Source organism: Tachypleus tridentatus, chromosome 10 (genome assembly GCF_004210375.1).
Source record: "Tachypleus tridentatus isolate NWPU-2018 chromosome 10, ASM421037v1, whole genome shotgun sequence".
NCBI lineage: Eukaryota > Metazoa > Arthropoda > Merostomata > Xiphosura > Limulidae > Tachypleus > Tachypleus tridentatus.
The window spans coordinates 183,769,083-184,260,471 of NC_134834.1; the positions used below are offsets into that span (position 1 = coordinate 183,769,083).

At 34.0% G+C, this 491,389-nt stretch overlaps 14 protein-coding genes and 1 long non-coding RNA gene across 35 annotated transcripts; 7 read left to right on the plus strand and 8 right to left on the minus strand.

Moving 5' to 3' along the window:
* The first annotated feature begins 27,097 nt into the window (after positions 1-27,097).
* LOC143231083 (cGMP-dependent 3',5'-cyclic phosphodiesterase-like) lies at positions 27,098-74,610 on the plus strand. The gene is given in 29 exon segments (XM_076465624.1): positions 27,098-27,238; positions 27,979-28,042; positions 28,297-28,349; positions 28,903-28,977; positions 30,052-30,093; positions 32,364-32,432; positions 35,632-35,756; positions 36,908-37,019; positions 39,966-40,005; positions 40,633-40,696; positions 42,255-42,339; positions 43,269-43,329; positions 47,508-47,589; positions 48,133-48,167; positions 48,800-48,912; positions 49,727-49,804; positions 53,563-53,685; positions 55,663-55,733; positions 58,413-58,538; positions 59,320-59,407; positions 60,875-60,922; positions 62,052-62,126; positions 62,528-62,627; positions 64,593-64,705; positions 65,968-66,051; positions 66,053-66,114; positions 68,893-69,071; positions 73,499-73,539; positions 74,355-74,610. Coding segments are annotated over 27 exon segments (2,154 nt in total). The 5' UTR covers positions 27,098-27,238; positions 27,979-28,005; the 3' UTR covers positions 73,513-73,539; positions 74,355-74,610.
* Positions 74,611-88,535: 13,925 nt separating this feature from the next.
* On the minus strand, positions 88,536-95,990 carry LOC143231086 (uncharacterized). 2 transcript variants are annotated; one of them, XM_076465628.1, is made up of 5 exons: positions 93,777-95,990; positions 93,308-93,466; positions 92,834-93,094; positions 90,856-90,917; positions 88,536-90,110 (listed from the first exon to the last, which is right to left on the minus strand). In XM_076465628.1, the coding sequence occupies exons 1-5, from the start codon at positions 95,988-95,990 to the stop codon at positions 89,882-89,884; spliced, it is 2,925 nt and encodes a 974-aa protein (XP_076321743.1). In that variant the 3' UTR covers positions 88,536-89,881. The 2 variants fall into 2 exon arrangements, with proteins under 2 accessions (XP_076321743.1, XP_076321742.1); XM_076465627.1 differs by having other exon boundaries at positions 93,308-93,469.
* Positions 95,991-96,292: 302 nt separating this feature from the next.
* On the minus strand, positions 96,293-101,225 carry LOC143231085 (uncharacterized). The gene is made up of 2 exons (XM_076465626.1): positions 98,665-101,225; positions 96,293-98,547 (listed from the first exon to the last, which is right to left on the minus strand). Exons 1-2 carry the CDS (start codon positions 99,299-99,301, stop codon positions 96,293-96,295), a joined length of 2,892 nt encoding a protein of 963 aa, XP_076321741.1. The 5' UTR covers positions 99,302-101,225.
* Positions 101,221-125,712, minus strand: LOC143231084 (uncharacterized). The gene is made up of 7 exons (XM_076465625.1): positions 125,324-125,712; positions 120,180-120,313; positions 116,771-117,070; positions 115,668-115,994; positions 114,828-115,136; positions 111,728-112,051; positions 101,221-110,373 (listed from the first exon to the last, which is right to left on the minus strand). The coding sequence occupies exons 2-7, from the start codon at positions 120,237-120,239 to the stop codon at positions 101,221-101,223; spliced, it is 10,473 nt and encodes a 3,490-aa protein (XP_076321740.1). The 5' UTR covers positions 120,240-120,313; positions 125,324-125,712.
* Positions 125,713-136,528: 10,816 nt separating this feature from the next.
* LOC143231087 (zinc transporter ZIP9-A-like) lies at positions 136,529-160,894 on the minus strand. 2 transcript variants are annotated; one of them, XM_076465630.1, is made up of 7 exons: positions 160,876-160,894; positions 146,938-147,043; positions 143,812-144,018; positions 142,656-142,730; positions 140,744-140,829; positions 139,810-139,944; positions 136,529-139,113 (listed from the first exon to the last, which is right to left on the minus strand). In XM_076465630.1, the coding sequence occupies exons 2-7, from the start codon at positions 147,029-147,031 to the stop codon at positions 138,871-138,873; spliced, it is 840 nt and encodes a 279-aa protein (XP_076321745.1). In that variant the 5' UTR covers positions 147,032-147,043; positions 160,876-160,894; the 3' UTR covers positions 136,529-138,870. The 2 variants fall into 2 exon arrangements, with proteins under 2 accessions (XP_076321745.1, XP_076321744.1); XM_076465629.1 differs by having other exon boundaries at positions 160,349-160,891.
* A 5,609-nt stretch (positions 160,895-166,503) lies between these two features.
* On the plus strand, positions 166,504-181,644 carry LOC143231089 (enhancer of rudimentary homolog). Of its 4 annotated transcripts, none has more exons than XM_076465633.1 (5): positions 166,840-167,012; positions 170,402-170,505; positions 172,917-173,001; positions 174,147-174,267; positions 175,917-181,644. In XM_076465633.1, the coding sequence occupies exons 2-5, from the start codon at positions 170,503-170,505 to the stop codon at positions 176,017-176,019; spliced, it is 312 nt and encodes a 103-aa protein (XP_076321748.1). In that variant the 5' UTR covers positions 166,840-167,012; positions 170,402-170,502; the 3' UTR covers positions 176,020-181,644. The 4 variants fall into 4 exon arrangements, with proteins under 4 accessions (XP_076321746.1, XP_076321748.1, XP_076321747.1 ...); XM_076465635.1 differs by lacking the exon at positions 166,840-167,012 and adding an exon at positions 168,401-168,500; XM_076465631.1 differs by lacking the exons at positions 166,840-167,012; positions 170,402-170,505 and adding an exon at positions 166,504-166,670.
* A 9,695-nt stretch (positions 181,645-191,339) lies between these two features.
* Positions 191,340-263,908, plus strand: LOC143231093 (forkhead box protein N3-like). 5 transcript variants are annotated; one of them, XM_076465652.1, is made up of 11 exons: positions 191,370-191,493; positions 194,173-194,299; positions 195,967-196,053; positions 210,221-210,464; positions 240,685-241,337; positions 242,272-242,414; positions 243,741-243,796; positions 250,208-250,255; positions 252,856-252,924; positions 254,160-254,232; positions 255,120-263,908. In XM_076465652.1, the coding sequence occupies exons 5-11, from the start codon at positions 240,699-240,701 to the stop codon at positions 255,571-255,573; spliced, it is 1,482 nt and encodes a 493-aa protein (XP_076321767.1). In that variant the 5' UTR covers positions 191,370-191,493; positions 194,173-194,299; positions 195,967-196,053; positions 210,221-210,464; positions 240,685-240,698; the 3' UTR covers positions 255,574-263,908. The 5 variants fall into 5 exon arrangements, with proteins under 5 accessions (XP_076321764.1, XP_076321765.1, XP_076321763.1 ...); XM_076465649.1 differs by lacking the exon at positions 194,173-194,299 and having other exon boundaries at positions 191,340-191,493; positions 210,218-210,464; XM_076465650.1 differs by lacking the exon at positions 194,173-194,299 and having other exon boundaries at positions 191,340-191,493.
* A 4,647-nt stretch (positions 263,909-268,555) lies between these two features.
* Positions 268,556-271,368, minus strand: LOC143231095 (transmembrane protein 223). The gene is made up of 2 exons (XM_076465655.1): positions 270,678-271,368; positions 268,556-269,107 (listed from the first exon to the last, which is right to left on the minus strand). The coding sequence occupies exons 1-2, from the start codon at positions 270,922-270,924 to the stop codon at positions 268,812-268,814; spliced, it is 543 nt and encodes a 180-aa protein (XP_076321770.1). The 5' UTR covers positions 270,925-271,368; the 3' UTR covers positions 268,556-268,811.
* Positions 271,369-275,311: 3,943 nt separating this feature from the next.
* On the plus strand, positions 275,312-276,567 carry LOC143231090 (protein FAM200C-like). Its single transcript, XM_076465636.1, has 2 exons — positions 275,312-275,945; positions 276,216-276,567. The coding sequence occupies exon 1, from the start codon at positions 275,583-275,585 to the stop codon at positions 275,928-275,930; it is 348 nt and encodes a 115-aa protein (XP_076321751.1). The 5' UTR covers positions 275,312-275,582; the 3' UTR covers positions 275,931-275,945; positions 276,216-276,567.
* Positions 276,568-283,464: 6,897 nt separating this feature from the next.
* On the plus strand, positions 283,465-336,984 carry LOC143231091 (uncharacterized). Of its 5 annotated transcripts, none has more exons than XM_076465638.1 (14): positions 283,465-283,552; positions 294,329-294,470; positions 295,583-295,794; positions 297,033-297,148; positions 306,207-306,448; positions 307,845-308,131; positions 311,359-311,680; positions 320,221-320,284; positions 321,239-321,406; positions 327,373-327,565; positions 329,666-329,814; positions 331,335-331,493; positions 331,967-332,093; positions 336,702-336,984. In XM_076465638.1, the coding sequence occupies exons 3-14, from the start codon at positions 295,585-295,587 to the stop codon at positions 336,795-336,797; spliced, it is 2,133 nt and encodes a 710-aa protein (XP_076321753.1). In that variant the 5' UTR covers positions 283,465-283,552; positions 294,329-294,470; positions 295,583-295,584; the 3' UTR covers positions 336,798-336,984. The 5 variants fall into 5 exon arrangements, with proteins under 5 accessions (XP_076321753.1, XP_076321755.1, XP_076321752.1 ...); XM_076465640.1 differs by having other exon boundaries at positions 307,845-308,059; XM_076465637.1 differs by lacking the exons at positions 283,465-283,552; positions 294,329-294,470 and adding an exon at positions 294,942-295,091.
* Positions 309,687-347,077, minus strand: LOC143231096 (uncharacterized). 2 transcript variants are annotated; one of them, XR_013016774.1, is made up of 3 exons: positions 346,928-347,077; positions 338,600-338,760; positions 309,687-310,112 (listed from the first exon to the last, which is right to left on the minus strand). It is a non-coding gene; the product is annotated as an uncharacterized LOC143231096 (long non-coding RNA). The 2 variants fall into 2 exon arrangements; XR_013016773.1 differs by lacking the exon at positions 338,600-338,760 and having other exon boundaries at positions 346,928-347,076.
* On the plus strand, positions 343,383-375,574 carry LOC143231092 (serine/threonine-protein kinase PAK 4-like). 6 transcript variants are annotated; one of them, XM_076465644.1, is made up of 11 exons: positions 343,383-343,502; positions 345,539-345,622; positions 354,385-354,604; positions 356,922-357,800; positions 359,080-359,166; positions 360,720-360,908; positions 362,235-362,368; positions 363,030-363,156; positions 365,125-365,250; positions 368,755-368,889; positions 369,266-375,574. In XM_076465644.1, exons 3-11 carry the CDS (start codon positions 354,395-354,397, stop codon positions 369,422-369,424), a joined length of 2,046 nt encoding a protein of 681 aa, XP_076321759.1. In that variant the 5' UTR covers positions 343,383-343,502; positions 345,539-345,622; positions 354,385-354,394; the 3' UTR covers positions 369,425-375,574. The 6 variants fall into 6 exon arrangements, 5 of the variants coding, with proteins under 5 accessions (XP_076321759.1, XP_076321760.1, XP_076321762.1 ...); XM_076465646.1 differs by having other exon boundaries at positions 343,418-343,438; XR_013016772.1 differs by lacking the exons at positions 343,383-343,502; positions 345,539-345,622 and adding an exon at positions 347,096-347,458 and having other exon boundaries at positions 369,266-374,456; positions 374,781-375,574.
* An 858-nt stretch (positions 375,575-376,432) lies between these two features.
* LOC143231094 (lysosome-associated membrane glycoprotein 5-like) lies at positions 376,433-406,358 on the minus strand. Its single transcript, XM_076465654.1, has 8 exons — positions 406,074-406,358; positions 396,643-396,746; positions 388,230-388,302; positions 384,199-384,329; positions 382,511-382,630; positions 381,629-381,728; positions 379,865-380,053; positions 376,433-379,345 (listed from the first exon to the last, which is right to left on the minus strand). Exons 1-8 carry the CDS (start codon positions 406,126-406,128, stop codon positions 379,170-379,172), a joined length of 948 nt encoding a protein of 315 aa, XP_076321769.1. The 5' UTR covers positions 406,129-406,358; the 3' UTR covers positions 376,433-379,169.
* A 12,476-nt stretch (positions 406,359-418,834) lies between these two features.
* On the plus strand, positions 418,835-431,651 carry LOC143231097 (uncharacterized). 2 transcript variants are annotated; one of them, XM_076465657.1, is made up of 3 exons: positions 418,835-419,045; positions 425,798-425,946; positions 431,127-431,651. In XM_076465657.1, exons 1-3 carry the CDS (start codon positions 418,936-418,938, stop codon positions 431,150-431,152), a joined length of 285 nt encoding a protein of 94 aa, XP_076321772.1. In that variant the 5' UTR covers positions 418,835-418,935; the 3' UTR covers positions 431,153-431,651. The 2 variants fall into 2 exon arrangements, with proteins under 2 accessions (XP_076321772.1, XP_076321771.1); XM_076465656.1 differs by having other exon boundaries at positions 418,846-419,045; positions 425,798-425,957.
* Positions 431,652-437,656: 6,005 nt separating this feature from the next.
* Positions 437,657-487,278, minus strand: LOC143228600 (delta(14)-sterol reductase TM7SF2-like). Its single transcript, XM_076459825.1, has 11 exons — positions 487,105-487,278; positions 474,528-474,866; positions 469,448-469,636; positions 461,102-461,297; positions 460,398-460,592; positions 459,990-460,093; positions 459,575-459,694; positions 445,619-445,787; positions 444,154-444,234; positions 439,021-439,143; positions 437,657-438,276 (listed from the first exon to the last, which is right to left on the minus strand). Exons 1-11 carry the CDS (start codon positions 487,276-487,278, stop codon positions 438,116-438,118), a joined length of 1,851 nt encoding a protein of 616 aa, XP_076315940.1. The 3' UTR covers positions 437,657-438,115.
* Positions 487,279-491,389: the final 4,111 nt, after the last annotated feature.

Sequence of the window (491,389 nt, forward strand, 5' to 3'; positions counted from 1 at the left end):
TCAAGAGAGTAAATCGAAATCACTTTCATGAAAGTCCTTCAGTAGTCTGCTTTGCAGTTCATTTAAGGGCCTTTAAAACGTGGAACATGATTTCTTTGCCTCGCTTATTGTGGACGAATACTTTGTTAACTAAAATATTTCGATACACAACGAGTCTTATATCTAGGCCTAAGAGCTCTGACAATTTTTTTTCACAAGCAAGGCGCCAACGACGTGTATTTCACTGCAATTTATCACTCCTGTGGTTTAAGCACTTGAGTAACGATTAGATTACTTTTTAAAATTAGAATGAACAGAATCTTTCAACACGTTTGATATATATAGACATGTTTAGAGCAACAAGTTAACGTGTTTCCCGATGGGACAGTGGTTTCACTGACTTACTATCCTAAATTCCGAGGTTAGATTCCTCGTGGTGGACACAGCAGATAGACCATTATGGATTTGCTCTATTAGAAAAAAAAACGTTCATAAACAGCTTTCAATGAACTGAGAGGAACAGTTCTTCAGTCTCGTATATTGAATGTTCTGCTCAATAGATGCATTGTGTGTTATATGCAGTTACTGTTGTAAAGCTGTGTGCTTAACTACAAACAATCTGTTCTAATTTATGATAATTGCATGACCAATATGTAAATTTAAGACAGCTGGTGCAGTGAGATCTCGTGTAGCTTGATGCGAAATTCAAAACAAACCAAACCCAGTTAGTGTTGTTGCCTTGAGGTTTTAATTTGTATACCTTGATTTTCTGAAAGTTTAAGTGAGATGATTCGCGGGATGTTGATTAGTAAATAAAACACCTGTTCCAGGATTGGTAGAAAATTCAGAAGTGGTTTGAAATTTGACTTTTTTTTTTATTGGTAGTAAGTGAAATGTGGTTTCGTTTGAATTTCGCGCAAAACTACACGAGGGCTATCTGCACTAGCCGTCCCTAATTTAGTAATGTAAGACTAGAGAAAAGGCAGCTATTCATCACCACTCACCGTCAACCCTTGGACTACTCTTTTATCAACTAACAGTAGGATTGACCGTCAATTATAACGGCCCCACGGCTGAAAGGGCGAGCATGTTTAGTATGACGAGGATTCGAACCCGCGACCCTCAGATTACGAGTCGAGTGCCTTAACCATCTGGCCATGTCGGATCTAGTGAAATGTGAAAACGATTGGTAATTTTATTAGGTGGTAAAAATGGGGTCCCACTGTTGTTTGTTTTAGAACTTTTTCCTTTGTTTTTTTTTTTTCTTATTAACAATTTGGATGACCTTTGGAGCACTGTTACTAAATTTACTAATGATACTAAAATGTTGGGAAGAGCTAATTCTCTTAAGACTACTTGTCTAATTCAAGAGGTCCTCAACAGTTATAGTTTCTGAAACATGAATTTTTAGGACTGATAAGCATAATATTACACATTTAGTTCATGAATTTCAAGGAAAGAGTTAATTTACTCAAGTAGTTGTTATTTGGTACAAAGCTACATAAACAGCTCTCTGTGCTCTCTCTAAAACAGGTATCGAAACCCGGTTTCTAGCGGTATAAATGTGCCACTGGAGAAGTTTAGCCATTTGATACAAGAGAACGATTTTTTCGCCAATAAAACACCCAGTTAAGAATTTTATTTCTTTTAATTTCAAGTGACTTCACCTCAAGTCTATCAGAAAAAAATAGTTGTTCTTTTTAAACGGGCTCGGCATGATCAAGTGATTAAGGCACTCGACTCGTAATCTGAGGGTCGCAGGTTCGAATCCCTGTTACTCCACAACATGCCTTTTCATCTAAGGGTGCGTTATAATGTGCGGTCAACCCCACTATTGGTCAGTAAAAGAGTAGCCCAAGAGTTGGCGGTGGCTGGTGATAACTATCCGCCTTCTCTCTAGTCTTGCTAGTACAGCGGTAAGTCTATGGATTTAAAACGCTAAAATCAGGGGTTCGATTCCCCTCGGTTGGCTCAGCAAAAAGCCTGATGTGGCTTTGCTATAAGAAAACACACACACACATCCTCTAGCCTTACAGTGCTAAATAGGATAGGAGACGTGTAGCGCAGATAGCCCTCTTGTAACTTTGCGCGAAATTCAAACAAAGAAATCTTTTTAAAGAACAAATGTTGGGCCCGGCATGACCAGATGGGTTAAGACGTTCGACTCGTAATCTGAGGGTCGCGGGTTCGAATCCCCATCGCACCAAACATGCTCGTCCTTTCAGCCGTGGGGACGTTATAAAGTTACAGTCAATCCCACTATTTGTTGGTAAAAGAATAGCCCAAGAGTTGGCGGTGGGTGGTGATGACTAGCTGCCTCCCCTCTAGTCTTATACTGCTAAATTAGGGACGGCTAGCGCAGATAGCCCTCGTGTAGCTTTGTGCGAAATTCAAAATCAAACAAAACAAATATTGAGTTTAGGGAAAAAAAACAGAACGTTTTGGTTAAGCTACACTAACATATAAATCATTCGTGTCACAGTATTTCTGGTAAAAATAAACATGCTTTTTTTCTTGCAAAATTTTATAAAAAGAGGCATTTAATTTTAAACTAGGTTTTTCTATGTCTTGTATTACGACAAGGTATAAAGTATTTTCTACTGGAAGTAAATACTATGAAACTGCAAAGTACGTACGTGCACGTGAACTGGTTGATGTTTTAGCTCACTCATGCTTACTTCAGATATAAAGTAAGTTACGTGTGTTTCATTTTTCTTCCAGTTACTAACCAGCATTACGGTGTCCTTAGTAAACCTTCAAACATACAAAAATAAACATTTCTTGAATGAAGAAAATAAGAGAAAACAGATATAGTATATATTTATTCACTGAAATAATTTTGGAATAATTCTAGAAACCATCAAAACTATCTATTTATGTTCTACTAGGTGGCGCTTGTATCTGAATGATTAAATGCTTGGTTTGGTCTTTCTTAAGCGCAAAATTACCCTATATATCATGTATGCTCTGCCGAACAGAAAGTATCAAAACCCGGAATTTTGGCGTCTTAAGCCTGCAGACTCGTGGCCGAGTCACTGGGGGCTATTAAATACTGGATTCATTAAATCACGTTCATACACAAAGAAACTGTTTCGCTGTTTTCGGTAGCAGACCTGAATGATAAACACAAATTTTTTCTGCTAAGTATTTGTTTACTGCACGGATTTTGTTTTCTCGTAACCCATTAGGGACTGCATTACCATCTACGTGACATTAATTTATTACATGCTTCTCGTAAGCTTATTTTAAACATACTTCTCCGAAGCGCGAACAGCAAAAATAACCATTACCCAAGCTAAGCCCTATAGAGCAACTACTTGTACGGAAAAAAGGTGTCCCAATTTTTTTTTTTTTCGTCTTCAAAGATTATTGATAGTTGCTAAAAATATGATACTTTAAAAATATTTTCCCCACGTGTTACAAAAAGAAGCTCGTGCTATATTTAGATGTCAAGCACACACACACACTAAAAAAATTATTTTTTATATGTATACATTTTGGCATATCTACATCATTGAAAAAAAAAAGAAACAGACTAACCAAACACAAGTTCCTACTCTCAAACACAGTGGGCACACGAAGAAAGGTCACGAAGGAAATGATTAGATCGATGTCTAAACTTATGTGGCGCCAAACCGGCTTTACTGAGACACCGGGCGCTTGAGTAACACTCTTGGTTGTCATGACAACGCACACGGAAAGGATAAGCAGACGTCAAAATGAATCACTGAGTTGTATCTTCCTGTTTACGTGGCATAGCCTAAAGCTTTGTACGGTGTTTTAACTTCAAATATATATGCACATGAGGAAAACGAGATAAACATTTTCTACTTTCCATATTAATCTTTGTTTTAAAATTATTATCTAAGAATATTTACGTTAGAGATATTTCCATATCTTACAATACACATTATTCTGTTATTGCAAAGTGTAGAAACGTTTCTATGTACAGATTTGTTCATATGTGGAAGGTATAAGGGATTGGTAATGAAGTACCAAGTATTTCTAAAGAAATGTTATCAAAAACACATAAGAATATTCACAGTCAACAATAAGATTTGGAGTTTGTTTTTACTTTCGTGCAAAGCTACACGAGGGCTATCTGCGCTAGACCTCCCTAATTTAGTAATGTAAGGCTGGGGGAGGGGGGGAGGCAGCTAGTCATCACCACCCTCTACCAACTCTTGAACTACTTTTCTACCAACGAATAGTGGGATTGGCCGTAACGTTATGATGCCCCCACGGCTGAAAGAGCGAGTATGATTGGTGTGATGGGGATTCGAACCCGCGACCCTCAGATTTTGAGTCGAATGCCTTAACCCACCTGGCCATGACCCTCAGTTTACGAGTCAAGCCTCCTTACTGACTGGCCATGCCGGACCACTAACTTTTAATAAACTGCTTTACGTCTGTTTGTTTTGTTGTTGTTGTCTTTTCACAAATTCTGACAAATTTAAATACCCTTATTTGATCCTTAAACGAAGAACTAAAGGTGGTCTCCAAATGTAATCGGCTATTTAAAAATATATTTTAGAGTATTTGCATACCAGCTTGCTTGAGGGTTCATGACTTTGTTGAATGCGCGTGTGTGTGCTTTCTTAAAGCAAAGTCACATTGTGCTATCAGCTGAGTCCACCGAGGAGAATCGAACCCATGATTTTAGCGTTGTAAATTTGAAGACTTATTGCTGTCCCAGCGGGAGACTTGTTTGTTGAATGTGTCACATACACGAAAAAATACATACATTTGAATTCCCTACGTATTTATGTAAAATTAATTAATTTTTCTCACTGTCGCTGTGATTAGTTTGCTGGTCTGTGAATCCGAAAGTCCCAGCTTCGCGTCTCTTTGGCACTAAGTATTACTCTGCACTTCGGTGTAGTTGGTACTTTTCTTAGTGTTTGTTTGTTATTAATTAAGCACAAAGTTGCATAATGGGCTATATATGTTCTGCCCACCACAGGTATCGTCGAAACCTGATTTCTTGTGTTGAAAGGCCGCAGACATTTCGTTGTGTTATTGCGGGGAGGTTGGGGAAGGGGGCTTTTTAAGAGTGACAGTCAAACTCCATTATTCACTCTTCACTCACATGTCCTCCCACTGGCTACTATTTCAGAATTAGAGACAGCTTTTCACTAATATTCGAAAAAAAAACTAATTTAAAGAAAACTCTTGTCTATCGATAATGTTTTTTTTTAGAAAGCCTTCGACGATGACGAATATTTATAATTCAGTCGATACACTTTAGAACTATATCAGGAAACAGTTTCAGCAAAGTTTCAAACATCGTTCGCAGTCCAAATAGTTTCCTAATAATGATTTCGGTTGCAGTTTATAGCTACAGCTATTACCAGTCTCAAATCGTCCAAGAATTTATTTTACTTTAAGTATAGAGTAGAAACATTTATAACGATTCAGTTCATGTGTTTTGTTTGTTTTTATTCTCTATCAGTTTATAGCATGATAGCTAAACTTAAATTACAGTAGCGAAGACATGGTCGGACGATAAATGGAATGGACTCTGATGACTATATTCCGTTTCATTGAGTCTAACGTTTATTAGTATATTTTAACGCGTAACCTTTTCGCAAGACTTTAGAGGAGATTAGATGCCATAAATATGTTTTGATTGCATAGTTGTTTTACTCTGTTTTGTTGTGGTTAAAGCACTCGACTCATAATCTGAAGGTTGCTTGTTCGAATCCCTGTCACACCAAACATGCTAGCTCTTTTTAGCCAAGGGAGCGTTATAATGTGACGGTCAATCCCACTATTCTTTGGTAAAAGAGTAGCCCAAGAGTTGACGATGGGCGGTGATAACTAGCTGCCTTCCCTCTAGTCTTACACTGATAAATTAGGGACAGCTAGCGCAAATAGCCCTCAAGTAGCTTTGCGTGAAATTCAGAAACAAAAACTAACTAATATAAAAAAACAATAAAAATGTAATAAAATGGCTGTAAACGTAGGGAAACGGATAAATAGGAATATATCAAATTAATCTATATTTACTTGCACGAGAACATCGATTTATAACGTAACCTGTAGGGGAATATTTTTCCTTTGGCTTGCAATAAAAAACGTTTTTATTTTGTTTCTCAAAATGCGGTAAAAATTTCAGTCAATCGATCGAGTAATTTACTGCTCGCAGTTTTGCGATGAAATTCGTACTTTTAATTCGTAAAAACAACTGTACCCAACTATCTCCACGCTTTAGGGTGTATGTCTCATTATTTAAGTTTATCAGTACAATTTTAAGAGCACGGTTTGACGATCCTTCTAAATTTTGTTTAAACGAATAATTGTTGATGCGTGTTTGATCTGTTTACATAGCTTACTTCAAAGTTTTCTGTATGTTGTGAAAAAAACAAAAATTTGTCTATCGCTTAGTAGGAGGTAAGTAAAAAGTAAAAATATTTGGTCCTAATTAATGAGAGTGATAGTGATTTCCGACTCGAAACCCCCCCAGTGGCGTCTCTGACTCACACCGCTAGAAACCGGGTTTTGATACCCGTGGTGAGCAGTAGCCCAATGTGTAGCTTTCTACTTACTTCCAAACAAATAAACCGACTTAAAATATCATAAACTTCATGTTTTGTTCAGTTTTCCTCAACTCTCCTCGAGGGCTACTTCCGCCAGCCATTCCTAACTTAGAAGTGATATACACTGCTGGCTAAAATCTTAAGGCCAATGAACATAAAGAAAAAAAAAATGCATTTTGCGTTTTTAGACTCAACCACTTATTTGAGTGGATCTTCGAAAGATGAAAATAAGAAAAGAGAAAATAAAAATAAAAAAGTTTTTAAGCATTTAATAGGGAAAATGTGAACATTATGGAATTAGCCTAAGTACAAACTGGTCAAAAGTTTAAGACAAACAAAAAGAAGTCCTAAACAGGGTAGGAAATGTCCAACAAGTGGTTTCAGTAGTGAGTTGCATGGCCGTCACTGCAAATAACTTCAAACATTCGCTTTGGCATGGTCGATATAGGTGTTTGCAGAAAGCTGGCTGGAATGTTATTCCAAGTGGTGAAGATGACTTCACGAAGATCATACACTGTTTGGAATTGACGTCCATTTCTATAGATTTCCCTTGCCACCCACCCCAAACATTTTCAATGGGGTTCAGTTCGGGCGAACATGCTGGATGTTCCAAAAGAATCACTTTATTCGCCATGAAAAAGTCCTTTGTCCTGCGGGCATTGTGGATTGCAGCGTTGTCCTGCTGAAAGATCCAGTCATTTCCACACAAGCGAGGGCCTTCAGTCAATAAGGATGCTCTCTCCAACATGCCAATGTAGCCAGCTGTTGTTTGACGCCCCTGTATAACCTGAAGCTCCATTGTTCCATGGAAGGAGAAAGCACCCAGATCATGATGGAACCTCCTCCACTGTGTCGTGTAGAAAATGTCTCCGGTGGGATATCCTTATCGTGCCAGTAACGTTGGAAGCCATATGAACCATCGAGGTTAATTTTTTCTCATCATAGAACAAAACCTTCGTTCACTTTTCTACGTCTCATGTTTGGTACTTCTCAGCAAAGTTTAACCGAGTTGTTTCATGGTGTGGAAGGAAGTGTGGCCTTTGAAATCGTTTACGGTTTTTAAAGCCTTTCTCTCGTAGATGCCGTCTTATTGTTCTTGAGCTGCATTCTGCGTCCGTAAGGGCCTTAATCTGGTTCGACGATCGGCTGGTATCTTGCCGGACAACTCGTCGAATTCTCCTGCTCAACGCCGGGGAAATTTTCTTGGACCGACCACTTGAAATTCTCGTTCCGTATCCCTCAGGGTCTTGTAAGAAATTTGTAACATCAGTTTTACAACACTTAATCTCACCAGCGATGACACGTTGAGAGAGACCTTGCTTTTGCAGCTCGACAATTCTGCCACGTTCAAACTCTATCAACCTTTACCATGTTTTTACCCAATGTAACACAGGAGATGTCAGTGGGAAATGTTCACAACACTAATGCTAGAACACAAATGACTAAATTTCGTTATGTGTTTACTGATTAACGTTTCGTTTCAGTACGGTTTTAAACTTTTGGCCAGCTAATATTTAGACTAATTTCATTGTGTTCACAATTTCCCAAGTAAATCTTAAAAATGTTTTTTATTTGTATTTTACCTTTTCTTATTTTCATCTTTCGAAGCTCTACTCAGATAAGTGGTTGAGCCTAACAACGCAAAATGCATATTTTTTGTTTATGTTCATTGGCCTTAAGATTTTTGCCAGCAGTGTATATATAGCCCACCCACTGCTAACTCTTGGGCCATTCTTTATGAACGAAATGTGGCACTGGTCCTTTACATTATAAAGTCAGTATGGCTGATAGGGAGAGCGTGTTCAATGACGGGATTTGATCCCGTGAGCTCTTCAATGGAACAGCGGTATATCTACGAACTTACAACACTAGAAACCAGGTTTCGATACCCATGATGGGTAGAACACAGATAGCCCGTAGTGTAGTTTTGTGCTTAACTTTAACCAAACAATAAATGAACCTGCGACTCGAGCATCATAATCACAAAGCGAATAAAAGGCAGCGAATTCAAGCTTAGATTTATGTTACACGTGTGTGTGTTTGTATATGTGACAAGTTTTAAAATATTATACACTTTAAGGAAAACTACCAAGTTATTTTGTTTTAATAATTAATAATAATAATAATAAAGTGTTAACTTCTATTACTGTAAATAATTTACTGTATTATTTAACTTGTAAAAACCTGTATTTTGTGTGCAGGAGCGTAGATCCTGGGGGGATGGGGGATACATCCCCTTCATTTTAAGTGGGGTATGGTGCATACAATCATCCCCCCCTATAGTTTGGTCTGTTGAATTGTTTTATTGCATCACAGGCCTACAAATTGTGTGTTTGTTCTTGTGATTCTCGTGTTCTTACCAAGCGAATTACATAATTAGGCCTAGATGTAGGCTTTTTCAGTAGCCGAAATGTACATCTTTAATATAGGCGTGCTTCTAAGCGATAGTTCGTAAGTATCAGTCAGTAGGCCTAAGTATACATGCAAGGCTTGCAAGCACTATGACAGAATCTACCTACGGCTTGTACGTAGTGTAAGATTAAGTAAAATTTTCATCACAACAGATTGAACAGAACATGAAATTCGAAAATATTACTCACAAGCGTAAACACCTGTGATCTAGATCTGGCAGGCCATTTGTAGCTTATAGCTGCATCAATTTTATGTGTATATTGTGTGGTTTTCCTTCGCCATTTGTTCTTATGCATGTCTAGCCTGTTTTATTGTCGAACGCCTTATTCTCCTTAGCTGCCGAAGTCGCTGACCATAGTGTACGTTTAGTGTACAGTTAACGACAGGTTCGGGCCGCTCGGATCCAGACGCGCCCTACATCACCCCCTCCGCTCCCTTTAGTCTGAGCCTCGATTTTACAACAGGGCTCATTAAACCTGTGTTTGTGGCCCTCATTAATCCATGAAATTTTACATTATCACCACCGTCTAAAAAATGCTTGTGCTTTATGATAAAAGAACAATATATTCTCTTATCATAGATAGTAAAAATATTGTATTTTCTTGTATAATTAGAACACAAATGGAATGATTTCAATGGCCTGAAGCCTCTACTTGAATTGTATTGCTAGTTTTTGTTTAGTTGTTTTTATTTAATAGACGTGTTTATAAACATTATATCACAACGTGTTTGTCTTTTGTTGAGCTTTAACAGGAATATAATATATTTGTGATTGTTTAAGTATTTTTCGAAAAACTTTCAATTACTTGTGTTGTAACTAGCACACATTATTGTCCAGCGATGCCCAGGCGGTCAGTCGGCTCGGTAGTCACTGTGAGGTTCGCGCGTTCGACTTAAATACGTTGTACAGTTCAGTCCTACTTCCATTCTGTTCTACCTTCGTTCGTTGTTCGTTAGAGTTTTTCAATAAAGACTGTATTTTAGCCTGTTGAGTCATCTGGGAAACAGATTCCAATTATGACAAGCAAGCGTCTGAAACTTTCCGATATTAGACAGTTCTACAAGCCAGTTACTAGTACTACAAGTGACAATGTAGATGTAGATAATCCAACAACCTGAAGCAAGGGAATAGAAACTTGCCATACAGTGGATTGTTTGTTTGTTTGTTTTTGAATTTCGCACAAAGCTACTCGAGGGCTATCTGTGCTAGCCGTCCCTAATTTAGCAGTGTAAGACTAGAGGGAAGGCAGCTAGTCATCACCACCCACCGCCAACTCTTGGGCTACTCTTTTACCAACGAATAGTGGGATTGACCGTCACATTATAACGCCCCCACGGCTGAAAGGGCGAGCATGTTTGGCGCGACCGGGATGCGAACCCGCGACCCTCAGATTACGAGTCGCACGCCTTAACACGCTTGGTCATGCCGGGCCCCACACAGAGGAAATACCATGTTCATCAGAGGACGAGTCAGAAAATGCTTGTGCAACTATTGCACATCATGAACCTCCAGATAGTTGTGAAACAAGTTTGTGCAGTAATGAAAAATCTGACTCTTTTCATATACAGTGTGGAAAGTCATATCATCCAGACGCACAACTATACCACGACAGAAAGAAAAATATCAAAATATCAACTTCAAGGGCAAGTGGTTTGATGAGTTCCCATGGCTGCACTTTGACAATCAGACTCAAAAAGTCATATGCTTTTATTGTGCCAAGGTGGAAAATAGAGGCCTTTTTACAGGGAAATTGGAGAGGCCAGTGGAGTATACCTTTATATCCACCGGTTTTTGCAACTGGAAAAAGGCAAAACAGAAATTCAACGAACGCCAATCCTCCTCTCAGCACAGATTCGCTATATCTGCAGAAGGTTCACTTGAGGTAACTCCAGTGACTGTCCAGCTACATGATGGAAAAAAGCAGCAGGAAGAATGCAAAAGAAGTCTAACAAAAACATTCAGAAGTTTACGTTTCTTACTGCGTCAAGGTTTAGCATTACGTGGACATACTGATACAGAGGGGAACTTCCTGCAGCTAATGAAGCTCCTGGAAGAGGAAGATCCTGAGTTGACGGCCTACTTGTTAAAGAAAACCACATTCACATCACCCCAGGCTCAGAATGAAATAATGAAGATGTTTAGCTATCAAATACTGAGGAACATAGCATACGAAGTGCAGCAAAGTAAAATCTTTGCATTAAAGGTTGATGGCACTCAAGATGTTACAGGTGCCGAACAGGAAGCAGTATGTGTACGATACGTAGATGAAAACCTTGACGTCCATGATACATTTCTTGGTTTATACAGTGTTTCCAATACAACTGGTGAAACAATATCCTCGACCATACTTGATGTACTGACTAGACTCAATTTACTACTGTCAGGATTAAGATTACAAACTTATGATGGAGCCGCTAACATGAGTGGTGCGTACAGTGGATGTCAGGCAAAAATAAAAGAGAAGCAACCGTCAGCTTTGTTTTTTCACTGCAGAACACACAAGGCTAATTTAATAATGCAACATGCAGTTGAAGCTTGTGAATGTGTTCGAGATTCTATCCAGTGGGTACATGAACTTGGTGTCTTGCTTCAGAGGTAAGGCAAATACAAGACAATCTTTGAAAATATTGTATCGTCAGACAGCCACAATGGTCCAGTTAAATACATCCGCCCACTGTGTCCAACACGCTGGCTGTTCCGCCTATTTGCAATTACATGTGCTAATGATCACTATAGTGACATTGTTGATTCTTTGTCTGAATTAGCAAATGAAATATCAGATGTAGCAGTGAAAGCACGAGGTCTGCTAGACAGATTTGACAAAGGAAAGACAGTTTTAGGATTGTTGATGGCTTAGCATCCATTAGCTGCATTAGAGGAACTAAACTGTGCATTCCAAGCAAAATCAGCGACAGTATCTGGCATGATTGAAACATCTGCAATGACAGTTGAGCAATTGTGGGTATTGCGAACAGAGGAAAATTACAACAAGATATTTGATGAAGCTGAGAAAAACGTAACTTCCCTATATCTGGTGCCTATTGAACTACCACGCATTCACAGACCTCCCAGAAGGATCACAGGTGGTGGCTCAGCACACCATTCTGCAACAGCTAAAGATTACTACGGAAGCCAATATTTTGAATTTGTGGACACAGTCATAGAACATCTGACCACAAGCTTCAATGCAGACAACAATGCCTTGAGGAAATATCTGGCACTTGAGAACATGATCACATCTGGCAAAATTGGCAACTCGGTTATAAACTTCTATCCAGAAATATCTGCACAACGGCTCGAGTTTCAGTTGCCCATGTTCAAAGGAACAACAAAAGCAGTATCTCTGAAAGATGCGAACGATGCTTTCTGTAAAATGCATGAAACAAGTCAGCAAATGTTTAGTGAAGTGTTTCTTCTCACGAAAATTTTGCTTGTATGTCCAGTATCCAGCTGCGAATGTGAACGCAGCTTTTCTTCATTAAGACGGTTGAAGACGTGGTTAAGGTGAACTATGTCTCAGTGCCGCCTCAACCATGTGGCAGTTTGTCACACTTACAAAGATGAGGTCGACAAGATAAATATAGAAGAGCTTATGAAAGAATTCATAAACAGATCATCACAAAGGAGGTCTAGGTTTGGGAACATGTAGACTAGAGGACTAAATGAATCTTACTTCAATGAAAAGTATGAATAATTATGTGCTGTATTGTATTAATGTGTAATTTTCAAGAGTTCACAAAGACATTTTAATTATTTTTATCAAACAACATGAACAGTTTTTCAGTAGATATAAACTTATCAAGGGTAATTACTAATTTTATTAATATTTGAAAACGTAATTCATGCAATGAAAGTTATTAGTAACCTTGTCAGGTATAATGGTCATCTTTTATACTGTGCAGTGTGTAGGAATAAATTCATGTGGCAGTTAATTTATGACACATTTGTCTTTATTCTATTAACATTTTGTAAACTGTTTACAACACCTCACTTATACAAACCTACATGGAAACCTTGGAGTATCGTGGCAACAAGATTACTCTGTGACTGCATGTTTACAGCTTTCAGGTTCACGTAATCAGAGATTACCAATTTGCAAATTGAACAGTCCACATAAGTGGTTGCAAAAATCATCCCCCCAATCGGATGTAAAAAAAATCTACGCCCCTGTCTGTGTGTTTCTAAAGTAATTGCTTCAAACACAGCCATCCGGGTCGTCAAAGCTTTGTCTATGGACTTACGATGTTGAAGTACGGGTTTTAATTTCCCCTGGTGTAACAAAGCGGAAATAGCACACTGTGTAACTTAATAATTAAGATAAGCAAAAAATTGTCTGAAGCAAAAACAAAGGAAAGACTTTAAATTATAATCGCAAGGAAACACCTAAATTATAAGCCTAAGAAAATACCTATTGACTAAGAAATTGAACAAAACATAACAAATCAATTTATTTTTCGTTATGTTATCAAACCTCGTCTTTAGTGTTAGCTTATTTATTTAGAACAATCTAGCGTCTTGAGTAGTAGAAGTTAACCCACTGTCTTTATAATCGTTCAAAATCGTAATAAATGCACTTACGACCTAATCATTTTTACACACTCTCTTAAACAAAAAATCGTCGATTAACAGCATCCTATTTTAATGAAGATTAACTTTGTGTTGATGGATCCGTTATTAGTTATGCAGCAGGTACTTAAATGAGAAACTTTTCAAGATTAAAAACAAGAGGGATTCCTCAGTAGCCGCGGCACTTTTAGGCAAGATTAGAGTAAATTAATCTATGATACCTTTGTTTCCCTTTTTATTTGTTCGTTTGTTTTTAAATCCGCGCAAAGATACACAATGACTATCCGCGCTAGCCGTCCCTAATTTTAGCAGTGTAAGAACAGAGTGAAGGCAGCTAATCATCACCACGCATCGCCAACTCTTGGCTATTCTTTTACCAACACCCTACATGGCTGAAAGGGCGAGCATATTTGGTGCGACGGGTGTTCGAACCTGCGAACCTCATATTAAGTCGAGTGCCTTAACTACCTGGCTATTTCTTGCCATCCCATTTTTAATTTAGCAATATTTTTGCTCGCCGCATGGAGCGCTCATATACCCTATTCAATCGTATTATCTACGACATAGGAGCTCATAGAATGGCTCCGAGTTTGTTTTTTTTCTCCAAATGAAAACTTTTAGCTCACATCTCCATTTCTCGGAGGATTTGAGATGTAATCACAGCCGCGACTATTGAGGGTTCCCTATTATTACTCATTAGGATTTCTACAAGCCTACTCCCCAAATTTAAATTATTTTAGGTAGGATTGGCGTAAATTAATCTATGGCGTGGTCGAATATATTAATTGAAAGGATTGGATCTCCTGAGTCGAAGCTGTTATTATATCTCAAATCAATCAAGAGATAACGGAGCTGTGAGCTAAGAGTTTGTACTTGAAGAAAAAACAACTCAGAGCTATTCTTCAAGCCGCTATGTCGCTGCTAAAACATTCATTTCTAAATATTTGGATTTTTAACCCTAAACCCACCTTATCAGATATAGAAGCTTAATAGCCAGTTCTTTTTTTCAAATCTGCTGACAAGAGGAAGCATAATCTGTCACCAGAACCTGCCGCCTGCGCAGCTTTTCTAAACTGAATAGCCATATTGACTGTCAGAGTTATAATGTCACAACTGAAAGTGTGTTACTTATTGAACGGCATATTTCGATATGAACCTTAGAGTCAGTAGCCCGAAATACTAACCTCCAAAGCTCGTTTGTTTTGTTTTGTTTTTGCATTTCGCGCAAAGCTACTCGAGGGCTATCTGCGCTAGCCGTCCCTAATTTAGCAGTGTAAGATTAGAGGGAAGGCAGCTAGTCATCACCACCCACAGACAATGAATAGTGGGATTGACCGTCACATTATAACGCCCCCACGGCTGAAAGGGCGAACATGTTTGGTGCGACGCGGATTCAAACCCGCGACCCTCAGATTACGAGGCGAACGCATTAACTCACCTGGCCATGCCAGGCTAACTCCAAAGCTCGTCTAGCCCTACTAAGAATTTTATAATCGAAAAACTGAAACGTCGATCACGCTCACGCGTTTCGTTTGGCCGTGGTCTACTATAAAAAGAGTTTTGTGCAGTCCTGAAGGTAGCATTTATTAAGGGGAGGGCAGATTTTGTAAAAGGCATGTGATGTTATTTAACTAGTATTTACTGCTTGTTTGTTTGTTTTTTGGATTTCGCGCAAAGCTACACGAGAGCTATCTGCGCTAGCCGTGCCTAATTTAGCATTGTAAGACTAGAGGGAAGGCTGCTTGTCATCACCACCCACCGCCAACTCTTAGACTACTCTTTACCAACGAATAGTGAGATTAACTGTAACATTATAACGCCCCCCACGGCTGAAAGGGCGAGCATGTTTGGTGCGACGAGGATTCGAACCCGCGACCCTCAGATTACGAGTCGAACGCCTTAACACACATGGCCATGCCGGGACATATTTACTGCTATTACACTCTACATTAATTAATAAATCATATGATAGGCCATCATTACAATGAAACATTCTCAAGAATGTGGCATCCTTTTCGTCTATGCTGATTATTATAATTGTGCTCAGTTTTAATTGCATTTTAGTTTAGTTTCTAGCAGTGGCATTGCGGATCATAGAATGACTTTGAATTTTTTAAGTACAAACTCTCAGCTCATAGCTCCGTCATCTCTTGATCGATTTGAGATCTAATTACAGTTTTGGACTCGGGAGGTCAAACCCTTTCGATTTATTATTAGACCACACCCAGAGTCTCACAGATTAATTTACTCTAATCATGCTTAAAAGAATTTTATGTGCCGCGGCTATTAAAGGATTTCGTTTGATTTATATTAATTATAGCTTTTTATATCCATTTGTTATCTGAATCTGAGAGCAACGAATTTTTTTCTGACCATAAATAACTCTTATAAGTTATTGTTTTTATATTGGAGAAGGATATCAAAAATATTGTTGTCTATGTGTGTGTATTTTGTTATAGCAAAACCACATCGGACTATCTGCTGTGTACAACAGAGCTCGGTTTAAAAATGTCAGGCTTAGTGAGAAATATGTGGGGTTGCGTATTAAATTAAAGATTTGGGTCGTTAAGTCACCCAATGTATTTGTTTGACAGAGACTGACATTTCAATCTGTCATATCCAAGTCGACTTAAATTTATTTACCACAGTAACATACGCATGACTAGTTTGGTTAATTATTGGTTTTAAATCTTTAAAATTCTGGTGAACCTATTTTGTACAAGGTAAGTCAGCTCAAAACCGAGGCTCCATTCCCCACTGTGGAATTTTGAATTTTGTTTTCGCTTCACATTAAGCTTGGTTTTGAATTTCGCGCAAATTACACGAAGACTATCTGCGCTAGCCGTCCCTAATTTAACAGTGTAAGACCAGAGGGAAGGTAGCTATACATCAACACCCACCGCCAACTCTTGGGCTACTCTTTTACCAGCTAATAGTGGGATTGACCGTCACATCATAACGCTCACACGGCTCAAAGGGCGAGCATGTTTTGTTTGTTTGTTTGTTTGTTTCGGAATTTCGCACAAAACTACTCGAAGGCTATCTGTGCTAGCCGTCCCTAATTTAGCAGTGTAAGACTAGAGGGAAGGCAGCTAGTCATCACCACCCACCGCCAACTCTTGGGCTACTCTTTTACCAACGAAAAGTGGGATTGACCGTCACATTATAAAGCCCCCACGGCTGGGAGGGCGAGCATGTTTGACGCGAACCCGCGACCCTCAGATTACGAAGCGCACGCCTTAACGCGCTAGGCCATGCCAGGCCCAGCATGTTTTGTGTGACGGGGATTCGATCGGGCCATCCTCAGATTACGAGTCGAGTGTCTTAACCACCTGGCCATGCCGGGTCCTTCACATCAAGAAAACAACGACTTTGAATGTTTGAATTTAAGAATCATATAAGAAAAAACGAAATTATCATGTCGTTAGCAAACAAGACTATAAAAATTAAAAAACCACATATGCAAAACGTGTAAGCTATTTTGACAAAAATAAATAAATGTAATTTAAAATTATATAAATAGTGCCCCCTGCTGGTACAGCGATAAGTCTACGGGTTTACAACGCTAAATTCAAGGGTTTGATTTCCCTCGGTGGGGCCAGCAAATAGCGCGATGTGGGTTTGCTATAAGGAAACACATACATATATAAATAATTGTAACGTGACAGAAAGTGGAAGGCATCATGGCACTTTGTAATAAAAACTGTGATACGTCAGTCCTTATTTGGAAGACGTTATTTAACGTCACGTAATGACAAGTTCTTTAGAAATATTAAGTACAATAAAAAATGATGGTAATTTTCAAAGAAAAATGTCCCCTTCACATTGTAGCTGAAAACAAACTGTTTGTTCTCAATAACTAACTCGTATAATCACTATCCAGTAAACTGGCCAGCATCTGAGGTAGACAGCCATCTGTCATGGCTGGCCCGCAATTTTATTGTCCCACACACGCACTTACGCCTCTGCAATTACATGTTGTACCACAGTATTTAAAATGTTATATTGCTCCTATTAAATATGACCATTTAGTTTTTACACGTCTGGTTTATATATGATGTGAGTAGACAACGTTCTGAGTACTGTACCTCAGTTCCAAATTTCTTATTATTGCAGAACTCTAATTAATAATGGTACCACTAAACATTAGTTGACGTGTTATCGCAGATTAACGTACGTTCTGTTTAATCTATTTAACTCGCAAGAATCCATTCTTATGTTTATTTCCTAATTGTGTGTTAAAGAATTCTCCAGTCGTTTTATTCTTCATAGGATAAGATTGTCAAGGAAGAGTATTCATTGACTTGGATTTAATACAAATTTCACTTTGAGCTCACTCGTTACAGTTATGATACATTACTGTTATGCTGCTTTAACTGAGTTTAAATGGTTTTGTTTGTTTTGAATTTCGCGTAAAGCTACACGAGAATTATCTGCGCTTGCTGTCCCTAATTTAGCAGTGTAAGACTAGAGGGAAGGAAGCTAGTCATCACCACCCACCTTTAACCAGTGGGATTGACCTGACATTATAACGCCCCCACGGCTGAAAAGCAAGCATGGCTGTTACGACGGGGACTCGAACCCGCGACCCTCAGATTACGAGTCGAACGTCTTAACCCGCCGGGCCGGCTTTAAATGTCATGGTAATTTAGCAGATATTTTAAGTTCAGATAGATATATTAATATATATATTTTTAATCTTCGATGTGTTTCGGTTAGACTCGTAATAGTGAAAACACGCTTGGCCATGCCGGGCCGATTTTGGAAAACAACACTGAGAAAGGGTAAAGGGTGTGCTTTGGATACGACAATCTTACGACGGAGCACTTTTTTTACAATTGAAGTTGTGCTTCAGGGCTACTGTCAAAAGACGCAGTCGTCAGATAGAGCATGACCGGAAGTGGCGACATCAACCGTAACGACGTAGTGAGGCCAAATTTGTTTTAGTGCGATGCATTCAACCATTGTATTATAGAAACACCGGTAAGAGGTTCGTGTCATATTCGTCACAATTTTTTTTTTCCAAGTGAAAACTTTAAATTTTTGTTTAACTCACGAGACCTGATATTCTATTTATATCCTTATAACAGTTTCATAGCTCAATAAAAAATTCATGAGATGCTGTTAGCGTTGCATTATACAAGCAAAAATATTTATGATGTGGTGCATAAATATTGTGTGGTATCCAGATACGCTGGTACTTAACAGATAACTGTTAAATTATCCGCAAGAACGCAGATTCTGGAAATGTAGTGCAAATAATAATTTTTAACCTTAGAAAGTAAAGGGAAAAGGCCTAAACAGAAGCGAACATATAAAATAAGATCTTTATTCACTAATAAGTTAGTCACTATGTATTTTTATCCAATGGCCAACTTGTAACTTTCTGGTATAACTTCTGTACTAACAAAGACTTTCCCAACTACAAATGGATCTAAGTAAGGTAAACTTATTTGAAATTGCATGCTTCAGCGATAAATCCTAACTTATGCCAGTTTGTACGAATGTCTGTATCACCCCCGAACATGGGATCGCATATGCCTCAAAGAAGATATACAGATACGGGATTGACGTGCTATTAGCTTCAACCATTGACTTTTACCTACCTAAAAGGATTAGCACATGTTTAGAACCTTTTGACGTAGAGTTAATAATCACCTTATAAATAAAGCAAAACACGTGAAACACTACGTGAAATACACCTGAATAAATATATATTGTTAAATGGTTAATGAAGGGTGTAATTAGTAGCTGTTACATCTATAACATTTATTTCTGTTTACTAGAAAATTACATCTGCCTTAGAGTGCGAGGACTAGGCTTAACCGCGGTAATTTCAATCGTCAGTTGTTGTTTTTTTTTTAACTTTTGATAACAAATATAGAACATTAATATTCTCCTCTACTATAGAAACATTGTTCTTTAAGTATGGTCCCCCGCTGGGACAGCGGTAAGTCTTCGGATCTCCAACGCTAGAAACAGGGGTTCGATTACCCTAGGTGGAACACAGCAGATAGCCCGATGCGGCTTTGTTATAAGAAAGCAAACAAAGAAACAAATCGTTAAAAGTATGTTCTGTATTAGTCTTGATCGCCTCTCTTTGGTTCAATGTTCAAGTCTTTGTTGTATATTTAATTATTATGGCAAATTACGACGTAACTGAGATTCGAGAGTAATAATATCTTACGAAACCAGAGGTCGTTTTGTTCTTAACATAGAACTTACAAGGTTTTATCCAGAGAACAGTAATTCAGTTCCTCGTGACCTTTTGAAGACTTCATAGTCCCTACTTTACCAACATAAAAGCACTTAACATTCAGGAAAAAACCCTTGACGAAACGATAACACATTAGCTTCTACTCCAGTCTGATAAAATAAGTTACACATTCATTACCATCTCACCTGTTTATAATATCAAATTTCTGTTCTAAAGAATATTGTCATTATTCCTGAAGAAAACAAATTGTTTGGTCGTAGTAACTTCTTTTTTTGTTTGTGATTAAGCACAAGGTTACACATTACGCTATTTGTAATATCACAGGTATCGAACTTCAGTTTCTAGCAGTATAAGGCCACACACATACCGCTGTATCATTAAGGAAGGGTTCGTAGAAACATCGCAAAAAATATATTTTCTTGGTGTTTACAAGGGCTGTCTCATGTAAATATTTCTACTGATAACATAATCAACCCAAAAATATAAACAAATGCCAAAGAACACCTGCGGAGTTTTCATATGAAAATTATAACCAGTCATACAGAAGCTTCGATATACTCTATCCCTAAGGACAATGTCATAGTTTAGGCATGGATACTACATATAAAATTATTGTTTTACTATTAACAATGTACCATCAACCATGGATACAGGATACTACATATAAAATTATTGTTTTACTATCAACAATGTATCATCAGCGATGGATACTACATATAAAATTATTGTTTTACTATCAACAATGTATCATCAGCGATGGATACTACATATAAAATTATTGATTTACTATCAACAATGTTTCATCAGCGATGGATACTACATATAAAATTATTGTTTTACTATCAACAATGTATCATCAGCGATGGATACTACATATAAAATTATTGTTTTACTATCAACAATGTTTCATCAGCCAAATCAACATTAGAAAACGTGGCAGAGATCACCTACTGTATACAAAATAAATACGTATTTAATGGGTGGATATTTTTACCGTGGTATTTCAATGAATCCAATTTCTGAGGAAACTCTAGTTACAAGACGTGGCCTGATCAGTTAGTGGCTTGTTGTGAATACTCCATAAACTGTGAGAGCTAATGCATCTGATAAGTGGAGCAAATAGCTCTGTTTCAGCCACGTTGCGATTCTTGAGTGGGGAGGGGGGCCAAAACAGTTTGCTTATTGACAGTAGTTGTCTAAAAATGAGAAAAGCGTGAACTACATGACGTAACTTTATGCCATTAGGTGGCGCTGTTGATGCGAGAATGCGGAACCTTCCTGTATTACCAGCTGTCGTTGCATTCTACCGAGTATTGAAGATACTTTTGTAAATAACTTACTTTGAATTTAATATTTCCAGACTTATATATATATATATATATATGTTTGAGTTGTGTATATATATATGTTTCAGTTGTGTATATATATATGTTTCAGTTGTATATATATATGTTTGAGTTGTGTATATATACGTTTGAGTTGTGTATATATATATGTTTGAGTTGTATATATATATGTTTGAGTTGTGTATATATACGTTTGAGTTGTGTATATATATATATGTTTAAGTTGTGTATATATATATGTTTGAGTTGTGTATATATACGTTTGAGTTGTGTATATATATATGTTTAAGTTGTGTACATATATATGTTTGAGTTGTGTTTATATATATTTGAGTTGTGTGTATATATATGTTTGAGTTGTGTGTATATATATGTTTGAGTTGTGTGTATATATATGTTTGAGTTGTGTATATATATACGTTTGAGTTGTGTATATATATACGTTTGAGTTGTGTATATATATACGTTTGAGTTGTGTATATATATACGTTTGAGTTGTGTATATATATACGTTTGAGTTGTGTATATATATACGTTTGAGTTGTGTATATATATACGTTTGAGTTGTGTATATATATATGTTTGAGTTGTGTGTATATATATGTTTGAGTTGTGTGTATATATACGTTTGAGTTGTGTGTATATATACGTTTGAGTTGTGTATATATATACGTTTGAGTTGTGTATATATATATGTTTGAGTTGTGTGTATATATATGTTTGAGTTGTGTGTATATATATGTTTGAGTTGTGTATATATATATGTTTGAGTTATGTATATATATATATATATGTTATTTTGCATTACAATGCAGTACAATCTACATCTTTTATTGTTACTAAATATAACTTTACTGATGACTGAAAACAGGTTAGCAGTTTAAAACTACGATATTTCGTAACTTTCAAAGATAATTTATTTCTGTTGAAAAAACAACTTTATTAATATTTTTATTACCCTGAATCTTTTATCTTAAGCATCTGATTTTATTTTAGCCAATTGTGTTTTTATCTTTTATTCGTGGCCAAAACGTGCTTATTATTATCGTCGTATGAGAAATATCTTTATATTACCCTATTTTTTACCAAACACCCGTCCCCAGGTGAGTCAGTAGGAAGTTTAAGCATTTATAACAATAAATCTCAAGTTCGATTCCCCGCTGTAGACAGAGTGCGCACATTCCATGCGTTGCTTTGTGCTAAAATAGTAACAAACACGCTATCCCCCCCCCATTGGCTCAGTGGTAAACCTGAAGGCTTATAACACTATAAATCATCAACCTGAAGAGAACTCACAGTGAGAATTGTGTGTTTTCTTATAGCAAAGCTACATCGGGCTATCTGCTGAGCCGACCGAGGGGGAATCGAACCCCTGATTTTGGGTTGTAAATCCGTAGACATACCGATATACTAGCAGGTGCACAAAGTGAGAAGTCAGCAAGTGTTGCTTAAAAAATCATCTCATTTATGTACTTAAGTCACGGAAAAGAAATAAATAATATATATATCTGATAACTGGAAAGTTTAAGGATAGTAATTAAATAGGTATTTTTAACAATCAGAATTTTTATTGTACTTTGGTTTACTCATTATTTTTTTACAAATAAAATGTTTTTATTCACTAATATTAATATTGTTAATTTCAAATAATTACTCCATTACAAAGTTGTGGAAGTTTAACATCCAATCGTTCTAGTCTTACACTGCTAAATTAGGGACAGCTATCGCAGATAACCCTCGAGTAGCTTCGCGCGAAATTCCAAACAAACCAAGATATTTCACTGCCTAGAGGGAGCAGTGTTGTGGGATATGGTTTTCTTTAGCATTTAGACACTTGTATTATATTTGGCTGGAGGGAGGTTTAACGTTAAATTGTGAACGTACAACGTCACAATTCGAATTTTCTTGACAATCTAGAAAACGATGTGAATCATGTAAGACTTGAGTTAGATGAAACTAGAACAGAGTGGTTGATTAGTGAATCATGTAAGACTTGAGTTAGATGAAACTAGAACAGAGTGGTTGATTAGTGAATCATGTAAGACTTGAGTTAGATGAAACTAGAACAGAGTGGTTGATTAATTTGCGAGTGTTACAGTGAATTATTTTAGCTATTAATTAAGTTAGTTCAGTGCTGTCAATTTTTAGTTTTTATTTTCATCAAAATGCTAGAAATCCGAAAATTACTGTACGTATGAGAAAGTTAACAGGTAAATGTTAAAGTGTTACCTGTTTATTCGTTGTCCCAAGTCTATCGTTATTTGTAAGTAATTTGTACAACTTGTTCTTGGAGAACCTGTAATAGAAGGAACTAAATGTTTTTGTTACCATTAGGTGAACTGGACTTTGTATTTTTTCTTTTTACTCAGCAATGTTAAAAAAAAACCTACCCAACAATGGAAACGACTGCAAAAATATATTATGTAAACAATGAACCATAATTAATTAGTCTTAACCGCAAACTACTAGTATACGGATAAAAAAAATCCTACCCAACAATGGAAACCACTGCAAAAATATATTATGTAAACAATGAACCATAATTAATTAGTCTTAGCCGCAAACTACTAGTATACGGATAAAAAAAAATCCTACCCAACAATGGAAACCACTGCAAAAATATATTATGTAAACAATGAACCATAATTAATTAGTCTTAGCCGCAAACTACTGGTATGCGGATAAAAAAAAACCTACCCAACAATGCAAACCACTGCAAAAATATATTATGTAAACAATGAACCATAATTAATTAGTCTTAGCCGCAAACTACTAGTATACGGATAAAAAAAATCCTACCCAACAATGGAAACCACTGCAAAAATATATTATGTAAACAATGAACCATAATTAATTAGTCTTAGCCGCAAACTACTAGTATACGGATAAAAAAAATCCTACCCAACAATGGAAACCACTGCAAAAATATATTATGTAAACAATGAACCATAATTAATTAGTCTTAACCGCAAACTACTGGTATGCGGATAAAAAAAATCCTACCCAACAATGCAAACCACTGCAAAAATATATTATGTAAACAATGAACCATAATTAATTAGTCTTAGCCGCAAACTACTGGTATACGGATATGCTTTCATGTCATCGAATTTCACAACAGAATTATTTTTTATTCTGCAATAATAATTTGTATCTTTATCTTCAGCAATAAACTTGAGTAATTTTGCTCTTTTTGGTATAATGAATCTACCTAGTTTATTTTTCAATTAAATAGTTCATGTTATTAATTATGAATGATATTTATAATATCTGTTCTATGAAGCCTCCCAGTCTGAAGGTGTATAATGTTAAAAATCGGGTTTCGATCCTGGTAGTGAGCACAGCACACCTAGGCCAATGCGTAACTTTGTGCTTAACAACAAACAAAGTATTTTCTGAATCCCTTCAGCATAGTAGGATAGTGAGAAAATATATTTAAAACACAATAAACATAAACTATATTTCGTGCTTTCGACGGCTTGTGGTATAAGTAGAAGCTGACCTTAATCACAATGCACAAAAAGCATCCAAATAAAATTAATTACAAAAATTAATTCGACATATTTTTGACAAATTTCAGAATCTCATAATGACTTTACACATTTAAAGTTAATTATATCTTAGTGTTATTTCAAAACATGCAGTAGTGTCACTAATTGGGGCAAATCTGTATCTGATGTTCCAAGATAATACTGTTGCTAGGTGTGATAGACTACTTTTTTTCAGCAAACTCAATGCATTTTCCCAACTTTGATCATGAATATAGAAATCTTATTGAATACCAGTATTGACTGGTAGGTGTTCCTCCGTCCATAGGACGCCCCCGCTAGTACAGCGATATGTCTCCGGATTTACAACGCCAAAATCAGGGGTTCAATTCCTATCGGTGGGCTGAGCAAATAGCCCGCTGTGGCTTTGCTATAAGAAAAAAAACACATACACACATCCGTCCATAGGAAATGGGTTTCTCCATGCTAGTACGTTTAGTATTCTAATCTTTCAGATACGAACATGTATCTACATCCAGTAGCTACATATATATCACTATGCTGTATAGTAGGGTTATATGCGCTATATTTGTACCCATGCTTTTGTATGGAGTGTTGATATGGCTCTTTGATCTTCTGAACATTTTACCATATATATCCAAGGTTTCTCAATGCCAAGCTTATTCCAAGTCTTATACTTGTGACCGTGCTTACACGTTGGCATAATTATGGCGAATGTCCTTTCCTTTTATTTAAAAAGTTTGGTTCGATAATAATTAACTATTTCTATTATATTTATACTTTGAGCAGTTAAAAATTTTATTTGAATTTCCAGAGTTTATTAAGTATTGAAATGTATCAATCTGTGACACTGAAGTCAGGTTGGGCTTTTTTTTTAGCTAATAGGTCTCCTCTTCTTCCTGATCGTTTGTTCTGTAACAGTAATGTAGACAAACCTTTGATGATACATGGGCACCACCAGATGATGCTCATGTTGGAAACAGCACTACAATCTGACCTATTTGTATGCATCTATGTGGAACACCAAAGTTCCCTGAGTCTGTGACCAAAAAAATATTGTTTCATAGTATTGTACGAAAATAGATCAAAACAAAAATGCTGCGCAAACAACTAGTTGGCTTGTCTGTTTAACTCATACTAAGAACTTAATCTTATCAACTAAATAATAAATTTAGATTCGTAATTCTGTAAGTTTGTTAACTATTTATTTATACTTCATGTCATTCTTATAGCAACGTACTAGAATTTTTTAATTTCATTTATTTTATATTTCAAGAATTAAACAAAAATAAACCATTTTGTAGTTTTTGCTATTGTTGTCAAGAGACAGCTGTCAGGTTAAGAAGAGTTTACACACCTTCCTGTGGTAACCCGAGGGTCGCGGGTTCGAATTCCACTCACACCAAACATGCTCGCCCTTTCAGTCGTGGGGGCGGTATAATGCCACGACCAATCTCACTAGTCGTTGGTAAAAGAGTAGCCCAAGAGTTGGCGGTGGGTGGTGATGACTAGCTGCCTTCCCTCTAGTCTTACACAGCTAAATTAGGGAAGGCCAGCACAAATAACTCTCGAGTAGCTTTGCGCGAAATTCAAAACAAACCAAACCTTCTTGTGAAGCTGACTTTCCAATGACTTCATTTTATTGTTAGTTGGATGGTACAATTAAATCATTAAAGTATAAATGCTTAGGCTTTTGTTTAAATTAGCAAGTACTTCTAGATCAGATTATAAAAAAGTACTGTAACTGGTGATCAAAATAATCATAAGATTGCTTGAAAATACTGTTGTATGGTTGTTCTTTTTTTGGGTTGGTTTTATTTGCTGAAAGTAAGGCCAAGTCCGTTCTACGTAACAATAACAAATTAGTTTATTCCTTTTTTAACGTTTGTAAAAGTTGCCTTCACTAATACGCTATTGTTACTTGTTTTCAGTTGTGTGTCTAAATAACTTTATAAATGACGTTCAAATAGGAATATTTCGTTAATGATTTTACTACTAACGCGATATATGCGATAACTAACGCCAAATACTCCACTAAAATTGAATACATCAATGAACTAAAATGGCTCACTCACTTCTCACCGATTATCGTGTTTTTGACGTATTCTTGTTTATAGACACATCGCAAACTCTCTTTTCACAATATTCTCGAATATTACGGACAATCTAGAAATAATTTAACATCATGTGCTCTCGAACGAAAGTCTAAATTTTAATTGAATTGCTACACCAACTACAAGTCACAACTTTTCAATGATCTTCGTAATATGGGTGAAATATTATTTTATGTCACATATTTTGTTATCAGTAAGGTAATATAAATTTTCGTGAAACTCATTATTTCAGACAAATGCTTTTACGATTTCGTATGCTAATGTTGACTTTTATGAGATTTCGCTTTACAACGTACACTCTGTTTGTAAGAACACTCAAGTTTAACTTAATTTCTGCTTGATTTCATATGTTGAATGATAACTCTTCAAAAAATAAATATATTCAATAATATCTTTTATGCCATACAGGTGGCAATAGTGGTAGCAAGCGGTGTCCTAACCACTGTGTTATAGTTGTTGCACGCGTCGTGATAAATAGCAACTTTAGTTTGAGTTGTTTACTTCGTTTACGTAATGTTGTAAAGAAATGTTATTTTGGAAACAATCTCAAAACAGGTACAGCTATTGTGTGGATCTTGCGTTATTTAACACTTTTAATCACATGCGAAGAAATTTAATTTTGAAATTGAATATAAAAAATCTTACAACAGTAGTACAACTATAAGAAGCTACATTACAATTTACAATTCTGCAGTTACCCTGTTATGGCCTTAGTCTTTACTTAAGTGTGAGTCTTGACTTTTATTCTAAAAGTAAGAATTTGTGATGATTCATTGAATGTATAACCAATGACAGTTTTGTTATGTAAACTGAATAAATAACAAAAGTTTGTCTTCCTGTGAATGATTTGTGTAACCAACGTGGAAACTGTGGTTACGATTCTCTACTCTGTGTTTTGTATAAGTTACAAAAAACATTGTGAAAAGAGAATTGTATTATCCGCATTACGCTAGTAATACTGCTTCAGATTAGCACCTTCTGTGAAATAATGTCTTAAGTAAGTTAGTAATAATCGTATATTAGTGCCAGATTTACTTTCAGGTTTGAGTTCAATCATCGTTACTGTTAAACCGCTAACCACAGGCAAAAGGTAATGAGTTTGTATTTGGTTTTGATGTTATCCCGCAAATTTATTGTGTAAAATCAGTCTCAAAATCAATTAAAGTTAAGCAACAAACATGGATAGTAAACGTAAAGAGAAAAATTTAACAATTTAATTGATTAAATATTCTGAAAGAAAGTTATATGTTTGTGTGAGTTGTTTAAAGTTAATATGGTCATGATTTCTTTTAAAGTGAGGGACCAGTTATTCAACAATCAAGATGAGATCTGACCCTTGTCTATTGCTTAAATTATGTGGTAAGTGAAACAAGCACAAAGATCTCTTGAATCCATATTCTTTTAACCAGATGAAGTTATTCCAATTTTTACTAACTTGTAAGTACAGTAGCTATATAAAACCTACAAATTATTTAAGTTTCTTCAAGTTATTATCAGAAAAATATGTATTTAAATGATGCCATTAAATTTGCATAATTTACTATTAATATTTAGTTTAATTCTTTTAGCTGTATTGTAAACAATTTAGTTAACTGTCTTATGTGATTTTCCAGAGAATTTGCACGATCAAGACACAAGTTCCATCCAAGTGAAGATAACTAAATTTGTAAGTAATCAGTTTAATAACTTGATTACAAAGATTCAACTTCACTTTTCAAACAGCAAATTTATTTGTTTGTTTTTCTATTACTAACATCTATTAATTCTGTGAACAGTTTAAAACTGCATTATTTTAGGTTGCTACCAAAATATTGAGTGCAAGCCTAAAGAGGTTATAATATCATTGTATAAGTCATTGGTTAGATGACAATGGAGTATCTTGTTTATTCTTGGATTTCTTACTCTAGGAAAGATATTGAATAGTTGGAAAGGGTTAAGAGGAGGGTTGCTGGGATGGAAAAGATGTCATATGAGGACAAGTAAAGATATTTCTAATTGTTTTCTCTTGAGAAAAGAAGAGTTAGAAGGGATATAATTGAGGTGTTTAAAATTGTTAAGGGAAGTCTTGATAGATATTTGGATAATAAAGGCTGGCTTTGAGTATATATAAAATATATATTGAAAGAAGTAATGACTTATTAAATATTAATTATTTATTAGTTATGGGAGATTCTGTAACATATAAATTTGTTTTATTTATTGTTTTTTTATAACTGTAGCTTGAAGCTCTGACTAATGCTGAACAGTGTTTCCTTATGTTTGTGTCTGATGATCAGGATGAACTTTGTTGCAAGGTGTGTTTTAAACATAATGTGTTAAGTTAAACAGTTTGTAATAGTAAAGAACATTCTAGTGGTATATAGTAAACTTTGGACAATTTTCTTTATTGTGTATAAATAATTTTATGGCAAAATCAATTACTTGATGGCATTAGTTGTGGCTTCATATCTCAAAAGGAATTTATTCACAGTAATTTGGTCATATAGGAGTTAAATGAGCTGTTTCTTTTAAGTAACACTTAGTAATTTCTTTGTTTGTGTACAATTAAGAAGTTAAATATCTTCTTATTGTACATAATATTTATCCTCTGTCATTGTTCTTTTTTTTTCTTTGATCATCCATACAAGTTATGATTTTTAAAATTTACTCGTTTATCTAGAAATCAACTGGCATTGTTTAGATGAATCACTTTTTCTTTCAAGTGAGGAAAAAAACCTTTCTGAAAAATATGGAAGGTTTTGTTTTTTGTAAAACATTACAAATGCAAACAAGCGTAAAAATCACAAAACTATTTTCCAAACATTTCTCTTTACTTTGAATTAATCTTAAACAGTGGCTTTATTGAAACAAGTTATTTTTTATTTTGTTACAACTTAAGTTATTAGTGTTGCTTTTAAACTATAAAAGTGATTGTGAGATACATAGAAATATATATACCAATCTTGAGATTCCAAATAAAACCCAGTTATTGCACCCATTATACCAAACAAATAGTGATGCCTAAACTGCTATACTATTCTTAACCATTGTATTTGTAGAATGGGAATAAATACTCAACATTAAATATCAGTAGCCTATTAAGAATATTGTTGAGCATAACATTACAGAAATGAATATATTACAGTATTTTAACACCGTGATATGATAACAGATGTTTTACTGTAATTTCCAGCTTACTTCATTTTGTCCATTTTGAAGTGAGAGAAATATTGCAGGGTAGCATCAGAAATGTTGAGTATATGAACTGATTTTAGTAGTTTATCATGTACAATAAGGAATATGCTAGATACTCTTGGTAAATATATTTTAAACTAATGCATATTAATATTCTGATGTAATACAAGTAACAGTTTTTCTAATCTCTTCAGGTAGTTGGAGACAAAGTCCTGGATGAAGAAGTTAAATTCCCTGTAAGGATGGCTGTAAAATTAACATTTTTATATGATGTTTGCTTGTTATGTTTCTTTCAATCACTTGTTGTTTTTTAATGTTTGTGTACCTTATTAAATCATATTAAAAAGTTATTTTTCCCCACATCAACTATAGATAAGAAAAATGCATGTTTTTTTATAAATGATGTTGCTTTGGAGTTAAAAAATATATAATGCCATACTGACATGTAAATCTGTTTTATGCCCAAACCATTATTTAAACTGTATAATCAGTTAACCAGACATGCTGCTTTCTGTTAACTGTTAAATCTGCTTCTTAAATGTAAGTTGATACTTTCTTTAAATTCTAATTATTAGTATGTATAACTAAAATAAGTTATAGGTTGATATGCCTGAACTGTACAAGTAACTTTAAAACCACTAACCCACCATGTTTCTTCTACTCCCTATAATCAGTTTCTGAATATTTGCATTGTTGTTGTTTCTTATGTCCCTCTTATGCAGATGTGAACAAAGAACTGTAAAATAACTCATGTTAATATGAAGTACTTGTTACAGTTATATATAAGTTTTCTCGATTTCTGCTTAATTGATACATGTATTGAAATTCATTTATTTAAATACTAGCACATTGCTTTATAAATTCTATTTTAATGGAGTAGTTGAGCTAGTGTTTTATTGCTTTTTTGGTGAGCTGTGACTTTAAAAGAAACAAAATCTTATTTAATTGTTGCTCTCAGAATATTTCGTTGATCATATGTGGTAAAATCTGTTAGCTCTAATTAGGTAGTTTTTATGTCACTTGTCTAATGAATCATATTTCTTAAACCCGCTACCAAATTTATCAACATTAAACAAGATTGTTTACCAATTGTTTTATTAAACTTTAATTTTTAATCTAAATATAACATAATGTTTGAGAACAGCAAGGGACTTATTGGTGTACCTAGGCTGTTCCATCCTCTAAACTGAAACTATTAAATGAAAAAAAACAAAAAAACGTACAAGCCTATGTCCTTACTCTCATCTACATAAGCAGTAACTTTCTTAAAGAATGCCAAAAGATACATAAGACAGTATTTTCCCTTATTGAAACTATTTTCACCTTCCAGTAATATTCTAAGTGCTGTTAAATGGCTTTGCAAAGAATATTTTAACAGACTTTCCAAAGCTAATGGGTAAATAATTACTGGGACAATTTTTATCACCTCTCTTGAAAAGAGAAGTTACATTAGATAACGTCCAATCCTTTTGTACCTGCTCATTATTCAAGAACTGACAAAAAATGTCCCAGCATGGCGAGGCGGGTTAAGGTGTTTGACCTGTAATCCGAGGGTCACGAGTTCGAATCCCGGTCACACCAAACATGTTCGCCCTTTCAGTCGTGGGAGTGTTATAAAGTGATAGTCAATCCCACTATTCGTTGGTAAAAGAGTAGCCCAAGAGTTGGCAGTGAGTGGTGATGACTAGCTGCATTCCCTCTAGTCTTACACTATTAAATTAGGGATGGCTAGTGCAGATAGCCCTCGTATAGCTTTGCGTAAAATTCAACATAACAAATAAGAAAAAAAATTGTAAGTTTCTCAAGTATCCAATACTTATCATTTTTCAAAATCCATGGGGAAATATCTGGCTCAGAAGGCTTGTTACACTTTCCAATGTTTTCTTAACCAGCTCAGAATTAATATGTCCATCTAGTTTACATCTATCACCTGTTCTATACAAGGAATATAGCTTAAATTTTCATTCATAAAATTTTAAAAATAAAACAGTTTAATAACCCCATAATCCCATAATCATTAGATATGACCCTTTCTGTAATGTCCCTCAAAGATCTTTCCCCCATCCTGACATTTTCTATATTTACTTTTAATGAATTTAAAGAAATCCTTCCTGTTTATTTTTACATTTTCATGCATCCTTTTTGATGTCCTAATTCCCTGTTTGACCAATTTTTTTGATATTCTATGATCTTTTAAAGGCATAGTTTGACTGCCTACACCTTTTCTAGACTTTACACTGGTGTGAAACTTTCTTATAAGTTGGATGACAATTACAGTGTGAACTATCAACACATGAGTGTATTCTGGTACAGCTTTTTTTTTCATACAATAAAAGGTCACGTTCTTATAATATTTACTTATTTTACGATTTTTATTGACCTTTTATGGTAAGTGACAAAAAAAGTATTCATAGGCTTATACGTACAAAATAATTTAAAAAGAGTTAAGTTCTAAAGTCAATTGTGTTTCAACAAATATTAATTTTTGTATGATTTTATATTTTAGATTCAAAGTAATAGCTTTAGTACGGCAATTGTTGAGAAGAGATCTCTTATTTTAGAAGACATTAAAAATGTGAGTAACAGTAATTTTAGAGTTTTTTTTACAGTTGCATGTTGCATTTCAGTAAAAGAAAAAACTGTAAATAAGTGTTTTCTGAAGAGGACATCTGGCCAGTTTAATAACAAAAATTAAAAAGTATATTAGAAAAAAACACATACCAAAAAATATGAGTATTTTGGCTAAGTTACACATATTGTTTGAATTTTCTTCTAAAGGGTGTTTGTGAAAAATAAGTAAAAAACTAACAAACAAAGCATAATACAAAAAAAATTAAAAATAATAAAAATGACAAAAAATAATTGCTTTCACAATTTTATTTTCTTATAATTAATTATTGTTTATTCATTATTTTTCCTTCAAATTCGTTTTTGTTCCTTTCTAACACAAATCTATGAGTCAACTAGTAGGATATTAAGTAAAACACGAACCTGATTGGGTAAGAATCAAAGAAAAATATGTAATTGGACAACTGCAAGAGAAGTATATGCCATGTGGCTCCCTCTAATAACTAAGACACAAATAAAGGTGAAGGGGAGGTCAATATTACTTACCTTCTTGTCTTGGCCCTTAGCTCTCACTGTGATGCTGTTTAATCTCTTTATGACTGTTTCTCACCCAAAGGTGACTTGCTTATGCACATGTCTCTAATATTTTACCTAAGTGTGCTCTTTAACTCTCGAAGTTCCAAAAGAGAGCCTCTCTTAAACCCTAACTTAACCTCTATAATAATACCGTCACAATAACTTGCAAATTGACTTTATTTCAAGCAATTACTCCACTTAGACTTCTTGCTGCTGCACAAAGCTTTGATGAATTTTTTTGGTTAGTCACTTTCAAAAACTTTTACAAATCTCAGAGAAATACCCTAATACTTTTTTTTTAATCAGAGATATGGCCACTTCAGTGTTTTATGTCAGATCTCCAAGTCAGCCAGAACGTGTGTAGTATTTCATCTCCAAGAGACACACATCCAATATTTCCTCAAACCTCTGCAAACCTTACAGAACACAAACCAATGTGTGGAGTTTGTGAACTCAATAACTGAAAAGAACTGGAGAAAATACAATGATTTTCTCTCTCTCTCTACTTTTGTTTGGTAGATGGATAATTTTTTTTTACTAAACATTATCTGAGATCATTGTGTTATTGTAATACAGTATCTATAGTTTTGCTCTCAAAGCTACCATACCAACATTGAAACTTCTTTGTATAAGAAGAATACAGATTGATACCCTAGAAAGCATTTGCACTGGGGAAACTCAGATGAAACAATGCATCAGCAGAAAGTTAGTGTAGAATGACAAAGCATAATTAGTTTGGCTTGATTGAAAACTGTCAATAATGAAAGAATGATTAAAAGGTATGCAGGATGAAGATGGTGAACCAGGCTGCAAGGTGTAAAAGAAGGTGGGTATTGCAGTGTAGAAAAACTTAACTGATGGTGATGATGAAGATGGGGCTGTAGAACGTAGAAGAAGAGAAAAATGAACTTTGACCTGTGATGTAGAACTGTGAAACTGGTGATGATGATGAAAAGAACTGTAGATTATCGAAGCAGAAGAAGAAGAGTGGAGGGGAGCTGCAGTGAAATGCATGTTGCAGAATGGCTTCCTAATAGAAGTGTTTACAGTGGGAACTTGTTTTGAGTCAAAGAGTTAAAAAGCTTGAGATAAGTGTTTACAGAGTTGACTTTTACTAGCCAGACAGCTATGATCAGAAGAGTAAGAATTGTTAACTTTGGATAGATAGGAATCCACTCTAACCCTTAGAGGAAACCACAGCAAAAAGACTCCTTAGACCAAGACTTGTATATTTCTGAGTTTTATTACAACTTTTTTGGATGATGTTTGGACCCTGCTTCTTTACCAAAAATTACACAGTTTTTCTAGCTAAATCACAGATTCTTCTTTCCTTTGTAACTTGAACCAAGAAATCACAGATTCATTGTTGGAATATAAATATGACAAATAGAAACCAAAAGCATAAATTGATCTAGAAATAAACTTGACTTTGTATTCACAGAAAGAATATTTCTTTTCAAAACAACCTGTTTAATTCTCTATACAGATTTAAGTTTTCATTATTATATTTATAAATAATGATAACATACCTTCTTTTTGGTAATTACAAAGCTATAAATAATGTTTTGTTGCCAATTTAGTATTAAAGTAAGATTAACACTGATCTTCATAAGTTTTGTACTCAAAATGCATTTTGATAGATTGTTGAATTTAAATTATGAATGTTTATACAATCATTTTTTTGTAATAAGATTTTCTGCACACACATCAAATTGAAAAATGTTCATAGATTATTTCAATTAGTAAAACTAAATTACTGTGTTCATAGCATTTGAAAACATTTTTAATAAGGGTCTGCATTAATGTGCTCTTGGTCTGCTTATCTTGAATCAAAAGAATGATTAAACATATTAACATTTAGTTGAATGGATGATTGCATTCTGTAAGTAGCACACATGGTAAGTATTAGAATTGTAATACATAACAATTCTTCAGGATTTGCTTATTAATGTGGCAATTACTTCATTCAAGTTGGGTAAAATATAAAGATAAATTAGTACAGGTCCACAATCCCATATCCGAAATTAGAAAAGCTCCAAAAACTGAAGTTTTTTCATGGAGTGTGGAGCATCAGTATAACAGCTTACCCAACTCCAAACCCACTTGACACACGTCACTCAGGTATGACATGGCAGAGTGGCCCTAGCGCCCAGCACTCTGACAGGCATGTCAATTGTGTCTCAGCATTCCTACTGGTCACACATGTGTCTGCTGTTCACTGATATGTTTTTCTTGCTTTTTATTTTATGACTTTGTGTTTAATTTTACTATGAAAATTATTATGGGGTGCTGTCCTATTACCTTACTGGGGTGATACATTTGGTCTAAAATCAAAAAAATTCCAAATTCCGAAATACAACTGGCCCTAAGGGTTTTGGAAAATGGATTGTGGACCTGATATTATATAGGATTATAGAATTCAAGCTCATTTAATGTAAGCAGAAATGATTTATTGTTATAATTTTGAGCTCTGATTTTCAGTGCAGTATATCATAAAAGTGAGAATTATCGTGCAATATTTATAATTTATGAGTAAAGATTTTAAATGGCTCATTTTTATTACACAGACATTGCTTATTCAAATACAGAATAGTGTGACCAAAATAAAAAAGTGGTGTTAACTTTTCTAGGATCACCAGGACTTTCTTCAGAAGTTGCTGGGATATCAACCTGACTCATTATTGTGTGTCCCCATCTTACACCCTGAAGACAGTGACAAAGTTATTATCTTAGCTAATCTTGTAAACAAAGAAAGGTGCATGTTTATATTTAAAGATTTCCTTTTTGAACTGTGATTTATGTGTAACTAACATTATAATATCATTAGCAATAATTTTGGACTTGGGCAAGAAGGCATGGGTGTAATTTAGATAGTGGCATGTCTCCCACACTTTGTCAGGGACTATTTTACAGCAGAACACAATCATGCATATCCTAAGTATGGAAACTGTCCTCCCAAATTTTGAAACCAAAACTACACCATTACAATAAGGATTAAATTGGACTATTCCTTTACTAAAACATTCTTAAGTTTATGTGCCACCACAAACCCTATATAAGTAGTTTTTTCAAACAATGGAGAAGAAACTGAGGTTAATGTAAGTAAGTTTTGTTATGATAAAGAAAAGACCTGCTATGAATTAAGTGTATATTGTTCTTTAATGTGGAGAAGTGCAGACATCAGTATTATTGTTTTATTTCATTGTAGGGAGTAATATTTTTCTAGAGATATTTTTATTAATAAAAAGTAGTTATAGAAAAGAGCATGGAGTCCTTTTAAATGTAAGATGTTCCACAAAAGTGTTTTAACCTATAGAATACTTGAAAATGTTTGATAATATGCATGTCACATTTATATAGTACAGAACTGTTAAATTAGAAAAGAAAATATTTGTCTGATAACAGATATTCTGAGAAAATGTTAAATAAAAAATGCTTTGAATGGTGTTAGATGTGTTTGCTGTCTGTAATGTGAACTCTAAAGCTTTAACAGGCTTTCCAAAAATGTGTGTAATTTTCTTTGACATTAGTTGTGTATTTGATTTAAATATAGAAATGTAAGTACACCAAGCAATTTTCTATTTTATTTTTTACACACACCTTATACCTATACAGTGTTTTGAGTTAAAACATAAATTGAGAACTTTGTGAGGTAAAATTACTTGGAGACTTGTTGTCAATCTTGTGTAATGCTGTTGAGAAAAAATATATAAGATATTACAGTTATTCTTTTGAAAACATATTTCTTTATCCTGTATGTAAAGCAAAATAATCTATGTAAATAATATCAGTTTAATAACGTGGTTGAAATTAAAATCTATTTATTGTTTTAAACTGTCAGAATAGCTTTGAATTATGTTGCTGGTAACAACAGATTTACAGTCTTAGTTATAATAAAACCTTTAGCTTTCTAGAGGAAGATGAGGAGATGGTAATAGAATGTTTCTCAGCTGTAGTACCTTTATTGCTCATGTCCCAGGCTCATGAAGAAGAGAAGCGTCTCAGAGAACAGTGCCAAGTAAGTTAGAGCATGTTTTACTCATCATTTTATGTTGTAGAGAATTATATTTACAAATTGATTCACAAGAATAGTGTAGTTGATTCTGTGGGCATCCACAGAAATTTTGGAGATGGGTGGGTTTTTTTTCATTAGTGTGAAATTTTGAAGTGAATAAGAAAAAAACTTGTATAAAAATGCTTAGTGAATGAAGAGAGAATTATGTTTTTCTTTTAGTCCTCCCTTCTGCAGATACCCATAGTTTATTTTTTATATTAATGGCTAGGGTAATTGTAAGTTTTACCTTGAGCATACAACTTATTGGTAGTTATTATAAGTGATAACTTTACTCCCTCATCTACCATTTTATGGTATTTGAAACCACATTATTGAACTGCAAACATTTCATACAATCAATATTCTTAGCACATATGAAAAATTCTCTGTAATGTTGTCATATTCATGTTGCATGAGTGAGGTCTCCAATTTCATTATTAAAGTATAATAAAAACACTTATCTTTCATCAGTGTTTTAAATTATTACTAGTTTTATAGTCACATAAACCAAGGCAGGACTTCCACATTAACACGTCCATTATTTATTTCTTAGATTGAATTTTATATTCAATTTTGTAGCATGTGTAGACTTTGGATTGTAGGTTGTTTTTTTCAACTTCTGCACCAGTTAACCCTTAAATGGTAGCCATCATCTATTGATGTTGCTACGAACAGCATTCATGCTGTTTAAGGGTTAAAGAGGTATAGTTATGGTAGTTTTTCCATGGTAACTTTTCTATGAAATCTTCTCCATAATAAATCTCATTTACACTGCTATAATTCAGGAATGGGAACTAGTTTTATAATCCAACACAGGCTCTTCGTTAATGTCTTACTATGTTGTCCAGAATGATAAAGCTTGAAATTCATGTTCAAAGATTAAAAAACCAACATGCAGCATGTAATTGAGATAGAAGGGGAGGCATTTAACTCACTTACTTATGATCATCAATTGGTGTTACATAAAATAATCATCAGTTAATTGAAATTACAATTAAATAAATGAACATTATGAAAATAACCAACAGTTAGTGTTTTCCCATTATTTCAAGTTTCCAAGTCTTGTGAGAATATTCAACTACAAAATTTCACTAATAACCCACCTGTAAATCCAGATAACAATTGATACAGGGATATTAACAAAACTTCTTGAGATGGAAAACAAAAATATATTAAGGCCATCATTGTTATTACAATAAATAAAATATAGCACACTTTAAGATGAGTTTATTTTCCCTATTAATAACAATATTTTTTCTCATTTCTGTACTGTTAATAAAGGTTAACTCGTGTATAAGATAAGAACACCAACAGTATTAGTAGTAACAGAATGAAATAAAATTTCTAGAGAATCCTGTGGCATCTGAGAAGCTCAGTAATGTGGGAGTTAATTAATACTTGTGGTGGTGAACGTTTTGCTTTAAGCTTTGCAGAAACCAACCCTTCTTAGTACAGTTTTATTACTAATTAATTTTGATAAAATGTATACTGTGAACTATAAAGAATTTGAAAGACACCAGGAAAATTGTTTATTTGTAGGCTTAGTCCATTGCATACAAAAGTACTTCTTGTATATAATAATATCCATACAAGAGTAATTCTTGTACACACCTGAAAGTTTTAATTTTTTCTGCACTTAGTAGCAATAGATAGAGAACTGCTTACCTGTACTAAGTGTATGTTATCACTGTGCAATGAGCAGTTCAGTTACATACAAAAATCATTCAAGGTGATATGGTAAGAAAAGAGTGCAGGAGTTGCAGTTTTAGCAATTTACATCACTAATTAATAAAAATATTGCTACTAATATTATTAAAAATTAAATTCAAAATCACTATTTTGATAAAGTAATCACTCGTTTTTTAATTCTGAAATAATTATATAACGTTTTGTTATTAAACCTAAATCAATGTATGCCTGATATCTCTAATAATCTTTTTGTTCTGTGAACTGTGGTTTGGTATTTAAATAGCTTCAGAGTTTGAAATGAATACTTTTATAATTACAGACTTAGAATTTTGAATGAATCTAGAATGTTTTATAATGTTTATGATTATCAAGGTATTGTTTGTTATCTTAGTGAAATTTACAAAACACATTTCTAACTGCCTTCCTGTCTTGTACATTGTAAAGGAAAATACTTTTATCCTCTAAAGCTAATTTTTAAACTTCCCAGTGCAGTCGCAGTATTGGTTCCAAACTGACATGTATTGGATGTAACCCTTCCACACATAGGATGAGGATAGTTTTATAAGTCATACAAGTTTGATTTGATGTTCAAGATCATTTGAAATATAGTAATGATGCATGTTAAATAGTTGTTTAATATAAATTAAAATACTGCAGTAGATATTTTCAGGAAAACAAGATTTTATTATATTTTGCTTGAGTTAACATTTGTTGTGTTTAAGTTTGGCAGAAATCATGTACAGTATTGATTAGAAGTCAGAGCTAAAAATAATTTTATGAGCAGATTTAATGTTTAAAACTCAAAACAAGTCCTGAAATAGTGACCTCAAATAACCTGGTGTTTTTTGTTGTTTTTTTTCCTATATGAAATGCCTGAAACAGTTTGATTTGATGTGACCTTCTTGAATTAAAATATCTATTAACCCTACTGTACATAGTTCCTTTAAAGTTTAACATGTGTTTTCAGCTCCCTTAAACCTAATTTTATATATGTGACACAAACCGTATTGTATGTATTGTATTAGGAAGTCAAGCCTTGAAAATTAATATTATCATTTGAATTTTCTACATAATATTGTTTTTATTATCAGAATTCTTCAAGTATAGATGTTTTTCCTGAAATTTTTCTGAACTCAAATTGGAATGTTTATTTGTTGAACTTTCTTTGTTTTATCTAATATTTCTTGTTCAAAAGTAACTTCAAATTCATTCTTTTTCCAGTCTCTGCTTACTGTTGCAAAGAACCTATTTACTCATTTGGGTAAGTACATACATTCATTTTTTTTATTCTTTGCTACTTTTTCAATTCTATAAATTTGAATTCTTTGTTTATGGGTATTCATATTTCTCTCTTTTTATTATTATTATGGCTAGAAAAGTAATTATTATAATACCATGATTTATCACATTCCATAGCGCTAGTACTGCCATCTCTTGCAGTCAGAAACTTGCTACGATTGTCCTTCCTTTATTTTCTTTAATAGATATGATAAAAGGTTTTTAAACATCTGTAGTGGAAATTTTCTGAAATTTGGTTGAGATGTTGTTTTATTTATGGACTTGTGTATTTAATGGATTGGGAATCTGCCATTCTGTGTTAAAATGTGTAAATAAAAAAGTGTATTTCCTCTTCAAGAAAATAATATTTGCCTCATTTTCTAATGAAACAGTAGTAAAATATTCTGTACATGAAAGTTTAAGAATCTACCTAGCATAACACTGAGTTTTATGCTGAGTTTTATATTTTTTAGATGTATTTCCTTCAAACTTGAAAAATTGGTTTTTATGCTTATTTCACAGCATCTCCCCATATTGCTAGAGTGAATCTTACTTTGAATTAAACTCTTAGTTTAATGTAACTTGTTTTATAACTTTTATTCCTTTTAAGATGATGTAAAATTACTACTCAAGGAGATAATGACAGAAGCCAGAAATCTCACAAGTGCTGAAAGGTAAAAACCTTTTGTTTGAAAGAATAACAGGAGTTACCAGAGGTAGCATGACGTAGACTAACATACATTTCTAGACTGTGACAAAATATTTAAATCTGTCACTTTGTTTAACTAAGAATTTTATTATTTAGGTTTCATTTGAGAATTTTGTATCTCAGAATGGCTAGTATGAGTATTAACACATTTATTGATAAACAGGGAACACTGCTTTGACCTTCCTAGGTCATCTTCAGGTTAACAAAGGTCAAAATGTTGTTCTCTGCTCATCAATAAATGTTGATACCCGTACCAGCTGTTCTGAGATACATTTTTATTTCAAGTGGGTTTCTCATCACCAATAATTTTGTCTTGAATTATCTTTTCAGTAAAAAGCTTCATCTAATTGTATATTTTTAACCTTGCTGATAATATAAAATCTAAACTTTAGTAACATTTAAGTAACTTTTAGCATTGTTGCTGTATTGTAGAATGATCTTATATTATTTAATAATGCAATTTACTAGTATTTTTAGGGTGCAACATTGTTCATAGTACTGGGAATTGAATTAATGTTAGATATTAATGTTAATGTGCTATCAAGACCATTAAGAAACTTATTTATCAGTAGCTCTATTCATTTTTGTTGTCCTCTGCTGACCCATAAGTTAAACAAAGTAGTTGATGCATACATATTAAAAAAAATGGGTAAATGAAAGAATGTTCTTTTATAATAAATATTCTACTATATTATGTTAACAGATATGCAAGATGTAATCACATAAAAAGGTCTATTTACTAGTTTGATGACTTTACTATCTTAATATCCAATAAGTTTACTTATTTTATCAAAAATTACTGAGTTAGTCATTGGAGTTTTAGTGATTCATAAACATGAAATTGATCTCCCCAACATGCTTTCTGATATCAGTTAATTACTGTGATCAGACTACCAAGTCCTGGCTTTAACTTTATGAGTTTAGTTGTTGATTTAGCTGGTACAAAATTGGTATTTTCATCTTTCATTGACTTAGCCACTGAGAACTAATTCATTACAAAAAAAAAAGTGGCAAATGTAAAAATAAAATGAACAAACATAAAGGTAATTCTTAAGCTATCTTAGTAAAACCTAATAATAATAAAATAAAATAATAGTTGTAAAACATGTTGAACTACATATCTATAATTCTCTGAAATAACATTCACTAAAAATAAAATTACATAAATTTGTAAGGAACTATTAATACATTAAAAAGGGTTTTGTTCAGAATATTTACTTTTTTCTTAGTTCTTAAGTTCTTTTGATTTTTGACATGAACTTTTAAAACAAAATTACATATATTTATAAGGAACTATTGATTCATTAAAAAGTTTTATTCAGAATAGTTAATTTTTTCTTAGCTCTCAAGTTATTTTGATTTTTGACATGAACTTTTGAAACAGTTTTATATGATTGGATTGAGTTTATTTCGTATGGTGGCTGTTGACCAATCATAAATCACAACATAAATTTTATTCCAGATTTTTTTTAAATTTCTTTAGAAAAGTTATTTTTGAAATTGACTGTTTATTTTTTATTCAGGTGTTCTCTCTTTCTATTGGACAAAGAACAGAACGAGCTCATTGCCAAAGTGTTTGATGGAAATTTGGCTGATGATGGATCAGAGGTAAAATCTTTGAACTCGTAACAAGGCTGTTAATTTATATACTCATTAATGAAAGGTTATGTTTAATTCTGTATTGAAATTTAAATACCACATATTCATTCCATACTGATAGGAGTGCAGTTTCCAAAATATTTAATTCAATTTTAGTTAAAAAGTCATGTCTAAAGATACTTTCATGTTCTGTAAAATTATTAAAATATTTCTTTAATTTGTATTGTCTTTAGTAAAACTTTTTTAATAGATATTAATATGAAAATATAGTTCAGCTATTACTAAAATGAATTATTTTTTAATTTAAGGTTCTTTTGTATTAGCTGGGAAGATGATCCAGTCATAGGTAGATGCAGGAAATAAGACAGTGACAAAAAACACCAATTTTATATAAGTGTTAAGAAATTGGAAGTCGTTTGGTCATTAACTATATTATACTGTTTGAATGAGTAGTTTTTATTTTTATAGTTGAAGTTCAGATTTATACATTTTCAGTAAAGAATAATGATGCCAGATTAGCTTAAGTAGATAGTGAACTATTGAAATAATACTGCTATTTATAGAAATAAATTTTTGTAGAGGTTGGAAGTAAGATGCATTAACCACTGCTGTTTTAGAGAATGTTCAAAACTTATTTATTCCTATAAAATCCATATGATTGGTTGGTTGAAAGGTATAGTATTATTTATCAATACAAATTACATTTGGATTTAAATTGTAAAACCAGTACATCAGTGTTGCAGAAGTAACAACAAACTGAAACAATAACTTGCATATTTATATTATATTCTATTGATACAGATTTTTTTTTGTAGCATTTTTATAGTCATTAATGTGTTCCTAACTGTTTGAATGGCTGGACATGGAGAATCCAAAAATCAATAAGCTTATATTACTACAGTAATTGTGTGTACTTATAATTTTCTTTCTTTGTACAGAACATGTCTGAAGTGAGAATTCCAGCAAGCCAGGGTATAGCAGGTCACGTGGCAACAACAGGTGGGATGTGAGATTAAATATTAAATTGGCATGTTCAAAGTTGTTAATTTTCCAAAAATGTTAAAAGTATTAAATCACCTGGAAAAATTTTTAAAGTATAAATACAATAAACTTTTTAATTACTACAGGTGTATTCTGAAGTCACTTGTGAAATGAAATAATTACAGTTAAGTATAGAGTTTTGATAATTGAAAACTAAGTTTAAGAAATTTTTATAATGATGTATCTGGTATTTTAATTTAATAACTCAAAGAATCATAAGTAACTTGGCAGAACTTGCTTCACAACAGCCATCAGGTTTTAGTCTTATTTTTACAATTTCAATATTAATTTACAAAACTGAACCTTTCCTGCTATTTTTGTGCACTAATATTTGAAATGATACAAAATTTGGATATGTTTATATTTCAGAATTTTTGCAAAATAGAAGATTCATAAATTTTTGTACATTTTAGTTCATGTATGCCTGCAATGTTTTCATCTTTTTACCCTTATAATGTGTTTTTTTTTATCATTTTATAATGTTAGCAAATTCAAGTTTTGGAAACTTGATCTCGCATAATATACCTACTAGGAAGCTGGTAGACTTGCTCTATGTTATTCCATTTTTTCATACGATTATTTTTTAATAAAGATTTACTTCAATTCTCAAGTATTTAGAATACATCTGAGATATCAATATTGCAAGATCGTAGTTAGCTAACACAATAAAAAGAAAGATCTGGCAGATAAGGTCATTATTATTCTGACTATTCAGTAAGTATTAGATAAGGTTGTTATTATTCTATGACTGTTCAGTAAATGTGGGATAAGGTCGTTATTGTTCTATGACTGTTCAGTAAACGTTAGATAAGGCCATTATTGTTCTATGACTGTTCAGTAAACGTTAGATAAGGCCATTATTGTTCTATGACTGTTCAGTAAACGTTAGATAAGGCCATTATTGTTCTATGACTGTTCAGTAAACATTAGATAAGGCCATTATTGTTCTATGACTGTTCAGTAAATGTGGGATAAGGTCGTTATTGTTCTATGACTGTTCAGTAAACGTTAGATAAGGCCATTATTGTTCTATGACTGTTCAGTAAATGTGGGATAAGGTCGTTATTGTTCTATGACTGTTCAGTAAACGTTAGATAAGGCCATTATTGTTCTATGACTGTTCAGTAAACGTTAGATAAGGCCATTATTGTTCTATGACTGTTCAGTAAACGTTAGATAAGGCCATTATTGTTCTATGACTGTTCAGTAAACATTAGATAAGGCCATTATTGTTCTATGACTGTTCAGTAAATGTGGGATAAGGTCGTTATTGTTCTATGACTGTTCAGTAAACGTTAGATAAGGCCATTATTGTTCTATGACTGTTCAGTAAATGTGGGATAAGGTCGTTATTGTTCTATGACTGTTCAGTAAACGTTAGATAAGGCCATTATTGTTCTATGACTGTTCAGTAAACGTTAGATAAGGCCATTATTGTTCTATGACTGTTCAGTAAATGTGGGATAAGGTCGTTATTGTTCTATGACTGTTCAGTAAACGTTAGATAAGGCCATTATTGTTCTATGACTGTTCAGTAAACGTTAGATAAGGCCATTATTGTTCTATGACTGTTCAGTAAACGTTAGATAAGGCCATTATTGTTCTATGACTGTTCAGTAAACGTTAGATAAGGCCATTATTGTTCTATGACTGTTCAGTAAACGTTAGATAAGGCCATTATTGTTCTATGACTGTTCAGTAAACGTTAGATAAGGCCATTATTGTTCTATGATTGTTCAGTAAACGTTAGATAAGGTTATTATTGTTCTATGATTGTTCAGTAAACGTTAGATGAGGCCATTATTGTTCTATGACTGTTCAGTAAACGTTAGATGAGGCCATTATTGTTCTATGATTGTTCAGTAAACGTTAGATAAGGTTATTATTGTTCTATGATTGTTCAGTAAACGTTAGATAAGGCCATTATTGTTCTATGACTGTTCAGTAAACGTTAGATAAGGCCATTATTGTTCTATGACTGTTCAGTAAACGTTAGATAAGGCCATTATTGTTCTATGACTGTTCAGTAAATGTTAGATAAGGTTATTATTCTTCTATGATTGTTCAGTAAACGTTAGATAAGGTTATTATTGTTCTATGACTGTTCAGTAAATGTTAGATAAGGCCATTATTGTTCTATGACTGTTCAGTAAACATTAGAGAAGGCCATTATTGTTCTATGACTGTTCAGTAAACATTAGAGAAGGCCATTATTGTTCTATGACTGTTCAGTAAACGTTAGATAAGGCCATTATTGTTCTATGACTGTTCAGTAAACGTTAGATAAGGCCATTATTGTTCTATGATTGTTCAGTAAACATTAGATAAGGCCATTATTGTTTTATGACTGTTCAGTAAATGTTAGGTAAGGCCATTATTGTACTATGACTGTTCAGTAAACGTTACTTTGTATATGTTTATTTTTTACTATCATTACTGCATAGTACAAAAAGGTACTTACAAACTGTACCTTATGGATCAACTACTTTGTAGTAGTTTTTTGCATGATCAGAACCTAATGTTTGTGTTTTTGTGAGTTTCTTAAAGAAATCAGGTGCATATCATTATGCTCTGGAGATTTTTGGTTGTTCATCTCATAACTGACCACTGTGTATAGGTTACCAAATTAAATATTTATTTTTAGTGGCTAAGTTGATGCAATAACTGTTAGTGTTAATGCATGAAAAATCAATGAATTTAGTTGTCTTTGTTAAGTTGCAAAAGGTGTGTGTGAATATAAATGTGTGTGTATATATACATGCATGTGTACTTTTCTCAGTTCATGTTTTCAGAATGTCAAATAAGGAAATTTTTATTTTGAGTATTTCATTTCATTCAACATTGTACATAATGATGGAAAATGAATCAAATGAGTAAAAGATACAAATATTATAAGATTGTTTTTCCCTCTGTTGTATGAAAATGAACTGCACCATAATACACCCAGTGTAAATAGTTAACATTATGGTTGTAGCTGTCTGTTAGCTGAACAGTCAGGCTGTTCTACACTAGCATAATGCCTATAAAAGTACAGGCAATTGTACTGTTCTCTCTAGGGATGGGGAAATGCACTCTTGGCTTTTTAGACAAAATTTTTACATATGTAGAACCTAACGTTTTGGCTGGTGAAGACTGCTCCATTGAAGAGATTCAAGTGAATTCAATGTTACAGTTAAAAGCTGCATGAAAGTTTGAAGAAGGTACAAGAAACAAATGTTAGTGATGACAGAAGTATTCAAATCAAAAAGTCCAGACTCTTCCAAAGTGATTAAGTAACTCTTGGTATACTTTGTATATAATACACAGCATTCCAGTAAAGATCTTTCCAATAACCTAGCTGTAAGCATGTCTGTTACCAGAATAGTAGGATGGACGTTAACACGAGCTGACCTGTAGCTACTCAAAGACTACTGCATGGGATAAATAACCAAGCCAGAAGGTTGAAATGGACACTGTACTTCAAACTTCTGGATAAGAGAAGATGGTGGAGGAGGATCTTCAGAGATAAACTCAAATTGTTTGGAAACTAGGAACATTAGTTTATATGAATGCAGAGAATGGTGTCACAGACTTTGTACACTGTATATGGTGGATCAATACAACTATGGGCTGCACTTTGGTCAGTGATGTTGGAAACCTACACAAAATTGATGACACCTGACTGCTGGTAGGTATAAACAGATTCTTATCAATTTCTTTTCATTCCCTCACACAGAAGACATGTTGTGCAGGGATTCATCTTACAGCAAGCTGGTGGTCATAAACATGCAGCAAATGTTGTGAAACGATACCTGGAAAGAAAAAGAAAAAACGAACACTAGAACACTTGCAACCAATGGGAGTATTACTGAGGCTATAGATTTATAAGGAAACTTAGTAGTTTGAGTAGCAATCAAACAATTTGGTTCAGTTATGGGAAGCAGTACAGGACATTTAAAGTAATATTTCACAATCATATACATTGATAAACATTAAGTAGCACGAAAGCAGGTTTAAAATACTGGTGACTTGTATAAAACATTGATTTTCTGTAATAATGGTACATAAACCAATTATCAGCTATTACTTATTGTTTGTTACTGTATAAATCACTGTATATATGTTTCTAGTTAAGATAATTTATCCTTTATTACTAGGAGAACTACTTAATATCCACGATGCTTATGCTCACCCTTTGTTCTATAGAAAAATTGATGAAACAACAGGTTTTAAAACAAGGTAGGATGTATGTGACATCATAATAAGTATTCTGTATGATGCTTGATAATACTGATAAATTTAAATATTTCACAGTAAGTTATACAAAGTTTTTAATAGCAGTAGTTATTGAAAGATATCCAAGTAACATAGAACAATTATCACACTGATCTTTTATGTCTTGATGAAACTTAGAAAGAATTAACTCATTTAATATTATGTTTTTTGAAACCATGGTTTGTCAGTTATGTAGATCAGTCCTTCAAAAATTTATGTTAGTATAAATTGTTTTATACTTTCAGACTTCATTTGTTGGGTCTGCATAATGTTTGATCTTACTATATGTTTAAACAAAACAATTTAAGTTTTTGTCATGTAAAGATAAATCTAGTAAGATATTAAAGAAGGATTTTCTTTATGTAATGGTGTATTTAAACAAGGGTTTAGAAAGCTATAAGTGTGTGAAGTTGACCTCCAATGTTTGTAACATCCAACTGGAATTTTGAAGAAACATAGTAAAAATATAAACCTGAGCTTAACTCTTTTAGTTTTCTTTTCTTTCAGGAGTATCTTGTGCTTTCCTATTAAGGATGAAAATGGTTAGTACAGCTAGAATAGTTCCTTCAAATTTTAGTATGTTTCCTTCCTCTTGTTAAAGTTACATCTTCCATTATCACAGCAGTATTCTGAATTTAACATCTTTTTTTTTAACATTAATCTACCACTATTTCAGCAATTGTATCTCATTTATAAAACTTATTTTAGAATGAATAAAACAATAATCTCATCCCCTGAAGTAAATATCTGCATTATTGCTCATTTCAAAGTAGAACTAGTAAGATTAATAATGCACCATCTAATTAAACATACTAGCTTCACAAAAATATATATTTATTTATAAATAATAGCATTCAAGAATTTATATATGCATTGTTATACTAACATAAAGACATAGTAACAAAAAGATATTTTTGTTTATTGTTTTGGTGAAAATTTATCATAAGATATCATTATGTGACATGGATATTTGGTTATTGTAATAACAATAAATATTGTTTCAATTGAATGGTTTAATTTAACAATATCCTTGTCCATTTTTATGTGCTGTTGTGTCTACCCACAGAAGAAAATAATGAGATTGAAAGGTATATCAGTATTTAAATATGAATTTTCTTTGAAAACAATAGGTTACCATAAATACAAGTTTGTTTCTTTTAATTACTGTATACAGGTGTAATAGGAGTGGCAGAACTCTGCAACAAAATCAATAGACGATTCTTCACATCTTTTGATGAAGAAATTGCTAAAGCTTTTTCAATTTACTGTGGAATAAGCATAATGCATGTGAGTATTTTTAAAAAAATCTCATTAGGGGGTGACAGTGTTATATGATTTTTTAACCAAGATTATCATTTGATACAAGGCAGGGAACAGTTGCTTGCAGGATATAACATAATGACAAATAAGATTGTTGAAGTTTACTTAAAAAACAAATAAATACAGTAGTGCAAAGGTTATATATTCTGACATCACTTCGCCCTTTCTCACAGAACTATTCAGCACTGACGCCCCTGGTTTTAACAGAATTGTTAACATTGTAGGAGAGACCTAAATGTGCATCTGTACCTAGAAATAACTATGTAAAACAAATTTATTAGCGATGGTTACTCTAATAATTTGGAAATACTATTAGGCTTAACAAAGCCTATATGAAAATTTTCACTTGTTTAAAACATGTGGATTAATAAGAACAGAAGTTACATGTTTAACATACAAAGTTCATGCATGAAAATGATAAAAAGTACCATTATTAATATGTGCATGGATCTATACTTTCCCCTTCCTCCCCCCTCCTCTCCCAAAACAAAGTATCTTCTAATCCTTCTAAACAAACAAACAACAACAAAAACAACAGAATATTCATGTTTAAATTCTAATGATGTTTCATTATATTTGCACTTAAGTTGACAGCAAACTAACAGCTAGTATCAAAAAGGTTAAAATGTTGTCTTAGTGTATAAAACAGAATGCTATGATTATGATAATAGTCAGTTAAGTGACAATAAATTACATGTATGTTAACATAGATTTGGAAAATTGTTACACTTCAGTTATTTATTTGTTATTAGCCATTTAAATTGTTAATACTTCTAAACAGTCCCTCATGTGGAAGAAAGTAAGGGATGGACAACACAGAAGTCAGCTTTCCAATGAATTAATGATGTATCATATGAAGGTAGGAGCTCCATTTTTACTATATTTTATCATTATTACAGTACCATGTTGGCAAGCACTTCAGTTAAAATCATGCATTTTTTGCAATAACTGGTAAAGATACAAAGATAAAAAAATTGATGTTTATAAACAGAAGTTTAATTTTTAGTCATATATATAATGGTCAGTTTAAGTTGTGTTTCCAGTATAGTACATTACCTCTTCTCACATATATAGCTATTCTCATTCAGTGCTGCCCTCTATGTGCCAAAATATTTCTACATCCCACAAGCCTTTTATCTACCTTTTATTGGAATCAACTGATTACAATGAGTCTCATATATCATTATGCAACAACTCTCCACCAACAAGAGTTGATGCATGTGGCTCCCTCTATTCAGTCGTATCACTTCTTGTTTGGCCAGTACTCATTTTCAAATGTTTACTTTGTTTGCTATCCAAGTGTTTTATGTTATATTCTACCCTAGTACAGAACTTATTACTTCATTACAAAAACTTTTTCTTGCTGGATCCTGCTTCGTGATACCTGACCAGGTATCCTTTAAATGCTCAAATCTGCACTGTAAAGCCATGTTGACTTGCATATTATAATTTCACAGCCATGCGGGATACATTGCAGAGATTTGGTGTTCTACAAGATTACTTGTAGGTTTATCTTTGTGATAGAATTGCTTCATAAATTTGCACATCGTGGACCATTCTCACCTCTAAACTACATGGGTAAAGTAGAAGAGATTAGCTGTATGTTCTTGCCATGTCTTCTGTTAAATAAATCAGTATAGTTTGCTCTCAAAAATAGGGTTTCATGGTCACCCATTGCACTGTCTTGGGTGTTGTCATTATTCTGGATTCTCCACTACATTTTCCCCTCTCCTTTTTATTCAAGTGGAATTTGAGAGTTCTCAACACTTTCTAGTTCTGAAATGCTGGGTTGGTGGACTGTGGAGGCATACTCCTGAATGGATTAATGAAGTACAAACAAAGTATAGAAGTGACTATAAAACCATTCAGTTGAGAGTAGGTTAGTGGGTTCTGCTGGTGTAGATGACATGATATCTTCCAATATGACACAGAAAAACATAAGTTTTTACATATTTATTGCAGATGTCTATATTGCTCCATCAGTATTGTGGCTCACAGTGGAGGTACCTACAGGTTATTATTACCGCTCTTCTCCTTTTGCTATTTCTTGATGTTCATTCCAAAAATGATGCTGCACTTGGAGTTGTTCTGGTCAATTCCATTTTAAGGGAAATGGCTTACATTACACAGACATATTTTCAATACTGGAAATTGGGTTCCTGGACCAATCTATAAATTTACCATATAACATGTGCCTCATTCCTGAGGTGGGGGTACTAGATTCCCTCCTGTGTCATGAACTTTCAGATAAGTCAGTATGATCCTCTTTCCTACCTTACATGGATGTTAGTTCCCTCTGGCCTAGCTTTTGGATTGTATTCAGCTTGCCAGTGGTATGATCCTCTTTTCTACCCCCATGTAGATGTCAGTGACTGGCAGTTGGGGTTTGGATTGTATTCAGCTTGCCAGTGGTATGATCCTCTTTTCTACCCCCATGTAGATGTCAGTGACTGGCAGTTGGGTTTTGGATTGTATTCAGCTTGCCAGTGGTATGATCCTCTTATCTACCCCCATGTAGATGTCAGTGACTGGCAGTTGGGTTTTGGATTGTATTCAGCTTGCCAGTGGTATGATCCTCTTATCTACCCCCATGTAGATGTCAGTGACTGGCAGTTGGGGTTTGGATTGTATTCAGCTTGCCAGTGGTATGATTCTCTTTTCTACCCCCATGTAGATGTCAGTGACTGGCAGTTGGGGTTTGGATTGTATTCAGCTTGCCAGTGGTATGATCCTCTTTTCTATCCCCATGTAGATGTCAGTGACTGGCAGTTGGGGTTTGGATTGTATTCAGCTTGCCAGTGGTATGATCCTCTTTTCTACCCCCATGTAGATGTCAGTGACTGGCAGTTGGGGTTTGGATTGTATTCAGCTTGCCAGTGATATGATCCTCTTTTCTACCCCCATGTAGATGTCAGTGACTGGCAGTTGGGGTTTGGATTGTATTCAGCTTGCCAGTGGTATGATCCTCTTTTCTACCCCCATGTAGATGTCAGTGACTGGCAGTTGGGGTTTGGATTGTATTCAGCTTGCCAGTGGTATTATCCTCTTATCTACCCCCATGTAGATGTCAGTGACTGGCAGTTGGGGTTTGGATTGTAGTTGACTCACCAATATGATTCTTATCCTACCCTTGCATGGATTTCAGTTCCCAATAGCATTAGTTTTGAATATAGTTGACTTTCTGTGTATGGTATATCAAGTCCAAACCACTCTACACCTAGAGGTATATTTTTTCATTTTATCTATCTTTATATTCTCTGTGATTGAGGTTCATAAATATTGAATGGTTCGTCTCACTGTCCAGCCACTGAGATGTGCTTCTCTCTTTTTCTGCCCATGTATGTGACCTTTTTACATGATGGATGAAGAGTGTACCCAGTTCAGAATCTGACTATCTCATATTAGTGAGTATCCTGTGGATGCTTTTGAAGGATGCTTTTTTCTTTCCATTGCACCAGTCCTTCCACCTATTCAGTGTGAGATTGTAGCTATTTATGTGAGCAGAGGTAATGTACTGTATCAGAAGTTATGATATTCTTATAATGAAAATATATTTCCAATAGGTACTTACCTTTTATCACACTTTCCACCTTTCTTCCCCACTGAAAACCAGTGCTTCCATTTTCTGCTAAAACTTGAAGTAAAACTTCAGTAGAATTAAATGGAAGGAGTTACACTCATCAAGTGAGTATGTTGCACTCTTATTGGTGGAGGGTTTGTCACATGATGATTTGCACAAGAGACCAATTAGAGTTGGTCATTTCCAACTGAGAGGAGATAAAAAGCTTGTGGCATGTGTAAAAAGGTTTTACATATATAGAGCAGCACTAAACAAGAATAGCTATTTATTTGAGTGGAGGGTAAGTGCCTATTGGAAATACATTTTAACGTAAAAAAAATTAAAATTTTAGACTTAAATTTTTGTTCAAAAATATACATGTTATTACACCTTATTAATCTACCAGGAACAACAAAATGACAGTTGATCAAATACATAATGTAGAACTTTGTTTATAAAGCTTCTTTTATCTCACCAGTTTGCTGAGTGAACAAAATGCAAGCTCATAAAAAAAGGTTTGAATTTATTTACAATAGAAAAAATAGAACATAAAGAATTACTGAATATCAAAATTGAACATAAAAGTAGACAAACTTTGTTCCTTTATTAATCTTAGTGTCTTTAATTGGCATGAACACTAAATGTGTAAAAAAATTAGTTTTAACATGTTAATAAGAACATAAAAATTGTCTAATTTTTGTACTTTAGTCATGTAAATCTGATATATGCTCTAACTTTTTAAATGGGAGCAGAACTGTTACAAAACAATAAGATATGGATTATAAACATCTCAGGACACAAATATGTTCATACTAACTTTTTTGTAGCTATTTTATTAATTATTTTGTCTCCTAATGATACAAAGTTAACTGGACTTAGGCCAGATTCATAAGATTCAGTCTTCATTTGGATAGCTCCTGTAGACCTCACCAGATGAAATGGCTTTAATCTACATTTGGTTTGACCCAATTCAAATCTGATCAGGTTTAATCATCTGAAATGTTTATTAAGGATATTAAAGTAATCTGCTAACAAACTATAATTTATTTTTTGTGTAGGTGTCACAGGAAGAAGTGAATAAACTGAACCAAACAAAGATTCCTAAGCCATCAGATTTTCATGAAGACTTTTGTAAGTTTTATTACACACCAAGACTTGTGCCAGAAGCAGAGACTCCCTTGGTGAGTTTAAGAAAATTAAGTACAAATGTGCTGATGCTAATATGGCAATATTATTTCAGGTGCAGAAGATTAGTTTGAAAGGTCACAAAATTAGTGTAATGGTCTCTGTCTGTGTGTAATAAAAATGGCTTAACTTCAGAGCAAATGCATCTGTTCAAGACATGACTCACATTGTGATATGTCAAACCAACCATGAAGACTAAGGAGGTTTCTAAAAAACTCAGGGTTAAAAGGGTTTAGAAGCACAGGTGAGGAGAAGGCTATACGAAAATATCAGAACTCTTGATTTTCCTTATGAAGACAGTGAAGTCCATCATTAAGAATTGGAATGTGCTTCATACCACCCGGTTAATACCCAGATCAGGCCACCCTTTTAAACTAAGCAGCCTGGCAAGCAGGAAACTAGTTGGGAATGTCACTGTAAACTCAACAGTGACTTTGTAAGATTTGCAAAGCTTCATGTCTGAGGTAGGAGTTAGTGTTCATATGTCAACAGTATCTCAGTCTGTACACAAAACTGGCCTGTGTGGGCAAGCAGTGAGAAGGAAGCCATTACTGAAAAAGAATGATCTTAAATCTCATATGGAGTTTGCAACAAAGCAGGTAAATGATACTGTCGACAGGTAGCAGACGGTTTTGTGGTTAGACAAGACATAAAATTAAGCTTTTTGATCTAAATTCAAAGTTTTATAACTGGTGATAAACTAACAAATCACATCACTCAGTTAACACCATCTCAGTTGTCAAGGATGATGGTGGCAGCATCATGTTATGGGGATGCTTCTCATCATCAGGAGCTGAAAGCATGTCAGGAGTAAGAGGATGATGAATGGTACAAAGTAGAGATGAATCCTACAGGAAGAAGCTCAAGCCAGACAAGAATCTAAGACCAAAGCCACAATGAAGTGGTTTCAAAAGAAGAAAGTGAAGGTCCTGGAGTGGCGAGTGAAAGTCCTGACCTGAATCCAATGGAAAAGTTATGGCAAGACCTGAAGACAGCAGTCCATCAACTATCCCCAGTGAACTTATCATAACAGGGCAATTTTCCTCAGAAGAATGGATAAACATTACACCATCTCTTTGTGTAAAGATAGCAGAGATATATCCGAAATGACTAACAGCAGTAATTGCTACCAAAGGTGCTTCCGCTAAGTACTTAGGGGTTGAATACTTATGCAATCAGCAAATTTCAATTTATATATTTTCTTTGCAGGTTTTACTGGCATTCAGCCTCCTACACACATAAATAACAGTGTTAAGTTTGATCATTAGAGTTTTGAATAAAAACAAGTTTAAAAAAAAATTTACATTATTTGTATTTCATAATAAAAATGTGACATTACTCGTGATATATAAATGCTTTTGTAAGGCATTATGTGTGCATGTGTGTGTGTGTTCTACTTAACATATGCAACAGCAGAAAGCTTTTCCAAAGTAAGGAAATAATATACAAATATTTATTTATTATATATAATAGTGCATGTATAATTACGTCTATATGGGAAAAAAATGCATGTTTTCTTTAAGAGGTAAGTAGCATAATATACATCAGTGTCAGACCTGTGGTATAATCAAAAACTTTTATCCGGAATACAGTACAGAAATTATGTTTTGTAAACTAAATCCATAATATATCTTCTAGTCGTAACAATGAACAACTGTGAATTCTGTTGCCTTCTTATTGTAAAGATGAACAAAATATTTACCAGTATGTTCGACAGAAACAGTAACTTAATTTTTAGGTGAGAATTTTGAAACTACAATCAGACTGATAAGTTTGGCCATATTGAAGCATTGTTTGGTCTTTTAGTGTTGACATAACTTTATTCTCACCTTCTAAAATTATCGTGAATTAAAAAAAATCTAAAAACATGTTCTAAACTTTGTAAGATCTCATGGGTTTGATTTCTTGTATTTTGAAACCTTTTTTTTTTTTAACTGGGTTAATTAGATATTTTGTCTATTGGTTGGAAATAGGCAATATTGTGCATGTTTGAAGACCTTGGAATGATTGCTCACTGGAGAATAAGAAGAGAAACATTGTCAAGGTAAGGAATAAATATTAAACTGTTGGTTCATCTATTAAATTATTTACAACTTATCAAAGAAAAAACATAATGGAGTTATATTTAATTGATGGAAAATAAAAGCTAGATTTATAAAGAAGAAAGATAACTCATAACTAACTGCCAACCAGAGCAAGGTAACTACTTTTTTGAAAAACATTAAACCAGTATATAGTTTTATATAGCTAATTAGTGTAGTTAATTAATGAACTGCATTCATCTTCAAGAAAGTATTGTGTTTTTTTTCTATTATTTGATGGAATGAGCTCAAATATATTTTGTTGTTTAACTTTCTTTCACACTTAGATTCGTGTGTTTTACCACTGTTAACTTAACTAACAAAAGTAATGGTTTGTATTTTATTAAACAATTATTTGTATGTGAAATGTACCATGTAATAAAAGTGTTTTACACCTCAGTACCTTTTGTTTAAAAAATTTTGTAAGCATTAAAAAAAAAGTTACTTTTATGTATATGCTGTAACAACATTATGTTTTATGATATCTTTTATAACCCTTTTGGCTTTTGAAGCTGTCATGCACATAAGGATTATTTGTGCAAAAGTAAACAAATTGTGTTTGAAATTATATTATGATAATGTTAAAGTTTATAACAAAATTTTACTTTCTTCCCCTTGACTTGACTTTTTTTTTTTTTACAGGTTGTTTGGCGCAGGTAGCCTAGTTGCTTTGCACCATAAAACGCCAAACAAACAACTTTCAAAATAATGAGCATTTATAATAGTAATGTGATCTGTAACTAGCATGTGTACAATGTTTTAGCAGTTAGGAAAGATGGAATATAATTTTTTATTTTACTTAGCGAAGAAACTTAAAAGTAAAACATTTAAAACTACAAGACCTTTCTGATGACGTCAAGGTTAACGGGTATTGTGCAGACACAAAATTTGTATCCTCAGTATCTACACTATCATGTAGACCTCAGAGAGTTATTCCTATATTTTGACTCATATCTTATTGTACAGTAATTTAAACATTCTTTGGAGCTGCCTAAAGATGTTTGTTTTGAATATAAAGATGTGTAAAAACAAAATAAATCAAACTTTTCTCCCGTTATGTGTAATTTTTTTAATAGTTCATGCTTCACATTGTTAGATAATTTCTTTCATCAAAAATTACATTTTGGAAACTTGGCAAAGATTTCTGTTTGTACTTGAGATAAATAATTCATTAGTTTTACCCATACACCACGGTTACTTCAACATCCTTTATTGTTAGTAAAGTATTTCTACTTCTGTCACACCTCATTGCTCTGACCATTAATTAAGAGTAAGGTACTAAGATAGTATCAATAAATATTTCTTCCACTCTCTCACTCTTCAGTTGTCAATATTGTATTACTTGTTCATACCTGCCTCCTCAAAAAGAATTTGGTGAGGGTCATCTTGTCAAGAGGTTCATATGGTACATACAAGGGCTGTTCAAAAATACGCGGACTGACGTCATAAAACAAAATGTACTTTATTTAGAAGTTACAGGTCTGGGACCCCTTCAAAGTACTCTCCTCCCCAACGCACACACTTATCCCAACGGTGTTTCCACTTGTTGAAACAGTCCTGGTACGCTTCTTTTGTAATGTCCTCCAGCTCCTTCGTCGCATTTGCCTTAATCTCGGGAATCGTCTCAAATCTTCTTCCTTTCAATGGTCTTTTGAGTTTGGGGAACAAGAAAAATCGCAAGGAGCAAGGTCAGGTGAGTAGGGGGGGTGGGGACAAACAGTGTTCGAGTGTTTGGCCAAAAACTCACGAGTTATGAGGCACAAATTTCGCAGCAACGCGGTGCATCTTCAATTTTTCGGTCAAAATCTCGTAACAAGATCCAACTGATATCCCACACTCTTCAGCAAGCTTCCTGACAGTCAGACGTCGATTTGCCCTCGCCACGTTGTTGATTTTGTCGACGTGTGGGTCATCAGTTGACGTGGAAGGACGTCCAGGACGCTCATCATCTTCAATGGACTGTTGACCATCCTTAAAACGTTCATGCTACTTGAAACATGCCGTACGCTTTATAGCAACATCACCGTAAGCCATGTTAAGCATAGCAAAAGTTTCAGTCGCAGAGTTTCCAAGTTTAACACAAAATTTCACAGCAAGTCGTTGCTCCTTCAGGTCATTCGTTCTGAAATCTGCCAAACGAAAAAATCGCACTTCACTTAAAACCGCGTAGCTAATACACAAATGAAGATATCTGCAATCGGGAAATGGTGTCGTAATCAGCTGATCTGTGCAAACCTAGCGACACCAAGCGGATTCCCCTGGAACCAACTGGAGCCGCGCAATTCAAACAGTTCGCATATTTTTTGAACAGACCTCGTATATGTTTAAAGAAATGAAGAATTTTAAAATGTTTCTACATTTCATAAGTTACTCTTCCAACATATAGAGGGCTGTATCACAATCACACTTTCAATAGAGTGTACTTGACTAACACAGATAACCAAGAAACCCAAAACTCCAAGCACACACTAAAAAAAAAGGACTATTCTGAGCATGTGCTTCACTTTTAAAGTAAAGTAGCACGTTAACTTTGTCAGCGAAATATGTGAAATTTGTTATCATAAAAAATTAAATACAAGTTGTGGCTATACTAATAACATCTCCTGTAAAAATAAAACTTTGTTTTACTTTTTATTTTTCAGATTTATACTAATGGTTAGTAGAGGCTATAGAAATCCCCCATACCATAATTGGATGCATGCGTTTGCTGTTTCGCACTTTTGTTTTTTGCTGCTTAATAACCTACATTTGATAGGAACTTACCTAATGTAAGTACCGTTGACACAAAACTTCACGTGATGGAACTCCCATCATGGAGTTTGTTTTTTTTTATGTTTTATAGTTATGTTATTTTACTTGAGTATAAAATATTTAAACATTCTATTTATTCTGCAATATGTTCTCTTATTTGCTAATTCTAGATTAAACGTTTTAATTTTAGTTTGTGACAGTAACTTACAATAATATTCACTGGTTGTTGTTGTAAAACTGGGTTACTTATTTAACAAAGATTAAAGTAATATTGAAGGGCCATACGTAGTAAAAGAACTTAAACTATAACCCAGATTTTCTTCTGTAACATATTCTTATGTAAACTTGTACTTGTAGGTACTATTATATGATAACCTGCTTCATATATTTGATGAATAATGTTGAGTAATTTTTTTAAACTTGTGCAAACTTGCAGAACAAAGAGAATGTTATAAAAGTCAGATATTTACTGCAATGAGTTTAATTTTCTTTAAACATTAGTAATTAATATTATTCACAGTAACTAAACATATTTTAGTGTAGAATATGCATTTGTGCTTATAAATGCTAGATTTTCCAAAATCTTAGTGTGAAGAAAAATCACCTCGAAAACAAAATTATTAAAGAAAAACTGACGTAAAAGCAATATTTTTTAATATTTACAAAGTTTAATAATTTCTTGAAGAATATGTACACAAAATCTAGACTCTAACCATAAACTTTACCTCTTATGTTGATTTTTCAGGTAAATTACAAAAAGGAAAATAATGTCAACATGTTACTGTTTAACCTTTTCAGGCATACAGAAGGCTTTGCATTATTCGTAGCTTGTATGTGTCATGATCTGGACCATCGTGGGACAAACAATTCCTTCCAACTCGCATCAGTAGGTACATATAAAACCTTTAAAACATAGATGTAAACATACAACTAAAATTAACAGAACAGTTCAAAAATTGATTAAATGAAATCTGTTAAAGACAAAAATTTACAGAAGTAACTTGTATTTTGTGATGAACATTCTTCTGTGAATGGTTCATTTGATAATGCTCAATAAGTTTCACAGACAAAAACTGTAAAGAACAAATTTAGAGAAAATTCATTGTGATGATGTATTGAAAATGAAGGAAGTGTATTTGAGTAACTAGTATTTATATTATAATATTTAGTTAGCATATCTTTCTTTAGAGTTTAATCAAAAATAATATGAGTATTATTCAAGTGAAAAGTAGAAGCTGTACAATTTATAATTGGTGTGGTATCTGCAAATTTGGGTCGGTCAGTTCAGGCCTTCCTCAAGTGGAATTTTCACGAACAAGAGATAACAGTATTTTTATGTACTAGAAAAACGTGTTTGATATTACCAACATAATATTTGTTAGAGAGGGTTATCACAAAGCAAATAATCTATTGGAACATCTTTTCTGATAAACAGTGCATTTAAAAAGTAAATGTTTGCACTGAAAATACATTTTATATGTGTGTTGAACAAGGAATGTATTTTGCAAAAGCTACTTGAATTTTGTTTTTTGCAAATGTGCACATAATTATTAACGGATGGATTCGTTTTACTTATTTTTAGATTTAGGTTTTATATTCATGTATTACAGTGTTCCATAAAAAATAATGTTTATTCGTATTACTAACAATAAAATAAACAACAATCTAATTTTACTAAAGTGTAATGATGGATCTTATAACAAGTATGAATCAGTCATATTTGTAACACTTTGTTGCTAAGTTGGAACCTGTTTTATTTATATGCACTGTTTAAATAACATAGTAGCAAATCAGTGAATGTGATATTATTTTTACAGATTTTTTATTTTAACTTAAATCTGTTTTTCTTTTGTCATATATCCTCTTAATATATTCTGCCCAATAGAACTTGTCTTCACTCAGAGCTGAACCAAAACAGAAAAAATTTAAAGCGTGTTAAAGGTATCATAAGTCGATAAATGAAGCTGTGTAATCTGTAGCAGCAGAACTTCTTTAACTAATTCATGTTTAAGTTTACAAATGTATAATTTTACACAAAATAACTCGGAAATTAAATATTTTTTGTTAATACTAAACCAGGAAATGACAATATTAACTATGATTGTTTTTGCTTATCCATTAATTTCTGACAAAACCTTTTAGTTCCTCCCTATTTTTTCTCATGTCAGTTGACCAAGGACATATTTGTGTGCAAAGTTTATAGTTATTGGTCTGATAGACCAGAAATCAGGGTACTGTTTATAATAATTTGTATTATTTATATCATAGAAATAAATCAACACTGTATAATAACAGCAGTGCAGTGACATATTCTATAACTAATATTTCTTGTTTGTTTGATTATCCTTTACAGAAATCTGTTTTGGCAGCATTGTATAGTTCAGAGGGTTCAGTCATGGAGGTAATATTTTATTCTAGTCAATAAAATGCTAAGTTTTTTTTTATGTACCTTCTGTAGCAGAAATTAAGAATGCCTTAACTGTTTTTAAAATCTACACCAAACAGTGAAGAGTTTTACTAAATGGTTGATTTTCATCTATCAAAAAGAAATTGTTGTGGTGAATCATTCTATGTGCTGTTTTAGCCATTCATTTTATTAAAGTACCTTTCATTAGTATTCGTTGTTATGTCTTTTGACAAATATAATACTATAATGAGCTGAAAAAATTGTCTTTGTTTTTTTTTTAAGTATTAGTTTTTTTCTTTCCTTTCCATTTTGTTTGCTATGCATTTATTTCTAATTTATCACCTTTAAGTAGTATTATCTATTTACATTTTGTGTCAAATATTTGGTGTAAGTCATAAATTGGCTTGGCCTAGCTAGGTGATTACAATGCTTGACTTGTAATATGAGTATCACAAGACCAAATCTCCATCATGCCAAACATGCTAGTTTTTTCAGACATGGGGGTGTTAAATACAATGGTGAGTCCCACTATTCATTGGTGAAAGAGTAGCCCAAAAGTTAGCAATGGGTGGTGATACTAGTTACCTCTAATCTTACACTGCTAAATTAGGAATGGCTAGTGCAGATAGCCCTCATGTAGCTTTATGCAAAATTCAAAAACAAAGAAACAAGTCATCAGTTGTGACTTTGGAACTATCAAACTCAGTTTTTAGGTAAGCAATAAATATAAGGTGTAAGGAAAATATTGTTCATTGTCACAATTGTTAGTTGTTGTCTAAGTTGTACTTATTGTTTGTTTTTGTTATTTTGAACAGAAAACCAGAAATCTAAAGTTATTTAATGGATTTTATTTTTCTTATATTTTACATTAAAAAATTTGTCCATACATCATCAGAAAAGTTAGTTTAATGTGAATCAGTATCTTTATTCTTTTTTCCAGTACAAATGCCCTTTAAAATCAGCCATAAATTTATTTTCAAAAGAAATTTGCATCTTATTAAGAGGTATATTAGGTATTTGTGTTAAATGTAGTCTTTTTTTTAATCTAATTGAAGAAAATTCAAATATATTTCCTAATAAATACAGAATTTGTTTTTATGCAATAATCTTTTATTTCATTTAGAGGCATCACTTTGCACAGACTATGGCTGTTATCAACACTGATGGGTGTAATGTTTTTGAAAGTTTATCTAAAAAGGTAAAAGTCTGACCTAATAGATGCCTTAACTTGATTTCTTTTTCTATTATATAAACTAGTACTTTATACAGAAGGGACTTGGATGTTTTTTAATTTATATTATAATAGATTTTGTGCAGCTGTATCATTTTGTTTAACAAGTCATAGGTTGTTAATTGTGCCTATGTAACATTATGCAACGTGTATTTCATAAAATAAATTGGTTGTAGTATTTATTGATGTGCTATTCTAATATGTGTTACTTGAATAAGAACTCTTCCAGAAGGAGCTGTTTAAGCTGCTGAACTGTACTTTTTATCAGTTCTATTCAAATCGAGAAATAGTTTTGTGTTTTTCACTAATAAATTAAATAAAAAATTCCCAATCTTTGGTTGTAGACAGTTTTAATATCTTGTATGCAGGATTATACTAAATGTTTGGATTACATGAGGGATATTATACTAGCAACAGACCTGGCTCATCACTTGCGTATCATGAAAGATATCGGTGAAATGGCAGAAGGTAAGATCACATTAATCCATTCTGGCTTTTTACTCATCTGTAAAAGAATTAGGGAAATCTACATTGATTTAAAATATATCTAGATGTAAAGTTTTAACAGAAAGCTTAGAAGAACTTAAGGAAAAATGAAATAAAAAATCACAGTCACTTAAGTTGAAAAGAACATGAGAGAAACCAATTAAATATTGCAATCACTCAAGTTCAAAAGAAGCAGGAGGGAGGTCAGATATAGTGGTCATTTGAGCACAGAGGAACCATAATAGAAGTAACTCAAATATGGTGATCACTCAATCACAGAAGAATTATTAAGGAAGTCACGTGTCACAAACACTAAAAGAAGAGCATGTGTCATTGTCATCACTGACAGTAGATCCACAAAAACTGTGAAAGAAGTTGATCAAATGTTGCAATAACTCAAGCATCAAGAACTATGAGGGAGAACAGTTAAATGTTACAGTAACTCAGTACAGAAAAACCAGGAACATAGTAAATCAAGTAATGTAATTATTCAAGACAGTGCATTTTACTTAGAATTAATATTTTACATTCACTGAAAAGTAACACACGTATTTCTTCCAAGTTTTTATCTAGCCTATGATTTGTTGGCATTAAAGAATTAGTAATAATGGCATTCTAAAGAAATTTCCATTTGTACTTTTCTAAGACTGTAAAAATTTGCAACTTTCATTCTTATGTGATATGACGTTAAGGAGTGTTGAATTTCACTAGAAGCATGTTTTGACCAAAGAATATTTCTTCTGTTGTTCTGAGATACATTAAACTTAAAACCTCTACAAACATTCTTTATCCTTGTATATAATACAGGTTTTTACAGCACACATAATGCTTATATATTACACTTGAGATCTAAAAACCTTTTTATCCATGAAAAAAACAAGAATAATTTACAGTTTAATAAAACAAAATGTTTCTCTTGAGTGTCATCTAAAACCTTGTCCTTTGAACCAGGTTAATGAATAAAATATAAACACTGAAGAGCCATAATTTATTATTCAAATCACTTACTGCAATAGGACTTTGATATCTAAATTTTTTTTTGCTAAAACAAACTTTATAGTTAGTGTAATTAATGTAGTGTGTGTGTGTGTAGGTGCAATAAATTCATTTGAAAACCTAAATGTTGCTTGTAGGCTGCCAGTTGGACCACACTGGTCTTGGATGATACACCAACACTGTTAAAGATTTTTTTTCTGATATATTACGGCAGTCTAGCTTGTTCTAATGAATTGTATTTTGACTAAACAGTTTAAATTTTTTGTTACGGAGCATGGTGTGAATCAGCCCTGTAGTTAGAGCTCTGGATTTCAGAGCTGGTTGGCTTGGTCTGAATCTTTGCAATACCACAAAATATTCACTGCATTTTTAACTGTCAGTAAGTTGTGAGGATGATATATTAATGTGGATAATGAATTGTAGGATGCTACTATGGACAGTAGTTCAAAATTAAGGATAACATTTCTAGTTTAAGTTACTAAAATTAACATGTATATATAATGAAAATTATCTAATTCATTGTATTTTATGACAGTACTCTAATATATGTTATAAATGGAATGTTTTATATCCACCCTTGTTACAATATCTAAACTTGAAGATAATTCTCTGTACTGTGAAAGATAGACTGAAATATCTATTTTGTGAAGCTTTTACTTCACCGAATAACCAAATTACAAACACAAGTGATGAAGAAAAGTTAAATACCAGTGAGTCATATAAAATATATGTACAGATCTGAAGATATTTGTCCAAATAATCAAGAGGAAAACCTTTCAAAGAAACCTTCCTGTAACACCAACCATGAAATATAATTATTGGATAGGTTTTATGTTAAAATTACTTTTTAAAAGAATCCTATTGGAGTAATCTTTATGGATGTTAGTTCACAGTAGACTGTTGTTTAGTTAATCATGTTAGGTACTAACATAGTCAGATGTTTACTTCTAGTGGGCTATAACTCTGATAATCCCCAGCATCACAAGTTGCTGCTCTCTCTGCTTGTTACAGCATGTGACCTCTCTGACCAGACCAAGGACTGGCCTAGTTCCAAGAAAATTGCTGTAAGTTCTTTCCTCTAGAAATTGGTAAGAAAGGCAAAGAGGTAAATTAATTATCAGAATAAACATCGTTAATAATTAAATAATATTTTATAATTTTATCAGATTTTTAAAAAAATGATCAGCTTCAATATTCTTAAGTTCCCCTTTAGGTTTGAGAATTTATATATAACATCAGATAACCTTGTTTAAATTCTCTTGCTACAGTCATCAAAACACATTCTTCTTTCACATGTTAAACAGTAATCATAATTTTCGTTTTAAAATAAACAGTATTTCATACAGCTACTATAACATGTTGACAGAAAGGACGAGAAGAAAAGGCAACACCTGTTAGATTATTAAGTAATGGGTTTTAATCAGTTGAGAAAATCTGAAGATAACCATGTAACGGAGAGCTTGGTTACTGACTAATGGATAGAAGTTAATGTTACATCTCTGTGGTTTTTTCATTGCATAGAAGTCAATTTTCAGTTTAACTAAAGATAAACAGGCACGTTTGTGGGGATATTTATGAATTCTGCAATTTAATATAATACAATCATAATGGGGATAGCAAGGGACTTGTTGATCTAACTTGGCTGTCTCATCCTCTAAGTGGAACTAAAAATTATTAACTAAATGAATTGAAAAACTTAAAGCCAGCCCTTATCATTCATACATCATACATCTTAGTCATAAATAAAAATGACTAAGGTGAAGATGGCTACTACTTTGCCTAAATCTGAATTTCTGTGCCCTGGTTTTATAATTCTTGCTGTTAAGTACAAAAAATGTTGATGCATCGACATTATCAGTTCCTTTACCAATGTTAAACACTTCAATAAGATCCCCTCTAACTCTTCTTTTCTCAAGAGAAAACAATTTTGAGGATCTTAGTTTCTCCTCTTATAACAACCCCTTCCCTCCTCAGTACGATTTAAAGTGATGGAAAGACATCTTTCAGTTTCAAATTACAGAAGGTTGGAAATGTATCATGTGAGACGTTTTGATTTCTAAATACAATTTTCTCTAACATTTTTGAAAAATCCATGTGTACTTTATCTATTTTTTAGTACAAACTTGGTACCTGTTTTAAACCACCTGTTACACTTCAAATTTTCCTTATGCTATTTGTGACATTTGTTTAAGTTGATTGATGAAATTAGATTTTTTTTAGTGTTTATTTCTCTTAAATATTTAATATTAAAGGATCTGTAGTATTTTTTTTTCAGTGAAAATGTTCTGTTGGTTATTATATTGATTATTGTGTAATTCCGTTCCAGAAACAAGTGTACAGTGAATTTTTTTCACAAGGAGACCTTGAAAAGGCAATGGGAAATAGCCCAAGTGAGATGATGGACAGAGAAAAAAGCTTGTGTCCCACAACTACAAATTGTCTTTCTCCAGACAATAGTTCAACCTGTTTATGAGTAAGACCGAAACTAAAACAGTTTTAGTTTTTGATGTCTAAATTCTTACCACATTTCTTAAAGTTCCTGAAAATGTTTCGACTTTGATTAGGGACAAAAAGAGCAAACATTGATTTTGTTGTGCAAATTAGCTATTATGTCATTCAGTGATGACTGCTACACCATGTTGCTGTTCAGACCTTTTTACCAAACCTTACCTTCTTCTTTTATAATTCTTCTGTTTACTTGATGGTTAATCAATGGACCATGGCATACAGCTTAGTAATATGACTATTTAACCTCTTTCCTGTTGCTATGGCTCCCTTTGAATAGCCATGGTTATTTTGACGTACTGTTTGTATTTTTACACAAGTACCACGTATATAATCTTACATACCTGTATCATCAATAGGAGTAAAGCTGTCGATATGATAATGCATGGAAGTATCAGTAACATGGTACAAGTAGTTATTAAAATAGTATGAACATGAAAGTTTTCAAATATAATATTAGAGGTTTATTTAAGCACTCAAATAACAAAGAAGTATAAATTAGTCAACAACCTTGTCTTACAGTGCTTGATCTTAAATGATTGGTTGTATTTGAATATATGCATCTAGATCATCCAATCATACAAGATTTCTGCATCACTGCCATCAGATGCCAAGTGGCTTTTGCATTTATTTACACCAACTTAACTATAGACTCATAAAGAATACCATATTTATTGGAAATGACAAATTAAACTCCAGAATAAATAAAACAGTTTTTTTTCTCATATCCTGTTACCTTTCAACAATACATTCTTGACATTTCTGTGTGGGGTCAAAGAAAGTTACAACAGGTCTGTCCCACCCATTTTAGCTTGCTATAAGTGTTATGAAGTAGAAAGCACCCAAAAATATCTTTATTTATAACTTGTGCATTCAATTTTCCAGCTGTATTTTAGTAAATTGTAAGGAGAATTTCAGTCAGTGACCTTAACTTTGTCATTTTTATACAGTCATAGCTTTTACAGAACATTAACAATTCCAGTGAAACTTTAGATCATGAAATAAGTCTTAAGTAATGAAAACGATATCAGTATAAATCTCAAATATAACAGGAGAGTGTCTGGCAGCCATATACATCATGTATGAAGAGATCACTACTTTAGCTGTTTAACAGTAACCCACCATTTAGTAAACTCAAGTTCAGTAGTTTAACCTGTAACTGCCAAGAATTTCTAATGTTTCAGTAATTTAGTTACGAATAATATTTTTTTTAATATCCTAAGCTTAATATAGAGAATTCTAGTTGGTCACTTGACTCTAGTGACTGAAACCTGGTGTGGAAGGCAACATCTGTAGCTGAATTAATTACATGATCTAAACTGGACCAAATTAGACCTTTAGATAATAAAAATGTGGCTTCACAATAGGAAGATAATCTGTTTAAAAATGTTAAAACTGCATTTACATCTCACTACATTTAAAATTTGGAGTATAAAATTATATTCTGGAAAATTACCAGCTTGATATTTATGTTTTACTATAATCTTTGTATATTTCTGACACAGTCTATGTGGTTTTTCCATCATTCATCTGAACAACAAAAGAGGTATCAGAATATTTATATGCAATATTTTATCACAAGAGATACATGTCTAATGCAGCATTTCTTGGAATAGGTTAGTGAAGTAGTGGATAACACGAAAGTCCAGTTGCTCTAGATGGATAGCATGGTTGTGTTCCCTTTTGTTCTAATATGCACAAATGCTGAAAAAAAAAGAATCATGTTACACCATTTGTGGTGACTCTGTGTCATTTTGTGCAACTGCATCTTAGGATTTTTTTATCTTTATAAGTTGACATTTCATCCATCATAAGACATGTTCTAAAGTCGTGTTACACTTAAATCTGTGGTTCCTCTCTGTGAGGGAGTTGACAAGAAACACAGTTTGTTTTAACATTGCTTGAACTAGTCAGCCATCATCATTGAAATAGTTATCAAGCCTTCCCTTAGATTAATTGCTTTCACAACATCTGAAAGCAACCCATTCCAATTGCCAACCACCCTGTTAGAAAACTAAAATCTTAGCTGAAGATAATTCCTATCCTGCCAAAATATATAATTGTACCCACCCCCAAGTCATAAACAAGAATGAAAAACGATTATGCGTCAAAATTGTTAATTAATTTAACAGTCTTAAAACCTCAATTAGATATCCTCAATATTAGAAATCTTATCTTGTCCTCATGTGACAACCTTTTCTTTACAAATGTCATCCTAGTAGTCTTTCTCTGAACCATTGCCCACAATTAAATGTTCATCCATCTTACTAAGTCATTAAAAAACTGTTACATGGATCTTAGTTGACACTCAATACTATGGTAACTTTAGTAGCAACATATAAGATGACTTGTAATGACAGAAACCCACTTGAAGTAAAAATATGTTATAAAGATGGCTGGTATGGATATTAAAACTTTATTTAAATAAAAAATATATCTGGAGATGACCTAAGAAGGTTGAAACATTGTTCTGTACTTTATTTTTAGTTAAAAGTTTTAATACCTGTACCAGCCATCTTTAGAATACATATAAGATGATATTTGAGATATTTTATACTAGAAATGACAGGCAACTACAAGAAAACATACACATATAATCTAGATGGTGTTTCTTTTTGGGGTTTAAAGCCTTGATGGTTTACTTGTTAGACCTAGTGTGAGCTTAAGATTCTGAGCTCAGTTCCTATTTAAAGTGTACCACTTTTTCTCTCAGCATATTTAATAGCTTCTTTCTTTCTGCCTGTAGCTTGCTAGCTAAACTATTCCCAGAAGCTGAAGAAACAGCCCAGGCAGTTGCTACTAACAAAATGTACTGGGAGAGAATGCAAGAGATATATAAACGACGTCACCTGACAAGCAGCTGCTCATTGGATTTGTTTGAAGACCAGAGCCTTGAGAAAGAAGTTCTAGAAGGCTTAAATAACAGTAAGTTGACTTGAGCTGTGAGATCTAAAAATTGTGACTTTTGTTACAAATCATGTTTCAGGTAGAGGTCAGGCACTAAAGAGATAAAAATGTCTACTGTTAATTTTACTTTTTACTGGTTTCTGAAGCATCATATTTGATTTGTTTCTTCTTTGCCATAAATCATTTTCACTTTAAGACATTTTATTGCACAGACTGTAATTTGATAATTTAATATTGTTTGTGAGAAGTTAATTTCTTTTTAATTCATACTTCTTACTGTAAAATAGTAGCCCAATCACTTCTATGTGATGACTTAAGTTTGTTTGTTATTTTTACTTTCTGTATTCAGGAAATTCTTCTAATCTTTCTTTACTGTGATTGTATTTATTTCCCAGAAGAATTTTGATGACCTGTAAATTGGTCATTACCTAAAAAAAACACACAAGTCTGGTCTTTAATCATAAACTACAACTTATGATGATCTAAACCATCGTGGTTTTTATCCATAAACTATAGCTTATGTGTTGCCAGGATAGAAAAGATTGTTTAGTGTAGATATTATTAATTTATTTATTTTGTGATTGAATATTTTATGATCTATTTATTTTAAAATAAACGTTAGGATAAATGTAGTTACGTAATTAGGTTACATAAATCTTGATGTCAAGATTATAGATCATTGTGTGAAATTCTATTGACATTGAGAATATGAAGCTAGCAGATAATTTACTAATAAACACATAAATAACATGAGATGAGCAAGAAAAGTAGACAGACAGAGCAGATGAGAAACAAAGTGAGGTCATGTAAAAAGATTATTTGTACAGAGAAGGAAGGCCTAATAGTTTACCTTATATAAGAGTGCAACTAATGGTGATGTAAGAAAATAAAGAGGAATAGTTTATTTTGTAAAAGGTAGTTCTAAAATAATTGAACCTACCTGTGTGAACTTTGACAAATAGGAGACTTTTTTTTGGAAGTAGACCTAAAGACAGAAAAGGAGCAGATGATTTTAGAAGTAGGATACAGCCACAGTAACTCATAAGTGAACTATGCTTGGGTAGTTTGGCAATAATAATGGAGAAAAATAGTTTGGTTTGTGAACTGAAATTCTAAAGGAACTGATTAGGCCTAAGTGGACTTTGACAAGAAGAGAACTAATAGTATTTATTTGTCTATGATAATCTATAGTGTAAAACATTTGTTGTACATATGTTTAACTAATCCCAAATATATATATTATATGTATATTATTTTGAAAACAAGTGAACTGAGTGCTGTTCTTTTTTTTTTTAATTTACCGCAAACAAGTCACAGACACCTACTGTACAAGAATCCTAAGCCCAATAAAAACAGCAAATATCAATACTGTTTAAAAGTTTAAATAAAAGTCTTTAAACTGACAGTTGATGAGCCACAGCCAAGATTATACAGTGGTGAACTGTAACAGAAGAAAATGTGAACGACACAAGAAATAAGTAGGTCTGTATATGCACAGCTGTAGTTGTAGAGCAAATACTGTAGAGATTACAATTACTCTGTGTCAGGTGATTTCAATAAACAAGTTGAAAAAGGAGAAACATCTTTCATTAAAAGACAGTAAATTACAACAGTTTGTTAAACAACAACACGAACAAAGAAGATAAAGAAGAGACTAGAAATAGAGAGAATCATAATACAAATTTAGAAAGAAGAAGAAGACAGATAGGAGAGACTAGGTATAGAGAGAACAAGAGTACAAATTGAGATTACAAAGTTCATCTAACCAAAGGAAGAAGGACTCAAGAATGACAATGGAATTAGGACCAGCTGACCCTAGTTGCCCAAATTTGATGAACATAGAGATGACATGGATGCTTTTCTGGAACGATATGAAAAATTCTCTCAAGATCATAACTGGAACAAGTCAACTGGGCAGTTTGTCTTAGCCCACTTCAAGCAGGAAAAGGCCTACAAGTATATTCAGAAATAATGTCAGAAGATGTCATGAAATTTGACAAATAAAAGTGGCTTTACTGAAAAAATAGGAACGTACTAAAGAAGGTTTTTGTTGGAAGCTCAGAGGAGTTACATTTGACACTGAAGAAACTATATTTCAGTTTCTGGCACATCTGTGGTGATATTTCATCATATGAAAATAGTTTTGAGGGACTGGCAGACCTATTAGTGTAAGAACAGTTCATGATAACATGTCTAACTGACCAGTCACTGTTCCTAAAGGAGAAATCACCAAAGGATGTAGACAAGATGAACAAGATGGCAGAACAGTATATGGAAGCCAATGGAGGTGATGTTACTGGCTAGTTCAAGAATATCCACTTAAATTCATAACCAGTAATGGCTGACCAGAAGCAAGAATGTACCAAAGATGACAAGAAGTTGATTGACAGAAGGGAGAAGAGATGCTTTGTTTGTTTAATATGAAGCATATTGCAAAAGAGTGCAAGTCTTTCACCAGCAAACAACAACAGAAGTGCCAACATAAAGTAGCTGGAGGTACTTACAAAGAAGGTGCTAGTAAGAAAGAAGAAATAGCAACTTGTACTACTGAGGCTGCTACAAAATGAAAAAGAATCAAGACAACTTGTCAGATTCAATATATGAATAAAGCACTTGTTCAATGCACATCTAATGGTTGGTTTCAGTTAGCAAATGGATCAACAGTGCCACTAAGGATAGGAGCATGTGATAAACATCAGAAGTGCCAATAAATCATCATATGCCAATATGTGAAGGATATGTTGGGGACAAGAAAGTGAAGGTTTTACGAGATACTGGGTGCATAAGAGCAGCAGTGAAAACCAGTCTATTATCCATTGATCAGGTATAACTGTGTGTGGTAATTGATGGGACAGTGAGGAAGTTTCCCATGGCAAAAATAAAGGTGGATACTCCGTATTATGTAGGAGACCTTGAAGCCATATGTATCAAAAAAACCACCATATGGCTTAGTGACAGGAAATATATCAGGTGGTAATAATTTAGAGGAACTGGACAAAAAGAAGACTGTCAAAGCAACTACAGTCATCATAAGACCTCAGAAGAAAAGGAGCAAGCAAGATGCCAAATCTCTTAAAGCGATAAGTCAGATGTGAGTTCACAGGAAGTGCAGAAGAAAGGCAGACTGCAGAAACTTTGGGAAGTCAACATATTTCAAAGAGAGAAGAGACTTACAGAATTGAGGACTGGAAATCAGTATTGAATCAGACCTACCAAAACAGTTTTAGTGGGGAAGCCAAATTCAAAGACAGTCAGAAACATTTCTATAACAAGAAGGTCAAGGGTTGACATTTCAAGGTTGGACTGAAAGTTTAAGTTCTGCTTCCTACAGACAACAACTCTCTATTTGTTAACCTGAAGATGACCTAGGAAGGTTGAAACATTGTTCTGTGCGTATCAATGAATGTGTTAATACCCATACCAGCCATTCTGAGATATATACAACAATAAACTTATCAACATTATGCACTATAAACTGAAAATTAGTGGGATTACAAAGTTCTACCATGCCAATCTTTTTAAGACTGCTTTGAGAGGGAAGAAATCATTTTGGATGTAACTACTAATGTACAAATGGACATGATGGGTGCAGGTGTCAAAAAAGCAGAATTTGAAGATAGTGACTTCATTATAGAAGTTAAGGGCCTACTGGACCTAAGAGCACTGAGTGGAACTGAGACGTACAAAGACGTCAACAGAAGTGTCAAACTGGCTGATAAGAAAGAAAAGGAAAAAATCTACCGTGTTAGTATACAGATAGATCAGGAAATACAGACCTCAGGCAACACGAGGTAAAGATGAATATAAGGGATCTCATCAAAGAAGAGCTTTACTGGAGAGGCAAAAAAACTGTAGATGTTGGTTTATATCATATCAGAAGAATTAGTATGTGAACTAAGGACAGTCTTTTTATGTGTTAAAAACAAATTGTAAATATTAATTTATTTTGTGAGTGAATATTTTATGATTCTTTACTTTGGTTCATAACAGAGTTAGAAGCAAATATTTTATGGTATATATTATGACAGGCTTAGTTGCATAACTAATAACTCATTGGTATCTAGATTATAAAATATCTTGTGAAATTTAATTTATTGGCAGGCATCTAAACCATCACTTGACAGAAGTCTGCCTACATATGTATGTATGTGTTTATTACTGCCATTCTGCTTGATGAGCTGTCGCCAAACTTGTTATGTACTCTTAAAACCCCCATAAGGTGCAAAATTTGGCAGTTGGCATTTGGAACTTATGTGTCTTCACTTGATGGATTTCTATATCTTCAAAGTTTACTTATTGCATATGTTGGTTAGTACTTCTACAGTTTAATATATGGTTTAAACTTATAGAAAAAGTTTTATCACAGCTATTGTGTATTCAAATACGAAAATAAAAAACAAACCTTTTGCTTAAGATCTCAAATTGTTTTGTTTTTATGCATTCAGTAGGAACATGTTGAGCTTCCATCTACATGATTACCAGGCTGGTAAGTTTTTAAAAATTAACCTTTCTCGTTATAATTGTTTTTGTGTGTTTGTTAATATCCATCTTATTTCCTAATTCTAATTTTCTTCTCAAATTATGAAATACTACCAAGAAAGCTTTTATATCTCCTGTTCCCTTGTATAACCCTCTTTCATTCAAAGTGTCAAACAGATTAATATGGCCATTATAATTATGTTTTCCTTTATTATCATTTAGTTCAAATATTTGTAATTAATTATTAAGTTGGCCAAAAAAGGACAAGACAATTAATACAGTTTATAAATGTTGTTAGACATTTATTTTTCTTGTGACATTTGAAAGGTGGCGCTGTAGTAAATAATAATTTATCTGTACTACAATTCAAAAGAGCAATAATGTCTGTAAATCTTAATCATACTGATGAACAATATTTGTTTGTTTCAATAACAAATTCGAACACAGATTATCATTCTCTTTTGCTACAGAAGAGAGAGAGGGCACATTAATTATTGTGTTCAAATTCTGTAAATAATTAGTGCAAGCTAGAAAAAAGTCTTAAAGTCTTTATGAAATTCAGGTTATTTTGAAAAAACACAAAATCTCGGTTACTTTTTCACTAAGTATATACAGCATACACTGAATACTCATTACTCTATACACTTTCAAACTAAGTTATATGAAAGATTTTTAAAATATTATTAGGAGAAGAACAACCATATAACTGTTGAATTTTTACTTTAGTTTTCCTATGTTCATGTGCATGCATTGGTATTCTATGTGTTGACTCCATGTTAAGAACTGATTCGAGCATTTAAAGCTCCTTTAATTTTTTTTCAGTTGTCAGCTGTCATTGAATTCTTCAACCCAAAAGAAGACATAAAAGTACAGTTTAGAATCTTTGAGCACTAAATATAGAATGAGAAAGATGTTAGAATAAGTTTAGTATTCGACCTTCTGTGCAAGAGTACATGTAGTCTAGAAAAGTAGGATCCAGAGGATGTAGCAATAACTCAACACAAAACAGGCTAGTACAATCATTACTACGGCTTCATTCTGTGCTATTATCGGTGTTTTGTTACACATTCCTATTGTGGAAACTTTGTGTGCTCTGACGGGTTTTGCTCATTTGTTACATGTTCATCTGACATGCATTATATTTAAGGGTTATAACTGATATATGTATACTTTTATTATGAAGGAGTGATAATCTTTTCAAGTAGAATCGTAAGATTGTGAAAACCATAAGTCCATTAGAACAACTAATATTATTATGCTTTTAGTAAGGTTCATGAGTTCATTACAATTCATGAATGTTGTGAGACATTTATTTACTTTGTGGTATCTAAAATATGGCTGTCATAAATGGTATTAAGAAAATATATTAATTTAGACAGTCATTCTTAATGTTAAGTGACCTAAGTAACAACATGTAAGGTAATTTAATATTTATGAAAAAATTTGGTGTTTTTTTTCTTATGAAAACAATAATCTGGAAGATTAAATTTTCAATTCTTTTTAAAATTGTTTTATGAACTTCATTCTACCATAAGCTCTAATCTAAAGTGTGCTATTTTGTTATTTTAAATTATCTATGAATGTTGTTACAAATTTATTTTCCTTCCAGTTGCCATAAGTGACATAGGAATGTACATTAAAGTAATTAGTCAGTTTAATTGTTAAATAATCTAAATAACATTGTTACATTTTTAAATCATGAGAATAATAATCAAGAAGATAAAAACTGAAAATATTTATAAAAATGAAATGTGAACTTTATTCCACTTAATCAAAAGTGTTTTATTAGGTATGAGTGCTAATGGTGCTGTTTTCAAAGTCTAGTTCAAAAATCAACTGAACAAAACATGCTTTTCAAAATATTAGGAGATGAGTGAATTTCTTCAAAAGCCATTACTACTCCACCAAGCAGTATACCTTTTGTTCTAAATTTGTATATATTAATTATAATAAAATTTGTTGAAATGTTGTTATTTGCATGCAGGAAAAGAACTCTGAAAAAGAGTGAAGAAAAATTCTTGTATTTCTTGGTTAAGAATACTGATGAAAATAATCTGGTATCTTTTCAGGGCATTAGTTCTTCTCATGTTTGTATTGTTTAAATGTGATGATGTGATGAGAAAGAAGTTTTGTCTTATTGCTCGAATATTGTGGTGAAATTCACTGTCACTAGTACTGGAACTTATTTTTTTAAGGTGGTACTAGTATCGGGACTTAGTTGAGCTACTTTTTCAGATGTTCGAATATTGTGGTGAAATTCACTGTCACTAGTACTGGAACTTATTTTTTTAAGGTGGTACTAGTATTGGGACTTAGTTGAGCTACTTTTTCAGATGTTCGAATATTGTGGTGAAATTCACTGTCACTAGTACTGGAACTTATTTTTTTAAGGTGGTACTAGTATTGGGACTTAGTTGAGCTACTTTTTCGGATGCACGTGTATTCCACAGTTATGTAAAAAAAACATTGGCACTCAGGTTGTCATTCTTTATGTTTACATATTAAAAAAACGTTTTTTTCCAAAACAGTTCCATTTCAGCAAGACGAGCACTTTTACTGTTTGTTTGTTTTTTTAGAATTTCACCCCCACTGAAATACAAAATACTGAAAAATAATTTTAACAGCTTTTCAAGACGTGTATTAGTTTGTTATTGTCATTATTTTAGTATGAATAAGATTGCTGTAAATATAATTTGAGAGTGTGTGGTTATTCATATAGTCAATAGTTCAAGATTTCTAACTTGTGATGTTGATAATCTATTCTTAGGAAATGCTGACACTGAAAAGCATGTTACAAGTTATGTTTACTCTGAGTAAAAACTAATTAAATAACAGTTTGTGAATGCTGTTTAATTTTTTAAAGTTTTTCATGTTATATATTGAATAGAATCTAAGTGGGATATGTGTGTCTATATATATATATATATATATATATGTCTATATATGTATATAATTTATTTGTTTACTAATGAATATTGTTTGTAACATTATGAAGTTTGTAAGCAACTTGTAGTTTATGATCACACGTTCAGTTTTTTTTTTTCTTACGAGGTAAAGCAGTTTATTACTCTGGCAGTAAACTTAAAAAATTACTTATTGAATTTTTGCCACCAGGAATAAAACTAAACAGTTAACAACATTCTATCTCTAATTATATTAGTGTCAGATGATTTTATATTAATTTTGGAACAGACACTCTACTTGATAATACATTTTCAGTTTAGTGAAATGTTAACTTTTCTTTTTTTTACAGATTATGTAATATAATAGTTAGTTTTCTATTAACATGTTACTTCAGTTTTCCTGTTGTTGTTGTTTTTTTAACTCCAAAGCCAGCTCAAACTCAAACAGTGTGAGATCCTTAGCAAATGTTACGAGATCATTATGATATGTCAACAACAATCATGATAATTTATGTCTTGTAAGATTTTCCTATTTCAATATTCTTCTGTCTTTCTATTATATTCTTTAAGTGTGGGAAGAAGTCACTGTTTATCCTTTATTTTTTTAATTTCTTTTCATTTTTCTCTGTCGTTTAGTTGGCTTAAAAATGTAGTTGATAATAATCCATAATTGTGTGGGAATAAGTTCTGTCTCTCATGGTGTTTATGTTTCTTTCAAATTAATTTTAAAAGGAATCACTTGGTTTCTTATAAAAAAAAATGTAATACTTATGAAAATTTAGGTGTTTTAAGAGTTTTTAGTTAGAAATAAAATACATGCTGAAAAATTGTTTAAATGTGTATGAAGAATTTCATACAGCACCCTTAAATTAAGGTGAAATGTGGATTACTTGTTATGTCTCTTTCCTTTGTTTGCATAAACAGTAAAGTGATGTGTGCTGTTACCATTTTCTTCAGAAGGACAAAAGTCTATTTATTAATGAAATCACATGTGTTTCTAATCATAAAAATAGATCATTGAATGGTAATGAAAAATGCCCATTAACGAAAAACGGGTACACTCAAAATAAAACTACAGATGTGAATTTCTTATTGTTTAGCTTTCACCTTATTCTCAACAAAGTTTCTAAGGTGTTTTAGAGTTTTACTTGTGAATACTGAGGTCAAAGACATATAATTATGAACTAATTTTTAAAAGTTTAAAAAGTACTTTATTATCTGTTAAATAGTCTTTGTTTATTGCATTGTGGGTTTTTTGTAAAAGCTATTTTTCTTCTGTATATTTTGAGTAGTTAACAGTGCATGTTTATGTGTATGCAAGTTAACACCCATTCTGTTTAAATTTTGACACATTTTTTTTCTTAAAGTGGAAATTAAATGTTGCTAACACTTGTTTGTCTTTTCTTTTAATCAAATTAAATTAATTAAAATTGATGTTTCTTTAATTCTCAGGCTTCTTGTTACATTATTAATGTGTACAAAGAAATGCAACCATGGGACCTACTGACCAATTCTAGATCATCATCTCATGATTAAAATCTCTTCATTTCTGCTTAGTTCTGTAAGTGTATAGATTACTGTGCAACAGCTGTTAAAGCATTGCCTAAATTTCTAGTGTTTGTTTATTTAACTTTATGAAATATTTAAGAAAAAAATCCACTTACAAGTGACTATAGAATGAAGAGTGTAAAAAGGTTATTAATACAAGAATGTAACGTGACACATCCAGAATTGTTATGTTTCATTTTATGTTTTGTTTAATCATACTTCCATAATTTGTCATATTTGGATGTTCTTTCATGTTAGGAATGTCGAATGAACACCCCAATACGGTTGTTTACTTATACGTATTTTATTTTTAATTCATAGGAGGAAATACTATGTATTTTAAATATATACTAGACATTCTGTTATATCTTTAACCAGTGTTAATGTACTTCAGAATTTATTTACTACATTACAGTCAAACCTGTTTATAGAGTAACCATATGTGGCACAATTGATCTTTATGTGAAACTTTGGTGTCTAAAAATGTAAAGATATGTGCAAACTTGACTATTGTATCTTTCAGTATTAACATAGCAGCTTCTCTATAAGAAAATTATGCAGAAAAGTGGCTGTCATAGGCAAGTGTTTGGTCATTTGGAACTGGAATAGCCTAGCCACAGGTTATATTATCCAGATCAGGGCTGATGCTGTAGGATTCCTTAGGTGGGCCATGCACCCCAGGTTTCACACCAGCCTACCCAAATTCATTCTCCCTAGTGGTTTAAAGAACCAAAGTAATAATTTTAAAAAAACTATATATTTTTAAAATTGCCAATAAGAATTGATTAAATCTCCTCTGCCACCAATCAAAAGAGAAGAGATGGAGTCAGGCTTCATAACAACTTTTGTATACAAAAGTAATTGGTTGGAAACTGACTGAACTGTTGACGTGTGTATTTGGGTAATTTTTGTTGCAGGTTTTTCTTTAAAATGTAAACAACCAAGTGGTTTTAAACCTGACAATAGAGTACACTATGACGTACAACTACCTATTTGTAAAATTGTAACACCACCTATCTTCAAAGTTTATTTTTGCCAGTACTGTAAAAGTGCGTTTTTCTTGTTTCTAGGTTTACAATACCTATTTTCAGTATTAATGTTTATCAGTTCTGTTAATTTTTAATTTGTTAATTGCACTGTTATTGCTTTAAAAATAACATTTATTTTAATTTTTTAAATATCTATTGTTTTACTATCACCAGTGAGCTAACTGTCCACACTCAGTTATACACGTGTTAAGATGATTTATATGTATAATGTGTTATAGGGTTAAACACTATAATATGATATATAGACCATATAAAGTATGAAAATAATACAGGTTAAAACTGGTTTGCCATAATGTATAAATGTCTATGTTTACAATTTGTTTAAAGTTTGCTGATTTTACGGAAGATACTCTTAAGGTGAAATTATGTTATATCACATTATGTTATATCACATTATGTTATATCACATTGTGTTATATCACATTGTGTTATATCGCATTGTGTTATATCGCATTGTGTTATATCGCATTGTGTTATATCACATTGTGTTATATCACATTGTGTTATATCACATTGTTTCTTTACATTCCATTGTTGAATAAATTCTCATTACCATCAAAAGAGTGTAGACTTTTTTTTCCTAATGAGATGTAACAAACCACTATGGACTGAAATAATTTATATATAATGGTGTTCACAGCAATACCTAATGTAGTTTATGTTTTAGCATAACATAAAACACTTTCAGTACTATACATCTCAAAAAATCATTCGAAATCTGTTTAGTGTTTTGGACAAATTAATTCCTTTTGGTAAACATATAACCCATGGTAAAGCTTTTTGCATTAAGTGAGACAAGTTACTGTGTAACTATTATATCTATTTTTATTAAACAGTTACAACTAGTTATATTTGCAAGTTTCACACTGCTGACCAACATTGTGATACATTCATAGAATAAACCTTTGTCTGTTAATATTTCAAGATTTCTTTTAATTGCATGAATGATGAAATTTTAACTTATAAAAATATTAATTTTATAAACTGTTGTTGAATTCCAAAACTCTACTCACACTAAAGCCTTAACTCGATGAAACTTGCTCTTCTCTATTCATCTAAGGGAACATTTGTATGAATCTTAACTCACTTGCTTCAGTCTCTTTACTCCACTGTATTGCCTATGACAAGATAAATATTATGATTCCACCTACGTCATTGTGCCCCCATTCTAGATCCGTGTATAAGGTCTCATTATTACTTCCTATTCGCCTTTCCTATGACAAAACGTTATGATTACGGTTTTACATTCAGTGTTGAGTATACCTACAATGTGTGTTAAGTTTGTTGTCTTCCTTCCTTATTTTACTTGAAGTATATTTCTAAGACGTTTTTGAATATAAATTCACATTTCTGACACGAGGTCACCTAGTGCTTCTACTTTGCCACCTCTGGGGGTTAGCATAAGCTGGATATCTAAGGTGGGCATCTAGTCTCTCATAGGCAAAGGTGGAGCCTTACGAGATCTAATGTTTTTTTCTTTTCTCAACTGGCTTAGATACTTAGCTTTTTTGGGGGATAAGGGGCAGAATGATGAGAATTTTGACTCTACTTTTCTGGCACCTTTCTTTGATCAAACAGCTAATCATGAACCTAAGATGGGCATTCCTTCTCCTGCACCATTTTGTTATTAAACATCAATTTGTATTGCCTTAAACACTTTTCCTTTAACTTACAACTCTTCTTTGTTAGGAAAAATCATCTGGCTGATTACCTGGTCTTTCCACTTTTGTCAGATATTGCTGTGCATGCTTGGGGATTTATTGATTACTTGAGAAAGAATGTTGTCATGCCTTATACTCTCCATTTATTGGACTGGCATACCTTAGCTTTCTATTTCTTGGAAAACCCATATTTGGATTATCAGAAGTTAGATCCTCTCCTGCTTGTTTAAGGTTCTCATCTTGATGCCTTTGTTTATTTCAACCAAACTAGGTTTTCCTGATTTCACCTGTCTTTTACAAAAGTTTTATATTCACTTTCTCTGCAGCTGTTAACTGAGGCCTATCACAGGTCACCTATTCAATTATCAGAGGATCTTAATCATTTATTAACTTCTACTCTGGTAAGATTATCAGCTTCTACTCTCTCTTTGATCTCTTGGTTGATTTGTCGCTAAAAGCTTTTGAAAAAAAATCCCTTGCTTGAAGAAGTTTGGCTTATAGAGATCTCTCAGACATCTGATTTACGGATGACAAGTTTGAAGTTACAGACGCCTATCTTTATATTCTGATTACAGAGAAGTCACGTCAAATCCGTTTTGTGCCCAAGAGATAAGTTATTAAGTTTTGTGCCCTACCATTCTGCCTCTTGCGTAATTTACCTAAAATATCTTCCATCTCATTCTCATCTATATGCCTCTTTGGAATTGGACAGTCTTTTAGGCTTAGTTTAGGCTCTTTGATATCATGATGCATGTACTGAAGAGTTTCAGGATTTATATCATCATTGTTTCTTCTTTGGAATGCTAAAGTGTTACATAACTTATCCCCCGTCACTTTGACAGGTTGGATTCATCAATTGGTTTGTATTGGTTACCCTGGGTTTTCATTGGAGAACTAGAGGCGTCTTAAGGTTTCATTAAGTTTGCCATATATTAATGACTATGGCGGCTTGGTTGAGTTACTTGGTGTAAGGGATTCTACAGGCTAGTATGTGAACCATACCTGATATAGTTATGTCACTATTTACATGATTTGGCAGCTGTCTTTTCAGATGGTTTTTGGCTACCCCTCCTAAATAGTTATTCTCCACGCTCCAGCTGAATTGTTAGAGGCGAGTGACGTAATTCTTTTGTGTTTATTTCTATTTTTTGTGTATATGGGGGGAACCCTCTGGTCATTTTTATTTGAATCTCACTCAGTGGCGGGTGTTGTCTAATCAAATATGCTTTCTTTTAAATTCACGCTAGACAGATAAAAGAAAAATCCTGGTAGCAACGACCTCCGAGATTTGATGTTCCATAAGAACACCTTGTGGCTTTCCAGATCTTAGACAATTATATACACTGCTAGAGCACCACTTGCTGACTATCATGAATAAAACATGATGGAACTTTGCTCACTCCTAGATTGAATAAATCTGGGTGGGTTTCCTTTTTAGAATAGGGAATACAGTTCATCTATAACACTACCTGCAGCAATGTTCTTTGGAACTCCCGAACATGAGTTACCCTCACTTTTCTCTGTGAAGCATGGTAGTTCTTACCACTCTCAGTTTATAGTTGTTAGAGTGTTGGATAGAGGTCTGTTATTCTCCCATTTTTATAGACAGCTCATTATTCTGCTCAAGGAAAAGAGGGTAAAGCTGAGTGCTCTCTTCCCCATACCCCTGGATGGTTTTCTCAGAGGTATAGTGGGAGCCTGGTTCAGATGATACTCAGTTATCTGGTTGAGTTGAGCATGGCCTTTCCTTTTGGTCATTATCATGAAAGAGGGTATTCGATTCCTATATGCTCAACATTAGTTTCTGTGCTATTGGTTGGACTTATAATTTTGGGGACAGGGGGTGTTGCCTTGCTTCTAAGGTTGAGGACTTAGAATTTATTTTCATAGTCTCAATCTGGGTAACATCTTTCTTTAGTTTAAGTGAGATGAAAGAGGTCCCATAATTCTGAACTCGGTTTGTTGCATTTTGTTTCTTCAAGTTTTGGCGCAGGTTTGTCCACTTTTGTATTGTGTTTTGCCTTCTCTTCATAATTCCCATGGCTCAACATGCAGTCTTTTGCAATATTCAGGTTGGGATTCAATAATGTATTTTGAGACCTGAAAAGCAATCAGGGAGCGCTCAGAAACACTTTCGCGAAATTCAGATTTATCTTTTTAGTGAGTGAAGTAGGTTTTAAGCTAGTGGCCTAATAGTTGAGCAGCTTGATTAAGAGCAGTTGGTTGTTAAGATTATTAACTAGCGTGGTTGACTTGACTAGAATGTGTAGCAAGTGTGCCTGATGAATGAGTTGCCTCAAGCCATGTCTCAAGTCGTGAATAGGAAGTCGCTGTATGGAAGGTTCAAAATGTCGATGAAGACCAGGGCAGTGAGTTTCAAGTCACACGTGGTCTACTAATGAATCGTGATAAAACAGGAATTAAACAGCAATATTAAAAGAGCAAATTTATAGTAAATTTAATAGTTATAGCACATTTTGTGTATGAATAACCTGAATGGATCATATTGTTAGGTATTGTCTAGAGTCTAGCAATAATTTGATTTAGAAACTTAAAGAAGAGTGCCCCGAGAAAACCCATTTTTACAGCCAGGGCGCCGAATAAAGTTTCTTTGACCGTGTCCGAGAAATCTAAAAGGGGAGAAAATAACGGGGAGCTTATATACGGATCTGGGGCAGGGACGTATTGACGTAGGTGAAGAAAATCACAACATTTAACTTGCTATGGGCAATATAGTAGGTGCAGAATAGCTGTGGCAAGCGAGTGAAGATTCATACCAATTTTTAAATGGATAAAGTCAGGATAAAACTAGTGAGGTAAGTATTATCGGGAATACATTTTCGTCACAAATAGTTATTATTTTGTGCGTCGTCATATTGCACACGTGACAGAATTTGCAAATAAAATTTTGTTAGTGAAGAAAAGGAGTTTGGTACATCTGTTGACGGGATGGCCGAAAATTATTTGTTTGTTTGTTTGTTTTTGAATTTCGCACAAAGCCGCTCGATGACTATCTGTGCTAGCCGTCCCTAATTTAGCAGTGTAATACTAGAGAGAAGGCAGCTAGTCATCACCACCCACCGCCAATTCTTGGGCTACTCTTTTACCAACGAATAGTGGGATTGACCGTAACATTATAACGCCCCCACGGCTGAAAGGGCGAGCATGTTTGGCGCGACCGGGATGCGAACTCGCGACCCTCAGATTACGAGACGCACTCCTTAACACGCTTGGCCATGCCGGGCCACCGAAAATTCAAGTCACAGAAAAAATAAAGTCGATTTTTTAAATACCCAAACAAAATGAAAAGTAATACAACAATAGAAAAACGTTTCTGAGTTGGTTATTTACTGCAACAGTATTATTATGCATGATATAAAATAATATATGAAAAGTACATTACATAGACTCATTAATAAAGCCATATATACAGCTGTTGTACAAGGATGCCTATATTTATTTATTTAAATCAGGAATAAGGCCAATCGCCTGGCTTTTCACTACCTGAAGAACACTGTTTTAGGAACGTGACTCTTAATAACCTAACCTAGGTTAGGTGGTTAAGGCACTCGACTCGTAGTTCGAGGGTTGCGGGTTTGAATACCCGTCATACCAAACATGTTCGCCCTTTCAGCCGTGGGAGCGTTATAAGTGATGATCAATCTCACTATTCATTATTAAAAGAGTAGTCCAAGAGTTGACTGTGGGTGGTGATGACTCCCCTCTAGTCTTACACTGCTAAATTAGGGACGGAAAGCGCAGATAGCCCTCGTGTAGCTTTGCACGAAATATGAAAGCCAAACCAAACTGGTCTAACCTTACATTAAATTATTCTGAATTAGGCTCCCCCTACATTTCACTCAGTATATATTATAATTATATATATATTTACTAACTCATCATCAAGTCTGAAGATGTCTTCATTAAGATTCACAATGTTATGCTTTTTGATCAAAGAACATTCTACATACAATATGTTAACTCGACAAGTGTAGTTTTCAGGCATGTATGAGGTCGATAATCAGACGAATGAGCAGATTAAATTAACTTCTACGAACTTAAAAAAATTATAAGCACAAATTTTAAAACTCTGACTTTTACCTCCTATAATCGTTGGCGATCTTTGTAACAGTTAATAAGGGGTTAAGAACTTATTTGGAAGATAACCAGGTGGAAGGCCTCTGCAAAACCCCTTCGGCCCTCTGTTACTCACAACTGGCCAATTGGGTTAAGGCGTTCGACCCATAATCTGAGAGTCGCGGGTTCGAATCCTCGTCACACCAAACATGCTCGCTCTTTCAGCCATGGAAGCTTTATAATGTAACGGTCAATCCCACTATTCATCGGACTTCATGATTGGACATGGAATGCTTTTAATTTAAAATTTATCTTTTTCGTGTTTGTTAATTTTTAATCAATACTGCTGATTATGGTTACCAGCGTTGTTGTACCAAATTCAAGACAACAGCAATGCATGACCATTCGCAACATCTCACGTATCATCCATTTCTGTTTACTTTCATATCCGTAAGTAGTGACGATAAAAAAGTATGTTAAAATGATTTTTCAGTCAGCACGAAGTGCCTATAAAACTATAGCTTCTCTGAACAAGTAAAAAAGAAACACACACTCGAAAACCAAATTCTAAGTATTTCCTGTTGGGGATTTATTACAATTTTCACGGGGATTTTGTGTTACGTAGTTTGAAGATACTGTTTTGGGTTGTATATGTAATATTTGTTCAGTAACGATTTTTTTTTTTTTTTTGCAATGTGTAATATTCGTGTGAAGTTTCGAAATTTTATGAAAGTGTATCTCTGTAAAATTTTCCTTGTTTGTTTCTTTTTTTGAAGTTTCGCGCAAAACTATACAAGGGCCATCTGCATTATTCAGTAAACTCGTTTGTGTTTTACGGCAAAGCCACATTACTGTATCCATCGCGGGGTAACGAATCCTGCATTTTTAGTGTTGTAAGTATGTAAACATGCCGTTGTCCCACCAGAAAACGTCCATCGGTGATTAAGTTTTCAAAATACATAGTGCATTTGTTATTCATCTCTTAGAGAGGAAAGCTTTGCAAGTGAATTAAACGTATATTAAGCGTTGTGTGTTGAGTTTGGCCTACTAGTGAACGTAGCATTTATCCTGTATAGAATATGACTAAAGAAACAGATTAATTTGTTATCGTTATGTGTACTGACCTTAGTATTATTGTTACCGAATAATCCAAAATAACCTGCCCAACAATATAATTATTATAATACGTTAAAACTATGCACTGAATTGTATTTGGAAGCATTATATGTGATGATGTATTTTATTTTGAAGTGTGTGTGTGTGTATTTTTTAAGTTTTGTGGTTTATTCATTACCACAAAATCTCGTATTGATTTCAACGTATCCAGCTTCGCGTTTTTAAATTTGCACAGCGCTCTTAATCCTTCCCTTCGCTTTGTGTATAAATAATTATACTGAGGTTGTTGCATGGCACAGAGATATTCGCAAATTCTTGTGGTTGTTTTATTTTTTTTTTTTTAATAATAGCTGCGAAGAGAAACGAAGAAATTTTAGTTTCGGCCTGAAAAAAAGCAGCAGATCGTTTCTGGTTTTAGAGTAGCAGAATTCGTTTTATTGTTTCTACTATCGTCTGCTGATGGCATGTTATCTCCTCCTAACCTTATATATACATTATGTTTTACATTTTTCTTCACTAACTTCATTATAATGCAATACTCTTCTTCTATAATAATCATCTTTCTGATCTTCAGTCTCTCTTCAGTTAATAAAACGTTTATTTTTACTTGAACTTAACACTAAATGTTAACTCTTTCTTTACGTTACTAAAAATCACTACACTTATCCTTCCATGGCCTAGTGTTTAAGGCGCTCGTTCACATTATCGAGATTTCTCGCCCTTGTAACCATTGGATACGATATAATGTCACGACCAATCTCGTTATTTGATAATTGTAGCCCAAGAATTCCTGGTGTTAACTAACTTAATTCCTTATAGACTATCACTTTTAAACTAGGGACAGATAACTCAAACATCTCTGTAGTAGTTCTGCGCGATATTCAATAAGCACTTGTCCTTATGCTCAGTAATTCCCTGAATATCTGTTGTTATAGAGATTAAGTAATTGTGTGCGTCGTATAACCCTAAATCAGAATTACCACAGATTTCCACACGTATCGTTCCACTCTGTCGACAATTAAGGTAATTAGCTTCTGTATGTCTTTAAACAACAAAACGGATGTTTCAAATTATCACACTGCGTCAGTTTTGTGTGTATGTGTGTTGTTTTGTTTTTTTTAATTTCGCGCAAAGCTACAAGGGCTATCTGCGTTTACCGTCCCTTATTTAGTAGTGTTTCGTAATCCATTTTGTTTGTTATGTCCCCAAGTGGCACAATGGAAAGTCTGTGTATTTACTTACGTTCCTGTGCGTGTCTTGAGTGTTTAGCTACTATGATTTCAAATCAAAAGTGTGTGTGTGTGTGTGTTTTTCTTATAGCAGAGCCACATCGGGCTATCTGCTGAGCCCACCGAGGGGAATCGAACCACTGATTTTAGCATTGTAAATCCGGAGACATACCGCTGTACTAGCGGGAGGCTCTGTGCATTTACAACGCTAGAAATTGGGTTTCGATACCCATGGTGAGCGCAACACAGCCCACTGAGCGGCTTTGTGCTTAACTATAAACAAACAAAACAAATCGTACGTTATTATCAGATTTTAATGAACTTTATATCATTGATTTCCAACCGTTGAAATAAGAATATTCTAGTCGCTACGTCCAATCTATTCCCAGTAACAACAACAAACAAAACAAAAGAACAAATTAAAGTCAAATAAATGAATAAAGATAAAGGTACTGTAATGGTAAAAGTGGTTACACTGCTTTATTTGTCATAATCTGAGATGATTTGTTTGTTCAATTACAGGTTGCTTGTATTTATTGCGAGAAATTTAGACTGTAAAATTTGGTGTATGAAAATTGAGTTAAGTGATTGGCCGGTTCATAATAAAACAATACGTTAAGAGAGACACGAAACTGATGTCAGTGATATCCATTGAAGTGGACGAGGGTCATCTTAAAGTTGACCCTCTTATTTCATGTTAAGGTCAGGAACAACATTACATGTTTATAATCAAATGTAGTATGCTAAATTCTGAACAGCTGTCTTTCACACTTCAGTATAGTATACTGTCTTCATAGTTCACATTGTGAAAGAAAATGTTTTAGTCTATTATTTAATATGTTTGTGTTACGTCGCCACCTGTTTTTCTTTAACGCGAATTAGTGACTAACAAATGAATTTTTCGGTTTCAAATATTTTACCTGTGAATAGAAGCTTTCTGTTTGATTTCATCCTAGTAATAGTAAGTTACATTTATACTTATATATTAAACTGCATTTTAGTTTCATTTTATAGAAGTACAAAGAAAGTGAAAGTTAATTTTAAGGAGAAAAGATACAACGCTTACCTTTAAAGCTACCTGATTATGTAGTGATACTATCGTATATGTGTTACAAGAAGTAACGAGAATTATGAGTTAATTATGGGTTGAAAATGGGCACAGAAAGCTCACCGAGTAGTTTTATGTTTAATTTCAAACAAAAAACGAGGTTTTCCACTTCATTCGACATTTACTGGTAAAATTATCAGATACACTTCTGTCATAAATGTACGTAAATGTCATGAAATTGACAAATCCCACTAGATGGCGCCGTTGTTTGATTAAATTATTAGTTTTTTTTATTTTGTAAACCAGGTTCAGTATTTCACGATACCATGAACATACAAGTATTTTTTTTAAACAAATACTAGCAACCAAACATTAAATACTGAGTTTTATTTTCAAACAGTAACAAGATAAATATATCAAGATATGTAAACAAAACTTAGATCTAAATATTGTCTCACCGAAAATCATTAAATCATTGTTTTCAAGAAAACAATTTAAAACGCTGCGCCTACAAATCGCGGTAGAAGTTACTGGAAAAACAAAAGATTCATCCTGCCGTTTAAGTCTACATTTGGTGTAAATATTTCTGCCACAGATAAATGGCAAATAACCTGTGAACGTATATCTTCGAGTTTCAAAGTTGTGAAAAATATATACACAAGCAAAAACTCCGAGGTATCATTTAAAAATATTATAATATTATACTAATTTTCTTACAAATTACACAAACTAAATCTATTCAAATCAAAAACTCACCATATAAAACACCTTCGTAACCTTAGAAAATAAACGTTTTAAACGAGAGAAAGATACGTGTTCAAAATAACACATCAAGATAATAGTCATATATATCTGAATACCTCTAAAGAAAACAAACATTTGCCGGAAAACATATTATCATTCTTTGGGCTAAGAATAATAATATTTTGATAGCTCAAAGAATAGGTTTTATGCAATGATGTTACGAAAGATATCTGTCTTAACTACATGCACTACGCACATTATAAGTACGGCTAATGTGTAAATCTTTCATGATCCAGCCATGACAAGTAAGAACAAAATAATCTAATAAAAAAATTGGCACATGTAGAACAAATAATTATTCTTCTATTTCAACACTTACGTATTAATCGAGTAAAAAGTAATTATAATATTTCCCAGACATTATGGTTAAATTATAATGGCTTGAACGAGATAAAAAGATATATCAAGTTTTGTGTCACGTGAACATCTATTTCTCATAAGTCACGCTAATAAAAATTTTGCTTATAAGGAAGACGCAGATTTTCACAGAATAATAATGGCTTCACCAAGAAAACCACTAAAGCCATCATATAGTACACTAAAAACACAAAATGGAAAGAAAATCTGAGACATTCCATACGAAAAATTTCCTTAGTGACTTACAAGACAGTGACCCAATGTTCACTATGCAGTCAAGGAAAAATGGCAAACACAGGAAAAAGATATGATATACCATAACACTTCATCTTTATGAAGGGTGTCTATCCAGATAAATATCCAAGCTTTCATACCAAAACAACAACACGAAATATACAATTAAAGTATGAAAGTTTGGTGAACACAAACTGAAAGTCGAAAATCAGACATTTACACCTTGTCACGAACATCAAATCACAAATACAATCAAGGCGTAAACGTCTGGCGAATCACCATTCGTTTATTTTTAGTTACAGGTTTGAATTTATTGGTTGACTTTAGACTGGAGGAGGTCCGTATGGATAATGTAGCAGAAGCTCCATTGATTGGCCGTAATTATTGATTACTGCGCAAGTCAGTTGATCTTCTGATTTGGGGAATAGACTCGCTAGTCCGAAACCTACGAGAAGGAACAGTTGCAAAGGCAGGGTTTTCCAAAACATGTCGGAGAAGCGTTGTCGGAAACTTCTGTAATGTAAATCTTGGTTTTCGTCTTCTAATAGATTACTGTAAATAAATGAAAAAATAAGGATTCTACAGAAATGAAAATTAAGATTTGTAAAACAAAGTGCATCCAGAAATATATACATGAAATTTATAAAACACAGAAAATTGCGGTTTAAAGTTCTGAATAACTGTTACGCTAAAATTAGCGTAGCCTGCAGTGGGTACGGCACAGATAGTTATGAATAATCAATATAAAAAAATATGTCCAGTATAGTTTTGCATTTTCAAATTTCCCACAAAGCTACACGAAGGCTATCTGCGCTAGCCTTCCCTAATTTAGCAGTGCAAGACTAGAGGGAAGGCAGCTAATCATAACCACACACCGCCAATTCTCGGGCTACTTTTTTTTAATCAACGAATAGTGGGATCGATTGTAACTTTACAACCTTCACATGGCTAAAAAGGTATGTTTGGTATGACAGTAATTCGAACCCTCCTCGACTCTCAGATTACGATTCGACCACCCTAACCACATGGCCATGCCGGGCCCTGTCCGTTATAAAGGGGCAAAAACGAAAGAAAAAACCTTCACAATAATAAACCAGTTTCATAAAAAAATTAAAATTAGATTAATTTTATGTCTGTATTTATATACATTTTCTATATCGTCTGCTCAGTAAAGTTTCTCTTTGCTGAGAAGCAGGATCGTTTTCTAAATAATAAGACTTAGAATTTTACTGCGTTTCAAACATTTTTAACTCATGATTTGTACACAAATAATTACTTATAAACCTAATTTACTTACCTCGTTTCGTTACTCAGATCCAAAGTACTAGCCCTTGCGTTTGATAGATCTTGATAAATTATCTGAAAAGTTATCAAAGCAATAAGGAGTTTGTAATAAAAACCAAAAGGCCGATAATGTACTATGTAGTGCACAAAGGTATAAGATACGAGGTCTGTTCAAAAATACGCGGACTGACGTCATAAAACAAAATGTACTTTATATAGAAGTTACAGGTCTGGGACTCCTTCAAAGTACTCTCCTCCCCAACGCACACACTTATCCCAATGGTGTTTCCACTTGTTGAAACAGTCCTGGTACGCTTCTTTTGTAATGTCCTCCAGCTCCTTTGTCGCATTTGCCTTAATCTCGGAAATCGTCTCAAATCTTCTTCCTTTCAAGGGTCTTTTGAGTTTGGGGAACAAGAAACAATCGCAAGGAGCAAGGTCAGGTGAGTAGGGGGGTGGGAAAGAACAGTGATCGAATGTTTGGCCAAAAACTCACGAGTTCTGAGGGCCGAATTTCGCAGCAACGCGGTGCATCTTCAATTTTTCGGTCAAAATCTCGTAACAAGATCCAACTGATATCCCACACTCTTCAGCAAGCTCCCTGACAGTCAGACGGCGATTTGCCCGCACCAGGGTGTTGATTTTGTCGACGTGTGGGTCGTCAGTTGACGTGGAGGGACGTCCAGGACGCTCATCATCTTCAATGGACTGTCGACCATCCTTAAAACGTTCATGCCACTTGAAACATGCAAAAGTTTCAGTCGCAGATTTTCCAAGTTTAACACAAAATTTCACAGCAAGTCGTTGAAATCCGCCAAACGAAAAAATCGCACTTCACTTAAAACCGCGTAGCTAATACACAAATGAAGATATCTGCAATTGGGAAATGGCGTCGTAATCAGCTGATCTGTGCGAACCTAGCGACACCAAGCGGATTCCCCTGGAACCAACTGGAGCCGCGCAATTCAAACAGTCCGCGTATTTTTTGAACAGCCCTCGTATAGTATCTACAATTTCAGTTTCTTAATCGAAGAGAAAATAATTAAAATAAATCATACAAGTGCACGAATTTGTAAAGGTATGTTTGTTGAACTTGTAGAAACGCCATCGTAGTGTTATTTGTTAGCAAGCGCGTAACTGTGAAAATGTTTATATATTTCAAAATTACTAGGTCTAGTTAAGTTAAATTTCGACCTTGAAACTAAATACATTGCATTGGTTCGTGAAACTAGAGGGAATGTAATGTAATAGGCATTGATGTCTGGAGGTTGGGGGAAGAGGGCATTTGTTCCAACCCCAAGAATTTAAGAAGAATATTTATTTGAATAATTAACTTAAAAACGTACTATAAAATAATACTATTTAGACATAAATAAAGAAATTTGGGCGTAGACAAAGAAGACATGGGTAGCCAGGGCCCTCATTCATACTTCCAAGCAATGGTCTGCGTTCTGAGACGACTTTTATTTCAGTGATCAAATAAAAACTGAAACCTTCTTACCTCGTTTCCAAATCTACTGATGAACATCGTAAATTTCCAAATTCTAATAAGATTTATAATACCATAGAATATAGTTTACAAGTATCTTATTTTAAAGTGTTTCTGGAAGAAACTGCACACACCCCTCCCACTGTTCACAGAATGTGGCTTGCCCTAACCTGGAATACATTCTGCGGGTGTCTGAAATGATAGATCATTTATAAAACAGACAGTCGTGTTCATTCACGTGTTCTAACACCGGTTGGCACATTAGTTTCTCCACTTCAGAATTTGTTTTCAAAACTAAAACGGCACAGCGTTTGATATTTATCATGAAATAGTGTTCACTATTTGGCCATTTTTGGTACTTTGTGATCACACACCCCAAAAAAAAACAAAAAAAAACGAATTCCAAAATATCATCCATGTTAAATCGAGATATTTAAATTTCCAGCTACGATGAAAGAAATAAAACAATTTTTTAAAAGATTTAGATACAATTGAAGCTTACCATTTGTGGATTAGTTTTGTCTTCGAACTTATTCTCCAATTGCCAAATGAGTCTTTTACAGGTGTCTTGTGACGCAGTAACTCGTGTTATTACATCCTCTACCTTTTGTTGTAATAAAACAGATTCCTTATTTGCGTTCCATGGTAATTCACCGTCTTGATTACTCATTTTTGAAATGTTATGTCCATCAGTCAGTAGGCTGATATTCTGTTTCACACGATTCATCAGTGACTTGTATTTTTCCAAATCCTGGTGGATATCCTACGCGACAAAGGAATGCTAAAGTCAATCAGAAGCAGGCTGAATGTGTTTACTTAAATATGACTTCCGGTTATTTAGCGTTGTAAAACAAAGGCATCTAATAACTTGGTAATGTTATCCATCTTATACTCTATGATCAAATGGAATACCATATTGAACTATTTATCTAAGGCAACTGTTAATCGAATTATGTTTATTACAGGATTAACTTACCATATATTTTCCATACATGTCTGAAATCAATTCATCATTTTCCAATTCCATAAGATTTATGTCTGCCAGCTTAGTTTCTGTCCTGTTTAATCTTTCTAACACTTCTTCCATCTCCCTACGAATCTCTTGGATATTTTCCAGTCCCATTTGATTAGAGGTCTCCTTTGAAAACATGAATACACTCTATAATAAAACCATTTCTAAATTATTCAAACTTCTTTGAAGATTTTCAGTTAAGTAAAGACAAAACAACGCAATAATTACGTTTTCTTAAAGTTTTTCCTTATTCAAATATTAAACAAAGAACAGAAGTAGTTATAACGATAGCAACACGGATCTGTATTATATTTCTTATGTAACTTATATCCTGTCTGTCAAGTCAGGCCACATTTTCAGTCTAAACAGTAACACACAAGTGGTGTACGACCAATTATAAACACAAATTCAAAGTTCTGTCAGTGTAACTTACCTTTGTTTGGCAGGCCTCTTGTTGGTTCTGGAAGGTTTCTAATTCTGGTAAAGATCTCTGCTCTGCCTCAAGAGACGGTAGCGTTTCTTCTTTCGTATCAGGTAGATTTTTTTTAGTTTTATATAATAAGTTTCTCTTTTCTTCAGACGATATACTAGATAACTCTTCTGCTGTATTTAAACCTAAAAATAATTCATTTTCTGATCTTGTGTTTTGTTCATCTGGAGAAGTTCCCGTAGATAAACATCTTGATGTTTCTAAATGCTCGCTTTCACAGCTATAGGATACATCTTCATCATCGCAAACACAAATATTCGGTGGTTCTGTAACATCTATTCTTTTTCCCACATTTCCATTAGCTTGAGCAATATGGACAGCTTGGGCCATAATATTTTCAACTACATAAGTAACAAATTCTTCAGTCGTTGTTTTTACTGTGTCTCGGAAGTTAGTAGAATCTTTCTTTGTTTCGCACGAATGTTCTGTTTCAATAATTTTGTGCTCATTAGAATTTCCGTCTTCGTCTACTAAAGCAAAGTCCAGTCCTTCACTCTTTGTTTCCTCATTATGAGAACACGTTTCTAACTCTTTTCCAAAACTTTTGTATTTACTAACTGACCATGGGTCATTCTGTTTAAACATATGTTGTCCGGAAATATCATCTACTGTGTGCCTGATGGTCCTGACAGTTTCTCCTGGAGCGTTATGATCTGAAAAGACAATATTCTTAAAATAACTGGAAGTCGTTTCTACTCCAGTTGTAACCATTGGATTTTCAGCTTCGTTCGTAAGAACACCACTGTTGTTTAGAATGTGATTTTTATCTTCTTCTGAAACATGTAATTGTCTTTCATTCTCTTCCACAAGATGATATTCATGATTTATTACATTCTCATTAACTTGAACATCATGTTCTCGTTCTAAACTTTGATCTGAAAATACAATGTCACCACAAGAAGCAGTAATATCTTCAACTCCAAAAGTAAATGGTTGCTGTTCAAACCGTTCCTCATTTACCTTATCGTCAAAAGATTTAATATTTTGATCAGACATGGAAGTACATGACTGTTCGTCAAATGCATTGGTAACAGCACTTTTGCCAAGACATATTCCATTCTCATCTGTTGGAAAGTTGTACAATGGTAAATCGATATGGTATTGTCCTTCAACAAACTTTACAGTTGACCCCTCATCAACCAGTTCTGTAAAACCTGGACTAAAACCTTCTTCAACAGAAGAGTCAGGTAATATATCATCAATATATCCTGTAAGATATTGGTTCTTGCAATTACTAAAGCTTTCGTCTGCAGAAGGTAAGTATAGTTTTTCATCAACATATTCTGTTGAATCCCGATTCTTATAAAAATTGAGATTCTTTTTCGCAAAAGACATGTGTATGTCCTCATCAATATGTTGTGTAAAATCTTGGCTCTTACAAAAATTGGAATTTACTTCTACAGAGGAGACAGGTAACTCCTCTTCACTATGTTCTGTATGATCCTGACTCTTGTATAAAGTGGAATCCTCTTCAATATCCTCTGCAGGACACTGACTCTTACATAAAGTGGAATCATCTTCAGGTTTCCTTACATAAGAGAAGGGCAGATTCTCTTCAATATGCTCTGTATGATCCTGACTCTTATATAAAGTGGAATCCTCTTCAGGTTTTCTTACAGAAGAAAAGGACAAATCCTCTTCAATATGTTCTGTAAAATCTTGGTTTTTGCAACAAATAAAATCTTTTCTCAGTTGTTTCTCAGTATGTTCTGGGAGTAACGTATCCTCATAAGAAAATACATTAGCATCAGGTGTAAAATATTTTAACGGTTCTTCGATATTTTTAGCAAGAGCTTTGTTTTCTGTCGAAATAAGACTTCGAGTAATTTCGAAGATATCGTCTAGTTGTGAAGACTCTTCTACAGTCGCATTAGAGTCGTCAAAGTTATAATTCTGATTTAATTTGTTTTCCTGCATTTTGGAAAGAATTGGAGTTTCTTCAAGTCCCTCTTTAGTTCCTTTGACGTTTTCTTTGGAAACACTATTTTCATTGGATGTTTCATTATTATCTACTGTAAAAATACCTAATGCCTTTTCGCTCAGTTCTGTTAAGTCGTTATCTTCACATGAAATTTTAGTTTCACTGATTTCAGAAACAGCTTCAGATCTCCCTTCTTTGACAATAACATTATTCTCACAACCATAAGTAACTAACATTTGTCCAAAACGCTCTCTAGGAACATCATTCTTCTCAGGAGTGACTCTCGAATCTACGACATGAGTATTTAAAGTGCTAACAACAGAATCGTTAACACAAGTGATGTTCTCGTCTGTTTGAGAAGAGCCAAACGGTTTATTAAACAGTTTTACAACCTCATGAACATTGACATTCTCGTCCTTTATGGAAGGTTCTTCACATGAGTGGTCTTGAAAATAGTTAGCATCAATTTCACAAACGGTTAATGGATTTTTATTGTCTTTTGTTAAACTACTGATATCATGTTCCTCGTTTTCTTTTGTTAATTCGTCATTTTTTCAGCAATAAAACTCTTTGCAAATAAATAAGTAGGTTCCGATTCCACGTCATTTCCATCAACGACAGCGTTCTCATAAGAAATGTCCTTATCTCTTACTTTAAAGGTATTTAAAGACTCCGTACCATAATCATCATCGTTATAACTTGCAGGGGTTTCATCTAAAAATTCTTTAACGTGTCTCACAGATGTAGTATTATCAGAATAATTCGCATTTCTATCTGCACAAAGTGAATCTAAAGGTCCTCCTTCGTAGTTTTTTAGTGCACCATATTTTGACGACGTGGCTTTGGTATTTTCTTCATTTGTAAAAGGTGCAACTGATCCTTCAATCTGTAGTGCAAGAGCCTTATCCTCATGTGAAACTTCACTAACGTCGATTTCAGAAGGTATATCAGATTCAGAAACTAAACTCATATCGACTTTAAAACTTTCATTAACGTCGATTTCAGTCACGTCTAGTTCAGAAAATACATTCATGTCAACTTCAGAAGTTATATTCGTGTCTTTTTCATCAACTATTTTCACGTCTAAATCAGGAAGTACATTCGTATCAACTTCAGAAGTTATATTCGTGTCTTTTCCATCAACTATTTTCACGTCTAATTCAGGAACTACATTGGCGTCAACTTCAGAAATTATATTCGTTTCTTTTTCATCAACTATTTTCACGTCTAATTCAGGAACTACATTCACGTCAACTTCAGAAGTTATATTCGTGTCTTTTCCATCAACTATTTTCACGTCTAATTCAGGAACTACATTGGCGTCAACTTCAGAAATTATATTCGTTTCTTTTTCATCAACTATTTTCACGTCTAATTCAGGAAATACATTCACGTCAACTTCAGAATTTATATTTGTATCTTTTTCATCAACTAGTTTCACGTCTAATTCAGAAACTACATTCATGTCAACTTCAGAAGTTATATTCGTGTCTTTTTCATCAACTATTTTCACGTCTAATTCAGGAACTACATTCACGTCAACTTCAGAAGTTATATTCGTGTCTTTTCCATCAACTATTTTCACGTCTAATTCAGGAACTACATTGGCGTCAACTTCAGAAATTATATTCGTTTCTTTTTCATCAACTATTTTCACGTCTAATTCAGGAAATACATTCACGTCAACTTCAGAATTTATATTTGTATCTTTTTCATCAACTAGTTTCACGTCTAATTCAGAAACTAGACCACTGCCAACTACATCAGTTACAGTCATGTCTGTTTCAGGTACTATATTCAGCTCGACCTCAGAAGCTACATTAATTTCAGTTTCAGGAACGATATAAACGCTGACTTCAGGAACTACCTTTACGTCTACCTCAAAAGATTTAACGTTCTCTTCATGTACTATATTCACGTCTAAATCAGGAACTGTTTTATCGCTAGGTTCAGGAACTACATTCATGTCTCCTTCACTGGTTGCATTCATGTCAACTTCAGGAACTACATACACCTCGACTTCAGAAGTTTTATCCATATTGGCTTCAGGTACTTCATTTACCTCTATTACAGAAGCTACGAACCCATCGGCTTTAAGAACTGCATTCACACCAGTGTCAGCAGCTACATTCACTTCTAATTCAGGAACTACACTCACCTCTCCTTCGGGAAGTACATTCACATGTACCTCAGAACTTATATTCACGTCAACTTCATCTAACACCTTCCTACCGATTTCAGGAGCTACAATCACATCTCTTTCAGGAATGTTATCCATATCCAGTTCAGGAACTGCATTTACACTTGCTTCTAGGACTTTATTCACGTCTACATCAGGTATTATATTGATGTCGTCTTCAGTAGCAACACTGACGTCAAATTCAGAAACTGTGTACACGTCTACTTCAGAAGTTGTATCCAGGCTGTCCTCAGGAACTTCAGTTACATCTAGATCAGAAACTATGAACCCATTAGCTTTAAGAACTACATTCACGTCACCGTCAGAAACTGCATTCACGTCTACTTCAGGTACTATATTCACTTCTTTTTCAGGTATTACATTCACGTCTACTTCAGGTACTATATTCACTTCTTTTTCAGGTACTACATTCATGTCTACTTCAGGTACTATATTCACTTCTTTTTCAGGTACTACATTCATGTCTACTTCAGGTACTATATTCACTTCTTTTTCAGGTACTACATTCATGTCTACTTCAGGTACTATATTCACTTCTTTTTCAGGTATTACATTCATGTCTACTTCAGGTACTATATTCACTTCTTTTTCAGGTACTACATTCATGTCTACTTCATGTCTACTTCAGGTACTATATTCACTTCATGTTTTCAGGTACTACATTCATGTCTACTTCAGGTACTATATTCACTATATTCACTTCTTTTCAGGTACTACATTCATGTCTACTTCAGGTACTATATTCACTTCTTTTTCAGGTACTACATTCACGTCTACTTCAGGTACTATATTCACTTCTTTTTCAGGTACTACATTCATGTCTACTTCAGGTACTATATTCACTTCTTTTTCAGGTACTACATTCACGTCTACTTCAGGTACTATATTCACTTCTTTTTCAGGTACTACATTCATGTCTACTTCAGGTACTATATTCACTTCTTTTTCAGGTACTACATTCATGTCTACTTCAGGTACTATATTCACTTCTTTTTCAGGTACTACATTCATATCTACTTCAGGTACTATATTCACTTCTTTTTCAGGTACTACATTCATGTCTACTTCAGGTACTATATTCACTTCTTTTTCAGGTATTACATTCATGTCTACTTCAGGTACTATATTCTCATTTAATTCAAGACATTGATTTATTTTTACTTCATCTACCACATTCATGCCATCTTCTGTGATTACACTAACGTCAACTTGTGGAACAACATATGAGTCGACTTCAGAAGTTACGTTTACATCTTCTTTAAGAACTGCATTCACTTCTAATTCAGGAACTACATTCATATCAACTACCTGGAATACATTTACGTCAACATCATGCACTGAATTCATGCCTACTTCAGGAGATTCATTACCGTCTGCTCCATTTAACACACTGGCATTGGCTTCAGGAGCAACGTTCACGTCTTCTGCAGGAACTATATTTGTGTCTACTAAATTCACGTCTGCTTCAAAAATTTTATTAACATCAAATTCAGGAACTACATTTAAGTCCCCTAGAGAAGGTACATTCTCGTCTTCTTTATGAATTACATCGACGTTTAATTCAGAACCTGCTGAAACGGTGGCTTCAGGAACTACATTCAAGTCGAATTCAGAAGGTACATGCTCGTCTTCTTTATGAATTACATCGTCGTATAATTCAGAACCTGCTAAAATGGTGTCTTCAGGAACTGCATTGAAGTCGGCTTCAGAAGGTGCATTCTCGTCTTCTTTATGAATTACATCGACGTTTAATTTAGCACCTGCTAAAATGGTATCTTCAGGAATTACATTCAAGTCGACTTCAGAAGGTGCATTCTCGTCTTCTCTAGAAATTACATCGAGATTCAGTTCAGCACCTGCTAAAACGGTGGCTTCAGGAACTACATTCAAGTTGACTACAGAAGAGACATTCTTGTCTTCTTTATGAATTACATCGACGTTTAATTCAGCACCTGTTAAAACGATAGCTTCAGGAACTACTTTCAAGTCGACTACAGAAGGTACATTCTCGTCTTCTTTATGAATTACATCGACGTTTAATTCAGCACCTGCTAAAACAATGGCTTCAGGAACTACATTCAAGTCGACTTCAGAAAGTACATTCTCTTCTTCTTTATGAATTACATCGACGTTTAATTTAGCACCTGCTGATACGGTGGCTTCAGGAACTACATTTAAGTCGACTTCACAAGGTACATGCTCGTCTTTGTTATGAATTACTTCATCGTATAATTCAGCACCTGCTAAAATGGTGTCTTCAGTAACTTCATTGAAGTCGACTTCAGAAGGTGCATTCTCGTCTTCTCTATGAATTACATCGAAGTTCAATTCATAACCTGCTAAGATGGTGGCTTCAGGAACTACATTCAAGTCGACTACAGAAGATACATTCTCGTCTTCTTTTTGAATTATATCGACGTTTAATTCAGCACCTGTTAAAACGGTGGCTGCGGGAGCTACATTTAAGTCGACTTCAGGAGATTTATTACTGTCTGCTCCATTTACTACACTTACATTGGCTTCAGAAGCAGCATTCACATCTTCTTTAGGAACTATATTTGTGTCTACTAAATTCACGTCTCCTTCAAAAATGTTATTAACACCAAATTCAAGAACTACATTCAAGTCACCTACAGAAAGTACATTCTCGTCTTCTTTATGAATTACATCGACGTTTAATTCAGTACCTGCTAAAACGGTGGCTTCAGGAACTAAATTTAAGTCACCTACAGAAGGTACATGCTCGTCTTCTTTATGAATTACATCGAGATTCAATTCAGCACCTGTTAAAACGGTGGCTTCAGGAACTACATTCAAGTCAAATTCAGAAGGTGCATTCTCGTCTTCTTTATGAATTACATACACGTTTAATTCAGCACCTGCTAAAATGGTGTCTTCAGTAACTTCATTGAAGTCGACTTCAGAAGGTGCATTCTCGTCTTCTTTATGAATTACATCGACGTTTAATTCAGTACCTGCTAAAACGGTGGCTTCAGGAACTACATTTAAGTCACCTACAGAAGGTACATGCTCGTCTTCTTTATGAATTACATCGAGATTCAATTCAGCACCTGTTAAAACGGTGGCTTCAGGAACTACATTCAAGTCAAATTCAGAAGGTGCATTCTCGTCTTCTTTATGAATTACATACACGTTTAATTCAGCACCTGCTAAAATGGTGTCTTCAGGAACTACATTTAAGTCGACTTCACAAGGTATATGCTCGTCTTTGTTATGAATTACTTCATCGTATAATTCAGCACCTGCTAAAATGGTGTCTTCAGTAACTTCATTGAAGTCGACTTCAGAAGGTGCATTCTCGTCTCCTTTTGAATTACATCGACGTTTAATTCAGCACCTGTTAAAACGGTGGCTTCAGGAACTACATTTAAGTCGACTTCACAAGGTACATGCTCGTCTTTGTTATGAATTACTTCATCGTATAATTCAGCACCTGCTAAAATGGTGTCTTCAGTAACTTCATTGAAGTCGACTTCAGAAGGTGCATTCTCGTCTTCTTTATGAATTACATCGACGTTTAATTCAGCACCTGCTAAAACGGTGTCTTCAGGAACTACATTCAAGTAGACTACAGAAGATACATTCTTGTCTTCTTTATGAATTACATCGACGTTTAATACAGTACCTGTTAAAACGGTGGCTGCGGGAACTACATTTAAGCCGACTTCAGGAGATTCATTACTGTCTGCTCCATTTACTACACTTACATTGGCTTCAGAAGCAGCATTCACATCTTCTTCAGGAACTATATTTGTGTCTACTAAATTCACGTCTCCTTCAAAAAATTTATTAACATCAAATTCAGGAACTACATTCAAGTCACCTACAGAAAGTACATTCTCGTCTTCTTTATGAATTACATCGACGTTTAATTCAGTACCTTCTAAAACGGTGGCTTCAGGAACTAAATTTAAGTCACCTACAGAAGGTACATGCTCGTCTTCTTTATGAATTACATCGAGATTCAATTCAGCACCTGTTAAAACGGTGGCTTCAGGAACTACATTCAAGTAGACTACAGAAGATAGATTCTTGTCTTCTTTATGAATTACATCGACGTTTAATTCAGTACCTGCTAAAACGGTGGCTGTGGGAACTACATTTAAGTCGACTTCAGGAGGTTCATTACTGTCTGCTCCATTTACTACACTGACATTGGCTTCAGGAGCAACATTCACGTCTTCTTCAGGAACTGTATTTGTGTCTACTAAATTCACATCTCCTTCAAAAATGTTATTAACACCAAATTCAGGAACTACATTCAAGTCGACTTCAGAAGGTACATGCTCGTCTTCTTTATGAATTACATCAACGTTTAATTCAGCACCTGCTAAAACAGTGGCTTCAGGAACTACATTCAAGTCGACTTCAGAAAGTACATTCTCTTCTTCTTTATGAATTACATCGAGATTCAATTCAGCACCTGTTAAAACGATGGCTTCAGGAACTACATTCAAGTCGACTACAGAAGGTGCATTCTCGTCTTCTTTTTGAATTACATCGACGTTCAATTCAGCACTTGCTAAAACGGTGTCTTCAGAAACTGCATTCAAGTCGACTACAGAAGGTGCATTCTCGTCTTCTTTATGAATTACTTCACTGTATAATTCCGCACCTGCTAAAATGGTCTCTTCAGGAACTACATTCAAGTCAACTTCAGAAGGTGCATTCTCGTCTTCTTTTTGAATTACATCGACGTTTAATTCAGCACCTGTTAAAACGGTAACTGCGGGAACTACATTTATGTCGACTTCAGGAGATTCATTACTCTCTGTTCCATTTACTACACTGACATTGGCTTCAGGAGCAACATTCACGTCTTCCTCAAGAACTGTATTTGTGTCTACTAAATTCACATCTCCTTCAAAAATGTTATGAGCACCAAATACAGGAACTACATTCAAGTCGACTTCAGAAAGTACTTGCTCGTCTTCTTTATGAATTACATCGACGTTTAATTCAGCACCTGTTAAAACGATAGCTTCAGGAACTACATTCAAGTCGACTTCAGAAGGTGCATTCTCGTCTTCTTTATGAATTACATCGACGTTTAATTCAGCACCTGTTAAAACGATAGCTTCAGGAACTACATTCAAGTCGACTACAGAAGGTGCATTCTCGTCTTCTTTATGAATTACATCGACGTTTAATTCAGCACCTGTTAAAACGATAGCTTCAGGAACTACTTTCAAGTCGACTACAGAAGGTACATTCTCGTCTTCTTTATGAATTACATCGACGTTTAATTCAGCACCTGCTAAAACAATGGCTTCAGGAACTACATTCAAGTCGACTTCAGAAAGTACATTCTCGTCTTCTTTATGAATTACATCGACGTTTAATTTAGCACCTGCTGATACGGTGGCTTCAGGAACTACATTTAAGTCGACTTCACAAGGTACATGCTCGTCTTTGTTATGAATTACTTCATCGTATAATTCAGCACCTGCTAAAACAGTGGCTTCAGGAACTACATTCAAGTCACCTACAGAAGGTACATGCTCGTCTTCTTTATGAATTACATCGACGTTTAATTCAGCCACTGCTAAATTGGTGTCTTCAGGAACTACATTCAAGTCGACTTCAGACATGCTACTGTTGTCAGTGTCAGGTGTACTTAACGGTTCTTTGCTGTGTATCATGGCAACATTGTCCTCAGAAGATTTAATCTTTTTGTCAGTCGTAGAAATATGTTCTTCACTATGTTCACCGGGGACATTGTTCTCAGAGGACCCAAGAACACCCAATATTTCTTCACTGTGGCCAGCAGACGTAATATTTTTGGCTATTGCAAATGTTACCAAATGTTCTCTTCTGTGATATTTGGGGTCATTATCAAAAACAACATTCACGTCTTCTTCAGGGGTTATATTCAACATGACTTCTGTTCCTGCATTTTCATCAACTGCAAAAATGTTTATTATTTCTTCACTGTATTCAGTAACGCCATTATTCTCAGAATACACTACATATTCGTCAGTTCTTGGAGTGCTTGTTAATTTTTGGCTATATCCGGTGAGGTCATTATCTTCAGAAGACGTGATATTTTTAACAACTGTAGGAGTACCTAATAGACTTTCACTATGTTCGGTGAGGTCATTATCCTCAGAAGTCGTGATATTTTCTTCAGTTACAGAAGAACTTAATAGTCTTTCACTGTGTTCGGTGAGGTCACTATCCTCAGAAGACAGGATATTTTCATCATTTGCAGGAGTACCTAATAATTCTTTGCTGTATCCAGTGAGGTCATTATCCTCAAAAGATGGGATATTTTCATCAGTTGCAGAAGTGCCTAATAGTTCTTTGCTGTGTCCGGTGAGGTCATTATCCTCAGAAGACGGGATATTTTCATCAGTTGCAGAAGTGCCTAATAGTTCTTTGCTGTGTCCGGTGAGGTCATTATCCTCAGAAGACGGGATATTTTCATCAGTTACAGGAGTACCTAATTGTCCTTCACTGTATCCAGTGAGGTCATTATCCTCAAAAGATGGGATATTTTCATCAGTTGCAGAAGTGCCTAATAGTTCTTTGCTGTGTCCGGTGAGGTCATTATCCTCAGAAGACGGGATATTTTCATCAGTTGCAGAAGTGCCTAATAGTTCTTTGCTGTGTCCGGTGAGGTCATTATCCTCAGAAGACGGGATATTTTCATCAGTTACAGGAGTACCTAATTGTCCTTCACTGTATCCAGTGAGGTCATTATCCTCAGAAGACGGGATATTTTCATCAGTTACAGAAGAACTTAATAGTCCTTCACTGTGTTCAGTGATGGTATTATCATCAGAAGACGGGATATTTTCAACAGTTGCAGGTGTACCTAATAGTTCTTTGCTGTGTTCGATACCAGCACAGTCCTCAGAAGTTGTGATAATTGTCTCAGTCGTAGAAGCATCTAATAGTTCCTCACTCTGTTTTGTGATCACAATACCCTCATGAGGCGTGATATTGTCGTCAACTGGAGAACTATCTAAAAGTGCTTTACTTCGTTTGTTGGGCAATACATCCTCAGGTGTGTTATGTTTGGCAGCTGCTGGAATATTAAGTAACTCTTTACTGTGTTCGGATAGGGCATTATTCTCAGAAATAGTGATATCTATGTCAGCTGTTGAAGTATCTAATTGTTCTTTATTAGGTTTGGTGAACAGATAAACCCCAGATGATGTGCTGTTCTTATCGGTTTCCGACACATCTAATACTTCAGTGGAGGCATTATCTTCACAAGACGTAATTACTTTATCAGCTATAAAAGTATTTATAAAGCCTATGTTATTTTCTGTTAGTGTAATATCTTCGCAAGTTTTAGCGTTTGCATCAACTGTATAAAGGTATAATGATTCTCCATTATGTTTAGCGACAGCCTCATCCTTGTAAAACCTAATGTTCACATCAGCTCTCGAAACATCTAATAATTCTTCAGTGTGTTCAGATAGAACGCTTTCTCCAGAAGAAGTAATTTTCTTGCCAGTTGAAGAACTGTTATGTACAGAGATATCTGGTTGGTGATCAGAAATTTCTTTAATTATTCCCTTTTCGTTTGCTGTGTCATCTGAAGTGAGACAGCTCACAGAAGAATTAAAAAAAGAACATTCCGTTGGATTTTTGTTCATATGATAAGAAATGAAGCCTTCTTTGGGTATATTGTCTACAAAAGTAACATTGTCTTCGGAATTACAATTTTCGCCCTGTTTCTTAACACTTTGGGGTTTAATGAAGTTTCTGTCATTTCTGGAAATAATGTTGTCTGGTTGAAAGGTATCAGTGTCTGTTTGAGTAGTTTTTTTGGTCTCAATGAAAGACACATTGTCGCCAGTATCTTTATTCGACGTAGTGCTATAAACTTCTTGTTTTTCTGAAGAAAAGATTTTATCAGCGAACTGGGGACATAAAATAACCGTTTCTACAGAACTACTTAGGAATTCATCATCCTCGTCCTCAGACGAGCCCAAATCGAAATCGTTGTTAGGGGAAATGGTCTCGAAAACTGCTGACACGTTAACTTTACCTAAACTATCTTTTTCCGACATGCTGTCATCCTTTTCGTAATAGCCATTGTTATATTTTTCAGATTTTTCTTCTATCGATTCAAACGGAGATATATAAACAATCTCAGCAAACTGTTCTAAAGGTTCCATATAAGAAGTAACTGTCGTTTCTTCCTGATCCTCCGACTCCTCGTTAAGGAGGACACTTTGTTCTTCTTTCTTAGATATTTTCCAGTTTTGATTTTCTTCAACACCAGTTGCCCCCGGAATATCATATTCTGTGCACATCTCTGTAAGTTTCAACTCTCCCGTGAACCACTCAGTGCCTGGTAGTTCTTCTAAGGAATCTTCGTCTATCTGCACACTTTCACAAGTATTAAACGTTCGTGAAATAAGTGTTGTTCCTTCATTCTCTGCCTCTTCAGAAATACAAAGTTTGTTTATGTTTCTATCATTTATTACTGAGTATTCAGGTACTGAAACATCCTTGACAAGCGTCTGATTGAAAGTGTCTTTATCAATAGTGTCAGAATTAAAACTGTTTAAAGACTCATCCAATGGCATATCAACATTTCCATCTAGACTGTCATCATAAATCTCTTTCTCCATGGATTCTTCTTCTGTTGTATACACTGACGTATTTTCACTTCCATTCAAAACGGTAACTTCGTTCGAGTTCATATCAGCAATTTCCTCGACACTCTGTAAAGAAGAAGACTTTATCTCATCCCAAGTAGAATTACCAACAGGCATTACATATTGTGGGTATGTATAAAATCCTGTGGTCCTAACTGGTGATATTTCTAGAAGCTCAACTGTACTGTATTCTGTCTGTGGCCTATTTTGTATTTGTACCCACGACAGAAAACCAGGTTGAACAGAATTGGTTACATATCCTTCTTCTCCTATAATAAGTGGACAATCATCCTCAAGAACGCTTTCTTGTGTACTACAATTTTCCACTGCTTGATTGAGAGGCATTTCAACTTTTCCTGCTTCTACAAATTCAAATTTACAAACAGATAGATGACGATGAAATGAAACGGATTCATGTCGGCATTCTTGTGTTACATCTCTTTCGCATACTGATGCTTTATCGCCTCCCATGGAACCTTCAGCCCTAGACTCTTTAACCAGACATTCGATTATACGATCTACATCAGATTCGTAAAGCGTCTTATTCCCTTTATCAGAAGCCCTTTGAATAGAGTCTTGCTTTGTTTCAGAATTCACTGTTCCTACCAATGTAGAATTTTGTATTTTACCTTCTACATCTTCATGTTTTATTTTTAGAGAAAGAATTTTCCTTGGTTCAGATCTTTTCTCAGTCGTTGTTGACAAAGAAGAATATCCCTCTGATTCAAGAGTCTTGCTCTGCTGTTTCACTTCCTTAGGATTATCTTTTTCAGAAATTTTATGGTACTCATTTTCTGAATTTATATGATCTTGTGAACACGATACAGAGGTATTTTCAATGTCTATCTTGGGTTGGTGTACTGGTGTATTAGTTGAGACTGGTTCAGTTTCAGCTTGGTCTTCTGATGCTCGATATTCATCTGGAGTGATTAGAACTTCTGATGGACAGTTTTCATACGACGTCAATGAATTTTCTTTTTCTTTATATATACTCACTAACTTTTCGTTCTTAGATATATCTTCTATGTCACCAATTTTTTCGTCTTTAGATGGATCATTTTCTATGCCACCAGTCTTTTCATCTTTAGATTGATCTTGTTCTATGCCACCAGTCTTTTCGTCTTTAAATCTATCTCCTATGTCACTATTCCTTTCGTCTTTAAATCTATTTTCTATGCCATCAGTCTTTTCATCTTTAGATCTGTCTTCTATGTCACCAGCTTTTTTATCTTTAGATTGATCTTCTTCTATGCCACCAGTCTTTTCATCTTTAGGTCTATCATCTATATCACCAGTCTTTTCATCTTTAGATTGATCTTCTTCTATGCCACCAGCCTTTTCGTCTTTAGATCTATTTTCTATGCCACCAGTCTTTTCATCTTTAGATCTATCTTCTATGCCACCAGTCTTTTCATTTTTAGATTTATCTTTTTCTATGCCACCAGATGTTTTGTCTTTAGATCTACCTTGCTCTATGCCACCAGAACTTTCGTCTTTAGGTCTATCTAGTTTTATACCACCAGTCTTTTCCTCTTTATATATATCTTGTTCCATGCCACCATATTTTCCGTCTTTGGAACTAGATACTGAAACAGCAGACTGAGAACCCTTTTTGCTTTTCTTCTTTTTTTTCTGTCTGTTTGACGGTTTTACAATGTCCTGAGAACAGGATATTTCCCACACCGTTGGTTGGCACACTGCTGACATTTTTACTTCAGTTTCATCAATTTTTACTTGACCTTTTACATTTAAAACTAATTCGTCATTTTGGGACATATTCGCTTCTGATTGTTTTTTATTTTGACTTTTCTTCTTTCTTTTCGATGTAGCATCTTTTGGGGTACAGTTTTCTGGAAATGAATGAGTGTCTACAAGCCCTACGTCTTTTGTATCACTGTAGACAGACAAATCATTTTTGTCTCGTTGAAGCTGGTCTTTTCTAACTGCATTTTTAGCTACCCTCACTTCTTTTTTAACCACAACTTCTTTTGATGAATCAGAAGATGAAGATTTTTTTACAGAATTGTCCATATTCTTCTCACCTTGTTTGTCTTTATTTTCACACTTGCTCGCTTTTATTTCAGTTTTGGAGTTTTGTTCTTCATTATTGTTAATATCATGAAGAGGATCAACTGTTTTTAAGTTCATGTTACCTTTATTTTTAATGAGAGAATCGGTATATCCTTCCAATTCAACTGATTTTTTAATTACTTGCTCTTTCAGTTTTTTCTTTCTTTTCTTCTTGGTTTTACAGTTCAAAGACTGGATATCTTGTACATACGTTCCCTGTAATCCATTATTCTTTAACTGGGGAGAATGGTTTAAATCCTTACATTCGTCTACCGTTGACGCTGTAGACAAAGCATTTTCAGAAATAACTTGTGTGTAATTACTTTTACATTCCTCAATAGCATATTCAGACTCGGGGATGGATTCTGAGCGCTTAGCTCCTATAATATCCTTATCGTTTATATCACAGGGATCGATATTCAATACATATTTTCTCGAGTCTAACTGGTGATATTTGTTTTCGTTATTTGCTATATTTTCAACTGGGTCATTTCCTGATTTTTCTTCAATAAAGTCATTAGATGATACTTCAAGTACCTTAATCTGTTGATTAAAGCTTCCAGTAGGTCGAGTTGAAGGGGAAGGAACTCGATTTCGAAAGCATGGTGAAGGACTTCTTAATGAACATGGCTGAGGACTTCCTCTCCTAGCGACCTCTGCATACGTTAAGTTTCCATTTTTAGAGGATAAAACTGACTCATTTTCATTTGTTTTCAATGGCAGTGTCTCTCTGTAAAATATATCGCTACAATCTTGTACACGCTCATGCTGAGAGTGTGGTAAAGTGAAAGGTTCTTTCGCATCTTCTGAAACAGTACTTACCCTGATGACAGTTGGATCTTTTACTTTTGACTGTAGGTCCTTATCAGTGTTACCTAAAGCAGAAATAGAACTGCAGTAGTCAGAAACGTCATTAACGTTTGGTATCATTACAGTATTTTTATTCTCTGAAGATACACTGTCTTGGTACCCTTCCTTGTAAAGGAAATCTTCAACTGGATACCAATTAGGATACTTATTATCTTCGTTACTTTGAGGGATTGTTTGCTCAGAAAAAGAATTTTTGGCTTGTTGAAATTGCTCCTGTAAGTTCGAAAGAGGAGAACTTGTCTGATGAGGTGAGAAACTTATTCCTTTCCCGAGAATATCAGCATAACTAAGTCTTTGAGGTGATGATTTTGCACCTTGTGGCGAAAGGTTCCCAGAACCAACTCCAATTACATCATCCATAACTTGGCCAGACACTTTGGAAGAGAGATTTGATAAGACGTCTGGATTTTCTTTTTCTCTTCGCTTCTTTTTTCTTGAACGAGGTTGCTTTTCCAGCCAAAAAAGATTATCATTTACCTCATTAAAGCTCTGCAACTTTTCTTTCGGTAATATTTCTTTTATAGAATGTAAATTCTTCGAGTCGATTTTATCCACGAATTCATTAACATTATTGGTCTCTTTGTCGTTTACGATACTGCTTTCATTATTATCTGTAGAGTTCGTAACTCTTTGAAAATAACCACAATCATCTCCAGAAACGCCATCTAATGGTTTCCCTTCTAAAATATCCTTCGTTTGATGTGAAAGTATGTTGCTTTCCTTTTGGCTTGTTATCAATTTTGAAGGTAACGTGGTAAGGTTTTGCTTGTTTATAATCTCTATTCGATTTTCTAATTCTGCAACTTGCTGACGGTATTTCTTTATGTGCTCCTTGATCTCCTTTTGAAGATAGTAAATCACGTTGCATTAAAATTAATTAACTTTTGCCAATTACAGCTAATACTGTATTTAACTTAGCTTTTATATCGAACTGAATGTATACCGGTTTGTTCACAGATTCAGTTTTAATAGTACATATCTACACCTATTATTTATTTTCTAAATTCGATTTAGATCAAGAAATTTCAATAAAGTAAAGCAAATATGTGTAACAATAACGGATCAATTCCAATTATTAACTTCAGATAAACAGTTTAACTCACATGTTTTTACTTGTAGACTGGTTTTGTTGGTAAATCACACTCTTCAATCATTTTTTTTTATTTAAACCAAGAATCGAATATTCTCGATTTAGCCATATAAGACTAGAGAGAAGGAAGCTAGTCATCACTACCCACCGCCAACTCTAGAGCTATTTTTTACCAACGAATAGTGGGATTGACCGTCACATTATAATGCCCCCATGGGTAAAAGGGCCAAGCATGTTTGATGTGACGCGGATTCGAACCCGCGACCCTCAAATTACGAGTGGAGTGCCTTAACCATCTGGCCATATATGAGTTATATCAAAGGTTTGAAGAGTATATGAAGGAACTGAGGACGAATTTAAAGCTTCGGAAAGGAGAAGGGCGTTAGATAAAAATGTACTCACAATAACATTAGTGAGTAAATGGCGTTAATGTGACACTTTGATAAAGCTGATGTATAATAGATTACAACTACAATTAATTAATTTCACATTAATAGAATTTCCTTATAAACATTATTTTTATGAAACCTCCGTCCCCTTCTGTACCCGTCAGTCTGAAAGAATGAAGTATGGAATTGCACAGAGAAACATTTGTCCCAATGGGATATTGTTTGTTTTGTGAATTTAGCGCAAAGATACACGAAGGATATCTGGGTCCCTAATTTAGCAGTTTGAGACTAGACGGAAAGCAGCTTGTCATCATCGCCCACTATCAGCACTTGGGCTACATTTTTACCAATAAATAGTGGGATTAACTGTCATATTATTGCGTCCTTACGGCTGAAAGGGCGAACATGTTTGGTGTGACGGGGATGCGAACTCGTGACCCTCAAATTACTAGTAAAGCGCACTAACCACCTGGGTAACTTAATGCGATACTAAAATAACAATGATGTTATAACACAGTGGTTCCCAACCAGGGGTGCGAGATAACATTTGTTTTGGCCACCTTCACCGTTATTCTTAAATAAATAATTACTGTGAGGGATGCGAGAACATTTAAAAAAAAATTAGGGGTGCGGAGCATAAAAAAGGTTGGGAACCACTGTTACAACACAATACATTTAAGCAAAACTGTGTTTTTATACATGAAAGGGCACTTACAGCTTGGTGGGCGTTGTTTTCCTCACATTCTACTGGAGAAAAGGCAAGATTCTGTGTTAATTTTAAATGATGTTCCTTCTGTAACAGAAGATGGCGCAGCTCTGCTAACTCTTGTTGGTACTGTTCTTCCAGATGAACACTCTCAAGTAGATGTTGGCATTCCTTCTTAGTCTCTTCTTGAAAGTTGTCTAACTTCTTTGCTAGTTCTTGAGCTGTAGAAATCATATACTCCGGAGATGAAGACCTTGCGTGAAAATGTATTTCAAGTTTTTCGACGGCCAGAACAACTTTAGCCCTTTGAATGGCGATGTCCGCTACCAATCTCTGTATTTTTAAAAAAAACGGGATATGAAAACATTAAATCTATATACTTACAAGTTCTATATGAGAGCGTGTACTCGAAACTATTGTCAGCAGACAGTGTACCTTCTTGATTATTCAATACATATTAAATCCATCATAGGTTTAATTATTATTTATTTGTTGTGAAGCTATACAATGGAATATCTTTGTTGTGCCCACCAGAGGTATTGAAACCTGGTTTTTAACGTTATAAGCCTTCAGAGCCACCGAAGAATTTTTCTTTGTTCATGATCTATAACATTATACGTTCATCTTATATTCAATTGAATTCGTTATTTCTGGCCTGCATAGGCAGCTTGATATACACTGACGTCTGTTTGTTTGTTTTTTAAACGCTTCACAGTGGATTATGTGTGTGAGTCTCATCGCAGGAATAGAACACTAATAAATCACTTATGGAGATTCAGACAGTTCTTATAAAAAGAGTAACTTTAATTATCTTTGTTTGTTTTTGCTGTTTTTTATTTCGCGCAAAGCTACACGAGGGCTGTCTGCGCTAGTCATCTCTGATTTAGCAGGGTAAAATTAGAGGGAAGGCAGCTAGTCATCACCACCCACCGCCAACTCTTGTGCTACTCCTTTACTAATGACTAGTGAGATTTATCGTAACGTTATAACGCCCCCATGGTTGAAAGGGCGAGCATGTTTGGTGTGACGAAGATCCGAACCTGAGACCCTCAGAGTAGCGCCCTAACCACCTGGCCATACCGAGCCTACTTTGATTATGATAAATTATATGTGATTAAAAATATTGGTTTATAGTAATTTCCTTCCTTTCACAAATATTTCATAAGATATATCGGATAACCGTTTATTGAGTTCTAATTCACTTCTTATTGAAAATTACCAAAGAAAAGTTAAAGATATAGCCTAAAATAGTAATGCACTGCTGGCCAAAATCTTAAGGCCAATGAACATAAAGAAAAATATGCATTTTGCGTTGTTAGACTCAACCACTTATTTAAGTAGAGCTTCGTAAGATGAAAATAAGAAAAGGGAAAATAAAAAAACTTTTTTAGCATTTAATAGGGAAAATATGAACACCATGAAATTAGCCTAAATACTAGCTGATCAAAAGTTTAAGACCATAACATAAAGAAGTCATAAAACAGGGTAGGGAATGCCCAACAAGAGGTCTCAGTAGTGAGTTGCACGGCCGTCATTGCGAATAACTGCAAACATTCGCTTTGGCATGGTCGATATAAGCGTTTGCAGAAGGCTGGCTGGAATGTTATTCCAAGTGGTGAAGATGACTTCACGAAGATCATGCACTGTTTGGAATTGACGTCCATTTCTATAGACTTTCCCTACCATTCACCCCCAAACATTTTCAATGGGGTTCAGTTCGGGCAAACACACTGGATGGTCCAAAAGAATCACGTTATTTGCCATAAAAAAGTCCTTTGTCCTGCGGTAATTGTTGATTCAGTGTTGTCCTGCTTAAAGATCCAGTCATTTCCACACAAGCGAGGGCCTTCAATCAATAAGGATGCTCTTACCAACATGCCAATGTAGCCAGCTGCTGTTTGACGCCCCTGTATTACCTGAAGCTCCATTGTTCCATGGAAGGAGAAAGCACCCCAGATCATGATGGAACCTCCTCCACTGTGTCGTGTAGAAAATGTCTCCGGTTGGATATTCTTATCGTGCCAGTAACGTTGGAAGCCATATGAACCATCCAGGTTAAATTTTTTCCTCATCATAGAACAAAACCTTCGTCCACTTTTCTATGTCCCATGTTTGGTGCTTCTCAGCAAAGTTTAACCGAGCTGTTTCACGGTGTGGAAGGAGGAGTGGCCTTTGAAGAAGTTTACTGTTTTTAAAACCTTTCTCTCGTAGATGCCGTCTTATTGTTCTTGACCTGCATTCTGCGTCCATTAGGGCTTTAATCTTGTTCGACGATCGGCTGGTGTCTTGCCGGACAACCCGTCGAATCCTCCTGCTCAATGCCGGGGAAATTTTCTTGGGCCGACCACCTGAAATTCTCGTTCCGTATCCCTCAGGGCCTTGTAAGAAATTTGCAACAGCAGTTTTAAAACGCCCAATCTTACCAACGATGACACGTTGAGAGAGACTTTGCTTTTGGACCTCGACAATTCTGCCACGTTCAAACTCTGTCAACTTTTTAACCTTTACCATGTTTTTACCCAATGTAACACAGGAGATGTCAGTGGGAGATATTGACAACGCTAATGCTTGAACACAAATGACTAAATTTCTTTACGTGTTTACCGATTAACGCTTCGTTTCAGTATGGTCTTAAACTTTCGACTAGCTAGTACTTTGGCTACTTTCATAATGTTTACATTTTCACTATTAAATGCTAAAAATGTTTTTTATTTTTATTTTCCCTTTTCTTATTTTCATCTTTCGAAGCTCTACTCAAATAAGTGGTTGAGTCTAACAATGCAAAGTCCATATTTTTTCTTTATGTTCATTGGTCTTAAGATTTTGACCAGCAGTGCATATACATGCTACAAATGGGCGGTAAGAGGTAAACTCTTCAATTTACATACATTTAAAATAATGTTACATGATTTTACACAAATACTATTAATCTGTTTGATTAAACTAAACCTTTATTGTTCAAAACTATATATATATAAATATCTGTGTGTGTGTGTCGCTAAAACGTAGTTAAGCAATAATTTGCCTCAGAATCAGGTAGTTACCATACGAGGCTTACAAAAACACCTCATTACAATATTATCAACAAACAATCACATTTCCTTCTCACCTCTGTAAACGTTAAGCGTTCACGTAATTTTTTTCCTTCGATTTGATAAGCGAGAAGATCTCGACAGGCTTTGTGAACCCAGTCAACTGCTTGTTTTATCTTATATTCACACTGCTCCCATTCTTCCACCATCTCTTGGAAGAGAGCCACTTCTTGTTCAAGTTTGTTTTCAGTTCTAGTTTGTCTGTCTTCAATAACATCCAATTGACATCCCAATTGTCCTACACTACAAGACGATCCAATTTCTCCAAATACTTTCACGAGTTTTGCTAAATACTCTCGACCTTGGTAATTTTCTGTGACGGCAAGCTTAAACAGTAAATGTAATCTGTTAGGCTACATGCTATTCGAAACTACACCCACCTATGTTCTTAGAGTTATATTATAAAAAAAAAGTGAAAAAATAACAATTTTTTTATTGAAACACCAGACAAAATTATTAAAGTTAAAACTGTTCAACTTAAACAAAATAGCTAAGACCTGCCTTACATTTCTCCATCGGCTAAAATTTAAAAAAGGGTTAACTGAAACCTATTTTAAAAAGTTGATCATTAAAAAAAATGTATTTAGTCTACAGTTTCTATTATTTATAAATACAGATAATATTATTTGGAAAGACCCATTTTTTTCTTCCCCAGTAGAATATTTTATTGTCATAAAATAAATACTGTGGAATAATAAAGTAGAATTGGTACATAAATATGTTGATAAAACGTCAATGTTTTCTAAATTAATTTTTTATAGTCTAAATTAAATATCTTTATTTCATACGTGAATCGAATAAAAAAAAAGCCATAGAAGTATTCTAATTATTCCCTTCCCAATAAAATTTAGACTTACTTTAAGATTTTTTAAATGTTTCTTTGTCTCCACGAGAGAATGTATAGGAATTTCTTGGAGTAAAATATTTTCTACTTTTTTTAAGCATTCATCAAGACAGTTGTATGTGGTTTGAAATTGGTTCGACAACAACATTGTGTCATTTATCTCTTGCAGCCGTTCCTCTATCCAGGACTGAACTTCTAAGAGCTGTTCGCCTAGGGATTTAATGGTTTCTTCTACTATCAGTTTCGTTTCCTTCAAGGTGCTGTTAGTGATGACTTTTACTCCAGTTTGTTCTAACTTTTCGATGTCCTTTTCCAAATCTAAAATCTCTGTTGCAAGGGTCTGGAATACAGGAAATAAAAATAAAACTAGTGTTGATATTGATTCCAAGCAAATCGTATTGATTCTGTCTAAGGTGGGCTACCACGGGTATCGAAGCTAGGTTATATGCGTTATAAGCCTTCACACTTTCTACTATTCCAAAGGGGGAAATTTATAAATGAAAACGTGCTTTAAAATAATAATGCGTCTTCTTAAACTTAAAATGCCAAATATATATATACGAGTATATAAATAAATAGCTTAAAAACTATTGAATGAATTAATTGTTAATAGGTGATTAAATTAGAAATATAAAACAATAACGAATTAAGTATCTCATTATCGTTATCTGTCCAGGCTGTCAACTTATTGTCGTAACGGATAATGTTTGTGGTAGTAGTACCCATATGTGTTGGGGATACCCTGTCTATCAAACAAAATCCGAACCCGGTATCAATCTAATCAGCTGTCATGGAAAATCATAAAAAAAAAGTGGAACAGTGGTACGAAGCTAATTGCTTAAATCCACAATGTTTCAGCATCGACTGTCTACACTGAAACAAGCGGTATTATAAATTTAACAGTGTGTCACACCATTCATAATTAGCAACCTAGCGAAAAAACTACGAAAGTATTGTATACAGCTTTAAGGTCACACAACTTAATTATTGCTACTAAAAGTATGGTTCTGTTTTTTTGTTTTTTTTAACAAATAGAAACATTCTCGAAATGCTTTACCTTTTTCCAAAATATTTATATTTTTTAATTTATTAACCTTTTCAATAACAAAAACTAACCTTCACATTCTCTAGTGCACTAGGGGGCTCTGCAGTATTGTCTAAGATAATGTCTTGAGCTTTTCGTAGCCATTTTGTGATACTTTCCACGTAGTGTGCATATTCTTGTTCAGCTGTCCTCGCACACTTGAACTCTTGCCCTTCGTCCTCCGTGGTGGCAGAGGGCGCCTTGATCAGAATCTCTAATGATGACAGAGCCTTATTGATGATGTCTGGCATACTGTGTTGACGTTGAAGATAACGTGATTTTTTAAGTGGCAAACCACCTAAACTTGCTTCACAGGCAATACTGTTTGTCCTCTAAAATTATAAAAGCACGTTTATTTAAAATAATTCATGCATTTGTCTTTTGTATAGTACAGCTAGTTTCTGTGTATACGTTAATACACTTAAAAGCAAGTAAATACCTAAAAACAGTGTACAATACAGATAAAAATAAAAGTAACATGGAACTAATAATTTTAGTTACGATAAGGTCACTATTATTATTATATAAAACTATTATTTAGTTACGATAAGGTCACTATTATTATTATATAAAACTATTATTTAGTTACGATAAGGTAACTATTATAAAAGTCTCCCGCTGATACAGCGGTAAGTCAATGGATTTACAACGCTAAAATCAGGGATTCGATTCACCTCAGTGGACTTAGCAGATAGCCCCATGTGGGTTTGTTATTAAAAAAAAAAAACCTCACACAAACAGTATTATAACATAATGTTAACCACACGTATTCTCAGTCCATAGTTACGATGTTTAATAACACTTCATGTGACCTGAATTGCCTACGACTGGTTTGTACCTTCTCTCTTCAGTTTCACATTTGGCAAATGTTCTTTTCCATCTTTTACATTTCGTAACATTTTGCTTCAGTAGAGGTTATGGTCACCATTAAACAACCTATCACCAATCTTGTATGCTTAAATTCAAACCATTTGTAAGATTATTGGTTATCTCTCCTAAACAGTTGTATCCACTGGATCTTTGGTATCATTTTACAATACTTGACAAGTTCTTCAAGAACATTCTATACGTTGCAGAAGTACAGTGAACGTTTATATATATAAATATATAGAGAAACTAGTCTATTCATTAAATTCCTTCTTTTTAGAGGAATGTGTCAACCATTCTAACAGTGGTGTGGTATTAATGTCAGGATTTCACTAGTTATGAAGGATAATTTCTATTTCTACATAGCCATGCGTCATTCTCCTATAAGAAAACAGGGTTGAATCTGTTTCCAGACGTCTCTCCAAATGAGTATGTATCTGTTAAATTGGTGCAGGGTGAAACGTGGCTCAACTGTGCAAAGAATATTGTTCCAGCTTTTGTTACTCCATCTGGGATTACTGTTACACATTGAGTTACTTCACCTCAGATCACTGTTCCACATGTCATTACTTCACCTCAGATCACTGTTCTACATGTCATTACTTCACCTCAGATCACTGTTCCACATGTCATTACTTCACCTCAGATCACTGCTCCACATGTCACTACTTCACCTTAGATCACTGTTCCACATGTCACTACTTCACCTCAGATCACTGTTCCACATGTCATTACTTTACCTAAGATCACTGCTCCACATGTCACTACTTCACCTTAGATCATTGTTCTACATGTCATTACTTCACCTCAGATCACTGCTCCTCATGTCACTACTTCACCTTAGATCATTGTTCTACATGTCATTACTTCACCTTAAATCACTGCTCCACATGTCATTACTTCACCTCAGATCACTGTTCCACATGTCACTACTTCACCTCAGATCACTGTTCCACATGTCATTACTTCACCTCAGATCACTGTTCCATTCTTTATCACTCTACTTCAGATCACAATACTAATACTTAAATTTCTGATGAACTGTCGCAAATACAATACTTTAGTTTCATTTTCACTGTATTTTAACGGTCGTTAGTTACTAAGCGTTAAGTTTGTCATTTCAAACTTCTCATGAAATCTTTATCCAATGGATGTCACTGTTTAATATACATACGTTATGAAAAGTTAATCATAAATATAAATACAAGAGAATGTCTAAATATTACGTAAAGAACTCTACGCTTGTATTAAATTTAGATAATTATTGCTTAGGGCATATTTTATCAGAGTGAAGCTAAATACTAAATACTCAAACACGACAATTAATCTGTGCAAGCAAAACTAAATTATTTCCATTATCAGTTGTCAATATGAACAGTTATTTATCTTAACTATCGTATAGATTAATCAAACGATACACACACACATATATATAAGATTACTTGTTTTAACTTGAAACTAACCAACAAAAAACACATGAAAAGTCTCGGTAACGTAAGTTATTAAATTTAGTGCAAAGTTCTCAATAAAACAAAAAAAACAACTATTTTTAGTACGTAGTCAAAACACATTTCGTCAACTTTATAATAACTTTATATATATATACTTGTGTCATTATTAAAATAAAAAGCTCAAGGCATCCAATCATCAAAAGAATCCAGTTATCTTGAGTTGTCATTACGCGCAAAGCTACAAAAAGGACTATCTCTGCTCTGCCCACAGCGGGTATTGGAACCCGTTTTCTAGCAGTATAAGTCCGCAGAAATGTCATAGTTACAAACTATTTATCCAATATTGTCAAAAGTATCAAACTACCAGTACGTCAAATCTACATTTTAGAATAAATAATAACAACTAGAAAAAATGAAGTAGCTATATAGAAAATACAATAACTATCAAGCAGCAATCGTACGACATATTTACGTTTTTATTTGTTGCATATATGTATATATCACTAAGTACGGTAGTAGTTAATAGTAGGGGTCACAATAAAACAAAATGGCTGCCATAAAAATCGCCCGGTTAGAAAACACCTTTAAAATGTCTAAATGTTAACAACGATTATTTCACAGTATTGACTGAGTAAGAATAAAACTTGTTGTACTTATAAAGCCGCCTAAATCGCTTCATACATGTTTATAGAATGAATCAAAATTTTACTATTTAAAAGAATCTTCACCTAATTGTATTCCTACTTTGGCTCAGACTAACATAGTTGCAGTGAATTTCTAAAGTAGAGTTTTTGTTTGTTTTTTACTTTTAATTAAGTAACTTAGTCTTTGTAGACTTTCTAGTTTCAATATTTTTGTAGCACATTTTGTAGACTTTCTAGTTTCAATATTTTTTGTAGCACATTTTGTAGACTTTCTAGTTTCAATATTTTTTGTAGCACATTAAAATTTTTTATATTACTATAGCTAGCTAAGTTACGTATATATCTTGTCTTTATCAAATTTAAAAAAATTGTTTTCGTACTTGTGTATATGTACGTATATAATTTGTCCCAAAACTTAAATACACACTGATATAAATTTGAACCGTACAGGAAAGATCGTAATAGTTTTCCACACCCACCATCTTATTTTGAGCATCTCTTGTTCGAACTTGTCTAACGTGTTCTGGAATTCTGTCCATAGTTAGAGATTTGTTAATCACACGTGATTCCTGTCAAACCTCTTCCTCTTCGGTCTTCTGAAGCAGCCAAGAAACTGAGTGGAAAAAAAAAATAAAATAAACATTATGGAATCTCAACTTCGTCCTGTACCAACTTGGCACATTCCCATTTCTCGTTTAAGTTAATTACAAAAATAGCATATTTCGTCAATCTGTACAAGAGACATCTGTAATAACTTAAATGACGTAATTACTTACCTTCCTTACAGCTTTCTTTTTACCCACGATTTTAAATGTGCAGGAATGCCAAACTGCATTGTAAGTTAGTCTACCAGTTAGTGGTTTTGTAACAATACGTCGCTCATTTTCTGTTGTTTTCATTCTGTTATAGAAAGCACTAAAACGGTGTTGTACTTATGTGATAGATGGATAGAGTTCCATGACTTTCACACTCCTTTAAATGAATTACTCAATCTACGTGTTATAAACAAAACCCTACAGTTTTTTGTAAATACTGTAAGGTGTCAACTCATGAAGCTTTAAACTAGTTTGTTCTGAGCACTGTGTTAACTCATAAGGTTCTAACCTGGTTTATCTAAACTCTATAAAGTGTCACCTCACGAAATTCAAACCTAGTTTGTTCTAAACACTGTAAAGTGTCAACTCATGAAGTTGCGACCTAGTTTGTTTTTTTTCCTTTTTTTAATATTATAAAAAATCAATTCATGATATTCTAACACAATTTGTTCTTAACACAAGGTGTCAGTCCATGTCGTTCTAGAAACCCAATTTATTCTAATCACTGCAATGTGTCAATTTATGAAGTTTCAACCTAGTTAGTTCCTAACACTGTAAGATGTCAACTCATAAAGTTCCGAGTTAGTTCTAAACACTTTAAGGCGTCAACTCAGAAAGTTTCGACTCATTTTGTTCTAAATATTGTAAGGTGTCAACTCCTAACGTTTTTACTCAGTTTGTTCTAAATATTGTAAGGTGTCAAGTCATAAAGTTCCGACTCAGTTTGTTCTACATATTGTTAGGTGTCAAGTCATAACGTTCCGACTCAGTTTGTTCTAAATATTGTAAGGTGTCAACTCCTAACGTTTTTACTCAGTTTGTTCTAAATATTGCAAGGTGTCAAGTCATAAAGTTCAGACTTAGTTTCTTCTAAATATTGTAAGGTGTCAAGTCATAAATTTCCGACTCAGTTTGTTCTAAATATTGTAAGGTGTCAAGTCATAAAGTTCCGACTCAGTTTGTTCTAAATATTGTAAGGTGTCAAGTCATAAATTTCCGACTCAGTTTGTTCTAAATATTGTAAGGTGTCAAGTCATAAAGTTCCGACTCAGTTTGTTCTAAATATTGTAAGGTGTCAAGTCATAAAGTTCCGACTCAGTTTGTTCTAAATATTGTAAGGTGTCAAGTCATAAATTTCCGACTCAGTTTTTTCTAAATATTGTAAGGTGTAAAGTCATAAATTTCCGACTCAGTTTGTTCTAAATATTGTAAGGTGTCAAGTCATAAAGTTCCGACTCAGTTTCTTCTAAATATTGTAAGGTGTCAAGTCATAAAGTTCCGACTCAGTTTCTTCTAAATATTGTAAGGTGTCAAGTCATAAAGTTCCGACTCAGTTTCTTCTAAATATTGTAAGGTGTCAAGTCATAAAGTTCCGACTCAGTTTCTTCTAAATATTGTAAGGTGTCAAGTCATAAAGTTTCAACTCAGTTTCTTCTAAATATTGTAAGGTGTCAAGTCATAAAGTTTCGACTCATTTTGTTCTAAATATTGTAAGATGTCAACTCCTAACGTTTTTACTCAGTTTGTTCTACATATTGTTAGGTGTCAAGTCATAACGTTCCGACTCAGTTTGTTCTAAATATTGTAAGGTGTCAAGTCATAAAGTTCCGACTCAGTTTGTTCTAAATATTGTAAGGTGTCAAGTCATAAAGTTCCGACTCAGTTTGTTCTAAATATTGTAAGGTGTAAAGTCATAAATTTCCGACTCAGTTTGTTCTAAATATTGTAAGGTGTCAAGTCATAAAGTTCCGACTCAGTTTCTTCTAAATATTGTAAGGTGTCAAGTCATAAAGTTCCGACTCAGTTTCTTCTAAATATTGTAAGGTGTCAAGTCATAAAGTTCCGACTCAGTTTCTTCTAAATATTGTAAGGTGTCAAGTCATAAAGTTCCGACTCAGTTTCTTCTAAATATTGTAAGGTGTCAAGTCATAAAGTTTCAACTCAGTTTCTTCTAAATATTGTAAGGTGTCAAGTCATAAAGTTTCGACTCATTTTGTTCTAAATATTGTAAGATGTCAACTCCTAACGTTTTTACTCAGTTTGTTCTACATATTGTTAGGTGTCAAGTCATAACGTTCCGACTCAGTTTGTTCTAAATATTGTAAGGTGTCAACTCCTAACGTTTTTACTCAGTTTGTTCTAAATATTGCAAGGTGTCAAGTCATAAAGTTCAGACTTAGTTTCTTCTAAATATTGTAAGGTGTCAAGTCATAAATTTCCGACTCAGTTTTTTTCTAAATATTGTAAGGTGTCAAGTCATAAAGTTCCGACTCAGTTTTTTCTAAATATTGTAAGGTGTCAAGTCATAAAGTTCCGACTCAGTTTCTTCTAAATATTGTAAGGTGTCAAGTCATAAAGTTTCAACTCAGTTTCTTCTAAATATTGTAAGGTGTCAAGTCATAAAGTTTCGACTCAGTTTGTTCTAAACATTGTAAGGTGTCAACTCATAAAGTTCTGAATTAATTTGTTTTTCAACTCATGAAGTTTTAACCTGGTTGGTTCTAAACACTGTAAGACGTGAACTCATGAAGTTTTAACCTGGTTGGTTCTAAACACTGTAAGATGTCAACTCATGAAGTTTTAACCTGGTTGGTTCTAAACACTGTAAGACGTGAACTCATGAAGTTTTAACCTGGTTGGTTCTAAACACTGTAAGATGTCAACTCATGAAGTTTTAACCTGATTGGTTCTAAACACTGTAAGACGTCAACTCATGAAGTTTTAACCTGGTTGGTTCTAAACACTGTAAGATGTCAACTCATGAAGTTTTAACCTGGTTGGTTCTAAACACTGTAAGACGTCAACTCATGAAGTTTTAACCTGGTTGGTTCTAAACACTGTAAGACGTCAACTCATGAAGTTTTAACCTGGTTGGTTCTAAACACTGTAAGACGTCAACTCATGAAGTTTTAACCTGGTTGGTTCTAAACACTGTAAGACGTCAACTCATGAAGTTTTAACCTGGTTGGTTCTAAACACTGTAAGATGTCAGTCAACTCAAGAACTTTTGATCTTGTTTGTTTTCAACACTATGAAGTGACAATTCGTGTCTATGTGTTTTCTTATAGCAAAGCCACATCGAGCTATCTGCTGAATCCACCGAGAGGAATCGAACACCTGATTTTAGCGTTGTAATTCCGAAGACTTGCCGCTGTAGCAGCGGGGACGTCAATTCGTAAAATTCTGATCTAATGTAATGTAAAAAGTTATATAGTTCTGAAGAAGGCTGCTATAAACACTTTGTCAACTCATCGAATTCTAATGTAGTTTGTTTCCAAAATACTAAGGTTTTTAGACCATACCTGACCCTTAAAATAAGAGTCTGGGGAAAATGTTTATTCATAGTCGTGTTCTACTAGTCTCTGTCAATGGAAGAACGAGATACCATATGCTGAATTATCGTTTCCGGTTGAACGTAGAAATGTTCTACTCGATTAATACCTGAGCTTTGGGTGAGCCATTCAAATATCTTAATTTTATTGCTTTGAAACTGATAAGTTGTAACAGCTTATACTCTCCCTCTTTCCAGATTCATACAACGTGTGCTATTTGTTTGTTATTGAATTTCGCGCAAAGCTATCCAAGGGCTATTTGCGCTAGCCGTCCCTAATTTTGCAGTATAAGACTAGAGAGAAGACAGCTAGTCATCACCACTCACCGCCAACTCTTGGGCTACTCTTTTACCGACGAATAATGGGATTGACCGTCACATTATAACGCCCCCAATGGCCGAAAGGGCGAGCATGTTTGTCGCGACGGGGATGCGAACCCGCGACCCTCAGATTACGAGTCGCACGCCTTAACCCATCTGGTCATGCCGGGCCCAACGTGTGCTGTTTGGGCATCTTGCATATACTCTGTTGCTCCAAATCTACATGTATGACGTGTCTATGTAATCATTTACTGGGCTATTTGGCTATGTTTGGAAGATGAATCATTAACACATGTTCAAATAATTTTGTATATGCTTGTCAGCGTGGTATACATATATATAAACATATACACAAAAACACTTATATATAACAGAAAATCATAACCTTAAGTTATGAAAGTGTTGAGCTATTTTAAATCGGACAGCGAACTCAAAGATACGATATTAATAAATCAGTTTGGCTGTTGTTTTGTTTTCAAAAAACAAGACTCGTCGTTCAGATGAGAACTCAAAAGGAGATTCGAAAAAAAATGATTTGTTTGCGGTTTACAACTCTGTTATTTCGACTGTGGTTTCCTTTTTTTTTTTCGTGTCAACAAGACAACACGAACAAACCTTTATCTCACACACACTAAAATAACCGACGATAAAAACTTAGAGTTTTCTTATAAAATGATATTCGCTTTTTGAAAGTAACATCGTGACATATTAAAATAAATACTGCCAGGTGGAAGGCCAGCCTTTTTTTCCTTCCAGGTGGAGTTAAGAGTAATCATTGTTCTCTGGGATGCAAGGGTTACAGGAGAGACAAAGACTAGTGCAAGACTAGAAGGAAGGCAGCTAGCCATCACCATCCACTGCCAACTTTTGGCTATTGTTTTGCCAATAAATAATGGTATTGACTGTCACATTATAACGCCCCACGGCTGAAAGAGCGAACATATTTGGTACGACGGGGATTCGAACCTGCGACCCTCAGATTACGTATCGAGCATTCTAACTACCTTGCCACGCCTTGCCAAAAATGTAATGGTAACAAATAAATAAATAAATTATTTCCATTTACTCAAAGGATTTAATTTACTTAAATGCTATCACTTAAGATAAGTTTCAGTTATGGACGTTTTTACAGTGCAGGAAGTAAAAATTGACCTACTTGTCACTTATCCTGGTGAGAAATAATCTGAATTCTCCGCTCACCACTTATGGACAGAGGGGTTCAAGACAGCGAGGATCGCAGCCAACAAAACTTCGCTACTTCTGAGCAAAAACGACCGGCTCAAGAGTCTTAACATCCTGCGTTTCTTAATAAGAAAAAAAAAAGTAGCACGAACCAAAATAATTGCGACAAACGTGCTAAATTTAGGCCTGAGTCAGACCAGTTTTGAGGATGCTATTTTCTTAAGAGTCCCAATGCCCATATGGACAAATCAATTACAGATGTGTGACATATTTTTATAAGGCAACTATTTTCCTTTCTTCGTATCTCTACTTCCATTTTTCTTATCGTTTGTAGCACATCAGTTCCATTAGTGACTTCCGCTTCAAATCTTTTTTTTATTTTATTTTATTCTATTTATGGAGACGGAAGTGATTAGAATTAGGTTTAATTTCAGAGTATTCCAAACCATAAATCATATATCGATGTGTTTACAGTGTTTTTTATATTCATTCTGTTTTACTCGAATGACAAAGAGCAAACTTATAACCATGAATGTTATCACTAATCAAACATTTTACGTGTAAAATTAACTGAAAATATCGATTTTTAATAATCAAACATTTTACGTGTAAAATTAACTGAAAATATCAATTTTTAACGGCACTTAGCTCACGCTTTGCAGTGGGAATTGTAATTTCAGCTGTTACTTAGGGCATTTTTTTAAAGTATTCTTTACGTTTCTAATGAGATTACTGAAGCTCCCTTGTGTGATTTATTATAATAACACGGTTTTAGTGTAGATTTTTGACTTTCAGTTACTTTGCGTGTCGGTATGCCTATTTAAGACAACAACTTGTCATGCATTTGTACTTGTTGGGACACGATTCGGCTATTTTTATATTATGACCTGTGAGTAGTTGAGATAATGCCAAAACTTACTTGGAAGGAGGGGAAGAAAGGGGAGAAGACTTTTAGTAATTGGGTGACTGGTGTTTATTACTTCCTTTTATATTTTGAATAATACAGAGAGGAAGGTGAACAAAAATAAGCCTAGTTTCGGTAACAAGATCCTGTTTCCAATCACTTGGTGTACTTTCATTTAGGTGGAAATATATTGTATTTTATTAAATTAATTTTAAATAGAAATAATATAAAAACGCTACCAAGCGGTGAAAAATATAATAATTTAACTTTTTTTATGGTTCATTCAAAATGTTAAAGTATATTAAACATAAAGAACAGCGTTATTTCTTCTTCTCGCCACGAGGTGAGGCATTTATTTCTCTTCCACACTTCCAGCGGCAGCTTTATACTGTTATAAATCAGGTTTTGATAGACGTAGTAAGCAGAGCACAGATAGCCCTTCGTGTAGCTTTGTGCTTAAAGGTGAATTTTCAACAAATTTAATAATTGCCTTAGAAACTGTACTTTGGTTAGGTATAATTCCTGTGTGGTTGCCATACTTTTAAACACTTTAGTTTTTGAGTAAAAAATAAAACAAAATATGCGGGTCCTCGAATTCAAGTTCCTCTCGGTCGTTCGGCTGTTTCCGTGACGTTTCACAACTATGACGTAATAGTTGCCAAACACGCTTCGTTGCGCGCAGACCATTTTGTTCCTGTGCTGGTGTTTTATGTAAATCTATCGGTGCTTTTTTTCGGATTACATACTTTGTGAGACTATTTTTTGTCTTGATATTGCTACTCTATGTTTGTTTTATGATAACAAGGTTTACTGAGCTTATGGTTGTAAAAACGGTTCGGCATCGGGCAAAAGCTTCTTATCGTTTCCGTGCAAGGAGAAGGAACCGGTGAGGTGGCGACAGTGGGTGCAGATGGTCAATAGGAAGAACTGGACTCCTTCACACCATGCAAAGCTTTGTCAAGATCACTTTGAATGCTCATGTTTTGTGTCGGATCCCACTGTTTTGGATTCCGTGGGTTTCAAGACAGGCAGGTTGAGACTGAAAAAACCATCGGCAGTAGACAGGATCGTCCCTACCATCTTGTTACGAGTCATAAATATCCGGTACAATGATTGTGGAAGGACCGAGTATTAGTTACCATAGTCGGCAAAGTATAAACAAATAAAACCCAGTCTGTAATACCAGTAATTTATAAACACCAGACAGGTTTCGAGATGCTTAAAATTGCACGTGAAATAATACAGACCATATTTGTTGTCATGACTTAGGCTTACCATTCTTTTACTGGAGGTATGACCGACTCGCAATCGGCCTGGGCGCTGTCAGTATCACTCACAGTTCTGTTACTCTCGCTCGTGGAACTGTCCTCATCACTAGAACTTGTCAGATCTGTGTCAAAAGTAAATGTTCTAGGTTCGTTCAGAGTAGGTTCGAATTGATATGGTGCTACTCAACACTGTTCAGAACACAAAGTCAAAACAGACTCCGCCTCTGTTTCTCTGTACGCACTGGCCATGTTTATTTACATTCAACGCGCTGACGTTGGCGGTTTGTTGGCAACTATTACGTCACAGTACTTTTTCTAGCGGCAAACGTAAAAACTAAAACGTTCGGATTGCCGCTTGGAAAGGGCTCTTTCTACATTAAGTTCTATGTTTCATTTATTAGCACATATTTTTGTACCAAATGTGAACCTGCAAAATTAATCAGTATGAGTAGTTCTTTTGACTGCAAAGAACTATTTTTCTTTTCTCTGTAAAATTCACCTTTGATAACAAACAATGAGAATCCCAAGAGGATGGCGAGACGGCGTGCATGTGCTTCATTTGCTGGTAGAAACAAGGGGAAAAATTAGAATGGCTTTAAAAACTATAAAAAAGAAGAAAACGAATAAAGAAAGAGATTTTGAAATCCCTCTGAGATTTATTCACGGTCCCCTGCAAATTTCATGGTAACTAAAGATCTGAAGTTTGAAAACACTTTAATGCTTTTGTTTATTTTATCTTGATACCGATATAACAATATAATACCTTAAAATGCACTTTCCTTTAAAAGAAAACTTGTTTTTGGTAATTTTAAACTGTTTGTTTTGAATTTCACACAAAGCTACACAAGGGCTATCTGCGCTATCCGTCCCTAATTTCGCAGTGTAAGACTAGAGAAAAGGCAGCTAGTCATTACCACTCACCGCCAACTCTTGAGATACTCTTTTACCAACGAATAGTGTGATTGACCGTCACATTATAACGCCCTCACGGCTGAAAGGGCGAGCATGTTTGGTGCGACCGGGATTCGAACCCATGACCCTCGGATTACGAGTCGAACGCCTTAACACACTTGGCCATGGCGGGCCTATTTTTTTAAACTAATATGATACTTAAATTTTTCTCGTTGCACAAATATAAAGAAAAATAAAGCATTTTACTTCATTTATATGTCAGATTAATGATATGTTAATATATCTACGGCTTGCTTTCTCTTCTTAGACAAATATGCTCGCCCTTTCAGCCGTGGGGACGTTATAATGTGACGGTCAATCCTACTATTCGTTGGTAAAAGAGTAGCCCAAGAGTTGGCGGTGGGTGGTGATGACTAGCTAGCTGCCTTTCCTCTAGTCTTACACTGCGAAATTAGGGACGGCTAGCGTAGATAGCCCTTGTGTAGGTTTGTGTGAAATTTAATTACAGTGTCTGTAAAACCAGGTTTTTTGTATTTGAGCTGAGTTATGGTACTAAGAAGTTATGCAAGTTATTGTTACTTTACAATGTATACCTATCACTGTCACTTCCTTCAGAATTATCATGAATATATGTTAATTAAATTTATAATCAATAAATAAAAGAATCCGTGATGACGAAAAAACCCTCTTGTAGAGAAACATATATATGTGAAAACAGCTGGTATGGATAGAGAAAGCGCTATGTAGAGGAGCGAACAACGTCAGGTTAGCAAAGAAAGAAAGAGGTAACTGACCGATAGCTGACCACATGTTTGAAGGCAGTTGTGTAATTGAGTATAGGAATATAGAGGGCGTACTTAGGTGTTTAATTATATTTGTTAATATAGGTATAAAGGTGTTCCTTTGTATTGGTTTATTTTGAGCTTGAATTGTTGTATAAGTAAGGCTTCTTTTATTTTGCGTTTGTTTATGTTTGTTTCTTTATTTAGTATTTAGGTGTTTTTTATGGTTATGTTGTGTTTATTTGATTTGCAGTGTTCGAAAACGTGTGAAGGTGACTTTTGTTGTTCTTTGAATCTGGTTTCCGTTTTTCTACTTGTTTCTCCAATATAGAAGTCGTGACACTTATCACATTGTATTTTATAAATAATGTTGTTGTGGTGTTTGTCAGTGTAGTTTTTACATAGTATAGACATAAGTTTTGTGCATGGTTTTTGAATAAATTTGACATTAATTGGAATGCCATGTTTTATTACTAGTTTTTGCCAAATGTTGGTTATTTTTCTGCTGATGTCAGAATATATGGTATACAGCAGTATATGGTTTCCTGGTTTTTTAATTCGTGGGGTATATTTACTTTTGTTAGTTGATTTTGGTTTTTGTCTAGGTCTGTGCGTATAATGTTTTCTACGGTTTGTGGAGGAAACTTATTGATGTTGATGAAGTATTGTTTTATTTTGTCTAATTCATCGTTAATTTTATCTGGTGAACATAGTTTTGTGACTGTGTTTATTTGGTTTCTTAGTATGTTGAGTTTTTGTTTTGTTTCATATGCTTAGTCCCAAGGAATGTATAGTCCAGAATGGGTGATTTTTGGTGAATTTTTGTTTAAAATTGTGTATCGGTTCTTGTTATTTTGAGGTTAAGAAATGATAAGTCATTAAAACTCTCTTCAAAGACAAAATGATGATGCACTTTCTGTGTTAAATGTTCGGATAGTACTTATGAGATGACCTGATATTATCCTTATTTTCGTATTTGATTGTTTTCTTCCTGTTCACATGTGACGTTAATGTTGGGATGTATAGCGTTAATGTGATTGAAAAAATTAAGTGTGTGTTCTGTAGATATGAATCCGCAATCGTGTCGTCTACATATCTGTACCAGTATAGTGGTGGATGTAATGCTGAGTTAACTGCTTGTGTTTCAACTTGTGTCATAAAAATATTGGCTAGAACTGGTAATACCTATATTAACAAATATAATCAAACATCTAAGCACGCCATCTACATTCCTACACTCAATTACACAACCGCCTTCAAACTTGTGGTCAACTATCGGTCGTTACCTCTTTGTTTCTTTGTGAACCTGACGATGACCGAAGAAGGTCGAAACGTTGTTCGCTCCTCTACATAGAATTTTCTCTATCCATACCAGCCGTTAATGCATATATAATAAATAAAAGAAGCATTGCGTCTGCCCTTTTCATCTCTATCAGGTTAGAGCGGGCAATGAAATTATTTTAGACAGTCGTTGAGCTAAGTTATTTACCAAATGTATGTTCTAAATATACACTATTCTAAAAACAATATAGTTCGTGACAAGAAAATTGTTATGAATAAGCGTTATAATACATCAGTAATAAACATACAAAATAAAAACCTGACATCACTAGATGTAAATGGATGGCAATTGTTAGCAGCTACTCAACAATGAAGTGCAAATATCCAACTTTAAAATATCATCGAAATACACGCATTGGCAAAACGTACGAAAATAAATGTCAGAAAACATACAAGGTTATAATTAGTTCGTACAAACATTTGTAAGGGATTAAGGTGGCTCTTCCTTTGAATTATACACCAACACAGACACGGATCTGTTGTGCCTGACTGTTTATCCCATTCTAGTGTTCGTTTTCAGTTACTTCTTTCAGTTCGAAGTCATTTTAAGACTTATAATTATATTCCTTAAGTTGATTTCTTTTAATCTCGGATGTAAATAAATTATGATAGAAAAGGTCAGCTCCTAGTTGACGGAAGGATGCTTCGTCTGTCCTTACTTACTGAAGTTCTACTTAAATTATAGTGTTTTATTTCAGGTTTCTTACTGTGTTTAATTTTATGGACACTTTTCCTTTTTTGCCTTTCTTTTTACTTCGTATTGAAGAGAAGTATGGCCGTTGATAATTTACGATCCTTTTTAATTATTCTGTTTGATTTAATTTTCGTACCTTTTAAATTATTTATCTTCAAAACATTTTAAACTTACATTACACAAACCACGTCGTTACACTTAAGTTAATATGAAGCGCCATCTTCCGGAAAACGCCGTTTTTTAATATATATGCCAGTGTATCTTGATGTCCTGCACTTGACACGTTTTCAGCTAGCAATTATGATACGCCAATAAACAGTAGGCTTTATGTTAACATAGCACAATACGCTTCTCATTCATAGGTGCTGTAAAAGGCAAAACTACATGTAAACTTTACATTATTACTCATTTTCATTTCCTTAAAGTCTTATATGGACTATGTTCTATTGGTTTTCCTCTACGGGTCAGTGTGAGCGTTTTTTGTTTTTCCTTTACATTTTCGGATAACTCATATTTCACATTTTCGTGTTGGAAAGCTTTTTTGTTTGTTTATTTTCAATTTCGCGCAAAGCTACTCGAGGACTATCTGCGCTAGACGTCCCTAATTTAACACTGTACGACTAGAGGGAAGACAGTCTAGTCATCACCACCTACCGCCACCTCTTTTACCAACAAATAGTGGGATTGACCGTCACATTATAATGCCCCCACGACTGAAAGGGCGAGCATGTTTGGTGGGACCGGAATTCGAACCCGCGACCATCAGATGACGAGTCGAACGCCTTAACCCACCTAGCTATACCGGGCCTGTGTTGTAATGCGATAAATGTTTCAAAACAACTTCACATGCTTCACGTGACAGCTCGCTTATTTTTAAACGTGTTCAAAAATAAGATCTAATTAGAAACTAGACTATTATTCACGCAGATAAATTTGAACGATACATACAATAAGAACGTGGTTAATTCTGGGTGTTTGTTGTTCAGTACAAAATGCACTACGGACTATCTTTTGCTATTTCTACCAAGGGATCGAACCGAGAATTTTAGCATTATAATCCTTCAAGCTTAACGCTGAGCCATTTCAAAGGTAGAAACAAAAAAAGTTAAAAGTGTAGCACGAACATTAACTACATTATTTTATAAGACAGAAAGTGATAACGTTTTAACAACTATATTAACATTTATGACTATAGGTAAAGCTCAGCTCAGGTAATGGTAAAAATAAAATAAAATTCTAAGAGCATTACGTAATGCATAACACTATACGTGTCTTTTCCATTATTGCACACAATATGCATTTTCCCTTTTGCATCACTGTTCTAGGAATCCGATTTTGCAACTTTGTAACTGCATAGCTGTGTTTTATACAGAAAAATATATATAATACAACTGCTCACGGATTTGATAATTCGTATTCAGGAAAAATATTTCCTTCGTATATCACGTCCATTGTTAACAAAGAACTCAAACTTTAAATCTTAACGAATTTCTTTGACTTTATGAAGCTCTCTCTACGACAATTCATAATATTGTTGAATACTTAAAAACTTCATTATGCAATTATTAAAACACTAGGATTCAATGTTTTAAATCTCGTGGGGGCGTTATAATGTGACAGTCAAACCCACTAATCTTTGGTAAAATAGTAGTTCAAGAGCTGGCGATGGATACTGATGGCTAGCTGTCTTCCCTTTAATCTTACACTGCTATATTAGGGACGGTTAGCGCAGATATCCCTCGTATAGCTTTGCGCGAAATTCAAAAACAAACAAGAAACAAAACTTGCTGATACGGAAGCCGAAAATTCGCAATAAATATAATTTTTTTAAACTTGCTGAGGATTATTCAAACTTCCAACCTTACGACATAACACCTGAGGTAATAGATGGTGGTTTTGCTAACCCTACGAAATATCACCCGAGGTAACAGATGGTGGTTTTCCTATCCCTACAAAACATCACCTGAGGTAATAGATGCTAGTTCTCAGACAAATCATAAACTAATATAGACTTTATAACCTAGCGACTGTAGTGTTTTGATATAAAAGTATTGCCGCTAGAGGGAGTTTTATACTGTAGGGTAACAGAATAGATTTCATTGCTATTAACAACACGTTTAATTGTTTGTTTGTTTTTGAATTTCGCACAAAGCTACTCGAGGGCTATCTGTGCTAGCCGTCCCTAATTTAGCAGTGTAAGACTAGAGGGAAGGCAGCTAGTCATCACCACCCACCGCCAACTCTTGGGCTACTCTTTTAGCAACGAATAGTAGGATTGACCGTCACATTATAACGCCCCTACGGCTGAAAGGGCGAGCATGTTTGGCGTGACGGGGGTGCGAACCCGCGACCCTCAGATTACGAGTCGCACGTCTTAACACGCTTGGTCATGCCGACCCCCATTAGGTTAAGAACAGCGCGTCTGGAACTGACTGTTTTCACTCACTGTAATCACCAGTTGTGGTTGAAATATGGTTATGCCTCAACCTGGTGGTCTATAACATCGTCTTTAGCCAATATATATCAGACAAATATGAGGCAACTTATAATGCTAACAATATCTCTGAAGGTCAACATGTGCTGTAACCCAATAAAGATACATCTGCTAGGTAGGACATTCACAAATGTTCAACTCTTTCGTTCCAACACATCATCGGCACAGACAAGCCATTGCAAAACTCTTTGCTTTAAAACGTCTTTATTTTTCACACCAACGAACTGTTACGTGCACCGTAATGTGATTAAACTGAATAGAGTGGTAAATAGCACGAGGGTAATAGGAATAGTGAAACAAAGATTTTTATTGTCTATGCACTAATTCTTATGAATTACCATGTAGCATTTGAAAATAACAATAGTCAAAGGGAGGAAGAGGTCTAGATTTGGCCAGACCCTCCAGATCGTCCGTTAAAATCTACATACCGATCCACACGAGTTCGAACGGCAAAAACACCTGATTAGCAATTTATGAGGATATCATGCAATAAAAGTGACTTAACTCGAGTGTTCATGCAATAGAAGTGATTTAACTCGAGTGTTCATGCAATAGGAATGATTTAACTCGAGTGTTCATGCAATAGGAGTGATTTAACTCGAGTGTTCATGCAATAGAAGTGATGTAACTCGAATGTTCATGCAATAAGTGAATTAACTCGAGTGTTCATGGAATAGAAGTGATTTAACTCAAGTGTTCATGCAATAGAAGTGATTTAACTCGAGTCTTCATGCAATAGGAGTGATTTAACTCGAGTGTTCATGCAATAGAAGTGATTTAACTCGAGTCTTCATGCAATAGGAGTGATTTAACTCGAGTGTTCATGCAATAGAAGTGATTTAACTCGAGTGTTCATGCAATAGAAGTGATTTAACTCGAGTATTCATGCAATAGAAGTAATTTAACTCGAGTGTTCATGCAATAGAAGTGATTTAACTCGAGTGTTCATGCAATAGAAGTGATTTAACTCGAGTGTTCATGCAATAGAAGTGATTTAACTCGAGTGTTCATGCAATAAGTGATTTAACTCGAGTGTTCATGCAATAGAAGTGATTTAACTCGAGTGTTCATGCAATAGAAGTGATTTAACTCGAGTGTTCATAGAAGTGATTTAACTCGAGTGTTCATGCAATAAGTGATTTAACTCGAGTGTTCATGCAATAGAAGTGATTTAACTCGAGTGTTCATGCAATAGAAGTGATTTAACTCGAGTGTTCAGCATGTGTTTAAAGAACAACTAGTGTATCATCATGTTGTTTGGTCACTCTCCGACGTATTTGTGGAGGTATTTTGAGGTCAAAGTTCATTATTTTAATAAAGTTTTATTGGTTCTGATGAGAATACAATAATGACAGTTTAATAGTATTGATATCATGGATCAAATTTAATAGTTTAATAGCTTTTTATTGGTTAGAGTAACGTCCCTCGCTAGAATAGTGATAAGTCTTCCATTTACAATGTTAAAATCGGAAGTTCGATTTTCGTTGGTGGACACAGCAGAGAGTCCAGTATGACTTGCTTTGAGAAAACAAAACAGTTCTAATAATAAAACAAGAATAATAATCGCAACAGTTTCGTTTTAATGGAGGTCGATATTATTGGTCAAAATCCATAGTTTGATAACTTTTAATTGGTCCTCGTAATGACAGAAGAATAATGATCAAGATAAAAATTTATATGTAAAAACGGGTGATTTGGGTAGAGAAAATTTTTATGTAGAGGACCAAACAATGCTGACGATGACCGAAGAAGGTCGAAACGTTGTTCGCTCCTCTACATAAAAATTTTCTCCACCCAAATCATCCGTTTTTACATATAAATTTTTCTCTACAAGTGAGTTTTCTCGTCATCATTTAATGGTCCAGACAGTTTCATGTTAATGGAGGTCGATACCATTGGTCAAATGCCATAGTTTGATAACTTTTAATTGGTTCTGGTAATGAAACAAATTAATGATCGCGACAGTTTCATGTTAATGCTTTGATTTGAAAGGGAAGAGCACTCTACATCTGATTTTACTTTTTATCTTATTTTATTAAGACATGTATATAAGAATTCTCATAATACTATCGACAATTGTTTCCCCCTCTCGGTGGACTCAGCAGATAGACCAATGTGGCTTTGTTATAAAAAAACACACACAACTCAGTTTCACAATGTTGAAAATTTCTTATAAAATCAGAATTTTGTGTAGTTGTACTTTGGATATTTATTTGTTTCTGATATCCCAGTGTAGATATACTGTGTGTTATTAACGCTAGTCGTCTTTAAATGTTAAATAATATCGTTTTATTATTAAGTACACAATATATTACCTATGCTTTTCCAACTGCAGGTATCGAAACCCGATTTGGCTTGAACTGATATTATCGATAAAGTTAAGAAAGTTAGTTAACAGAACCCACCGGTAACTCTTGAACTGATCTAACCCAATAGTGGGATTTGACGGTCACTCTTGTAATGCGCCTATGGCTCCAAAGTATGAAGCTCAGTGTTGTTTGTTTTGGTTTCTTTGGTGGCGAAGGGAAAGAACCATGGACAGGTTCACAGTCCAGCGTGTTAACTCTTAGATTACGTCTAGCTCTTTTAGATACTAAAAAGTGCCCTGCTGAGAATAACTAGTAGGCTAACAATTCGGTTCAATCAGTTTTAGGGAGAAACGTTTTTGGTGGTTACATTCACTGGATTATTAAAAACGGCTATTCCATAGTTTCAAATATGATTATAATAACTTCGACAAATATTAAAAGCAAATTTGGTACCAAAAAAAATTAATACAAAAGATTTGTTTTCCTTCCCTTTTATTCTTTATAAATAGTACCAAATCAGAACTTGAGTAGCCAACAATGTTCAGTATCTGTTGTATGGACAAAATGGGTTACAGAAAATTAGCAAAATCCACAAACCAAAGTTTAGTGAATACCTTAAAATACTCTCAAAACAATGATATTAAAACACACGTATAAACCATAAAAAAAAACCGTTAAGTTCTTGGATATCAATTATGTAACTTGTTTTTTTTTCAAAAAGCAGACCAAATTGAATGTATTCTCAATCCGAACATAGAATTAATATTACACATAATAGCTGCAAAGGTTTACACGACATTATTTGAAATACATACAATGCATTATATACCCATGGTTACTAATTATTTTGTGACACATTACAGTGATATATCAATTCAATTGTATGTGGATAAAATATCAATAGGATACATACTCCGTGCAGTAGAATGAAGTAAGGCATACTGCAAATAATCCAAATCAGTTACCAACAAAACAACTACATAATTCAAATAAAATACAAGCATTTTAAACATAAACACCTTTAATGTATAACTAACAGAAGTAAAACCTTAACAAAACACGCATTCATAAGAAAGAAAGCTCTTAATTGAAATATAAATTATATTTCAATAAAACTCGATGTCAACTAAAATATGTTACAAATAATGATAAAAGGGTTGGAAAAAAAACGACCTTTATATTTTAGATATACATAAAACAATTTTTAAATCAAAGTTTCGCCCTTGCGGCTTCATCAGGGTTAAAACACACAAATGTTTGATATTAGATTAAATTATAAAACTGCTTGTATTGTTCTATTTCTCGAGTTTGCCGTAAGGTGCGTGTATTGTTTGTTTGTTGTTTGTTTTTGAATTTCGCACAAAGATACTCGAGGGCTATCTGTGCTAGCCGTCCCTAACTTAGCAGTGTAAGACTAGAGAGAAGGCAGCTAGTCATCACCACCCACCGCCAACTCTTGGGCTACTCTTTTACAAACGAATAGTGGGATTAGCCGTCTTAATATAACGCCCCCACGGCTGAAAGGGTGAGCATGTTTGGTGCGACGGGGATTGGAACCCGCGATCCTCGGATTACGAGTCGAACGCCCTAACCCACCTGGCCCTACCGGGCCAAGGTGGGTGTAAAAATGTATAGATTTTCCTACTGTTCTAATATTATAATATAGTTATAATACTAGCTATACAGACATACGGCGTATAACTGTTGTATGAGATATAAAAACAGAGAGTTTGTTTTTGAGTTTCGCGCAAAGCTACTCAAGGGCTATCTGCGCTGGCCGTCCCTAATTTAGCAGTGTAAGACTAAAGAAAAGGCATCTAGTCATCATCACCCACCGCCAACTCTTGGGCTACTCTTTTACAAACGAATAGTGGGATTGACCGTAACATTATAACGCCCCCACGGCTGAAAGGGCGAGCATGTTTGGTACGACGGGGATTCGAACCCGCGACCCTCGGATTACGAGTCGAGCGCCTTAACCCACCTGAACAAGCCGGGATAAAAACAGAGAGAACGACTCTATGATTAGATCAAAAAACAGAGACTGAAAATAGAAGCTGCTACATAGAAAATAGAAACAACAAACGTAAAGAATATAAACTTTACTTACAATGTTGCAAACAATTTACAAGATTATGTGGCCCCCTAGTGGCACAGCGGTATCTCCTCGGACATAGGATGCTACTATAAACCGAGTTTCGATACCCGCGGTGAGCAGAGCACACCCTGCCCGTCGCTTAGCTTTGTAGATGAAGCCGCAAAGACAAAACGTTGGTTAAAATATAAAAAAAATATATTTTGCATACATCTGGAGTATAGAGATCGTTTGTTTCGTAACTCTTTATCAAAATCTGCAAGTTCCTCCAGTATATGGCATAAATTTTGAAAGACAACCTGCGAATAATGGGTTTGAATAAATAAATATTAGGACAAGCATTATAAGCGAGTATAAAAAAGCCATATTAATTACCAGAGGTACATTTACTTAATCCACGAATAATGTTTATGAAATGCTAATAAAACAATAAATATTCATAAAGAAAAGTGTGTTTCAATCCATATAAATGATCCACAGACCAACCTTATGCACGTGCTCACTCAAGAAGTCTGAATAAGACAAGAACATTATATATATTGCAAATGTTTTTTGTGTGATGTCTGTTTTCTTTGTACCCTGATGCCCAAAAGACAATAGTATTAGAAGAATCGATCCACAGACCAACCTCATGCACGTGCTCCCTCAAGAAGTCTGAATAAGACAAGAACATTATATATATTGCAAATGTTTTTTGTGTGATGTCTGTTTTCTTTGTACCCCTAATGGTGATGCCCAAAAGACAATAGCATGGGAAGAATCGCACCCAGAATCAAAGCTAATAACTCCATTATTTTAAAACCCTTTTGTTTTGACTGCGCAGACTCTGTGCCAGCAGAGTGGGTGTGAGAATGCTTCGCCACCTCTGGCAACACGTGGACTGTGGCAACATAGAGGAATGTCCCTGCACTGAACAGCATGGCAATTCCAGTAACATTGTATGTTGACATAGCCGTTTTAGCCGTCTGAAAGAAAAGAAATAACACGTAAGAATCACATGTTTTCTTGGGGCGGAGTCTACTTGTCTTACATCATATGGTTTATCTATGTGTATACAAAATTCAATATCTACCTCCCTATTATTTTATTTTCTCACGTTGCTGTTGTCACAAGTCGTTTTTTTTTTTGTTTCCCTCGAAACGTCTTTAGTTGATGTTACTAAACATCCTGTTGATGTGTAACTACGATCATGTAATAACAAAATATATGAAATCTGACTGAAACAAGGAAGGCAAAATTCAAACCCAAGCATAACTAAGCGATCAACATATAATGGTGCACCAAGTCAATGTTGAAAGTACACTTTCAAAATTAAAGTATTAGACGCTACTTAATTAATACATTAAGCCAAGTCACTGCTTGAAATACACTGTAGTACATAATACATTAGACCTGATTTAATATACTATATAGCATGCATAATGCACGTGTAACTTTGGGTAGAAAGATAATCTGAATGTATTGATTACTTGTGACTTCTTGACTTGAACCGTTCACTGGTTCATATTCCTTACACCCGTAACCAAAATTGCTCCCGAATTCCACAGATTTGTATTGAAGTTACAAAGACACATTACTCAGGTTTACATAACACTACACTCTGGCAACTTTACTTAGTTGCTAAGCTTATACCTATAAAGAGACTACATCATCTCACCTACCTGATTTATACTGAAGTAAGATATAACTGTCAATACAGGTGCAGCGAGAGCAAATAACAACAGATGTCTTCTTATCACTTTCTTGTCCAAGCCTTCGTGTAAAAGAAAGGTCACCAAGCCAAAAGCAGCTGGTGCCTATATGAGAATTGACACATCAGAATAAAAACAGATAAAAATTTATAATTTCTGCGAGGTTTTATTGAGGTTTATTTAAGGCAATTTACGAAACATTTTTATTTCATGTGTTTATTACCAAAATAAATAACTAGTGTTATTTTAATATATGTTTATCATAAACACAACAAAGAACAAAGCTACGCTTTTAAATAAGACACCCAACTTTTTTCATATACTTCAATATGATAGTAAACCTTTTAAACAGGGTAATTCAATATATATGTATATTATCTCTTCATGAAATGAAAATCTTCGCAGTACTACATAGCGATTATAAAATACGTTTTTGAGTGAAGTTACCTATTGAGTAATCATATAATAAATATACATATCAACTGACCTAAAAAATAAAAATAAATTCCAATGGTAAGAAGTCCAGAGACTTGTCAGTTACTGGACTTCATTGACTTAGTTACACTTATTCTTTTTTTAAGAAGGAACTTTCAATCGAAATAAATCAAATTCTACAAAATAAAAATAAAAAGATCGGCTAATTTAATTTAAATCTGTCAGTTAAAAATGATTTTATTTATATATAAACGCACGTGACTGTGCAAACTTTTGACTTGTACCTTACATATCACCTTCACACACAGTAAATTTAAATATAATGAACACCCTCAGCAAGTAAGAAATATTTCTAGTTAAAACAAATGTTCTTTTACATTTAACCTCCAAGTATGATTATTGAAAATATTGAGTTTGGCAGGAACTGCTTCCTTCGCACTAAGCCTAAATCGGGTGAAATGTAACTTACCTTGTGTAGCATAATTGCTATGAAGACTATCATTTCTATATCTGTTTGCGATGTGTTAAGCGCCGCTCCTAGGGCAATACCATCAACTAGTTAAACAAAAACAAAAAAAAATTAGTAAATAAATACAACCTAGAAAACAATGAGTACGAAAATGTACCAAACGGCCAGCGAAATCATAATTTTTAGTGCTCAAAAGTACACTATTTCAACTGTTCTAATCTCAATTTTATTTTTAAAACACATGTTGACGATTTTATTTATCAACACAACCCTTTACCACAAATGTTACGTCTTCTGGTTTGGTTTGTTTCGAATTTCGTGCAAAGCTACACCAGGGCTATCTGTGTCAGCCGTCCCTAATTTAGCAGTGTAGGACTAGAGGAAAGGCAGCTAGTCATCACCACCCATCTACAACTCTTGGGTTACTCTTTTACCAACGAATAGTGGGATTGACTGTAACATTATAACGCCCCCACGGGTGAAAGGGCAAGCACGCTTGGTGTGACAGGGATTCAAACCCGCAACTCTCAGAGTGCCTTAACCACCTGGACACACCGGGCCTTATGTCCTCACCATCATGACTTAACATGTACATAAAGTTCACCTGGTTATGACTGTGAACCCAGTTTTAACCAAATAATGAAGCGAAATTTACGCTCTAAAAGAGCACTTAAATGTTTAAAAATTGATGTAGTATAATTTATTATTATATATAATTTTAAAACCACTTGGGCAAACCTACATTATCCAGTACTTGACAATTACTTATGTAACGGACCTCTCGAAACGTTTAAAACTGCAGGGATTCATTTCAAAACACATCCCATAATTCTTCAGTGGAACAATATTTATCTCAATCTTGCACCTGTGGCTCAACTATTACGTCTGATTTCAATCTATGTATCTTATTAACTTACTAATTATTGCGTCTGGTTTCAATCTATGTATCTTATTAGCTTACTAATTCTTCATAAGTTAAGTTCACTCCCTTAACCTGTTCAGTGCCCGAGACAAGATAATCCAAGCCGATCGGTAACACAGTGCCACGGACGAGTTAATTCGTTCTCAATAATACCTAACTTCAACGCTAGATGTCAGCACCATTTGACCTACTTACAAATTGTTTCACTTTCGATCCAAAATGGGTCACGAAAATATTACAAAATGAAGAAGCATTAGAGTTGTATTGTAGCAGCTGAAATACTTGGCAGTCAACAGGTTAAAGGAATGTCAGTATTCGTACTTGTACAAGGATCAGATGTTAGATGGTAATTTGTTTTTTCTTGTTATAGAAGACTCGGATTTTGAAAAATGTGAAAAAACAAAAGGTTGTCTGTATTGTTTCACTCATGTGGGATAAAAACATAGGCACATTTTACATAGATAATGAACAATATACTACTATGCTTTTAATTTATGTACAGAAAACAGTACATTAGAAAGAACAGCAAAGGGAAGACCACACGAGTTCGGGAATGAATGGAGATCAGTTGTGAGGAACAGAAAAAGGAAAATAAAACTTACATGAGTTGCTGCTGAAAGAAAAATAAAACTCAGCTTAAGTATTTTTTCTTCATTCAAGTTTGCATAAAAAATGGTGAATTACAGAAAAAAATAAAATAAGGTTCTTTTTACGAGATGACAAATCTTTAAAATTATAATTTTTAGTTCCAAAAACTAACACCAAAACGGTTTGAAAAAGTAGGCTAATGTCGTATTTGGAAACGTTTTTGATTAGCATTTTACACAGTAAAATTCGAATAAAAATACAAATACCTGTGATGTACGGTAGCATTCAAATTAACCAGCCATGAAAAATAAAATATATTTTTTTAAAACAAAGACATCTTTACAGAAGTGGTTTTGTTTAAATATCCTAATGACCAAATTAATCACCTACTAATTAACTTACCTGCTGAGTGGACGACTAGCCCAATAGTTGTTGTTATATTGTAGCCATTTTGCTTTGTCTCTCCTTCTTTTGCGTCTGTTGAAAAAATTAAATTACGAAGTTTCAATTTAAATTAAATGTATCCTGTATATTACCAATTTTAAATACTCTTGTTAAGTTAATTTGTTCAGTTTTATTTAATATTTAAATATAAGCATGAACTTATTTAGTCGCTCTTGTTTTAATTTAATCACCTTTATGACAAACAAATATTTTGTGTGTGAATGTTCTAAGCCTATCTAGTCCACCAATTTCAAAGTTAGACATGTACTAAAAATATCTTAGATACCTGTGTTTGAAAATCTCTCATGTTTCTGATCTACCTGATCCACCAACGTATTTTGGTTTTAAGTCTTACATTTAGTGAACATTTCTGATCCACCATCGTATTTTGGTTTGAAAGTCTTACATTTAATTAACATTTCTGATCCACCAATCTACGTAAGTTTCAAAGCTATCTGTATGCTGAAGATAGCTGAGATACCCGAGTTTCGAAACATTTATTTGATTTATCTGATACACCAGGCCTAATAAATTCTGATTGTTAGGGCAACTGGTTCACAATCTACGATCTCGAAATCAAAACCTGTGACTGAACACGCTCGCCTTCTCAGCCCTTGTAGGGTGTTATGATGTTCGGTCAATCCCACTATTCGTTGGTAAAAATTAGTCAAAAAGATGGCGCTGGGTGATGTTGATTAGCTACTTTCCTTCTAGTCTATCACTTAAAAGTTATGAACAACTATCGCAGCTACTTATCGAGTAGCTTTGTGCGAAACTCAACAAATAAGTAAACTAATCCAACATCTTATTTTCGTTTGAAAGTCTCATATGAGTTGAACTAATCAGATCGATTATTTAATCCACCTTTATTTGAAAGTCTTACACGGGCTGACCCTATATAATCTACCAATTTACCTTAGTATGAAAGTTTTTTGGATGCACTGAACCTATCTGATCCATTATACAATCTACCAGAATTTTAAAGCCGTATATAATCTACAAACGTACCAGTATTTGAAAGTCTTACAAATGGTGAACACATGTAATCCATTATGCAATCTGTCTACACTTAAAAGTCTTTCATAGGCTGGACCTATATAATCTACCTACTTACCAGTATTTGAAAGTTTTAAATGGGCTGAACTTATTTGATCTATCAAAAGCATGAAGATAAAACCCAAAATCAATGTAACTCCAATTAAAATGTGGGCATCCCCGATGAATGACAGATGGTAGTGATGATGACCTGTGTGTTCCACCTCTTGAATACTTGTCTCGTTAGTTGTAATTTCGTGTTCCTTTTCAATGTGGTTTTGAATCACTGTTAAACAAATAACATGAAAAGTTTCATATAACCAGTAATTGCTATTTCGCTTAACATTTTAACAAGCAATACAATCTAGAAAACCTGTTCCCGTGAATAAAAAAAATTCCACCAAAATATAAGGTATAAATAACAAATACTGTTTCAGTGTTAGTCATATGAATTAACGTGCAACTTGATAATTAGTGTTAATACACAGTACACACTCGTTAGTTGGATAGTAAGTTAATCAAAACCTCAAAGACTATTTATATCCTTCTACTAATAATACTTGGGAAGATCTATTTATGATTTTCTACATAAAATAATAATCTAATAACATTACAGAAAGCTATGATGAGCTAATGCTTTACAAGCTAAGCCTTTATTAATAAAGTTAAAAACTCTAAGGATACAAAATTTAATTGCAGAGTATAGGATACCAAAATTATCGTACGAAACAACAATAATCAAGAATAGTATTAATGTATGTCAGAAGATTCGTGAAGTAACCTTATTCTCAAAATTTTCCAAGTCTAGTCTTTTGGTTGACTAACTGTAACATTACTGAAAACGTACAAACATAAAGTACAAGGTGAACAATAGGTATATAAATATTTCACGTCAGATTTGATGTTTTGGACTCAAGATTGCGTTTTTACCGTCTTGTCTTAATACAGAAATTTGCGAGATGTATCAATTATGACAGTTACATATCAGTTATGTGCAGTTATGTGTCAGTTATGTGCAGTTTTCACATAACTTGTGTCAAACAAATTGATGATTTGCTTTCGATACAGCTACCTTTCTTCTTTGTCATGCTCTTGATATAAAACAGGATCTGTCCATAAGAAATGCGAATGAAAACCTGTATTTTGTGTATGAAAATGAATTGCAATGCCCTCTAATAGTAGATCTGTTCTACCTGAAGATTACAGTTTTCATGTGTTTGAATGGGGATGATCAGTAACGTGCTAGCGCTAATCGATTTGAGCGAGCCTGGAGTTACCATTGTAAATAGGAAAAACAGTTTAATTAGTCTGGAGTTACCATTGTAAATAGGAAACACAGTTTAGTTAGTCTGGAGTTACCATTGTAAATAGGAAAAACAGTTTAGTTAGTCTGGAGTTATCATTGTAAATAGGAAACACAGTTTAGTTAGTCTGGAGTTATCATTGTAAATAGGAAACGAAGTTTAGTTAGTCTGGAGTTACCATTGTAAATAGGAAACAAAGTTTAGTTAGTGTGGAGTTACCATTGTAAATAGGAAACACAGTTTAGTTAGTCTGGAGTTATCATTGTAAATAGGAAACGAAGTTTAGTTAGTCTGGAGTTACCATTGTAAATAGGAAAAACAGTTTAGTTAGTGTGGAGTTACCATTGTAAATAGGAAACACAGTTTAGTTAGTCTGGAGTTACCATTGTAAATAGGAAACACAGTTTAGTTAGTCTGGAGTTACCATTGTATATAGGAAACACAGTTTAGTTAGTCTGGAGTTATCATTGTAAATAGGAAACGAAGTTTAGTTAGTGTGGAGTTACCATTGTAAATAAGAAACACAGTTTAGTTAGTCTGGAGTTACCATTGTAAATAGGAAACACAGTTTAGTTAGTCTGGAGTTACCATTTTAAATAAGAAACACAGTTTAGTTAGTCTGGAGTTACCATTTTAAATAAGAAAGACAGTTAAGTTAGTCTGGAACAAACCCTGAGAAAATGAAAACAATCTGAGCTATAGCTCTCTAGTTAAAGTAACTGTTCATCTTCCAAAAGTGTGTGTAGAATACACATTGTTATTTGTTGTTTTCTGCAACTATTCAGTCTCTCTATTTCCTTCTCATGGACTTAGTCACTCAGATAACTCAAAATTACTTTTTAACATTATCAGTTAGCGTAGACTTCTTATTGTGTGCTATAAGAGAAATCTGTTCAACTTGAAAATACTGCAGCTCCACTGGTACAGAGAGTTGATACTGTGAGATATCACCTAAAGTCTGAGGACATGCTTTCCTTTTCAGAATGTTACATTATTTATAACAATAATAATATATTACCTAAAGTCTGAAGACATGCTTTCCTTTCAAGAATGTTTCATTATTTATAACAACAATAATATATCACCTAAAGTATTAAGACATGCTTTCCTTTCAAGCATGTTACATTACTCATAACAACAATAATATATTACGTAAAGTCTAAAGACATGTTTTCCTTTCAAGGATGTTATATTATTTATAGCAACAATAATATATTACCTAAAATCTGAAGACATGCTTTCCTTTCAAGGATGTTACATTATTTATAACAACAATAATATATTACCTAAAGTCTGAAGACGTGCTTTCCTTTCAAGGATGTTACATTATTTATAACAACAATAATATATTACCTAAACTATGAAGACATGCTTTCCTTTCAAGAATGTTACATTATTTATAACAACAATAATATATTACGTAAAGTCTAAAGACGTGTTTTCCTTTCAAGGATGTTACATTATTTATAACAATAATAAGATATTACTCAAAGTCCATAGACATGCTTTCCTTTCAAGGATGTTACATTATTTTTAACAATCTAAGCACGCCCTCTACATTCCTACACTCAGTTACACAACCTCCTTCAAACATGTGGTCAGCTATCTGTCAGTTACCCCTTTCTTTCTTTTTGAACCTGATGATGACCGAAGAAGGTCGAAACGTTGTTCGCTCTTCTATGTAAAAATTTTCTCAACCCAAACGAGCCGTTTTTACATATAATATGATATATTACCTAAAATCTGAAGACGCGTTTTCCTTTCAAGGATGTTACATTGTTTATTACAATAACAATATCTTACTCAAAGTTTTAAGACATGTTTTCCTTTCAAGGATATTACATTATTTATAACAATAACACTGACTCAATTGATCAACAGATCCATCAATATAAACCTACCTAAATTTGATGAATACAGTGTGTTGACACCTTCGGGAATTATTACTGATAATGCAGTTCCAACTAATAGGCCAGCACCAAGCACCGACACCATCTGTAGTTTCCTCTATATTTCAATAGAAAATAGTGTTTCTTTAATAATCGCGTATCTTAACCTAATTATAAACATATAAGTATGCAGTCGAAAAAAAACAACTTTCTACAACTGGTCAACATTAAACAATAAAAATTGTGTAATTGCTGGTTTGGTTTGTTTGGAATTTCGCACAAAGCTACACGAGGGCTATATTCGCTAATTTAGCAGTGTAAGACTAAAGAGAAGGCAGCTAGTCATCACCACTCACCGTCAACTCTTGGACTACTATTTTACCAAAGAATAGTGGGATTAACTGCGACATAATAACGCCCCCACAGCTAAAGAGAATGTTTGGTGTGACGGGGATGCGAACCAACGACCATAAGATTATGTGTCGAGTGTCTTTACCACCTGGTCATGCCGTGCTTGTAATTGGAGGTACTTTGAATATTAAAAATTATTGATATGTTCCGGAAAAACGTATTTCCTGTATAAACCAGTGCTAGATGCACAAACTTAACGCTACCGTCTTTCGGCGTTTCCTGGTGGACCAGGTATAAGTCTCCGAACTTACATCGTCAAAATTTTAGGTTCAATTCCTTCCGGTGGATAGAGTGCAGATAGCCCATTGTGTAGCTTTGCACTAGCAAAAAAAACTACAACGTCTTAGTAAGCTATTGCTTGTTTTTTGTCTTGTAAAATAGAAATTCTATAGTATATATTTTTGGAAATTCAAGTAGGAATGTTTTTATTTCCACTCGTTTGTTCTGTGGAACAATTAAAATGCTACTATAATATATGATGATATTCTGAGTAACATCTAACTGCTCTACACGTTTCAAAACAAATATTATATTTTGTAACGCGTACATTACAATAGACTGGAGGTTGTTTTGTTCGGCTTGAATTTCGCGCAAAGTTATTCGAGGGCTATCTGCGTTATCCGTCCCTAATTTGAAAGTGGTGAATTAGAGGCAGCTAGTCAACATCACCCACAGTAGAACTGCTCTTTTGCAAACGAATAGTAGGATTGACTGAAACATTATAACACAGACATGTTTGAAAGGGTAAACATGTTCACTGACAGAATTCGAACTCGTATTTTAGCGAATGCAAGTCCATAAACGTATTGCTGTTCCATCAGGGATTCGAAAGTTTGATTCTTATCAAGCAATAACATGTATTCACACGTGGAAAAACAAAAAGGTAATGAACTATATCGTATTAAATTATATTAGCTAAATGTATTCAGTTTGTACAATTATGTATTTAATTATTAATAGTAGTTCCAATAACTTACGAGTGAAAGCAAAATAGAATATATTATAACACGTCAACCACAACACATCTGTCACGTCTAATGCCAACGCGACCTTTTGCATAATACGACAATATGGTTACAGCATAAGCGCTATTCGTATAACCAGTTTTCATGAACAACAACCGTTACGGTATGAATTAGAATTAATTTAATTGCAATAATGTTGTCACTACTTCTCAATAGTAGAACATTATTAGGTTCGATTACTGTGAAACAATTTACCTATGTCAGTTTATTCTACAATCTAAAAACAGATGTTTTAGACGTATGTACCATTAAATTCTTTCTAAGCTTAAAACTCTGAAGTGAAACTCTTGAGAGTAAAAGACTTAGTTTAGCATTAGCCGTTGAGCATTAGGTGGCAACAGAGAGGTTGCGTCCACAGACACCGACTCTTCATATGTTGGTCGGCTACCTCAGAGAAGTCAGAAAAAGTTCCTTGATTGATGTTACCAGAGTCCTTGTGTCTGTGTACTATTCTATTAGTTACCCATCTTTTGTTTCTCTTAGTTACACCACACGATACTTTGTTTTTAAGCAATCTCATTTTTTCTGGATGTCGATGAATAACTTTCATGGTTCTCACTTTCTTTCATCTCACTAGAGCAAAGGAAGTCCACATCTTGTCAGTAGTTTTGTGTAAAGTTTGATAAAGATACTTTTTTTTTTTTTGTTAACTTGTCAGCGGATTTATTTAGCTTTGTCCGTACAAGGTTTAGCACATCCATACAAGCGATGGTTTGACCATACAGTTGCTTTGCCTTCTGCTATCCATCTGGGAACAAACTCTTCTGAATTTTATACAATATTGCCTGGGAATTACTCGCAAATATTATGCTGATTCCAGTTCATTGCTTTAAGCAGTCCATAAGAGAGCTTACGTTATGATTTCCAGTTCCATACTTGTGCTGTTTATTGGAAGATTGAACTCTGCATTAGAATGTTGTTGTTCCAGTGAATTTCGAACCAAATCTTTGGCTGTCAATGCTGTGAGAACCATAATAGCTGAGATGGCGGGTAATTGTTCTCAGTGGTCTTTTAAAAGAATGCTGATTTTTCTGCTTCAACCACTTCCCAACCTTTACATTTTTGGTATAGGCCGATTTCCAGAGATCTCCTAATATTTATTTCACATAGATGCGAGATCTGATCATGATGATTCAGCTCAGTCTTCTTCTACATGCTTTGTTGATGGTCATTAGGAAGCCGAACTGTCCTAATTGAAAATGATGAAATATATGGCATTTATACTTCGTGATCCTTGTGAAGAATATTGTTTGTAAGCACTGTTGGTGATCAGCAATGTTACTGAAGTTTATGAGATGTAATATGGCTTTAATTGGGATGGCTAAATTACATCCCATGACGGGTATTAAACAATATTTTTTATTTTATCATTCTTATCTAGCAACATAACACTCATAATGATCATCAATAGAACATAATTCAGGATGAAGTTGATAAGACTTTGATAGCGCATAAGCAAATGATGTAGTAAAAATATACTTTCTTCCGCAACTTTTAATACACTGGTGCCTTTGGTAGCTTTCGTTAACATGGTGTTATGTGGCCAACTAATTTGCGTTGACTGTCAAAGGTTACGCATAGATATTCAGTGTTTCTTCCAGAAGGATAATAGTGCCCATGAAGGTTGGTGATAGAATATCTTCATAAACATATCTGTTGTTGAGAGAGAAGAACATGGCTGACAAGATTGGTTACTATGCCTGTGTCGTTGCACCATTTGCTCACCTGTTATACGGTAGCTACATTTCATCCTCAATTTAAGTGGCAGATCAGAATGCTATTAGTTAAGATTAGCATACTGTGTCTGAATGAACTGTAAAGTGGAGTTAGAACGAAGAAGTAGACGTTTAAGATGACTAGCATAAACGACGATGCCAATTCTGACTATTTAGTCAGCAAGCAAAGGCAGATGGATTCTACTTTAGGCCTCTGTCAGGCTTAAACCTGCTGCCAATACACTCTCATTGGCTTCAAACCCTTCCCGCCCATCAACTGTGAAATCAACAGCATTGATCCAGATTTTGTACCACTGTGATAACCACCAATGATTCAATCTGATAGGCAAGTCTCATAGCTACAATATTTTCCGATGTTTTGTTGGACAATATCTCAATAACCTTTGAGATGAGAGAGATACTTCATGGGTTTAGACAAGAATTTGCTAAAGGCATAACTTCATATTTCAGGGATGCTACCTGTTACCTAGCTATGTTGATACTAAAATACTGGCTATAATATGTTGGCTTCTGTAAGCTGTTAAAATTCTTACATCATCCAGACGTGGAACTTCATCTTAAGCTGTATTTGTGAATCTGCATAACTTGTCTATCAGTGTAACTTACAGCGGCTTATAGTTTGAGCCTCTACTATATATATATAATAATGATCGTGTTGGTTAACGTATCTGCTCACGAAACCCTTATCTTGGTCTTCATGTTAAAAATGGCGGGAAACCAAAGTTTACCAAATTTGAATCATCCAATATGCATTTGCAACTTTGCCACCTGTAAACAGAGACGAGAAAAAAATGCGAGGTCTTCGAGAAACCTAAGCCTACCACGAGCAATATCTAATTTACCTAAAAACTCTATCTTCTCGGTAGCGATCATTTTCCTAGCACTAACTAATAACAGCTATTTTCTTACCTCATCAATTGTATTATTGCAATAGTTTTCTTAAAACTACATTTATTGTAAACATTTGAACATTGTTCGGAAACTTCTCTTCGTAACAAACAGTAAATTATTTCCATTCGGTGCTAAATAAATGTTGGTTTCGAAACTCCTTCCTTGGCATTCTTATATACAGCAGAAAAAATCCGAAACTTAAGAACTCTTTAGGTTTAGGTCTAGATTAAAGATTAAATTCGACTAAAATGGGAGTAGGCAATCGAAAGAGCAAGTATTATAAGAGAAAGAGTGGAATTGGACTGATGTAACTCAAGAAATTCAAAGAATGAGGTTGACTGAATGACTGATCGACCGACTTTTAGCTTTCATGATTGTAATGACTGACATTATTATTTTTTTGGTTCCTACGACAGCCATAAGCCACAACACAATACCTGTAAAGCTGGTGTCGCTCAGTAGTTTATTCTATTTCATGTTTCATACTTTGAATCTTGAAAGATAAAAAGCACATGCTCTATTCCGGGCTGGATCATGCTTTATATGCCTTAACTTAGACTAGACTTTATCACTGTTACACAAGTACGAACGTGTGTAAAAGACGTTGTTTTGAGTTCACTTGATGGTAAAGAGATGCTTAAGGGCATGGGAACTGCCAGAAAGTTTGACATCCTTATTGGGCCTTTATATTGTTTCATCCCACTTTGCCTTGAAATACATGCCTCATATAAAAGGTGACCACTGCAAACATTAAGTCCATTATGTCTAAAAGCCATGCACATTAAGGAATCTCTGTTGCCTTAGCAATCAGCATTTCTTATTGGTTCATCCAAATTTGCAGCATAAGATTCATAGCTTTAGTGTGGAAAAGCAGACTGTGAAATTTTGACATTAGCGTTTTCATTATTTTTAATTGGTGGGATGTCATTCACCCCACATTACTGAGCATCTTCTTACCTGATGTTATACTCAAATAGCCTCCAAGTGGTTTAACAATGAAAATGATCTTACCAATAGATAGTTCGCTGTCTCAGACTTGATGCCTTTATCGTGTACTAAAACTAAACTAAATTCAGTGTACCAATAATGATAATTATGTAATCGTACTTAAGACTTCGATACACAGTAATGCTATTGTAATTAAGACTAAACCCTTAAGCAATAACCAGAAAATAGTGACACTTTACCCTTCCTACAAGTAAGAACATGTTAAGACTGTACGTATTACAACAACACATAAACTATCTGTGTTTTGGAAATAAACACGATAACTGTACCAAATCTTCGTAGTTGGTAACTCTGCAATATACGTAAACAAAATCGATAGTAATTTTTTACTTATACCTTTTATAACTTAGTAACTGTGCAATTCTATACATAACGATGTTGTAAATAATCACTTCTTAATACAGCTAAAAAACAAACCCTTACAACAACTTTTATATCAGTATGAAATTATAAAAACTTAGAGTTTAATTCGGCTGATCGCCTGCTGGAAGAGAGTAGTACTGGCACAAGTTCACTTACTCTTCCACCCCTCCAGTATCCTTTACATATATCTTAACTAACCAATGAAAAGGGAGTTAACATAATCAGCGTTGGTAAAAAAAAAAATGTTAGAAACATTGAACTTGAAAAAAATATCAAAACACTAGTTGAAAGGAAATGGCAGACTGAAAGCAAGAGATACTTTGGTTTTTCAAAGTTAACCCTGCACACCGACAGTTTAGAGAAGATAAAATTCAAATCCACAACTTAGTTTCAGGATTCCCTTCTTAAGCATCTGTAAAATGCTGTCCTCCAATCCTGCCAACTGCAACTCATTCCATAAGCCAATCACCTCAATCACCTTGTTCGAAAAATAAAACTATTTTAAATGTCTTCTTTAAAATCTTACATTTCTGTCATCTGGCATTATTATCTACAAAATATAGTGCAAATAAATCAGATATCTTTATTCTATCGATAACCTAGAATACGATCACCTATAACCCTAATTTTTCAACAAAAAATAAGTTAAAAGAGTTTAACATATCCACTATAACATGACTCTTCTGTTATCTGAAGCCTTCAACTGAACCCTTTTCTATCAATAAATCAATTTTCTTCCTTAGATAAGAAGACCAAAGCTGTACACAGCATTCCAAGTGAGGCCTAACTAGTGATTTGGTGTGACAGGTATTTAGGTTAAAATTTTTGTGTTTCTTCACCCCACTACGTGATTAAGTATTGAAAGGTCCTTGGAGTTGTTTTAATTTGCCATGATTGAATGGTGATGTTATTTTTGCTACTAAAGAAATCTCCTCACAGCTTCTCCTGGATCGGAAGAAGAACTTGGTTGGATGGTGTCTTGGTCACAAAGGAAAGGTGAGACTTGTTCCTTCTCGACCTTCTCAGTTCATTTTCAGGTTAACAAAGAGAGAGCTTTGTAACTGACTGTTACTGTTGTTCTCTGCTTTATTAGTAAAAGTGTTAATACCCATACCAGCTGTTCTGAAATATATTCAGATTTGTTCATTAGTTTGTACCCGTGATTTGAGAGTATTCTTAGTTACAAATGGCATGGTCTGTCGTAGAGAAGAGCTAGATATTTCTGTTTAAAATATTTTGACTAATTTTGTAGTTATGTTGGTATTGAGCAAAGATTCTGGATTTTAACAATTACTGGTTTCAAGCATACATTAAACATAAGTGTGTGTGTGTGTGTGTGTGTGTGTTTATACCAAAACCACATCGGGCTATCTGCTGTGTCCACAGAGGGGAATCCAACCTCTAATTTTAGCGTTGTAAATCACTAGACTTACTGTTGTCCCAGGGGGGAATAAGCATTAAGACTGGACTTTTTAGGGCTGGGATTAATGGTTCCTAAGTTGAATAGAAATTGTAACCCCTGGTACAGCGGTAAGTCTTCGAATTTACAACGTTAAAATCAGGGGTTCGATTCCCATCGGTGGACTCATAAGATAGTCCGATGTAGCTTTGCTATAAGAACACACACGCGCTGAATAGAAATTTTGCTGTGGGGTAAAACGTGAGTACCCCAAAAAAACTCACTTTCACGGCTGGGGCTCCCGCCGAATGAAACTTCCTTTGATTTGTATCCAGTATGTCTATAAATGAATCCTAAAGGTCGAAATTATATTAGATATAATACTAACAACAGAGCACTTCCTCGCTGGCTTGAATGACTTATTCTTCAATAGGCCAATAATCTTCTCTACGATCAACGTGTAGAATGAGTTCCCATCTATATTAAATGTGTGACCAAAATTACGATAATCCAGGTATAGTAACTGTTATAAAAATCAAGAGTCCAAGTATCGAATCTCAAAGCATTGCACTATTAATAAGGGTCCAGTGGGGGTCTATTAATGATAAAGTTTTTGCTTTTCCTCACCCATCCATCCTACAATTTAATTTTCCTGCCTTTCCACAGTTTCCACCGTGTTATTTTGTATTAGCTATTTCTTTTTTGTGGCACCTTATCAATAGGATTTTGAAGTTAAATTGCACAAGCCTACATATTTTCACGTAACACGGGACATCCTTTAAAAATGGTTAACAGATTCGTAACGAAAAATCTTCTTTAGGGAATCCATGTTGATATTTTTTATGTTATCATATCTAACAGGACTAATTTGGAAAGCTTCTTTTATCAGACTCTCTAGAATTTCTCTCATTATAAAAGTAATAAGAATTTTTTTCTTTCACAAATGGTGTTTTAACGTGTGTTTTGTTTTTGTTTTTTTTCAGTTACGTAATTTTAAATTCAACCTATTGCTAAGGAAAAACCCTCAGTGGACTCAGCAGATGACCCGATGTGGCTTTGCTATAAGAAAACACACACACGAAGGAAAAATGAATACATTCAATTATTAAAACACACTGTACATGGTGCAAAAGTATGAGACTATGGACGGCTGTAAGCAGATACTCTTGTGATGCTTAATGAGGAATTTTGAAACAAACACTGAGCACAAAAGACAATTCTGAGAACTGAAACAACATGTCTGTTGTGTAACTGTATTATGGTGAATCTAACTCAAATTATTTTCAAAGTGTAACTTCGTGTATGATATTAAATGATAATTAATAAAACAACTGTGCAAAACACAGAAAGTTAAACAAAGCTGAAAATCAGGATTAAGAAAAGTTAAATTTACTTAATAGATTTTAGTTGGTTAAGACAGCATCATCAGGTCGCTACCCACAGAATTGGTACAACCCTTACATATAATAATTTTGTTTCACAATTTGGTTCAGTAAAACGTTGAATAAAAGGGTTATTTTCTACCTTTAAAATGTTATGATTACGAAATGTGAATATTATTATTAATATCGGTGTTTAGGAAAAGCGCATATATTGATTTTTATATTCCTTCATCCTCCGCCAACAACGATCAACCAAAAATTTAGTATTTTTAAAACTTTATCACAATGTAAAGTCCCTCTATTAAATAAATTAAAAAAACATTATTTTACAAACTCTGTTTATTGTTGTTTTTTGCAAATATTTTCCAGTTTTGTTGAAGAGTTTAAAAAGAATGTAAAACCGTCTTATGAAAGAATATCAAGCTGAAGTAAATATTGAATTTGTTTCTTATTGTTATAAGCAAAGTTTAATACGATCACAAACTTAACAATAATACACGAGTTTATTTTTTGCGCAAAGCTGCACGAGAGCTATCTGCGCTAGGCGTTCGTAATTTAGCAGTGTAAAACTAGAGGGAAGGCAGCTAGTCTTCATCACCCACCGCCAACTCTTGGGCTACTCTTTTACCAACGAATAGTGGGATTGAGCGTATCATTATAATGCCCCTACGGCTTAAAAGAGCAAGCATGTTTGGTATGACGGGGTTTCGAACCCATAATCTTCGGATTACGAGTCGAGTGCCTTATTCACATAAGTCTATCAGTTGCATGAATACGTGGTCTCCTTGATACTTGATGCGACGGGGATTCGAAACCGCGACCCTCAGATTACGATTCGAACGCCTTAACCCACCTGGCCATGCTGGACCATTATATCGGAGTGAAATACAAACATTGCAATGATGAGCGTTCGCAATATGGAGCGAGGGTTGTTTTTTTTCTGGAATTTCAGGGGAAGATTTATTAAAACAAAATGAATTAGATAATAAAAAAATGTAATATAAATGATGACATTAGGTGTACATAAATAACATATAATGAACAAAAGCATCGCATTCAAACTTCAAGCCACCCATCAAGAATAAATTATATTAATGTTTGTTACTGCGATTTTGTTTATACAGAAGAAACGCCAGGAACACATGCCCAACGCACTTAACCATTCTGAACATATCTGTAAATGCAAGTATCTAACATAACCAACAATATGAGTTTGTTCTGAACGCTGAAAAAGAGTTCAAATAAACACTTTTATTTTGTTAAGAATGGGACAGTAGTCTAGTTGTATGTAACTTGCTCATTAGCCCTTTGATAGCTGAATTATTACCACTAGTTGTTTTGCAATTATCGTTTAGAAATTTTATTACGGCCTGATGTTATAGCAGAAAGTTAAAGTAATAAATAATCTAAGTTTTATCGTAATAAAAATGAAATAAACGGGCGACTAGTAGTGAACAGTTGAAAATGCTATCTAATAGTCGCCCGTTTTTCACTGTGTACATGATCTCTGAAACGTATCTTGTTCTTAACCCTAGATGTTATATATGCTTAACTTTTCATTAGAATGATAACCACGTATTCAAATATCACGTGTAGTCTTTCAACATCCTGAAAGCCGGTACCGTGCAAAAGCAAAATTCGTGGAAACGTACCAAATCCACGAGTTTCAACTCTCAACAACGTCATTAAATTACGTGTCACATTTAAACCGTCCCCGCTGGAACAGCGGTAAGTCTACGGATTTGAAACGCGAAAATCAGGGGCTCGATTCTCCTCAGTGAACTCAACAGATAGCCCGATGTAGCTTTGTTATAAGAAAACCCACGTTTAAACACAGTACAAAATTTCGTCGTTAGTAATATATATTAGCTAGTAATTTTTCATTTCCCTATTGCAGGGTTCATGCCTCAATATAGTAAACAAAATTCAATGTTTTAGTATTTACAACAGTCGTAAATATTTACCATTATGTTGTATTATTAATTCTTACCCCCAAGGCCCAGCATGGCCAGTTGGTTAAGGCACTCGACTCGTAATCTGAGGTTCGCGGGTTTGAATCCCTGTCCCACCTAATATGATTGCCCTTTCAGCTGTGGGGGCGTTATAATGTGACGATCAATCCCACTATTCGCTGGTAAAAGAGTAGCTCAAGAGTTGGCGGTGGGTGGTGATGACTAGCTTCCTTTTCTCTAGTCTTACACTGCTAAACTACGGACGGCTATCGGATATAGCCCTTGAGTAGCTTTGCGCGAAATTCAAAACGAACCAAACAAACTTACCCACAAAAACAACATTTGTAAATCACTTAAATTTGTTTGGTTTTTTTTTTTAATTTCGCGCAAAACTACACGAGGGCTATCTACGCTAGCCGTCCCTAATTTAGCAGTGTAAGACCAGAGGGAAGGCAGCTAGTCACCACCACCCACCGTCAACTCTTGGGCTACTCTTTTACCAACGAATAGTAGGATTGACCGTCACATTATAACGCCCACACGGCTTGAAGAGTGAGCATGTTTGATGTGATGGGGATTCGAACCTGCGACCCTCGGCTTATAAGTCGCGTGCCTTAACCATCTGGCCATGTCAACAGACACATTATAAAATTTTATTTTTCTCATATGTTCTTAGGATTATATATCGATATATCACACTCAGCTATAAATTATCTATTACCTAGTCGATTTTAACTGTTTTCCATTCAATGATGTATGGTGTAATTACTTTAATCTGTGATGAAATGTAACCTCCTTCTTATGGCTCTGACAGCTTATTACGATAAAAGAAAATTGGATTTCGATACTTGCAGTGGGCAAAACATGGTTAGTCAGTCTAGCTTTGTGCAAAACAACAAACACGTTTAACGAAATGAACGGATATTTTTGCACGTTACTTCCTTCGTTTAGTAGAGTTGTATAGTCAAACAAATTCCAGGGTGTGTTAATAATACAGCGGTTCGTCTTCACAGTGTCTAACCTGTTATCCTGTTTTGAATAACAGAATATATTACTTATAAAATTTCCAGTGGGGAAAAAACGTTTATTGCACTCGACTATTTGAACATGTTGTCATGTCATCGACGTCATTGATAGGAGGAAGAAAAGTGAAAGAGTTGCACTGCACGACCCCAAATAATTTCAATATTTGTAATGTAGAAAAATTCGTTGTTCATGAACAGTTTCATGGACTTTGATTTTTGTTTTCGATTGATCTTCCTTTGTTTAGTTCTTATGAAACTGAGCTAAGGTTCGTGGCTCATTACAAGTTTCTGCACCAGTCCGAAGAAAAACTGGCATTTTGTGAAGTTACAAAACTGTTTCTCTGTTCCAATACTTTCAAGAAACACAAGAAAGACTGTAGCCAATGGTGCTGTTCAGCAAGGGAAAACCTGAATTACTACCAGTCTGATGACCTTGAGGTTCGGACAACCACGAGTTAACATCTACCAAGGTCAGCAATTTGAAATTTAAGCGTAACTCAGTGTTAACAAAAGAACGCAATCATATCAACTGATATATTCTCTGAAGTTCTGAACAGCCCCAAAATAAAAGCTATTTGAGGTGGAAACACTATTCGTAACACGTTTCGTTTTGTTGCATTTCACTCAAAGCTGCACGAAACATATCTGCACTAGTCTATCCTCTTTATCAAGGTTGTTAGACAATATCATTCACGGCCAAACTAATGCTGAGATTTGACTGCCATTCTGATAACTCACCCACGGATCCAAATTGCGAGGCGTTTGTTGTTGTTTTTACTTTTTGGTGGTAATGGGACGTGAACCATAGACCCGTACTCGACCCTCGTATAACGTAAACAGAAGTTTCCTAGCGTATTACTTATAAATTGATATATTTTGAGTGTCTAAACTGGGCCCAGCATAGCCAAGCGTGTTAAGGCGTGCGACATCGTCATCTTATGGGCGCGGATTTGCATCCCCGTCGCGCCAAACATGCTCGCCCTTTCAGCCGTGGGGGTGCTATAATGTGACGGTCAAACCCACTATTCGTTGGTAAAAGAGTAGCCCAAGAGTTGACGGTGGGTCGTAATGGCAAGTTGCCTTCCCTCTAGTCTTACAAAACTAAAGTAGGGACGGCTACCACAGATAGCCCTCGAGTAGCTTTGTGCGGAATTCAAAAAACAAACAAGCGTCTAAACTTAATTCTAGAAAACACAAATCTTGGGGCATATTAATTGAAATAATATCTACTTAATTTAACCTTCAATTTTATGCAAAATTACAGTAATACCAACTCTCTCTTATACAACTAATACAACGAAACTGCAACTAACTAGACGTAATGAACATCGAATGTCAAAAATAACACCTATATGTCTTTGGTTTAAATATATTTACATAAACAAATAAAGTTACAGTGGAAAAAAATTAACTATCAAGTAGAACGCCCTCTAGTTAGTCTCACACGTTAAAAACTGAGTTTTGATGCTCGTAGTGAGCACAGCACAGATTGACCGTTACGTAGCTTTGTGCTTAAAAATAAACTTAAACTTATTCAAATAAAAACTGTTAAAACGCTTGCACATATACACAGGGGGAAAAGTTACGAGCAGCGCGACTTGTTTAAACAATTATATGCAAGTATTGATTCGTAATTGTCTTCTGTATTTTCAGTCCCCAGCGCTAAGTCTTTAGATTTACAACGCTAAAATCAAAGGTTCGATTCTCCTCGGTGGACACAACAGATAGCCCGACGTGGCTTTGCTACAAGAAAATACACACAATAGTCAATATTTTCATCCTTGTTAAAAGTAAACGGACAAGGAACTTACAATGCAAAAATATGGGGTTCGAATGCCCGCGTTGGACAGATCATACAACATAATGTGTTTGTTCTAAAAAAAAAAACTTCCAAGAAACTAATTGAATATCTTATGGAATTAATACTGTAACGAAGATATTAAATCACTTTCGACCTATACCTTTTCTCTTTTAAAGCGTTCCTAATAGTAAGAAGGACTAGTAGCTTCAGACTTCACATCAAAATGACTGAAAAATATTAAAGTTGTGTAGCACCGATGATGGAAAACAAAATATTTTAAACGAACTTAAACAAAAGATGGGAGACGTAATCATGCCAGTGAAATTGCACACTTGGTAATACAAGTAACGGGGCATGATGAACTGTAAGTTTTGCCCTAAACCTAAATTATATTGTAGTTCTAACAAAAGAAAATAAAACGAAAACCTACCCCTGATAAAGTCACAACCAGAGGGATAACTCCTGCCACACAGCAACCAGTAAACATTGTTATGACCGAAAGGAGTAAAATAACAATGGGATTCATGACGTTGAATTTTGTTTTTTAGCTTACAAAAGTTAAAGGCTTACCATGTGCAATTGAAATCAAATCAAGTTAACGAAAAAAATTATGTCTCCCTCTATGTGTAAGCTTACTTTTTAATCTTTAAAACTGACGCTTACAGTTGCTTAGTTAATTTTATCACACTTGCTAAGCACGAAAATATCTGTTGTTCGGAAAAGAGCATATAGTTTAAAACCCCCAAACATGAATATCGTAAACAGTGTCGCTCTCAGTTATTCTAAATCCATTATATACTATTCTGTTTTCAGGGCCTCGCAGCAAATTTATACCAATAAATAGACGCGATTATCACGACTTCAGCACCAGCTTTGTACTTTGTAGATGAAAAAGCTAACAACAATTTCTGAAAAGCCTGATGACGACAACAACATTTGGTTATCCAATTGACTAACCTCAGTTTCTCAACCTGATAAACCCGCCCCGTCTCATCTTGCAACAAAACCTTATCCTTATTGCACACATACTGAAATTCTCATGAAGCCATTTTGCTTTCCTGTTCCGGAGGTAAACAGGCACATGCGCATCCGCCCAAAATAATTCTTGTTAGATGTGATGGAAAAGAAAATTATTTTACCATTTATATATTTAGCCAATAAAATAAACTTGGAGAAGAAGTATAAAAAAAAACGTTTAACCAACATAAAAATTACGGAAACAATATTTTGTTACACACATAAAAATTGAAGATTGGATGCACATAAAAGGTAAAGGTACGCTACTACCCGTGACCGCCAACCAGTTTCAACGAGACGTTTTAGCATTGTGAAATATGCTGAGGAATTATTTACATTTTCAAATTTAAAGTTTGTTAAGTACTTACAAAGAGTACTATTACTGACGTTGCGTTATTAATTTATGCGTTTTAACAATTTTTGTTCTAAATTAATTAGAAAATTTCATGAGTCCCTGTAGCATAGTGTTAAAACAAAATAAAATACTACAAATTTGAACAACCCTTGTCGAGAAAGGAACAGCATAAATTCAACCGGATCTCGATCAGCGGCAGTGACGTTAGAGTTCATGCTCTTGTAACAGAAATGTCGCGAATGAAACTGTATATTGGGGAAAATGCTGATAACTGTGTACTGTTACAAGAAATATATATGGATACTTCATAGGTTCGTAGTTTGGTTCGTCTCTCACAGATATATATATATATAGAGAGAGAGAGATTGACAATTAAACAATGTCCACAATGAAAGGAAAATATGTAACCATTCAACGTTTGCAATATTTAGTAGCGTTTAGTTTTTGTAAAGAAGTGTTATAATATTGGTGTCACTGTCAGTAGCCTATACTATCATCTTACTATGATAGCCATTTTATTTATTATTTTCCTCCTTGCCCTTCCGGTAGGTCAGAAGCCAGCTTCCTTATTTACAATTTTAAAACCAAGGTTCGATTCCAACTACCACCCAGGGCATATATAGCCTATAGTGTAACTTCGCACTAAAATCAAACGCAATATACTCTTAACTAGGTATTAAACCGCCATAACAACGTAAAGTTTACGCAGTCTTTAGAATTAGCAAGATTTGAAATATCGAAGACAAAGAGAAGAACGAAAAAAAAACACTACAATAGACTTTCCTCAGCAGTGAACACTTAATAAAGAAGAAAAAAACAACTCTAAACTGCTACTGTTTTCGACTTATTTCTAGAAGCTCTCTACAGAGATATTATTATCATCCAAGTAAACTTTAAGGCTTACTGTGAGTAACTGAAATAAAATCAAATTAACGAAAATAACTACAGCTTCCTCTGTGTGCAAGCTTAGTTTTCAATCTATGAAGTTGAGGCTTAAAATTACGAGATTACTTTTATAACATCTGAGCGCTAATCTCTAGTCTGTGCTGAAATTTTACTTTTCTAAGCCTCTTCTCTCGTTCGCCTTTCTTAAATAAAACCTTACGTATTGTTTTGGGGAAATGATTTGTATTCTTTCCCCTGCTTTACAAATTTTTAGCTTCTAAGGTACTTTTGGTCCTATAGCAACAGTATTTGAAAGGTCAGTGGGGACTTATATATGTACAGAATTTCTATCCTCTAATTCCCACAATCTCCAATTCACGTACATGAAACACTTAAGAACGGAACAAGATTTATCTTCTAGAGAAGCTCGTTGGGATTTTAATTATCCTACGATGAAGTATTGTTTTGTTTGTTTGTTTGTTTTTAATTTCGCGCAAAGCTACGCGAGGGCTATCTGCGCTAGCCGTCCCTAATTTAGCAGTGTAAGGCTAGAGGGGAGGCAACTAGTCATCACCACCCACCGCCAACTCTTGGGCTACTCTTTTGCCAACGAATAGTGGGATTGACCGTCACCGGCTGAAAGGGCGAGCATGTTTGGTGTGACAGGAGTTCGAACTCGTGACCCTCGGATTACGATTCGAACGATGAAGTAACAAGACGTTCTTATTTTATCACTTCTGATATATTACCTTTGATACAGGATCTATTGGAGTATTTCATTAATAACGTTTCAGTTGCTACTAAGACTATACATTTGGCCCTGTAGCATCAGTATTTGAGAAATCAGTGGAGACCTGTATATTTACAGCATCCCTATCTCTTAATTCAGTGCTAACCTTTCGTATATCTTTTATTGTGGTTTTGGTGCTCCTCTGTGCACTGTTCCTCTAGTGCGTACTAACATTTTAATTTTTTTAACCTGTTCTTCTCTCGCTCGCATCCCCCAAAAAACCTCGAGTTTTATGAATTTTTTTATGTCCTTGAACAAATTATTGTTGACCTCAGTCTTACAGAACTTTCTAGTAATGGAGTTATTTTGCAGAACTGTCTTGTTTATATTTCAGAGTTTCAAAGCTACTTAATTTAAGCGAACTATCCATTTGATTCTTCTGCTGGGCATACGGCTTTTATTATTTATGTTTAGAATTTCAGCTTAATTTCTTTTATTGACTCACGAATTAGTTTAGTAATTTTATTGCTAAGCTTGTAAATATTTTATTAACATTATTTTGATTAATTAATACTCCTACTTGTTTTTCTCGTGTTGAAATAATTTCAGTATCTTTAATAGGCTTTTTACATTAAATTTTTAAGAGTGATATCTCATTCTAGTTACCCTCCGTTAGTACAGCGGTATGTCTACGAATTTACAATGCTAAAATCAGGGCTTCGATTCCCCTCAGTGGGCTCAGTAGAGAGCCTCTGTGGCTTTGCTATAAGAAAACACACACAAACACACTCACTCTAGTTTGCCACATGAATATTAAGTTGTTTTTATCCATTCTGATTAAAGAATTAATTGTGTTTGGTTACCTTACCGTGTTATTGGAAATGAACGAGTTGACCAAGCTACAAAATTGGCACGGTCTTTCGATGAACCCTCGAAACTCTTTTAGTTAAGTAGTTCCTACAGTTAAAATATTCTCTATAAAACACTCATTAGTCAAATGCTCAGGTGGAACGACATACTTGTAATTTGGTTCTTATACAATTAATTAAAACATGCAATGTATTAAAAAAATAAACATCTATATGAACTTATTTGTAGTTTAAGTTATATTCTACATAAAATCTGTCAAGTAACTTCGATATATTGTTCTTTCTGCAAAACTTCTTTGAGGTATATTCAAATTGTGTTCGTTTCGTGTCCTACTTACACTACAGATCACTAATATTTCAAAGGCTCTATAACAGTGGCGGCGCCAGGGGGGGCTCTGGGGGCTTGAGCCCCCAAAAAAAATGAGCCAAGCTCCAGCTCCTCTCCAAATATTGTTACCTACATATATGTCTGAAGCTTCTCAAGACATACTTGCACAACAGCAGTGGTAACAACCACACCAGCAACCTTGCTGTCATATCAGTAAACTCCAGGAGGGCAAAACAACTCGATATTGATCATGTTATAGACACATTTGCTGCCAATCACCAGAACAGGCACATTGTTTTGAAGTAATATTGACTATAAACACAACATGATGAAAGATAGTTAGCCTGATATTCACCTTACTTTTCCTCAGAGTGTATTAACTTCACGTGGGATAATTCATTTCTGCTGTGTAAACTATGTCTTTATGTTATATTTCTTTTGATTTGTAGCTTTACTCTTAATGGTATATTAAATGTTCCATCTTAGCTAATCTTGATTTTCTTTATTATTATGTATTACCTTGGGTGGAATTTAGGTGAGCTTCCTCTTTTACATATACGCATATTTTCATGAACAGATTATTTCAAATTTGTAATAATGAATTATTAATCAAAGTATGAGTTTCCAATGAAAACTGCATTAAAAACGCAGTTCAAAATAGCACACCTTTCTGAAATGTACCTTGGTATTTACATTATTATAATTTACCATCTATACTTCATATTGATAGCATTTTGGGAAGCCCCTCCACAGTTTACCTCAGCCCCCCTCAGCCTCCCTTCCCCCAATGAAAATATCCTGGCGCCACCACTGATCTGTAACTACAGTTCATTTACCTTAACTAACATGTTAGGAAAATTTCACATATTTAAACTTTCATCCTATTTAAATAATGCTATTTTATTATTTCCTAAATCTTTTGCTTTCTTCAGTCGAATTTTTTCTTCCTATATAAATTAGTTACCCACTTGGATAATTGTTGAATACATAAATCAGACAGAAAAGTTTTAAGGGTTTTGAAGTTATATTTGTTAAAACCATAAGAAATAAAAGTTTTCTTTCAACAAAGGCAGAAATCATTTTATGGGTGTGTTTGTGGCAAGCGTTTTGGAATCAAGCTTGTAGCATTCATTAAAAATTAATTCAATACTTAATGTCTTACCACGATGGCCGGACATGGCCAGGTGAGTTGAGGCGTTCGACTCGTAATCTGAATGTCGCGGGTTCGAATCCCAGTCACAACATGCTAGCCCTTTCAGCCGTGAGGCGTTAGAATGTAACGGTCAATCCCAGTGTTCGTTGTAAAAGAGTAGCCCAAGAGCTGGGGGTGGATGGTGATAACTAGCTATTTCCATCTAGTCTTACACTGCTAAATTAGAGACGGCTAGCGCAGATAGCCCTCGAATAGCTTTGCGCGAAATTCAAAAAACAAACAAACTCACAATGATATATATTCTTTTGTTCTTCTTTGCAGTCAGTTATGTAATAGTCATGAATGTGTGCAACGATGGTGTCTATTTTTGATTAAACAAAATGTTTTAAAATTTGCAAGTGACAATTGTTGCCTTAAAATTTTTATTTTAGTAAAATATTTGATGGTTTAAAATTTGTTAGAAGGTGTCATGAGTGATCATTATTTGCTGAAGGGAGTGCTGCGGCAAAAAAAAAGTTGAGAAACACTGCACTAGGATTTGAAAACATTAAAAAACACGAATAAAAAGATGAACGATTCTTCCTCATCGTTTAACCTGACTGAAGAGGTTTGGTATTGAACGAAAAACCTCTTAGTCAATTACTAATAGGAGACGAAAAAAGATCTGCATGTTATGTCACATATCTCTGGTTTGGAATCTTAAATTGACAAATTAAGAGAGATATGAAAGAGATCATCAGCTTAAATGTTTTTCTCACAAATGCTAGGCCTTTTGGGGTTTTTTTTTATATATGTCCTTCTGTTTCAACCTAACTGTTATAGCAACACCTACAATATTCTTTAAAATTATTTCAAAATCGCTAGTTTGGGTTGGTGATATTATGAAATTATATGTACATTTAGATTGCATAAAATTTCTCACGTTTGAGATGATTTTTTTCAAAAAATTGCAATTCTTCATGACTTTTTTCCCCCTTTGTTTTTAATTATTTAATAAAAAATGAAATAAGACATCGTCATCTGGGGCCCAGCAATCGCATCGGAAGTTTGTTTGTTTTGAAATTTCGCACAAAGCTACTCGAGGGCTATCTGTGCTAGCCGTTCCTAATTTAGCAGTGTAAGACTAGAGGGAAGGCAGCTAGTCATCACCACCTACCGCCAACTCTTGGGCTACTCTTTTACCAACGAATAGTGGGATTGACCGTCACATTATAACGCCCCGACGGCTGGGAGGGCGAGCATGTTTGGCGCGACGCGGGCGCGAACACGCGACCCTCGGATTACGAGTCTCACGCCTTACGCGCTTGGCCATGCCAGGCCCCGCATCAGAAGTAGTCTTATTGTTCTGAGACCAGTAAAATATATATATTATTTTATCTTGTTACATGTATTTATGCTTTTGCATCTCCATGAAGGTAGGTGTATTCTCTGGCTATTATAAAAGAAAGAGGCTCAGTATATATTATTTTCAGCTAAATTCTAGTTTTCCTCATATATATAACAATAAATTTAGAGAACGCAAATAATTATTAGTTTTTGTTTCTTTGTTTTGTCAGTTATACACGCGTGATATTTGAATTCACTAGCGACATCTTTCATATTGTATATAACGTTCAGAATCAGCCTTATAAAATAGCAGAAAAAGTAGTAAAAGGAAATTATAGATGTATATTTATGGTTCCAAGTACCCATAGTTTTACTTTAAATTGTAAGGTTTACGTTATATTGATATTTGTATTCGTATATTGATTAGAATGGTAAGTTTTATGAGTTTGAATGATTCATCGTAAATTTCAGTATCGTTGTGTCAAGTATGACTGGTAGTTAATGTTACTATCTAAGTTAATTATTGTGGTACTGTTAGTTTTATTAAAGGCTGTTATTAATAGTTACTGGTGTTGATATGATTTTCGTAAGCCTAGTATTATTAATTATAGTTATAAATTACTATAGTAAATATATTTTTAGTAATAGCGTAGATATTATTAAGGTTGTATTAAAGATACGTATGTAAAGCTGCTGAAGTAATAACAGATTCGACAGTTCTTACAGTACGATACTTGATGTTTAACTATAAAATGAAATTAATACCCAGCAATGTCCAGAAAAGCTTCAAACTGATAAGGAATATCTTGTGTTGTTTTGGAAGAACAATAGTTTTTTGGCCTAATGACTTTTGCATTGCTGTTACTAATTGCAGTAATGTTAGAACTACTTACATTTTCAGGTTGTGGACCAGGCCCAAAATTTAGACTCTGGACATGTTTTTATTGGTTTATTTTTACTTGCTTAATTTAAAGCTTGCACTCTTAGAACTGGTGTACTTTAATAGTTGTACTAGTGGTTAAAGTACTCAACTTACAATGTTGAAAATATTCATGCTTTTAACTGTGGGAGTGATTATAATATGATGGTCACTTGTATACTTTTCAGTGATAAAACTGACCAGTTGCATTCTTTCTGGTCATCAGCTTAAAATTAGAGATGGTAGTAGATAAGAGTAGAGCAAATGTTAAAAATTAAATTTATTAGAGGGAAAGCCAAAGTGACAAAGACAGTTAGCTCATTGATCTAAACCTTTCATTTTAAGCCTACTCATTCACTTCTGTTGTGTTTTGTTTTTTTAAACTTAAATATAGCTCTTTACAGCTGTAAGAGAAAGCTATAAATTTGTTAATTGTAACAAAAAGAAATGTATTTTAAGCTCATAAAACTTAATATCCCTAATATTTGTTTTTTATTCTTAGCCTTTCCATTTTACTGTTCATATGCAAGCTATCTAATCCCCTAACAAGTTTAAAAGTTTAAATTCAACAACCACAATGTGCTTTAAGCAAAGCAATTTAGCAACTTTTTCCTCTCATGCATGTTGTAGGCTTAAGGTAAATGACTAGTTGGGGATCATTATATGCCCGTATGGTGATATTTTTCTTGTAGTGAGGGTTACAAAAGCAAAATCCATATACTGTTCTAAATGAAACCTTTGGGTACACATGTTATAAAACTGTACTAAGACATGGAAAAAGGTATTGTAAGTTTTAGCTAATATTTTCAGGCTTAGAATTATAACTTAAACAATGATATTGGTATAATAGAACTGTTTTCTTAACTCGAACTTTCTGATGCCATTTTGGTTGAAGTGCTTGATAACATGGTATGGTACACTTAAGGGTCAAATTTTGATTGGATAACTGCCATATATTGATCAAGAGCAGACAAGAAATTTGCTTAACCTTGGCTGACCTGTAAGTTCAATGTTAATTTTTAGGCTTAGAATTTTATAATTCAAGAATTTCTTTTTCAGGAATTAAACCTTAGTTTTGTTGCTTATAAACTTATTCATCATTAAAAAAAGAAAAAGCACGTAAAGATAACTTCTGTAACAACTAGTGGCAGTTGTATGTAAATAGTTGAATTAAGTTAGGCCAAAAATACATAAATCTTAGTCAAACAAAAGTATCATTCTTATGCATTCCTGTGCATGTGCAACATATCAAACAACCACATTACAATAAAGATAAGAGTACAAATTACAAACTTGTTGACTGAAATGGAACTCTTTTAAAGATTTCAAATATTAATAATTGGTAAACTTCTGGTTAGCTGGATCTTAAGTGTTTGCTAAAATAAGTTTTTTTCAGGGAAAAAATTGGTGACTAATATATACCAAAATATGTATTATATTATCATAAGAATAGTAATAAATTAGGAAAGAAAATCTAACTTGTAAGATTACATGAAAGAACTCTATTAAAAAACTTCTCAAACATAATGCTAAGATCAGTAATAATCAGTTTTATAAATACTATAAACTACCTCTTTGAGTAATTAACAAATGCACATTTCTTGGTCTAACTGATCTCTGTAGTCTGGGTCAACTTTGTATTAGAGACTTTATTTCTTGCCAGACTACTTGGTTACCTAAAACTTAAGTTATCTTGCATAATTATATGTGAATTTAGTATCTGTAAGTCGCTGCTAAGGTAACCTCGTGTTTGATTTATTAATATCAAAATGGCTTGCATAATATTTGATGTGCATCGAAAGGCAGGTGATCTATGATTATTAGGACAACTAAAAATATGCTTTAACTAAATGATAAAAGGAAAAATAAAACAGACTGAAAATACACAATATGCTACATCTTGCATGTAACTAAATTTTGATTACATGATAATGCAGAAAATGAGGGACAATTTGGGTTTCAAAGGCTGTCCCTGTACATGCACTTCAGTAAATATCAAAGTGCCCTTTATTTTTTGAAAGATTACATGAACCCATTGTAAGGTTCTGGTCTCCACTATCACTGATTACAGTTCATTCCAAAAGCTAACCACCTAGTTAGAAAAATAAAACTGTTTTAGCTACAGCCTTCATAATATGGCAGAAAGAAATTGGATGCTTATCTGTCAACTCTCCAGATAATCTTATTAGTTTCCCCATAAAATCACCTCCTGTCCTTTTAGCAAGAAAAAATTATTATTCTAAAGACATCTTTTCCAAAGACCACCCAAGCATCCTACCTTCAATAAATCAGTAGGTATCATTTCTTAAAAACGGAAACCAACCTAACAATTACTATTGGGCTTTAACAAGTGATTCATATAAAGAAATAATTACATATTTTTAATGTCCAAAGAAATTTTAAATCTTTCATTTCTATTAACTTTACTATAATAACAGAGCTGGGTAATATAATCAGTTACCCATGAGTCGCAATCATATGCTAGTTTTGTATAAGTACTCATTTAACTCTTCATTTCAGGTCATGGGTCAAAGGTTATGTCATGTTTGTTGATTTGCATTCAATATTTTATTGAACTGCTAATTTGTAATTTATGTCAATACATTTGGAATCAAATAGTAGATTATAATTCAAACTTCAATTTGTTTCAAGAATTCATTACACCTTAAATCTAGTTACTATATTCATTTATGTACAGTTTTGTTTGCTGTGAAAGTTTTTATTCTATGACTTCTATTTAAGTAACATATTAAATGTACCTCTAAAGTAGTTAACTAGAAATGCAAAGGCTTGATCTTTCCTGGTTGTGACACTTTGAATTGAAGATTGCCTAACCAGTTTTAATTATGACAGATCAAAACCTATTTGTGTTCATTTTTAACTTGTCTAATTGTTGTAAAGGCAATGGGTCATGGATCAAAGGCCATGTCATCTCATTTGTTGACTTACATTCAGAAGTGAACAACTATTTTATGAATTTATGTCAATAAGGTTGGAATCAAATGGTAATTATATAATTTGAATTTTAGAATTATATATTAGATAATTTCTTAATTTAAAAGTAAATATTAAAAAACTGGTCTGTATATGTAAATTGTAGCAAATCACGTGGTATTTTGAATGCAGCACTGTTTAAAATCGGATGTTTGTGATGTCAAGATGTTAAGTCTGTTTTTTACAAATTAGAAATTCATTACTGATATTATGGAGGTAGAATATAAAATAATCTTGTTTATTTTGCTGATATATGGCGTACATATTGAATCAAACACAGTTATCATCTCTTTTCATTTTTGAAATGGTCCCTTATACACACTTCAATATATGATGTGAATAACCAATTAAAAGCTTAGAATCTCCCCAGAATGGTTTTCTTGGCCATTTTAATATGTGTAAAGACTACTTGTAGTTACTTATTTTTTGGTTATTCAACTGTATGTATAAAAACCTAAAAATTGTTTATCCTCCACAAGTAAAATTTTAAAAGGCTTGGGAACCTATATCCAGTAATTTTATATATATGATTGAAATGTGACTATATATTACAAAATACTAGTCCATTAAAACACAGCCAATACAGAGAACACTAATGAACAGTTTTATATTATCAGATATGTTAGCTGGAAGGTCAATATAATAAAAAATTAATGAATATACATGTAAATATATAGCATTATAAAACTTAAGCTACTTGGACTAAAAATGTCTTTTTTTTTTTATGTTATAATATGTAGTCATTTTAGCATGAAAAAAGCAAATTTATTATTTTTTCTTTTAGCATAATGATTATCAAGTTGGTCAAGTAAGAGACCCAGATTTGTTAAGAGTATAGAAAATAACAAAATATAAAGTCTTACTGCAAACAAATGTTTGAAATGTATTTTGGAGGTTTTAGGGATTCATACCTGATATTTTTGGGAAAAAGAATACTGTTTTTTTTAGTCATAATGTGAAATCATTTTGCATTCAGACTAGTAGTGAAACAGACTATTTTCACAAACAAATTTTAGTAAAAATACTTCATTTAAAGAATCTGATATTTTGTGTACAAAATACTTGTAATATTTACAAATAGTCTACCAAATTTTGTGAAGGTATACATGCATCATTGAAAGATATAGTGTGCAAATGTGTAGATGTGCTTGTGTATATTATACTGAGCCCGTAGAGAAAGGATTAATCAAAGTTAGGGTTTAGAATGTCACTTTTTTTAAACTATACCACCTATCCAAATTAATTGAGATATTTCTGTTGTGTTCACTGGCTTGTTTTATGTAATAAAATGTTGATAATATTGGGTTATCTGTACTCAGACTATTCTTAATCTTAATTTTAAGTTTCTTCAGCTTTTGTAATTTGAACAGAGGGACTCATTATTATAAGGTTTCAGGTTCACTTTCTGTTGTTACCAGATTTTCTCACCTTGTCTTTGTTATGACAAAGGTACTAAGATTTTCTGCTATTCTTGCTAATTTTGAGTTGCTAACTATACTGTCTGGCAGTATGTGATACCAAAAAAAATTTTGTTGTTGTGTACGTGTTACGGTTTGAGAAACTGTTTATCACTACTCCAATATTAATTTGAAATCCCCAATTTAAGAGTCTACTCTATTATAGCTAATCCTACTACCTTTTGGTTAACCAGCCTACAAATAATTTGTTAGTAGTGAGTATAAACTCATATTTAGCAGACAGATTCATTATGAAAATATTTTAATGTAAATATAGAGCTACACAATGGGCTATCTGTGCTCTGCCTACCATGGTTATCAGTTTGTTGCATTGTAAGTACACAAATAAGCTACTGTGCCAGTTGAGGGCCATTATGAAACTAGAGTGCTCGGAAATTGTATTTGAACTTGTGTGAAGACTTAATGTTAACTGGTGAACAAGTTTCACTACTTTTGTTTTAATATTGTTTCTATTTATAAAAGTTGTTTATAAATAGCACCATTTGGCAGCATTTGCTGTGATAGCAGTCTTCACACAGTGAACACCACCCCAGGACATAGAGTTCTGTGTGTTGGTCATTAATTTATCTTGAAAGAGTAAAGTGAACAGAATTCTATGTAGCATAAACATATTTTGTGGTAATAAACTGTAACAAAACCTTTTGCTTGTGCTTCTACTGGAAATAAAAGTGTAGCTTGTTAAAGCAGTAGTAGCTTTGAGCTGGAAGAATTGCATTGAGTAAAAAGTTGCTGTTAATTGTTTTAGTATGGTAAAGATGCTGTAAAAATATAGCTTGTGTTGGTAGTTTTGCTACTATTATGAAGTTATTCCACATTGTGTGTGTGTGTGGGTGTGAAGTTAATGTGTAAAACAGTCTTTTATTTACAGACATCACTTTGTAAGTATTTGGGTCTAATACTGGATGTATACTTCAGGTTTTCCTAACTGATTTTTATATTTTTAGTCACATACAATCTTGTTGGTTCAACCAGGGAAACCAGAAACTAGAACATTTTCTGACTATGAATCAGTTAATGAATGCATGGAAGGTAAGGAAAATTATTATAAACCATTAGTTGACTTTGCCATATTATTAAAATTAACCTCTTATGTTATACAGACTTGTATCTACATTTCCAGATAAAGCTTTCTCTTATCTAATTAGTTCTAAATTTTAGGAATTCTTAATTCGAGCTGTAATGCAAGGGTCCCCCAACTTGTTTTTGCACTGTAAGCCACATTCAAAACTATATGCATAGTTAACCGATTTCTCTGTGTGGGGTAAACTACAACAAGTTCTTGTGGTACATGCTTGCTCGAACACATGGTAAAGCATCTTGTGTGTAACATCATAGTTGTACATATGCTGTGAAATACAATTTCGTTTAATATTTAAACACCTCTTTGTTTTTGGTTTTTTTTAATTTTTTTGTGTATAAAGAATGTATTTATAAGAATCATTTATTTATCTGGTTGTTTCCGTATTCTGTTACAAATTGTTTGAATAATATCTTTTATTTGTTGTAGTTAATCTCTTGGGATGTGTTTGTCTTGTTTTGAATTTCGTGCAAAGCTATTCAAGGGCTAGCTGCACTAACCATCCCTAATTTAGCAGTGTAAGGCTAGAGGGAAGGTAACTAGTCAGTTTTATTTTGTCAGCGTAGTGAGATATTGTGTTTGTTTGACTGTTATCGTAAATCGTCAGAATGTTTGTAATACATCAGTACCATTTCCAACACTTCTTAGTTTCATTCTGAGAAACATTGCATGCACACACAGTTAAACAAATCAAACAGTAAACTGGTGTCTCATTTAAATGAGCTGGTTTGGAACATGCAATTTCACAACCACAGTTAGCATACAGTAGTGTTCAGTCCTCTAAATGTTTAACTTCCAGATTTGATACCTTAAAATTCTTGAGCTTCTTATTTTTGCATATTAATGGATAGCTCTCTAATATTATTTCAATTAGCTCTTACCAGCTCTTAAATAACTATTTAATGTTTACTATTTTGAAATTCTCAGTTGTTGAAACATTAGTCATTTAGATAACATATTATAAATACCTGCTTCTGTATTTCAAAGTGGCTTACATCTGTAAATATAATGATGTTTTTTTCCTCCCAAAATTAGAATAGTATAAAATACACAAAAATGTATGTCTACCCAGGGAATGTTTTTTTATTACTTTAAGGTGTCTGCCACATGTATGAGGAACACCTGAAGCGACAAAACCCAAACACTCCATCTATAACTTATGACATCAGTCAGTTGTTTGATTTTATTGATCAGTTACAAGATCTCAGTTGCCTGGTGTAAGTATGATTTGTGTAGATTACGTAAAAGTTGGAAAACATTACATAGTGTTTCTTAAAGATTTAGCAGTCTGACACTCTGGAAACTAGTGTGTAACGATCTGATTCTGTATAACATGTTAAAAGCAAAAATGAAGTTTGTAAGAACAGAACTTTAACACCTCTAATGGTAAACATTCTCTACAATATTATATTGATATGTGTGTATACACATTTGAAACTGAACTAGTTAGTTATAATGCTGAGTTTTTTTAAGCATAACGTGAGTCTTGTTTCCTGTCCCAGAATACTTTCTGTACAACAACAGAAAGCTATATTTAAATTAGCAATATCTTTATTTATAGTTGTAATCTATGCTTTGATCATAATTTTATTTGTAATGTAAAGTATGCTCAGCATATTGTGTTCTTTAATGTAATTTTCTTTCCAGAGCTGTAAAATTCAAAACTGCATTCAACTATTATAAAATTGAAATTAATTATTAAATTTTAACTTTTTGAATATTTTTCAAGGTACATTGTTTATGACACAATAACGTTATGTACCAAAATTTTCCCTTTTTCTTGTTCCTGGGCAGAAAATGTTATTTCCCAATTGCTTATGCCTGAAGTGAATGGGAAGAGACCAATTTCTCTCTTCAAACTTTACTTTTGTGACCTGGGAGCATACAACAAAAACATGATGGGAGACTACATTTGGGGGCTGATATGTGTATGTGATTTACATTACAGTCGCAAATCTCGAAAAACTACTTGTTTCTAAACATTTTTGTTTATTTTGTATAACTTTAGTACAAATACATGTAAATCTTGATTCATATATTGTTTTATTCAGACCTTATGTAAAGGGAAATGTGAAAACTTGCCTGTTTTTACACAGAAAATAGGTTAGTTTCTAAATTTCATTATCCAGGTAACAAAAGCAACATTTGGAGGAATAATGGCCATTTTCTGTACTTTTACAACTTAAGCAATTAAGAAATAACACATGCTATCCAGGAACAAAATTTGTGTTATATAGTGTAACTTAATACTAGTTGCAGAAAATTACAAAGCATTTAAGAAGAAGAATTTATTTTAAAAGATCTTACCTATAACAATACTTACATCTACATCAGGTTAAGAAAGGTATTGTGAAACTATTGTCAAATGTAAGTATGTGGAGTTTTTTGTTTGTTTGTTTTTTTCCAGAAATGGAAAAGTAATGCACTTTTAACAACAATTTTGTTAAAATGGAAATATTTAATATATTTAGGTTTGTATCATTAACAACAAAAATGAGAAGGAAATAACTGTTAGTTTTCAAAATTAGGTAAAATTTAGTTTAATATTTACTTCTGACCACCAGAAATGTAATATTAAAGACATTGAGCTCTTCCTTTACATAGCTTGTAAAACATTTTTCACTGTTTAAGGTTAATAAATAACCATTCATTTATTTCTTACATATTTTTTCACAAGTTATTTTGGAAACAAGTTGTCAGTTAGAATAGTATTATCACAGAGTTAAAATAACTAATCCATTTATTTGAAGTAATGTTTTGACTGTTGATGCACATAATACAAACTTGATCATGTGTTAGACTGATATTAATCAATCAGATAACTAATACAATAAGATATTATACATTTTGTTTGTTTATTTTTTAGGTATCAGAAGTCTACAAATACATATGCTCCTTATAACAAAGATTGGATCAAAGAGAAAATATACATCCTCTTGCGAAGGCAGGCTTCTAAAAACCAGTCTTAAGCCTAGTTTGTATCGTATATATTTTATTGTCAGTGAGTGTATAACACCAAGAAAAGTGTGCTGTTATAGGTAGCTTTTTCCAGGCCTCATGTGTAACTGTTTTTAGTTTTTTTTTCTTTTTCATTTTGTGTGTGTCTATCTGTTTCATTAACATAGTTACTTAATTTCATTTATTAAAAAACAAATCAATCATACTCTGTCATTGTATTTGCTTGAGAAAAGTTATCTCAGTGGAGAAGAAAGTTTTGTTTTGAAATTCGTTCCTTTAATACTTCATCATTCAATTGTATAGAATCAAAGATGTTTTTGTGAACATGTTTGTGTCATACAAACGAGTCAAATTTTCAGGGTTTTGAAAAAAGCAATAAAGTTTCCCCAACTTAAACATTTGATTTGATCAATCCAGACATTCTATTTTTATTTTTTGACCAGGTTAATTTGGTATAACTGTTTGTTTTGTTTTTTGGTTTTATAATTGTTGATTATTCCAAGTTATTGTTTTACCATTTTGATCTAAGTACGTTTTTAGATTATAAATCTATTATCTGTCTTTGATTTGTTTATAATGATTGGCCTTTGTTTTTGGTAGGGAAACAAACACTTCAAAATAATAGCTTTATTCTGTTAACAGTGATCATTAAAATCTTCCATCTGTAAATCTACAGAATGTTAAGTCATAACTCTTAACAAACAAGTGTGTATGCAATCAATTTAGAAGTAAATGTGTCGCAACTTAACATCTAAGTTGAGTAATTGTAGTAGTTTGTACAACAAAAGGACAATAGTGAAACCATGTGGGCTGGGGGTGCTCTGAAGTAGTTACTACAACCAAGTTGAAGAAACATTTTCACTGTGATTGGTCATTTAATCAAATAAAACTGATCACATTGTGTTTCAAAATGTATACTACAGTATAATACTTTTAGTCATCATACTAAGTCTCTTCTTGAAATTTTCTGATTCATTATTCATAAGAGAGTAAAAAAATCTATTTTAACATTTGAGTACTTATGAGCACATGAAATGACTACCCCTAGCTATATTATAGTTTTAGAATTATAAGTATGACTGAACTTATGTTTTGATAAATGTTATCATAACATGGTATAATTCAAAGCCTTTAGAATAATATTGATGGCAGCTTTTATCTCTGAAGTTGTTCTACTCAGCAAGTATGATGTCATTTATGATAAAGTACTCTGCATCTGTTCATAAGATTAACTTTCTCATTTTGTGCTGTCCTATTTGCAAACCATTTTTGAACACATGCCACTGTCACCTCTTCCCCAACAGGAAAGCATAACTATTACATGATGCATACGAGTCCCTCTACATAACACCACTGAACTAGTGCTTCTTGTTTGGCAATGTTCTCATGCCGATCTTTCTTTAGAGCACTTAACCTTTGAAGTGGTTTAACTTTCTTTAACTTCATTACGATTAACTTAGTTCAACTTCATTTACTTTTATTTCAACTTTCCTTAAAAGCATTTGATATATGTATATTTGCCATACATTTCTGCTGATTTCATATCAAGCATAAATTCTAAAGTCACTGCTACCACTTTGGGTACATATCGGTCATCTTTTACAACACGTTTAGCCACAAATGTAGGTGACCCTTCAGGAAATTTTTCAGCCTTTTCTCATGGGTGATGAAACACTATATGGAATGCACACAGTCTTCTGTATGTGCTCTTATTTTTCCTTTCATGTTAAAACATTTTACAGGTGTTTTTATGATGTTTTGAGTGTGATAGTTACTGCATTCTTGTTGTCATTGGTAGCTTCTGTACAACAGGTCTCTTTCTTTGTGAGAGACCAGTTGTTCTCTGTCAGAGCTGGTGTTGCTTAGAGTTCTGTGTATTCTTACCTGAGAGAGAGAGAGAGAGAGAGACACACACACACACACACACACACACACACACACACACACACACACACACACACACACACACACACACACATTTATATATATATATATATATATATACATACATTGAATTCTTTTGGTGATATATTATGTCAGTCTTTCCTGTCTGGATTTCATTTATCCAACGATGTGGTCTCTGCATCCTGCCATTTTCCAGTGGCTGTCTTCATCTTGGTGCACCTCTTATTGTTGTGTTTACCACCACCCTCTCTCCAAATTAATGCTGTTTTGGTCCTTGATTCCCCTTTCTCAAGCCTTAGCAGTTGATGCCTTCATCCTGGATTGACCTCATCTATTCCTTTTTCAGCTGATCTCATTCATACATTCTGGTTGCTCCTTCCTGGCCTGCTGAACCTTGATTCCCTCAGTTCCTCAAACTGTAAGTGGCCCTTCCTCTTCCCTTCCATCTTGACCTGCTTCTTCCCATGCCCATCTGTCTTCACACCCAGATTTTGTCTGCTCCTTTGAGATTTTCCAGTTTCTTTCTCTTGGACATTGACTTCAGGTTTTCAGTCTTCTCACCCCACAGTTGCTCATATCTCCAAATACTTCACATGACACTTTTGGGGTGTTATCATGATCCTTCTTGCTCTCACCTTACCTCCATTTGAACCTCTGTCTGTTGGTTCCTTATTTCACCTCTTGCCTCTCTTTGATAGTGATTTTCTTCCTCCTTCCATCTGTGGTCATCAGTGGTTGGATAATTTTGCACTTGATGTTACAAAATCCTTGTTCCACTCCTTTCATATTCTTTATCCAGATCATGCCTTCTTTATTACAGCTTGTGCAACTTGTGACATTCATGTCTCCTATCTCCTTGCCCTCAATTCTCTTTCTGTCCTTCTGATCCAGATGAGCTCCTTGTTCCATTCTGTTTTTCCCTTTGCAACCTTCATATTCCTGGGATTTTTCCTTAGTTACCCTAACCAGTTGGATTCCACTTTAGATTCAAATGGCTTCTTCTTCATTGTATCCTTCTTGGTGGGATCTCTTTCACATTTGCTTACATCAACTGTATCATTTTTCCCTTCTCTCATCTTCATTGGCCATTGGAGGATATTCTACTATTGGATATGTGGAAGGCTTTGCATATGTTCATCTTCCCCTACCTATACCATTTTACTGTTTTTGCTTCCTTGGGGTGTTGCATACTGCTTGTGGCTATTCTCTTGACTTTAGCATGGCTGTGACACAAGGTGACTCTTTACTAATGTTTTATTTTCTTTCAGAGACCACTCCTTCACTTTGGCTCTTACTCTGTGGCAAGTGATGCCTGACCAGGTGCTCCATCCATAGTTTGAATGGGTTCCATACAGATGGTTATAACTAATTCAGTTCAGATTAGTGTGATGGTATTCTGCCAGTGAAGGTGTTGGAAGATCCTCAGGATGGGGTATTTTACCCATAGTTGACACCCAAATACAGTTCACCCCAGTGATTGGGTTCCCTTCTACTCTCATGTGGATGTTGGTACCCAGTGAATGAGGTTTTGAAAATGGTGAACCAATCACACAAGTTCTTGCATAGTCTTTTGGGTAGTCTGTCTTCCCTTCTTGATTGCTCTCCTGTCTATTGGATCACAAACTCTTTATGCTTTGTTTCTGTTTCTATCTTAGATGTTTCCTTGTTATGAGGCTGTTAATGACCCAAGTCATTTTTGAGTTGTTTACAGTCACAGGGGTTAAGTGCATGTGATGGAGTTCCTTTGGATCCTGGATTACTCATTCCCAGGCCTTTGACATCAGGCCACCCTGTGAGTTTGTGGAATCTTCTGATAAGTTTCCTCTGGACTCTAGGACTTGAGGTGAAGACAACATAGGTCTTCGTCCTACCCTCGCAAAGACTTCAATACCCAGGAATTGAGGTTTTAAATGTAGTTGGCTTGCCATGTCTATCATTTCCTATACACCTTATAGCTAGTGACACATCATCTCTTACCCATCTTCTGGCATGGGATTGAGTGATTTTATTTCTTTTATGTCTCTTTGCAGCAGCAGCATCCTCTCCCAAGCAGATATGCTTTCTTCTTGTTTTGCCATGTCTGGTTCTTCTTGCCTATTCACCTTTCATGATGAAGAGATGCCAGGTTTGGACATCATGCAGTGCTCTTCAGATCTTCTGATATGTTCCTTTTCTTGTAAGGTGTGTTCTTCAAATGCTTCTGAGAGATACACCTGTGCTTCCCTCAAATTCCCTCTTCCATTTCAATGCAGAATTCAAACTAATCTTGTGAATGAGGGGTGAATACAGTATTAGAAGTTGTAATTTTCCTAAATGAGAATGTACTTCTCCCCACTATCATCTGGTGCTTGTGTCTTGTAATGTAGAAAGAATGCAATTTTCTGAAATGTAATAAGCTGTGTAGGTGGTATTCATCAACTTTGTAAAACCATAAATTTTTCCAAACCCTAAGTATATGGGAGAAAACCTGAAGACCAAACAAGAGAGAAACACGAAGTTACCAGCAAGAGCTTGTCATTCTGTAATCTACACAAGGTTAAATCTGTATTACATTTGGAAATAAGTATTAGTACTGCATTCAAATATCCTGTTTATTATGACTTGCTGATGTGATTAGGGAGATCCAAGGTACTTTTGAGGAATCTGGGAAACTTAAACTAACCACCAAGTACCCCATGGATAACAACTTGACTATAACAAATTTCTTTGTTTCATATATGTCAGAAAGGTACATCAGTGAGAGTAAGATGACTAGTGTATTCTGTTTGGCCAGATATTTGTAGAGCAACCACAAATAGTTATTGAATGCTGGCTACACATATTCTCTTGTGCCTTGTCTTCCATTCCACTGAAAAAATTGTTTGTTTACTTAAAAAATTTAGGTTCATTGTAAATTGCTAGAAATGGTCATGGTGATTTTCACATTTTTCACAAAATTTAGAGAGAAAAAATACATTTTGCATGCTTCATCCATTCTATTAAGAAGCAAATCTGTTGTCTCCAACCTTCTTTGCAAGTTCTTCAGATAAAAATAAGGATTATCAGGTTTTCTAGTCTGAAAAATGAATCTGATTTTTGTGGACTCTATTTTGTTATAAATATTTGAAAAATATGCTTTGAATAAGTGTATTTAAAAAGGGACTTCCAGGCATGGAATATGACAATTCAAGAAATTAACAAAAATCTTATACTTAGCTAACAGTAAATTTTCACATCTCTTGTACTGTAAAGGGAATAAATTTAGACATAACCATTTATACTATCTGATTTGTGTGCGTGAGTGCGTGCACACATTCTAACTGACAACTCTATGAATGTTTTGCAGAATGTTTCAGTACTTTTCAATGTAAATCGTAAACTTATAGAATATCATAAATAATAACAGATTTACAGTGATAGTATTAATAACACTAATTAGTAATACATTCGTGAAGTTTGCCAAACAAGAAAAATTATCTTATGTCAACAAATTCTTACACCCAAACAAGGAACAGATGCACTACAGTGTTATGTTAACATGGTTTTAGTTATTCATGTTTTTGTGCTCAAAGTGTATATAGAAAATTTACAATTTTTACATACAAGTGATTTTCATATTTGATAGGTTTAGGTTTCATAATATCCTTTATTAACGCCACACCTAAATTTCATTTTTTGGTGAAAATTCTTAAAGTAATGATTTCCAAACACTGTATAATTAACATAAGAGATTAAATCTGTTTTCTAGTCTAGTTTGTGGTATCATCTCTCATACAATACAAAGAATGATGTATTTTAATAATGGTAAAACTGTTTATTGATTCAAAACTAACCTCTGCTCCCCTCCTCCCAAAAAAAAAACTTTAGTGGAACAGAATTAAGGAAGTTGTTGGATTCTTTGATCCCCTGTGTATTGCATCTGAAACTATTTAGCATTAACGTGGATTTTATTACTCTCCTGTAAATTAGAGAAGAAAAAGAAACTGAAGGGTGGAAGTGAATGGTCACCTACTCAGCTACATTTTAAATATTTCACTGTAGTTAAACATCTGTATTTGAACATATAAAAGAAAGAAATTAGTGAAAATCATGAAATTACACTTATAAAAAGTGTTAAATATGATCAGTGTTGTCACTTATTAAAGCTAGCACAGTATCACTGCTTTAATGTCTTCAAGTTCACCTGAGAAAGAGTATTAATGTACAATAACCTAGAAATATTTGAAGGTAATACCTGATCAATTCTATTGGTAAACTATTGATCCACTAAGCTGGAGGTTTAACCCCATACCATTAACACCTAACCTTAATCTTGCACTCGGGGGCTGAGGAAAAACTGATCACCCTTGATTGTCTTGCTAGATAAAGTGAACTGAATTCTGGCATGTTTTAAACATTTGCATACAAAGATTTGCAGGTCATATGTGTACTTAAGAATCTACAGTAATAGAATGTGGTATATTTCAAATCTGAAAACATTTAATTTTTCAATTCATAATAGCTGTTGCTTAAAAGTGGAAACATTTGCTTACTATGTAATGAGAAATACTCTTATTATTGAACATGATTCATAGTAATACATAGATTTTTATCCACATTTTTTTTCAGTACAGATGGACGAACCATTACTTGAGACTATAGACCATCAGTGTTTGGGTTATTACAGTAGCATATAGTCATGTTATTCAATCTTGTGCTATTTTGGTCATTATAAACATAAGTTAACTACAGTTGTTTTTCTTGGGTTTTTTCAACACAATTCTTTCTTTTGTTTTTATTGTGGTTTAAAAATTGGGTCTTCTTGATAAAGAGCATTTATGATCTATATTTTGCATCCCACAAGTTGCTACCCAGTAAGATTTTCATTCAGTTCCAGAACTTGTCATTAAGCTTGATGGTGTGAGACAAAAGGGTTTTATGAAATGTTTTGTATATATTTAGTGACTTGTGGGAGATAAAAGATGGATCTGAAATGCTATTTATTATGCACCTCTAATTTCAAACTCCAGTTAATAAACTAAGAGCAATGTGGTTTAAAACAAAAAATCTGCCATATTATTTTAACAAAAGAACCGCCATATTGTAATTTATAACAAAATAACATAAAAACTAAGATTTGTATCTTCGTAAAGTTTGATCATGTGATTTAAATATATAAATTTTCAAGTAATTATCCATTTAAAATCTTTAATAAAGTTCGTAAATATAAAAGCTGTAGTATGATGAAGTTCTGGTTCTAAAGTTTCCCAAATAAAATTGTATATTGGCCCCTTTGTAACACATCTGGAATTCTCAAGCTCAATTTTTCAAGTAATCGGTAGGATCTCTAGGATAGCATTAACTGTATCAAAATATGTTCCATGGCAGTAAATGGGGATCCTGTAATAAACTTTCTATTCACTATTATGAAACAACAAATTCATATGGATAAAAATTTTGATGCTTGCCTTCTTCAATCTGTCTTTTTGTCAAAAAAGTGAGCATTAGAACTTCTATCCATGTAAATTTGTTATGTAATAGTAAATCTAAACTATTTTACGTTCCATGATGTTACACATTCATCTACTACTAATTATGAGCTATCTTTATTTTGACTACGTTCAAATAAAACATGAGACTGAACTCAATGTAAAATAGAGTGAAACCATCTTTATTCAATATTTAAAATAAGAGTCAAAACGATGAAGGGTATCATCTCTAATGGGGGTTTCCAGAGTGAGAAAACTTAGTGTGCTATACAAATATATTCTTTCCAGGACCTACTTACACCACTGTTAGCTATTTTAATCCAGAACTATGGAGGTAGTATTCTTAAGGTATCATTTGATCCTTCAATAAATAAATAAAAATAATACTGTTTACCTTTGCATCGTGTGTTAATCATTCCAGAAGCCTTTCCCACAAGAAACTGCACGTGATACCGTAGATGAATGCCCCAGAATAATAGGTAAAAGAAATTTAACCACTTCTTTCACTAATATTTTGTTAAAACTTCACACACTTGCAGGTATGAAAGTCGTAAAATTCAGGTTTACTTAAGAGTTAAGTAAAAGGATTAGAAGATATTACAGCATGTACAAAGGAAATTATAATCAATGTTATTGAACGATAAATTACTTTCCTCACTTGTTACTTTTATGCCAGTTTCTTTTTAACTCGTAAGTTTTTAATCAACTTTTATTTAAATTTCTAAAGTATAATTCATATTATTCCCACTTCCATCACAAAAACAGTGATAAGAATTAATGATAATCAAATGGTATTCCTGTTTGAAAATGTAATTTATCCAAAGTTCAAAAATAAACTTTTGGAACAGTACTTCTAATTTCAAGATAAATGCATTGAGTATAAGATACAAGAATTTTTAATGAAATGTCAACACTCGTTAAAAGTTCCAAATAACCATTTACATATCAATACATTTCAGTTCAGTTTGTAATTTTAACAATAAGTTCACAAAATTTAAGACTCAGTACTGTGACCAAAAGGTGAATGAAACTAACTACAACAAAATTATAGTAGGTCATTCATTACTTCAGAAAAAAGAACGCTTGTTTGGCAGTGGATGAAACATGCTGGAAATATACATGCACTTGTAAGCACTCACGTCACGTGTATGTGCAACACTGATGGAAGTTATAAAAAATCATAACTAGAAGAGAACACAGTTAATATGACTATTTATATAAAAGTTGTCTTGGCATTTTTCACAAATATTAATTCATATTCCTGAAAGTTATATTTTGATGTATGTGTTAGCTAGAGAGCACGTGTAGAAGCTTGTAAATTGGACTAAGATATGTATTGGCATAAGTGTCAATAAGCTTTTAACCGAGTGCCAGTAAATCATTGAAATATTCCCTCGAGTTGTGAATAACAGTTTCGAGAAGTATATATGTAGCGCTTGTAGCATACTTTGGAATATCACTTGGGGAATAAGTCCTGTTGAGTACGATACTGTTTTGTGAATTTAGACCTACTTAATCTGTAGCAAATCTTTAAAAAAAAATTCCATTTATTATTACGACCTGGATTTTGTATTATTTTCAACACGTAACTTTAAAGAACTTGACTAATGGAAAATCACAACAGAGTAATGCGTTGAAAACAGTTTCAGTATCAGTAACTATACCAACACCGTCAATGTGGTATGTAACTTCCAAATCTTCCGAGAATTTTATTGGGTCAAACTATGATTTCACATTTTGTTATTAGTAAGTAATCCCAAACATGCTGCCAATGGAGTAATATGAGATGTTGAGTGCGTTATATTAAAGAGACACGCCCAGTTTTAATCCATCTGACGATCATGCGTCATGACACTAGTACTACAGTGCAGTTTCCATTGTAAAAGGCTCGATTTACTTCATGTATGCACGATAAAACACTGCACAAGTTGGACATGTCATGGTTAATGCCTCATATTTAAGGTCAAAGGATCATAGTTACATATACGTCACTGCCGATTCAAGTGGTAACACATTGTAAAGGTAGCAATGAATCCTGTTGTTCAGTTTAAAGAACCAAACAAAGTTGTACATCTTATTGGCTACTTTTCCTCTGGCAGCTATATATGACTCCTATGGTCTCTCACCATGCATTAACGTAAAATGACATACATGCTGAAATGTTTTCATTCCAAAACGTTGAAAAGATGCAGTGTGTATTTTCAACAAGAGGCTTTTAGTACTTTTAAAGAGATTTAGGCCAATAAATCAATTCTATAGTGCTTGTACAAGGAGTCTTGTCTTAAATTAAAAAGTTAAAAACAAATATATTTTATTGTCATGGTAAACTATTGTTAGTTTAAAGAAGTATTGCCAAAAATGCATCAAAAAACTTCTTCAAAGATTTTCATAGCGTAACTTTAATGAGAAATTGTACCAAAATATGCTGTCAGGGACTTGTGTCATTCACTAAAACTTAAATGAAAGGCACTTTGATGTGAACGATTTACTTTAAAACTTTGATATGCAGACATAAAGCGCATTTCATACTTTCTTATTTTAATGTATAACATGTGGTTCAGAAAGTCAATATGCTTTGTTATTCTCTAGAGATAATACCTGTTTTACATATGGAATTTAATACTACATGTTACACAAAAAATTTAAATAACAGCAATGTTCTTCTTTGGCAAGTTAGACGATATCTTTAGGTTACACCCGTATATTTAATGAGAATGGTCATTCACGGTGGTAGCGCTAGTTGCTATATCTAAATCCAATGCTTCCTCTTAAGTAAAAAAGGCAGTACTACACAGGATTTCAAGTGAGTTGGTTGAGGGAAAGGCAACTGTCCAATGCATGTAGATACACTGTGTTTTGTGTGTAATAAGCAAAGACTGTTCTCATTTTGTGTTGTACAGTGTGTCCAGTCTTTTTATTTCTTAGTCACATTAGTTCAGTTCAATATTGCTTCATGAATTCTTCCATTATAATGAGTACCTATTTAATACTATTCATGAAAATCTCTTTAACAAAGTAATTTGGAAGGATAACTTTTGGTGATTGACGACAGTTTGAAAGTTTGTTTTGAATTTTGAGCAAAGCTACACAAGGACTGTTTGCAAGACTAGAGGAAAGGCAGCTAGTCATCACCACCCACCGCCAACTCTTTTACCAACGAATAGTGAGATTAACCGTAACATTATAACGCCCCCAATGGCTGAAAGAGTGAGCATGTTTGATGTGACGGGGATTCGAACTCGCGACCTTTAGATTGCGAGTCGAGTGTCTTAACCACCTGACCGTGCCGGGTCCAACATGATCACAGAGTTTTATTTTCTATTTTGTGTGTATTCTCCTCACTTGATCCATTGAGTTAAACGAATTTAAAAGAACGCTTCACACCAAAAGAGGGAGATTTTGTCTCTGAAGTAAAATAGTTGTACAAGAAAGATGTGAAGTCTAGAATAAATCATTTCCTGGAGAACTCCATCGTAGTCACGTGGTTAGAATGCTCGACTTGCAATCTGAGTGTCGCGGGTTCAAATCTCTGTCACATCAAACATGGTCGACCTTTACGCCATGGAAGTGTTATCATATGATGGTTAATACCACTATTTATTAATAAAAGAGTAGCCCAGGTATTAGCGGTGATGACCACTGCTAAATTATGGAAGGCTAATGCAGATAGCCCCCGTGTAACTTTACGCAAAATTCAAAAACAAACAACCAATTTCCTGGATATCAAACTTTTCCCAATGTTGGAAAAGTCACTGTCATTGTTTGCTCTGCAACCACAAACTCAGGAGTATTTGCTTTGTCTGTTGTACCCAGAAGAGTCAATTGGGAATTTCTCCTAAGAACTGATATGAGTGCAAGGAAAAGAGATAACTGAGGATAATCGAGTTGAATGGCACGTAGCGGGTCTGAGATCACGTGGGGGTGATCTCAACAGAACTCCAAAATTATTGTCAACCAAAGTAATACAAGCTCAACTTTTGTGAAGACTACTTTAAAAGAATTAGACATGCTCCTGGTTTATGCACTCAGCCAGTCAGAGCTATTTATCCAATATGCACCAACAGGAAAAATGTGTATTATGAAGCAGTTGCAAACCTCCCTGAGGTGGGAGGTATCTTGCTAGGGTGACCATGCATTGCAATAAAACATAGGACTGTAGAGAACTTCAGGATGAATTGCTAAGAAAACTTTTCTCTTTACCATCCAGGATCAGACACTAACTACTCATCAGAATCAGACTCCTTGAGTTCATTGACTAACCTACAGCCACGATATATAAGCCATGCATTGACCAAGAAACAATGAAGAAGAGGATTTGATCGACACCATAAATACACGCGGAAAAAGCCAAGCAGATCTTTCTCCAATGTTGAAAGGTGCGGTAAAGAAAAGTCTAGGCCATTTTCTGGAGTATTTCAGGTAAGTTAGTGCTTGGAATAACTGTACTCAGGAGCACGAAATCTAATGCCCGACATTGAGCTCAGACATTTAGACGTGGTGCATCCAGAAGACTGGGACACAATTGTACCCAAGTAGTTCCAATTATTCAACCCAATCTTAAAGCTCAGAAGAGGAGCACCACTAAGTGTTTGCTTTGTGTGTGGCTTTCTGCTACATCTGCATGGTAAAATTTACCCTACAATGGCTTCAGCAGATTGAAAAAACAAACTGATGAATAAGTTCACTGGGAGGCTTCCAGACAAGATGACGAGTTAACAATTAGATGTGAGGGATGTCCTTCATCTACTTTAGGTAGTTTTTATCATGATCAGGTGCACAGTCATAAATTTAAGCCAGTAATTAAAGAGGAAAAAGATTTCAATGAAAGATGTTGTGGTTGCACTTCAAATGGGTCATTTTACTCGGGTACCTCCAACTCATCCAGCTCAAACTACATATCCTGGAATTGAGATGCAACCACAATGGTTTCCAATAAAAGGGGCAAATTGTTTGTTTTGCCAATGGAATGCTGGGTGACCTTAAAAGTCAACTGATGGTTTAGTTGGGCCTGGGCACTGTCTTTGGGGAGTACAGCAACCACTTTTTACCGAAAGGGTTATCTGTCAGCCTAGCTTTGGTTGAATGAACTTGAGTATGTATCTATATTGATAAGAGAACGAGATATTCGAGTTCTTGTTTTCTACAGAAATGGTCAGAACACTGGTTGATCTTTGGGTTTATAAGACCCTCCACGCAAAGCTGACTTTATATTAGGCTAAATATGAGTAAATAAGGATGTTTCTAGCTATGTCTAGAACAGGAATCTCCAGTCCCAGTTTTGCCACTGATAGGAATTATCAGTCAGTTTTACCTGCAAAGCAGATGAGTTGGTGTTCAGTGGGAGAGTTACTCAATATCAACCATACTTGGTCCAGGAACAGGTAGATACACAAGTGTATGTGTCAAAGAGAATTACAGTAATTCCATGTACACAAGAGATGTGTCATGCTTTTTATAGAGTAGACAACAGTGCATCAGTAACATATTATACATTCATATAGTTCATGCATCAAAAGCACTATTTCCTATCGAGGGAACATCATTACCTTGGGCAGTTATCTTTACAATAAGAGATAATGTTTCTGTGTGATTCTGTAATTATGGGTAATTAGTTATCCAGTTTCCTAAAGGAATGGTCGTTAGTAGAGTAAGTAAAGTGAAAATACATGAAACTAGCAGTAATGCCAGGGTTTCATCCATCATACCATGTTCAAGAAGGAGTACAAGTTTCCAACATATCTGGGATTATTGTGCAAACAATCTCGACCCAATACAGAAATATTAATTTAGTGATTTGATACGCTCATGTATTTAATGGACAAAATAACTGATTGAGTTCAACAGTAGTAATTCGCCACCACAGAAGACATATGTTTTATCAGGAAGTTTGTTTGTTTGTTTTGGAATTTCGCACAAAGCAACTCGAGGGCTATCTGTGCTAGCCGTCCCTAATTTAGCAGTGTAAAACTAGAGGGAAGGCAGCTAGTCATCACCACCCACCGCCAACTTTTGGGCTACTCTTTTACCAACGAATAGTGGGATTGACCGTCACCCCATACACCCCCACGGCTGGGAGGGCGAGCATATTTGACGCGACTCGGGCGCGAACCCGCGACCCTCAGATTACGAAGCGCACGCCTTAACGCGCTAGGCCATGCCAGGCCCTATCAGGAAGTTACTGTACCAACTTCCCTGTAATATTGGGGATATAGCCAATACTAAGATACAGCAGACGTGAAAGGTTTGATTATCTTTAACAATGATTATGAAGAAGGAGGAAGGTTCTGTGTTGATTTCAGATGGGAGAAGAGAGTAACTTGTATTCATACCTTCTCCTTGGTAAGAACGGGTGAATGACTGGATGCATCGGAAAATTCCTATGTGGATTAGGACAGGTTGATGTGAGAGAAGGCTTAGGACTGTTTTAGCATGAAAAATTGCTGGTATGAATTTCATGTCATTACATTCAGCATGTGTAACATGTCTATCACTTTTAAAAGGCTAACAGAGTTTGTTTACACAGAAGAGGCTACAATGGAAGAAATTCCTAATTTACATTGATAATGTATTGGTGCTCATTCACGTGTTTGGTTCTGCAGCTAAGAATAATATACAGTAGGTAAAAAATACAAACTTAAAACTAAAACCAGGAAGATATGTTATTTACGCATGGAAGTGAAATTTTTGGATATACTGTAGATAAAGTTAGGGTCTCAATGTACCTTGTTAAAACAATATTGGTGTGAGACTATACTAAGCTTGTAACCAACCAATAAGTTTGTTTTGTTTTTGAATTCCGCGCAAAGAGACACAAGGGCTATCTGCCCTAGCCGTCCCTAATTTAGCAGTGTAAGATTAGAGGAAGGCAGCTAGCCATCGCCACCTACCGCCAACTCTTGGGATACTCTTTTACCAACGAATAGTGGGCTTGACCGTCACATTATAACGCCCCCACGGCTGAAAAGGCGAGCATATTTGGTGCGACCAGGATTTGAATCTGCGACCCTCAGATTGCGAGTCGAGTGCCTTAACCGCCTGGCCATGCTGGGTCTTTGTCGTTACGAATATGTTTTCGCTGTTATGTTTACATTTGTATCTAGTCTCTTTCTTTACACAAAATCAATTACTTTCGGGCATATTCAAAAGCACTTTGCAATACTTTCAGTTCGAATTATTCTCTGAATAGTGGAATCTCCTTTTCTTATTTGTATTTCCTAATAGCAAAGCCGCATCAGGCAATCTACTGAGTTCATTGAAGGGAATCGAACCCCTGATTTTAGCATTGTAAATCCGTTGACTTACTGCTGTACCACCTGAGAACCCGTTTTTTATTTATTCTTGCGAGATGATCACTTTAATATGTGTTTCTCCTAACATTAACATTACACATACTTTTTAATACGATAAATTCGTATTTTAAATTAATATTTTCAAATAAAGATTAAGTCGTTAATATAATTATAAGATACAATTAGCTATTGATATGACACATGCATATATATCTGTATGAAGTAAACTTTTATAACACAACAATTATACTTGAAATTTGGAGCTAACATCATTCATGCACGAAGTGCAAAAACAACACAAAAAAGGAACAATTCGCGATCACTTCCTACGCTTCAGAGTGTTCACTCAAACACACTAAAGGACTGAAATACCTGTACACGCGAATGTCTTATCTATTTGTTTCGCCTGTGTACCAAAAACCACTTCTTGCTGACCTCAATGGAATACTGTTGCTTAGCTCATGTTTCCGGACGTGACGTTTTAACAGGAAATACGTTGTCTGTATTCATTGGCTATTACAGTTATTGTCTGAAATATTTCTATTTTATTTTCATGCAGTAGCCTCAGTTACGAGGAGTAATGTAATATTTATATGTCAAAACATAAAACGTAAACTAAAAATACATGTAAAGTACATATCATAAAATTACATTTTGCAGTTGGTAACTTCGTTTAAATTTGATAGTAAATAGGGAGATAAAAAACAAAACTAAACCGCCAGCGTTGTCGACGTACACAGGGCGCTTAGCATCCATGACCACGCGCTTTAGCATGGCGTGAACTTTTTTGGTAGCAAATTGCGAGAAAAAGAAATAATTTACCTAAGAAACTAAAGTGCACTATGTAAGTATTTGAATAAAAATGTTTCAGTATTCATATTTGTATGTTAAAACTATAAGTTTTGTTATAGATATCAGTTGTTATGAACAAAATTATTGTTTTTTTCTTCTGAACATTTTTCTAAGCCTAAGTGAAACAGTGACATTATTTTGTTATTACTTAAGAAATTTTATATTATTAATTGCTCTAATCATAATTTATCTCGAAAATGAGGAAGTGAATAATTTACATTGTACATTTATTAGCATAATAACGTAGTTTTATATAAAACTAGAATACTTCAATTAAGTGTAACGGGCTTTCAATCAACAGTTGGTACGTTTAGGTCTTATTAATATTACAAGCAATACATTAATGGAGTGATATTGTTAAATGTATTTTAACCTTTAATATTAGTTAGGTTTGTATGTTAGGAGTTTCGGTGAAGAGATGCATGCTGGCTTTACATATTTCCTTACAATTAAATAGCAAGGTCTCGTTTTCAAGGTTTGACTTGGGTTACGTTTCAATCTACTATATGATGTAGCTTATTAAAAAGGGCTGAGTCTAATACTAATACATGAAAAAACACATTAGGAAAACGTTGGGAACAGTTTTTTTGAATTTTGTGCAGCATGCATATTGGATGTTAGCATCATTGTCATTATGTACTGACAAAAAACTTGTATTATTGAAAGTATTGCATTATCAGCAAATGTTTGTGGAAGATGTGATGAGTAAAATAAGAAAAAGACTTTCTGTAGTTTATAGGAGAAAGTATAATTTGTGAGCAGTATTATTTATGAAATGAGAAAAAAATTACCAGTTGAAAGCTGACTAATGTTTGTGAAAAATGAGCAGCAGTTTTTTGACAAACATTGGAGAAATGTAAATTAGAAGAGGCTGAATAATTTGTTTTCTTTTTTATGTGTTTTAGTATCTGTCATATTCTGAAAAATTGACTGAAAACTTAATGTTAGAGAGGATTTTATGATTATGTACAACATATCTTCTATTGGCATTTTTTTAAAACTCTTTTATGCCATCTGATATTAAATGCTGATCTCCAGAGCGTGTTAAAGTAGCACAGTGGCTGTTTTCTTATTCAGTTCTTTGCAATACTATAATTTATTATGTGTGTTTTTAAACATTAGATGTTTCTTTAAACCTCCACACTTTTAGGTGTTAGTACTGACATACTGTGAACCAGTCTTTCATGTGTATTCTAAGTTTCTTGCATCTTTCAATACCTATAAAGGTGTAGCTTTAGATATACATGTGGTTTATCAATGGGTTGATTGTAGGTAGGTCATTAACCTTGATGTTTGTACAAGTTCATCAGCTTCCTAAGATTCAGGAGGCATTTTTTACTGAGATCTTGGTCTACCTTCTTTCCAGCTAACAAGACCAATTTGATTCTTTCAACTAGTGACCTTGAGAAGGTTTGCTGTTTACTAAGACTTATCCCAGCTTTCGCAATTTATTTGAAAGTGCTTGTTAATTGGTCATCATTACTAAAGAGAATAGCGGAAGAGGTGATTTGTTCTCTGATACACATTCCAGTAGTCTTTTAGTTGTTTGGAATGGCTTCTGAATTTTCTTTGAGAATGAAAGATGATTTTGTTTTTCTTCTCTCTCACTTGTGCTAGAAGGTATTTTAACTTTTTCTCACTTTCAGATATTTCTGGCTTTCTTACCACCAGAAGGGCTGAAAGATTAGTAGAATTTTATAATTTATTATTTTCACTTGAGATTTGAACAGCTGGAATTATTAAAAATAGTAATAATTGGAAACGCTAAGTTCCATTAGTCGATTATTTTCATGAATTACATAATCGATAAAGTCTAACAATCTTGAATTAACCAAAAATAACAAATATATTGGCAAGATTTTGATTAGTTGGACAGTCGGAGAAATGAAAAACGAATAATTGGAAATACCAATTTCAATTAATATAGTTGATCATTTTTGTGACATTCAATCATAATTTTTATTAATTGTTTATTTAGTCTGAAATTAATTAATGTAACCTATGTTAGTGGGTTAGGAATTATACTGATTAATCAAGTTATTAGCTGTTGACTGGAAAGTGTCTTCAGAGCTCAGTTTTAGTGCTGGTTCTAATTTGTAGTTTCTACTTTTAACTTGAATTGGCTTATTAAGTCATAAACATATTCATTACATTAAGACCTACTGTCTGTGATATTAAGTTTATTTTTTCATTTTCCCTCTGTTTCCAGAATGTCATTATTTTTGTATTAGTGTTAAAGTGCTATCATTAATTTGTTAATATATGGCTCATGTATTTTTAAAATTATTTATCAATTTTGTTAATTATTACTGTGGTAATGTGAAAATAATGAGTTTGTGATTGTTTAAAACTGAATCAACTCCATTAAACTGTAAGGTTTATCTTTGTGTTTTATATACATTACCATTTGTAGTTAATGTTAAAACATTTATGTACATTTATTTCCTATTAGGAAATGTTGAAAATAATCTAAGGTATAATGTAAATCTGGTTCTTAATTAATATATTGTATTATTTTCTTGTACAGGAGATGGTAATGTTTCATGTTAGGCCAAACATAACAGTGCCAGTTAGGTAGCCCAGTTTCTTATGCAATGGCTGGCTGTTCTCTTTTCAAGGTTCCTGCTTTTAAATCTGTGCCTGCCATTGGTTTTACGCATTCTTTTTTCAGGTCATCCAAGATTTCATACCATCTGGTGGTTTTTGCATTTCTTCTTGCTTCTGTAACTCCATCCAAAACCATGTGGCTTACAAGTTATTCTGCTGCATTTCTCAAGATGACAGGATGACAAAGATGGGTATTGGTCTGTTTATTCCTTGTTTTAATCATATCTTTGGTTCTTCTACTTTGACCAGTCCTATTTCTGTGCCTTTTTGCTTCTTTACTATGGCCTTGAAGGCTTTTTTTTTTACATAGCTTAATTATCTAGGTTTATAGCTTACATTTATGAAATGGATGAGTTATGGTTTATTACTATTTCTTTTATTTTTGTTATGGTATTTCTCTCACTCAAAGTTTTTTGGTGACTGAGTTGTTTAGGCTTGACTGGTCTTGTTTTGATCAACATAATTTTGGTTATTTAACAAACTAATGTTTTTCACAAACTTTTTTTTGGAGATCCTCATTTCATTCCTTGGATATTTTTCCTGTTTTTTCAGTAACTTCTTTTTTTCTTGTTTGCTTTCCATGTTCTTTTGCAATTTGCTTATCTTTGACATATTAAGCAGCATTTAGTTTCCCAAGTGAGACCTGTAACCTCGAAATCCTAAAACAAATATAGTTTATTTGTGTTCAAGATGTAGTAAGTCTAAAATTTGAGGAAGTTAATGTTCTAACTTCTAAGATTTAACTTGGTAATTTAAATTCACACTTTTTTGCTTGGAAAATGACTGATATATGTACCATCATGGCAAATAGTCATTATTACAAGTCCTTGTGAAAATATATAGTGCTTTTATAAAAATTTAATTTTGTAGTCAAAGAAATAAATTAACCGCATCGTAAAAACAGGCAACTCGCACACAAATGATACCATATCTAACTTAAATAATGAATTAGGAACTTCTTTAATATGAATGAATATAAATTAACCGCATCGTAAAAACAGGCAATTCGCACACAAATGATACCATATCTAACTTAAATAATGAATTAGGAACTTCTTTAATATGAATGCACACATAAAGGAGAATATACTGAACTGCAATTTTTATATCTATTATTCAGTCTTACAGATACATTGAAACATAATAGTTTATGACTTCTAAATGTAAGATAAAGTGAATGGTAATCAATCCAGTCCAGATCATTGTGTGTAGCCTCTTGTAAGCCACAGGCTTCAGAGAATGGCTGATAAACAAATTTATCAATCATACCTTAAGTGTAGATTATTTTTATAAATGTGGAAAACATTTAGTTAAACACAATTTAAATCTAGGAGATAATGTTGGTACAAATAATTCTCTGAAAATGAAAAGGAGTTTTAATTAGTGATGAAATGTTTTAAACATAGTTTGGCAAAATCTTTATTCCCATTAGTGAAAATGCTGTGGTTGTGGTTTTACTTCTAATAAAAACTGGATTTCAATACCATTGTTGGACACAAGTAAAAGTTTGATATCCATGGATATTTCTTTTACTTTAACCAGTAAAATAAAGTTACCTGATTTACTAAGCATTTGGTTTACAAAATGCAACATTAGTAGCAAAGGCTATTATAGTAATGATTGTTGTATTTAATATTTATTTTTAAAGCAATTTATTTTTTGATTTAACGAATAAATATATAACATTTTACTAGTATATATAAGCTATGATAACAAAATTGAAATTTAGAATGTAATCATAGGTAATGCCTAAGAATTTATGCAGTGAATTTTTAAATACAATATTCATTACAGAGGAAAAACTAAATCTATAATATTGTTTCATTTACACATACTCCTGTTTGACTTTAATTTTCAGTTTGTTTCAAGATAATTTTGTCAGAGAAACTTTTGAGTCGTCTGATGGGCTTCCAGTTCTTTGCAAGATGCCTTTGCTTATGATAAGGTAGGTATATTTGCTTACAAGAGTAAACAAATATTCTGTAATATATTGGAAAAATGATACTCAAGGTTTTATAATATACACATGATCTGTTTGTCTCCTTCACAAACCCATTTCTAGAAAAACATTTGTAGCATCATACATATATTTTCATATGTATTTAGATCATTTTGAAATTTGTTTTATAAAAATGAATGTTTCAAGTCTTAGTGGAATATTGAGCCAAAATAGAAAAAAACAACACAAGTAATTATAACTTTCCAGTGAGTTTCTTACAGGTCTTACTGTTTTGTTTTTATTTTTACAAATATTATTCACAGTTTGTAAATCTTTTCACTATTTTGTATTAACCATTAAACATTGGGTGTTTAATATCTTTAAGTGATTTATTTCCATATGATAAATATTTGGAGATTGAAAGTTTAAAATTAATTTAAAAAAATTAGAAATGAGAGAATTTTGAGCATGAGTTGTAGTGTAAAAAGCATTTATGTTCATTAAATTGAATTTTTAGAAAAATACATACTTTAATAAAGTGTGGATCTATTATTATACTGGTTTGAAAATACAAGTCATTAAGGAAGGCATATTTGAAACATTAGGACGGGGTGAGGGATGAAGTAACCGTGGTTTTGTCATTATAATTATTTTGTAACATTTATAACGGTACAAAGTTGCTTAGTTAATAGTATGTGTGCATTTTACTTCAAAAATGTTGTTCCTCTCTTCCAACCACATGAAATATAAATCTAATTAGCTGTTATAATTATATAACAAGCTTCCAATCTCCAGCAGTGCTCTCTTCCACAGTAAGAGAATCTGTCACAAGTGATACTGAAAGAATTGGTTATTTTGTCAGTTATTATTTTTGACATTAGACATGCACAATAGCTGAAAACATTTTGAAAACAGCAGATCAGAAATGTTTAGTTACTCTGGATAACAACTAAACTAGCATCTAGTTAAAGATAGCAAATGTTATTTTGTTAATAAAAGCAAATTAATTCTATAAAACCCACACTAATGGTGTGTGTATTGTACTAATTATTGAACATCTTATTAAGTTTGTTTTGTAAGGTTGAATTAATGTATTTTTAAAGTAACTTTTTAAAGCACCACATTTTTTGTTTTTTTAAATTACTTCACAAGCTTTCGGGTCAGTTACCTAAGCCTTTTACCTGCACCTGTAGAAGGCTTAGATAATTGAGCCAAAAGCTTGTGCATCAATTTAGAAAATGTGGTTGTAGTCCAAATAAATTACTTAAATAGAAATATATTTTCTATTTGCAAAAATTGTCAATTACTTGAATTTTTATTAAGGACCACTTAAAGCTCAGTGGTTCCAAGACAAATAGTAAGGTAGAGATTGTTGTAGTTTAAAAAATTCAATTCTTAAATAAAAAAATTCTAAAATATGTGTTGGATTTTAACACTTGAATACTTGCTGTAATAATTGACAATTGTTTCCTAGATGTACAACAAGACTAAGTAATCAGTAACCAGAAGTTTATTCTAGTTTTCACAGAGTGAATGATTATCATTCACCAGTTATATAGAAATATTTTTCTGTAGTTAATTCATTATTTTATTAGTTTGTATCAGATTTCTGAAAATGTTGATAGCTGTTAAGTTTTCAATAATTTTATTTAATAAAACATTGCAGAATGTAGGCTTAACAAAAACAGAAGAACAGAACCAAATCATTGTCCATTATTAACCACTGTCAATACAACAGGAACACAACATTTACTAATTGAAAAAAAAAATTTTTTTTCATTAATTAAAATCAATACATATAACTATTTATAGTTGATTATGAGGCATTCATTGTGACGTCAGGACCTGGTGGTTAGGGCGCTCTACTCTTAATCTGAGGGTAGTGGGTTCGAATCCCCGTCACACTGAATGTGCTTGCCCTTTCAGCTGTGAGGGCATTATAATGTGTGGTCAGTCCTTCAGTTCGTTGGTAAAAGAGTAGGTCAAGATTTGGCGGTGGGTGATGTTGACTAGCTGCCTTCTTTAGTCTATTACTGCTAAAGTAGGGACGGCTAGCGCTGATAGCCTTCGTGTAATCTTGCGCAAAATTTGAAACAAACAATGACGTTATCGATATATACGGGAAAAAAGAACAGAAGTGCAAAAGTAAGTGTGTGTTTGAAACTTTATATGGTTTTCTATCGTTTCATATGTGTACAAACTTTTACGACATATATCTTGCAAACAACTAAAGTCCAAATTAAATCCACAAACAAACTGAATACGAGGAGACACGTTAAAACCCAAGGATTGGAGAGCGAGTCTTCCATTTGTTTTTAAGAATTTCAGGCTTGTCGGTGACTACTAAATATAGGACTAGCTACTTTTAGATGTACCACTCATGTAGTCGTTCAGTGAGAAAACAATAGCCTGAAGATGAATTGACAAACATCTGCTGGTTATCTTGTTTTTAAATGTGAAAGAAACGTATTCAATGAATTTTTGTATTTACGACAAAGTTTCTGTGGTACCCTCTGTTGCAATTTACTACTCGTGATATAATTGTATATGTAGTGTATATTTCTTGCTGTCGAGAGTGACGTGTACCTTTACACTTTTTAATTGGAGAGAATATTTTTGAAGGAAGTGATTTTAAAACCTCATGAAAGAATTTCTCAAAAACGTTCATGTCTGTATTTACGCCACGTTTTATTGCATTAATTTTCTAATAATATTAGAAATATGTTTTGTGTGTTATTTGTGAAAATAGGAAGGCTTTTTAAGAAGTTTGGTGGTTTTAACATACTTGTCGTTCGCGAGCTCGGCACGGCCAGGTAGGTTAAAGCGTTAGACTCGTAATCTGAGGGTCGCGGATTCGAATCCCGCCCGCACCATATATGCTCGCCCTTTTAGCCGTGGAGGCGTTATAATAATAGGTCAATCCCACTATTCGTTGGTAAGGGAGTAGCCCAAGAATGGGCGGTGGGTGGTGATGACTACCCTTTCCCTCTAGTCTTACACTGCTAAATTAGGGACGGCTAGCGCAGATAGCCTTCGAGTAGCTTTGGCCGAAATTATAAAAACAAACAAACAAATTCGTCGTTCGCCAAATATAATCGCACTCTGTAAAAGTGTCCACTGTAAAGTGGTGTTTTGCAGTGCCAAATGTTTCAAGCTTACAAGTTCTAACGTCACCTCCCCCCAAAAAAAAATTAGGGTTTTGTTTATATGAAGTAAACGTTGTCACCACGGTTAATGAATGCCTTGCTATATTAACATTGTTTCTAATGTAATCTTAGACCGAGGTGTTTGTTTGTTGCGCACAAAGCAACATGATGGGCTATCTGTGCTATGTTCAATGCAGGTACGAAAACACGATTTATGTAATAAGCCCTCAGATCTTCCGCTGTGCTCTGAAGGGGGGTTGGGGTAGGCGTCAGTACATTTTGTGAACATGACTGTGTATCTTAAAACGTTTTAAAAGCACGATACGGTTAGGCATTGATGTGTTTTTACATCAGTGATTATTTCTTGATCTTGACGCCTCATATATATGTGTGCGTGTGTGTGTATTAATCAGGTTTTGTATTGATTAGTCAAATTCAAACTAAAAACAAATAACCTTTAATTTTTATAAATATTTTTCAAGCCTGTCTTGTTCATTCCGTATTACGTACGTTCGCGCGAAAATTGTCGTGTTAGTTTGTGTCGTATTACTAAAGTTGTCGTGACGTTATGTTTCCATAAGAAACTGAGAATAACATTCCATTACCAAGACTTTAACAATTTTCGCACGCATTCAAGGAAAGATCTGTTCAACCGCTCAGTGACAAAATACTAAGCGAGCTTTACAATTTTGTATGTAGATCATCTTCGAAGGTCAACATGTTTCGTATGGATTACGTAATTTTGTGAGTGTGAAAACTGATGGCGATATACGTAACAACAATATAAATCAATATACGGAAATAACGCCTTGTTTATTTTCCATAATTACCATTACAGAAGCCCGGCATGGCCAGGTGGTTAATCTGAGGTTCGAATCCCCGTCACACCAAACATGCTTGCGCTTTGAGTCGTGGGGGCGGTATAATGTGACGGACAATCCCACTATTCGTTGGTAAAAGAGTTGGCTGTGGGTGGTGCTGACTAGCTGCCTTCCCTTTAGTCTTACTCTGCTAAATTAGGAACGGCTAGCACAGATAGCCTTCGTATAGCTTTGCGCGAAATCCAAAAACAAACTAAACCAATCATTACAGAAAACGTTGAATACTATGTGGAATAAAACTACAAGATAATACGAAGAACTACATTATTTAGATTGTTTTAGCGTTTGTCTTTTGTTATTTTTTCTTAATTTTGAAGTGCTACATCATACCGCTAAAATATACGTTTTCATTTTAATGGAAATATTAGTGTGAAAACCAAATCGGATTTTGTGTTTTTTGAGCCTTGTGTGTTCTGGGCCCTGACTTCAATTTCACGTCTAGACCCCCACCCAACCCTATTTGTTTTCGCGCCCGTGGCTAAATGGCCATATCAAAGACCCCAAGGGTTCGACGCAGGCCTGATCTAAAGCGGTCAAGCATATAAACGCAGGTTCTGTCTTTATATTTTGTGGATATGATAATATTTTGTTCGTAATGTTTTAAGTTTGGTATACGTATATGCGTAAGATTTTTAAACAGAAGATTGGTTTACCGATTTTTCTTTTTTATCCAATTCAAAAATGCACACAATGTAATTGTCTTAATAGATACACGCAAGTATTTTTAATTTCTCCGAGGGTTCAGACTACAATTTAAATCGCGTAATATAAATGGGAGTGTGTTCTTTTGGACCTATGACCGTGTGGTCACATAATCTCGTTATGTTAAGGTTCAAAATACCCAAAGTATAATCAGTCTCTTAAGAACAGTGAAATCTTTTAAGCTCACAACATCGTGAACTTGCAAGAATTCAATGCCATTATACCTGGATGTCTCTAAGTGATAGGTATCTGTTTGTGAAATATATCATCGTAGTTAACATGACCTTATACCTCCTTCTCTCCCTGTGTTTCACTGATAAGCAGAGTGCTTTGTGGATGGCCGATATATTTTCTCCTCTACATCTGCTATATCTTGATAGCTAGTTTTAGCTGTACTGGAAACTAGTTGTGAAACTTATCAAAGTCGTACTGGGAGGGGCGAAACGTTTGATTGTCACAATGTACGTGAAAGTATGACTTGACTGCCTGAGTGAGGAAATTCGTAAACGCAATTAAGAATTGCGTAAAAGACGTTTCCGATATAATCTGTTAAGCCTTCACGAGTCTATCGAAACCTTGTCCCACTACCAAGGGGTTCCAGACAGATTGTCCAGTCAATTTTTTCACCAAGTATTAATTTGTAAACGTATTGCAAGTGTATTTCCACTTGACTCTGTAAACCCTTTGAGATACATCACTAAATTTATAATTGGAGTCCGACGTCATCAACTTTTTTAAATACATTTCTTTTTATGCATCGATTTGCTTGTGGGCCCAAAAGTTTATTACAAGACCCCTAGTAATGTGATATGTTGTAAACAAAAGTACCACAAATATCGCAACTAATTTCTTGAGTCAACTCTTTTTATCTAACTTTTGTTGTAGCAGGTACGATATATTAGACTATACTGGTATAAGAACAAGCCATTAATTTGAGAGTTGAAGGGGGTTCGAATCCCCGTCACACCAAACATGCTCACCCTTTCAGCCGTGGGAGCGTTATAAAGTTATGGTCAATCCCATTATTCGTTGGTAAAAGAATAGCCCAAAAGTTGGCGGTGGGTGGTGATGACGAGCTGCCTCACGACTAGTCTTACACTGCTAAATTAGGGACGGTTAGCACAGATAGCCCTCGTGTAGCTTTGCACGAAATTCAAAACAAACAAAGGATAAACTTGTATTGAGAGTTGAAAAGAACCTGTAACTGACCTCTTTATTAACTCGATACAATATGAACAAAGATTACCTAGTAGCAAGGAACTGTTATTTTATATAATTTTCTGATATTTTTCCTTTTATTTAAATGATTAGAGGGCGCTAGCAACGTGTTGGATGGAGTTATCGTTTAGTAAAAATTCCGAATTTGTGATTTTTTATAGAGAAGAGAGATGATAACTTCACTTGCTTCGTCCGTTATAAAAGATTGTGTATTTTAATTTTGTTTCGGCTTGTGTTTGGCTACAACGAACTAACATTAGTCAGAGGTTTGGATTTGTTGTTTTCAAAGCAGTCCGTCCTTTTGATTCGATTGTACTTAAAACTTCAGTTTTAATATTCTTTTATCCTCTCAACTGATGCGGTGTTTTTATTTTTGTTTCGGCTTGTTTTTGGATATAACAATATATATGTGTGTGTGTGTTTGATTATTCAAAATAAAACCAAAGGAAAACTTTACAAAAGCTATTGGCTTCCTCTTAGGCGCGAGATAAACGTGAATAAAATGTTTTAACCAACCAATGACGTCCGTATAAACTTCAAATCGAAACAAGTGTAGTACCCGTTGTTTTGGAAGAATGGGATAACCATTATTTTTATTTTTTTTGTATCATGGAGCCGGACCTACCCTCCCAAAGAAAATAATTCTTCAAATTTTGATGATTCCAAAGAGTACTGTTGTATGAATATAGCAAAAACAAGTTTTGATTTTTTGCTAGTTATTCAACGAGTTGTTATAATGTCGGATGTGAAGTAGCCTCAATTATTCAACTTGTACATGTAGTGATTTATTTGGAGTAAACAACTTGACTTGTGTTTATATTCAACTTGCAAGGGAAAGAGATGAAAATCAACCGAGACAACTGGAGTACTGTGCTGATAGGGTGCATTATTAGTCCGTTTCTTAATCATTTTTAAATTTGTGTCTGCGCCATTTTTGTTGATTAATTATTACACTATATGTGTAAAAACGGCTGGTATGGGTTGAGAACATTTTCTATGTGGAGGAGCGAACAATGTTTCTACTTTCTTCGGTCATCACCAAGTTCACAAAGAAAGAGGTAATTGACCGACAGCTGACCACATGTTTGAAGGGGATTATGTAATTGAGTGTAGGAATGTAGCTGGAGTGCTTATATGTTTGATTATATTTATTAATTTAGGTATAAAAGTGCTCCTTTGTACTGGTTTATTTTGGGAGCTTGAATTGTTGTATAAGTAAGGCTTCTTTAATTTTGAGCTTGTTTATATTTGTTTCTTTATTTAGTATTTAGGTGTTTTTATGGTAATGGTGTGTTTATTTGATTTGCAGTGTTCGAAAACGTGTGAAGGTGACTTTCGTGTTGTTTGAATCTGGTTTCCATTTTTCTACTTGTTTCTCCAATATAGAAGTCGTGGCAGTTATCACATTGTATTTTATAAATAATGTTGGTGTGGTGTTTGTTAGTGTAATTTTTACATAGTATAGACATAAGTTTTGTGCCTGGTTTTTGAATAAATTTAGTATTAACTGGAATGTCATATTTTGTTACTAGTTTTTGTCAAATGTTGGGTATTTTTCTGCTTATGAACCTGACGATGACCAAAGAAGGTCGAAGCGTTGTTCGCTCCTCTACATAGTGTTTTCTCTACTCATACCAGCCGTTTTTACATATATAATTTTTCTCTATAAGTGGCTTTTCTCGTCATCACGGATAATTATTACACTATTTGAAGTATCTTAATGCAGAACTTTGTGCATCAACACCTAAACTGTGATACCTGCATTTTAAGATCTATTTTACGAAGTCAGTGTCTATTATACGGCGAGATGTTTTGTAAAATATTCATATATATTGCATAAAATATGTATTTATCTTATGGTGAAGAAGAGATCGGGTGTGACTCAGTGTTTATTATTCCCGAACAAGGAAACCAAGGGTTTGTTATTGACATCTGTTAGCTACAAGAACTTTGAAACCTTGGCTGCATCGTAAGATTGATGGTAAAATCCCGATATGTGATAAATAATGAGTAGCCTAAGAGTTGGCGGTGAGTGCTATTGACTTGCTGGTTCGTATGTAGTCTATCAGTTCAGAATTATGGGCGGTTGTATGCAGACAGCTGTTGCAGCTTTGCCAGAAATTCTGAAACAAACGGACCGATGAATAAAAGTTTCACACGTATTCGAATCAGTGTACTTATCAACTGATGAAGTGAACGGTGTGGCTAGACTCGTTAACTTGGTGTACAGAAATGTGAAGTTAAACAGTCTCTGATATCATGATTTTCGTGCACTTTTCATAGTGAAGTCATAGCCTGAAAAATCCTGAAATCTACCGTTGCCAGACCGTCATTTCGTGTATCTATCATGATATATCTATCAGCGCATACAACGATAGTGACATTGACAGTATTAAGTGGTAAAGTTTATGGTTTATGTCGGGTCTATTAATAGATTATCGAAACATTCTTGTGCTCGCTCATTCTTCTGTGTATTTGACTCGTATAACAACTGTAGGTTATGTTATTTCATAATCTGCCTGTCTGGCCAAGCACTCTGCTATTCATTCCTACACCACTAGCACGTTCATAGTATTTGTCATTCGTCACTATTATGATAAAAGTGAAGGTTCTGAACTAGGTGATACGACATTATGCATTACGGCGTAACGGTTTCAATAACCGATTTAATGTGGCTGCTAACGATGGATTGAAAGATATTCCTATAACAAGGTGGTTATTATGGTTCATTTGTCATTGCATACATTAAATCTAGTTGTTTGGCTAAGTGTTTAGGTACTATAGGAGAGTGCTTGTATCAGACGATTTTATGAACATGTAATAAAAGTGTAATGCAATCGTGATAATTCCTACCTGGAATTAAGTTGAGTTAATTTCAAATATCTGTCAAAAGATGGCGGGCTACGTATAGTTATGTAAAATCCAATGTAATTGATTGCATTAACTTTCAAAATTTATGAAATATTTAAAACTATTCGTTATAAAACAAGTATTAATAATTAATTTGTTTTTCTTTTCGGTAAATGTAGCCAAAATCATAATTTCATTGTTTTACGAGTTATATGAAGATTAATTTTACTTTGTTTTGAAACTTGAAATGAAGTTGTGACATGAACGCAAAGTTAATTTAATCGTAAGCTATGTTACATCAGTACATTTTTTGTATAAAAAAACGTGATATTATAGATTTAACGAATTTGTTTGGTGTGTGTGTGTGTGTGTGTGTATTTCGCGTTATAAGTTTATAGTTGAATTATTTTTCGTTAACAGTTAATCTTGGGTTTCCCGCGTGTTTGGGCGAACTGAATATTACTATTCGTAATAATGCTAACAAAACGTTATTCAATTACACTGAATTCAATTTGCGCTCTAGCGTTAGCTCTCCCTCTCTCAGGTAAGCTTCGTGTGACATTTTAATGTTTTCGATCGTTATATGTGTATGTTGTGATGAACCACATCGACGGATCCAAGTTTGCGTTTAGCATTGACGGTACCCATCTGGAGGTTGTGCGAAATCAATATTAAGTATTCGCCATGGAAACAAGCCCTTACGAACAAGATCACGAGCGAAACCCTCGTGCTAATCGTTTCAACCGGACTCTGCCGATAAACCTCCGCACCAGTATTTTTACAGATTTTTGAATTAAATAAGTAAGGAGATTACGAAACTTTACTTTTTTTAACGTTTGTTTCTCAAGCCAGTCTTTGTGCGATAGGCGGAAAATGAATTTAAAAAAAATTGTAACTGTCTTTGCGTACTATTCTAAACTCATTTTACCCGATTAATTGTAATTAAGCACAAAGTTACACAATGGTATACATGTGCTTGGGGTAATTTCGACTTAAATTTTCTGTGAATCATATAGTTTGTGTGGGAATGGTACAAGTTCTTCGGAAACCATTAGAGGTAGAAGGAAGGTGTATATATATATATATATATATATATATATATATATATATAAAACATGGAGTTATAATTAAACAGAAGTGCAAATATTGAATTATTAAAAAATAAATGACTAGTTTTTAGTCTTGAAAGAAGAAAACGGGTATCTGTACTCTTCGAAAATTAAAACAACAAAAATCTGGAATAATTAGTGTATGAATGTTTGTAGATGTCCAAATGGTCGAGAACTTGCGTGAACCGTAGTCATCGCGTGTCACTGGATTTAAGCAGTGTTTAACACGATAACTATTTATCGTGCTCGTAGAACCACAATTGGTTTTTAAGTTTCGCGCAAAGTTACACGAGGGCTATCTGCGCTAGCCGTCCCGAACTTAGCAGTGTGAGACTAGATGAAAGGCATCACCACCCACCGCCAACATTTGGATTACTTTTTTACCAACGAATAGTGGGATTGATCGTATCGTTGTAACGTCCCCATGGCTGAAAGGGCGAGAATGTTTGGTGTGACAGGGATTTGAACCTACGACCCTCAGACTACAAGTCGAGTGCCCTGACCACCCGGCCATGTCGGGCAAACAAAACCATTAAAAAACAGGTAATGTTTCAGCTTGTCTCCATAGTATACCTATGTAAGCAGATAACTGAATAGCAGTTTTTATATTGTTCTTGTGTTAAGGGAAGCGATTTTCTTACTGACTTAAACCGTCTAAGTATTGATTACAGAGGTTTACAGATCAGTAAGAAAAAAGTATAGATGGCGAAAAACACGCACACACAAAGTCCCCCCCCCCCTTTCATGGGACGTTAACAGCAAATAACAAACTTGTTTGAATTAGGTTTTATCGCACACAGACGTCTCTACTCCTCCAATTTTGGAATATTGTCATGCAGTTGTTTCTCCCCGTCACACCTGCTCATCCTTTCAGCCGTGGGGGCGTTATATAATGCGACTGTCAATCCTACTATTCGTTGGTAAAAGAGTAGCCCAAGAGTTGGCGGTGGGTGGTGATGACTAGTTGCCTTTCCTCTAGTCTTACACTGCTGAATTAGGGACGGCTAGCACAGATAACCCTGGTGTAGTTTTGTGCGAAATTCAAAAAAAAACAATGTGGTTGTTTCACCCAAAATACAAGTAATGTTTGGGATTTTTTTTTTCTATCCCGGAGCATAATATTCCAAATTGTAAGCCCAAGGTCACGAGCTTATCTAATAGACGAGTTGTAAGAAAATGGTAGAAGCAGGACTAGTCTGCGGGTTAATTGACAAATAAGTTTCGAATCAAAAGCATGGATGTGAAAAGAAACCTAAATTTGAAATATTTAGTTTTTAAAACTATAAAAATAATAATTATACTTGTTTTTTTAATTATTGAAATGTTTGAACGTTGAATCTTTTAAATTACTTTGTTTTGAGTAGAATAAATTACATATTTCAGTCTTCATGCAACGCAAACAGTAATGGAAGAACACGGGTGCCTGTCGAAACCCATTGTGACGTTGAAGTGATAACTTAAGAATTGTTCTCCCGCCTCGTGGGCCTCGTGTGGTTGGTTGTTAGGACGCTCGACTTGAATCTGGGGGTCGCGGGCTTAAAACCCTATCACCGATATATTTTTACCATTTCAGTCGTGGAAGACGATATAATGTGGCAGTCAATCCCACTATTCAGTGAAAGTAGCCAAAGACTTTGTGATAGATAATATATGCCTGCTTTCTCTCTCGTCTAAATTAGGGACAATCAGTGACAAATTGCCCTCGCGTAGCTTTGCTAGAAATTTTTAAACAATTAAACCAAAGTCGTAACATTTTCCAAAGCATATAATAAAATAGCCGACGTTTGTAGACCACCAAGGGATACAGTAATAAAAATAAATGTTAAGTGTGTTATTAATTCTACAGCTGCGTCTCTTACAGATTGGAATGAGGAATTTTCTGATGCGTTATTTCTAAATCTTACTTTTTCTATCGTCCCTTTTAATCAGGAAAGAAACAGTTGAGTCGTATTAAAAAAAAAAAAAAGGATTATAATTTTCGTAATCTCAATATTCATTATCTTTGTAATATTTTATTCAGCTACCTGTCACTAGACGGCGCTAGAAAACCAGAACAGTAATTATTATATTTCGAAGAACTAAAAAACTCAGTGAAATGTGAAATAGCAAAATTTGACGTTCGAGCGTTTTAATTCTCTGCTGCACTGTACCTTCACCCCACCTACCCGGAGGAATAGCGGGAAGTTTCCTGACTTATACTGCTAAAATCCGGAGTTCGATTCCCTGTGATTGACACAGCAGCAGATATTCTAATGTGGTTTTGCTGTACTAGAAACAATAATAAAAACAATAATTTAATAAGTAAGCGATCCACAGTAGTTCAGCATGCTTATTTCTGTAAGAGCATATTTTAAAAAAAGGATTTGACTTTTAGAATATTTGAAAGTACGAACTTAGATTCACTTAAACAGCTTGAAATGAGAGTTAAACTATTTAATATTCGTAGGCCCGGCATGGCCAGGTGGTTAAGGCACTCGACTCGTAATCTGAAGGTCGCGGTTCGAATCCTTGTCACACCAAGCGTGCTCGCCTTTTCAGCCATGGGGGCGGTATAATGTCACAGTCAATCCCACTATTCGTCGGTAAAAGAGTAGCCCCAGAGCTGGCGATGGGTGGTGATGACTAGCTGCCTTCCCTCTAGTCTTACACTGCTAAATTAGGGACGGCTAGCACAGATAGCCCTCGAGTAGCTTTGTGCGAAATTCCAAAACAAACAAACTCAACTCATGGCTTGCGCATGTTCATATGGTTTAGATGTCGGTCTGGAGAACTTAATATGGTTCAAGACATGTTCCAACCGAACACGTCCCGCATTTCAGTGGCGGATGTGTTATGAGTAAGAAACTATCCCATTATTCGGTTAAGGGTATCCACTTCAGGCGGTGGGTGTGCTCAGTACTAGCTGATTAACTTCATCTGTTCAGTAGTTCACTATTAGCAACACCTATACTGTGTTGCCTCAACCACGGTTTTCTTTGACTTGGCTGTTTAAGCTTATTTCAGGCGACCAAAAAAAACCATTGCTTTCAATAAAATTAGTTAATAAAAACTTGATGAAAACTATTTATTCATTTATTTTTCGGGCTATTGAATCTCGAAGATATGCTTTCATTAAGCGAATTAAAACTTTAGTGGGAATTGACGAAAGACAGATTTATCGACTCATCCACCGACCGGCGTCTTTAAATGGTATGCCACTAAACGTCGGTGAACGTGAAAAAAACGTTTTGCAGGATGTACGTATTCTGCCCTTGTAAACACTATATTTACAGCCCACGAAGAGCGAACTAGATCGTTGGCCATGGGTGTATGTTGTGTGCTAACCGTGTTTAATGTTGTTCGGTAGAAACTATTGTGTTGTGAGATTTCGGGCTGACTTGTGGTATTTTTAGCGTTAACGTACTTGGCAGGTATTGGATCATCATAACATAAAAATTGTTTCATATTACTCTGTGTATGTTCCAGTGTGGTTGAATATAGATCTGTGTGACAAAAAAACGAATGATAACAAGGTAAGACATAGGAAACCTGTGGACAATTTCAAGCTCACTTCAAGTAAAGAGAAACTATTGAACCTTTTAACGTAATTTCCATCTTCATTTGTTGAGTAATATTCGTGTGTGATTTCTCCAATTGTGTAAACTTCGATCAAAAGTTATAAAAGTGACGCAATCAAAGGCGTCACCTGGGCACGAGATTACCTACCTTCGACAGAAAAGTTTCTAACTTGTTCGAAGTATTATTGGTTAAACATTGGTTATAATTGTGGTTCAACGGTTGTATTATAAAGTCTACACACTTTCTAATATGTATTTTTAGCTTGTGTTGTTTTTTTATCCTTCACGCTGCAGTTCGTTTTTTTTTTTTTAAGGTGTAAGTGCTTTTAGCGGTTTTGTGTACGGACGTCTTTAACATTTGTTCCAGTGTATAAAACAGAACTTAACGTTTTATGGATATATATATATATATATATGAATAAATACTTAGTTGTGAGATACGATAACAAAACAGTCTGTTTTTTTATCGAAACGACGCATGATGATAAACGAATTTCAACTGGCTTTTACAAGTAGAGCAACAACAACAAAAAAAAATACGTGAAACCGCACACGATCAGCACGTGCTGTTAACGGTTTGCCATACGGTATCTCAAATATAGTTATAGTTGATTCACACTGACACTTGTGGACTTCCATGTTGCTTATGTATACGAGGTAGGAAGTAATGGTTTCACTCTCCCTTCTTCTTTGTTTGGTTGCTACAGCAGCGCCTCCGTTGCCATGGAGACGTGACGCATCTTCGCTCCATGCTCTTGTATGTGTGTGCTTGCTGCATTCTGTACTTGTACCGGCCTGTCATCAGAAAAAAACATGGAAGTGTCAGACTAGGACACGGAATTTTATGACTCGTAGTCGTGAAAAGACAACTAGAGTGGACGGAGGTTTCTGAAGTCTTTAGGCCGTAATCAGCGTGAACATTTATCGAAACTCGGATAAGTCCAAAAGTTGTAGGTAAGTTAAGTCTGTTTTAGGGCTACTAGTCTTCGATAAGCGAATTATGAAAGTGTAAAGTGTATAGAATTTGTAGTTAGTTGTATTTAAGACTTGTTTGTGCTATTGTTTATGTTTATACAAGTTAAAATGTTTATAAAGCAAAAGCTTTTCATACAAAAAATCCATGTTAAAATTATTGGACTGCAGGAATCAGGTGATTCATGATAACTTGTAAAGCACCTACCGATGAAATTGTGTTCCATATTATTGTACCTTTAACGTACCTATTTGTTTCAATTCTTTAGCCTAATGTTGAGCATAGGAAAATATATACCATAATGAAAATTTAACATGTTTTTATTTTAATTGTTTATCTCATGTGAGTAATTATTATATGACTGGACGTGGGCACACGCCCTATATTTGTTGTTGGACAGTTGTTTTAATATTTTAATTTGTTAACATTAGTGTAAGCATCGTATCTGATGCCAGTTTGAAATTAACGCCAGTTTGTTTAACATTAACATGAATATGACACATTATGACATTAAATGCTTATTTCGAATACAGATGATAATAATGGCGCAAGTTGGTTTGAGTATATTTACTTGTACGCTTAGAGTCGGGAAATTTGGTTAAAAATAACCTTGAAAATAGGCAGTTTTCTTTTATATCCTTTTTATTCCGATTACAACATCATACCTGTTTATGTATAATGCAAGCTTCCAAAATTATGTCTGTGTTCGCAAGTTTTCAAACTTAAAAAGAAATTCTCTAGTATTTATTACTCGTGGTTACTGCTGACGTCATCAGTTAGAGTTGTAAAATAAGCCAGTGCAAGTGGTTTCTTTGTGCAGGAAATCGGACCTCACGTGCTATCTGGCGGGAGGGTGAGGCTTAACAACGAGTGCACGGAATTTCAAACAGTAGATAGGCAAGCAGACACCAGTTTGTCACAGCGTTAGCACGAGCCTCTATTACAGGCATAGATGTTAAACAGGATAGAGGTCATTAATTAAGTGTCGTGACTGAATGGTCAATAATCAGGCATATCGCGCTGCTTCTAATTTTTGTCGTATGTCGACTGTGCTATTGGACCAGTCGCATAAAGTCGAGACAACTGCAGAAGATCGCAAGGGTTGCTTGACCTTATAACCAAAACCTCCGGAAGTGGTTAAATAAATTTACACCAATATATGTCAAAGAGGCATAACCCCCCCCCAACTTGAAAACTGAATCACAACAGAGAAAATAAACTATTAAACAGGCTCGGCATGGCTAGGTGGGTTAAGGCGTTCGTAATCTGAGGGTCGCGGGTTCGAATCCCGTTGCACTATACATACTCGCCCTTTCAGCCGTGGAGGCGTGATAATATTACGGTCAATCCCACTCTTCGTTGATAAAAGAGCAGCCAAACAGTTGGCGGTGGGTGGTGATGACTAGCTGCCTTCCCTCTACTCTTACACTACTATAACTGTAGAAACAACAAATATTGAACAACATTTAATGCAATTTTTAGGATGGTTAAAAGGGGAAAGTTCGTTACTAGTATTCGTGCTAGCCCTTCCTAGTTATAGAACCCCTTGGTTTATGCGTCTTCCTGTGTTTTAACAATGATTTTTAAAAGTCATTGCGGGTGCACGTGTGTGATTAGTACAGCAGCTTAAGAGTGCATCTATTTGCTATAAATTTCACAACGTGGTAAGAGAGATATTAGTGCTAGCTTCGCTCCTTTAGGGGTGAGGGTTTCCTTTCGTGAGCCCAGTTCAGTTATTAAATAATACAACGATAGTTGTTTTTCTCAATTTTAAAACTGTAATAAATAGTTAAGGTAACCTCACCCAAATTAATATTTTCGTTTTTCTAATTCGTCTTATTTTTTTACGGGAGACAATCTTCCATGAGGTACTAAACTTCAAGTTTTCTTAACCAACACGAGTTTCAACATCCCTGTCAGTTTACCTTAAACTGATAGCAACAGTTCCAGGTTAACGAACTCATTTTGACCTGACTATCCTACCATGGATGTTACTGACAGCGAGATTCATAGTGTAATTATATCCATATATACAGATTGTTTTTTCTTTTAAAAGTCAGTATTGGAGAAAAACAATTTTTATTTGATTTAAAAGAATACCGCGTATTAAACCAGGCGTTTATATGATAGGTTTAATGAAATAAAACTTTTCGTGCTATATTATGCAATTCACTTAAATTGTAGACATTAGATTCGTATAAACCTGAGTTAGTAAAGAAAACATTCGTTTGTTCCTGCTGTTTGTGTGCGCTGTTTGTGCGCGTCGTAATGTTTACCACGACGCTTTTTTCGTTATGTGTCATTTTACTGTAAAACCTTATTTCCGAAAATCCGTTCAAATGCACGAGTCTAATTTAAAGATTCCCGTAATTGATCGATGACATTTTAATAGTTTTGATAACAGCGTGTGATAAAGCTCAATTTTTTTTTGTGTGATTTGCTCTCTTCTGTCGTTAAAATGAAGAAAATTACTGGCATTTTGTTTATTGTTTTCGAATGTCACTTTGGTATCTGAAGGCGTTTAACTCTTTACGTTCAATATGCACATGCGCAGAGTAGTGAATAATTTTAGAACTGTAAATACGACAAGAGAACAAATATTGCAAGGTTGATAAGTAGCGACTTTCTAATCGCAGAGTATCCAGTGAAAGGCCTAATTTGTTAAATTCTCAATCAAAAAGGGGGAAAAAAAAGCAAATGCGAGATACACAAGAAACTATCTTCAAGTTATTTTCGTATAAACAAAATTAGCAAAGGTTTGGTAGTTCATCAAAGAAAACATTTTGACTAACTAATTCAGATATTCTTATGCATCCGTTGGTGAGATCTTAACGAAATCAGGTTAAAATAAATAACATTTGTTGCTCATTTTCGTTTGTAATCCTGTATATAGTTTCAATAGATTAATTAAGGAGAATGTAATAACTCAAGCATTTGTTGTTTTTAACACTTTTTTGTGCTATTAGAGATCAAGAAATAAACAATTTATAATTACAGTGAGGTTACTAAAGTATGCTACCTGAGCTAAGCCTTCTACAGGCTTTAGTCCTATGATAGCCTTAGGTTACAAAAAAGGCCAACATCGGTTCGTCTGCTTGGCACCTTCACTCATGCGCAGTATATTCTTTTGTATTGGCAGTGATAAATTTTTATGATCCTCCAAAGTTAAAGAATGGCATGTTAGATAAGATCATGGTGTATGACAACGCCCTCTGATGAATTTTTAACTATCAACAGTAGTTCGGACACAACTTATTTCGACAAGACGGTTAAGATATTTCCATTTTAGAAGTTTCGCGCATATCCATCTGCGATTTTAAACTGATAGCCAACAGTACCTATTGCAATCTCTTACGCTTTTCTTGTGTGACCAAATAGTCGGATTTAACCATTGCTCGTATGACGCGACCACGGTCACAAAGTGCGGAGCGCATTCTTGAGGCAACGCGGGAAATTCGCAGTTCATGCACGAGAAACACTGAGCCTCTCCCGAAACAAACAAATTATATAGACATTACTGTTTTGGATCATCCTCTTAGACAAACAGCAGCGCACTCTTAAAAAAAAAAAAAGAAAAATCACGTGACTTCTGTGAAAATACTATACCCCATGTTACCCCTTTCTCAAGAAAATATACATAATATCAAACGGATATCCTAAGTTGTCCCATTTCGTTTCTTTGGCATTCCTTGAATAGGGTGGGTATTTTTGTTGTTACATATTTTGTGTTCCAAACATCTGCTCTGCAGAGGTAAATTTCGTCACATGCAGGAAAGAAACTCGTTGTCGTTGAAAATCAGTATTTTTTTTTACTGGGGGGGGGGGGTATTTTACAGGTCAATACCTTCATTACTGAATAATACAAAATACTTGATGTCGCCTATGGTCTTAATTTAAACAGTACAGTAGTGTGATGACGTTGGTTGTTTCATGTTTACGTTCATAATTTGAAAACTAGTAAAAGAGAGCTATATTATTTGGTAGGTAAGTTGAGGAGAAAGGCGTAAAATAATTCTCACCAGAGGGCACAAACTGCAAAACTCGCAAAGACAAGGCCCGGCATGGCCAGGTGGTTAAGGCACTAGACTCGTAATCTGAAGGTCGCGGTTTCAAATCCCCGTCACACCAAACATGCTCGCCCTTTCAGCCATGGGGGCGTTATTATGTGACGGTCAATCCCACTATTCGTTGGTAAAAGAGTAACCCAAGAGTTGTGGGTGGGTGGTGATGACTGTCTGCCTTCCCTCTAGTTTTACACTGATAAATTAGGGCCGGCGATTCTTGTGTTACGAATCGAGTGCTTTAATCTCCTGAAAAGACCAGGACCCCATCGTTAAAACTTGTCATTGATTTTGTAATCTGTCTCTTATATTACATCCTATTGTTAAGCTTAGACATTAACTTTTGAGCTTTTATTATATAACGAAGTGAAAGCGAGAGTCGCAAATGTCTCTTTTAATAAGTAGTTGACCAAACTTAATTTGAAATATCTATGAATAATCGGCCAAATTGCTTAGTGTTTGACTGTCACGCACAAAAGCTTAAACTGTTAATTGTTATAGTTGTATGCGTATCATTTACTAGCTGGGTAAGTAGATTGTTTTATAAAAGCATATGATATTCCAGTGGCAATGACAAATGTCTGGTTTGTATTACCGTTAAAATACATGCAGAGAAACGTGTTCCACACTTTAGGGCCTTCGATACGATACAAGAGTGATTGGTAAATCTCACTATTTGATAAGAGTTGCTTAATAGTTGGTATGGGTATTGTTGAGTATTTGTCTTCTCTCTAGTCTGCGAGTTTAAAATTGGGGACGATAAACGCAGATAATCCATATTGCGCTTTCTGTAAATATCCGAAACAAAACAAAAACCTAAATTTAGTACATTCAGTATATATTTCCCTCCTGAATTGCTATCAGCGTATATGTTGACTTATTAACAAACTGTAATATTCATGGAAATAATAATCAGTGATGTCGAGAAAACGCTCTTCTATGTAAAATATGTTCTCAACCCAAACGAGCCGTTTTTGCATATATATTCATGCAAATCATGACGGCTTTGTAGAGTTAGTGGTTAAAAGAGTTATTTGGGTAGCAAATCATAGAAATCCAAATAAAAATTGTATTTTGATGTAACGTGCACGATAGGGGGTTGGAGGAGTCACCTGTTTTAACCACTCACGCCACTTACAGTAGTGTGTTATCTGTAAAGTCAGTCAGTTGACACAAAAATGACGTCACGTAAGAGACTTAACATTGCAATTTGTACTATCGTGACGTCAGTAAAACGTTCGCATGCCACGAATCACGGAAAGAAATATGCACTTTGCAGGCCATGGCATATGAACTTTAACAGCAAGTAATAGAAATATTTGTTATTCTTAATTTTGGTTTTATTTGCTCCTGAAACAGGATACTTTTGGGGAACCTGCATAAGTCCGTCTTGTTCGTAGGTGTAGATCGTAAAATACGAATTCCACGAGTTTCCATAACGTGCCACAGTATAGAATACGATTATATGGTGTGTTATTATCTCCTGCTCATATCGGAAGTTTTATGTTTATATGTAACGTATAGAAACAGTATAACATGCCGAATAAAAACAACAACAACCATACTTCCGATATAAAGTGCGTCCGGCGAATAGTAACTTGTCGGTCAATATCCGTCCAATGTTACATGTTCTCATGTAACAAGGACCCTTGTTCTATGTATAACAATCGTATTTGAACATTTTGGAAATCACGCTATGACTTTTTAACTTTTATTCCTCTTAAGGAAGGTCTGCTTGGATAATAATTTAACAGCTGTGCACTATTATATTCGTAATACACAACTGTCTTACTGAACTGGTTTGGTGCAGTTCACGAAAATGTAGAAGAAATGAACTGTAAGTCGAACCCGGCGTGGTTGCTGTTATTTAAAATATCATTAATGTATGTCATTCATTGGCTGTAATTTTGTATAGTGGGCTAACAGTGACTAAAACATTATCTCAAGGAATCCAAAAAACTGAAACCACATTGTAAAACGTATCATTATATTTATAAACAAATTCATGGGAAAAATTTCTACCAATGTTTTTTGTACAATAATTCACAATTTTAGACTTCATTTTACGAAACCACCGCCAGGGTAATTTAATTAAGACTTTTCATTTGGAAATTATATTGTAAAACAAATTTTTAATCTGTTTACTGCTAAAGAAAGTAGCAACGGTGTTAATTAATAAGTCAGTATTTAAGTGTTTGTCTGGGTACATTTCAAATCTGTTACACTAACTCTTTCGGGAAAATTGAAATTTCGTAGATGTGATCATAGTTTTATGGCATGGCGAGGTGGGTTAAGGCGTTCGATTCGTAATCTGAGGGTCGCGCGTTCGAATCTCCGTCACATCAAACATGCCAGCCATTTTAGCCGGGGGGGGGGCGTTAAAATGTGACGGTCAGTCCCACTATTCGTTGGTAAAAGAGTAGCCCAAGAGTTGGCGGTGGGTGGTGATGACTAGCTGGCTTCCCTCTAGTCTTACACTGCTAAATTAGGGACAGCTGGCGCAGATGGCCCTCGAGTAGCTTTGCGCGAAATTTAAAAACAAACAAACAAACATAGTTTTGTTCTTCTCTTGAACATGTTCAAGAAATTCACACAAGGGTGATAACATGAACTTCATATTTGAAATTAAAAGTCTTTGAATGAGCTGGCTGATGTTACATATTTGGAAAATGCCCATGCTATGTATTTACCAAGATTGTAATTAAACGATTCATATGTGGACATTATTGATCGTAGTGGACAATCTGGTTTATGAGGTTTGGGGATGCCGTATATTTATGGTGTACGTGAGTCGGTCTTGCATAGGTAGAAATAAAGTGTTTGTGAAGTTGTGTTGGCTTTTTTCATTTGTAGTAGCAGTAGCCCCAAAGCTCATAAACCAGTTTGTCCACTACGACCAATAATGTCCACATATGAATCGTTTAATTACAATCTTGGTAAATACATAGCATGAGCATTTTCCAAATATGTAACATCAGCCAGCTCATTCATCAAAGACTTTTAACTTCAAATCTAACCTTAATCAACTTAATCATAAACTTCATATTGTTCTCTGTAGTGATTTTTCTGGTAATTAACGTTTCGACATATCACTGTCACATCACTACTGGAAATAAATCACGAGATAGTGATCATTGACCTTCGAAAAAGTATATCATGTACAGTCAGCCACAACGTGCGTGGGTCAGCAAATAATCGTTGAGAAAAATTACTTTTTATAAAAAAACAACCTAGTTTTTGAGTTTGTCTTCAGTGGTTTTTACGAGCTGGCAAACACCTCTCAGAAATGGAATATTTGTTGTTGGGTTGCATTGTGTTTTTTTTTCTCTCTTTCTTTTGACATCCTGAATGCACAAATTATATATTTGAATACGTAATAACCAAGGCTAACTTCTGACATAATTCGATGATAAAAATTTTCATTTGATATAATAAAACTCGTGCGAACCTACTACGTAGGCTTCGTGAGATTGTATGTACCAGCTCTTGACTTTTATCAAATTAACACTGAATATCACTTGTGCTTTAGAACTTGTTATACACACGTAAGCGTCGTAAATGCCTACTGTTCGTCTCTACTACGATCCTGACACTTGACCCGTAATCACACAATAGGAGTTATAAACCCTCTCTCTTTATTATTATTCTTATCTCCAGGCTAGGTTTAGTTGACTTGGATTTAAATACAGTTAATCTTACTGGCGCAAAGATTTTATATACATATATATTTAATTCTAAGCAATGGGACGCCAGTATTTTCTTTTCTCATAAGGTGGGCCTGACAAAAAATTAAGGAAGCTCTATCCTTTAATCTTACTCTGCATATAACGAGTACAGGTACTATGGTACATAGGAAGTGAACCATACAGCTTTAATGGTGAGCACTTTTCATTGGGTGTTGACTTCAGGGGTAGTCACTGCTTACAGCCCTCCCACTCCCGGTGCTAGGTCAGATTTCGTCTTTTTAATTTTGTGTTTGTTTTTCATGAGAAGTCTCGACTAGTAATCCGAGGGTCGCGGGTTCGAATCTCGGTTTATCTTATCTTATCCATTGTATTTTTATTTCGTTTTTGATAAACCCTCACGTGGCGTAGAAAGCACGTTCGTTCGGATTTCTTTGTTTCTTTATTAGTTATTTTCTTTTCTTTAAACACGAGTGTAATAAAAGTTGTTCTTGTTTCGAATGTGCCGTTTTCCGACGGTATGTGTCATTGTTTTTTTAAAAATACATTGTACGCCCAAATGTTGGACAGCGACATGCCTATAAACTCTGCATAAAGTATATGCGTAATTATATCTTCAAGTGTATTAAGATCGTGTTCCCACGTGGCTATGAAGCACCGGATATGTGTTTATATATTGCTAGCCGACGTTCAGTCAGACAGAAACAGCGGTTATTGTTTTTTGTTTCTTTTTGTACTTTACAAGTACTTTTTATTGTTATTTCAAATCTTTATAGTAAGTAGTAAAGTGCTGTTACCATATTGAGAGCAGCAGGTCAAACAAGTGTTTTGTTTTTAAATGCCGAAAAACGTGCCAGTAATGATTCGAAAGCGTATATATTCTATCGAGTGCAACATTCTCTGAATTATCTGATTTTTCCCATTATGCACTGACCTTTTTGTTTTTGAAGTTTTTTATTATTAGGAAGACCGGTGAAGCCTTTTGTTATTGGTTTTAAAACATTAAATAAGTTCATAACCGTGTACCTGATATTTATTTCTAGGAATTATCTGAGCAAAGTAGAATTTAAATTTAAAGCCATTCTGCTAGGACTAACAGAAAACTAGTACGTTTTATACTATTTATTAATTTAGTTATGAATATGGCACGTTTCTACTTCGAATGGATACAGAAAATAGCGTTGTTTTTTCGTCCATTTTCTTTTCCATTTTGCTTAAGTTAATTATTTCCATATGTATTTTCTAAGGGTAGGATTTATATTATCAACAGAGTATTTTCCAAATTTAGCGCTTGTGAAACAGCTGCCACTTTCTAAATACGATTCTGGCCACTAATTGATCTTAAAGATTCAAATTACTGGCGTGCCATATTTTGATACATTTAACAATATGGCCCCTCTGAATGACGTCAGCACACGTAAAGAACGTTGCTATAGATATTTGTATACGACGTCAATAATATGGATTTCAATGAAGTATAATAGTTGGCCACTTATTTGACAGAATAAAGCCTTTTATTTTTCCGGACGCCTTTCTTGTTTACTATAATCAAGATAAATCACACTTGTTATGTATTCATAGAGATAAACAAGCTAAAGAAACAAAAAAATTTCTACAAATCGGTTTCCCACATAAATGGGTGTTTTCTAAAGTTATTAGTTACTGTCGTGTAATTTACCAATATTCTTTAAAACTAAGTCTCGTTGAAAACCTGTTTCTTTTTGGGGATTTTTACATTTGTAAAAGCGCTTGCATGTGGTTGTTGGTAACTAATATTTTGTCCAGGTTTCGAATCTCTGTTCATGTGAATGTATGTTTTGGCCCGGCATGACCAGGTGGTTTAGGCACTCGACTTGTAATCCGTGGGTCGCGGGTTCGAACCCCCGTCGCACCAAACATGATCGCCCTTTCAGTCGTGGGGCGTTATAATGTGACGGTCAATCCCACTATTCGTTGGTAAAAGAGTAGCCCAAGAGTTGGCGGTGGGTGGTGATGACTAGCTGCCTTCCCTCTTGTCTTACACTGCTAAATTAGGGACGGCTAACACAGCTAGCCCTGGTGTAGCTTTGTGCGAAATTCAAAACAAACCAAACAAGAACTAATATTTTGTTTGCATATTACCTATTGAAAAACATGTAGCACCCTATAATTCCCCCTGCACGTTGATGAAAACTGTGTAACTTTTGACTCCCGGTTAATCATCAAACAAAAAACAGCGAAAATTCTATTATATATATAAATATCGTTAGACTCGTATTAAGCCTAATGTGGAGAGCAGTTGGATCGAAATTGTTCGATAACACTTGGTATAATTGTTTGATTTATGCCCTTGGAATTGAAGTAGGGCGTAAGGTATAAATTGTGCAACTATAACTTATTTTACATCATACATGATAGAACATGTACATTATTTGTAATTAATTGTAGAGTATCATAATAAAGCCTCCCAGTGATACAACGATATCTCTCTAGAAACCGGGGTTTTATACCTGTGTAGCTTTGTGTTTAATTACAAGCAAAACCAGCTTATAATAAATACTAAAAATACAGCGTAAGAACATTTCTGAAGTCTGTTACTCTGTGTGTTGATATGTAGCTTAGTTTTTTTACCAGTTTATTTTCTATTGGATCAAGACGAAGTTATTTTTAACCAATGTTGAAAATAGATAAACTTGAAAACGTTTTGTTTTTTTTTTTCAGTCTTTCTCAATATGAATGCGAAATAACGATTAAACGCATCACAAGAAAAAGTGAAATATTTAATTGTTGTTAAAAGGAAAAATATAAGGCTTTCTTATATGACAATATATCCACCCATTTGTCAGTTGGGACTACAACGCATATAGTTTTAAATGCCATTTAAGCAACGTTTGTAAACGTTATGTTTTGATAGACTGTATGCGTCAGACGTATAAGAAAGTAAGGAAAAAAGGAAAAGTACTGTTTAATTTCCTTTGATGTCGTATATTGTTATAAGTCTTTGTTTTCCGTATGTGACGTTAATTGGCATATGTCTGTATACCTAGTTAGTCCTAATTTCATGAATTAAATACACGTGTTGTTCGTGACGACTTTTCAGTTAGAACGAAATAATGCTATAATATCCAGTTAAGTCTGTAAATGTTACTAAAGACTGTTCCCCGTGCATGTTTCCATAGAAACAGAAATGCTATTATGTGTGATTGTGGCTGCGAGCTGTAGAAAAAAAAAACCACGTTACCTTTGTAATTCTATCTGTATCAATTACTTTATTTATTGGTATTTTTGCCTAACATTCATTCGGTTTTGTAAACTAGAAGTTAACAACGATGGACGTACAGTTTTATATTTGTCTAAAGAACTATGATATATATGGTAGTGTCGTGCTTAATGTGCATCTTTACTGCGTCCGTTGGTTGTCATAGCAACAGCATGTGGGCAAACCGCTTCTTGAAGAACCACTGCTCAGAACATCGAAGATCGAAGCGAGCCAGTCTGAAAGCAAATGTGTTGGCTATACAGCAAAGCACGTGCGATACATAAGACGAGTTTTGATCTGATCTTGTCAGCAGTATTTAGAAACGTCTGTAGTTCTGTTTTATTTTACGGTAACTAGCAGTTGCTGAGTGTTTGTTTATTTTTTGTTCACCATACGCGACGAGGTAGTAGCAAGAAATTTGTATGGAAACCCTGATTTAAGATTTCAGTTCTAAGTTTAGTTAAAATCAGTAACTGTAGAGTATACTTACACTGTTGTACCAGATATTTTGTTTTCGTTGTAATTTTGTTTTGTTTTTTTAATGTCACGAGAAATTAAAAATGCAACTGTATAAAATGAGAAATACGTGTTACTTAACGAATTTTTAACGTACAAAAACTGTGCTACCTATAATATAACGTAGGCTAGGTAAGTGAATAAATAATACGTGGTGTCTCTGCGTCGCAATAAGCAAATTATTTGTTGTACTATTTAACGTGACACGCGATTTACCTTAAGCTTAAAGTTATTTTTATAGCGTTTACTATCGGTGAAAACCCATATGTTGAGTCACTTTTGGGCAATATTTTTGCCTCCTACAACGTCCAGTGTTAAGATTTAAGTATTAAAAATTGGATGGAATCACTCGCTTTATATATAAGCTATGCAGGGGATCCCAGCAGTGATAATGTTGATTCATTACAACAGTTATGGTTTTGTTTACACGTGTGTGTGACTTGTGTTATTAGGGTATCTTTCAACCAACCAACAATACGGTGAACACACGTGTCATTTGGAACACAAATATTTTAATAAAAACGTGAAACTTAATGAGCCTTTTGAAGGTTTGAATTACTTATTTTATTATTTAATATATGTTTTTACTTTTGATGAAAATATCGTTCAGAAGCAATTACCCGAAATATCAGCTAAACGTAATTTTTATTGCACTGTTACGCTAGTTTAGAGTGTAAGATTTTACAAACGAGACCAGAATATATTTAGTGTACAAGATGCGGCAGAATAAATAAAAAGGAAGAATATCCTACGTTTCAAGCGTCGTTTAATTCTGTTCAGCTTAACTTCTTAAAAGAACTCGCTGCTGTATCGTTTACCAAAATACAATGGCTCTTAGACCTTGTTTTTTTTATCCTGTTAGAAAGAGTTCAAACAGTTGATTAAATGTATGTATATATTTTAGTACTTGTCTAGTAAGAAAAGGCGACACAAAAAATTCTCACATATTAATCTGTTGTTGTTGGATGTGCACTTGTCTTTGAAGCTAGCAGATTGTGTTTTCATGCATTTTAAAAAATAACATACTCCATTTTCCCTAAACCTAGTTACGTGAATGTCATTTGTAAATAAAGTTTAAAATACCTTTTGAATATTATTAGTAATATATTGTATCGTTGTCTTAGTTTATGGATTAGGTATAGACCTAAATCTCCTAAGCAGTACAACACTTACGGGAAATTGTTGGGAATATGGCCAAAAACGTTGTTAATAGCGAGGATACCCAGTTGATTCAATGCATTCTAATCATTATAGGTTTTCAGTTTCCTCGTGAATTGATTTATGACATAATGTTCCTACTACCATTAATTATGCAGAATTAGCTTAATTAATATGTAAAGTGCTTTTCAGTTCTTCATCTAATCAGAAGTCATTAATATATCGTATCCCATAACACTGAAAGTTGAAGACAATGAAATCTACATATTAATTCCATTCTGTGTTTTTGTAGTTCACCCTGGAACCAACACATTAGTTCTAGTGTATGTTTCTCAAAGTTTATCCTGAAACCTACACATTAGTTGTAGTGTATGTTTCTCAAAGTTTACCCTGAAACCAACACATTACTTCTGGTGTGGTTCTTGTAGTTTACCCTGGAACCAACACATTAGTTCTAGTTAGTGTTTCTTGTAGTTCATCCTGGAACCAACACATTAGTTCTAGTTAGTGTTTCTTGTAGTTCATCCTGGAACCAACACATTAGTTCTAGTTAGTGTTTCTTGTAGTTCATCCTGGAACCAACACATTAGTTCTAGTTAGTGTTTCTTGTAGTTCATCCTGGAACCAACACATTAGTTCTAGTTAGTGTTTCTTGTAGTTCATCCTGGAACCAACACACATTAGTTCTAGTTAGTGTTTCTTGTAGTTCATCCTGGAACCAACACATTAGTTCTAGTTAGTGTTTCTTGTAGTTCATCCTGGAACCAACACATTAGTTCTAGTTAGTGTTTCTTGTAGTTCATCCTGGAACCAACACATTAGTTCTAGTTACTGTTTCTTGTAGTTCATCCTGGAACCAACATATTAGTTCTAGTTAGTGTTTCTTGTAGTTCATCCTGGAACCAACACATTAGTTCTAGTTAGTGTTTCTTGTAGTTCACCCTGAAACCAACACATCAGTTCTAGTGGTTCTCGTAGTTTACCCTGAAACCAACATGCTAGTTCTAGTGTGTGTTTCTTGTAGTTCACCCTGAAACAAACATATTAGTTCCAATGTTTGTTTTTTTTTTGTAATACGTCCTGAAACCAACATATTAGTTCCAGTATTTTTGTCTCGTGTAGTTCATCCTGAAACCAACAGATTAGTTGTAATGCATTTGTATCATGTAGTTCACAAATATGGAAAACCCCAAAATTATTGTTCTTGGACTAAATTTACTGAGTCTTAGCGAAAGTGTTTAAACCACTTGATTTACAGTAATGATCAGGGCTCAGTAAATAAGGTAAAACCCATGTGTGTAAGTGTATTGATCCACTCCGTATGGTTTTATGATTAAAGATAACTCCTTTTATACTTGTTGTTTCACTGGTTATGGAGTTCGACTTGTAATCTGAGGGTTGCAGGTTCGAATCCTCATCGCACCAATCGTACTCGCTCTTTCAGCCGAAGAGCGTTATAATGTGATAGTCATTCCCATTATTCGTTGGTAGAAAAGTAGTCGAAGAGTTGGCGGTGTGGTGGTGAGGACTAGCTTGCATTTCTTCAGTTGTCTTACACTGCTAAATTAGAGACGGCTAGCGCAGATAGTCCTTGGGTAGCTTTATACGAAAGTCAAAAACAAGCAAACTCGCCCCGGGATTGTACGATCAGTTCTATTGATCCAAGATTTAATGTTAACAGTTAACTGCAAATTTGTTACAGTTAACATAAATAGGGAAGAAAGTGTAACATAACACCTTTATTCTCTTCAACAACGTAAATTTCAGTCAAACGTTGACATAGGGGGACAGTCAAATAAAACTTGGGCAAAACAAAAAACTACGAAATGTACGCAATACGTATAATATTAAGAAATATTTCTGTGGAAGTAGGGCAAATCGTTCAAAAGGTTTAACTTCTGCCTCATCTACTCGCATCTGTAATGATTAACGAATAAAAATATCATTTCAGAATTAGATGTAATATGGATGCTACAGCCACCAACAAACCGCATCAAACTGTCATTTTAACTCCTAGTGGTTCAGCGGATACTCTGAAGGCTTATAACGCTAAAATCTAGGTTTCGATACCCCTAGTGAGCGTAACATACGAGTAGATAGCCAATTCTGTAGTAGTTTTGCACTTAACAAATATAAATTGCCACCTGCTGTAGAACGAGAAGGCTGTGGCAATCACATATCAATAATTATGGTTATTAGCCTGTTTATTAATTGATTGTAATTGCTAATTAGTTTCTACTTTTTGTTACTGTTTATTCACTGTTTAGTTTTTATTTTACGTTTTGGTTGCTGAGTTTCTGCCGTCTTCAGGTAACTTTAATCCCTGTTTAGTTTTTATCTTACGTTTTGGTTACTGAGCTTCTGCAGTCTTCAGGGAAATCCTGAGAAGTGATGTGCCTATGCAAGTGGTTGCAACGAGAGCCCCAGGATTCATTTGTGGGTCTTGTTAGGAAAGAAGTGTCATGTCTCACTTATTAGCAGTTACACTTTGTGTGATGGTATAGATTCCTTATCCTGACAACGGTAGGGATTTCCATCAGTTGTTGAAATGCTTAGTTGCGCATAAATAAAGATAAATAATACCGAAGTACCGATGATGTTTATATGCACCATTGTCGTCCTCTGATGAAGACTGTTTTCTAAATTACATATACATACTAAATCACTTGTTAGTGCTTGACTGTGTTAGTTACAAGGCCTTTAATAAGTGCCACTTAAACAAACAAAATCAATTGTTTTTAAGGGGGCATCTGTGTATTTTAGATAGAAAAATTGTCGTTCCACTGCTTTATTTTTAAGTTCCTTTATTGTATTGTGTAACGAGCAAAAACACAAATTATTCAGTATGTGGACCATACCGGTAGAGAACTGTATAAATACTAATTTACAGGTTGAAGTTTGATTTATTAAAGAAAGACCGTTGGAGTTAATAGTGTAAAATCTTACAAAAATTATTGGCATACTCAAAGGAACTGTTAATGTACTTAATTGTTTGCAAAATATTGTCATTTGTCACCTGTTATACCGAACGTGCTCGACCTTTCAGCCGTGAGAGCGTTATAATGTGAGGATCAATTCCACTATTTGCTGGTAAAAGAGTAGCCCAAGCGTTGGCGGTGGGTGGTGATGACTAACTGCCTTCCCTCTAGTCTTACACTGCTAAATTAGGGACGGCTAGCACAGATAGCCCTCGTATTTCTTTGCGCGAATTTCAAAAACAAACAAAAACACTTGCTGGTATTGTTGGTATTTTTCGAATGCGTGCATATATTTACATTTGTTTCTCAGTAGGGTGTTATACATCAGTTGGTCTCATCTGAGTTGGAACATAACGCGATCGTAACAACAGATAATAAAATGGAAGTATCGGTCTTGATTTAACGTAATCAATAGGTAGCACAACTTGAAAAATCATATGGTTGGATATTTTTATCTGCCAGATTGTTCTTTTATCTTATATTGATTTGTACAAAAACCAAAACTTGGTATAGACATACATAAGGAAAACAAACACGGCAATTACATTTATGCCTTAAACAAAAAGTCTCCCAACTCTTTCCAACACCTAGTATGTCGAGACATTTTTCCCTATAGAAACGTGTTGAAATTTTAGGTTTAACACCTAATAACAGATAATGTTAGGGTGTAGCGCTTCTTGAAGCACTGTACGGGTGAGTGGATTGTCTAAAAGCCGGTATAACGATTTTTAATGTTGGTATATTAATGATTAGATGTTGTTGTACGTCCGGCCTCACTTTCAGCACGTGTCTTCACTAATTATTGCAATAAAAAACACCGTTTTCTCAGGTTAAGTTTAATTGAAATTTCAAGAATCTATTGATAAGGCATCTCTGGAACCAGTAGTTTTAGTGAGGAAGATGACCCCGAGGGACAATTTTTGTGTGAAACCCTGTTTCTAGTTTATGATAAATGTTAAATCTTAGACTAAAAACTGTTAGACTCAAGTGACTTGGTTTTGTATCTTTTCATAGAAGGCTTAGGAAATATTTTTCCAACAAGTGGTCTAGTGTGGGTTTTTAGCTAAAAAAGTGAATGAGAATTATTTGTGTTACATTGTCTGTTGTAGGATGCTGCTGTCGAGGCTTTTCGTTCAATCCTAGAAGTCTTGGTTCCAGAAAGAGCATCTAAGTCACAAAGTTTCGTAATTCACTAATAACACCATAATATGCTGCGTAAATCCAAAATTGTTGTTGTTAAATATATGGCGATAAAAAGCAGATGTTGTTTTATTATTGACTCCATGTTACCATTGTGCTAATGAATAGTCACTTCTAATATGAACGAAAATTCGTTATTTATTAAATATGTTGTAGGTGGTCCCATCAAGTCATGTGACTGGCTATTTGATGCACGTGCTAAACGAACTGTACCAGACTGTTTTCAACGGTAAAAAACATAATTTAGAATACTATATGTAAGTATTTCGCTATTTTATTTATTTCACCATTATGTCCGTTGCTTTATGGCTGATTGTAACACATTAGGGTTGAAGTAAGGTTTAATCAGACGGATCCAACCCTGGGTGATTGGTATCCCGGGAACTTGTGAAGATTGAAAGTGGGATATAATCAGACGGATCCAACCCTGGGGGATATGCGTCCCGGGTACCTGGGAAGACTGGAAGTGGAGTGTAATTAGAGAGATACACTTTGGGGAGGAAGGAGTAAGAACCCCGAGAACCTAAGACGATTGTATCCTCATTAGAAATGTGTCCTACGTAACGTAATAAATGTACAGTATAGCGTTCTTAGAATATTTCCTAATAGAAAAAAACAAACAACCAATCAAACGTGAGACATCACAAGACTTAAAATGTTCCTTCTTCCAACTTATGTTATACTTACTGTAGCCATGCGTGTCTGTTTCTTCGTCTAGGATAGGCTTTTGAACGTTTACAGTCCTTCCTGTGACTTGTTGCATCTTCGGAAGTACCACATAATCGGTTCTTTATATTTATATCTATAAAATATTAAGATGTGCGTGTGTGTGTCCGTTTGAGTTAATAATGATATGCTAGTGTTTTAACATCCTCGTTTGTGTTTAGTGTATTGTTTTTTACCGTATTAGGACATTTCAAAAAGCTCCTCTTACTGTAAAATCATTGATGTGGTGTTTCGTTTATATAAAATCCAAAATAATTTTACCAGCTCAAGAATTACAGGTATTTTCTATTCAGCTACCCTCTCTGGTAGAAAGTAACGTGGCTTATACTGCCATCTATAATTTTAACAGCATAGACATCTATGTATTATGTATGTAGACATACACTTAGCCTTCATAAGGTAGTTTTGTGAACTAATTGAGTATGTGCATGTTTTCTACAGTGTAATAGTTACGTTTTAAGTTTCCAGTGATTACTTCGTTTCCAACGACTTATGCAAGTGGTGTCAACCAACTGTTTGTAAAATTTATTGACACGTTGCTTAGCAACTTCCCAGCAACATTCTGTTTGTGGAAGGCTGGCGTGTGGCTTCTAAACGTCGCTAGGTGTCCAAATATAACAAATGATATGTTTGACACGTCTTCTGATAATACTCATTATTTTGAAGACAAAGATATTTAAATTGTTTTAATATTAATATTGTATTTTTACTTGAGGCTTTATTTAATATACATACTTAAATTTGTTTGTTTCAGAATTTCGCGCGAACCAGCATAAGGCCTTTCTAGCTGCGCTAACCCTTTCTGATTTGGAACTGATAGATCATAAGAACAGCAGTTTAGTTAATAGCATCCGCCGTCTACTCTTGGTTTACTCTTAATCAAAAGGAGTTGTGGGATGTGACCGTCACTCTTATAACACACCCTATGACAGTGAGAGTCGGTCCCTTAATGTGGGTGATAGGGTACTGTTGACTGACTACCTTTCCCTCAGAATTAGGGGTGCAGTGGAAGATAACTATAGTAGTTTTGCCATAGACACGAATATAAATATTACACACCCATTACTCCAAAGTGCGGAACGCGGTTTTTCGGTGACGGGACACGAACACTGGACAATCGAATTCATATTCAAGTACGCTAATACTAGGCCACTCCTGATCTACATACTTTTGTACCCGAGCGTTTATAAGATCTAGTTTGTGAGTTGACGGAGAGTTTATCATTATATCATTAGAAGTAAGATAAGTTAGAACATGTAGGTAAAACACTGGGTGTATAACAGTGACACACAATGGTTTTTACACTGCTTTAAAACTGTTTTTAATAGGAAACGTTCAGTGGTATTTTTGAATGTTTTCTAATGTTAATACAATAGGCTTGTATGTAATACATGGCATTCGAAATAAGGGAACGTAAGCAAATTACTGACCTGGGGGCTTTACAGTTACTGAAGGTTTTTCAAATAATAATAAATTAGAAATTTCATTATAGTTGTACCAATTATAATACGATATATCTGCAGGACGCCGAGAAGGGTATAACTCCTAATTAGGGTTAAGCTTCTTAGGATCGAATGCTTAACGTTAAAAACAGTTTTAATGTCGTGTAAACCAATTTCATTTGTCACAGAAAGAAAGATATTGTAATTTATTGGCGTTTGAAAAAAATATCGTATAGGAAACCATTAATGTATGTGTGATGTTTTAATGTATGTCAGAATTACTTTCACCGGCGATTATTTAAAATTTTATTTCTGACTGGTTGATTGTACTTTTTATGAAAAGTTTCGCTGTGAATGCGATTCTTGTTAAGACGGCAACACGTATACGGCTTTCGATTTTAGTTCAAGACGACAGTGCAATGTTACCAGGTGCAAACACATGACTGGTGGATTATGTCACGGCCTTTTCCGAGGAGGGATCTTCTTTGCATTATAGCAAAAACATGTGCATGTCAGTTTCCAAGATAACTGCCTGTCATGCAGTGAACAGTAATCACTTATGTAAAGATGTTTCACACCATCTAAATAGTTTCCAACCACAGGCGTAAGATTGTCACTACATTGTCGTCAATGTTCGCAGATTGTTTGTCCACGAATGTGATTTTTAACAAGTTGAGTGTATCTAAAATCGACTGTGCATAAGATAATTTTTAAAAAGTTCTGTTTTAAAGAAATGTAACCAAAAAGAGTAAAACAAAGTACATCAGTAAGATAAAAATGAAGTTATAAAAAGTGTAAAAAAATTCATTTTACGTGAGAAGTTAAAAGTTTGTAGCAGTACTTAGCCAGGCATGGGATTATTTGAATACATTTGAAAAGAAGCGAGCGAGTTTCTTCTCACATTAAATTATACGAGATGAAAATCGTTTGCAGTGTGACGTGGAGAAGACATCGCCAGCCTATCCTAGAAACCATTTATTTGAACTACGGCAAATTAAACCGATATTCATGCTAACTCCTTCTCTGGCATGTCTGTTAAGTTACTTGACTTTCCCACCCACATACTGATAAATTTCATTTAGTTTGTGTACACGTGGTCTTGGAAGTCGATGGCCACATCCTTAAACCTGTCACAGTGGAAACTACGTGTCGACAAAAGTGCGCATCACAGCCAGATCAGTTTGTTTGTTTGAAGCTACACGAGGGCTGTCTGCGCTACCCGTTCCTAATTTAGCAGTGAAGAACTACAGGGAAGACGGCTAGTCGTCACCACCCACCGCCAACATTTGGGCTATTCTTTTTACCAACGAATAGTGAGATTGACCGTCACATTGTAACGCCCCACGACTGAAAGGGCGAGCATGGTTGGTGTAACGGGGATTCGAACCCGCGGCCCTCGGATTGTGTGTCAGGCGCCCCAACCACCTGTCTCAGATGGATCATACTCAAGGAATGAGGGAAAATATTCTAAGGGCGACACTCGTCCTAAAACACCTTTTTTAAAAACTGCAATTAACAATCCGTGCACGCAGTTTGTGTTGTTTTTTTTCACTGTAGTAGTCAAATGTGAATTAAAAAAAAAAAGGCTCAACTGAAAATAAGGCTGATAGGATACTCGTTTTAAAAGGTGCATCTTTGATCTTTAAAACTTTATTTTGGATGAAGACGGTTTTTGAATTTTTTAACTATAAACATGGCTGATCACAAACATTTGTTAGTTCAGTATTTTCCACCGGATTTGTTTTTCGTGAAGGTTTTGCTTAATTGGTGAAAATAACTGTTAAAATTTAGAGACGGACGAAAATGATGTAAAAACTTTATCTCAGAAACAGTAAAACCAAGTGTTAATATATATATTATCTCGTTAAAATCGCCTGTTTATTCGCGCTGTAGACGCATTCGTGAGAGAGATTCAGACATGTCTCAGAGCGGCTGGTATGGGTATTAACACTATTATTGATGAGCAGAGAACAACGTTTCGACATTCCTAGGTCATCTTCTGACGAGCCGTTCTGAGATACATTTTTATTTCCAGTGAGTTTCTCGTCATCAAGAGGTTCAAAGAGTCTCCTCTTTCAGCAGTGACCCAAAAGTTTTGGAATGTAATCATCTATAAGTTGTAAGAATCGTAATGGATACATCAGTCTACTCGCAAGTGATATGATACTTTGTAAGCATTCGATCCGATCAGAAGATGTAGATTGATGCTGGACCGGACGTGATTTGGTGGTTAGCCTGCCGAGCAGCTCGTGAAAGTTCGAAATTTACATATGCTTCTTAACGCGCTTTCTAGTTTTCATTCACGGGGGCGTTATAACCGACGAACAATCCCTCTGTTTGGCTTAAAGTAACAACGTAGGTGGTAGGTATTACTGACAAGTTGCCTACCCTCTGATCAGCAATACCAAAGTGTGAGTGGCTATCGATGAACCATAAGGTCTCGAAAGAGTTTCAACCCTGTTCTGTTCAGGTCAGGCCCGGCATGGCTAGTTGGTTGAGGCACTCGACTCGTAATCCGAGGATCGCGGGTTCGAATCCTCATCACACCAAACATGCTCGCCCTTTTAGCCGTAGGGGCGTTATAATGTGACGGTCATTCCCACTATTCTTTGGTAAAACAGTAGCCGAAGAGTTGGCGGTGGGTGGTGATGACTAGCTGCCTTCCCTCTAGTCTTACACTGCTAAATTAGGGATGGCTAGCGCAGATAGCCCGCGTGTAGCTTTGCGCGAAATTCAAAACAAACCAACATGTTCGGCTGAAAATACCAGAATATACTGGACATTAAGAAGTTTCCGGAAGTGACGGATACTTTGAATATAATAGGAAAACATACTGGCCAGTTTGAGGATTAAAATTGTAATAGTTTAAAATGTCAGTTTTATATATTTGGTAGGCGCGAATAAAGAAAGTAAAACCATGCCAAGGATGTATATTTTCAGAGAGATAAATATAGCTGTATAATAACCAAGTAGGGTACAACGTTCCTTTAAATTATCTCATCAAGAAACACAGTTCAAGATATTTAGGCAAGTAGAAGTTTGGATATTTAAATTCCGTAAGAAGACTGTGTACTTGTGACGAGTGTATATTTGTTACTTACTTTACGGCCCTTTTGATTTTATGACTGTTAAAAGACGAAGAGTTACTGAGGGAACGTGTGTGTTATTGGTGTATAAAACCGATCGAAAATGTCGGTAAGTTTTAAAACATGTTTTGAACTTAATGAACTGTAATGTAAATTCATCCAGAAATTAAGTTATATTGTTTAGAAGTTTGTTTTTTATAAGTAATGGCTTGTAAAGAAAAAACAGCTATAGAACAACCAAAACAAAGGGAAGAACTATACGCTGAACCACGTTAAATTTAGCTGCTCAAAGGCAATATGGGGATTTCTGTATGAACATTCAACTTCCTTGAGCATCAATTTCAATGCAACTGAACACGAGAAGATTGCCTGTGTTGTCGTTGCTTGGCAACGAAAGTTGTTTCTTCTACTACTGCAGCTGTGGGGTAGCATAGAGGTTAGTATTTTGTATAAACCGCAAACATCGTGTAAAAAACATCCATTCTACGTGGTTGAATTATGTAATCAGCTTATTGCTCTCGTCCATTCGATTATTCTCGTCCGTTATTCACGGGGGCTAGCGGGAGACTGCTTTTTGATTAATAATTTGTTTTATTTTTCTGTTAGGTTTGTTTTTAAGGACGAATTTATTTTGAATCCAATTTTACCCTAGTTTAAATCGGTTTTATAAGACACAGTTATTTACCACCAATAAATCAGCGTAGAATATCTCGTCTTTACCAAAACGGGACACTTCGCAGTAGTGGATGTTCAGTTGTAAGAAAAGTTTAAGACATTGTGTTAAAATACGTTTTTATAAGTATTGGATACTTAAGAATCAAGAAGCAAACTTGATTATATTTGGAGAATTTTAGCCAAGGACAACAGTTTAAGACTCTGCAGATGTTCATTTTACTTATTTTCATAGTGAAAAAAACAACAACAAGGAGCCGGTCATCCTTTGGTTCTTCGCCATGATTTATGCATTTTCACACTACCTAACCGAAGAATTGCCATTTGGATTCATATGGGCCCCATTAGCTTCTAATCACATTTTTATAAACTGTTTATCCATCATATTGATTGTTGATCCATGTCGCTATTGATTATAGAATCCTTAATAACATGAGAGTCGCACCAAGAAAATGTGTTGATAGAAGTATCGATTTAGGGCCCGGTATGGCCACGTGGTTAAGGCGCTCGACTTGTAATCCGAAGATCGCGAGTTCGAATCACCGTCACACCAAACAGGCTCGCCCTTTCAGCCGTGGGGGCATTATAATGTCACGGTCAATCCCACTATTCTTAGGTAAAATGAGCAGCCCAGTAGTTGGCGGTGGGTGGTGGTGTTTCGCAATGAATGTTGTTTGGGCAAGTACGTGATATTACTCAATGTAATACGCTGTGGACCCTACCGTTAATGATTAGTACAAAAGCTAAGCGTTAATTTGAGGTTTAAGCACTGGTTTTCAGTGAAAAGACAACCTGTAATACACAGACACAGCTTTACGTGTGTTACGTAGACAGTGACACTGACTTACTGTTTACTAGAATATTAAGATCACGTTGTCTGTTAGATACATAGCATTATTGATATTAACTTAACGATTGTTTTCGGTATCACGCTAGGAAACTATTTTATCCTGTTAACATTAACTCAGAGTGAATGCTCGTGCGGCTTTTACTAAGTACAGTAAAGCAGGTTGATTCGGATGTTACTTAATGTAATTTCGAAGCTTTGGTTGTACGTACGTGCAGTACGTTTTATAAAATGGTTTCCTTAGTAGTGCGGAGGAATAAAGATTCAGATTGTTTTCGGTAAGTATAATAGTGTCACGTAATTATTTCGGGTTCTTATTGTGGAGGTAGTAAAGTCATGTAATTATAGTGGGTTATTGTTAAGGAGGTCAGATTTATTTTGAAAATATTAAGCTTGGTTTATCGTTATGTAAAAATTGAATAAATACAGTATGAATTGTAGACTGGGCGTGGATAAGAGGTTAGCGTCCCGAACTGTGGATCCAGTGTTCCCGTCCCGTTACCTTAAATATTAATAACAATATCATACTCCTCCTGACTGTGGATGAACGTTCGTTCAGGCTAAGATAGCCCAATAATTAGCAGTGGGTGCTGTTGGTCAGTAGTCTGTAGTTTATTACTTCACAATCAGGTGAGGCTAAGCAAAAATTGTTTGCGAATAGCGTTGCACGAATATTCTTGAAGCAACAAACCGAGTTCGATCGTCTGTTGGGTGGTTTTGTTGAGCAAGGGAAATAATTTGTTTAAGAAATTGTTAGTTATATTTTAATTATAAATGCTTAAGGCACAAAAATGTAATAATTACAATCTGTACAACTAAGGTATATATTTTTGATTCAAAGAAAGAAACAACCAACCGTTTCTTAAAGGTGCAACTAAATTAGCATTCTAATAATTTCCATCTTTGGTCTGTTTGAAATTTTGGTACTTCGTATGCCACAGTCATTTATTTTAGCCCTAAAATAAGCCAGTTTTTATTATGTTTATATACTAGTTGTTCGTGAATGTGATGGAAATATCTTAATTATATGTGCTCGTGTAAATACGTTTCGAACGTAATTTTAATATATTTCGATCTGTAAGATAAGTGATGATAACAACGCTGATGAACATTATAATTCTAATTACTTTGTAATATTGAGTTACATGATTTGAAGATAAGAAACTATTTATTTATATACCTATCTTCGTTTTATATTATTGGTTATAATATTTGAAGCTTGTTTTTGTTGTTTTCATTAAGAAATGTTTATATTTATGAAGATTATTTTACTGTGCTTACTAATCTGAAATTAGGACTAACGTAAAATATCCTAAGGTGACAGAAATTCGTGAGATGTTTTATGATTAAAGCAGAAAATACCTCAAACAGTTGGAATACAGTTGGGTTAAGTTATGTGGTGAACAGATTCACAACATGAAATATTTTTTTAGTTCGTTGGCTACAAACATTGCTAATAAACATACTGTTAATTTACGCTTTAAGAAACAGTTCCACAATGACAGTCTAGTTTTATGACAGAAATATTCTGTTTACACGTACACATGTTAACAGTAGTGTCTCATTTTTAATGTTCACATAAACCTAATATTTTACTAATTTTACGCTTGATGTGCATTGTTTGTTTTAGCTGTCGTTTATCCTCTGGCCCAAGAATAAAGCATACCCACACGTTCCTTGTAGACTCGTCTCCTTTCCTGCCTAGCAACATCTCGGAATCCAAATGGATACACAACGGTTTTGTTAATTGGGGTTGATTTTAATAAAATAGCTTGCATAGTGATTACAAAAAAAGAAAGAGAAAAACACGGCACACTGGGTAAAATAAATCAAGCACCCCCCCCCCAGACTTCGAAATTTAAAAAAATGCAAATAGTTAACGCGCGTGCTTGATTTATTTTACCCAGCGTGCCATTATTATATGTGTATAACGCATAGAAAGTGACGTCCAGTTTAAAAGATTAACTGTTATCACTACGTGGATGAGTTAATTATTGTCTCACACGTTGGGCTCATGGTTTTCAGCCCCCAGTGGCTCAGCGGTATGTATGCGGACTTACAACGTTAAAAACCGGGTTTGAATACCCGTGGTGGGCAGAACACAGATAGCCCATTGTGTAGCTTTGTGCTTAATTCAAAACAACAACAAAAAACAACACGGTTTTCAACCTGTGATTGACAAACCTCTCGGGTGTCTGTTAGATTCCGAACATGGATCTGCGTACATATCGCATTGTATTACTAAATAAAAAAACAAAACAAACTCATGTTTCACACTTTGGAATCTTAGTTGTGTTCTAAAGATGACAGTCAAGCTCCATTATTCGGCCAGAAAATAATATCCTAAGATTTGATGATGACTACCTGTTCAAACTTACCGATGGTTAGCCACTCAGTAGTTTGCGCGAAAATCCAAAAAAATAAACTTTTAATATTTTGATGACTAGCAATTTATACAAATCTGTGGAAGTGTGATTATTGACAAAGGTTTTTAAAAATCACAGTATGCACGTTGGATTACCACCACCACCATCATACATTTTATGATGATAACATTTTGGTGGGTAGCGAACCAGAAGTGGCTCATTAGATCTGATATAAGTTCCAGATATTAAATATCACTTATTGAGTAACAGTGTCTTAAGCACTTTGTAGAATAAAGCCATTGTTATAAAAAATTACAGTATTGTTGGAAGTGAGGAGATAGTGAAAGAGGTTCTCTATACCTATCACCAATCCGTTTGTGAGTTCTCGTGTATTGCGAAATTAAGAATATTAACTCTTTACGTGAAAATGCCAAATTTATTTGCGTAATATGATTGGATTTTTGAAAAACTATTGTTTAACAGATAAAAGAAAAATAATAACTTAGTTTCATAAAATAAACGTTGTTAGCAATTCAAAACTTTAAATTACTCACTACGTTTTAGTAATAATATGATTTTACTCACCAGGATAAACTTGGCTCGACATGGCCAGACGGGTTAAAGCGTTCAACTCGTAATCTGAGGTTTGCGGGTTCGAATTCCGGTCGCCCCAAGCGTGCTCGCCCTTTCAGCCATGGGGGCGTTATAATGTGAGGGTCAATCCAAGTTTTTGTTGGTAAAAGAGTAGCCCAAGAGTTGTGGGTGGGTGATGATGACTAGCCTTCTCTCTGGTCTTACACTGCTAAATTAGGGACGGCTAACGCAGATCGTCTTCGTGTAGCTTTGCGCGAAATTCAAAACAAACAAAGGATGAACTTGTATGGTTTGAAGTTCGTGTTAATAGTACCGCCATAATTTGATTACTTTGAATTTGAAAAAAAAAAAAATGTTTTTAAATATCCATTTAGGTAACTAAGCATTTTACTATATGCATTTTAAGTCACAAGTTACTATAGATACATTACTTAACCTTATGCCACAATTAAAAGTTAAAGAAATGAGAGAAAGGTCCATTTCGTTCTCTTCCAGTTAAACTTTTGGTTACAACATCGGTCAAAACAGATAAAAAATGTTTTAACGAGCGTGACTCTTACAAACAAGATAATGGCCGGAATGATAAACACTATTACTTTATAGTATAGTACAATATTATCAAAGCCTAACAGGGAATAAAGGCCTTTCATTTGGACATATCTACGAGTGAAAATGTAAAAAAAAAACATGAACATATAAGTAATGTTCTGGAATCCAAAGAGATGACGCTTTGTACGTTCTTTAGAAAATGCTTCACAGAAAATAAATATTAGTCTCGCAACAATTTAAAGCTGTTAGGGGGGGGGGGGTGGAGGACTAGCCCGGGAAAAGTACGATAAAAGGAAATACGCCAGGATATGTGTGTTATGAATAACAAAGTGAATTCATCTGGATAAAGACATACCATTATCTTCAGTCAGAAACTAGAGAAGTAATGTAGGGGTACGCGATTTCCAATGAAACAAAAACATGTTGACAATAATAAAAATGAGAACAGAACAAATGTGAGATTACAATAACAACCAATATCAACAGTTCACAGAGTAGTGAAATAAAGTTTGATTAGTGAGAAGATTTAATATTACCAGTACCGAAGGAGCGTTAGTGTGGTAACACCAAAACACGAGCTGGTATTCTAATACTTTGCCAAAATAACTATACCAGTAATTATATATAAAATTGTAATCTGTCATATGCAGCAGACTTGGATAGTTATATATCTATTATAACATAATTTTACAATTTTTTTTAGTCGAATTAGTATATTGCCCCAGTGGCGCAGGGGCATGTCTGCGGAATCGTATCACTAGAAACAGGGTTTCCACATCTGCAGTGGGCAGAGCACATCATAGCCCATTGATTCCAAATAATCAGTCAATCAAGAATTAGTATATTATTAAAATACTGTCCAGCGTCAGCCTACAGAAGACTACCGTGGAGTAGATTAAATATAAATCATATAGAAAAACTATCTATACCAGTTAGAATACTCTGAAACTTCCACTAAAGTTATCAGATACGTGTGTCGTACACCTCGTAACAGACTTTTAATATGTATATATTGTTGGAAGGTTTATTTTTATTATCTTAATTTATGCTTGTTTTTTCACTACATGGAACTTCACATAAGTAATGACGGTTAATTTGATTTAGTTTGTTTTGAATTTCGCGCAAATCCACAAAAGAGCTATCTGCGCTAGATGTCCCTAGTTTAGTTGTGTAAGACAAAAGGGATGGCAGGTAGTCAATACCACCCTCCGCCAACTCTTGGGCTACTCTTTTACCAACAAATAGTGGGATTGACTGTCACATTATAACGTCCCCACAGCTGAAAGAGCAAGCATGTTTGGTGTGACAGGGATTCAAACCCACGATCTTGGATTATGAGTTGAGTGCCTTAACCACCCAGACATACCAGGCCATGATGAGACATCCACATATTCTTTTACCTCTGCTACTGGAGTTATTTTTATTTGACTTTTTCATCATGTTACTACAGTAATAATAATAATAGTAATTTTAATATAATTTTTGTGTAGTAAGTTCCATTTTTAAATAATGAATATTTAAGCAACTATTATTCTTATTACTTTACTGTCATATTAAAAGAATATATTTGTATGGTGTAGGAATGTTACAATAATAAAAAGTAGAGTATACATTTTGTGTAGTAAGTAGTTTACCATTAATCTCTAATTTACTGTTTGAATGTTGTTTGTGAAATTAAGTCTACAAGTGAGCACAGCCTTTAGCAAATTTTATCAAAGAAACTGGCTTATAAATATACTGGCTGACCTTAAACTATAACAGACAAAAAAAGAGGGGGGATCTTTCAATATTTTTTTCTTATTGCAATGAAATGAAAATATTCAGGAAAAATACACTCAGGCTTTTGTTTTTCTGTAATATTGAAACTTCGTGTTACTTTTTTTTATTAATGAATATTTTAGCAGTTATTAACCTAATTGCATTTCAAGCACATTTTCTGAAATTTTAAAGTTTTGTATAGGTAGGCAACCTAAAAAAATCTTAAGTTGAATTAAGGAAAAAAATCATTGTAATAAAAACTGATGATACTTATCCAGCTGATATTTATTTCAGAATGTCTTTTCACTACTGTCATATTATAATAATAACTACTGGTTGACATATGTTTAGAATAAAAAAATTTGCTTCAGTGTTGCTTTGTTATCATTTCTGCTGAAACTGTTTATCTTAAACTGGAAATGTATTTAAGATCAGTATATATATGGTTATTCATTCAGTTGTAACTGTGTTTTTAATGTGTGTTGTTACGTACGTGTGTATCAAAGAAAAAACAAGGTAATATTTTATAATCAGTTCTGGCAAAGGAAGTGATGTGACAATAAGTGGTTTCTATCACATTTCACAACCTTAAGGAAGTGATGTGACAATAAGTGGTTGTTTCTATCACATTTCACAACCTTAAGGAAGTGATGTGACAATAAGTGGTTGTTTCTATCACATTTCACAACCTTAAGGAAGTGATGTGACAATAAGTGGTTGTTTCTATCACATTTCACAACCTTAAGGAAGTGATGTAACAATAAGTGGTTGTTTCTATCACATTTCACAACCTTAAGGAAGTGATGTGACAATAAGTGGTTGTTTCTATCACATTTCACAACCTTAAGGAAGTGATGTGACAATAAGTGGTTGTTTCCTATCATATTTCACAGCCTTAATTTTAAAGACCTTTTCTGTTTTACATTTGTAAGTTAATAAACAATAACATTTTTCATAAATAAATTTTATAACATGGTTAATCTCTTCAGTACATATTGCTAAATAGAACTAATCTTCTTAGGTTTATTAATTCAAAAATTAGCTTGAGTTTAATTACAACAAACCTAAACAGTGTTCCAGATATGTTAACAAATAAGTGTTCTGTTGAATGTATCAGTTACTCAAGGTCTGTGGTTGTTTCTGATAGTGTTCTCATTGGTAAACTATCTACTTTATTGGTGAAGATAAGGTTGGTAAATGTTTTGGCAAAGATAGATTAGAAATTTTTACTTCTTATCATAAGTGTACAAAATTGATTCTTGTTCATTTTTTATATTTTAAATACATTTAGATTTGTGAAAGATTTTTTCTTCTCATTTATTATCAGTTCTGCACTTGTGTATGGCCATCACTGAGTCTTTGATGAAGGAAAGGAAGATATTTGTGACCATGGCTACTAAACAGTCATTTCAGATCTACAGTCAGAATGGTGTGTCCTCACCACTGAGGTTTAATATTGCTAATGGAACTGCAAGTATTATTGAGATGTCTAATGGACATAGTAAAGTCAATGGTAATAGCAGTCCCAGTGAAAAGGGGGATTTTGAGGATGATGACTTAACTAATCTCACGTGGTTGCAGGACACAAATTTATTAAGAAATATTCAAATGGGTACCTGTGGTGAAGCGGAAGTCTTGCACGACAGTCGAGCCAGCGACCTATTTGAAGATGCTGCAGAGGAAGGAAGTGATAAAGTAGATGTCTCAACAGGAAATCCATTGTCTAATAAGTCTACCTTCAGTGAACCCTACAATCCTCAGGTTCATATAAATGCCAAGCCTCCCTACTCCTTCAGTTGCCTTATTTTCATGGCCATTGAGGATTCTCCTGTCAAAGCACTTGCAGTCAAAGATATTTACTCTTGGATTCTCTCTCATTTTCCATACTTCCAACAAGCCCCAACAGGGTGGAAGAACTCGGTCCGTCATAACTTGTCTCTAAACAAGTGTTTCTGTAAAGTTGAAAAAATCAAAGGCCAGGTGGGTTAATTAGCATATGTGCTTACATGAATTTGAATTTAAGTACAATATTAATTATAGCTTTTAGTTTCAGAATAAGGGGCATCTCAAATCCAGTAGGGGTAGCTCACTCATTTTGATGTTTCATATAAAACGAGTCCATGGCATTATTTTAAAATTTCGACAGATGTTCAGTCAGTTAGCTACATAAGAAATAAATTTCAAGTAACATTTTATTGAGATTCAGTCACCTATAAAGATAAATGTCTGCAGCATTACTAATTGGTTGCTGGCTGAGCCTTTATTTCACAATAATGTTCTTTTTACTTAAGTTTTGTATTCAACTTGTCTTATTGGTCATTCTTATTAATTAATTTTATATTTATATATATATATAGTTTATCTGCATACAGTACCATTTCTCATGAAATAATGTGCAGGCAATAGGACACCGATATAAATATTAATAGAAACAGATTATAATAAATTTGTTGCATTAAAATATTTGAATTGTAAAGATTGTATTAAAAGCTGTAAGCAGTCTGTAATAAGAATGTAAACATATCTGTGTTGCAATGACCAATTCTCTTTGGCACAAGTCTTTCTTTGGAGTTTTAATATATAATAGTTGTATTTCCTTATTTTTTTCATTATTTCCTTCAATTTAAATAATATGCTTTATTTTTTACAGCTATTAGCACATGTACTAGTAATTATTATTCATTGTGTGTCTTTATATTAAAGTGTTCAGTTTTATACAGAAGCTGTTTGTCAGTTATTTTCTTTCCAGCACTTGTAAAACACAATTTCTGTAGTTGTCTCTATTAATATACAGTTCACAATAATCTAAAAATGGTCAAATAGGAGTAATTTAATTAAATATTATTAAGTATGATCTACAATCAGTATTATTAACAGTTACACATATTTCCTTACCATTATGGTTAAATATTAGAATATAGGGAAAGGCTCCCTCTGGTGTATTGATCCCCAGTTCCGGCCTAACCTGCTTCAGGCCTTGAGGAAGTCCCCATCTTCTTCATTTTCACATATGCCTAGTTTGGACTACATTATGCGGTCAGATGAAGATAATAACCGGTAAGTCTCAATACTTTCATGTAGTCATCATGATCATGGACTTGTACCAAAAAGAACATTTTTAAATTTTCAGTTTTCATGATGATAAAACTTCACATTAAAAATTATTAAATATTTTATAAAGTGAAAGAAAATAACTTTCTTACCTCCACCAAACACCAAAATAATTTTATACTAAAGGAAAGTTTTGTGAAAAATGTTTTCTAAAAACCAATTCAAAATATGCAGTTGAAACAGAAGTGGGCTTAAGAAAAACAAATAAGGGTTAACATATGTTAAAGACTTCTTTTTTTTTCATATTGATATTTATGTTTGTTTGATTGGTTTACTTGTATATTTTGTGATATTTAATTAAATAAAATTAATACACCAGTGAAAACAAAATTATTTATTAATATAAAAACAAGGATATTGTTGTAACATTTTTCTTTCTCTCGGTGGGTTTTTTTAAAAAAGATATTTAGTGAAGATAGCTCGAAGTTCAATCCATGTAGTTATAATAAGGTAATGTTTTTTTTTATCAGTAATGTTACTACAACCTGTAATCCTAAGTTTAAAAATGATGTTCAAATGGTAACACTTTGTTAAATGGTAGTATTACTAACCTAAAAATAAATTTGTACGATTTCACTGCTAATCAAATTAAGCAAGTAGACGTGTATGATAGATAATACTGACCCTTATGCTTCATGGAATTAACTGACTCATTGCTAGCTGTACTATCTGGAAGTAAAGCACACTGATTTAATTATTTTAAAAAAATCTGATTCTTGTATTTATAACCTAGTTTTGTCTCTTTTTACTTCTCCAGTTAACAAAATTTTCACAACATAAATTTTAGGACTTCTTAGGCCTGCTTCCACAAATTTACTTGATCTTAATATCATGTACTCTCCAGTTCACATCAGAATTAAAGCATTGAAAATGTTGCTTATAACAGTATTTTACTAATAGTTTCATTCACATGTGTTTGTCAATAAATAAATAAATACAGTTTAAATGCTAGTCTGTGTTTTACTAATCCTTGAAATGATGACAGATAAAAATAGTGATATGAGCTCAAGTTGAAGATTTCTGTATCTTGAAGTTCAGCAGAAAAGTATAGAACTAATGTACAATGGAACAATCTGTATGCCACAAGTAATTGTCTGTAAACAGCTAGTTAAATGTGTCACAGACAACTTGTTTCTCTATGTGTAGGTCTTAAAGTTGTGTTTCTCTAAATTAACCTTGTGAAGTTATAGCAAATTAACTTTAGTTTATGAAGTTTCGTTATCATGATATCGAATCCTTGATTTTTTTTTTTTTATGTTGTTTTGTTCACAGTGACAAGCCACTACCTTTAGCTCCAACTCAATCAAATATCAATCTGCCTTCCCCTGGTAAGCTTAGAATCCTACTTGTATACATGTTATTTTTGATGTAAACCAAGCATCTCAAATAAAATAACAAAAGTGTTATTGTAAACTGAATGTCCCAGCTAAAACAACAGAAGTGTTAATGTAAACTGAGAGTCTCAGATAAAATAATTTTACCTGTGCCATCTGAAATTTGTATCAGTGTTCAGATTGCATCCTCAGTACGAACAAAACTGTTTCATATAATATTTCTAGAAAACTGGCTTGTTTGTTGGCTGATGTGACCTTCACAGTTACAGAACCAAGTGTCAACTTGAAGCTTAAACTCAGTCCTAAACTTTCAGCACATTGAATTATTAACATAACTGTCTTATTTCAAATACCCATGACTTTAGACCCTTACCAATCAATAAGCATTTCTCTGATCTGGTTCTTCCCCAAACTCGCAAGATTAATTATTCTCTGATCTGGTTCTTCCCCAAACTCACAAGATTAATTATTCTCTGATCTGGTACTTCCCTCCACTCACAAGATTAATTATTCTCTGATCTGGTACTTTCCTCCACTCACAAGATTAATTATTCTCTGATCTGGTTCTTCTCTAAACTCACAAGATTAAATATTCTCTGATCTGGTACTTCCCTCCACTCACAAGATTAAATATTCTCTGATCCGGTACTTCCCTCCACTTACAAGATTAATTATTCTCTGATCCGGTACTTCCCTCCACTCACAAGATTAATTATTCTCATTCCTCAACATCCAAACTTTTTTCTTTGTGCAAACCACAAACCTTCTGTTCTGCCTTGTTGGAATTGAGTGGTTCCAATACGTCTCTTATCTAAATCATCATGCATCACTTCTCCACCAGTTGTAGCGTGACGTATATGACACTTGTAACTCTTTTGATATGCGTCTACCAAAATATCACTTCTCGTTTGTCAGCATTTGTGCTCAGATATGTTCCTTGTTTGTTTCCAGTTTCACATTCAGCTTTAATATACTTGCAAGGTGGTTTTCATTTAAGTCACTTCTAACTTTATTCAGACTGTTTCTTTGCTTTAATTTAATTCCAATTTATTACAGTTGCATTATTATTTATAATTTTGATTTTGGTTGATTCTTTTTGATTATGACTTCCATAGCTCATGTTATTACTTCGGAGGATGAACCTGCAACTAGCACTATGTCACAGGCCTCTGGTGCAGACAACACAACAGGAGATTTAGTCAGTGTGTATTCTCAGGGAATTTGAACATTGCATGAGTCAACCTCTATCTCCAGACCTTGCCTGACTTCTTTCTCAACATACTGAGCTTTTTCAGGATGATAAGGACTTAGATCATCTACTTCCACCTCCTGATTTTGCTGTGCTTTTCCTTGCCCCTCCTGAGCAGTTAGGTAGGCCTACTATGATCTTACCCGATTTTATTTGTGTGATATTTTTCTCATGCCCTTATTTCCTTTGAACTGCATCATTCCTTATTACTTGATCAATCTTTACACCCTAATTTGGTTTTTCTCCTCCCCAGATATTTGGGTGCATGCTAGCCAATTTGTATTATAATCATTTGATTGGAGTAGATATTCCAGTATGGCTTTTCTATAAGAAAATTTGATAACCTTTGTTACCAGCTATACATCCTGCTGTTCACATTCCTTCTATTTCATGCCTGGCCTTTATCTGGTTCTCGACAATAGGTCAGGTTTTCCCCGTAAACTAGCTTTCCTTTTGGCTTGTTTCATATTAGTGCAATGGAGGTGTATCAGCACAAATGAAAGGTGTTCCATACTAGGTCCACTACTTAGGGATTCCCCTTACTGACCTATTGTGGCTCGTGCACTTGAGTTTTTCACATGGCTTTTTGACCATGGATCTTTAATTTTAGATTATCAGACTGCTTTCCTTCTTTATCCCCTACCTTTTATCCAGTACTATTGAGTTTTTTGCCATATTAATGCTTTCCTTCTGGATTTGTTGTCTTCCAAGACATCCTAGCCTTCTGATCTCGGATATTAATGTGGTTCTTCGTTACATCCCTTTACATCTGTTTGAACCTATTTCCTCATACTCCATTTTCACCCTTTCCTTCTGTTGACATTGAGGTTCTGATTTGTTTGCCATTGCTATTTCATGTACACCTACCTCCTCCTTTATGTAGATTAATTATCAGTGGCTAGGGCAGGTAACTTTATTTTCACCCTTTTCCCTTCCTTCTGTTTCTTTTCTCTACTCTTGTCCCAGTCCATACTCCTCGTTGCTATATTGCTCTGATAGCTTCCTTCTATGGTAGCCATTCCGACTCTTTATCCCTTAGGAGTCTTCATGATATATTCCCTCATACTTCCATTAATTGATTATTGTCGTATCTTATTATTCCATCAGGTGGTCTCTCTTATCCATACCACTCTATATCAAGTACTTATCACTTCCTGTTGGTCAGCTTAACTGGTTTCCACAATTACACAAACTTCAGCTTTTCCCTCCAGTATCCCTTATTCCTTGAGGGGACAGTGGCAAGTATTTGGATTTATAATGGGTTATTCCTTCTTGTTTTCTTCCCACCAAAATTTATTCAGGGTGTCTTCTCCTTGGATTCAACACCTCACTTTTTCCTTCTTAGCTCATCTTTGTCAGCTGTTTGAGGAGATTCTACAGTAGGGCATATGAACTACACCTAATACAGTCATCTCTCATTATTTATACCATATTATGGTTTGTTCTTTGTTGGGTTTTCTTCTTCCACCTGTGGCCATTCTTAAAGCTTCAGTGTGACTGGGTTAGCTTGTATTCATACATTATTTTTATTTCAGGGGTCCTTGCCTCATTTTTTTTTATATGGATCTTGCTATGTGGCAAAAGGTATTCTGACCAGGTATTCTTGAATTAGAAATCTGCACTATACAGCCATGTTGACCTCACACTTTAACTTCCATAGGTTTGCAATGTTCACCATTGAAATAGGGTGTTTCACAAGACTACTTGTAGGTGAATAGCATCATGATGTAATTGCTTCCTAAACTAAATCACACAACCCATGGACTACATGGGTAAAGCAAAAGGAGATAGCTGTCTATCCTTGCCATGCCTTGTATTGAATAAATGGATATGGTTTGCTTTTCAAAATAGGGTTTCATGGTCACCCATTGCACTTTTTCAGGTGATGACATTCTTCCAGAGTTTCTTCCATGTTTTCAACTTCCTTGCCATTTTCAGCTCCAAGTCGATGAGGTGGTTGACCATGGAGACACCCTTCTGCATGGATTCCTCACAAAGATAGCTGTAACCATTAAGTGCAGAGAAGGGATGTGGTGTTCTTCAGGTGTAGATGGTGTGATATCTTCCACTACATGTTCTATCATCACTAAGGAGTGAGACATCAAATTTCAATTCACACTTTTGATTGGAAGCCCTGTGGCTGGATTTTAAATTTAGAGTGCAACCAATCATTATAAGTTTTCACACGTATTTATGGTTGTCTATATTCCTTCTTTGACTATACTTCTGTGTTGTGGGTCATAGCAGAGTTAAGGGTAATTGTTGCAGTTCTGTCCTTTTTGCTATCCCTCTTGTTTGCTATTCGAAGGATGTTTTTGCCTTTTGGATGATTTTCATCAGTTTCAATTGATTTATATTTAATAGACATCTTTTCAATACTGTATGTCAGATTTCAGGATCAGTATATCAATGCTAACTTGTGTCATGCTCTGGAACCAGAGTGGTTCTAGAATCCCTCCAGTCTCTCAAACTTGAGGTGAATATGGTATGATCCTTATTCTATCCCCTTGTGGATGTCAAACCTTAGTAGCATGGGTTTTGGATATAGTTGACATAACAAGTATGATCTGTTAAGCCATAGCTACTGTACACCTAGGGGCACATCCATTGATTTACCCACTTTCATTCTTTGTTGGATTAAGTTACTGATGATTAGGATCAGTATCTTGCCTCATCTGGATGTTTTCCTCTCTTTCTGACCTTATCTACTACACATTTCATTGAAGTGCAAAGAATATACCTGGTCAGAAGTGCTGCAGTTCCTGTCATCAGATCTTTGGATCTGACTTTCTAATTTCCAGGAGTATCCTTCAGTTGCTTTCAGGAAATACTTCTGTCATTCCCTTGCCCTGGACTCTCCTCCTAATCAATTTGGGATTCTAACTAGTCTTGTGAGTGAAGTACACCATATTGAAAGTTATAATTTTCCAGTACTGAAAATGTATTTGTGATGTACTTCACTCATACTTTCCACTCTTTCTCTTCACCTTCCTCTGGTGTTTTCTTTTGCCAAACTTCGAAGTTGTAATTCTTTTGCAATGTATAGAGGGAGTTACATATGTCACTTCTTTTGGTAGAGAAGTGGCACATGATGATTTGCATGAGAGACATAACAGAATCATTTGTTTCCAATAGAGAGAAGCAGAAGACCTGTGGTATGCTTAAAAAAAGTTTGCATATGGAGGGCAGCACTGGACGATAATAACTAATTGTGAACAGAAGGAAGTACTTATTTGATGTAATATGAAATTTATGAAAAAATACAATAATCCTGTTAGTGGATATAATACTGTAATTTTGCTAAGGAAAACCAAATTCATTTTTGTTAATCAGTTTAAAGATTTGTTGAATGTGATATATAATACTGAAAATAGCAAAACTAAAGATAAGATAATGTTAAGCAATAAAGGTGGGCAAAAAGGCCACTGTAGGATAATTACATGATATCTTGATATTATCTTAAAGGAATTTTTGTTCAAAGTTGAAGGGAGGTCTAGCTTGGCCAGGTGGATAAGGCACTCAGCTTGTAATCCGAGGGTCACAGGTTCGAATCCCTGTCGCACCAAAACATGCTCGCCCTTTAAGCCATGGAGGCATTATAATGTGACTGTCAATCCCACTATTCATTGGTAAAAGAGTAGCCCAAGAGTTGGTGGTGGATGGTGATGAAAGCTGCCTTTCCTCTAGTCTTACATTACTAAATTTGGGACGACTAGCACAGGTAGCCCTTGTGTAGCATTGTGTGAAATTCAAAACAAAACAAACCAAAGTTGAAGGGTAACCAAGAAGCTGCAAATCATTTCAAGAATGATAGTAAAAGTTGTGAAAGACTACACAACATTACTGAAGTATTTCCATATATCAGTTGTATTTGTTTCCTTCATATGTTTTTCTTCCAGAGTAGTTTTACATTAAAAGAAGTGAAGTTTCTAAATATAGAAATGAAAACAACAATACTTTTTTTTAAATTGGAAGATGAGCTGGTGAGAAAATTACTGTTGACACTGCTGTACTTCAAAATGTAGCACATGTTCAAAAAGGTCCTTATGTAGGCTGAAAATAATGTCCAATTCAGAAACAAAACTTTAAAATAAACATGCTTATGAAACATTTTTGTCTTTTACAAGTATCTTCAAAAACTTCTTTTTCCACAATATATTACGTATGTGTGTTTCAAATTCTTTAGAAGACATTTTATTGCATAGTAACAGTTAATTATATTAAGTGGTAGCATAATTAAAAACTGTCACAAAGTTAAAACTGAATAAAGTGTCATAAGCTGTGAAACATTGAACTCATTTTTGTCTTTCAATCTTGATTAGCTGACTGTTTTCTTCTTCATCAGCTAGATTTGTTAGATACCTATGTTATTAAACTCTCTTATTTAAGTAAAGGTTAAATTTGATTGGTCAAAATAAAGTTGTAACTTCATTTTGACCAATGAAAACCTTCATAGTTTTGTGGTGTTACAGAATTGACTTTTTCAACTGCATGCCAGATGTAAATATTTTTATTAAAACAATATAATTATTACTGGAAAGTAACAGATGATTTTATTGCATAATAAGTGCAAATGTAAAAAATATTTTGGTGTGCTTTTTTTTTGTTATAAGCAAATATATCTTGTACCATAAGTGGTGGCCCTAACTGATAAATTATAAATTATTAAAGTGAATGACATACATTGATTTATTCTGAAACCATTGTGAATGGAACTTTGGAAGGGCAGGAAATATTTTGTGTGAAAAGAATGCAGAAAAGTGAAAAAAATTAATTTATTGGAGATCAATAGAAGTAAGAATTATGTATTCAGAGAGATTTAAGTTTATTATTGTTACTCATATTTCATTTTTAACTGGTACCTAACATACATTGTTTGCTTCAGGATGAGAATGAAAGACAAAAATTACAAACAATATTCAACATAATGTATAAAGTGTTACAGTCAATCATGTTAGTTGTGTGAAAATTGTTTTATCCACTCAGATCTTCACTGTATGTGATTTTCAAATCTTATGTTTCTTATCAAAGAGCTCTTCCCATATTTGTCCAATGTATAAAGTGTTACAGTCAATTATGTTAGTTGTGTGAAAATTGTTTTATCCACTCAGATCTTCACTGTATGTGATTTTCAAATCTTATGTTTCTTATCACAGAGCTCTTCCCATATTTGTCCAAAAGACTAAGTGCTTCCACTGTGAAAGGTAGGATAGTCAGTATATATTTGTTTTTAAATATTATGTTGATTCTAAAATCTGTCTTATTGTCATAAGTAGCAAACTTCAATAGAAATGAAGTGGTTTGTACTTCATGTTTTGTTTCCAAAAGATGTAAGAGAAATACATTAGTACCATGAGCTAATTAGTACCATGAGTGATTTTTATTATTGTTATTATTTTTTTACTTATACTTTTCTATTTCTTGATGCATTCCTGTTTGTACATAAAAAGGTCCCACCTAAAACTGAGCATGGCCATCATCTGACAAAGATAATCACTCTAAGTACAAGTGCATTAAAGAACATGGTTCATTAAAGCTCATATATAAAATAACATATGGTTGAAATGCCTTTTTCTATCTTCATAAAACTAATCATTCTTAAAGTTTAATGAATCTTATTACCAGTTGTATCTGAAAGTGATGCACATTTGATGCAAACACAAAAAATTCCTAACTTTCACATTTTATAGGCACTTGAAATAAATAACAAAATTTTGAAAATATTAGAAAATCTAAGAAATATTTATTATGCACAACGAAGCTTTAACAAATCACTAGAAATTGTAGACTAACATCTCTAGAGGGATCCAGATTTAACTTTCAAGCTTATCCATTGTTTTTTAAATACTCCAAATTTGTGGTTAAAATGAAGCTTTGTCCTAATATGGTAGACCCGCCATGGCCAGGTAGTTAAGGCACTTGACTCGTAATCTGAAGGTTACAGGTTCAACTCCCCAGCACACCAAACATGCTTGCCCTTTCAGCTGTGGGAGTATTATAATGTGATGGTCAGTCCTACTATTTGTGGGTAAAAGAGTAGTCCAAAAGTTGGCAGTGGGTGATGATGACCAGCTGCTTTCCCACTAGTCTTACGCTGGTAACACAGGTAGCCTTTGGGTGATGATGACCAGCTGCTTTCCCACTGGTCTTACACTGGTAACACAGGTAGCCTTTGGGTGATGATGACCAGCTGCTTTCCCTCTGGTCTTACACTGGTAACACAGGTAGCATAGCGCGAAATGCAAAACAAACCGAAACCAAACCTAATATGGTCACAAATCAAGAATTTGTGAGCAGTCGAAAATTTATCATTTTTAACTTTTCTAGGATACTAATTATTTTGATTACACTTAAGAAAATAATTTTTATTTCCTCAGATTAATTGAGATAATAATCTTGCATGTTTTTTATATTAAATAATAATGTTTGTTACAAGAGAGATGTTAAAACAGATGGTTGAATCAGTGGTAATTTATAAAATTTAGATAGAATAATGGTGAATGATATCAATATTATTTGTGTGGAAAATATAGTATTAAATATTTTAAGAAGCACGAAATTCATCCATATATATAATATAATCATAAACAAAATACACTGCATATTTCATAAAGATCCTGGGATACTAGCTACAACGTGGGATTATATTATAATCATAAAATTTTTAACCCATAAACAAAACACATTAAAATTAAACAAAATACACTGCATATTTTGTAAAGATCCTAGGATACAAGCTACAATGTGGGATTATATTATAATCAAACTTTTTAACTTTAAACAAAATGCATTAAAATTAAACAAAATATTCTGCATATTTTGTTCTATTTTAATGTGTTTTGTTTATGGTTTAAAAATTTATAGTTATAATTAATCAGAGGCTGGGATTTGATGTTTTTGACACAGTCCTTCCTCATGATTTTGTTTACTTATTTGGCCTCATTTTGATGTAATTATTTAATTTTATATATATATATTGTGTGTTAAATTATGTATGTTAATTTTAAAGAATAATAAATTTAAATATAAAAGAAAATTATTTTTGGTTCTTTGAAATTATAAGGAAGTGCATATTGTATAGTAGGTGATATTAAGATTAAAAATTAGTAATGTAACATCTGAGAGTTAATGATAAATTTTTAATTTGAAGTTCACACAAACACACATTTTGATTCCAAATCCTACCCATATTACTGTTATCAGTTTAAAAGCCTTTTAAAATTGAGATAACTGTGTAAAAATGACAAAAATGTTGCACAAGCAAAACAGCAAAAGGAAAACTTTCATTAAGACAATAATTCATAATAAAGTGTGTACAATAAATTAAATATTATGTATTTTCTTATCACTCAAATGCTAATAATAATTTTTGGATTATTGTATTCAGAATACCTGTTGTATTTGTTTTCAGTTTTTCAATTAATTGAAGTAATTTATCCATTTCAGATAACCATATTTTTATTAACCCTTAAGCAGCAGGAATGCTGTAGGTAGCAGCATCGGTTGATGATGGCTGCCATTTAAGGGTTAAAATAATATGGTTTTTATTAGAAATGTTATAATAAAATGGAATAGTTTACGTGTGTGTGTGTGTTTGTTAGGTGCTTAGGTAAATTTGAACATTTGTTGTTCATATAAAAGGTGAAAATAATAAGTTGGCTTATTAATTTTTGTCCATTTCTAAGAAAACAAATTAAATATGAGTTAATGATTTTAATAGTATTTACACACATATTTTGAAAATGCACTGTGTACATTTACTTGCTAGGTTAAAAACAGTAGTATTGCTTGTATTATTTGTTAGATCCAGAGGTAGATGCTGCAGCCACAATGTTGGCATTGAAAAATGGTCCTTCTCTACGGAGTATGCATAGTAAGTATGTGTATTTGTTTGTACAGTCCATAGTTCAAGTGGTATGAGAGTTAATAAATGAGAACTTTCAAAAACATTCTTCCATTTGAATAATATTACCTGTGATGAGTTGTATTTGATACTTATTAAACTGAATTAACATTAGCATTTTAAAATATTCCTTGACTTGCAATTTAACAAACTCCATTTTATTTTTATTTATCTCTGTTAATAGTTAAAGTAAAGATGCACACAGGTGTATACAAGCTGCTGTGATTTAACGTGTTATGAATCTTGGAATCAGTTTTTAAGTGTTTGCTGGAAAGAACTTCTTGATGGAAGAAAAAAAAAAGCACGAATTATTTAATTTTTATAATAATTTAATGATTGAAATAAAATAGTATTTTTTACTTGTTTTACATGAGTTCAAACATTTGCCTGACAGTCCAGTGTCCAGAATTTCAGTTGGGAGTAACAAATCCATCAAATGCAACCAAATAATTTCTGCAGAGCAGTTTTGAAACCCACTGCTGATTTTGTTTGTTTTCTTTAGTAATTAATACCTCTTGGAAGATGTAATTAAAATAATCCGTTTTGAGAAGATTGTAAAATATATTTGTGTAAACTAACAGGGTGATTTTTTGCTTTAAAGTGTCTAAAAATCCAGTGAAACTTCATTATTGAACCTGCAACCCAAACATTTACTACAGCATATGAGGCTCTAAGGATTCACAAGATGTGTTTTATTTAATCTTAGTTTTTGTACCAAGTAAAAAAAATATGATAATTATAAAACTGATTGAATTTGTTTTAAAATTCAAGAATTCTTTAAATATGTAATACACACACACACACACGGTATTGTATGTTGTAAATATCCAGACACAATACATCGTAATGACATAAACCTTGCATCTTCTATTTTCTTGTTGTGTGTCTTGAACAGGTCCTCATTCCTAATATATTTAATCATTACAGTGTGATATAGAACCTTCATACTAGTGGCTACATTCTGTGTACTAGTTTAATATTTGGTTACTTGATCATTTTGACTTTCTTTATAAAGTCTCCAAACAACATTCAGACAGTGTAGCATTTCTGGTTCTAAAGTAACAGTACTTTGCTTCACCTGTTTCTTTCCACAATGATTTTCTTTGAATTGTTATGTTAAAGAAGGTTAATGTATCAATGAAGATTTTAAAACTGAAAATGTTTTTTTTATTGTTCTCAGTGCATGCTTTACTTTGTTTATTCAGATTACTGTGAGGAATCAGAAAATACAATCTCTCCGAGTGGACGGAAACAAAGGAGGCAACGCTTGAGGATTAGGTTAGCTCAAACCTTATTAATTTTTTTATTGATAAAATAGCTATGTAAATAAATCATTTGCTTACAACCCTCTGCTGCTGAATTATTTGGTTAAATTGTGTGTCCACGTAATAATTCTTTGAAACAGAATTTGAGAAAATTAAGCAAATTCTTAGAAACAGTTGTTTGCTGCTGTTATTAAAGAGATCAACAAACACCCGTAATGAAAAATTCAATATCCCATCTGTTGTTTTGTTAGATGTTTCAAAGAAAACTGTTAGTCATGTCATACTTTCACATTGTTGTATATGTAACTAAGAATGAAATTATCAAACAACTTTTTCCATACATTCAGCTAAAATGTTTCTTTGAAACAGACTCCAGGTTACAAAAGTTTGGAAAGGCTTGAATGGGTAATAAAGAAAATGTTATTATAAACGTATAATGTTTCAACAATATTATGATGTCATATATTAAAAGGATTTTACAAATCTAAACAGCATTCACTAAATGCCGTGCTACTGGTATACAAATATTTTTGTCGGACAATATGTTATTATGACATATTCAAGTATGAAAATAATTTTAAAAAAAATAATTAGAATATGAACTTAAATTGTTGTTTTTTGTTAGCAGAGGAATTAGTGTTATTTTATCAGTTAGGTTTATTTGTAAAGTTTGTGATAATATTTTGTTTCCTGTGTATTGTAGTCTTCAATGTAATGATTTGTTAATATTAATAAGGATTGAGCATTACTTCTACATAAAAGATTAACACACAATTTAAATAAAAAGTGCTTAAGTTACATCCACATTTATTGAATGTGAATGTTTTAACATTGATTTCAATGGAAATTAGCAAGTTTGTTTTCTTACTTACTGATTTATCACAATTTTTAAATATGCAGGAAAGTAATCAGTGGTATCCAGTCGAAGTACCATCACAGTGAGACACCAGTGGTTACTAATAGTCCCAGTGAAGACCACAATTACAGTGCCTCTCTCACATCTTATGGTGAGAACCGACCATCTAGTGTGTCACCAGCCTCTCTCAGAATTGATATCTCAGACGCCAGTGATGTGGAGGACGAGAGTACTGACAGTAGCAGCGAAAGTAGCCAAGAACCCACTAGAGGGACTTTGAAACGGAAGGCAAGGATCCGTAGTGACTGTGCATCAAAAAGACCTCTAAATGGTTTGTCTAGGAAACAGATGAAAATTAAATCAACTGACACAGAAGACGAACAGACGCTTGCTGAAGGAGCTCGTGCTTTGTTGAATTTTGTGAAAATCGCTACAAGTAAAAGATACATCTTCCAACCTAGCAACGATGTAGCAGGGAACACGTTATCTGACAGATAGGTCCCAAAAGCTGCTAGTTTCCCTAATCTTGTGAATAACTCATATGATGCAATTCACTGATGCAAAGTGAATAGATAAAAAGCTGATAGAATATTTTTGTGTCATATTTGTTTTATTTGGTATGGAGTGTTTGTGATGTAAGGAAACTACAACGCAGTACAACTAATATTATTTTTGAATGTTAAATCCTGCTTTTCTACTACCTTTGTCTGGTAATTGTCAAGGATGTCACAGAAGCATAATATTGTTTGATGTTAGGGCTGCGGTGCTATCTACCAGAGGAGCAGAGCAACTTTTTATCATTGATATACAAGATGCTATGTTTTGTTGATGGAGATCATGTTTTTGAGTTGTGGGAAAAAACAATCATATGTATTTAGTTATTGTGTATTGCATTTCTATTACTCTGGATTCCTTGTGCAAGATAGGGGGGGATGTGCATAGTATGAATAGAATAGGAAAGCAATAATTTTATGTACATGTTATGGGTACTGTTAAGTAATGTTAGATATAAATAGGAATCCACTCCCAAGCCCAGAACTAGATATTACATGTACATATTGTATACTTAAAGTTAACTGCCTTTATCATGTTCATATTAAATTGAAGATTGTGTTGTTGTTTTTGTTATATGTAAATATACAGTAGAGATCTGAACATGCAAAATACAGGATGAAATCATGTTGCTCAGAACACACATTCTATTCTGTGTGTTTGTAATCTTTTCATGATACTCACGGTAATCATAATTTTGTTTTTCAAAGTTCTGATAAGTTTGCATTTTTCTTGTGTTTTCTGAAATGTCTTATATTCTGGTATACAGTTTAGGAGGCAACTGGAATCCTAAACTATGAAAACTAATTTGTTTTTTTTTTTGCCTCTAAAAGGAAGCTCATTCTAAAAAGTTTAGAATACGTCAGGAATCCTATGATGATGTGTGTGTGTTTCAAAAAACAACACTCATAATGCAAACAAATTAATCAGCATATATGAAATGTAATCTCATAAAATGTACACGTTCCACACCTTTCAACCAGAAAAAAAAATTGGAGTCAGACTTTTTTTACAGTTGTTAATATCAAGTCCTTGATTTACAAATTCATATAAACCCCTTAGCATACTTCAATTCTTTGAATTCTTGAAATGCAAATTATTTGAGAATTACAGAGAAAGTGTTATTTTTTGTATGCACATAAATGTCATTTAAATATAGCTGTCATTTGTGCTGAAACATTATTTAACATCAGATGAGTTATCTTGATTAGTAACTGTTATTTGTACACAGGTTTTTTATGAATGATTTAGTTAAATATCATTAGCTATGACAGACAGATATAGATAAAAACAGGTAAGTTACATTTGAAACAAAATCGATGAGTTTTTTTAGAAGATCTAATTTTCAAAAAAGGCTTAGGTTATTGGTAAACTTATGACATCATAAATTGGGTATTTTAACTTTATTTTTGGAAAAAATTTAATACGTTTTTTTCACATTAAGCTGAAAAAGTGTTATTTTCTAGCAAGCACAACAAAACAATAATTTTAGTCAGGTCCTGTCTCCCCAATGCCAACTTAGTGAGAACAACTTTAAATTGTTAATTTTACACTTAATAACTTTTTTTAATGAGTTTCTCGTTGTCTGCAACAGGAGTTGAAACATGTAAATATGTTTTTGTAGCTCATAACAAGTGCCTTGAAACACCATTTATTAAATATTAGTAATAATGTGCATATAAACTTAATGGTTCATACCTGTATTGTGATGATAACAAATATGTACATTATAAAAACAAACTTCATTCTAAGCTTTATTTTGACAGAAGATACCATTATTATTTGATATTTTTTACTAGTCATGACATTTCAAGTCTTTGTCTGTAAACAGTTCATGTTGGTAACAAACTTTAACGAGTTATTGTAAGATATCCTAGAACATTTTAAGAATACTGTTTTATGCTTAGCTTTAGGTCCTTCCCACATTAAAGTAAAATAAAAATGTTCTTACAGGAAGTTAAAATAAAAAGTTTTCTGTAAAGTGTATCTGATTTGGTCTGCAGTGGACAACAATGTCGTAGGTGTGACATACAAGCTTGATTTACAAATGATTTACTACTATAGCATATCGTGGTTCTCATTTTCCCTTCATGTCTTATTAAAACTAAGATGTCTGAGATGATTTTAAAAAAATACACACATAATTATTATTTCCTTTCTTTTTTTCAGTTTCACTTTTTCTCTAAATATATCCATGACTTCATTACTGGTATATGTAAAAAACATATTTTTGTTTTCAATTGTTTACTAATTTGGAATGCATCTAATCATTGAAACTCAGTGAAAAATGACCAATAAGTAAATGGGATTTGTGACAGAAACTTGGTGAAAAATAAGAGCTAACGTATTTGGTTAACTATATTTATTGCACTACATATATAATTAGGTGATGTCAGATTCTGGAGGTTTTGTAAAAGTGTTCTGCACTTTATGCCATGTGACTGAGTGTGGTGGGGACACAACTGTGTTTCTAATTGCAATTTGTAGTAGAGGCAAGGAATTGAGTGTAGCAGCTACATTTTAAAGTTTAAATTTAAATCTGGTTTATGAATCTGTAAAATTAAACTCCTCTGCATAAAACAAGAATGCAAGTAACACCAGGGGTACAGTTTGTGTGCTCAGAGATGTCTCAAAAACATGCCCCTGATGAATTTATGTTGTATCAGAATTGAAAAGGGAACATTACCATCACTGTGTGAAGAATAAATTGTCTGTAGTATACATTCTATGTCATATATATTGATGAATCTAATTTATGAAGTATAGGGTGAAGCAAAAAAAAGGTATGAGATGAATAATTTCCGTTACTGGTGGTCACGTAAAGTTGTGTGAATACCTGTAAAAAAAAAAAAAGGGATAATTAACCTTTTTGAAGATTTTGCCTCACCTAAGTCATTATATCAATAGAAACTCTTTTATCTGAATCTTTCTTCTCACTTGTAGGTTTAACTTTAGACAAAGTTTTATACAATAGCTTTTTAAAACAGTATTTTTAATTGTGAACAATGAATAATATTCTAAAAGCTTAGTGAGATAGAAAGACTGCTGTTGTATAATAGTGTTGGTCCTGTCTTTTAAGAGTTTACGTACCTCAGATGTGAAACTTGATGTGTCTTCCTTTGAAGTCTCACTATCTTAATACTTAGTACTTCTATCAGTTTCAACTTGTCTTCCTTTGAAAAATGCTATCAAAAATGAATGTACATATTGAAAAACAAAAAATCATAAATTAGATTCAATATCTATATTTTGTACATTTTTTTCTGAAATTCTGTTCATTGCATTCAAATACTTACGTTAAAGTTTGTGTCCTTTTACTTTTCAGAATACTAGTATTGCCTTGTAATCTGTTGTAAATTTATTCACATAAAATATAATTTTTGTTATACACCATCTTTTACATGTGATATGGAAACATTTAATGCAAGTATACTCGTACATGTACTGTAAATTTATAATTAGAAATTGTAAATTAACATTTGAGAGAGAAGACTATTTAGAACTCTGGAATGCGTGATTAGGTTTTCTTATTAAACTTGAGATTTGGTCATTTGTTGTTTTTTGAGTTTACTTAATTTACTTAGTTTGTGGCTAAATAGTTTTATAAAGTTTGATGGATTGGAATTTTGTTTATCAGGTACTGTTGGCATAGTTTTAGTTGAGCAAGTTTTTACTTGATGTGTTTGATTCAGCTGGTTGAAGGATGTTTAATACTGTGCTTCCTTTTATGTGTTGTTATATAATGAATATGGTGCTGTTTTCTAGGCTTATTCATCAAATTTAGTTTTCAGAAATTCTTTTTTATTTTACTAATTCATAAATTTTTAATTTAAAGAAAATTACAAGAAGTTTAGCTAGGTTTGTAGAAATCCAATTTGCTCTTTTAGGCTTTGCTCTGAAATTTAGTTGTGTTTAGTTGCCTAAAATTAGGCCTAACAATAGATAATTGTAATAGCTTCTGTTAATATTTAATAGCACCAACTTATGGGAATTTTGTTTTAACTCGGTGGTGTTATAATTTATTTGTTTAGTAGAAGTTATAAATCAACTTGTTTATAGTGCAAAAGTTAGAAAAAATAAAATTATATAGCCTACTAGTACATATGTTAATGTGTGAATCACAAAATAGGTTTCATAATGCTTTAGTTTACTTCTGATAGTATTCAGTTGGAGATTTTAATAAAAATAGAGAATTTTTATTGTGTGAATTATTTTTAATAGCACCATAAAATTGTAGTTTAATGTGTTAGACACCTGTGTTCCAGAAGTGAAAGATAGAAATCATATTTAATTACAATATATCAATAGTTATAGAATGTATTGTAAATTAGCCACATTGAGGTTAAGCCTTTTTTTGCAAGTTAAAAAAACTTCAGAAATCAAGAATAAACTTAACTGAAATATCCGTTGGTAAACAACAACTTTTATAATGAATGTCTGAAATGTCAGAAGAAATATTTATGTACTTAAATATAAATGCGAGATATATTATAATTAGAACTGAGTATTCATTTAATTTCACACCATTCATGCTTGATAAAAGGATGTAGAAAATTTCAAGGTCTGTATTGTTATAATCTTTTCCTGTTTTGCTCAGAACAATCAAATTCAATGCTGATTCCTAGAAGTTAAATCAACAAAACTTTAAGGCTGGTATTGTTTTTTTACAGATACATGTGGAAAAAAGAAAATTTACCATTTTGTACAAATATATTCTTAACATATAAAATAAAATTACTAGCATCGTTAACAGTGATTAATAAATTAATCGTATAGAATTGTCAGAATAAATCTATGCACTATATTAGAGATTCTGGCATTAAATGTTAACTGCTATTTCAGTGTTATTTTCTAGTTTCAATGAAAGTTAAATGTGTCAGATCCATAAAATAATTGAACAGTATGTACTTGAATGTTACCGTCTTGAATAGGATTTCTCTTTGATTACATGTTTATGCACATTGTTTTTTGTTAAAAGATGTCTTCCAGAAAGCCACCAGTAGATATATTGTCAAAATTGCAGTAGTTTGTTTGACACACTACTTCGTATTATTTGATAATCAATAAATTAAAAATATTACATTTTTCTAACAAATTAAAATTTTTGTTATCCACATTTCAAAACATTTACATGGAGGTTTTTAATATTCTTATTTATTACTGTAATGATTTGATGTTTTTTTTTGTAGTGGTGTGGGGATTTAAAAGTAACTGCACAAAATCATTTATTACTCCAGAATCCTGGAATTTTAAATAACAGAATAAACATATAAATCATTCTTATTTTCCTGTTTACACTTTTATCTTGCACACATTTTTAGTCATACATAACTTCTATACAGACAGACATAATGATGGCTCCCAAACTCTTAAGTCCATATGCAAGTAGATTTTTTTTTCCATATTTGCAATGGACTGAACTAACTAGTATGGTATTCATGCAGACCTCATGCAAGTATTGATGGAATAAAATCAAAACTTTGGGAAAGTAAAAAATGCTTAAAGAAAAGCATTTTTGTCTTTATCCATTATGAATATGTCGATCCCAATTACTTTTCAATAAATGTTACACTGAAACTGAAGTTTAAAGAAAATAAAATACATTTAATATAGATTATTCCAATATTGCATACTAGTTTTAAATGTTATAAAAAAAAAAAACTATATAAGCTATTCGGAATATTTTTGTAAGCTGGCTTCCAAATGTATGAATGGTCAATGATTAATTTGTTTTAATATTTTGTGGTAGGTTTGAGTTTCCCTATTCAAAAGACACTTTAAGAATTTATGAGCAAAGTTCTATTACACTCTACAGCAGTAGGGTCAGGTCTTAGGAATTGTTATTTCTTGATTATAGGTTACAGGATACATCCGAGTGAAGATACCATTATAATAGACTATTCATTGATGTATTGATGAATAGCAGTATAAAACATGCAATTGAGCACATGGTGTTAATAAATCAGAGTAAGGTTTGAAAGCTTTGTAATAAACATTAAATAGAATCTCTCCCTCATAAACTTGTATGTTGGTGATTTTTGTAATTCACACCGTTTGTTTATTTCGTGTGAAAAATTGTTTTGAAATCTGTTATTATTTCAGGTGTGTCTTTTTATAAGTGTGAATTATTATCATACAGTTCATAACTGTTCACATTTTCAGAAAATATGGATAAGGCAGAAAACTTAGGAAAGCTGAAGTTAATGTGAGGTAATAGTTGCTAAGTTGTTGAGTTCTGTACAGAGGTTTTAATTAAAAGAATATAAAGATGCCATTGTCTTTCCTTAACAGTTCTGTCTTATAAATACTGATAATGTGGAAAGTAATTTGTTATATCTGTGTGCTGAGTATTTTATTATATTATATTACATGTATAGAAGAAATTGTTTATCCAAAAAAGTCATTAAATGTGTAAGCTTTGAAATCATCCCTCTATATATTTGTTTACAAGCTTTAACTATTGCAGACAATATAAAAAACATAACACTGGCTTTAAATGCAAGTTTCAGTGTTTTGCTTGTTTTATCTGTTGCTACAGGTTATATATATGTCCTAAGAATATTTTATGATATGCTCTCATTTGATTTGATTTAAGAAGGTTTGTTAAGTATGTTTTCAAGTATTCCAGTCCAGAGTAACAATACATCTTGTAACCTTTCACATAGTGTTACAGTTTAATAGAGAATTTGTTTATAATTGTGCAGCAGAAATACAATTTATAAATTAAACATACAAAAGGTTTAAAATATTGTACCTTTTTTTTTGGTAAAAATAGTTTTATTATATTGTTGTATAGTTGATGTTCAGCTTCAGAAGATAACATTAAGATATTTTTCTGCCTGTATTTTCAGTTAGTTTCGTTTTCTTGATTGTTATCTGTGAGTTATCTCCAGTTTTCATTAAGTAATATAGACGACTTGGAAATGCCACTTTTTGTTTTCTGTTGTGTATTTTGAACATGCAGATCCTGTCAATTCATAAAACTTGCCTATTGTAAAAGTAATGGATTTAGGTTTAACTTTAAAGTATAAAGTACTATGAAGAATACTTAAGTATTATTCTGCTTACACGTTTAAAGAGAATCGTCTGATGTGTTCAAAACTCCGTGTAGTGAAATACTGACTATATAATAACTAGTTCTTATTTCTTACAATTTATGGTGAATAATTAAAGTAGTTTTGGTACAGGCACTTGACAAAATTCTATGTTAAATTAGTTTCTGTTTCAAATGTAACAAAATTCTATGTTAAATTAGTTTCTGTTTCAAATGTAACAAAATTCTATGTTAAATTAGTTTCTGTTTCAAATGTAATTTTTTTAAAAGATTTGTGTTACATTTTTTTAGCAAAAGCAACTTAGCTGAGGTTTATTTGTAAACTTATATCAATTACTTTTTGCTTTTTACCACTGAGATGCTCCTTATGTATTTAAAAACTGTATCAACATAAAACTTAAAGTTCTTAAATTTGAACTTTTAGTGTTATAGCTTTTATAGACATACATACAAATCTGTAATTTAAGAGTCATTACTTTTCCCCATAAGGATGCTGTCCACCCAGTCACTACAGAACAGTAAAACAAAAAAATTATGGATATCACTGATATCACCTGAATGTGTGTATGCTTTTTATTTTCTTCTTATTAATAAATAAACACATAATACCTTTTCTAAGAAAAACTGCAATCTTATTCTTTGAGGATGTTGTTCTTAAACATACAGAATTTAAACCAGGCAGATAAAAACCTCATGTGCCTACAGTTTCCTTGTGGTGTGTTTAAACTAAACAAACTTTCTCTGTGTTTGTGTATGCTGTAGCAAGAGATAATGATAGACACTATTTATTGTATGTTCATATTAAGGGAATAGTGGTTTTAAAATGTTATACATTTACGAATGTTACATGTACTTCCATCACCAAGGCCAATGCTTGCTACAGGGTCAGAAAAAATGCTCAGAATTAATGTTTTAACACAGGTAAAGGGTATTTGTCTTCCAAAGTAATTAGAAGTGTGCCAAAATAACACATTTTACTTAAATACTTTCCAGTAACTCTTTAAAATATTCAAACCATTTCTGTAATATGTAAAATAAATCAATAAACAAAAAGGTAGATTGGGTTTTCTAATATAAATTACGTAGCATAAAGTTTAATGAGAAGTTAACTGTATTAAGCATTGGACTTGGTAAAACAACTTAGTACATTTTTTTCAGAATATTTTTTACATAAAACAACTGTAACTTCCCAGTTGTTTAAACCCAATAAAAGGATCTTTCCAGATACTTGTTGTGTGAATGAATCAATGTGAATATATACACATAGAAAATTATCTTTAAGTGGGTTATCATTGTTTAACATCTATTCTATAGAGTAACTTAATAGCTTTACCTCCCCTTTAGTTTTTTACTAAACTTTCTCTTCAGTGTTGTTAAATTTCATAGCAGTAGTTTTCATGTTACAAAGTTTAATTATTGGTGATTTATACCATAATTAAGACAGATTTTTAATCATAATTATAATTATAAAAAGTACATATAATAACACAAACTTATATTGTTCAGTAAGTGATATAATAGTTCAATAAAATCTGGACCATATGAAATGAAATCAAACAATTTTACTTATATTAGATATATCTCCAGTACCTGAACCTGATAGTTCTGAAAGATGAATATACAATAGTTATGAACAGTAAGTATTAGGTGCACTATTGATTTTGAGCTGAGAGATTACATGCAACTTATCACAACTTCTTACATAAAAGCCTAACAATTGGAATAACTGGAAACATTAATTTTGATTGGTCTTGATGCTCGTCAACTTAGCTGAACACCTCGTATTAATTAAAAATAATAATGACAATACTTCAGTTACTTGGATAGTTGGAATAATTGGACCAATTTTGATTAATTGATTAAACGTAATTTCAATTAATGGATTATTTCATGCCACACTAATTTGTGCTCCTGGGGGGTTGAGTCAATTGTCCAGCTCTACTGTACTTTTACGTATTTCTTGACCAAGAAAATGGTGTTACAAGAAGCAGATGCTATATCTAGGTTTCTTTATTATTCTTGTTTAAATTTAAAATAATTCTTTGTTGGTTCATTTTCTTTGAATCACACAATGACTGGAAGAATTTGCATGAAAATGTAATTCTAAAACCAACTGATTAAAAACTTAACTAAAGTAAAACATATAAGATTCAGTTTTGTTACCTGTGTCCAGTTTGCATAAGAATACAACTTTTTTTGCTTTTGTAAAAGATGTTGCCAATTGGGTGTAAATCAGACACTAAAGTAATGGTGTGCTGTGACCCCAAATCCTAAATATTGTTGTTAGGAATTCTGTATGCAAATTCCACAAATAAAAATGTTCATGTGGAATACACTGCATATTATATGGACACAATACTTTCTTTAAAGTGTTGTTTAAACACAGTTAAATCTGACTCTTCTTTACCAATTATAACTTCAGCTTTAATTAAGGAGTAATTTTTTAATTAGTTTACTCACAATGTTTGATTAAAAGTTAATTTTTCTCATTAACACTTTTCAATAAAATAACAGAAAATATACCTAAGTTGTGCATATTTTTATACAAGTTTAACGAAAAAAAGGGTTGAAGTGTTCACTATTAAGCTTGACTTATGTTACAATAAAAAACATAATAAAAACCATGATAAATATATTTATTCTGTATGTCAAGTACCAATGAAAACAAGTATTCCATCAAATATTTTCTTTCAATTTCTACTTCTTGTGCTACATTATAAGCACATTCATTCTAGTTACCCAATTAGTATTCACAGTTGTAATGTCTCTCTTATTCTTTCTTTCTTTCCATTGGCTGCATGGTCACAGTGTACTTTTTCTTCTCACAGATTATGCAGTGTTCAGGTAATCCACGCTTATTTTCCATCGATCTATAGTCTACATAAGAACCAATCAATATTTTATGTGGTAACCAAAATCAGCTTCTGATTCATTGTTCAATTCTTCATACTTTTCTGCTGTTTGCCATTCAGATACTTTTATCTCTTAACAGTATCAATAAGTTATATCCAACTTCAAACAGTCGTATAATGAGGATATTTTTATCATAGAATCACATGTACAAAACATTTCATGTGAGCTTTTATCTGGAATACGTGGAGCAACATGATTAGCTGTTGATGTAGTTTTGTAAGTAAAACTGCTGTCATTTCAAGGGGAGCAAACTAGTCCTAATGTTTCATATATACCACTAATTAATGTGCAAGTTAATAGTTGGAATTACTGGTGGTTTGGAGAGACAATACCTTTAATTGTTTAGAAAGAAATTAAGTACCTGCATCAAATTCATTCAAAATATGAATAATTCTAGTATATATTTACCAAATGATGTGTGCTATTAGGATGGTAGAAGTGTTATATCTTTGAAGTGCTAAAACATTTGTAATTGTCTGTGCATCATAGTTTAGACTCTGAAAAGTTCAAGCTTACAAAACACATCGGCAATTAACATATTTTGATTACAGCTGGGTCCTAGTTAACTTGAACTCCAGCATCCTGTACACAATAATTTGTCACGACAAATTAGATTTATCAACTTCAGGTACCATAAACACACTTCAAAATGTCCTGTACACAATGCAAGCATAAATACACTGCTTGAAGTTTGTACCATTAAAACTAAATAGCATACAGTTTTCAAACAGCTGTCTTCTATGACAATAAATTGTATTAAAATAGAGCTATGTAGAACTACCACATGATTAACTCTGTTACCTTCGATAGGTGAAGGTGCTAATCCCATGACCTTTCACAGAGTTGCATATTTGATTAAGCTACTTTATGTATGTGAATAATGGCATTATGCTAATGTAAGTGATAACCTCAACATCAAAATGTAGATAGTAAATGAAAGATTAGTATTATTTATGTTTTAAGTTCTTAATTTTATAAAGAAATGTAAAAACAAATTTCAGTATCTCTGTGTATGAGACTTGCAGTATTTGTTATCTCTTCTTGCTATTCTTACCACCCCTTCTAGAGGTATGAAATTTTAATGTAAATTACTTATTAGAATGTTTTTATCATTCAAGTAAAGTGTGATTTATATAGCCTTGAATCTTATTTAGTTACAGGACAAAAAATAAACTAGGTACCTCTTGCCATGACCACCTATCACATTCTCTTTTTTCAGAACTAGCCAATAGTTCTCTTTGATGTTTAATATTATTAATAACCAATAGAAAACCAAAGTTTATCTCTATCAAATGATATATTGTTATCTGTACACAGGGTTGTCTTTCCTTACAGTTCAAACGTTATTCTGTGGGAAATCCATCTAATATCTTTAATAAATTTTTCATGGATTTTTTGCACAATTAGAAAGTCAGAAAAACTGTGATAGTTAATGACATTGTATCCTTTTATCCTAACTCTATTAATACTTCAGGACAATACCAGGAAAAATACTACTCTGTTTGGAATCTAGTAAAAAGCATCACTGGGCCAGATAATGCAGTGCCTAGCACCGTAACTGCATAGTGTTGTGAGATAATTTGTCAATGGAAGTGCCATCACATTATCAAATTCATCACAAAAGTAATATCTAATTGAATCAGATTGCATCAAACACTGCAGTATTGGGTCATATTAGATATTTGTTCCATTCCTAGTACTTAGTATCTTTTACATAAATTAGTAAGCTATCTTAAACTGTATGCAACAATAACATATAGACTCTTCAGTATTGTTTCAAATGTGCTACAAGGAAAGACAACAGTACTTCAAGACTTACTACGTAGTCCTGCTTGTTCTTGAAAACTTAAATTATTTTCACACAGCATGTATAATTTCAGTTTATATGCACATACATATTAATACCCTAATAACATTAATGTAACAAGAAAATTATTTGTTCAGAAATTTGCTTTAAAACGGTAGTAAACATGTCTCTTGTAACACACACACTTTAGATGAAGGAAAAGTCTCAGAAACTGTGGTAAAAATTACTGACATTTGACAGTTGAACCATCTGTACAAAACTGTTCATTTGAGGTTTTCTTTACAACATAAGTAAACTTTTAAGGACTACTTCTATTCATTCTTCAATTTGTGATGATGAGAAACCAACTTGAAGTAAGAATATATTTTCAAAACAGCTGGTATGGTATTAAAACTTTAAAACTAAAATAAAGTAGAGAACAATGATTCGACCTTCTCAAGTCATCTTCAAGTTAACAGAGTTTGCAACTGCTTGCAAACTCTCTTTGTTAGCCTGAAGATGACCTAAAAAGGTTGAAACGTTATTCTGTATTTTAATTAGAGTTCTAATACCCATACCAATTGTCTTGAGAACACATTCTTCTGTAGTTGTCAGGCAATAAATAAGGTGTAGCCTAATAGTGTACTAAACATAATAATAATTAAACTTCAAAGAATCACTGTTAAGTGATTTGTATAACTAAATAAATAAGAAACAGCCATTGATATTTTATTGTTATTATACCAGTGTTTAAAAATTACTGACATTTGACAGTTGAACCATCTCTATCTTACCTATTCATGTAAAACATTAGGAAAAAATCTAAGTCTATGAAACAATGACATATAACTGATAAATAACTCTCAAATAGTTCTCTAAATGCATGCACATTCCAAAATTATTAAGTACAAGTGAAGAGGATTTACATATGCAAACATTAGTTGTTGTTTTTGTATTATTATAGAGAAAACTAATTTTATTTCTAAATGTTCACTCATTGTAGAAGGGTACTTTGTTATCCATTATTACCCATCCCTCTCTCACTAAATTTTGCACATACATGTATTTCAAATCTGAGGTCTTGAAAATGCAAACAATTTTTTAAACAGAAAATAATTTTATTCTATGATAGATGTATGTTTCAGTAAAATGGAGGGTGCCATTCATATGGAAGGTTCTTAGAGGTTCCTTTTTTATTACAGACAAAAATTACAAAATGTTTTCTAAGCATTATTTGTTATAAAGCAACACAAATATAGAAACGAATGACTATAACTTAGTTATGTGTGACCAAAGATCTCTCATAAGAATATAACAAAACATAATATTGTTCCTTAAAAATTCCCTTATTTATATTATTTTTTGCAATAAAATTTACCTCCTAACATCAGTTTCAAAAATCATTAGAACTGAAAAAATAAACTAGTTAAATCATTTCAGTGTTCTGTATAATCCAACGGTACTATCAAAGAGTTTTGGATTAAGGAAAGTCCCTCTTTTATCAACTAAAAAGAACATCCAACGATTACGAACTTTCAGTGAAAGAAATGAGGTAGCTTGGTCACGTGCTTGCTGGCAAGACAAGTCTCGTAGAGAGACATCAATGATTCGATTTCCTCCAAAAGGTGTATAAGTAACCAAGCGTGCAACTTCTCCTCCTCTGAGAAGAATCAAGTACCTAACCGAGCGAAGCGTGTACAGGCCAGTGCAAACTGCTATCAGATAACCTGTAGAGATGAAGAGAAACACATATCAGAAAATGATTTGATTCATAAAATAAAAGTCCTGTAACTTGGGAAAAAAAAGTTACTTAATTTACAATATATTACATTTTGAAATTTGTGGTGGAAAGAAATGCATTGGCTCAAGCATGTACCTGAAAGGTATGACAGAAAATGTGAAAATTCTAGTTTTAATTTATTTGTACAAGTAGAAAGATGTTTGAGATACCACTGGATTTATAATCAACATTAACATTAAAGGCACCCAACCGATGAGAAAATGCATTATAAGTAACAACTTTCAACACCTTCTCTGTTTACCACTAGATGTGTTGCATTATTAAGTACTGATACTAGTTTAGAATACCACAAAATTAAAAAAACAAACATGAAATGTTTTGAATTTTGGGCAGGAATGACATTAAATCACTAAATGATACACTTATTTATTAATGATAAGGTGCTACAAAGCCACCTCAGTAAAGGCTCAGGAAACTGATTGATTGATGGCTGGATGAGAGAAATTAGAAATTTTTTACTAATGCTGTCCAATCAAACTGGACTCTTGTTACTTATGGAATACCTCAAGGGTCAGTACTTAGGCTTTGTGTTTTATTTATGTTAGTGATGCTGACAATGAAATAACTAGTACATTATTGAAGTCTGCTGATAACACTGAACTTTTGGGTATTTCTTGATTCTAGGATATTGAGCTATTATAAAATGACTTGGATCACTTGGTAAATTACACAAGTATGAGGCAGATGACCTTTAATAACAAGTGCAAGTAATTTAGGTCACAAATTTTATATATATGAAAACCAACTCTTTAGCATGGCTAATGAAACAGATCTTATTATAATGGTGGATACGTTAAAGTTTTGGGGAGATTTATACACACTGTAATCAGAACTCAGAAGTGGTAATAATCTCTCTGTACAAATAACTATATTAATTAGAATCTGATAATCTGTGTACTTTAGGTCTTCTTATTTAAAAGAAAATGTTGTCTTACTGGGAAAGGGCTTCTACAACGACTCCATGAATGGAATTATCTTTTACAAATACATTAAAATCTCTTCAGTTCATTCCCTCTTGAGAAAATGATAAAGATTGATCTTATGGAAGTTTACAAGGTTACCAGGGTGATCAACAGAACACAGGTTCTGACTTCTTTGTGCTGTATTTTGAAGACAATCATTTGAAATAACATAAATTTAAAGATTTGGAAAAATAAGCTAAGTTCCAGCTAATAAAATTTTATTGTTCTAACGGGAATTTTTTACTACTAGAATAAGTTGCCATTCACAACAATGAAGGTTGGCACTTTAATACATCTAAGAAATGAATCTACAGTCTCCTGTAAAATGAAAGGTAGGTTTACATGTTTACTTTTTTGCAAGGGTAGGTCTGAGAGGAAAGCTTTAAAAAGCTTAATGGATTTTGTCTGTATGTTATATTATAGAACTGACTTTATGATCTTTAAGAGAAAATTACAGGACTGTCAAATACCACAGAAATATTTTAAGGAAATTCTGAAACTTTAAATAATATACAACAATACTTATTTTCTCACCTACACTACAACAGAGAAGTGTAATACCATAACGATATTTATTTTCTCCTAAGTTTATTTTCTTCCAAAATGACAATCCATGAAGTTCATTTTTCTGTTTTCCAATTTGCGTTTCCACATCACTTTGACTAATGTCACGTAAATTTTTGAATGAAAAATGCCCTAAGTACATACAAAATGCTAACTGAATCATGCCAAAAAAACTTAAGAGTTTGAAAAACCTCGATTTTTCGTTTTTGAAGAGCATTACATCTCTCGATACGTTTGTTTCAACCTCGAAAGGTAGAAGTCTGTTTGGAGCAAACTTTACATTCGTTTTAGTACAACTTATACTACGCCTAAATCTTTCTGTAACTGTGAATACTTTTTCATCGGTATATGACCACACAAACCAATTTTTTGACTATTATTTATATATTTTGCATTAAAAATTGAATAACTGTTTTTTACTATCGTCCCTATACAAGTATTTTTCAGAGTACAAATAATTTTTAGGTTTCTAAAGACCATATTTGTGTTTCGTGAAAATAACACACTAAATCTATATGGTAATGGTAAGTAAATAATCGTTTGACAAAATGAAAACATTTTATGAATTACTCTATATTAACAAACACACTTTTCGATTATCTTAATTGATCGTTAAATACTACGAAAAGCTTAAACCACATAGTTAAAGCCGGTTGCGCCCTCTTTGACCTTAAGAGAACAATATACATATTACAACATAAAAATATATATTTTACAATAAATTTTATAAATCTTTTTTTTTTTTTTTTTTTCTGTTTGAAATTCTCAGTTCTGGCGTTCGTTAATTAGTAAACTGCATGATATTATGATAAATGTAAGAGTTACAAATTCCACCTTTCCACAACTAGTGTACGATAAAGCTACATTCTGTACCAGTTACAGAAGTTTAAAATTCAGATATAACCTCATATCGGTCTGGCATGGCTCGGTAGTTAAGGCACTCGACTCGTAATCCGAGGGTTGCGGGTTCGATTCCCCATCACACCAAACATGCTCACTCTTTCAGCCGTGGGACGTTATAATATTACGGTCAATCCCACTATTCGTTGGTAAAAGAGTAGTTCAAGAGTTGGCGGTAGGTGGTGATGACTAGCTATCTTCCCTCTAGTTTTACACTGTTAAATTAGGGACGGCTAGCGCAGATGGCTCTCGTGTAGCTTTGCGCGAAATTCAAACCAATAACCTGATTTTTGTTTTTCTAAGTTTCTATACAATTCTTGCTTGTAGTTGATTGCATTTTTAAACGGGTGTATGTTCATGATATAAAATCGTTAACATGTATTCATTCTTTTCGATATGTAATGTTGCGTATGAAAACATTTAGAATTTCGTATAACTATGGTCCTGTGTCAAAGTTCCCTAGGGAAAGGCAATCCCATCTCAAGAGGTGTTTCAGAAACTTGTACAGGTTAATATAATTTAGAATTGTCATTCCGATACATGTTGTTTGGAATAGTTGATCACGAGTGCAACGTCAGATTTTGATACTCCATTTGTCTTAATTTCAGCGATAACCTAAAATATGCTCTGTCCTAGTCCTGTGTAAATATTTTTAAGGATTCCTGTTTCAACACCAGCAGCCAGTGGAAGAACAAGTTATTAGAGGTCTTCAAAAAATTTGTGGAAAATAAAGGACATAGTCTTAAATTTGGAATCATTTATGCATGAAATATGGCTTAAACAATGGCGTGGTTCTTCACATAAAGTCCACTAATATCCAAAAAAAGCGCAGATAGTTCTCGAGTAGCTTTGCGCGAAACTCAAAACAAAAATATAAAACAAACATCCAATGAAAAGTCAACAACTCGTCATTTTGTTGTAACACATGTGGAGCTGGGTTTTAATTGGCATAACTATATATGTTTTATTACAGTAAATTGCTTCATTCTCTACAGTCAGAGTAATTATTGATTGTTAAATTATATTACTAATCTAAACAACTTTGTACAACCATATTATATTAGTTATTCCAATCATGCACTAAAGAAATAATATGTTAGTATGATCCATTCTTCTTGGGAGTGTTTTTCGGTTTGCGTACACCTCAAGTAATTATTCAACCGGCAGAGAGCAGATACCGAACGTTTACATAAATATGAACTTAATGGCAATGGGACAAAGAGTTCCAGTAATATAAAGATATCTGGTAAACTGAAACACGCTTTTAAGCAGTCAGCCAGTATGTGTGGCCTGTCCTGGAGAGGTATAAAAAGCCATCTTATCTTCCAGCGATGAAGTTCTTCGTAAAAAATATCATGGTTTGGTAAATCTTATCTGTAAAAATCTATAGCCTATCAGATGTCAGAGTTAGAAAACTTCTGTGTGAGTTTTGAAGGTATAAGTTCTAATGCTGCTTTCTTCAGATGTGCATCTACTCTGGAGAAAAGATTACTGTTGATGTGGTCAAAGAAAGGACTGGTTACTGTTTTTTTTTAAGTAATCCTCCACGGAACAATGTTCTGTATTTGAACATTGGGTTTGTCATTGAATAATTTGTGGCATGCTAACATTAATATTAGATTTGTTTACAGTATTACTCATCTATTTAGAGGTACGATGTAAATAATCATCTACGTTCGCTGTTAGTGAAATAAGTTTTTTACAGCATTGTTCAATTGAAGAAACACCAAAAACAAATATGGGGGATTTGCCGAACACGTAGATCTCCCTTGCGTACGTCTGTCAGAAAGTGAAATATACTTAAAGGAACATTACTGTGAATAAAGATTTGAAAATTTGGTTTATTTGTTCACTTGTGTTTCTTTCCATTACTGTTCAAGTTTGATTTATTCATTGTTTAAAAATCCCGAACCTGCAGTATTACGAATATTTTGACCTTACCTGATTGACCTCAGTAAACCTGAACAAAAAGGCTTTTTAAAAAAGAGTAATTATTGCCCAGTAATCTGGGAAATGTTTATTGTGGGGTCTATTTTGAACGTGTTTTTATATTTGCTTGTTTATTTTGTATAGTGAGTTTTCTATTCACGGTCATGAAATGATCCTCTTTGAAATCATGTGCAACGTATGACAGAGAGGAGAGAAGCTGCTGAATAGTGAGGACAAGGTCAGAGAACGGAAGAACAACTAGTAGAGTCAGTTTCCTTATCTAAAAATTATCATAAGCAATGACGGACAGGTATGTCAATATTTTTTATCTGTTCTCGAAATGTGGGGTTGATGAATTTCCTAGATGTTCTATATAAAACCTTTGATAGTTACTTCTCGCCCAATGGAACATAGAGCAGGTAAGAGAGAAAAATGTCACACTAGTGTTAAGTAACTGAAGGTTCCAAGACTCACTAGGGAAACTAAGTGTTTATTAACAAACCTAAGAATAGCAAAACACTGAATTGCAGCAACAGTGGTTGAGAAGAGTAAGGATGTGTACAAACAAACTGGATTAAAATCAGCTTTTCACTGCAATGCTTACAGATGGCGCAGTTGGTAAAAGTAGGAACCCTTTGGGATTCTTCCAAACTGACGAAACAAAGTGACTGTCTTCTAAAACCACAAAGTGTGATATGACACATCATGTCACCACAATTGTAAGCATAGCATGATAACATGCCTGGTTATCAAAGAGACGCACACGATTTCAGACTTTCAGAAGAATACAATGCTCTCAACTCTTGCTCAGTGTTTAGGGACTCAAGAGGATACAATGACGATGTTTAATTTGTCACCATAATGCCATGATTTACAGCACAGTGAGTCATCTCGCTAAGAACTTAGCACAAGAACGTCACATTCATGATGATGCGTGCATCTCTGGGCTCTTAGGAAAAGATAGCCTTTCTCAAATATGCACAGATTCTAAATCACATGGAAGTAGGAAATTGTGTAACAATTTCATGTTGGCACTATTATATAATTATGGAAATGAGATAAAACAAGTAGGCCTACTAGTGTTTAAGGCAGTGGTTCCCAAACTGGGGGTAATTTAACAATTTATCGGGGGTATTGGAGGGGTGACAGAAAAAAAGTTAAAATTCTGAAAATCAAGAAAACATTGAGGTAGCTGGTATTAGGATTAATACCTAAAAGTTAACTTTTTAATGTTAACTTAGTCTTAGTATGTAAAGTTGTAAATTAAACCTATTTTAAGTATGTAATAAAGTTAAACCAAATAACAATAAACATCAAAAACTAATATACAGTAGTAGAAAAGAAAAAATATGTATCTAAGTGTGTGGTAACCTAAAAGTATTTTGACAAGTATGCTTCAGAACACAAGTCACTCAGTAACCCTGATGACTCATCGACGTGTCCAGTACGCGTCACTCACTGCCTGAGGTTGCCTCTATTTCACACTGTCAGTTTCTATGTGAGCATCAGCCGAGGTAGACAAAACCTGGTATGTATGTGTACTGCCCTGTGCAGTACAGTTAGTATTTACCTACTATTACATCATTCCTATGCTGAATAAGCTCTTTTAATGCTATCTAGAAAAAATAAATAATAAGTTCACATTGTTCACACTTTTTTATGCAGTTTTTATTTTTATTTTTCTACAGATTAAACAATAAAATGTCTAAAAAGCGCACCTACTCTGACGCCTTTCTTCGCTATGGCTTTGTGAATTTACCTTATGGTGGAGAGGATCGGCCACAATGTGTAGTATGTCACAAAGTGTTGACAAATGAAAGCCTCAAGCCATCAAAACTCTCAGCTCACCTCCAGAAGTGCCATCCAAATCTTCAAAATGAGGATCAGGCTTATTTTCAGCGCCGGGCTGTAGCACTGAAGAATATCCAGTTCGGTTCATCTGGAATTCAAGCCCAAAAGCTTCAAGCTGCGGTCGAAGCATCTTACTTTGTTGCATATAAAGTTGCCGAACAACAAAAATGCCACACCATTGCAGAGAATCTGATTATGCCTTGTGCATACGAGATGGTAAGCAAGGTATGTGGGGAGGATCAAGCGAGTGTCATATCTCTATCAAACAACACAATCCGCCGACGAGTCGATGACATGGCATCAGATATTCTGTCCCAAGTTACAACAGAGATCAAGGAAAGCTCATATAGCAAATTCTCCTTGCAATTTGATGAATCGTGTGACGTAGCCAGTTGTGCTGTTCTCCTTGGGTTCGTTCGTTACGTCCACCAGGACAAGATCAAAGAAGAGTTCCTATTATGCGAAGATCTGCTGACAACCACGAAGGGAGAAGATATCTTCAATATCATCAACAGTTTCTTTACCACGAATGGATTGGATTGAAACAGCGTTCAACAGGTAGGGAGAGATGTTTATATAAAGTCTAGATTAGTATAAATACAATGAATTACATGGCATATAGTCATATAGTTTTATTTATTGTACAAGTAGCTGTAGTGTAGCTAATATTTTATACATAATTCACAAAAAAGTATCGTGCCTGTCGTACTGAAATACTAAAGTACCAATATAAGTTAAATTAAATTAAAACCATATAATTATAACGCAAAAGATAAGTAAGAATGACTAACTGACGCAATCTATAGTAGTTTTTCTTTTTTAATCTAGGTCTCCGTCGATGGAGCACCGTCGATGATGGGTCGTAATCGTGGATTACGGGGCCTCATACAAGCTGTGAATCCAGAAATTTCTGTAGATCATTGCATCATTCATCGGTACTCTCTTGGATCAAAAAACCTGCCTGGTAGTCTGAAATTAGTGTTTGAAGATGTGTTGAAAATCGTCAATTTCATCAAGTCCAGGGATGTGAATTCGCGCATATTCAGGGAGCTGTGCAAGGAAATGGGAGAGCAGTATCAAGTTCTGCTCTACCACACCGATGTTCGCTGGTTGTCACGAGGCAAGGTTGTACGTCGAGTCATTGAGCTCCGAACGGCTCTTCAGGAATTTCTGAAACAAGAAGAATCTCCCTTTGCTATCAAGTTCACTGATAAGGAGTGGCTTGCTCGACTTTGTTACTTGGCTGACATATTTGCGGAGCTGAACAGTGATAATCTGCAACTCCAGGGCCAAAACACGACTGTTATTGATGCCCATCACACTGTGACTGCATTTCTGGGAAAACTGAGACTCTGGATTCGACGCTTGGAGAAAGGAGTGATCGCTCAGTTTCCCACCCTAGACCAGTTTGTTGAGGAGAATAGTTATGATACTGGATCACTTTTACAGACCATCAACAAAGAGATGAGCGACCATTTGAAGGGGCTTGAAACAAGCATGCAGCACTACTTCCCAGAGAGTGACCTAAAAACAGCCAGTCTTCAGTGGATCATTCATCCCTTTTCTCTACCTGATGAGGCCATTCATGATGATGATTTCTCTGCAAAGGAGGAGTGGATCACAATGCGAGCAAATGAAGCCTTGAAAGTCAAATTCCAAAACCAAAATGCAGTTTCCTTTTGGATTTCACAACTAGCTGACTCGCCAACTCTGTCCAAGAGAACCTTGAAGTTGTTGGTATCATTCTCAACAACGTATCTGTGCGAGAAGGGGTTCTTAACCGTGCTGGGGATGAAAACAAAAAAGAGGACTCGCTTGAATGTTACAAACGATGCCAGGCTGGCACTTTCAACCACAAAGCCAAGAATTCCTAAACTAGCTTCAAGTATGCAACTCCATCCATCCCACTGATGTTCTTGACATCTTTGGCAATATTCATTAGAAATGCACAATGATCAAATACAATAATTAAAAGTGTAATTCAGTGTAAATAAATTATATAAATAAATTGTAAATAAATAAAGTGTAATAAATAAAGTGCAATATATCTCTAGTTTAATTTAGCCATATATATCAATGTTGAAAACATTTTGTGAAAGGGGTAACATGCTTATTGTGGCATGTTAAATTGGGTAACAAGCTGAAAAAGTTTGGGAACCACTGGTTTAAGGAGATGGAAATGCCAATCAAGTGTATATTATTAAATCATTAAAAAGAACTGAAAACAGAGACCTCTGCCTTCAATTCCATTTCTTCAAGAAAGGAAAAATAAAGTTGGAAAGAACTTTCCTTCACTGAACTAGGGCTGTAACACTAGTTGTAATTGTTTGTTTGAAGTTCGCGCAAAGCTATTCGAGAGCTATCTGCGTTAGCCATCCCTAATTTAGCAGTGTAAAACTAGAGGGAAGGCAGATAATCGTCACGACCCACCCTCAACTCTTGGGCTACTCTTTTACCAATGAATAGTGGGATTGACCGTCATATTATAACGCCCCCACGGCTAAAAGAGCGAGCATATTTGGCGCGAGGGGGATGCGAAGAAACAGTTGAAACATGTAGCGTTAACCCAATGTGAACAAACCAACACCCAACTTCAAATTCCAGATTGTTTAAGTAGTTTTACTGCACTTCGTGCAACAAAAATGATAATATAGGTATTCAACCCGAGAGCAGTTTCACGCAAGCCTTCTTCCTGGGGGAACAGACCCCCACGGTTCCTAGTACTCAGCGTTTAAGCTAAAACAAACAAAACAAAGACGTTTTCCAGATTTAACATATAATTATCTTTTTGAAATAAATGGGAAGCAAAGTTCGAGAAAGATAGCAATTTTAACAAAGTAATTATATTTATATTGAAATGTTATTTTTATTTAATCAAGACATTTATAATTTAAAATTTCTTGATATTTTTTTTCGCACGGACTAACTTTTACAAGTAGGCAGGCCCCGTATAGGAAACCTAGGCAACTAGCTCCCAAGGGCACCAATTACTTGCCCTCCAGCGGCACAGCGGCATGTCTGTAGGCTTATAAAGCTAGAAGCTGGGTTTATGTATCTGTTGCGGGCACAGCCATGATAGCCCATTGTGTAGCTTTGTGCAAAATTCCAAACCAAACAAAAGACATGTGCTAAGTGAATCCTATGTGTATACCTATTAATTACATGAGATTTACGTAACTTAATATTTGGAGAAATTATAACCTCTGTACATTGGTCAAAAATGTCACCACCAGTAACATTTTACCAAAACGCTTGCATGGTTATACCACACATCGTAAAAGTTTGTATTCTGCCTTTATAGAATTTCTTATAACTTGTATGGATGTAAAAACAACAACAAGCGACCATCTAAGTTGTTTGAAAGGTACAAACAATAACAAGAAAAACATTACTGTTCATAATCTTTACCTACAAACAACCTGAAAGGTCGCGTTTCTTATGTTTATGTCTCAATGAGGTACAGTAGATAGATTCGTGGTAATAGATAAATGTTTCTTTTGTGACAATAACTCTTAAACTTTTTATCATTTGCTTAAGGTTAAATGCAACTTACTAAATGGTGTTTTAAAGATGCCTTTAACAGGATAAGTTTTGTAAAAGAATTAATCGAACACGACCGCTGAAACGAAGAAAACAAACAACATCATATCCTTTATGAAACCCACAACAAAGACTAAGAAATTTATTCTTCACACAGTCTTATGTGTTAACTTGTTCAGTGTACTTTTTTTCTATAACCTAAAATAATCAGATCGAAGACAGCAGATGTTGATTCTTGGACAACTTATGTTAAGCGAATTCAGCAACTCAGTTTGACCATCCGAATTTCCTGAATGTAGATGTCGTGAATCATTCTTAACAATAACGCGAGGGAATTTAGTCCTACCTTCGTTGTGCTGTTTCTTTTGTCCATGATAATTTTCTGTTACAGTTAAGATCGATGAAATCATTTTGACAAAGTATTCGAGCGTCCTTAAAAAAGTTGCTTAGGTGTGTATTAACTAAGACATTTTCTCGCTCTAGTTATGAAAGAGTAATGTAGGGACATAGTGATTTCTAACATGTTTCTCTACCTGTAGTTCTTGCATAGACAGATTTTCAAATTTTAAATTAATAATTGTCCATGACATTTGAACTGTAACACCTAAAAATGTTCAGTTTCTACTTAATTTAAATACTTTTTGTACCACCAGTGAAGTCATTTACTTACTTCGTATTTAGTAGAATATGACGGTTATCCATTTCTTATTCAACCTTTCATGTATCATCGTAACTCTTTGCGTTGGCATGGCTTAGTGATTTAGGCATTCGACTCGTAACATGAGGGTCGTGGATTCGAATCCTTTTTCCACTAAATATTTTCCCCATTTCAGCTGTGGGGGCGTTATAATGTGACAGTCAATCTCACTATTCGTTGATAAAACAGTATCCCAAAAGTTGGCGGTGGGTGGTGATGACTGGCTGCTTTCCCTCTAGTATTACGGTGTTATATTAGGAACGGCTCTTTAGTTATCACTACAACACATATTTTCCTCAGATTGTGTCTATAATTAGTGACTCGTTTGTCGGCCTCAAACATTTCATAATCCTTTCAGAATAGGTTACTTACTAAAAACTATGGAGTCACTATGCTATTAATGCAAAAGTTCGATTTAATTTCCTTCTACTTGGAGGCATATACGGCACATGTGGATGTTAAAGCTAAAATTATCTGTTTTTATTATCGGCATATAATATGATAAGGCAGCTTGCGTTATAGACAGCTTTTCATACAAATGTGTTGCTAAAGTTTCGATAACATTTTAATATTAGGGATGGATGATTTTCAAAATAATACTATTGTTTAATTTATCATTTGAAAGCATAGATACTTCTGTTAAATCAATGCACGTTCAGCGACATAAAGTATTACACCACCAGTTTTAACTCTATCTGTGCACGAGATGTCGCTGTAGAAGATTTAGTTTGAATTTTGCGCAATGCTACACGAGGGCTATCTGCGCTAGCCGTCCCTAATTTAGTAGTGTAAGACTAGAGGGAAGGCAGCTAGTCATCGCCACCCACTGCCAACTATTGGGCTACTCTTTTACCAAAGAAAAGTGGGATTGATCGTTACATTATAATGCCCCCACTGCTGAAAGGGCGAGCACGTTCGGTGTGAGGGGAATTCGAACCCGAAACCCTCGGATTATGAGTGGAGTGCCCTACTAACTGGCCATGCCGGGCCACCGTAGAAGGCATAAACACGAAAGTTATTAAATTTTCTATACCTTGACTTTATATATGTATATTATGACTTTCATTCTTTAAATATGTATCTTTTTTTTTGTTGAAGCAAAACAAAATGACATTGACTTGTGAAATAACAGGTAAAGACGCATATTTAGGCATCAAAATGCAAATTAAATATAATAGGCTTATCTGTTGCTGTTATCTAACCGGTGATTTATCGTTCCAGCTTGTTTAACATATCGCTCAACAAACTGGCATTCCATTGAACATTATCTATTCCAAGAATCCATAAAACACTTCACGAGTAATAAAGATTAAGTAGGGTCTCTAAACCAATCATACGTGTCGATATAATGTTTGAATAATTCGTGTATATATATATATATAAATGCGAATGTCTGTCTCTCTTTGAGTCTATTTCTTATACACATCGTTTTGAGACCGCAAATTGAGGTCAAATTATATAATATATTTTAGCAAACAGGACGACCAATTGGTCTCAAATTGAAAATACCGGATTTTGGTAACGAGTGGTCAAGAAAACTATTATTTATCTTTCTTCTCTGCGTGAGGACGTCTCTGAACAATCCTATCCATGATCAATTATGTGTTAAAACGACTTGAAAACTCCGTGGAGCTTTCATTCATGCCCTTTTCCTCCCTCCGTCACTTTTTCATCTATGCATACGAGCCTACTTTCTACCTCCCTTTAACTTAAAAAGACTGATCCTTTCTCTCGAACATGTGCACACACATTCCCTCAACTCAACAGGCTTGCTTTAGCCATATATTTTTTGATTTTCTTTCGTGTACTCGTAAGAATCACCTATGTGATGACTTTACAAAACCGTTTGGTATCGACATATGTTCATTCACGTTGTGTTACAACGATAATTAATAAACTCTTCGGCCCGGCATGGCCAAACGTGTTAAGAAGGCGTGCAACTCGTAATCTGAGGGTCGCGGGTTCGCATCCCCGTCGCGCCAAACATGCTCGCCCTTTCAGCCCTGTGGGCGTTATAAAGTGACGGTCAATTTCACTATTCGTTGGTAAAAGAGTAGCTCAAAAGTTGGCGGTGGGTGGTGATGACTAACTGCCTTCCCTCTAGTCTTACACTGCTAAATTAGGGACGGCTAGCACAGATAGCTCTCGAGTAGCTTTGTGCCAAATTCACAAACAAACAAACAATAAACTCTTCGTAGTCCATATTACTTCTCCCACAAAACTGTATCAGTAACCCGAGTCTGTAGCTTTAAAAATGTAGACGCACATTAGAAATGGAATGATAATAAAGTCAGAATATGCCGCAAATGATATTTAACCAAATAGCAGAAATCTGAACACCAAAAGGCCGAGAATTTTCTTTTGTAAACTTGGAATGTCATGAAAAGCTCATGCGTTGATTAAAATATCTTTAGCAAATTTATATTTTCTTTTCGTATTGTTATTCTTATTTATTTTATTCAAAATACTTAGTAAGGTAAATAAATCATTTAGTGTTCTGTTTTTGTTTTGTCTTTTGTGCAAAAAATCACGATTGATGTAGTTGATTTAATAGAAAATAATTCAGGATATTTAAAGCAACATTTATGCGAGCAACGCCTGCTACTCTCCTAGTAGGCCGGGCATGGCCAGATGGTTAAGGCACTCGACTCGTAATTTGAGGGTTGCGGGTTCAAATCCACTTCATGCCAAATATGCTCGCCCTTTCGGCCGTGGGGGTATTATGATCTGACGGCCAATCCTGGTATTCGTTGGTAAAATAGTAGCCCAAGAGTCGGTGGTGGGCGGTGATGACTAGCTACCTTCCCTCTAGGCTTATATTGCTAAATTATGGACGGCTAGCCCTCGTGTAGCTTTGCGCAAAATTAAAAACAAACAAAGTTTACTAGTAATTCGTACATATCAGAAATCCGCGCTGTTTTAGCTTACATATATTTTAAAAAGCACGTAGTTGTAGTACATTTATTGTATCCAACAGCAATAATGACTTTAAATGTTTTGTCTCATATTACCACCAAATGTACCAATTTGTACTGTATATATATACATGACACAAAATCACAAAAACCTATAACTGGGAATCAGTTTGCCTTGAAGGAAAAATGTCCACTTATCGAAAGCGTTCGGGTAATAAGGTTTGTTTGTTTTTTTTAAATTCGCACAAAGCTACACGAGGGCTATCTGCGATAGCCATCACTAATTTAGCAATGTAAGACTAAAGGGAAGGCAGTTGGTCATCACCACCCACCGCCAACTCTTGGACTACTCTTTTACCAACGAATAGGGGATTGATCGTAACATTATAACACCCGTAAGGCTGAAAGGGCGAGCATGTTTTGTGTGATGGGGATTCGAACCTGCGACCCTCAGATGACGAGTCGAGTACCTTAACCACCTGCTCATAGGATAATAAAGCTTTTATGATTTTTGCATCAGGACTTCTTCAACTTGCATGTTTTCTAGATTTATGAGTATGTAAACACACGTATTCTTTATGAGAGTGTGTGTATATATATATATATATATATAAATATCTCTCATATAATCTCGATTTTTGTTTCATTTTTCACATTCAATACATCATGTATTATTTATTTTGTCTTCGGTAAATGAAGGTTATACCCTGGTGTAGAAAACACCTGATTAAATGACTACATTTAACGAAATCAGATAATCACTTGTGGAAAAGAAACGAAGTCCAGGGGGTTGGATTAATTGCACATGTTATCCAGCTTTTCTGATAAATCTAAGACAGAAAACAAATAAACGAGAATACGTTGTAGTACCTTGATACTGGACAAATTCCGTTGAAAACATAGTGTACTAAAAATAGAATATGAAAGAAAACGTCATCGCAGTTGACAGAAATCACGTTGCAGGACTTCGTCACAACTCGCAATATGATCCACGTATAATTAAAAACAAGCAGGTAAGTTGGTTAAACGCTTACATATTTTTAACATTTTAGTAGCTTTCGGTTTTCTCTTCTTTTTAATTTCACTTTAATGACGTTTCAAAATTATATTGAGTATGGATGTTTTATTTATACCTTTAACATATGTATGAAAAGTATATTTTGATATGTGAATAAACAAATAACACACAAAAAATGGTAAGTCCAGCTATTATCATTTTCCAACTTTCAAAACATGCCTGAATAATTTTAATTAGAACTAAACGTGCCCATAAATTGTTGTTTAGCGAAATAAGTACTAAAACACAGAATTACCCGTGAATGTATTCCACATATGAACGAAACTATATATTATTATATATATATATTATATATTATTTTTATTCCTAGAGAAGGCAATAATTTGATTATCACACCTGGCGATGAAAAAATTAAACTCAAGGGTCATGATTACACACATAAACAAAAATATGCTTGTATAGGAATAATCTAGAAGTATATCGTAGATCTATGAATCAATTCTGGGCTTCCGAAACGAAGATGACGGTATCTTTTGTTAATCACGTCATTATTCATTTTATTTCCTTAGTTTTAATGTATTCTAAACAAAAATGACATTTTATTATCTAGTATTTCAAAACTTTATGCTAAGCCTACCAGTAATTTCGTCTTTTTATTTTATTTTAATAATTGCTTTAAGTATAAAGTTTTCTATAATACGCTGTGGATAAAATGGGGTAGTTTTGATTTGTAAAAAAAATATAAATTTTACTATCTTGTCATAAGCTATAAGTATTTCTACGTTTCTATTTCAAATAGGTTTACTGATTTAATATAACACGTTATTTTAGTTATACAGACAATTAGCTGTGACTCTTTATGAAGATTTTATAAATGCTTGCATAGCGACGGTGTCTGCGTGACCGTTATATCTTACGCATAAATTATTTGATTTATAGAAAAAATCTCATCCTTTCTATAGCTAAACGATTTTTAAACTTTGCGAAAATATGAAATTTTATTATTTCCATAACTGAACCTCAATTCTTAATCCACTCTTAAAGCCTATTCAGAAGCTACGCCGTCTTCCTTTCTTATCGGCACAGCATGGCCAGGTGACAAGTTCGCTCGACTCGTAACCTTAAGGTCACGGATTCGAGTAGCCGTCCTTTCAGCTGAGGGGTTTGTGTAATGTTTCAGTCAATATCACTATTCGTTGGTTAAAGAATAACCCAAAAGTTGGTGGTGGGTAGTGATGTCTAGCTGCCTTCCGTCTAGTAGTATTACACTGTTAAATTAGGGATGGCTTGCACAGATAACCCTAGTGTAGCTTTGCGCAAAATTAAAAAAAAAAACAACAACAAAAAAAACTTAGTTACACAGTAATGGACATTTGATGATTGATAGCTGAAGATCAGTTGTTGAATTAAATAAAAAACCTTCAGTTTACTACTTGAGTTTACAAGCTTGACATGGCCAGGTGGTTAAGGGTCGCGGGTTTGAATCCCCGTCACACTAAGCATGCTCGCCCTTTCAGCCGTGGGGACGTTATAATTTGAAGTCCAATCTCACTATTTGTTGGTAAAAAAGTAGCCCTAGAGTTGGCGGTGGGTAGTGATGACTAGCTGTCTTCCCTCTAGTCTTATACTGCTAAATTAGGGACGGCTGGCACAGAAAACACTCGTGTAGCTTTGCGCGAGATTCTAAACAAACCAAACCTAAGTTTACAACCAAACTGAATTCCTTATTATAACAACACTTAGGAGTGTGTGTTTTCTTATAGCAAAGCCACATTGGGCTATCTGCTGAGCTCACCGAAGGGAATCGAACCCCTGATTTTAGCGTTGTAAATCCGTAGACATACCGCTGTACTAACGGGGGAAGCCAACTTTTAGGAAAAGGGTACCCAACATTAATCTCCTTCTAGTGAACCAAGTAGGTTTTCAGAGATCATGATAAAATTTCTGATTATACGCCACTTAAAATAACATATATTAAAGGTACCTTTCACGATCTATAGATACGTTTAGATTTCTTTACACTGAATGTATGTATTTCACTGACTTACACAGTATTTGTTTTTGAATTTCGCGCAAAGCTACACGAGGGCTATCCGCGCTAGCCGTCCCTTATTTAGCAGTGCAAGACTAGAGGGAAGACAGCTAGTCATCACCACCCCTGCAAACTCTTGGGCTACTCTTTTACCAACGAATAGTTGGATTGACCATCACATTATAACGCCCCAACGGCTGAAAGGACGAGCATGTTTGGTGTGATGGGGATTCGAACCCGCGACCCTCAGCGTACGAGTGAAACGCCTTAACCCACCTGGCCATCACACAAATTTAACAGCATGTGTGGTTTATGGATCCCGAAAATAAAAGTGTGTTTTCTGAATTCATTCAATTTGTGGAACGAATTTCACGAATCGGCGATATCAAGTGTTTGTTTTATTAAATACATGAGTATAATGTGTGTTTCATGGACCTCCAACTTAAATGTGTTATAAATAGGGTGATATTTGTCTTGTTAAATACATGAGTACAATGTGTATGTTTTATGGACCTCTAAATTAAATGTGTGTTATGAATAGGGTGATGTTTGTTCTGTTAAATACGAGGGTACAATGTGTATGTTTCATGGACCTCCAACTTAAATGTGTGTTAAATGTGTTGTGTTATGAATAGGGTGGTGTTTGTTCTGTTAAATACGAGGGTACAATGTGTATGTTTCATGGACCTCCAACTTAAATGTGTGTTAAATGTGTTGTGTTATGAATAGGGTGATGTTTGTTCTGTTAAATACATGAGAACAATGTGTATGTTTCATGGACCTCCAACATAAATGTGTGTTAAATGTGTTGTGTTATGAATAGGGTGGTGTTTGTTCTGTTGAATATTTTAGTATATCGTTTGTGTTTCACATATGTTAAATAAAATAGTGTATGAGTGGTGGTTAGGAACAGCAACAAGATAAACAGTGGCTTAACTTGATATGACATGAATTATTTTCTATTTATCAATCCAATAATAATGTCGACATGTGATCTTATAAATATCATTCATTATACGATTAAATAAACAGGTACGAGAGAAACCAAAGTCCATCGATTGTTAGCAGGTCCATACGACAGTGATAATAGTAAAGTCACAGGTTCCATACTATTGTTAGTAAGATATAGACCCATTGTTCCGAATATTACCGTTTTATCATATCTAGAGATGATAATTACGCAAACCCAATGAGAGTGACTTCTATGAAATATGAATTATGATAAAAGAACCCCGCGAAATATATGAGGAGTTTGTTTGTTTGTTTTTTAAAACAGAAACTCGACTGCTATCTAGTAGTTCAATATTTTTATTCAAAAGAATAAAAGGAAACAAGTCAACTATTCAAAAACATTCATCTTTTGGGTCGTTAAAAATACATTATGTAAAACACGCTGAAATTACGCAGCTTTAAAGACGAAACATACCAAAACAAATTAATTTATTTACTAAAAATACGACTCAACTTTGATTTATATATTTATCTTTCTGAGTGTTTAGTTCTTGTTATTTTCTTACTTATTTTATCGTGTCTATCTTTTCTGCTCCTTTATTTGTTTTGCCCTTTGACATAGATATGTAACTTCAACATAAACACTGTTTAGATAGTTAGTATTTACTTGTGTATATTTGTTTAGAATTATACTTGTTTTATCACTTCAGCACGCTCCCCAGTGGCACAGCGATAACTCTAAAAATTTATAACGGTTCACTGGTTAACATTTCTTACTAAGGATCCGTTGTTTGTGTCCCGTTACTGATTACTATGCATATTAATTGCACTGTGTACTTTGGGGTTGTGAGTGCATTTTAAAAGTGATGCTCAAATACAGCTAATCGGTTTGAAAAGACAGGATTTGGTGGTAAATCTTGTTGGCAAGCTACTTTACATCTATTCCATTATGTCAACATCAGGAATGGTTAGTACAGACATATAGCCCTCGTCGTATCTTTGAGCGGCGTCCAATTAAACAAAGAAATATGACAATAGTTTTAGATTTATTTTATTTTTAAATGCTATCTTCTTTATTCCATCCTTTATAATTTTTTTCCGAGAAGAAGAGTCTGTGATGGTATTTCGACCATACTACCTTCACCATATCTACTGCCAACGTCGCGTATTAAGAATAAAGACTGTAGTGTTTAAAAGTACTGTAAACCCAAGGCTGTTTTCTTATAACTAATATAATGACTATAATCGTGCTTCGTACCACAGTAAATGTTAAAACCAACAAACGATATTTTAGTCGAGCCCCAGCTTCTTTCTCTTAATTTTCCATTGAAGGCTTGTTTGTTTGTTTGGCTTTTGAATTTCTCGCAAAGCTACACGAAGACTATCTACGCTAGCCATCTTTAATTTAGCAGTGTAAGACTAGAGGGAAGGCAGCTAGTCATCATCACCCACCGCCAACTTTTGGGCTAATCTTTTACCGACAAATAATGGGATTGGCCGTTACATTATAATATCCCAACAACTGAAAGGACGAGTATGTTTGATGTGACGGATATTCGAACCCGCAACTTTCAGATTATGAGTCGAACGCCTTAACCCACCTGGCCATGCCTCGGCCCATTGAAGGCTTCTGATTTTAAAATACGTGATTCTGTTCCTGCACATACAGCCAATTGTGAGTTTTGTACTTATAATCAAACATATGAGCTCACTATTTTACTCAGGTTTTATTTGAATATTTCATATTATTTCTTACTATCCTTCTCATTCCATTTATATCTTACTATTATTTCCAATTTTATCATTAGAAGCTGATTATCGTTTTCATCTAAATATCAGTTTTTATTTGAATTTCAATAACTATTCTTTACATCATACTACATTCTTTTTATTATAATAGTTGTTATTTTTTCCTTAGCGTAATTATTGATTTTTATTGTGATTATTTATTGTCTTCCTTGTCATTAATCCCAGGTTTTTATTGGAATCTCTATCAATATTTGTCATCATAACTCCCATTGTTGTGTTTGGATCTTTGACATTTCTTTTTATCATTAACACACTTTTATTGCTCTTTAAGTTGAATGTGTGCTTTCAGAATCCGGGGTTTGATTTCCTTCGGTAAACATATTAAAAACAGACCATTTTCTGGAATTGCACTAAAAATATTTGTCTGTTTTGTTTGTTGAATTTCGCACAATGTTTTTCGAAAGTTTCTGTGCTATTCATCCCTCATTTTAAAATGATCGATTAGATATATAGAGAGAGCAGCTAGTCAACCACCCACCATCAACTCTTTGGTTAAGGTGGGATAGTGTAATTGACCGTCACTTTATAACTCCTCAGTGCTGAAAAGAGGAAGGTATAAGGTAACTGGATTGGAACTTGTGACTCATAGATTGCATAGTGCTAATCACCAGGCCAACAACAATGTGTACTTTCAGTTATCTATGGGCTTGGTAACTTAGCGATAAGCCTGAAATTTATAACATTAAAATTGGGGTTTCGATACTCATGAGGGGCACAGTCAGATAGTATATTGTGTAACTTTTTGCTTGAGAAGAAACAAATGAAAGATATCCGTGGCTTTCATTTCACTTCATTTTCTTCCTTTTTTGTTTTACTTTGGTCCTACGATGGAACAGCGGTAAGTCTATAAAATTCCAATGTCTGTGAACACAACAGATAGCCCAATGTGGTTATTACTCTAAAACAAACAAACAAAAAACTTTATTACTTAAACAGTTTCTTTTTCTGTGTTCGTTTTTTTGTTTGTTTGATTATGACGATTAGTTTTTTTAATTATTTTATGACTTTCACGCAGTTAGTCAAAGCACCCACTACCATCCATTGGACCATCCTGATCTGACTTGATTTGACCTATGCTCCTATAATGCACCCCCGGCTCAAAATTGCAGAGCGCGTTTTGGTGGTAACGAGCTGCAGTGTAATCCATAAACATTTATTGTAACGTACTTTGTGAGTGGAATATTAGTTTAATACAATACAATAAAAGATCTGTCAGAGTCTACTGAAAATTCCATCTTCAAAACATACCTGTGTAATTTCGAGAACCAACTTAATTATTTTTTCTATAACGTGAATCTTCTAGGCATGACGTTTACGTCCATGAGAAAGCAATCCCTTCAAGGAATGAACGATTAACCTAACGAAAAAGAACCAGAAACCACTTTCGAAACTTAGTACAGTACTTTGGTCGGTTTGTTTCTTTGTAATTAAACACAAAGCTACACAGTGGGTTATCTGTGTTCTGCCCACGATGAGTAACAAAATACCTGGTTTCTAGAGTTGCAAGTCTTCAGACAAACCGCTGTACCGCTGGGGTCATTTGATCGGAAAAGATATCAATTCCTGTTGTTTTATGTGTTGAAAAGTATAAATTCCTATTTTAAAACATTTAATGTGCTCATCTGGAAAGATATAGAACATTAATTATAAAACATTGTTTCATGAAGGTAGAGGAAACGAGTTGACATTAAACAATAGATGAGAATCCCATGGGTTACACTTCCAGGTGCTGCCCCCTCATGTGTAGCACAGCTACCTCGTAAAAGGTAGAACAGAATTCTTTCCGCTATTGGCTCTATACTATGTTATTGATTTCCCAAACAGTCTCAATCCCTATGAATGTCATTCCTCTATTGCTCCTTTTACTTTACTGGTGCAAAGGAGATCGACATCCTGCCAATAGAGTTGTGTCAGACTACCCTCTAAGGTTATCATGTTCCTGGTTTAGCTTTATCCTCACACGGCTGTCACAAAGATTCAGATGATGAACTTATCATGCAGTTCGTTTGGTTTCTGCCATACATTGAACTAACCATCCTGAATCTTATTCAGTGCTACTAGGGAGTCAGTCGCAAATATTATTTTTGAGGGACTGTAAATTTGTGGTTCGTTGTTTTAATTAATCCAGAGGATATCTTGTTTTATGGCTTCAAGTGCAATCGTCGTGTTGCTTGTTTGATGTTTCAGTGTTCCAAGAACTTTTCAGGGTGTTTTATTTCCATGACACAATGAAAATAATCATCAACCAGTTCTCTCATTACCTTTGTTGTATGAGCTATCTGCGGTTACGACGACAGGTGATCATCAACCTTGGGCTTTAAATAAGTTTTTCGTGATTCATCTTCTCTCCAACCGCTATATTTTCTGTCTAAGTTGGATTCTACGAATCCCATAGCATCAGATGTCTACTCTAGAGTACTGTACAAATGTTAGGATAAGAAAATATGTTGTCATTGTTTCCATTTTATGAGGCTAATTCTTTCATTTCACTAAATAATGTAATTTTCAACACTGTTGTAATATCTCACTACTCGATGACGACAATTGAATGGTGAGAATACTTATCATATTTTAGAAATTCCACATACTTGTACCAAGGGCATGTAACAAGGGGTCTGTTTGAACTAACATACTGATCAAATTTAGGGTCTGAAGTAATTGTCGTGGTACCCCATGCAGTGTCTTAACTATACAGAAAGAAGCTAGCAAGGAGTTAGCATATGATACCGATATATGCTAGAATAAATCAATTTAATGGGTTTTTCACAAATAAACCTTCATAAAAAAACAGTGTTGAACACTACGTATATATCAAATTTTGCTGACACTTCACGGCCTAAAAAATATAAAGATTTGATAGTAGAGCAAATAGTTTGTATAAAAGCTTCATGTGATGCTGGTTGGACTCTTCTACAAAATACTGCAGCCTTGAAACACTTCCCAAACACTGTCAAGTTCACCAGAAACCGTAAGACCAAGACAGGTAAATTTGAAAATAGGAAAGAAAGAGGCAGAAATCCTAAACACAATGATACTGATGTTAAGTTTTCGTTTATGCAACCTTCGGAACAGAAGGAAGGCTGTCACTGATCTCAAGCATGATATAAATGAACATGTACTAAGTGACAGAAAAGTGTCCAGATCTACAGTATCAAAAAATCTCAATGAAAATGTAAGATTTAGTCGTGTAACAGATTAAAAACCTATACTTCGATCTCCAAGTATTGAAAGTTGCTAAAAAGTACAAAGACTGGAAAATGATGTGATGAATGGATGAGTCCAAGTTTAAAATATTTGTTTTGGGGATATTTTTCTCCTGAGGAGACAGGAGTTATTTACAAAATAGAGGACCGGCATAAGTGCCATCAGCGGTCAGTGGTTTGTGTATTAATAGTAAAGGATTCTAATACCAAGAAGGTAGTGACCCCAAACATTTATTCAATCTATGCAGAAATTACTTAGCTAAGAGAAACACTGATGGAGTCAATCAATGGATGCAATGGCCCCACGGAGCTTCAATCTCAGCCTTACTGAACAGATCTGGGATTTTATAGATCAAAAACTTGAGAAATCAAAAGTTAGTTCTAAAGAAACTTTATGTAGGTGTACTAGAAACATTGGGAATAATGTACCGAAAGATATTTTGATTAAACATGTTACAACAATGTCTGAAAGACTGTCTGTAGTTATCAAAACAAAAGGAGACACATAAAGTATTAACTGAACTCAATCACTTCCTCTGAGTTTCTGTTGTATTAAATACGAAGATTAATAACATTTTAATGTTCCACCTGTGGTTTACTTTTCATTACTCATCGAAAGTAGCCTGACATCGAATTTTTTTTCTTTGTCCTAACACTTTTGCACAGTAGTGTAATGGGGAAATATAAAATCTAGTGACGACATATTATTTCCATGATAGTTATGTAGCATCTGTTTATTCATAACTACCTCTTATAAGCAATCCACTGTTTGGTTGGCATGGGCACATTTATCGTGAAACTAAACTGTCCCAGTTGAAAAAGCCACTAACTACCCCCCGCTAATACAGCGGTATGTCTTCGGATTTACAACGCTAAAATCAGGGGTTCGATTCCCCTCGGTGGGCTGAGCAGATGTCCCTATGTGGCTTCGCTGTAAGAAACACACACACACACGCCAGTAACTTTATGATAAAATGTATGATCTTTAGACAGCAAGGCTCCAGTGAATAATTATTTTCGTAAGCACTGTTGATATTCTGCAGTGGATCTGAAGCTTTGAATTGGTTGTTTGAAATATATCTCAGTGATAGGAGCGTAGATCCTGGGGGGGGGGATGGGTAAGATACATCTCCCCCTTCATTTTAGGTGGGGGGTATGGTGTATACAATCATCCCCCCTAGAGTTTGGTCTGTTGAATTGTTTTATTGGATCACAGACCTACAAATTGTGTGTTTGTTCTTGTGATTCTCGTGTTCTTACCAATCGTATCTTATAATTAGGCCTAGAAGTAGGCTTTTTCAGTAGCCGAAATGTACATTTTTAATATTGGAGTGCTTCGAAGTGGTCCCCCGCTAGTACAGCGGTATGTCTCCGGATTTACAACACTAAAATCAGGGGTTCGATTCCCCTCGGTGGGCTCAGCAGATAGCCCGGTGTGGCTTTGCTCTAAGAAAACACACACGCTTCTAAGTATGAATAATTATGTGCTACATTGTATTGATGTGTAATTTTCAAGAGTTTACAAAGACATTTTAATTATTTTTATCAAACAACATGAACAGTTTTTCAGTAGATATAAACTTATCAAGGGTAATTACTAATTTTATTAATATTTGAAAACGTAATTCATGCAATGAAAGTTATTAGTAACCTTGTCAAGTATAATAGCCATCTTTAATACTGTGCATTGTGCAGGAATAAATTCATGTGGCAGTTAATATGTGACACATTTGTCTTTATTCTATTAACATTTTGAAAACTGTTCACAACACTTCACTTATACAAATCTACATAGAAACCTTGAAGTATCGTGGCAACAAGATTACTCTGTGACTGCATGTTTACAGCTTTCAGGTTCACGTAATCAAAGATTACCAATTTGCAAATTGAACAGTCCACATAAGTGGTTGTAAAAATCATCCCCCTATCGGGTGTAAAAAATCTACGCCCCTGTATCCCGCGACTAGTCTTAAACAGGAGATTTGTAACTTTTCAATCCTATCTAGCTGTAAAGTACTCATACAAGTTATATTTGGTGTATAATACAAAACGGAGTAGATAAGACCTCAGTACAACATAAACAAGTAATGTTCTTAAGCTCTATTCCCACCTGCAACTTTCAATGCATTGGTGTTTTTGGTAGATTTGGTTAACATATTGTTAAGTAAGTTAGTGACCTTGAATTATCTGTCAAAGATTCATCTCAGGTATTCAATTTTTATCCCAGAAGGACAGCGATGCCCACAAAGGACGGTGATGACTTTTTCTCATAAATCTGTTTGTTGCTGATAGCGCAGAACATGGCTGTAGCTTTGGTAGGACTGGTGGTCATTCTTGAGTAAATGCAACATTTAATAATTTTGGTTACATCTTGTTTTCAATTTTGTCTTTGCTACATTCTCTGGTATACACAGGAATGTCATCAGTAAAACTAACGGCATTCCATCTAGCTAGAACATGTTATTGAAAATTGTATAATTCGACACTTCATCTGAAAAACGACAATATTTCCAGTTTTAACGTTAGCGCCATCTGTTATGAGCTTTAGCAGTTTTGAAAAGTTACATAAATGTCGAAGTTGTGAAACAATTTGGGGATAAAAGAAAAAACACAAAAATCACATTAAGGATTCGATCGTCGCAAAATAACAAAGAATACTTTATTATACAAACCAAATACTTTATCTAAGATATATTTTGATATCAAATTTAAGTTAATTCGATTTATGAAACTCATTTAGTCGTAAATATTTATCTTATTATGATGATAATTCCAGGTACACTGTTGCAACTTTAACTGCTCCAGACTGGACCGTCACAAAAGTTCGAAAGAACAAACTCTGCTGGTGACGGTCTCACGCGGATTGAAAGAAGCAAGAAAATTTTCCCCGTCTTTGCAGACAAAATGAAACAAAATAGGTGAGGCAGACGAAGTAGCGTTAACATATACGATAAAATGTGTTACGCTCGTAACACACATTAAGCGCGTAAGAGCAAATAAATAAATGCTAGTTTCTACAAAAGCTCTTTCTACACCTTTAATACGGATTCACCATAACGTACGGATTCTTACTTCCGATATTAGTACGCGCGTAAGTGAAAAAAATAATTACGTCTATAAAACAGAAAGTTAGGAGATGCTGAGTGAAAACAACAAATTTGTAACAGTTTACTGACCGTGTCGTTCTTTAATACTCAACACAACATCTTTGTTTACAGAAACTTCTAGAAAAAGCTGGTAAAAAATTATACAGGATATCTTACATAAGTCCTTTTTTAGATTTTAAAATTGAGATTGTATTTTTACACTATTTGGATGTCCGCTGGTTGCTAACACGCCTACTTGGAATCTACGCGTGACACACGTGCACAGCGTATAAAAATAAACTTCCAATTCCCTTTTCGTACCTAAGTGATGATGTAATAATCACACCGTGGCGCTCGAAACAGTGTTATGATAGTGACAGGAACACATGAGAAAACACGAAGATACAGGAAAATTGTGTTGTAACAATAAAGGAAGTCTAGAACGCTGGAAAGGTAAGTTTAAAATGGAAATGTTTAGTAAGTTTTGTTTGCTGAACTGTAGAGCATGTTAGACGCTTTGAAAGAGAGCCAAAACAAGGACAAGCAGACTGGCTGACGAAACGTTTAGCCTACTTAAACATTTTGAAATGCACAAGCAACGTTTTTATCCAGTAATCACATAGTAAAACATACAGTTATACCTGAACGATATGTGTAGATAACTTATGCACAGACTTCTTGATGAACAAATAATAGTTGAAATTGACAACAACCGTCTAGTTCAGGGTAACACGTGTAGAAAAGGCTTTGAGGACTAGCTTACAAAGTGTAAAGTTCCTTTTTCTGCTTTTGTGGATCAGTTCTCAAATATTTTCTCCACAGCTATTACCCCTAAATAGGCAGTCACTGTCCAATTCATCTGTGTTTGTTTGTACATTATTTGATACCTTACGGTATCATTCAGACGTGCGCTCATGTGACACGGTTTTGTTTGCTGCCTCTAGACATGACTGTGGGAGAAAGTTCACCAATACCATTAAAGCCGACTCTGGCTAGAGCACTGTCAGCTAGAAGTCGTCACCAACGGCCACCAACACGTCAGAATGACCAAGTCTTGGGCGCTCTGTGGAAGATGGTGGAGCCTCAATACAGCGTACGGAGTCGTAGAACGAGCGAAAACGATCCGGAAGCGGAGGAACTGGACACTCGTTTAACGGTGAGATAAAATAACTGAAACTTATATCAGAGATGAAAACGTACAAGAACAATGGATTAAGTTTTATGAGACAGTTAATAAAATAGAGAATATACAAACGGACAAATATATATATATGTCGATAGATGGTGAGACAAACAAATATAAATACATACAGGTAAACATGCAGTCAGATATTTATACATGTAGCTTTTCATACTTATATTTGAATTTGCCAAGCTCTCTTAGATTTTGTGATGTTGTTGGGTATGGTTCATCTGCTTTTGTGATGTTGTTAGGTATGGTTCATCTGCTTTTGTGATGTTGTTAGGTGTGATTTATCTGTTCTTGTGATGTTGCTAGCTATGGTTCATCTGTTCTTGTGATGTTTCTAGCTGTGGGTCATCTGGTTTTGTAATGTTCTTAGCTATAGTTCATCTGTACTTGTGATATTGCTAGCTGTGGGTTATCTGCTTTTGTGATGTTGCTAGCTGTGGGTCATCTGCTTTTGTAATGTTCTTAGCTATGGTTCATCTGTTCTTGTGATGTTGCTAGCTATGGTTTATCTACTCTTGTGATGTTGCTAGCTGTGGTTTATCTGCTTTTGTGATGTTGCTAGCTGTGGGTCATCTGCTTTTGTAATGTTCTTAGCTATGGTTCATTTACTCTTGTGATGTTGCTAGATGTGGGTCATCTGCTTTTGTAATGTTCTTAGCTATGGTTCATTTGCTCTTGTGATGTTGCTAGCTGTGATTCATCTGCTATTGTAACGCTGCGAGTGAGATGGAGATTTAGTTATATTTTTGTGCCTCTTACAACGTATATAAAGCTTTTATTAATTCATCTTACGTTTGTTGTACGCTATTATCTACATTTTTAATAAACAATCTTGGAGTATACGTTGGAGTATACGTTTCCAATTTCGTGGATTTTGTCCTCCCCCAGAAAAGTTCAAAACTGGTAATCTGATAAAAATAGTTTCAATTTGACCCTGTAATTGTATGTGTACACTGAAAGGTTTACTACTGAGGTTTTTGTATTGTGTGTGTATATATGTATTACAATGAAAGCCATCTAAGCATGCCTGTCATGTAATCAATATTATAACATTGATTTTTTGTTACTCATGATATGGTCAAAACACGTGACCACAATAAACTTCATCATCACGAAGTCTTATCTTTTTTTGTACCTTTAATAAAGTGACATGTTGTTTTATTGTAATTTAACGGTTTCTACGTTTCTTCTACTCGAAACAGCCTTATGACAAAACACAAAGTGAACAAAATAGAGGTTCTACAAGTCTAAATGGTTCTAACAGACTACCAAGTGTTTCTTCAATGAGAGATGAAAACATTACTTCCGACCGTAAACGGTTAGTATCATTTTGATAAAATTTAAATTAACTTTCTATGGGTCTTTTTATTTTATTATATTTTAAATACATAGTAGCTATTTTAAAGTTTATAGAACATTAAATTTGTCGTTTAGTTACTTTTAAAACAACGTGTTTTATATTATTCCTTTTAATGTGTTCTCTCATAAATTTCTAAACATTTGAATGGCACTAGATGGCAGTAACGTTTGGGTTTAGGTTTTTCTTTTTCCAAAGCCGCTGAGGAGAACCAAATCCGAAGACTTACAGCTGTCTCAGATGGGGACCAAGTAACAACGCATAAAATTTAGAGAAGTTATGATGTTTATGGGAAGTTATTCAAATCATTGTACATCCCACACATATCTTTTAAATATTATATTTTAGTTTTTTCAGAACTTTGGTTTCGGATAGCCATCTTTAACTACAACTTTTCAAATGCTCAAAACAATGATCAGCAACTAATGTATGAATACATTATAATTTGTGTTTATTTCGAAATTTTCTTAGAATTTGATCTCTTTAGACATATAGGACTATTTGTGTTAATGCGAAAGTTATGATTTAAATAGTTTACATGGCGCGAGGAGGGGATCATAAGCAGTGTAGTTCAATAGTTATGAAATAATGGCTGTTATATTATTGCGTCAAACTACTAGAACCTTCTGAGTTTTCTCGCTGTTATGATTGTGTATTACATCATAATATCTAGTTGTGTGTGGAACGTTGTAAAGCTAATTCGAAAATTAGATCTAGTTTGTTTGTTTGTTTTTGAATTTCGCACAAAGCTACTCGAGGGCTATCTGTGTTAGCCGTCCCTACTTTAGCAGTGTAAGACTAGAGGGAAGGCAGCTAGTCATCACTACCCACCGCAAATTCTTGGGCTACTCTTTTACCAACGAATAGTGGGACTGACCGTCACATTATAACGCCCCCACGGCTGAAAGGGCGAGCATGTTTGGCGCGACGGGGATGCGAACCCGCTACAATCAGATTACGAGTCGCACGCCTTAACACGCTTGGCCATGCCGGGCCAATTAGATCTAGACTTTGTGATTGCGAGCTTAGCCATAAACAGCGTATGATACCGATATTTTAAAAGTGAATTTATCACAGATTGTACTGTAATAAAAAAGTAGAAAAGAATAATTAATCTTTTCAATTGTGTTCCGCAGTAAGTCAATCAGTCTGTATGGACTTTGACGAAAAAGACACAATTATTTGAAACTTTGGATACACAAAGCTACACAATAGACTATCCACCACGAGTATTGAAACACAGTTTCTAGTAGTGTGAGTCTGCAGACATGTCGCTGTGTCACTGATGGAGGGGGCCTTCCAAATACAACTAGGGTAACTAACAGTTATAGTACTGTATTGTAATAACAGTGTGTTTTCTTAGAGCAAAGCCACATCAGTTTATCTGCTGAGCCCCCCCGAGGGGAATCGATCCCATGATTTTGGCGTTGTAAATCCGGAGACATACCGCTGTACTAGCGGGGGGCATGCAATGACAGAGGAGGAAGAATAATTTCTTCAATGATAATGTGTTCTACAGTAAATGAACCAGCCTGTGTGGACTTAATGACAGAAAAGGGACAATTATATTAAGCTCTGAATAAAACTGTGATAACGAACAGTACAACAGACATTGGTATATACGTTTGAATTGTTTTAATATATTATTTTAAAGCAGTTGTGCTGTGTGCTGTTTGTTTATTGTTGAAATTTATCGCCAACAAGTCACAGGCACCTACTGTAAGTAATCTGATCCATACATGAAACGTGACAACTTCTTCGTTAAAAACTCATCTGTGTGCTAGCCTAAATGATATTTTCAAGTAGAACGACATCATCATGAAGACTAAAGTTCATAAAAATCGTTTTCCACATGTTTGATTAAAATCGAATATTACAATTAAATAAACTAATCAAAATTTGTATTCCAAACAGTTTATAAGTTCTCCCAACTTACTTTAATACTTCTGATATCAACAATGCGGGAAAGAAGTTCTGGTTGGTTTCACAAATTCAAACACGCTGTATATGATAGACATTTTATTAACCACAACTAAGTCGACGCAGGTTGAACGTTTGGCTCTATGGTTTTAACTTTGTAGTTGTCATAACATCGAAGTAACGTTGCCAGTTTCTTGTACATACTCTACGAAACATTGGAAGAATTTATTAGTAACTTTCATTAAACATTTCTCTTCCGAAACCAAAGTTTATACCTGTAATTTTAACTGCAGTCCGTCCAGGTGCACACATTTTAAAACCTTTTTACTAGATATGCCTAAAATGTTTTTGTTTTTTTTCTCTTCTTCCCGTCTCGTTTAACGATACAAAATTAGTGATTTAGGTAAACTGCGTGCCAGTGTGTATAACATTATACAAATCATTAATCACTTTCCAAAACAGACAAATACTCTCACTAGGTTTATTTAGTAACAGACTTGATATGCCAATGATTGATGGAAAGCATACTGAACGCTTTCTCTTAGAGAACTGTCTCCAAACTTCTGACAATGAAACCTTTGGTTCTCAATGTGCCTTTGGTAAAAATTCAGTTTCTCTGAGGCAAGTAGTTTTAAGTAATAATAATTTTTAATAACCTCCCCTGGTATATCACCCACTGGTTACCTAGGGTTATCAAAATGCATTTACAGTCAACTGTTATATGCACTAACATTCTTTTAGTTAGCACACTAACGTTAAAGTTACTGATTTAGGCTTTATTTGCAGAGTTTATTTCTTTCAGCCTATCATATCTGTCAAGATTTGGACTGGAACTTGAAACAGGTTGATTTTGAGATGTGTATAGATAAAAGAAGATGACTTAGGCACGATAAACACTCTGTAAACAACAGTGATTAGCTGTGATTAATTATTAGTAACGAGTATGATACATTAATGCTGAAAGTTAGCATTGGTCGATAACTGAAAATTAGGGTTGGCGGCATTTAACCTCAGTAGCTTTGCCACAAACACAATTACAGATACAAACGCCCTCCAGTGGCACAGAGGTGCTTGCGGACTTCTATCAGTTTCGATATTTGTGGTGTGAAGAACACTGGTAGCCCTTTCTGTACCGTTGGGCTTAATAAAAAACAAAACAAGTACAAATATTATGGATAGATAAACATTGACCTTTCGGGAAATAGTTAAAATAAATTTGATTATTTGGAGATTACAGTAATGGGCAAAAATGTGATAGATTTTAAATTTTTACTGCATTACAAGTTTAAGTGTGTATTAGTTAATGTTTAGTTTGGTGTGTGAGTTTAGGCAAGTTTTAGATAACATTTTATTAATAATTTCAACGAAGCTTTAGACAGTGTTAAGTTATTATTGCATTCCGATGTCAGACGGAATGTCACTGATCGTGTGTTTGTTACAGCAGGAGTTCCGGAAGTGTATTCTTGTTATTACACTGTAGGTTCCGGAAGTGAGCACTTATAGATTTGGGCTTTTGCCTGTTTTAAGTATTTCAGTGGAATTTAATAATAATATAATTTATGCCAATAATTAACGCTAAGTGCACGAGAGCCAAATATGATCGTTGTTAAATGACCAAAATATTAATATATATATTTACGAGTCATTTATCCTAAAACTACAACACTTACCTTCCCTAAACAGCTCATGGCTACTAACTTTTTATTTACGCTTTTAAACGTCTAGACGATAATACTTAGTTTTGGGGGCATGAGTTGTACTTATAACACATTGTACTCATAGCACATTGTACTTATAACACATTGTACTTACAACACATTGTACTTATAGCACATTGTACTTACAACACATTGTACTTATAGCACATTGTACTTACAACACATTGTACTTATAACACATTGTACTTACAACACGTGTGGTAAAGTTGAATTGATGATTCAAATGAACTCGTTTTGTTGTGCCTGACTAGCTATTCTGATATATATCATAACATAAGCTATAAGGAATATTAAGCTATTTACTATTTCAATAAATATATCGTGTCGTTTGTAATTTCAGTCTATTTTTCTAAACGTTTATAGTAACAAATGTAAGTGATTTCCAATAAGTTAATTAATAATTAGCTCTTAACCATGAGCAGATGAAAAGTATAACTAATAAAAGCAACACGTTTTACCATGTACAAACAAATGTGTGACTGATACCAACAGTATGTTTTACCATGTACAAACAAATGTGTGACTGATACCAACAATATGTTTTACCATGTACAAACAAATGTGTGACTGATACCAACAATATGTTTTACCATGTACAAACAAATGTGTGACTGATACCAACAGTATGTTTTACCATGTACAAACGCATGCGTGACTGATACCAACAATATGTTTTACCATGTACAAACAAATGTGTGACTGATACCAACAGTATGTTTTACCATGTACAAACAAATGTGTGACTGATACCAACAGTATGTTTTACCATGTACAAACAAATGTGTGACTGATACCAACAGTATGTTTTACCATGTACAAACAAATGTGTGACTGATACCAACAGTATGTTTTACCATGTACAAACAAATGTGTGACTGATACCAACAGTATGTTTTACCATGTACAAACAAATGTGTGACTGATACCAACAGTATGTTTTACCATGTACAAACAAATGTGTGACTGATACCAACAGCATGTTTTACCATGTACAAACGCATGCGTGACTGATACCAACAATATGTTTTACCATGTACAAACAAATGTGTGACTGATACCAACAGTATGTTTTACCATGTACAAACAAATGTGTGACTGATACCAACAGTATGTTTTACCATGTACAAACAAATGTGTGACTGATACCAACAGTATGTTTTACCATGTACAAACAAATGTGTGACTGATACCAACAGTATGTTTTACCATGTACAAACGCATGCGTGACTGATACCAACAATATGTTTTACCATGTACAAATAAAAGTGTGACTGATACCAACAGTATGTTTTACCATGTACAAACGCATGCGTGACTGATACCAACAATGTGTTTTGCCATGTACAAACAAATGTGTGACTGATACCAACAGTATGTTTTACCATGTACAAACGCATGCGTGACTGATACCAACAATATGTTTTACCGTGTACAAACGCATGCGTGACTGATACCAACAATATGTTTTACCATGTACAAACGCATGCGTGACTGATACCAACAGTATGTTTTACCATGTACAAACAAATGTGTGACTGATACCAACAGTATGTTTTACCATGTACAAACGCATGCGTGACTGATACCAACAATATGTTTTACCATGTACAAACGCATGCGTGACTGATACCAACAATGTGTTTTGCCATGTACAAACAAATGTGTGGCTGATACCAACAGTATGTTTTACCATGTACAAATAAATGTGTGACTGATACCAACAGTATGTTTTACCATGTACAAACGCATGCGTGACTGATACCAACAATATGTTTTACCATGTACAAACAAATGTGTGACTGATACCAACAGTATGTTTTACCGTGTACAAACGCATGCGTGACTGATACCAACAATATGTTTTACCATGTACAAACGCATGCGTGACTGATACCAACAATGTGTTTTGCCATGTACAAACAAATGTGTGGCTGATACCAACAGTATGTTTTACCATGTACAAACAAATGTGTGACTGATACCAACAGTATGTTTTACTATGTACAAACGCATGCGTGACTGATACCAACAATATGTTTTACCATGTACAAACGCATGCGTGACTGATACCAACAATGTGTTTTGCCATGTACAAACAAATGTGTGGCTGATACCAACAGTATGTTTTACCATGTACAAACAAATGTGTGACTGATACCAACAATATGTTTTACCATGTACAAACAAATGTGTGACTGATACCGACAGCATGTTTTACCATGTACAAACGCATGCGTGACTGATACCAACAATATGTTTTGCAACAGAAAACCTAACAAGTTAATAAAAAGTAATTATTATCTTACATTAGCGAGACTTATACATGTAATAGAAATACTACAATACAATAAGAAGACTTGTACATGTAAAAATATCATGTTATTATGATAGCTAGACTCACATATGTGAAAACATTACTTCCTTAAAATAAGAATGTTTATACATATATAACGAATACATTACTACAGTAACAAACGTACATACGTAAGAATATTGCCTTTGTAAAATAACAAGACTTATACATGTAAAAATGTAACTTCCTTACAGTAACAAGATGTATTCGTGTGAATAAAAAGCAAAACTCTTGGAAAAAAACATTATGTTTTTCACTATGACGTAAATTGTATTTACCTAACACAGAACTGTGTGAACAAGAACACTTTTGTTGAAGCTATAGTAGTGAAATAGTCTTTTCTAACAACATAAACGAAGTGTGGTCTCCAATTCAGAACTGTATTTGCTTCAATGCATATTAATATTATGCCATCATTGCATTGCGTGATTATTTTATTGTGTGTCTAAACGTCAACACAAAGACTGCACATAAATCAATAAATTTGTGTTCCGTTTTGTTAAACTACGATGTTTGTGTTATTTACATCTTGAATCTATGTTGTAACCATTCAAACTCCAGACTCTGTGTTATTTTTAACACAGCTTTGTTGTTTTTTAATGATGTAACTAAGTCTTTTCGGTTCAATTGTATTTTTAATTTATTTGTCTCAAATTAGAAACATAAACATACAATCTACAGGAAACTCGCTGCACTTTAACGGCGTTACGTAACTCAGGCTGTGTTGATATTTAAGTCAAAACGTGTATTTATCCTGCATAAAAACAGGATATTTAAACCAATCAATCAAAGTCTCTTCAATTGACGTATTATTTATTGATTCCTCGTAAGTTCAACAATCGATAAATCAGATCCGACCTATGAAGATGATAAACATACCCCTGCGAAAATGTTTTCCTTACATTACAAACTAGCTTAACAACGCAGGCTTATTATGAAACATTCGTAATCGGATAAAACTTAGTTTTTTGTTTGAGTTGTCACATAACATTTGGCACGGCGAGCCTAAAATATTTTTGATAATGTTTTTCGTATGCTGTGTGTAAGTTATAATTATAACCTATCGGTTTGTTCAGGATCGTGTTTTGTTTGTGTTATTCTGTAATGATATTTATACTAAATACTATTAATGCTGATTTTTTTAAAAGGACTACAAACAAGTAGTATAATACAGAGACCATAATGTCATATAGTCGAATGACACATAATTTAATGAAAAACATAAGAAATGTATTTAAAATATAGTGATAACTAATGGAATATAAAAAGTACGAGCCAGTTAGTGATGAGTAAAAAAATTATTAGTAAAAACTAGTAACACATAATAAAACATAAGAGACAAGAACACTAGTGACTCATGGTGTTTTTATGTCAATTCAGTTCGACCTGAATGTAATTTTTCACCCCACCCTCCTCAACCCAAGATTCAGAATTATACATCATACGTTTAGTAACTTCCTTACGGGTGCCAGCATCAGTTATAGAGGAAGATTAAATTTGTATATATCACGGCGCAACCTCACAGAATACTGGTTGGTGCTGTCGATTTATTATTGTCTTTTTTAGCACTACAATTCGCTCGCTTGTCAAGTACGTATGGGAAGAAAGAAACCATAACTTCGATGAAGTTGTCCCAAAATTCTATAATGAAAGACTAGTGTTGAACGTTTTACAGGTAGGATATGCCCGAGATATAAAAACTAATGTTTTACTTGTGTCAGAATAATTACGAAGTCGCTTCCAAGTGGCTCTGCTGTAAATCTCCATTTTTAAGACGCTAGAATTGGGTTTTCGATACCCGTGGTGAGCATAACACAGATAGCTCAGTGACGCTTTTTACGCAACTTCCAAATTGACTTTTCTTTTTTTCAAAGTTAATGATCTACAGAGTTTTAGTTTGGTTTAACAAACTAGTTATTTCATATTTAGGTTTTGTTAATTGTTTAATATTTAAGTTTCATAACTGTTTCATATTTAAGCTTCATAATTGTTTTATTCAACTTACATTATAATACCCCAGCGCCAAAGCGGTATGTCTGCGGACTAAAGAACGCCTGAAATTAGGCTTCAATACACCTAGTGAGAAGACTACAGATAACCCATTTTGAAGCTTTATGTTTAATTACAATCAAATTTACGTTATAAGTTGTTTTTTTTATCGAATTATTCGCATTTAAATTATTGCTGTAGAAAGGGAAGCGAGAAGGAATACTTAAATATGTAATGCCTTCTAAGTTTTACAGTAATTTAACCCAGACGTTGGTCTGTTAACAAGCAACATTACTTGTTGGTTGGCAATACTAATCCACTGACCAGATATAATGGATATAGAATTAAGTTACATGATTTTACATGGTTATATGTATTGGTTAGATTTACTTTAGACAACTGTTCAATAATATTAATTAAGTTATTGTTGAACAACTAGTATTGATGTTAGTTTTGTTTTTGTTTATTTTTAATTTCGTGCAAAGCTACACGAGGGCTATCTGCGCTAGCCGTCCCCAATTTAGCTGTCTAAGACTAGAGGGAAGGCAGCTAGTCATCACCACCCACCACCAACTCTTGGGCTACTCTTTTACCAACGAATAGTGGGATTGACCGTCACAATACAACGCCTCCACGGCTGAAAGGGCGAGCATGTTATGGTGCGACTGGAATTCGAACTCGCGAACCTCAGATTACGAGTCGATCGCCTTAACCCACCTGGCCATGCCGGGCCCTATATTAATGTTAAATGCGTAACTAAATTCGTGACGGATAAAAATTCAGGGTCGTACTGCATATTCGTTTTTAAACATACAATACGTAATTGAAGCACAAACAATGTTTAGAATAGTAACACAACAGGTTACGTTTTATTGATTGTTGTACCTCGTAAGTGGACAGAGGCTCACAGTATCAGAAACGCCAATTTTAATGAATACTTACTAATATAGGATATATCAATTTACAGTAAACATTTTTTTGTTTGAATATATGAATATTTACCATACTTATGCATACTTTGATTTTTTTCCAAAAAAAGTTTATCTTCAGTCACTGACGCCATATTTAGCGGTAAACCTGTCTTAATCCGGCGGTCCCCATCGCACAGACGGTTAAAACAAGGTAATAATAGAGCTCGAACCGAAAACAGGGCCAACGGGGAGCTGCCTTCCAAAGAAACGAAAGGAATCATGGGTAATTCGGAACCTACTTCAAAGCCAGCATATGATGACGACTCATTTGCCTCTCATAATGGCCCCAAAATAAAAGTTGTTGGGACAGGTAAAATATTTACTTTTATTTTTAGATAACACTGAAAACAACGTCACTGTTTTGATTTAGGTCAAGTTCTCTGTCTGTCAAAAATAAGCAGTCAGTCCTGTTACGTTTGTGAATAATATTTACATTGAGTAAACGAAGTTTACGTCCCAGAATATTTATATTAATACCTACGTATGTGTGTATCTAACAGTTTAAAGTGATAAATCTGAACAAGTTCGTACCCAAATATTGCATTGTATAAATAACTCATTGTACTTGTATTTTTTATTTAACTTTTACTGTGTTGAAAAGACTTGACCTATAGAAAGACCACACGTATAAGTGACGTCAATAAACTTAATTGAAGTTTAAGTTATAAGGCTAAAAACACCGCTTTCAAGGCACTGTTGGCGCTGTATTTATGAATAGTGAAGAACAGAGCTAAACCTGAAAGATACTCCAGGACTCAAACTTGAGGTGAAATGTTGGATTTCTCAAACTAAACAACATTTTATCCCTTAACCTCGTTTGTTAAAAAGTGACAGTTTTCAAAGACAGAACTGCGTCATCCACGTGGAAATCAAGTGTCTCCTTAGCACAACTTGATTCTTTATACAAGTACGAGGACAGATTAAACCAAAGACATGACATCAGGAGTAAGTTACCCAGTTACCCTTGTTTCTTGCTATCTTGTGACACAATCCTTGCAATGAAAATTTATTTATTGTTTTAGTATACCAATAGCCGGAACCAATAAGAGGCTCTCATCAAACCTTACTGACCGACTCACAAATAAAAAAATACCAGAGGGTTGGTTTGTTTTGAATTTCGCGCTCGACTCGTAATCCGAGGGTCGTGGGTTCGAACCCCCGTCATACCAAACATTCTTGCCCTTTCAGCCATGGGGGCGTTATAGGGTGACGGTTAACCCACTATTCGTTGGTAAAAGAGTAGCCTCAGAGTTGGCGGTGGGTGGTAATGACTAACTGCCTTCTTTCTAGTTTTACACTGTAAAATTAGAGACGGCTAGCGCAAATAGTCCTCGTGTAGCTTTGCACGAAATTTAAAACAAACCAAAGCAAACTCAGTTATGTGTAAAAACTTGTTTCTAATAACATCGGATCATACAAACATCAATGTGTATGTCTTGTTTAATACTGTTGTTATCTTTATTATGTTTGCACGCTTTGACATTTCTACATATTAGACAATAATATTTTCCAATCCACTGAAGAATTTTTAGCTCTTTATTTGAAATGAATATAGCCTGTTCCCTCACTTTTTACTCGAATCTTGAATTGTGTCAGTTACGCGCATTACACAGTAGTGAGTTATTTTTAATTTAAGAACTTTGCTATTGATTACAACATAACTAAAAAATCAAAGATAGATAGATTACTTGCGAGTCATCTTACAGGAATAGTGCCTTCCACAAAATCACTGGTCACCAAGCCCTCTCCACTACGAAGAAGAGTGAACGCTTGGAACATCGCTCCCTCTCTGATCCCTGACCTGAAAAACGTCTACATTCAACACAAAGACAAAGAACTCGAGCCCGCAGATAAATCTACAGATGCCAAAACATCCCCTATTTATGATTATGAAGATGACTTCGAACTCATGACATCCGAGGTTTGGTTTGGTTATAGTTGTTTCAGCTCAAAGCTACATAATGCGCCATCTGTGACGTGTCCTCCACCGCTGGTAATCGGCTCCTGATTTCTAGTGGTTTAAGCCCACTAGCTTGTTGCTTTAGCCACTTGGACATATACACAAATCACATGTAATGAAAACAGACGTCCTACAAGTAGCGATAAAACATGAAATGAAACGCAAATTAAGGGGCAGTTCATTAGATTGTAAGCATCATGATGTGTAAATTGAACTCAAATTAAGGGGCAGTTCATTAAATTGTAAACATTTTGATGTGTAAATTGAACTCAAATTAAGGGGCAGTTCATTAAATTGTAAACATTTTGATGTGTAAATTGAACTCAAATTAAAGGGCAGTTCATTAAATTGTAAGCATCATGATGTGTAAATTGAACTCAAATTAAGGGGCAGTTCATTAAATTGTAAACATTTTGATGTGTAAATTGAACTCAAATTAAAGGGCAGTTCATTAAATTGTAAACATCATGATGTGTAAATTGAACTCAAATTAAGGGGCAGTTCATTAAATTGTAAACATTTTGATGTGTAAATTGAACTCAAATTAAAGGGCAGTTCATTAAATTGTAAACATCATGATGTGTAAATTGAACTCAAATTAAGGGGCAGTTCATTAAATTGTAAACATTTTGATGTGTAAATTGAACTCAAATTAAAGGGCAGTTCATTAAATTGTAAGCATCATGATGTGTAAATTGAACTCAAATTAAGGGGCAGTTCATTAAATTGTAAACATTTTGATGTGTAAATTGAACTCAAATTAAAGGGCAGTTCATTAAATTGTAAACATCATGATGTGTAAATTGAACTCAAATTAAGGAGCATTTCATTTACTTGTAAACATCATGATGTTTAGAAACTAACGAAATATCCTTTAATTTGAATTCGATTTATGCTCAAATTGATAAATTTATAAATCGAACTCAAATTAAAGGTCATTTCATTAAATTGTAAACATCATGATGTTAATATCATCCTGTTGTTTTAAGGTAACTTTCAAACACATTTTAAAGTCTAAAGTTTTTATATGCAGATAGAAAGGTCATTTAAAAGTATTTATTCAAGTCCTTATTGGAGTATGGAGTGGCCCAGTGGCCAGCATGCTCGAACCATGAATTTGAGAATTATGATTGGTCGCCTGATGACCTATAATCGCCATGAGAGCATAAAGAGTGACAATTAAACCCATCTACTCGGTCAGATAAAGTACCCCAAGTGTTGGAGGTGGGTACTTTTGACTAGTTGCCTTCTTTTCAAAAGTAAGGACGGATATGCGAAGATAGCTCTCTGTGTAGTTTTGCGAAAAAAAACAAACAAACAAACAAAGCTTCTTTAACAATAATACACCATTAGTCTGAGGATTGACGTACAAAAAATAATGTACTTTGGAGGTCTCTTGTTTGTTATCCGAGGTGTATATTTGTTTCAATAACATTAAGAATAGCATCACCAGTTGTGCATATATATATGTGTGTCGTGTGTGTGTGTTAAAAACTAAAAAAAAAATTAATTTGTAAAATATAAATTTAAAACTCTGTCGAATATTTTTCAGCACTGTGCTGGAAATAACGAAAACTTAGATTTGAAATTTAAATAAAGTCAAAAAGTTGTAGTATTTAATTATTTAGATACAACTAATATGTCTTAAAATGAATAGACAAAACTAAGCTCTAATGAAAAGTCTTAGAATTGAAATTTTGAAATATCCTTTGAATTAAGAAACAAATAGTTAAAAACAACAACACTTTACTGATTCTGTCTCTTATCCTCTTAAGCCAAGTGCTTGGAGTGCTCGATTTGTAATCCTCATCCTACCAAAGATGCTCGCCTTTTCAGCCATGAGGGTGGAGCATTATAATGTGACGGTCAATCCCACTATTCCTTGGTAAAAGAGTAGTCCAAATGCTGGAGGTGGGCGGTAATGACTAGCTGACTTCCCTCTAGTCCGGTCCTTTAATTCTTTTGACTGATTTTTATCACTTCAAAGGTCACACCTCAAATAATCTTTGTGAAACTAAAAATAAATAATTTGACTATAAATACATATTTTCAAAATGCACACGCTTAAAAGTAAACATTTAATAATATTTTTATATTGATTAAAATATATTAAGGTGCAAGTTAATTTAATCTTAAAAACACACACTTTTATCTCTTTTTCTATTCCATCATTTTCATTTAGATTTAAACTTTATTTTAACTACAATTTCTCCTAATATTATAGTTTGTTTTTGAATTTCGCGCAAAGCTACACGAGAGGTATCTGCGCTGGCCGTCCCTAATTTAGCAATGTAAGACTAGAGGGAAGGCAGCTAGTCATCACCACCCACCGCCAACTCTTGGGCTACTCTTTTACCAAGGAATAGTGGGATTGACCATAACATTATAAAGCTCCCACGATTCAAAGGAGCATATTTAGTGTGATGGGCATTCGAACCCGCGACCCTCGGATTGCGAGTCAAACGCCTTAATATTATAAACAACGAGTTTATTTACGTAGCTTTCCATATTCAATTAAAATATTTTTTTACTCGTTTTCGTCTGTTTCTGTTATTCCTAGTAATCTGTCATTGTTCAACTGTTGTAACTATGGTTTTCTCATTTCTACCTATTCAAAATGGCGCCAAAACAGTTACGACAATGTTTTCCAAAAATGAATATGAAAGAACGATGAGTAATGACAATTTAATTCGACATGTTAATGTATATTATTAACAACTAAAAGTTATTCAACATTATTGTATTTAAAACGCGTCCGTTTAGAGCTGTAACTGCATGTTTTCTGGACTTAAAAGAAACTTTGAAAATGGCTATAAATATATTTTCAAATTATTAAACATACAATAGTTGTAACTATGCACGATAGATGGCAGCAAATTGAGATCACAACAACACAATTTATACTGTGGGGCGCTTTCAACATCGAATATTAACATTATAAGCCCCTCATTCCTACGGTTGAGCAGCCAGGGACCAGAAGTAAATGGCAAAATAAAAGCTTTGAGAATGAATTCAATATATCTTTTAATCACCTGCTTCAAGTATAGAGAACTACGTAATCACTAGAGTGGTATATTTGAAACGCCTGCGAAACAATTATACAGTTTCGGTTCAGTTTCGCAACTGTTACTCGTACATGTTTTTATTCCCACGAGTTAAATACGAAGACTTATTTATATTCATTAATGTGTATGCAGTTACTATTATTTAAATGTACCCTAACATAAATTAATTTATTGTCCTCTGCATGCTTCGAATAGAGTGAAAACGACGATCACCTAATTAAACCTACATCAAGTGTCACACGAAACAAACAGTTTGAACAACAACAGCAAGTTTATAAAGAGTCAGAAGAGAAACATCAAGGGAAAGAAAGTGATAGACAGATACGACACTTGAAGATAAAACAAGAAGATGAGAAGGGTAAATGTCGTCAAGAAAAAGAGCTTTCAGAGAGGAGAGAACAAGATGGTGATGGTTCTGTTCTCAGAAGGACTCAGAGCGAAAATAGAAAATCAGATGATGAAAACAAAAATAGAACGAATGATTATTCAAATTCAGATAATTTCTTATCATTTGAAGGTAAGTTCAATTTTTGTTTCCAGGGGGAAGTATTCGATGCATTGAAATTCCCTTCCAAGATTTCTTTTACGTTTCTTGAAACTTACAAATTTTTTTACGTGTTTCACATACTTCGTTATTAAAATACAACACGCCTTTCTTTTTAAAACATACTAACAACTTTTAGAGTTTAAGTAAGTTTAGCATTCTGTTGTATATATGTACTATTTATATATGCTTGGTTATTATAAAGAAAATATCTCACAACCTGTATGACATAGGTATACATTATAAAAGTGAATCCCACAAACCTGCCTTTAAGAACAAGTTGCATAAAAACAACTACAAGTCAATAACTAGTTTGTATGATTGAGACTTAGTGGTTTATATGGAATATTGGTACTTATAGTACTAAGACAACAGGATAGAATCACTAGACTTTACTCTTCATGGTGTTACCAGAAGAAATGCGATTTTTTTATGTGTAGGATATTTATTTAGATGTATCCAAGTGCATTACGTAATCTCATGTGAGAGGCATTCATGTACAAGGGTAGATATGTTGTTGTATTCTTAGTGCAAAGCTACACAATGGACTATATGCATTCTGTTCATTGCTGGGAATCGAACCCCGGATTTTAATGTTGTAAGTTTGTAAAGTTAGCTTTGTTCCACTAGGGAACGCACCACATTAGTTCGTTTTTGAATTTTGCCCAAAACTACACGACGGCTCTCTGCTCTCGCCGTCCCTAATTTAGTAGTGTGAGACTAGAAGAAAGGCAGCTAGTCATCACCAACCATCGCCTACTCTTTTACCAACGAATAGTGGGATTGATCGTCACGTTATAACGCCCCACAGCTGAAAAGGCGAGCACATTTGGCGTGACGGGGATTCTAACCGGAGCCCCTCGGATTACGAGCCAAGCGCTTCAACCACCTGGCCATGCCAGACCCATAATATTAGAGAGCACTTGTTAAGATGTTCCAACTTATATATCAAGTCATCCCATAAGTAATGTCCGAAAATTCAATACAGAAAGTGCATCATCATTTCTGTCTTTGTAGAAGGTTATAATGACTAAAATATGTAGTTGGACGTGTATAAAAATGTTCAGACAAATAAATGAAACTAATTCAACTCCACTTTTTTAGATCATTAATCAAATAAACCATTATGAAGATGGATGTGTCTGAGGAGCACATTAGGCATAGAATGCTTTATGAGATTAAAAAAGGCAATAGTGCAGCAGAAACTACACGAAACATTCAAGGTGTTTATGGTGCGAAGTCTCTCAATGAAAGAAAATGTCGAAGATGGTTTTAGAAGCTCAGATCAGGTGGCTACAGCTTAAGTGATGCGTCATGTTCAGGTCGTCCTATTGAGTTTAATGATGACTTGCTGCTGGCTGCACTTGATGAAGATTGTGCTGTAATAGTTGAAGAACTAGCACAGAAGCTTCATTCAATCTATTCAACACTTACCATCATCTGCAACAGTTTGGAAATGTGTCAAAACTTGGAAAATGGGTCCCTATGATTTGACAGAAGCCAACCTTAGAGCAAGAGTGGACATTTGCACTTTTTGTACTCTCGTAAACGTAATTCACCTTTTTTGGACAGGTTAGTGACTGGAGATGAAAAATGAATATTTTATAAAAATTTTACGAGCCGCAGAAATGGCTCAGTACAGTTAAACTGACTAAAGCACATCCAAAATGGACCTCCATCGTAGGAAAGTCTTGTTAAGCATTTGGTGGGATATTGTTGGTGGGATCCATTTTAAGTTGCTACCACTCAATGTAACGATTACATCAGGCTTCTATTGTCAACAGTTAGAGCGCTTGAATGTTGCATTGAAAGAAAAGAGGTCTGCTTTGATCAATCATAAAGGTGTTGTGTTACACCAGAATAATGCATGGCCCCATACAGCAATGATTATATCTGCAAAGATTGAGGAGCTAGACTGAGAAAACTACTACATCCTCCTTATTCTCCATACTTTGCCCCATCTGATTATCATCTATTCCGAAGTTTGCTGAACTATCTTGATGGAAAAGAGCTTGGAACACATGAAGACGTCAAAACTACCCTCTCTACCCTCTTTTATGTCCTGTACTACGAAAGAAAATTGGTCATTGTTCTGGTTTTTCAACCATTGTTGAAATTCCATGTATATCCTATTCCTCATCCTCTTGGGAGGCAGTCCAATATCATCTCTTGTTAGCAGTTCAGCAACGGTAGCTCCTTCTTGCTGTATAGTATTGATGCACTTCCATATGAATGGATGCTGATGTTCTATTAAGTAAAAGAATCTGCATTTTCACCAAACACATTGGTTGTTGGTCATTAAGTGGGCCTCGTGAACATTCCACAATTCTGGGAGGAACATGGAAAACTGGCTGATTACTGGGTTACCCAGTTCAGGTTACGTCTACATCATGGAAAATATGTGCCATTGGCATAGGTGTTGTTTAAGCAACCCAAATTGTCTCAAGGCATCAGGTGGGCAAGTATCCCGTATGTAACGTAAACTGTCAAAAGTATCATCTGCAGATGATAGGACAATTTCATCCATAAAAATGCTGGTGTTGTCATCTCGGTAGGTGTTGGTAAGTCCAAGATCTTGGACATTTTTCCAATTCTTCTGGTTCAGGTGGTGGAACCATCCTCGTTTGTGAGTCTCTGGTTCACATACAGTGCTGATGGCCTGAATGACAGCTTGTTTAAAGTCGACTGTGACAGTAGTTGGGTAATAACTAAAAATGTGAATTATAATCTACAATTTAATACCAAACTTATTGACATTCACTTATAAAGTAGTAGTTCAATAAAATTTCGAATGTAAGTTTACAAACGTAACATTCCCTTTGACCCATGACCATAAAAAGACACATTAGACCTGTCTTGATAGGGTCAATTACTTCTCACGATGACTGACCTGAAATCGTACCCCAGGTTGGATGGAACGGAAAATTCTTAAGATATTTGTTTTCGAAGTTCGCGCAAAACTACATGAGGGCTGTCTATGCTAGCTGTCCCTAATTTAGTAGTGAAATACTAGCGGGAAGGCAGCTAGTCATTACCACCCACCGCCAACTCTTGGGCTACTCTGTTACGAATGAAGAGTGGGATTGGCCATGACATTTAACACCTCCCACGACTGAGAGGATGAGTTTGATGGGACGGGGATTCGAACTCGCGACCATCAAATTGCGAGTCGAGTGTCCAAACCAGCTGATTAGTGAGCAATACAAAATTTCAAGTGAAAATGTGATAAAGGGTACTTCTTTATGAGGAAGGTCAACAGCAGAAGAGAGGAGATGCAAAATGAAACTACAAAGAGAAGGTTGCTAGCAAGATCTCAGTGGGTGTTTGCAGGGGCGGAAAGGGATAACTGTCCCCTCTGAGAAATGAGAAACACATTTCTTTCTTTATTCATCCGGCATATGCACATAAATTTAAAAGTTTTTTCTTTCACTTCACAGTTTCACAATACTTGTGATCTTAATTTTCAGTTACAATGAAAGTCACCAGGTTTGCCAGCAGCATTACCTAAAATCTCTAGACACTTACTCTGTAACTGAATATTGTAAAACGTCGCTGCCATTGCTTGGATATTGGACGTGATAATTCTTCCTTGGATAATCAAAGAGGCTGACGTAGGCATCCAATTACACAGTGTAGTTGAGGTCAACCTGCTGACATTTGCTGATAATACTAACGGCACGTTATTAAAGAGACTAGCGCAATCCTGTAAACATCCTATGAGACAGCATGGTCGGGGCAACCTGCTTTATACACAGACAAGTATCAATGTCATTAGCGTTGACACGACAGCGTTGTGTCATTGATGCCATAAGCTGAATATTCAGATTGTCTTTTTTGAGGATGGTGGCTCTCTGACATTCAATGTTGATACCATGGTGTGAGTATTCTGATTGTCTTTTTGGGTGGTGGTTCTCTGTCATTCAACGTTGATCCATAGGCTGAGTATTTAGATTGTCTTTTTGGGTGGTGGTTCTCTGTCATTCAACGTTGGTCATTAGGCTGAGTATTCAGATTGTCTTTTGGTGGTGGTTCTCTGTCATTCAACGTTGATCCATAGGCTGAGTATTTAGATTGTCTTTTTTGGTGGTGGTTCTCTGTCATTCAACGTTGATCCATAGGCTGAATATTTAGATTGTCTTTTTTTGGGGAATAGTGTTTCTCTGACATTCAGTACTTTTTAATTCTTGTTAAATGTGTGACTTCGATAAATAGTTTGAAAATAAGTATTGTGATATTTTATTATCCTTTTGGGATATTTTATTATCTTTCAACAAAAGGTGACTTTCTGCCCAATTCTAGATGCAATTATTCGTCTTATTCTCAACTGGTCTACCAGTAATAAGTAGACCAGTCACCTGACCTTTAAATAAGCAGCTGTAAGGCACTTCTTTCATGCTGAAGTATTAATGAAGATTGAACTTACAGTGATTAAATTCCGTATTTAGACTCACACACCAGACGTAAACAGTTTTATAATATTGTCCACCTAACTTACTTTAACTCCAAAACTTTGTGATGAGTTTCAGTCATCTCAGTGAACCAAACGGGCTTAGTTTTCACAGGAAAACTTCACTTTTCCATATAGTTTATAAAGTTTATTTAGTGTAAACAAAAACTACAGTGGCAACTGTAAAATGATCAGGACCTCGAACTGGTCATACTAAGGTCATACTCAATTCGGTGATGAAACTTAATGAAATGCACGTTCACGCTTTCTACATTTTCGTAATCCGACTATCTAAATGGGAGTTTATAACACTTGCAACATACAAGATAAATAAATTAAGACTTGATTTGGTTTCTGTAAAATACAAGTCGTTTGTTTATTTATAGACTAGAAAGTTGTACGATCAGTACATTTCAAGTCGTAAAAACAACACACATTCATCTCTCGAAATGGTGTGATGTAACATGTTTTCAATTGGTGTGATGTAATATGTTTTCTATTGGCGTGATGTAATATGTTTTCAATTGGCGTGATGTAATATGTTTTCTATTGGCGTGATGTAATATGTTTTCTATTGGCGTAATGTAATATGTTTTCTATTGGTGTGATGTAAGATGTTTTCTATTGGTGTGATGTAATATGTTTTCAATTGGCGTGATGTAATATGTTTTCTATTGGCGTGATGTAACATGTTTTCTATTGGCGTGATGTAATATGTTTTCTATTGGTGTGATGTAACATGTTTTCTATTGGTGTGATGTAATATGTTTTCTATTGGTGTGATGTAATATGTTTTCTATTGGTGTGATGTAATATGTTTTCAATTGGCGTGATGTAACATGTTTTCTATTGGCGTGATGTAATATGTTTTCTATTGGTGTGATGTAAGATGTTTTCAATTGGCGTGATGTAATATGTTTTCTATTGGCGTGATGTAACATGTTTTCTATTGGCGTGATGTAATATGTTTTCTATTGGTGTGATGTAAGATGTTTTCTATTGGCGTGATGTAATATGTTTTCTATTGGCGTGATGTAAGATGTTTTCTATTGGCGTGATGTAATATGTTTTCTATTGGTGTGATGTAATATGTTTTCTATTGGCGTGATGTAAGATGTTTTCTGTTGGCCTAATGTAATATGTTTTCAATTGGCGTGATGTAACATGTTTTCTATTGGTGTGATGTAATATGTTTTCTATTGGCGTGATGTAACATGTTTTCTATTGGCGTGATGTAAGATGTTTTCTATTGGTGTGATATAACATGTTTTCTATTGGTGTGATGTAATATGTTTTCTATTGGCGTGATGTAATATGTTTTCAATTGGCGTGATGTAACATGTTTTCTATTGGTCTGATGTAATATGTTTTCAATTGGCGTGATGTAACATGTTTTCTATTGGTGTGATGTAATATGTTTTCAATTGGCGTGATGTAACATGTTTTCTATTGGTGTGATGTAATATGTTTTCAATTGGCGTGATGTAATATGTTTTCAATTGGCGTGATGTAATATGTTTTCTATTGGCGTGATGTAATATGTTTTCAATTGGTGTGATGTAACATGTTTTCTATTGGCGTGATGTAATATGTTTTCAATTGGCGTGATGTAATATGTTTTCAATTGGCGTGATGTAATATGTTTTCTATTGGCGTGATGTAATATGTTTTCTATTGGCGTGATGTAACATGTTTTCTATTGGCGTGATGTAAGATGTTTTCTATTGGTGTGATGTAATATGTTTTCTATTGGCGTGATGTAACATGTTTTCTATTGGCGTGATGTAACATGTTTTCTATTGGCGTGATGTAACATGTTTTCTATTGGCGTGATGTAATATGTTTTCAATTGGCGTGATGTAACATGTTTTCTATTGGTGTGATGTAACATGTTTTCAATTGGCGTGATGTAATATGTTTTCAATTGGCGTGATGTAATATGTTTTCAATTGGCGTGATGTAATATGTTTTCAATTGGCGTGATGTAATATGTTTTCTATTGGCGTGATGTAATATGTTTTCTATTGGCGTGATGTAACATGTTTTCTATTGGCGTGATGTAAGATGTTTTCTATTGGTGTGATGTAATATGTTTTCTATTGGTGTGATGTAATATGTTTTCTATTGGCGTGATGTAACATGTTTTCTATTGGCGTGATGTAACATGTTTTCTATTGGCGTGATGTAAGATGTTTTCTATTGGTGTGATGTAAGATGTTTTCTATTGGCGTGATGTAATGTTTTCTGTTGGCGTGATGTAACATGTTTTCTATTGGTGTGATGTAATGTTTTCTATTGGTGTGATGTAATATGTTTTCTATTGGTGTGATGTAATGTTTTCTATTGGCGTGATGTAATATGTTTTCAATTGGCGTGATGTAACATGTTTTCTATTGGTGTGATGTAATATGTTTTCAATTGGCGTGATGTAACATGTTTTCTATTGGTGTGATGTAAGATGTTTTCTATTGGTGTGATGTAATATGTTTTCTATTGGCGTGATGTAACATGTTTTCTATTGGCGTGATGTAACATGTTTTCTATTGGCGTGATGTAAGATGTTTTCTATTGGTGTGATGTAAGATGTTTTCTATTGGCGTGATGTAATGTTTTCTATTGGCGTGATGTAATGTTTTCTATTGGCGTGATGTAATATGTTTTCAATTGGCGTGATGTAACATGTTTTCTATTGGCGTGATGTAATATGTTTTCAATTGGCGTGATGTAACATGTTTTCTATTGGTGTGATGTAAGATGTTTTCTATTGGTGTGATATAATGTTTTCTGTTGGCCTAATGTAATATGTTTTCTATTGGTGTGATATAATGTTTTCTATTGGTGTGATGTAATGTTTTCTGTTGGCGTGATGTAATATGTTTTCAATTGGCGTGATGTAACATGTTTTCTATTGGTGTGATGTAACATGTTTTCTATTGGCGTGATGTAACATGTTTTCTATTGGCGTGATGTAAGATGTTTTCTATTGGTGTGATGTAATATGTTTTCTATTGGTGTGATGTAACATGTTTTCTATTGGCGTGATGTAACATGTTTTCTATTGGTGTGATGTAAGATGTTTTCTATTGGTGTGATGTAATATGTTTTCTATTGGCGTGATGTAACATGTTTTCTATTGGCGTGATGTAACATGTTTTCTATTGGCGTGATGTAAGATGTTTTCTATTGGTGTGATGTAAGATGTTTTCTGTTGGCGTGATGTAATGTTTTCTATTGGCGTGATGTAATGTTTTCTATTGGCGTGATGTAATATGTTTTCAATTGGCGTGATGTAACATGTTTTCTATTGGTGTGATGTAATATGTTTTCAATTGGCGTGATGTAACATGTTTTCTATTGGTGTGATGTAAGATGTTTTCTATTGGTGTGATATAATGTTTTCTGTTGGCCTAATGTAATATGTTTTCTATTGGTGTGATATAATGTTTTCTATTGGTGTGATGTAATGTTTTCTATTGGCGTGATGTAATATGTTTTCAATTGGCGTGATGTAACATGTTTTCTATTGGTGTGATGTAACATGTTTTCTATTGGCGTGATGTAACATGTTTTCTATTGGCGTGATGTAAGATGTTTTCTATTGGTGTGATGTAATATGTTTTCTATTGGTGTGATGTAACATGTTTTCTATTGGTGTGATGTAACATGTTTTCTATTGGTGTGATGTAACATGTTTTCTATTGGTGTGATGTAATATGTTTTCTATTGGTGTGATGTAACATGTTTTCTATTGGTGTGATGTAACATGTTTTCTATTGGCGTGATGTAAGATGTTTTCTATTGGTGTGATATAACGTTTTCTATTGGTGTGATGTAATGTTTTCTATTGGCCTAATGTAATATGTTTTCAATTGTCGTGATGTAACATGTTTTCTATTCTTATTAAGTTTCACCATGTTATTGCTGGTCAGTTTTCATTTCTACTGCATTTCGAATAGTTCCTTTTCTAGTCACAATCCTGAAAACAGGATTTGCTTATTACAGCCAGTATTATCTCTACCTGAAATTTTTAACATGTTTGCTTCTGTTTAAACCTAATTATTTTCAGCATCTTCTGACATTACCTTGTCACCGAGTTCAACGTCGACAACTCGACGACGAAAGAAACATCCGTAAGTGTATTCTAAGTATGAGTAATACTTCTCTAGACCATATTGTCTTTCACGTTGATAGCTCATTTGACAGATTGAGCCAATATCTGTAAATTATAAACCAAGAAAAGTAACGAGTGGGTTTAACACGTGTAATTTTATAATAAAATGTGAGGATTCATAAGATTGTATTAATCAACACATGTTTAATTGATGTAAAATAATTACCAAATATGCAAAAGTAGAACACGTGTCTGAGGAATTAATTACTAATTTTAAAGTTATATCTCTTTATTTAAGAAGATGTTTTGTCTATTGAAAAGGATTTTCGAGTGGGGTTATTAAGTATTCCATGGATGGAAGAATCATCTTAGAGGGACAGGTTAAGGTCTCTTAACTTCTTTTTATTGAGAAATTAACTCATAAGAAGTGATTTTATTGAAATTTACTACATTGATAAAATGAAGACCCGTGATATCTTTGTTGTATATCCTAAAGATAATGGGGCGAGAAATCACAATTTGAAGAAGACAGGATAGACTCCATTTAAGATAAATTAATTTTTCTTACAGGTTGATTAACTTCTAGGATAAGTTTCTATTAGTAATGGTGAAGACCAGCACTTTACAGGTGTTATAGAGAATAATTAATGGTTTCCTAAAACGTAATGGTTGGGTTTTAATTTTACAAAAGGTGTGTGTGTAAGGAGAGCCTTGAAGGACCAAATGTTTCCTCATTGTTTATTCGTTTTGTTATTACTGTAGATACTACGTCATATTTAATGAGCATACATGTGTAAAACAAGTTCCTAATGTTACCTGTTCCAGAATAAAATAGTAATAATATGGATGTAACACTGACCTTTACTATAGGACTTAACACTGACCTTGAAAAATAAAATAATTTACGTATATCTGTAGTATAATTGAAACAGAAGATATGATGATTTTAAATTCATCTCTTTACCCATGACAGTCCAGAAAGAGTATCATCTTCTCAGAGTTTGCCAAGCAAGACAAAGAAAGCGAGTTCCCTTCCTTCTGCCAGCATTAGTGAAAGAGGAAATACTGGAAATTCTGGGGTTTCCTCCAATTCATCTGATTCCCTTGCGAATGCATTGAAGAGAATTACCAGCGAGGACTGGTAAGGCAAATGAATAAAAGATGTTATGCGTGATTAATCATCCAATAAAAATTAACCAAATGACAAGAAGATGGAGGCTGCGACAATTTATTGTCCACTTAAACTATTATATATAATTATAACAATAATAACAGAGAAATTTTTAGCTAAAATTTGATCATTTGAATGACATAGTTTTGTAACAGATATAAATCACTTGCCTAGCTTGTGTTAAGCAATTTACCACGAGTCTTCCGGACGATATGTGCTAGCTTGTATGTTAAATTAAGGAACGAGTCCTAACTTCCACAAGAACCTCTTGTTATAATCCATACATTCAGTCATCACTTCATTAACATAATCATACAGTTGTAAATGAGCATTAATGTTGTAGTTGTTGTTTTTTTTTTAAGGTCAACGCTACAAAAGGGCGCTGTACGAGCAATACCTCATAATGTTGTAAACTAGCTGACTTACTGGGGAGGGAACACGACTGACTGTATAACATTTCACAATGAAACAGTGACAGTCATTGGTGTAAATATTATATTAGATTGCCCATTAGAGGACAGCATATATTTTATATTTTCTTAGCTGGGTTTTAATTATATCCTTTTCAGATATTGTTACATGCAATAAACGTAATGTCACTTGAAATTCTATAAATGACACATTTCTTAAAACAACAAAAACATGTGGTATAATCTGGAGTTTTTTTCATATTTAATCCATTTCATAATTGTACATTATAAGTAAGAAAAGAAGGCGTATATACTTTGCTATCCATACTACTGAACTGTTTGTTCACCTGAACGACACCCTACACACACAATGGGCTAAATAACAAGCTAAAATATCCTGTTATTTAGGCTTAGCGGTAACTAATTTTGAGCTGTGTACCAAGTTGATAATCCTAACCAAATACCAGATTACCTGTAACTCTTATAAGGAAGTCACAAGTGGTGTCGAATCCACAACCTGATATGCTATATAATAGATCACTCATGGGCCCCACTTAACTGACAGAATTATCTGTATATATATACATATATGTAATGGCCAAATGGGTGTCTGAGACTCTCAGTGTTTTCTGAACGAAGAAAATATAAATCAAAGTTTTAAGAATATATTACAGGAAAATCATTCTTTTTATTCCTAAAATTTCATACCGATATCAACATAAATCCGCCAGTCTTCGTATGTGCTTAACAGTTGATTTGAGAAGAAGGAAAAAGGTAACAAATGTTTATTTTCATGAGTAAATGGGACTTCTTTCGTCGAGTCACTGAAGTTACAAAGTGTTTCAACGATAGTTTGGTTAGTTGTTTGGCTTTTTTTTTTGGCGCAAAGTAACTAAACCATATACACCAAACAACCGGTAAAAACGTTAAAGTAAATTTGAATAAAATGTAAAAATAAATTGAGATAAAAACTAAACAATGTCCGTCCAAAAGCCAGATAAAACACTCAAATACAAGTAAAAAAATCCAACGACTCGTAAAAAGTTTAAAACACAGCTGAGTTGGATAATTTCACCATCCCAATGACAATGTCCAACGTCAGGGGTAAACCCACAGAAAAGACATGTCTAAACTAGTGCCCTCTCTCAGGGTCGTAACGACAGCACGACAGTTATACGTAGGTTGTTTGCCTTGAGTGTCACAAATGCCACACATTGGTGCATTAGTCCCAGATAAAAGAAAACAATTAGTTAAACTTTTTTGACCAATGTGTACCCTAGCCTGGACAACTAACTCCTTACTCCTTCTGATATCCTTAATCAGATTTTTTTAATTTCTAAATAGCAACAGAAGGTTGGATCTGGAAAAGCTAGTTATTACGTTGCTCGCTCCAAGTCAATTGTCAACTGGCACGAAGCCGAGCCTGGAATATAGGACAGTTGTCCATATATGGAATAGACACGTCTGTGAAAGCGCCAGAACAAAGAGACTTAATAGCAGCATCAGCAAGCTTGTTCCAACGAATTCCATCTGGACCATTTTATTTATTTTCTTGTCTATCTCTACAGTTTATGTGTTCAATGCTGAGTTATATGACATTTCTCTTGACCTGAATCCCGTAGAAGCTATGCAGTGCACCAAATGTACTATTTACACCGACTCTTAGCTCTCTATTGGCCCTAGAATTACTTCACGTTCTCGTTGATGTTGAAAAGAAATGGCATACAGCTCAGCATTGAACACATAAACTGAACAACCACCAAGCCATAATAAATTATGGCAGATCCCGTAGAGTCACCTGATTTCGTACTGTCCGTATAAACAGGAACTGAAGAATGGTTTGAAAGATGTTAAGCAAAGAGGAGACAGTACTTCCAATTGGGGTATTCACCTTCCTCAAATGGTTCAAAGAAAGGTTGCAGATGGGGATTGTAATAAGTCATGGGGAATAGTCTAATCAGTGGAGACAGTACTTCCAATTGGGGTATTCACCTTCCTCAAATGGTTCAAAGAAAGGTTGCAGATGGGGATTGTAATAAGTCATGGGGAATAGTCTAATCAGTGGAGACAGTACTTCCAATTGGGGTATTCACCTTCCTCAAATGGTTCAAAGAAAGGTTGCAGATGGGGATTGTAATAAGTCATGGGGAATAGTCTAATCAGTGGAGACAGTACTTCCAATTGGGGTATTTACCTTCCTCAAATGGTTCAAAGAAAGGTTGCAGATGGGGATTGTAATAAGTCATGGGGAATAGTCTAATCAGTGGAGACAGTACTTCCAATTGGGGTATTCACCTTCCTCAAATGGTTCAAAGAAAGGTTGCAGATGGGGATTGTATTAAGTCATGGGGGATAGTCTAATCAGTGGAGACAGTACTTCCAATTGGGGTATTTACCTTCCTCAAATGGTTCAAAGAAAGGTTGCAGATGGGGATTGTAATAAGTCATGGGGAATAGTCTAATCAGTGGAGACAGCAACGTTATTCAATGGCATTCAGCTGTGTCTGAATACGAAGACCACAAGAAAGAATGGCAGACAACATATTCCAAAAGAGCATAACACTGAGTAAGGAAGACATAACCTCAAGTGGGATATTGTAGTAAGGATCAAAGCTTAGAAGCAAAGAAAGTGGAACTTAGTGTACAAAAGTGCACACAAATGGTTTTGAAGAAAGGAAAGGTAAGATCATTTGTTGTGAGCCAATTTAACAAGTGATTGAGGACAGTCTGAAGTTGCCTATCAATAAATCGTATGTTTGACGATCGACACCAGATGTGGATGTACATCTGACTGATGTACTTCCAGACTGAGGAAGAATGAGCTGGAGTCCCACCAGTTATAGTCGTAGAGACGATCAACCTGAAAGGAAAGAGGTGATTGCTCTGCTCAAGACTTGATGGTCACGAAAGCAGCAGGAAAGGCAGAAGTGTTGGAGAGATAAGCAAAGTTCTCACTGAAAGTATCGGCAATGATTTGTACATTAGCAGCTTCCTAACCATTGTAGAGAAAGATGAAGAGGGGATAGGAAACATACCACCCATTAATCTTCCAATTCTTATCCTATACTACTTTGAAACTAATGGTATAAGAAATGCTAGTTCTAAACTTAATCCAGTATTCCTTTTGGCTGTGAAGTCTGACCTGCCAAGCATGGTAACAGGCCTACTAGAAATAAGTGAAGTTAGAAAGAGTGAAACGCCTGTTAAAGATATGCCATGCCCATTTCTGAGCCTTCCGTGCCTGCTGCCAAGCTGGAAACCACATGGATGAGGATGCCTATGAAAATGTGTCAAAGTTTCAGGTATAGAATGAGCGACTGGTTGAAGGATGCAATCAATTAATGGTTCCACACACTCGTTAATAGATGGTAGATTAACGACAGCAAGATCGATTTCCGAGAGAGAGGTGAAAAAGAGGCGGTTGGCCTGGCCCACCTTCCATCATAGCACTCAGGTCGAGCGACATCGACCATATCTCCCTCATAACTACAGCAAAATAGAAAAATGAATGGTAACAGACAGACAGGTCAATATTTGTAAAAGATTGACTAGGTTCATGAACTAATATAAACGAACCTGTACTGAAGAGACACAGGTCGCGATCTGTGAGTATATGCTGCACAGAATGACCCGTTCCATCTATATCAGCACTACCCCAGAGGGAATAATGTCCATTAAAGTCTGCCAAGATGAAAAAGGGGGATAAGAACGGTTGTAAGAGAGTATGAAGGTTTTACTGATCATAAGTTTCCCTAAGAAACAGGTAAATAGAACAATAAGTAGTGGTATGACCCAAGAAGATACAGATGGCTACAGCCTTCAAGTGTGTATCGAAGGGCACAGAAGGTGGACACGTGCGAGTCGACCTACGGTGTCATCCCATCGTAAACGCATCCATCACACAACTTGTACAAGGAAAGCTACTAAAAGATGACAGTATCAGCAGGTTTCAGGAACGTTTCCTATATGGAGAGGCACGTGAGATGATAGGAATCAACCAATGAGATTCAATCAAAGTAATGATGTCATCTAAATTAGAACGAAACCAACTTTCGACAGTTCCACTGTATAGCAAAGTTGCCATCTTTACTAAGGTGGAAAAGAAATGGACAGAGATTTTTTTCTTTATAAGCACGCCGTTTTCTTTACCAGAAGTTCTGCCGACCTCCATGTATTATGCCCTGAATTGAGTGAGTAGATCTCTGTTAGCTTAAGTATATTCTAGTAACTGTGGGTGTGAACGAATAAATGTTCTACACCTCGTGGCCAAATAAAATTGGCCCGAGCAGTCACCAAAAATATGGTCTAAAGGAGATGGATCTGGGCCGTCACTGGAAGCAACAGTATAGACAGAAATAGACGATGACTTGTCAATTACTTTATTCAAAGAACACAAAACGTAATTCACGTGGTGTGAGAAGCTGTGATGGGGTTATAGAAAGGTACGTCTGTATACCCGCTATAGCAGTGGAGCATAGTGCAGCAACATATGGTAGAGGTGCAACAAGGGACAGCTAACTACTGATTCTCAGGGTACGAAATGTTGTTAACAGTTTTCAAGCACTATAACTCTTTCTCCTCCACCAACTTAGGACAAGAACAAAAGTTAGAGGAAAGGGAACCATTACAGTTAACACAATGAGGGTGCAACTGACACTTGTGGGCGTCATTCTCTTTACTACCACAACAAGCACACATTAAAGAACCACGACAAGATACCTTCAAATGATCATACAGCTGACACTGAAACATCAGAGAGGATTAGAAATGTATGGTCATACAATGAAGATAACCTGCCTTGACAGAGACAGGTGGACATGGAGTTGTGAACATTGGTAGGTGACATAATTCCAGCTTTACGAGTAGAGAAACGTCACAATGGAGAAACATGTTAGAAGAAAAACCCAGCGAGGATCTCTGACTCAGTGATGTTTTACAAATCCCTTTCAACAATAACTCCTCGTGAGGAATTCGAAGTAGCATCAGACACAATGTTCACGACATCTGCTGAGAACAATAATAATTTTGTACTGATATTACTCTATTAACAAATATAACAGAAGGAAGGTATTAATGACTTTGTATTACTACTCTATTAACAAATATAACAAAAGAAAGGTATTAATGATTTTGTACTAATATTACTTTATTAACAAATATAACAGAAGGTATTAATGATTTTGTATTACTACTCTATTAACAAATATAACAAAAGAAAGGTATTAATGATTTTGTATTACTACTCTATTAACAAATATAACAAAAGAAAGGTATTAATGACTTTGTATTACTACTACTCTATTAACAAATATAACAGAAGGAAGGTATTAATGACTTTGTATTACTACTCTATTAACAAATATAACAAAAGAAAGGTATTAATGATTTTGTACTAATATTACTTTATTAACAAATATAACAGAAGGTATTAATGATTTTGTATTACTACTTTATTAACAAATATAACAGAAGGTATTAATGATTTTGAACTACTACTCTATTAACATGTTACAATTTTATTAACAGGTTACAGAAGATAGATGCAATGAATGAATTCAACAGATTAGCTGTTTATCAGCCCAAACTGTTGCAACCAGAACTACATTCTGTCGTGTTGGTTCTACTACCGGAAATACGTAACCTGCGGTCCAGTGTTTCCCGTGCAGCAATCAACACGTTTGGAATACTTTTTCAGAAATTTCCACGTCGTATGGAGGCAGTAAGTTTCTTTTATTCATCATCTTATGTTTTCCACTCGTGATAACTTGGTGAGTTTTCTAATGATCTAGAAATATCCGTGTTTTAAGAACACCGAGAGACTCCACGTTTAAAAATGCAAACTACAACGTCTGGTGTTTTATGATAGAAAAACAAAAACATCTCTCCCGAATGTTTTATTACGTCTTCTTGAATTACTGAACGACTAAACGTTATTTTTGTATGTTAAGTTTTCTAGGTCAAATTTTGAGATTCAGAGAACAGTATTCTCTAATTGTGAGAAGCTGCATCTTCAGTGGGAGATGTGCCGGTCATACAAAGCCCGATAATAAAACTAATAATTATATGGAAGAAGCTTACAGCAAATTAAACGTAGTTGTAACGCTTTTAGTACCCTTGTTTCCAGAAACCAGTTTTTATTTGTTTGCACACAAAGCAACACAATGGGCTATCTGTGCTTTACCCACCACGGGTATCGAAAACCGGTTTCTAGCGTTTTAAGTCTGCAGATGTACCGCTGTGCCACAAGGGGAAGGCTGAGATGTTAGTATTCACGTAAAACCACACTAGGGCTACCTGCGCTAACCGTCTGTGATTCTAAAGTGATGTACCAGAGGGAAGTGATTTAGTCAACATCACTCATTTCAAACTCTTGAGCTACTGTTGTAAGAACGGAAAATGGGATTTGATTGTCGCTTTTATAACGCACCTACGACTCAAAATATGGAGCGCGATATTTTCTGACGTAACGGGATGCGAACCATGGATCCCCAGCTCTGAAGTCCGACACGCTCACCCTTATAATACACCATCCTGTAAGTGTGTTTATGCTTCGCGTGCTTTGGCACTAACTATTACAACACAATTTAACAATGACAGCGTCTTTTTAAACAAGATAACTGGTTTCTTTGTTAGTTTAGAATTAAGCACAAAGCTACATAACGGGTATCGAAACCTGACTTCTAGCGGTGTGAGTGGGTGAGCAGGCACACCGCTTTGCTACTGGAGAGTGACAATGTTACTGTAAGGAAGTATTATGAATATCTGAACTATAAATATATCAGCACTGTTTATAATAATCATTAAAAGAGTTTCGTGAGTTTGTTCCAACAGGTTGTTCTTGTTTTGAATTAAGCTATATGTGCCCTACCCACCACGGGCATCGAAACCCGGTTTCTAGCGTCGTAAGTCTGCAAACATAGCGCTGTGCCATTGGTGGTCTGTTCCAACAGGAATAAGTATGTCCGGAAAGTTTATGTATGAATAAACACATTGGATAAGAAGACTTTGGAAACTCTCCTTAAAAAGCAAACAAACTATAAAACACTAAGCACTCTTAACAGGTAGGCCTTTCCCCTTCACGTGTACAAACAACAGTGATTATATATATATATTTATCCACCATTATATATTACAAGTCAGTTTTTCTATAAATCTAATTCCTTTAATTTGAACTGAACATATATTTGATATTCGTTTATTGGTTGACAGGTATAAAACAACACAATGAGTCGTCAATGCTCTGCTTACCGCGATTATCGAAACTAGATTTTTAGTGTTATGATGTGATATGGTAATGAATTAAAAATATGTTTATATGAGTACATTTTCCACCGGTTCTTCCTAATTTCCCTCTTTGTTATACATTTGAAGTGAGCAAAAAGGAAATTGTATAGTTACTTCACGTTCTTTGTATTTCAAACAAAATTGCTAATAATTATTGTTATTTTTTTCGCTGGAAGTGTTTTTTAATAAAGTATAATAAATCTGCTTTTTCAACACTTTTAATTGTCACGTTCGTAAGATCGGCTGGTAACGTCATAAGCAAATATATGTGATTGTTCTTGTATGGACACCCTCTGGCGGCACGTTCACGTAACAATTAAATTATAAATATTATCAGAATAACAAACGTTCAATTGTTGTTTTGTTTCAGACAACAGCTGTGATAAAATATTCGATAGAACCGAAAAACATAATAACCTTATTCACTATTACGATTCTGTGGAGAAAATGCTGATTAAAACTTAGGCTTAAATTTAAATAAATTTATAATCCAATTTGCAGCGACCTCATCCATTTTTTTTTTTGTTCATGCTAGGACTTAGATCTTATTACTAAAACGCTTCTCCACAAATCAGGAGAAAGTGTTGGTTTTATTCGAGAAGACGTGTGGAAAACGTTGAAGCATCTGGTGGATGGAGTGTTACCACAGAAAGCAGCTCTGGCCATTGTGGATGGTGGAGCCAGGTTGGTCTATGTCTTTGTTGAGCATTTTACTTTGTTTGTTTAGAATTAAGCTCAAAGGTGTAGAACAGACTATCTGTACTCTACCCGCCACAGGTATCGAACCCCGGATTCTAGCGGTGTGAGTCATCAGACATGCCGCTGTGCTATTGGGGAGCATTTTATATTGAAACAATTTATCGGACTTATATATTGATACGAAATTAAATTTAATAAAAAACTTTCAACTGATTGTTTGTTTTGAATTTCACGCAAAGTTACTCGAGAACTATCTGCGCTAGCCGTCCCTGATTTAGCAGTGTAAGATTAGAGGGAAGGCAGCTAGTCTTTACCACTCACCGCCAACTTTTGGGCTACTCTTTTACCAAGAAATAGTGGGATTGACCGTCACGTTATAACGCCCCCACAGCTGAAATGGCGAGCATGTTTGATGCGACGGGGATTTGAACCCGCAACCCTCAGATTACGAGTCGAACGCCTTAATCCACCTGGCCATGCCGGGGCCTGTGCAATATTAAATCCTCCTTCCAATATCGACTGATGTTCAGTCATAATCATTTTCTCACACACCCCATCTAGTGGCACAACGGTATGTGTACAAACTTATAATGCTAGAAGCTGGGTTTTGATACCCGTGGTGTAGTTTTGTGCTTAATTCCAAACAAACATTTTCTTTCTGGAAAGAGAAAATATAATCAATAACGAAAATTTTAAACATTTTTGTTTTTTACTTACAAGTGTTTATGTGTGTGTTTTTTATAGCAAAGCCACATCAGGTTACCTGCTGTTTACTTAAGAGTGTGTGTGTGTTTTCTTATAGCAAAGTCACATCAGGTTATCTGCTGTTTACCTAAGAGTGTGTGTGTGGTTTCTTATAGCAAAGCCACATCAGGTTATCTGCTGTATACCGAAGAGTGAGTGTGTGTGTGTTTTCTTATAGCAAAGCCACATCAGGTTATCTGCTGAGTCCACCGAAGGGAATCAAATCCCTGATTTTAGCGTTGTAACTCCGTAGACTTACCACTGTACCAGCGAAGCACTTACTTAAGAATAACAATGAAACATTGTAATGGAAGACACTATACTTTTGTTTTTCCTTCCTCTGTGAAGTATTTTGTTCCTCTTTTTTGTGATGTAATTACTCCTTAAGTGTTTTTTATTTTATTTTTAGATTTGAAACGATTTTAGTGCAGTGATAAATCTGTGAACTTACAGTGCCAAGAACCTAGTTTCGATACCCTTTATATTCATAGCATTGACAGCTCACTATGAGGCTTTGTAGCTACAAACAAATTCGTTTTATCTTGGTATTCATAACTAAGGTGGCAAAAGTTGTGTGTATTTTTTTTGTATTAACCAAACATATATTTATGATATTAAAACTTTCCAAGATATTTCTTCTCTGTATATGAAAGTTAGTAGCAGGTAAATCACCATTGTTTCTATGTTAAAAAAGTGACTATTGCTTATTTTCAGCGACTTAAAACAGCAAAGATAAAATTAATTTCACTTCGTTTATTTAGCCACAGAAATGCCACCGTTCGGGGAGCAACTGCAGAATTCCTGTCAATGACAGTGGAGAAACTGGGACCATCGAGATGTCTGAGAGGTTGTAAAGACGTGGCTGAAAAGGTCATACCGGCCACTGCCCAGTTTGTAATAGATAGGTCACCACTAGCTAGGTATATCAAAACACGTTTCTCTTCCCTTTCAGTTTCTTTGATGTTATGCTGTCTTTTGTTATAAATGTAGAAATATACATACACATAAAACCTGGAAATCATAATTATAAACTAACGTACATTTTACTATAAAATGTGGCTCCTGGTTGTTTTTAGCGCATGACTGAATACAACTATTCAAAAATAGTTACATCGTGACTAGCCTTTATTGGAATCTTTCAAAACTTACAATTTTTTAACCCCCTGTTTGCCAATAGCATCTTGTTAACTAACCTTCAAACATGAATCAATTAATTCGGGTGTGTCTGACTGGTTGACGTGTAAATCCGAAGGTTAGAAGATTAAGTTACAAATCATTCACGATAAGCTATCGTTTATGTTGTTGAGCAAAATGCAGATAAAAGTATTTTACTTTCTCTTTGAACCACGACCAATCATTTTGCTTCTTTTCGTTCTTTTTTTTTTTTTTTAAGGTTTTACGGAAGAACAATCTTCGGTATGCTGATGGAACATTCTGACTTTGAAAGAATTTTACAGAAGAATCTGAGTACAACCACCATCCTTCACATCAGAAATGTACTGGATTCCATAAAAAAGAAGGTATATGTAAACATAATCTGGTATATTCAAAGATTTGGCATGGCTGGCCATGTGATTACGGTGCTCGAATTGCAATCTGCAGGTCGCGAGTTAAGACTTTTCGACCCACCAAACATCTTTGCCCTTTCAGGCGAGGGAGCATTATAATGTTACAGTTAATCCTATTGTTTGTTGGTAAAAGAGTAGCCCAAGAGTTGGGCGTGATGACTAGCATCCTTCCCTCTACTTCTTCGCTGCTAAAATAAGTATGGATGGCGTAGATGGCGCTTGAGTAAATCCAAAAACAAAAGAAAAGTAAAAAGAATTACCGAAATAAAGTGGAACAACTGTATCTTATAACAGTCAAATAAACAACTGTATCTTATAACAGTCAAATATCCAGAATAAACAACTGTATCTTATAACAGTCAAATATCCAGAATAAACAACTGTATCTTATAACAGTCAAATATCCAGAATAAACAACTGTATCTTATAACAGTCAAATATCCAGAATAAACAACTGTATCTTATAACAGTCAAATATCCAGAGTAAACAACTGTATCTTATAACAGTCAAATATCCAGAATAAACAACTGTATCTTATAACAGTCAAATATCCAAAATAAACAACTGTATCTTATAACAGTCAAATATCCAGAATAAACAACTGTATCTTATAACAGTCAAATATCCAGAATAAACAACTGTATCTTATAACAGTCAAATATCCAGAATAAACAACTGTATCTTATAACAGTCAAATATCCAAAATAAACAACTGTATCTTATAACAGTCAAATATCCAGAATAAACTGGTTGAAGAACGTGAAGCAGCTATAAATATTTCTGGGTCCAGTTACCAAATAAATTTATTTTTCAATTTGAGGTTGAACACGTTTGACCACAGCATGTAAAAGCATCTTAAAATGCAGATACCTTTGGGAAAGACAGTTTTTGTGATCGGGGCTCGACTCGCATTCTGTGGGTTCTGGATTCAAATCCTAACACTGAACATGTTTTCGCCCTTTCAGTTGTGGAGGCGTTATAAAGTGATGGTCAATCCACCTTTACGTTGGTAAAGAGTAGTTTAAGCGCTGTTAACAAGCTGCCTTTCCTCTAGTCTTTCATTTCTAAATTTGTGACGACTAGCGTAGATAGCCCTCTTGCAGCTTTGAGAAAGCAATTTCGTGTGCTGAAAATGTGCTTGTAGCATCGCACGTGTCCAGAGTAACTGTCATTATGCTAACAGGCATTCCTTTCAATTATAATCCCTTAGCCCTCACATCTAAACTTATTATAATTAATTTCTCACAACATTTAGGCCACATTTAGGTTTCAAATCAAAGCAACAGCTTTTTCCATAGCAAATGAATAAATGTTTCGTTAATTTCTCACATTTTATTAACGTGCTACATAATTACTTCAAATGCTTTCACTTTGTTAATGTTTTGTTAGCATTTCTATTTCAAAGAATCTAGCGTACAGACCAGAAAATTTTAATACTTCAAATAAAGTCCAGCCGTAGCCTAGAATTTAGAGATATCAGTAAGACAAAATATTGTTTGCTTGTTTTTGAATTTCACACAGAGCTACACGAGGGCTATCTACGCTAGCCGTCCCTAATTTAGTAGTGTAAGACTAGAGGAAAGGCAGCTAGTCATTATCACCCACCGCCAACTCTTGAACTACTCTTTTACCAAAGAATAGTAGGATTGACTGCCACATTATAACGCCCCCAATGGCTGAAAGACTGAGCATGTTTGGTGTGACGGAGATTCAAACCTGCGACCCTCGGATTACGAGTCTAGTGCTTTAACCACTTGGCCATACCGGGCCAAGACAAAAGAAACTGGTAAATTGACGGCAGGCATATTCAATATTGGATTTTCCTTTAATAAGGGTTTACATTGAAGCAGAACTGTCTGGAATGGTGTTCCGCCTCTTGAGAATAAACGAATTTAAGTTTCTGCTTTTCTGGTTAAAATGTGAAAGTGGACTTTAAAAAATATTTCACTTTCAAATATCAGTTTAACCATTTTCTTCAAGTTATCTGGAGCAGCATAAGTCAGTGACTTCCGACTTATAGTCAAACAGTAGCAAGTTCGAAGGTTAACTCCCATATTATTGTATATAAACCTTGATAACGTAAGTAAAAATGAAAGGTTTTGAAGATGACAAAATCTTGTCGAAACTCCGTACATTTATAATAAAATTCCTCATTACCCCATATTATGAGGTTATTGTCCTTGAACGAAAGAGACCCATTACCTCCTTTCGTGATGACGAGAAACCCACTTAAAGTAAAAATGTATTCTCAATACGGTTGGATATAAGTATTTTAATTAAAATAAAGTACAGAACAACGTTTTGACCTTTTTAGGTCATCTTCAGGTTAGGAGATGAGAAAAGAGATGACAATACATCTTTACCTCCCTTGTTCTCGGCCCGGCACGGCCACGTGGGTTAAGGTATTCGACTCGTAATCTGAGGGTCACGGGTTCGAATCCATGTCGCACCAAACATGCTCCCCTTTCAGCTGTGGGGGCGTTATAATGTTCCGGTCAATCCCACTATTCGTTGGTAAAATGGTAGCCCAAGAGTTGGCGGTGGGCGGTGATGACTAGCTGCATTCCTTCTAGTCTTACACTGCTAAATTAGGGACGGCTAGCGCAGATAACCCTAGAGTAGCTTTGCGCGAAATTCAAAAAAACAAACAAACAAACCCTTTTTCTCGTGTACCCAGTTGTATCAAGCGCTTACCTGAGGTTAAACCCATTTTGGGAGAACCAATGGTCATTATCAACCACTTGTACCATTGGAACGGAAATTCGAACACATGTGCTTTGTAAATATATATATGTGTCTATCTGGTCAGAATTTTACTGAAATTTCAAATCTTGCTTTGGTACGTTCATGTTGATGAGAACAAACACCTCTTTTCTATAGTTCCAGTGGCAGAATAATAGGGGTACCGGGCCTCTCCCCACATTTTACTCTGTCTAGTAAAAATTATCAAGATTAGGAAAATAATTCGCAGAAGAATGCGTTAGATTTAATCCAGGGCTCGCCTCAGAGCCCTGGACCCCAGCCGTAACGAGTGCACCTGTGGCGAACATTCCCTCGCTTTGCTTGGTCAAATAAACTTGGTTCCACCTCTACTTTAACTTGCCTCTTTCACCTCTAAGTAGCTTATTATCTCATTTCTCTGAAATTTGTGGAATTCATTATATTTAGGTGCCTTCCAACTTTACTAACCATCCCTGCTGGGTGGGCCATACCATATTTTGAAAGGGTATTTCGATACACTTTGGAGGACAGAGTATATTACAAACTCTGATGTTGTTTTTAGCGTGAAATCTGTGTGTTATTACATTTAAAATATTAGAAACATTACCGAAAGTACTGTAAACGTGGGAAAAGACATTTTTATGTGCAGAAATGATAAAATTATATGAAAACACATTAAAACCATTATGTTTAATTGTGTGAAATACACATTTGATAAGATTATATTTGGACATACATCAAAAGATATCCATCATCATGTTCTGAGATATTTCTGAAACGTATTAAGCTATATCTACATTAACTTTATATTTTGTCAAACGTGAAGCACTTGAGGTCGAAATGAAGTTGAAATTCCTGTGAATTTTTTCAAGTACTAAAAAGTCAAGTTTTCTTACATAATTATTTGTTTTCGTTTGTTCGTCGGTAAGCACAAATCCACACAATTGACTATTTGTGTTGTGCTCATCACGAGTATAGAAACACTGATTTTAGTGATGTAAGCCCCTCAAACTTACCCCTGAGCAAAGGGGTTAGTATACAAAAATGAAAGTTTGTTTTGTTTTTTTGAAATTTCGCACAAAGCTACTCAAGGGCTATCTGTGCTAGCCGTCCCTAATTTAGTAGTGTAAGACTAGAGGGAAGGCAGCTAGTCATCACCACCCACCACCAACTCTTAGGCTACTCTTGTACCAACGAATAGTGGGATTGACTGTAACATTATAACGCCCCCACGGCTGGGAGGGCGAGCATGTTTGGCACGACTCGGGCGCGAACCCACGACCCTAAGATTACGAAGCGTACGCCTTAACGCGGTAGGCCATGCCAGGCCTATGAAAATGAAAGAAAAAAACACATTAAAATTCACTTTCAATTAATACTAAGAAGTTATTAGAGACTTTTTTTTACTAAAGCACGTTTTCGTAATATCCTTTTTATGAACAAATGAGACTGGGTAAGGCATAGGTGTTAGCATTCAAAGATAAAGATTATGAGAGCCAAGGTTCGAGCTGCATTATGCTGGTGAACCCTCGATTTTTTTCAGCTGTAAAGGCATACAATGAGTTATTTTTCTTCTATCTTTAAATACAGACCAGCGAGTTACATATTTTCATTAATTAATTATAAGTTATATCTACTTAATTAATTTCAAAATGAATAAATATAACAAATCATATAGAAAGATTAAGAAACTTTGAAAGCAACTCACATAAAAATAAAACTTTGTTTCATGAAACGTGGGTTATGAACTGACGGAATTATAGCATTGTAAGTTTGCATATAAATATATATATATATATACATACACAGGTAACAAACAACTATTTTCTCATTTTCAGGGTGTTGGTGAAAGGCCTGAAGAAGGTATCTCGTTCAAATCAACTAAATCAGATCCTTCAACAATTCGTTCAGTCAGAACTAAAAAGCTAACATAAACCAAGACAAAACATTCTGTTTCTAACAGATTTAACAATAATAGGTTTCTTGTTATTTCATGTCTCGCGATCTTTATACGAGAATTTAGTCTATGAAACTGTAAGTTTACACACGTGACTGTTGCGACATCTGTTTTGGAGAGATTATAGATTTAATAAAGCTATCTTGAAACAATATTACAAAAAACGTTCTGTTATTAAATTTTTATATTCACGATACTTGATATATTAAACTAGAATTTTGGTAATCGTTATCGCATTTTTTGTTCTCAAAATATCGCCAGAGGAAAACGAACGATCCTTTTGAACAATGTTCACTTTTACAAGTACACCTACAGGTTCTTGATGTCGAGAGACCCACTTGAAATAAAAATGTATTACAGAACAGCTGGTTTTTAACCTGAAGGTGACGTTGTTCTCTCCTTATTAATAAAAGTGTTAATACCCATACCAGCCGTTCTGAGATACATACCTACAGCTTACTAGGTGGATATATGATCATTTCGAACAAAGTCTAACTTAACTAGAATACCTACATGTTGTCGCTTCATTCTACGAATGTTGTTCAGTTAAACAAACAATTAGGGACAGCTAGTGCAAATAGCCCTCGCGTAGCTTTGCACGAACTTCAAAACAAACCAAGCTTTATTATAAACCTGTCTTTTTGTCACACATGAAACCAACAAGTTTGAAGTTTATTCTCAAATCCTGTTTATTGGTATTGACTTTAAGATTTTTTTGATAAAAAATAAAATAAAAAAGGGAAACTTAACTTATCTGTTTCTTGAACTGATAAATGGATCCAATAACGAACTGAATAAGCACAAGTCGTTTACAAACTTAACGAACTTGTTATAACAAAAAAAAAATGAATTTTTACGCCTTTTAAATCATTCATTTCGTCTTCAAAACGTGTGTCATTAAACAACAAATAAAATAATTTGTAAAATTTACGTACGTATTTATCATTTTTCAATTCATTCGAAAATAAATGTAAATATTATATTTTTGTATGTTTTTCTTATAGCAAAGCCACATCGGGCTAGCTGCTGAGTCCACCGAAGGGAATCGAACCGCTGATTTTAGTTATGTAAATCCGAAATTATATTTGTATTGAACTACGCGTGTTAATCCTGTTTATATTTCTCAGTGGTACATTCGATAAATCGTCTTCCTTGTTACTGCTGAGAAACAACAAAATAATCACATAAATAAACGCTTCTTTTCACACAAAAAAGCGAACATTCCTTGCGCATAAGATTTGTTAAACTTTCAACACGAATTTAGTAATTGGCTTGTAATGAATAAATTTGAACTATATTATATTTATCGTAAGATTTTAACATGTTTAATTAAGTTTCGGAGTTAAAGCGAAACACGTAAGTACTTTCATACACCTTTATATGTCTCCCGCTGGTACAGCGGCAAGTTTACGGATTTACAACGCTAACATCAGCGGCTCGATTCCCCACGGTGGACTCAGTAGATAGCCTGATGTGGATTTGCTGTAAGAAAACACACACATGTACGTACATACACCTATAAACAGAAATTCCATTCCTTCACGAACAGTGATTATAATATACAATTTACGTCTTTAATATCAAACCAGAAAGGACTCCTGATTGGTTAAATTCTGTGGGATTATGATGGCTGAGATTGCAAGTATTATAAATTAAAACCTACAGCCATCTTTTTTCTTTCGTTTATTCTTCAGGCACAGTATAGCCAGGTGGTTAAGGCTTTCGAATCGTAATCTGAGAGTCGCGAGTTCGAATCCCCATCACACAGAACATGCTTACCCTTTCAACTGTGGGGGCGTTATAATGTTCGGTCAATCCCAGTATTCGTTGATAGAAGAGTAGCCCAAGAGTTGGCGGTGGTCGATGATGACTCGCTGCCTTCCCTCTCTAGTCTTACACTGCTAAATTAGATACGGCTAGCACAGATAGGCCTCGTGTAGCTTTGCGCGAAATTCAAAAACAAATAAACACTATTTACACAAAGTTTTATGTAACATAAAATCTCTATAAAGAAAGTGCATCTCACCATTTGATGGTTGTACGTAAATTCTAAATATAATAGGAAGGTTTAAACCTTAGAATGTTAGTATTATTTTCCACTTTCGAGTCATGTTGCAATAGGAAAGTGATTCCAGATGCTAGATCATTGGAGTTGTATAATTGGCTTTTCGTTAAATTAAAAGTATTATGAAATAGTGAACTTGAGATTTCGGTAAAAAAAAAAATACTATTGAGTATGTGACTTTTCATTTTCTACACTTTATGAAAGTTTGAAATATGAAATTAAACGTTAAAATATCATAATAGGTTGGTGTAAAGTTATTCTTCCACAACTATTCGAAATTAAAATTACTTCAATATCGAAACGTCATTCAATTCTTTATTTCCTGCTAAAATATTTATAAAAAAATTCACAAAAATGCGATTCCTAAAAACAAGCAGTTTGAAAATAAATGGATTTTAAACAAATACATTTTTAGATCATATCTGATTATATATAATATAATCACGAATTGTCACCATTAAAACGTATGAGTGACTTGCAATATTAACTGGCTATTTGTGGCTCAGGGCAGACGTACTACACTAAAAATCGAGTTTCAATGCTCGTGGTAGACAAGCTTTGTCCGTTATGTAACTACGTGTTTAACGATAACCAACCGACAGCAATATCCATTTTTTAAGGCCCGGCATGGCCAAGCGTGTTAAGGTGTGCGATTCGTAATCCGAGGGTCGCGGGTTCGCATCCCCGTCGTGCCAAACATGTTTGCCCTTTCAGCCGTGTGTGCGTTATAATGTGAGGATCAATCCCACTATTCGTTGGTGAAAGAGTAGCCCAAGAGTTGGCGGTGGGTGGTGATGACTAGCTGCTTTCCCTCTAGTCTTACACTGCTAAATTAGGGGCGGCTAGCACAGATAGCCCTCGAGTAGCTTTGTGCGAAATTCAAAAAACAAACAAAATCCATTTTTTAGTATGTAAATACACAAGAAATTATTTTGTCGACAAATGTTCATGAAATCAGTTTAATGAAGCAAAGATAAAAAAATGAGTGTTCCTTCTAATTTAAAATACATTAAAATTGATAGAGACACGTTTTCCTTTAAAAACACTTATCAAAATTATACACCTATACTTATACACCTCAACACTTTAAAATATTTATTCAGAAATGATAAAGAAATAGAAAATGACATAGCTTTCAAAATGGACGACTTTTTTATTTGGATATGATAAAATAATCATAGCCATAGTAACAAAACAAACATTTAATTTGAAAAAAATAGTAAAAATAAAATATTTTTATATATATTTGTTTTCTTTAAGTGTGATAATACAGGATGTAAGGTGAGATTTCTCTTACTGTGCTTTTGTTTTCCCACAAAATATAATGTTTCTCTAACGTGAAAAAAGCCCCATTGTGCATTTGTTGAGCTGTATTTTATTGAAGTAGATATCAAGTTAAACAAATACGCTATTGACTAGTCATTATACAAAATCCATTGTTAACTGGTTTTTGTCTTCAGTTTCCTTATTTATAAATTTAAAGATTCACTACAGATCGTGTACATAGGAACTAAAGCTATCAGGGGCTTAGTAGTTTGAGATGTCCTAATATTGAGATCAAATTGATTTGTTTGTTTGTTTTTGAATTTTGTGCAAAGCTACACGAGAGGTATCTGCGCTGGCCGTCCCTAATTTAGCAGTGTAAGACTAGAGGGAAGGTAGCTAGTCATAAACACCCATCTCCAACTCCTGGGCTTCTCTTTTGCCAATGAAAAGTGGGATTGACCGTCACATAGCGCCCCCACGGCTGAAAGGGCGAGCATTCTTGGTGTGACGAGGATTTGAACCCGCAACCCTCACATTACGAGCCGATCGCCCTAACCAGCTGGCCATGCTTAGCCATCCGAAAGGGAAGAGCTAGTTCTTGTTCATTTTGAAGATAAAACTTTGTCTCAAATCCTAGCACGTGTTGAAAATTATTAATAATTACTTTCTATTGTGTCACAACTAGTCCGCTTGTATTCAAAATAGTAATAAATCAGTAATTTATATTTATCCATCATCTATTATGTTCAAATAAAAAATTCTTTTTAAGAAAATCGCAAAAAATTTATTGTGTGATATATATACATACTAATTGTAACTGTATGACATGCAGGTAAAATTTTGACATTAAATGTTTCAATCCAAGAAATGCTCACCACTCATAGCTTACCACTTGGAGATTTCATCCAAACTTATGTAAGTAGTTAATCAATCTTTTGGAGCATTAACAATCTATATAACTTCACTATATATATAACATTATGTTAAGCCAATATAATTCAGTCAGGAAAAAAAAACCCAAATACGAAAATCAAACACACCTGTATATATATGCACAGGGGAGGAAAAAGCTGCTGCACAAAGGTACCTACGGTTGGTATTTTTGGGACTGTAGTTGGTATTATAAAACTAATTCAAATAAACTGGAAACATGATATGAGAGTCAAATGGATCTTCTGCTTTCCCAAACAGATAAGTCAATAATACCAAAAATAACCAAAAAAACATAACCTGTTGGTATAGTTGGAAGTTTCTATGATTTTTTTTACATTATGATCTGCATACATTCAGAGTACTCCTGCCACCTATTGTACGTAAGTAATTTTTAAGTTAATTAGTTTAGTGTTGGTCTCCCGTAGTGCACCAAGTTAAAGCCCTAGGCTAGCTTATTGCTTATAATTATTTAACTCACCACGTCACATTTTATTTATTGTAATTGGATGGGTGATGATGACTAGCTGCCTTCCCTCTAGTCTTACACTACTACATTTGGGACGACTAGCGCAGATAGCTCTCGTGCAGCTTTGCGTAAAATTCAAAAATAAACAAATAAATAATGGAGGAATTAGTTGAGTTGAAATCTAATTACAATTCTGGACTAAAGAGAACAAACCCTTTAGAAACCATTTATTTCCGTGAAAATACACGAGGCTGCTTTATTTTGAGAAATAAAAAGTTTGTATCACACGTTATCATCTTTTTCCAGGGAAATTATATATTGTATAAGGACATATAAAATATAAAATTCCACCGACAAATTTCTCATTTTTTCAAGGTTTTAATTGATATTTTGTCCATCTTTAATTTGCTTTCCTATTGAAGAGAAGAAATGTACTGTTAGGAATTTTCAATATCTTGTTTACCACGTTTATGAAAGAGTAAAGGTCTATATTTATTTCTCGGACTGTTATCTTGTTTTATTTTTAAAGGAAAAAATCAACTGATTTAGTGTTAAAAATTTAATTAAACTTTGAGTCTATAAATTCTGCTGTGTTTTACAAATTAACAGAACATCTTAACCCATATATTACTGCTATATTAAAATACAGTTATCTCCATGTTTATAAATATATATAGAAAAATACCCAAATATGTAGCTTTTATTTTTGGAAGAAGCTTTAACGTCATATATTTTGACGATCTCCTATTCTAAGAAAGCTTTTCAAAGCTTTTTTTTTTCTTCCAAAATCATCAGTGTTCATTGTTTATGTACAAAATACTCGCTAAAGACTACATTTAAGAAATAATTTGTTGTCGTGAAAATATCCAAGGCCATTTTATTTCGGGAAAAATGTTGGTATCATAAGTTATTGTCTTCTTCAATGGAAAGTATGTTTTGTATAGGTTGTTATTGCTGTTGTTTTGAATTGACCACAAAGCTACACAATGGGCTATCTGTGCTCTGCCCACCACGAGTATTAAAACACGGTTTTTAGCGTTATAAGTCCGCAAACATACCGCTGAGCCACTGGGGGGCGTTTTGTATAGGAACTATTCAAATATAAAGTTTTATTCACATAATTCTCATTTTTAAGCTTTAAAGTTTTTACGAAAGTTGTATCCATTTTGATATTTTTTTACGAAGTGTGTGAAATGTTAAAGTTGGGGTTTATTTCGTAAAGTTTTATTTTGTTTTCCTTATCTCAGGCCAGGTGATTACAGCACCCCAATCGTAATCTAAGGGTCACAGGTTCGAATTCCTATAGAGACAATCATACTCTCTCTTTCAGCCGTGGGGGCGTTATAAAGTCACGGTCAATCCTACTGTTCGTTGATAAAAGAATAGCCCAATTAGTGATGACTAGTTGCTTTCCATCTAGTCTTACACTGCTAAATTAGTGACGGCTAGCGCAGATAGCTCTCATGTAGCTTTGCGCGAAATTCAAAATAAACCACATCAATCATTTTTTCGTTGTGAATATTTTTTAATCGTCCCTAAGTTGAAATTTTATAATTGCACTATAATTACAAGCATAAAGAAAAATTATTGTCCAATAATAAAAATAATTACTGATTTGCAAAATGCAAATGTTTAGTTATTTCTAGAAATTGTTAAAAAATTAAATTGACAGTTAAACACATGATTGTCAAAACATTTTAAAACATTTTCAACGTGCATGTTACTTAAAGAAAATATTTATAAATCTTATAAATGATATATTTTAAATTTAGAGATTTAATTTTTTTTCACAGAGAAATTTTGTTACTAACACTAGAGTGCGCTTTGACGTTATCATAATATCATTGCTATTAAAGTTTCGTAAGGTGGCGTCGTAATATTCTTTAGGGTTAGTGTTTTCGTTTAACTATTAAGTCTACTGTTTACAACAAAAATCTTCTATTGTATAAAAGGTATATTTTATTCTATCCTTTTCAATTAGGATTATATTATAGATATAGTCATTGTTTAAGTTCAAATATCGTAGTTAGTTGCTTCGTTACATGTTTCCAAGTTTTCGTTGTAACGTTGTAGGCTTAGGCTTAAGGAACAGTAACGTCTTAGTGCTAAACTAGATTATTGGATCAAGAATTATATTATAGTCTAAATGTAACTAGTATTATTCACTAGTAGGATTAGAACAAGCGATAACAGAAAATTAATCGCTTTGTCAAACTCGTAAATCCCACAAACTGACAAAATTTTTAAAAATAAATGTAGACTTTATTTCTAAATTATAAATACTCTTAACATGCATTTACTTCAGACTTTTAAAATAATATGATACGAAGAGTACTAACAAGTGTTTTGGAACCTATTGGTCTATCTCGAATGTTAAACACTTTGAACTAAATATACTTTAAAAGACCTCGAAGCCAGCTCTTATCATTCATATACTTATCAAACTTTATCTTACACGTATTTAAATTTACTGCCTTTACAATATCTGAAGGCAACCCGTTCCAACGGAGTATCCACCCTCTTGGAAAAATAAGACTGTCTTTTTAGCTGAATACGACTCTTACCCTGTCAAAATGTATATTTATATCCCCTTGTCTTACTGTTCTCGCTGTTAAATATGAAAAATGATGTATCAACACAATTTATTCCCTTTACAATGTTAAACATATGAATAAGATTCCCCCCTGACTTTTCTGAGGTTTGAGAGATTTTAGCTTCTCATATGACAACCCCTCCACCCCAAACGCTATTTTAGCAACCTTTCGTTGAACTATTTTTACACAATTCGATGTCTTTCCTAAGGTAAGAAGCCCAAGACTGGACACATTTTTCCAAATGTGGGCTAACTAATGACATATACAATGAATTTGTAATCTCTTTAGACTTGTTTTCAATATTTCTGTGAATACAACCTAAAATCCTATTTGCCCTACTAGTAGCAACAGCACACTGCTTGGTTGGCTTTAGAGACTGCTCGGATATTACACTAAGAACTGTTTTTGTCGTGTTTTTTTACTATAAAGTTTATTCCCATCCAGATTATACTTGTGATTCAAGTTATGATAACCCTCGAAAATATAATTAACAAATGATGAAACATTATATTCTGATTAGAACAGTAAATTTAATTAGCTATACTGATTGCCGGGTTGAGTTTTCTGTTTGATCTAGGTATGTTGTTTTCTCTGACCAGAAATTATTATTGAAATTTGAATATTCTGTTGTGTTTTTATTCTAAATCTTTCACGTTAAAACATGTTAACTTCACACAATTTTTATACTCTCAGTACTAAAGCTGATAATATATACTGTATAATATAGGTATGTTGTTTTCTCTGATCAGAAGTTATTATTGAAATTTAAACACTGTTGTTTTTATTCTAAGTCTTAGCTTCACGTAATTTTTATACACTCATTTCAGTACTAACCCTGATAATATATACTATATAATTCCAAATGTATTTTAAATTAATAAATCTAAACGTTTTATATTTTTAACTTCCATGTAGTTATTTTAGAAAAACTATTTACATCTACGAAAAAGTAAAACATTCAAGCACAATGAATCATAATTGATTGAGATAACTTTTTGGATATTTGAATGGAGTTCTGAACCTCTCACTATACGGTCAGTTGTTGTTTTGAATTAAGCACAAAGCTACACAATGGGCTATCTGTGCTCTGCCCACCACGGGTATCGAAACCCGGATTTTAGCGTGTAAGTCCGCAGACATACCGCTGAGCCACTGGGGGGCTATACGGTCAGTGAAAAACAACAGAGCATACACGCATACTCAAAGTATTCAAGGCTATACGAAAAAGTATTTTCAGTTAGGTTGAACCGTAAAGGAATTACATTGTTACATAAGCTGTTTTCTTTAGTAATAGTTGTATTTTGAAAAAAAAAAGTTATTTTTACTTTAAATGTAATATTACAAACGTACGTATCAAAGTTAACAGTAACTTTCCATATCGCTTTTCTACATAGAGCGATCAACCAAACAGGAAGCCCTTTGTTCCATCGAGGTTAGCCATTCAGCTGTCCGACAATTAACCAACATAGTAATAAAAGGTAATTTTTTTAAATATTTTAAGCTGGTTTTCATATATCAGAAAACCAGTTTTAAACAAAGACGCGTTTAACCTGTCATCATGAAAGCGAGTGACGTTTTCGAAAAATTAACTTTTACTTTGTCTTATTGAACTTACAATTGGATTTAGTCCATATTTCAATTTACTTATTATACATTGTTATAAAATTTGTAACTGTTATCAAGCTTACATTTGTAGCTACCGTTAACAGTGAGGGTACCCAACTCATGAAGAACAAATTGTTATTAGTAAGATGCTAGTAAAGTATATTTAATTCGGTATACTGAACTATATTGATTTTAATTTCGTTCTGTATAGATAACTTTCTCTAACCAGAAGGTAATAAAATCGGGCTGTGAAACCGTGTTTGTTTGAAGTTTTCAATCTTCTACTTTTCCTACGTTTTAGGTTTGTCACCCAAGTTATGTTTTATTTTCGTCCGACCTGTATAAAGTTCAGGTTCTGCCGTTTTGATTACGACTGAAAAAGTCTTAGCTTTCTAGTGATAGAAGTGTATCTATCCACTTATTGTTCGAGGGAACAAAGTTTTTAACATTTGTTTTTGTCATCGTGATTTATTATTCATATATCGTTGTTTTGTAGTAAACCCCTTTAAAAGATCAGAAAACGAGAAGTCATAGACAAATAAGTCACCTAGATACATTTTAATACTTCCAACGAAGCCTAGATCTTCGTTTCAGAAATGAATTCTTACGAAAGCATGTTAGTGATCGTGCCAGTTAACCCTTAAATCATCGTATTTTATAACTCTTGCTCAAGCATTATAAGTATAACGAGCCAAATTTGGTACATTGGACTTGTACTGAGCTGACAGGAAACAGTTTTTCCAGCATAGTCTCTTAAGTATGTAACGTTTTGAGACGAGATGGAACCTATTGATTTATCCCTGCTGTTCCATCCTCTAACCTAAAACTGGTAATAAATAAATTTTAATAAATCTTAAAGCTAGCTCTTATCATTCATGTATTTATCAAGCTTTCTCTTAAACTCACTTAAATTTACTGTCTGTACAACATCCAGAGACAACCCATTCCAAAGGTCTACCTCCCTGTTAGAAAAATAAAACTACCTTAGCTGAAGATGACTTCTATCTTGCCAAAATTTACACTTCTGTTTCATAGTTTCTACTCTTCTCACTGTTAAATATGAAAAAAAATGATACATCATCACTGTCAATTCCCCTGACAGTCTTAAACACCTTAATCAGATCCCCCCCTAACTCTTGAAGTAAGGAAAACTGGAAAAATGAAAAAAATGTTCTTACCCCCTTCTTTTTACAAAATAGAGCAGACGGCACTTCGCAACAACGAGATATCAGACTCGGGCCTGTTTGTGTACACATGTAGTGGATAGAAAGCTATTTCTATTACGTTAAACTGTATAACCCTCTCTTCTCCGGCAAGGCTCGCTATTTACTCTGGGAAGTCACTCGTAGTGCCTGTGTCCGGTGTACGCTTCGGAATTCCGAGGGAGGAGTTGGTGTGTCTGTTGTATGTTTGCTTGACATATCTGCTGACAGAAAGCATTTTGTGGTCAAGTTCCACGTACTGCGTAGTTGGTACCGAAGGAAGTCTTCGTAATGATAGGAGAAAATAGCGTTGTATTTTTTTAATATTTGAAAAATATCCTGTGCACTCAGCGTTATAACTATGATGTGAAATATCCGTACAGTCATTAACAGTCACTGGTTTAAAACTTTATAAAGCTCAAACTGAAGGAAATATAAGTGTGGTTGAAAACGGTCTCGTATTAAATTGAGAAGAATGCTAGGCTGTTGTGAAAGCACTTGTGCAAAGTAAGTTCGAACTTTGTCAATTTTTTTAAAGCAAGACTTGAACAGTTGCATCTTAATACACTTGTGAACTAATACTGAATCTCGGAAGACCCTTATTATATTGTTAATATTATAGACAGGTTTCGACTAACTTCTATATAATAATTTTAAATACAATCTTATGTTTTGACACGCACAAAGGGTAAACTTTAATGGTGAAACGTTACTTGAGTATACACGGTTTTCTATGGTAAAGTCGTATGTCAAACGTTTTATCAGTTACCATTGAATACCGAAATCGTCTATTTGTTGTTTTTGTGTATGTGTGTAGTGACACCTACCTGATGACATGTTGTGTTATATTTTTTAATAGTGAATACTATATTTGCTTGATGATTTCAGTCTAAACAAAAACACCTTTTCGCTATGCATATAATTGCGTCTAATAAGTGTAGCTACTTTAAGAATAAATTTAAAGTATTAAATGTAATCACGCCTTTCAAATAACCGTTACGTATTGTATACTCGGAGTGGCTTAATGTCCACAGTGTTGATAAAAAGTTATGTGCCTGACCTAAGTTAAATAAAAAGGTAATGTTCTTTATATATCGCTATTTTTATATGTCAGAACTTTAGTAGAGAGATTGAAAATCCAGCGATGAATGGGTTTATCAGTAGTATTTTATTGTTTAATAAATCTAAGACCAGAAACGTAAGGAAGGACATTAAAATGTTGGTAACTTTTGAAAGATTTTTGTGTCGTGAAAATAATTAATCTGGACCATGGCAAGATGACGTAGTTTCATAGCTATATTTCCCTTCTAGTTTTGAATTTATTATTCGGTGAACTGTAGTGATCGTGTAGACTACTAAACATGACAGCGAAGTGTGTATTTTACTCAGTTTTAACGTGAGTAGGGGGGCCAACATATACAGAGAAATTATTAAAATTCAGAATTAATTCAGTTTTCTTTTATTGTAAAGAAAGACTATTGGACATTTGCCGTAAATCCTGATCACAAGATTGATTTATGATAGGATTAGATACAAAATAAGTAAAATGTTTAAAACAAGTCCTAAATATTACAAAGAGTGAAAATTCTACACTGCTTTACCATTTTAAACTATAGGTAATGTAAACGAAGTCATGCAAGGGGACATTGACTTTGTTTTTCATGGGAAGCAGAAACGTGAGTTCGTCAGTTAGTTTACTAATGTCAACTTATGATACAATGTACAAGTCAAAGAAAATAAATTTATTTGGCATATTGTAGAATAAAAGTTTAATTTCTTCTATTAAATGCGCAATGTGTAACGTATTTATTTCAGGGTTTACAGAATTAAAAAAAATTACAAATAACGTTAAGCAGAAAAAAGTGTTCAACGTGTGTTTTGAAATCTGTTCTTAAGAATGTTCGAGAAAAGTTACACAGAGGATATATATAAACATATCTATCTTTAATATTGAACTGATATATATATAAACATATCTATCTTTAATATTGAACTGATATATATATAAACATATCTATCTTTAATATTGAACTGATATATATATAAACATATCTATCTTTAATATTGAACTGATATATATATATATAAACATTATCTTTAATATTGAACTGATATATATATATATAAAAATATCTATCTTTAATATTGAACTGATATATATATATATATATATCTTTAATATTGAACTGATATATATATATATATATTATATCTTTAATATTGAACTTATAGACTAGAGGGAAGGCATTTAGTTGAGAACATTCGCAGTCAACATTTAAGCTTATTTTAACTTGCTAATTAATGGGATTTGATTGTTACCCACAACCATGGTTCCAAAGTATGGAGGGGGTTTCTGTGGCAACAAGACGTGAACTGTGAACCCTATGTTTTACAGCCCGAGGACGCTCAGCGTTAAATCATGTTACATATTTGCAACAGTCAGAGGTTTGGTATTCGCAGATCTGTGAGTCGTGTTGCATGGGTGTAGCTAGATATGAGACTTACTGGTGTTCACACTTTCAGCTTTTTAAGTACTCGTGTACCTGTTAAAAAAGATTTCCTTCACAGATCTCCTGCTTCTAATTTTTAAGAATTAGCGAACTTCCGTAGTTTATAATTACATGTATGTAACATGTTTTTATCTCCTCTCCATCAGTTATCATTTCTAGAGCAATGTTTCTCAAACTGGAGTTCACGAGGGCACCCCGTGAATCATGTCTGAACTAATTAAAATGTTTTAAAAAATACGATTCATGAAGTAAAAAATATTTTTCATGAAAGTAAATGTATATAAATTACGAAATTTAATTTTCGAACACGGCATTTTTGTACAATTTTTTTTTTCTAAAGAAACAAAAAACGACAGGTTTGGAGGTTCCGGGAAGAAAAATTAAAAGGGAAGATCGAGGTTACTAAATGTTGTGGGAGCCACTGTTCTAGAGTATCGAGGTTACTAAATGTTGTGGGAGCCACTGTTCTAGAGTATCGAGGTTACTAAATGTTGTGGGAGCCACTGTTCTAGAGTATCGAGGTTACTAAATGTTGTGGGAGCCACTGTTCTTAGAGTATCGAGGTTACTAAATGTTGTGGGAGCCACTGTTCTTAGAGTATCGATGTTACTAAATGTTGTGGGAGCCACTGTTCTTAGAGTATCGATGTTACTAAATGTTGTGGGAGCCACTGTTCTTAGAGTATCGAGGTTACTAAATGTTGTGGGAGCCACTGTTTTATAGTATCGAGGTTACTAAATGTTGTGGGAGCCACTGTTTTATAGTATCGAGGTTACTAAATGTTGTGGGAGCCACTGTTCTAGAGTATCGAGGTTACTAAATGTTGTGGGAGCCACTGTTCTAGAGTATCGAGGTTACTAAATGTTGTGGGAGCCACTGTTCTTAGAGTATCGAGGTTACTAAATGTTGTGGGAGCCACTGTTCTTAGAGTATCGAGGTTACTAAATGTTGTGGGAGCCACTGTTCTAGAGTATCGAGGCTATTAAGTGTTGTGGGAGCCACTGTTCTAGAGTAGTAGGGGAATTTAAGTTTTCTGTAATAAAATGTTTTTGTTTTATTGAAATTGAAATATTTTTATCGTGTTCTGTAGAATGTCAGAACATGGTAGAAGAAAAGCTTGATCAATATTGAAATCCAGCATTTGACTGTGCAACTAACATTAGAAAGCGTTTCTGATTAGATATTTGAAAGTAGATTAATTTAGTGTTCAGTAAATGTTTATATGTTTTTAAAGTATTCACTTTATTTAAAGATTCGTCATGGTCAGGTGTTTAAGACACTTGATTCGTAATCTGAGGGTTGCGAGTTTGAATCCCCGTCACACCAAACATGCTTGCCCTTTCAGCCGTGGGAACGTTATAATGTGACAGTCAATCCCACTTTTCATCGGCAAAAGAGAAGCCCAAGAGTTGGCAGTGGGTGGTGATGACTAGCTGCCTTCCCTTTAGTCTTACACTGCTAAATTAGGGACGGCTAGCGCAAATATCCCTCGAATATCCTTGCGCGAAATTCAAAATAAACCCGGTCGCACCAAACATGCTCGCCCTCCCAGCCGTGGGGGCATTATAATGTTAATGCCAATCCCACTATTCGTTGGTAAAAGAGTAGCCCAACAGTTGGCGGTGTGTGGTGATGACTAGCTGCCTTCCCTTTAGTCTTGCACTGCTAAATTAGTGACGGCTAGCGCAGATAGCCCTCGAGTATATTTACGCGAAATTTTAAAAGAAACAAACAAAAACAAATCAAAATAAACCGTATCACTTTTGTTAAACTTGTTGCATCTTGTGATAAATTATATAGGACAGATCTGTCATCGAGATATCGCGCGTTTTTTATGTTGAAACTAGCACGTGTCGAATATGCCCGAGCGGGGTGAAAAGGTTTTTTCTTTTCTTTGATGATGACCTCTCACTATATAATTGTTTTTGTAATACTTTGCATACGTGCGGAAATAGCAGTTTCATACTCATCAGAATAAATTTACTAGAAATGTTTATTTGTATTGTTAATAAAGGAACCGTTATATATTCCGGGAAAAGTTGTTTGTTTTTCTGTTTCGTCTTTGTGCACTAAAGTTACACGTGAAACAAGTTCCATTTTCGACCAGAAAGTACATTACACACAAATACATTCAGACCTGGCTACGGGCTTCGTCTGATTGGATAAACTTTATCTTATTAGAATTGAGATGCAATAAAGTATGTTCTGTGTAGGATATTTAATTTGTATGAACATTTTTAACGTGGTTCATACTGAAACTAAAAACGAGATCTTGCGTAGGCGTAATGAAATGGGAGGACCTTGTATCTGTGAGCCTTCTTAAGTTTCCGTGTAACCTATGGTACGTGTAGAATTAAGAACGAAATCTAGATGTGAAATACCACGTGGTATCTGAGTCTTAAAATATATTCCTGGAGACCGTCTTTGTATTAAAAATTCTATCACAAACAAGCAGACGTAAATATGAATCTGCAGCTTAGTAGCTAGAACTATCGTGTATTTCAGATTTTCGAAATCAGTGCTGATTGATGTAGTGCAGTGTCAGAGTTCAGTTTCTAACGGATACTTTGCCGCGTGCTGTAATACAAGTTTAGGCACTTCAGTATGTTTATTCGTATTTAACGGTGATTTTGCGTTCAGGTGGCGACCAGAATGCGCACAGTTACGAAGACATTAACTGTAAATTAGATATAAATATACAAACACTTCGTTGGAATATTGCACTTCATTATATAATTTATGCCTGCAGGTTTCTTATTGTAAGTGTAATAAAAAAAAAAACACATTCAAGTGACGAGTACCAGTTTGAAGGAGGAGAAAGAAAGTTGACACGTGAAATAAGCACGAGAGTGACGTGTGTTTTAGGGTGTTGAAAGAACAATCTCTGTTGAAACTGAAAATAGTAATATTACTAACTCGTTTGACCACTGGTTAATATCAACGTATTATAAACGAACCTGCAGTACACTGTGCTTAAAATTTAATATTGAGTATGTAATATATGACATGATTACACATCGTAAACTTTTGTTTTGTCAGATTTAATTTAACGTTCTCTTAAGTACGACCCCGGCCGTGATTTAGGGGCGTATGCGAGCTTGAAACAAGGTTCTACTGAATGTCTGTGCATAGAACCTTGTTTACGTAATAACCCACGTTCCGAAAAGAGCTAATACTACTCCCCCCTATACATTGCATAGTCTCTTCTGGACATATTTTAAAGAGTGGAGTGACTGTGACAAAGGGTAACAAATCTCACTGATAACACGAAGTTTGCCCTCGTGTAACTTTACGCGAAATTCAAACAACAAAAAAAGTACTTAACTGTCATTGGCAGGAGCAACTTGTAAAATCAAAATAATTTATCATGAGTTTCTTCATAGTCTTACCTTCTACCTGTCTAAATGCTTATTAAGTAGTAAAACAATACGTGTATGTAAACAGGTATAAAGCTTACTCAAAATTTACCGAAGAGGTTAAGCAAGCATTGAAAAACATTTCTTGTGAATTCGGCTTGTGTATACTTTCTTGAGACTGAGTGTACACAGATAATATGATCGTAGTGTGTAGTGTTCTTATGCTCCAGAAGACAGCTCTAAGATAGTGAATATCTGTTGTGATGGGTAATATCACGTGTTAGTGTAGCTTAAGCTTGTCTTATTTAACTGTTACAACTTTTTATTATAGCTGACAAAAATTATAGGAGTTTACTCTTTTGGATTTGTGTGTGTGGGTGTATCATAATGCTGTTTCCTGATTAACATTTTAAAAGTATTGTGTTACAGTGAGGTTTTGTAACTATATTTGTTTCAGTTGGAAATTAGAGAAAAGTTGGTATGAGTAGATAACTCGTTTTAAAAGGTGGTGTGGTTATTTGTGGTAATGGTATGTAAAAAGTAATGGAGAGATGTTTAAACCAAACGGACCTGAGAGTAGTGAGTGATGGGTGTCTTTGTTTATGTGTATTTGATCTTGTGGTTAAGATTAAATGAAAAATACAGATGCACAAAGCACATTAGTATTCTGTGCATGTAACTGAGCTCAGTGAAGTTGTCTTTATGAATTTTTTCATAATGAATGAATGAAAGTTGTATTGTTTCACTTGGACACTGGCTTCAGTCTGTCTTTATTGGTTGAAATGTTGAACTAACTCTCTATGATTGGCTTCTTGTAAACTAGTTTTGGTTTGACATTTCCTCAAGTTAATTTCAAAATGCCTTTATAATTACAACCTAGTATGTCACCCTGGAAGAGAGTCTAAAACACTGTTTGTGTTAACAATTCTTTTGGGAAATAAATTGTGTATTTATTTTAAATTAATCCAACATACCATGTTTGTAAATTAGGCCTTTACACATCAACACATTTATTCCATATTTGATTTGAAACTAATTGCACATTATTTGATTGGTCTAAACATTTTATGAATTTATATCAAAAATATAATTTTTGTGAAAAATAAATTAAACTTGTGGCCTGAGGTATTGCTCTAAAATGTTTTTCTCATACTTACCAAACTAAAATTTGGGAAAATAATTCTAAAAAGAGATTGTTATAAGATAAATGTTGACTAAAATATCTAATTTTTAATGTAATTTCTTATCCTCCTTGTTTTTTTAATTTTATTATTGTAATCGTGTTTATACCTGACTGTGTTATAAAATCGCACATTTTAAATATTTGTTTGACTTGTATTTTCTTTACCATTATACACTTTTTGTTTGTTACTGAACAGTATGAAACACATTGTATCTTAGGCTCACTTTTAGAGAGTAATGTTTGAAGATGGAATAAACTTTTACAATTTTTGTGAGAGTATAAACTTTTCAAAAAATATGTAGTAGTGTCGTTTTACTATAAATAAGAATATTATATATTAAATTGTTTTGTGTAATGTTCTTTTAAATTCTTTTTGGCTAACAGGGATACAGGAATGTTTGGTAAGAAGAAAAAGAAACCTATAATTTCAAGTCCAACCAATTTTCAGCACAGAGTACATACAGGGTTTGACAGAAATGAAGGAAAGTTTGTTGGGCTTCCTCCCCAGTGGAATAGTCTGATACAACCTCAGAAGGATAGACCAAAGCCTATCATAGATTCCTCCACTATCACTCCTACAGAAATGACACATCTGAAGTCAAATGTAAGTAGTAGAACATGTGTTAACTGGAAGTATGTTGGTCATTCCATGCCAACTCACCTAGGACTTCCCAGTTCGTGTCGTAGATTTCATGGAAAAATTTCAGACAAAAACTTTATTTTTATTTATTCAGCCATGTAGTACGGCTTTAGGATTTTTCATGGCTGAATAAATCAAAATGAAGGTTTTTCTGAATTTTTTCAAGAAAATCTAAGACATTAACTGGGAAGAGTTCATTTTTTCTGTGTGAGTTGGCTTTGAATGGCCTATTTACATTATCCGTTCAGCTCTGAAACAAGAGAGTAACTATGGGTAACTAATTTGGAACTGTAGAAGTGTTTGTTAATTAGAAAGAAACTCTGTGTCATGTTGCCCATAGATCATGAAAACCTATAAATATCTGTGCTGAAATTATTTGAACAACTTTTAAAGACTTTTTTATCTTGTTTGAGAAGCTTTTTTGTGGCTTTATTATTTTTGTACTATCACAAATATAATTAGTTTTTGTAGTCTTAACTTGAATTTTTAAAAAGAAATCTTTCTTGCATGTTAAATCCATGTACAGCTTTCTTGGACCAAATGAATTTTAAATAAGAAAACTGTCTTTCTGTAAAAATTCTTTTATGGCTACTAAACTGTATGAAATACACCACAACATAACTATTTTTGATGTGTAACTTTGTGACTGCAAACTACCATGTACAAGACCAGTTTGTGAATGTATAAAGAGTACTTGAAACCTACTGCTGTAAAAAGTATTATGTACTTTTTTTTCAAAGGTGTAATATTCAAGTAGTAAATGTTAATACATGTCTAACCTAAAACTCACTAATGTATAGTAGTAAATCATATCTGTACAACCCTAATACAACACTGTATTATATTTGGACAGGTTGGTTGTCAGATGAGAATTGTGAGGATAGCTTAAAACAGAGTAGTGAATTATGTTAACCAGGAGATTAACATGTCAATTAAAAATGTTATTGTGTGTAATTATTAGTGTGATTCTATATTCTGACTTGAATATAAACATAGTAACACTAAAAATCTATTATCATTCAAGTATGCATGTATCTTTTCTGAGTTTTTATATTATTATGGTGTAATATTACTGTTGTGTTCAGATTCTGTAGACTGAGTAAACATTACTTTAAATAATGGTTATGTGGTTAATGTTGTTATTCTTGTCATTGTTATTATAGATTTTCTAAAGAATATGATGTTTATTACTTTGTTTTCAAACTTAATGAATATTAATTTTAATAACATTGAGTGATAGAAGATAATGTTTTTTTCCAACAGAAAAAGATGCAATATTAATTGAAACACCTTGGTAGTAAAATATTTAAGATTTCATATTAGACTTTTAAATTATTTGTTCTGAAATTATTTTCTTGATGACCACTAAAGGATGAGAGCTTGTCATAACAAATGATCTTCGTGGGTGGTTACTCGTATATGTAGTGTAGCAAATTACATATTTATGAACAACTTTCAATATGTTTTTTTCTTTTGTAATACTTTGGGTGAAAACAGTATTATATTTTAGCTTTTAGGACTAATAATTCAGTAAATACAAGCTTCTGTATTAGATCCTTTTGGGAGATAAAATTAATTAATAGTTATATTAAAACAGTTTTGATTATGCAAATTAGTGAGTCAAAACCAATATCAAATCACATTGGAATGACATGTACCTAAACAACATTTTGATAATGTTTGCTTATCTCAAGCAACTGGAGAATGAAATAAGTGTTTGTGCTATTTCTTGTATAAATAAACCAGTCCGGTCACTTGGTATAGTGACTATGGATTTCTACACAGTTGGACTGGAGAAATGGTGGTGTGGTTTAGGTTTAATAGTCTTACAATAGAGCTTTTTGCACTTGAAATATGCTACAGGGCTGTTGGCAAGATGCACTTTCCTGATGCATTATGTAACCAGACTGTAACAGTGTTTGAGGCTCAAAGGTTGTTTTAATATACTTTCTTTTTAGGACATTTGCCAGCAGTTCAGTAAATTGGATACATTAATAAAGATTAAACACATTTTTGTGAATTGCACTTGAGCAGAAGTTGGAAAGTATCCCAGAGATAAAATATTCTAGTGCTTTATTGAAAATTGATTGTCATCTGCTGCAGATAATACCCCACAGAAGAGTGTATGAAGTGTTTCACCTACACTTTACTTTCTCCATCTTTAGAACATAATTTCAGTATATTTACTTAATCAAAATAGGTTAATTTATCTTTAAATGCCATACATCATAGTATTTGTTATATTTTAGGAAGTATTGTGACTTTCTTTTCTTTCTTTCAGACAATTGTTCGTGGGGAAAATTCTTCCAAACTTCAGAATTGGCCATTATCCGTAACTCGGTCAAACTCACTGAGAAAGAGAAGTCCTCCAGTTCAACACAGACATCATCACCCAAATATGGTGGGTTCTGCTCCCATTCAGGAGTTTGAAGAATCACAACAAATATACATACCATCTACTGAAGGGCATCTTCCACCTCATGCTCACTACCCAAGTCATCATCATGTTCATTCTTCTGGCCATCGTCCACTATCTGAGCATCACCTACCTCGTGAACAGAGGATCTCTCAACCAGTCAGTGGGTACAGAAATATTACTAATCATCACCATCCTCATTCATACAGCAACCACAAGGACAATGGACAAAACTGGTATACAAACAAGCATCTTAATAATCCACAAATCCCAGATTCATATGAACAGAAACAGACAAGAGGTACTTATGAGGTGGATCATCACATAAATCGAAATATGGAAGATTTGGAGAGAAAGAGGAATTGGCAGGCAAACCAACAAATTAAAGATCAGGAACGACATCGTGATTATGGGATGGAACTTCACTCCACTTTGGACAGACACCTGCAACATTCTTCTGTAGAAAATACCCACAATAAGGAAGATATTCAGAGAAGCACTAGTTACTTACCAAATCATATTCAGCAAGCTCCACCTGGAATTTCTACAAGTCAAGCATCATTATTGCATAAGAAAACTGGAAGACCCAGATATGAAGATCATAGTATTAGTACTGTAAACCCAGCATGTAATGTACTACCTACTAGTAATGGAGTTAAAAAACAGTCAATGCAACATGAATCTTCCATACCCCACCATAACAGGATCATTTCTCCACAGTCAGATGAAAGCAGGAATGCAAAAGTAAGTTTAACAATTCACAAAGTAATTTTTAGTGTAATATCGTCTTATATGTTTTGTTTAGCATCATAAAAATTAAAACTATACTGGATTTTTGTTTTATGAAAAGAAACCCATTTTGAAATCAAAATGCATCTCGGAATGGCTGGTGTGGGTGTTTTAATACTCATACCAGCTGTTCTGAGATCCATTTATACTGGATTGTCTTTTTAAAACATATTAATAATTGTATTAGGATTATAGAGCATTGCAAATATTTTACAATATATTTTACAGATTTGTCTTTTCAGAGCCAATAGTTCTTTTTCAGTTTAATTTGTATAATAATTTTGGTAATGGTAAGTAAAGAGAATCACACTGCTTGTCCTGAGAATTGTTGATGTTTGAAATACATTCTTGGCCTTTTACATTTCCAGGCCCATATATGTAGCTGATGGCCCGTTAGTTTAGGGAAGACACAGCTGTCTTGGCCAACTACACCACATAAATGTGCATCTCACTGGTGGAAAATTTGTTATTTACACTGTTGTATTCTGTTGTTTAGAGTTCATTTCATAATTAACCTTTTTGCAACTGCAGTGGTGTTTATTCTGTGTGCCAAAATTTTTTGTTCTTCAATTTGATTTTAGTGCTAAATGTTTTTACTTTGTTTCAGTGCTGCTAAAACAGATTGTTTGTGGTGTTCCAGTAGACTCTGTTGTTTTTAACATCATATTTATTTATTTTTAGTATCACTTAGATACAGTAATTAACACGAGTCATATTTAATGAGTAAGTATGAAGGTTTAGTATTTGAAAAGTAAATTAATGTACTGAGATATCTGTTCTTGTTTTCATTTTATATGTCTAGTTTAAATTGAGATAAACCTTGTAGATAGAAAAGTAGGAGTCAAACTTCTTTAACCCATTCACTATGGCTAAGATGTTTGTCCCAGTCACAGTGAAAGGGTTAAACAAAACATGTTAGTCATTAATATTATCTTTTAATCAGAGCTAGCTGTGTATTTAGAGTGAAACTAAAACTCAACCTGGTAATTAGTATATTTAATTATGTATCCCTTTTTATATTTTCCTAATTGTAAACATCACACTGGATTTTATCAGCTGTTAGTACTATTTTTGGCAAATATTAATCTTGGCTTAAGTACCAAAACTAGTAAGTCAAGATTGAATAGCCAAAGTTTGAAAAATGTTTCATTTGTTACTTAACGTTATTTAAATAATATAGACATTTATTATAGCTATATAATCATTCCTGCTTCTCTACTTTACTTATGAAAAGGTACCTCCCAAGGCTAAACTAGAGACAAACCAGGAAACTGTAGAACAAACAGAGTTTAACCACCAGCACAGAGTGTCCCATGAACAGGTACTGTATGATCTTTTCTAAAATGCACAAAATTTAACATCTCTTATTCTCTTTTTTGACCTGCTAAACAAACTGTAGATCAATGTAGAAAAGGGTTTATCCTATTGTCCAGTGAGGTTAACATTACCTCTAATATGATAATTTGTAATATTTTTAATTAGACGCAGATTGGAATGTTCTTCATAACATTAGTTGCCTGGTAATTATTTCAGTGTAAAATATCTTTGTTAGCAAGCCTTTTGGTTGTTATAACATTAAAATATTTTATATACCTGTTTTATCATTACATGTTAGTAGAAATCAAGCCTTATTCTATTTTTGGGCAGCAGTAACCAAGTCACACATCTTTACTGACAACATGTTAACTCACTATAGTAAATTTGAGAATTTATTATTAGCTATAAACTAAAATGTTTCAAATAGCATAGGCCTTGTAATAATGGCATAGTACCCAACAACTTTTATTGCTGTTGGTTGTACAGTACTAGATAGATATCATGTCATCTGTCTTCTGATTCATCAGTCTTTAATTTTTATATATATATCCAGTGGTAAGGATCCAGCTAAATTAATAAGCTTAACAGAACACAATATTAATGAGTGTCCAATGAAAAAAAACATGTTAGAAGATGTAATTGGTCACAGTAAGGATAACTATGGATTTATGGTCATTATTTTAAAAACAACACATTTTTGTGGAAGATATTTCACTTTTAACAAAATAACACCTTTTGTACTATTTCTAAAGAACAGTACTTATAAATCAGAACAAAAATTGAAATTCAGCTAAGAAACAAAGCATACTGTAACTACATATACATTTCGGACTGCTTGACACTGAGTTGTTAGCTTGAAAATTACAACACTAAAATATCTTCTTCTTATGGAATGCTTATTTGTGGATTTTTTATTATTAAATACTTTTATGTTGCTATGTATCAAACCTTTGCAGTCAATTTTTAATAATCTTTAAGCATGTCTTCCATTCAATGATTTATTATAACATAAACAGAGTTATGATCCATCATTTGCGTGTGTCACCCTCTTCTAAGATAAATTCTTTTCTGCAAATTCTCAAGGTGTGTAGTTTTCTCTCGTATCACTACATGTACTGTGAAAGCTGTATATTTATTTCATTGTCATTTGTACTTGTTTAACATCATTATTTGTATATATATTGTGTATTTAGGGATAGTAAATTATGAAAGTGCAACAAACTAAGCAGTGAAACTTGGATTTTTTATAATCTTAATCATCTAAATGTTTGTCCAGCATATAATAACAAACACCAAACTCTTATACTACAAATTAAATGAACACTTAAGCCTCAGGATACCTGTAAAGTTTCATACATAATCCAGAAGCAGTTATTGTTGCACTGTGTCTATTATTCAGGTTTGTCTTGGTTTATTCATTTATACTTTATACGTGTTATGAAAAAACAAAAACAGTTCTTAATGATTATTGTGGACTTCAGTTAGCAGTTATCATGCGTGTGTTCGTATACAGGCGTTGATTTTGAGATCGTGAAAATATTTGATTTTGTTTTATAGTTTCGAGTTGCATTACAAATGGTGGTAAATCGTGGAGATCCTAGAGACTTGTACATCAACTTTGTGAAAGTTGGAGAAGGCTCAACTGGTATAGTTTATTCAGCTATAGAGAAAAACACGGGTCGGAAAGTGGCCGTGAAACTAATGGATTTAACGAAGCAGCAGAGAAGAGAGTTGTTATTCAATGAGGTTTGACACATTTCAGTACTTCAGCTCTGTGATACAAATTTATCAAGCATATTGTTTTCATGCAAACATATTTATGTTGTTAACTGGACAAAAACTTATTGCAAATAGAAATATTGGTATCAATTGTTTTTCATTTTCAGAAGGATTTACCATTTCCAATTGTTGATTTTGTTGTTAAATTTTAAATAGGTTCTAAAGAACAAAAAAAAAATGCAAGCACAAAAACCATGAGATCAGTATTATTAATCTACAGTCAAATAACGAAACTCATATTGATATTTCATGATCATATTAAGTTACTGACTGAATTTAATAAGGAGTTCATTATGCAAATGTTTACCTGTCTGTAATAGATTGTTTGTTCTACATGTAATTATAGTAATTATGACAAAGTTAATAACTTTTAGCTTACAGAAACAAAATATGAACTATTGGTTATGTTATGGGCTTCCCTGAAAATTAAATAGCACATTTCTTGTAGATTTGTTTTAACTCTTTTGAAAACATCAAGTTGGTTATTATCAAATCATATTCAGCAGTTTAAATTTACATCACTACACTGGAGACAGATTGAAACTTTTGGATTAGTTTCGTGGAGATAAATTGGACATAACACATTTTACACATATTTAACTAATTTTAAAATGTTGAATATCTTACATTAAATATTTTCTATAAAAAAACAAGAATGCTAATAATGAGAACAAATAATACTGGTAAGTTTTTTTATTTATTGAAAAATTGTGGTTTCTTTAAACAATTATATTTTATAAATTTAGTGTCTGAGAAAAGAATATATCGGTTTATTTTTAAAAGGCTTGCTTGTTTTAAAAAATTGTGTTTCTAGATGATATTTGACCACTGAGTACATTAAAAAGTTAAGATAGCTATTTTTAGTTTTTTTATAAATATAATTTATAATCGTAATAAGGACAATTTTCTAAACTCTTTCAATACCTTTTAAATGAATAAATAGCATAATTACTAAACTCTGGCTGTCTTTTTTCACCTTACATTTGTATGTAGTATTATTTTAAAAATTTAATTGCATAAAAGTTTTTCACATTTACTGTCTCTAATTAAAACATGTTTGTGCTATGTATTAAAATGTTTGTACAAACATAAATAATAAAACTTCTTGCAATTGTGATTTATAATCTGTAGCTATGACTACCACATAATTTTGTGGCACTTTGCTAGCTTTATAAATTTAAATAAGCATCTTAGATGGTCTTTAAATTATAATATAGTATTTTGTAATATAGTTTGTCTTGTATGACTGTAACATTGTTGCAAGACCAGGTGCATTTTTTTTTAATCATTTAGGTTGTAACGATGAGGGACTACCACAACTCTAACATTGTTGAGATGTTTAGTAGTTACCTGGTCGGAGATGAAGTGTGGTTGGTGATGGAGTTCCTGGAAGGTGGATCTTTAACTGATATTGTAACATATTCCAGGTACATTAGTATTATCAGCTGATTATCTTATAACAGAAGTGTTCCCTGCATATAATGTATTTCATAAATTATTTTCCTGATCCCTGTGGCACATTGTTTCATGAGTACACTAATTATGCACGAGAGATTCTTCAAATAATTTTCATTTGTTGCAGTGAAGGTTCTTAGTTAGTAGAACTGAAAAAAATAACCTACTGTCATAAAGGTTAAATAGTTTAACTTTGCAGTTGCCAGAAATTGAACTTACAGAGCACAAAGTGTGCATTTACAGCCCTCGAAATATTTCTGAGATAAGTGTCTTTAAAAACTCTACAAAAATATTATAGCTAGAATGTATGCATAACATATCATTATATGGAATTTTATTTTCAAGAATTTTTCTAATGATATTCACATTTTGTTCTATAATAACCAGTAATCACTTATTTGAAAACCTACCTTGTTTTGTTTTTCTTAACTGGTAACTAACATTCTTTAACATCAGGTGATTATAATATTAGTTATTTATACCTGAAATGTGTAACACCAGAAAGAATGTTGTTGAAACAGTTATATCTATAATTGTTTTGAAGTTTTTGATTATTGTATATAAAGCCAGGTTGTAGTTCTAGGTTCGTGTACTCCAGTAACATCTTTTTCTACCCTTATTTCACTTGGTTAGAATGAATGAAGATCAGATTGCTACTGTCTGTTACCAGTGTCTCAGTGCCCTTGCCTTCCTTCATGCCCAAGGAATAATTCATAGAGATGTAAAAAGTGATTCTATCCTTCTTGCTAAGGACGGAACAGTGAGTGTTTTTGGTCTGTTAAATCATGTTTCTTCTCTATTAATATACTTTGGTCATTCAGACAAACATTTAAAAGAATAAATGGGATTTGTTTTCTTGACCTGTCAAACATTGTGAAACAATGCAGATGTTTTATGTATCATTTGTTTTACTTTATTATTAATTTCAAACCAGTGAAATTTCAGGTTTATCTGCTAAACAAGAAATCATTTAGGAATGTATGTTTGATTACAGGCTTCATCCATTGGGCCAGTCCTGAATCAAATACTATTTGTACGCAGTTTAATAGCTAGCTGATAAGATTGTTGTTGTTGTTTTCAGCTTAAAATATTAATAAACGTGTGGGTCTAATGAATATACTGAAATATCACATACTACTTCTTTACCTCTTTTGTTATTATTTGCACTCTTATAAAAATTGTATAAAAATTGAAATTGAGAAAAACATTGGAAAAAACTTCACCACTCAAAAGTAATCTTTCAATTACTGTTGTAGGGCTAACAAGGATTGTGCTTTATATTGTAATATTAGTTCATTTATTTATTTTCCTGTATAACTCATGGTTTCTTGGGTCACATAAATAAACAATCCATGTAGTAATGAACAAGTAATAACTTCTACAAAAACAGTTGGTGTTTCTAAAGTAAAATTTTCAAATGAATTATGATAATGTTTCTAATGGTAATGAGATGTGAAGGTTACTTCAAACCAAATTTTGCATTTTGTTGAATGAAAATATTTCTTAATATAGATAACAAAAATCACTATAGACAAAGTTTATTTGTTAAAGGTGATAGGTGTTGATTTTAAAGTCACTTCAGTGTTTCCTAAGAACTGTGTAAAAGTTTGTTTACATTTTTGTAATATTATCTTATAGAGCTGCTATTGTCTGAAGACTAATTCCATTAAGGTTTTTGGCTCATGTCAAATATAAACATTAGGGCATTTCAGTGCAGACTGAAAAGTTTTGTATTTTCATGTTTCTAGAATTTTTCTTTTTCTCATTTTTTACAGTAACAAAGTAATATAGGGCAATATGTGAAATACTATGCTTTTGTTATTAGTATCTGCATAATTTTATAAGTATTGTAATTAAGAAGACATACTGGTTAGCACATCAGTTTGATTCTTTTGTGAATACCATTTTCAGTTGTCATAATTTTATAACTATTGTAATTAAGAAGACATACTGGTTATCACATCAGTTTGATTCTTTTGTGAATACCATTTTCAGTTGTCATAATTTTATAACTATTGTAATTAACAAGACATACTGGTTAACACATCAGTTTGATTCTTTTGTGAATACCATTTTCAGTTGTCATAATTTTATAACTATTGTAATTAACAAGACATACTGGTTAACACATCAGTTTGATTCTTTTGTGAATACCATTTTCAGTTGTCATAATTTTATAACTATTGTAATTAAGAAGACATACTGGTTATCACATCAGTTTGATTCTTTTGTGAATACCATTTTCAGTTGTCATAATTTTATAACTATTTTAATTAAGAAGACATACTGGTTAACACATCAGTTTGATTCTTTTGTGAATACCATTTTCAGTTGTCATAATTTTATAACTATTGTAATTAACAAGACATACTGGTTAACACATCAGTTTGATTCTTTTGTGAATACCATTTTCAGTTGTCATAATTTTATAAGTATTGTAATTAAGAAGACATATTGGTTAACACATCAGTTTGATTCTTTTGTGAATACCATTTTCAGTTGTCATAATTTTAGTAATATACAAAGTATTGATTTAATGTGTTTTTTTGTTTTTTTTCAACGTAAATCATCTTTGGTATAACTGTAATATTTCTTAATATTTCTACATTATTTGTAATATTGTTTAATGTGCATACCCCTCTGACTATAATTATTTAACTACATTAAATAGAGATACATATAGAATAAAAACACAGCATTTATGAAACATCTTTTTCTTTTTATCTAGGTTAAACTCTCAGATTTTGGATTCTGTGCTCAAGTTTCAGCTGATATTCCTAAAAGAAAGTCTTTAGTAGGGACACCATACTGGATGGCTCCTGAAGTAATTTCTAGGCTTCCATATGGCCCAGAGGTACCACAGATTATATGTATTGATTCCACTAAAATAGAAAGCATAGCTTGCAATCAGCATTATTACAACAATTAATTAGTTGTTTTCCCATGTGATACTTTTGAAAACTATTGTTTAAGCAGGTATGCATAGGCGATGGTGTTTGTGGAAGAAGTGATAAAAGGAAAATAAAACCCTGATGAAGTTATGCTAATGCATTTGTTAATTAAAAGCAGTATTGTTTTTGGTAGTTTTACCACATCTTTCTCCTGTATATTTTTGCTGTTATCAAATATACAGTTTTACCCTTTGAACTCTCTTGTGCCCTGCTTGCCCCAGAACTTAAAGTGCACATTTGGAACACTTTTCAAATTTATTTATTAAATAACATTTTACCACTTATGTCAATGAGATTGGCATTAAAACATAATTTATAATTTAAGTTTAAAATTGTATGTTTCAATTTTTTTTAATTTAAAAGAAAAGTAAAAAAATGTTAAGTATCAGTTTTTGTGTGTCACATTACACACCCAATTGTCTTGTTGTTCAGTTTCTATAAGTATCAGTTTTTGTGTCACATTACACACCCAGTTGTCTTCTTGTTCAGTTTCTATAAGTATCAGTTTTTGTGTCACATTACACACCCAGTTGTCTTGTTGTTCAGTTTCTATAAGTATCAGTTTTTGTGTCACATTACACACCCAGTTGTCTTGTTGTTCAGTTTCTATAAGTATCAGTTTTTGTGTCACATTACACACCCAGTTGTCTTGTTGTTCAGTTTCTATAAGTATCAGTTTTTGTGTCACATTACACACCCAGTTGTCTTGTTGTTCAGTTTCTATAAGTATCAGTTTTTGTGTGTCACATTACACACCCAGTTGCTTGTTGTTCAGTTTCTATTTTGTTACACCCACCAAAAAACATGTATAAATATCTAACAATTAGAAACTTAAACTTGAGATATAGACAAGCTAAATATAAAATAAGAACCTCCCACCTGTATAATTTGCTGAGATATCAACATATTTAGTAAATCTACTTGAGTAGCTCCACCCTTCAAATCAGTCATTTGAAAGTTCTTAACTAGTACTGCCTACTACAAAGTATCTCAGGCTTATAACCAGTAGAAAGAGAATTTCCCTTTTGTGTAATTCTGACAGTTGTTTATAAGTGACTTGAAGGTGAAACAAAGAATTTTGCCCAAACTGTAGATCAACAAGTCTTTGCTCTGGATAGGAATGGGATTCTTTTCAACCCACTTCTACATTACTTAGAGATCCTACTAAATTACAGGGATTTTGAGGATACTAATACTGTAATTTGTTGTTTATGTATTTTGTAGCTTCAAATATTAACTTTTAAAAAAATTATCTCTACGTACCCGACGCGCAGGTCTAGACAAGGCTTAGTGATAGTACATATGCACGAGTGCAAAATTTCTTAACACAGGTATGTGCTCAAAATCGATATTTCTCAATGTATTTCTCATTTACTTTCAATTTTTTGAGAAACATAATTGAAAGTTAAACATTTGTGAGTAAATAGTAATATGTATATTTATACATATTTAATGTGCAGTAGCTGAAATAGTATACTTTTGTAGGCCAATACATAGTTAGGCCTACTGTATTTGTCTTATTCTAAATGTCTAAACTGAGGTAAATTTAAAACCACATTCATTCAAAATTTGAGAACTTCAAAACAAGAGGGTAGTAACTTTTATAGGTATGTGTCCAAAAAACATGATACGTGTATGCTACAAAATTCGACAGACATCAAATATATGAACAGTATTGCTAAAACACCTGTGATATAAATGGATTGGTGAGGCTCAGAACCTACAATGTTTATTGGACAAGCACAACTTTGAACCATATTAATGTTTTCACACATTCTAATTGCAGTTTTATTGCCCTTGGATATTTCTTTTTGTAAGTGTTTTAGGAAACATAAGCTGCTAAGTCCAATATTGCATTCTTCAAGCAAGGGCATGTATGAATAACACTTTTCTGTTTTCCACGTGCCTTCTTGCTCTCTAGAGTGTCATATTATAGTGCACTGTGCAAAGACCAGGCTCATGTGGTTAGTGATTTCAGCTTTATTTATGGTAGGTTTCACTTTAGATGTTGAATGTAAACTAAACACAGAAAATTTGTGGGATATGTTTAACAGTTGAAACTCTCAGGGTACGTACTTTGAAACCTGTTGATTAATAATGAAGAAGGACACAGCTGCTCATTTTCTTTCTGATTTTACAATTTTCCTTTCATTATATTTGAGTTGTTTACAAGCTGAAGAATTAGGTAATAAATGTAATAACAGAAAAAATATAAAGTTTTACTGAAAAAAGTTATTAATTTAAGAGGTTATATGAGTGAAATACGAGATTTCTGAGACAGTGTTTTAAATCTCAAAATGAAACCACTGCTCTCGTACTAGTTAAAAAAGATTGACAATTTCATGAACAAATGTTAATAAAAAATACTTCATTAAAAAATCTGAATTTTCATGTGCAAAAGCCTTGTTCTAAAAGTTGACCAACTTTTGTAAAGATATACTTAATATATTACAAGTAGTGTAGACTGTAACGAGTACAAATGGTTCTGAGTTAGGCAGTGCCCATATGTTTAACTAAATAAACCTACCAAAGATTCTTATTCAATTGTTATAATTTTGTTACTAACACAAAGTAATGATTTATCTTTTTTCGTTATGTTTATAACCATAATTTTTCTTAACATACCTATACGATAATGTAAATAATGTATAATGTAAATACTGCTCAGAGATTAAGATATAATGAGGTAGTAGTTTTTGTTGTTGTTGTTAAGGGGGAAACATACTCTCCAACAGCATACATCTATTGGTTATTCAGGTGCACACTATCCATACATTATAAAAATGAAAAACAAAGGAAATATAGAGGAAAATGAGAAAAGTTTGGCTTGGTGCTACTAACTTTAGGGTTAAGTTAAGGGTTAATTAAAAACCTGAAACAATACATATATTTCTTTTATTACGTATACCTTTATTTTTTTTGTTTGTGCTTTATAAAATGAAGACTTTAAACAGCCATTATTTTAGGGTTGTTAAATGAACGTTAAAAACTAGCTTCCTTACATATTGCGAAGAAATTGTATAGTTCTCTGACAACTAAAGATTCGAGGAATGCATATCGTATTTCTCATTCTTAGGCAAGAATCTATTTTTATTTACTAAGTAAGAATATTTGGTAAGGAAACATAAGTATGATCAGATTAGGGTTAGAGTTGGCTTGCAACTACATATGCTGAATGAAATATCAAGAAATTTTACGTTCTTGGTTCACTATCTATTAGAATAAGATTCTTAAGGAATAATAAAAATAATTTGTAATGTTAGTTGTTCTATATAGTTATGAACTAAATTCTTACAGAAATATAATGACAGGATGCTGCATTTTTAAACTTACTGTTTTTGTTTTTAAAAAAATGCTAATTTTTGAACAAGTGAAACTTTTATTAAAATATGTTCTGTGGTGTTTAGGTGGATATTTGGTCTCTTGGAATCATGGTGATAGAAATGGTTGATGGAGAACCTCCCTTCTTCAATGAGCCTCCTCTTACAGCAATGAAGAGGATACGAGACTTACCACCTCCACGATTGAAAAACAGTCACAAGGTAGGAGTAATTCATAGGCAAAGGTGTTTATTAGGAAGCTAAACTTCCTCTATAGCACAACATTCATAAGTTATTTCTTTATTAATAGATTCTAGTGAAGAATTCTATAAATTCTTAAGTAATATTTGTTAAAAACAGCTGTTAAAATACTAGTACTGTCAGTTGAAGAAACATTACAATATGAACTTCTGCTCTCTATTCAAACAGTAGTTGTGTGAAAGTATGGTTGAAGTACATTCTCAGCTAAAACTTTGCTTGCTTTAATAAGAACACTTGCCAGTATTAGGTATGTTACAAAATACAAGATTTTTGAGAACAGATTTTGCCTTAATTAATTAGTTATACAGTTATTTAGGTTCATTTCTCTTGTGCACAGGTATCTCCACGTTTACAAGGATTTATAGACAAGATGCTCGTCAGAGACCCTAGCCAACGTGCCACAGCATTTGAACTCCTGCACCATCCATTTCTTCGTCAGGCTGGCCCTACCAGCCAACTTGTCCCTTTAATGCCTCAAGTTCATTCACATCCATAGCCAAAAGTCAGTTCTCCTGATGACCTGTTATTTTTCTAAATGCAATTCGTTTTCAGCTGTAAGAAGTCTGAAAACCCAGAACATATTTTGTGAAAGGTAACTTGTGCAATACTTTCTGTACTTGGATCTGTACAAAGAGTGCATCCCATAAAGAAAACTGTGTATGAAAAGTATTGTATTTCTATGGAGATATTTCTTTACCTTAATGCTTTGAATATTTTCAAATGTGAACTTTTTTTTTTAGTTTAACCTGATCATGGTTTACAAAAGTTATGATTTGATACTGTATATAATTCAGTGCCCAATGAACAAACGTTTGTACTGTAACATAATATTGAACATAAATGGGCATTATTTTGTGTTTACTGTTTCTTGATAGTAATAGTTTAAATTCTCTGAATCATATTTCATGTTAACCAAATGCAAAATAATACTGGTAACATGAAAAAATGAAATGATTTAGTGGATATTGTAAACTGAATATTTTTTGTCAAGCTATGCATGGAAAAGTGTAATTATAGCTCATAAACTGGCTAGCGAAATTATTGTAGATCTTAAAACTGTGTTCACAGATCATGCATAATATGATAAAGGAAAGTTGACCTCATTAATATTTTTCTAACTTTGTTATAAGGATATTTTACTTTATATAACCTCCAGTTTTATAGCAAGATGTAAAGAAATACTTTTATACCTTCAGTAAACATATCTGTTAGAGTTCTTGCTGACTTTTACAGGGCTGTTATTAATTAATTTTTCACATAATTATAATTCTCTGACCACACAAGTGTCGGTGAATGTGTTACTCTTCTGTCATGGTTGTGTGACTTGATTTGATTTTTACACAGTGTCATAGATATCTTCATCATTTATATGATTTAAAAAAAACATCCAGAAATTTGTTCACTCTTATATATCATTCCATTGTATAGGACTGTCTCTGTTGAAAGATTAGTGTAAAATATATAAAGATTTTATCATATTGATTACATATATTCTTATGATATAATTATACTGTGAAAGATTTGTAATGGATGAATTCAGTTTTATTCATTACTGGTTATTTTGGACTAATATGTACGTTTAAATAGTAGATATTGTTTTCTTTGATAAAGATAAATATCTCTAAAATTGATTAATAACTATGAAGTATGTAAAAAAATTTATATAGAAACCTATATTATGTTTGTTCTGAACATACACTATAATTTTCCATAAATAATGTTATAAAAACAATAAAATTTCATGATAGAGACAGAAGTGTAGTTCGACATATAATTTACTGTCAGTACAAAGTAAAGATTGAGCAGTCAGCATTGGCTGTTGATTAAAAATTATTTTAGTCATGTAGATGAACCAAAGACTTTGTTTTAGTTATGTTTTGTAGCAAGAGCTTGATTCACAAGAAAGCATGCTAACTTTTGTAAAAGCATACAGCTGTAATCGGGAAGTATTAATAAGGAAAGCAGTTTCTTGTGGTTATAGTATCACTACCTATTCAGCTACCTAAGTGATTATAGGACCTGACAGTCTGTACACATAATTGTGATTCAAACATGCTGTTATACTAATGTTGAGTTTAGCACTGTTAAGTTTCGTGAAGCTTAGTATTTTGTTCTACGTCGTTTCAAACATTCCATTTTTATGTTCATTTTTTTTTGTCTTTCAAAACATAACTGTTAATAACTGTCAAAATATTTTGTGTGTATTGAAGTTTTGTGGCTAAATTTCTATTTAACAGTAAGCTTTCTGAAGCTTGTATTTTGTATGTTAGGGATTAAACACTGCCGACTAACGGTAATAGAAGGCTTAGGTTTCACGAAACAAGAATAACTTGATGCCTTATGAGTGCTTGTGTTTGTACTATATTACTCCTTGTTTGTATATTTCAGGGACACTTAGTGTAGATTAACGTGTGGAATGAATTTTGCACGTAGGTGATATCACTGTATCCGTTACGTTTCTGTACAAACATTAGATTTTTCATGGTAATACAGGAGTGTGATGTTTTATATGAACATATGGAATAACTTAATTGGAAGATATTAAGTAACTACAAGGTTAGGTTTATAATACTTGTGTAGGGTTTACTTGACCAAAGTTATCATAGGGGAAAAATAATGTCACTCTAGAGCAAAAGTGGGAACAACTAATTTATCAGATCCATAATTATTATAAAATGCATTTTCTATTTTATTATTATACCAACTAATTTGTGGTACCATATGGAAAACCGGTATAGGTTTTGTTTTAGATTTTCTCTATAATGTTACGGGCTGCAGTTCATTTTTACTAATTCTGTTGTCAACAGCTCATATGCTCTCAGATAAATGCCTTAAACTTGAAATAATAAAAGTCAGAATAAAAACTACCTTGATGTCTAAAATGTAAAACTTTGTACATGTTATGTCCCAGCCCCCAAATCTCTTATATTTACTTTAAGATAGCTGGATCAAGTCTAGGTTCATTCTTTTGGAACCTTCAGCCATATTGTTTAACCCTTTCACTGCACAATATGCTGGTTGTTTCAGGGACACAGGGATGTTCCTGCTTATCACAGTTCTCTCTCTTTTTTTTTTTAAGCATATAGATCCTGGTGTCAACACACGAGACTGTTGCAGTAGAGGGAAACATTTTTGGGTAGCCATGGGATAAATATAGATTTCACAGTCACAAGGTGTAAATGTTTGTATTGAAAAGTTACAGCAAAAAGGTAAAGACAGTCTCACAAAATGAGAGGATCACGTCTCATCCAGGCTGAAGTCAGTTGAATCCAACAGTTTTGGATTCATCAGTGATGTGTATCATTTAGCTGTCTTGATAGGCTCTGATAAGCCTACCAGTGTTATATATTTTAAGATAATACTGATATACCAAGAGGCATTTGTTGAAAATAGTCTGAATGTATGCATAAATACAAGTTTCACATTAATCGTTTAAAAAAATTAGCAAAAAAATCCCTTTTTACCTGTTCTGAAAACAAAGGTAACACACAATAGTACATCTATTAGCTAATAGTTATATAGACATTAACCTCTCATTCTTTCTTTTCTTCTGTCTTTCTCTACCCATTTTCAGTGCAGTGTAAATCATTTTGAGAATTCTCATTTTATAAAATTCACATTGCTACTTTAACATAATTCTGCCACAGTAGTGTTTGTGTGTAGTAAAATGCTAAAAAAATATATAGTCAATATTAAAAATGATGAATTTATATACATTTAGTATCAGAATTTTGTAATTTTCTTATAGTAGCATGTTTTCTGTATTAGGAACTTTCATTACTTGGTGATGATTGAATATGTGTCCCAATATGTTTTTAATACAATTTCTGGGTCTCCGTGAACATGTAAGACATCCTGAAAACTCAACTGTAGTAATATATTAGATCATCACTTGGAATGATCAGTGACATTTTAAAGTTTGGTAATGAATACCATGGTAATGTTTGACTTTTGATCATTTACCACTTGCATTACATTCCATTTTATAAAAATGTTAAAGATTTGAATAGTTTAGAGTTGAAGCTTTTATATAATTCATTAATGTAAATCTTCTGTATATATTTGATGTTAAATTAGATAGTGGAGTTGCAGATATGATGTATATATGTCTTACTGGACATGTGCAATTTGTGCATCATGAAAGGGAGTGACTTTTCACGTCAACTTGAGATAACTGTGACTAGAAGTGCGTGGGAGCATTAACCAGTAGATGTAGTTGTGCAATTTGATGTATTCTTAAAGCTTAATAGAGGTAATTTTAAAATACTTTCCCACTAAATGTTCAAATACATTTTCCAAGATATAACTACTGGCTGACAAGTACTAGCAAAAGGCAAGTTAATTGTAACATAGGTGGACGACGTAGTAACAGTTTGTACAGATTAACAAATCAAAGTTGAATAGTAATTTTGTGCACACTTATTCTTCTGTACTGTTTTATTACCAAAGTGTATAAAAAGAGGTAAGTTTTGTTGATTGTAGTAACATTTCTAATTATTTAAACTTATAAATTATCTTGTAGCCAAGACTGAACATTCCCTGGCTTTGAAAGTGTATTATAAATAGTTATTCTTGGATAAAAAAGAACTTTGTATCCCAACAGTAAAGATGTTTAAAATTGATGTGTGTACATAATTTTTTTCAAGCAGCTAACCCTTGTTTTTACAATTATTTTACAATTATATATTGTTATGCAATCAGTGGAAGTTATTATTGCTTCTTAACATAAAACTGATTTCATTAATTGAACCCTTAATTTTATATATATATATTTATGTGGTATTGTAACATTGGTGTAACTTAATTACACTATGAATTTTAATCACTCAGTGCATATTTAGAATTACAAATTAAGGTGCTTCTTTAGTAATTGTAGTTGTCACTGTGAGAGAAATCATGTAGGTCACAGTTTGTGTTGAGTATAGTTATCAAAAAAACATTTCCCACGTACTTGTATCTTAATATATTGTAATACTAGAGGAAAATATTAAATTTAGTAACAGACCTTCTGTTTAATGCATTAAAAGCTATAAACAATAGTCTGGGAAAAAGTTATCAGCAAAAATATATATATTATTTTTATTTTATTTTACTTTTAAAAATGTGGTATGTTTCCAGTAAATGTGTAATGTGTAATGTGTTAAGCAGCTCCTCATGTTTGTTAGGCTCATCTCATTAATGTGCCCTGACTTTCTTGTACTGGTGAATATATTATACTAAAGATTTGTCAGTATAGTATCTAACATTAAGTAGTTGAACAAATAATTCATTGTTATTTACTTGTATCAAAGATTGTTATTGTGCCACTGGTTTTAAACGTCGTATCGTTTTTACTTCATAGTTTCTCAAAACGTACCTTACAGTATCATTGGTGTAGGTTTAGTGAAACTCTAACTTATTTCACTAGTATGTAAATGAAATTATTACAGCATTAATCTGTGGGAAAAAAATCTGTTAGTGAAATACATAACTGTCACTGTTTATGAACATTAGGTATTTAAAATAGCTAGTTCTAATTAATATCTTAGGTGTTTTGTTATGAACATTAGGTATTAAATAGCTAGTTCTAATTAATATCTTAGGTGTTTTGTTATGAACATTAGGTATTAAATAGCTAGTTCTAATTAATATCTTAGGTGTTTTGTTATGAACATTAGGTATTAAATAGCTAGTTCTAATTAATATCTTAGGTGTTTTGTTATGAACATTAGGTATTAAATAGCTAGTTCTAATTAATATCTTAGGTGTTTTGTTATGAACATTAGGTATTAAATAGCTAGTTCTAATTAATATCTTAGGTGTTTTGTTATGAACATTAGGTATTAAATAGCTAGTTCTAATTAATATCTTAGGTGTTTTGCATTTCTATACTAACAAGAAAATGCTCTCACTTGTACCTTTAGCATTAACCTGTTTATGTACTTATTCTTGTTAGAATTATAGCAACTAGCTATTATTACAGCAGCTAGTTAGAAAACTATTTCTAAACACTTCAGTTTAGAAACATGTACGTAACGTTTTAACAACCTCATAGTAGTACTGTATATCTACTATTTTTTGTTGACCTGTACATGTGTGTTATGCATAATAAAGAATTTGATTTTGACATGTGTGATTAGGTTACAAAAACAAACATAATGCAAGTTCTAGACCTTTTTACAATGTGTTTTATCTAAATTACTAAAACGTCATATTCAAAATAAGCTATAAATATAAATAAATCAAAATATTTAGAATATTAAGCTTTTTCATTTATCATCACTTTTACCAATGTTAATGTGCCATCAAATAGCAGAGTTTTCTACCTTCTAAAGATGCTATGTCCTATATCAAAGGATAAAGAAATACTAAAACTAATTGGTTATAGACATTCATATAAATTATAATTTTTAGTAAGTTACTTAATAGTTTTTTATATGGTTATGAACTGTATAATATATAAAACGTATATTTAGACACGTAAAGATTTGTTTCAAAGTGACAATTTTGTATGTTATTGGTTATTAGCAGTTGATTTCTAGTATAGAATTTTGCGAGTAGCACTAAGTAGCTTAACATTCATTACATCTCTGTCCTTGAAATCATTATATTGTACTTGTTTGTTTCTAATTACGTCGAGTATAAATAAAATATATTTTAACAGTTATATATTGCATTTGTGTTACTTTTCAATTTGCTGCTTTGGGAAATATTTTGATAAACCTTTCCTAGCAAGTACAAAATCATCATACAATGAGAACACAAACAGAAATGTAAAGTAATTTTGTTAAGTCATCATTTCTGTTTAAATATTGTAGTAAGATACCTGGATGTGTAAAAATGATGAACATTCAATCAAATGTTCCATATAAATGCTTTTATGTCATCATCTAGGACTAAGTTCATCAAAGTTATATGTAAATTAATGATACATAGGAAACATCTTGTTTGATTTAACAGTAGTGATAATGTCAAAGCCTACTTTACTTATGGTGCACTGGACTAATACAAGCCTGAAGAGGTTATAATATTGTATTAGTTAGGCCACATATGGAGCATTGTGTTCAGTTTTGGATGCCTTAGCTAAGAAATATTGGAAAGTATTCAGATAGAAGTTACTGAGGATGATACCTGTGATAAAAGAGTTGTACAGAACAGGTTAAGGTCTTTGAACTTGTTTTCTCTTGAAGAAATAGGGTTAAAGAGGACTTTGAGGTGTTTAAGATTGTTAAGGGAACAAAGTGTTGAAGCATCATATTTTTGTACATAATGGTAAGACTAAGTGTTGCAAAAATACACATTTTGACAGGACCGGAATCATCTTCAGGTTAGACAGCTTTATTTTTCTAACACGTTGGTTGCTTTTAGATGTGGTAGATGCAGCTAATTTAAGGGAGCTTAAGAGAAGACTTAAATATCTGAATGGTAAAGGGTGGTTTTGAGTGTTTTAAAGCTTAGAAGTAGGATGGCCTAAACAAGACCACAAAGCCCCTATTGTGTGTTCCCATAACTATTAAAATAATCGTTTTGACAGAAAAAAAAGCCATTTATTAACACTTTTTGTACTGTTTAAAGCTTTGTGAAAGCAATTATACATCATAGAAATTTGGGCACTCTAACTATGACTAGGTGATACCAACTAACATTTATCAACATACTTTAGGAAAGCATATACACTTCATCATATTTGTCACGTTAACCTTATCAAATAAAATTTGTACAGAGAAAAATCACCCAAACACTTGTTTTCCAAATATTCCTCAACTGTACGATATTGTTTGTAATGCTTCCTATATGTAACAAGACAATATACTCAATATTATATTTTAAAGTCCATCAAGCATTGAAATATTAAAATGTTTATTAAAAGAAGTCTTTAGAATATTTGATGTTAAGCACAAAGTTGCACAATAGGGTATCTGTGCTACGCCCACCATGGGTATTGAAACGTGGTTTTTAATGCCATAAGCCTACAGATGGAGCTACTGGCTGTTGTTAGGTTATTAGGTTTTGGAGATGGAAAATAATTATCTTTATCAAACTTTGTTGTAATCCATCAATACGACGTTTCCAAATTGTGCAACGTGATAATTAAGTATATATAAAGTAACACACGTATCAAAATTGTACCAATACTTATGATACAAGAACCATGCATTTACGTAACGGTTCATAACCGACGTAAAATAATCGATAGATCACTCAATAACAAGGAGAAAACGCAAAGAAATACCAATGAAAATATACTTACGTTTTTCAAGAGCGCCATGTAAAAATTCAGGATTACAACAGTGGATGGGTCACTTTTATTGGAGGTACATGAATATATTTTTAAAATCTTCCACAGGATCATTGGTTTTCAAAAGTTAAAAATGTAAAAAATATGTTGTGGTAATTTATTCTGATTATTTCCTGTATTATTTAATAACTATTTAAACCTCTCAAATTATACACCATTGTATTAAGACCTTTTACTCTACCTAAACGGTACCCCTAATATTCTCGCCATACCATACCAATGTACCGGATTTGTAGACAAATTTTATTACCAACAATGTCACAAAGGAAGAAAAACATAAACCTTGTTAATGACTAGGATTTAAACTTACATTTCCAATATAGGTTTCTTATAATTTTTCTGTAACTTCTGAATTTTATTTTTTTGGTAAAATGATAAGTTGAATACTATTAAATGCTTTTCTGAAAACATTTAAATTTTCTTTTGTTCTGCGATTAATGTAGTATGTAAATAAAGGGATAAAAACTTTGGGTATTACACTCTAGGTTTCAAGGAAAAACTAAATATGTCTTGCAGTTTAAAATACTGCATCAATCAGATCCTCGTAGTTCCTTAAAATCTAGTCGCACAAAGCATTGCATGTTTGTTTTTGAATTTCACACAAAGCTACATGAGGGCTATCTGCGCTAGCTGTCCCTAATTTAGCAGTGTAAGACTAGAGGGAAGGTAGCTAGTCATCACCACCCATCGCCAACTCTTGGGCTACTCTTTTACCAACGAATAGTGAGATTAACTGTACATTATAATGCCCCCACGGCTGAAAGGGCGAGCATGTTTGGTGCGCCGGGGATTCGAACCCGCAACCCTCGGATTACAACTCGAACGCCTTAACCCACCTGGCCATGCCGGACCGGTATTGCATGTATATCTTTGTTTTACACGAACATTTATATCAGTTATTAACATCGCAAACAGACTAATGACTACATTTGTGTCAAAAATATCCCAGCCTAAATCGAATGTGGTAGTTATAGTGACGTAATGGTAATAGTATATCTACATTTGCTTAAAGACAGTAAAATCAATACACATTCAACAAGAAATGAAGCTGCTTTTACGAGGCTGATAAACGTGACAAAAATAAACCACATATCTGTTATGTATTATCTATGTGCGACATCTAGCGCCACTGTAAGTCCCAACTTACAGTATCTTTGTGCTTCTAAAGGGACAGATAAGAAGTAATTAAATAAGTTTATGGTGAAATAAATAATGCGAGTCGTTTTATTGGCCAGCAAAATGTTCACTTTGTTTTGATGTAATATTAAACACAAGTAATTTTGATTACTTTAAGTGACGGGTTCCTCCATTTTATCTTGTTAAAAGCAAAAGCCAAGACCACAGTAATTTAATACTGTTCAACTGCAACTGACTTATGTGTCAAAATCACAGGACCACAGTGGAAATAAGTACGTATAGAATGAACGTAGGAGTAAAAACAAGGAATACAACTGAAAACACTATCAAGTTGAGTGACATCGTAACCTTAATAAAGGTTAAATCTTTCTCTGAAAACGAAAAAGTTACAATATTTAATATCAATTTTTTTTTATCTCCTGATGTTTCAACCGGAAAAATTCATAAACATGTAATTTTACATAGTGTTATCTAAACAGTATAACAAAACAAGTGAAGCTGTAGTAACCTTTCATGTCATTACATACTGTTGGTTCAAAGGGTATAATAAAACAAGTAAAGCTGTAGTAACCTTTCATGTCAATACATACTGTATAGTAAAGGAAATAAAGCTTTTGTAACCTTGCATTGTTGGTCCAGACAGCACAATAAAACAGATATGTAGTACTCTTGTTACCTTATTACTGAGTCTCTGAGTTTGAAAAGTATTGTAATACAATTATTTGTTTTGTTCAAGTGATAAAACAGTCATTCTTCTTATTTTTAACTAATTTCATCCGTATTCTCGACAACTTCCCATCGTGTTGTCATTCCACTGTAACCTGTGTTACTCCATTGTGTTGTAGTCCACCCTCTTAGATGTTATCCATCTGTATGCAGCAAAGCCTGTCACAAGGCTTAACACCATAACTGCCAACGTCCCACCAACAGCTATGGGAACAGTCTCGTCTTCAGGTAAGGGTTCCATCATGCCATCGAATGTCACGAAACTACAGTGATGTGCTGAAAATACAAGAGTGAAAAAATTATTGTTTAATGATACACATTTCTATATCTAGAGAACATGTATTTTAATTTCAAATTAAGATGAAAATTCCTTGTTTTAAACAAGCCCCCTGGTGGCTCAGTGATAAGTGTGAGGTGTTTACAGTGCTAAAAATTGGGTTTCGATACCTGCAGTACACAGAGTACAAATAACCCATAACGTAGCTTAACAATGAACAAAACTGATTAAATAGCAACTCAATATTTATTTTTTTCTAGTATGAACTACCTCCTCCATTTATTGTTTCTACTGCTATATGTAGAAATTAAATAACATTTATTTTTATCTGAGGAATCTTTTTGTCAACACAATGGTTACAATTTGTAGAAAAACTTGGACATCCAGTTTGTAATAGTTTTTCATTGAATTTTGTGAGATTGCGAAAGAATAATCATAAATCTTATTCCACGCTTTATTAAGAATAAAAACAGATCATGAAACACAATTCATCCCTCTTAAAGCTGTCTAAGGTTTACCTGCTGAAAATTTTTCATTCTCCACTTCGAACGGCTGCAACTTTAGATTGCTCAGCGTAACACTGGCCACTTTGTCTTTCTTGGAATCAAAAAGAGGGATTAGTTCTGGAGAGGAACAAGAGTACGAGCTTCCAATCGGAGTTTCGAATAATTTAATGTCCTCTGTGTTTCGCACTGTCTTCTTTCCTCCTGCCAAAGAAAAGAAAGACATACCACTGGAAAAATTACCTTATTTATAAAGAATTTTCATCTCAGTTTTCAGAAGTTAAAAAAATATACTCATGGATAATACTCTGTTTCTAAGTAAAATGCCAGATCTTTCCACTTACTAAACTGTACAAAATACCAGGTCTTTAGACTTAATAAACTGTACAAAATATCAGTTCTTTAGGCTTAATAAACTACACAAAATATAAGGTATTTACAGTTACTAAAATATACAAAATACTAGGTCTTTAGACTTGATAAACTATACAAAATGCCAGGTCCTTACACTTATTAAACTATACAAAATATCAGGTCATTAAACTTAATAAACTATACAAAATAACAGGTCTTTAGACTTACTAAAATATACAAAATACCAGGTCTTTAGACTTGCTAAACTACACAAAATACCAGATTTATAGACTTACTAAACTACACAAAATACCAGATTTATAGACTTACTAAACTATACAAAATATCAGGTCATTAAACTCAATAAACTATACAAAATAACAGGTCTTTAGACTTACTAAAATATACAAAATACCAGGTATTTAGTCTTACTAAACTGAGCACAACTTCATTGTACTTCCACATTTATACACTGAATTCAGATATTAAAGATAAATATGAAGGTCCTTCTAATTATCACTTATCAATAAATTATACCAGTTTCATGTAATCCTGCTTCCCTTTACCGGTAGCTCTCGGCAATAGCAAATCTTTAAAATATACATATATGTTTGTGAACATATGTATTGGAAATCCACATCGAGCTATCTATTCTGTCGGCAAAGGGGAATCAAACCCCTGATTTTAGTATTGTAAATCTGAAGCCTTATCGCTGTCCCACCGGGGACTCTTAAAAATAATAATAAATCGAGCTACTTGTAGTGACAAACTGTGTACATGTTTGAAGTTCTGTTATTTTTTACTCACCACTGATCCTACATTTGTTTGATTTTGAATTTCGCGCAAAGCTACACGAGGACTATTTGCGCTAGCCGTCCCTAATTTAGCAGTGTAAGACTAGAGGGAAGGCAGCTAGTCATCACCACCCACCACTAACCAAGTGGGTTACTCTTTTACCAACGAATAGTGGGATTGATCGTCACACTATAACGCCCCCACGGCTGAAAGAGCGAGCATGTTTGGTGTGACGAGGATTCGAACCCGCGACCCTCGGATTACGAGTCGAGCGCTTTAACTACCTGGCCATGTTGGGCCGATCCTATATTTAAAGAATACTTTATTCATTCGTTGTAGAGAATTATTCAACGGACAAGTTATTTACGATAGTAAAAATAAATGTGAAGCCCAATCTATCATCACCTATCAGTGCGTTATAAGAGTTTCAGAGGATTTTATCACTTTTGTTACCCTAGGCAATGGAAAATCGAAACATATCGAATAGATTCCAAATATGTTCTCCCCCCATTCACAAAAAACAAATTAGTTTAAATTAATTAACCGTCACACGTTCGGCTGTACGTAGCTCGATACTTTATCACGATACTTTATCAATCAGAAACTATACAATAATTTTGTTCACTTAACCATTCGTTGCTTCTTCGAACGGAGAACCTGACGTATTGAACAGAAGTTCCACTGATGTCACTGCCCAAGTTGAAACAGCGCCTTCATTTTCCGGAGTAAACTGTGTGGTGAACCACGAGATAGTTAGTAAAAAAACATTAACTTAAATGTATACATACATTGCAAGATTGTGAAATGTTAATACAGACTGAAATACAGGGAGAAAGTGTAAGTAACTGTGTTTATTCTATCACACAGGCCTGCGATATTTGGTTTAGTTTGTTTTGAATTTCGCGCAAAACTACACGAAGGCTATATGCGCAAGCCGTCCCTAATTTAGCAGTGTAAGACTAGAGGAAAGGCAGCTAGTCATCACCACCCACCGCCAACTCTTGTGCTACTGTTTTACCAACGAATAATGGGATTGGCCGTCACATTATTACGCCCTCACGGCTGAAAGGGGGAGCATGTTTGGTGTGACAAGTATTTGAACCCGCAATCCTCGAATTACGAGTCAAGTGTCTTAACCACCTGGCCATGCCGAGCCTTTATGAAGTTTTAATTCGCAGACTTGTGTGATTACAAAACTATTCTATAAGCCACAAAATGGAGTAGTAGTTGTTTAATAAACTGTGATCTATAGTCTGGCAGTCATTATTCATAAACAGATGTTTCTTTGTAAGCTGTTGACTTGCGGGAAAGTAGGTAAAATTTCATAAAAGTTTTTCTTTAAAAAACACACTGTGTTATAGCAAATATATTTATTCAATAAAATATATTAAATAAATACGTCGAACTATTTAAATCTGTGCCTTTCAATAACTGTAGTAGTGTCGTTACTCAAAGTCTTTTGATGGTCAGTTTTTTACACGCAACAAAAAAGTGACGTAAGAAAGGTTTTACCATGGTGAAAAACAAGATGAAGCGAAATCCCGGCCAAGACAGTTGTAGGACGGCATCTTGTTGGGTTGTTCCGCACCTTCCTTTCACCGTAACTTTTTTCGGCATGCTTACAGAAACAGTCTACAAAAAAGTAATACTTAAAAAAGTGAAATAAGTGTTTACGTGTGAATGGTTCCATCTACTATATTTTCAAAGCGTGTTATTTATATTGCTAAAATTTTGATCATACCCCATACAGCTTGTTGAACTCAGCTACCATTAATGAATTATATTTCAGACTTGTTGAGTGAATTTGATAGAATCTTATTTTCAATTACTTATCACTATGTTGAGAATACGTATAAAAATTTAAATCTCAGAAAATGAAAGAAATTTATCAAGGGAACTGCGAGATATTTATCTACACAGACGCTGTTAGTGTTGTACATATAGAATTGAGTGTTCGATGAAATGAACAAATCATACGATTTTCAAAGAGTCGTGTATGATAAAGTTTATCTAATCTAAACGAAGCTCCGTGTGTCGCGTCATGTCACGCATGATTTCTTGAAATTGGAGAAATTATAAAAAAACCAAAATGCATTTATCAAGACAGAATAGTTCAATTACTTTCTGCTCATTACGATTTTAGTAACGAGGTGCAAGCGGGAACGTGAAAGGAGGGGTACGTTAAAGCCTTATAAGTGCAGTAAGTGTTAGTATAATAAACCTAAAGACGCAGTGTAGGATCACCTAGCCTAGAATCAAGTGAATAAAATGTATTATGAAAGTAAAAATATCGATTCAACTTAAAACTCAAATCGTTTTTTAATTAAGCTATTTTCTGTTATATTACCAAAGTTTTTACTAAAAACAAAGCTATTTAATCATCAGAGACCCTAAATTTAATTACAATTAACGACAAATTAGGTTATACTTTTGTTGCTATACAAGATGATGTAAAAACCATCGTTAGAACGTAGTGTTACCAAAATTCACTCACTGGATTTTCGATATATTAGTTCTAATATATATTAACCCTGAAGATGCCGCAAAGACGAAACGTTGGTTCAAAATTTTTTTTAAATATTTATCAGGCGTATAAAGGTAGTTATTCTCTTAACTTTTATCCACTGTTAGCCTAACTGATTTTTACCAATAATTATTCTGTGAATACGCCACGAATTCATTTCATGAATGATCTTACTTTTGATTGGCTTACAAAGGAACTTATCGACACTTGACTCCCTCGACTGCACTTTTCTGCCTCTTTATTGGTCAAGTTTGATTTAGAAAAAATTACTTATTTCAGTCGGCTGTGAAAAGTGAGGTGGCAGTATTTATCCCGTTATTTTTAACGGGTTAAACGCGAGTGTAATGTTCTGAAACATTAAGAATGAAATATTCGTCGTTTAAAATATAAAAACTTAGTTGGATATTATCTTCAACTCGTTTGTGTAATTAAAGGGTACCTTAATAATACGATATTTCATACGTAAAACATTTAAGTTACAACAAGCTAGCTGAATAATTCGTGCTACAGTTTATTGTCAGTGTTTTAAAAAAAATGAAATAAATAACAACTGCTTTCTCAAGTATTATGAAGCTTAATGTAGTGACATTTCATTCATTTTTACCTTTCGATACAACAATGTCGTATATTTTTACGTGATGCTCTCGATCCGTTACGTCATAAAGATTTTGCTTACCTGTTTTCCTCCTCTGCTGGCGTATGAAATCATGAAAGAAGCCTGAAACGAAGCCATAAGACACACTTTGTGGTCTTTGTTCCATACATCAAAGACATAAGATTTATCCGTTGTGGTGTTGGACGTATAATCTGTGTATATAGAATGGTATAACATGACTAGAAAACCGCGACAGTGTTCGATAGTTTTCACATGTAACATAAAAATAGTGTATCAACCCTTAGGTTTAAGAGTAACGGGCTTATTATAAAGGGTTTGTTTGTTTTTGAATTTCACGAAAAGCTACACGAGGGCTATCTGTGCTAGCCGTCTCTAATTTAGCAGTGTAAGACTAGAGGGAAGGCAGCTAGTCATCACCACCCATCGCCAACTCTTGGGCTACTCTTTTATCAACGAATATTGAGATTAACTGTCACATTATAATGCCCCCCACGGCTGAAAGGGCGAGCATGTTTGTTGCGACGGGGATTCGAACCCGCGTATTATAAGGGAAACTGTATGAATATTTGTTCATACAACGATTTTGAAAAAGTACAATATTCAACTGCTTCTCTCAGTTTTGCAATCCAGAATGTCAACTTTGCTGAATTTAAGGCCAGAAACAATTTTTGAAAAGTGTGATTTTTCGTTAAATTATTTTATAGAACCAGCACCCATTCTACGGATTGAATGTTAACCTTGAAGCAGCTACATAACTCAGTCTCGTTTTGCCAAACAGGATTATTGATAATACGATGGTTTTATTTTGTATAAAACAATATAAAACTACTTTATTTTCCTAGTTCATGCTTAGTTTTAATTTGTATAATTTTTATTTGTTAGTTTTAACGCAAAACTGTACAATGAGCTATATACCTCTGTTCACCGAGGTGAAACGAATCCCAGATTTTATCGTAAACTTAATGTTGACCTTTATTGTTTTTGTATTTAAGCAAAGAGCTACACAAAGTGCTACCTGTGGTCTGTCCATGACAAGTATCGAAACCCGGTTTCTAGCTGTATAAGTCCGCAAACAATCCGCTGTGCTACTGGTGGGAGGGTAACATTGGCCTACTGGAGAACATTACAGATAACGATAAAATTTATGTGAATATTTAGACAGAAATAGTTCGATTTTAACAAATACTTCCCTTTTGGTGCCCCAAACTTTGGGTCTGAGGGCGCTCTAGAAAGTGACGTTCACGGTCAGACAAGGATAGCCCAACAGCACCCAATGAGTGTTGTATAACGGCTTGTCTTCCTTTTAGTTGGTCCGTTCAAAATAGACCGTATGTAGATTTGTGCAAATATCAAAAAAAAATTCTAACTACTGTATTATAGGAAAGTCACAAGGTTCGAAAATCACCCGGAAAGTTACCCTGCTTGCAACCCCTGCAAACATTCTATGTTAATTCGGATTTGGGAGTTTCTTGTCCATGAACATATCTGTCCACAAGAATGTGGACGATAAACAAGAAGTTTGTCTTTCAATTAAACTTACTTTCAGTCGTCCATTTTGCAGACTTGCATAAAACTCAAAAATACAGATGTGATATGAAGAAAAGTATCCATTCCGGAAGGGGATATTATTTATATATGTATGGAGAACTGGAGGAACACTGGAGTGTTAACCCTATTCGGATGGGTGAGCACCTTTCAAGTGCCGAGTGCACACCTGCACACCAAATTGCACACTTTAAGCTAAAAATAAGAATTATAATTTTATTGCAATGAGTTTTTACTCAAAAATAATTTTAAAATATTTCATCACTTAGTGTAACACAAAACAAAAAAAGACAAATAAACTTTCAATTCTACATAGCTCCAAGAAGTCCCGCCTGTAAACAACACACTTATCAATTTCGTTTTAAAATTTTCCAGTCCGTCCCAAAGTATAAAGTATAAATTTATATTTGCAGTATCTCTTGAGAATATAGCAGATTTATATTTGCATAGACAGTACCTCTTGAGAATAAAGCTCTTAAGGTTTTATTTCTAAAGTGAATGTTTTTCCTTCTTAAACCAAGCTTTCTTTATAGTCTCCGTAATGTAAATAATGGCTCTTTCAAATTAACTGCCTTTCATTTATGGACGACCCAGCATGGCCATGTGGTTAAGGCACTTACTCGTAGTCCGAGAGTCGCGGACTCGAATCCCCGTCGCACCAAACATGCTCCCTTTTCAGCTGTGGGGGCGTTATAATATTACAGTCAATCCCACTATTCGTTGGTAAAAGAGTAGCCCAAGAGTTGGCGATGGATGGTGATGACTAGCTGCCTTCCCTCTAGTCTTACATTGCTAAATTAGAGATGGCTATTGCAGATAGCCCTCGTGTAGCTTCGCGCGATATTCAAAACAAACAAACCTTTTATGGTAAACTTAAATCCCATATTGTCTGAGTGAATGTTTCTCAAACGGTTGGTCGCGAACAAATTTCCAGGTAGGTAATCAACTGAGTCAGTTTGTTCTGGAGTCATCTGAGTGTCTGATAGGTGCAGATATCACCTTTGTTATGAAATATGACGAAATGCGCCAAGAAACACCAATATTTAAATTTTTACACCCTTGGGGACATCGCGAAGACCAAAACCGCTACATGGGTGAGAAATCTGGCAGAGGAACACTGGTCTGAACAATAGGTTAGTTTTGTTTGTCTGTTTCACTAATCAGCTACTTTTGACAATGTCAAAGGAGGCCAATGAAAGAAATTATTCACTTAAAAGTAAAGTTTAAGAAAGACAAATGGTTTATTTGTCCAGAATACCCGTTTAACTTTATTAAGCGTATAAAGTTACTTCTACCACAGCTAACTTTGAAGACATTTTAAACAATTATAACATGTCCTTTAAATCATCAAGTCTTCCCAGCTTACTTTTCAATAATTTTTAAAATTGTCTTTTTATTTTCGTCGCAATTTTAAGAATTTGCTTTCATTTTATGCATAAAAATGGTAGACAAACGTATTAAATGAAACGAGACGTTTGTGTACACTTGCTAAATGTAAATAATAGTACTGGTTTGTTTTGTTTTGAATTTCGCGCAAAACTACACACGGGCTACCTGGGCTACCCGTCCCTAATTTAGCAGTGTAAGACTAGAGGGAAGGCAGCTAGTCATCACTACCCACCGCCAACTGTTGGGCTACTCTTTTACCAACGAATAGTGGGATTGACTGTAACATTACAACGCCCCAACGGCTGAAAGGGCGAGCATGGTTGGTGTGACCGGGATTCAAAACGGCGACCCTTGGATTAGGAGTCGAGCGCCTTAACCACGTGACTATGCCGGGCCTATTAATAGTAGAAATAAAACTGTTTCAGTTTCGGTTCATTCCCATCATCTTCCTTGGCATTCTGAAGCTACCATTTATTATCGTATTTAAACTTCCATTTTAACAACGATATATATTCGTTTGAAAAACTCGGACACACAAACTTTATCTTGTGTCACTTAATATCTACCTCAATTCAGGGGCGTAGATTTTTTACACCCGATAGGGGGGATGATTTTTACAACCACTTATGTGGACTGTTCAATTTACAAATTGGTAATCTCTGATTACGTGAACCTGAAAGCTGTAAACATGCAGTCACAGAGTAATCTTGTTGCCACGATACTTTCATGTATACTTAGGCCTACTGACTGATACTTACGAACTATCGCTTAGGTCGAAAAGCTTAGAAGCTCGCCTATATTAAAGATGTACATTTCGGCTACTGAAAAAGCCTACATCTAGGCCTAATTGTGTAATTCGATTGGTAAGAACACGAAAATCACAAGAACGAACACACAATTTGTAGGCCTGTGATGCAATAAAACAGTTCAACAGACCAAACTGTAGGGGGGATGATTGTATGCACCATACCCCCCACCTAAAATGAATGGGGGATGTATACCCTCCATCCCCCCAGGATCCACGCCCCTGTACCTCATGCTTTCAATCTCCATAAACACGACGCCTTCAATGAAAATTCCTTCCATCGCTGACCCTGATGCTTGTCTTCACCCGGTTACTGAAGGCCCTCGAGCTACAAGACTGAAAAGTTACTCACCAGAAAGATTTTGTGAAAGTACGGTGACTGGACGATCGACGTTGAAGTCTCGAGCTCCGGTGTCAATTTCACTCTGTGGCGATTTGTTCAAAGAATAACTATTTTAGTCATTAGTCAACCTAACACAATAACAGAGATTAGGCGAGAGAAAAAAATACAGTAAAAATAAATACAAAACTATTTTTTTACCAAATATAAAAAATAGTGCACATTATCTAGTTTCATTAATAGTAACACGAAAATTCAAATACATTTAAGAAGCATTCTTGCAAGCAAAAGGACAAATCACACGCTTTAACAGTTTTGATTATTTAATAAAAACACACATATAAGCTTTTCAAGATTTGCGAAAAACGTAAGTGCGTACACTATAAACATATTTATTGTTTTAACACAAAATGAAATGATATTTCGATCAATAATTTTAAACTTGTGTAGCTAGAAGTGTGTAAATACACATACGCATAGAATATATGTTTTTCAAGAAATACAAATACGCTGTACACTGCAGTGTTGAAAAGAGGACAGCTTTCCAGTAATATAATAACAACTACAAACAATAAATAACGTGTTTTTTGTTGTTTTTTGTTGTTGTTTTTTAATAGCAAATCCCTCTTTACTAAACTAATCAAACGATAGTTTCAATTTTTCGGCTTGGTTCGGTTAGTTTTGAGTTTTTTGAGTTTTCGCACGAGGGTTATCTGTGCTAGTCGTCCCTAATTTAGCAGTGTAAAACCAGAGAAAAGGCAGCTAGTCATCACCATCCACCGCGAACTCTTGGGCTACTCTTTTACTGACGAATAGTGGGATTAACCATCACATTATAACGCACCAGCGACCCTCAGATTACGAGTTGAACGCCTTAACCACCTGCCCATGCCAGGCCGACTTACAATGAGGCTTAGTGGAAGTAGTTTACCACACAAAGATTGCTTCATCCGGATAACTACCTTCTCATTCGAACTATTTTATATTACATTAAGTGTTGGTTTTCTACTGGCCTTCCATATCACCTACTTCTTTGCTGTGGTTTAAAAATAATTCTCGTGTAAACCTTTGGATAATAGTTTCTTATATTTTTCCCTCTTATTTTTTTAATCTACTAGCGTTTGTGTCTTAACACAGTAGAAGGAAAATCAGTGTTACATTATATGCACACATACCTAAAAGACAAACAGTGCAATATTTATTCAACAAGTTTGGACTAAATACTCATGTTTATATGATACGACTTGTAACAGAACAATGTAATTAAATTTCCTATTTAATGAAGGCCCCCCGGAGGAAACCAATAATCCTCGATTATGAAGAGTTGAAAACAATGGGTAAAGGTTGTTAAGCAGAGTGGGTAACCTCCTCTGACGGATATATACGACTTCCAGCGTCTTTGCTTATTGCGTACGAGATAATTTAAGAAACCAGAAGACAGACGAGTCCATTAACTTATCACGGCAGATTTCATATCTTAGAATGGGTTGAATGGAAGCAACACGTCTTCATGGAGCATGTCTCAGTACAGTTTTACAACTACTGGTTGAAAACGTGTCCTGTGTTTACGAGCACTAAGTTACTTAAAATGACGTATCCCTTAAGGTACCTACATCGGGATCCAGACTCTCATTCTCCTGCCTTCAAACAGCCCCAGTAACACCCTGAAATATATGGAGGCCTTTATGTTTATCAATGGAAATTCCTGCCCAGGTAATCAAACGTCCACCAGAACAGAAACCTTTTCCATGATGTACATGGGCTGGCTGAATGTTCCATGTCCCCTCATGATGAATGTACGCCATGGATCACATTGTATGCTGAATCTGAACCCATCATTGGTATGATGTCAAAAGACGTATTCACGACACCACTTCAAACATTCCTGTTTGGGTTTGTGGGTTTATGGCTTCCATTTGGGCTGATACCAATCTCCCTGTAATTGTGCACAAATCCAAAGACTGCTAGATTGGTTTAGGGAGTCATCTTCGTCGGGTCACAAGTGACGTTAAATAGTCAACTGCTGGGGTTGTGACCCATACCCTACCTCGTTCTGGTCTTCAAGCAATATCTCCATGCAGTTAGAATTGTATTTATAGTTGTGAAACGAGACTTCTACTTACATTTAGCCATTCCGTCACCCAGGTGTCTGGTTGCTCGATTTTAAGAATGTTAATCTATTATGCAAGCATATTATAATCTTTCTATCTTTTTTTATTAATAATTATTAATGATTAATAAATTTTATATATTTTTTCCACCTACTTAACTTTAATGCAGTTTTCGCACAAACACGTGGTTCAGAAACCGTTGACCAGTTTCGTAGCTCCTGTAGCAACAGGTCAACAACAGCAGTGTTCTTTACTGGCCTGGTTACCGCTCTTGTTATGTTGTAAAAGAAAGATCATCACGTGGAAACGCGCGTCATTCCGAGTAAATCCGACGTTTTCTTTTTGTAAATGTATTGGATTCACGTCAGTTCTTCTGGATTCACGTCAGTTCTACTTGGTCTATACCGTGAATAATTCAACAAAACGATTTCTCGAGAAACGAAAGCAGTTTCACCGATCTTGTCGACGCCTTTGGAAATACACACACGGTTGTTTCACGTTGTATTTAATTAAGATTGTGTTTAGGTTATTTTCTTAGCTTAAACGCAGTCGTGTAGATAAACTCAAATCGATCCTCTAGTTATAAACTGGATAAATCACATACAACTTCACCCGAGAATATCAAACGACTACATTTCCACCTTGGGGAATTTTGCAGACGATGACGGCTACATATGATGTTTACATGGTTATTACTACGTAACACAAGTTTTGTTCCTGGATAGTATGTGTTATTTCTTAATTGCTTACGTTGTAAAAGTACAGAAAATGGCCATTATTCCCTTCAAACTTTGCTTTTGTGATCTGGATAATGAAATTTACAAATTAACCTATTTTCTATATATGTAAAAACAGCTCGTTTTGGTTGAGAACATTTTTTATGTAGAGGAGCGAACAACGTTTTGACCTTCTTCGGTCATCGTCGCTTCTGCACATAAAAAATTTTCTCAACACAAACGAGCCGTTTTCACACATACATTTTTCTCTACAAGTGGGTTTTCTCGTCATCACTGATAACCTATTTTCTATATAAAAACGGGCAAATTTGCACATTTTCACTTACATAAGGTCTGAATAAAACAACATATGAATCAAGATTTACATGTATTTATACTAAGGTTATACAAAAATGTTTAGAAGTGAGTAGTTTTTCGAGATTTGCGACTGTGACGTAAATCACTTTCACGTATCAGACCACAAATATAGTCTCCTATCATGTTTTCGTATACACTCCTTGGTAGCAGAGTTCAAAGTCCAGTATATCTTCGTGGAAGCGCTCGCCCTGTTCCTCTAAGTATGTTCTCATGTTCTCCTTGAATTTATCAAGATGAGCGTCAAGGATATGGACTTTCAGGGACATACTGCAGTCCATTCTGTCGTAGTTCTTCACCAGAGCCTCAACCTGTTCCACATAATTTTCGGCCTTGTAATTGCCCTAGAAGCCCCAAACCACTGCGACAAAGTTGCCCCAAGCTTTTTTCCTTCCTACTGAACTTCTTGGGGGAATTTCGTGCACTCCGAGATCTTCTTTATTTGTGGTCCAACGAAGACACTAGCTTTGGCCTTTGCCTCAGACAGCTTAGGGAAGAAGTCTTGAAGGTACTTGAAGGCTGCAGACTCCTTATCAAGAGCTGTGACAAATTGTTTCATAAGACCCAATTTTATGTGCAATGGTAGGAACAACACCTTATGAAAGCCCACTAGTGGCTCACACTTGACATTGTGTCTCCTTATAGAGAGCTCGGTCCGTTGTGGCCAGTGCTTCTTGTTGTAGTGCACAGCGATGTCTCTGCTGTTCCAAAGACAAAGATAACATGGAAACTTGGTAAAGCCTCCTTGGATAGGTCAATATGTTCACTTAGGCAGCTAGGACTAAACTGAAGTAGTGAGTGGTGAGCCCCTGTATATATATATATATATATTACTATGGAAAGTTCTTGAAAATTCTCGTAAGTTCTATAACATTCTAGAAATTTCTTGAAAATTCTCTATCAGCTACTCAGCACTGAATCTACCTGGAATGTTCTGGAAAATGGGTAAATTTGAAAATTTCATTACCCAGATCACAAAAGCAAAGTTTGAAGAGAAAAATAGGTCTTTTCTATTTACTCTAGGCATAAGCAATTGAGAAATAACACTTTCTGTCCAGGAACAAGAAAAAGTAAAAATTTTGTTACACAGTGTAATTTGTTTGTTTGGGAATTTCGCACAAAGCTACTCGAGGGCTATCTGTGCTAGCCGTCCCTAATTTAGCACTGTAAGACTAGAGGGAAGGCAGCTAGTCATCACCACCCACCGCCAACTCTTGGGCTACTCTTTTACCAACGAATAGTGGGATTGACCGTCACATTATACACCCCCACGGCTGGGAGGGCGAGCATGTTTAGCGCGACGCGGGCGCGAACCCGCGACCCTCGGATTACGAGTCGCACGCCATACGCGCTAGGCCATGCCGGGCCCACAGTGTAATATGAACAAGTCAATATCCACATGTCTTCATATAGTTTTGATGGGACTTATTTTAAATAGATTTTGTTATACGTTTTATAATGTATAAATGTACTTGTGGTCCAAATTTGGTGAGTGAATCTTGCATTATTTTGGACTTACGCTTATTTAACATGCAAGTAACGCCATGGGTGTAATGACAAGAGATCAATGACAGCATATATTATTAAAATAAATGTTCATGCAAGCTTAAAAATAAACTGTATATTATCTCCTCATTACTTCATTGAAATTTATATTATGTAAAAATTATGTGCAAGTTTCTTTTTAATAACTGCTTTGTTCTTTATTACAGATGTACTCTGTGTTGTGTTTTGGGGTGTTTTTCTTATACCAAAGCCACACTGGGCCACCTGCTTAGTCCACCGAGGGGAATTGAACCCCTAATTTTAGCGTTATACAGATGTACTGTATTTTGAATCTTAAGTATAGTATCGAACTGACTAGGATAGTATGGATATGAACAGATACTCATAACTTCCTAAAGCATATTTGATTTCCTCAACGTAATTGAAACTATTGAGAATTTATGCGGACTTGGCTTCACATTAAAGTTTGTTTGCTGTTTTTTTGTTGAGCACAAAGCTACACAATGGAGTATCAAAACTCGATATACTCTATATATGTAGGAATGGTCGAGATACTCAATAGGTATAATACAAATATGTAAGCTGAAAAAACAATGAAAGAGAGTTTTATTTTAAAGAACGATTGCCGCTACCGTTCGTTTGTCTCTCTAATTAACAAACTAAAACAAGGCAAGAAACCAGAAAGCGACAAACCCACCAAATAGTTCATATTTCTACTTATTTCAGTCAAAAAGGCCCGGCATGGCCAGGTAGATAAGGCACTTGACTCGTAATCCAAGGGTCGCGAGTTCGAATCCCGGTCGCACCAAACATGCTCGCCATCCCAGCCTTGGGTGCGTTATAATGTGACGGTCAATTCCACTATTCGTTGGTAAAAAGTAGCCCAAGAGTTAACGGTGGGTGGTGATGACTAGCTGCTTTTCCTCTAGTCTTACACTGCTAAATTAGGGACGGCTAGCGCAGATAGCGCTCGTGTAGCTTTGCGCGAAATTCAAAACAAACCAAACAAGTCAAGAAACTTCTACAAATACTTTATCACTATCGTCAGTTTAAACCTAAATCTATTTATTGTATTTTTGGTCAGTGTATGATGGCACTGCTTAGTCGTAGTAAGCAATAGTAATTGGGAAAAATCATAATTCTTGTGTAAACGATGTTATCATTACCCCTTGAAGTTGGCTTTCTGACAGACATTCCTTGTTCTTTTAAAAGGCTTATCTACAAGGTAAAACAGAAATTATCAGCCAATAATGGATGAACAATAGATGGGTATGAGATATAAAACACTCTATATTATGACTCAACTCATATATTATGTATGAAGTGGAGTAATAAAAAATCAGTCTACACAAATATTATTACACATATTCACAGAATATACTATCTTTCAGTAATGAGAAAATGTCACAAAAAGAAGTAATAAAACATTTTGTAAATGTAAATTCATGTAGAGATGGCAGTGCCTAAAATAATGCAAACAAAAAACAGACATGATAGAGCTATGAATAGATAATTAGATCATCCCTTCATCACCTTTAATATTAAAGTTTAATGTTACTCTGTAAAATGCACAAGTGCAAAATGACCGACCTCGTAGCGGGTATCTGTAATAACCTATACTAACCAAAACTTATTTTGACTCAATTTGTTTGTTCTTAAACGTACGTCCCAGGCTCCAGCCTCTTAGTTACACTACACTAATGTCTACCCTAACACGTCTGTGATATTATGATAAACAAACTGCATACTAACAGCTAAGAATATATAATTTCCAACTGAAATAAGTCTAAAGTCATGTGTGCATTTTACAGTGTAATATTACCTTTTAATACTCGAAGTCATGTAGGAAGAACCTACGTATAGTTTGTTTGTTTGAAGTTAAGCACAAAGTTACACAATAGGCTATTTATGTTTTGCCCACGCGGTTTCTAGGGTTGTAAGTCAGCAGACGCACCACTGTACCAATCGGGGGCTCTATGTATAGTTATGTCATCCCTACACTCTTGTTTATATTATTTGGCACTGCAATTCCTACATAATCTTATGTTTACAAAATCCTTTTTATAACTTTATATGCTCTGCTGACCACGAGTGTCGAAACCCGACTTTGTTAGCATTAGAATTCCTCGGACATACCGCTGAGCCATCGGAAAGGGAGGAACATAGTATGGCATATACTAGATCGATACAAAATAAAACAGTATTGTAGCTGTTCATTCACGCTATAATGAGAAACGGGAACGTTTTACGCGTTTAAATATGTTACGGTTGTGTTAACGATTCATTTTTAAACCATTTTCGCGGTTCACAATAAACTGATCAAGTCCAATAACTTATGTAGTGGTAAAATTCTGGAACACAACTATCTGCCAAACTTGTGATTACTTAGTTATTTCTTACAATTAGCTAAATCAAAATTAAAATATTATGATAGAATTGCCAGTTAGTGTTATTAAATACATTACATATTGCATGGTCAGGATTACGAGGCAGCAAACTCGTAAACTGAGGGTCGCGGGTTCGAATCCCCGTCGCACCAAACATGCTCGCCCTTTCAACCGTAGGGGCGTTATAAAGTGACTATCTATCCCACTATACGTTGGTAAAAGAGTAGCCCAAGAGTTAGCGGTGGGTGGTGATGACTAGCTGCCTTCCGTCTAGTCTTACACTGCTAAATTAGGGACGGCTAGCGCAGATAACCCTTGAGTAGCTTTGCGCGAAATTCAAAACAAACTAAACCTTTTTTTTATCATACTACTTTTTCGTGCTAGGAAGAATGCGCTTTGTATAAGTATTCTATTCTTTGTGCCTCCTTTCTATATACTAGGTTGTTGTAGTTAAAAATTTATCATTTATTCAAAACATACTGTACTGCGGAATTAAATAAGTTGGTTTGTTTTTCTAATTTCGCGTAAAACTACACGAGGGCTATCTGCGCTAGCCGTCCCTAATTTAGCAGTGTAAGACTAGAGGGAAGGCAGCTAGTCATCACCACCCACCGCCAACTCTTGGGCTGCTCTTTTACCAACGAATAGTGGGATTGACCGTAACATTATAACGCCCCCACGGCTGAAAGATCGAATATATTTGATGTTACGAGGATTCGAATCTGCAACCCTCGGATTACGAGTCGAGTACCTTAACCAGCTTGCCATGCTGAGCCGTCAACTTTCAGGTATTTTAAACCTGAATAGAAGCCTGACGTTACTGGAGAACACATTATTTGCACAAGTCTTTACTGTTACGTAATTCTTAAAAACAGAAAGTTAAAACCATTTGAATAGCATCCAGTGAGAAAACTAGAGAACATGTCTTTCATGAAGTCTTCCTTATGTTAAAAAGAGAGAGAAAGTACCTGAAATGACAATGCATCAGTAGTTGCTGTTAATTTTTAAATTAATTAACTTGTTCAGTGCCGTAGACGAGATTACTCGTCTTAGCCGATCTGTAACATAGTGCCACGGACGAGTTAATTCGTTCTCAATAATACCTAACTACAACGCTAAATGTCAGCACCATACATGCATTTGACCTACTTACAAATTGTTCCACTTTCGATCCAAAATGGCGTCACGAAAAAAGCTACATGATGAAAAAGCATTATAGTTGTATTGTAGCAGATGAAATACTTGGCAGTCAACAGGTTAATCCACATATGTATTAAGATCGAACTTGTATTATGACAGCATTAATTCTCCACAAATAATCTCTTCTTACCGTTTCATCCTTCGACTTTTCGTTTTTCAGGGACTGAGAACGGACGCTGTAAAAGTGGGAGTGTCGTAATCCTGGACGGACAGCTGCCTGGGCCGTAGTGAGGACTGTGTGGAAAATAAAAAGACAGAAGGAAATAATTGTAATTGTAAATAACTGTTAAATGGCACATTGAAAAATTGTATATGTTTTTAAGATGGTAACTGTTGAGAATAGATACAAGAACTGAAGGCCACTGAAGCAACTGTGGATTAGTACTAACTATTTCAGTTTCATTAGAACTATTAGAATGTAATAATTTCAAGTACGTTTCAATCTTCGAAAAACAAAACAGAAAATAGAGAACTGTTTCTAATTGTTTCGAAAGAACATACACAAGACAGTGGGTGACGTAGATAAACAAACATGTTACTTAGAGTCCTTCTCTGTACTGAATCACAGTCCAACGACTGAAATATCAGCGTCGATAATTACGTAAATGTTCGATACAGCATTCAAAGTTATTATATCTGATATAATGATGTTCAGCTTTATGAACCAAGAATGAAACAAATTCCAGTATGTTCTGAAATGATCTGTACAATTACGCTGATATATATACTGAATATGACCACTAGTATGTTTCTAAAGCAACATTTCGTAGTTAATATAATTTGGGGATCCATAAAACACTGACAATATTTTAACGAGTCTTTTTGTTTCTTTGTCTGATAAGTGACTCAAGTTGGAATAGATGCTTCCTTGTACATATTTCATTTACTTATTTAAGATATATTAAACATTGTTTCTAAAACTTTCATTGCTTTAGGCATAGTTTTACAACAAACAATTCTTCCCAAACTCTTATGGACACCGCACGTGTAATCTTATATCATCATAATATTTTTATATGCTTTACAGTATTAAATAATTATTTGATCTACAATATAATTCTTAGAGGTTCATGAGTACACAACCAAGATTTCTTGCAATGAAGCACAAATCTGCCCACCGTGGGTATCGAAAGCCGGTTTCTAGCGTCATAACTCCGCAGACATACCGCTCAACCACTGGTAGCCTACCCAAGCAACACGCATTGGTTATGTTCAATATAAGTTTCTCCCAAGTAAAATAAGGTAAATTTTAGAACTTAATTTATGTGTTTTTCTTACAGCAAAGCCACATCGGGCTATCTGCTGAGCCCACCGAGGGGAATCGAACCCCTGATTTTAGCGTTGTAAACCCGTAGACGTACCGCTGTAATAGCAGAGGGCAACTTAATTTGTATAAGAAAGAGTATTAAAATAACTAATAATAAACTGACATTAATGCTGCTGGCATTTCTCAACCCAAATATACTTCAATGGCATTTCAAATACAAGATTCTGGCTGGGGAAAAAATTTCCTAACGCAAAACAGTTGTGAAAGAAAGTCTATTTGTTGTAACTCGAATAATATGACACATTCCAACCCATCCCACACAACAAACAAACATAACTTTGTTTTATCCTCATGTAAGAGTACAGGGATTAAAAACTGCTGTTATTGTGTGTGTTTACAAATTATGAAATAATCAAGATGCTTGATTGGGCGTGGACTAATAGTTTACGTGCCGGGCTGGAGTTAGAAAGATCCGAAGTTCGCGCTCTTATGCCACAGAAACGGTGTGGATGCGTTATACAAGTGACAATCAATCCATTGTTTCGGTTCAAAGAGTGTGCTAAGTCATACGTGGCGGCGGTTGGTTTTCTTACCTGGTTGTCCTCTCTCTCTGGACAGTAGGTCAAAATTAGAGAATTTATACCTGGGTCCTAATAGTTTCTGTTCAGGTTAAAATTTTCAACTCTGAATTAGGATAGCGATAGTCGTGAATCTTCAGTGGACATAATTTTTAATAAAGATGTGAACGAAAAAAAACAAACGAAGTAGCCTATTAAACAATATAGCTAATTTAATACATCGTTTAAACTAAAACAAGTTGGGTTCCTCTCAGCTCTCTCTCCTCTTAGTTGAAATGACCAGTGGAACAAATATGAAGGTTCATGTGATAGATATATTCGTACTTGAATCACTTCAAAAACCAAACAAACAGAAATTAATACTGTATAAAAAAGATATAAGAGTGTTTAAACTTCAAGTTCGGAATTCTTTACGCAAAGCCCCCTCGCTAGTACAGCGGTAAGTCTACGGGTTTACAACGCTAAAATCAGGGGTTCGATTCCCCTCGATGGGCTCAACAGATACCCCGATGTGGCTTTGCTAAAAAGAAAACACACACTCTTCACGCATATACTTTTTATTTATGGTCTTCAGGCCCTAAATGCGCATATGTATATTGAAACGATGTTTGTTTTTAAAATTTGCGCAAAGCTATACGAGGGCTATCTACGCTATCCGTCCCTAATTTAGCAGTGTATGACTAGAGGAAAGGCCGCTAGTTATCACCACCCACCGCCAGCTCTTGGGCTACTCTTTTACCAACGAATAGTGGGATTGACCATAACATTTTAACGCCCCTAAGGCTGAAAGGGCGAGCATGTTTGGTGTGACGGGGATTCGAACCAGCGGCTCTCGGCTTACGAGTTGAATGCCTTAACCACAGAACCATGCCACGCCGATATCGAATCGATCTGACTAAGTAATTTTCAAGGTAAATATAACAAGCGAAAACTGGGAAAAGTTGGACATTTTCCAAGTGGTACTTTACTGATTTTCCTTAATTAGCATCCACTATAAACGACTTGTAGAACACTACATATAATATCTGTATACTTCATCAATACGTTAATTTAATATCGAATTACTCTTGTAGTTATAACAAACGATATAAAAAATAACCCGTACATTCCCTAACAAATATTTACTGTAAAATGCAAGTTACAACTTCAAGTAAGATCTATCCCCAACGTTCCCATTGATTTATTTAAATTTCATACGCAAGAACTGTGAGGAACGAGCTCAGTAAATATCTAGTTATGCGTTTTGTTGTATCGTATACGTGTTTGTCTCTTTTTTTTTTTTTCGACTCAGCAAATTGCCCAATGTGGCTCTGCTATAATACACACTCTTTTGTTAACCATGAAAACGAATTCTAATATGTTTCGAGAAAATCCAGGCAACTGTACAAACCATAGAAAAATATGTTTGCTGAATAATTCTTAAATTTTATAACATGTGGTGTGTATATACATATATATATACACACACATGATTGCACATTTCGTCAAAACTGAAATATTTGTAAGTTAATGAAGTAAAGAAATTTCATTTTAGATAAAAATTTTCTCCATTAAAATTTAGAAAGAGGAAAAAGGAAAAGAAAGTTTAACTATGCATAATTCAGTATTTCAGATAAAAAATAACATTTTTTAGCTATCTGTCGACTGGTGGAAAAAAAATTAATTATGTAATCAATCCATTTTCCCCCATCGAAGCAAAGAGCAAATAGTTTTGACCTTGGAAAAACAACAGTTCATGCGATTGATCGATTTCCTTGTCTCTAAAGAACCATAAATTAAACCAATAAAAATACGAATGTATCAGTTTTTCGATCGAATTGTCTGTTTGCTTGGAAAGAGAAAAAAATAAATCGCCCTCTATCTGCAGTACAGCAACACTTCGTATCGTATTATGCTTTTATTACAATAAGAAAAAAATCCACTAGCGTCACTGTTACTTTTAACCAAATTAAAATGTACTAATTCTATTGGAAAAATGTATTTCACTTCAATGATGTAAGAATCAGCGACTGTTTCATTTGTTCTTTTTCATTTGCAATTTTGTTTCTTCGTCTTGTTCGAAAACGTAAAAAATTGCTCTACTGTTTACGACAAACAGTTATGAAATATTTCGAATGTAATTTTGGGAGTTTAGAATTTCACGTTATTTTCATTTAAAACTTGTAATATATTTCGAATAATATACATGTAAAAATAAAACGGAAATCCTATACACAAAGCGTTTTCGAGAGGTAGACCTTTCTTCATCAGTTTGCTTCAGATGAAGATAACCTTTCGAAAACAGTCGGGTTACAAGATTTTTGTTTTGTTTTTTGTCTGAAATTGAGTTTTTGAACCTAAATATTTTTATAGCATCGTGAATATATGTGTGTGTGTACATATAATATTAAGCGACCGATTCAGTTATTATAACTAACTGGAATTGGTGGAACTATGGGTATTATTGTTCAAATCACAATACTGCAATGAACAAACAATCTTCTTTCAATTTCTATTTTTGTTGAGTTTTAAAGCAATAAAAAAATTACATAATTCCCAAAGAGAGTATTACTTTGATTCGTAGAAAGAACGGAAGGTGGCGCAACAAATTCCCAGATCTTTCCACGTGAAATTCGAAAGAAGCCTCTACCTGTAAATGTGTTTTCCTTGTATTGATAACCACTTTAACCGAAAAGAAAGCTCTAAGCTGTTGCTAAGGGAGAGGAAAAACACAAATAGGTCCTGAGACATTTATTTTTAAAAGCATACTTGTGTAACACCATAAAGAAATAATACAGTAGAATTTAACTTAAAAAAATATAGAGACGCAACACTGTGGCCTGGCTAACGAATCAGCAACGTTTCCTGAGGCCTCTTTCTACGAACTACTTTTCTTAAGTCACATTTAGGCCCGCTTAATGAATCAACAACACTTTTCAAGTCTCTTACTTTCTATAGGAATAATTTTCTAAATGCTTAACATCCGGTGTAAAGGCAACATCATATGTTTACTGTTAACCCATTAGTCACTATTAAGAAGAATAAGAAAAGCATCTGCCCTGACCAGTTGTTATTGTTTTACTTTATTGTAACAGTGAAAACAAATTAGAAGTGAGTTAGCATTTCTAAAGGGTTTTAAAAAGTTTCACTTTAGTTTTCACGTTTAAGACAACGTGTTTGAAACCAGTTTTAAGTTGAACGTTACATAACTTTGAATTGTTTCACTTTGCTATGTTAAATGTTTTTCCCATTTTTTTTTTTTCGATAAACACAAGATACAGTATTTTTCCTTATTTCTTTATTTATCTACCCGGCCCGGCATGGCCTAGCGCGTAAGGCGTGCGACTCGTAATCCGAGGGTCGCGGGTTCGCGCCCGCGTCGCGCTAAACATGCTCGCCCTCCCAGCCGTGGGGGTGTATAATGTGACGGTCAATCCCACTAGTCGTTGGTAAAAGAGTAGCCCAAGAGTTGGCGGTGGGTGGTGATGACTAGCTGCCTTCCCTCTAGTCTTACACTGCTAAATTAGGGACGGCTAGCACAGATAGCCCTCGAGTAGCTTTGTGCGAAATTCCCAAACAAACAAACAAACAAATTTATCTACCTAATGTTAGGCTTACTTTCAAGCACACTCTGTACCCTGTTTGCTTGGGCCCGGCATGGCCAAGCGTGTTAAGACGTGCGACTCGTAATCTGAGGGTCGCGGGTTCGCATCCCCGTAGCGCCAAACATGCTCGCCCTTTCAGCCGTGGGGGCGTTATAATGTTACGGTCAATCCCACTATTCGCTGGTAAAAGAGTAGCCCAAGAGTTGGCGGTGAGTGGTGATGACTAGCTGCCTTCCCTCTAGTCTTACACTGCTAAATTAGGGACGGCTAGCACAGATAGCCCTCGAGTAGCTTTGTGCGAAATTCCAAAACAAACAAACAAACTGTTTGCTTGTTTTTGTGAAATCCAACGGTTCGGAAAGGTCTCCCACTAGTACAGTGATAAAGCTTCGGATTTACAATGCTAAACTCAGGGTTTGATTCCCTTCGGTGGACTCAACAGATAGCCCAAGGTGGCTTTGTTATAAGAAACACACGCGCTCCCACAAGGTTCAGAAGGGCAGTTGTGACGAAGCGTGGCTGATCCCAGACTATACTTCCTTTCCTTTATTTCTGACAGTTGTTTTGATGTGAAATTAATTGGTTCCATAGAACCAATTAATCACTACGGGCGCTCGAAGATTAAACAATCCTACTTCGCCTAGTTCGTAGCGAGAAGACAATGTGCGCATGTTAGTTGTAATATGGGGCTAGACTGTGGATAAATATTAGTGTTGGAAACTTCATATAGTTAATGAGCGGATCAGGGAAGGGAATATTTATTTAAACAAATAAAGAGACTCCAGTTAAGAAACACTGATAAATGGGTCTTGTTACCTGGATTGTCACTACGGTCATCAAGATTTCAAGATGTTTGGATTTTGATACTGTACACTTCTTTTCTTTTCAGCAAAACAAAAATTAAAAATATCATATGTGACGAAAAGTTTTGATATATTCGATTCCCCACACTCTGCGCTGTAGACTGTAGGTTTGCCTATTCAAACCTGTCAGCAGTCTAAAGAAATACGATAACGCCTCGAATAATATAATATAATAAAGATGGTGTATTTTAAGTTCCTTTAACTAAAAAATATATATGAGGTCTCCAAGTCATAGATTATATTTCCAATTGTACCTTTGGTGAAAACAAACCTGTAATATTATCATCAGACATTTGGTCCACAGTATAATTCGGCACAATGCCATAACACTACTTGCACACCTAAGTTAATTTCGGTTACTAAACAGCAACTTACTTACTATTCCTATCAGAATCGTTGTAGCCTTTTAAGTTTCACAACCGCCTTTTGTTTGTTCTTGTACTTTCCTGTCATACTTTCACACTCATATGTGTGTGTGTGTATGGGCTATATATATATATAGCCCAGTCTTTAAAACAGTCGAATAATCCCTAAAGACAATCGATCGCAAGAAGGAAAAGAGATAATCATTCTATAACTAATGAAGAGACATACGTAACAGCCTAACACTTAGCTCCATCTAGTGGTTCTACTCTTACAAATAAGAAATGTTCAAATTTCTCACAATTCGATGAGTCTTGCACTGTTTAGTCCTAGCAAGATTATTGTCGTTATTTTAGCTAAACCCACAGTTTTCCAGTATTGTGTTTCAAATACGTTCAGTTATTTGTGATTTCAACGGTGACACAAATTCATTCAAAAGTAAAGTAAACGGTATTAATAGAGACTATGGTTTAACAGCATGTCAAAATAATCTATAATATTAAAATAACTTCATGTATATACTTAAGAATCCGCACAAATATCAAAATTACATCTACATGCCACATAATTTCAGAATACCGTGTCAACTAAATCATATAAACTATTTGTGGTTCAATTTACCACTATGATTCCAATAACAACATCCTTTACAATAATGCAACTTACGTATATATTGCCTCTTCAATGTCTAATTCAAGCTTTTTATCAGTTGTAGAAAATAATTTTGTTTTAAACAGATTTAAAACGAAACAGATGTCGCTGATACGATCGTATCTGCTTGTTTATTTGTGCGAGAGGACTATACTTTTATACAAGGTAATATAAATAAATATATTGTGTATTATTAACTAGTAGAAGCAAAAATGGAAACACGGGAAGAAAACCTTTAAATGTCGTGATTTTTAATGGAAAATAAATAGTGGAATCCATTAATTGCTTTAATTTCTAAACGATGTTGTTACACAATTAACAAAATAGTGAGTTAATGTAGTTAACTTATATGTAATTAGTTCATTTATATTAATGAAATGTTAGCAAATCCTGTTTAACTAAGATAACGATTTTGGATAAGTGGTACAGGAACTTTCTGAAAGAAACTGTAAGTTGATGTACTATATTTTTTCTAATCTTTCACTTAAAATTAAAAGTAAGGTTAATTCTGTAGTTATTAAAATGTTGAAATATTATTTAAGCATGTCTTAGAATTTTTGCTTTCATTATATTTAAAATATCTTCAAGTTAAGTTTATAAAATAAGAAAAACGTGAACTATAAACAAATATTGCTGACTAAATTTACTAAACGCTTATAAAGAATGTTTTGGTGTTTAACCAAGTAGAAGAAAAATATAATTTAAATCATTCAACTTTAGAAATTGTGAAACAGAAATAAAAGAAGTTTACGAACGAAGAAAAAAATACTTGAAAAGTAAAAACAATTTAAACAAAATAAAGTATGCTTGTTTAAAATTAAGCACAGAGCTACACAGTGGACTATCTGTACTCTGTTTACGGGTATCCCAACTCAGTTTCTAACACTATAGCAGATATACCACTGTGCTACTGGGGAGCAACACACAGACCCCCACACAAAAAAAAAAAAGAGTTATATGGATAGAAACAATAAGCCCTTTTCTTCTTGTTCTGTTCTCACAAATATTATGGGTTTACATAAGATAAACAAACGCTTAATTTTAAAACAAAATATTTATTGTTTATTGGCATGCGACATTAAAATATATATACAGAGAGAGAGACACACATGAACGAACTGTAGATAACTAACAGTAATTTACTCACAAATTACGTAAAAGGATCACGAATATACAGAAGTTTTAAACCATTGAAAACATTTTAATTTTATTTATATTATTCATGATTATACACGAACATATAAAACTCGAAAATTTGAGAATATTAGTTATTTTACTTAATTTAGACATCTATACTTCAAAAGTTACTAATGATTTCATTACTAATGAAAATCTAAATCAGCAAGAAAAATTTACATTGGAAAAAATATATTTTTTAAATATATGTGATTGGGTTACGTTTAAAAATTATCAACCACATAAAGAGAGTGAGTAGAAAAATACCTATATGTCTAACTGTTAATATCAAAGTCTATTCGTACAGTATATATGTCTATGTACTATGTCAAAATGAGTCAATTAAAAATATAACTTATTTGGCACTTTCATGTAGAAAAAGAGTCAATGATTAATAATAAATATATAATTTTAAACTAAGTAGATAGATTAGCTTACCTCCCCTCAGCAGTAAAATAAAAGATTGCTGATAGAATCATAATACACTTAACACACAAGTTGTGTGTTAAGTTTAACTAAGTTAATATTCAATATTATCTTAATATACAAGTTAATATTAAGTTAAACTTAATTTGCAAGTTGTATTAAGTTTAACTAAATAGCTGCTTGTTTCTCTGCTTTTACAAGTATTCCTTACGGGCTTCAAATTTTTGATACAGATAACTAAAGTTAACGCAACTTTACGATCTTATAAGTTCGTTTGCTTGTTTTTAATTGATTCAAAAAGTTACTGTCATAGTGGATAAGTAACTATAAAAATGGAAGAAATACAAAGAAGAAAACAGTAACCATACACAATAATTATCCATATAAACATAGGGCAGCTAGAATATACAAAATTAAGCTTTTTTTTTATAGCTTGATATTGCTCTACCGTTTTATATCGCCTTGTTTTAGCCCTAATTTTACGTAAATGTCATATCGTAGGTGATAATATTTGTCTTCAGTTTACCAGTACTTGGGTAGTTAATATTAGAGTTCAGCCATGCAAGTGATATAAAACCACAATAAATAAATAAGTATATGAATCTCCTTAATACAGATATCCAGAGACAGATTCTGTTAAATTAAGAACTTACCGGTTAATATGAGAGATAACGTGAAAATCAGCATGACTCCACACATAGTTAACATCAGAACCAAACCACGATTGCTTTGCTTTTAACCTTTTCGTGAGATATATCATTGGTGAGGCGCCACAGTTACCTCGTCAGACCTTGTTCGCCGCCAGAGCAAATGTCTAGCCTCGAAACAGAGTTCCTTCGTACAATAATCTGTAACGGAAAACAACATTTTATCGATCAGCGACATCAATTATTCATCTCTGTTGTATCAACATCATGCGTTCTCCACTTACTTTATCCATCTCTGTGGAATTCGTAGGCAAACACGAAACTACAGCAAATAAATAGATTTACTCTTAAACTAACAACGTAATTTTTCTTAAGTAGAAATAACACGTTATCCATTGTCTGAGGAGTGTTTTGTTTACGTTCCTATTAATTTTACTTTACTAGCGCAAAAAAAGTGACGTCTAGGTATCACACATGTATACAAATGATCTATTAATATTCTTGGAAGTATAATGTAATGTGAACTTTCACACGTACTCTCAATTTCTTACACACTATAGAATAAAAGTTGTTTATTCCAAGTAACTAATAATATATTGTGTAGAAAGCTAAATCCAGTCTTTATTCGTTACACACAATACAATTAATATAAAGCAAAGCCGTCTGTTCAGACGCGATAGTGGAAATGGCCACGTTTACTCAGTTAAAACATAAGTAACATGGTCATACAATAAGCTAAATATTGTACAAGATATTAACTGTAATCCACCCAAAATTGAATTCCTTTTTTTTTGTATTAGAATCAGAGTCTTCGTTATTACAAAAAAAAAAGAAAGAATTAATACATGCAGTTCGATAACTGCATTAAAACAATGTTCGAGGCTGTTTGTAAAAGGACAAAAAAACACGTGTTTAAGACAGTAATCTGATAATATAATATCGCATGATGTTTTTCTCTAAAATTTCATATAAATGTTTGTTTGTTTTTGAATTTCGCACAAAGCTGCTCGAGGGCTATCTGTGCTAGCCGTCCCTGATTTGGCAGTGTAAGACTAGAGGGAAGGCAGCTAGTCATCACCACCCACCGCCAACTCTTGGGCTTCTCTTTTACCAACGAATAGTAGAATTGATCGTGACATTATAACGCCCCCACGCTGAAAGGGCGAGTATGTTTGGCGCGACGGGGATGCGAACCCGCGACCCTCAGATTACGAGTTGCACGCCTTAACACGCTTGGCCATGCCGGGCCCCATATAAATGCATAACCAGGAAGAGTGTTATCGAATGTAATTCCTTTGTGAATTACGTTTATTTTACTTATGAAACTTTCAGCTTTCGTTTGTTTGTTTTTGAATTTCACATAAAGCTATACGAGGGCTATCTGCGCCGCCCTTTATTTAGTAGTCTAAGACAAGAGGGAAGGCAGCTAGCCATCACCACCCACCGCTAAATCGTGGGCTACTCTTTTACCAACAAATAATGGTATTGACCCCCACTTTATAACGCTCCCACGACTGAAAGGGTGAGTATGTTTAGTGTGACCGGAATTCGAACCCGCGATCCTCAGATTACGAGTCGAGTGCTTTAACCACCTGGCCACGCCGGGTCATTAAGCTTTTGCTAATGAGACATAATGCGATATATTTCTTGTAAGATAGATGTCGAAATCTGTGTTGAGAAGCAATCATGAGTTATAACGACTGATTTATAAATAACAATCAACCACTATGTCGCTACCCATAACTGGTGTCTATGATGCGCCAAACTTAAATTTTAAATGCGAGCAAAAGATAATGCTCCCTAGAGACTCAGCGATATGTCTGCGGACTTACAACGCTAAAAACCAGGTTTCCATACCCGTGGTGGGAAGAGCACTGATAGTCCAGTGTGTAGCTTTGTGCCTAATTCAAAATAACAACAACAGCAAAAGGTAAGCTAAAATGTATGTATAATTTATTGTGTAATTTGTTGCCCCCCTATCTCTGGTACCCATTAAAATATAAATCCAATTGTCAGTTTATAAACGTCATTACCAGTTGTGAGTTGACATGGTGGTTGAAAATCATACTTGTTAATTTACTCAGTGTATAGGACAGTTTATAATCTCACATTTATTTTATTAAATCTCCTGTTTATCCGTTAATCTATAATTTCCTTGTTCTAACACGTTTTATGAAAGAATTTGTGTACAAAAAAAATATTGAATATTTTCTTAAAGTTGCTTGTAAAAGTTTGATTTTGTTGTTCGACAATACTGGCCCAGTTTCATACGTCTTTTCGTTTTTAATTGGCTGTTTCACCCTGTAGATCATTAAGCCTTTAGAAGAGAATGCGAATAAATGCCCTGCTCTGTCCAGATATGAAGAGTTATGCTGGTCTGTGGGCCCGGGATGAGCAGGTGGTTAAAGCACTCGACTCCTAATCTGAGGGTCGCGGGTTCGAATCCCCGTCATACCAAACATGCTCGCCATTTCAGCCGTGGGAACGTTATAAAGTGACGGTCAATACCACTATTCGTTGGTAAAAGAGTTGTCCAAAAGTAGGTAGTGGATGGTGCTGCCTTCCCTCTAGTCCTTCACTGTTAAATTAAGGTTGGCAAGCGTAGGTAGTTCTCCTGTAGCTTTGCGCGAAATTCATAACAAACCAAGCCAACAAATAGTGAGATTTGCCGTAACATTATAATGTTACAGAAAAGTTGTTGTTGGCCTTAACTAAAATAACGTACTTTAATAATTACACAAGAGGCTTAAATAATCTTCAAAACTGAATAATTGTTTTATATTATTATAACAGTGAGATTAACCAAACTTCAAATGCCTTTAACTGTGTGAAAATTTTCCATTGAAACTCTACAAAAATATACATTCGGACAGGTAGCAATAATGATGCAAATAGAGATTGGGAGGGGCGTCCTTGCACCTCCCTTCACAGATCACGCCCCTGGACTAGCCCAAAATTTGCAGCCAATGTGAACTGATATTTTGTATCATTTATTAGACATGATTGTAACATTCAACAAACGGTAAGAAGTGTTAAGCCTGACACATTCGCTTATATATTTTGTTTCTCTTTCTGCCAGTGCTCTTATCACGATTAGTTGTACAAATTACATCAATAAGATTTGGTATAAAATAAATCGACATCGCTAATCTTGTTCCCAGAGAAAAAGAAAGGGGTGATAGAGAGTGAGCCAAACATCAGGCACGTGTTTATCTGCTGTTGTTTGTTTTGGTTTTGGTTTTTGCTTTATTGTCAACTTAATCACTAGAAATACTTAAAACATAAACACTGCTTTCATTACTTAACGGAAATATAGTTACATAGCATGCACTTAACTGAAGTTCCTTGGTTCAAGGTTTCGACTTCTAACTAAAACATTGCTTTCTTTGTAAAATGAAGTTTAGCACTTGACCATCAGGGACTAAAGTATAATTTCACCATCGCTAAAGAGTATAGAAGATTGCAAGATCATTCAAATAATTTGAGTCCCTTTTAAACTTATAGGTACTGAGTGGTATTAAAATACATTGCGTCTGTAAAACAACAACCATATTAGACAAGTTTGTGTTGTACGTGTTAGAATCAGAACATACTATAGAGTCAGTCGCACATGAAAAAACAAAAAGGAGTTTCGTAAACAGTCTTGTGTCATCCTAAGAAGTTGAAGTGGTTTGGTTTGAATTTCACGCAAAGCTACTCGAGGACTATCTCCGCTAGCCATCCCTAATTTAGCAGTGTAAGACTAGAGGGTTTGTTTGTTTTTGAATTTCGCGCAAAGCTACACGAGGGCTATCTGCGCTAGCCGTCCCTAATTTAGCAGTGTAAGACCAGAGGGAAAGCAGCTAGTCATCATCACCCACCGCCAACTCTTGGGCTACTCTTTTACCAGCGAATAGTGGGATTGACCATCACATTATAAGACCCCCACGGTTGAAAAGGGGAGCATGTTTGGTGTGACGGGGATTCGAACCCACGATCCTCAGATTACGAGTCGAACGCCTTAACCCACCTGGTCATGTCGGGCCAAGTTGAAGTGAGCTTTTGTAAAATGTACTTATTGAATACTGTTTTTTATTTTTGTCCAGCTGTAATCATCATAGTGACAAACCAAGAATTTTAGCCCTCACAATTCATCACCGTACATCCCACAATCAGTCACTGAAAACTGTGTAGCCATGTTTACTTTTCGTGTCAGAAGCCAAATTGGTCTCCAAGAAATAATGAAAAATGTGTTTATTTGCTTTAGAATTTTCACGCAAAGGTAACTAGTGAAGAAAACCAGTTAGGAGCATTCACCGCCAACTTTGGGCTATTATTGTCTAGCTGAAGAGTGGACTTTCAATGTCACTCTTACAGCGCACTCACGTAGTTCGGAAAGTATTTTTTTTTAAACAATGGAACGCGATCTACGAACTTCCACATTCATAATCCAAATACTATAACTATTAGGCTAAGCATGACCCACAAAACGTTTAAATGAGACTCACTTAAATATTTATATATAGTAAGATACTGAGTATTAATTTAACTTATGTGTGTGTGTGTGTTTTTTATAGCAAAGCCACATCGGGCTATCTGCTGAGCCCACCGAGTAGAATCGTACCCCTGATTTTAGCGTTGTAAATCCGTAGACTTACCGCTGTACTAGCTGGGGGCATATAACTTAATAAGAACGATGTTCCAGGTGCCCCTTCCGATAATTTGTGTTTAATCCGATAGCCATGGTTAAGCGTTTACTGTCAGGTTCCCCAGTTTTTGTTATATTAAGATTATATAAAAGTCGGACGGGTCAATGTTAAAAACACATAGGTTAAAAAGTATTCCACAGATTTTGAACTAGACCAAAGACTAAAAACATGCTATTGGAAGATGATCGACACATTTCACAGATGCCTGTTCGAGTAGGATTGCTGTGGTTCCAGTTCCTTTGGCCAACTTTTTCTTGAAAACTGACAGTGATTTCTAGGTGTGACGTGTTCGACTCGTAATCTGAGGGTCTCGGGTTCGAATCCCGGTCGCATCAAACATGCGCGCCCTTTCAGCCATGGAGGCGTTATAATGTTACTGTCAATCCCACTATTCGATGGTAAAAGAGTAATCCAAGAGTTGGAGGTGAGTGGTGATGACTAGCTGCCTTCCCTCTAGTCTTACATTGCTAAGTTAGGGACAGTAGCGCAGATAGCCCTCGTGTAGCTTTGCGCGAAATACAAAAACAAACTAGGTGTGGCAGAAAACTTATAAAATTTTTGCGTGACAAACTTCAACAACTTGAAATCTTTGTTCTTGTTTTTTTTATTTTATCAGCACTTCATTGAAATTTTAGATCGGATCAAAGTATTCAATTTTTCGGAAACGTAATATTCGGCTTTGCAAGTTAGTGCATGGTTTGGGTTGGATTGTGGTATAATTTTGGAAACTGGTTTAGTTTAAATTTCGTACAAAGGCTACACGTTAGTCAACATCACCCACCGCCAAATCAATGAATACTCTTTTACAAAAGAATAAGTTTTGGCATGGCCAGGTGGTTAGGGCGCTCGGCTCGTAATCTGAAGGTGACATGTTTGAATTCCCGTCCACCCAAATATGATCACTCTTTCAGCCGTGGGGACGTTTTAATGTGATGGTCAATCCCACTATTTGTTGGTGAAAGAGTTGTCTGAAAGTAGGTAGTGGATGGTGCTGCCTTCCCTCTAGTCCTTCACTGTTAAATTAAGGTTGGCAAGCGTAGGTAGTTCTCCTGTAGCTTTGCGCGAAATTCATAACAAACCAAACCAGCAAACAGTTGGATTTGCTGTAACATTATAATGCCTACACGGCCCAAAGTGCAAGCATGTTTGATCACGTGTATACTAGCCTACTACCTTCAGGTTGCGAGTCTAGCGCATTAACCATCAGGCCATGCCGACCCTTTCGGAAACTGATAGTGTCCTAAATAGGTGTACTTTGTCTATGGTGTGTAACAATCTTGTTGGCATAATGCCAATCGTCGAAAAAGGGTACGATACACATATTCAACAGCCACAAATTTTTTACTGGCATACTGTACTGTTAATTGATCGGGAGTTTGCTAACAACTAAATTTGTAGACGCTGAACGTGTCATCCGTTCGCTCTCTCTCTCTCACAGGTGTTTAGGTATTAGTGTTTATATACCCGGGAGGGTCAGGTTTCGTTAACCTTTTTCTCCTTCCTTTGTATTTGTTTTAGCAACGGTCAAGTGTATTTATGTATTGTACACGGAGACCAGAGTAACCCGCACTTACTCAGGCCCCTTTCAGGGCAATGTCCATGTACTACCAGCATATACACTTGGTGAAAACAAATAATTTCTCTTTATAGTTCCATAATAACTTGCGCTATCATTAGATAGGTATCAACTATAAAACATTCACATAAAAAAACCCTCTCAATGTTTATTAGTTAACCCCTAGACCAATGTGGAGTCTAGTTTATAGGTGGCCTTTTTTGTTTTGAAAATATGTATTTACTGTTGAAAGGTGTTTAGGACTATTCTCATCACTTATGTCGAGTTCGCTCACTACTTCTTTTTTTTCTCCACATTTTGTTAAAATAATTTATTGTACTGTGTGCGTATTTATGCATGATTTCTGATGATGTAGTTCTGGGTACTTTATAAGTTGTTGTGAGTAGTGTCTTGTTTTGTTTGTAGTATTTTTCCTTGTATTTATCCATGCAGGGGCTGCATAGTCAATGACGGGTCTAATGTTTGTTTTATATATTTTTTTATGATGTTACCTGCCGTTGCTCCGCTGTTCTTACCAATTAGACTCCTAGTATAATTTGTTCTTTGCCAAATTTTTGTTTTAACATTATTTATGTGGTTTACCCAAGTTTGTTTTGAACCAAATGTTAGTCTTAAAAAGTTTGCAGATGTAGCAGTCTGAAGGAGTGCTCCATTCATATGGATCATCCGTGAAACTGTTTGTTTTTGAATTTGCGCAAAACTATACGAGAATTATCTGCGCTAGCTGTCCCTAATTTAGCAGTGTAAGACTAGAGGAAGGCAGCTAGTCATCACCACCCATCGCCAACTCTTGGGCTACTCTTTTACCAACGAATAGTGGGATTGACCGTGACATTATAATGCCCCCATGGCTGAAAGGGCGAGTATGTTTGGTGTAACGGGGATTCGAACCCGCGACCCTCAGATTAGGAGTCGAGTGCCTTAACCGCCTGGCCATACCGGGCCTCGGTGTACTGATGCTTTCATCTGTGACAACTGTAATAACATATTTATATCATTATTATAATGTCGATTAGCTAATGAAATATTAAAAAAAATGTAATTTTATCAAAATATACTACTGAAACGAAGGTTATTGAAGTATTACTAACTGATATACAAAAAGTAATTTAAAGTTTCTAAATATTCGTGTTTTTTTTTCTATTATGTCCGAAATCTACAATGATGTACAATACTTTTGTTCTTTAACGTATAACACCTTACGACAAACACACTTTGAAAATACTTCCAGTCTTTTTGTATTTTTATATCAATACAAACTGGGGGTACCCATCCTTCGTCGGGGTTATGAAAATATATAGAAAATGTTGGGGTGGATGCGATGATAAATAACAAAACAAATCCAACTGTCACACAGTTTATATGTATATTTATATATATATTGACCATATTATTACATTACTCATTATTACCTCCCCAAACGTTTTGTATAAGTTTTAATAATATAATATGTAAATATTTCAAACATGGTATACACTGTTTGACGGCCAGGGTGACTTTGTAGGAAGAGGTAGCAGGCAAATTAGTGGCGGTAGGAGTGCTTCCTGTTATCCGCTTTCAATAACGAACATTTAATTTCCTTCCACAATGTTTTATGTGATTGATTAATTGATGGTCAGTGGCCGAAGCGGAGTCTTACGGGCTAATGTTAAAATGTCAAGGGTCAAAGTAGAAAGTGGGTATATCTCATAAGCGGCTCTTCATATCAGCCTGATAGTAACTGTTGGAGTACAAACTTTGGATGAGTTTATGCATCATTGCAATAGTGGTAGATTTATTATTATTATTATTATTGCATTCCTCCGCAGAGAGTGCTAGCACATTCTCTGGGCCCGGCATAGTCAGGTGGTTAAGGCACTCGATTTGTAATCTGAGGGTCACGGGTTCGAATCCCCGTAACACCAAACATGCCCGGCCTTTCAGCCGTAGGGGCGTTATAATGATACAGTTAATCCCACTATTCGTTGATAAAATAGTAGTTCAAGAGTTGACGGTGGGTGGTGATGACTAGCTGTCTTTCCTCTAGTCTTACACTGCTAAATTATGGACAACTAGCGCAGACAGTCCTCGTGTAGCTTTGCGTGAAATTCAAAACAAAAAACACACTCTCTATGATATATAAGACCTCTGTGTGCCATAAACACTTTGTATCTGTTGTATTATAAAAAATTCAACAATTTTTGTAAGGGAATGGTGCCATTAACTTATGTGAAATATAATACATGTTCAATAACAACACTATTTCAAATTATCATCCTACAAAGTTATGTTGAGATTGGCCAGGCGACCTAGGAGTAGTTACATAAGGGACAAACAGACATACACTCTTTTTTTGTATTTTTGACAAAGATATTATGAATATCTGCCACCGACCTTAATTTTGAGTTACTAACCAGAGGGAAGACAGCCAGTTAGAAGCACCTTACCACTTATCATTCAAGTTAAGGGGTTGATTGTCACTCCTATAATGTGCCCCTACTTAAAGCGTAGATTAATATTTTACGGTATTATAAGGATTCGAACCTCTCTAACCAACGCCCACAGCTTTACTATAGAGTCACATATTAATGACTTATGAAATCAGACAGTATTACTGATGATAAACAGCAAAAAAATTGATTTAGATTGAAGAATGAACGGACAACAACAGTAAGTTAACACTATCTTTATATATGTAGAAGTAAATATGACGAAATATATATTATAAATTAATGATACTTAGTGCTCGCATTTGATTTCGTTCATCATAAATCACGTAAAACTTGATTTTGTAAATATGATGCAAGATCTGTTTCAGAGCCATCTAATAAAACAACATTAAGCTGATTGTGTAAACATGGTGTAAGATCTGTTTCAGATCTTAATGTAACATCAGTAAGTTGGTTGTGTAAATATGATGTAAGATCTGTGTCGGCGCCACCTCATGTAACATTAGTAAGTTGGTTGTGTAAATATGATGTAAGATATAGTACACAAAATCAGTAAGTTTTCGATATCGAAAAATTGACAAACGTTGGTTCAACTTAAGCCTAGATAGAATCGCAGAAGCGTTAAATAAGAGTCGGCGTAGAAGATGAATCAATAGAATATGACGTTTCCATGGCAACAATAATACAAGCTTTCTGAATCGGTAAAGGTCATGAGCATTAACCTCCTTCCTATGAATGTTATGATCATACGTAAACATCAGAACCTAATAAAGTTACAAGGAACTAATCTGAATTGTTAAGTTTACAACACTACATTCATGTGGTTGTTACCTATAATACTACATTAATGTGATTCTTACCTATAATACTACATTAATGTGATTCTTACCTATAATACTACATTCATGTGGTTGTTACCTATAATATTACATTCATGTGGTTGTTACCTATAATACTACATTCATGTGGTTGTTACCTATAACACTACATTTATGTGGTTGTTACTTATAACACTACATTAATGTGATTCTTACCTATAATACTACATTCATGTGGTTGTTACCTATAATATTACATTCATGTGGTTGTTACCTATAATACTACATTCATGTGGTTGTTACCTATAATACTACATTTATGTGGTTGTTACCAATAATATTACATTCATGTGATTCTTACCTATAATATTACATTCATGTGGTTGTTACTTATAACACTACATTTATGTGGTTGTTAAATTTATAACACTACATTCATGTGGTTGTTACTTATAATACTACATTCATGTGCTTGTTACCTATAATACTAAATTCATGTGCTTGTTACTTATAATACTACATTCATGTGGTTGTTACCTATAATACTACATTAATGTGATTCTTACGTATAATACTACATTAATGTGATTCTTACCTATAATACTACATTCATGTGGTTGTTACCTATAATATTACATTCATGTGGTTGTTACCTATAATATTACAATCATGTGGTTGTTACCTATAATACTACATTCATGTGGTTGTTACTTATAACACTACATTAATGTGATTCTTACCTATAATATTACATTCATGTGGTTGTTACCTATAATACTACATTCATGTGATTCTTACCTATAATACTACATTAATGTGATTCTTACCTATAATACTACATTCATGTGGTTGTTACCTATAATATTACATTCATGTGGTTGTTACCTATAATACTACATTCATGTGGTTGTTACCTATAATACTACATTTATGTGGTTGTTACCAATAATATTACATTCATGTGCTTCTTACCTATAATATTACAATCATGTGGTTGTTACCTATAATACTACATTCATGTGGTTGTTACTTATAACACTACATTAATGTGATTCTTACCTATAATACTACATTCATGTGGTTGTTACCTATAATATTACATTCATGTGGTTGTTACCTATAATACTACATTCATGTGGTTGTTACCTATAATACTACATTTATGTGGTTGTTACCAATAATATTACATTCATGTGATTCTTACCTATAATATTACATTCATGTGGTTGTTACCTATAATACTACATTCATGTGGTTGTTACCTATAATACTACATTTATGTGGTTGTTACCAATAATATTACATTCATGTGATTCTTACCTATAATATTACATTCATGTGGTTGTTACTTATAACACTACATTTATGTGGTTGTTAAATTTATAACACTACATTCATGTGGTTGTTACTTATAATACTACATTCATGAGCTTGTTACCTATAATACTACATTCATGTGCTTGTTACTTATAATACTACTTTCATGTGGTTGTTACCTATACTACTACGTTCGTGTGATTATTAAGTATAATACTACGTCCGCGTGGTTATTAGCTATAATACTACGTTCATGGGATTGTTAAGTTTATGATACCACGTTCATGCCGTTATCAACTATATCACTACGTTCATGTGATTGATAAGTTCATGATAGTACGTTCATGTGGTTATTAGCTATAATACTACGTCCTTCTACCTACCTGCGGCGAGAGAAATATAAACAACATCAGTCTATTTAATACAAATTATCTTTTATCTTAAAGTGAATCTAATTATTTAAAAACTTAGCGCTTGAATACGTAGATTGTATTTACTGAGTCCCCCGCTGTGAGAGCTATAAGTTTTCGGATTTACAACGCTAAAATCAGGGGTTCGATTCCCCTCGGTGGACACAGAAGATAGCCCGATGTGGCTTTTCTACAATAAATCCCCATATTTATCAAACATCTGTTAAATTGTTTGTTTGTTTTGAATTTCGCACAAAGCTACTCCAGGGCTATCTGTGTTAGCCGTCCATAATTTAGCAGTGTAAGACTAGAGGGAAGGCAGCTAGGCATCACCACCCACCGCCAACTCTTGGGCTACATTTTTTACCAACGAATAGTGGGATTGACCGTTACATTATAACGCTCCCACGGCAGAAAGGGCGAGCAAGTTTGGCGCGACGGGAATGTGAACCCGCGCGATCCTCAGATTACGAGTCGCACGCTTTAACACGTTTGGCCATGCCGGGCCTATCTGTTAAATGAAACCTAATTTGTATTACATACAATCTGTCTTTGCAGACGACAGACATAATTTACCACATTTTTTTGTATACTTGAAAAAAAAACGTTAAAGTGGGCAAAGAACAACGTCTTGTGTAACCTAAAAATCATAAGTAAGGTTTACCACGTCTTAACTACATACACACGGAAACATGTCCCACTCTGCGAGAGATGTTAATTAGCATAACTTTGATCTTAAACATTTCTGGGTAGCTTAATAACTGGTCTCATGAACGACTAGCAACTTGTGATTGCTACAAGTTTTGAAACACGCAAGTTGTACTTCCTGGGCCCGGCATGGCCAGGTGGTTAAGGCACTGGACTCGCAATCTGATCGGTCGCGGGTTCGAATCCCTGTCACACCAAACGTGCTTGGCCTTTCAGCCGTGGGAGCGTTATTATGTGACGGTCAGTCCCACTATTCATTGGTAAAAGAGCAGCCCAAGAGTTGGCGGTGGGTGGTGACGACTAGCTGCCTTACCTCTAGTCTTACACTGCTAAATTAGGGACAGTTAGCGTAGATAGCCCTTGTGTAGCTTTGCGCGAAATTCAAAAACAAACAAATACTTTCGTGTTCTGTGTAAAAGACGAAATAACCCGCTTCCTTATTTTAAAAAAAAATCGACACCCGTTTGTTTGTACTTTTATACTAAAGGTTCTCACGGTTTTTATTTAAAAAAAAAACAGTTTATTTTCACAGTGTTTACATTACAATTTATGTAGGTGTTCGCAACGATATTCATGCAATATACACTTCGTTTAAAGATTAACTTTCATACGTAAACACAAATAGTAGTCAATGTCATTACCTCTTACATAAAGCTAATAATAATAATACAAAAAAAACATAAGATATATTAGATATCATTAAACAGAAAATGATTATTTTCAAACACACAAATTACTCTCTACGTGAAAGCTGTGATGATCTAACCGTTTGTAACTCGGGTCAAGAGGTTCAATGTTAGCTCAAGTTAAAAGTAAAAACAAATTTAACACCGGAATTTCAGTGATAAAACATCCAGCGCTTGAAGAAAGAGATAGCATTTAGTGAGAAACGTAGTTGGTGGCGTAGGACAGCCAACACGAAATGTTAAACGCAGTGCCTAACGTAAGATGTAGAAGGGAGAATCGGTCTTTAAGAATTGGAAAGGAAACGTTTTTGATGTATCTCTCGATTTTTCTGCTTTGCATTTCATGGTAAATATACGACTACAAATACTTATAATATTGTAAACCTCCAAATTAAAGACTACCATACTCTTTTATACTAATATGGATTATATTACGCTAGTCTTATTGTAGTAGATTAGAGATCGTTAGACTTTGGTCGACAGAATAATTCCACATTTTTTTATCTTTGCCTTGAATCCGCAGCCCTCTATGGGTCAGAATAGTTAAATTTTGAGTTTCCATATTTTACATTTAAAAAAACGACACTATGTTTGATTAAATGAAAACACTGTTTTATTTGGAGATTGCATTAACTTGTCAATGTAGATTTTATTTTTTTTAAGCTACAGAATTGTCACAGGTTTGCCCGATTGTTTTCATCTTCTATATTATTAAAAACTGCATCAGTGTTTTTATTACAATATTAATTGTTTGGTTCGTATCTTCGGCACCTATACTTGTTGCGAATTACGGAAGGCTATGTCTGTAGAACGTTTTTCATCTTAGATAATTTGTAGAATCTACGTCATTGCTTTAATCACTATACTAATTACACAGGTATGCGAATTTAAACTTCATGATCCAGCTTCGCAGATTTCGAAAATAATATTTTTCTCTAACGCGTCAGGATTTTTTACAAATCGAGGATAAATAAAAACTTATACCAAATTATCACTTCCTTTACCACAGTGAACATTTTTATTATGTTTAGGTTTTACAACGACCGATAAAATTCTCACGTCGCGATTGGTCGAAAAGAAATCTAAATATAACAAAATGTGACCCGAATTCAATGAAACTGATTCACTGATGTGAAAGTACGTATGACGATTTGTGAACAATCTGTACGTGATACAGAAAAATGGATAGCGTCTTCGAATTCAGCGTACAGGAATTACTGCACGGCACTTAAAAATTTTCAAGACAATAAAACCATGGAGGGGCTTGTTTTATTTGTCTCGAAGTGCTCGTTCGTGTAGTATATTACAGAATGTTAGACTGGGTCTGCAGAATGTTCTAACATTCAGTAAAATTGAAACACACACTAAGTGTTTAGTTTATATCTCTACTAAGAGGATTCGTTAGTGTTAAATCAGCAAATACAGTAAATCACTTCATAACGATTACTTCACTTTTCCAGTATCTGTCCAATAGCCTCTGATGTCCAAACTGTGGGCGTTTTATGACAGAACCTGTACCTAAAAAAAAGTTGTTTTACCTTACTTTCCTTTAATAATAGTTGATGCATAGACATGACTGAAAGCTTTATATAAAATGTGATTTTGTTCATTCCACATCATTACCTAGAGAATTGTTTCCGAGAAAAAAAAATGTTTCGAACTGTCCAGTAGCTGTGATCGTACTTGGTTCAGTTCTCATCATGCAAAATTTATTATTGTTACTTAAAAGACATGTATAACCTTGAAAGTGAAATTGCTTAAGTAAGTCACATAAACAAATATATATTATCTGGAAAGTGAAAGTACTTCAATAAGTGGTACATACATACATATATATAACCTTGAAAGTACTTCGGTAAGTCATACGCACACACATATATATAACTTAACAGTGAACGTGCTACAGTAGCTCACACACACACACACACACACATATATACAACCTTGACAGTGGACGTGTTACGGTAACTGACACACACATACACACACACATATAACCTTGACAATGAACGTGCTACAGTAGCTCACACACATATAACCTTGACAGTGAACGCATACATAGATAATCTTGAGAGTTTCATTAAAGGTCGTATTACGCCTGTATCTTATCATTGTTCAGTATCACGTCAGCCTTAGTTTTTAATAACTCGTGAGCACTTCTATGATATCAAAATAACTACTAAATATAAATTATTACACATTCTTCATAAGAGAGAGGGGAGAGATGATTACCTCCGAACTAAATATTTTTCTTGTATTCTATTCACAAACTATTGCTGAGAAACGGTTGTCTGAAGTTAAACACAAAGCTACACAATGGGCTGTCTGTGATCTGCTCTCCCTGGGTATCAAAACCCGGTTTCTAGCATTATAAATCTGCAGACATGCCGCTGTGCCACAAGGGGACTTTATCAGCGTGATTTGGGACGGTAATGTTTCGTTCTGTAGGTTTTTCGTATTGGCTAACTTAATGTATGCGTCCAGAAAGCTCTGGACAATACCCTTAAGCACGAGAGTGTACAGTGTCCACCCACATTCATTTGTCTTCAACAAAGGCGACAAACAAATATCAGCCCCGCTGGGGCACGACGTACATCATCAGAATTATAACCCTAACAAAAAACAAACAAACTTGATAGACAATAAAAAAGACAGTCCACTGTGTAGCTTTGCACTTAACAACAAACAAATAAATACTTGGGTTGGGGGATACAGGAAGAGCGACGATAGGGGGCGTCTTATTTGCAACGTCATCCATCATCCTTGAATCCAAAGTTGAAACAGCGACTTTCTCTGATAATTGTACACAAGCCTCTATTCCCCCATTCAAAGGAGCACTTGGTTACCAGGTCAAAAGTTGGGAGCACGTCCCCTCCACCAGTTCGGACGCCTATAATCCTTAACATTATTGGTTTTTAATACTGGTGTTTTCCCTCCACGTCCGATACCTCATACCGTCTTCTTATTGTTTACTGTTGTAGTCAAACTATGCTTCAAAATCAAATAAAATATAAACTTGTTTAACCCCTAAGATCCAGATATACTTTAGTCTCGTCACATGTTTAATAACGCATGCTCGATAACATTTCACTTCAGTAACGACGCTAATTACAGCCTCCCGCGGCTCAGCGGAAAGCTGGGTTACAACGCTCAAAATCGTGGTTCAATACAGCGCAAATAGCTTATTGAAGATAGCTTTGCACTTAAGTAAAAATAAACACCAATCAGTATCCTACGAACTGTGTGCGTGCGGGAAATACATCTTATGCACTTGACTGTATACATCTCACGAACTATGTGTGTGTGTGACATACATCTTATGAACCTATGAATATCCTACGAACTGTGTGTGTGTATGTGAAATATATCTTATGCACCTGGCTATATCTGTCAATATCAGTAGAATATCCTGTGTAGAATCTGACTGAATGTTGATTCTATATGTGTATTATATCAAAATGAACATTAACAAATAACTCCATAACTACTGAATATATATCACATATATCATTTTGTCCAGCTTTGATCGATATAAGATCACTCAGAAAACAGTTATCTCCCATAGCTACGTATGTTGTTTCTCATAATTTCTCATGTTTTATTCATTGATCATGTTAAGAAGTAAATCAGAGGCGTGAAAGTTTATATTGTAAGTATTCTCATCTCGAACCGTTGCGTTTATATTGTAAGTATGCTCATCTCGAACCGTTGCGTTTATATTGTAAGTATTCTCATCTCGAACCGTTGCGTTTATATTGTAAGTATTCTCATCTCGAACCGTTGCGTTTATATTGCAAGTATTCTCATCTCGAACCGTTGCGTTTATATTGTAAGTATTCTCATCTCGAACCGTTATGTTTATATTGTAAGTATTCTCATCTCGAACCGTTATGTTTATGTTGTAAGTATTCTCATCTCGAACCGTTATGTTTATATTGTAAGTATTTTCATCTCGAACCGTTATGTTTATATTGTAAGTATTCTCATCTCGAACCGTTATGTTTATATTGTAAGTATTCTCATCTCGAACCGTTATGTTTATATTGTAAGTATTCTTATCTCGAACCGTTATGTTTATGTTGTAAGTATTCTCATCTCGAACCGTTATGTTTATGTTGTAAGTATTCTCATCTCGAACCGTTATGTTTATATTGTAAGTATTCTCATCTCGAACCGTTATGTTTATATTGTAAGTATTCTCATCTCGAAACATTATGTTTATATTGTAAGTATTCTCATCTCGAACCGTTATGTTTATATTGTAAGTATTCTCATCTCGAACCGTTATGTTTATATTGTAAGTATTCTTATCTCGAACCGTTATGTTTATGTTGTAAGTATTCTCATCTCGAACCGTTATGTTTATGTTGTAAGTATTCTCATCTCGAACCGTTATGTTTATATTGTAAGTATTCTCATCTCGAACCGTTATGTTTATATTGTAAGTATTCTCATCTCGAACCGTTATATTTATATTGTAAGTATTCTTATCTCGCAACATCATGCTTATATTGTAAGTATTCTTATCTCGAACCGTTATGTTTATGTTGTAAGTATTCTTATCTAGAAACATTATGTTTATATTGTAAGTATTCTCATCTCGAACCGTTATGTTTATATTGTAAGTATTCTCATCTCGAACCGTTATGTTTATGTTGTAAGTATTCTTATCTCGAACCGTTATGTTTATATTGTAAGTATTCTCATCTCGAACCGTTATGTTTATATTGTAAGTATTCTCATCTCGAACCGTTATGTTTATATTGTAAGTATTCTCATCTCGAACCGTTATGTTTATGTTGTAAGTATTCTCATCTCGAACCGTTATGTTTATGTTGTAAGTATTCTTATCTCGAACCGTTATGTTTATGTTGTAAGTATTCTCATCTCGAACCGTTATGTTTATATTGTAAGTATTCTCATCTCGAACCGTTATGTTTATGTTGTAAGTATTCTCATCTCGAACCGTTATGTTTATGTTGTAAGTATTCTTATCTCGAACCGTTATGTTTATATTGTAAGTATTCTCATCTCGAACCGTTATGTTTATATTGTAAGTATTCTCATCTCGAACCGTTATGTTTATTTTGTAAGTATTCTCATCTCGAACCGTTATGTTTATGTTGTAAGTATTCTCATCTCGAACCGTTATGTTTATTTTTTAAGTATTCTTATCTCGAACCGTTATGTTTATGTTGTAAGTATTCTCATCTCGAACCGTTATGTTTATATTGTAAGTATTCTCATCTCGAACCGTTATGTTTATATTGTAAGTATTCTCATCTCGCAACATCATGCTTATATTGTAAGTATTCTCATCTCGAACCGTTATGTTTATATTGTAAGTATTCTTATCTCGCAACATCATGCTTATATTGTAAGTATTCTTATCTCGAACCGTTATGTTTATGTTGTAAGTATTCTTATCTCGAACCGTTATGTTTATATTGTAAGTATTTTCATCTCGAACCGTTATGTTTATATTGTAAGTATTCTCATCTCGAACCGTTATGTTTATATTGTAAGTATTCTCATCTCGAATCGTTATGTTTATATTGTAAGTATTCTCATCTCGAACCGTTATGTTTATGTTGTAAGTATTCTCATCTCGAACCGTTATGTTTATGTTGTAAGTATTCTTATCTCGAACCGTTATGTTTATATTGTAAGTATTCTCATCTCGAACCGTTATGTTTATATTGTAAGTATTCTCATCTCGAACCGTTATGTTTATATTGTAAGTATTCTCATCTCGAACCGTTATGTTTATATTGTAAGTATTCTCATCTCGAATCGTTATGTTTATATTGTAAGTATTCTCATCTCGAACCGTTATGTTTATATTGTAAGTTTTCTTATCTCGAACCGTTATGTTTATATTGTAAGTATTCTCATCTCGAACCGTTATGTTTATATTGTAAGTATTCTCATCTCGAACCGTTATGTTTATATTGAAAGTATTCTCATCTCGAATCGTTATGTTTATATTGTAAGTATTCTCATCTCGAACCGTTATGTTTATGTTGTAAGTATTCTTATCTCGAACCGTTATGTTTATATTGTAAGTATTTTCATCTCGAACCGTTATGTTTATATTGTAAGTATTCTCATCTCGAACCGTTATGTTTATATTGTAAGTATTCTCATCTCGAATCGTTATGTTTATATTGTAAGTATTCTCATCTCGAACCGTTATGTTTATGTTGTAAGTATTCTCATCTCGAACCGTTATGTTTATGTTGTAAGTATTCTTATCTCGAACCGTTATGTTTATATTGTAAGTATTCTCATCTCGAACCGTTATGTTTATATTGTAAGTATTCTCATCTCGAACCGTTATGTTTATATTGTAAGTATTCTCATCTCGAACCGTTATGTTTATATTGTAAGTATTCTCATCTCGAATCGTTATGTTTATATTGTAAGTATTCTCATCTCGAACCGTTATGTTTATGTTGTAAGTATTCTCATCTCAAACCGTTATGTTTATATTGTAAGTTTTCTTATCTCGAACCGTTATGTTTATATTGTAAGTATTCTCATCTCGAACCGTTATGTTTATATTGTAAGTATTCTCATCTCGAACCGTTATGTTTATATTGAAAGTATTCTCATCTCGAATCGTTATGTTTATATTGTAAGTATTCTCATCTCGAACCGTTATGTTTATGTTGTAAGTATTCTCATCTCGAACCGTTATGTTTATATTGTAAGTATTCTCATCTCGAACCGTTATGTTTATATTGTAAGTATTCTCATCTCGAATCGTTATGTTTATATTGTAAGTATTCTCATCTCGAACCGTTATGTTTATGTTGTAAGTATTCTCATCTCGAACCGTTATGTTTATATTGTAAGTATTCTTATCTCGCAACATCATGCTTATATTGTAAGTATTCTTATCTCGAAATATTATGTTTATATTGTAAGTATTCTTATCTAGAAACATTATGTTTATATTGTAAGTATTCTTATCTAGAAACATTATGTTTATATTGTAAGTATTCTTATCTAGAAACATTATGTTTATATTGTAAGTAGTCTTATCTCGTAACATTATGTTTATAACATTCTCGTATTGTTTTCGTCCGTTTACAGCGGTGAAACAGCGCCACAAAAGTGTTTGTGTAGCGTTTATGCAAGTGGCAAACCAGAGATGGAAAGTAGAAACTTCATACGTAGCAAAGAGTGGATCATACCGGATCTTGTCTGTGACGAGGGCGCAGGAGAAACCTGTGCCAGACTTTGTAAGTTTCGGGTAAGCATTTAGGAACAGCTCCAATACTTGTAAAGTTTGTAGCTAGCGACAGGGCCGTGTCTAGCACTCTCTTGATGTATGATGCACGGGAATGGCGGAGACATCTTTTCACCTGTAGGGTTTCTTTGTTTGCTTGTTTTTTTTTAATTCGTGCAAATCTGCACGAGAGTTATCTGCACTAGCCGTCCCTCATTTAGCAGTGCAGGACTAGAGGGAAGACAGCTAGTCATAATCGCCTGTGGCATGGTCAGATGGTTAGGGTGCTCGACTCGCAACCTGAGGGTCGCAGGTTCGCATCGCATCATACTAAATATGTTCGCCATTTCAGCCGTGGGGACGTTATAATGTTCGGTCAATACCACTATTCGTTGGTAAAAGAGTATCTCAAGTGTTTGCGGTTAGTAGTGATGAAGTAGTCTTACACTGCTAAATCAGGGATGGCTCGCGCAGATAGCCCTCGTGTAGCTTTGCGCAAAAATCCAAAACAATTAAATCTTTCTTGCTTTTGGTCAACGTTTCGTAATTATTAGTTATTCCTTTCAAGTATAGGTGTAGCACCAGCGAAGGGGTTCATTCTCAGTAGATACATTGCTTTTATTCGTATATGCCGTTGACAGTTTTAGGCTCCCTCAAACAAAGTGAGTGCCTAGTGAAATTTCTTTTAAAAACGCCTTACGTATGAGTAACACAATTTATTTTTATCGACGTTTCGGTGACAGTATATTTCATAATCATCATGAAATTTGATTTTCAAGTTTATGACGTTAACACTACTCGAATTTAGATGAAGGGAGATAGATTTTTCTTCTTCTTTTTTTATAATACCAAAATGCCGTATTTCTTTCTGATCAATACCAGTAATGGATCATTCCAACTCACCCAGGACTTCCTAGTTCATGTCACATATTTCCTTGAAATTTGATTTATTCAGCCATGCAGTACAGTTTTAGGATTTTGCATAGCTTAATAAATATAAATTAAGTTCTTTCTTGAATTTATTCAAGAAAATCTATGACTTGAACTGCGAACAGTTGTTTTGTCTGGGTGAGGTGGCATGGAATGACCCTAACGTATTTCTCGCTATGCGATATCTTAAACTGAAACTTGTTTTAAATATAGTTGTGCTTACTGAGAAAGTTAGGTTTGATAAATAAACACTTTAATTAAAGTCTGGTTTATTACAAGTAGAAAAGTGAGTCATCTTCAACTTGTTAATTTAACATTTACATTCCACCAATCATATCATCAGAAAAACGTTAGTTGGCTTGTGTAAATACCGGAAGCTTCGAAACACTGTTCGTTAATAAACACTGAGAAATATAAACACAGCCAAGCACCTCTTTACAATAAACATAACTTTAAATGTTCGAAGTTCAAAAACTATATCTTATGTTAAGAAATGTAATGCTGTTTACGCAGGTGCTATTTATTGGGTTTAACGTTTTGAGTGAACCTAGATATCTATCGAGAATTGTTTATGGCTAAAACACTAATGTGTGCTAGTTTTACAACAGTTGCCAAAAACAAATACAGTATCTTACACTTAATTTCAGAAAGCCTGATTGATAGCAATTACATTCTCAATAATTATTATTTAGTAAAGTAGTGTATATTAATAAAGTTTCTAAATAATGCAAATTACATTGTCAAAACTACACGAGAATCAAGGGGGTTAATGAAATGTTTTGCCACCACATGCTCTAGTTTAAAATAAAGCACATTCAACTATCACACCAACCCAATACTTTGTTACTAAATGTTAGACATCTGATGAAATAGAACACCACTCCTCTTACAACCTTCTAAAAATGTCCACAAGCCAAGATATTACCTGTCTCTATGCGCAATAATTCCGTTTCCTATGTCCCGATTAAGTCGTTTTCCAAAACTGTTAGCTACGAGTTTTCTTTTGAACCTCTTGTTTATCCGTGGATCTTTCTTTATAGATGACTCATTTGAAAATTGCTCAAAATAACACCACACATCAGCGTCTCATTCTTAGAGCTTTTCCAATTATATGTAGAATGCTAGAAGAAATACTTCATTGTTTTCTACTAGCTTGCACAAGCTTCTCTATGATTCATCGCATAACAACAAAGGAAGTGTGAAGGTCCTTGAAGAATCCAGCCAACTGTTACAGAGTCTCTTACTCAAAGATTCGTCTCTGTTTAATTAGATCACAGTGACATTAGTCTGTGAGTCCCTAAATCAAATATTTCCACAGTAAGCCTTGGATTAACTCACTCAACTAGAGTAATGGCTCTTAATGCTATCGATACAATAAAACACTAAATTTAAAGATTGTTAAATAATACGCAACACTTGTAACTATTTATGAACCATTTTTCTTCTTTCGACGGTCGTGTCCTAGTGGTTAGCATCCTTGGACTCTGAATTTGAATGTTCATTGTTTGTAGCCTGTTCTTGTAGAAATGCTCTCTTCACTTTTTGGGTCGTGAGTGGGTTATGAAGAGTATCGGCGGAATCCCACTATTCGGTCAGAAATGGATAACTCAATAGCTGACAGCTGTAGTTTAACAGTTCAGAATTAGAGGCTGTTATCCTTCTCAGCAGATAGCCCGATGTGGCTTTGCCATAAGAAAACACACACACGCCCTTCTCAGTGAAATACCACATTCTATGTAAACATCAGAACTAGAGACGACTATCCTTCCCGGTGTAACACTACGTTCAATGTAAACATCAGAACTAGAGACGACTATCCTTCTCAGTGTAACACCACGTTCCCTTCCCAGTGTAACACTACGTTCAATGTAAACATCAGAACTAGAGACGACTATCCTTCCCAGTGTAACATCACGTTGAATGTAAACATAAGAATTAGAGGCGACTATTCTTCCCAGTGTAACACTACGTTCAATGTAAATATCAGAACTAGAGACGGATATCCTTCCCAGTGTAACACTACGTTCAATGTACACATCAGAACTAGAGACGACTATCCTTCCCAGTGTAACACTACGTTTAATGAAAACATATTAACAGAGTCAACAAGTCATTACCCTACAATACATCAACTTTAGCATCTTTATAGGTCACTGAATAATTTACTTTTAAAAATACTGAACAAGAATTATTGAAATCTGTATTTATAAGTACTAAATCAAACATCTCTCATCCTGGTTTGTTTCATATATTTTTACCACTAACAACTGAGTATATATATCTAACAACACAGTACAGAGTTAAACCTAAAGAATGCCCTCCCAGTGGCACAGCGGTATATCTGCGGATTTACAATGATAAAAATTGGGTTACTATACTCGTGGTGGGCAGAACACAGATAGCCCATTATGTAGCTTTGTGCTTAATTCAAAACAACAACAACCTTATGAAGAAATAAAGAAGTTCATGCGGAGGTTATGTTATTTTTTTTCTGACCACAGTAAATAATTAAACCTAGGTTTTCTAAAGTTTATAGATTTAGTTATTTTTGTAAATATAAACACAAGCTAAGCAATGGGCTGTCTGTACTCTGCCCACAGTGGGTATCGAAACCTGATTATCAGTGTCAGAAACTCTTAGACTTAGCGCTGAGCTATCGGAGGCATAAAATAATGTTTATTTTATCAGAATGTTTATTTATTTTTATACAAGTCACACACACGTATATATATATACACACACACAAGTCAAGAGGTTTTCTGTTTGTTCTAACACAAACTAGCACAACAAGCTATCTGTGCTCTGTTCACTATGTTGTACATCCGTACTGACTCAAAAGGGGACAAAAATCTAGTATTAAGTACGTTTGATATATTTATTATTGTTTCGAGTAATTAGCGTTAACAACGTTGTATTCAAAATAGTTTAAACTTGAGTAGTGAATAAGCTTTAAACTTTTCTAGAAATAAGTTAGTTTTGATACTGTAGAATACAGACTTTCAAATCTGACAGTATGTCGTTCAATATTCCAAATCCTTTAGGACTAATATAGCTTTGTATTTCTATACTAAATATGCACTATGTGATAAAACATAATTTATAAAACAGATCATTTTCAGTTATACTAACATGTTATTTATTAACCAAAAAACATTGTTGTGATATAAAATTATCATAAAACAAACACGATTTTAATGATATAAAATTGTTATAAAGCAAAGAATTGGTTTAAGCCGTTTTCTATTTCAGTGTTTTATATTTGGAAGGATTTGTTTGTTTGTTTTCAATTTCGCGCAAAGCTACTCAAGGGCTATCTGCGCTAGCCTTCCCTAATTTAGCAGTGTAAGACTAGAGGGAAGGCAGCTAGTCATCACCACCCACCGCCAACTCTTGGGCTACTCTTTTACCAACGAACAGTGAGATTGACCGTCACATTATAATGCCCCGACGGCTGAAAATGCGAGCATGTTTGGTGCGACCGGGATTCGAGAACCCGTGACCCTCGGATTACGAGTCAAACGCCTTAACACGCTTGGCCATGCCGGGCCATCTAGAAGGAAGGTAGCTAAGTAAACATTAGTCAGTGCTAACTCCTATCAGATCGAAGAATAGGATTTGACCTTTTATTGTACCAAGCAGAGCCGAAAAATTCAGATCGCTTTTCTTTTTTCTCGGTAACTCTTTGTTGTTGTTTTTTGAATTTCGCGCAAAGCTGCTCGAGGACTATCTGCTCTAGCCGTCCCTAATTTAGCAGTGTAAGACTAGAGAAAAGGCAGCTAGTCATCACCACCAACCGCCAACTCTCGGGCTACTCTTTTACCAATGAATAGTGGGATTGACCGTCACATTATAATGCCCACAGGGCTGAAAGGGCGAGCATATTTGGTGCGACGGGGATTCGAACACGCGTCCCTCAGATGACGAGTCGAACGCCGTCAACCCACATGGCCATGCCGGGCCCCTCGGTAACGGAACCAAGGACTCTCAATTTCACAGCTTTGCACGTTGACCATTGGACCGCACTCGGCCATCTACGTGTTGGTCTTGCAAAACTGTTTTTTACTATTTAAAGTACGATATAAATAATTATAGAAATTTTATTTAAAAAATGGAGGTTCAAATAATAGTCTGAGTTTTCAAAATGATCTATAAATAACAGATAACTAATTTTCCAGCTAACAAGTTTGTTGTTTTTAAAGAAATAACAAATATGTTCTCCGATAAAAGTCAAATGCATTTTATTACTTTTTGTTTTTATTGTAGTTCTCTTTTCGGACTGGTGGCGGTGATATGCATTATATTCCCTCGATAGTTGATATCTCAGTTGGCCAAATATTTTGCAACTGGATCGGACGGGAAGTGAATAACGAAACAGTTGTTTTATTCAGTCAAATATGCAACGAAGATCCTTTGAACACAGGATTCAAAATGAACCAGAACTTGTGTTGTGTTAACGGAACTTTTATGAACTGTCAGTAATGTAAACAGTTCGTGACCAACTTCTATATTTTATGAAGAAATGATATAAATGTTTAAAAATTAAACGGTACTTTAACGTTAAACATTAAAACTGTATATGTTACTATATGGTTCAAGATAATGTATTTCATCAAAGTAGTTATTTAATCTCATATCAGTAAAAGAGAGTACAGAAAAGACCTATGTAAATATGTTAAGTTTCAATAAATTCAAAATTCTAGTGTTCACATTCATAAAATATGAAACATTTAATAATTACGAGTTGTATCACCAGAAGCAATACAATATAACTAAACGTCTCGATATTTTAAACACAGTTGGTTATTTATTTATATATTTTATGAAAAGCACGTTCTCAAGGGCTGACTTAGTTTATTGGTGGAGAAAGGACAAGTCGTGCCCCCCGCTAGTACAGCGGTATGTCTCCGTATTTACAACGCTAAAATCAGGGGTTCAATTCCTCTCGGTGAGCTGAGCAGATAGCCCGATGTGGCTTTGCTATAAGAAAAAACACAGACAAGTCGTATTTTTCACATTATTCTGGAGTCATCAGTGGCTATTTAACAACAAGGAGAGACATTTCTAGGAACTTAAAGGATTTGGGGCTTGAAACCATAGACGTAAAATTGTCGACGTTTCAGCATGATGTTGATTACCATTTTCCGTTTTAATTTTTCTAAACACCGATAGGGGTTTCGGGGCACTGTCAAGTAGAATCAGGAAACGGACACCGTGTGTCAGCGCCGCCTAGAGACATTTCTGATAAGTTAGGTGTGAGAGAACGAAGAAAGTTTATAGAAAGCATAAATAAAACTACTAACTAGATGTGAATAACTACCATGCACTAAAAATATGCGGTGTTGGTGGACAAACATCAATACATGATACATTATATATGTCTAACATTCTTTGTCTTAAACCCTAACGCCACAGACTCGTAAGTTAACCAACCTCTGTGTTTGACGTTTGACTTTCGAGGACATCAGTATAAATAGCTGTGTGAATGTGCCACAGTAAATCTGAGATAGGTAGCGTGGAATCTGGAGAGATCCCAAACAATTATATGTTTTCTTATAGCAAAACCACATCAGGCTATCTGTTGAGCCAACCGAGAAGAATTGAACCCCTGATTTTAGCGTTGTAAATCCGTAGACTTACTACTGTACTAGCGGAGGGCAACAATTATATATAGATATATCCAACAAGGTCACTAGTGATCCACGGGCAAACCTGAGGGAAACTGGCCTGAGACTTGAGGATGTGGAAGATATTTATTTACTCAGATCCTAAACACATTTCCTCCTTGAACCTGCATCAATATAATTATATAATTTGAAAACATCAAGTGCATGGAAAGTCCTTAGTGAGGACTTTAATTTCTCTGGTGAAAAAATATGAGGCTTTCAAATGCTACACAAACATGATTCTTCTAGTAATTAATTACAATATTTAATGACAAGCCGTCCTTATTTTTGTGTTGCTCGGGCATTACCTGAACAGTGGGCTAATGTTTAACTATTTATAAATAAAAATTAAAATTTCGCGCTTCATGTAACAATACATGTCAAAGACATAAAAATGCTCATACAGAAAAGAAAGGCACACTGTTTTCAAGCATTTTGTGAATAGGAAGTTAGTACGAACAAACATTTAAACGCAATTTATTTCCGCCGATAATATGAATTATATTACTGTTATACGTGGTTTTCTTTTTTTCAAATGGTAACCCAATAACAGTTTTATATCAGCATTTTTCTAAGTAAACACGTTCACGGTTGGTTTATTTTGAAATATATAAAATAGTAACAGTATTGTAACAACAGTTGTTTGTTAATGGTGAACAGAATAAAACCTAAACGGCATGGCAAGGTGGTTAAGGCACTGGACTCGTAATCTGAGGGTCACGGGTTCAAATCCCCGTCACACCAAACATGCTTGCCCATTCAACCGTTGGGGCGTTATAATGTGACGGTCAATCCCACTATTCATTGATAAAAGAGTAGCCCAAGCGGTGGCAGTGGATGGTGATGACTAGCTGCCTTCATTCAGGTCTTACATTGCTAAATTAGGGACGACTAGTGCAGATAGCCATCGTCTAGCTTTGAGTGAAATTAAAAAAACCCAACAAAACCCAAACACTTCTTCAGCCCTCTATTTAATTAGTACAATTAGTCACTCTCTCAACCAGCCAAATTAGTCAAGTTACTTTTAATTAAAAATCGAAGCCAACATTTAGAAACTTGCATAAATACGATATCTATGTGGTTTCGATGTGAAATTAAGCCTTTAACAACAGACAGTAGTGTTATATTTATATAGATAGAACCAATTCACCTCAGTAACCATTGAATTCATTGTATTAATGTAACTAACCAACACCAATGTGCTTAAGTACAGTTTTCCATCTCTGGAAGCTGTTAGACGACAATTTGATTTCACATACTGGTAGCAAGGTTAAAAATAGCAATTTTTGGACTGGTTCTTGCATGTTATTTAATCAAATTAATTATACCAGACATTCTTCTGTTTGCTCAGACAGTTCAGTGTTTCACTACAAGGTAACGGTAGCTAGTCATCATCAACCACAGCCAACTCTTGGGCTACTATTTTACCAACGAATAGCGGGATTGACTGTCACATTACAACGCCCCCACGGCTAAGAGGGCGAGCATGTTTGGCGTGACGTGAATTCGACCCCGCGACCCACGGATTACGAGTTGAGTGCCTCAACCACTTAGCCACGCTGGACCTAAAGAGAGAGGGACATTGATTTTATTAATCGCTTCTGGGGGATTTTCTATCTCAAAAGTTGAATATTACCTATTGGTTAAGCCTGCCAATACATAAACCTAGCGATATATACGACTGATGATAACGATGGACGATTTAGATGGGCCGATTTGTCGATTCAACAAAAAGATAAAAACTGAATTTGCTAAATAAAATAGTTATCTGTACTTGATTCACTTTTTTCGACAGCACATAAAATATTTACGTTTTTCACGCATGCTCACATTGCAGGTATCAATCTGGTCTGGTCAGTTTGCATGTATAAACTGTCTAACCTATGGCCAAAGAAATGTATAAGTAATATTAATTTCCAATCGAGGTAAGCATTGTACTTACGTAAAAAAAAGGGAAAGGTATATCAATTTCAAATTAAGTTTTCTCTGTCCTGGAACAGGTCGTACAACCATAACGCCAACAACGGAAGACCTTATTATAATTAACATCAGCTATAGCACAACAATACTGTGTGTAATTGCTTCAAACGACAGTTTGATAAAGAATAAAACAGTTACCCGTTAAACACACGGGGAGCGTTCAGTCATACAAACTGAGTAATATTCTTACTTCCGTACTAACATGTGACTGTGCCAACTGGTCAATTAGAAATTGTTCCCTCTCCTGAACAACCTGTATTGCAGGTAACTACACACAAGTTCCGTCAAAGGTCGTGAATTTACCGGTCAATTGGACACGATCCTGGTAGTTCCATTGTTTAATAACAATATTCATTGACGTTTTAACCAGTTTCTGATGACAGAAGACACCATTTGTTTTTCTTGTGATTCTGCTATATACTCCAAATACGTACACCATTTGAAATACTAGTATGAAAATTAATGACAATAAAACAGATATTAACATGAATATAATCCATAGCTTCCAATAACACGTGATCAATGTCCTTTATTAAGGTTTAAACTAACTGAAAAGATAGTTATACCAAACTGGTGTAATTATATTTCTGTTTTCGTTGGGCCTGTGTACCAAGTTACTCATAATTAACCCTCAAATTACCAACTTGTTTGAATGTTGCTCATTAACATATTGAGTATGTTTATGTTTTTACATAATACAATGTTCATTCATATTCTTTATATAACAACAGAGACCTCCCAATATATAAGATGGAATAAACTGCAGTATTGAAAGATATTTCATTGTTTGATTCTTAAAACCATTCAAAACTATATACAGAAGAACCAAAGAAAACCAAGAATTGGTTTTAATTATTTAATGTGTTATAAATCACTTGTACTTTTGCATAGTAATAATGATCTTTCATGCAGAACATTCAGAGCTCAAAATAATAAAATTCACAGAAGTTAAAATCAAATGAACACTGACTTTTTAAATCAACGTTTTAATTTCTATAAATTTTTCGTACAGTTTTTGTTTACACTTCAATAAGATATTCAATAATTTTAATTATTTTATGAAATCTGGGATAATTTAACATTTTATTAGTATTCAATCTTATCTGAAAATATTTTAAATCGTTTATTTTCCTGCATTGTGTACAATTTACATTACATAACTCTGTTTGGCATCAGTTGTGGAAAACGTTTTGGAAAGTCTGTAAAAATGTTTTGCAAAGTAATTCAACAAAATTTAAACTGTTTGTTTGTTTTGAAATTTGTGCAAAGCTACACAAAGGCTATCTGCGCTAGCCATCCCTAATTTAGTAGTGTAAAACTGGAGGGAAGGCAGCTAGTCATCACCACCCACCACCAACTCTTTTACCTTCGAATAGTGGGATTGAACGTAACAGTATAACGCCCCTACGGCTGAAAGGACGAGTATGTTTGGTGCGACGGGGATGCAAACCCACGACCCTCGGATTACGAGTCGCACGCCTTAACCCACCTGGCCATACCGGGCCAAAGTTTTATTGTGTAACCATCATGGTTTCATTAAGGGAAAAATCTTGCCTAACAAATCTTATGGCATTCTTTGTAAAGGTTACTGCTTACATAAATGAAGATAATGGTAGAAATTTGGCTTTTGATAAAGTGCCATAGGCTTGTAAAGAAAATTCTCTCTCTAGGTGTGGGAGATAAGTCAGCTAATTGGATAGAAGAATGGTTTGTAGAGTTCAGTCAAATTGGATTAATATCACAAGTGGGATATCTCAGGGCTCAGTATTAGAACTTTTGTTCTTTCTAATATACATCAGTGACACAGATGAAAGAGTGGGCAATAAGCTACTTACATTTACTAATGATATTAAGGGCTTAAGTGTTGCCAGTTTTGAAGAGGATGCTGCCGATTTACAATAGGACTTGTATCATTTAATGAGTTGGCCAAATAGGTGGCAGATGGATTTTAATTATAATAAATCCATAACAATGCACATATGTTATAATTTGGATGGGAATAACCTTAAAAGTGTCATAAAAAAAAAGGAAACTTGGTGTAATGGTTGACCAATCTCTTAAGTTATCCAAGTAATGTGATGTTGCTAGTGATAGGGCAAACAGCATTTTAAGTTGTACCTACAGAAATATTGAATACAAGTATAGAGAAATTATAATTTCATAGTATGAGTCACTGGTTTGGCTAGGTTTGAAGTATTGTGTACAAACTAGGGTTCCTAACCCTAAAAAGGGCACTGAATTGTTGGAAAGGGTTCAGAAGAGGGTTACTAGAATGGCACCTATGATGGAAAATATTATATAGGGAGAGATTAATATTTCTGAATTTGTTTTTGAAAAAAGAAGAGTTAGAAGGGATTTGATTGAGGTATTTAAGATTATAAAAGAAACTGAGAGTACTGATGCATTATTTTTTTTTAAACTTAACAGTGAGAACAGTAGAACTATGGATCAAAATGTAAACTATGGCAGGGTAAGAAAGGAGACATCTTCAGCTAAGGCAATTTTATTTTTCTAACAGGGTGATTAACCTCTAAAATAGGTTGCCTCTGGAAATTGTGGAGGCAGTACATTTAAGTGAGATTATGAGAAAGCTTGATAATGATATGAATGATAAAGGCTAGCTTTAAGATTATTTTTTATTTGATAGTCTTAGTTTAATTTAGAAGATGGGACAGCTGACATGGACCAATAAGTCCGTTGCTGCTCCAAAACATTATGTTACTCTTATACATTTTATATAATATGAGCCAAAATAGCTATTTTATCTTTTAGTAATGTGATCATGCTCTAGAACTATCTGACTTATGCCATATCCCATACAATCAATTTAACAAGAAGGAATCTTTCATTCAATAAAATAAAAAAACTTAACAATTCATTTGGAATACAGTGTAATTTTTCAAATGGTATCAAACTAAGCTAATAATTTGTTCTTTAAATACTTTACAGATTATGTGATATCATTTATTTACTGCAGGAAGTTCTAAGGTATCCATAAGATTATCAAAAAACAACAACTAGTCAGAACACGTAATGTGTACAAAATAATGACAGCTGTGATAAGCAGACTCTCAAGAAATTCACTAAGATTTTATTTGCATTAAAAATCTGTTACATCCTATAAAACAAAAAAATCTGTATATTTAAATTTCATAGTTTCAGAACAGTTTTATAAAAGGTGAAAAACCTCAATGAACTAGTAATTGTTTTAGAGGTTTTATCTTTTGTGATACACAAATGAGTTAAGTTTGCACATGAGAACAAAAAAAATTGATGGACCATTTAAAGGTAGTTTCTAAAATATTAATATTATTGAAACAAAAATTTTCTAAAAGACAGTAATTTGAGTATGGTACATTAGTGATGGAATTAGACTGTATAAGTTATAAATAACATTTTCTTTGGCTTTAGTAAATGAGAAAGTGCTTGAATTTACATACGAAAAATTTATCCTTTACAAAGTTGGTTTAAATATTATATTTATGATCACAAAATTAAACCTTTCTTTCTTCAAAGTAGTTTAATAACTAAAGAACTGTATCAGTGTTTACACAATGTGCACATTCACACAAGCAACTGTAATGTGATATGAGGACACTAAAAAATTTATCAAAATACTTTGGGAAAAATACGAGACTGAACACAAGAGGTATATCGAATCCATGCTGCTCCATAACGAAGTTCACATTTTCTTTCAGAATTCAATACCTGGTAAACCAAGTATATTATGACAAAAATTGCTGGAAGATATGGGAAGATGTTTTCAAATCCTGTAGAAATTGTGAAATTATTGTTAAAGTTACAAATACTGCTTTATAAAAGATAAATTACCATAAAGCATCTGAAAAACCAATGTAAGTATAAGGTTATAGATTTTTACAGAAATTCTATTGATGTTGTTATAACACTCATTGTGCCTCAGAACCAGTAATATTTCTACTTATGCGACCTTATATAACTTTAACCTTTTGAAAACAGTCATCTTTTGGTTTGCTTCAATCTAACCCAAATTCTGACCTTCAAATATGTATATATAACTATAGTGATAAATGTTAGCTAACAAACCACATTTTCTACACTACTTCAACTTTTCAAACTATTTTAAGTAGTTCATAAAACTGGCTATGTTTTTATTTATTTTAACCATGAGAACTTCTCACTGAAGAGCTGCTATCACATTACACAAACTGATTATCACTGTGTTGCTTTATCTTCTACGAACCATGAAAATAACTTGGTCTAAGATAGTAATCCTTCATAACTTTACCAAAATTCCACAAGAGAGAATATGGTTACAAACGTAAAGAGTACTACACTTCTGTTAGAAATGAAACAGATTTAGAAAAAAAATGGGTATAACAAATGTATTTCAAAGGCTCAATGACAAACAAGATTTATAATGCCTAATTATGAAGAAAAATATCACATGTATATCCTTTATTACCATGGTGTTATTACACTAATAATAACTAATTATATTCTTTATTTTTATTGAATAAAAAATAGAAACTTACCACATGGCAAAGTCCAGGCAACAAAGATGATAATATCACCTAACTTACTCGGATGACGAACAAAACCCCACAATCCAGTCATTAAAAGCTGTTTGCCATCTGAAGTTGGAATTGATTCCAAGTCTGCAAGAATAATAATTTAGATAATGGAGTAGCGTTGCAATAAAACAAAAACTGGAATACGTTTAACACTGAAACAGCCACAAATCTGTATTAAAGTAGCTTTGCTCATGGTATAGATTTTATATATTATTTAAAAAAAAAGGAAACTTCAACAACCCAACAGCATACAGATTTTTCTTTTTAGAAGTCTAAATATGTCACTGACTTCTGAATCTACAGGGTGGCCCAGAGTCCCTACGCATCCATATGTTATTATGTTTTATTCAATTATGCATGCATTATAAATTTGTTTCGTTTTTTCAGAGAAATATGGCCAACGTAAGCCCATTTACACTTGAAGAGCGTATTGTGACATGGCGTCACATAATATTACGCAGCGAGAATAAGCGACAGCACACAGATACACCAGATACATAAGATATATAGATGGGTAGGGACTTACGGGCCACCCTGTACTTGACAGCCACTCATTCCATTTAAAAGTATCCAAAATGTAATTACATGGTTCAGATTATATTAGAAAAAATGTTGTTTGTATAGGTTTATAGAAGTAGGTTAAAAATTAATTAAAAATACAATCATATGCTTAACCTCAATTCCCTGTTACAGATATCTGTGATCATTCAGTTATATGTATCGAACAGAACTGGACAAGTTGAGTAATCATTAAATGTAATTATCTATGAACAGTGCATGAATTTACATATGAAAAATTTATCCTTTACAAAGTTGGTTTAATTATTATGTTTATGATCACAAAATTCTCATTAGGTAATCAATTAATGTCACAAAAAGAAGTGACTAATCAAAACTGGAGTTTCTGATTATTTAAAGTTCTTACTTATTTCAATTGTCTAAATAACCAAAATACTCCCATAATGCTTGTTGTTCATCATAAAGCTACATAATGTGGATAGGTTTAATTCTAGTTGCCATGAAACTTGCTCGCCCTGTCTTTATTATGGTATAGCTACTAAGCTGACCTGCCACTGTCACTGACTGGAAGAAAGTCAACTGGCTAGCAGAACACACACTGTCAACCCATGGGCTATTTAAGTGTCAAGTGAAGTGTAAATTTACTATTTGTTTTACATTGTGTTACATTTCTGGTTTATTACTGTATAATTGTACTTTATAGTATTGTACACACCTAAAGGAGATGCCTAGAGAGTCTGAACCCTCCAATTTGCTTTTTCAAATTAATAAGTGTGTTATTTAATGATGTACAAGTAAGTGCAGATCTAGGAGGGGGTAGAGGTCAGACTTCTTTCTTCTTAAAAAAACAAACACCAGCCAGATGTTTTTCCATTACCGTATAGAATCAAGGACAAATATTATACATCGGGTTTTTATTTGACTGGACTATTAATTACAAAAAAAAGTTTTTATAAAGTTTTCTGAAATCAACACAGCTGAAGTCTATAGCAATCCAGTTAAGGCCTCAGTCAATAACTGGTTATTTCTAAACAACGCCAACAACATGAGAGTCAATTAAACTCTTACATGGTTAATGTTTGTGCATTGCCTCTTTCCAGAGGCATTAAAAATTTATTTTCCTCGAATAATAACTTCAGACGAGAGTATGTTATGTACTTATTCTCTATTGGTTTAATAACGAAATGAAATTACTCTATCACCAGCAACCACAGTGTCAACAAGAGAGGATTACTTTAGTAGATAATAATAACTTCCTATCAGAGTAAGCTATGTATATGTACCTTTGTGTTACTACTGTGAGTCCATCTAGTGAGAAAAATGTAATATTATTCAAGTTTATAATACATGAAAATGCAAATAGTATCACTGTATAAGTAACAGTTTAAAAAAAACCAAAAACAGGTATCCTATTAATCAATGCTGCAAATTTTTCTTCTATATATGACTATAGATAATTATAGCTCTTTACTGTAATTCAAAACTACTGAAGCATTTATTATTAACTGTTCTTATTTTTATATCAATCACATTACCAGAAATAAATACATAACTTGCTGTATTGCTGTATTACAAGTTGACTGAGCTAAAAATTTACAAGATATTTAACTTTGCTTGACCTATTTAGGCTATCTTAGGGCTATATGGTGAACACTGATTTATTCAAAATACTATATTATTATACTGGAAATCTCTTCTTTCAGGTAACAAATACTGTTACAGTGTTACACAACTAACTTATACAATTGCTGATGTTTCTTAACCAAGATACAACTGGTATGGTATTTACCATTTACTTTGTTTACCTATAAAATCAAGGATTAATAAATTCTTGTGTACTGGTAGTCAGAGAACTTCAATAGCTCTTTGAATTCCCTGCCAAAATTAGTTTATTACAAACAAGAAATAAACTGCTACTATAAAGAACCTTTAGATCAATTGTCCAGTACCAATGAATTATTCTCTTAGATTTGGTGTGCAATTTCTGTATAGTTTTATTTTATTAGCCACTAAAATTTAATTACTGAAGAAAACATGCTGTCACATCCAGCTGTTACAAAGAATTAAAAGAAACTAAAAGAGTAAATTAATTAATAAAGTAACAGCCAAATATTATAAACACATTTTTATTCACAATGTAGTGATATGTATATCAAACAAATGTAGGCAAATAATTTACAATTAAATCTTGTAAAAAGGCAATCAAGGTTATAATTTGTTTGTTTTAGAATTTCGCACAAAGCTACACGAGGGCTATCTGTGCTAGCCGTCCCTAATTTAGGAGTGTAAGACTAGAGGAAAGGCAGCTAGTTATCACCACCCACTGCCAACTCTTAGAATACTCTCTTACCAACAAATAGTGGGATTGATCGTCACATTTTAATGCTCCCACTGCTTAAAAAGCGAGCACGTTTGGTGCAACAGGGATTGGAATCCTCAACCCTCAGATTACGAGTCAAACGCCTTAACCCACCCCAAGGTTATAATATACAATATTATAGTTCTATGTTGATAATTAATGGTATAATATCTTTCATAGTAAACAGAGTTTATGCAACACTTTAATTTAATCTTATATACTAATGCAAGTTGTACCACACAAGATTTCATGTGCCATATCATATCCCACCTGTAATTAATCATGCACTGCACTGTGTTTATTTAACCTAAACTGCAGACAGTGAGAGAATATTTTAGTCTTAATATAACCTAAATATAAATTTACTTATATAATATTTTATTAAGTGCACAAATGTATCACCTTGATATTTATTTACACTTCAAAACTGAATTGGTCTCTTTTACCATTTCTTAAGTAAGTTTCACTAACAAGTAAACTTTAGCACATTTAATGTCTCAGACCAAACAATCTAACATTACTAGAGAAGGAAAGCATGGATTAATTTGTGTTTTTCTACCACCTTTCGTGCATATACTGTCTTGGATTTTACAGATATGTCCATTCTTAAACAATAACACTCCTACTTCAATACCACTACAATGAAATTAATCATCCATTTCATACAGCACAATGTTTTTAGATTATTTAAACCACACTTTTTTTACCACAAGAAGTAATTCTTAAAGATACACGTCTGCTTTATTTAAAAAGAAATAATATATTAACATAAAAGCAGAATATTCAAGTAACTACACTGATTAGTTAATTGTTATTAGGGCACCTACTCATGCATAAAACACTCCACTGTTTATATTTATAAAATAAACTGACCATGCAGTGTGTCAGGCAATTGCTTAAGTCCTATAAATGCGGAAATGTTGTCATATTATGAACAGCATACAAGACAACTGAACAGACTTTAGAAGAGGCATTTAATGGATATTCACCTTAGTAGGTATGTCATTATCAGAAGTTTTGATGGTCTGTTTGAAGTCTTTTGTTACCAGCAGCAAAATAAAAGAAATAATGAGGAATTGTAGCTCCTAACCACAAGTACCTGACAACCTTGTAACATTCAACAAACATTCCTTCAATAGTTACCATGACTTCATTATTTACAATTTTGCCATGGCAACTAAAAACCACTCTTAAGAAACAAGTTATCTCAAATTCAAACATGAAAATATGGCCTCAGTATTATTCGGTATTTAAACTGTAAACAGTAAAAGATTGTAACCAAAATATTTACAGTTAAGTTGTCTTTCACCTTTTCCTATACTGATGGCATAATACAAATATGAATAACACAACAAGCACACAAGCTTCTTTGTTATTCTAACACTGTATCCTGTAAATAGGATATTAATGTTCTTGCATAAACATCTGGGTTCTTTGATTCCTATAGAAAATTGAACAATGCCCAGCATACCCAAGCACTGTGAATGTTCATCTTGCAATGCTGAATTTTATCCATGAAAAAGAAGGGTTTTTCTATGATTACTATGTCAAAATACACAACTTTGTTTACACTGTATGAAAGTGACAGTAGTCACATCACTGTATGAAAGTGACAGTAGTCACATTCCTTGATCACCAAAATAGTACATCTCAAACTGATACAATATTTGAGGACAACTTGTATGTTGCATTCACTATCATCAGCTGTGAACTACTAATATACCAAACTCTTATTTTCAGTAAAAAGGCTACAATCAAATAAAACACTTTGACGTCTTGTGGACTTTATATGACAGATCACATAAAGGCTACTTTTGGGAAATACGGTGGTTCAACTAAATACTGAGTAGAGATCCAACTAAAAATGAACAGTGTAAAAGTTACACATAAAAAACCTATTAATTTCTGTTTTAAAGTGAATTATAAACATTTAAATGTAATACTGTTTAAAACATATATATAAACTGCAATGATTTAGTAAACTATATATATTATTTACTTTTACAAAAGTATGTTTTGCATCATTAGGTATGTTTTTAAAATATTTTATACAGGGTACATTTTTTAAACTTCAGATCATATATATTTTATGCTTGCTTACTTTTAAATACAATTAATATTTAACACGTCTGAGAATTAATAAAAAATATTTTCAGGAAGTTTGTACTCCACATAATGTAGTTATACCCTCTTAGTAGCAAACTAAAAGCACTTACATATTAAAGAGCAATCTTTGGAGTTTCTCCTGAACAAGTACTTTTGTCTGTTCGATTGTGTGTGTATGTACAGACCAATACCTGCAATAAATGTTTAATATTTTACATTAAATTTAAACGTATATCAGTCTTCTAAACACACAGAAAAAAGTGATTATAGGAGTTTCTCCTGAAAATGTACTTTTCTCTGTTGGATTGTGTATGTACAGACACAAATGTACAACCTTTACAGCATGTCTAAATGTATATCAGTTTTGTAGAGGTAAGGTACACAACTGAATGTATAAAGTACAAGTATAATGTTATAAGGTATCTTCTCCTTGCATTTTCTAATATTTTTATTTCACTTAAAATGAATTAAATCTAACTTAATATGTTATGCACCTGAAAGTTTATAGTTATATCTCATAACTTCCTTCTTCTGTTTCTATGTTGTTAAACATGAAGTTAAACAGACTATCTGTGTTATGCACCCACCATAGATATCAAAACCCAGATTTCAGCATTCTAAATCTTTAGACTGACTGCTGAGACACTGGGAGGGTAGAGGGCTTCATTTATCAGAATGTTTTAGACTTAGAGCAACTAATAACCAAACAATACTTTGATAGTTTATGAATTCAAATTGCCTGAAGAGCATCTTTAATAAATATATAACGGTAATTGTCAAATAAGTCTTAATACACAAACACTAAGCAGCTGAACTGATATATAGTAGAAACATCTTTTATCCAAGATACGAAAATAGCTGAAACATACAAATAATAATTTATAGACAATAAATGGTTAAACTCAAGAGATTCGCTCACTTTGACCAAAGCTTAATTTTATAATTTCGAAAGAGTCTCAATAGACAAAACAACTTTTTCTCAAACTCTTCTCCCGAAGATATTTTCACTCTTTGTAATTAATTCAAAATTCAAATAGCTACCTTAACTTTCTAGAATAAGTAATAATTGTATTACTTGCTTCTTAACTTTCTAAAAGTTAGGGTTAATTTCACAAATCACACTTTACCAATTGTTTATTAACATAATAGTTAAGTAATTTAATAATAGTGTTTTTATTATTATTTCTTTGATTTGTATTATTTTCACCTGTAGGAACTATTAACTCTAAGAGACAGACATTATTGAAAGAAAATTTCTTCCATTAACTCAATGCTGATAATTTCCAATGAAACATACATCTTTATTAAATGATACATTTTAGGAGCTTTATAGTTAGCATATAAAATATATCTTGGTCATGTTTCTAAACTATTTTTGACCTTATACAAAATTTCAAACTACTTTGCAGAAACACGTGCCTACCCTGACTTCTTCTTAAAAATAAATAATAAAAGTCTAAACCTACAATTTTTGAATGTATTTTATTATTTTCATACCATGTTCAGTGACACAAATTATTTTTCTAACCGAGAACACACACATATACAAACTTTAAAATGATCCCCAAGACTTACTATAAAGAGCAGATATTCCAAAAAGACAGTAACGTGAAACATACTGTCTGTAGTAGACCAAATACAACACTGGGATGCAGTAGAAGAATGGTATCAGGGTAAAAAAAACAATGATTAGCTGGTATCCAACTCGTTCATACTGAAAAACTGTTGAACTGAGAAAATATTCCTGAAAATCATGAACTTTTTATATTAATGATTTGAAATGGCATTTTCTAGCCTCTCTTAAAACTTTAAAGAGTCTAATGCATATATAAATATTAATAACACTAATATTGAATACCACCCATTTATGAAAGTTATAATTTTCCTATACTGAAAATGTATTTCCAACAGGTACTTCCCTCAGTTCACAAGATTGGCTATTCTATTCTAGATTAGATGTGAAAGAGAGCCAGTTGGTCTGGTCCAACTTCCATCATAACACTCAGATCAGGTAACAATGACCACAGCCAGTCTCCCTCAAAATGATAGGAAAGTAATCACTGCCCCATGAGTTACTGTCTACTCTCCAAGAAAAATGAGATAAAAGGGGAACAACAAGAGAGATGAATAGCAGTAAAAGGTTAACTTGAATGAAAACAGGTGAAAGAACCACTACTGAAGAGAGACAGGTCGTGATCTGAGAGCATAAGCTCCATTGAACAACCCCTCCCATCAATATAGCATCACCCCAAAGGCAACTGTGTCCATTAAGTCTCCCAAGATGAAAAAGGGAGGCAACTGTTCTAAAAGAGCATAAAGGTCTTACTTATCATCTGTTCAAGTGAAAGGTAGAGGGAATGAACAGCTATGGTACAAGGATATGAGGATAGCTACAGCCTCCAAAGGTGATTTAAGTGGCACATTAAGGTGGGCACGTGCTATTCAACCAGCAGTGCCAACTTTTCATGAACTCATCCATCACATAACCTGTTATTCTTATGTAAGGAAAACTGCTAAAAGGTGAGAGCATTGGCAAATTTCAGGAATGCTTCCTGTAAGGAGAGAAGCAGGATGCTAGGAACCTATTAAGGCCTTAACATCATCCAAATTAGGCAAGGTGAGAAATTAATTGAGTCCCTCTCACAAAACCTGAAGAACCCAAACATCAGTGGTAAAAGGCTGCAAATTAAGCTCTCACCAGGCCCAAACCCACCAAGTAATCATCAGGACTGTTGGTATAGTGTATTGTTGAGAAAGATGACAAATAATAGCACCTCAAGGACGAGGGAAAGGTAAGGGCTGGGAAGTAGAAGGACTGGAAACCAGAAGTGGCACCACACTCAGCTCTGACTGAGATAAATAGGTTACCAGATGTGAAAGTGTATGTAGACTGTTTCTGGGCAGATGTCACCTGACACTCCAAAGACTCTAGGATTGTATCAAAAATGGAATGTCTTAAAAACAGAGCCACGTGCAAATTTTGGAGATAAGGAGCAGGTAAATGGGTTTGAGATAAGACAGCATCATGACATAAGTGTTCCAATAATGGATAAACTGTGTTTACAAAGCCAGAAGATGACAAATGAGCCAATATGGAGATAAGGAGGAAGATAATGTCCCTAGAAAATCCCTCAGAATTTATGTGAAGAACCTCAGACAGGAGATGGAGAAAGATACCATAAAAGAGTCATGAGGGTAAGACAGAAGTGATACAATTGGGAATGGCAGTTTTGGGACTCACCTCCAAAATGGGTAAAACTGAATCCAACAGTTGTTAGTCATAATATGGGCAGTTAGCCCTATGATATTCAAGGTAGATGAGGCATACTGATATCATCACCCACCTGAGTGGTGAATTTTACAGCATGAACCTAAATGTCAGGGAATGGGGAGAACCAAATAGGGTTGGGAAGTATAATCATGCAGTAATGAAGGATGTGGACCATAAGATAAAGAAGCATGGGATAAAACATCAAATACATGAAAATTTTCCATATAAACCGTGGAAGGCCAAACAGAATCCTCTGTAAAGTTTTGGGAAGGCACAGCAAAATCAAAAAATGGAAACAGGCAATCAAAGTCCTCATCAGCCTGACCAGTAAGTTGGTCAATGTCTGGAGATAAATGTTGACCCATACAACATTCAATCTCCATGCGAATAAATGTATATAAATCTTCCAACAAGTCAACAGCACGTGATTCCTGTGGGTAAAGCACGTATCAAATGTAAGACTTTCAAAATGGTGACATTAACTTTAGAATTCATGTTGTATCAATAGATAAAAGCATTTGAAGGAATAAAAATAAGGGTGACTAGAATAAGGGTAATTGAACCTTACTGCTTTAAGAAAAACTGAGTATATTAAACTAAATTACTGTGAAAATGAATTGAATCTAAAACACTAACCAAGATGAAAAAGAAAGACTTCAGAGTCCAAATGCTGCCAAACAAGAAGTAATATTTTGATAGAGGTGCATGGAAGGAGTTACATGACAGAACTATACTCCTATTGATTGAGAAGTGATGCATGACAATTTACATAAGACACACATTGAAATAATTTGATTCAAAAAGGGGAGAGCGTGTGTGGAAGGTCTGTATCATGAATAATAAAAACGTTTGCATACAGAGGGCAGTAATGAACAAGAACAGAACAGCTTATTTTGTGTGCAGAAAGAAGTACCATATTCGAAACTAGTACACGAGTAATACTTATCTAAATAAATTCTAATTCGTCAAACTAACTTTTATATATATTATACGTCTTTTAATCCTGGAATATTAAACAAATTAACTTCTAAATAACATCACAGACCAATATAATGTTGACTGAATAAAAAGTAGAAGTCATTATAATGACAAATTCTACAGATAGATTTTCAAAGTTAATGATTCCATTTTTAAAGAGGAAGTAACTACAAAATATGAATTCTTTAATAATACAAGTTTCACAAAAGGTTTAAAAGTTCAGCATACTCCATTACTATGACCAAAGGCTTATCAAAAGTATCCAAAAAATAATATTAAATCTTGATATTAGGTAAGTTTTATTTATAAGTGGTTATTATAAAAAATATGTAGCTGTTAAAGTTTAGATAAACTCTAGTCTGGTTCTCTATATAAGAAGATGCTGGTAGTTTATTTTACCTTTAAATTCAAAATAAGTATTTGTAATCACTTTTAGTTGTATAAAGATTTTAAAAATTATACAAAGTTATTTAAATCATAAAATTAATTCTACCCAACTATTTCAAATTCAACATGCAAGGTAGTTATAGACATTTTAAGCAATCTGTAGACTGAACCGTGTGATATATTGGTTATAAATGAAAAATACATTCTACTGCTACTGTTTCCTGAGAAAAACATTTGTGCAAACCACTGTAGCAACTATTCTATGTTGCCATTATCACTTACACACCCATACTGACAATATCATTGGATATTACATCACATGAGCTCTGAATGGGAATTAATCAAACATATGTTACAAGACATCCTTCGATTGAAAAAAATGGCTCCTGGGTTATGGCAAAACACCTGCATCTTCAGAACAAATGCTACAATAAATAATCAGCAGGGAAGCCTGAAGGCCAATAATTTTCTAATCAATGTGCTGGCATAAACAGTTATGCTTAGCTTACTGCTTGCATTGTTCTACCAGTGCTGTGTACAAAACTCTGCATTAGTAACACAGTAATTTTCATGGTACAGCTACACCAAAATGATCTGAAGTTATTTTTCTCTGCAGTAACTTTTTTTTGCTATTAACTGAATAATGATTGTTTCCCACCATGCTTTAGAACATATCACTCAAACTTGGTGCCATTTCCTGAAATCAGTCCCAAATTCCACAAGGATAAACCTAGTAGATTCAGAGTTATACTTATCAGATTAACAGTAGAACTCGGGGAAACTAAAAAATTGGGGAAAAAGTGTGTTTTTGTATATCATTAATGTGATGAAATTCTAAAAATTATGAAACAAAAATCTGCCTTTTGTTTCATATTATGGTATTCACAATTTTGACTATTTATCTTTTCACATAGTTTACTTTTAAATCTAAATACACATAAATTTGGGTGTAAGGTATTTTTCACATTTCATCTGAATAATTACTGAAACCTCCTAAATAAATATCAAACATTAAAATTCAACAAATAATTAAAATCAATGTTTTATACTTACGTGCTATAAAAACTTTACTGATGATGCTAAATGGCTTCCATTTTAAAACCACGCTCCCCATCAATGTTTTGATTTTCTCTATGTCATCTTCAGGAGTTATTTGAAGGATAATACTTTAACTTTCAAATAACTTCTTAAGATGATGCTGAAGTTGTTAAAACTATGTACTTGTTGAACATGCTTTTAAAGTGAAAGTCACTGACAAGTTTTATAAAACATAAAATTGTATCAATATAAAACATTGATCTTTAAATAATAAACAAATATCAATCATTCATATTTATCAAAATATTCTCTGAGATAGAACTTTTTCTCTACCATAACACTAACGTTTCAGTTTTGTTTTTAAGTTTTATTGCTTGACTTGTATAACATACAGTTTATCATCTCTGAAAAGCTACACTTGAGAGTGAGAAGGCATTGACAGACTCCAACAGTCTTATATTCTGCATGTGTGAAATATTCAACTTTTGTATGCTCAGCTACATAAGCCTTGTCAAATTTTCTCTAAGTTCTTCAGTGAAATAAAAAAATGTGTGCACATTTCAAATATTCAATTAACTATAATTTAATAGTCTGATGTGGTCAAGTAGGTGTGGTGCTTGACTTGCAATCTGTGAGTAATGGGTTCAAATCTCCATACCATCAAACATGCTCCCCTTTTTGGCTGTAGGAGCATTATAATGCCACAAATAATCCCACTATTCATTGGTAAAAGAGTAGCCCAAGAGTTGGCAAGGGGTTATGATGACTAGTTGCCTTCAATATCTAGTTTCTCATTGCTAAATTAGGGACAACTAGCACAGAGAGCTCTCGTGTAATTTTACTCAAAATTTATAACAAAACAAACAAACTATAATTTATTTGGTTTTCTAACTTAGCTATAACTAGGTTAAAGAAAACTGTTAAATGCTACAAGCACCAACTTCTAATAAACTAACATCTCTTATTGTCAAATTCAAAAGGTCTATTGCAAACTTCAAACAGAAGTTATAATTTTTCTAAACTGAAGATATATTTCCAATAGGTATTTAACTTCTACTCAAATAAATAGCTATTCTCATTCAGTGCTTCCCTTTATTTGCAGAATTTTTCTTCACCAACCACAAATCTCTTTATTCCTATATACATCTTAGTTCACATGATTTAACTGATTCATGCAACAAATCACCACCAGTAGATGTTCCACATGCACATGACTCCTGATTTCTTCTGTACTATTCTATCTAATTATTACTTTATGTTTAGGCAGAAAACTAAGCATCAATAGACAGTGGGAAAGGAAGGGTGGGTGGAAGTACATACCTGTCAAGAATACATACATTCAGTGTAAGAAAATTAATAGCTACTGACAAAGTGCCTTACTTTTGCTCACATACACAGCTAAAATTTCACACTAAATATACAGAGGAACCAGAACAAGAGAGAAGCACTCTCTGAGAGGGTCTGAAGTGAAGCATTTGCAGCATTTCTGGGCATTTCAAATGCTTAAAGTATTGAGCAATTATGTGCAACATGGAGAAAAGTGATACATGCTCACAAAAGCATAAAAAGTGGTTATATAATAATAACTGACTAAGAAGAGAGACATGTTGAGAAATGTTTGTGTTTGTACCATTTCCAAAATGATGCTTTTAGGTCACAAGAAGGTTCAAGAACAAGAAGGTTCAAGAATGCCTTATTATAATAGAAACATAAAATTAGAACATTATCTATAGACTGGTGCCACTGCAGCAGTTAGAAAGTTACGTTGTTTACTTTATCATGCTTAAAAGTTGCCAAGAAGTGAATAAGTCAGAATTTTGATATAGTATCCACATCATAAATGTGTGTACGGATACAAGTGAGAAGGCTGCCAATTTACTAACTTTATCTGCAATCAATGAACAAATGGTGTTAGTTCTGATTTTGAGAATTATGAAACGATCAAAGCGAAATAACCAATTACTTATCAGATCTACTTGCAGGTAGTTGTGTACACTACTTGGAAAATCGAAAAAATACCAGAAGGGTTTAATATAAAAATCCATGTTTGAGACTGAAAAATCATTCAGAAGATGAGTTAAGCAGTCAAGAAGAATCTGCAAGAGTCAAGGAAAAACTACAGTAAAGAAAAAGAGTCAAGCACTCGCCAGTCATCACAGCAGTTATTCTAGAAAGATTCAGCCAGATAAAAAATGACTACCCTTGTGATGAAGCAACCCAGAGTGTCTCACCTAAACTCTCTGTAAGTGACATATTGCCATCTTCCATAGCATTGAGTAGCATAGTTAACAAGTGGTCAACTCAATTTAGTAATGACAGTAGAAATATAATTCAGGAATGTTTGTTAATTATGTCAAAAGAATTTTGTTAGTTTAATCCAAGTTATTCTATGAATTGATTGTAACAGAGAATGCTGTGAAAAGTACATTAGAAGTGTTTTACTGTTTTGAATCTTAGTTTCAAATTCAGAGTCTTTACTTTAACTGTAAACTTCCTCAAGTTAGTGCTTATGAGTTCTACTCACCACTGCAATCCTCACGTAATATAAATAAATTGTGACTGGTAGTAATAACTAAACTTCAATGGCTACCCTCTTGGACTGCCTGTCTGTTACAGAAGGGCATCCTCCAAGAGGGAATCCTCAAAGAAGATGATACTTAGAAGACCACACCACTTAAGTACTAATATGCTCTTTGCCAAAATATAATAAAAGTCAGAATGAGTCGGTTGGAGAAAACTGATGTGCACATATCACTATGGTTAAAAGAATGGATGTGCCTCAAAGTGTAAAATGGCTAGTCAAACCATATACAGCACCTACATCCAAAACTCTACCACAAGGGAACAATATCCAAGCAGGGGTAGAAAAAGGATCATACCTCTTCCACCTCAAGTTCAGCCAAATGGAGGGAGAATTTTCACCACTAATTGGTGAACAAGTTACATGTGACCAGAATGAAGTACAGATATATCTTTCTCAAATCAAACATACCAAAACAACCCTAAACACAGTACCATCCTTGATATAAAGACATTGAGGTGAGTGCAACAGGAGGACGTGGACCCATGGTGATCCACAATACAAGGAAGTGTACCCAAGATGAATTGAGTAAGTGAACAAGGATACCCCAAACATGATGATTTATGTTGATCAGTTCATCTCCAAATCCAAAACTCATCTGTCAAGAACCAACATCCAGGTGGGGGAAGAATGAGAGATACCAATCATGTATACATCAGAAGAACACTACCTTCTTACTCTCAAATGAATAGATGCATTAATTTTATATTGTATATTTCACTATCACTATTTCACTGTCAACCACCCCAGCAACTTGGAATAGGAAAATGGTAAGGATTATTTTATGCCACTGAAATAAATGGGGGGAATGCAATGAAGAGTCCAGAAGAACATTCACACTGAATACCATATAATTGATGACCACAACAAATTATATTGAAAAGCAGGCCAATTCTGATTTACTTAATCTAAATAATGGTAGGAATAGGCTGTTATCCCTTTTGTTTACCCATAAAGTTCATGGTCTAAAACAGGTGTATTTCAGAAGAAAATATATTGCAAGGAATAGCATACAAGCAATCTTGTGGAACACCCCATCTCTAGTATATCAGAAAACAGTGTGCATATAATGGCCATGGAAGAAAAATAAAATTTATATGGCCTTTCAGTACAGACTTGAATACCAAACTAAGTAAATGAAGGAACAAGATGGATAAGGTATGGGTAGCAAAACTTTTATGGTACCAGGGAAAGGGAAAGATGTGGAATAAGGCTGTCTGGTAACCCACAATTGAAGAGATTGAAAACCCCTGATAAAATAACCAAGTATTCCATAATAACAGGAACAGTGGGATGAACAGGGGAGACCCCTTGCTCACAGAACAACAGGTTGAAGATGTTCCACTTACATAGAGAACCTCCATGGAAGAAGATCAAACAAAATGTGTCAACAATGAAGCCACTCATGTAATAAACCAGATTTTCTTGCCGAGGACTAAATGAAAACCTGGCAGAAATATGAAGGACAGGAATGGTTGGATGAACTACCCAGTACTGAGGCTGCTTCAGAAAGGATGGAGTGTTAGAAGAGACAATTGATGGAGCATAATGGATATGAAGCAGCCATGAAAACCATGGTTGAGAATAGTAATAAGCTTGCAATTAGAATAACTTGAAATATAGTTGAGGGGATGATTGGAAACACCCCGGGGAGGTGTTGGATAGAATGATAAAGCAATTTGTCTATCTGATCATGATAAATGTATTAACAGCCAGATAAAGTAAAGAAGTACAAAGCATTACAGATAAAAACTGAGGTAACTTGGTATTGAGTATAGTGCCAAATAATTTGTACAAACAATATGCAACCAGGTTGAAAGCCCCAGGACATGACATACAAGGAGGTTAATACCTTTTGTGTGGGCTCAAAAGAGGAGATCCAAACATTCAAGACCAAAGGGAAAAAAAATTGATGCCTCCCTGGTGACTGATAAATGCCACAATCATAAAATTGTCTGACGATCATAACCAGATAACTGTGGACAAGAGGAGTACAGTAATCCAAAGCTTGCTAGACAGCAAACAGCTCCAGGATACTAATATGGTAAAGATTTTCTGTCACATATCGTAGACTTAAAGCAACTTGGTCCTCAACATCCTTCAGCCATGAAAAAATGTAAATTCAGAAGAGTGGGAAAAAGCAGAACCTATGCCAAGGTGTGAGCCTTGTCCAACCACCAATGCAGATCGTTGAAAGAGGAAGGATAAACAGTAAGAGGAAAATGCAAGGGATCTAGCACAAGGTTCCAATGATTTTGAAGAGTCCACTGAAAGAACTTTACATAAGCATGATCAATGAGGATAAGTACACTATAGAAGACCACATCCCAGAAGAGATAGCACCTTGCAAGCAGTAAGAGCACTGATGACTACCAGCTCTACTGAACAGAGTCAAGAAGGAGAAAGTTGGGCCCAACTGAAATGAGTGTTGAACAAAACACCCAAATAGATAAAATATTGGGTAGGAGCAAAGAAGAATTTCTCCAACTTCATCAACAAACCAATTCATGCTGCTTCTGAAAGAAGCAGATTCCAAATCAAACAGACCTAACAGACGTTAATTGTCCATGAAATGTTGCAATTGCAGCCTTCAAATGTGCATAAGATACACAAAAACCTTGACCAAATGACAAAATTCACACAGGAATGTAGTAAGCTCATAACTGATAAACCACTCTGTGACAAACAAATCAAAAGTAGTGTCTTGATTATCTTGATATGAAAATATGGAGATAAGCATTCAAGATGTCAACCTTGGTCATCCATAAATCTAAGAGTAAGAAATAACTCCATGATGAAATGAGGCAACATCAAGAAGCAATTGTGGGTTATGTTAAACTCATCATTGAAGAAAATGACAAGAAAATTCCCTTGAAGATGGAACAGGTAAGAGTTGGGAAGCAGTAATATAGGTAAACAGACATAGAGAATTGTCAAGGTTCTGTATGAGACAAGCAATCAACCAACAAATGAAGAGTTGACTGCTGTCTCAAGGATTACACCCAAGATTCGACAATTAATTGATAAGGAGCAAGGTGTAAGTTCCAAGGATAAGAAGATAAATGGACTCTCTCAAAATGATCTAAATAACAGATGAACCACTTTTGCAAAGAAAGAAGGTAATTAGGGCATAAATATCCCCAAAGAATCCTCAGGATCATGGTGGATTGCCTTGGAGAGAAGGTGGATGATAGATGGTTGTTTGGCATTTATTGGCACAAAGCAACTAGGCCATTTGAACCAAACAACTGGTTAAAAAAAAAGCTTAAATGTAAAAATGAATCAAAGTGAAAACTAAAGAAAGTTCAAAAGGTAGGTAAAAAAACTTAAATAAAATTAAAAAGGCCAATAGCCCAGATGGTATACAAGTACCATAGGATAGATGTGAGAGTACAACAAAAGCGAGAACGACTGCGCATGGGTCAATTGAACAGAATAAACAGGATATGCTCATCAAACAGGACTTGATTCCAAAGTGTTGGGAATTCAGGAATGGAAAATCATCCTAATGGCAGGCCAAAGTAAATTGTTCTGCAGCCTGTGGAGGGTGAGGCATGCTCACACCATCATGTAACTTAAATCCAAAATGTTAGCCTGAACTGATATTGACCAGGAGAGGGTGAAAATAAAATATACTGAGAGAAAGCAGTATCACGTAACAAGGAAAGTAGAGGATTATACGAGATTGATGAAATGGATAAAACAAAACATATTTATGTAATCATGTCCAAATTTGTTGTATTATGCCTAATGGAAACCACAGGGGAAGGCACAGAAATCTCAGGCGAAGGAAAAAAAAGGCTTTCAAAGTTGTTATTGCCCTGAATAGGTTCAACTTGTTCAGAAGGAAGTTTGGCAATATAAGGAGAAAGTTCATTCAAACAATAATCAATCTTTTGACGAATAATTGCCAATACTTCCAAAATTGAGTTACCCCTACCTGAAGGGTTAGCAAATGTGATGGTAGAAAGTGCAACATTCAAACAGTAACATTTATTTTGAAATTATAATGTAAACCAATCATAGCTGTGTTTGTAAAGAAAGTAAAATGTGAAAAATTAACTTCTGAAAAAGGGTTTTAAAAGTGAAATAATATCACAACAAAATATTTAAAGAGAAATTAGGGGTTGTAAACTAGAAATAAATGCTAGAAAAATTCAAATTTGAATTGAAAGAGCCCTAAAGAAACTGTCTCAACACAAGCAATGCCAAACTGGAAATGATAGTTGGGTATATTATCACAAAAAGAATTACCAGTCATGTGTGTGTGAGGTACATCTATTGGTGGAAAGTTGTCGCACTATAATTTACACGTATGAATCACTTAAACCATGTGAACCAAGAGGGTACATAAGATTATAAAGACTTGTAACATGCAAAATAAATTTTGCAAATAGAGGGCAGCACTGAACAAGAATAGCTATGTATGTGAATGGAAGTAAAGAACATTGTCGGAAAATAATCTCTATTAATTATAAACATGGATGTTAAAAAAGAGTATGTAGTTGTGAAAACCACCATGAAAGTTAAAAATAGATGAGCAGAGCTTCTGCCATAATTTGGCAAAGTTTATAGATATCCTATTAATTACACAAATTAGGATGTTGACACTGTGTATTTGGCTTTGGATCTATTTATAGATTGTGTCTGCATAGCTTATGCAGTGTAGATGCCATACTTTTGAAGTTATACAAATTAAAAAGGGAGATCTTCTCACTTGCATGTTGCTGAAATGAGAGTTTTAAACTATTTTCTTTTGAAAAAAAATTAAAACTGAGTTAACAAACAAATCTACATTATAACCTACATTCTGACACTACTTTTATTGGCATACATTGACAATAAAGTTTAGGGTTAATAAATTGTGTGCTGCCTACGTGAGTTTGGTTATCTTAAAGCAAAGCCACAATGGGCAATCTGCTATGTCCACCATTGGACATCAAATTCTTGATTTTAGCATTGTAAATCAGTAGACTTAACAATGTTCAACTGCAGAATGAGAGAGAAAGAATCATTTATTTCACTGTTGTTAGTTGATCATTTTAATGCTGAGTTTATTGCAAATATTTTAGATTTTATTTTTAGTAAAATAATTAACTCATAATTAAGAAATTATACATAAAGATGTTTTTTCTTACAACATAAATGTTTTAGTCCAAAGTTGTGAAATTTTATGTTGATTCAAAATATCCAAATATAAACAATTGGTTAATGTGTGACATTTGTTGTAGTGAAGAGATCAAAACGTACTGAAAAATTTATCCAACTACCATTAAGAATAAGACTTTTTTAAAAATATAAATTCTATTAACCCTTTCATGAGGAATTCGTGTATAATACACAACCTTGTACTTATCATGTGACTATCATGTATAAATGCTATAGCTCTAAAAATAATTAATATAGCTTCATGAAACTTAATAAGTTTTTTGTATACACAAAGGAAAACTATTTTTAATTACTTATTTATACTAAATACTTGTCCATAAATATCTGGAGTCAGTGATTAAAAATACTTTTCTACATCTTGAAAACTTTCAAACTTCATTTGTATAATCTCTGAAACCTCTTAAATAAATATCATTCTTTTTCCCAGAAACTTCATGTCTTATCTATTACCTTTTCTACCATAACTCTATACAGGGTTGGTCAATTGCACTGACCTTGCTACTACCATATATGGTTAGGAAATAAATCTGAATTACCCCTTTTTATCTTTAAAATGATTAAATTACAACAAGATTGGTTCAGCTTGGTTTGAATTTTGCACAAAACTGTACAAGGACTACATGTTCGAGCCATCACTGATTTAAAAGTGAGAGACTAGAGGAAAGACAGTTAGTCAACACCACCCACCATCAATTCTTGGGCTACTCTTTTACCAATGAATAGTGGGATTGACCATTGCATCATAACACCCCCCATGGCTGAAAGGGGGAGCATGCTTAGCAAAGGAGATACAAACCTACAGACTGTGAGTCAAGCACCCTAACCACAAGGTCGTGCTAAGTTTTGCAACAGTTGTTTATCTCAAACAAGTTATCTACGTGTACTTACTTTTATCACTTTATTGATTTTTGAACTGTATCTAACTAAATATCTCACCACACAAGTAGTAAATCATTGAGCAAACATGTGGTTCAAGTTTCCATATTATATAAAGTAAAGCACAAGCTGCTTGCAAGCATACCTCTTGAAGAATTTTTAATTTTTCATTATCTTACCTGATCTAATCTAATAAATTTCTAATTTTTACAATTTAGTTACTTTTATAATAATAAACAAAAAATACACGTGAAATGTACTTATCTGGGATCTTTTGTGTGTTTTTTTGCCGTTGACTGTCAATGAAATTTAAACCTATTTTGGGCTATCTGTTGTGTCCATTGTAGTAGTGGTACTAATGGTACTACTCCTATAAATAATTCTTTATCTGTGTAAATAATACATCTAAGACACAGAATATTACATGCAAAAATCAAACAATGTCCTATAGTTACTATAAACTTTCTGGATCCTTTAATATTCAACTGAGCTTATAGATGTGATTTCAGTGGAAAAATATTTGAAATTGAATAAGAATATAAGTAATTCTTGTACATAAAACAGTAGAAAAAGTCATTTGATAGATTAACACTTTGGCTTTTTACTGTTTATAAAGTGCAGTTAGTCCTCAGGTGGCTTTGCACGAAATTCAAAAACAAACAAACGAACTGTTTATAAATAATATAGTACAAAACATGAGAGGGAACTATTGGCAACTTGTAAAAGGGAGGATGTGATAGGTGGGTGTGGCAAGTGGGTCTTTATTTTACAGTTTATAGTTCCATTAGTAAGATTGAAAACTATGAGTTTATGTTCTGCATGTGTAATACCTATATCATAAGTTAAGTTTCTAAAATGGTTGTAAATAAATTAGAAAAAAAGGGAAGTCCCAGAGAGCAAATGTCACAATTATCATAATAAGGGGAATTGTGGAGTTTGTTTTTTTTTCTTAAAAATTACGAATTAAATCTTGTATTAAAATTTGATTTACTAACTGCAGTTTTATGCTAAGTTTATTTGTATGTATTGATAATAAAGTAGTTAAACACATTTTTTTTTTAATGTGACTAAATGTAAATGCACTAATAATTATGAAGAAAAACGTTAAACCATCAAAATACAGAATGGTGTATTTTGTCTACCTACAGTCTTATATAGCATATGTCATAAGTTTAGTCACTCTCTTTACAAAAAACTATATTTAATGCAATACTAACACACAAAAACTTACAGCATTCCAAAGATAATTTATAATATAGATTAGTTGAAAAACTGCAGTCAAAGCAAGGGGGTAGTTAATACAACCTTTGTCCACAAAAGTTCTGAAAACCAAACAGACATCTATCACAGCCTGAAATTAGAAAACGTTAAGATACGAAAATGAATATCAACTTATAATAATAAATAATATTAATATTGCAAGTTATTTACAAACTATATATACATGTATATGTATATGAATATCAACTTATAATAATAAATAATATTAATATTGCAAGTTATTTACAAACTATATATACATGTATATAATCATTCCAAAACTTTTTAGATCTTGTTAATATGCTGCTTTTTGAACACATTCTAACATTTACATAACAGAGAAAGGAAAAACTGACTAAAATTAAATATTATACAAACATGCTTACCCAAGAAATCATACCAACATTCAAAATAAATAGTTTGATGTGAAACACCTTTCCAATTTGAGGCTGGACTTCTCTTCCAACAAAGAAATCATAAGGTGGGCATCCTGACAGTAATCAAGATATATTTCAGCTTCGAAAAGGTCAAAATATATTCCTTTTATTATACTTCTAAGTTACTATAAAATCAATAGTAAAATGTATTTTATATAACTACAACTTTACCGACTACTGGTTAAAATCAGTCTTACAAATTGAATTTATATCTTAACCTCTCTCCTGTTCCCACACACAGTATATACAGAGATAAAAAATTATATTAAGGGTTATATAATATGAGGAATTGGGAGGGGCCATACAAAAAATGATTTAAAAGTAAAATAATTTTGAATGTAGTAAGTTAGGACTTACCAGATGTAGCTTTAGGATTGATGTTATCGGTTGGAGCATAGAATGATTTGAAATACAACCAAACAGAAAACACAAATGAGAAAAGAACTGAAGCAACTATCAGATGAATGAAATGGGAGTATACAAATGTCAGTGGAAAGTTAATATATTTCAAAAGAAAGAGCACCAGAAGACTCATGATCAATTCAGCAAAACCTAAAAACAAACAAAATATTATATATATATATGTTCACACACACATGTATAGTGGAAATTTATTTTTATCCATTCAGCTAAACAAGATACAGACTTTAAGGGCCTATTCTGTACCATTCACTGATATTAAATTTGATTTTTTTACCATGTTTCTATTACATCAGTTCTTCCCAATCTATGTAAGAACCATTTTTTTTCATTTACAAACGTTAGGATAAAAAAAAAGATCTATGACAAATTTACATAATGACTCAGGGAATTTATGATTCTCAATAAATTTAGGAAAATAAAATATATTCACAATTTGTAAAATACATACAAATCTAAATCTGTGTGTGTATTTAAAAATCTTCCTTTTTTAAAATGTATTCTCCATAAACTAATAGCTATTTTCATTATATTTATCATAATCACATGACAAAAAAGTAAGGATGTCAAAAAACAAAATTTTAAAGTTTTTTGTAAATACAATACAAAAATTAGAAAAAAAACTATTTTTGAGAAAGTACCATTGATGCGATACTTCAAAACGTGCGTCTTTTTCTTCCCTGAATCTGGAAATCCTTCAACCATATTTCCAAAAGGAAGGCAAAATACAATTGCTTGAAACAAAATCCAGATCATGTAGATGAATACCGATTTTCTGTTAATATAAGCAGAAAACTTTCGAGGCAGAGGGGGAGGAATTAGCACTGTACAATAGTCCTAGAGATAAATATATATACATGTATTAAAGCACACTTATTATTTAAAGATACGTTTTCAACATATACCAATAAATAAATACTTAAGTTTAAAAGGAGTAACAGAACCATTTTACCATTAATTAGAACAAAAAATATTTTAGTTGAACAGAAAACATAATTATACACCATCTATAGTCATGCATGTTTGTTTGGTTTGGAATTTTGCACAAAGTTACTCGAGGGCTATCTGTGCTAGCCGTTCCTAATTTAGCAGTGTAAGACTAAAGGGAAGGCAGCTAGTCATCACCACCCACCGCCAACTCTTGAGCTACTCTTTTACCAACGAATAGTGGGATTGACCGTCACATTATTATGCCCCCATGGCTGAAAGGGCGAGCATGTTTGGCGCGATCGGGATGCGAACCCGCGACCCTCAGATTACGAGTCGCACGCCTTAACACGCTTGACCATGCCGGGCCCTATTGTCATGCAAAAACGTTAGGACACCCTATGAAAGCCTGTGTATTTTTGTAACATTTTTGGATATATAGATATTTAATCTCAATTTTAACAATACTGAGAGATTATAGGAATATAACTTAACAATTATAACTGAAGAAAAGACTTTTCACGATCTTCTGTAAATGTAATTCTACAAAAATGCATATTCAGAGGAAAAGTTGGGACACCCTACCCTCTAATAGCTAGTGTTACCCCCTTTGGCTGAAATAACTGCAGTGAGATGTTTCTTGTAGCCATCTACTAGTCTCTGACATTCAATGGGATTAAGATCTGGGCTTTGTCTCAGCCATTCCAGAACTCTCCATTTCTTAGTTTTCAGCCAGTCCTTGGTGGATTTACTGGTATGTTTTGGATTATTGTCGTGTTGCAGGGTCCAGTTCTGCTTCAGCTTTAATTTTCATACAGATGGTCTCACATGATCCTCAAACACCCTCTGATACACAGTAGAATTCATGTTCAATTCTATGATTGTGAGCTGTCCAAGTCCTGCTGCAGCAAAGCAGCCCCAAACAATGACACTTCCACCTCCATGCTTCACAGTTGGTATAAGGTTCTTTTCCTGGAATGCTGTATTTGGTTTATGCCAAACATGTCCACTGTTATGGTGTCCAAATAATTCAATTTTGGACTCATCTGTCCAAAGAACATTATTCCAGAAGGCCTGGTCTTTGTCTACATTCTCTCTGGCTAACTTCAGCCCAGCCTTGATGTTTCTCTTAGAGAGCAAAGGTTTCCTCCTTGCACACCTCCCATGCAAGTTAAATTTGTGTAGTCTCTTTCTGCTTGTAGAGGCATGCACTTTTACATCAACAGTAGCCAGAGCCTGCTGTAGGTCCTGTGATGACATGTTAGGGTGTTTGGAGACCTCTTTTAGCATCTTGCAGTGTGCTCTAGGGGTGAACTTGCTTGGACGACCAGACTTGGGCATGTTGGCAGTTGTTTTGAAAGCCTTCCACTTGTTGACTATTTTCCAGATAGTGGAATGGCTGATTTCAAAATCTTTTGGGATCTTTTTAAATCCCTTACCAGACTCATAAGCTGCTACAGTTTTCTTTCTGAAGGCCTCAGAAAGCTCTTTTGCTCTCACCATGGTGCTCACTCTCACTTCAACAGTCAGGAGCAAACCAAACTAAACATCTGAGGTTTAAATAGGGCAAGCCTCATTCAAAATGCTGAGTAACGATCTTCTAATCATGTGCACCTGGTGTGAGTTGAGCCATTTTAAGTGGGAATAAATGTGGGGGTGTCCTAACTTTTTCTTCAGTTAGAATATGCATTTTTGTAGAATTACATTTACAGAAGATCTTGAAAAGTCTTTTCTTCAGTTTTAATTGTTTAGTTGTATTCGTATAATCTCTCAGTATTGTTAAAATTGAGATTAAATATCTGTATGTCCAAAAATGTTACAAAAATACACAGGCTTTCATCGGGTGCCCTAACTTTTTCACATGACTGTATGTACCAAAGTAATAATAAAGACTGGTTCAAAGTATCCACATGTGAAAATATTCAGTATAAATCTTTAAAGTCTAAATTTCTTGATTGTTTTGTATCATTCTACTGGCCAATGGAAACAGAAACCATGGAAAAATTAATCAAGGTTATCTAAGAAGATTGAAATACTGTTCTGTACTTTATTTTAATTGAATTTTTAATACCCACACCAGCCAACCTGGGATATACGAATACAAGGTTCTCTACACTTTCCTAACATAACATACATCTGATAATTAAATTTATGATTTTTTTTAAAACTGAAACTCTGCTTTACACAAATACCAGATGAAAACAAGAGTTAAATACAGAACTGTCTAAAAATCAAAGGGCGACTTATTTTGAAAACCATACAAATGGTTAACTGAACATATATGTTATTGCTATTTGTGCCTATACATCATTCTGTCTATTGTAGCTAATGACATCATAATCTTTAAATCATCAGCTACATCACGATTTTAAGACAAAAGTAATTACATATTTTCTACAGAACAAACTTTATTGTCTAATACTTTGAAAATAATACCATTTAAAAATATAGAATAAATGTTTATACTTTAAATTCTATTCCTCAAACAGAATACAAGTATCCCAACTGTAACTAAATGTTACATCATGCTTAGGTTTAAAAAGGAAAAAAATACTGATTTGGGATTTTCATTATTGACAATATGACAAGCATTTAAATGAACTAAATCCCAAAAATTTAAAACACAGTATTTACACAACCAAACAACTGTTAGATGTTTCCTCATCTCAGGAAATTTGTTTTTACTATGAAGCTTCTATACAAGTAAAGTAAAAATTCAGTAAAAGCCAAAATTAATAAAAATCTGGCTAATAAAAGTTACAAGAAACTCAAACCCACTGAGAAGGTTGATTATTGACTCCAACAGCCTTGAAAGAACTGAATCCTCTTGATGAGGAGGATCAGTGGGTGGCAACATTTCAGGTAAATTCTGTAGGCAATCTTTAGGTCTGCTGATATTAAGATGGTTAGAAAGTATAACACAATGATGCAGACCTCACTGAGAACTTGAGGTTGTAATTAAGGTCTTGCCAATATATGGCTATTGTATAGGGCTCCTTTTATTGGTTGAAAGTGTGCTTCTTGAATATTATTCCCTAAATTTAATGTTTAATTAAGTATCTACTAAACTGAATAATTAATTCATAATAAAATAAAAGCAACTATTACACAAAACAAGCTGTTATTTGAAAAATTAAAACATTTCAACCCATTTTACCAGGCCATCATTACACAAGAGTTACATTAAAAAAATAGTTGAATTCAAAGAACATTACAAACTTATAACATTGAAGACAAGTGTGCAAATCGTGATAAATTAACTTTTTAAAATCAAAACACATCTTCATGTTTTTTTTTAACATCTCAAAGAAGTAAAACATTTTATCACTAAAACAATGTTGAAATCATCTGAGGAGAACAAGAAATTAATACAAAATAGCTGAAGTACCACTTACACTTATTTCAAACTTACTAAAATAAATATGCAGAAGTCTCTCTTTATTTACATAAATATTTTATATACCTCGTTTTACTAAAAAGCTAATTTAATTCTACCTGCAAATTTGTCCTTGTGAACACAAGTCTGTATTACTCTTTCAAAATTCAACTGCCTTTGAACATAGTTGTCAATTGATAATGACTCGATACTATGAGTTAAAATGATATTAATAAATAACAATATGCCTACTGTAAAAGTTGATTTTATTGTGTTTTCAATTAATTTCATTAAACTTTCTTGATATCCTTATGCTTAAGACTTTGAAATACATAACATTCTACAGTAGACAATGTGTTTTGAAGTTCGTAACATTTGTAGATTTTTCAACACTCATTTTCATATGCTCACTCTCCTTTCCAGTAATGAACCATATTACTGCATTGTCATATGATATCTGTTTGTTGTTAAACACAAAGCTACACAATAGGTTATACGAGGTCTGTTAAAAAAATACGCGGACTGACGTCATAAAACAAAATGTACTTTATTTAGAAGTTACAGGTCTGGGACCCTTCAAGTTACTCTCCTCCCCAACGCACACACTTATCCCAACGGTGTTTCCACTTGTTGAAACAGTCCTGGTACGCTTCTTTTGTAATGTCCTCCAGCTCCTTCGTCGCATTTGCCTTAATCTCGGGAATCGTCTCAAATCTTCTTCCTTTCAATGGTCTTTTGAGTTTGGGGAACAATAAAAAATCGCAAGGAGCAAGGTCAGGTGAGTAGGGGGGGGTGGGGACAAACAGTGTTCGAGTGTTTGGCCAAAAACTCACGAGTTCTGAGGGCTGAATTTCGCAGCAACGCGGTGCATCTTCAATTTTTCGGTCAAAATCTCGTAACAAGATCCAAATGATATCCCACACTCTTCAGCAAGCTCCCTGACAGTCAGACGTCGATTTGCCCGCACCATGGTGTTGATTTGTCGACGTGTGGGTCGTCAGCGACGTGGAAGGACGTCCAGGACGCTCATCATCTTCAATGGACTGTCGACCATCCTTAAAACGTTCATGCCACTTGAAACATGCCGTACGATTCATAGCAACATCACCGTAAGCCGTGTTAAGCATAGCAAAAGTTTCAGTCGCAGATTTTCCAAGTTTAACACAAAATTTCACAGCAAGTCGTCGCTCCTTCAGGTCATTCATTCTGAAATCCGCCAAACGAAAAAATCGAACTTCACTTAAAACCGCGTAGCTAATACACAGATGAAGATATCTGCAATCGGGAAATGGCGTCGTAATCAGCTGATCTGTGCGAACCTAGCGACACCAAGCGGATTTCCCTGGAACCAACTGGAGCCGCGCAATTCAAACAGTCCATGTATTTTTTGAACAGCCCTCGTATATGCTCTGTTAAATGCAGGTATTGAAACCCAATTTTTGCCTTTATAACCACTAAAACTTACAGCTGAGCCACAGTGTAGCTTACCCATGGTAACCAAATACTGTGTTGAAACTCATGTTACAAGGAAGGTAAAGGTACAATTATGGAAACAGCATAAGCAGCTGTTGAATTTAATGCCACATTAAACTAGTGAGAGCTTTTGTTTGACAAATCAATCATATTATAACAATTGTCCAGATGAGCTACAAGTTAGAGATTTACTTAATAGTGTGTAGAAGTGTTTTACAATTGTTTTATGTTGCATTTGTTGGTAATATGCATATTTGAATAACACATTACATATGGACAAATCCTGTTGTAAAATGCGATGTTATTTAACAAGCTTGCTTCTCAAATGTCAAATATTAAAACAATATTTTCTGATTTGTATACATGTACAAAAAGATGCAAAATATTTAAATGCTTTCACAAAAACCCATATTTCTGATATTTATAAAATAATTGCACATATTAACAATATCATCTATTCTTTTAGAGCATACTATATTTTTTCATACATGCATTAATATCTGGCAGTAATCCTCATCCATCAAGAGCTCTAAGCAATGACTTTAGTGATTTTATTTAATTTTTCTTATAATAAATTAAAACAAAATTATTTATAAATTATTTTATACGATAATTATAGTTATTTTGGATAAAAATGTAAGTTCAAGTATGAAACAAAAACAATGTAGATTTGTTTTATCTTTGAATTATGCCAGACTTTACCAAAATAATCAAGCTGTCATTTTAATGTTGACATCTTTCAAATCTTTCCTACATAAATATGTACATGACACAATAGCCCCAGGGTACTACATGTTTCTTCCATAATTGCTGACTTGGGGACCATTTCATCACTTTCTGCAAATATCACAAGTTTTTACAACTTACATACAAAATTTAATTAAACTACTTTATTATCATGGTCTAAGAATCAAACTTGCATCAAAAATTGCTAATAATAAAAATTTTAGCACTATATAAATTTGAAGCTCTTAATCTCATGGAGAAATATTTAAAAAAATCAATTTCTTCTAGTATAAAAACTATGATGTTGCTCTCTGTGTCTTCCCTCTTCTATACGTTATTTACTGCCCCTCCTAGAAGTAAAAGGTTTACTATAAATTACTAATTATAATATTGTTAGTACTCAGGTAAAACAAAACTTTTATGGCCTTCAATCTTATTTGATTACAGAGCCATAAATTAGAAAATCAGACCCCTCTTTCCACTTTCATCTGTCACAGCCTATATAACTTGCTCTTAGTTCTCTCTGACACATATTATTATTTGTAGCCAACATGAAGCCATAGTTTTAGTCTATCAAATGATGTTTGTTTCATATACAGAAAATTGTCCATTCTACTTCCAGTTCAAATTTTATTCCCATGTGAAACATCAGTAAGTTAGTTAGATTTTTAACAGTTCTTATTACATAGTTAGAAAGCCAGAAAAATGATCATCCTCAAAAGACATTACCTGTTTTTTTATGTTATTATTCTGAGGACATTAAGTTATATAAAGTTAGATTGGGTAAACAAAAGAAAAAAAAAAATTTTCACAAGTATGCTTGTGAGCAGTTTGAGTACCCCTTGCCTTACATGATTCAATGGGGTAATATGAGTTACACATCTGCCACGTGATTTACAACTTCTGTGGTAAGATTATCGGTTACAATACAATTTAAGTAAAAACAGGTGTATACTATTAACAGTTTCAAGTTATTGAAGATAAGCAAACGTGGTTTCATGTTACAAATTGAAGTCGTTTTAGAAAGAGAAAAAGGGTAATTTAGTTTTATTGCACATTTTTTGTATGGTGGATACAAAGTTGGTCAAACTGATCAATCTTGTAATAGATTTGAGGTTGAGAATACAAAAAATATAAAGTTTCACTTTTAAAAAAAAACTTTTGAAATATACTCAGAATGTTGTAGAGATTACGCAAATAAAATTTAACAATTTTTAGAAAAAGGAGAGTATTTTCAATCTGAACAAAAATATCACTTTGACTCCATAAATTCACAGGGGAATTTTTTTGTGAAAATACTTCATTAAAAATTTGGATTTTTGTTTGTCTACAAAAGACTTTTAATGCTTACTGAAAGCTTGCAACATCTTGCAAAGATACACCAAACATAATAAGTTAGAATATGAAAACTAGAATGGTAAATTTGAGGTCACGAACTAGGGCAATTTGACCAAACTTGTGGCAAGTGTGTTAAACTCAAGTTTCTAAAATGAAAACTTGTACTATGAAATCAGCCTATCTCCAAATAGTAACTCGTTAATAAATATTAGATTTAGTCTGTGGTAAAATAATCTTCTAAAACCTAGTTTTATGAAGATGAAATGAAGCATTATCCAGAATCCCTATGTTCTGGTTAAGCAGTTACATACTGTTTACATAAGCTATCAAGACTGCCTATGTAATCCATGATAATTACCAGCAAATAAGAAGACAAATCAAGATAAAACAATTTTTATGTATAAAATATGCATATTAATGTAATAAATGTGCTAAACTTAACTTGTATGCAATTCTCTAGTGTAATGACAATTTATTCTTTTTACAATCCATAACTCAGAAGTATCAATGAACCCCATAAAATTAACTGACTTCTCCAAGTTTTGTCTGTAAAATGAAATTCCCTGATGTTTTCTAGGCCAGAAGTGCCAAATATAATGTTCACTGACTTTCCAACATGTACCTAACTCATGAAAACTGTAAAAAAAATATAAAATATAACAAAATAAGAAATTAATAATGCAAACTCAGTTTAAAGTGTTTGGATATAGATATACATATAAATATTCTATACAATAGCAAAAATAATGAAATAAAATTTAGTTTTATCGATCTACCTGAATAGCTTCTATCACAATATGTCCCTAACTTACATAAAGAGGAAATAATTAGGTATGATGGCATTTTAATACACATGTAAGTTGCACTTTAGACAAGTTAGAAGGTTTTATAAATAAAGTGGAAAAAGAAAGAAGGTGTTTTGTTAATATAAAAACATTTCACAAAACTATGATTAAAGTCTCAACTTAGTTATCATAACTTCATATAAAACAAATGTTTCCTTAAGAGAAACAGAACAGCACACTGAAAGTGGCCATGTATAAAAATCCTGATAGTAAGGCCATCAATGACAACTAGATAAAAATAATTTTAGATGGTCTTGAAAAGAATTATAGGTAAACACACAAGAGGAAACACTTAATCTTACTTCAGTACATGTCAGATGAATGAGTACACACAAAGCAGGAACCAATATCATCTGGAAAAATGCACCTGTACATCCATATATACACGTTTGAAATTTATTTATGGCCATTTTTTCCTTTTGTTCCCCACTTTTATCATCAGACTTCTTGAATTTTGAAGTATCAGCAGTCTCTAAATCTTTTGAAGTTACCTATAAAATATGGATGAAACGTTTTACAGAAAACTTCTGTAATTCTTGTTGTTATACAACACAAAAAGAATTTATTAAATAAATATATTTGTATATTTATAAAATATAAATTTTTATAATCATTACTTTTATTAGTTCTAAGTATTATACAAAAATAACAAAATTAGCCTGATCACAAACCACACATCTCACTGTACTTTTGTCAACATGTGACAGCACTATCATTTATTTTTTAATACATACACATGTACCTGCAATTTGTACTTTTTTAACATTGTTGATACTTATTTCTTTGTTTTATAAATACATTTCTACATAGATAAATACCTTAAGCCATAAGAAAAATCAAAATTCCCAATACTGGTCCCAATTTTGGAATTTTGGCTTCCACTTTATTTTAAATTAAAAACTAATTGAAGAGGAATTTTCAAGATATATATTTCATTTCATAGGGCCATAACAGATTTTTCATCATATTGGTTTTGTCCATCTAAACAATTTTTCAAGAGATACTTTTGTATTTAATGGTGACTCACTTATGATCTTATGTCTATCTTTTCAAATAAACTGGTAATTAGAAAAAACATCATTTCATCAACAACTGGACTGAACATGTGTACATCTACCTGGCTTCAAGTTAATCCTTTAAAGTACTTTAGTATGTTAATTAAGTTTAATGAGAATACCACCATAAAGGTGCCCTATCCAAAAACACCTTGAAAGAAACAACCTTAAAATCTAATACTTTAATCATTTTTAGTCATTGTGTATGCAAAACTTTGAAATCTATATTGTACAAAACAATTGTCAACACAAAATAAAATATACCTGATAGCTAGATAAAAACAAAACACCAACAAAAACACCAGCTAAAGGTTTACAGTTAAGGCTAACTGTAGCTTACAGAACTCATTATGCAGACATAGAGGGCAATGAGGCCTAAGCAAAATCTACCTTCATCAAATGAAGAAAAATTGCAAGTGATATCCAAATGAAGGTTCACCACAAATATTACAATCATGAATAATATCAGTATACAATGGCAAGAATGTGTGGCAGTCTCAATGCTGAGAATGTGTTAGTGCTTTGACCCACATAATAAAGACAAGTTGCATAAAAACAGAAAATTCAGTAATACAATAAATAGTTACCAAAAAAACATCACAGCAATGAGAACAGTAAAACTGTCAACAACAACCAAAAAATAAAATCTATTTAGGGTGGAAAGGAAGAGTAGGTACCATCTTTTTGTTGCAATGAATAATGTAGAGTGTTTTAGGCGACATATTGTATGCAAGTATACAAATGATAGTTGGATATCTTGAGCCACATGCTTTATTGACAACGCAAGTTCAAACTTAACAAGAAAAACATAATATTTCAAAGGTAAGTCCATCCATCTGATTCAAATGCATCAATTTCAGCTCCAAGAAATTCAAAATAAAAACCTTCTTTCACTAAACTCAGCAACAAAAACACAAACAGGTTCAATCTTCTTGCTACTATCTTCAATATCCTCAAGTTCAATAGAATATAACTTACATTTTACAAATGTTGCCAGTCCTTCACTCCTGCTGTTCCTATTAAAACCTATAACCAGGCATTTCAAAGAAATTTACCATCAAAATCACCTACATCTAACCAAGTTTCAGTTATTCAAAATCCCCATTCGAAATAGTGATCTAAAATCATTATTTATTTCTTACATTTCTAGCATTACAACATAAAAAACTTAACTAAACCTTAAAACCATTACTGTAATTTGTTCCTACACTATACTTTATTTTTCTGTATTTTTATCTTGACCTCCATCGTGTTTATAGTCCTAGTTTAAAGACTTCCTTACAGCTGAATTAACAGCCCTACAAACAATCCATTGACTACCCTATTTAATTTAAACCATCCATTTAAAGCATTTTGGGTATTTAAAATGTTTTGAATATTAAGTAATTCTGAAAAAAGTGAAGTATATACACAAGGATATAAAAACAGCAATGCTTTTTAGAAGGAGAACGTGTTAAGACACTGTCTGCTGGAATGTTTATACTGCTATGAGGTGACACTGCCTGAGTTCAGAAAGGGATATGAGAAACCATGAATGCCTCATTAGCAAGACGGATCTGTAGAATTCCTTAACAGCTTGGAGGTGTCATTGCATGGGCGTAAACAGTGACTGAATAGTGACTATCAAGTATGATAGTCTTCAGTCAATAAGTGAGTAGTTTTGTTTTTGCTTCTGGATATTTCATCATGATTGCAAGAAATTTAAATGGCCAATTAAGTTTTGGAACTACTTGAGAGTAGTTGTATATACTGTTTGGCAGATTGCATGAACACTAAGGAAAAATCAAATAAAACCCATGTAACAAGCATAAAATCAGTTCTCCTGCACTGAGAAAATGGTTCTGAAGACTTCATGCCAGTCAAGACAAGCAAGATGAATACTGCTACTACAAGTCCCCTGATCATCTCACACCTCAACTCTCTACAAGTAGCTTACTGCCACCTTTTCTAGCATTGGATAACACAGTTAAGAAGTGTTAGCTTGAATATATAAAAATATCTTAGTTATAAAAGTGTTTTTTTAATGAACTAGAAAGCTGTTGTTGAAGCAAGAGGATATGAGAAGTTAATTGTATACTTTTGAGCAGTTGGATAAAACTTAATAAAGCACATAATTTTGAAATCCTAGTTTCAGTGTTGAATCCTTTATTTTAACTGTAAAGCCATGAGTTATGGTTTGTGTGCTCCATTTGCCCACTGCATTTTCACTTAAATAAATGTGTACCAGGTAGTATCAGTCAAAACACCAATGGCTAAGCCAAACCACCACTTGTCCTGTTTGCATTACACATTCAAAAGACTTTCTCTTTTCAAACTGATCTTAAAAGTCCAACCAGCCAATCTTCTCATCCTTAGTCGTTAACCTAAGCCTATCATTTAACCCTAGTAATCTAATTCAGATCTCATCTGCATAACTAAATGTCGAAAGTATCAATGTGAGAATTATGTTATGATCCTTTACTTTAAATGTCTTTACCAATCTCCTGTAACTATCAATCAGCTTCTCTGACCCACCCTTCCCTACAGCATTGGCTCCAATATCCACAACAAAGACTGTATCATTACTAACACTCTTTACTGTCTTGTCAGATTAGTTGTCCTCCAACCCTACCTCTGGACAGTATAAACTAATTTCTTCTCTCTTTCACAAGATATCCTATTCATGTATTGTATCAAAGAATAAACTATAACTGCAACACCAAGTTTTGCATTACTACCCCTATTTGTCTCATTTGTTTTTCTTCCCCCAATTCCTCAACTGCACAAGTTATGGCTGAAGTATATTATTTAATAGAACTTAGAAATGTAATTAAATGCACAACTTTTAGCCTTAATACAGTTTTAACTTGCTGAAAATCATGTTTAGCTAATGCATACCTTAAAAGTAAAAGCTTAAATTCATTTTTTTTTCTTTTATACATCTGTTGCCCATTTCCACTTTAAATTATTTCTCTTCTTGAATCTCTTTTACTCTTATTTTGGATACCCTCAAACCTCTCTAAACTACAAGCTTTACAAACAAACTGCATATCATACACTTTACTTTTAAAATTTTGCAGCATATATGTAGTTTAATAAATCTTATTCAATGTTACCCTCTTTATGCAAACTTTTCCCTTACACATGCCCCAAGTCTTCATTACAATATTCAAACATGTCTTTAATGTAAATCATCAAACATCACCTCTTAACTAATATTACCACAATATCCTTATGTGACTCCCTCTATACCCCTTTACCAATAGTTTGCTATCACTTCCAAGTTTGGCAGATGTCAGCACCACAGATGAGTGGCTTGTCTCATAAAAGGTATCAGACTTAAATCCTTGAAATACATTGAGAGGAAATTGACCCTAAACCAAAACTGCATCCCATCCTATAAGGTCCCAACAACAAAGAATCATGAATGTAACACCAGAGCTGAAGACAAAATACAGACTAAAGGGGAGGAGAGATGAGTATATGCAAAAAACTCCTCAAAATTTCAGTATAGAGCCTCAACTTATCATATATATATATATCATGTATATAAAGAAGGTACTGTAAGAGGATGGTCAAGGTAAGACATAAGTAAGAATATTGGGCATGGTTAAAACTTAACATTTAATTTGGGAACTGCCCCTCAAGTATATTAACAAGGAACATAACAAATGTTTTTGTAAAAACCAATAGTCCACACGTTTGTAAGAAAAACAAACTGATGAAAAGTCCTTGGGGGAAAAATAAAAATGGTTGGGAAGTTTGTTCATGCAATAATGAAGGATAAGAGATAAGGAGAAGGGATAAACATGACAAACCTAAGACACAAAATACGTAAAGACCGAATTCGGCCTAGGTGATTCATAGAAAAAGATGATGAAAGATCTCATCATTCTGTACAGGTTCAGGTCAACTCAGGAGGAACCTGGGCAATGTCTGGGGACAAAGACTGGCCCATATAATGTTCGATCTCCCAAGTTACAAAGGCCAAAAGATCCACTATCAGGTCATCTGTACCTGAGACTTGAGAAATAACATTGGTTGTTTATGTGATCCCCTGCACCCAAAAATTGTAATAAGTACTTCAGAAGTCATTGGACAAAAAAAGAGGTTTGCAAAATTCATTTGCAGAAATACAGAAACAAGAATGAACTGATAAACATGAACACGTGTATTGGTCAAATGAATGAAAAATTGAAAAGTAACCACTCTGTTTTGAAAAAGAATGCAATTAACAAATGAACTGCGGAACATGATGTCCCAATTTCACTAAATGTATGTACTGACATAAGTGATGCTCATTTCTAAAATTCCTGAAATAAACTTGGTACAAATGTTAAATACGTACTTCATGAGTCTGCTGTAAATTAAATTTTGGTAAAGTTTGTGCTGCTAGAGTTGAAACCTCTTCTGTGAGATTAATTTCTGGAATTTCTTCAGGCTTTTCCAAGTTTTTTGAAGGGCTTTTCAACTTCTGATCTCGTTTCTCATTGACCTTCTTAATGGGTGACACTTCTGCTTTTATTCTTCTTCTTGATCTAGACTTTGATCTACTGCTACTGCGACTGGTCCTCCTCTTACTTCTACTACGACTTGGACGTCCTTTGCTGCTGCTACGACCTTGTGTTTTTCGAGAAGTTCGTTTTCTTGCTGGTGATTGGCTGCCCTTGGTTGATATAACTGGTTTCTGGTTCCAAAATAATAAAAAATACAAATTTACATGATATCAGCAGTCAAAATATTACTTTAATCAAAGTTTAAACAATAACTTCAGAAGAGATACCATAATTTATAACACACAGTTAGAAAATGTTATCAACATATGTGTTAACTTGTACAATAGCGTTAAGGTTCTTTATTCATCATAAAAACATTAACATACACCAATAGTGTTGATCCATTTGATCAGTACTGTTTCTGTTAAGCTGTAAACAACAATGCAAACAGTATTTATAAGTTCTTTATTCATATCTTCATGAACTTTGACAATTTTTCAGTAAACATTCAAACTGCTGGTAAAAGATCAGATTTTTTATTAAAGTATTTCTAAACATTCACACCTATTCTAGATAAATCAGTATTTTTAATGAAATATTTTTAAAACAATTCGTGAACGTCTGAAGCACTTACCAAATTAATTTGAATACAAAGTGATTTTAATTTTAAAAATAAAAATACTTTTTGTATTTTAATGTTTTCATTTCCATAACTTTTAAACCCTTTTACTACATTAATATCAAGTTATTTTTAGTAGCAGTTTATATTTTCTCTGAAATGTCTCTACCATAAGACAAACTGTAGTGAAATCATTAATGTACTAAATAAAGTGAAAAATACCTTCTTTTTTCATATCTTTGAATGTATCATTTTGTTTGACTGCAGTCTTTTACCTTCATTGTTTTACCTATTAATCTTTTGAGACCTGTTTTTAAATTGTGGTTTTTATTGCTGTATTTTGCATCCACTGGAGCAGTAATCTTTCCATCATAACTCCTTTATGTTTCAGTGGGAATAATCAGTTACATAGATAGTACAAGTTATTTTCAATAAGCTTAACAAAATTAAATTAACTAGGTAATGTGATGCTTATTACTATAATACGAGATCTCTGTTCAGTAGGTCCAAAATAAATCCAAAGATCTCACTTCAGTAAAGACAACTGTCCAGCTGTATCAAGTAAATATGGACAGACTCATAGCACAGTTAATAAATCTATTTTTCATAAATTCAGTTATTCAGAGAATAAAGAATTACTTTGTGGCAAATGTCTTGATAAATCTCCTCTTATTCCATAGATGTCTCTTCTCACTCTGAGGATTACCTGAGTGACAGAGCTAGAATATAACTCTAGGTAGAATTATCAATAACATTTGAACAACAACAAACACTTGTGAGACTAATTATGAAAGGGTGTTACAAATGGACTCTTCAGTAAACATAACGTGTACCATATGTATTCCTTGTCAATTACCAGATATCATAATTAACTTCAATTTCATTTCTTTTTTCTTAGGGACTGTAGTCAGTTTTATCAGTATAATGTCATTTTACCTTTAAATTAGTTAATGCAATATTTTACAAGCAATAAGAAAGTAATTTAGCCATAAGGTAACATCAGATCTAGTTTTTAAACACTGTAAGTTTGTAAACTTGATATAGAGCCAAAGTATTAATATACAAAAACATTAAACTTACTTTTTAATATTATATAATGTAATTTTAATATATAATCTTTAGGTTTTAGCTCTATGAATAGTGTCATCCTTCATGTTAAAAACATTTAGCTTTTACAGAAAGTTAACAAAATGTAACCTGTTAAAAGGACATTCAAGTATTATCCAATTTCCTAATACGTATATTAAAATAGATACAAGTGTATCATACAAATATAAATGAAACTGAGTGACATACATAAAGAAATAAAATATTCACACAATGATGAACAAATTCTACGTTTACAATACATACTTAGGGTAATCCAAAGTATAAACTCTCACCTCATTTTAAGCCTTCCAGTATATCTTCATAAGCAGCTACAAATTTGTTTTACTAATAGCAGTGATCTGTTGCACAATTTCTTTAGCCTTATACAAAGTATTTTAGATCTGGGTCAACCTTACTCTTATTTGTCTGAGTTCCTCTTCTAACTGGGAATGGACTTCAAACATACCTCCAACTGGTTTTCTTTACGGTTATAGAAGGCTCTTGTTTTTTTGTCTGCTCCTGTTAACACCTGATGAATGTGTGGATTTGATTCAGTGTTAGTTGTTGGCAATTGCTGCAGGTGGTATGATAAAGAGCTGTATCCTCAGTAATTCCTAATGTGGATTATAGTACTGTTTTGATGATGATGGTCACATGGTAGCTGATATCAAGAGAATCTTATTCATCACTGATGACTTGATAGTCACCACTGATGAGCTCTTGGTTCCAGCCTGGCAAGACTTGACTGGTGCTTCCTTGATCCTCAGAAAGAACTTAACTCTGGAAAGGTCTGTTTTGGTTTTAAAATGTAACAGTCCTGTCAGAGGCATGTACATATTTCATACCAGTAATGTTTTACTATAAAGCATCCTCCAACAGAGCACATCATAAATAAGAACCAATGTTTCCTTCTCAGCTTAGCTGTCTCCTCCCTCACCTATATTGGTATTGCCCATGGTGTGACGATAGATGGCTAGAATCAGTTAGAAGGAAACACACTGGTAGCACTAACACTGCTATGGCAGGCTCTTCATTCACAAATCAAGATATGGTAGGTGGAGAAGCTGCCAGGTCCTAATTGACTTGAAAGCCAGCTCACTGATAGACTCATTGAGAATTCAATGTATAACCTAGCAATGCAGCTTCATCCATGAACTCACCCATTCCAAGAGTTAGGCTAACTCCAGATGTCTTGGGAATGGCCAAAGGATCCAAATCATCAATGATTAATGCTGCTGAATAAGAAGTCCTGAGAACAGTGATCTTCAGTTTTCTTTCATTTTGAGATGATTTACACTATGTTGGAGATTCAAGCACACTCAAGTAAAGTACAAATGACTAGTCAAAACACAAGATAATTTTAGAGGAGTTTACAATTTGTTCTTGAGTAGGAAAAAAAAATAGTATCGAACACATAAAGTAAAATGAACTCTAATTACTCTGAAATTGAGCCAGGTGGGAAACTTTAGAGTATTAAAGCACTTATCTTGGTTAAGTGACATTTCTAAAGACTTTACATGTGTTCACATCTATATGCATTATAGAATATATATCCCTAAATAACTGTAATTTTCTTGGTCACCCATGCTTGGTTGTGTCTCTGTTCTATCACTACTTACAGCTATTCTGATAATGACAACAACCAAAAGAACTAACTTTCCAATGCAAATGCATTCCTTCCATTGCTATCTGGTTGTTAAGTAAACCAAACCCAAATCAAGAAGGAAAGAAATGGGATGAAGACTACAAAACTGGTTTCCACACTCAAGGTTTACAAAAGTCATTCTGTATTTCTGATTTTTAGAATCCATTAATACATCATCTCTCCCATGAGACTTTCTTACAGGTATAAGTTTAGTACTATCTAGGGGTGACTACAAAGCTTCACTAAGAAAGCTGCCCCAGTAACACATTTATATTGTGAATTTTCTTACACTTCAAAAACACTTTTTAGTAAAAGAATGGTAAACAAATTTTGTGCTTACCAAAAATATTAATCTATATGCAGGGGCGTAGATTTTTTACACCCAATGGGGGGATGATTTTTGCAAACACTTATGTGGACTGGTCAATTTGCAAATTGGTAATCTCTGATTACATGAACCTGAAAGCTGTAAACATGCAGTCACAGAGTAATCTTGTTGCCACGATACTTGCATGTATACTTAGGCCTACTGACTGATACCTATGAAGTTACAAACTATAACTTAGATCGAAAAGCTTAGAAGCACGCCTATATTAAAGATGTACATTTCGGCTACTGAAAAATCCTACTAGGCCTAATTATGTAATTCGACTGGTAAGAAGACGAGAATCACAAGAACAAATACACAATTTGTAGGCCTGTGATGCAATAAAACAATTCAACAGACCAAATTGTAGGGGGGAATGATTGTATGCACCATACCCCCCACCTAAAATGATGGGGATGTATACCTTCCACCACTCCCAGAATCTACGCCCGTCTTTATGATTAAAAATATTTCATTATAATTAAACAAAACACTAGATGCACCAAGTTTAGACTTGTTATAATAATTCAAGCTTAAGTCTGTGAACTTCATTTACTACTGATATTTTCACTCACTTATGAATATTTGGATTCCATTAAATCAAATTATCTTACATTAATATTACCTAAAAATGTCAGGTGAATTAGTATCTTCTCAAAGACATAGTATGAGTTTCTTTGTCACTTTTTCCTTCCAGAAAAACTCAATACTTGCTGAATATTTCTATGTCAAAATTGGAATATTCTCTCACCTGTATTAATGAAAATAACAGGTGCACTGTACGTTCAAATAATATCTTACAAGTCAATAATGATATCACACTGTCCTAACAATAGTGTTATAAATGTTATTTATCCACCCATGCTATACAACAAGGTTTATACTTTGTATATTATAATGCATGTGCAAGACCACACACACATTTATTTATACAAGTATATAGCTAATCACATATCACCATTATATGTTGTCACATACAGTAGTAGTTTCAAACACCATTTCCAACTTGTGCTTTGGTAACCTTCTCTGGTTACACTACACAGGCTTCATCTTGGTAGTTACCATACAGTATTGTGCCATTCTCTAAAAATCATCAAACTCGACTTTTTATTTATGCCATCACAATATATATATAATCATAGGCAAATGTCAGTTAAACTAAGATTTTTTTCCTGTAAGAATTTTTATCAGCTAGAATTAATATTCATGCTGTTTAATACAGTGTACATCAATATAAACTCAGAGGAAACAGAAATTCCTCACAGTTTATTAACTATTAGATATATGCCATAAACACAACAGGCAAAATGTGTGACCTGCATGATCTTTGAGAATGCAAGCCATAACTGTGATAGGCCTGACATTTTTTTCACTAAGTTAACTGTTAAAATAAAACTTTATGTAGCTCTGACAAGGTCAACACAAGAACAAGATGTGCTTAAAAACTTGGCTCTGTGCGACTCCAGGCTTCTCTAGAATTCATAGTTGACCTACTAGGATAACTCCTGATTGCCTCATCTTTCAATGTCTTTACCTGCTGAGGAAATAGTTCATGTTGGTGGATGTTGCCTACTAACATCACCTCCAGTCTCAATCACATAGTCTAAGATGGCTTTAACTACAACCACATTTGGGTTATCAGTCTCTCGTTCAACTAGTTTCAGATGGCCTTGACTGGAGTGGAAATTGGCCTAGGAATTCTTTAGAGACCTCTCCTCTTGGTCTCAGACTTTCAAGACAAGAGAACAGCTCATTCTGCCATTCTGAATACATCTGATTCTGGCAGTTCTCCTTCTAATCTGTGAAGGTAAAGAAAAAGAACCCATAGACCTTCATTGCATCAATAAAATTCCTAAGTCCTACAGAGAGCTTCTCCTAAATCCAACAATAGTCCTCTTAAGTGACAAACACTTCATCTTGGTTAGAATAGCTTCTTGGAAAATACCCCATTTACATTAAAAAAGAAGCTTTTTCAAACTTAATAACACACATTTCGGAGTAAGTATGTGGTAAGGTGTAATATATCTTGTGGTTATGGCATGAACATTTTATCTTTCCTATTTATTTTGAGGCATTCTCAGATAAAATGTATTAACACAAATAGCAACATGATATGTTTATAGAATAACAAAAAGCTCCTCGAGGTATTTAGCACAAAGTAAATATTGTATTCTCTGACTAACTGGTTTTCTAAGAAATGAAGAAAGACTCGACACATGTATAATCACAATAAATAATCTTTATTATATTTAGAAATACAGTGTACATGTATTTACTTGCAACGATAGACAGTAATCTTTACTGGAGAGCTCTCACAATATATGTTATAGATGTCTTCCATTGAAACCTTATTCAAGATTGAATATTAGTTGGTAAGGTCAAACATACTCTGTGATTTGTTCTATTCATGAGGCTGGTCATTCTGATTTAAACATAAGGGAGGTATAACTTTAACATATAAACTTATTACCAAAGGAAAAAAATTGGTGTCTAATTTCACAAACTATTCACATTCTTACAGCTTTCTTTCACAAATAAATCAAAAGGTATTGTCTTAGATGAATGACACAGAACAATAGGCAGCTAAAGTATCAACAACTTAATGGTCTTTGTGACCAACATATTATGTGAAAATCAGGCACAAATCTTCATAAATGAAAAATTTTGAAAAATTCCTATTCTAAAATAAGAATGTAGAAAATGCACTGTGTGCCTATATACTGCACTTCTATAAGCAATTTTGCCATGTAAGTGTTCTTTTGTTCCATATTTCCACTGAAATATGATGAGTTTTTTCCTGTAGGTGGACTGGCACACAATTACTGTTTACAAGATCAGTAGTAAGTGCTCTTTTGTTCCATATTTCTACTGAAATATGATGAGTTTTTTCCTGTAGGTGGACTGGCACACAATTACTGTTTACAAGATCAGTATTTTTTTCTACTATACTTAATTTGAACAAGATTTAGAATTTATAGCAACTAGACACCATGTGTGCATATGGGCAACACTACTGAATAAATATTATGTAAATTACTACAATAAATTTGAAAATATTGTGACACCAGTACTTATAAAACATCTTAAACATGAGCGTATAAAAAAACAAGTCAGACTATATGTTTTATCTTATGCTACTCTCAACATTCACTGAATGACATTTATTTTCAAAGAGTCTAGGCAGTACAGTTACCAAACGATGATTTGGTGATTTAGACAGCAATTTAAAATAGAACATTTGCTTGTGCTAATTCTTCAAGTATGGTGAGACCTCAACACAATTCAAACATACTTAAAAGATACCATTCTAACATGTCACTTTATTATTACATGCACTATCAGAGAAAGATATAACTAACATAATTTGTATCAGTTATGCAATAATAAAAATCACAAAAATATTATCCATGCTAAGTTAAATGTTACAACACAGGCAAAACTAAATATAATTCTCTGGCAAAGGGTAAGCAAATAATTTAATGGATAAATATGCAATACATTTACAACATGCTTTTCCACACCTAATTCCAATTCCCATGGCCAGGTAGTTAAGGCACTCAACTCGTAATCTGAGGGTCATGGGTTCAAAATCCTCATCACATCAAACATGCTCGCCCTTTCAGCTGTGGGGGCATTATAATGTTATGGTCAATCCCACTATTTGTTGATAAAAGAGTAGCCCAAGAGTTAACAATGGGTGGTGATGACTAGCTGCCTCCCCTCTAGTCTTACACTGCTAAATTAGGGAGAGCTAGCATAGATAGCCCTCAAGTAGTTTTGCACGAAATTAAAAAAAAAAGCTTACTGAAAAAGAAATTTTATTTTATATCATACCCCAAGTTCTTATGAATAATAAATCATACATTAAAAGACTATAATAACAAGCTTTAACATCCATAGGGAAGAATCCTCATTTGTTAAGCAACCAAACAAAATTTGTTAATTTCAAATTTATTTTGATATAGCAAGTGCAAAATTTTGTCTTAACTTTGTGAGAAAGTAAATTAGCATTATATCTTCCTTCAGATACTGATTTCTGTTGATAGTCTTTAAATATTTCCATAACACATTTATTACATAATAAACACAACTTCTGTTAATAATATTTTATGCAATAATCTAGTCTAAGGGAAAACAACAGTTCACGATGTAACACGACATTCACGTGATACTGGACGTACAACATAATTATTGTTGACTGTCTTGAAATGTACAGTTATGTTGATTATTGTGGACATTGTGATACCAATTTGCAGTACATAAACATTTTACTGCCAAGTTAGACACAGAATTTGTGTTAGTAGTATTTTTCTTAGTATCACTGACCTATAAGATAGGTTGCTATGTTATATTCACAGAAACAAATCCTGATAACTTTTATTGAATACACACATAGTTTCATGAAAATTTTTTTCAGAAGGATTACTTAAAAATTTCCATTTTTTAACATTTGTAAATAAAATTTACTCAAGCCACCAAAATAAACAACATTTTTAACATTGTAAGACTACATTTTGATTGACACAGTATTCAAACTCTGGAACAGAATCGAAAAATAACTGCCCACATGAACACGTACAATGTATGCAAGATAAGTTGACTGGGTACTGAAAATTTTACAATAGAGCACACAAGAACATTATTATGTTAGCCTTCACCTTACATTTCTGTAAATTTCCAGTATGGTGAACATAAAATATGTAGTTAATTTTGATTTACCATCTGCTTTGAGTTTAAAGTCTGTTCTGTATGAGTACTATATCCATGTATATTAAAAAAAAAATCTTGTGTATATAATTCCTGTTATATTCACTAAAATGAATTTGTTGTTTTCACTCATTGCTGTATAGGGATTGTGAGGTGAAAGTACATGACCAATGGTGCAGCCAGGGGGAGGAGCATGCTGCTATTCATATTCTTCATTTGTACTTTTAATTTTCACCAGGAAATAATAAAATTTAAATATTACAAAAATAAATAGTAATTATATGTAAATATAAATGTTAATACTTGTCCCCCGCCTCAAAAATATAATTTACCTATCATGAAAATGTATTTCCAATAGGCACTTATCTTTTTTCAAAAGATTTTAACTATTTTCCTTCTGTGCTGCCCTCTATATGAAAATTTTTTCTTTATAGATGCCACAAGCCTTCCACTCCCACATGTTGGAATTACTATATTCCAGTATGTCTCCAATGTAAACCATCATACATAATTTCTTAACCAATAGCATGATATACTCACATGACACTCTTTACACTTGTCTACAGAACTATCACTTCAATATTTGGCAAAAAGGTGTCAGCACCAGAGAAAAGTGGTGGAGGAATGGTAGGTGGAAGTAAGTAACTATCAGAAAAACATTTAATATATTTTCTGTATTGGAAAATTATAATTTCTAATATGGTACTTCCCTCCTTTTCATGAGATTGGTTAGAATCCTACACTGAGAAAGAGGAGGGACAGTGCAGGGGAATGATATAAGTACCCCTTGAAAGCACCTGAAGAATACCCCATGAAAATGAAAGATTCAGATCCAATAACCAGAAGAGGGGAACCACATCATTTCTGAGACAGGTATACTCTTCCTCCATTTGTGGAATGTGCAGGATATAAGAGTAGAAAATGAATGAGCACATGCAAGTAGGAGAGAATATTGCAGAAAGGTAAACATAACCAGAGAAAGATATTGTCACTCAATCCCACAATGAGAAAGGTGGGTAAACAAGGATGCACCCTTGAGTGTAGAGTAGTGAGGATGCAGTGGACCATACCCTGTAAGTCAATAACATTCAAAATCTCCTCTCAAGGCACCAAAATCCATGTGAGAGTAAAATGAGGATCATACTGTCTTCACATCAAACTTAATAAATGGGGATTAACAACCATTCTTATTCCTTGGTATAACACAAGGATTATTTCTGAGCTATCAATCTGGGAACTTGATATCTAGTATCAAAAGGATATTTATCTCACACAATCAACTTCCTCAACTGTGGCACAGAATGGGACCATACAAATGGCGACAACATTCCTGTATGAAGAGAACAAGGAAGAGTCAAGGACAGAACCATGAAAATCCCACAGCCCATTACTGTGAACCACTACATAGAATGAGGAAATTGAGGAAGACAGACAACCCAAATTCATGTGAGGACTTTTGTTGATTGGTTCACTCTAATCCAAAACCCTCTCATGGGGTACCAACATCCACATGAATGTAGGATGAAAGCTCCCAATGTGAAAGGTAAGCGACATTCTGACTTCTCATATACTAATTACCTCCAACCAAAGGATATTACCTCACCTATACTCACAGAACACTACTTCCATACTCTGTAACTAAATGGTTATTGTATGGGACACATTAAGCAAGGTGGCTCCATAGTCAACCACCCCAGCAGATTGGAAATGGAAAGTGGTAAGGACTCCCATACCACAACTGAAAAAAGGAAGGTGATAATATGGTGAAGGGTCCAGAGGAATGTCACTACTGGGGACAGTGCAATAGGTGAACACAAAACCTTATCTTGGAAAGCAGACCAGATCAAATTATTCACTCTAGGCATGGCAGGAACAGGCAGCCCTCCCTTTCTGTTTAAAAACACTAACATGCAAAGAGCTTTTGTCTGTAGACCAATGACCCAAAGCTTCCTGATGTTTGACCCATGACTCCCATACCTGAAGGAATGCATCTGTGAAAAGATGTAGATATAGATGCATGCCCACTTATGTCTGTACTTTGTCCAGCCACCAATGTAGATTGTTTAGCAAGGAAAAGAAAGGGAAATTGGGATGAAAAGAGGATCCCAAGTGAGATTCATTGTTCAAGAAGCACCCACTGAAGGGATCTCATGTGGGCATGGCTAGAAAGGACTAGTGATGTCATGGAAGACCACATCTCCAAAAGCAATAGAACAATGGAAACAGTAAGTGACTGAGCTGAGAGGGTCTAGTGAACCAAAAGTTCCATTAAATGAAGTTGTAAAGGAGAAGGCAATACTCAACTAATATTAGTGTCAAAAACGACCTCAAAATTGACAAAATATTCAGTGAGTCTGAAGAAGGACTTCTCCAATTTGATCAACCAGCCCACCCAAGATGGCACAGAAAGTAGCTTTTGAGTATTATTGGCCAATTCCTGTTCAGAATGAGCCAGTTGTCCATGTAATAATAAAATCTTAACCCCAAAGCATGGAGATGATGTACAATAGCCCAGGCTATTTAAAAAAGCATGTACGTTATTGAGGTAAGTCTGAATGGGGAGGGGGAACAAAATTGGTAAACAACTTTGAGATGGACAAACTGAAGATGAGGATAAAACTGAGGTGATATCAGTATATGTAAGTAAGCATTGAAGATATCCATTTTTATAATCCATAACCCTGGAGAAAATGAGAACTTAAAACTTATGGATTGAATAAAAGCAAATTATGTCGAAAATTAACTATTACATGAGGAAAACAAAGTCAAACATGAATCACTAAGAACACATAAGAGCATGTCCAAACTCAAATGCTGCCAAATAAAATGCGACAGCTCAGAAGAGTGTAGAGGGAGTCATGTGAGCATGTCTTGTTCCTATTGATAAGGATATGATGTTTTGCATGATAGACACGTTAGAATATTGCAATTTCAATAGCAGGGGGATGTGGAAGGCTTGTGGCATGCATAAAGAAAAATTTGCATATTGGGAGCAGCACTGAACTGGAATAGTTAATCTTGTAATGGGAGGCAAGTACTGTATCTTAACTCCTGGACACACCACTGTACATGACTGTATATTTACCAGAGACTGAATTAAAACGACCAGTCCTCCAGATTTTCAGATGGTTTAGAGTCTGTGCTCCAAAGAACATGGAATTCTTCCTATACCTTTCTCAAATTAAACATAAGTAATAGTATTACCAGCATATCAGTTCAAAAATATTACAGGTTCATATACTTTAAATTGGTATTTCCTATGTTTTAAATCAAAACAATACCTGCTAAGGGCTAACAGCTTGTCAGAATGTTGTTGTTTTGAATTAAGTATAAAGCTACATAATGGGCTATCTGTACTCTGCCCACTACAGGTATCAAAACCTGGTTTTTAGCATTGCAAATCCACAGATATACCTTTGTGTGAGAGGGGAGCTTATCAGAATGAGAATATATGTGTGCATGCAGATAAAACATAAGACCAAGATTGATATGTTCAGAGCATAACAGGAAGTTCTTCAAGATATTTATCAGAAAATAATACTGTATTCTCTGACTAACTTATTTTCGAAGAAATATGGACTTATGAACAATTACTGACTAAATTATGAAGACCAATGTATATCAGTGACTTAAGTGTGAACTTCATGGATTTGACATACAAATAACAAGAATTACATAATTATACTACACTGTACTAGTAGTAATATTCACTTATGAGGATTTGTTTCAACTAGTAAGTGACAATCTAAACTAGCAATTTGTCTTTACTACTTGTTGAAATTGAGTCCTGGTATACAAATAAAGACGGAAATGTTTAACTTTTTTGTTTTTTTCTTGAGATGCTAAATAATAAACTAATGGTCTTCTACTAATTAACTCTTTAAGTTCCTTTATAGACGTGACATGGTATACCACACATAAAAATACCAATATTAAGCTTTGAACACTGAAAACTTTCTACACAAAACTTACAACATAACCTTTCTAAGTTCAAGTACTTACTTTTACATTAATTGGCTCAACTGAGCTGACTGATCCATCTTCAAACTGGACATCATAGAAACTTCCAGTTTTTCCCAAGACTGTAGCATTATAGAACAAGCTGCTGCCAGACCACTTAGCAATCACCTTGTCACCAACACCAAAGGTATCTTGTTTGGACCGAGTTTTGGGCATCTTCTGGATAGTTCAAACACATTTGTAAATAATAGTGTTAATTTTTATATATGTTTATGCTTGAGATAAAGAAGCCCAGTATCAGATATAAACATATATGCAGCTGTTGGTCTTGACTAACAGACAAGATGGGTTACACAGTCCCTAAGTGATGCTACAGACAAAGACAATTTCAACCCAACAAAGCTTAATAACAGTTTTAAATGAAATATTTATAGATTTTGAGAGGAACTACTGAAGGCATGGAAAAATATATGTAAAAAAAAGAAGAACTGACAATATGTTTATCAAGCAAATTAGCAAGAGTCATTATGAAAGGATATAAAAGTGTGAACTTCAGATCATAATTTCAAAATACTTACAACCAGTGTTCCCTCTAAGCTGCACAACAACTAATCAAATGCTGCACACATCCTCAGTAATGGTGAAGAGCCTTAACATGTTGACAGCCTTAATGACCTTGGCAGTCAATAAGCCTAAAGCCCAAATAACCAGCTGGTACCATTAAAACGTAGCCAAATGATTCAATAGGGTCGATGCTTTTAAAATACCCCCCAAGAAAAAAATAAACAAACTGGTAGTTCACCTCCACACATTACCTTGATACTGTTTTTGTTTTTTGTTTTTGAATTTTGCCAAAAGCTACACAAGAGCTATCTGCTCTAGCCATCCCTAATTTAGTAGTGTAAGACTAGAGGGCAGACAGCTAGTCATCACCACCCACTGCCAACTTTTGGGCTACTCTTTTACCAATGAATAGTGGGCCTGACCGTCACATTATAATAACCCCACAGTGGAAAGGGAGAGTATGTTTGGTACGATGGGGATTCAAACCTGCGACCCTCAGATAATGAGTCGAATGCCTTAACCCACCTGGCCATGCTGGCCACATAGATACTGAAACACATGAAAAACATCATTCTGCACATGGAATGAAAAAAAGAAAAGGAATACTGCTTACTATTACCTACATATGGAACTAGGCTATTAGTGAAATTTGCTAGTCAGTTAATAGCTGGGTTCATTAATCATTTACATTCATCTGATCATTCTCACAAGACTTAGATAGTTTGAATAATCAAAAATAGTAATTAATGGAAGCAATAATGTTAATTAGTGGAATTATTTTTCAATAATTATGATACTAAACAACTAAGGTGAACAATAGTTATTTTCATGACATCAAAATCATAATTTATTTTAATTGACACAAACCAACTTACTTCATTATATCAATTTATTATCCAACTCTATCTAGAACCTACAATTACTATTAATATTTTCCCCATGTTACAATAATAATTGTGGCTATTCCGCTCATTTTCTTACAGCTTGTAATGTTAACTAATATAACTTTTACCACACATTTAAACTGTGATCTTGTCCTTATTCACTGTGCTTAAAATTGGATGCTTTTTTGGTCACTTTTTTCAATTCCTAATAAACTGTCAGACATGTAAAAACACTTACAATTTACTTAATAGTAATTCTAAAGGAAATATGGTTATTTATATGTTGATATTTTTCCTTTGTCAATATTAACTTATACTTGGATATATTTTCTCTGAACATAATATTCAAAATTTTGGGTGTATTCATATTTTTTATTTCTTTTCTATTTTTTCTTTTATTCAGGAAATTAATATTTTCCTAACCCATGTTGATTCAAACTCAAATTTCAAGATCTGATAACTGTGATTGGATTTATACCCTGATTAATTTATTTAGGTACATTTTATTAATTATGAGGTATTTGGTCTTGTGATTTATATTCATCAATGCTTCCCTCTCTTCTAATTACAACACTGTCAGTCAAATCTGATTACATTACTGTCCATACAAATATCAAAATAATTTCTTATTTAACAGATGAGTCATAAATATATTTTTGTAAAACACTTTGATGTCGTTTCTTTAATTTCTAAAATGAAAAAAAAAAAAGATTAATTCATGTGGAATGATTTCCAATGTACACAAGTCCATCAGATATTTAGTATTTGAAATACAATGTGATACAGTCATGTACCTCAAATTACACATTATGATATTTTTATGGCATTTTAGTAACCTTGAATAAGAACAGTGGTTGTTGAACAACTTAGGCATTATTAATGATAAGATTTTTATCAAATAAAAGGTCTCAAAATAACAGATGCAAACCAGTATTGCACAGAGCTGTTTCTATGCATTAAAAATACTTGATAAATATTACATGTCAATTTATCACCAACTCAAACATTATTTTGTCCTTTAATGTTTTAATGATGAGGTTACATTTTACTGTCAATGAAAAAGTATAATATTCAAAACAACTGACAGATCTCACTCTACAACTTTCATAACATTTGCAAATAGAAATCACTGCAAAAGTGTAAATTTATATTCATATAAAATAACACGTGTAAGAGCAATAATAAAAACAACTTGATAAAGATGAGGCCAACTCATATGAAATATGAATTCGAATCCCCATTGCACCAAACATGCTTACCCTTTCAGCCGTGGGAGCGTTATAATGTAATGATCAATCCCACTATTCGTTGGTAAAAGAGTAGCCCAAGAGTTGGCGGTGGGTGGTGATGACTAGCTGCCTTCCCTCTAGTCTTACACTGCTAACTTAGGGCGTTTAACGCAGATAGCCATTGTGTGGCTTTTCGCGAAATTCAAAAACAAACAAACAAACTTTCTATATTGTGCCCCGAGTTATTAGTAAGTGCGACGACATTGTTGGCAATATACAACCTTATATACCGTGATGACGAGGAACCCCTAGAAGTAAACATGTATTTTAGGACGACTGGTATAGGTAGTCAACACTTTTACCATCACATCGGCAACCAACAGTCTTCTTCCCAGATAGAACTGAAAACATCTATTTCCCCGAAACATCTCAAAACAGCATCTTAAACAACTTTTTCAAAGCATTTTCACGCAAAACCATCAATAGAAACTAAAAACAACCTCAAACGAAAAGATATTAATTCCATAAACAATCTAAAATAAGACAACATCAAAATTCTAAAAACAGATAAAGGCAATGCCGTAGTTATAATGAACACAAATGAGTACATTCGAAAAATGAACATCTTATTAGATACAAACAAGTTTAATAAACACAAATCCAACAAAACACATGAAAAACAATTAAACAAAATACTATTACAAATGGAAAAACCAACACAATCTCAGAAAACCTTTATTCTTACCTACGAAGGACCGATTCACGCACACCACAACAATACGGCACCCCGAAACCTCACAAACCCAATTGTCCACTACGACCCATAATGTTAACCTACGAATCATCCAACTACAACCTCGGTAAATACGTAACATCAGCCAGCTCCTTTATCAAAGAATCGTTTAACTTTACATCTATTCTTAATCAACTAAATCATAAAGCCTTAATGGCCAGTTTTGATGTAATCTCTCTCTTCACAGACGTCCCAACCACCAAAACCTGCAAGATGGCTTTAAAATTTATAACTAAGACCCCAACCCAATGATACACATCCCCGGCAACCAATTAGCAACTCTTATAGAATTCACTACCACCAAAACTAACTTCATGTTCAAAGAACAAAACTACCTACAAATAAATGGCCTACGTATGGGCAATCCCGTGTCACCAGTTCTAGACAACATTTTTTCGAGACGGATTGAATCTCAAGCGATCAATTCAGCCTTACACCCACCACTATACTGGTACAGATACGTTGACGATACAATTGCTAGATTTACATCTACAGAACACACACTTAGTTTTTCAGCCATGTTAACTCTATACACCCCAACATTAAGTTCACCTGTTAACAGGAAAAATTAATCAAACAGCATTTCTTAATCTCAAGATCACAAAAACCGATACACAATTCAAAACAGAAATCCACAGAAAAATCACCCCTACTGGACTGTACATTTCCTGGGACTCAGCATATGAAACAAAACAAAAACTCAACACATTAAGAAACCAAATAAACACAGTCATAAAACTATGTTCACCTGATAAAATTAATGATGAAATCAACAAAATAAAACAACATTTCACCAACATCAATAGTTATTCTAAAACAGTTGAAAAAATTTTACGTACACATCTAGATCAACAACA

What these genes read in the sequence shown, in the direction of transcription:
- LOC143231093 (XM_076465649.1), top strand. Translation starts at nt 240,699, where the DNA reads ATGGCCATCACTGAGTCTTTGATGAAGGAAAGGAAGATATTTGTGACC. An exon ending in TATCAATCTGCCTTCCCCTG is followed by an intron (nt 243,797 to 250,207) that starts GTAAGCTTAGAA and finishes TTCTTATCACAG; the next exon opens with AGCTCTTCCCATATTTGTCC. An exon ending in TTCTCTACGGAGTATGCATA is followed by an intron (nt 252,925 to 254,159) that starts GTAAGTATGTGT and finishes TTGTTTATTCAG; the next exon opens with ATTACTGTGAGGAATCAGAA.
- LOC143231085 (XM_076465626.1), bottom strand. Translation starts at nt 99,301, where the DNA reads ATGAATTCAGTGCATGATGTTGACGTAAATGTATTCCAGGTAGTTGAT. An exon ending in AGTAGACATGAATGTAGTAC is followed by an intron (nt 98,548 to 98,664) that starts CTGAAAAGAAGT and finishes TGAATGTAGTAC; the next exon opens with CTGAAAAAGAAGTGAATATA.
- LOC143231091 (XM_076465637.1), top strand. Translation starts at nt 295,025, where the DNA reads ATGAGAAAACACGAAGATACAGGAAAATTGTGTTGTAACAATAAAGGA. An exon ending in TGACGTGTCCTCCACCGCTG is followed by an intron (nt 308,132 to 311,358) that starts GTAATCGGCTCC and finishes TGCTTCGAATAG; the next exon opens with AGTGAAAACGACGATCACCT. An exon ending in AGAATTACCAGCGAGGACTG is followed by an intron (nt 321,407 to 327,372) that starts GTAAGGCAAATG and finishes TTTTATTAACAG; the next exon opens with GTTACAGAAGATAGATGCAA.
- LOC143231095 (XM_076465655.1), bottom strand. Translation starts at nt 270,924, where the DNA reads ATGCTCTTCAAAAACGAAAAATCGAGGTTTTTCAAACTCTTAAGTTTT. An exon ending in ACTTCTCTGTTGTAGTGTAG is followed by an intron (nt 269,108 to 270,677) that starts GTGAGAAAATAA and finishes TCATCTCTACAG; the next exon opens with GTTATCTGATAGCAGTTTGC.
- LOC143231094 (XM_076465654.1), bottom strand. Translation starts at nt 406,128, where the DNA reads ATGTTAACTATGTGTGGAGTCATGCTGATTTTCACGTTATCTCTCATA. An exon ending in ACTTTCACAAAATCTTTCTG is followed by an intron (nt 384,330 to 388,229) that starts GTGAGTAACTTT and finishes CTATATACACAG; the next exon opens with ATTATACGTCCAACACCACA. An exon ending in TCATCTTGTTTTTCACCATG is followed by an intron (nt 381,729 to 382,510) that starts GTAAAACCTTTC and finishes TTCACCACACAG; the next exon opens with TTTACTCCGGAAAATGAAGG.
- LOC143228600 (XM_076459825.1), bottom strand. Translation starts at nt 487,278, where the DNA reads ATGCCCAAAACTCGGTCCAAACAAGATACCTTTGGTGTTGGTGACAAG. An exon ending in TTGAGCCAATTAATGTAAAA is followed by an intron (nt 474,867 to 487,104) that starts GTAAGTACTTGA and finishes TTTTGGAACCAG; the next exon opens with AAACCAGTTATATCAACCAA. An exon ending in TAAATTATCTTTGGAATGCT is followed by an intron (nt 445,788 to 459,574) that starts GTAAGTTTTTGT and finishes CATGATTTTCAG; the next exon opens with GAATATTTTCTCAGTTCAAC.
- LOC143231097 (XM_076465656.1), top strand. Translation starts at nt 418,936, where the DNA reads ATGTTAAACGCAGTGCCTAACGTAAGATGTAGAAGGGAGAATCGGTCT. An exon ending in TTTCTGCTTTGCATTTCATG is followed by an intron (nt 419,046 to 425,797) that starts GTAAATATACGA and finishes GTCCGTTTACAG; the next exon opens with CGGTGAAACAGCGCCACAAA. An exon ending in CCAGACTTTGTAAGTTTCGG is followed by an intron (nt 425,958 to 431,126) that starts GTAAGCATTTAG and finishes TTTTTATTGTAG; the next exon opens with TTCTCTTTTCGGACTGGTGG.
- LOC143231086 (XM_076465627.1), bottom strand. Translation starts at nt 95,990, where the DNA reads ATGTTAGTTACTTATGGTTGTGAGAATAATGTTATTGTCAAAGAAGGG. An exon ending in ACATGTATGGAAAATATATG is followed by an intron (nt 93,095 to 93,307) that starts GTAAGTTAATCC and finishes TTTGTCGCGTAG; the next exon opens with GATATCCACCAGGATTTGGA. An exon ending in ACAAAACTAATCCACAAATG is followed by an intron (nt 90,918 to 92,833) that starts GTAAGCTTCAAT and finishes ATAACTTTTCAG; the next exon opens with ATAATTTATCAAGATCTATC.
- LOC143231090 (XM_076465636.1), top strand. Translation starts at nt 275,583, where the DNA reads ATGCCTTGTGCATACGAGATGGTAAGCAAGGTATGTGGGGAGGATCAA.
- LOC143231092 (XM_076465642.1), top strand. Translation starts at nt 347,427, where the DNA reads ATGCTAGGCTGTTGTGAAAGCACTTGTGCAAA. An exon ending in GATATTGTAACATATTCCAG is followed by an intron (nt 362,369 to 363,029) that starts GTACATTAGTAT and finishes TCACTTGGTTAG; the next exon opens with AATGAATGAAGATCAGATTG. An exon ending in GGCTTCCATATGGCCCAGAG is followed by an intron (nt 365,251 to 368,754) that starts GTACCACAGATT and finishes TGTGGTGTTTAG; the next exon opens with GTGGATATTTGGTCTCTTGG.
- LOC143231084 (XM_076465625.1), bottom strand. Translation starts at nt 120,239, where the DNA reads ATGGACAGAATTCCAGAACACGTTAGACAAGTTCGAACAAGAGATGCT. An exon ending in GAGATGCTCAAAATAAGATG is followed by an intron (nt 117,071 to 120,179) that starts GTGGGTGTGGAA and finishes TTATAATTTTAG; the next exon opens with AGGACAAACAGTATTGCCTG. An exon ending in AAAACAACGCCCACCAAGCT is followed by an intron (nt 110,374 to 111,727) that starts GTAAGTGCCCTT and finishes TATCTTCAAAAG; the next exon opens with GAGATCAAGGAGCACATAAA.
- LOC143231089 (XM_076465631.1), top strand. Translation starts at nt 166,641, where the DNA reads ATGTATTTATGCTTTTGCATCTCCATGAAG. An exon ending in AGTTAATGAATGCATGGAAG is followed by an intron (nt 173,002 to 174,146) that starts GTAAGGAAAATT and finishes TATTACTTTAAG; the next exon opens with GTGTCTGCCACATGTATGAG. An exon ending in CAAGATCTCAGTTGCCTGGT is followed by an intron (nt 174,268 to 175,916) that starts GTAAGTATGATT and finishes TTTATTTTTTAG; the next exon opens with GTATCAGAAGTCTACAAATA.
- LOC143231087 (XM_076465629.1), bottom strand. Translation starts at nt 160,444, where the DNA reads ATGAATCCCATTGTTATTTTACTCCTTTCGGTCATAACAATGTTTACT. An exon ending in TTTAAAACTTTCAAATACTG is followed by an intron (nt 142,731 to 143,811) that starts GTAAGTAGGTAG and finishes TTTTTTCAACAG; the next exon opens with ACGCAAAAGAAGGAGAGACA. An exon ending in GCTAGTCGTCCACTCAGCAG is followed by an intron (nt 140,830 to 142,655) that starts GTAAGTTAATTA and finishes TTGTTTAACTAG; the next exon opens with TTGATGGTATTGCCCTAGGA.